Below are 576,716 nucleotides of genomic sequence, written 5' to 3' on the forward strand. Positions count from 1 at the left end.
TTTCTTTTCTTCTTCTTTTTTTTTAATCTATAGTCGGGTGCTCTCCTGTAGCTTTAGAGGCTGGTACAACCAAGCTCTCTGTGAGCACAAGCCCAGTGTTCGTCTCAAACCTCGGTTTCATGTTTCTGAGTCTCACGTTAGTCTCATCCTTGGGTCTTTGGTTGGGTGCTCTGGGCCTAGGGAACACAGTATCACGCTTGTCCTTGATGACTTAGAGGCCAGCAGAACTGGATTCAAGCCCAAAATTGAGAAGAGTCCTCATGCATAGCTGAATGCTTTTCTCACTAATCTTACATGGGAATATATGTTCTGAGTTCTCTTGAGAGACAGCCAGATGTTCACATGCCACTTGGAACAGATTAGAGTAGAACTAATTTAGGAAGACCTTTAGAAGCTGCAAGAAAGTCAGTGTTAGGGTGGGGTTATCTATAAACCCCATATGTGATGTATGCCAGCCTCTGAGGAATTATCTGTGAGAGGCCATCTGAGATTCCAAAATAGACTCAAGACTCAGTTATGGTTTCATACTTTCAAGGATCAGTGTATTATTAGACCAAAGTTTCTAGTGTCAGACAAACAAGTTTGAAATACCAGTTCCTCCTGTATAAATTGTGTAACCTTGGACAAGTTTCATAATCTCTTGGGGTCTCCCCTTTCTCATTTATAAGTGTGTGGTAACAATAGTCCCTACCTCAAGGGGTGTTGGGTGGGCCAAATGAGATGATGTGTCTGGCATGTGGTAAGCCTTCTATAATTCTTGAAATAACAACAGCAGGAACAACAGCAGCTACCACTTTTTTGGTGTGCAACTTAGAGTCAGTCTGGCACACAGTATTAAGCACATTGCATATTTTACATACAAAGAGGCCATTTTGCTATCACCAGGCTCTTGTTAGCTAACAGATGGGGAAGCTCAAACTTTTTCCTGAATCCAAAGCCTATGCTCTTATTTTTGGCCAAAGAAGAGATATCTCAACATCCTGGTAGCTCCTTCCCACGAAACTAGCTAGAGAACCCTTGAAGAGGAAGATGTTGTAACGACTGGTCTGTCTCCCTTACCTGTTCAGCTACCAGTTCCCTAAATTGGATTATATCTCCGGTTTAAGCTTATATCTGGTTCAGACTCTGGCCCAGACTCCACACTAATTAAGGAGAACATAAGCTCAAGGCTAAGAGGCATCTTACTGACAACTCTGCTCTGACTCTGTACAGTAATTTTCATAGAAGCTGTCATCTTGGACCTAAGTTCTGATAATAGGATCCCTGTCATATTTTCTTCTGTCCCCACCTTATAATCCATGCTGGACCTTGTTTCTCAGGAGTCATCCTCTGCTTGTGGCCAATCCATGAAACTTCTTGATCCCAATCCCTTATTTATCTAGACATCAGTCTATTCTCTGGCCAGGATACCTGAACATTTTGCCTAGCATTCCTCCTTTGGTATAAAAAGGGGTGCCTCCTGAAGTAGCTTCTTAACCTGAATGGACATTTTTGTTCATTCATTCATCCAATAATATTTAGTGAACATGGTCATAAGCTTCCTGATCTCAAGATCCTGTAACCACCTTCTTTTTTTGGGCCTTCTCATAGCTTGAACAAGTCCTTATTTATCCTGAAAAAGAGCTCCTGGTTCTGCCACAACTTCATTCTTACCTGCTTTCTGCATATTTCCTGGACATTCAACACTCTTAGGATTGAAAATTTTCAAGTGGTTGCTACCTGTCCCCCTTGCAAACTTGAGCTCTGAGGGCAATTCTAACCACTGGCACCATTTGAAAAAGGACGTGGAGATGAATAAAGGTGCCGAGATATGTTGTGTTAACCCAGAGAAAGACTCTTCTGTGTCTGGTTTGTTCTACTCACAAGCTTAAAGGCAAAGGAGCACTTTAACTGGAAGTTGCATCTATAAAGCAATTTCATAAAATAGGCCCCGATACTTTGGTTGGCAAGGGTGGCCCCTAGCACAAAGAGAAAATGCCCTGGGGATTTGCTCTTTTGCTAATATTGGGCTCTAATAAAATTATCTTGTTAGTTTTTTTAATATGAGAATGCTCCACGGATATATTTGCCAAATTCCTTTCTATATTTAACAGTGTCATAGCAGGTCTCCAAAAGACAGACTTCATTCATTATGTCAGTGTGGCCTTGGAATGACAAACCAAATAGTTAAGTTGATTAATGAAAGGTAATTTTGCCACCACGTCAAATAAAAAGAAGCCAGAGGGGTCAAGAAGTGAACTCTTTCTGGAGGCCAGTGTTATCACTCCTATTAAAATATTAACCCTATCCATTTCCTGGCTGCCTCACTAATCAATTTGTTTTTTCATATTAATTTAGTTTTAGGCCAGCCTCTATCCCAAAACTTGCCCAGGCAAAGACGATCAATCACAGGTGGCAACCACATTCAACGGTGGTCATGGTTAGTGCCAAGTCTCTCACAGAACTCTAAGCAGGCTCTATGGGAAAGAACCATTTTTAGTAGGAAAAGAAAGATGCAACCAAGAGTACACCAAGACTTTCCAGTTTGAGGAGTTGGTGTGTTATTAAATGTCACTCAGTTCATATTATCTGCAAAGATCTATAGAGCCAGTGAACAAAGCTCTCTTGAATAAGCATTATCTTAAGGTTCACAGATGAGCCAAACACTGTTTCTTCTCTGCACTGATTGTAGCCATCACATTTGTCACAGTAATTCACATTTCTCTGCCAGGAAAACCGTTTTGTTCTTTTGCAGAGAAGAAAGGAGGCTGATGGGGTATATTGGGAGCCAGAGGAAAGGTACAGGTAAAAAAAAAAAAAAAAGAGAGAGGAGAGAAAAAAAGAAAGAAAAGAAAAAAAAAGAAAAATCAATGAATCAATGATTGATCCATCTTTCTTTATTTAACCAGAAGAGATCATCTAGTTGGAAGGAACATGATGATTAATCTAATTCATCAAGCTAAACTGCTTCTTTTGGGATAGTTGTGAGCTTTGATTTTTTTCTTCATTTGTTTCCCCTTTTTTAGATTTTCTAGTAAAACTATTTTAAAATGGGTTGTTTTTGAACAGATCATAACATCTAATGGTAATAAATAAGATCTGTTAACAACTGACAAATTATATCTCAAAGTTTCACTTTTCTTTGATCTTCAGATGTATGTATTAAATTGCGTTGGATTTTCGTTTGGATTTGTCGAGGATGTCACACACACATTGTTTTGGTTTTTTCCTCCAAAGCTGCTTCTCCTTGGCCCTACCTGCCCCATCTCATCAAATGGTGTGATTTACATTTCACTGTTGTTCAGGCCCTAAACCTAGGATTCGTTCTTGATTTCTTCCACACTTCCCCAACAGGACCATCCATTGGTGGTTTACTTTCAAAATATGTATCAGATATGACCACTTCTCATCCCCTCCAGTCCAGGAACAGTGGTTCCAGACACCATCAATCTGTCCCTGGACGGTTGCAGACTCAACAGGAGGCTTCTACTCGTGCCCTCCTTCAGTATAATCCTACAGCCAAAGCGATCATGCACACTCCTTGCTCGAAACTCTTGAATGACCTCCTGTTACATTTAAAATAAGACCTAAATCTCTTACCATGTTGGCAAGGCCCTTATGATTTCTTTGTGCTCATTTTCTGCTGTTCTTTCTCGCCTTCATGCACTCCGGCCATGAGGTCTCAAACATTTCAAGACTGTTTCCTCTCAGAGCTTGTGCTCTTTCTCTTTTTTTCTCTTGGGCTGTTGTTCCCTCACACCTTCACCTGGGTTGCTCTTGGGTCTCAGTGAAATATCTTTAGAAATGTCCTCTTGATCACCTTGCCATAAATACATTTTAAAACTTTGTTTATATTTTGATTTTTTTTTCCCACTGGAACTTAATTCCATGAGGTCAGGGACCTTGTCTGCCTTCCTCATTAGTATCGCCAGTACCTAGAACAGCACCTGGAACATATTAGAGTTTAACAAATATTTTTTTTTTTAAAGATTTTATTTATTTGACAGAGAGAGAGTGAAAGAGCACAAGCAGGGGAAGTGGCAGAGGGAAAGGGAGAAGCTGGGCTCAATCCCAGGACCCTGGAATCATGACCTGAGCCAAAGGCAGATGCCCTGAGTGTTTAACAAATATTGTTAATCTGTTTGTGTGTGTATTTATATATATATAATATGTAATATATATATATATATATATATATATAACATAATATATAGGCACAGGCACAAACACACACACAAAGAGATATATATACATATATACATATATGTATATATGTACATATATACATATATGTATATATGTACATATATACATATACATGTGTACAACACAGATTCAATATTTTATATATATATATATAAATAAATACACACACACACACACACACACACACACACCCCTACTGTACTGGCAATTCAACTGGAGAGAATTAAATAAAGATTAATAAAGCTCTCAGGTCAGGGTTCAGTGTTGAGGGGATAGCAGGAGAGTGAATAAGGAAGAAAACAATACTGGTTACATAGGTAGCTACTATCTAACCTTTCCCATCTTTTAATTCAAAGGTTGAAACTAAACTGCAATAATGTTTATTGATAATTATGTCCAAAGCCATAGGAGCAAAGAATGCAAAGTTGCGTACATGGCTCCAAATACTTGTGTGTGTGTGTTTGTGCCTGTGTGTAAGAGGGACAGGTCTTATTCTGAAAGGGAGTAAGGAAATTCTTCCACAAACCGCAGGTAGTAATTGCTTCACAATCAGACCTAATGCACGGAAATGCTCTAAGATACTCTGCAGCTCGAGTACAGCTCTAGGACAGAGCTCCCCAGTGCGTTTGCCAGTTAAAGTGTGCCTCATGAGCTGCCTCCTCCTTTTGCTAAAACCAAAATAAACATATTAAGTGTAAAATTAAATACGATGCATAAAAAGGAGTGGGAAGCACTTAAGCATAAAATGGAGGAGGGAGGTGTTTTTGAATCTACAGAAGGAATTGCTCTGGAATCCTCTGGGGCCATTTCAGGTAGTGATGGCATTTGGACTGAAACATGGGTCTTGCTGTCCCAGTGTTTTTGGAGGAAAGAGTGCCTTGGTGACATCCACCCATGACATTGAGACCAGAGGCTGCATCCTCTTAGGGGGGACTTTTCGCAGCAGCCCCCATGCTCCCCTCGGAGGCGTCCCCAGCCGCTGGCAGTGCAGTGCGGTGATCTCAGCTCTGCAGTCATGCCATTGAGAGGACCACAAGGGGCATTGGGAATTGTGTGCGGTTTTACTGTTTGCTCTTTCCTCCTTCTGCTCTTCCTGTCCTCTTTTCATACTCCTCACCTCTGTTTGCCATCTCCCTAGCACTCCCTCGGGCTGGCGGTTGATGACAATCCGTGAGTAATAAGTAGTCAGAGAGATGAATTCCAAAGTCAACTGTGGGAAGCGAAACCACACACCACAGTGATGCTTTTCCTTCCTTTCCCCTTGCACCTCTCCCCTGCATGAACTATGGACTTGGTGTTTTTTTTTTTTTTTTTTTTTTTTTTTTTTTTTGCCAGTGTCCTATGATGGAGTGGAGCAGGAGAAGGAGGAAATAGGAAACAAAAGGGGCTTGACTTAATCAGACCAGTTAAATTGTCAGAATACCAAGTTAATTTATAGCGTCAAGACACAGAATATCGTATTTCAGGACATGGAGTTAAATCAAGTAGGATCTGAGGGCTTTTAAGATAGGGTCTTTCTGAGTGGGGGCCTGAGGAGTCATTGAAGCCATCTGCATTGTAGCCAAAAAATTAGCTGTTTTCCACATTTCTGAGGCCAGGTTTGTTTTGGCTGGATTCCATGTGCCTGGTAAAGTACTGGTCTGCCCTGGTTGTCCGGAGGGAAGATAGAGCCCTTCCAACAGGCAGTGACTCTGGGGGGACTGAGGCTGGTTTTAAGAAAACAAGGGGCCTGACCAAGTAGAGATTCAGTTGTGTCTTACCTTTGTTAGCTCAGGTAAGCAACTAGATGCAGAAGAGCAATTCAGAGTGCCGGGAGGAGACTCTTGGACCCTCACTGGAAAGGACTTAAAGGTCATGGAGCTCCTCACTGACTGATGCTCCTTCCTCTCTACTTCTGTCCTCCATCGGAACAGTGACAAGGAATTTCCCAGGTTGTGACATGGCATGTCCAATACTTCTAATGTCACAGACAGCTTTGATGATTGAAAAGCTCTTCTTCCTATTACACCAACATCTCTTTTCTGCCCAGAGTTTTCCCACTGACCCTACTCAGTGCTCTTCAGGGACCCTGTGGAACGAATCTTGGATCACTCGAGAAGGAAGACTGGTTTTCACACCCTCTAAAGGCCCGGATCTTTAAGGTTCTTAGTAGAAACAGGCTCAACACTTGAAGCTGGGATTAAAGGATGTGGTTTAGGCAAGATGTGCCGTGAATGCAGTAAGCTTAATCAGGATGGCATAATTCTCTTTCTTGAATTTCCTCACTATTAGTTCTTCAGAAGATGTCATGGAAAGGCTTTTAACTACTACTACTATTATTAGTTTAAAACCAAAGGCCTAGGGGTGCCTTGGGTGGCTCAGTCATTGGGCGTCTGCCTTCGCCTCAGGGTCCTGGGGTGGAGCCTGGCATCAGGCTCTTTGCTCAACGGGGACCCTGCTTCTCCCTTTCCCTCTGCCTGCGGCTTCCCTGCTTCTGATCTCTCTCTCTCTCTCTGTCAAATAAATAAATAAAAACAAAAACAAAAAACTCCAGGCCTAAAAATAGGTTCAACACTAAGAACAAAAAAATCATAGGCAAATTCTCCCTCCGCCCCCAAATAACAAAGTCTTTTTCTGGGATCTCTTCAGATATGATTCAGGGCCATTGGTTCAAAAAGGACATAGAAATCAGACAGAGCTTTTCTTTGGCAGGGAACAGGAAGTCCTAAATTTTGTGTGCTAATAGCAGGGAGTGTGACAACATTGAAGTCCTACAGCTGAATCAAACCAGACAGGAAACCTCTAAGCTCTCAGGTGTGACTCTGAAACTCTATCCATGGGTCTGTAGACATATTTTTAAAATTCTGTTTCTCATTATTTATTTGTTTAACGAGTATTTATTAAGTACCAATCACGCATCAGGCACTATACTCCAAATGGATAGAGGTGGGAGAGAGGCAATGTTCTCTTCTACCTTCCAAGGCTTGGAACTGGTTTTGTCAATTCTGCTGATAGGTTTGGATGAGATTTTTCTGTTTGCTAATGGGTCTTCTCTTCCTATCACTATGAAAATGCAGTGGGGCCAGAGTTTTACTGGCCTACTTTCAAAGATGGCATTATTTTTTGATTCATCAAATGGATACCCTAAATCCAATTAGCCATCTGGCTTAACTTAACCATTTATAAATTTAAGTGTGGATTCTATTATATATTAATATTACCTGCTTATAAATACTTATCTATAATATATGTGTTCATAAAACCATTTTTGCGCTTGAACACCCCTTAAATTTCATGGCTGAAAAACAAAATACATTATTAACCTTGATTATTGTTGCAAAAATAAATGTTGAGCTCTGACAGTCCTTGGAGTGTCCAAGCAGTGAGTTTCTGTACACAGTGATGTTGCCCAGGGAAACAGAGAGTATCTGGGAACAGAGAAACCAAACTCGGGTTTGGCTGAGGGTGGAGGGGGGAGGCAGCCAATAGGTTCTGGGGAGAACCAAGAGCCATATGGTAAGATGTGGCTGGGAAAACAGATGCCCTTCTCATAAATGGAGATGGTCTGCAAGTTGCCTTCCTCTGGGAACCAAGGTTTAGGTTCAGCCAGAAATAGTGGTATGTAAACACCCTGATTCCCTCATGTGCAGGCAGAGAACTGAGCCAGTAAATACACAGAACCTTTTTTTAGTTCACAGAAGGCAAATGGAGGCTCGGTTAAGTGTGCTGTCTAAATGAAAAGGTAAATTCAATTTGCAAAATGCTATCAAGGCCCTGCCATTTAGCAAGAATAGCAGAAAAGATGATTTTAAAAAATGAAATCCTTTGCCTATCCCATCACCTGCTTCCAACTAGCAACTCTTCAAATAAGTGCCCAGGGATGGGACGAGGAGAAGCAGAGGTAGGGATGCAATGGGGCTTGCATCCTGGATTCTCCTGGAGACAGCTCACTTTGCCCCTCAGGTTTGCTAAGCGCTCTGGAGTACCCACCCCCGCCCACGGCAAAGCTGAGCATGCCTTTTCTGTCAGCTGTCTTCATTTTCTTGTGTGTGTGTTTTAAAGGAACATGGGGGTATGATAGAAGAGGAGTTACGGTGGGATTAGCTGTGTTGGAGGGGAAATATTTTACTGCTTGAAAGTCCATGCCTCAAATTGTTTCCATATGATTTCCTTTTCATTCCTAATTGTGGGAGATGAGGGTATCCTGCACGGTCCAAAACAGTAGCCACTAGCCTCCTGTAGCCAACCATGTGGCACTCCAACACTTGAAATGTGGTTAGTGTGGCTGAAATGTTCATTTAATGACACATTTGAGATGATCGAGGAGAGAAGATATTTGGGCAAGAGAAGATCAGTAAAGAATGATCACAGGAGCACCTGGTCCTCCAGGTACAATCGACAAAGAATCTGCATAAGGTAGATAATAATTGCGGTTAATAGAATTAGAAAATCATTGTTAAGAAGTATATTGGACTTGGTTAATGGAAAAATAGGAAGAGAATAATAAATATTATAAGTACTTATACCCTGAGGAAAAACAGAAATGCTAAGATACAATAGTGACAAAGTCAAGAAGGCAAAGGTCATAATAGTACATATGATACATTAAGAAGAAACTGAAGGGTCACTTGGGAGACTCAGTCAGTTAAGTGTCTGCGTTGGGCTCAGGCCATGATACCAGGGTACTGGGATCAAGTCCTGCATCGGGCTCCCAGCTCAAAGGGGAGCTGGCTTCTCTCTCTGTCCCACCCCCTGCTTGTGGTCTGTCTCTCAAATAAATAAATAAAAAATCTTTTAAAAAATTTAAAAAAAGAAGAAACTGGAAAAAAGTAGATCTATGCCAATTAAAGGAAGTTCAGTTATAAATAATTGATCACTTACTATTTTTTATATTTGTGAAGGAAAATTTGATAATCTATGCTGTGGAAAAGATTAACATATAAGTCTGTTTTTGTATCATCTTTAAAATGAGAAAACTGGATATCATCTATAATTCATTTCATTCTTTTTTTTTTAAGATTTTATTTACTTATTTGACAGAGAGAGATCACAAGTAGGCAGAGAGGCAGGCAGGCAGAGAGAGAGGGGGAAGCAGGCTCCCCGCTGAGCAGAGAGCCCGATGCGGGGCTCAATCCCAGGACCCTGAGATCATGGCCTGAGCCAAAGGCAGAGGCTTGACTCACTGAGCCACCCAGGCGCCCCTATAATTCGTTTCATTCTTATAAATTGTCAGTGACTGGGGTACTGCATAAGTTCTTGAACCATAAGTTGCAACTCACTGGTAGGTCACAAAATCAATTTAGTGGGTCCCAATGAACATTTGAAAATATCAAGTGACACTGTAAGGTAAGGGAAATTTCATTTCATAAGGTAAGGGAAATTACTGTTTTATGCCATTTATTTTTATTATTTTTTGTGTGTATGTGTGTTTATGTATAGAACGTCTGTGGTTGAAAAAGTTGGAAAGCCACCAATGTGGATAAGTTCTCACGAACCCTTCCAGTTCTGGGTATATAAGGATTCTGTATGTTAAACAAGCTGAGTTTTAAGATGAAAATTATTTTGTAGGGTTTCAGATGCCTCTTCCATCTGGAAATAGCTCTAGGTTCTGTTAAATGGAATTTGACTTAAGGTATCTCCACGTTGGACTGCAAAATAAAGGGCATTTAATTATTAAAGAACAAAATAAAGAATAAACACCATTGGTTTCAACTTTAAGGCAGTCTGGATACGTGGAGCTGGGAGCCCTAATGAAGGGGAAATTCCGTTTTATGAAAATGTTCCTTCTATATGTCTGCTGTATTCTCGGTGTGAATTTATTAGAATTATCCAATTGGGATTTTAAGCACATGGATTAGGATAAATGTATGATTTTCAAAAAAGTCTGTTTGGCATTACAGGTATTAGAAACACTTCTTTGCATTTCTTGGTAATTATAAGTATGCATAAACTTTGCACATCACGATTTTTTATAGAACAGTCAGTGCAGAATTTACAGGAATACGCATAATCTTTTCTTTCGGCTTTTAATGGCTTTTCATGCATTGATTTAATAAAAAAAGGACCTTAATCCATCTTTCTTTATTATGTTTCTTTGCCATTATTCACATAAGCCCAGTTCTGGAAATGTGGGAATAACGATGCACTGTCTAAACAGGCAAATTCTACGGCATATAATTCCACAGATCCTGCCAAAGAAGCTGTGATGTGTGTGTTTTTTGCCGGGGGTGGGGTGGGGAGGGTGGCTAGGTTTCCCTACAGCCTGTAGGGTTCATGCATTGGTTGGAGAAGCTGATGAAGGATTCTTGACACTGTACCACAGTTGGATGAGGTGAATATTTTTGATCAGTAGCCATACAGATTTCTTTATTAGGATGTACTTCCACTCTGTGCACAGCTATGTACACACCTTGTGTACACATGACATGTTTTTGGTATATCCTCAAGGTCTTTGACTGCTCTATGCTCACGAGTCACTCGCTTCAGCAGCACAAATACTCTGCTCATGAATTTTACAAGTAAAAATTATAGGGCTTTCCTCACAACTGAATCTGATAGGATTAAACATATTGGTATAAAGACAGTAAAATTATACCTTGAGAGAAGTTGGCTTATGTCCAAAGGAGCACACACCTCGTGATTCTGCAGGCAGCTGATGTAAAAATACCATATCGAAAGAGAAATAACCAGCCCTCGAAACATCGTGGGGCTTACGTGACAGTCAAGCCATCTTGGCCGCCACTAGTCCTCTCCTGTGGATTTCTTGCATTTCCTCAGTAGTACTTTCGGCTTCGTTCTAGCGATGCCGGAGTGACGTTTCCTTTTTGCTCCGAAGCCTTAACAGCTCTAATTAATAGTACTTATTCAGCTCTTACCAGTTTTATTTTTGCAAAGTGACTTATAATCATTTTTATTAGTGATCCTAAACTGAGGTTTAGAATGGCATGCCATAAAAAAATGCTTCACGTTTGAGAAAAGAGACTATTCCTACCCAGCATTTCTTTAAATCGTGTAATTATGGCCGCATTCGTCATGGATTGTTAATTATTTATTCCTTCATCTATAGATGTAAATACACCACTCCAGCCTACAATTATGGATGGTCTATAAACCTGATGTGTGAAGTTCAACTGATACCTGTAAGAATTCTTTTTTTTTTTTTGCTTTGTAATAATAAAATTGTCCTGTTATAAATGATGCACTATCTCTCAGAATACATTATTTTTTTAAATGTATTTTTATTTTTATTTTTTTAATTTCCTTTCAGCATAACAGTATTCATTGTTTTTGCACCACACCCAGTGCTCCATGCAATACGTGCCCCCCATAATACCCACCACCTGGTTCACCCAACCTCCCACCCCCCGCCCATTCAAAACCCTCAGATTGTTTTTCAGAGTCCATAGTCTCTCATGGTTCACCTCCCCTTCCAATTTCCCTCACCTCCCTCCTTCTCTCATCTCCCCTTGTCCTCCATCCTATTTGTTATGCTCCACAAATAGGTGAAACCATATGATAATTGACTCTCTCTGCTTGACTTATTCCACTCAGCATAATCTCTTCCAGTCCCGTCCATGTTGCTACAAAAGTTGGGGATTCATCCTTTCTGATGGAGGCATCATACTCCATAGTGTATATGGACCACATCTTCCTCATCCATTCGTCCGTTGAAGGGCATCTTGGTTCTTTCCACAGTTTGGCGACCGTGGCCATTGCTGCTATAAACATTGGGGTACAGATGGCCCTTCTTTTCACTCCATCTGTATCTTTGGGGGAAATACCCAGTAGTGCAGTTGCAGGGTCATAGGGAAGCTCTATTTTTAATTTCTTGAGGAATCTCCACACTGTTCTCCAAAGTGGCTGCACCAACTTGCATTCCCACCAACAGTATAAGAGGTTCCCCTTTCTCCACATCCTCTCCAACACACGTTGTTTCCTAACTTGCTAATTTTGGCCATTCTAACTGGTGTAAGGTGGTATCTCAATGTGGTTTTAATTTGAATCTCCCTGAGGGCTAGTGATGATGAACATTTTTTCATGTGTCTGATAGCCATTTGTATGTCTTCATTGGAGAAGTGTCTGTTCATATCGTCTGCCCATTTTTTGATATGATTGTCTGTTTTGTGTGTGTTGAGTTTCAGGAGTTCTTTATAGATCCTGGATATCAGCCTTTTGTCTGTACTGTCATTTGCAAATATCTTCTCCCATTCCATGGGTTGCCTCTTTGTTTTCTTGACTGTTTCCTTTGCTGTGCAGAAGCTTTTGATCTTGATGAAGTTCCAAAAGTTCATTTTTGCTTTTGTTTCTTTTGCCTTTGGAGACATATCTTGAAAGAAGTTGCTGTGGCTGATATTGAAGAGGTTACTGCCTATGTTCTCCTCTAGGATTCTGATGGATTCCTGTCTCACGTTGAGGTCTTTTATCCATTTTGAGTATATCTTTGTGTACACTGTAAGAGAATGGTCGAGTTTCATTCTTCTACATATAGCTGTCCAGTTTTCCCAGCACCATTTATTGAAGAGACTGTCTTTTTTCCACTGTATATTTTTCCTGCTTTGTCGAAGATTATTTGACCATAGAGTTGAAGGTCCATATCTGGGCTCTCTACTTTGTTCCACTGGTTTATGTGTCTGTTTTTATGCCAGTACCATGTTGTCTTGGTGATCACAGCTTTGTAATAAAGCTTGAAATCAGGTAACGTGATGCCGCCAGTTTTATTTTTGTTTTTCAACATTTCCTTAGCGATTCGGGGTCTCTTCTGATTCCATACAAATTTTAGGATTATTTGCTCCAGCTCTTTGAAAAATACCGGTGGAATTTTGATCAGAATGGCATTAAAAGTATAGATTGCTCTAGGCAGTATAGACATTTTAACAATGTTTATTCTTCCGATCCATGAGCATGGAATGGTCTTCCGTTTTTTTGTGTCTTCTTCAATTTCTTTCATGAGTGTTCTGTAGTTCCTCGAGTAGAGATCCTTTACCTCTTTGGTTAGGTTTATTCCCAGGTATCTTATGGTTCTTGGTGCTATAGTAAATGGAATCAATTCTCTAATTTCCCTTTCTGTATTTTCATTGTTAGTGTATAAGAAAGCCACTGATTTCTGTACATTGACTTTGTATCCTGCCACATTACTGAATTGCTGTATGAGTTCTAGTAGTTTGGGGGTGGAGTCTTTTGGGTTTTCCATATAAAGAATCAAATCATCTGCGAAGAGAGAGAGTTTGACTTCTTCCTTGCCAATTTGGATACCTTTTATTTCTCTTTGTTGTCTGATTGCTGTTGCTAGGACTTCTAATACTATGTTGAATAAGTGGTGAGAGTGGGCATCTTTGTCGTGTTCCTGATCTCAATGGGAAGGCTGCGAGCTTTTTCCCATTGAGGATGATATTTGCTGTGGGTCTTTCATAGATAGATTTTCTGAAGTTCAGGAGTGTTCCTGATCTCAATGGGAAGGCTGCGAGCTTTTTCCCATTGAGGATGATATTTGCTGTGGGTCTTTCATAGATAGATTTTCTGAAGTTCAGGAGTGTTCCCTCTATCCCTATACTTTGAATCATTTTAAACAGGAACGGATGCTGGATTTTGTCAAATGCTTTTTCTGCATCAATTGAGAGGACCATGTGGTTCTTCTCTCTTCTCTTATTGATTTGTTCTATCACATTGATTGATTTTGCGAATGTTGACCTGTAAGAATTTATTTTTTTTTTTTGACCTGTAAGAATTCTTAAAGCAAATTTGAGTATGTGTCTATGGCCAAAATACTACTGAAGAGAAAGGAAGTTGGAGCAATGATATTATTAGACACTAATGACACTAATGACGAGTTTAGTAGCATATATAATGACGCCATGCCATTAGATGTCAGGAATATCAGAATAATACCACTTTTATTTATTTAAAAGTGACACACATTAATATAACACATTTTAATAGAATATGTATTAATGTGTTTGGAACAAGAGCAAAACTGGTCATTGGAAAGTACTTTTTCACATGATATGAATCAAGGTCATCATTAGAATGCTTATTTTTGAATTGGATTTTCTGGATTTTCATATATTGAAAAGACAAAAAATTAGCATAAGTGATTTTTTTTTGCACAAGTGATATTTTAATGACTCTGTATTTATTACTTTAGCATACATTATGGAATATAATGCACAAATTCAAACCTCTGAAATTAGGAAATTTGAGATGCAATGTAATGTCCTAAGTACATTAACTCAGTATATAACTTTTGACTGATTTTGTGATCATTCAAATCCTTCTAATCTTTGGATTACATGTACCTCGGTTTGCCTTCTGTGCCTGCCTTCTGGATATTACACTATACATGTGAGCATCCACCAGCAGGGAGAAGTAGTGAACCAGTGACCATCTTGCTCGCTGGCTGGTATCTCTGACAACAAAGGCAGTGGCAAGAGGAAAATAAGATCCTGAGGAACCCTATATATCAGGGAAACGCACCCACTTGATTTAAAGCCCTATTTTCAGAATTTAAATCCAGTTTCCAGACCATCAAATGATGAGAAGTACATTTCATGAAAAGTTTTCTTTCCCTGGTTACCATGGTGTTTATAAGAGAATGAAACTGTGAGCAACAACCTAGGTTTATGGGAAAAAACCCAATTAAAAAATCAGAATGCCAGGCAAACACATCCTTGACTTGGTGTGTCTCTTTTTTAGGAACAAGTAATATAAACATGTAGCCACAGAGCATCTGCATAGATATTAAATATGATAAAAAGATTTACGAATGTACAACTGTGACCTGAATGAAAGGGCATGTCTAAACACAATGAATCCAATTTTCTGCTTACACTGGCAAAGAAACCAACCACTGTGCCTAAAAAAACAGTTTAGTTTTATTAGCTAAATAAACAGACTAATCAACACCACTGGTTCCCTGCTCCCGCTTACCCAAAGCTTTTTGAAAAGCTAAGATGTTTCTCAAAGGCGAGCTACAGATTTTAAATGCTGAATTGAGGTTTTAAATACACCAAAATCCAAGTGATGGTTTCCATGGTGACCTTCCGCAGCCACTTACTTGGAATGGCAAAGTAAGTCCCCTTCACACATCAAATTCCCAAGTCCCTTTAGCCTTGTAGCAATGTGCTGAAAGAGAAATGGGTGGCTTTGAGAAGCGTCCTTGGGATTGGCAGTCCATTCTCATGTCAATATAGATTCCGATTCCTCGTCCGACATGATTCTGGGCATTCTGCTCCAACTCCATCCTTTTTTGCCACTCGTAGTGTTCTGGGTCAGGGCAGAGGGAGAGTATCGGTAAAGTGTGGGTGGGCCAGTAAGAGATGAGTTAGCTCGTTAAGAGATGAGTTAGCTCGTGTGCGCTTTTCTGATTGCAAGTACCTAAAGGGGAATCTGATGTGAGCTGGAGAATAGAGTCCTGAAGTAACATGTCCCATTCTTTTCACTTGGGAGATCTTAGAAGTCCAGTCCTTTTACCCAGGAAACACCTGGATGGATCTCATGGTACCTTATATGTAGTTTACTTAAAAAAAAATATCTAATATAATAACAAAATAAACATCAAGAGATATAACTTTATAAAAGAAAAATAGAGATACAAAATTTACGTGTGTGTGTGTGTGTGTGTGTGTGTGCATAGCTACACATCTATGTCTATATAATGAGAATATATACAGGACTCTCCTGTATTGCCAAATGATGATCAACAAGCCTATGTGAAAATCTGGGAGTTTCCCAATGCATTTGGTTTGAATTTTCTGTGGCATTAGGGTTCAAAAAAGAAAGAGGTAGATCTTTGGATTTGGAATCTATCTTAATAATGGCTAATGTTTATTGAATGTTTCCTAGGTACCAAGAACTTCTAAGCACTTTACATCTATTTAATTCATGTACTTTTCAAACAAGTTGATGAAGTAGATACTTTTTCCAGTGTGGACACAGAGCCTCAGAGAAGTTGGGTAACATTGACCACAGTCATGTGGGTTAGCAAATGAAAATGCCAGGATTTAAATCCATGTAGTTTCAATCTAGAGTAGACAGTATTTTTTTTTAAGATTTTATTTATTTATTTGAGAGAGAGAGAATGAGTAGGGTGAGGAGGAGCAGAGGGAGAGGGAGAAGCAGACTCCCTGCTGAGCAGCGCTCAATGGAGGGCTTGATGCTAAGACCCTGCGATCATGACCTAAGCCTAAGGCAGAAGCTTAACCCAGTGAACCACCCAGGTGCCCTGAGAGTAGACAGTCTTAATTGGACCTAGTGGTACTCCCTCTTCCTTGATGATTTCTATTTGGAAGGAAATAAACACCTTCCCTATTGTTTTATCTTATATACATGTCCAGGTATTAACTCTGGGACCGCCCCTTCCCCCTACAAACACAGGGATAGCCATTATAAATGTCAAATTTTGCAAAATGCCATTTCTGGGAAGCTTGATAAAATTATAATTCTTCTACTATGCATTGAGCTTTTCTCATGTGGAACTCCATTTTACTTCTATAGCAATTTAATAGGAGCAAAGGAACATTCACCACACAGATTCAGAAACCAGTTTAAAGAAGGAGAGGAAACCAGAAGTGAGGGGAGACGTGTGAGCAGAGGGGAGGGGAGTGTAATATCATGGAGTTGAAGGGAGTATCATGAGATGGATGAGAGTATAGATGAAGGGTAAGAAAAAAGGAAGAGCTTAGAAAAAAGGACAGGGCTTTGATCAGAAACAAACAACAAACTTGGTCTAAAGAAAGCATAAATCAAGGGGATCAGCAAAAATATCTAGAGACTAGCAACGTAATATTTGTGGTTAGGAATGGATCTTCCTACCCCATTTGAAGAGTTGAAAAAATCAACCTTGATAAGTAAAAAAAAACAACAAAAAACAAAAACCCACAAACAACAAGCTTTGCACTATGTTAAAAACGAGGCTTTGATGAATTCTGAAGGAAGATCTGTATTTTGGAGATTACTTTCACTAATTAATATTCACCTTCCAGATAAATATAAAGATCTTAAGAGTGAATTAAATTGCAAAGATACTGTATTTCCACAGTATCCATTGGGGTTCTATGCCTGAGTGTGGATGTTTATATCAAGGGGCAGGAAGAGAAGAGAATTAAGAGTTTCCAACTTGGCTTTCTTCCCCTTACAAACAGGAGAGCATGAGTGAGCCATAGGGTTCTGATAGAGACATCACCCTGAGCTCTTCTCCACAAAGCAAATAAGCCTCTCAGTGTGCTTTAAATAAACAATTTGTGTGATTTCCCTAAAGGCAAGTACAGTGTTATAGAGTGAGAAAAGGTATCATGTGGCAATATGATTATTCATTAACTTACTCTACGAGAACATTTATTGCCCCACCCAAGCATCATCATCCGTATCCCATTGTTTGATTTTACTGAGGGAATGATGTCAGTGGCAGGGAATGTGAAGATAGGAAAGTCATCTCCAGTTGGCTTCCCATTAGTTATAGAGGTGATAGCTCAACCAGAGTTCGGTGGGGACAGATCTCCATCTCTTGTCTTTCAATGATGACTATTGTCTAACCCTGTTTGTAATTAATAAATTGCTGACTTATATATTTATTTAATATTCTTTCATAAGGTCTCTACAGTAAGCTCCATGAGGGCAAGACTGTATCATGTCTTGTTAACTGTTGTTTATTCCCATTACTGAGCATAGTGTTTGACACATAAACTCTATAGGTTGTTTAATGAACAAAAAACAAAGTGCAGACAAAAAAGCAAAATGGAATAGGAGAATGGCAGGTGATAAAAGACAATGGTAGACTCTAGGCTCAACACTGAGTGTTAGGATAATTTTATTAAGACTTTTTAAGAGTTGAAGGAAGAAAAACATGATAGGATGGGAAAGAATTAGGTCTACCCTCATGGATTACTTAGTTCTGTCCTTAGAGTTTAAGAAAGAAATAAAAAAATATAGAAGTGGATATGTTCCTCTCTTCTCTAATTCTGACAGTACTTCCACCGCAACCTATTAACTGGATGTAGGATTACAGTGAGGTTTGCATTTCCATAGGAAACTGGGGATGGATTAAGTGAAAAAGACTATTCCACTGTTTCTTTCCATGCCAAGTGGTGGCCTTAATTCAATCAACATCACTTTGAAGAGATAAATCCTTGCTCACCCAATTGAAGATAGAATATAGATTGAGGCATTCAATATGTTTGATGGACTGAGAAGGTTATTTGAAATTACTTTGGCATGAAAATTGTGCCTTTTTCTCTCATAGTTACTGAGCTGCTAGTGATAGCCACATCCCCATCGCCAGCACTGACAGCCTACCACCGCCACCAATAATAGAGATCACTCAGAGAGTAAATAATAGAAATAAGTTTCAAACCCATGAGTTTCCAAAACTCATGCTCTTCTCTGTTTCACTCTTGTTGCAAAGTATAATTTTCATCCTGTAAGGAATAGGACAGTTATATTCCATTCGAGATCACTACTCTTAGGTAACTGCATGGTTGTTAATCAGATAATTCCAAGGTTTTAGTGGTTTTAGTTCAAGGCTAAGTGGTAGGCCACCTGAGTTCAGTCCCTGCTGACCTTGCCCCATCCCTTGTTCATATATTTTAAATGGAATTGTAGTTCATGAGAGTGAGAATGAATCACTAATGAATGTAGATCATAAGGGAAAGTGGATTTAGTGGATTAGCTCAGGAAAAAACTAAAGATTCTTACTATGAAAGAACATTTTACCATTTTGCTTGGTTTTTGGATCCAGTGTTTTAAACTTAGAAAGACAGTGGAAAACAAAAATAATTCTTTATGGGTACTATATATGGTCAAAATTTGTTTACGTAAGATAAAGAAGACAATACACTCAAGGACTCACTACATTTATTTGATAGTTCCATGCCATTTTTTTTCTCCTGTCCTATTGCTCCGGATTTTGTTGTGTGCTACCTTTTCTTTATCACTAAAACAATGTTCCTAAAATTGTTCTAGAGTTCTTTATCAGTAATGTTTCAATCTTTGGCAGAGACTGTGGGGTCAGGGAACTAGAAATCTGAGTCATGTAGACGGAGAGTAGATGATTTTTTTTAGCAGGTGATTAGGAGCACAATCAGGGGAAGAGAATAAAAATTTCAAGCCAGGTTGACCATGTCAGATTATCGTTTGGCCATGGAAGTAGGCAGACCATTAGATCCTTTATAAATTTCATCTTTTAATCTACTGTTTTCTTTCACTTTTACTTAATAATGAGAATGGGTAGAGTGTAGGCTTTATTTTTGGGATTCCAATTTTGTTAGGTTGCTCAATTTTGGGGAAATGGGAGTGTCTACACCTGTGTGTGATACTAGTGCCTCTGAGGGGAATACCCCCTATTAGCCATATAAACTGTCACTTTTAATTTAGGTGTAGCTATGCAAGGTAGTAGGGGGCTTTGCTAAATATTCTGAACTAGTATTTTCACACTCCCTCCAACTCTAAAATACTAGACCTCAGCTTTTAGTCTGTTATTTTCTGCAGTGGTGTCCCAGAGTAGTTTTGTAGCATTCCAGGCATTGATGTAATACGATAATTGACTTATCTCAGTCCGCTGGAATACAGGAGGTGCGTTGAGTGAGGGAGCATGGTGCAGTGCGTAATAAAGCAGAACAAGAGGTGTAAAGAAAGACATACTAAGAAGATTTGAAAGGTAGATCTTTCATAAATAAACATGATTACATTCCAGTATGTTTTATTAATGTAGTCTGCTTTTAGTCTCAACCAGGGGTTGGCAAAGTGTGGCCCTGTTGTGGCCACACCACCCATCATTTGCATATTGCCTACAGCTGCTTTCTCACAACAATGGCAGAGTTGAGAGTCGTTGAGACAGAATAAAGGGCCGGCAAAGTCAGTAACACTTGCTATCTGACTCTACAGAAAAAGTTTGGTGAGCCCAGGATTAAACTAATTTCTTTTTTTTTTAAGATTATATTTATTAATTTGACAGAGAGAGAGAGAGAGAGAGATCACAAGTAGGGAGAGAGGCAGGCAGAGAGAGAGTGAGAAAAGGGCTTCCTGCTGAGCAGAGAGAGCCCAACAGGGGCTCAATCCCAGGACCCTGACTGAGACCATGACCTGAGCTGAAGGCTTGAGGCTTAACCCTCTGAGGCACACAGACGCCCTAATTTCTTATCCTATTTCTTATTCACGAAATATAATAAGCCCTTAAATTCAAACTCTTCAGCAAACAAAAAAATACTTGAAGTTGTTAGAGTACATGATTTAAAAAAATGACATGAGGGCGCCTGGGTGGCTCAGTGGGTTAAGCCGCTGCCTTCGGCTCAGGTCATGATCTCAGGGTCCTGGGATCGAGTCCCGCGTCGGGCTCTCTGCTCAGCAGGGAGCCTGCTTCCCTCTCTCTCTCTCTCTCTGCCTGCCTCTCTGTCTACTTGTGATCTCTCTCTGTCAAATAAATAAATAAAATCTTTAAAAAAAAAATGACATGACCCTATAAGTCCCCAAAGAAAAATTTCCATATGGCAGCTGAAAGATTCTAAGGCTGTAAATGGTGATTATGTTGGTTTATTTCTTTGGAAAGAAATGAAAAAAAAAAAAGTGTAAACATGTGTAATTACCATTTTTTTTAAGATTTTATTTATTTATTTGACAGAGAGAAATCACAAGTAGATGGAGAGGCAGACAGAGAGAGAGAGGGAAGCAGGCTCCCGGCTGAGCAGAGAGCCCGATGCAGGACTCGATCCCAGGACCCTGAGATCATGACCTGAGCCAAAGGCAGCGGCTTAACCCACTGAGCCACCCAGGTGCCCCTGTAATTACCATTTTTAAGGCGCTTCCAGAATCTTAGCACTCAAATAGAGTACCAATATTGGTATTGCCCATATGGCATAATAGCGAAGGTTGAAGTAAAGTCAATAGCTTTGAGTTCAGTTTATTTTGCCCATACCAGACTAAAAGTTTCATATTGATTATGGATCTGCAAGGATAATCAAAACTTATTGGATCACTGAGGAGTGAAATATGATCAAAGACCAGCTCTGTCAGAGCCAGGAAGAAGTGGCTACCCACGGAGGAAGGTATGTTATTGCTAGTGCTTGCTAAAATCATTCATATGACTTTATTAAATATTTCTGATTGTTGTAGAGGCAAAACAAATTGACTTTATTCACTTACAAGGTAACAGGTACTAATTCTTAGGAAAATAATTTGCTTTCAAAATTTATTATGTGGTGTTAAAATAGTTTTCAAATCAGAGTATTTCAAAAGAAATATCCCTAATATCCAAGGACAAATTCTCCTATTTTATACTTAAAAAAAAAAAGATTTTATTTATTTATTTGTCAGAGAGAGAGAGAAAGAGAGAGAGAGCAAAGACAGGGGCAACAACAGAGAGAGAGGGACAAGCAGGAAGCCTAGGCTCAGCAGGGAGCCTAATGCCGGGCTTTATTTCAGGACCCTGGGATCATGACCTGAGCCGGAGGCAAACACTTAACTGACTGAGCCACCCAGGCATCCCTTGTACTTCCTGAAAGAAAAGTAAAGAGAAAATATTGGCTGCTAAAAAAAGAAAAAAATAGAGATTGTTTCTGGAAACAAAAAACTTTGTTGTTTAAAAATTGTTTTTGTTGTTCAAATTCCCTGTCATACTTAGGAATTTTATCCTTAAGCAGTCTATTTGTAGCTCCACTCACATAACTTAGAGATAACCGCAGGAGAACATCTTATGGAATGTAAAGGAAATCACAAGATTTGAAATCTGCAAATGTGCATGTACACCGGGGCTTTAAAACTGGCTTCATTTCACTCTAGCTTTTATCAAACCTGAATGCATCCTTTACTATCAAGTGTAATTTTACCAAGAAGAATTAGGTGCCAATTTATGCCTGAACTTCAGAATCCTTGTCTGTCCCATAGTCACCACTAATGTGGTTACTCAATCTTTATTTGAGTAAGTAAAATGATATTTAGTTTAAGAATCTTGTTCGCGGATTGCGGACTCTCTTAGAATTTAGTTGAACTGTATAGGCGACATGTGGGAAGGATTATAACTTAAATGGATTTATTTCCCAAATGTTTGTTTAACTGGCTAATATGGTAACTATTGCTGCTTAACGAACTACCCCAACATTCCATCGCTTAAAATTTCATTACGTTCATGGATTCTGTGTGTCAGGACAGGGCACAGCAAGATGGCTTGTCTCTGTTCCTCAGAGTCTAGAATCTCCACCGGGAAGCCATTTGGAAGCTGCGGTGGTTTGATGGCTGGGGGCTAGAATCATCTGGAAGCCTCTTTACTCAGATGGCTGGTGCCTGTGTTGGAAAGACCTGGAGACTAGAACTGGCAACTGAATGGCTTATAGGTGATTTCTCCATGTGGTTGTTCCAAGTGGCTTGGCTTGGAGCCAAACAGGGCAGGTTTAGGACAGTCTTCTATGGAAGGCGGCTCAAGTTTGCAAGCGTAACTGCTCCAGCAAACAAAGTGATAGTTACGCTCATGACTAAGCCTTGGAAGCCATAGAGCCTCACTTCCACCATGTTCTTTTGGTCAAGTAATCCTAAACCCATCCAGGTTGAAGGAGAGGAGAATTAGACTCCACCTCTCCATAGGGGAGTGGTGAGATCCCACTGAAAAGAGGATGTGGGAATGGGAGATGTTGCTAAGACCTTCTTTGGGAAACAGTCTCCTCCATGGCCAAAGAAAAAGTGAGTACACAATTAGAAAATGTGAGTGTTCGGTGAAATGGTAAATTTTTGTGATGTTGGTTGTTTATTAAATTAGATGTCTAAAAGTCATCTCAAACCTATTATTTCCAAACAGTGTTTTGTATCTCCCCTTCAAACTGAAAGTGATTTTTGTTTTCTCTAAGCTTGGTCCTCGTTAAATGTCTCCCTCATAGAAAACTTGGGAATCATCCTTGATTTTTCTTGTTCTTCCAACTTGTACGTCTAATTTGTCAACTCCACTCAGTTCTATCTCCAAAATGCCTCTCAAATTCATCTGATTCTCTCCATCTGCCATGCTCCTCTCCTAATGCAAGCCATCCGGTCCTCTCTAATTCCTTCCCCAGTTAGTAGTAAGAATGAACTTCCCAAATGCAAAATGGGATTATGTGATACCCTCGTTTAGAACTCTTCAGTAGCATCTAATTGCTCTTAGAACATGATGCATTATTGTTCCTGGGACCTGCAAAACTTTCAAGATCTGGCTCCCACCTTTTTCTCTAAACCTCCTCTCATAACACTCTCTCCTCTTGTTGCATTCTAGTCTCACCAACTTCTGTTCTTCAACCCCCAAGAGTCTTCAAACCTGCTGGTTCCCCAGCCTGGTGTCCTTTCCCCATAGCTTTCTGTAAGACCAGCTCATTTAAAGTCAGCTGTTACCTCCTCAAGCCTTCTCTGACTGCCCAGTCTGAAGTACTCTGTCTTGTTCCTCTCTGCATTATCATGTTCAATTTCCATAATAGAACTTACTGTTCTGTATTTTTGTTTACCTGCTCATTGCCTCTCTTTCTAACTAGAATTTAAGCTCCCTGAAGGCCTTTTCTGTTTTGCACCCTTGTTTCTTTAGGACTTTGCTGGATCTTGTGTGTCATAGGCATTTCATTTTTTTCTGAATGAATAAATGAAAGATTGTATAAAACAAGGAGACATTATATGTTTATGCCTAATTTCTCATGAAAATGGACCCATAGCTAAAGCCTATGACTGAACATAAAAGATTTTTACATTAGTAACCACAGAAAAGTAAAAACCTTTAAGTGTTTTGTGGTTCAGTCTGACCTTTCAAGGTAGATCTTTCTATATTTCAGGTTGTAAATATCATTAACTAAACCTAAGCCTCATTTATTCATTTAGGTTTTAATGAGAATCTCCAATGTGTATGGGACTACACTAGAGGAGGTAAGAAATAGAAAAAAGCATGACAGGTTTCTCACTTCCACAGAGCCAACAATTTTGTGGGGGAAGTGAGGAAAATATACCAAAAACCTCATTACGTTGAGATGGTTCAACAGACAGCTAAGTGGCATCTAAATGTTATCAGTATGGAGGAGAAAGAGGTCTTCTGGGCTAAATGAATCAGAGAAGATGATATCGATCGGGTAGTATTTTAATTGGATGTTTAGAAATAAGTAGGCTTGGGGCGTCTGGGTGGCTCAGTTGGTTAAGTGTCTGCCTTCAGCTCAGGTCACAATCCCTGAGTCCCAGGATTGAGCCCTGCATTGCACTGGGCTCCCTGCTCAGCGAGGAATCTGCTTCTCTGCCCCTCACGCCACCCGTGCTCTCCCTCTCTCTCAAATAAATAAATAAAATCTTTAAAAAAAAAATAGGCTTTCCATAGATGGAGAAGGAGGTGGAAGAAAGGCATTCCTGGTAAAATAAATTGGCATGAGCTAGTAACCAGGACCAAGAAAACAAAATGCATATTCAGGAAATGGTGAGAATTCTGGGCTGTATGGAGTGTCACGCTGTATACGGGGTCAGCAGCAAATACAGCTGGTTGAAACCAGGTCATAAAAGGCCACCAACTCCAAGCTAAATAATTTGGACTTCATCCAACAGCTGATGAACAACATTGAAAGTATTTTTTTTTTCCCTTTTTTTGGTTAGGAGAAGGCAGGAACTTAATCAAAATAGTCCTGCTTCATGTGCAGTTTATTTTTTATATTTATTTATTTAAAAGATTTTATTTATTTATTTGACAGATAAAGAGAGAGCACAAGTAGGCAGAGCTGCAAGCAGAGGGAGAGGGAGATGCCGGCTCTATGCTGAGTGGGGAGCCCAGCACCGGGTTGGATCCTGGGACACTGGGACCATGACCTGAGCTGCAGGCAGACGCCTAACTGACTGAGCCACTCAGGCGCCGCCCCCCCACCGCCCCCGTGCAGTTCAGATTGAAAATAGGGAGTGTGGGGAGGAAGGACTGTGGAGGTGAGGAGCCCAGACTTTTCCCCTCAAGGACCAAGGACCTTGTAATTTCAACTTCATCATGTCTCCCCTGAGGGGTAGATTGAGGAAGCCTGGTATGGTGGAAGGAGCCGGGGCTTACGCTTAGTTTCACAACTCTGGCTCCATAACTTTGGGATTTGTATGATCTGAGGTCAGTCGCTTGACATTTCTGACCTCCGTTTCCTTCATCGTGAAACAGAGATAATTTTTGTCCTATCATACAAGGTTTCCATGAGGATAAGGAAGTTCTTGACAAATGGTAGCTATTATTAATTATTGAATGTGGCATTGAATTTATTTGCTTACAAGCTTTTAGCATTACACTGGACCACTTCCATTTGCCTTGATAGGTGGTCTGTGCTAAAGCAAGACTGTGGAAGCAATTCATTAGGACAGCACCCACTATACCTCGTATGTAATATTTTCTTCAGTATTCTCTGAAAAATCACCTCCATCTACTTGATTACTCTGTTCTTTGTTCCAAAGGGTAACTGCAGCATCAGCAGAAACTTTTGAATGGTTGTTTCTCTAAATGGAATATCTTTTGCTTTTGCCAGGATAGACAAAGTGTTAAATAAGTGCTCAATACTTATTGCATTTTAATTTAATCAAAGAAGCAGTAATAGCATTTGAGAGCCACTGACTGGAGCAGAGAGAGCTGTCTAGCACTCTTGCTTCTGACCTGTGCCATTTGCCTCTTATTCTTTCTTCCTCTTTAGGGTTTATTTTAATGCCTTCCTTGGACTAAGATGCCAGGTCGTTGGTTCCAAGGCATTACTAAACCTATGAAGAGATGTGAGTGAGGACCAAGAAATGATTTTGGAGTTAGTTTCCCTGGATCAAAGTTGCCAAAGTATTCAGGTGGCAAATTGAGAGGAAAGGAATGTAGCTTTCAGTAATACAAAAATCACCCCTCTCTTCCAGTTTCTGATTTACCATCACATATACTAACACATGTTTTCTGACAAATTTTGGCTACATACTAATTTTTGAGTTTAAGCAAGTAAGAATTGCCAAAGGAAAATTATTACCCATTTCAGTGTAATTTTGGATGGAATGCTGGTTTTTGGTAGAGACATAAAGGTCTTAAAGTTTTATTTAAGGATGAAAATTGCTAGTACCAGGTCCAGGCCCTACATACCAAAACAACAATAACACTATCAGAACACTAAGAAAAATATTTCCTTCCCCCACATATTTTAATATGCAAAATTAAAAGGTCAAGGGGAAAAAGTAAGTGAATACCTTGGTTTGCTGGTTCATGGGAAGTGATTAATGGCCTTCAAACATACATGTTGCATATCTATTTTGTGCCCTATAGAGATGATTGGAGATAGCACATAATGAGATTAAAGTTAAAAGAAAACACTGCTGAAAATCTGATTTTCAATAATGTGATGAAAAAGTAGCCATGTTAAAAGAGAAAATAATACAAAGTATGATGTTTTCAGCTTCCAAAAATTCCAAAAATTCTCGTTTTGGATAACCAAGTTCTCAGAAGTATATTCAGGTCTTGGTATTAGTATCTATGTGCTCTGTCAGATTTGGTTGGAATTGGAGCTGTAAATGCAGTTCAGGGGTCACTTTGCCCAGCAGTTAGCTAATTCTTCCAGATCAGATGTTTAAGTTCACAGAGAAAGGACAAACCTTCAATTCCAAACTTCCTCAAATTTTGAGGCAATCTGAAACAGCTGACATGTATGGAAAGTACGGCTTCTGGTACTCACAGTGCTTCCTTTTTGATGTTGGGCGTGATGCCGTTGATGGGGTTATTATGAAGATTGAATGAGTTCATTTATGTTAAGTAATTAGAATAGTCCCTGGAATGTGGTAATGACTATGTAGGTACTGGCTATTTTTTTAAAATAATACTTTATTTTAAAGAAATCTCTACACCCAACATGGGGCTTGAACTTACAACCCAGAGATCAAGAGTTAGATGCTTTCCTGACTGAGCCAGCCAGGCTCAACATTGGCTGTTCTGATTTTAAGTATTAGGACTGTTAATGGGACAGTCAGTATTTTCATTGCCACATAGCAGAAACTGTCAATAGAGACCGTGTTCCATATGAATTTTCACAAACAGAAGGTCAATTCTGGAATTGTGCTGAGGTAAGAGCCCAGCAGCTATCAAATGGGTTGAGAAAGACGGCACCGAATCCAGATCCTACCACACCCCATTTTACCCTGGCTAGAAACTTGTGATGAAAATATGCCAGGGTATTAGCAGTCTTTCTCTGAAAGGGGCTATTTCTCACTGCTGTTCCATCTATTTTTCTCTATTTTACAAGTTTTAAATAATGAACCGTATTACTTTTATAATGGAAAAAAGGAACAGATTTTCAGTTTTGAAAACCAAACAGCTGTAATCAAAGGTGCAGCGAGATGCCCCATATGATGTTATTTTAAGATTTTTGTACTGATTTGATTTCCCCACGTGCAAGAAAAACAGCAATATCCTTTTGAAGGTCTTTTTGTCCCATGACGCTGATTTGAACAGAGCCCAGGTGGGCAGTGAGCAAACACTGTGAGCCCTCAGCAGTGCCCAGTAGCCGCGAAGGGACTCAGATATTCCAGCACTGCCATTGCTTTGTAAGAATATTAGGATATTGGTCTCACTGTTTATCTCAAGAGTTTCTGTTTAATTACATGCCTATTTCTATGGAGAAATAGCTCCAAGGTGTAAAGGGAATTATTTATGTATTTTAAATTCAAATTTAAGTTAAAAAATAAACCATCTATTCACATGGCTCAGAATTCAAAAAGTAATAAAGGATACAGTGAGACGTCTTCCCACGACCACCTAATTTCCCTTCCTGGAGGCAAATAGCGGTTTCAGTTGCTCCTGGATCTTTTGGAGATATTTTATGCACATGCCGATAGCTACGTGGATGTAGTCTAAAAGTTCTTGTTTACGAAGAATGATGTCTTAAGGAATATGTGGAATCTGAATTTATCTTAATAGAAGTATAATCTGGTTGACTAAATCTCTCTATTGTTAATGTTCCAAAATGAGTGCATGCAATCAATCATCCTATAAGTAGCTACTGAGTTCCTACTGTGTGTGAGGCCGCCTGCCAGGTGTTGCTTGTCATGTCAAGTTGCCTTTAAAATTTTTCATATTTATGCATCTTGTCATTCCGATCCGTGTGCTCAGACGTCACCAGGTCAGGGAGGTTTTCCCTAACATCCACCTGAAAGTAACTCTCCCCTGTCCCCTCACTCACTGTGTTTTACTTCTTCTAGGGCCAGGGTGATTCTAAATTAATTTCTTTTTTTTTTTAAGATTTTATTTATTTATTTGACAGACAGAGATCACAAGTAGAGAGGCAGGCAGAGAGGGAGGGGAAAGCAGGTTCCCCACTGAGCAGGGAGCCCTATGCGGGACTCGATCCCAGGACTCTGGGATCATGACCTGAGCCAAAGGCAGAGGCTTTAACCCACTGAGCCACCCAGGTGCCCCTTTCTCACCAATTTCTCTTTTGAGAGTGAGGGGGAATGCTGTTATTTAGACACAGGGATAAGAGGGCTAAAGTGGAATTGTGAACTTGGAGGCTTGGCACCCCTGCATTCATACATCTGCTACTTCATAGCATTCTGTAGTCCAAGGAAATGGAAATTATCTTGTTATTTGTTTATTTGTAAGCTTCATGAAGCAGGAATTCTATCTGCTTGTTCTGGGATAGAACCTAGAAGAGTCCTTGACACATAGTAAGTAGATTCTTAAGTGTTTGTGGACTGGACGGATGATCTGTGTACGCTCCGTGTTCTATGTAGAACGGAAGGTCTTTTGGTTGGCGGTGAGAAATTAAAAAGCCATAAAAGGCAAATTTGTTCAGAATGTTTTTTCCCTTAGGATGTGGAAGAAAGGAGCCAACTTTTAAAATTTTGCAGCATTTCCTGAAAATAAATCAGTCCAGCAAACGTGCGCTTCCAGCGCCAACTCTTCCGTTCCTTGCAGGGAGACCGAGGTGCAGTGGTCTCCACGATGGGCCTGGCCTGGGAAATAGACCAGTGGGACGAGAATGGTCACGGTCCAGGTTGATCCAGTGGTGGCTAATCTGTGGAACAGCTGTGTCCACGTGACTCAGGGAGAGGAATTTTAGAGTAGCCTGCCATCTGGACTTATTCATCCTCTGAGGAGGCGGGGAGGCCGGAGGGATACAAGGAAACAAGCACCTTTCTATGTCTGGGAGATGGCTCATGTAGACACACACACACACACACTCTGATTGGCAGAGTCCTTGGGCCCCACGAGTCAGTTCTGGCAGTGAAGTTTGACGTAATTCTCTGTCTTACTTAAAACCAGACCGATCTTTTAAGTCAGTGGGCATAGATGTAGTAGCTCAATTTAAGTTTTCCTTTCCAAATAGAGAGGCCTGTGTCCTATGTGATGCTGGTCACGGGAGAAATTCTGTAGGAGGAAGAGGCTGGAACTCTGGCCTCGGGTTATTAAGCAGAGCATTCATTATAAGTGTGTCAATACCGTTCCTGAAAGATTTGCATGTTTCTCTGTCATAGGCATATTCTTCAAATTTTATTAGAGAAAAATATTCTGGTATCCTATTAAAATTATTATTATTATTATTTAAGAAAAAAATCTCAAGCCCCTTGATTTTCTTGCTGAGGGAACTTAGGCCCCAAAAGATTGAATAACTTGCCTTCCTTGACATTAACAGAGATAGGCCCCTGTTTTTAGAAGTTAGATCCTCCTAATATTTGGCTTTACGTGTGTGTTTTAAAAATGACAGTTGGATAAGTTGAGAGCTTAGTAGTTTAAGCTATGAAGAAACTTATGACACACGTTTAACCAAATAAAATTATTTTCCCTCACTCATGCCATGAGGACAGCTTGCAAAGACTGTGTTCACTTTTCTCCTTTCCTCTTAAGAAGGGGTTGGTTATTTTTAAAGCTCAAGTTGAAGGAGTGAATATAGATTATAAATCTTGGTTGGCTGAATTTATTCAGGAATTTGTCAGACTGAATATGAACTTTCTGGGGAGTAAATAAATGAAAAATGAGGTCTTTAAGTGATCTTTCTCTCTCTCTCTGTCTATACCTATATCTGTCTTCGGTTTCATCCCAGACTGGTTCCAGGGCAAAAAAGAAAAAGTGATTTTCTCTTTCCTTAGACTCACATCATCAAGTGATTGACTAAATTTATGATGGAATGGAAATTTAGTGATCGTTCGATTGCTATACTGTCGAATAACAAAACAACTGCAACTCAAAACAAACGTAAGCACAAAGAAAACGATTGTGTATAGCAAAATGTTTGCCAAACTTCTACCAATGAGCCCCATACTTAATAAGAACCTGATACAGAGTAATAATTCTGATTATTCTTTGAAGTCTATAGTAACGGGATATAACGTATCTGCTACCGCCTTTTTGTGTAGGCCCCCAAATGAAGTGTGTATAATTGTTATAATTTTGAATAACTCCAGGATCAACATTCAGTGATATCTTTCACCTTCTTTTTCTTTTCTAATAAAATAGAATAATGAAGAGACCCCCAAGTATAACAGTTGCATTTGTGGGTTCTGCTATTATTGAACAAAATGCTTTATAGATAATACTGGTGATAAGCCATCAATCTCCTTATTTTATATGAGGAAACTTAAACACAGAAGTTTTTCAGGACAAAAGGACAGAGGTGTGACTTGAGAAATGGCTTTATGGCAGTAATCCTGTCTGCACATCACATCTGCACCCTACTTACTTAGAATAATTAACAAAGGGCCTATTGGTTGTACTATTTTACTACAGACAGCTTTCTTGTTTTAGAAGCAAAGAGTGCCATGCTTATACATGACCAGGATTGCCTGGACTGTCTGTTCACAAACTTCGTCTTCCTTCTTGTTGGACCTTACCGGGTCCGGAGGTTTCATCACCGGCTGCCACTAGATGGTGCTTGTCATTGAAACAAAGGTTCCTCCTCCCATTTTCCTGTTTTCTTTAGGTGTCTGTTAGGACCTTGGCTGATAGGACAGAAACTTGACTGATAAGCTAAGTCGTGCGTGGGTATTCTAGAAGGTCATTTAGTACAAAGAGTTATTGATCAAAAAGGCAAATCATTATCAGTAAAGAGTACTTATGCTGTTTTTTAAATTCCATTAATTTTCCTGTTCATTTTCTTTGTCATCAACCTGTGTGAATCCCAAGACAAGAAGAACAAATAAATCTTTCTCTGGGTTCATGGGAATCAAGGGACACAACTCAAGTTTTAGAACAGGTGATAAAAAAAGATCTCAGGATTCATTGTCCTCACCCGGGTAGCAGTAGCAAAGGTGACCACATGCAGAGTTGACAAGGAAAGTTAATCAATGACCTTTTAAAGGAAAAACACATATATCTCAATTACTGGACAATAATCAATAGGAAAGGAAATGGAACATGCTCTTTTAATTGTGGGATAGCAAACAGCAAGTAATGAGAATGATAACAGAGGTTGTTGGCTCTTTGCCAAAGACAACTCTTTTTCTCATTAATTTAAGACACACACGAAACCTTACCTCATAGTGCTCTAATTCCCTCCCTGCCTCCCACCCCTCACACACCAATTTTATACCCCTTTCAGGGTTAAGTTGTGCCAATCTCAATAGCGAAATGCTTCCAGGGCTTACCTATTTGGTTTTTGTGAAGGATAGTTTGTTATATTTTGCAGCAGAATATTAGAAAACATAAATTTCTTGCACTATTCCTTTCCCAAACATTCACCAACGCTGACCATTCATGGCTGGTTCACGATTATAATGAGAAATTGCCAGCTATGTTGAAATACATAATCCACAGTGTGAAAAACTGCTGAACAGCAGTGTCAAATTCTTAATACAAAAGTGGCTTCCCTTTGCCTGTGAGCTTACTTTGGGGTTGCTGAGTCTTGCTAACTGTGTTTTTAGGCACTGAAAGTTAATTTTAACGTTAATCTAAAAACAAAATATAAATATGTAGGCACACGTTTTAAAGTTAAATTTTTTCAGTCTTCTGTTTCGAATTCCCCGTGTCACTGCAGTACATTATGTAGAATGCATGAACATATACGTGAGCCAGATGTGACAACAGCTGGACACATGACATTAGTGCATTTTAATTTCAGACAGCTTTGGGTGGTTCCTAGTGCCTTCTGAGCATTGACTGAGGATTTTAAATATACCCATTTTTTTTTTCCCCTTTAAATGCCTGCCTCCTAAGCACTGGTGAGGTACAATGGATCTCTTCCAGTTTTAAATACTAGAAAGAGAAGCTTCTGTCCCTAGGTTATTTTCCTCCAGAATATCCCCCCTCCCCCCAGGGGTCTTATTAGTTATTGCTTAGTACTGAAGAAGGGTTTGGAACCAGGAGCAGATAGTCTGTGTGTTGAAATTATTTTTCTTGGGTTTTATGTGTTTTGATGGTTACTGTTGAAAATGCAGTTTGGTCAGTGACTTCCACACACACACACACACACACACACACACACACACGCGCACACACACATGATATGTATTAATAGGAAACTCTCATACGCTTGCATCATACACTTGTGTGGCTCACATCCCTGCTCTCTCGCAGGACCCAGAACGTTAGATGGTGTCTGTGCTGACAGTCTGTTGATATCTCAATGGTTTACTTAACTGATCATGATGGGGCTGGGCCACTGATACATTATTAGTATTATTTGCTTAGCAAAGGGTACTTGAACCTCAATACTTAGCCTCAGGACCAGAGTAAATACAAATAAAAACTTTGTACGCTCAAGAAGACTCCCTTGGAGGGCCAGTGGTGTTTCTCAGACTGTCTGAGGAAGACAACACCCGTGACAAAAGCACAAGGCTGAGGCCGGTGCTGTCCCCAGACATCCCCCGCTGAGGGTGAACGAGGACCGAGTGCCCGTAGCGCTCCACCCGGACGCCCCAAGTTGAACGAAGTAGCCTCCAGAGTGATCTGGGGCCGGGAAACGAAAGCAACTTCAGTTCTGCCCGGGAGGACAGGCTGTCCCCACTGGGGAGCTGCTGTGACTAGGACAAAAAGCTGGACCTAGCAGCTCGCTCAGGGCGTGAGAGAAGGAACCCAGGCCGGCGAAGGCAGCCGGTCGGGACCCGGGTCTCCGGCCGGGTCCGGGCGGGCGCGGCGCGCGGAGCACGAGCCCCCGGCGGAGGCGGCGCGGCCCCAGGCCCCTCCCCGCCGCCGCGGATGCCCGGGCGGCTGACGCCGAGCCGCGGCCCCGAGCGGTGGGGGCCGGGCGGCGCGAGCGAGGGCAGGGCAGGGGGCCGGCCGAGGCCACTCGCGGCTTTAAATATGGATCGCGGGCTCGCGCTCGTGGCACAGCCTCCGCCACGGCTGCCTTTCCCGCTTCCCCGTCCCGCAGCTCGCTCCCGAGGGGCGCCCTCGCCGGGCACCGCCGCTGCAGTGTTAGTTACTGGCAAAAACCTCGGAGATCCCCATAAATATGCAGAAGCTGCAGAAGGCAAAGTAGAGTAGACGCCCGCGCCCTCACACACTCGCTCGCCCCGCACCACGCGGGCCGTGTAGACATCTCCCCCTCCCCGCGCCGCCGCCGCCTCCCCCCGGCTCGTGGGCCGTGCGGGCTCCAGCCCTGCTTGCTCCGAAGACCCTCCCGCCCCGGAGCCCTCGCCCCGTCCTCGCCTCCCTCCGCCCCGGAGCGCGCACCCACCCAGGCGGCAAAGTTGTGACTACTTGGGCGCGGGTGGCTTGCGCCCCGCTCGACCCGCGCGTCGCGCCGGCAACTTCCCGCGGCTCGGCCCCGCCGCGCCCCGGGCCCGCGCCTGCGGGGATCCCGCGGGCCCCCAGCCTCCGGCCCCGGCGGCGCGCCGGGCAGCGCTTCTGTGGCCGCGGCGGCCGTGGCGGCAGCGAAGGCGGCGGCGGCGGCAGCGGCCGCCGCAGCCCCACACTCCGCCGCCAAACTGGAGGAGCGACGGAAGGCGGACCCCAGGAGGTGAGCGCGCGGCCCGGGCCGCGGAGGGGAGGGTCGGCCGGGACCCCGCGTCGCGGTGGCGGCGGCGGCGCAGGGGCGGAGGGCCCGGGGGCCGGTCCCGGAGGGCGCGCGGGCGGCCTCGGCGCACTCGGGGGAGGGAGAAGGAGGTCTGCTGCGGCCGGGCATCCCCTGGGCTGGGCGCCGGCCGAGTGTGGACGCGGCTCCCGCGGAAAAGTACTCCCCCCCACCCTTCTTAGCGTGTAGAGGGGCAGTTTGAGCAGCCCTGTCTCCCCCCGCTGTAGAGCCCCCTGCGCGGAACCAGGCGTTGCTGCCCGGGCTGTGGGGCCAGTGTACGCGGCGGGCTGGGCTCCGGCGCAGTGACACGTGTGCTCCTGTGAGCCTGGGTGGTCCCGGTGGAGCCCGGGCACCTGCCACACAAACATCTCCAAACCCGCGAATGGTGGAGGCTTGGGGGACTCTCGGTGCCCCCGCTTCGCTGCCCGCTCCGGGACGGAGCATTCACGTCTCCCCCTGGCACACCGAACGCGGGGGGTGAGTCAGGCAGATTCTCTGCGAGTGGCACACACACAGTCACTTGCAGTGGCTTTGGAAGAGTGAGGCCGAGGTTAAACTGGGATTTCTCTTGGCCAGCGACGGCGGAGCTCTTCCTCAGGTACTGGGCAGCATGTGCGGCTTGGCAAGGAGAGGTGATTTCTTTTTTCTTAAGTGCATTTCACCCAGCCCTTGCCAGTCCGTTAATAACAGTCAACAAAGAAAGGCAGGAGTTGGGAACCACATCAGCAAACTGCCGCAAGCACCGCAAGGGAAAAAGTTCTTTAAGAACAAAAGAACAACGAGGACGACAACAAAAAACAAACAAAACCCACAGCAAACCCTGAACTTGACTCGAAAGATGGAGAAGAAAGCCGTTTGACCTCTGTTCTCCCACTGGAAAGCATTTTTCCCCCCTTTTCCAGTTCCTTGTGAAACTTTTGTTTTTCCATCCCTCATTCCTTCTCAGGGCCTCACCTTTCTCAGACCAATTCCCTGCAGCAAGCTCTTTTCAGTCTTGACAATGAAGAGCAGTTAACCACTTTGGAGTACCGTCTTTATTTCCTTTCTCGTTTCACTTCAGTGTTGGAGAAAGTTGCTCCTCATGGGGAATCATGAACCCTGAGCTGTACTAAACACACATTATCTTAAGTACTGGAACAGTTCCTTTCCGGAGAGACACTGCATTGTACAGTATTCCTCCCCCCCCCCTTTTTTTCCCTTGTATTTGGGACCTGGACTTAGACTATTACCTGAATTAAAGTGTCCATTGCCCATTAGGGCTCATTCTTATTTTTTCATTTTGATTTGAATAGCTTTTTCAGTGCAGTTAAAACAGTACTCAGTAGCGTCTTATAACCAATGTAATGTCTTCGCAAAAGGTCTCTAAGAACTCTCCTTGTATTTATCACATTGGCATTTAAATAATTTTCATGATCATTATAGCACTTAGATTGAGGTTGTTAGCATAACTTCAAAGGAAGCATGTCTGCTTATTTTTCTATAATTTTAATAACAAAAAAACTTTTACTTTCATTTTAAAGTTAAATATAGTGATAGGCTTCTGTTCTCTTTCTATGAAATCTGAAATTGAATCTCTTTAACTTTATCTCAGTCTCTGGTAAGATGACATAAAAACTCTCACATATGTGGACAGAACGGAAAGTAGCACTCTTTGGAACTGTTGAGCCATAGGACATTTGTAAGAATGGGAGTGGGAGGTGTAAGATTGGATGTTTGGATAGTTCCAGGCATGCTTACCTTTGAGAAAAAAGAAAACTAAGGAACCCCTCCCCCAACATTGTGTATGAGTGTTGTCAAAATGAGGTTTTAAGTATCATTTAATGTGTTGAGGTCATTCTAGAGTTTTACTAATTAACATGTATAAGGCACCTTAGCCGAAGAAATTGACAGGATGTACTCTGAGTTTATAATGATGTATCCCTTTTAGTTTATTTTCTCAACAGAAAAGAAATTTAAATGTTTGTTAATGTTACTATTTTAGTCTATGAAATGATTAGCATAAATTTGGAGTTTGTAATAATGTGTGAAAAGAATACAGGGAATCATTTAGAGAAAAAAATGTGATAGAAGTCGGGTAAACTTCGGGACAGCTTCCAGCATGATCTGGTGGTAATTTCATTTTTCACTGAGCCCTGGCAAGTACAATTTTGAGGTTCTGATCCTTTGTTCTGATAACAAGAGAGATAGCCTGGCCATAGCTTGCACTGTAAAGAAACACACAACACTGAAGGGAAAAAAAGTACACATTAGCTGGTGAATCATGTAGATAATCAGGTTTCTTTGCTTGCCTCTGAGGGCGCTGCAGTCCACAAGGACTGCTACTGTTAGGGGAGAGCGTCCAGAGGGAACACTGCTCCCTAAGTCAGTGCTTCTGTAGACTTCATCTGCTCCTTTCTTGGAGGTACTCTGCATTCATTTTTAATAACATGCATACAGTTTAAGACCGGGGTTGATAACAACATTGGGAGTGGGAAGAAAGACCTGAGAAGAGAATACTCTAACAACGCTGGAAGTTTCTAAGTGTTTTTTCCTTGATTGCTAAGTGGAGCGAATCAGGGTGCATGACTTGATGGGGCCAAGGGAGCTCTCAGCAGAACACATAGCTCAGTTCTCCCTGTTGACGCAGTTTCTGAGGCCAACCTATGATTTATGACATTTATGTCTTTTGGGGGAGTCATTTAGCAAAATGGATGGTTAGTAAGTAAAGTTAGTAAGACTTTATGAAACGAGGTCTTGCTACTTTCAGGATTTTTTTTTTTTTTTTCATAATGCAGAAAGTTTAAGGGAGGGGAAAAATGTTTCTTTCATATGACGTCAGGGGTAAGTTGTATTCCAAATATGTTTGCCTTTCTCCATTTGACATGTTTGAGTCGCAGAATAGAAAGTATGCTATTGTCCTTCTAACATAAAGGTGATATTTTATATCCCTGTGGTGCATGCCTTAGTTATTTTTTCAGTAGTAGAGATGGATTTTCCCACCTACCCTTTTACTCATTTCTTTTGGATGATGTACACATATACACATGCACACACACACACACGATGTGTTTGTAGAGATGACTGATTTTATTTTACCTAAAGCCATATTTATGACTGTCATAATGATTTGGTGGCAATGACTTTGTTACATTTCTCTAGTCTCAGCAGTATGACGGCATTTCAAACAAGACATCAAAAGGACAGGCAGCTATGAGTGATGATGGCTTTATTTACCTGCTGTGGCAAAGAAGAGATAAAAGTTTGTTTTCTCTGTCTTTTCATGATGTTCATAATCCTATTCCTTATGGATCTTACTTGCCTTTGAATTAAGTTATATATTAAAAAAAGATCGTGGTAGAAATAGGCTTGGTGAAATCATATACATCTGCACTTGTTTTCATAAACCAAAACATCATCTTGTTATTCCTGCAAATTAAGGAGATGTAAGGGATTATTATGCTGGTTGAAAAAAATGAGGAAACTAGGCACAGAGAACTTTGTATCCTTTCCGTTCCTTTCTCTCTCTCTCTCTTTCTTTCTTTCTTTCTTTCTTTCTTTCTTTCTTTCTTTCTTTCTTTCTTTCTCCTTCCCCCCCTTCCTCCCTCCTTCCCTTCCTTCCTCCCTCCCGTCCTTCCTTCTTCAACTAAAGGGATTTTAGTTGAACTTTTCTTAAACTAAAGGGAAACTTATTGGTGGAGGTGGGACGAACCTTCTCTCTTTGAACTAGTGCTATCTATGTGTTGAATGACTGTGATCAAATGAATGATTGTTGTTTTAGTCACAGCTGAAGATACTAAAGCAGATACATGTTTATCCTGGTTTGAAGGGTTGGTTCTGGTCCCTCTTAGTGATTCTGCTCAGCAGCACTGCCCATTGACCTCGATATTTTCTCCTGTCCGTTGGTGCCAGAGTGCCTTTCCCTAATGAAGAGTGTTCAGTTTGCGTGGAGCAATTTTATCTCCAGTTTTTAAGAGTTAACTTTTGTTTTTCATGGAGAGTGAATACAGAAGGAAGTTACATCAAATTAGGATGTTAAAGAAATAAATAACCACCAACAGATAGTTTGGGATTATTGTGTAGAAAAAGGCTATCCTTAGTTTAACTTAAGTTTTTATCTTAGAATCCTCAAAAAGATTTTAAATAAAACTTGTAGTAGTATACTTTTGGGGGAGTTTAAACATCAAAATTAATAAAAATACAAAATGAGAAAAGAATATATTGTCTTTCAGACTGAGGTAATGTTCTGTGAATGATACAACTAGAGAAAGTTCTTCATAATGTCTTGTATAAGAAGTCATTGGTTTCTTTCCTTTTCTTGGAAGTGTATTGATTGATTGATAATATCCTTTATACTATTTGCAAATAAGTGAACTTGTGGGAACTGGACTTCTGTGTGAGTTAGTTGTAGGTTTGGCCTGGAGACTAGTAGTCACTGGTAGGGTCCAGTAACAACTTCGTCTATTTGGAAATCCTATATTTGGCATATTCTTCAGCAAAATAAATAAATAAATAAAATTATTTTTTCCCGAGCAGGAAAAATAAAGGGTTACGAGAAGACATAGATTAAAGAGGATTCACTTTACTCACAGGAGATCCCTCCAAATCGGTTTACTCTTCATGCACCTACAGTTCTACTACGACTGATCATAGCGTTTCTAATCCTGTAGCAACACTGAATTGCAAATTAGAAGACAGGAACGGGCTGATATTGGCAGCTACATGGATGACATTGCAAAGTGCCAGGGGACAGATTGGTAGTAAAGGGAGAGATGGATCAAGTATGAAAAACAGTCATAGGACTTACAGTGGACATGGTGGGAAGGACTTTGTGGGTGGACCCTGATAGGATCACTTTATTATATTCCCTTCTCCATCCCTCCCTGTCTTTCTTCCTTTCTTTTTTGCTCTCCTATCCCTGATCCTAACTTATCTTTATCTATCTGTCCGTCCATCCATCCATCCAAAGTTTTAATTGAAATATAAAATGTATAGAGAAAAGTATGCATGGTGTTGAGACATAAGTAAACAGCTTGGTGATTTACCGAAGTGAATACACCAAGACCAAGATACAGACCATTGTCAGCAGCCAGAAGTCCTCCTCTCCCCCAACGCATTATTTCCCTGCAAAGATAACTTCTGTCCTGACTTCTGAGGCTATAGGCTATTTTTATCTATTATTGAACTTCCGACCAGAGTATAGCATGCGCATCCTTGCATCTGCCTTCTTTTGCACAGCGTCATGTTTGTGAGGTTCACTGATGTTTGTGTGTAGTGACTTATTGTCACTGTACGCAGGATTCTGCTTTATGAGAAGGCCACAGTTCAGTTACCATTTTGCTCTTGATGGGCACTGGGATTGTTTCTTGTTTTTGGCTATAATCAATAGTGTTGTTGTGAACATTCTTACATATGTCTTCCAGTAAACATGTGGGAATAATAGTGCCTTCCTTTAAAAGTGCTACCAATTCACATTCCTACTAACATCTTATAAGTGTTTTGGCTACTCCACATCCTTACAAACGGCTGGTATTATCTTTTTTATTTTAATCATTTAGGTGGATGTATAGTTGTATCACATTGTGGTTTTAATGTGCATTTACCCAAGCATCTTTTGTTTCTTTTCATATGTTTATTGGCTGTAGTGAAGTACTTGTTCAGGTTTTTTGCTGATGAAGTTATTTTTTTTTTTTTTTTTTTTTGCTGATGAAGTTTTTGTCCAGTATGTTATACTGAGCAAGAAATGTTTTAATAAGTTGAAAATAGAGCTCCCTTACGACCCAGCGATCATGCTACTGGGTATTTACCCTAAAGATACAAATGTAGTGATCCGAAGGGGCATGTGCACCTGAATGTTTATAGCAGCAATGTCCACAATAGCCAAACTATGGAAAGAACCTAGATGTTCACCAACAGATGAATGAATAAAGAAGATGTGGTATATATATATATATATATATATATATATATGCAGCCATCAAAACCCCCCAAATCTTGCCATTTGTAATGATGTGGACGGAAGTAGAGGGTATTATGCTGGGTGAAATAAGTCAATCAGAGAAAGATAATTATCATAAGATCTCCCAGATAAGAGGAATTTGAGAGTCAGGGCAGGGAGGTTTTTGGGGAAAGGGAGGGAAAAATGAAACAAGGTGGGACTGAGGAGGGAGACAAACCATAAGAGACTCTTAATCTCAGGAAACAAACTGAGGGTTGCTGGAGGGGAGGAGAGGGGGGAGGGATAGGGTGGCTGGGTGATGGACAGTGGGGAGGGTATATGCTATGGTGAGGGCTGTGAATTGTGTAAGACTGATGATTCACAGACTTGTACCCCTGAAACAAATAATACATTATATGTTAATAAAAAATAAATAAAAATTAAAAAAAGGAAGGTTTTAAGATCTGGAAAGTAAACTTCTTTTGTTTGTTTAGAAAATTCAGATAACCATACAAACTCATTCACCAGTGTTTCCCTATAATAAGTAAAGTAATATGGATGAAGATATTAAAAACACTTGGAACTTGCAAACATCACAGCCTGGATCTGTGAAACTCTGTCCTTATTAAAAAAAAAAACCACAAACCAAAAAAAAAACAAACCAAAAAGCACACCAACTTTAACACAATACTCAGAAACCTGCAGAACTTGTTGTCTTCAGTGCTTAACATAAAAGCAAAGCATTTTGTAACTTAGTGTTGCCCAGTGACCAATAGAGATAAGCATTTGGAAGATATGGGTTAAAGACCCAGATCTCTTACTTGGTAGTTATTTGATTTTGGGGAATTTAAAAAATCCTCTTTTTTTTTTTTTCCATTATTAAAATGATTGTAAAACCTAGCTTGCAGAGGTGTTATGAGGGACAAAAGTGATTGTTAGGAAACCTTGTTCAGAACTGTAAATGACTATACATATGTTAGTTATTATTGTTGTTGTCGTTGTGTTCTACAACATTCCTTATTCTTGACTTGAATCGTGCCAGCGCTGAGAACAGTTCCTGACATATTAATAAATGTTTGTTGGCTGAATGAATGAACAACACTTTTAAGTGTCTTTCTTGAGCGGTTCCTCTGAGTGATCCAAGCTCAGAAAACATTTTTTCTCTAGGACTTTTACTTTTTATTGCTGAAGTTGAGTTGGGAACAGGGTTTATTAAACATCAGTCTTGAAAAATTGAGTCTAATAGCCAGCAGTTTGAGATCACCCGTTTCACAGTATTGCTCCTATCAACTTTATGCTCCACATAACACACACAGGACCTGGAGAACCCTTGAAAATGATTACAGCGCTCTTCACCCCATGGGTGATCCCCCAAAGCTTACATGCTGAATATTTCTAGCTTCTATAATTAGACGGCTGGCCAACGGATTTCCAGATTTAAAATATTGTCGTGGTGTCTCTGGTGCTGATACCTTGGAAACCATATTTCATGAAAAATTGAATGTTTAAGGATGAATGATAGCTGAGAACTGGAGCCTGTAGAGAGCCTTTTCAGCTTAATTCAGATGAGGCATTTCCCACATATGTTGATTACAATGGCAAAAGCAAACTTGCAGCATAAATCTTGGAAACATTTGTGTGGAGCAACCATCGAAAGGTCTGGTCCTCAAGTACTGTTTGACTTGGACCTCTGTTTTCTTCATCTGAGAAGAGGGTTGGCCCAAATATTTATTTCTAAATTACATAGAATTAAACTTTGTATGATTTTTGTGGTCGAGAATTAGAAGATACGTAATAGGAGGTATCCCCTTGCAAAATCAGTCCTGCAGCAGAAGGAACTTGGATTTCGAAGTGGAAATCTAATTAGATTTTTTAACCCAAAGATTGATTTTCTTTTCTTTTTATTTGAGGGTGGTGGTGGTGGTGGTGGTGGTGGTGGTGGTGGTGGTGGTGGTTTTTCTTTTGAGAGCTGGTAGTGGTCCCGATTGGTTGCTCTTATCATGGATAATGGTACTCACTGATAATGAGGACTGAGTATATAACATATTACTTCAGAACGTAAGTCAGTCTGAAGTTCTGAGGATGTTTACTTTTCCAGGTAGCATCCCTCCCATAGGTTGAACCCGAACGTGCTTGTTTTCTCATGATTTAGTGGAAAATGGAATCATCTGGCGTGGTAGACAGCTTTTGTTTTCTGTTAGAGACAAAATGCAATGGAAAATTGAAATAAATACAAAGGGTAATTATGGCGAGCCTTGTGGAACTACTGTTTTAAAAATAGTGAATTTCAGAAAACATCTTCTGTTCTGAGTGCTTTCTTTCCTGTGAGATGTTAAACTGGATGGTTATAAAACAGAAGCTTCCAGGCCCGTCTGCTGGTTGCTGTGTTAAATGCTGGAAGCGAGGCTCCTTCCCTCTGATAACTACTCAGCCCAGGAGACTTTAAAAAAAAAAACATTGGTGCTAGGACTGGCTGTAGGCAAGGGCAACTGTTTAAGGAATAGGATCCTGAGAGTAATTTCTAAACCGATATCCTACGGGCCTGGGGTTAGCTCTTCTATCACTGGCGCTCTTCCGCTTGGAAATCTGTTATCTAAGCGGCCCGATGGGAATCCTCCTCATGTCTTTAATTCAAACCAGGTTTCTGCATCTTCTCCCCCAGAATGATCACGAATGACGTTCGGAAAGCACTGTGTGTGTTCGTTCGGAGCGACGACTCCGTGGACTCATCAGTCAGAGGGAAGGGGGGAGCGGACCTTGAGTGCCGATGGCTGCACAGATTCCTTCATTCCTTTGACCTCCGGAGACGTGGCCTTAGGAATGCGTGCTGAGCGCAACCGATGCTAGATGCTAGCCGCGCGCGGGCCTCGTGGGAGGAGATGGCTGAAGCAGGGCTTGCAACTGCCTTCCGAAAACTGCTGAGCGCGAACCCACCGAGCAGCAGCTCACAAGCTCACACGTTTGCACTTTTTACCAGTTGAGCTCCTTTGCCAGGGAGAAGGAAGAAGGCCGATAGGAAAGGTCTTAAAAGATTTAGGTAGATGGGATCAGATAATTTCCCTTGAAAAATACATTAAGGAATGAAACAGAACACTCGTCCAAAAACATTGCAAGAAAACACGGTTTGGGCACTTGCAAGTTTTGACTGCCCAAGCTTGAGGCAGGGGCCCCTGCAGTTTAACGGTCGCTTTAGGGCTCCTTGCCCTGCCCTTCAACTCCCACGTGTGCATGGGCCCCGCACTGCAGGCTCCTCACTGCGGCAACCGTGTCAGAACGTCCTCCGGGGTTCCTGCAGTGCCTAGCGTATTTTGTAGTGAAAATACGTATTTAATGGAAGGGTACTTAGTCGCTTAAAAACTCTGGACAAGGAGCGCCTGGGTGGCTCAGTGGGTTAAAGCCTCTGCCTTTGGGTCAGGTCATGATCTCAGGGTCCTGGGATCGAGCCCCGCATGGGGATCTCTGCTCAGTGCGGAGCCTGCTTCCTCCTCTCTCTCCGCCTGCCTCTCTGCTTACTTGTGATCTCTGTCAAATAAATAAATAAAATCTTTAAAAACAAACAAACAAAAAAAAGCCAAAAAAACCCCACCTCTGGACAAACCAATCAGAGATGCCCAGTCATTACACCCAGCTTTATCTGAACCGTTATATCTTCTCCAGAGATTCCAACAGTGGAGTAACTCTGATCGCTGCTGTCAGGTTTTTCACATATTTCTTGGGAAATTTGTGGTCATGCAGTTTGGAATCCAGTAATTTTGGCGGTGAAACTTTGTTTTTACGGTTTGTGATGTGTTACATAGCTCCTTGGAAAACTTATCTCACTTTTCTATTTAGATCTGTTTCATCTGTTCTCTGAATTGGACACAGTTTTATTTACTATTTTTTTGAGATTAGAAGCGAACTTTTTTGGTGAGGACATGGGCAAAGAGGAACCCTCTTGCACTGTTGGTGGGAATGCAAGCTGGTGCAGCCACTCTGGAAAACACCATGGAGGTTCCTCGGAAAGTTAACCATAGAACTATCCTGTGATCTAACAATTGTAGTAGGAGGTATTTATCCAAAGAATACAAAAATACTAATTTAAAGGGATACATGCACCCCTCCTCACGTTTTTAGCAGCATTATCTACAGTAGCCAAATTATGGAAATAGCCCAAGTGTCCATCGACTGATGAATGAATAAAGAAGAGGAGATATATATACACACACAACGGAATATTTATTACTCAGCCATCAAAAAGAATGAAATCTTGCCATTTGCAATGACCTGGATGGTCCTAGAGAGTATTAAGTAAAATAAGTCAGAGAAAGACGAATATCAAATGATTTCACTCATATATGGAATTTAAGAAGCAAAACAAATGAATAAAGGGGGAAAAAAAAGAGGCAAACCAAGAAACATATTCTTAACTATAGAGAACAAACTGATGTTTACCAGAGGGGAGTTGGGTGGGGGAGGGGTGAACCAGGTGATGGGGATCAAGGAGGGCACTTGTGATGAGCACCAGGTGTATGGAGGTATTGAATTGCTATATTGTACACCTGAAACGAATATTACGTATGTTAACTAACTGGAATTTAAATAAAAATTAAAAAAATAAAAGTGAGTTGTTAGTCCTTAAATTTTTTTTTTAAATTTTGAAATAACTGTAGGCTCACAGAAAGTTGCAAAAGTATAGTACAGTTTTCACATAACCTCCCCCCAGCTTCTCCCAGTCCATACTGCTTTTAAGGTTTTTTAAAAAAATTATTTTATTTTATTTTTAAAGATTTTATTTATTTATTTGAGAGAGAATGAGAGAGAATGAGAGGGGTGAGGATCAGAGGGAGACGCAGACTCCCTGCTGAGCAGGGAGACCGATGTGGGACTGGATCCTGGAACTGGCAGTCGCTTAACCAACTGAGCCACCCAGGCACCCTGCTTTAAGGTTTTAAAAAGGCATTTACCTAAAAAGACTTATAAGGAATTGCAATTTTTATGCCTTCTCTGAAAAATATATAGTAGGACAAAAAAGAATATATCATAGGTGTTGTAAAAAATGCAGAATTAGACACATCTAGTGTTTTCTGGGTTTCACTTAAAGGTGCTACTATGGTAGGCAAGCAGGAGGAGTCATTCATTTGTTCATTTGCTTCCGTGAATTTGGTGTTTGCCTCATTCAAATAATTTTTTATAATGATCATATTTAACTAGGAAGTCTTAAATCCAGATATTCTCAGAAAAACCTCTGGAAGATACAATATAAATATAAATGAGGGAAAATAGAGATCTTTTATGGCCCTAGCATCAGAGCACCATGATAATATTAGATTTTATGTAAAGGTAAGAGAGTATCATTGTAGTATATATCTGTACTTTAGGTGTGTATTTCCCTTATGTGCCTTACAGTGTAGGCAAATTCAGAATGTACTGAGACATTTTAGAATAGATGTTTTATTTATTATATATGCATTGTAATACTTCCCGTGAAACCTCAATGTTTCACTATTCTTTTTATTGATAAATATTACATTTGAATACATATTTAAGTTCAGTTATCACATTTTAATAGAGATCTTCTAATGCTGTATGTCTTTGCTCATCCATGTGTCTGAGCCTTATGCTGTCTTACCTAGAATGCTCCCTCCAGAGGCTAGGTCTTACACCTTGAGACAGACATAACTGGGGAAGGTCTAAAGAAGTGCATTGCATATCACGAGAATAAAGAAGTGTCTTTCGGAGAACAGACAGAAGTCCGTTTGAATGCTTAGAATTTTGAGCAGTGAAGTCTGAAAGGAGACCTCACAACCTAACATCATGAACACTGGACCCCAAATCTAAGAACACCACAACTAGGAGGACCACTTACAACCTCAAGAAATAGGTTTAGCACAAATCAGTTTAAATTTATGTAGTGGGTATTTAATGTGAGCAGTTTTACACTCCAAGAGGAGAAAATGGCTTTTTCAAGAGAAGTTCCAGAACAAATCTTTTGGGGGTAGATTAAGTATTCATACAGCTATAAAAAATGTATATTTTTGGTAAATAGACCTTTTTGGATGGTAGTCTCTCTTTTTACCCAAGCTTTCTTACAGCACTTTGCTTATGTCACTTTTCAATTTGTAGAATAATTTCTTGTTCTTTGATGTCACCGAATGTTGGTTTATGATACTGTGGGTTTGACCTCATGCAATGTTTCTATGAAGTTTACCTGCCTCACCTGTCTTATCTCAGTTCTAGACCTTGACCAGAAGGCTCTAGTGTAAGTGCGTTATTACACATGAGGTTAAAAAGTGATCAGATCATTTAGACCTCCTTGTAAAATTTCTCTAAGTCAAGACCACGCCTTGCTGCTGATAAAATGAAATTGGGCATTATTTCTGAATTGAAACCAACGCCTTTGCTGCTGGTTTCATTTGGGATAATTCCAGTAATCTGAAAGTTTGCTTTCCCAATTAAATGAAGCATATTTTATTTTGTGCAGGTTTAAAAAAATCATTGTGTTGGGTAACTTTCTTAGGTGTAATGTTATGCTCATAAATTAAATAGTTTGGAAAGTCCAATGCCCTATATTTCTGTTTGCCCCACAGCTTTTAGCTTCTGTTATGGAAGAACTCTAGTATTTGGGCTTGAATAACACAGTGTCTTTTATATAAAAACTAGAGTAGGAGGAAAAAACCAGGCTAGAGCCTGTGGTCCAGGCTTCAAGCTGGTTTCCGCTTGAGTCAGGAGCTGGTGGCATAATGTCTTAGCTCTGTAGAGACAGTGAGGGATTCATTTCTAAGGCAGGTGTCCACATATGGGATCTATAGAACTCTGATAACTTGGGAACTGCGAGGGGCTGGTGTTAATGCTTCAAACGTGGGCAGTAGGTACCATGAGTTGCAGAGTCTGTGGAATCAAAGAAGAGGAAATAATATTTTAGGGAGACTGTTTCTGGGAAATTGTGAATCAGCTTAAATCGCAGGAGTGGTCTATTATCTACTGTCATTAAATATATTCACTTTAATTGAATATTCACATAACTGAAGTGTACCTAATTAAGTGTCCAGACTAAAATTGTCTTAAGATGTTTCTGATGTACATCATTCCGAAATAGATTGCGCTTATCACCTTTCTTAACAAGACATTGAATATACTTTCCCCTTTTGCTCATCTCTCATAGTCATCATTATGCAATTTGGCAAAGCTCTTAGGGCTGGAGTTGTGTGAAGTTCAACCACTGGTGAACCCTACAGCAGGGGTTCCTATGTTGCTGTGCTTTATACATTGTTTCCGCCATCTTTTGTGTTGTCAAGAGGCTGTCTTAGCTGTGCCTAAACAGGGCTTAAGGGTCTCCCTGTTTTCTTCCGTGATGGGCAGTGATCCCAGAGGTTATCTGTTTTCATGCGTTGAACCTGAGGAAATGCGGATGCCGGCCCAGCGGTGGGAGAGAGCGAGAGGGGAGGCACTATGTGGGCAGCTCCTCGGCTGGCCCTAGGGAGGAGGCCTTGGCCACACGGGGAGAGGCTGTCAGACCAAGCTGAGGTCCTGCGAGAGGTGAGCTGGGAGAGGGTGCAGGGGGCAGAGTGTGGCTCTGGGGCCACGGAGCCTGATGCGGGGGTTGTGTGCCTCCGTTGAGAGGGGAGGCTTGGAGCATTTGCAGACCTGCAGAGAGCGTCCTGAGCAGGGGAGAGGGGTTCTGGGGAAGCCTTTGGCCGGCAGTGATCGGCCGGAGTAGAAGGATGTGAAAAGGCGGGTGATGTGCACGGCCGACCAGAGCCCAGGACTGACGGGGGGCTCTGAGCAGGTGCGGAGGCAGCAGTCCCTCAACGCTCCTGAGACCTCTGTGCCTCCGGGCCACGGAGGTTGTGGAACCTGGCGGAGAAGCCGATTCGTGAGTCGGCGCCGACCGTCAGGATTTCCCCGAGCTGGTTCCAAGCGTGGACTCCGGAGCCAGAGGGCCTGGGCTGGAACCCCGCGTCCACGCGGCTTCACGTGGGGTTCCCCGGGAGGCACCTGCCCACGGTGCAGGAAGTCGGGGCGGGGGGTGGCCCCGGGACCAGCGAAGGAAGCTGGACTGTGCAGAGCGAGGTGTGCAAGCGCGAGCCCACAGCCGCGAGGGCCTCCCCGGACCCCACCAGGCTCTGGAGCCCAGGAGGCCCCCCGGAGCTCACCCACCTTGAGGGACCCACGAGGCCCGGGTGGGACATGTGGGCCGTCCTGCGGCGGGGGTGTGACCGCGGGCCAGGCTGCTGTCCTCCCGGAAGGCCGTTTGCGGAGCAGGACGGCGGAGCACCGTGGGGACGACCGGGCCTCGGCCCTGGCCCTTCCGAGGGGAGGTGGGAGCCGTGCCCCTGGCGCCCTCCCCGACCCCCGACTCCGCGCCTCATGACTCAGGCGACTCCGTCCTTCCAGCTCTTCAGGCGGCCCCACATCGTCTTAGTCCTGGGGGCGAAGTGAGTCAATACGTGTGAAATGCGTAGAAAAGTCCGTTGCACCTGGAGAGTGCGGTTCGGGGGTCGGTTACTGTGCTCATACCTAACGCCATCGGCTCTACCTTCCCCTTATCATACGGTTCTTTTACTTCACTCTGAGTGGGACGGCTAATGCTCTCATGATTAATTTTTTAAAAATTTTCTTTGCAAGAGAAAACATGACAGTATCTTAGTAAGAAATAATTCGAGATACCATGTATTTTAGTAGTACTTGCGTTTTTAGTTTTTAGTTTTTTACCAGAAGGATGCAAAGGGAATGATTACTGATGTTGAAATCTGAAGGATTTGGACACGCAATGAATGAGCTTTTTAGGTAGCTCTCTGTGTGAGTTCTTAGGCTCTTTCCAAGTAACTTACATAAATAAGGATCTTCTGAGCTTAGGGGGAGTGACCCCTCTGCTGAGTTGACTTGGGGAATGATTCAGTAGAAGCTTCTCACGACCAGGTGGTAGCGTCCTTCTGAGAAGGTCCTCAGAGTCTTGGGCTGTCTTTCCTGTCAGTCTGGTTCTAGATCTGAAGGTTACAACAGACAATCAATAAATACAACACTGACACGTAATGAAATGCCTTTATTTCTTAAACATTTCAGAATCATTCTTTTCACTATTTCAGCATTTGAAATCTGCAAATATAGAGCAGATCACCTGGAGTGTTTTAGAAATTTGGTTTAGATTCAAAGTAATGTTCCCATGGAGGCTCAGTCCCTGCCAATTCATTTCTTACTCATTTGGGGACATGTCTAATTCCTTTGGACAGTTTTTCTCTCCTTCATATTCATATGGATGGAAAACATTTAATTTGAAATGGCTTCCCACCCCCATATGGCAACTGTATCGCATTGTTTATTTTTAAGGAACTATCTGATGGTCCCGTTAACATTAAAGCAAAGATAAGGTACGATGTATGCTCCCAAATGCTTCTTTAAAACATAAAAATGTGCCTGTTTCTTCTGTTTGTACCAGCAGCTCATTATTGGCATAATAAATGCCAATAGAGCAGAGGAGAAAACACTATGATACCTCCTTTGAAAGCCTTTTTTTTAAAAAAGGGCCTTTTCTGGATCCATTTTCCTCTTTAGTTTTAAGATAGTATATACTCTTTTATTTATTTATTTAAAGATTTTATTTATTTATTTGACAGACAGAGATCATAAGTAGGCCGAGAGGCAGGCACAGAGAGAGAGAGAGAGAAGCAGGCTCCCTGCTGAGTAGAGAGCCCGATGTGGGGCTCGATCCTAGGACTCTGGGATCATGACCTGAGCCAAAGGCAGTGGCTTAACCCACTGAGCCACCCAGGCACCCCTGGAGATACTCTTTTAGATACACTTTTATTTATTTATTGTATCTTGTAGATATTCTTTTATTTTTTTATTATTTTTTATTAACATTTGTATTATTTGTTTCAGGGGTACAGGTCTGATTCATTAGTCTTACACAATTCACAGCACTCACCATAGTGCATACCATCCTTTTCCTTTCCTTTGCTTCCTTCCTTTCTTTATTATTTACTTATTTTTTAAAAAAATATTTATTTGAGAGAGAGAGAAAGACAGAGTGAGACAGATCATGAGAGGGAAGAAGGTCAGAGGGAGAAGCAGACTGCCTGTGGAGCTGGGAACCAGATGCAGGACTCTATCAGGGGACTCCTGGATCATGACCTGAGCCTAAGGCAGTGGCTTAACCAACTGAACCACCCAGGCACCCCTCCCTTTCCTTTTTTTTTTTTTTTTTAAAAGATTTTATTTATTTATTTGACAGACAGAGATAGGCAGAGAGGCAGGCAGAGAGAGAGAAGGGGAAGCAGGCTCCCTGCTGAGCAGAGATCCTTATGTGGGATTCGATCCTAGGACCCTGAGACCATGACCTGAGCCAAAGGCAGAGGCTTTAACCCACTGAGCCACCCAGGCGCCCCCCCTTTTCTTTTAAAGGGTGAAAACAATTATCATTTTTTTAAAGAATAAAAAACAATTTATCTGAATATTTATTTATTTTTTTCCAAGATTTTATTTATTTATTTGACAGATCACAAGTAGGCAGAGAAGCAGGCAGAGAGAGAGGAGGAAGCAGGCTCCATGCCGAGCAGAGAGCCCGATGCGGGGCTCGATCCCGGGACCCTGGGATCATGACCTGAGCCTAAGGCAGAGGCTTTAACCCACTGAGCCACCCAGGCACCCCTATCTGCATATGTATTATATAATGCTCTGTAGAAGATGAAGATGATATCAAATATATAGTAAATATCAGCCTGAGTCCATGAGAAATTTTCTTAACTGTTTTGGCATTAACCTGTTTGGAGTAGAGCAGCCTATGTGATTTCCTTGCAGAATTCCATGGTTACTTTTGTTACAGGAGCCAGGGCCCTGACTGAGATCATCTCCCTACAGTAACCAGCAGGATTTCACCCTCACCTTCTCCTTTATTGAGATTCAGAATGTGGAGCACATTTAAGATTTCATTTCCACGTTTATTTCGCGGGGAGGGGTGAGATGTTTGGAAGGTGAATATGGATAAAAGATTTTAGGTTGACTAATAGATATGTAAAAGGTATTAATTTAAAGTGGTAAAAACTCATTTTGTAACAAACCCTTCCTAAAAGCAATGATGATTTTTAAAACTGTGCATTTTGAGATTAAAATACTTAAATCTTTTTAGAGAAATGTTGTTGAACTCCATCTAATGGGTAACAAGTCCCATATCCAAGAAGATTATGTCAGTCCAGCTTTTAATTTTCAAAAACATGCAATTATGATTTTGTATATATGATCTTTGACTGCGGGAGGGTCTGAAATAAAAAAGAAATTACTTGGGACAAAATTATTTATTGTTTCCACAATGGACAGAAGTGTGAGTGAGTTCTGCTTTTATGTATTTTATTTAATCCCAAATTGACTACAGTTATTGTGTGATGGCTTTGCAGAGTGTGGCCTGCTAGTGACTCTCCATTTAAAAACCATATAATGTCTTTTTTTTTTTTGCCTGGATTAGGTGGGTTTTTGTGTGGGTTTTAGTTATACTTTGGTGAAAAAAAATCTCAATTTTGGGTCACAAAGTAAAAAAAATATAGATAAGTATGTCTTATAGATAAGGGGGGAAATTGTCTAACCAAATAATTTCTTATTTAAATAGAAGAAGTTATTATTTTCATTTAGAACATTAATCAAAGTTAATCAGTTCTTAGATTGTTTATCTAAATTTCTACAGGTAGCATAATGCAGCCATGGACACCTAAATAAATATGATTCCTTAGGGGCTCCTGGGTGGCTCAGTCAGTTAAGCATCTGCCTCAGGCTCAGGTGATGATCCTGGGTCCTGGCATCAAGCCCCGCCTCTGGCTCCCTGCTCAGCAGGGAGCCTGCTTCTCCCTCTCTCTCTGCCATTCACTCGGCTTGTGCTCTCTGGCTCTCTCTGTCTCTCTGTCATATATTAAATTAAAAAAAAATGAATATGCTTCCTTAAACGATAAATGATACAGTAGAAGTACATTACACTAGATTTTAATTACTCTCACAGTTTTGCAAATGAAATCTTTAGTAAATTCACTATTTATTATATTACTTAAATAAAAGGCAGAAGAGGAATGATACCTGATATGCATATCTCTCAAATTCTAGCAAAACCACATTATTAGAATTTCTATTTCTTTGAAAATTAAGGACTAGTTTTTTACTTGGAGGACACTCAAAAGTTGACCAGAAGGAAAGGAAAGTTCCATATGGGTGTTGGTTGTTTGGTCTAATGGTCTAAATGAAATGGAAAAAGAGAGCATAGTCTTATACTCAGTTTCTAACAGTAAACCTGGTGAGTTCACTCTAAGTGCGGTTTGCGGAAAATTGATGATGATTTTCGGCACTCAGCTTCTTATCTCCAAAGCACTTTCCAAATGTTGAATAATTAATTGCCACAACCCCCATTGTGGGGGTATAATAGCAAGCATGTCTTTCTGTTTACCAGGAAACCATTAAGGCAGAGTCTAGAAATGTTGATTTTTATTTTTAGAGGTTTCTGCGTTTTCAGGTGACCAGCTTTTTAAATGCTGTCCTGGTTTCCAATCACAGGGTCATGGGAAAAGTTGCCAAGGATGTTGAATACTTGAGAACTTTCTCTTCTCATTGTTTCCCTACAGAATTCATTCTTCATCTTGCTTCTGCCTACTCATCATTTTGCAATACATATAAAATAATGGAATATTTAATATTAGTAAGTTTACTCTGCAGTTTGTATGGTCTCTTCTTACCTGGTAAATTGAGAATTTGAAAAACCTGGTAGAAGTATGAGAGCAACTCTAAGTGGCAAAATTGTTTCATTCTGAAAATGGTTTTAACAAGTTAAAGGAATGGCTCTCTCAGACAGTAGTTTGATATATATGCTTGATAGTGTGTTGTAAACAGTTGAACTATGTGACATTTATGGAGGACAAACTTACATTCAAAAATTGGATAACAAGAAAGAATATGAGAGAGGCTTATTTAGACAAAATAAGCTTAAGGGGCGGTAATTGAGTGCTGGAGTTAATAAATCCAAAGGTGTATGAGAAGAGAGAGTTCACCAGTGAAGGTGTGACAAGAGCCTTGGGAAGGTAAATGGGTTGAATCAGGAGATGGGTTCCACTGGTGACTGTGGCCTACCAGATGCCTACATTAGCTAGACCAATTCCTGGCTTGTTTCTGTTTCCAGCGTCAGGATGTTTATGATCAGCTCTCTGGAGAGATGCTGGATGAAGTCACCAAGGCAGATGCAAAAGGCTATCCATCCGTTAGGTTCTCAGCCTTTGAAATCGAAGAGAGCCAGTGCCTTTCCTGGAGAGCAGTTAATCCTTTTATGCCTTGAGAAACACCAGATAACAGAGGGAATGCTGTGGTGATTATTTGTGGTGGATGCTGAGTTTCTTTGCATATGATTAACACCTTAAAAGGCAGAGCCGGAGTTAGGTTCTTCCTTTTTTAAGGAATTGAAGTCCTAGAAATCAGAAGTGTTGGTTCACTCTTGTCTGGTAAACACAGGGATAGGTTCTTGATCTTGAGGTCTGGAGCCCACAGGGGGACTTAGGGGAGCTCATGAGCCCCCAGGTGTTATATACAGAATTCGTTGTGTATATGTTTCTGGAGGAATGCATCCAGGTGTTCATGATGTTGCCAAAGCTGTGATATACAGAAGACATTTACTCTTTTTTTTTTTTTCAAAGATTCCATTCATTTATTTGACAGACAGAGATCACAAGTAGGCAGAGAGGCAGGCAGAGAGAGAGGAAGGGAAGCAGGCTCCCCGCTGAACAGAGAGCCAGACACGGGGCTCGATCCCAGGACCCCGGGATCATGACCTGGGCCAAAGGCAGAGGCTTAACCCACTGAGCCACCCAGGCGCCCCTACACAAGACATTTAATATTTAATGTGGACTAGTGTCCTTTAAGAATGTTTACTTAGACCCCATCAAATAGCAGAACAAAATACAATTTCCAGCTATCTAGTTCCCCAAAATCTGGATGGAAAGGAAATGAGAGCCTGTCAGCTCCAAGATATCATCTCTAAAAATCTAATGTTTTTATATTATCAGAAACATCAGAAAGTGCAATGATGCAATCAAAGCCAGTGAACATAGTTATTTAACTACAGTACATTAAATTTAGAAAGGTAATGATCAAGTCCATCTTATCTCTAAGCAGTCATGGGGCTTTCTTACTATCAGATCTGAAGGAGGTGTGCCCATAAGGATAAGGCATTTATAATTTAGCTTACTTTCAGACATGAGGTGCTTTAATAAATAAAATTCCCACAAATTTTGTGGGAAACCGCTCATTGAATATGTGTTTTTTGTAAATAATATCAGTTTATGTGAGATTTTTCAAAGAAGACCTTGATTACAACTCATTAGGAGAAACTTGTTATTTAAAGAAAGACTGCAATGTCAGAGAATCAAATACCAGTGTAAAATAAGACCAAAAAATGAGTTTTTTTTTTTTTTTAAATGTGAGTTCATGGGTGGTTTTGGGGGGCTAGGGATTCAATAACTTCATGAAGTTATAGCAACATTTTAGCTATATAGTCATATATCCTTTTTAATTTGAGGTTAGAATCCACATCTTTCATCAGATTCTCAAAAGACCCATGCCCCCCCGCTCCTGAAAGGTTAAGAATCTTTAGCTTATAATGCCGGAATCTTATATATGCTTATCCAAAAAGAAGTCTCCTACAATTTTGAGGATTTTACTCATCTTTAGAAATTTGAAGACAAGTCATTGATAAGGAATAAAATAGCACAACAAAATGGAGTTCAAAAGTATTAAGGGCTACTATGGTCTGAATGTTTGTGTCCACCCCCCAAAATTCCTATGTTGAAATCTTAGCCCTCAAAGGTGATGATATTAGTAGGTGGAGCCTTTGGGAAATGATGAGAAGAATGAGATTTGTGCCTCACAAGAGATCCCACAGAGCCCCCTCTGGTCTGCCGTGTCACTGTACAGTGAGAAGTCTGTGACCTGGAAGGGGGCCCTCATCTGTCCGCTCTGGCACCCTGATCTAAGACTTCCACCCTTCAGAACGCTGAGCAACGCATTTCTGTTGTCTAGAAGCTCTTGGCCTGTGGTGTTCTGTTGCAGCAGTCTGAAGGGACTAGGGCAAGGGCTAAAAGTTCTAGAGATTGATTGCACAACAATGTGAACATGTTTAACACTACTGAACAGTACACTTAAAAATGGTTAAGGTGGTAAATTTTATGTAATGTGTTTTCCATCACAGTTCAAAAAGAAAAAAATGTTTAGGGCTGATTACAGTGCTTGATAAATATGTATTAGATTTGACATCTGCTAAAGCAAGAGGGTGCCTGGGTGGCTCAGTCGGTTAAGTGTCTGCCTTTGGCTCCGGTCATGATCCCAGAGTTCTGGGAGTGAGTCCCACATGGGGCTCCCTGCTCAGCAGAGAGCCTGCATTTCCCTTTCCCTCTGTCTCTGCTCCCACTTGTAGGCTTTCTCTGTCTCTCACTGTCTCTCTCATTTATAAAATCTAAAAAAAAAAAAAAAAAAAAAATGAGGAAGATCAAATCAGTAACTCAACTGAGGGCCCAGGATTGACTATATGGGTTGAAATCTATGGGAAATCCATAAATCGCATTAAGACCAGTAGTTGGAATCATTTTACCTATGAAGTGCACCCTGATTTGATTACTTTAAAAAGAGGGGATTGGAGAGGAAGGTTTTCTTACGCTAGTGATAGGATTGGGTTTCATTTCCTCTTACTGTGGTTATCTACTGGAGGCAAATCATGCAGTGGTTAAGTATTCAGGTCTGGCATCAGGCTAGATGGTTGTATTGCATTACCATTTATAACTGTGGTCTTGGGAAAGTCACTTGACACCCCTGTGCCCCTCATCTATAAAATAAACAAGAATTACTGACCTCATAGGGTAGTTGTAGAAAATCAAACACTCTAGTGTATACTGACAGCAGTGTCTGTCTCCTGGTAAGGACTTGATAATTGTTAGTTTATTACTACTTTTGGAATGATGCCTGCCAATAAGTTAGATAAGGTAGTGCAGGCTGAAAGGACCCAAAGAAGAAACAAGGTGTTGGCTGTATTCCAAACACCCTAATCATCCCGTGAATAAATGGGAATTGGCAGTTTATGTTACTGACACTAGTCTGAAGTCTCATGGAGATTTTTCATTTGGTTTAATATGCCTAGACACATGGGTCCTCCAAATGAAATATTTCTAAGCTTATTAATTGAGAAATACAAAAATTAAAAAAAAACCCTATTACCATTTTTGAGGCTAAAGTTATAGGCTATGCTTCCATAGGCTTAAAGGAAAATACACCTAAAGGTACAAGTCACTATTGATTTTAAATATGATTTCTCATCATTAGGTGGATATTTAGCTTTCTTTTGTGTACATACACACAAATACACACAGACCATGAAATGTACTTTAAAACACTGAAATCAGATCATTTAGTGATATAAACTTAATTTTATCTTTCTGCAGTGGTAGAGGAAGCTCTGGAAGTGGGAAAGTGATACAAACTTTGCTACTTCACATTCTCCTCTATTATTGACTTCATGGTGGTCCAAACAACTTTATATTTCTAAGAACTTCATGGAAGCTTTTTAAAAAAAATGTAGACAAGACAAATGCTTGAGTTCTCTTTTCTCTCTTTTCATTTACATTTGAGTTTAAGAAATTTTTGAAGGCTTTCTAACTTTGAGAAATTAAAAATAATATGATATATCAAGGTTGTTGTTAAAGACATCTAGATATATTACTGGTTAATCATATCTCCAGATTTAAAAAAAAGATTATAGAAATAAAATCTGATATTACACAGTTTATCACATTATATTGAAAGACTATATTGTATGTGGAAGTAAACGTGGTTCCTTTTTTTTTTGGTGCTAAAATCTTATGATCTCATTTTATGATTTGTCACTTATGGTTCTCTTTACTGTTATGGTCTTTGCTTTCATTATTATCATCTGGAGTCTTCTATTTCAAATCACCTTCCTGTTGGTGGTGCCCGGGTAGCTCAGTCGGTTAAGTGTCTGCCTTCCACTCAGGTCATGATCCCGGAGTTCTGAGATTGAGCCCCACATCGGATTCCCTGCTTAGCAGGGAGTCTGCTTCTCCCCCTCCTTCCTTGCTTGTGCTCTCTCTCGCTCTCTCTCTCTCAAATAAATAAATAAAATATTAAAAAACAAATCACCTTCCCATTCATGGTTGTGTGAAAAGCAAGGTAATTTAGTTGAGTTGGGTTCTAGGATGTCTGGATCTGTTTTCCAGGTTGTTTGTATTATCTCTTGAGGATCCTGGATGGAACTTAGATAACCCTCAGCTGGGTCTGGGTAATTGTTGAGAGGGGACCAAAAGAAGTTTGATATAAGATGACTATTTCTCAGCTTTTTTTCCTGGAGCTTTCAGACTTGAAATTGACTAGTAATTGGTTGGAGTATTTTTCTGGTAAGTTAGTTTAGTAACACTGGTAACCTTCTGATCTTTAAAATGGCTCTGTGCTCTTTATGCAATGCTGAAACTCTTCAGAAAGTCTGTGTTGAATATTCCCTGCCCTTGAGGGTTAGTCTGCATGATCAATGTAAGTATGGCTTCAGTGACTCTATGTGACGTGAGCTCATTTTTTTTTTTTTGGCGCTCAGTGTAACATGCAGATCAAAAGGACCTCCTACACTATTTGTGCTATTGGACACTGTTATTTTTTTACTTTTGAAATTAACGGTGGCATTTTTATTTAATAGACACCTATTGTTTTGAGCATTGTATTAAGATATTGGTAGGAAGAAGCGTGGCCACGTCCCCTCTAATGTCTAACAGCCTATTGGGGGAGATAATTCAGACACACGTAGAAAGTAGAATGCTACAACGATGCTGTAAGAACAAGTTCAAGAGCATGTAGCATGAAGTTCACAGACACAGAGGCAATTTTTTCTTCCCCCCTCTTTCTTTTTTTTGAATACAATACTTAGATCACATAGCTTCAGATAATAAAAATGTATCATAAAATATAGGTGCCAGTAAATTGTGTAATACAGTTTTGGACATTCAAATTTTATTCTTCTTTCTTCAGAGTATTGCAAGTGTTTTAGCCTGTTAGAAAGTACTTCTCTATAGTTACATATGAGATAGAATTCAACTTGCTCAACCTCTGGTACTTTTTTCCCCTAGGGTATTGTGGGAAACCTACCTTTCAAAGGCAACTGACTTTCAGCTTGTCTGGGTGGTTCAGTTAAGCATCCAACTCTTGGTTTCGGCTCAGGTCATGATCTTGGGGTTGTGGGATGGAGCCCCACATTGGGCTCCATGCTCAGCATGAAATTGGGTATTCTCTCTTCCTCTGCCCCTCCCCTCATTCTTGCTCTCTCTTTCTCAAATAAATAAATAAAATCATAAAAAAATAAAGGTAACTGACTTTCTATTATGCCTTATTATGACAAATGAAAATTGTTTAGTAATGTCAAAAATGATGACTACCAGAAAATGGGAAAAATAAATTATGATTTATTCTTGGATTGGCTCTTCACAACTTTCAGGAGATACCAATGTTTCATTTCGTTCTTGTTGTTATCATCATTATTATTGTTACTATTTTTTTGTTGTATGTTTTTTGGAGGGGCTCTTCCAGTGCTTTCTGTGATCTAATGTCCAGTGTCCTAAGGTGTTTGGCTATGAATGCCTCTGAAAATTGAACTTTTACACATTTTAGAGGGGGAACTGTGTGACCATGATTATCCCTTTATTTCCTTTTGTTTCTTACCTTTGCTTCCTTTGGGCAAACAGGTGCTGCAAACCTGGAACCCATAATTTTCTAGATAGTAAGCAAGGGCATGGTTAGTATTCCTTTTGTTTTTGGTTGTTGACTAGCCATTATCTGATTAAAGGAAAGAGATTACTACATTTGCGTAGTTACTACGAAAAGAGGTAATGACTTAAATGTACTCAGAGTGACAGTTGCCAGAAATGTTGAAGAATTTAAATGTTGTCTTTGAGCAGAGTGAATTTGTGGTCAAAATATTATACGTTAAACCAGCTAACCGTTGGTATTTTTTCAGGAAAAATTATCTTATTGGTTGTTTCTCACAGAAGAACACATTATCTGTGACCTCTCTCTTTCTGTCTCCCTCCTTCCATTCCCCACCCACACCCCAAGTAGAAACCGAGGGAAATTAATCCAGCTGAGGAAGATGCTTTCTACTTGCGACTGGGAATGCTTTATTTGTAGACAAGAAGGACAGAAGAACTGTCTTTGGTGTCTTGAACAAGTATATTCCTTGGAGTTTGAAGCTATGCAAGGTTATCTGTTAATGTGTCTTTCTATCTCAGCCTGTAATCTCTTCAGTGAAGTGCCTGTATCTTATTTTTTATGGCACCACTCTCTGGTCGGCGATAGGGTAGGGTTCTTAGTAAAAAGTTGCTCCAGCAGACTGACCTGGAGATGTACAACTGAAGTAATAAAGATGAAAAATAATAAAGAAACAGTATTAGATAGTGAGAGTTCCAAAGAATTGTCTAAAAAATCTGAACAGATTTCAAAGTAAATGTATGACTAAGACAACTCACATTCAGAATGTTTTTCTTTGTAACTTATCTTGGGAACATTTATTCATTTGCAGATCCATGAGATTTTTAGCTGGCTTTCAGATAATATCTTTGTATGTCAAGGTGACTGCATCATATACTTTTCCTACAAAAAACACCTCACAAAACGGGTTTCATAATTACCTTCCCTCTTTCCTTACTCCTACAGATTTGGGCTTTGGCTGGTGATTTAACAAGAATTTATAGTTTATTTGATTTTAACAATAAAAAGACAGTGATTCTCCTGTGATTCTATACCATGGTAAATTTAGATCTGTCATTACTATGCTTTATTTAAAATACAGTACAGAAGTTTTTACATACCACCTCTGAAACTCAGCAGTTTGCAAGACGGTGATAGCAAAATGGTACATGATAGCTTGTATCATTCCTGAGTTTTCGTGTTTTTTTTTTTTTTTTTTAAATCAGGGAGCTAGAAAGACATTTTAGGTCTATAACACAAAATATTCACCTTAAGTTTTTGCCCATGGTTTTGAGAATATGCCAGCAAAAACTAACAGTGACCTTAATGTTGCTGCATTCTGAACTTTTAAAAACACTTGGGTATTTTTAGCAGAGCTTCCTGCTAAGTGTGAACTTGAACCTGAAGAGATGGAACCCTGCTTAGTCAGGTAGACAGACTTATATAAATCTGTTGGTAAGAAGGTGGCAATTTAAAGTCATGTCCTCCGTAATTTGAGAGTAAGCCCACATTTAGTAACAGTATCTCTCGAATTTATCTGATGGGTTCTGTGTGTGTGTGTGTGTGTGTGTGTAGACCTCAGAATGTTTGATGGATCTGATTAGAACCGCATAATATTCTCAGGCCTGAGGTTGTGCAAAAGTGAGCTTTGTGTCTTGTAATCGAGGAAACAGACCCAAGAAAGCAGAGATGTGTTTGGAGTCACCTAAGTCAGGGGTGGTAGGATTGACAACTAGCTTCATGGGTGTGACGACTGCAGTGCCACACCACCGAGGAAGTCTGTCAGGATATCTCATTGGCCATTTCACGAGATAACTTAGGTGCCATCTAAGAACCTCCAACCTTCCAACCTTTGCTTGTGTAAGTGTGTCTGCCCTCCGTGGGTTTGTCTTCTGACAAAGTAAGATATCTGACATAGTAAGTTCAGGTCTCACTCCAAAAGCATCTAATTCGTCCCTCAAATTTTGAGGTGCATACCTCTGTTACTGTTGTTCTTTAGTTTGGAATCCTCTGGCTTTTTGCTTTATACCCTGCAGACTGACCTTTGGTTTCTCACTTGGTTAGATCAGGGTTAGTTTTAATACAGTCACCCTTCTGTGTTTAATCCTCAGGATTAGGAAGAGATCGAAGCAAAATTCTGGCTGGCTGGGAAGCAGCAAGAAGAGGCCCCATTGCCCGGGGCTGAGCAGAGGTGGGGGTTGCCCTTGCTTGGAGCAGAGGGTGGACACCAGTGTTGACACGCGCTGGTCAGAGGGGCTCACCAGTAGTGAGAGAAGAGCTGGGAGGTCCCAGAGACCAGAATTGGGTTCCATGGGGCAGAGCTACACTGAGGTTGGGGAATTATGGAGTGTGAAAATGGGAGGCAGGGGTTGGGACTAGATGAGTGAGGGGGTAGCGGCCTGTATTTTAAAACAGACTGTTTGTGGGGGCGCCTGAGTGGCTCAGTGGGTTAAGCCACTGCCTTCAGCTCAGGTCATGATCTCAGGGTCCTGGGATCAAGCCCCGCATTGGGCTCTCTGTTCAGCAGGGAGCCTGCTTCCCCCGCTCTCTCTGCCTGCTTCTCTGCCTACTTGTGGTCTCAATCTCTGTCAAATAAATAAAAAAATAAAATCTAAAAACAAAACAAAACAGACTCTGTGTATGTGTCTGTGCACACACGCATGCATGTATGTATGAGTAAGGTCATAGGTAAAGTTTGGGGCAGCCAGGTGCCATGAAGAGACCGGACTGGGACAGATATTTGGGAGCTCAGCAGAGTGATTGCCCTGAAGCCAAAGCTTCTCCAGGGTTAGGGGGTGTTTTGCACAAATGAGAACTGAGTGGAAGGCCCGATGACACCTCCGAGCTCTCTGTCACCGGACATGCGCTTGTCGTTGGCCTGCAGGTCATTTGCACCTGCTCTTAGTCTCGTGACTGGTAGCAGCCGGAATTCCGCCTTGTAAAAGACTGGCCAGGGACTACAGCTCCTGACATGTTGCAAGCCTCTGGTAAAGCAGAAGCAGGGGCGTTTCTGTCCCTGGTTTGGGATTGTAGGCGTGAGGGACCCCACTGAAGCCAGTGGGTTCGAGGGCAAGAACTTTCTGTGCCCCCACCCAGACCCATCTTGCTGGGCATTACTAGGTTTTCACTGCACACCGGCTGCTCTTCCTCCACGCCATTTCTGGGGCTGGCCTTGTGCTTGTGCATTTAACTGGGTATCCACAGCCACAGGGGAAAATGTAAAGGTAAGAGGGAAACGTCCTTCTTCTCTGCTCCCCACTCAGGCTGCTCCCTTGTAGTATCTTTGTGACTGCTCGGTTGGCAGTCAGGCCTCAGTCTTTTTTTTTTTTTTTTTTTTTTTTGGTGTGCCCCCCTGCCAGCATCCAGATGTACCCCCATACATCATGTGTGTGGCGGTCCTGATGTTGTCCGTGGTCTCCTAACTTGGTTTATACAGCGTTGTATACACTACTTGAGAAAGTGTGTCATCCTCCGCTGGGATGACGCTGGCCAACAGCTGTTAGAGAAATAACAGCCTCTCTGGGGAGGGAAGAGGTTTGAGGAGGAACGGTTATCCGTGCTGCTCCAGGTAACACTGTGGATTTTCTAGGTGGTTAGCGTTTCTTGATCAAGAAGTCGGTGAAATGATGGGTACATTTACTAATGCTTCTGAATCTTTTTCACGTCATAGAATGCTTAGTAAGTCATAATATTTGTATAGCACTCTGAGTAGAGTCCAGACATCTTGCGGCTGGAGGTAACTGGCCTGGGACTCTGGCTGTGCCTGGCCCCACCTAGTAGCCCCCAGGAGTGGGGGATGGACATCTCAGTCCAGCTATGACTTACCCTTGGCACACTGGCTGGAACTCAAGGATTCACAGTTGACACTGTAGCAGCCTTATCCAGTGAAATAAATTGTATGCTAGGAGCTTGGGAGATGACTTTGCTTCTACCGCGATTTCTTTATGTTCTTAGAACCTCCTTTGGTTTGAATTGTCTTATCTCTAATCTAGACTCAATATGATACCTATCTTCTTATGAGCTATTAGATGTGCTGAAAAAAATAATTCATGTGAACTCTTTGAGCCCCTTGAAAGTACATCATACCCTGTATGGTACAGTGGTATTACAAAATTTTAGAAGTAGTTGGTCTAGCCTCCTGTCCTCTACTCAGTCTTGTTGATTGTACAGAATAGATGAAAACACCACAGATGGGCTTGGGCTTTTTTTGGAATTCATTAATTTGCTTTCGACTGCTTTTTTTGGTTTATTAAGAACTTTGTATTCTGGTCCTGTCCAAGGTGCAGATGGTCATGCTTTCAAAACACCGTATCGTCACAATAGCACCCGTTTAAAATAATCAATACGCTGTTCTCGGTTTCACCATTTTTAGCAGCATCGATGTGGTCCTTGAGAAGGTGATGCTCTTCCATGGATACTCTGGGTCTGGTCCTCCTAGAACCTCCGTCCACCTTGTACCTTTCCTAGGCTACTAAGGAGGGAGGACACATTGAATGAACCCTGTGCTGGGCACATTTGCAGCCAGTAAGGGATAGCAGGGGTGTTCGAGTCAGACAGATCTGAGTGTGAATTGCCATTCTTCCCTTTGTGCGGTCAGCACCCTAAAGCATTCTCTTTATGACTCTGAGACTGGGTTTTATCCTGTATGGGAAGTAGCTAGTAGTGACTATAGGGCTTGGGTGTCGTTGTGAGGATCACAAATGAACCATCTAAAGGACCAGCAAATCGTAGGTTCATGACAGAGTCTGTCTGTGATTTTCATTATAGATAATTTTTAGTGTCATACAGAGTCAGTAGTTTTCCTATAAACTGCCGAGTTTGTTATTCCTATTTTAGGAAATCATTGATTTCAGAAAATTAGTTCTTATCAAAGATATGTTAGTAAAGACACTAAGATACATTTTTTCCCCTATATTTTCTTGCCTTTACTCCTCAGTCACTTCCATTTTTAAATTTTCTTCTATTCTGACTGAAAACATTAGCATTTGGGGTCACTTTGAAGGTTTTTCTTGGTCTGCAAGCAGGTCTGTGTTTCTCAGGGTGACCATCTTTCAAAAATACTCCATTGGCTTGTTTCCAGTCCTCAGCCACGTTCCCAGTTAGTCCTCTGAGTATTATCAACAAGTTGAGAAATTTGACCTCTGGTATATCAAGAGGTACAAGCTTGATGAGTTCTTTCCTTGATGCCCCGGTACTTTCCATAAAGTTTAGAAGAGGGAAGCTTCTCTCATCCTTTGTTCCTGGCTCCTGGCCTCGTAAGTGTAGAGAAGACTTCAGCAGAACTACCTGGTTGTTTCTTCTATTTCATGCAGAGAAGGAGCGTGGCATGAGAGTGCTGGCCTCAGGCAGGCTGGGTTTGATTCCATCTCTGCCACTAGCAGTGTCACCATCATAGACTGTGCCCGTCTGGGAAAAGTTAAGGGCCCTGAGGTATAATAACACCAGCTGTGTGTGTTGACCGCAGCTCTGTGCCAAGCACTGAGCACACAGAACACTTTTGTTCATCTTACCTCATAGCTTCCCCACAGTTAAACAATAAAGGCATTACTAGGCCCATTTGTCAGATGAGGAAATTGAGACTTAGAGATTTAGTGACCTGAATTACATTCAGTTGATAAAAATTCTTTACTGATTTTTTTTTTAAGAGAAGTTTTATGAGTGGGACAAGGTTGGGAGAATCAGAATTAAACGAGAAATTTTAGATTTGCCCAGACACCAAAATTTAGAGTGTAAAAGACTCCTTGCTGAGATTGAAGAGTTTCTACTAACGAATGGGTGGTCAGTACTCATGCTAAGCAGTGCGAGTCAGTAGTTAATGAAGCAATGAGTGATTTGGCGACTAACAGAGTCCCATTTGTATAGGTTAGTGAGTAGTTTCTATCTGTCGGAGCTTATTAGGCGCTAGCCTTTCCAAGCCATCGTAAACAAATACAGGTCTGTGACTAGAACAGAGATGGGCAACCCAACCGATTGTGGCTTCCATTTGTAGAAGAGTGCCATCATTTGTACTTAGCTGGTCTTTCCTGGTGTTGACGGTTGGTTTTCCAGCATTGTAAGCACAGGCAGGAAGACTAACAAAACAGACCCGAGGTCTCTGTCAAGGCTGGAATGTGGTGGTGACAGTCTGCCTTGCACTGTTTCTGGCTCTTCCCTTTCAGCTTGGCTGCGACTGGTAAGCTGGGAGGACTATGAAAATTAAAACAAAGGGAGATTGGAGAGAAAGTAATCTTAACTTCTTCTAAGACTCTTCTTGGCAGGGGGAATTTCTTCCTGATATTCAAATAAAGAAATAATTCTTCCTTTTGAACTTGTGGTTTGAAAAATTGATTCAAGTTGCTAATAGTTTGCAAGCAGGTCCCAAAGATTCAGAGAGGGAATGTTATGATGCTGAGCAGATCTTCAAGAGTTAAATGGATGTTTTACTTTGGTCTTTGTATGTCATGTGTTTATCCAGATGATTGATTTTTGAAATAAGGAGAAAAACATAAAAATTTGCCTTAGAATATATGTGTACGTAATTTCTTCTTGGAGAAGGTTTCTCTCAACTCAACTGACTGTAGTTAATTTTCATTGTGATTATCTATTAGAGATAACAGTAGTATTTATCCTCTAATTTCCACTATTTGTTTGATGACCTTTCTAACCAATTGCATTCTGCTGTCCATTTATTTTCGGAGTGCCGTCATTATATATGGTTGTTTGGAACTCACACTGTATTTTTCCATAGGAAACAACATTAGAACGATGCTTCGGGTTTCCTTTGAGTCCAAGCAAGTCTGTTTCACCTGTTTTATCTAAAGTGATCCTTTTGGCATTGTACTGTTATTAGTAATTTTAATACTGTTAGTTGATAACATATATGGTTCTGTCACTTAGAGGCTCTTTTTTTTTTTTTTTTTGGTCACCTCGCTTACGTCTTTAAATCTCTATTTCATCAACTGTACAATGGGGATATTGATAGTATTTACTTTAGAGGCCGATAGTGAGGCTTAAATAACTCAAACAAAGCACTGGTTGTATAAGCTTATGTTATTACTGCTGTGACTTGGCCACATTTGCGGTAAGTTGGTTTTTGTGAGTTGGCTTTGTAACCTAACCAACACATGTTGTCATAATTCTTGGGGAAAAATCGGTGGCCTGTGTTTGGCAGGAAGGGAATGTGGCGTCACCGAGAACATCCTCTATGTGCTTTTCCCGTGTCCCCCACCAGGGACTCGCGACAGAAGGACTGTGGTGGTTTTTAGATACTTTTTGTTCTTCCAGGATGCCAGAGAGAGTTCGCGGTCCCGGGCACAGACGTCACATGGTTATATATACGGGCGGGGCCTGGCGTTCATAGGTTCAGCTTTCATACAAACCGTGCTTGGATACACACGAGTCCCCACGTCTGCTTGTGTTTTCCTGAATGTCGGCTGAGGAGTGGAGGGGTGTGAGCAGCGAGTTCGAGGTGGTGTCGCACATAGCCCGTGGCGCAGTGTCACGGGCAGCCCCCGGCTCCCGTGCGCCTCTGTGTTTGCTGCTGTAGGCGTTTGCGCCGTTGCATTTTCCTGTGCAGTTTTGCACAGAGGAGGGGAAGAATGAAAAATGCCGCTGCAAGTACTAAGAAACATAGGTCTCACAAGCTTTGGTTGTTTTGACTAAGACAGACAGGGTGAGCCATGCCAGTCAATCAAGTACTCGTTGGATTAGAGCCTGTGTATTAAGGTGTGAAGGAAAAGACAAAACATGTTGAAAGGCATAAAATACGTTTTTATTATCTCCAAAATGAAGGATATGAATGTGGGTTTTAGAGTTGTCTTATTTTCTAGGTACAGAACTTTCTTTATAACGTAAATATACTTGTTATGATTTTTGTATTCATATATGTTTTCTGGAATGCGTTGGGCATAGAAGAAGGGACGCTTATACAGGATAATTTTAAAGTTTTTTTAAAAAGCATTTTATTTTGGCAGACTTCAAACATGAACCAAAACAAGAGGAGAAAATAGTACAGTGAACTCCTCTGTGCTTTTTACCAGCTCCAGCAATTATCAACCCATTGCCAGTCTTGTTTCACTTTCCTCCCCCTGCCCCTTTTCTTGCTGGAATATTTTAAGGCAAATCCTAGATCATGTCATTTCACCAATTAATACTTCAGTGTTTAAGAATATAGACATGAAAAAAAAGGTGTCATTATCCTACCTGATAAAATGTATAGTCCCTTAGTCTCATCTAATACTCAATACACGAGTTTCCTTGATTGTCTTGAACAGTTTTTAAAACAGTTGATTTGTTTGAATACACATACCACATTGGATCATTATACCTGTTGGTCTCTTGCTACCAGGTCGAGGTTGCTATTTTTAGGTTGGGGAGTACCATACTTCTGCAGGGTGGTCTATTCCCCAAGAACAAAGGAAGCCAAAGAAGCATTAATTCCATCCGTAGGCAAGAGATGGCAAGCCAATGGCATTTTCCCCCCAAATACAATAGGCCTAACTATGGAATTGGCAGTCTTCCTGTGTCCTTCCCCTTCTTTTTAAAAAAATTTTTTAAAGTAGGGTGTGGAGCCCAACACAGAGCTTGAACTCATGACCCTGAGATCAAGACCTGAGCTGAGATCAACAGTCAGACACTCAACCGACTGAGCCATCCAGGAGCCCCATGTGTCCTTCCCATTCTTACAAAATTAATCTAGAAAAGTCATTGTTAAAAACAACTTCAAATATATTCCTTTACTGTTTCAAGCACAGATTTGAATCACAGGTGTTAAAAAGCCATCAATAAATCAATTCCATGCCATTCCCCCGATATGTACATATTAATCATCAGCTTTGGCATCTTCTAACACTGGTGTTGCCATCCCTGGGGTAAATTCAGGTAGGCAGGAATTCAGGTGGCGACTACCTGAGTCATGAACTCCGAGGCTAGTTGGCAGAAGTTAATCAAGATTATATGAATATGGAATGCAGAGTGGCCTGAGTTCTGAGCACGGACGCCATGGCTCAGCACCTTCCCAAGGTGACGTCAGTGCTCAGACGCTGGGCACGGGGTTAGTCTTCTAGGGCATGTTGGTCCACTCCGATCTGCAGACACATGCCTGGGTCGGGTTCTGGCAGTGGGTGCCAGAGGGCACTGACCCAGCAGACCCCGCCTGTCACTTCTGTGTGACGCCAGGAGAATGTCGTTCCAGGAAGGACCTTACTGGAAGTGTTTACATAATGACAAAGATTTAAAAAGTAAAGACTGTAAGCTTGAGGAAATGATCACTTCTGTTCAGAGCTGTTCCGTGGTTTCTAGTTGCTCAGAGTAAATGTCAGGCTTTTAGAATTGGTGCCCCAGACCATGCAGCCTGCCCTTTCCCTGCCTGTCCATCTCTGACCTTATGTCCTATCCCCCAGGTTCCTTCTGCTTTAGCCTCTTGTCTCCTTGGCGCTCCAGGGATCTGCCAGGCTCTTTCTTGCCTCAGGGCCTTTTCAGGTGCTGTTCCCTCACATACTCACCTCCTCACCTCCTTCAGGTCTTTGCACAACCATCCTTCAGTGAGGTCTTCCCTGACTTCCTGTTTAAACCTGCCCCCTCCACATCCTTCCACGGCCTGCCCCAACCCCCATCCTGGTCTCAGCAGCACTCTTTCTTTCTTTCTTTTTTTTCCTTTTTAAAGATTTATTTATTTATTTATTTGACAGACAGAGATCACAAGTAGGCAGAGAGGCAGAAAGAGAGGGGGAAGCAAGCTCCCCGCTGAGCAGAGAGCCCGATGTGGGGCTCGATCCCAGGACTCTGAGATCATGACCTGAGCCAAAGACAGAGGCTTTAACCCACTGAGCCACCCAGGCGCCCCCTGAAATCTCTTTCTTGCTTACCTTTTCCCATAGGAGTGTCCCCTTCTGTATCACACAGTTTACTTTTACACTCTCTTTCTCATCTCTTTCTCACCATGGATTTATCCTTTGTGCTTAGAATAATGCCTAGTCATGGTAGACACTCAAGAAATTGTTTAAACAATTGAGTTGAGTTAAACCCTAGAAAATCTGATCACAAGTATGCATTGAAGGATTCCTTGTGGAAAAGGAAGGTCACACTTTGAACAGCCTTGTGGAGAGAGACGCGTTAGTGAGGGAACATAGAGTGGAGAAGCGTGTTCATTATTCATGCAGTAGTGAAGTGCGCTCATAAAGTTGATGAGATAGAAGTTGTTGTTCTGCTTAGCAGTGGAGCACATCTGGTGAGTGATATACTCGTCTCCTGTTTGATACAGTAGCTCCTTAGCATGTGTGAACCTAACAACTGTGATTTCAGCTCTTTGCTGGTAGCCCCACATGGTTGTATGTTGTAGTCATTTTGCTTTACAGCAGTGCATGTGGTGAACTGTGCCGGTGGTGAGGCCAGACTGAGCCTGCTGGACAGCCTGCCTCCCTGCCGCGGGTCCTCCTGCTTGCTTGCTTTACTTTGAGAATTTAGAAACTCATAAAGTTATGCTTGACCACGTGGTATATCAGAAATTGTGCTATCGGGATATTTGTGAGTTTGGGTATTTGCAAAATAAGGTTGGGAGAAGCGATGTTTCATAAATGTCAAGGGTCTGTATACTCTCTAGGTATCCCGAGTGTCTGCTCTTTCATCAAAATCTGTTTCATATTTGTGATCACAGGTTCCTAAAGAGTTGGGACAAGGTTAATCAAAACAGCCAAGGAGAGGCAGCATGATATAAAGTGGCTAAGAACACAGAATTGTAGAGCTAGACTGCCTGGGTTCAAATCCTGACTTCAGCGGTTATTAGCCGTGTGACTTTGGGCAAGTTACTGGCTCTCTCTTTGCTTCAGAGATAATGAAGATAAAGATGGTACACGCATCATTGGATGTTGTGAGGATTAAATGAGTCAATCACACTTGTCTAGCAGTTACAGCAGTGGCTGGCACATAGTAAGCTCATCTGAAGTGTTTGCTAAATAAGATTAAAAACATTTATTTGGGAGGCCTGTTAGAGGATGCTTTAGCCTTTGGCTGGTAGGGACGCCAAGAGAGGAAAAGAAGTGCGTGTAAGTGATGTAATTTGTAGGTACATTTCAGTTAAGCAATATGAACAAAATTCTTGAGGGTAGTGTATGACAGACATGGATTATTTAATTATGCATGAATAGAGTGGTAGACATTGTAGACTGCTTTACATGGCCTGCTTGGTCTTCTCACATCACAGTGTACTGTGTAATTTACAGTAAATTACGTGTCAAATTACAGGTCTAAAATGGGTTTGGGGAAAGTACTTACCTCATGGAGTTGTTGTGAGGATTCAATAAAAAAATCATTGTAAAGTACTTAGCACAATACCTGGCATGTGGTAAGTGTTTAAAAGTGGGACTTTTTTTTTCTTTTCTTTTTTTTTTTTTTCAAATTAAGGGATGATGAGAGTTCCTAATCTCAGTTCCTACATTGTTAGAGGTGTTGAAATCCTTTGGCTTGAAGTCTAAGCCCTGGCCTGTTACTGAACCAGTCAGACAAAATTTGACAGCACTGAGAAAGAAATCTTGCTTGCCTGATGCTTACTTAGCACAGTACTTGGTGGCTAGCAAAAGCTCAATCAAATGCCAGGAGCCTCATCTCCACCAGTAGCTGTGCTGGTTCAGGATGGAGGATGTGAACAGTATGGTTGCCACAGTGGGTGAAGGTAGGCCCCTTTCTCCAGAGTTAGCTCCGGATGTTGGAGGTGGGTCGCTTTGGGGCTGCACCTAATCAGTGCCATCCACTGACTCCCAGTGCTGTGTCCTGGAACAAACTCCTGCTCTTGAGTCCCCGTCCACCTGCCAACCTGGATCTGACTTGAGGTCCTGGTAAAATCCACAAGAAATGTATGCAAAATCACCACCTAACATGAAGTGTCTGACAGATCAAAACCACAGTGAGGTACCACCTCACACCTGTCAGAATCTAAATCTAATTAAAATTAACAAGTCAGGAAACAACAGATGTTGGTGAGGATGCAAGAAAGAGGAACCCTCTTACGCTGTTGGGAGGAATGCAGGCTGGTGCGGCCACTCTGGAAAACAGCGTGGAGGTTCCTCAAAACGTTAAAAATAGAGCTATCCTATGAGCCCGTGAATATTATCAACAATAGCCAAATTATGGGAAGAGCACCAACGTCCATCAGCTGATGAATGGGGGTAAAGAAAATGTAGTATATATACACAATGGAGTATTACTCAGCCATCAAAAAGAATGAAATCTTGTCATTTGCAACTGCATGAATGGAGCTAGAGGGTATTATGCTAAGTGAAATAAGTCTATCAGAGAAAGACAAATATCATATGATTTCACTCATATGTGCAATTTAGGAAACGAAACAAATGAACATAGGGGAAGGGAAGAAAAATAAAATAAGATAAAAAACAGGGGGACAAACCATAAGACATTCTTACTGTAGAGAACAAACCGAGGGTTGCTGGTGGGGAGGTCAGTGGGGGATGAGCTCAATGGGGGATGGGCACTAAGGAGGGCACTTGCTGGGATGAGCACTGGGTGTTCTATGTAAGTGATGAATCATTAAATTCTGTTCCTGAAACCTATACTACACTATATGTTAACTAACTTGAATTTGAATTTAAATAAAAGAAATGCAATGTAGGAATTAGCTGTGGATATCAGTTATCTGCACTATTCCTGTACTACTTATCTTAAATGATTAACATTAACTATGTATAAATGTAAAGTTTGGCTAAAATTTCCAGAGCTCAAGGTTTATATTGACATTTCAAATCCCAATTTCCTCTTCAAGTCGCTACTATGAGCTCCTTTATTGGTTTACCCAAACACATTTTGGAGTTTTATTTGTCTAGTTGCAGATCTCAGGAACAAAATTGAATTTTCTCATAACTTCTCATGCTTCTTCTGGGGTCTTAAAGCAGTTTACACGGCAGTTTATTTTTAAGTTCATTCATTCATATATTTATTGAACAAATACTTTCTTAGGATCTACTATATGGCAGGTCTAGGTACCTCTTCACATTTTAGTTTAAACAGACGGGGAAATTCTGATTCGAATTTCATTCTGTTGTGACATATTACAGTCCAGTTACCGTCTATGTGAAGGTTAAGTTCTCAAATTAGCCAATAAGGAGAAGAGCGGATGGTTAAAATTATTCTTAAAAAATACCTTAATTCACCCACAGACATAACATCTTTCAGGGAATACAACATAGTCATTTTCCCCTTCTAGTTTTGGAACAAATCACTGTTTTCTTTAGTTGAATACCAGACCATGTAATTGGAAGTTTGCTTGTGTATGTTGTTTGAAAAATACGTTCACGACCTTTAAACTTAGAGACGCATTTAGTACCAAGGATGTATCTATCCTCTGTGCACCCATTCCTTGTTGGCTGGTTCATCAGTGTTTAAAGCGCAATTAGTACGTGCAGCAACTGTGCTTTATGCTGGAGTTAGGAAGACGGTGGAAAGATGATACCCGCTCTCGAAGAGTTCGCAGTGTGGTGGGGATGACGCCTCCAAGTGTAGTCGCGTGAGCTTAAGCGATAGTGACAGTGCGGTATCGTACGTGCTGTGTGAGAAGCAGACACTTTCAGGGGGCGGGTAGAGAACAGAGGAAACAGTGTGTACACAGTGGCTTGGTGGCCTCTTCAGGGCATGGGGTGCCATGGGGGATGACAGGAGCTAAGTGCGGAAAGCTCGTGACAAGCCTGACATTCCATGCTGAGCGGTTGGGACTTCATCTTCAATATAATGAAGAACCATTGAACGATTTTTAAAAGGAGAAAGATACCAAGTGGTGTTTTGTAAGTGGATGGGTGACAGGAGAGCGGGTTCAGAGCCAGGAGATGAGTTAGAAGCTATGGGTGGGAGGGCAGGTGAGAAGCCAGCCACCGCACACTCACGTCTGAGCCTGAACCTGCTGGGGCGTCCCTTATCTAAGAGCTGTCTTGCAGGGTGGGTTTCTTGCTATAGATATTCCTTCTCCCTACCATTGCCCTGGGGGTTCTTGTCCTTCTCTTGGCTCTGCATCTTTATTCTGCAGATGGTTGGGCTCTGGCTTTTGGCTGAAGACCGGCAGTGGTGAGGAGGGAGAGCGGAGAGGCTGCCCAGGGCTGCCCTTCTGCTTTCTCTCACGGAGCATCCTCTGCCTTTTCATCTTGCCTGAACCCTCTCTCGGGACCTTTCTGATGTTCACCCCGGAGCACGTGGAAAAGGGCAGTTGAAAGTGAAAAGAGTCGAGAAGGGAGTCGTTTGTCCCTGCCCCCAACGGGAAAAACTCGGAGGACACTGTCAGAGGGCGCGGTGCCGAACGTCTGCATCGGGAGGGCTGGGACAGCGCTGTCTGAGTGCGACTCCGGTCAGGAGCAACACGCGGCGGGCGTGGAAGCATGTGGAAAGGCCTGGGAAAAAGTAAAGAGGTTTGGCTTTGGGGTGTTGGCCAAATCAGGGGAGGGTTCTGAGGGGGTCCTGCAGGTCGTTCCCTTTCTTCTCAGTTAACGCCCTGAGTTAGTCCTCCCTGCACCTGCCACTTGCCCTGAAGCCCCCGTACCTTTCCTCACCCCATGGTTCCTGTGTCCGCTCTGCCGCCAGCTCTCTTCTGGTCCGTTGTTGCTAGGTCTGCCGCAGCCTTTCAGAGCTCAGTCAGTCGTCGGGGGTCAGAGGGTACAGCAGACCTTGCCCCAGCATGGAGAAGGAGGGAGAGAGGAGTTGGGGCCTTTTGGTGGAGGGTGGCCGTTTATCGCTGGTCTCTCTCGTTCACACACCCCTGCATTTGCTCCTAGAGACACAGTGAAGGCCTTTGGGTCTGTAGGACTGTTAGTTCTCTAATACCCTCGGGGCCCAAGGGACCTTAGACTTAGATTCAACTAAAACTAATTGAATGCATTTACTCCAGGAACTTATTTAATACCCTAAATGTCTTATGAAGTGTTTTTAAGCTCCTTTTATTTTAAAAAACATTTTTTTTTTAAAAGCTCATTTTAAAGGACACCGAAGTGGGATAGAAACTGGCTTGACTTAGGTTACACTGTTACCATAGAGCGCATGTGGCCTTCATGCTGTTTTGCCTGGGCCAGTTTTAGTGTGTGACCATCATGTAAAATGATGCTCCTAAGGGAAAATTTTTAAAAAGCATATTTGTAAATGAACTTTTTTTGACATTGTTATTGAGATATTTATAGATACACATGCATATTTGAGAAATAATGCAGAGAAATTGCTTGTACACTTAGGCAGTTTTTCCTGCTGTTAACATTTTATGAGACTTTATCAATATTGGTGACAATATCACTGATATATTGGCATTGATACAATCCACTGAACGTACTCAGTTTTCCACAGTTTTACTTATCCTCATTTAAAAAAAAAAAGATTTATTTATTTATTTTAGAGGGAAAAAAAGAGAGAAAGTGAGTGAGCACAAGGGGACGAGGGGCAGAGGGAGAGAGAGAATCCTCCAGCAGGCTGCTCGCTGAGCTGGGAGCCTGACTCAGGGCTTGATCCTAGGACCCTGATATCATGACCTGAGCTGAAATCAAGAGCCATCCTCTCAACCCACAGAAGTACCCAGGCGCCCCAGTTATCCTCATTTTTCTGTGTGTTGGTGCATGTGTATTAAGTTTTGTATAATTTTATCACGGGGTAGATTCATGTATCCAGCACCACAGGTGAGATAATGAAAAGAGTCAGTTCCACAGGATCCCTCATGTTGCCCTTTTATAACCACAGACACCCTGCCGTCCCCCCAATTTCTACCCCTGACCACCTTCCTCTGTCCTTCATATCTAGAGTTTTGTCATTTCAAAAAAGACTACATCAAACACTAATGATGTACTATATATTGGCTGATGAAACATAACAAAAATTAAAAAATATTACATAAACGGAACCATATAATATATAACCTTTGGGATTAGCTTTTCCCCTCAGCATGATCCCTTGGAGAGTCATTTAATTTGTTTTGTGCATTGATTTGTTTGTCCCTTTTATTGCTGAGCGCTATCCCGTGGCGTGGATGGAGCGTACTTTGTTTACTCATTCACCTGCTGAAGCCGCCTGGGCTCATTCTAGCTTTCAGCTCTGACCAACAGAGCTGCTGGGAACCTAAGTGGACAGGGCTTTTTTTTTTTTTTTTTTTTTTTTTTTTTTTTTTGTGGACATAAGTTTTCATTTCTCTGGGACAAGTGCCCAAGAGTACAAATGAACTTTTAATGCAGTTCATAATCCAGAATTCTGTTTGGCACGATCCTGCTCTGGATTCGATTTTCACCTTTTATCCAGTCCGCCGTCTGATTGCGTGTGGGGCCGCCACCCCTTTCTCCCTGGCCCCGGGCCTGTGTAAATGTCCACACTGATTAAAGCACTCCCGAGCTCCGCGGAGGGGATTTGCTCTGCTTGGTGGCTGGCAGATCTCCGCAGTCGCCTCTTGGCCTTAGTCGGGCCTGTCAGGTGTGCCACACTGATGTCTCTTTCCCCCAGCATGAGTGTCCGGAGCTCCCGCCGTGTCCACTGTGAAGCCAAGCGCCGCGTGCTTGTCTCTTCCTCCCTGGGGAGGGAAAGGCCCTTGGGAGACCCGCTGAAGCTGGGACGGGGACCAGGGCAGCTCTTCTCTGCCCTTGCCTTCCGCTTCCCTGTAGTGAACGCACGTTGCCAAAAGATGGCAGTGCTCTTTGCCGCCGCGGAGATGGCTCAGCCCTGTGGCCTGTGTTTGGAGACTTGATGTTGTGCTTTCATTGTATGTTGAAAGTGTGGAGGGCGGATTTTCCCAGACAACGAAGGCGCCATAAAACGCTGTGTGGTCTAAAAAATTCGGAAGAGAACATCACGTTTATAAATGATTTGTAATGAACATGCTCCCCCCCTCCCCGCCGCCCTTAGAAATGACTTGACCAGGGAAGAGAATTCACAAATGTGTGTATGAGTGTATAATTTTAGATGTCAGTACTGATGCTTGTTTTCTGTTGGGGCTCCTGAAAAAGACCCGTGAAAGTGCTGAGTTTTGTCTTCCCTCTGTTCTAAGACTGGCAAAGTAGGAGGGACAGGCTGCTTTGGAGCTGAGACTTGAGACCGAGGCCCCCTAGTCCGTCAGTAAGGACCCTTGCGCGTGCCGCAGACGGGCTGCTCATGGCAGCACTGGCTAAAAATAATAAAACTCTTTACCTCGTGGTGTCGTCTCCTTCCCCGGATGCCTCACTTCGGTGTGTGTGTGAGGGCATATGGACGAAGAACTGTTTAACCATTTGCTATGCACAGGGACGCTGCTGTAAGTGTAAAGTGAGAGATTAGGGGGTGCGTTGGATGTTGTAAACAGATCTAATTAGTGAGGATAAAGCGGGGTGTGTTAAAATAGCAGGTTGGCCAGTGCACGTTAAGCCTTATGAGCAGAAAGAACCAGCCTTGTGAAACTCGGGTGTGGACGTGTAGACACTGGAGCTGTTCTGCTCCCCAGGATGCCCTCCCCTGGTGTCTTCTTTTTTTTTTTTTAATTTTTTTTTTTTATTAACTTATAATGTATTATTAGCCCCAGGGGTACAGGTCTTGAATCGCCAGGTTTACACACTTCACAGCACCCCTGGTGTCTTTTTGGAAGTCATCCGAAAGGCCCCGTTGGGCATGTGGAGGAGAGCGAGGAGCGGGTCCCTGATGCACCGGGCCCGTGTGCTGAGGCTGGAGGATCTGTTTTCCAGTCCTCTGGGTCTGAGTGACCCAGCAGCTTACGACATGAACAGGCGACCAACAGGTAGCCCCGCCTTAAGCAGTGGCCTTTTTGCTAGTGCATCCTTTGGCAGAAGCCTCAGGTCAAGAGGAGAAGGGCTCTGTGTGAAGTTCCAGCCCTGAAACCAGAGGCTGTTACTATAGAGACAGTGAAACGCTGCCGTGCGAGGCCTGGCAGGAGGGATGGGAGCAGGGCGGTGGGAGGGCAAGTGAGGCGACTCCAGAGGCTAGCACACCAGGAGACCTTCAACCTTTAGCAGCGCCGTGACGGGCAGGCCTGCGATCCGAAACTGGTGTGCTGGCAGCCGGCCACGTGCTGACTGGCTGAGTGGCAGCTGCTTGCGCCGTGGGGACTAGCTGGGGAGCACGTTGGCAGTTGGCGAGGGCTCTGGGGGTGGGAACGCGGAGGGGTGGAATGTAGATGGGTGCCCAAGGCCCCATGGCTGGCAGTTTTGCACAAATGTTTCTCGTGCCGGGCTTAAGTCACCCTTGCAAGCCTGCTCCGTGATTAGGACCGGCTGGTGAAAACTGGTCATTGACAGCAGATTTGACATGTGTTGCGGTTAAATCATTTTCGTGTCCCCAGAATAACGGAGAATGAGAGCCTCCCCACTCTGGGTGTGGACTTGGGAGGAAGGGGTCTGACTGGGGCGGTCAGAGGCCCTGCTGAAGGAAGGCAGCCTGGGCCCCATGTGGGTTTTTACACTGACTGCTGTGACCCTTATCCCCGTGATGTGGGGTAGAAGCTTCCAAATCTATTCTGAACTTTGCCTCATGCTGGCGATGTGAGCGACCCGGGGAGCTGCTTAGAAGCGTGCTCCTTCCCTTCTTTGTTCCAGCAGAGGCGGCTTGTGGGAAGGGGACACTTTACCAATGGATTTGGGGGCCTGAGGAGGGATTAGATGAGTTAATTTCTTCCTACTGATAGGAGGGAAGACTGGTTGGGTCAGACGGTCATGTCGAAAGATATCTCTGTCTGACTAATAATAGCCAGCAACTGCTGAGAGGCTTTTGGGAGGGGAAGACAAACCCAAATAACCAACGTTTGTTAGTGTGAAGATGGACAAAGACGTTGCAAAGTGCCTGTTCTTGGTGCAGAGGCCCAGATGCACCTTGCTCGTGAGGACAAGAAGGCTGCTGTAGGGAGGGCCACCGTGGTCACGCAGGTCTGGTACCTTCAGCTGGTGGCACTCTTTCTTTTTCCTCTTCCCACAGGGAAGAGGTCGCTTGCAGATGCTCTGCATTGACCCGCAGAAAGAACGAGGTTTCTGATTACTCGCTACGTATAGTCTTGGAGGGAATGTGAAGTATGGATCGAAGAGCCTAGAAATGCGCCCATCATTATTCTCCCTAACTCGGACAGTGCAAAGGACAGCGCTTCAGTTGGCCGGGAGGCTTCTCAGCCTAGGAGGAGGGCTCCGGCCCTTAACATTTCCTTGGTCTCCTTTCGCCGCTACTGATTTTCCTCCTTTACTTCCGCTTGTTTGTTGTATGCAGTTTTGGGAAGGGCTTAGGTGCAAAGGCAAATAAATAAACACTTTATTTAGGAAATGTGTAAAGAAAAAAGTCCATAAAAGACCTTAAGATCGGCTTGACTGTGGTGGGGTGCGGAAATGATGTTCTGTAGGAAATCGTGTTGAATTCTGTCGATTGATAAGACAGGACAGGGTTCGTGCTGAGGAGCAATGTGGGCGAACCTACTATTTGCTTTCCAAAGGGGAGATGGTACCGTTGACGTACGTGTGGTCGTACAGGACTCCGGGATTTTGTTGTGCTTCTGAAGTCTTTAAGAAAAATTTCCCCATTAAGCCGCCATTCTTATCTAGGTCCACAAACGCTGTGTTGCTGAAGACTTCTTTGCCGTCTGGACCTCCTCTCCCAGATTGCTAGGGGAAGTCTTCGAGAAGGCAGATGTGATTGTACCAGAGCCCCTGTCCGTCCTGCTCATCACTGTGTCTCCAGTGCCTCGCAGTATGCCTGGCACCTCGTAGGGGCTCAGTCCATATTTATGGAGTGAATGAGGGGATGAGGGAAGGAAAGAGAAAAGGACTGGATCGAGTGAATGCCCTCTGTGTGTCTAGCACCGTGTTTGACATGCTGCAGGTACCTCCGCTCATTGTCACCTGTGGCCTCCATATGGCCAAGCTGAATTTTTACCTCTCTGTCTCCATCTTTCCCAGCCTCTCCGTAGCCGTCCTTCCTTGATGTCACTCTTCTCTGGTTTTTCCCTTGCCTCCCACCACTTTTGTTCCTCTGCTTATAAATGTTAACATGCTCCAGCACGTGGGCTTAGGTCTGCCCCTTAATTTCTATGTTTTCTTCCCAGATGAACTCTAGGAATGGCCGCAGGTCACCAGCTTTGTATATTCTCCAGCCCTGGGCTCCCAAGCTCCAGACTTGGACCTTTACTTGTACACCTGACAGTTGTTTTTTTTCATATATAATAAGCATCTCAACCATAAAGTGGCCAGAAAAAAATTGTTGGTTCCTTCCCCCACACCTGTTTCTCCCACAACCTTCCCGGGGTTCCTAAGATAGTTTCCTCGTTTCTTTGATCTCCTGATTATCCACTTTTCACAAAGCAGCCAGAGTTGTTCTTCACGAAGGTGAAACAGCGCAGGTCAGTTTCCACCTGAAAATCTTAACAAGCGTTAGTAATGCTGTGTTGCGTATTTCAAAGTTGCTAAGAGGGTAGATCTTGGAAGTTCTCAACCCAAGGAAAAAAATCTTGTAACTGTGTGGGGACAGATGCCCACTAAACTTATTGTGGTGATCATTTCGCAAGATACGCAGAAACTGAATCACGTACATCTGAAACTAATACAATGTAGTATGTCAGTTTTACCTCAATAAAACAAAACAAAACAAAAAAATCCTTCAGTGGCTCCCATAACACCTAAAGTTTTGACTACTTACTATGGCCTCCGTGGGCCTGTCTCCTCTAGCATTGTCAACGACCAGTGACCTTCTCTCTGCCCAGCCTCACGGACCTCGTTTCCTTCCTGGAACATGCTAAGCTTGTTCCCGCCGTAGGGCCTTTGCATTTGCTGTTCCCTTTACTTGGAACACTCTGCCCTTAGATCTTCAAATGCCTGGTTCCTCCCCATCATTTTTGTCTCTGCTCATATGTCCCCTCCAGAAGCCTCTTCTGATCCACCTCATGCCAAGTAACCCCGCCTCATTTTATTTTGTGCCGAGCACTCAGTGCTATCTAAGACTGCCCTGTTCATCTATTTATTATTAGTTTCTTGGGAATTTTGTGTGTCTTATTAATGAACATATTCCCCTTCCCTCTGGGGATGCTTGGAACATAGGAGACGCTAAATGTTTGTTGAATTTGTAAATGTGTTGTATCATTTAATCTTCTTGGGAAACTTGAGGCTCAGAGAAGCTGGCAAATGATTTGACTGCTCAAATCTTCAAGGCATTTTCTTTTCTACTATAATCTTGACAGCTGATCTGTATCCTATTTGCTTTTAGTTTTATATTTTTAGTGTGAGTATAGAAAAGGAAAAAGATACGTATCAGGATGAAATTGCGTATAAGAGCCATATCCCTGAAAGAAGATGTTCTGCAAATGTGCAAAGGTAATGGGTTTCTTGATGGCATTGTCCACCAGTAAAGGTTAGGGTAAAAAGAAAGAAGGAAAGAATCAAGGAAGGAAACTTACCTTTATTAAACAGGTAGTAGGTGCAAAGCACAAAACTGAGTGTTTTCTCGTATGTCACCTAATTTGAATCTTAAAGCAGTCCTGCAGTGTTGATACTGTTCCCCCAATTTCATTGGTGGAAAAACTGAGGCTCCCAGAGTTAAATACTTCGCTCCAGGTGATACATTTGTTCGATGACGGTGCTCAATTTTTAAAACCCAGGAGGTCTACCTGACACCCAGCTTCCAACTTTTTTTACGCTCAGATGGTTGCTTTGCAAGATGGATATGCTCCTAAAATAGAAGAGAGGAAAATGTGAATTCAGTGCATATCCACATAGATTATAACAGATATCCGAAGCCCAGGAAGAAGTTATACGGACAATATGGAAAACAGACTTCCAACATTCAGTGCCTGAGCATATAATTGGACGAATCGAATACAGCGTGAACATTTGGTTCTCTGGCAGAGCTTATGTACGGTATGACATAGAGCAGCTGTCTCCAGAGAAAGTTCTTTGTTTCTAGACCGGTACGACACAAGCAGCATTTGAGCAATTCGGGATTTTTTTTTCTGCTTTCACTATAAATAGAGTTCATGGAATTCTGCATGTCAAAGTTAATGCAATGAAAAGAAGTCGCAGGATATGGAAATAAACCTTAACTCATCTATAAACTAAGAAACATGTTTGGCATCAGGAGGCCGTAAAAACGTTGTCATTACTTGGATGGATTCTGAGGTCTTATTTAGCATATGAAATTGCAGAGCAGATCCTCTTATGTAAGGAGGCAGGAGGACAGCGTAATGTGGCTACAGACTGAAGAACTTTGTGCCCTTCAGGGAAGAGTTAACAGGACAGATCTACATAGAGACGTGTGATAAGGACGAGGAAAATGAATGAATGGGTGGCGTACGTAGATGTGCCTGTGGCTGAAGCCGGGTTGCTGGATAATCCTCAGATGTCAGATTTCCGTAAGGCCAACATGTGACTCAAAGCTTGCCACTCAACAGAGAATACTGGGCTGTGCTGGTATTAAGAGGCTGGCTGGAAGCTAGGCTCCCACTGTGCACTAGCCTAACTCCCTGTCGTTTTCTGTGTGTGGGTGGGTGTGCATGTGTGTGCGTGTGTGTGTGAGGGTATACATTTTTATGCAGTGGGTGTTTAAAGAGCTAAGCACTGAAGCTGGTTTTCCACAAACGATCATCACGAGCACTCCAGACAAACCAAACTTCCTCTCTTGGTATTTTTTTTTTCCCTTGCTTTCATCTTCTTCTTCTTCTTTTTTTTTTTTTTTTCCTTTTTGCAAATCCCAAAGAGAGAATCCCCAACATCCAGCCTATACGATTGAGATGATTTTCTCTCACCTGTCCATGTGGGTGCCCTCTCAAGGTTAGAACTGAAGCTATGTGGGACCGGCGTATTCTGAAGCACCAGATGAGAGGAGCTGCGTGAAGGAGTAGCAGACACAGGAGGAAGAGAGCCTCTACCCTGTTAACATGAACAGCAGCCTGCAGGTTAACCTGCCCAGAAGCTGGGCTACTTCAGGCAGCTCACTCCAGGAGAAGTCTGAGCATTCTTTTTTTCTTTTTTATTACTATAGGATGGAGGATGAAGCTGTCCTGGACAGAGGGGCTTCCTTCCTTAAGCATGTGTGTGATGAAGAAGAAGTAGAAGGTGAGCTTTGTGGGTCTGGGGAAGTGTGTATTCATAGACCTGTGTCTTCATAGATAATAGCACTCATGCATTTCATAGAGCTTATATTTTTGAAGTTAAAAACTCAAGCTTTTCTATGGGGTTTTATTAGTCTGCACATTTTGCTTCCACACAGAAAGTAATTTTAAGAACTTCATTGGACCATTAGAATCTGAATCAGTGTGGTCCTGCCTGATTAAAAAGTGGGGGGGAGGTGTCTTACTTTTGAAGCAGGTGCCTATGGTAGTCGTGCCTTTCTGTCAAAAATAAATATTTTGCCAGTTAGTTACCACCTTGTGATGACTAATTCAGAGAAGCTGCTGGATTTATATAAATGTATTTGGCAGTATCTTCTAACACTCTTTCTTACAGCTTACAGGGGAGAGAAACAGACGTTACAGAAGGAGAATTACCATTGTTGCAGGAAAAATGGGTATAAACTGAGGTTATAAAGTGGGGTGATCATAGATGAGTTTCCATTAAGAAATGATGGATTTTTGTTTTTTTTTTTACTTAAAAAACCTCCAGGACCTCTTTTGTTAATGTTGCTCAGTGCCTGTTAAAAACCACATAAGAGTTAAATTTTAGTTGGTGCCATTATGCTTTTCAGCGTGCCCCTCTTTTCTTGTCTCTTGAATTATCAGTAATGTGTGCATAATACTATTTATTTGATAGTGAGAAGCCAGGGCTCAATTAATGTTTATTAAAGTAATTAAAGGCATTGCAGACATACAAGATGTAATTAATATTTACAATGAGATTTTAAAAAAATAATCAAAGTCGTCGACAGTACTCATAAAGTTAAATGAAACTTGCGAGTGAACTGTGTCCTATATTCTTTCCTTTAAAAATCACCTGAGAGACAATTCGTATATGTTTTGGAAACTCTAATCTGATTGGTGCCATTTGGTAAATGCTTAACTGCTTACCGAAAATTTGGACGAGTGTGGGGGAGGGGTTGGAAGAAAGAAGGTGGGTATTTTGTGTTCTGGAGTGATTCTTCAACCAGATTGAGCACCAGGTCCTGGGCACGTGATGCCTTCTTGTCCCTCCTGGAATAGTCAGCATAGTGTGGCCATGATGATGTTTCTCATTTTTGCTTACTAAGTTTCTTCTGACCGTGTAGTACCCTCACCCCCCACTGCCCTCTTTCCTTCATTTATGCTCTTGACTCTAATAAGAATTTGATGCCTAAGTTTCTTAGGAAAAAGGAAACTACAGTATTTTATTTCACATTGTTTTATGGGTTCTTTGCGCTTTTACAGCATGACTGTGGGAAAATGTCAAGTTAGTGCAAACAAAGTAGTAAAACTTGTGTCTTAAGGTTCTTGTGCTCCTGGTGTTAAGTGTCCATTGTGGTGACTCTGTCACTGTCCCAGTGTCAAAGAGAAGATAAGAATCTTTGAGTTATAGCATATGAACGTAAGAAATATTGTAGGATTGAGTGAATATATACTTTAGGGACAATTAAAGAAGAAAAATCAGTGAGAATGCTTGGGAATGAGATTCTGTGTGTGTGTGTGTGCGCATGCGCGTGTATGTGTGTGTGTTTTCCTTGAGAATAATGTTCTAGCTTAGTTTACAGGAGGTGTAAATCACTTCTTGAACTCGTAAGGTCCTTAGGATTGACGGCGCTCTCCTGCGATAGGATATTGTACATGGGTTTCTTGAGACTTTGACTAACAAGTTTATTTCCTAAAGTACTTCCCTTGATTTTCAAGCACAAAATTAAAATAACAATGTAATGAATAGCAGACAAATCTGCAGTCAAGTTTCTTTAAGAAAAAACAAAAAGACAACAAAATATGGTAGAAACATCTGTAAAATTGTTTGGGTTTGTGATGACGAAACTTGCCGCATGGATATTGTATATTTTTGTATTCTGATAAAACTTCTGTTCTAAGATTATCTTTCATGTTGATTGGAAGACCGGGCTGATTACTTCTTTCGAAGCATGTTTAGCTAGTTGCCTGTTACTGCATTTTGAGACCCTATAAGATGGTTGCTTTTGGCGTTATTATTTGGTGGAGAATATCCAACAGTGCAGGCTCCTCTACAGAACAAGTCGTCGTCGTCGTCGTCGTCGTCTTCTTCTTCTTCTTCTTCTTCTTCTTCTTCTTCTTCTTCTTTTTAAGACAAATGGGTTAGCAGGGGGAGAGGCAGAGGGAGAGAGAATCTCAAGCAGATGCCATGCGGAGCATGGAGCTGGATGTGGGGGTCCATCCCAGGACCCTGAGATCCTGACCTGCCCTGAAATCAAGAGCCGGTCATGTAACCACCTGAGCCACTCAGGCACCCCTCCAGTACAAGTCTTGGAACTATAGTTAGGGACTATGTATTTCTAATTTAGTGCCCTCTGAGTCAACCCTCCCATTTTTCTCACCTGGCTTCATCTGGTGGGGGTGGGATCCCTTCAATTTTATAGTAACTCTGGGTGAAGTATAAAGAAGTTGAAATGGAAGGTTTATGGCTTAGCTGTGGTCTTAGTGGTTGAGAATAAAAACTGTCAAGAGATCTGATAAAGATTCATAGTATGAGTGGAAATGTTTTCCACAAGGATGCCAGTCCATCTCATGTTTCTAACTGCATAGAGAAGGGTGTATTTGGAGGAAAGCAAACCATTATCTTATTCTGAAGTAGTTGAGTTTCTGGTATGTTTATGGCAAAAGTAAGTGCTCCACTTTTAAGGATCAGAAATCCAAAGGGCAAGGAGCTGGAACAACTTTCATTCCTATTATCACATGTTTCCTTTTATCCAAGTAATTTCTCTTGCTTCCAGGGTAAACATGAAGCATAATGCAGCACACTTGGCAAAAGAAAACTTAAAACAAAATTTTGTTTTTCGAAATAATTTGCACAAATAAGATATTCTCCTATTAAGTGATTATGAGCATGACTAAGGTCCAATAGTAGCTTTAGTTACTTTGAAGTGTTCATGCTTTTAAAAATCTTCTTAGGGTCCCTTAATTTGTGATAATCAGAGTCAGCTCAGCCTGAAGGTGAGAAGAGCTAGATGCTCTCACACAGTTCCTTCTACTGCTGTAGTTCTGTGAAGGGGAGAGAGACTGAGACTTCCAACCACGCCCTCAGTTCACCTGGTTCAACTTTACTCTCAGTGGGTGACATGATGCTTAATCCATGGTCTAAAAACTCGATAGAAAGCCATCAACTGCAAAGCTCACTAAGAATAGAGTGAGTCAGAAGAGGAGTCATCTTCTGTTTAAATAATGAATTTATGTGGGATATATTTAAAGACCTAAACCTCATTTTCACGTAATTTCCTTCATGTGCATTTGAGTTAATGATTTAAAGAGATATTCTTTAAAAAAAAAGGCAGGAAAATGCCAATTTCAATCTTTAAAATAAAGAGCTTTTCTATCTGTTCTTGCATTGGTTACCTTGTATCAATGTATATGTATATGTGTATAGTTTTAAAGTTAACATTTTAGTCACAAAGGGGTTACTGTAGATAAATTCATTTAAAAATTTCAAAGTTTCAGATACTCATACTTGTTTCTCTACCAAAAGATGCCAGCCCCAGACCAGGCACTTCTACAGAATTGGTCTGTAGGTGACAAACTGACATTATCAGAATGACCTAGAAATGCTGGTCATGAGGTATAACACTAAATTTTCATTTTAAATGCACTTAGGGGAAATTGCCAAAATTTATTGGGTGAACCAAGGTTGAGATCGGAAGAAAGAGTCTCATGTAGCTTTTTCCAAACAGGAAATCCTATGGATGTTTTATCCTTAAAAAAGCCAGCCAAGATTTTGGATCTGTATGATATAAACAGATTACTTAATATTCTCATATTTTGCAATAGGGGAAAAGAGCAAACTCCACCTTATCCTTTGAGATAAGGCCTTGGCTCTGTAGGGCTAGGTAACTTCCCAGCAAGCCTTGGCAGCTCTGAGTTTTTGAGGAGGGGCCTTTTCTTAACATCAAGTCTAACCAGCAACTCAGGAAGCAAAAAATACAGCAAGACAATATTGGCTGAAACGTGTCTCCATTTCTGAAGTGTGATCAGTGCTCTCAAAGCTATTACGATATATTGTGGTGGTTTTCCTCTTTCATTGAAAACCAAGTCCAGAAGGAAGTGTGCTCCCATCTGTCCAAATGGAAGAATAATTTTACAAATTCCCATGTCTACTGATGGACATTAAGAGCGAGAATTGTTAAAAATCCATGGAGTTTATGGGAGGATTATTTTTAGGGAAATAGAAGTAAAGAGGTAGAGCAGGGTCTGGAACAGAGTAGATGTTTACTAAATATTTGTTAAAAGGAAGAATTGAATACACAAATATATAACATAAACTCAGTAAAGCATATGCAGAATTATCTTGTATAATCCTCTAAAGTCTTTGAAGTTTCAGTGAGAAATTTGGTTCCATTAGTGCTCTTAATCCAATGAGACAACATAGCCTCGAAAGGTCCCGTCCTTGCTCTGGCTGCTCTCTGATTTTGAAGACATCATTGACATTTATGTTGTTTGTGTATCTATATTGATAGGTAAAAGAGGCCCCTTAAACATGTCTGTGTCACTCTCTTCCCTCCTACGCTGTCTTTTGAAGACAGAAACTAAACTAATGAAATGGTGATGTTTGCCTTTTTGGAGGTCAGGATCTTAACATTTTACAGACATGAGATCACAATGACTTAACCCCATTTTTCACCAGAGGATATCATGATGACGTATTTATGTGTATCGGGGGAGGTGGCATTCTAAGGAGAAAGTGGGGCCGCGTGGACATTTCTTAATAATTACAATGGTGAAAAACGTAAATGCCGAGAAGGAGTGAAAGAAAACCTATCGGATGGGAAGGGAGGGGCCGAGTCGGAGCTGGGGCTATTCTGAGCACTGGCTGTAAGTGTCCGGTTGCATTTTGCTGACCTCTTCTCTGCTGTTCAGTCTGATTGTCAGACCCTGTGTGTACAGAGGAAACACTTAGACAAATATTGCTGAAGGAAAAGGCTTCTGGAAAGAAACCTGTATCCACCCATTGGAAAGCTTTAAAGAAACGTGACGAGGTGTGTAAGGGTTGATATTTGAACAGCAGCATGGGTTTCCCAGAGCAGATCGTGGCCATCTAGACATTTCTCGGTGCCCTGCTGCTTTCTCATCCTGGCCTCAGCTGAAAGCCCGCCAGAGTCCCTCAAGCAGGCAGGGCTTAGCACAGGAGCTATTTGATACCTGCTGCATCAGTGAAGTTAAATATTGGCTTATAGATTTCTTTAACTTCAAGGGACAGTGATGGTATTTCCATGGGTTTTGAAACTGGAATCAGACATTCCTTCCTGGGTTTTCCAATTGTAGGGATTTCCCCAAGCAGTACAGTATGGGCTGAAGCTCTCTTGAAGACACCCTCTGTCCTAGAGGTCTACGTTCTTTTTCCACAATAAACCAGAAGAAATTGAACTTGGTAGTTGGGTTCTGTTTTATAAGGATCCAGAAATTCTGAAATAATATACTTTCAGCAATTTTGTCTGTAGATTGAATTTCTTTTTAGAAGCTTTTTATATGGTCATATTTCTGAAACGTATTGTTTGATCCTTATTTTGGGGACATATTGTTTGTTATTTTTTTTATTGTCTCATTTTTAATTTTTTTATTTTTATTTTATTTTTTAAAAGATTTTATTTATTTATTTGACAGAGAGAGATTACAAGTAGTCAGAGAGTCAGGAAGAGAGAGAGAGAGAGAGAAGCAGGCTCCCCGCTGAGCAGAGAGCCTGATGCGGGGCTCGATCCCAGGGCCCCAAGACCACGACCCAAGCTGAAGGCAGAAGCTTAACCCACTGAGCCCGTTGTCCCCATTGTCTCATTTTTTAAATTAGGACAATTGTTAAAGCCGAGTGGCTAAGCATCCATTTGGGAATATAAGTTTTAAAACTTTTGTCTCATCTGTTGTGGAATCATTACATAAGTGAAGGGAGCAAATTGCAGTTTGGATTTTGGGTTTCTTGCTTTGTAAAGTGGGGTAATAGAACGTGCCCTTTCCCATAGAATTGTCTTCGATAATTACTGGAATCTATGTTGCTGCTGCACCTAGCATTGGGAACAGGGGTGCTTTCTACTGCACCACTTTCTATACTTTTTCTTTCTGGATGATACAGTTTCAACAATAACTTTCAATAATTTCGTTCCAAAAATTCTAACTGGTCCAAGTGTTTTTTATTTGCTTAATTCATTTGTACCAACATCTATCCTTTGCCTTCCTAACCACACTTATCTTTTGCTTCTTGTCTTGGAAAAGGCAAGCAGAATGATCCAGCTAAGTTTCCCAAGGCCTGCTCTTTGTTTCTCTTTGGTCTCATTCTGGTTCCCTTTAAACTCTGGGTGTGAGATCTGGTTTTCATGGTTAGACTGGTCTGATACATATTGCCCTAATTTGTAAAATTGTCTTCTTTTCCAAGAAGAGACATATTAACTATAATTGTGTACAGGTTAAAATACAGGTGTGTGCCCATTGTCTAATGAAGCCTGTAAATTTGCTTCTTCTGGAAAACAGATTTAAGTGTATGGTATTTTCCCACCAATGAAGAGGATTCAGGGGTCATGATATATCTATATCTATCACGTGTATAAACGTATTTTCTGTGAGATGTATATATTCCTCCTCTCCACCCAGCATGAACTAGAATAATTCTGTTCTTTGTTGGTTATTATGTAATTTAGGTGCCAATTAAATGAGATTATGCAATAGTATAGCAATAATCCTGAGCTAAATATTTCCCCATTTTTGTCATCAGAAGATTCAGAATCATTGGGGGAATTGAAAATTGGGTCTGATGAGGGAGTAAAACTAGGATAACGCTGAATAAAGCTCAGTTGAGGCTCTCTTGTTGCTGTGGTGAGCTTGCTGGTAGGATTTTATTTTATTTTTTACATTTTATTTTACTTTCTTGGCTGATAGCATTTAGAGGACTGAGGTGAGAACCTGCCATGACAGGAGCTTCCAGGAGGTTCCAAGTGCTGTGCCCCTGAGGCTGCTGATTGCCAGGTGGGATGAGGTGAAGGTAGGGGGGTTGGTGAGTGACGTGCATTGAATCAGCAGTATGGGTGACTTAAATAACTCCCTTCTCTGAATAGCTGCAAAAGCTTTCAAATCCCGTGCATTGTTTTTACCTTTCCGTGGAGTTAGAATGAGAAGGCAGTGCTGTATCCAATGTGTTCACCTTTCTTTATACTCTGCTGACTTTGAAAAGAGAATAAACCCTACTTAAGCCTCTTGAGACATTATTTCATGGAAGCTTTTCATGGTGGAATGCTCAATAACTTTTGGCAGGCCAGCACTTCTAGAAAAAAAAAAGTAGGTTTTGAATTTTAGTGATATTGGCCAACAGATCAGCGTTAGAGGGACAGAACTGCACATTTGTAGTTCAGTTAAATCACCAACCCCCCTCCAGCGGATTGTTCAGTTTTCAACAAGTAATTCTATCCCTACTGAAAAATAGAGAAAGTGTCTTAGACGTAGACTGAAAGCTCATAATTGAATCCGATGGATACATGTATTCGACAAATTAGATCAGTATCTGATTGTTTAGGTACTTTCATTCAGTCTGTGCCGTGGGTTAGAGAACGTAGTGGAGAACCGGGAGTCTTAAAACCCATGTCTATCTCTGGCTGTGCCCTTCCTGGTGCCTGCCTTTGTGGGTGATATGAGGCCACTCATGCTTATGTGGCTACATTTCCTTTATGCAAAGTGCAGTTAGTAATCTATCTTCTTATCTAGCTGCCAGAGATGGCTCTGAGGGTTCTTGGACAGTACCTGAAAAAATACTTCACTATTGACAATAAGCCATTGACAGATTACTTAATTTATGAATGTCAATTTGTTCTACAAAGAAATAGTATTTGTGCCTCCCTATCTCCTAGTTTTGTTAAGAGTATAAGTAAATTAATTTGAAATCCCCAGGATGAACCCTATAAATTTAAGATACGATCTCCCTTGGATATATTCCCTGCCTTTAATTTATTACCAGTGGTTGCTGCTTTCTTGCCAGTGGTTGCTGTGATTCCAGAATGGTTTCAGACTAAAGATAATACTGATACCTGGTAGTCAACAAATTAGTCGATTAGTATCTATGTTAACTCTTCCTTACTAACTTTAACTGATGCGTAGTGCTTTTTTTTCTGTTTTTGCTTTAAGTTTATCAAAATGTTACGTATAATTGTAGATATGAACTCTAACATGTTGCTTTTCCAGGCTTATATGTATCCTTGAACATGATAACATATTCTGATTAGGGCCACAGTTAATGTTCAGTCACATAAGCCAGTCATTATCTGAGGACGAGGTTGGTTGATATGATAATTTAGGGAGTGTATCATGAACATGGGTGAGTGTATGTGAGAGGTATATATTTCCAAAAGAGTGACATTAAGTTGAACCTTAAAGGATGAAAGGATAATGGGAGAATCACAGGCAGGCATGGGTAAAGACCCAAAGGTGAGGAAGGAGGTAGGCCTATTTGAGAAGTGGAAATGAGAATGGTATGGCTGGCCCATGTGAATAGGGCGGAAGTGGCCTGAGGTGGACAGGACCCAGTTAATTCATGGCCCTTCATGCTGTGCTAAAGATTTAGGATTGTATTGCGTGTGCACTGGGGAGCCATTGCCGAAGGGCTTTAAGGTGGAAAGCCACTAGACAAAATTTGCATTTTTAAAGAAGATCCCTTTGGCTGATACATGGAGAAGGCATTCCAGGAGGACAAAGATAAAACTGGGGAGACTGTTGCTAGGATTCGACTGAGAAATGATTTTGGGTTAGACTAGACTGGGGACAAAAGAAGAAGAGGCAAATGGGTTAAATTGCCAGGAGCTGCTGATGGACAGAAGGGTGCATGGGAGTGATTGGTTCTGGGTTTCTGCTATGAGACGTTTGGGAAATTTATGCGCCATTTTGTGGAGGCTCGAGGTCTGTTCCCTCTGCAGCCAGAAGGAACTTGGAAAGAGAGATGGATGAGAACCGGAAGAAGGACCTAGAAGAACAGAAAGTGGGAAGAACTGAGAGGAGGAGAATGAAAGGTGTTGGAAGAGCTTATGAAAAGGCAAGAGGAAAAAGGAAACAGCCTGGCTGGCCTCACCTGTTCATAAGCTCTCCATTATTGGGATGAGCACTGCCTTGAGAACGTCTGGGTCCTTTTCCTTGTTATTCCGGTCAGTGGAATAGCCACAAGCCTCACCACAAGCAAATCACTTTAACCTCTCTGGGCTCCTCTGTTCATCTGTAAGGTGAGAGTTTTGAGCTGTATTTCCTCTAAGATCCTTTTTAGCTCTAAAAATTCTGTAACCATTCTAAGTATTTTAATTGTTTAAGTGAAATGGAGCACATAGGGGGAAAGACTAAAAGTTTGTTTACTCTTTCTTCAAGTGATCAGTGGTGATCAGTAGAGGACAGATGTCATAGCCAGATATCTTCCTATTTGGGGCCATTTATGGAGCTAAGGGTTGTTGATTTGAACTTGTCATTCTAGGGGTGCCTGGGTGGTGCAGTCAGTTGAGTGTCTGACCCTTGTTTTGGGCTCAGGTCACGATGTCAAGGTCATAAGATTAAGTCCCTCCCCCCAACCCCCAGTTGGGGGGAGGTCTGTACTCAGCAGGGAGTCTGCTGGAAATTCTTTCCCTCCGCCCCTTCCCCGACATGCGCACGTGTGCGCGCGCTCTCTCTCTCAAATAAATAAATGTTTAAACTTGTCATTCTGTGATTGTAAGAGAGAAACATTTTCAGAGAATTCCTGAGGCCTTTCTTCCTTCTAGGTAATTACTAACTTGAAAGGACTATTTTTTTTTTTTTTTCTGTGTTTTGCACACAGTGGAAGATGGGAGGGATGGTGGTGGTGAGTGGTAGTGGGAAAGCGGTAAAGGAAACTTTACATATCCAGAAACACCAAGAATCCCTGTGTCTGTATTATTAACTGGCTATTTGGCTTTGGTTGGCTCGCTGGTACATGAAGAGGTTGAACCATGTAATGTTTAAGGTCATTTCAACTCTGGAAGTATGATTATGTGCTGCCGTGTCAGTGAATGTTGTCCTCTTTGCTGGGCATGTAGAAAACCATAGCTATGGAGATTCTGGGATTGGATTTACTTAGGCTAATTTAAGTCTCTCAGAGCACTTTCCCTAGTTCTTGGTCATTGTTTTAGCTCTATGGCATTATCCATATCTCATTTACGTTGTGAGAGGAGGGAATTATGTGAATGAATATTCAATATTTGATACCTGATTAGCCATGAGTGCATTAACTCTACGGTGGATTATCTGTCTATACCAACTAAAGACTGTTCTTCCTATTGCCCAGCCGAGGCGTAGGTTGGTGCTAAAAGAGAAGCCATAATAGAGCTGGAGATGGACAATGTGGGTAGGATGAGAGTGTGAATGTGTATATTTATGTGTCTCTCTCAGCTGCCTCTCTGGCTGTAATCGTAAATCCAGTTATCAATGACCATTGGATTAGCCATTGTTTTCTCTCTTCCAACCTGCTTCCCATTCAGTTGTGCAAATGGTGACTGCGAGAGAAAGAATGGAAACTGCCAGTTCTCAGGGTTTGGATCACAGGTGGATTTTTGTCTGACAGCATGTGTAGTGCACACTAAAAATTCACCAGGTCTTTTTGGGTTCTGGGGTGTCAGGATGAGTGGAGGGGTCATCTCTTCCTGTTGGGTGGTTCTTCCTCACTCTTAGCACTGCCCTGCTTGGCGCTGGCCTTCCCAAGTCTTTGGGTTGCAGTCTACCCTGCTCAGTCAGACCAAAGGGCAATAGGTCCTCGGCGTTGGCACTCACTGTGTGAGGGCTCTGGGTGACACTCTGCCCAGAGCAGGTGGAGATTGTCAGGCACATGTTTCTGGGCAGGGTGAGGGAAGATTGAGGTTACGGAGGGTGTTGTCTCTGTTGAACATTTAAACCTTGTATAATGACTAAAGCAGCCCACTGAGGGCAAGTTAGATTTGGTCTCAAGTTGGCTCTTCTGTCCTCATGAGTGCCTTCCCTAGAGAGCAGAGGGGCTTCACAAGTTGGTATCAGGGCTCAAGTGTGGTGGGAGTAAGGAACATTCGTGCTCTTTATTTCTGCCTCCCAGAAAGGGAAGGGAGAAGGAGAATCAACATTGTGTGGCACCTTTTTGTACCATACATGGTGGGAGACGCTTTATTTTTTGGTTTGATTTGGACTGTCCATAAACATGATCTCTCTCTCTCTATGCATCTCCCCATGTATGAAGACTATAAAGATATCTCTCTATATGTACCTGTATCTAGTAGATATAAATATAGAGATATAGATATGCATATAGATTATATTTTATGTCTTACAGGTGAATAGAAAAGGGCTTTTACTAGGGTGACATTAAAATTACTTTGGAGAGTCAACTTTTGAGAGATTGTGGAACACTTCAGAACTGTACCTTATGAAAAATAAGATGACTTTTAGTGCTGTTCATTCATTAGATTTCTGTACTACCTTTAAGTGGTTGTTTTAGCCTAGATATTTTCAAATAATTGATGACCACTGAAAATATGAAAGTTATGTTTCTTTATGAATATTCATTAATTCGAACTTTTTATCATGCTAGTCACTTTTTGTCTCTTACTAGCTACGAGTAATGGTAACTGTAATGGAATCTTAACCTCAGTGTGTGGTCTTCGAGTCATCCTGGTACCTAAGGACTATTAGAACTTTGCTAGAAATGAGCACTTAAAAGACAGGTGGACAAGTTTACTGACTTCAAGGACAGGAGGTTAGCTGAGTAACCATAAGCTTGACTCCCTCTCAAGACGTTTTTCCTGTAGCTGTTTGCTCCTGCCTAGTGATTGTTATCATCATCATCATCATCAAATATTAAATATTAAAAGTACTCTACTTAGTAAGCAGCAGATAACAAGCTGAGATTTCTTATCAGTCTTGCTTGGAGAATCTCAGGTTGCCTTAAGGATTTCTTTGAGGCTTTCAGTGGACAAAATTCCCATGCAGTTCAGTGGGAAGAAAAGTATTTCCCTGTTTTTCATCACTTGGGCTGTTTATTTCCTTGCATGCCTAATCTTAAGTGTAATTGGTAGCATTAATATTAAAAGAGATTAGTCATCAGCATTCAAAATTATTTATAAAAAATTGCATGAGTAATACGTGATTTTGTATTAACAAACATATGCATTAGTTTTTTTTTTTTTAAATGTGAAAAGTGACCCCTATCCAAAAGACAAAAAGAGAAATCAGCCCTTGTCTCGTGTAGTGGTATATGTTTGAAATGCAGACCCTCCTGTAGACATTTCATCAAGGTCTGACTTTACCCCTGTTAATTGCAAAATTACTCCATGCCCTTGGAAGGGGGTTTTCTTTTCATGAGCTGTTATTTATGCCCCAGTAAATTATAGACATGTTACCTTGATTATATCTTATTAGAGCTGCTTATGGACACTGTTCTGTGTTTGTGAGTAAATAAGTTGACAAATTATTTGTATTTCATTTATTAAAGTATTTCAGATTATATGTACTGATCTATTTCTTATTTTTTTTTTTAAAGAACGTATAACAACTTTATTTTATTCTTCCAGGATTTTATTTAAATTCAAGTTAGTTAACATATAGTGTAGTATTGGTTTTAGGAGTAGACTTTGGTGAGCCATCACTTACATATAACACCCAGTGCTCATCCTAACAAGTGCCCTCCGTAATGGCCATCATTTATTTAGCCCATCCCACCCTTCCACCCCCCACGCTCCCCCACGTCGTCCCACCTCCCTTCCAGCAAAGTGTCAAACCCACAGCCTCTGTGGCATCTGGACGTGATACTATGATTCTGTTTAAGGACATGATACTATGATTCTGGATGTGATACTATGATTCTGTTTAAGGTGCTTGTTCCTATACTTCTAAAAAATCTTTGACATTTGTATTGGTTTAAGAAGTAAAGTCTATAGCATCTTTTTATAATGTGTCACTCATCCAGCGGCTCTGCCTCCTCTTCTATATTTTTCTTTTCATAATTAAAATAGAAATAATAAATATCTCTTAGTTTTGCTTCCCTCCCTTACATCCCTCTTGGCAATAGATACAGCATGTTTTAGGCATCTTGGCATAAGATCAGCTTTCTTTAGCTAAGTCAGGGAAGGCAGTATTTGACTTATATTTTGGGAATAGTGCTGATTAGTTCTAGAAGGATGATATAAAGTGCCAAGCATTGTGGAATCTTTGAACTGGAGAAAACAGAAATTCAGTTGATTATAGGAGGAGCAACAATGTGGATAAAATTAAATTTGGAACATCCCTCAGTGCTTAGTAAGAGATATGTGTAAGAGGATGGGGATGGCAAAGATGTTACCTGTCCTCTGGTGATCCTTTAGACAGATCTAAACCTACAGGTCTAAATCTTTGCCTAGAAATCCGCCCTCCCTCATAGCCACACTCAGCCATCCCCAACCTCCCCAACCCCTTCCCTCAGTACTGACATCTCAGCTTTTTTTTTTTTTTTTGATCTTTAAAATCCAGTGTTTATTTTACACTTACAGAGTATCTTTTTTTTTTTTAATTGACATACAATGTATTATTTGTTTCAGGGATACAGGGCTGTGATTCATCAGTCATACACAATTCATAGCACATACCTTTCCCAGTGTCCATAACCCAGTCTCTCCATTCCTCCCACCCCCTTACCCTCCAGAAACCCTCAGTTTTGTTTCCTGAAATTAAGAAATTAAGTTTGTCTCCCTCTCTGGTTTTGTCTTGTTTCATTTTATTCCTCTCTTCCCCCATGATCCTCTGCCTTGTTTCTCAAATTCTGCATATCAGCGACATCATATGATAATTGTCTTTCTCTGATTGACTTATTTCACTTAGCATAATACCTCTAATTCCATCCACCTCATTGCAAAGGGCAAGATTTCATTTTTGATGGCTGCATAATACTCCATTGTCTGTGTATCTATATAAAGTTCACATTTTCTTTATCTATTCATCTGCCAATGTACATCCAGGCTCTTTCCATAGTTTCTATAGTTTAGCTATTATAGACATTACTGCTATAAACATTGGGAGGCAGGTGCCCCTTTGGATCACTACATTTGTATTTTTGGAGTAAATACCCTGTAGTGTAATTGCTGGGTCATAGGGTAGCTCTATTTTCAACTTTTTGAGGAACCTCCATACTGTTTTCCAGAGTGGCTGCACCAGCTTGCATTCCTACCAACAGCATAGGAGGGTTCCTCTTTCTCTGTATCCTCACCAACATCTGTCATTTCCTGAGTTATTAATTTTAGCCATTCTAACTGGTGTGAGGTGGTACCTCATTGTGGTTTTGATTGTATTTTCCTGATGCTGAGTGATGTTGAGCACTTTTTCATGTATCTGTTGGCCATTTGGATGTCTTCTTTGCCGAAATGTCTGTTCATGTCTTCTGCCCGTTTCTTAATTGGATTCTTTGTTCTTTGGGTATTAAGTTTGATAAGTTCCTTATAGATTTTGGATATTAGCTCTTTATCTGATATTTCATTTGCAGATATCTTCTCCCATTCTGTCTCTTGTCCTTTAGTTTTGTTGATTGTTTCCTTTGCTGTGCAAACGCTTTCTATCTTGGTTAAGTCCCAATAGTTCATTTTTGCCTTTGCTTTCCTGGCTTTTGGTATGTATCTAGGAAGAAGTTGCTGTGGCTGAGGTCGAAGAGGTTGCTGCCTGTGTTCTCCTCAAGCATTTTGGACATCTCAGCTTTTATTTTTTTTTTTAAAGATTTTATTTATTTGACAGACAGAGATCACAAGCAGACAGAGAGGCGGGCAGAGAGAGAGGAGGAAGCAGGCTCCCTGCTTAGCAGAGAGCCCAATGCGGGGCTTGATCCCATGACTCTGGGATCATAACCTGAGCCGAAGGCAGAAGCTTTAACCCACTGAGCCACCCAGGCTCCCCGGGCATCTCAGCTTTTAAAAAATATTTGTATACTGCCTTATTCCAAAAACGGTTTAGTGTGAAGAGAAAATAATAGTTGAAAAGCTGGAAGAGTGAGGTGTATAAATGCATGTCATGAAACTTTGCCTACCTGCCACTGGTTGGCCTGAGATTTGTGTCTTGTATTTCTAGCAGGCAGCACAAGGAAGCAAGGGTGATCAGTTGTAAGACTGAGAGTATAAATACTGTGTACTGTATAGTATAACCACCCCCCACCTGCCCCACCAAGAAAAAGCCAAACTAACAAACCACCACTAATGCAGTGATGAAATACTCACCTTGATGTTGACACATGAGAGCTATTTCTTCTCTGGGATTTAATGAGTTAGTTGGTGACAGTATCCATGAGTTCCCTGAACCTTGGTTTCCTTACCTGTACAATTAAGATAGAAGTATTTAATTTGTCTGGTTGTGATGATTGCATGAGGTAATAGATATGAGACCTAGGCAGAACCTGGCACATTTAAGTATCCAACAAATTGTTACTATCATCTGTATGTACAGTAAACACAGTAATATGTTTCCTAAAGGAGCTAATAGATCTGTCTTGCATATAGAGGCATATGGTGTTTAAGTACCCAGTCCTTTATAGAATTTTGAGTTTGGCCGGAGCAAAACCCTCTTCTGGTTTGATGGGGTTTAATTCTACAAAATTCTAAGTCATCTTTGGTGGTGTCTGTGAAAGCCTCTTTAACTCGAATGACTACAGAGTTACTAAGTGTAAGAGTTCTCTGTTGGCCTGAAAACATGATAGCAACTATCAATGACATGAATTTAGAAATATCTCAGGAATTGGAAGAATTGGACATGATAGCATTGCAGTACTTCTGCTTTCAGCTGAGGTGGATCAGGTGAGGATAGCAAGAAGGATGGGAAATGCAAGCATCACCTAGTGATAATTTCTGACATCCAGAGATAACTAGGAAAGCCATGTTTTCTTCCCAGTAGTACTGGCTGTGGGATGGATTATGAGATATTCCCAAGACATTTGGAGTTTGTTGGGAATTTATACCATCTGTCAGAGAAAGGCATGCAGGGTATTTATTTGAACACATGATACTGAGGCCACTTCCAAATCAAGGCCTGAATGCCCTTTGACTCACACCTAAATGAACACCATCAAATGTAGATTCCAGTAGTTTTACTTTATACAATTTTAGTAGCAAAAATGCAAACTTTATTTTAATAATATTTAAAGCAATCACCTTAATTTTTTTTTCTCCTTGAGCATAGTTGAAACAAGTACCTTTTCTTATGAATTATAGCTATTTAAAAAAAAATTATTGCTTCTCCTAGGAAGAAGTTTTCTGTGAAATTTTGGAAGTGGTTTTTGGTGACATTTCTAGCAGAGAGGTTTTATTTTATACACACACACACACACACACACACACACACACACACACTTATTTTTTAAGTCTAAAACTCTCTTACAAGTTAAGCAAGTATCTGTCCCCGAGTCTTTCAGCGTCTATGGTTTTGTAGACTCTTGCTGAATTGGAAAGCTTGTCTGTCAAGTTTCTCATCTTTTACTTTACATGTAAAATAATACTACACCCTCAACCTTTGTAGATTTCCTAAATGCTTGCTGTCATTTTTATGAGTTGCAATTTTAAAAATAGCCATCAGTCTTCACGACATATTTCTGAGACAGGTTGAGATATTTGATTGAGAATAAATATTGGAATCCACCTATGAGAGTCTTATCAACAGTAGTGTATTTTCATCGGTAATTCTGCTTGCTGAAGACAGGTGCTCTGTGGGTGCAGCAAGAGTCTTCCATTCGAGCTCATTTTACTTTTGGTATTTTTGTTACTCGGCATGTACGGCTTATGAAATATGTGGTCACCACCTTGAGAAAGCGTGCCTTCCCTTGACTTCAGAGCAAGGGTGTCTTGCTGTCCTCTCACGGGCGCAGAAGCTGAAGTGGACAGTGACTGAGAAGTAATTTAGGAAACACAGGCACTGTCCCTGAGTTCCTAAAGGTTTATTTAACCGCAGGATGATGCTCTTTCTCTTCTCCCCGAATCCAAGACAGAAAAGGAAAATTTAGTTACCAATAACGTGTGAGAGGAAAAGGAGGATGCTTTGAGTTTTGCCCAGTGTCATGATTTCTTCTGGCAGCTCTTGGAAAGCAATATCTTCTTTACTTGGGGAATATTCTCTTCTGCTGTGCTGTAAGGATGCCCACAGAAAAGCTCACAGCTATGTGGGCACCACAGAATTGTAGCTTCCCAGCGGCCATCACTGATAGTATTAAGAGTGCTTGTATGGGATGGGAGTGGGAACAGAAAGTGCACAACTGCCCATGTGCATGACGGATCTTTTTGGACTGGTGGAAATATTCTAAAATTAAGGTGATGGTTGTAGAACTCCGTAAATATACTAAAAATCATTGAATTGTAGCTTAAAATGAGTGCATTTTATGCATGTAAATTACACCTCAATAAAGACGATAAAAATGTCTGAAACTTGGGGTGTCTTGCAAGGAACCACAGTTCTGCTTGGTATCTGGGCTCCAGAGAACATCATCATATCTGAGAGCTTCCCCACCTGTGTGCAAATGTGTGTTAAAGTGACTGAAGGGTGTGTGTGCGTGTTGGGGGGGGCCCTGAGGCAGCAGCTAGGGGAGATGGGGATAAGCTGCATCTTATTCACAAGGTGGTGGGCAGGGGGGGTGGTTGTGGGAGGGCATGTGATCATGGTGTGAATAAAATGGCACCATTTTTGTGGTGTTGTCACTCCAGTGAGGTCCCAGGTTGGGAATATTCCTCTCCGTGGGCTTTGAAAGCTCACTCTCTGAATCATTCTCTCTGGTTAGGTTGACAGCAACATTTTATAGTCAGAAATCTTACCTTAAAATGCTATCAGCCCATAGAAATGATCTTTCAAATGACTTATCAAAGACACTGTGGATAAATAAATTAAAAAAGTCTTTCTGTGTAATATCAGTATGACTAATGTAGCATCATTGCCTTTTTTTTTTTTTGCTTAGTTGCCATTATTTAATAAGATGTAGAAAATATTTAACGTGACAGGTTTTTAAATTTTCTAGCTTCTTAATTCTTTTCATGATGTTTTCCTAATTCCTGAATGAAAGCAACCAAGCTCTCAGTGTTTGATTTACTAAAGAAATTGGTTGGCTTTGTTTACATACATTGTGTGACTTGAGACAAAGCGGCAGGTCTCCCTCCGTAACCGGAGAACAGGAAACAATTGACACTGTTTCTTAATTCACATTGTTTCTGAGACATTTCCTACTTCCTAGTATAATATAGCTTTCCCATGAGAACAATTTGCTTGCAAATGGTTAGACATGATAAATTTCTCATTGGCACTCATTCTGGGAGGAGAATTTCACTGTGCTTTGTAATAGTTGAGTTGGTGTGTGTGTGTGTCTGTGTGTTGGGGGGAGTTTCATACTTTATATAGATGCCTCCAACTTCATTCCAAATACCAGACTTTTTTTTGGAATGCTAACCCATTCACTTAGGGATCTGCATTCCTTAGTTGGAAGCTCTCGCCTAAAGGAGCATATAACTGTTTTAATCCTTCCAATTCAAGGGAACACCCCTGTGAATTATACTGTATTTAGATATGCCTGATGAGTTCCTGTGAAAAGTAACTCACAGCACTTTATATTAGACATACTGCGTGTATACGTTTTGCACGTTAGGTGTGTGGTATTCTCTATGGCATTGTAAAGTGGTCATCAAGGAGTACTTCTAGAATAGAATAGGAAGTGGCAAAGGTGAGATAATCTCATCTAATTTGCGATTCAAAAAAGAAAAGAAAGTTTTCACATTACTTCTGAGATGGTGGTTCCCACATTCAGAAGTTTTGCTGTATATAAAGTGAAAGTAAAAGTTTCCCAATTAAAAAAAAAAAAGATGTGGAACTTTGAGTTCTTTTTTTCCCCCCCTGTCTTATCAGATTTTGTAAAAATAATATCACTTGTCAGTTTTGCAGCTTCTTCCATCTAGAGAACTAAAAGCATTTCACAATCTTTTTTCCTCATGCCCTTCTCTTCAAGGCAATTTTTGCTGGGCTGGGTTTATTTTTATCATTGCAACAACCAGTTTTTAGAAACTTTTGGAAACGAAAAAAGAAAAATGAGAATGGCACTGTAACTGACATTCATTTTAGCTGTTTCCTAGTGTGAACATTTGAGTATTTCTAAAATCTTCTCTCCAAGTATGTCTTATTTTTTCTCAATTTGTCCCAGTTCTAAGTCTCTATTCTGCTGATTTGGTAAAAAAAAAAAAAAAAAGGAAAAAAAAAGTTTTAACGTAAAACCTTATGCCCAGCAGAATGACTTCTTGAACTTTGAGTTAGATCTTTATTTTTTGCTGCTCCCAGACCTCCTTTCTCAGCACCCTGTTCAGTGTATCACAGACTCAGGAAGGTTATAACTGGATAGGTCTCCTGGGATCACCCGAGGTAAGCCTCTTGTTACACAAATAATGAGATTGAGGCCCAGAATGGTTAAGGGACATGCTCAAGGTCAAATAGCTTATTGATGACCCAGGTATGACCAGAATCAAGGATTCCTGATTTCTGGCTTGGTACTTTTTGGTTTCCCTACACTTTTAAAAGGAGTCTATCTGAATAGAACTGGAGTACACCCTCGCAGAATCCCGGTGCCTGCCAACAGATTGAATTATACTCTAGCGACCTGAAAATTGGGAAGAGATTTTTTTTTTTGAGTTTATTTGTCAAATATAAAATGGTAATGAATTCATAGACATTTCCTTCTGACCAGAGGAGCTTGTGAAATTTCTGTGCAGCAGAGAATGTGCTTTGAAATGACTGGTGATCTGTGTACCTTCTCAGGCCACCATACCATCTACATTGGGGTCCATGTGCCGAAGAGCTACAGGAGAAGGAGACGCCACAAGAGAAAGACAGGGCACAAAGAGAAGAAGGAAAAAGAAAGAATCTCTGAGAACTACTCTGATAAGTCAGATGTGGAAAATGCTGATGAGTCCAGCAGCAGCATCCTGAAACCTCTCAGTGAGTACTTCCTGCGCGTCTCTGTTCTTCTCTGTCTCACTCCCACATTCTTGGGAACGACACCTTTTGGGATCTTGTGATGAATGGGGAGGGGCGTAGTCATACTGAGGTGGTCTCCTCTTGAAGGGTAATGTCTGTGGGACTCTTTTCTCGTCCTAGCAGGTTGTTCTAGGAGATCTGGTAGGATTCTGAAAAGATCTGAAAAAGTTTAGGCATGTCTGTGGTTTTTACATTTTGAGTCGTGAAATAGGGCTGAGTGTTATACATGGTATTTAACTAGTAATCAATAGTACTGGAAGACTCAAAGAAATTTTTGGATTGCTTTGGCTTCGAAATAGGTTCTTTTAAGACAGTGGGTCAAGATGAGAGCTATATATACATGGGATATTGATAGGGTTATAGATGGCATCTAACCAGGCTTTGGGCCAGGTTGATGATTTGAAAAGAGAAGAGCAGACAAGCATCCTGTGAATCAGAGAAGAACGTAGAGCGATACAGTTCTTGAAATGTTGAACATTAAGTATCAGACATTGGATAGGAGTGTTATTAAGAACAGGGTAACAAGAGCTCAGAGGACAGACACCCAAGGCTTCGTTTGAGAGGGTGCGTTGTGTATTCAGGGATATGCATTTGTTGCTTTTGCTTCTTTGGATGTGGAGATTATTTGGCCATCCGGGGAGCTTTGTGGCTGAAGTGAGAACGAGTACGTGAAGAAGGGAGAAGCAATAAAAACACATGCCAGTTTTGGAAGATTCCCCAATAGGAGCTCCATAGTGACAGCTTTTCATGCTGGCAGAGCTCTGTACATGCTTCATCTTTTTGCTGCACTCACAGAAATATGGAGCCCGCAATAAAATGCGCTCTGGGTGGCACAGATAAGGGTCCCGCTCAGTCACCGCAGGTGATGAGAGCACGGATTAGAACCAACAGCTCAGGAGTGTTGAACCGTGAATTTACAAGAGTTCAATTAAAGAGGGTGTGAAGCGTAGGGATGTGAATCTGTGAATCTCGAATACTCTCACTACGGACACCGAGCAGGTGGCTTAGGAGCTAGTGAAGTCCTGTCCTGAGAGGAACCGTGCAGATGGACCACCGGATTAGAGAGCCACAGTGGGAGGAAAGCACGGAGACAGACCACAAAATTCACACTGCAAGATATTAGAACAAATGTGAGACAGGAAGGACCAAAGGGCAGGAGATAGGAATTCTGCACTCTTCATTAGACTGTTGGGGAAAAGCCTGCCTGAAAGGAATCCTTCCTATACTGACTGAAATCATGCCATCCGTTTCAAGCAAAGTCCTTGAGATGCAGATTAAAAAGGTCATAGTTAATAGTCTGCAGGAACAAAAGATTACACCCTTTTCCAAATAAATTACTACTGTTTATTTCTGTTTGCTATCCGTTTCAGCGAAGTTGTGCCAGAACCAGAGGTCTCTCCCTGGGGAGTGTGTGTGTGTGTGTGTGTCTGAGAGTGAGATCTCTTGCTCTCTCCCTCCCTTTGTCTCTAAGTCATCTCTCATTCTGCAGGGTTTGAACGAGAGTGCATTGTTACTATAAATAGTGAAAAGGTGAGAGATGCTCACCTATACACATGGGTCAAGGGCTTTTGAGATAATTATGTACAAGCAGATCAGAAAGGTGCTGGGACTAAATGTGCACCGACCGTGGGGGCCTGTTCGTGCGTAGCATGTCGGGTAAACAAGGCCGCCCGTTCTCTTTACCCTCTGAGGTCTCCTTCCCGGGGCGTACTGCGTTGTGTTGTATACTCTGTTTCTGAAGGGGTCATATGGAGAGACTGTTGTTAAGGACCAATTGTTCAGTGATCATAAGAAAATTATTTGTAAATGTGCATTTTTCAGTTAGTTATTTTCTTGCTAGTCAGTACGTTATGCTATCTTATGCCTCGACATATTTGACATGGATTATCCAATTTTTTTAAAAAGAGCATTGGTGATCTTATTTATTTATTTATTTATTTATTTAGAGCACTTCCAGGGAGGGGCAAAGAGGGAGGGAGAGAGAGAATCTCAAGCAGTCTCCATGCCCAGCACAGAGTCTAGTTCCTGGGCTCAGTCTCACGACCCTGAGATCATGACCTGAACCAAAATTAAGAGTTGGATGCTTAGCCAACGGATACACTCAGGTGGCCCCGATGGGTCATCCAATTTGATATGAAGGTCCTCTTAGAAATTTATATTTTCTTTATTGCTTATCATGGAGACCAGATGGATTGGTCGCTGGTTTGCCTGGAGCACTTCTATGTGAAAGTGAGAATTGTTGCACATTGTATAGAATTGTATAGAAAGGCATTTAACTCTAGGTTTTTGGGGAAGCTACAGGGCTCTGGCACCAACCTGACAATAAAATTCTTAAGGGAAAACTCACTGAAATATCTCCCTAGGATACCATTTGATACCATAATTTTCTCTCAAGAACAGCTCCACAGAGTTTGCTATTCTTGGTTCTAGAGTGTTTGAGTTCCTCATGTGCATACAGGCATACCGTGTCCCATAGATCAGATTCCTGCACGAGCCTGACATCACATCAGGTGATGCTTGTAACTTCTGGAAAAACCCTGTGTATAAATAGAGTAACTTGATGAGAGTCATCTCTGATTCCTTATTTCACCCTCATATACAATCCTTCAGGGACTTTTATTAGTTCTACTTAAAATATATCTGAAACTGTCCACTGCTCTTTAGTTTTGCTGCCACATTCTGGTCCAGGGAATCTCTTGCTCAGACAATTGCCACAAGCTCCACTCTTCAAGTCTTTTTCCACCCAAAGGCACGAGTGATCATCATAAAATGTAAATTGGGTTATGCCCTTCCTCTGCTGAAAATTGCCTGTTGTCCTTAGAATAAAATCTTATTGGACATCATGGCCCACAGTGTCTCACCGGTCCTGCCATGTACCCTTCTCATCTTGCTCACTTTAGTTCAGCCACACTGATTTTTCAGTTCCTTGGTGCCCAAACCCTTTCTGCCTCAGGGCCTTTGCACATGTAGCCTGTCTTCCTGGAATGGTCACCCCATTCTTGTCCTAGTTAGCTTTTCTCTTTATGTTCTAGCTTTTTTTCTTTTTTAAAGATTTTATTTATTTATGTGTGAGAGATGGAGAGAGAGATTGAGCGTGAGAGTGAGCACAAGCAGGGAAAGCAGCGGAAGGCAGAAGGAGAAGCAGACTCCCCACTGAGCAAGGAGCCCAATGCAGGACTGGATCCTAGGACCCTGGGAACGTGACCTGAGCCGAAGGCAGACCCTTAACTGACTGAGCCACCCAGGTGTCCCGTGTTCTAGCTTTCGTATGTTGTGGAGACAGACTTTTCCTATTATTCTATCAACTTATGTTCTCCAGTGTCATTCGTTTTCAGCTCTTTCTTTCCTTCATACTTTATGCTTCAACTTGCAATGTTGCGAGCATGTGCCGATGCTACATTGTTAGCTCAGTGAGTGATAGGATCAGAGTTGTCTTGTTCACTGTGTTATTTCTGGAACTTAGCACAGTGCCTGGCACATAGTACGTGCCTAATAAATGCTTATGGAGGAGTAAGTGAGTGAATGGATCACTACAGAGGAAGACACAAATGTTGCTTTTATTGGTGTATTTCACAGTAATCAAGATCCAGCTGATTTTCTTGTTTTTAGTCCTTGCACATCATCTTTATCTTTCCCTGCTCTGCCTTCTTCCCTCGCCACATAAAATCTGGCCCTAACTTTTTAATTATTCCACTTTGCAAAGTGCCTCATTATTTTAACTATTGCCACAGTGGCATTTTGGTTTGGGTAGATGACTTCCGAGCGTGTTGTGCTGCTTGTCGCCCACAGCTGATGGAAGAAATTCATCCGCAGGCCACATGGATTCATCATGCACACTTCGAAATGCTTACTATTCTGCACAGAATCCAGGCAGCCCAGCTTCAGAAGCCGTGTTAAAGAGGCACGGAATTGAATAATTAAGGGCATTTAGAAGAAGAAATAAGCCAAGTGTCTTCCCGTGTGTAGGCGCATCAGGAGGATGACATAATTAACAGGTTCATTTGGCTCATACCCGAGATGCTTCTCCTATTCTTTATGGCTCTCCTGTCAAGGCAGGGCTTCCAAAAAGTGAGTGCATACTTTGGTTCCCACACATCTGGAGCCTTGAGGAGGAACTGGATCTGTTCCTCCCAGCTTGGCGGCAGCCCCGAGTCCTTAGGCAGCCGCTCTCCCCGGTGTGGTGTCCGAACCGCCCGCCCAGCTTGGGACACAGGGAAGGAAACGCATGCGAGAAGGTGTGGTTCGCTGAGCAGCCAGGGAGGGAGGCCGGGGAAGGAGAGTGAAATGGAAGAGAGGCAGGAGGAGAGACAAGGGAATGAGGAGGTGGTGTGGAGTGGGTAGTGGAGAGGAAAGTTAGATTGTGCTCTTTCTTAAAAATAATCCTTTTTGCCTCCTCCACCGTGCGTTTTTTTTTTTTTAAAGTTAGCAGCTGCCATCCTCTGAGGGTTGCCCAGAAAGTGGGTGGGAAGGTGGTCTTTGATGAGTTGGGCCCTAGAAACACACCACAACGTCCACAAATGGTTTTGACCTCCGAGCTTCTCATTCGGTTAGTGTCCTGGGATATTGGTGGGGGAATCCCAAGCTGCTTTGTGAGTGCGGAGACTCTGAAGATGTGTAAAATGTTAGGAAACAGAGCGACAAACAGAATACCCCATTCAGCCTATCGGTCTGATGTGTGAGGGATTTCTGGACAAGCTGGAGCAGGCATCAGTGCTTGGAGGTGCTAACGGCTTCTCACACGTATGACTTGCCTGTTGTGGAATCATACTGTGAGGTATGTGCATACAGACACTCATTCAGTCTTGTGGTATTCTCTTTTTAGCCCTTTGGATATGTACCAGAACTGATGGATTTATGCTAGTGAACATTGTTCTGTGAGCCGGGAACAATGGATACCAGTTGGTGATCCAGTTATGGTAGGAAACTGAAACAGAGAAATGGGGAGCTGCTTTTGTTCAGTGCTTCCGGGTAAATGAACAGGGTACCTTTTCATAAGAGCCAAGATTATTTGGGGTTTTGTCATCTGACTTCCCCTTTTCCCAGTGCACACCCCTCTGCCCTCCCTCTACCTGACCTTATTCCTCTTAGTGCATTTCTTTTTTTTTCCTTGATTTTTAAATGTTTTCAGGCAAGACCCTGAAGCCTAAGGTCATAAAGTAAGCTTTGTTTATTCTCGATAATGCCATGTACATATGCCCCAAATGAATGCGTGTGGTAGGGGAAGAGAGGATCTTGGGAATGTGTGTGAAATGAGGTAGATGTTGTCCCTGTTAAGAAACCAAACAGAACACGAAAGAACTATACTGTCTCTGTCACCCTCTTCTCTATCTTTTTTTTTAAATCTTATATAAGTAGGAGGAAGTACTTTTCTCTAGGTCTGAAACAAAGTCTCTTTATATTAAAAAGAAATTGAAAACATAGAGTTTGCCTTTGCAGAAGGGGCACTTGTAATGTAATTTTACTGGGAAAGCAGTGGTTGGGAACACATATTCGAGCCAGACTGAGTTTGAATCCCAGCTCCTATCAGCAGTGCAACCTTGGCAAAGATACTTAGCCTCTCTGTGCTCCAGGTTTCTCATGCTCAAAAAGGAGATAATCATGGAATTTAATTCACAGTGTTCTGAGTATTAAGTGAGCAGTGCGTCTGGTTAACAGTTATGGTTAGCAGCTATGATTTTGATGACTCTGAACAAGCTCATTTTCCCCCCACCCATTGTACACAGCTAACATCAAGAGCTTCAGACTAAAACTGTGTAGAGATTAATATCTTATGAACACTAATCACTGTCCTTTACGGTCTTCTGGAGTTTTCTACTACAATTTCCCGCTGGCTCTTCCTTTGCTTTAGCTACCAGCTCGGCTCCTCACTCCCAATGGCATCTTTGAGGAAACTAACTGAAATTTTAGTCTTTAAGCTTGCTAGGGGTGTCACCTGGATGCTGACTGGTAGGAAAAAAGACCAATGAAACAAGACTTTCAGTGGGGGCAGAAGTGCTCGCTATTGTGACTGTTCGCTGACTGTGTTCTTGATTTTGGTCAGCAGTTGGAATTCCCAGTTCTGGGCCCCTGCAAGCAAGTGGGCTGTTTGCTCCTTCCTGAGAAGGATCTCTTCTGGCTCTCTGTCTTTCTCACTGAAATTAATCTGAGGAAGGGCTGTTGGGTGGGACAGGTCAGCAACTTGAAGGCAGTGTTGTACAGAAAGGAAATATGTCTGGCATACTTGTGTTTTTGGTGCTGCTGGGTTGGGTCAGCAAGTTTGTGTTTTGTGTGGTACAGATAATTGCTGTTTATTCTTCTGGGATGCTGGTGCATACAGGAGGACTGTGTCATGGAGTTTTTGCCTTCTTTAGCTAGTTAACCATGTACGTCTCTCAGGGAGCTTTGAATTTCTGAAATTCAGCTCTCCTGGAGCGCCCTCCAAATGGCTGTTCTTACACTGTGGAAGGGTGTCATTTCTTGGTGCCTCTGATTGTTCTATTATGATAGTTATTCCATTTTATCATGCCATGAGATGTTATGAATAGTGTGTTTACATGTGTCATGGGAGAGTTGATGTTACTTCTATTTTTAGTGACTCATGAGTTCAGGAGGCCCCAGAGAGTTCTATTGTGCTCCAGGTGCTGGGTCCAGGCTAAAAGGAGGTTGTGACTTGGCATGGACAACAGGGGAAACCCCAGCAGTGTGTGGAATTTAAGATGTGAAGTATACTTTGATGAAGTGAGTGGGGGTGTACATGGCTGCCTGCCACAGGCAGGACACGTCCTGTGGTTTGGGTTCAAATTTGTAAGACAGGAAGCTTGAGGGTGTGAGTATATTTGTGAGTATGTGTGTACGTGTGTGATTATTGGACTTGTGTGGAATATTGGTAGGGGTCTTTCTTTTTAACTTGAGTATGGTTTATGTATCATGTTACATTAGTTTCAGGCACACAACATAGTGATTCAGCAACTCTGTATGTGACGTGGTGCTCAGAACAAGCATGGCCACCATCTGTCGCCATGCAACACTATTACAGTATCATTGACTATCTTCCCTGGTAGGGATCTTCTTGAAAGGGTCTTCTGCTGAGGAAATTTCTCAGATTGAGGGAAATAGTTCTTAAAGGACTATATGTGTTCTTGACACCAGGGATTTATTCCAGACTTTACGAGTTCAAACTGTTGATGCAGGAGTCGTTGGGATGAGGGGCCATTGGGGACCATGGGTCTATTCTACAAATAACTTCTCTGGGATTCTTCCATGACCACAATCTGGAAGCAGGAATGTTGGGTTCTTTTAATAACTTTCCAATGCAAGGGGAGCGCTACTTGATTCCTTTTTTATCACATTTTTAGGAAGGTGTTGGGAGCCTGGAGTTCCTACTATCCTGGTTGCCTGTTCAACAAAAATATCAACTATCCTTGCTTCTTTCCAGCTCTTTTTCTTCCATAGCCAGCCATTCACTGAGTGCTGTTGGTTTTTCCGTCAGAGTCTGTCATGTCTGCCCTTTCCTTTGAATTCCTAATGCAATATCTTCTCATTTGGGTGTTCAGCCTTCAGATTCTTCTTTGAAATAGAAGGACTTTTTTCAGACAAGGCTGCCAGACATCTTTTTTTAAAAATTTATTTTACTTTTAAAAGATTTTATTTATTTATTTGACAGAGAGAGAGATCACAAGCAGGCAGAGAGGCAGGCAGAGAGAGAGAGCGGGGAAGCAGGCTCCCTGCCGAGTAGAGAGCCCAATGTGGGGCTCGATCCCAGGACCCTGAGATCATGACATGACCTGAAGGCAGAGGCTTAACCCACTGAGCCACCCAGGCACCCCAAGGCTGCCAGACATCTTAAATTCACTTCCATCTAGTCTTTTTTTTTTTTTAAATTAAGCAAGCAAGCAAACAAACAAGCAAAAACTCTTCTAATGCTCCTTACTATTTAAGGCAGGTTCCTTACTTGGGATGCTCATACATTAAGAGTAAACTGATAATATAATGGGGTTCCTCTATTCATTTTAATATTTTAAGTTGCTTAATGATAATTATAGGTTTACTCTGTTTCTTCAAGTCCTTAAAGACTACATTTATACTAACTCATAACAGCTTTCCCAGTTCTTGAGCTCCTGTGGCAAGTATCCCCTGCATTACATGTTCTGGTACTTAGACTGGTAACGCCTCCTGTACGGACCTGCCTGTTTCATTCAGGTGTGTGTCATCTCTCCAACAGCATCGTTAGAGCCTCAAGGGCAGGAGCAATATCTTACGCTTATTTTGAGTCATTTTCTGAAATAGCATATCCTTTGCATGGATGCATCAATGAAATGTCCAGAAATTACCAATTAGTTTAAAATATTCCAGCCTGCTGAGAAGATAAAAACCGAAGAGAAAAGGTTATGTGATTATTCAGTATTAACAACCACTTTAGTTAAAAAATGCTACCCCTGCAACCTAAATCTTAGTGAAGTGTGATTAAAATAGAAGTCACCAGTGTTGTGCAGTAGCGTGAGTTGAATGATGGTGAAACGGCAAGAGAGAAGGCCGGGAAGAGTGATCTCAGATAGCTCAGGTCCTGTAGTTCTACAGCTTTGTTTTGCAGTGACTAATTAGCACACAAATAAAATAGAAATTGTCTATGTTTTCAAAACAGAAACAAAAGTGCTATCCTGAGTATACTTTTTCTCATGGGAAAATATTAAAATGTGTGAAAATATGCAGGTTAACGTAACCATGCAAAATATAATTTAAGATGACATTTCTCTAAAGAACCACAGAGCATGTTGAGTTGGAATAAGTCTGTTTTTACTTTTGACTGTTCATTTCATACTCGCATTCCACTGTGGTGCGTGAGTGAGGCTGGTCTGTAAAGGAGGCTACTTTAGGATAGTGAGATTTGTTAATTACCGAGTGTGTCATCAAGGCTGTTTGTGGAATGTCTTACTTAGAGAAGCATAAGTGTTGTTTATTTATGTGTATTACAGATAAGCAGATTAATCCATGTTGCTGCAGAGATGAACTTAGATGACCTTTGTACATCCTTCTCAGAATTACGATTTAGTGATTTTGAAACAAGAACATCCCTGAAACTTTTTATTCTGTTGCTGCTTGCCAGTTAAGCAGAATTCCATTAGGTGGGGGGAAAAAAGGGAGGAGGCACTTGCTATCCTTACGTAAAGCCACTACTGGTAGAGGTGCTGTTGTGATACAGCAGTCTGTATTAAAATTATTTTTTGTCAGTTATCAGAATTTTACCACAAAGGCCATAAAAGAAAGCAATTATGTTTAATTGCTTCTGCTTCATTTATGAGGCTTTGGGAAGTGATAATTTAGGTGTAATGGAAAATGTGACTTCTGAAGGCAAATTTACAATAAACACGTGGGCCATATAGCTAGCTGGGTTTGCTTAAAACTGAAGTTGTTTTCTGTAGAAAATAGGCTGATTTCTGTTGCTAAGGCATGGGAAGAGCAATTTGTAGAACTAGAAATTCACTGCAGATTCACCCAATACCCAGAACACATGCGTGAGCTACTATAAAATCTTAAATCAATTTTTCGTCTAACTCTTACTTTGTTGCTTCTTGTGAAACTGTTGTGAACCCCAAACAAAAACCAAGGAAACAAATAAGCAAAAAATTTCAAAAAGGCTTTTGGATTATTATGTATTGATGTCCACACCCAAAACCAGTGAATATTCTCCCTTGTTACTCCAATTCTTTTTTTTTTTTTAAGATTTTTATTTTTTATTTGACATTGCGAGATCACAAGGAGGCAGAGAGGCAGGCAGAGAGAGAGGAGGAAGCAGGCTCCCGGCTGAGCAGAGAGCCCGATGTGGGGCTCGATCCCAAGACCCTGGGATCATGACCTGAGCAGAAGGCAGAGGCTTTAACCCACTGGGCCACCCAGGCGTCCCCTGTTACTCCAATTCTTAAATATAGATTTTGAGCAAAAGATACTCTAGTTAAGAAGAATTAGGGGCTCTTGGGAGGCTCAGTCAATCAGTTAAGCATTTGTCTGCAGCTCAGGGTTCTGTGCTCAGCAGAGTCTCCTCCTTCCTCTCCCTCTGCCTGCCCCTTCCCCTGCTTGTGCTTTCTCTCTCTCTCTCTCTCTCGCTCTCTCTCAAATTAATAAATCTCAAAAAGAAGAATTAAAAGTAGATAGCTGGTGTTCACTGGCCACTTCATTTAGATCAGACGCTGATCACATTTTTGAAAGTATGTGTGAGAAGTGTCGCTCAAGGAGACTTTCTTACTGCTCGCACGCTCACACCAAGCTTGGAGGGTTTACAGACTTTATTCCCCCATGAAACTGGCTGGAAATCTGTCTATGCTACATTCTCCTTAAGCCCCTTTGATTCTGTTCTCTTATGATTCTTTCTGACACTTGTAAAAACACCTAGGTGGTAAATACACTGGGATACATTTGAGGAGCTTCTTTGCGTATTTTCATATACAGGCACACGTGCCAGAGCTGCTTTTCTTGTTGGGTGGGTGGGGAGAATGTACTGTCCTCAGGAGTGGGACTGGGAACATTTTATTTTAATAGAAGGCTCATCCTAGTTTAGATGAAAAAGAAATCAATCACAGGCCGTGTATGAGAAAAACGGACCCGGAGAATGTGTTTCTTTTTAAATAACAGTTGAGTTTTAAAAACATCGTTGAGTTCTCTATTTTGATCGGTTGTGGGGCTCGGGGGCGACTACACGTGAATGACATTGAAGGTAAGAAGAGACAGAGGAGGGGCGCCTGGGTGGCTCAGTGGGTTAAGCCGCTGCCTTCGGCTCAGGTCATGATCCCAGGTCCTGGGTTCGAGCCCCACATCGGGCTCTCTGCTCAGCAGGGAGCCTGCTTCCTCCGCTCTCTCTCTGCCTGCCTCTCTGCCTACTTGTGATTTCTCTCTGTCAAATAAATAAATAAAAAAATCTTTAAAAAAAAAAAAAAGAAGAGACAGAGGAGATGACAGATATCAGAGAGAGGAAGTGGAGGAACCGTGACCATCAAGAAAGGCAGTGAGACTGAAGAAGAACAGAAAAATGCCTGGGCTGCTGGCAAAGGGTAACGTGTCACCACCCCTCAAAGTAGAGCCCCGTCACTTAGCCGGGCCAGCTCTCAGCATTCTCTCCTCAAACCACTTTCGAGTAGCCTCTCCCTGACTTATCTTTAGTTCCCTAGGGTTCATTTTTCTCACCATGCTTATGTAATGATTGCCATGATTCTCTAACGAGCTGCCTTTCATTTGTATATTTATATTACTTTTTCTGTATTGGCTTTAGAGCACTCGCTACAAGATGATCCCCTTCAGAAGGAGTTCGGGCCTTGTCTTATAGCTATACTTGTCTTTTGCTTCACATTAGTTTCTGTGTTGGCGTGTGTCTGTGTGTTTACACCACAAGACCGTTGTGTAAATGGTCATTTTAAACATTCTAAAAAAAATTATTTTAAATGTTCTCTATTCTTCTAGCAGGCCACTTAATAGAACTCTGTGATTCAATTTAGACTCCTTATAGGAGATTACCCCCAGGATTTGTTCAGCCACAAGACAAAGCTGGAGGAAGTTACTTACCTTATATAGAGGCTACCCTGAGTGTCCACACTAAATCCAAGGCTGGCCTTTTAGTAATCTGCCTGATGACAGTGGAAATTCAGAGTGAGGCAATGGGACTTTTTTGGAAGACAGCTGGGTCTAGGGGAATTTTTGTAAGCAATGAACCATTCTTTAATTGAAACCACTGGATGTGGTTAGTAGTTTATTTTAAAAACACCATATGTTAGCCCGTTCCTATATACTGTGACAATCATAGTTAATCAAAAGCTGCTTGTGACATTCCTGTTCAGTGTTCATAAAAGAGTGGCTTGCTTCCTTGAAATCCTGAACTCCATGCCAAATGCCAACACGCTCACAATTGCAGTTTGGCTTTTAGGCAATTGTGCAACTTTTTAAGTATGTGGTAGGTTTTTATTTATTTTTGTCACTTTCGCTAATGTGTCATATTCTTAAATGGAAAAATGTTTCTCAGCCTTTTGTTTGGTAAACAGTGACTTTTATTCCTTTCTCCATGGTTCCCCTGAGAGGAAATAAGGTAATGTAACTGCCTTTTGACCCTCCTTTTTGGCCAGAAAGCCACGCGAATGCATGATCTCACGGAGACATGATCTATTCGTATGAAGCGTAAGCTTGTCAGCTTGTCACCATCCTTCATGGTGCTCGGGCAGGCACCCTGGCAGCCGCCACGATGGGGTGAGGAAAGAGATGTGGCCACATCCCTGAGCCTTCAGTACGGTACAGTGTAAATCAGCACGGTTCATTTCGGTTTAATTCACTTTGATCCGATCCAAGATATATTTACGGAGTACCTCTTCTCACTCACAGTCCTGGACGATGGGCCTGCAGAGATGAAAATCTCATGAAAAAAGAAACCTGACGGTTTAGTGGAGAAAATAGGACAAATAAGAGAAATCTTAGAGAATGTTGGTAATTTCTATCAACATTCTATCAATTTCTGTCTGTCGTGGGACTATACACAAGGTGGGATAAGAGCATAAAGGATGTGCCTAAATTAGGCAGGGGGAGTGGGAGAAGGCCTCGCAGGAGAAGTAGCCCTGCATTGAGACGTGGTGCAGCGGGAGTGGGTCAGGAAGTAAGGGAGGGAGGCTGAAGAGCTGCTTAGGTTTCCCTGCCCCTTCATCCAGGTGTGACCAACACAGACGGTGAACAAGCGAAGGTGCTTCTACCAGAACATCCCTCTTCCTTGAAAAGGAAAGAATATGGTTGTTTTTTCTCTGAACTTAAATAACCATGAAAGTCCATTTTGGGTGACTCTGCTTAGCAGTCGGCCTTATATCCATTTTCCTTTTCTTCTTTATCCCCGGAATCCCCATTTTGTTCATGATAGCATTGTGGCAGCTGAAAACCTTGGTTTCCTTGTCGCCAGAGGTGGCCACATGACTAGTCCTGACCAGTGAGATGTAAGCTTAGGTTGTACTTGGTGATGCTTGGGTGAAAGGTATCATTTTCTGATGGAAAGAGATGGGTGGCTGACACATGTTTTAATGGGTATTGGTGAATTAATAGCTTAGTTCCATTATTTACTTCATAAATAATAAGAAAATTGTCATATGATTTTTATTTCCAGAAAGGAAGCCCTGGCATCTCTTAACTTCCTCATTATCACTGGTGAGCCTGAGTAACTCCTTACATTTTCTAGTTAGGTCTGTTTACATTTATTTTTCCTTTCTCTCTTCTTATCAGGGAGGATTACGAGAAGTAATAAGAATGAATCTGTGCTTAAGTAGCTTGAATTTCATTGACAAAATGTTGTTGGTTAATAATAACAATTAATATTTATTGAACATGAGTTGTGGTCTAGGTCCTTTGCAGGTACCTAAAAAATATCACCTTTGTTTTCCTCATCAAAGTCCTTTGAGGTTAATATCCTCTCTTTGGGAGTTGAGCACACTGAAGCTTGCAAATGTGAGCGACTCACCTGGCATTACATGGTTGGCGAGTGACATTACTGGGACACTGGTGTCTCTCTGACTCCAAGCAAAGGCTCTTAATCATTGCAGTACAGTGATTACAAAAAAGGTTGATTGGGCTTTTTCACAGCTTCATGATAGAGTGAATGGGATTGGTTGGAAAGACACTGTACACATCCACATTCGATTTGTATTGTCAATATCGATTCTTACTAATCAAATATGCATGCAAATAAATGTTAACTTGCACATGTGGCATTATAAAATCTAACTTTGGGGTTTGACCAAGTTAGGGAGGTCAGGGAATGACTGAAGTGTCTGAAAAAGTCATACTTGGGTTGAGATCTGAAGGATGAGAAAGAAAAGTGTGGTGAACGCTGAAGAGGAGAAAACTATAGTGGGTAAAAAGAAGAGCATAAAACAAGGCTCTGTTCCCCAAGGAAGCGTGATGAGCCCAAGTACTTTTCATTAAGACATGCCATCAACACTGCCTGGATGTGGGGAGGCCTCACTGAGAAAAATTCCGTCTAAAAAATGATCTCATGTTTTTTGGACTAGTATTTGAGAAAATGAAAGTTATCAACTTCAGGTTAATAATTAGGTGCATAGAATGCCAAAGGCATGGAGTAAGTTAAAGTATTGTTTTTTTTTTTTAATATTTATTTAGTTATTTTTATTTTTTAAATTATGTTCAATTAGCCAACATATATATACTATATCATTAATTTTGATGTAGTATTCCACGATTCACTAGTTGCATATATAAAGCATCAATTTTTTAAATTTTATTTTTTTAAATTATTATTATTCTTTTTTATTAACATATAATGTATTATTTGTCCCAGGGGTACAGGTCTGTGATTCATGAGTCTTACACAATTCACAGCACTCACTATAGCACATACGCTCCCCAATGTCCATCACCCAGTCGCCCCATCACTCAGACCCCCCTCCCCTCCAGCAGCCCTCAGTTTGTTTCCTGGGATTAAGAGTCTCTTATGGTTTGTCTCCCCCTCTGACTTCATCTTGTTTCATCTTTCCCTCTCTTCCCCTATGATCCTCTGCCTTGTTTCTTAAATTCCACACATCAGTGAGATCATATGATCGTTGCCTTCTTCTGATTGACCTACTTCACTTAGCGTGATACCCTCTAGTTCCACCCATGTTGTTGAAATCATCAATTTTTAACCCGAGTTTAAACTCCGCATTTGCTGCTTTCCAATTTCACATTTTCTTCCCAATGCTGTTCTGCCTTCTGAATCACCTCTAACTTCTACTTACGTGTCATTCCCTTCTTTTCTGCAAGTACTGCTTCCTACTCTATCAGTATGTTGAATAGAGCATTTGCTTTTCGAGCCACAAGTGACTCCCGGCAACAGCTTTGGCATTGGCAGGAGAGGAGCATTCGTACCTGCTCTAGTGGCTACGTGACTGTGTGTTTTGGCGTCGTATCCTACTGGCAGTCAAGATCATCCCCTGAGGATTCGAGCTCTGCAGTTCAGGGCGCAGAAGGGTGGAGGGCAAACCATTCTGGGGGAATGTTTCAGGAGCATCGACTTTAAATCATACACATGCCTTTTTCCTCTGTGACTCACATGATGTAAGGAAGAGAAGGGGGATTGAGTGACAGGGTCAAGAGGGTAGGAAAACCTCAGCCCTGCTTCTGCTTACTCACCGATTCCCTTCTAGGTGACTTTACACAGATCACCGGTGTGCGTGGAGCGCTGTCTTGCCCTGAGGGCTCAGACCGTGGTTTTGGTTTGTGAGCATATTCTGACAGAGCCCGGGCAAGAAGAGAAAGGTCCGATGCAAAAGGAGATTTTGTTTGCCCGGAGGAACTTTGAAACCTTTATGTACTGAGGACCACAGTGTATTTTTGTTCACTGTGTGAAGTCTGATCAGGAAATGTGTATTTTCCCTAAAAAGAATTCAGGAAAGGTCCCAGGAAGGCCTTATAACTGTAGCAAAATAGATATATATATATATTTTTTAAACAGATATTTTTATGTCCCTTTTCATGTTCTCACACTTTGGCTTTTCTTTCTTTGTCTCATGTTGCATTTTTTCCCATCAGAGTTATTTTGGATAGCATTGGAAGTTTTCCCTGGGCCCCCTGTACTCAGTTCAAAGGGCATTCAGAGAGTTGACTATACATTGTGAGACATTTTATTTTTGTGTAGTCTAATGGAACCTCTAGAGGTTTTTATACACTGAATCCACTTGTGCCATTACCCTTGATGCAATTAGAACCAGCATTATTCCCATTTTAGAAATGCAGATTAGAGGCTCCCACAGACTGACAACCTGCCTGAGGTCACACCTCGTGGCCGGGAGGAGTCAGGCTTGGCATGGGGTCCTCGGACTCCTGCTCTGGCTCTCTCTGGACTGCGTCATCGAGCCGCAATACCGGAGTGGCTGGGCTGCCAAGGAGCACTTGCTCGGGTGCAATCCAGTCCTGGAGGCTCCCACTCTCCGTTTCTTGGTGTGTTCAGAATTAGAAAATTATAGCTATGAATAGTTGTTTTCCACTTGATTGGTCTGAAGTCAACTGAATCCTAGAGAAAAATCCTTTGCAAGTGGGTTGCCTTGGAAATGGATGAGCCTCGCAGTAGAATAGCTTTTACTGTATTTGAAATTCCAGCAGTGGAGGTGACAGTTGTGTCTTTCGGAGGGGCGTGGGCGGACTCTGAGCGGGCTTTTCCCGTTGCCATCAGCCGACCATCGTTGCTCTCCTTCGCAAGTCACTCATTTTCACAGAGGCCTTTTAAGAATCTTTTGTTGTTGTCCGTCCTCCCTCCCTCCTTCCCTTCCTTTTGTTCAGAACATGTAGAAGTAACTTCTTTTTGGCATATCGCACCGCTTGCCCTTGCTGAGCGAGTAGCTGGTGTTAGGAGATGCGTGCTAACTTGAGTGGGAGCCTGTCACATTTGTAGAGTACTATAGATTGAATAAAGGCTGTCACCTCCAGGATTGTGTTTGATCCCCATAACAACCTTGTGAGAAATCTAATGTCCATTTTACTTTTCCCTTCTTGTACAGATAAGGAAAAGCAAGATGTACAAAAGAAATATTATGCGGTGGTTACTACCACAGGCTTGGAGTCCTGTTTGGGTCCAACCTCTTTTTTTTTTTTTTTTAAAGACTTTATTTATTTATTTGACACAGAGAGAAAGATCACAAGTAGGCAGAGAGAGAGGGGGGAAGCAGGCTCCCTGCTGAGCAGAGAGCCCAATGCGGGGCTTGATCCCAGGACTCTGAGATCATAACCTGAGCTGAAGGCAGAGGCTTAACCCACTGAGCCACCCAGGCACCAGCCTCTTTTTGGTGGTGGGCAAGTCCCTTGACTCTTCTCAGTCTTAGTTCTTAAAATCTATAGAGTAAGGTGAGAAAGGCACCTGTACTCACTGGGCTGTGAGGGTTAAATGAGTCCCAAGGCCTGCACAGGATACTGGCAAATTGCAAGGCTCCGTGTGTAGCAGTTATGATCAAGTGACTTGAGCACATTCCCACATTATCAACGAGCAGGTTCGAGATTTGAACCTGTGACTTTCCCCTCTCCCTCCTCCCTTATCATCTTCCCAGCATGCCATTGTGGAGCAGTTTCCTTCCTCTGTCCTCCAGGGGCAGGCGGCTGCTGCCCTAAGTTATCAGTGAGGGGGATGGGGTTTTGGAATAAAAGACTTCAAGATGCTGATGGAACATTTGAACTCCTAGAATAAGTTGGTGAATTATTCTAAAAATGGAGTAACACCTACCCTCCCTATTATTAAGAACTGCTTGGCTCTAGCCCAAATTTAGCTTTTTAAAAAATCCCCCTCTCTGAATTACATTAATAGTATATGATTCCTTCTGGGTATACCAGTTGATGTGACACATCAGCTGTCACTGGGAGGAGATTAAGGAGAGATGTTGGAGTCCCACATTATAAGCCCTCTTGCGACCCACAGCCTGCTCCTTTGATGGGTCTGGTAAGAATGAGAGTGCAGCTTACAGGCTCATGAGAAGCAGGCCAGGGTCTCATTTGTGCAGTGCTCTACGCAGATCAGCTTAGATCAGTGGCCAAAGAGCAAATTGACTTGAGATGTTGACTGAGCTGGAATTGTTCCTTGAAACGTTTACATTCATTTGCATCGTGCCCCTTCTTTTTCTGGTGAGTCCTGCTGGAGCTTTCTAGTGAGCTTAGCTAGTGATCATGGTGGCTATTTCTGTCCCTTCCACTACACATCTCCCCTGTTTGCCTGCAGGGGTCCTCAGTCCTGCACCGTAGTGTGTGTGTGTGTGTGTGTGTCCTGCAGACATTCACCCCTTCTCTGATGATAAAAATAATAATACCTGACCTTATATAGCATTTGACAGGCCACAAAACACATTTGTATACATAGCTGATTCTGAAAGCTCTTGACAGATTATTTTCCTACTTGACCTGAGAAACTCTAGATCTGAAAGGTTAAATGAATTGCCCAGAAAGAGGGGGTAGATGTAAGAGATAAGACCTGAAGGCCTCAAGTCTGGTACTCTTTTCCTAATACTTAAGTCAGTATTTTCCCCTTGACTGAATTGATTAGTTGGTTAGTTAATAGCTTCTCACACTCTTCAAAAGATTTAGGTCTCTTATAATAATGAAGTAATAATGAACCTGGGAGAACATATAGTATGCAGAACCACTAGCACCAGTGTTGTTACTAGAATTGAATTGAATTTGTCTCTGAGCTTCCTGGCAGCCAAGATTAAAAAAAAAAAAAGAGAGAGAGAGAGAGAGACATAATCAGTTACATATTTCTTATCAGAAAAAGAAAAACATGCTTAAAGGAAAGTAAAGATTTTATGAGGATTGTTTCACTTGAGCCTTTCGATAAGGAGCAATAAGAATAATTGAAGATAATGCCCTCGACCACATTTTATAGGTGTGCAGTGACATAAAAGCGCACTGCAAGGAGGCTGACGTACGTTTGTGGAGTTCCTATTATGTGTCAGGCACCATCCTAGGAACTTTTTATGGTGTGCCTTGTTTTATTCAACTCTCATAAACATTTAATTATTACGACTACCTTTTAAAGATATCAGTATACCCATTTAATGATAAGGAAATTCAGCCTTGAAGAATTGATACAACTTCCTCAAGGTCACACAGCCGGTAAGAAATAAACCTGTATTGAGGCGTAGACCTTGTCTGATTCTGGAGCCCGTGCTCTTCTCACTTGATCACACTGTTACAATGCTTTAAAGAAATAAGTTAGCCGAAACCAAGTTTACCATCTTCTAGAGGTTCTGTGTTGTCCAGGGACATGTTTTTAGGGGACCCGGATTAAAGGATCATCTGTAAGCATTGCTTCTCTTACCCAGGCTTTAGTAGAAGGTGGGTGGTAGAAAAGCTTCTGTTCTGTTGCTGTTTGACACTGTTTGCCTAAACTGGGGATAATGGTTATTTGTTATTGTTGAATGCTGTACACTTTATATATGTTACTTTTTTTTTTTAAAGATTTTATTTATTTATTTGACAGAGAGAGATCACAAGTAGACGGAGAGGCAGGCAGAGAGAGAGAGAGAGGGAAGCAGGCTTCTTGCTGAGCAGAGAGCCCGATGTGGGACTCGATCCCAGGACCCTGAGATCATGACCTGAGCCGAAGGCAGCGGCTTAACCCACTGAGCCACCCAGGCGCCCGTTACTTTTTTTTTTTTAAAGATTTTATTTATTTGTCAGAGAGAGAGAGAGAGAACACAAACAGGGAGAGCTGTAGGCAGAGGGAGAAGCAGGCAAAGAAGCAGGCTTCCTTGCTGAGCAGAGAGCCCGATGCAGGACTCAATCCCAGCACCCCGGGATCATGACCTGAGCCAAAGGCAGACGCTTAACCAACTGAGCCACCCAGGTGTCCCTGTACATTACTTCTTTAGTCTAACCAGGAGTCCAGTGAGGAAGGTGCCATTATTATTCCCATTTTGCAGTTGGAGAAAGCGGGGTTCACTGAGGTTAAATGACTCACAAAGGGTCACAGCTGCGCAGCGGCCGGGTTCACATATAGATCTCTCCAGCGGCAGTGAGCATGCACTTGACCATTGTGCTGGTGGGTCTCTTGTTAAGTAAGTGGTAAAGTCATTAATCTCCTGAGAAAACTGAGATCCTAGTCTAGATTCTAGTCTGGAGGGAAGATCATCTCAGCTCAGCGCTGAGCTAGACTGCAGGGACGCTGCCGGCAATCCAGATTTTCCTGGAAAGGCAGATGTGTCTCCTTCAGCCTATGTTCAGGCCTTAGTGTGTAGACTTTCACATCATGGATCATGAATGATATGACTTTGACATGCAGAATTTTCAAAGAAGATGTTCCTGATGATTTTCACCACCTAAAAATGTTTTAGTGGATTTTATTTTATGGGGTCCCTGAGGGAGAATTAAATATTGGGGTGTCAAAAATTAATATGGGTAAGTTTAACTTTGGAGAATGCGGCCAAATGTAATTGTTTAGTGTAGAACCATTAATACGGAGTTGTTTTAACAGTTCTTAAATACCATAATTGATTATATAGGTAAAGTCACTTTCATTTTGTGATTATTCCAATAGTAATAGCCACCACTTCTACCATAACTATAGTTAGAATAGTTAGCATTCACTGGATATTTTTCTGAGTGCTTGATAAGTAGTAACTCATTTAATCTTCATAACAAGCCTGTGAGGGAGGTGTAATTATTAACTCCATTTTATGGATGAAGAAATGTAGAGAGTTGAGTAAGTCACCCAAGGCAGACAGCTGATAAATGCTTTGCTCACTGCACCATTCTGCTCTCCGTATGCTGGATCAAATAAAGAAAATTATACCCCTCTTCTCTATTGTAGGTTGCAATGCAACCAGTTCAAATGCAAGTTATTTTAAATCCTTGAAAATAAAAATTAATATTGGGGCAGAGATGCAAGGAAACAGTGTAGGATTGCTAGCTCACTTCAGAGGAAATGAATGTGCCCAGCCTCATTCTTACAGTAGGGAAAGAACCAAACGATTGGGAGTCTCCACTGGGCTCATGGAGTGTGGTTCGTAGTTGGCTTCCCAGGCTACCAAGTCAAAAGCTGGTTAAAAGTCCAGAAAAGTCAGTGTTATGACAATCTTCTCAACAGGTTTCCTCACAAGGTAATGCACATTGTTTCAAGGACTGATAGGAGCAAACTTTTGCCTAAAGTTCACCTGCTCCTTAAGCTGAGTTTTGGACTGAGAATTCTAGGTGTGTATATTGATAAAGAAAAAATTGGCATAACATAACATTTTGAAGGAATAGCTGAGTGATTAAGAAGTCTGAAGGTCTGAGAAGGTTAAGCCTTGGATGCTGAAATCAGATTGGTTTAGATTAGATGTGCGGCCTTGAGATAGTTTACTAACTTTTCTGTGGGTCAGTTTTCTCATCTGAAAAATGGGGATAATACCACTTAACTCAGAGTGGTTGTGATGATTAAGTGAAGTAATCAGTATAAAGTGTTTTGCCTATGACTGGCAGATTATAAACCTTCAATAGGTTTGTGCCATATAGGATTGCCCACTAAAAATGGGATAATCTATGTTCCCTGAGTCCATTCAGATAGAATTAGACATGAAGAATTCGAGGAGTTTGGCAAGGAATGGAGGGGGGGGGCGGTCACCTAATAGAATATTCCTCAGTAATTTAGGTGCCAGAATTTAAGTTTCCTACATGCAGTTAGTATCTTTGGAGGACTTTGAGGCTCAAATTAGCAAACTCTGTAGAACTTTTTTTTCCAGCTTGAAAGGGATGAGGGGGTCTGTGGTAGAGCAGAGAGGGCATGGAACTGGTACCACAGAGTTGTGCCACTCACCAGCTCCTGGACATCGGGCACTTCGTTGGTGTTTTTGGGCTTCTGTTTACTAAGCTGTGGAAGGAAGGCATCGTATAGGTAATCTCTCAATTTTCTTCAGCTCTCAAAGTCTATTGTAAATTAGGTTATGTGAAAACCAGATAGACTAATCAGTTAAAAAAAAAAAGTGGCCAGAAAAGAGCCTTTTTTTTTTCCTTCAGATAGTCACAAATAAAACAGAGAGGAAGTAAATAAAACAAAAAGTCCGAAGTAGGTTGCTAGAGATTCTTTTTTTTTCAATTTCAGGGTGTCCCTTAGGGCAAAATGACCCTTTATGGTCTTTCACTGATTCCTTTGGAGAAATGTCCTCAGCTCATTCACAGGCCTGGGTTCTTTTGTTTCCTTCCTTGATTGAAAGAAATTCTTTTAAATTCTTTCACAGCAACAGCAGGAGTGGCCCCCGAAGGATGAAGGCACAGGAAAGGCCTTTACTTTAGTGGTTGCCAGTGCCAGGACAGCTCTTTGCTGAGTCGCCCGGAGCTGTCACCAGAGTGAATCTATGAATGAATCAAATGAATAGGGAAGATAAGTCCACATAACAGAACACAGTTTTTATTTTTTTTTTTCTCCCCAAGAACAATTCTGTCTTGAGCAAAGGGTCATTTAAACTGGAGATAGAGTTGGCACAGCGCCTTGAAAAGTCTCGTCCCTTTCTTTCTACAATACTTCCTGAAGCATTTTCCTTTCACTTGGGACTTATTCAAACGGGCTGTCATCATTTTACTTAAAATAATGGTGACAGGAAGTGATGATTAAATGAAGGGTACATTCTAGAACTGATTTTCTGCCTTTCAGAGTTCCAAGTTAGTACGATTTTTCTCAGAAATTTAACTCTTCTTTCTCTCATAGTGCTTCAAGGGCAGTTGTAATGGAGAGAAGGCTGACGTATCATAAATGACACAGTTAAACCTCCACACTCATTGTATCAGAAGACTGAGGACAAGTGACTTGGCCAAGGTGGCCCAAAGACTTAACCCTCGCCTCAGGCATTCAAACAAGTCTTCTCTCAACCACACCGCATTTCCTCCTATATTAGGCAGCAGCGTCTTGCATAATAACTTGAATTTACCACAGCAGTGGCTGTCTTCCACCAACATGAGAACTTTAGAAGAGTGGAAAAATTTTTCCTTCTTTCTGAAGCCATGCTTCGTAATGAGGTTGAGGGTCAAATCCATGAGGATGTGGCTGCCAAATTCTTCTGAGGCTAAGAGACACTGGAAGAGCAAAATGAAAGCATATGTGGTGGAACTAGAGCTTCCCAGGCAGTTAGTGATGGAGTGAGCTCCAAGTTCAGGTAGGAGACCTTCCCAAGGAGAAATGAGGCAGTCTGGGATAGTTCTGTGGTGGTGCAAACTGGAATAGTTTTTTTTTTTTAAATTGCTTATTTGAAAAGAAAAAGGTATATTTATGGGAAGTTGCAAGAGACAGTTACAGAGAGGTCCCATGTACCCTTCACCCCATTTCTTGTCATGGTTACATCTTATATCATAAGAGTGTAATATCAAAACCAGGAAATTGACATTGGTATGGTATAATATGTTGTATAGTTCTATGTCATTTTATTACCCCTTGTCTAAATTGGCATCACCACCACTACAATCAAGATACAGAATGGTTCCATTACTGTAGAGACCTTCTCAGGGCTTTTTTTTTTTTTTTTTTTTTTTTAATAGTTACACCATCCCCTTTCACATCCTCCTTAGCCCTTGGCACCTACTAATCTGTTTTCCATTTCTGTAATTTTGTCATTTCATAGATGTTATATAAATGAATCATACAGTATGTGAACTTTTAAGATTGACTTCTTTTCAGTCAGTGCAATGCTCTTGAGATCCATCCCAGTTGTTGCAAATCATTTGTTTTGTATTGCTGAGTAGAAACTATGGCATGGGTGTACCACAGTTTAACTGTTTACCCACTAAGAGACCTTTTTGTTCTTTCCATTTTCAGGTTATTATAAATAAAGCTGCTGTGAACAATTGTGTACAGGCTTTTGAATGGCCATCATTTCGTTACTCTGAGATAAATGCCCATGAGTGCAGTTAGTCATCTGTAAAAATGTGTTTAGTTTTTAAAAAAATTTTTTTATTATGTTCAATTAGCCAACATATAATACATCATTAGTTTTTGATATAGTATTCAATGATTAATTAGTTGTGTTTAGTTTTTAAAGAAACTGCCAAACTATTATTCAGGGTGGTTGCACCTTTTTTTTTTTTTTTTTTTTTTTTGCTTTCCTACCAGCAACATACAAGTGATCCTGTTTCTTTGTATGCTCACCAGGACCTTGACGGGTCACTGCTTTTTATTTTAGCTGTCCTAATCTATATAGGGATACTCTTCCTAATGGCTGGTGGTGTTGAATATCTTTTCATATTCTTGTTTGCCCTTTATATATACATTCTTTGGTGAAATGTCTCTTTGTATATTTTACCCATTTTTTATTGGGTTGTTTATTTGATTTTATGATATTTTTTATTTTATGTTTTTACTAGTAAGTTTTTTGAGAGTTCTGAATATATCCTAGATATGAGTTCTTTGTCAGATAATGTGATTTGCAAATATTTTCTCCCAACCTTTAGTTTGTTTTCTCATTCTCTTAAAGGGTCTTTTACGGAGCAAAAGTTTTAAGTTTTGATGAAGTCCAATGTGTCCATTTATTTTTCTTTTATGAATTGAGCTTTTAAGTCATGTCTAAAAACTCTTCACCAAGCCCTAGTTCTGATGATTTTTCCCATTGTTATCTAACATTTAAAAAATATTACATTTAAATCTGTAATCTGTTTTGAGTGACATTTTGTATGAGGGATGAAGTTTAGGTCAAGGTTTGTCTTTAAAATTAATTTTTCCTTTAAATAACATATTTAAGATACTGTCTGTATCAAAATGTGTATGTAATAAGATCATGTAAACTTGTTATCTTGTGCACTTTTAATTTTTTAAGAGATTTCATTTACTTATTTGCGAGAGAGAGCGAATGAGCCGGGGGTGGTGGCGGTGGTGGAGCAGAGGATGAGGGAGAAGCAGGCTCCCCGCTGAGCAGGGAGCCCAATACGGGACTCAGTCCCAGGACCCTGGGATCATGACCTGAGCCGAAGGCAGATGCTTAACCGGCTGAGCCACGCAGGTGCCCTGTGCAGTTTTTATATTAGACAGTGTCTCCTGCACAGAAGTGGGCACTGCAAAGAAATAAAAAGGAAAAAGTTAACATAAATTTCATACCTTTTTTTGGGGGGTGCTGCTGAATACTTAAATAAGTGAGAGTTAGTAGACAGCAACAGAACAGGAATCTATAAAGGACTACTATGTCTACCACCGTAAATTTTATTTCCTGATTGCTACTTGAACACATTGTACTGTTGGGAGTTGGGTGAGAAAGCAGACACTACAGCTTGTGTTTGGCACTGAAGGTCCTGCAGTGGTCCTGGAGTCACAGTTCAAGGCTCTATTTAAAGTCTGCAAAGTGACATTGGAGTCCTATTTCAGATTTAACACAATGCTGAAGAATGGTTAGGTAAGGTGAGTGCGTGAGAATTTTGTCTTGAGGGGAACATAATGTAGAAGAAAGAGCAGTGGGATGGGTTTCAGGAGGCCCAGAGTAAATGCCAGACCTGTACTAAGTGGTTTTATGACTTTCTGTAACTTGGATAATTAATACGAGCCCCAGTTTTCTTTTCTTTTCTTTTTTTTTTCTTTTTAAACAAGGGTTCGATCCCTAGCTGATCTCTTCCAGATTCACATTTTATAGTTCTGTGAAATTTCTTTTTAAAATGGATTGTGGTATTATCTTCATCCTCTCTTGTTGATTAGAAGAATGTAAAACCTTGACATGAGAAATGATAATTGACGTTCAGCAGAGCATTTTTAAACTGGAATGTGTTACGGAAGTGCCCCCTTTGATACATAAAATATGTATTATGTCAAGTATTGCCACGTATCTAATGCCACAGTAGATTGATTGATTGACAGATTCTCTTTCAAAAGTATTTGCCACATTAAATATCATGTGTTGAAACTGACAGTCCGTTAGAAGTATCTTAGTATTGCCAATGAAATGTAATTTGTTGATTTGTCTTGAAAAATACACAACATCAGGGATAATAGTAAGGGGAATTTGACTTACTTTCTCTCTTTTTTGTTTCCCTTTAATTTCCTGAATGAGACGACTGCGAGATGCACGTTAGTTATTTCATTCTTAGATTTCTTGTCTCACGGCATCAATTCTTTTTCAGTGGTACGAGTTCTGAAAGAGAGTGGCTTTTTTTTTTTTAATTTTTTTTTTATTTTTTTCAGCATAACAGTATTCATTATTTTTGCACCACACCCAGTGCTCCATGCAATCCGAGCCCTCTACAATACCCACCACCTGGTGCCCCCAACCTCCCACCCCCCACCCCTTCAAAATTCTCAGATCGTTTTTCAGAGTCCATAGTCTCTCATGGTTCACCTCCCCTTCCAATTTCCCTCAACTCCCTTCTCCTCTCCATCTCCCCTTGTCCTCCATGCTATTTGTTATGCTCCACAAATAAGTGAAACCATATGATAATTGACTCAGAGAGTGGCTTTTTAATGAACCCTGTTAAAAAACCTTGAAAAGTTTGCTTCGGGGTTATAACAGAAAAGTAATGGAAAGATGATCCGAGTTCTTAGGAAAGAGAAAGCTGTGGCTTGGTAAAGTTACAAGTGTGCTTTGTGGAAAACCAGAAAATAACCCATTTGGCCGGTGTATTCTAGTCGGTGGCAAACAGACAGGTAGCTGCATTAGGGGGAAAAAAGCAACCCTAAAGCTGATTTTAACTTGACCAGGACCACGCCAGCCAGTGTAAATGATTGAAATACCTATGCCTGGCAACTGGATTTTTCAAATCTGCAAAGAAAAAGGCACCGTTACATTTAAGATGAGGTCTAAAGGCTTGGTTTATAAATGTGATGAGCAAAATTTTGTTATGAAAATACCTACCGAATGTCCTGTCAGGCATTTCCAAAAAGACTCTTGGTCTTTTAGGATGACCTCAAACTGTTTATCTGCCTCAGTGCAGCAGTTAACAATGACCTTGGCTCTGCTGATGTGTTTTATATTTCTTTAATGTCTTTATAACCTTCCTCCTCCCTCTTCCTCCTCCCCGACCCTTCTTTCTCGTTCGTTGTCTTGGAAAGCCTTTTAATGAAAACCCCATTTCTATCTCTGATCTCTGTGTGCCCTTTTATGGTGATGTCTCCTGGAACAGGAGGATGGTCTAGGTACAGAGTGTCTTTAGTAGCTGAGATGTGTGCAGTCCTGACATTTGACTCACAGAAGGAGCTTCTCTTTCTTGTCATCAGAGTCACACTGGACTGCATTAGTTCTGCCTCAGTTGCTTTGAATTGCTTGGCCTTTGTGTGTGGGAAGGCAGTACAATCTTGGCAGGATCTGGTGTGAAGGCCACTCTTGTCTCCTAAGTGCAAGTCCATAGCCTCAATCCCCTAATTTCCAGGGAGAGAAATGTTAGGCTGTTGGGGGAGTCATTTTGAGTCAGCATGATTGCTATATCATTCCCACTTTCTTTTCTTAAGATTCATGGCTGTAGACCACCAAATTGTCCCCATTCAGAATTTATTACTATTTACAGAAATCAGATAGTGTATGAAACTTTAAGTTTTCTTTTAAAAAATTTCCACTGGTTTTGTATGTGTTCCAGGTCCTAGGGAAGACCTGCAGAGTTCAGTGAAAGCTGATCCCGGGCTGGTCCACGGTGTCATCCTTTCAGACCCAAGTGAGCTTTTTATAGTCCTCTTGGTCCAGGTCCCTCCTTCTTTTACTTCTTTATGTTAAAGGAGGAGGGTGAACAGTCATCTCATATTTTCTCGGGAGTGAGTTTTCAGGAGTAGAGTCTTTTTTCCCCCTTTGTCTTGACTTATAAAGTCTGTAAACTTGTGAGGGAAACTCAGCCCACTGTGATAAGGGTGATAGAAGGAATGCTAGTAGTAGTATGATGTCATAGGTAAAAATAAGCCTCTATCAGTTATATTTCCCAGAATGGAAATAAAGGGCTTCTACTTGTAATTCAGACTGGGATCATTTTAGATGTTATACTCTTTGCCAGATTCATTACTCCTCCTTTAATGGTAGAACGACTTGGTTTCTACCAAAATATTTTTCGAAGAATTTGAGCACAAAGAATTTAAAGACCAGCTATTCTCGCTCTCATCAAAGCAGAAATCCTTGCTAGGATTTTTCCAGCTGACCATAATTCACACTCCTAGGGCCAGAGAACTCACTGCTTGCACTGTGGTCCATTCCATTTGTGGACAGATTTAATTGTTAAAATGCCTTTCATTACATTGGATTAAAGTCAGCCTTCCTGTGATTTTGACCCTTTGGTCTTAATTGTGCCCTTGATAATACAATTAATCCTTTTTCCTTTTCCGACATGATAGCCCTTGAAAAGAAGAAGGAATTGTAGAATCTCGTAGCTTTGGGCGACTTGATGTTTTTATAAGCTTAGTGTAAGCTTCTAAATCATTGCCAACAATGTCAAGTGGAACAGTGCATTTCTTCTCTGAGCTGGTCATGGTTCAGCAGCCCGCTCTTTCTGTATTTATCTCTTTCTGAACCTTTGCCTTTAAACTAAGACGATGACCCACTTGTACATCTTGGTCTTGGAACCTCTTTGTTCCCATCCGCGGTTTTGATCTCCATGCTTTTCTTGTATATTTCTGTTCTCTTAAACTTTAGGTTTTCCTCTAATATCCAGTTTCACATTGTTCTCTAGTCCTCTCTGGTTTTTGGCTGTTTCTTGCCTTAGTCACTTTGGGTAAGTACCTGCCAATCCACGTCTCTCACTTACTGCTATCCAGACTGGTGTCCTCAGTGGGGAATCTGATGAGGCTACTATTTAATTATGAGTGATAGTCCTTGGAGTGTGTTTCCCACCTGGTATCCCACAGCAGTAGATTGCAGATATGCTGGAAATTGATCTCTGAAGTTCTTGGGGAGCCAGGTAGGGCCTCAGTGGACCCTGAGCTATCAAGTAGCTTCATCTCCTTCAGTGTGACATATGGGCGTCATTCTCTGTGTGCTCCATGAGGGGCAAAGCCTTAAGCACTACCTCAAAGACTTGTCTTAGAGCAACACTAAGGAAGTTATGGGATAGGGTTAATATTTTGCTTAAGTCAAGTTAAATGATGCCGTCATTTAGTCAGGAAAGGAAATGAGGCTATGTGGGCATAGCACATTCTCTTTGAACTCGTCCTGGTTCCTGGTGACCTCCGGGGCTGGAAGAGTTGTTGTTAGTGTGGCTGAGCACTGTCAGCAGTGTTCTGGGCAGAGATACGCCCCACAGGCTCACCTGGAGAGTGTGAAGGCAGATCGCCTGTGTTGATTATAATTCTCTCATTAGATGTCGCTAGCCTCAAAAGTTGGGTGGTGGTTTCAGGCAAGTTCAGTGAAGGCTGGGGCTTGATGAAGCATCGGAACTTGAAGTATGCTGATTTCCAACTCTTGCTTAAATAGTTGGCACAAACAAGTGTGCAAGGGTTAAAGCAAGCAGAGTCAGTATCTGGAGCACTAGGGAAACCTGTTGAATAATGCCCAGTTGTAAAATAATGCTATTATATTGTGAGATGCCATTGAGAAGGTGTATTTTTTTTTAAAGATTTTATTTATTTATTTGACAGACAGAGATCACAAGTAGGCAGGAGGCAGGTAGAGAGAGGGGAAGGGAAGCAGGCTCCCTGCTGAGCAGAGAGCCTGACGTGGGGCTTGATCCCAGGACCCTGAGATCAGGACCTGAGCTGAAGGCAGAGGCTTAACCCACTGAGCCACCCAGGCACCCCAAGAAGGTGTATTTATTTTTTTATTTTTTTTTTTTTAAAGATTTTATTTATTTATTTGACAGAGAGAAATCCCAAGTAGGCAGAGAGGCAGGCAGAGAGAGAGGAGGAAGCAGGCTCCCTGCTGAGCAGAAAGCCCGATGTGGGGCTCGAACCCAGGACCTGGGATCATGACCTGAGCCGAAGGCAGCGGCTTAACCCACTGAGCCACCCAGGCGCCCCAAGAAGGTGTATTTAAAAGAAAAGTTAAGGGGCTGCCTGAGTGGCTCAGTGGGTTAAGCCTCTGCCTTCAGCTCAGGTCCTGATCTCAGGGTTCTGGGATCAAGCCCCACATTGGGCTCTCTGCTAGGCGGGGAGCCTGCCTCCTCCTCTCTCTCTCTCTCTCTCTCTACTTGTGATCTCTCTCTCTGTCAAATAAATAAAATCTTAAAAAAAAAAGAAAAGTTAAATCTTGATTTTTTTGAAGTTTATCTACCTGTCCATTTCAAAATTTGTACTTAGATTAAAATTTTGTGGTGAGATCTGTTTCCTCCTTTTTTTTTTTTTTTGGAGTAAACAATTTTCCATAATGACAAGTGCTAGCTGTGTTTATTTTGATTTTTCATAACAAAACTTTGAAGTGGAAGTTCTCAAACTTGATTGGACATTAGATCACCTTGATGTCTTGTTAAAAATTCAGACTTTTGGCCTTATTCCCAGAGATTTTGACTAACTGGTTGGGGTGTTCAAAGGTGTTTTATAAAACGCACATTCTCCTGCCAGTGTCAGAAGACCAAACATTGAACAGCACTGGATGTGTAAGTTGATGCTTTCCTACTTACCAGCTGGTAGATTCTTTGTATTGTACTGTCAAAGGGCCATTTGCTTTGGAGACTTATCTTCCCCCTCACATGTGTCTCTACTTGTGCTGTACTGAGATACAGAAATACCAACCAAACTGGAATCATCACTGGGAGTTTCTATAACCTTGTACGAAGTTGGGTTAAACATTCCACGTTGTCTTTAGTTATAGCATCTGGAAAACATTCTGCTTATTAAACTGAGCAGAATAACATTACCTTACATTTGTGTGTAGCTATATCAGTAAGCAGTATTTTCGCTGACACCATCTCAGCTGATCTTTATAACAATCTTGTGCAGTTAGTGTTGTTATTTACGTTTTATGAAGTAGAAAGTTTGTCACAAATAAAAAGTAGAAGCTATACTCTAACCTGTATTATTTATACTTGACACTTTGGGGTTTACTATGTGCCAGGGACCATGGTATGCATTCTTTTTATCCTCTCTTTGAATTTCAATAGGAACACTGCGAAATAAATGTTATTATTATTAATTTTTGAGCTTTCCCTTTAAAAAATACAGTTACCCAACATGGAGTACATAATTGGTTTTTGATGTTATTATTATTTGTATTATCATGAACTTTAAAAAAAAATTGGCTCTTGATGAGGTTAAGTAACAGTAACTTCTTGAGGTCATGCCCTTAGTAAATGGCAGAGCCAAGATTTCAGCTAGGGTTGTCTGACACCAAAGTTCATGCTCTTACCCGGGGTAGTGTGAAAGCGGATTGCCTGGATTGCCTGCAGTCCTCTCATTAGATGTCTGTGTTCTCAGAAGGATGAGTGCTAGTGTTTCCAGGCAAGTTACCAGTGCACCTTGCCAGCTGCCAGTATACATTTTACCGAAGCCGTGATACAACTTACTCTCGAAAGAACAGAAAGCAACAGGGAGATCTAATTAGAAGGAAAGTAGGCACTCAAAATATAAAAATTAAAACCGAATGAAAAGAAATTATCCACTTTTAGAAAATTGATGAAAATAACATCATAGAGTCTTCACTCACTGAAAGTACAAAGGGTGAGAAAGGCGTAAGTCTTGGTCTCCATACATTCTGACACTGTTGGCTGTTCTTCTTGAAGAAGCCATAGAATTGTCCTGTGCTTTATAGGCTTTTGGGTGTCATTCAGTCTTTCATTTCTGGGATCGTATTTCCATTACTGATACCACTTGGCATTTGACCCTTCTTGCTTATGCCTTTGGTGGTGATCATCTCTGTGTCTTCAGTGCACAGTATGGCCTTTGTGTTTTAAATCAGAAGGTTGCTTTCATTAGATACATTTTATGTTGTGCTAGTGATTTCCCCACGTTTTCCCCATTGATAGCCAAGTTTCATTGCTGTTATACTCATTGATAACCAAGTTTCATTGCTGTTATACTTATTCTGGGTTTAAGTTAAAAATTTTGATTTGGGCAGTTTTGGTTTTAATCCAATGATCATTTTTAACACAGAAAAAAAAAACCCAACCAAAATCCCCCCCCCACCATATCCTATCTGAACTATGGCTCAAAACAAAGCATTTTCTATTAACTAAATTTCACCAAGACTCTGTGTGAACAAATGACTTGAAGCATTGTTTTTAAATCTTCAGTCAAGCTTTTGTCGTGTATAGCTTGTATTATTTGTTATCGATCATGACAGAAATTCCCAGGATCTGATATATGGTCCTAACTATCTTTTAATTCTCTACCTACCACAGTACATTTAGCAACTGCTTATATCCATCTGGCTTTTAATACTTAATGATGGCATATTAATACCTTTTTAAAAAAAGATTTTATTTATTTATTTATTTGTCAGAAAGAGAGAGATCACAAGTAGAGGGAGAAGCAGGCAGAGGGAGAAGCAAGCTGGCTCCCCGCTGATCAGGATCCTGGGATCATGACCTGAGCTGAGGGCAGATGCTTAACTGACTGAGCCAGCCAGTCGTCCCAATACCTTTTATTTTTGATAGTAGAGGACTGTGCCATAAAGAAGCAGCCTTCAGAAAGAATCCTCTTTGAATCATTGTGTGAAATGAACCATTTCATGGTTCCTCAGTTGAAAGCAATGAGTAGAATATCTGGGATATATCAGTTCAGGCCTGTGTTTTCGAAATGTTTTTCTTTCAGGCAGAGCCATTGAAAATGTCAGGGGCTTTGCTTTCTGATGGAGACAGACCATGCAGTTCTTGATGTGTTGGCTCGAAAACAAGGAGTCTGGACAACAAAAGCAGGGAGGGCCTCTGTAGGAACTTTCAAGGGCATCTTGAGCCATCAGACCAAGAACCTTACTTGAGACATCTTGCGTAGTTCAGTTGCCTCTCCAATTAAAAAATCTCCATGAAAGTGCTATGCAGAGTATACTGCTTTTCCCCTCACTCCATCCTATGAGTAAGAGAAAGTCAATTTTAATTCTTTTTTCTCCTTTGTATGACAGTATAATACTCCTTTGTATGACAGTATTTTTCTCCTTTTTTTTTTTTAAAGATTTTATTTATTTATTTGACAGAGAGAAATCACAAGTAGGCAGAGAGGCAGGCAGAGAGAGAGGAGGAAGCAGGCTCCCTGCTGAGCAGAAAGCCCGATGTGGGGCTCGAACCCAGGACCTGGGATCATGACCTGAGCCGAAGGCAGCGGCTTAACCCACTGAGCCACCCAGGCGCCCCTATTTTTCTCCTTTTTATGACCTTTTGTATCTTTCATTCAAATGCAGGCTGCTTCTTGACTTCTCGGTGGCTGGTGGTATTACATTCTAGGTTCTCAAACTCTGGGGACTAAAGCAGAGGCCTAGAATGACCTTGGAAGTGTGCTTGCTTATGCCTGTGACGGTAGCACTGAGCAAAACAGGTAGGGGAGCCAAGGATTCCAATACGGACAGGAATAAATAATTAGGTTAGGTAAGAAGTCATTCCTTTTCTTTCCAGTAAGTGGACAAGCTAACGTGGAAAATGGGAGAAAAGAAATAAAGTTAATCTGAAGAGGAAAAAGATCTACCATGGAATATTTTAAAACTTTTTATCGAAGAAAATTGTATCTCTTTTGGCTCCTGGTTGAGGTGTGTATTGGATGTGTGGTGTTTCTTATAGGATTATGACATTTACCAACCACGACACTATTTATTAATTGACAACTAGTTAGTGGATATGTGCTGGTTCTGTACAGTATAGAGTACCAAATGTCAGTGTTTTTCTACAAGCACTAAAATGTTGTTATAAATACGTGAGATTCCTTGCTCTCAAGGAGTTTTAAAATCTAGGAGGGATTATAATCTAGCAGGGATATAATCTAGCAACTGTGTACCTATGACACAAGTTGACAGCACTTGCCAAGTAGCATATCAATAAGTGAGAAGAACGTAGTGTGCATTGAATGTATCTCAGTATCAAGCGGTTGGAGGAGAGGCAGTAAATGTATGGGGCTAACTGAAGAGGGAGAAGATTTTGGAACTGGATAATGAAGGAAGAGAGAAACATAAATTGGCCAAGAGAAGCCAGGCTGAAGAGTGTGAAGAAAGGCGCGTGCGAGGACACAGATTTGGAAATGACGATAAGCAAGTCAGGAGTGGTAGTTCATAAACACACCGGCTTGGTCAAGATTAAACTTCCATGGCTATCGATAATTCGTGATGAATTTTATTATTGACTTGGTGCAGCAGATAGTAGGAACGTGTCAGAGGTTCTGAATGCATACCACGTGCTGGAAATGATAGATGTGGTAGTTATTTAGGCAACAATGTCCATGACGGATTAGAGTGGTAGAGCTAGAAGTGGGAAGAGTGTTGAGGGGGTGCTGTTCTCTAATTTGGGTATAAGGTAATGAGGGCTTTGTATGGAGTGTTGGGAAAGCATGTTGTGCTGGAAAAAAAAAAATGAGCTCTGTTTTTGAGATGTTACATTTCAGGTGTCAGGGGTCATAGCCTGAGATGACCAGTCAGTAACTGGAGATGGAATCACAGTTTGAGAGATCAAGCCCTAGTTGGTGAATTTTGAGGCATCTGTGCAGGGTGATAGTTCAGTAATGCTGTGGTGTGCTTCCCAGTGGTGAATACTGAGGGGAAAATGTAGAAAGCTGAGTTCTGAGCCTTGGAGCTGTTGCCAGCCAAGGGGGTGGAGGCAGACAAAAAGAACAGTCAGCAAATGAGACAAAGAGGTAGTAGAAGAACACAGAGAACATCCAGGGAAACCATGCGAGGAGAGAATTTCAACAGTGCTAAATGAAGCGTAGAGGTCAAGGGGATTGAAAGCTTGAGAAAGGCCCATCAGATTTGTTGAGGGAAAGATCTTTGGAGACTTAGAAAAATGTGTTCCCAGTGAGGTTTCAGTGCGAAAGTGCATTAGGGATTTTCTAGGTACTCTACATGACAAGGAGATTAATGTTTAATAAATAAATCCCTTCTATAATTGCTTTAGCACATATGACTGGCTATCTGGGTCTTTGATATTTCAAGAGAAATTATGAGGTCACTTGAGGAAAGAATTGAGATTAGATTTCTCATATTATGCAAACCAGTCAGGTGAGTTGTTGTGGGATGTGAGAGGGAAACTCTGGAAGCTGAATTGTTGGACTGACTGGGATTCACAAGATCGTATTGGCTCTGGAAGAACCTGGGGGAAATTGTAAAACCCAGGCAGTATCAGAGAGCGTCTTCATGGGTGCTCTTACTTGATGGAGGCTAGTAGATGATCATGAAGTATTTGTCACAAATGTTCACTGTGGAAAACGGTACGAATCCAATGAAAATTTATAAAAATAATAAACATTAATTTACATGGAAATGGAGGCACCAAAGACATTTACATGGAAATGGAGGCACCAAAGACATTTTGGTCAGACTGAAACAAAGCTCTGCATTTAATGACAAATATGTCATTGTCATATTGATGTTATGTCAAAAGCACATAACCATTTTATAAGAAACACCAGTCTAGTTGAATAAATGAAGGTAGTAATTGGGTTGGATATGGTGAAGAAGTCAAATTTTAAAAGGCAGCAGAAACTTTTTCATGACTCAAAGGGAGAAAGGGGTAGAAAGAAAACAAACTTTTCAATTTACCTCCTTTTCAACTAATTAGTGGTAGTCTCCTTTATAATTATAAAACCTGAAATTATAGATATAATGTGATCTAATTTAGATGTAATTAGATGAAAATGCAGTGCTTTTCTGGTGAGTTAAATATGAGTTAAATATGTGATATGTGATTTTGAATATTTTATAATCACATCACAAAAACAAAAAAGTTGAAAAGGGATGAAGGTAAAGATGTGTTTAAAATTTTTTTTCTTTTAGCTCATTTTTCGTTATGTTCAGGTGGTAGTTGCCCAGAACTTACCAGAGGCTAAATATAGCTTTCCTGTGATTGAGGATTTAATGTTTCTATAGATTTTCATATCTCTTATAGTAAAACATGAATTGTTTGTTCTGCCTCTCTAATATGAAACATAGTGTTTTCTAGTGCGCCGTACAATGTAATTTAGATAGGTGAACTGGGAACTATGCTTTAAACTTGGATTCCATGGGAATATGAAAATTTTCTGCTCATCTCTTCAAGTTGATACCTGACTGTGATGCTCATAATGGCATGATTCTTCTTGATTTCCCAGAAGCTGCTGTATAGTATAGGATACATATCGAATTGAGCCAATAATTTTCAAAAGGTCTAAGAACTTCCTAAATTTACTTATTTTAACTCCATCTTGTTACCAAAAAGAACCAAGGTAACAAATAGTTATAGAAACTGAAGGAATACAAAATACAAAAGGAATACAAAATAAGTAAATAAATGAGAAATGAAAGGGGGAAATGATAGAGATTTAGATGGAGTGAGCTTTTATGGATCAACGAAGGGTGAGGTAATTATTACACAATGGTTTTGGAGGACATGATACAGAAATACATGATACAGGAAAAAGTTGCTTCCTCAGTTGCACAGTGGATATAAAGGAGAACTTAATGTGAGAGAAATTTCTGGAAATAGTTTTCATGTTTCCTCCAAAACCAGGAGTCTGTTAGTAATAACCATAAGTTCTTTCTGGAACGAGGTAGAACATTTGGAAAAATGAAGTTGAATGTCAATAAGACTTCTACGAGATTAGAGAAAAGCAAATTCTGCACTTAGGAGAGGTTTCCTCTGTAAAGCTGTCTAGTAGTGCAGGGGAACAGATTTCCTGACAGGTGTGAAACGCATCTTTCTTCTGGAGTGGCCTGTTCATTGTAGTTCCCTTGGCACGTGATTCAGGTTGTTGGTGACTTTGCTAAACTCATCACATTAGATTAAGGCTTGATGTAAGTTCATGACTGGATGCTTTTACATTGGTTGGGATGATTAGGGGAAGAATGTATGTCTACAACTGGCCTTGAAAAAAATTAAACACATTGGAGATTTTTTTTTATTTTTATGGGAGTGGAGTGGGTAGTAATACTTCTTTTGCAGTAAGCTAGCAAGTGTGCCTATTAGGAGAGCATTCCTGAACACACGATGAATCAGAGACTGATTAGCTGTAGTTTAAGTAAGGCATCTGGAAACTGCTTGTGAGGGAGATTTTGCCATTAATTTTAGAAGATAACACATGCCACCTATTTAAGGACTAAAGACAGAGATGACTCCCTAAACAAACTGATTTCTGTCTCATTGTGTGTTCCCTTCTAATTTAAACTTGAGGACTTGCTACCTTAAAAGTAGTTGGCTTTCTTCAGCCAATGATATATAAAGAATGAATGGAAACTGTAGTTGTTACAATTATTATATTTACAGCCATATTTAATTTGAAACATGACAAGTCACTAGTCAAAAAGATAGGTGATTTTTTTCCTCCAAAAAATTCAGTCTTGTTCTATAAGACGTTCCTTACAACTCATTATGTTTTGGAGACTGTTTATTTACCTTTCAACAGTTTTGAGCATTTAGATCTGCTAAAATAATAAAGTTTGCTTATTTAGGCTTTAAGTTGTTAGGTATAGATGACTGAGGGAAATAAGTTTAATGGTAGGAGTAGGGAACAGAGCTCCTTTCTGTAGGGAGTAATAACTGGGGACAAAGGACTAAAGTTGTAGATGTAGATTTATAAGTTATCTATTTTACTTCAGAGATATTTTTCTTACTGTACACATAGTGTATATATATTAAGGAAAATATAATTAATATTGATAAGCAAAAAGAAAAACCAAACAATTACTTAGGATTTATAGATAGACATTAATGTTTTAGGTATAGGCTCTTAAATTTGTATATTCAGACATATTTTTGATAAAAATGGTATCATACTATAAATATTGTCTTCAAAATCTGCTCTCTTCTTCAGTGTCTCAATGAACATCTTTCAAGATTGTTATGTAGTTTTATAACAAACCCTTTATTAATTTTAATGGCTCATTGTGTAGATTATGGTACAGATGTACCATAATTTACTTAACCATTCCCCTTTTGGGGTTTGGGGTTCTTCCTTGTTTCAGTTACCATAAGTAGTGCTTTACCAAACGTTTCCGTTGTTAAATCTTTGAGCACATCCATGCTTATTTCTTTAGAATAAATTCTAAAAAGTGGAATTGCTGGGTCAAAGCATAAGCAGAACTGAAAGCTTTTGCTAGACAACATCACAGTTGTCCTCCACAAAATCCGTATCCATTTACCTGATGGTCGGTGGTGTACAGGAGAGCGTAGCAAGGTGGCATCCTCTTTAGAGGTAATACCTGAAACTTTGCCTTCATGATGTAATTTGGAATGATTGGCAGTGTGGCTTAGCAGTTGGGACCTCCTTTTTGGAAGTTGGAACGTTCTTTAGCTCTTACTCTATTGTATCTGGTGTTATTTTAGGCTGACGCCTTCCTGTGGCAGACTCCTCCTTACAATTTAAAACCAAATTTCTGGGTCAGTCATGGACTGTGGCAAGGGGAAAAGCTCCTCCTAGCCTCCTCCCATCACCTGCCTTTCTTTGCGATTCTTCTCCTTCACAGCTAGCCACCAAATATTCTTTTTTTTTTTTTTAAGATTTTGTTTATTTACTTGACACACCGAGATCACACGTAGGCCAGAGAGGCAGGCGGGGGGTGGGGGTGGGGGTGGGGAGGCAGGCTCCCCGCTGAGCAGAGAGCCCAACGAGGGGATCGATCCCAGGACCCTGAGATCATGACCTGAGCTGAAGGCAGAGGCTTTACCCACTGAGCCACCCGAGGCCCTCCACCAAATACTCTTAATCTTGCTTAGAGGTTGATTCATTTCCCATGAGACTCTAGCACACAAATGGGGGACTGTGGCTTTGCCTCTGTACTTAGAGATGAGGAGGGATTGTTTCTTGTGGACAGGTTAGACCCAGGAGCTGCAAACCCTAGATATTTGTGTGGTAACTCTGGCCTGGTTTACCTCTGGTTTGGAATATTCAGATCCTTCGTTACACCAACGTAAGAGATTTTCAGGGGCTTTACCTTGATTTTCCCAAGAGAGGAGGCAGTCGTGGAACTGAATCCCTTCTCATAATTCTTCAACACTGATAGGGGAGGAAATGGAGAGGATTGGGGAAGGTAGTCCCTTCTGCCTTTTCACTTTGAGAAAGCCTTAATAATGTTACTTACTTTAAATCGAAGTGTGCTGATCTGTGGCAGCTACCCACTCTTCCGTTTCTAAAGCATAGTATCACTCGGGGCTCATTCTAGGTTTTGAGCGGTCCTGCCTTGAACCAAATCTTTAAAAAATTTTTTTTTCATCTTCTTTCTTTATTTCATATAAACAAGATTTGAATGTATTTTTATTTCTGTAGTTCAAACAATGTGGTATAAGAAGCAACATAATGCAGAATAAATAATGGAGCAGAAAATCAAAGCCTCTCTTCATTCTTTTGCTGTTAAGTCCATGCTGGGGTTTTCTTTCTACTCCTTTCTCTTTGGATTTATATGCATTTCAGTGTATACATAAAAAGATGTTAACTTGTGTTTTGCAATAGATAGAATTAGCAGTTGACCTACCTCATGTGTAATGAATGATTGATGAACTATGAGTCTAAAATTCCAATTTGTACCTTTTGGTAACATGCAGCCTTTCTGTGTTATTAAAAAATGTCTGGATAAATGGCAAAGCTCTAGGCTCCTTGACTTTATTTTATTCAGAGCTGGACATATTTTTTGTTTTGGGGACATTAACTACTTTATTTATTTATTTATTTATATTTTAAAATTTTATCTTTTCAGTGTTCCAAGATTCTCTGTTTATGCACCATGCCCTTAAGTACTTTTAGATATATTAGACTAAATCATGTTTTAAACATCAAAAAAGTTTGAGAGACTGAAATTTGATTTTTTTTTTTTACTGATTATACATACTATCTTTTTAGTATTTCTCTAATTTTAAAAGTGGCTTACTTATGTATGTTTAGCATATTGTGGAGTTGGTAATTGCAAAAAATTCTCCACTTACTACACATACTTGAAAATCTGTTGTCTCAGTTTAAGAGGGAGAAATATTCTGTCCTGTAGTTATGTCATTTTACAGATCCTATCAGTTTGCCTTATTGGCTGGGTGATAGGAAATAAAAGGCAGAAAATAAGAAATTATCCTCTATTGGATATTACTTTGTTCTCTCATATTATCTGGATCTTAAAGCATTATTGGAAAAAATACTCCCTAATCTTTTATTAAAGATGAAAGACAAGCTCACACAAAGTATAGGTTGTTTGCAAGACTGAGAAATATTGGAAATATGTCTTGGCTCAACTGGCTGGCCACCTTTGAGAGCCAGTGTAATACCCAGTGGCTCAGCTTAGTTGCACTTGGTGGCAAGAGACATTCTGAGGTTTCCCATGTGTTGGGAGGGGGCCCAAGACAAAGAAGTCCTTGTAAAACTCAGCTAGAGACTTGGCTGTGGACAGAGTCCTTGCAGAATCTGTGTTAACTGTGCCTTGCCCAGTGGCTTGCTGCTGCAGACCCCGTGCTGTAGACCGTCAGTATCGCGGAACGAGGTTGTGTCTCCAGGTAGAGACGCTGAGCCTCTTTAGCTTACTGACCCCATCGTTATCCCTGAACGCTGGAGTTACTCCCGTGGCATCGTGGGCCGTTTGTGCAGAATCATATCACTCATTCGTTGTTAAAAACTGCTTACTCCTTTTGTTTTCTCATGAGTGGCTGTTTATGTAGAAGGGAATTACCTATCCTTACATCTACTTGTCTGGTTTGTCCTATGTGTCTGTGTATATATATCACACACATGTGTATTTATACACACATATTATATATGTACATACTCACACACATGTATCATATATGTACATACTCATACATGTGTATCACACATGTACATATTTATACACACACCACATATGCACACATTTATACACACATATCATATGTATACATTTATACACATGTATCATACACATATATATCCATACACACATATTATATATGTACACTTTTATACACACGAATCATACGTGTACACATTTATATGCACACATCATACATGTACATATTTACGCACCTCACATATGTACATATTTATACACATATCATATATGTACACATCTACACACATATATGTATTCATTTACACACATATCATATATGTACATATTTATACACACATATCATAGATATGCATATTTACACACACATATATACATATATACACATGTACATACTTACCCATTTTATATATTTATATTTATCTATAAAGTTAAACAATTTAGCAAGTTGTTAGTTTCTTTTGCCATTGTAAAAAGAACACAGTATTTGAAGTCAGAAGACCTGGATTCAGGTTCTGCTTCTGCCACTTAATAGTAATATGAGCCTCTGAGGCGCTGTTTCCATTTCCCTTTTCAATCGTAGTTGGGACTTGTGAGTCTTAAATGAGAAAGCATATTTAAAAGCACTTTGTGAATGAAATCAGACCTCTCTCCTACCGTACACAAAAATCAAAATGGCGGAAAGACCTAAATGTGAGATAGGAAACAATCAAAATCCTCACGGGGAACACAGGTAGAAAACTTGTTGACATTGGCTGTAGCAACTTCTTACTAGGTATGTGTCCTGAGGCAAGGGAAACACAAGCAAAAGTGAACTTTTGGAACTTCATCAAGATAAAAGCTTCTGAACAGTGACAGAAACAGTCAGCAAAACTAAAATGTAACCTTTGGAATGGTCTCCCATTTTGGGAGATACTTGCAAATGACATATCTGATAAAGGGTTAGTATTCAAAATATATAAAAAATATAAAAATATGAAAAGAGCTTATAGAACTCAACACCCAAAGAACAAATAATCCAGATGAAAAATGGGCAGAAGACACAAACTGGCATTTTTCCAAAGAAGATAGCCAGATGGGTGACAGATACATGGAAAGATGCTCAACATCAGTTGTCCTCAGGGAAATATAAATCAAAACTACAATGAGGTATCACCTCACACCTGTCAGAATGGCTAAAATTAACAACGTAGGACACAACAGGTATTGGCTAGGATGTGAAGAAAAGGGAAACCATGTCACACAGTTGGTGGGAATACAAATTGATACAGCCATTAGTAGTTAAAAATAGACTTCCCCTACAGCCCAGCAATTGTTCTACTAGGTATTTAGCCAAAGGATACAAAAAATACTGATTCGAAGGGATACATGCTTCCTGATGTTTATAGCAACATTATCAACAATAGCCAAATTATGGAGAGAGCCCAAATGTCCATTGATGTTGGATGAATAAGGACGAGGTGATATATATACACAATGGAATATTACTCAGCCATAAAAAAGAAAGAAATCTTGCCATTTGCAATGATATGTGTGGAGCTAGAGTGCATTATGATAAGCGAAATAAGTCAGTCAGAGAAAGACAAATACCTTATGATTTCACTCATATATGTAGCTTAAGAAACAAAACAGATGAACATGGAGGAAAAAGAGGCAAACAAGGAAAAAGACTCTTAACTATAGAAAACAAACTGAGGGTTACTGGACGGGGGTTGGGTGTTGGGTCAAATAGGTGATGGGGATTAAGGAGGGCACTTGGATGAACACTGGGTGATGTACGAAGTGATGAATCCCTAAATTCTACACCTGAAATTAATATTAAACTATATGTTAATGAACTGGAATCTAAATAAAAACTTGAAAGGAAAAAAAAATTTTGTAGTTTTACATTTTATACTTAAGACCATGATCCATCTTGAACTAATTTTTGTATAAGATGTGAGGTTTCGATAAAGATTCATTTCTTTGCCTGTGGATTTCCAAAATATGATGTATTTAAATTGAAATACATGGGGCGCCTGGGTGGCTCAGTGGGTTAAAGCCTCCGCCTTCGGCTCAGGTCATGATCCCAGGGTCCTGGGATCGAGCCCCACATCGGGCTCTCTGCTCAGTGGGGAGCCTGCTTCCCTTCCTCTCTCTCTGCCTGCCTCTCTACCTACTTGTGATCTCTGTCTGTCAAATAAATAAATAAAATCTAAAACAAAATAAATTGAAATACATAATTTATTAAAAAAAGCACTTTGTGAACTGTAAACTGCCACACAAATGTTATCATTATTTAAAATTTACTCTCCAGTGTAATTGAACATTAGTAATGAAGTCTCATCTCAGGGAAGATCTATAAACTTACTGTACCCTTCTTTGGTGGTTAAAAGGCATATTTGTATAAGGGCTACTGTCTAGGAGTGAAAAATCACACACGTGCTAATTTCGTACTGGGGTTCTGCAGGCAGCCTGGAGTCAGGAAAGGAAAAGGCAGAGAGCAAAGATCGGTAGAAGCTTAGTCTATACACCCTGGTGAAAAACTGCATTTTTGGGGCTCCTGGGTGGCTCAGTCCTTAAGCCTCTGGCTTTGGCTCAGGCCCTGATCCCAGGGTCCTGGGATTGAGCCCTGCATCGGGCTCCCTGCTCAGTGGGAAGCCTGCTTCTCCCTCTCCCACTCCCCCAGCTTGTTTTCCCTATCTTGCTGTCTCTCATTCTGTCAAATAAATAAATAAGATCTTAAAAAAAAAAAAACAACCCTGCATTTTGAAGGATTGAGTTTAATTGTTAAGGTTGATAGTGTTTTACCCTTACATTGATGCTTAATGAGTAGCATCGATCAAGTTTTAAAGCAGTCTTTTTTGTGAGTCACCAAATGCACCAGTATGGTCAGATGTGTATTATGCTTTTCAGAGAAATTATTTAGCTGTTTGGGTAAAAGTGAGAGTCCTTTTTTTACACAGCAAACAGTATTAGAAGATTCAGAATTTCCTGAGATGAGTTTCACATCCTGGAAAATGTGTTTCCTCAGTTGGACGCTGGGGCCATCTTCAGGTTAGAAAGTGTCAACAGGAAATAGTTTGGGTTCAGGTAGGGGTAGGTTCTGTGTTTCCCAGTTTATGGAAGGGTTTCTGATTTTCATTTGGGACTTGGTTTTGATCTATCCCGCCTAGATGAGTGGATAGTTTCCTTTCATTCTTTGGCTTCCTCTTCAATTTATTTGTCTGTTGCTTCCATTAGAAACTCTTAACTTTTCTGATGAAAATGTTCTCTGGGGTTTAACTTTAGTGAAATCTTACTAATTTTCTTCATCAGACTAGCTATTAAATTTATTCTTTTAACATCTTTTTGAAGCAGAACATCTCACACAATTAGATGTTCATAATATGAGTATTGTTCCTATTTCCAAAGAAAAGTTTTATTCTGGATTTGGATGAACTGTTGAGCGAGCCAAGTTAAGAGGTTCATTTTTGTTATCTATGAGGCAGAAAGGTGATGGAAGGATATGTGACTTCAGCCAACTGGCACTGACAAGCTTCCCTGTTGTCTCGGTCATAGGAAACTAGGCATTTGGAGACAGGTGCTAAGGAAATGAATAACACTTACTATGATAAGTCTGACACATTCCCAGTTTTATTTTCTGTATTTGGTGCTTGATGCTTTTTTGTATTGCAAAAGGTGGTATAGCTTAGAAAGATGCTATTTATTTCAGTTTGGTGGTAGAAATGACATTATTTTAGACACGAGGAAGCACATATTTGATTTTGGAGCTGTGTATTTCGTCTTGTGGGCTTGGAAGTAGTGGTGATCTTTCCCCCTGCCTTAGTAAAGGAAATACCTTAAAACTTCTGAGACAATCAGATTATTAATAAAGTGTGCTTGGGGCACCTGGGTGGCTCAGTGGGTTAAGCCGCTGCCTTCGGCTCAGGTCATGATCTCGGAGTCCTGGGATCGAGCCCCGCATCGGGCTCTCTGCTTAGCGGGGAGCCTGCTTCCTCCTCTCTCTGCCTGCCTCTCTGCCTGCTTGTGATCGCTCTGTCAAATAAATAAATAAAATCTTAAAAAAAAATAAAGTGTGCTATAGTGGTAGAAAGAGTGATGTGCTGAGAATTATGAATTAAAAAAAATCTTGTCTCTGGTAAGGACTTGCTGAACATGGGCATTTCCTCCGTCTTTGAACCTCTGTTTTCTTGTTACAAAATGTTATTTCTATATTATTCCTGGGGTCTCTTCCCTACCTAAAATTCTGTGCCTCTCTGACTTTTCTCTATGAGCTTGGTGGTTGGTTGATTCTTTCCACAGACTAGGAATGTAACAGATACTCCTCATGGAAATAGCCAACTTTGTTGCAGAAGGAATTTGTGGAAGGGGACTTTGGGTCTTGAATCTAACTGGATTGCTTGTAGCTCATTCTCTTGGAAATGTACTACCAGCCTTATTAGCTCTTGCCTGTTAATTTCTGTGCCTCCAGATATGCTGAAATTCTGAAACTCTGTCTTGAATGTGTCGTTTTTAGCCATCTGTTTCTAGATGGGACATATGTATTTCAGTGATGACCTTTAGTGGTGATGGTGCCCTAGCCTTCTCTTTAAGACCCATAGGTAACACTGAGTTTGGGAGTTTGCAACCTTATGGAAAAAAGGAGGATGGTGACGTTTTAGGCTTAACTAGGATGTTTTGGATATGCAAAACATCATACATTCTATCTAAATGTAGATTTTGGTAAATGGATTTTAGATGGTTTTTCCAATTCCATCATGTTTCCTTAAGCTTTTTCACTTAATCATTTTTCTGGGATTTATCATACATTCTATTCTAAGAGAGATTTATTATCTGCTAATAAATAAGAATCAAGCTGTGTCTATCTTTTTCCCTCTTAAAAGTAATTTCCATCAGCTCTTATTTTCCTCTGCTTTAATCTCTCCTGTGATTGCTGTAGTGATCTTGCGTCATGCGTCTCGGGATCTTGAGGCACACTGTAGGTATAAATCTGTGGACTGAGCAGGAGAAAGGAGGAGAGAGAAATGCTTAGATGGGAGAGGAGGGCATTCCATTGATTATTCATATAGTGCTTCCTTGGGACTAGAGAAAAGCAGATTCATTGTTTAGAGTAAAATTTAGCCCAAATGGCCTCTGCACAACGGGAAGGTCTATTTCCCAGCAATGCAATATGCCTATTAGTGTGTCAGACAAGTCTCTGTCGCTTTGTTGGAATGTTTGCGGGTGACTTTGTTGCTCGAAGGTCAGGATGTTTTTTGTCTCCTGGTGTCTTTCCCATGGGCCACTGCCTGAAAACCAACTCTTCTTGCATACATGGATGAAAACTATCTATTTATGACCCATCCCACTCCAGTTTCTGATTAGGAATCACAATTTCTGTTACTATTAGGAGAAAGAATAAACCAGAAGGGCGTAGTTAACCATTGTAATCCAGGGTCAAAATCACAAGACTGTGTGTGACATTGAAGCCTACCTGTTCTTCGTCAACACAACTGAAGTTGTAGCATCCAAGATAGGTGTCTTTATTTCCTTGTTGTCCCTCCCCCTTCTTCTACTTTTTCCTTTCCTATCCATCTCCTCTCCCGCCCTCCCTCCCTTCCTCCCTCTCTGTCCCTTCCTTTTTTTCTCACTGTATTTAAATACTTACAAGAAAAGGGGCCACAACACTTTGCTTTGCTGCATCTTGTGATCTCCAGATTCTGTTTCATGAGCATCTGTAGAGTGCCTGTGATATTCCTGGCTCTATGCTGGGCCCGTTCCTATGCATTTTCTCATTGAATCTTCAGCAGTCCTGTGAGAAAAGAGTTTCATCCCTATTCCATAGATGAGGAAACTTTGGCCTGATTCACAGAGCTGGTATGTGGCAGAGCCTGAATCTGGAATTAGGTCTTCTGGATCCTCCACTGGGTAGGAACGCTGTGTTTCAGTTTGGAATTGCTTTTAGAAAAAGAGCCACACCTTAGTATGGAAGCAAGGCAGCTGTGAATAAATGAGTACAATATGAAACTAGACTCTGGCTCTAGATTCCCCAGTGACTGAGTTGGCCTTGGGCTAGTTCTTAAACTTTGTACTTCAGAGTCCTTACTTTTTAAATAGGGATAGTAAAAAGCCTCCCTAGAAGAACGTTAATCTATAGGGATCTCTCTTCATAGTGGAATGTTTTCTTTATACTTTTAATTTTGTGGAACACTTGGAACTCCTTAGTTGGGAGAGAAATTCCAACATGATTGTCTTTACAGCACAGCATTTGATTGAAGTATTAGTATCTAAATTGATTGTTAACGAATGTGCTGAATTATAGTCAAATCTGATTATTAGTGGGCCAACCAATACATGTTTATTGACCACCTGGTTTGTGACTGACAGTTTATATTTACTATGTCATTTATTAATCCTTATTTCATTCCTCTGAGTTCTCTATCAACCTCACAGATGATAAAAATGAGGTTCATGGACTCATAGAAATAGAGAATAGAATGGTGGTTATTAGGGACTGGGGTGTGGGGATTGGGGACGTGTTGGTCAAAGAGTACAAACTTGCAGTTATAAAAGTACGAATAAATTCTGGGGATCTGATACATAGCACGATGACTGTAGTTAACAACAGTGTATTATATACTTGAAAGTTGCTAAATGGGTAAATCTTAAATGTTCACACACACACACACACAGACACACACATGGTAATTATGTGAAGTGATGCAGATGTTAACTAACTTAACTGTTACAATGTATACTGCTATTATTTCACAATGTATACTGGTATCAAATAATCACATTTTATATCTTGATTTTACACAGTCTTATATGTTGATTCTATCTAATGCAGTCAGAAAAAAAAATGGGTCTTAGAAAACTTAAATAATTTCCCCAAGATCACATTCTAGTAGAAGGGGGAGCTGATCTTTGAGAGCATAAAAATAGCACAGTGGTTATTAGTGTGGGATTTGGAGTTAGATTTAAGACCTAGTGTGTCTCTTACTAGCTGTGTAACCTTGGACAAGTGACTCGACCTTTCTAAACTTTCAGTTTTAGAAGAGGATTCGTCAGCAGACCCTTTTGAAAATTAAATTGCAGGTATGCATGCCTTGAGAATGGTCTGACAACAGAAATCAAGGTATGCCATAGCCCCCATCTGCAGTGATTTGGTATGTTAAATGAGAGATGAAGCATAGAGATGAAATGTGAACAAAATTTTGTTTCATAAAATTTGCATGTGTGATAAAATGTGAAATCATTCAATTTTAGCAAAAGAGGAGACAATGTATTAGAACTTTGACTAGGTAGAGCTGGGGTTTACAAACTGGTTTCTCATCTTTGCCATGAGTGTACCGTGAACCATACAGCGAGTTATTTCATGTCTGCATCCCTCTCTCGGCATTTCATTTCTTCATTCCTTCATCAAACATCTGTTGAGAGACAGGAGTGTGCTGAGGCACATTGTACTAGGAAGCTAGGGACTGGACGAGGAGCTAAGATATGCTCCCTGATCCCAGAGTACGCCACTGAACTTAGAACCTCCTGGAAGAAGAGGCAGATGTGTGACGATTTCATTATAATACCATGTGAAGAGTGAAATAACAGTACTTGAGAGACACACACACAGAGTCCTGTGGTTACTTGCAGAAGACACCGATGAAGTCTCTTTGGAGTCAGGGAAGGGCTCATGAAAGAGATGACAGTTGAATAAGTAGTGAAGATGAGAAGGGACTATGTCTTATTCATCTTTATACTAATATTTCCCAAGGCTCGGAGTGCAGTGCCTTCCACACAGTGAATTGGATAAAGGGTTCCAAGCCTGACTTGTTTTGAAGATCCTTCTAGTGCTTTCCGTCATAGCTCTAATACCTCTGACAACACATTTCCAGCCTGTAATTGCCTCCGTGTCGGTGCACCAGGGTAGTTAAAAGCAGAGGTTCTGAAGTCAGACTTACAGTTTTAGTTCCTCTTTCTGCCACCTATTGGCTGTTTGACCTTGGACAGGTTTACTTAACTGCCTCAGTTTACTTAATTGCCTCAGTTTCCTTATCTATAAGGTCTAGATAATATGGGACCTGGCATTATTAAACGAAAAAAAAAAGTTAAATGTATAGAACTTAGAATGAGGACTACATAGAAAGAATAGTAACCACTTACGAGATGTTACCAGTTTTTTTTTTTACATATATTGTTGCCCTGAGTTTATTTATCAATAACGCTGTCCCACAAATACTCTTTGTTAAATGCAAAAATACTGTTTTCCTGTATATTTTCTGATTGACAGAGGACAAAAGGAGAAGGTGACTTATTTTAGGAAACAGGTTGCTTATTCAGAGCCTGTTCTTGCTTTAAAGCTCTGATCATAAGTTTCTGGTTAATGCCACAAGGAACTCACATGTATTTTGCTAATTACAAATCATGCTTCTTGGCGGCCCCCTTTACTGTTAAAATGACCTCCAGATTCGGATTTTTCTTCACTCTTTATTAATGGTTAACAAACTCTTTAATGTGTAGTAGGAAAGCCAAGTAAGCCTGAAGCGTTTAGAAAATGGCATGTGAATTAGTTGTAAACTGTTTCAGTAGACATTAAATGAGTGGCAATTACTTAAAGTGATTGCCTAAGTTTCATTAAGGTATTTAAGAGAAAAATATGTGCTTAATGCTGCTTTAATTATAGGAACCTCGTTAGGTAGCTTCGATCTAGGGTTTCCCAAATCTCATCTAGGGCTTTTCGTAAAAGACAGATTCCTGACTCACACCTCTTCCCTCAGGTCTCCTGAGACTCAGGAACCTGGAAATCTGTATTTTCAGCTACTTCAGGTGAATCTGATGATCAAGACTGGAAAATTAAATTCTGGTGTTGTCTGGCCAAAGGCCTGCTTTAAATTTTGCTTTTGACAGTTGGAGAAACCACTGAAAGATACTGCAGTATAACTGATTATCAGGGATTAGCAGTGAGGGATATAGAATGAAAGTAGCTAAGAAAATGGAAGTCTGAGTTTTAGATTACCTTCCTAAACAATGGGCATCAGAAGTGATACCACCGGACACTGGACTGTGGCGGGAAATGCTACCCATCTAGATTTGCCACAGCTATTTTTTTTTTAATACTTAAAAAAAGGTATTATGGTCAGATGTTGTCTAATAAATGAAAGTGGTGCATTTGTGAACGGAGTTGCAAAAGAAATGCTGAGGGCTGAGAGCACTTTTGAGGGAAGGTAGCCTTAACCACAGGGGGTTGGAGATGGATAGCAGGAAGTTATATTCTCAAGGTGTGTGCAGCCTAGAATATCAAAATGGTGAGATGCAAAGAGCAGTCCACTTGAATAGGTGTTTACAACTACCAATCACGACTTTACAGATGTCTTCATTGTCCTAAGAACTGCTGAATACCCTCCCTCCTTTTCCCCACAAACTGTGGCGTTGCCCTAAACAGCTTTCTAAAATACACACCTCATGTTGCCACTTCCTGCTTAAGGTTCTCAACACTTCCCTATTGGTACTATAGGATAAAGTCTAAATGCTTTATCAAAGTATATAGGGCCATTCATGATTTATCTCATGTGTACTTTTATAGTCTCCTGTCTCTTTTTTTACCACATTCTCTTGCTCTGTGCTCCAGGCACATTAGACTGTAGACTTCCAAAGTGTTTTAAGATAAAAAACAACGTAATTCTGTTATAGCCTCTAGCATAGTGCCTAGTAGGGGCTGAGTTCATGGTAGGTGCTTAGTAAGTGTGTGTTCGATGAATGAATAAATCAGAAACACTTCAGACAGTTCCTATAATGATCTGTTCACTTGTCGGTTTTTCCTTTTTTGGGATATGTGCCCACCCAGAGCACTAAAGCAGGTACACAGCTGCTGGCACATCATAGATACTTACAACAAATTTGTGAATGAATCAGGAGCCTGACAGGATCACACACGATAAGTACTTTACATATTCACGGTCAACCCTTAGTTCTCCATGCTATTGAGGGGAGACTGGATAAGCCAAACACATTGAATAATAGCGCATTTGATTTTCTTGGAATTTGTAAAATTATCAAGCCAAACAATGACTATCTGAATCTTGAGAGACTGGAAATTTGGCCGACTTCTTTGGTTCCTCCCTTTCCCGTGGAATTCTTTGTTTTTCTCTGTATTCCATGTTCAATAGCATCAAACTTAAGACTCATGTAAATACCCTAGATTTAGGCAGAGCTAAGCTGTCCCAAATCCCTCTGTTAATAGTTCATGCCTCACCAAGGTTGAGGAGTTGAACTGTTGTTTAAGGACTTTGGCTTGAGTTGGGTTACCTGGGAGAACAAAAATAGATAAGAGATACAGAGTGTCGCTTTATTACTTTATCAGAGTTAGTTTGGTTATGACTGTGTTGGTCAGGTCATTGTCACGTGTAGAGCTAAGGCAAAGCCAAGCTACAGACATTGATTTAGACCTTCTTTAACAGAGGCAGAGAAGACTTCCTTCTCACAGTGGGCTCCAGTACTCCCAGGGAGGGGTGGTATGAAGTACAGGATAAGCATACAATATTTACCTGAAATATCACTCTTACTTGGATATTTGCAAAAAATGTTTTTATAATTAAACAAACAGAATTATTAATTTTGAGTGTGAAATGCAAGAAAGTCTTTAAAATTTAAAGACAGCATGGAGATTTACAGGGATATTTTGAGGCTGGATGGATGCCTCAGTTCTCCCTCTGAGGCAAGTTTTGAAGAACATGCGCATGAAAGGTTTGTATTGTGGAAGATTTTATGATCATAGTCTAGGCATTTTGAATTCAAAGAATGCATTTGATGACAAAGCCCTTGAAAGTCTTAATTTTTTTAAATCATTTTTAAAAAATTTTTTTAAATTTATTTTCAGCATAACAGTATTCATTGTTTTTGTACCACACCCAGTGCTCCATGCAATCCGTGCCCTCTCTAATACCCACCACCTGGTTCCCCCAACCTCCCACCCCCCAACCTCTTCAAACCCTTTTGAAGGAAACCAGATTGTTTTTCAGAGTCCATAGTCTCTCATTGTTCACCTCCCCTTCCAATTTCCCCCAACTCCCTTCTCCTAACTCCCCATGTCCTCCATGCTATTTGTTATGCTCCACAAATAAGTGAAACCATTTGATAATTGACTCTTAATTTTTTGACTCTAGCACTGTGGACTGTGAAGTTCTCTCTCACCCGCCTCTTGAGTGTGAGGAGCCGTGGTACAATCTTTAGCTTTACTTTGTTGCATGAGAAATCAGTTTGGAACCAAAGCTTCTGAGAAAGAGATGCTTTCCTGTTTTTGAGGACAAGTTAAATCATGAACCGCTTTATTGAGAGCCAGTTGGAGGTAGCATACTGCTGGCAATTCCAAACCATTTAAAAACAAAAGTTACGGTTATTAATTTTTGAAGCCACAAAAGCATGAATCAACATTATAGCAGTGTCAGTATCTCAGTAGGGACTGGTTTTGACTGAACTGTGGCAGCAAAATAAATGTTTGCAGATTGTTTTGACAGAATGTCATCTCCTGGGCTTCGATTTATTCTCTGGCAGCCTTACTTTTAAAAATTTATTAATTATTTTTATTAACATATAATGTATTATTTGCCTCAGGGGTACAGGTGAATCGTCAGGCTTACACACTTCATAGCACTCACCATAGCACATACCCTCTCCAATGTCCATACCCCCCCACTCCCCAGCAATCCTCAGTTTTTTTTGTGAGATTTTTTTTTTTTAAAGATTTTGTTTATTCATTTGACAGACAGAGATCACAAGTAGGCAGAGAGGCAGGCAGAGAGAGAGGAAGGGAAGCAGGCTCCCTACTGAACAGAGAGCCCGACGTGGGGCTCCATCCCAGGACCCTGAGATCATGACCTGAGCCAAAGGCAGAGGCTTTAACCCATTGAGCCCACCCAGACACACCTGTTTTGTGAGATTAAAAGTCTCTTATGGTTTGTCTCCCTCCTGATCCAATCTTGTTTCATTTTTTCCCTCCCTACCCCCAACCACCCCCCAGCCTGCTTCTCAAATTCCTCATATCAGGGAGATCATATAATCATTGTCTCTCTCTGATTGACTTATTTGGCTCAGCATAATACCCTCTAGTTCCATCCACATCATTGCAAATGGCAAGATTTCATTTCTTTTGATCAGCAGCCTTACTTTTGAAACAGAGTGGCTGCACTTGAAGTAGAGAAGAAAATCCTCCCACTGAACCTTTCTGGGCCTTAGCAGATAACTCTGCTTGCAAGCATTTGTAATGTAGAGCTGCAAGTATTTTCAGTAGGAACTAAACATGTTGCTAAGAGATGTGTCTGTGAACATCTATCTGACATATTTCACCATTGCAGAGATCAGCAGACGGGCCCACAAAGCAGAGTGGTCAGCTGGTCACCAGTGGTGCAGCCTTTTTAAAACACAGGTCTCATGTGTTTTAAAGCTCTCTAAACAAGGCTGTAAAGTAGAAAGGTACTTTCTCAGCTAATGTACTGAATATTCTAAGCACTTGACAGACAGTTTTGAAAATTGTAATGTTCCTTAGCTAATTTTTATGGGACACTTTTTTTTTTAAACTTCTAAGATTTTTGAATGTGTGTATGTACTGTTAGTTGATTTTATTCTTATTTTTCAGTATACACCCATCATGGAAGCTTAAGCCCATGCAAACCCTGGAGTGAATGTTTTTTAAGGAAATATATTTTTAGGGTAAATACCCAGTAGTGTGATTGTTGGGATGTAGGGTAGCTCTATTTTCAACTCTTTGGGGAACCTCCATGCTGTTTTCCAGAGTGGCTGCACCAGCTTGCATTCCCACCAACAGCGTAGGAGGGTTCCCCTTTACTCCGCATCCTCGCCAACATCTGTCGTAAGATATGAATGTAGTGATCCAAAGGGGCATGTGCACCCCAGTGTTTATAGCAGTAATGTCCACAATAGCCTAACTATGGAAGGAGCCTAGATGTCCATCAGCAGATGAATGGATAAAGAAGATGTGGTATATATATATACAATAGAATATTATGCAGCCATCAAAAGAAATGAAATCTTTCCATTTGCAGCGATGTGGATGGAACTAGAGGGTATTATGCTAAGCAAAATAAGTCAGTCAGAGAAGGACAATTATCATATGATCTCTTTGATATGAGGAATTTGAGAGTTAGGGTGGGGGTGGTGGAGGGTAGGGAGGGGAATATGAAACAAGATGAAACTGGGGAGGGAGATAAACCATGAGAGACTCTTAATCTCAGGAAAAAACTGAGGGCTGCTGGGGCTGAGAGGGGGAGGGATAGAGTGGTTGGGTGATGGACACTGGGGAGGGTATGTGATATGGTGAGTGCTGTGAATTGTGTAAGACTGATGGTTGACAGACCTGTACTCCTGAAGCAAATAATACATTATATGCTAATAATACGCGCGCGCGCGCGCACACACACACACACACACACACACACACACACACATATACATATATAAAGCATTTATTTATTTATTTACTTATTTATTTGACAGAGAAATAGAGAGAGTACACAAGTAGGCAGAGTGACAGGCAGAAGGAAAGGGAGAGGCAGGCTCCCTGGTGATCAAGGAGCCCGATGTGGGACTTGACCCCAGGACTTGGAGATCACGACCTGAGCCAAAGGCAGCCACTTAAATGACTGAGCCACCCAGGTGCCTAAAAAAATATGTTTTCAAAGTTGTTTGATGAGCTTTAAGAAAATAATTTTCCAAAACCTCTTCATCCATTTTACACAAAACTCTGCTTGTGTCTGTATGCATGTCCTCCGACTCCAAAAGATCTGTAACCTCCAAAATTAAAACTGACAAATTTATAGGGTAAGTTGTTTGAGCTCTGGAACGGATTTAGACAGCTCTTAGAGCCATTTATAATCAGAGCAAAATAAATTAAAAGGAATAGAATGTGTGAGTTGTTGAAAAGTAAAGGAATAATAGCTCAATCCCAAGTTTAGTGTAGGAAAATTTTTAACACTCATTGGAAGACATTTGGTAATATATAGTGCTTGATAACTTTACAGAAAAAAAAGATAATTGTTATCAAGATTTTAATATCTCTCTCTTCCAAAGAGTTCAACTCAACCGCCAGATACATTTTTGAGATATGGAGTATGGGTTCTTGAAGGGAGCCTTGTGTTCTGCAATAGAGTAGAAATAGAAACAGAGGGGGAAGCATACTGTAGTAAAAAGAGTATGGACTTAAGGGTCAGCCAAATCCACAACAGCATTCTAAGTCTAGACCCTCCCCCCCACCATTACTAGATCTGTGACTTCAGTAATATATGTAACCTCCTGGAACATGATTCATTTGAATATAGACATAATAATACTCAAGTTATAGGAGTGTATGGAGGTATTTCTTGAAAGATAATAGATATTCCTGGTAGGTGCTATGTACTGATGGATGTCATTATTAACTAATATTTCCAATCAAGTGCCCAAACTAATGCAGATAATACAGTTTAAACTGCTTGGCCACAGAAAAAAGAAAGGAAGCTGAAGAGTCCTCAGTAAATCCCAGATCAGTAACTGTCATTTGAAAGGAGCTTGCAAGTGGTGCTCAGTTGACGGAAGAGTGGAACCTTGTGGCAGTGCAGGATAGAAGTGGAAATTTTGGAAGAAAAGGCTGCAGTAATTGTGTAACCCAGTTTACTTATATGTAATTATTTCCCAAATAAGATTGTAAGTCAACTGATTGTTCTCAGTCTTTGATCATTGGAAATAGGACTAGATTCAAGATAGGAAAGAAACTCACTTCTGAAGTGAGCTTGATTTCAGCGTGTGGAAGGATTCTTTTTTTTTTTTTTTTTTTTTTTTTACTCAAGTAGGAACATTCCAATTTCAGAGGCAAATTAACCAATGGTCATTCATGGTGGGACATACCAAACAAACATTTCAGAAATGTTTTAATTGTAGTTGATGTTTCTGAAGTGAATCCTTGGAAATAACTATCTAAATGCCTTGGTTATTGGATGAACCACTCTGTAGGAGAAAATTTAGTAGCGATTGATTTATTGTCCCAATAATGAAAATTTTAATGTTCAGGCACATTTTATATTAGTGACCAGGAAAAAAATAATTAGGAATTGACTTTCAGACTCCATTTTAGGGGATTCATTTAGCTGAGATCACATGTAACTAATTGCTGGTATTTTTGGGTGTGTTTTAAGGTAGTATTAGATGAATACAACATTATAAGAACTGGGTATTGGCCAAGTTTTTGTGTTTTTTTTTTTTTTTGAGTACACAAGACAGAGTTCAGAGTTTATTTAATAACCATAATTTATTTTTATGTAAACCAACAATGGAATCTATAAAAATATTTGGGCTCTTGTTTTGAAAAATTAAGACTTTTTTTAGATACCTGGTTAAGGACTGATTTACATGTTTTATTTTAACTTGAATTTTGTTCTACTGTAATAGAGAATCATACTTCCTAAAATCTGTCTTGGGCCAGAATAGAGACTGGGTGAGTGTATCTTAGGGTCTGACAGTCTTCACATGTGCGCATTTTGCATGCAGCTCAGAGATAACCAATGTTGGTAAATAGTTATTGGGTATCTCTTGGGTTGCTGACTGTGTATTTGTTTTGGAGACAGACTCTACTTAAAGAGAAAGTAGATGGTTGTCAGCAGGACTGTACATAAAATTCTCACATTCATTGCAGTTAGTCACCCTTGTACCTAGGTTAGTTCTTTTCACCACACATTCTTTTTATCTGTGAACCATCATGCATGCCTTTCCCTTTCTGTCTTTGGAAATCCCCATCCTCATTCATACGCTTTTGCTTCTTTCAGTGAAGTCTCAGCTTTTTAATCATCTCAAGAACTTAGAGCTGACTTAGGTCTCTGGCGTTGGTTATGTGCCTTCTTTACCAACTTTAGGTCCCTGTCAATGAGGTTTATTTCTGTTGCCATGGTTGGTGGTAGATTCATTGAAAAAAGAAGAGTAAATATCCTCCTTCATTTTTGTAACTCCTTTATGTAACTGCTATCTAAATACTCCTAGTGAGTGCTTACTACATATCTGTGACTAAATAATAGGGGAAATACAGGGTGAGAGTATTGCCAAGGATTGTTTTGTTCCTCCCTCCAAAACTGCCACATACAGCTTTTTCAATCTTGTTGGTACTGTTTCTCAAAGGAAAGATGAGATCAAAAGTGACAGAATGAATAGTACATTAGTAGGTCATTTAATGTATTAGCTCCATCTCATATTTCTGAATAGATTTTCATAAGCCAGAGGAACAAAATTCAATTCCACCATCCATGGATGTGCCTTGTAATCTCTTCATTCTTCCGGTTGTTATTGCACATCAACCCGATGAGGAAGCTGAGTCAGAGGGTAAAGGGGGATTTGCTCAGATGGAACTGGAGCTGAGCACGGGATCTGGGTCTTACGATTCTGAATCCACGACTGCAGCCACGATTACTGTTTATTTAGGGTCATGTTGTCTGGAGAGGTGAATTCCCTGTGCTATCGCTGGACAGGAGAGCATGTACGGAACCCCATCTGAACCATGAAGCTCCTTAAGCTAAAGATCCATTTCCCTGCAGCTGTGAGAACTGACTGGGAAGACAATTCACTGATCACTTGGGGGAATATGCCAACATGTCAGCAAAGGTTTGCAGGGTCTATAGTATCTTATGTGAGTCCTTCCTAAAACGTATCAACAACACTTCCCCACTCTGCCCCCAAACAACACTACCTCTTTAGTTCATTTTCACATTATTAGACAACTTCAGTATTTATATTTAATATTTGCCTTGACCTTTAGGCTTTACTGACTTGGTAGCTTGACCTCGATTCTTCTTCTGGTCCCTTGAGGTTTGCTGTGTATAATTGCTGGCTTTGGCATGTGTACTTTGACTTTTCTTGCTTTTCCGGCCCAGAACACCTTCTCTTGGCCTAGTAGGCGTTCCCTGTCTCATTCTTTGTATCTCTCTGTATCTGAATCCCAGTGATCCCAGTTTGCTAGTGGCTTTTTCCCACATAAGGAAGGCAGCAGAGGGATTTAGACAGTTTTCAGGTGAATATCTAATCTCTGCTTTAGAAGAATACTAAAGCATTTAATGAACATAATTCTAGGAAAGACAGATTTGAGCTTATGTAGTTCTTGAAAAGTGTGATAAATTGACAAATGTTATTTCTAAACCAGTGTAAATTAATTTGTGATTGATCTAAAGAAGGAGTGGTCTGGGAAGGCAAAGAAACTTTAAGTTTTATGATTGATACGCCATTAATTGGAAATTCTGCTTCCAGTTAAGGAATAACCATCCCTTACACATCACCACAAGCTTTAGAAGTGACTAATTCTCTGCCTGTCCTTTATGAACAGGAAGCCATTAATAATGAATTGCTTTTGAAGTGGCACTTATTTACTTCTCCTGATAACTGAGGTTATCTCCAGATGATTCAGAGTGTTATGTATAGGTTCTTTATGTAAGGGATTAAGAAATGTTGGATGGGAAAATTATACTGAAAACATACTGTGTTGAAAGGGCGATTCCTTTACTCTTATTTGTATTATTCTGTGAAGGACAGAGATAGCTGAGGTTGTTCCTCGCACACCTTCACAGGAGACCGGAGTCCCCAGCCAGCCAACACCCACACTCTGATCTGTGTTTGTCATCAGCTTTGTGTACTATAGCAATGTGGATAGCTTGAAAGGAAGTTTATTGATATGACAAATGGTGCTCCTCTGTTCTAAAATAGTTCTAAAAACTAAGCGGATTCCATTTTGTTACTTGTTGAAAATGGATTTAACAAATCCCTATTGATATTTTGGGTGAGTGTTTAATGAAATAGCATGAAAATTTAGGTGTTTATATTAATTAGGCTCTTGTCATTTATATGCTATTATTGAAGAGGTTGAACTCAGGTTTTACAAGTGGCCTTTTAGATTCTGCTGTGATCTTGAGAACATTGCTGGACAGTGGACATGTGTTGCTTGTTGTCTTCCCTGCTGTAGTCTTTTGGGAAGGTAAGACAGGGTAAATGAAGAATTATGTTCTCTGAAAACACTGAAACTAGAAATGTCAAGTGGCTAGTGTTGGAGGACCTGTTAAATAATTTTTTCTTCACTGAAGTTGTAATTAAGAGAGGTTGGGGCCCAGTGCCACCCCACTAATTTTGGATCCTCAACTCAGAGCAGACTTAAGTAAGGCAGAAAAGCTTATTGTAGAATCTTACTGGCATTTCTGTATTATGTTCAGAGTTTTATAAAAATCTTTTGAACATTGATGTATCTATGGGGAATGAGACCATTTTTTCTTTAGAAAGAACTAACACATGTGTGATGTTTCCTTGGTTCCTGCATTGCCCTCCTCCCCTTTTAAAATGGGATTTTATATATTACATATATATATATAATATATATAAATATATATTAAGCATATATAATAAATATATATTAGGTATATTAAGTATTAAGTATATTAAATATATAGGTATTAAAAATATATATTAAGATTTTATTTATTTATTTGACAGAGAGAGAAAGCACACACAAGCAGAGGGAGTGGCAGGCAGAGGGAGAGGGAGAAGCAGGCTCCCACTAAGCAGCGAGCCCGATATGGGACTACATACCAAGACCCTGGGATCATGACCTGAGCCAAAGGCAGATGCTTAACTGACTTTGCCACCCAGGTGCCCTCAAATGGGATTATATTTTGAGTCACATTTTCTCATTATCGCTATCCAGGAAAGATGGATAGAATTTTTTTGGCAATGTGGGGATGAAGTCAGACATTCTAAAGATTCTTTAAGGCTTGGTGCCCTTATATTCTTATGCATTTTGAAATCCTCTGTGGTAGGGACGATGTCTTCTTTGCTTCTGGAGTCATCTAATGGCAGCATTAGTATGGTGGTTATGACACTAATTCTGGAACAATAAATTTAGCTATTTTGTATAGAAAGTAGTTGCATTTGAACAAGTCTGTAGAATTTATTTTGGGAATCTTGAAGATTTCCTAATGTTGATGAAAATTAGGTCTGACTTTAAAAACCTCAGGGTATAAATTGTGCTGATAATTGTTCTGAGTTGAACCTGGAGAAACTGCTGATGTGTTCACTCTTAAGCAGAGTGATTCATCATATAAACCTTATCATGGACAGCTCTGGCAGAGCAAAGAGAAGTGAAGTAGGGAGTAAAGAAATTAAAGGAAAATGGAGATGAGAGCTGTGACCTGCATTAGGAACTTTGAGGTCTTTTAGGAAGAGGTGGCTTGGTCATCATATTCTTTACCATCTTAATTAATGAGTGAGTTCCTATATACAGAAAGCATCCTACCTTTCCATCTTACCTTCCTACCTACATGAAACCCCTCCCCACTGTCCACATTCTTCTGCACTCATGGGATTATCTTTAGATATGTGTGGCTGCTCAGTCTGTTAGCTTTAGATCCATGTCCAGTCCTGTTACATGGCTCAGAATTGGCTGTTAAAAGTCCCTAGTCAGCAGTGAAGGCATTGCTGGAGGGCTTTGTTTGTTTTGGACATGTGTGAAGAAAGATCATCGAGATTCTGCAGTTTCAAGTATTGTAGGGAAGTATTCGGCACTAATTTGACATGCCTGTCCTCAAGTTAGCAAGTAAAGATACCTTAATTGGTTTGTTTTTCTTATAATAATGACATTAATGTTAATTTTAGAAAATTTGTAGATTACCCATAAGCAAAATGAGGAAAGTAAGAATCATCTATAATTCCATCATTTAGGGATAATAATTTTTTTTTTTAAAGATTTTATTTATTTATTTGACAGAGAGAGATCACAAGTAGGCAGAGAGGCAGGCAGAGAGAGAGGAAGGGAAGCAGGCTTCCTGCTGAGCAGCGAGCCCGATGTGGGACTCGATCCCAGGACTCTAGGATCATGACCTGAGCCGAAGGCAGCGGCCCAACCCACTGAGCCACCCAGGCACCCTAGGGATAATAATTGTTAACATTTGGTATATCCTTCTGGTGTTTTTTATCTGTATATACTGTGTAAATCAGTAAGCCTTTGGGTTGAGAATGCTAGAAACCAAATTATAACTGGATTAAATAGGCAAGAATTTATCAAGAATTTATTGGTTGACTGAAGGAAAATCTGGGTATAGCCTGCTCTTTGGGGAAAGTGATTTGATCTGAACAAAAGATTAGAAAAAATGCTAAACGCAAGAACCAGAAGTTAATTCTTATTCAGATACATAAGGCATTAGATACCTTGTAAGTTTAATGCTCTGGTGGTTAAACGTGAGTAGATGGACGATGGTCATAGGAATTCCTCTTCCTTACTTGAATCCTTACGATATCTGGTGGGTGTGAAAAGACATAATTTAGGACTTAAACAGGATTGAACAATACTTTGAACTCTGTACTGACTTACCAAATCCACGTGGTCTGTCATGGTATTTCATTCAGATTTCTTGGTCACCTGCTTTTTTTTTTTTTTTTTTTTTTTTTAAAAAAAAAAAAAACAAACCTCTGTGTTGATTTGGCCCCTCAGGGGTTGAGTCCTTGGGAACTTTGGGAACTGAATTTCTTGGCAGGGTATTGACATTGCCACACTGTGCCCTGGTGACTGTGTCTATAATGTGGTACCCTCCTAGGTGCTTTTGTGGACAGAGGTCATCAACAGTGGGGCTGGAGTCACAAGGATGAATATGTGTGAAATATCCCTTGGAGACCCAACAAACACTTAGCAGTTGGACTTATTGCTGGACATGTAGTCTTTTGTTACGTAGTTGGGGAAGAGTCAGGGAAATTGGTTATCTGTTTCTCTGAGCCCACCTTCCCTGCAAAGACTCAGGAATACCATGCAAACCTGGGTAAATGGAAGAGGGAGAATGATACTGTGGAAAGTAAAGTCCAGAAAGAAAGTAAAAACGTTGAGTTTCACCATTAGTTAGTTTAGTTATGTATTAATCCGTGATGACTCCCATAACAAAATACCATAGCCTGGGTGGCTTAAACAATAGGAATTTATTTCTCACAATTATGGAGGCTGAGAAGTCCAAGATCAACATGCCAGGTGATTTGGTTCGGTGATGAGTGCCCTGGCTTACAGATGGAAGCCTTCTCGTTGTGGTCTTCATGTGGTGGAAGGAAACAAGGTCTCTGGTGTTTCTTCTTATAGGAGCACTAATGCCATGATGAGGGCCCTACCCTCACGACCTCATCTAAACCTAATTACCTCCCAAAGCCCTATCTCCAGGTTCTATCACAGTGGGGGTTCGGATTTCAGTATGTAAATTTTGGGGGACACAATTCAGTCCATAACTGACAAAACAGTGGTTTTAGGTCACTACTGAGGATGCTAAAACCCAAAATGACTGATTGGAATTTTATGTCTTTCTAGTAGAGATACTTGAAATATTGAAATAATATTGATAATATAATTAATATAATTAGAATAATTAATAAAAGACTTGGCAGATGAAAAAGTCTGGAATTTCATAGATAAAATAAATTTATTTGACTGCTAATACCATCACTGAGACGACTTCTTTGGAAATGGTTTAGCACCATTTAAAAGAACACATATTAACACTGACAGGGAGCTTGTTTTAATTTTTTCAACTCACTATGTTGGCAGAAATTATAAAGGAACAAGACAAAATAAGTTGGGGAATGTAAGGGCTATCACCTTTTTGTTCTAAAGAATTTTGAATACCTTATAGATATGACTCAGATCCTGATAATATTTTTGTAATGTAAACTCTAGGTAAATTATTTTTCTGATTACTTTGAAGAGGGAAGTCTAAGGACACAGGTATTTTCCAAAAATGTCTCACCAAACTCTGGTTCTTCCCACCTTTTGCTAGCTGAAATTGAAGTAAGTAAGATAGTTTGGTAGTATTCAGAAATCCAGGCTCCTAACACTGTTGACTTTCCATAGCTGAATAATAATGTCATGGCATATTAAGGATAATTGTCATAATTGACAGCTTTTCATGTGTGGGAGCTTATTAATACATGGATACCTAAGTATTTAAAAAATTATCCATCTTAATGAATGCTATTTGGCTGTTTCAATTCCTTAGCTAATTGAACAGGAAAAAGTAACCGTCTAATTTACCTGTCTACAGCTTGCCAGCATGTTAAGTCAATAGTCATTTTCTGGATTTATTGAGGTAAAGGTAGGTTAAGTCATGGAGAAAGTTTAGATGCATTGTATAGATCACTCCAAGAAAACCTGAATTCTATAAAAACAGGTTGTTTGATGCAGTTAATTTGAAGATGGTAATTTGTGGATGACTAATATGAGTTAGCTCTACTGTAGCCCATTAAAGTAAAATCACAGACATGTATATATCAGGACTCCTTTGGTTGCAAGTGGCAAAAAAAATTGACTTAGATTACTTTAAGCTAAAAGGGAATTGTCATGTATGATTGCAAACTATCTGACTTCAGGCATGGCTGGATCCAGGTGCTTAAATAATGGCACCTGGAACCTTTCTCTGCCTTTGATGTTTACTTTATTCTCACACACACTCTTCCCTTTGAGTTGCAGGATGCCATATGCACTCAAACCTTTTATTACCATCTTATTAGCACCTCAGCCTAAATTTATTTCTTGGAAGCGCCAACAAAAGGTTGACACTTATATACTCTGATTGGCCTGGATTAGATAAAGTGTCCTCTCAAAAATTAATTGCTGTGGCCAAGATTTGGGATATTCTCATTCTCCAGACCTGGGTCATAGGGAATGATTCATCCTTGTCGGACTTCTAAGCATAAAAATGGTTCTTCTAAGGAAAGTAGGATGCTATTATCAGAAAAAGAGAGTACGGGTGCTGAATGGGCAAGAGTAACACATAGCTACTACAATGCATGTGTGTTTTAAAGATTTTTATGTATGTAACTTTATTTAGTGATTTCTTATTTCTTACAGTTATGAATGCGAAATTGAAGTTTGATGATTTTATATATACATTTAAGTATATTTTTAGAGTACTATAATGGTCTAATAATTAGGTAAATTGTGGAAGTTTTAGCAACTGTGGTGTTGATTTATAGACCCTTAACTCAGAATGGAGAGAAATGAATACTTAAAATGTAAATCAACTGGTGATAGCACATTGACAACTTAAAGAAATAGCTATTTATTTTTATTTTTTAAAAAGATTTTATTTGAGACAGGTAGAGAGGGGCAGAGGAGGAGGGAGAGAGAGAATTTCAAGCAGACTCCCTGCTGAGAACAGAGCCCGATGTGGAGCTCGATACCCACAACTCTGAGATCATGACCTGAACTGAAATGTAGAGTTGGACAATTAACTGACTGAGCCACCCAGGGGTCCCAGTTACTTATTTATTTATTTATTTATTTATTTACTTACTTACTTACTTACTTACTTACGTACTTACTTTGGTTTGAGAGCTGAGACTTATCAGATGGTGAATTTTGCCAAGGAGAAAAATACAAAATCTGTAAGTCTTCATTTAACCCACAGAAGGGAATTTGCATGTAAACTTGTCATGCTCAGTATGAGTTGTTCATAATGGTCATTATTTCTATTAAAAAAATTTTTTTTTTGGCAGCCTGTAGGGTGGCCACAGTGGGCTGTTTTCCAGACCAAAAACAAAAAGGCACATTCACAAGTTGCCTTTTGGTGGATAGTGAACCAAATGTTCAGTTAACTTACTTTAGGGCTATTTCAGATGCCATTATGATTTCTACCTCTCCTGAAATCCACTACATTCGCTGTACATGTCCAGTACAAATGCTGTACACTTGCTGATTTCTACCTCTCCTGAGATCCAGTACATTTACTGTTCATATGGCTTTTTTTTTAAAGATTTTATTTATTTATTTGACAGAGAGAAATCACAAGTAAGCAGAGAGGCAGGCAGAGAGAGAGGAGGAAGCAGGCTCCCTGCTGAGCAGAAAGCCCGATGTGGGGCTCGAACCCAGGACCTAGGATCATGACCTGAGCCGAAGGCAGCGGCTTAACCCACTGAGCCACCCAGGCGCCCCGGCTTTTTTTTTCTTAAAGTGAGATCATCTTTTAGAGAGTGGTGGCTACAAAAATGGGCTTAGAAATAACACAAGTAGGTTTGAGCTTTGAGGTAATATCATTTACTGGTTGTGTGATCTTGGGGAAGTCCCTTAATCTCTTAAATGCTCAGTTTCTCTGTCTGTAATATGAATAGTACAAGAGATTGATAATAATAGATATTTCATATTTTTGTGTGAAACAAATGATATAATAAGTGAAGAGCCCTTAACACAGTGCCTGGCACAGTGTAAGCATTCAAAAATGTTAGTAATTGCACATGATGTTTTTATTGATAGAATTTTTCTCATTGTCCCTTGAGAACAAGGACCTTATCTTAAAAATATTTTGTGTACTTTCAACAAATAACATAGTGTCTCATACACTAAAAGCTAATAAATATGAATTAAGTTATCAAACTGAGAACATAGAACTGTACTTCAGGCATTGCTGAGCCTCTGGGAAGGAAAGGAAAGAAGCAAAGAAAAAGTTTTTGTGAGAAACTGAGGCAGAATATATATGATGTATTCTTCCATTCATTTCCTTATTCATTCATCCATTCTTTTTTTTTTAAAGGTTTTATTTATTTATTTGACATATAGAGATCACAGGTAGGCAGCGAGGCAGGCAGAGAGAGAGAGGAGGAAGCAGGCTCCCCGCTGAGCAGAGAGCCCGATGCGGGGCTCGAACCCAGGACGCTGGGATCATGACCTGAGCCGAAGGCAGAGGCCTTAACCCACTGAGCCACCCAGGCGCCCCTCATTCATCCATTCTTTTTTTTTGTCTAACCTCACTGTGCACAAGGTAGGCACCAAGAGTAGTTTAGGTAAGTGAAGAACCAGGTAGGTTGGCTTAGTAATGGTACAAAGACAAAGTACAGCAGTGGATAACCCACAAAACAGTGGATATGAAATGTCTTAATAGGAGTGCAGATTAAATGTTGTGGTCCCTCAGGAGAGGAAGAGATTGCGTCTACCAGAGGAAAATAGCTCACTGGAAGTGTTCATTCTTTTCTTTGTGGCTTACTCAATAGGAAATGGTGACTGTATTCTGGTCACTGTGCAGCTAATGTAAAGATGGATTAAGGGGAAGGATGAAATAAGGACAGTTTCCAAAACTTAGATATTTTCCATTTCAGAGTTCTTAATGTATGCTTCCTTTTGCACATGGTTATGTTCTTGTGTACTTGACAATGTCCAAGGTTTATTCTTCTGTATCTAATTCATTAATTTAATAGTTCAGGTGTGGGTCGTTAAGGAAAGTACATAGATTCTGTCCTCCAGGAGCTTGGTGGTTAGTTGGAGAGAGGTCACATCACCATAGGTTAAGTAATAATGACCAGGCTATATATTTGTTGGTGCTTAAATGATAATTCAGACAAAGTGTTATAGTTTGAATAAAGAAGAGAGTCATATTTCTGTGAGTGGTTAATATAGGTTATTGGAAAAGATTTTTTACCTGGGCCTTGGAAACTGAGTCAGATTTAGAGAGAGACTATAGCAGAGAGGAAAGACGAAAAAAGATCTGGAAATGAGCAAGCGTATTATCTAGTTTTTCCCTTTCCCTTTCCCTTCCCTTCCCTTCCCTTCCCTTCCCTTCCCTTCCCTTCCCTTCCCTTCCCTTCTGTTTCCTTGTTTCTTTATTGATTGACATTTGGGTTGCTTCCAAGATTAAAAATAATGGTGCCACATGGCACCTGGGTGGCTCAGGTGCCTCTGCCTTTGGCTCAGGTCATGATCCCAGGGTCCTGGGATCGAGTCCCGCATTGGGCTCTCTGCTCAGTGGGGAGCCTACTTCCCCCCCTCTCTCTCTCTGCCTGCCTCTCTGCCTACTTGTGCTCTCTGTCAGGTAAATAAATAAAATCTTAAAAAAAAATAATGGTGCCACAGATACTCTTGGGTCCATCTGTTTGTTCAGGATTAATTTCTAGAAGTGGACGTTCTGGATCCAAACCCAGACTATATTGATTTTTAATTAATATTGCTAACTTACACTTTAAAAAGTTTGTATCAACTAATAAGGCCAAAAATTCTATTTCTTTGGATAACTAATAACTCAAATCTTTGCTAACATGATGGGTAAAACATATTTTAACTTTAATTTTTAAGTTTGTGAAGTTTACTTTCTAACTTAGTAATTTTGGTTCCTGGCATTATCCATTTTCAATTCATTACCTCTTTGAATTTTTTATTTTAACCATATGCTTGTTATTAGATTACTCTTTTTCATAAAGAGCAGTCTATTTCTTTTTTATCATTGCACCATCCCATGGAATCTCACCAAAGATCAGAAACAGAGTTTTTAGAGTCTCAGACCTTCTCTCTTAATCTTCAAAAAGTTAGCTCCTGCCTACTTCTTTACTATCTATATGGAATGTACTAGAGTTCTCATCTTACTGATATCCTGAGTGGACAAAACTTTTTTTTTTTTTCAGAAGATATGCATAGAGTAATGCATAGTCTCCATTTTGATCTAATTTTCTTTTAACGTTTAAGTTCTAGCTCTTCTGTGTATAATTTATTTCTGACCTTTGGACAAACCTGTCTAGCTCCTATCTGTCTAAGCCCTGATTTCAACTCATGATATCAGGGGATTCTCCCACTTTGGTGTTTTGGTAGGTATGTAGGTGATAGGTAGATAAGCAGGTGATTTTCCCTGATTAGTATTCAGACAGTGATAGCAAGAAATGTTTCACAAATGATATCTGGTATAATCTAGTTAAGATTAATCTTAATTAGAGTCTAGTTAAGATTAAGATTAATTAATAGACACATTGTTTAGAAGTAGTTATGCTTTGATCTAAAGTCAACAAAAGTCTTTTTTTCCTAACATTAAAATATATAATTGGAGGGCAGGGGGAACGACTTAAAATAAATCAGAAAACACCTTCACATTAATCATTCTTTTTATATACTTCAAATTTCCACTTAATACCTTTTTTCCTCTTGGACACCAGAAAGAACACTTGGGTATTCTGGAAGAAGCTTATATTTCCCCAAATCGGTTTCTGGAAAAAATGTGTTATTTTCAAATTCCTGCATGATCCTTGTCACAAATAGTTTAAGATGGCCTGATTTGTTCATGGCTTCCTTATAAGCAGAACTGCCTCCCACTATCCAAACCATGTCCACTTTCTTTGTTAATTCTGGTTGTTAAATAAGTTTTAAGGCATCACCCAGACTTTTGGCTAGAAATTGAGCACCTTGTGGAGGTTCCTTGAGTTCTCTTCTGAGAACTAATTTAACTCTGTCCTTTAAAAGTCCGTTCTTCTAGGGAAGAGAGAGAGTCATGTCTTCCTACCCATAATCACAAAATTCTATTTACCTTCTGGTCATTCTTGGGAAATACCTGAATTCTTTCCTGGATGGGGGTCTGTTCCTGCCTATGCCCGTGTTCTAGGGCAGAGCTTAGCAGATGAACTGTGACAACAGCAGTGAACACCTTTGAGCTTGCTCGTGACACTGGGGTTCCTGGCTGAGCTTGGTACAAAATCGAGCAGGTATGTTCTTTGGTCACCAGACATTTCTGGGTTTTTGTGGGAGACAGTTTGGATGCATAGATTAGGGGTCAAAGTGACATGACAGGCACCCTGAGAGTTGACTGTCTACCCAGGTAGGTGTCATTGGAGAGGGGTCCTCTCACACACCATCTCTGATTGGTGGATAGTGGCTACTCTGAGGTCAAGTTCGGTCTCGGCAGGAATGCGTGTGATGTAAGCTATGGCTGCTGGTCGTGGGGAGTGGGTATGGCAGCATTCCTGCCACGTATTTGCCTTCCTTCTTGTCAGCACTGGGAATTTGGGAGCACTGGGTCTCCCCAGCCATTGCACACCATGACGTTGTCACCCTGCAGGTGGACGCTGGTCAGAGATAACCACACTTAGTAGGGCCCTCTGGGAAATTCTGTAGCTACTCGGGGGGGGGGGGGGGAAGAAAACCCAAAGCCCCCTGAAAACCCCAAAACACATTCTAACCAGAGGGCAGAATAAAAAAAGAAAAAAAAATCAAGGCAGATTAGAGGTATTAACTTGGCTTTGATCTATAGGCCTTCTGTTCTGACAAAGGTGATTGGATTAATTTGACAGTTTTTCTCTCTCTCCCTCATTTCCTGCCTCCCTGTCACCCTTTCTCATTTTTCTCAAGGTTCTTTGTTAAGCTGAAACTAGGTGAGTTATTACTTACAATCATAATCTATTCATCTGCAATGTAAGTTGATTTTCTGATGTTTTCTCCCCCAGGTATTAAAATGAGACTAAAGAGGTTTCATTATTTCCCCCTGTTCTTTTATTGGCTGTTTCCCAGAAAGATACACCTTTATGTTCTCATTACTAAAGCTGCTGAATTCACTGAAGTAACATATGCAGAACTTTTGGCTTTTTCTTTCCTACCTTATGTATTTTCAACATACAGGGCCTCTGAGGGCCAATATCTGTGAGCACTTTCTTTCTTAAAGTCTAGGCAGGTTTTGCTAGTAAGGGCTGGCAGTGTTTAAACTAAGTTAAACCTTGTATTTTAGATATGATAATTGACCATCATCACCCTATTTTTCAGGTGAGGAACTTGAGGCACAGAGAGGTTAATTAACTTGTCTCAGATCACAGAGCATATAAGTAGCAGAATTTGAATTCAAACCAAAGTAGTTTGGTTACAGAGTTCTATATGCTTAATTTCAATGCAGTGCTGTGTCTTCAATTTAGCTCATTTCCTTTTGATCCAAATTTACAGGGGAAAAAAAAAAAGAATTCCTGATATCCTTCATTAGGGAGACTCCCACTTTGCTTGTATTTGTGTTAAGAATCATGTTAGAAATTGGGAAGGGTATTTGCTGGTTACAGAGGCTGCCCCTCCCATAGGTCTATATTTACAGTATAGTTGTTGTGGCCTCTTACTTCTAATTCCCTGGGAAGCTTAGGGGAGCAACTGAGGAAAGAAACTTGCTAGAGTTATCAAGCTAGTTTACGGCACTTTTCCTTTCTTGATTGGAAAGGCGTTGCATGTGTTCTTACACAAAAGTTCTGGAACTTAGGTTTTTTCCTCCCAGAGATATTAAGAAGTTTCAGTCATTTTTCCCCCTAATTACAGAAATTAAACATACTGTATCCTATATTAATAGATATTGCTATCTTATTTGAATGTCCTGTGAACACAGAACAGTTTGCAGATATTTTTGTTGGTCTATTTACTAATTTATTCATTCAGCCAATTAATTCTTCACTAACCAAATGACTGGTTAATGTTTGTTGCCCTTTCTAGCATGTATACTTGATAAGAACAAGGATCTTGGTATCAAGTTTTTTTGCTTTATCTTCAGAACCTGAAACAAAGCCCATTTAGTGCAAAGACAGTACTCAGTAAATATTGTATGGATGAACTGTGAACACTGCAGAACTGATCGAAAAGTGAAAGAAAGAACATAGAGCCCTAGAAATAAACTGTATAACAGTTAAAAGGTGTACATATAGGCCGTCTTTGCTTTGCATGGTAGGGCAAAACCGTAAATGTGACTATTCAAACTGAAATTATACATAACAATCCTAATAATCAGTGGGAGAAGAGAAAATATTTTCCTTTGAACTTTAAAAATATTTTTGCCAAATCATTAAAATCTCTCTCGCTATTAGTGATAAAGGTATAGAGAAATGAAAAAAAAATAGTAAAACTAATATTTAGTACACCCTAATTTAAAATGTCAGAAATAGGGGAGGAGTCAAGATGGCGGAGAAGTAGCAGGCTGAGACTACTTTGGGTAGCGGGAGATCAGCTAAATAGCTTATCTAAAGATTGCAAACACCTACAAATCCAACGGGAGATTGAAGAGAAGAAGAACAGCAATTCTAGAAACAGAAAATCAACCACTATCTGAAAGGTAGGACTAGCAGAAAAGTGAATCCAAAGCGACGGTAAGATAGACCGCGGTGGGAGGGGCCGGCTCCCGGCGAGCGGCGGAGCAACGGAGCAAAATCAGGACTTTTAAAAGTGTGTTCCGCTGAGGGACATCGCTCCAGAGGCTTAACCGGGGTGAAGCCCAGGCAGGGTCAGCGCGGCCTCAGGTCCCACAGGGTCGCAGAAGGATCGGGGGTGTCTGCGTGTCGCAGAGCTTACCGGTATTAGAACGGGGAAGCCGGCTACAGAGACAGAGCCGAGGAGTGACTCTCAGCTCGGGGTTGCCTTGAACCGGTGGCAGGCTCGGTCAGCTCGGAGCGCGGCCGGAGGCCAGGGTGACGGGAGTCATTGGGCGCTGTTCTCTGAGGGCGCACTGAGGAGTGGGGCCCCGGGCTGTCGGTCCTCCGGGCCGGAGACCGGGAGGCCGCCATCTTCATTCCCGTCCTCCGGAACTCTACGGAAAGCGCTCAGGGAACAAAAGCTCCCGAAAGCAAACCCGAGCGGATGACTCAGCGCGGCCCCGGGTAAGGGCGGTGCAACTCCGCCTGGGGCAAAGACTCTTGAGAATCACTACAACAGGCCCCTCCCCCAGAAGATCAACGGGAAACCCAGCCAGGACCAAGTTCACCTACCGAGGAGAGCAGTTTCAATACCAAGGAGAGCGGCGGAATTCCAGAGGAGAAGAAAGCAAAGCATGGAACTCATGGCTTTCTCCCCATGATTTTTTAGCCTTGCAGTTAATTTAATTTTTTTTTCTTTTTCAATTTTTTTTAAAGATTTTATTTATTTATTTTCTTTTTCAATTTTTTTTCTTTTTCTCTTCTACTGCTAAATTTTTTTAACTTTTACCGTTTTCTTTTTTAACGTTTTTTAAATAGTTTATCTAATATGTATATATTTTTTTCCTCTTTTTATATTTTTTCTTTATCGGCTTTCTTCTTTTTAATAGTTTTTTTTTTTTTCTTTCTGAACCCCTTTTTATCCCCTTTCTCCCCCCTCACGATTTGGGATCTCTTCTGATTTGGCTAAAGCATATTTTCCTGGGGTTGTTGCCACCCTTTTAGTATTTTATTTGCTCCTTCATAAACTCTTATCTGGACAAAATGACAAGGCGGAAAAATTCACAACAAAAAAAAGAACAAGAGGCAGTACCAAAGGCTAGGGACCTAATCAATACAGACATTGGTAATATGTCAGATACAGAGTTCAGAATGATGATTCTCAAGGTTCTAGCCGGGCTTGAAAAAGGCATGGAAGATATTAAAGCAACCCTCTCGGGAGATATAAAAGCCCTTTCTGGAGAAATAAGAGAACTAAAATCTAACCAAGTTGAAATCAAAAAAGCTATTAATGAGGTGCAATCAAAAATGGAGGCTCTCACTGCTAGGATAAATGAGGCAGAAGAAAGAATTAGCGATATAGAAGACCAAATGACAGAGAATAAAGAAGCTGAGCAAAAGAGGGACAAACAGCTACTGGACCACGAGGGGAGAATTCGAGAGATAAGTGACACCATAAGACGAAACAACATTAGAATAATTGGGATTCCAGAAGAAGAGGAAACAGAGAGGGGAGCAGAAGGTATATTGGAGAGAATTATTGGAGAGAATTTCCCCAATATGGCAAAGGGAACAAGCATCAAAATCCAGGAGGTTCAGAGAACCCCCCTCAAAATCAATAAGAATAGGTCCACACCCCATCACCTAATAGTAAAATTTACAAGTCTTAGTGACAAAGAAAAGATCCTGAAAGCAGCCCAGGAAAAGAAGTCTGTAACGTACAATGGTAAAAATATTAGATTGGCAGCAGACTTATCTACAGAGACCTGGCAGGCCAGAAAGAGCTGGCATGATATATTCAGAGTACTAAATGAGAAAAACATGCAGCCAAGAATACTATATCCAGCTAGGCTATCATTGAAAATAGAAGGAGAGATTAAAAGCTTCCAGGACAAACAAAAACTGAAAGAATTTGCAAATACCAAACCAGCTCTACAGGAAATATTGAAAGGGGTCCTCTAAGCAAAGAGAGACCCTAAAAGTAGTAGATCAGAAAGAAACAGAGACAATATACAATAACAGTCACCTTACAGGCAATACAATGGCACTAAATTCATATCTCTCAATACTTACCCTGAATGTTAATGGGCTAAATGCCCCAATCAAAAGACACAGGGTATCAGAATGGATAAAAAAACAAAACCCATCTATATGTTGCCTACAAGAAACTCATCTTAAACCCGAAGACACCTCCAGGTTTAAAGTGAGGGGGTGGAAAAGAATTTACCATGCTAATGGACATCAGAAGAAAGCAGGAGTGGCAATCCTTATATCAGATCAATTAGATTTTAAGCCAAAGACTATAATAAGAGATGAGGAAGGACACTATATCATACTCAAAGGAACTGTCCAACAAGAAGATCTAACAATTTTAAATATCTATGCCCCTAACGTGGGAGCAGCCAACTATATAAACCAATTAATAACAAAATCAAAGAAACACATCGACAAGAATACAATAATAGTAGGGGATTTTAACACTCCCCTCACTAAAATGGACAGATCATCCAAGCAAAAGATCAACAAGGAAATCAAGGCCTTAAATGACACACTGGACCAGATGGACATCACAGATATATTCAGAACATTTCATCCCAAAGCAACAGAATACACATTCTTCTCTAGTGCACATGGAACATTCTCCAGAATAGATCACATTCTTGGTCCTAAATCAAGTCTCAACCGGTATCAAAAGATTGGGATCATTCCCTGCATATTTTCAGACCACAGTGCTCTAAAGCTAGAACTCAATAACAAGAGGAAATTTGGAAAGAACCCAAATACATGGAGACTAAACAGCATCCTTCTAAAGAATGAATGGGTCAACCAGGAAATTAAAGAAGAATTGAAAAAATTTATGGAAACAAATGATAATGAAAACACAACGGTTCAGAATCTGTGGGACACAACAAAGGCAGTCCTGAGAGGAAAATATATAGCGGTACAAGCCTTTCTCAAGAAACAAGAAAGGTCTCAGGTACACAACCTAACCCTACACCTAAAGGAGCTGGAGAAAGAACAAGAAAGAAACCCTAAACCCAGCAGGAGAAGAGAAATCATAAAGATCAGAGCAGAAATCAATGAAATAGAAACCAAAAAAACAATAGAACAAATCAACGAAACTAGGAGCTGGTTCTTTGAAAGAATTAATAAGATTGATAAACCCCTGGCCAGACTTATCAAAAAGAAAAGAGAAAGGACCCAAATAAATAAAATCATGAATGAAAGAGGAGAGATCACAACGAACACCAAAGAAATACAGACAATTATAAGAACATACTATGAGCAACTCTACGCCAACAAATTTGACAGTCTGGAAGAAATGGATGCATTCTTAGAGACATATAAACTACCACAACTGAACCAGGAAGAAATAGAAAGCCTCAACAGACCCATAACCAGTAAGGAGATTGAAACAGTCATCAAAAATCTCCAAACAAACAAAAGCCCAGGGCCAGACGGCTGCCCGGGGGAATTCTACCAAACATTTAAAGAAGAACTAATTCCTATTCTCCTGAAACTGTTCCAAAAAATAGCAATAGAAGGAAAACTTCCAAACTCATTTTATGAGGCCAGCATCACCTTGATCCCAAAACCAGACAAGGATCCCAACAAAAAAGAGAACTACAGACCAATATCCTTGATGAACACAGATGCAAAAATTCTCGCCAAAATACTAGCCAATAGGATTCAACAGTACGTTAAAAGGATTATTCACCACGACCAAGTGGGATTTATTCCAGGGCTGCAAGGCTGGTTCAACATCCGCAAATCAATCAATGTGATACAACACATTAATAAAAGAAAGAACAAGAACCATATGATACTCTCCATAGATGCTGAAAAAGCATTTGACAAAGTACAGCATCCCTTTCTGATCAAAACTCTTCAAAGTGTAGGGATAGACGGCACATACCTCAATATTATCAAAGCCATCTATGAAAAACCCACCGCAAATATCATTCTCAATGGAGAAAAACTGAAAGGTTTTCCGCTAAGGTCAGGAACACGGCAGGGATGTCCGTTATCACCACTGCTATCAACATAGTACTAGAAGTCCTAGCCTCAGCAATCAGACAACAAAAGGAAATTAAAGGCATCCAAATCGGCAAAGAAGAAGTCAAACTATCACTCTTTGCAGATGATATGATACTATATGTGGAAAACCCAAAAGACTCCACTCCAAAACTGCTAGAACTTGTACAGGAATTCAGTCAAGTGTCAGGATATAAAATCAATGCACAGAAATCAGTTGCATTTCTCTACACCAACAACAAGACAGAAGAAAGAGAAATTAAGGAGTCCATCCCATTTACAATTGCACCCAAAACTATAAGATACCTAGGAATAAACCTAACCAAAGAGACTAAGAATCTATACTCAGAAAACTATAAAGTACTCATGAAAGAAATTGAGGAAGACACAAAGAAATGGAAAAATGTTCCATGCTCCTGGATTGGAAGAATAAATATTGTGAAAATGTCTATGCTATCTAAAGCAATCTACCCATTTAATGCAATTCCTATCAAAGTACCATCCATTTTTTTCAAAGAAATGGAACAAATAATCCTAAAATTTATATGGAACCAGAAAAGACCTCGAATAGCCAAAGGAATATTGAAAAAGAAAGCCAAAGTTGGTGGCATCACAATTCCGGACTTCAAGCTCTATTACAAAGCTGTCATCATCAAGACAGCATGGTACTGGCACAAAAACAGACACATAGATCAATGGAACAGAATAGAGAGCCCAGAAATGGACCCTCAACTCTATGGTCAACTCATCTTCGACAAAGCAGGAAAGAATGTCCAATGGAAAAAAGACAGCCTCTTCAATAAAGGGTGTTGGGAAAATTGGACAGCCACATGCAGAAAAATGAAATTGGATCATTTCCTTACACCACACACGAAAATAGACTCAAAATGGATGAAGGATCTCAATGTGAGAAAGGAATCCATCAAAATCCTCAAGGAGAACACAGGCAGCAACCTATTTGACGTCAGCCGCAGCAACATCTTCCTAGGAACATCACCAAAGGCAAGGGAAGCAAGGGCAAAAATGAACTTTTGGGATTTTATCAAGATCAAAAGCTTTTGCACAGCAAAGGAAACAGTGAACAAAACCAAAAGACAACTGACAGAATGGGAGAAGATATTTGCAAATGACATATCAGATAAAGGGCTAGTGTCCAAAATCTATAAAGAACTTAGCACACTCAACACCCAAAGAACAAATAATCCAATCAAGAAATGGGCAGAGGACATGAACAGACATTTCTGCAAAGAAGACATCCAGATGGCCAACAGACACATGAAAAAGTGCTCCATATCACTCGGCATCAGGGAAATACAAATCAAAACCACCATGAGATATCACCTCACACCAGTCAGAATGGCTAAAATTAACAAGTCAGGAAATGACAGATGCTGGCGAGGATGCGGAGACAGGGGAACCCTCCTACACTGTTGGTGGGAATGCAAGCTGGTGCAACCACTCTGGAAAACAGCATGGAGGTTCCTCAAAATGTTGAAAATAGAACTACCCTATGACCCAGCAATTGCACTGCTGGGTATTTACCCTAATGATACAAATGTAGTGATCCGAAGGGGCACGTGCACCCGAATGTTTATAGCAGCAATGTCTACAATAGCCAAACTATGGAAAGAACCTAGATGTCCATCTACAGACGAATGGATAAAGAAGATGTGGTATATATACACAATGGAATACTATGCAGCCATCAAAAGAAATGAAATCTTGTCATTTGCGACAACGTGGATGGAACTAGAGGGTATCATGCTTAGCGAAATAAGTCAATCGGAGAAAGACAACTATCATATGATCTCCCTGATATGAGGGAGAGGAGATGCAACATGGGGGGTTGAGGGGGTAGGAGAAGAGTAAATGAAACAAGATGGGATTGGGAGGGAGACAAACCATAAGTGACTCTTAATCTCACAAAACAAACTGAGGGTTGATGAGGGGAGGGGGTTGGGAGAGGGGGGTGGGGTTATGGATATTGGGGAGGGTATGTGCTATGGTGAGTGCTGTGAAGTGTGTAAACCTGGCGATTCGCAGACCTTTACCCCTGGGGATAAAAATATATGTTTATAAAGCTGTAAAAAAACAAAAAAAAAAAAGAAAAAAGAAAGGATGAATACCCAAGTTTTGTAGCAACATGGACGGGACTGGAAGAGATTATGCTGAGTGAAATAAGTCAAGCAGAGAGAGTCAATTATCATATGGTTTCACTTATTTGTGGAGCATAACAAATAGCATGGAGGACAAGGGGAGATGGAGAGGAGAAGGGAGTTGAGGGAAATTGGAAGGGCAGGTGAACCATGAGAGACTATGGACTCTGAAAAACGATCTGAGAATTTGAAGGGGTGGGGGGTGGGAGGTTGGGGGCACCAGGTGGTGGTATTGTAGAGGGCACGGATTGCATGGAGCACTGGGTGTGGTGCAAAAATAATGAATACTGTTATGCTGAAAAAATAAAAAAAAAAAAAAACTAAAATGTCAAATATTGAGATTAAAGTGTTTTTTTTTTTTTAAGATTTTATTTATTTATTTGACAGACAAAGATCACAAGGAGGCAGAGAGGCAGAGAGGAAGGGAAGCAGGCTCCCCGCTGAGCAGAGAGCCCGATGTGGGGCTTGATCCCAGAACCCTGGGATCATGACCTGAGCCGAAGGCAGAGGCTTTAACCCACTGAGCCACCCAGGTGCCCCTAGATTAAAGTGTTTTATTTCTTTGTAAAGTCTTGTCAGGAGTGGTTCGAATAATGCTTGCCTTCTTCCCGTTGTGCAGCTTTTGAATTGGAGCAAGCATCTTTTCTATGCCCTGATGAATTGCGTACTCCTAAGTTTGGATCAGCTTCTAGCATTTTCTCCTTTGTGCTTTCCATGTCAAGAAATGTCTCTGAGAGTTTCTTTAATGTGAAATGCTTTTTTTCCCCTCCTCCTTCACCTGCTTTTCTTCCTCTTCTTCCTCCCCTTCTTCTCCGTTGTCGTGGTCATCTTCTTTTTTGGGTAACGAATGCGCAGTGGCCGATCACTGACAGACTTTGGAAGAACCATTATGATCAGTCACTGATCGTGAAGCATGTCTGTTATTTACATTGTAATTAACGTCAGAAGAGCTAGCAGTGAAGCTCGCACTTTATGCAATTATCCACAGTTCACATACTATGCTCACTGAAATTTAAACTGTATTATTGGGGGACTCTTGTTCTTTAACTAAATGACAGTAACTGAAATTCACGCACCTTGGAACCCTGCATAGTGAGGGTTTCCCACAATTCCAGACTTAATTTTATGGATATATGGGTGTTTTTTCTTTACTAAGGTGGGATTACTTTATTCATATGATTTTACAACTTTATTTTTCCTTTGGCATTGTATATATGTCAGAAATGATAATCTCGGGGGTATAGCTCAGTGGTAGAGCATTTGACTGCAGAAATGATAATCTCAACTTCATGTTTTATAACTACAAAAATGATCATCTCAACTTCATGTTTTATAACTACATGCTAATTTACTGAATAGTTGTGGTGTAGTATATTTAACCAGTCCTCCTTTTCAGATATTTAGTCGTCTTCTGTTTTTCTCAGTGATAAGCAGTGTTGCAGTAGTCACCTCCATCTTTGAAGTAACAGCTATTATTTCTTTGAAATGAATGTCTTTCTAGTGGTAGGAGTACTGGCTCACAGGATATATACACTTTTAAAACATTTCCATATCCTTCTAAATTTCCCTTCAGAGAGAGGTTCCCATTTAGGCTTCTCTCAGTGATGTAAATTGAGAGGCACTAGTGCATGTGTCCTAATCTCTGGCAACATTGGGATTATGATTTTTTTTTACATATTTTCTATTTTCCTAGGTAAAAGTTGTATTTTATTTTAATAATTAATTTTGATTACTAGTTAGGTTGAATATTTTTCACGTGTTTGTAGTATCTTTTGATCTGTAGAATTTCATATTGTCCTGTATTATAGTAGTTTTCAGATGATAGGAATATTCTTGTTTTTAAAAAAAATTTTTTTTTAAGATTATTTATTTATTTACTGGACAGAGAGAGAGAGAGAGAGCACAAGAGAGCAGGAACACACGCAGGGGAGTGGGAGAGGGAGAAACAGGCTTCCTCCTGAACAGGGAGCCTGATGCGGGTCTCGATCCCAGGACCCTGAATTGTGACCTGAGCCAAAGGCAGACGCTTAACAACTGAGCTACCCAGGTGCCCCAGGAATATTCTTGTTTTATTAGGTCATTTGAGTACACATATTTTTACAATTTGTGTGTATTTTTGTGTATGTGTATATACATACATACATATATACACACCCATAGACACATAAATCTGTGTACCTGGATTATATTCACGTGTATATACCTTTCCCGGTTTTGCCCAGGGATTGTAGAGAGTATCTGTGGCCTTAGTTTTGTAATATGATCATCAGTTTCCAAATGCTTTCCTTTTCTTAAACAACAACAACAACAACAAAAAAAAAAAAAAAGAGGAAAGGGAAAATAACCCACAACCTGAGGGAAGTTCTCGTTAATTTTTCATTACATGATTTTCAGGAGATAGGGTCAAAAGGAGCTAGTAGGGCATTCAATTATGTGCTTGAGTGTGTCAGAAAAAATATTTTTCCTCAGGTGTACAATATTTTACTTGGGCTTGTTTTTCAAGTGCATTGAGGTGTGACTAAACATTTTTGGGTACTGCCCTTATGTAAAGAAGAGGCCCCGTCTTGTTAAATATTCCTTCATCAACTTTGCCCTTAGCCAGTTACAGGCAACGAGGACCCTGTGAGGACGTGAGCTTTAGGCATTGGACAGAGGGAAGGCTGGTGGGAGGCGAGGGCCTGGGGGAACTCAGGATTGGGGTGCTCTGTTGCCCCTCCCACTGCTGTGGAAAAAGTGGTTGGCTCAGGCTGGTTTCTGTCTAATAATTTGGGATGGGTCCTAAGTGAGGAAGGAGGGAAGGTCATTCGGTTGGACCTCAGCTCCTCCGAGGGCTGAAGGTTCTTTGTCACAGGCCACCCAGACCCGGAGCCCTGTCCCGGAGAGTGGTGGCGAGCTGAGATACGGTTTAGGCCTGAGGAACAGAGAAAGGGCTTTGAGTTTTTTCGTGTGTAGGTTGGAGATAAGGGAGGCTCAGCGAGGAGGATGTCCACAGAGAACGTGGCAGGGAAGTCCAACAGCCTCGGGGACAGAGGACGAGCTCGAAGCTACACTTTCCTCAGGGTGGTGCAGCCAGTGTTTAACCGCAGTATTTTCACTTCTGCAGTCTCTCCTGCCGCCGAACGTATCCGGTTCATCCTGGGCGAGGAGGATGACAGCCCCGCGCCCCCTCAGCTCTTCACCGAACTCGATGAGCTGCTGGCCGTGGACGGGCAGGAGATGGAGTGGAAGGAGACGGCGAGGTGAGGCACGGCTGGCCGAGCGGTCCTAACCCAGGGAAGCGAGTGCAGGGCAAGATGGCTGTCTGTGAGCGCCTTTCCCTCACCGCCACGCTTTGAGGAACTGAGGAGCATCTTGTTGGCTGGGGGAAGGAGTACAAGGATTCTTTTTCTTCTTTGTTGTATTGATATGGATGCAGGACACCCTTTGTTTCACTGTTGGAGCAGGGTGAACGCTGACTCACGTTGTTACAGCTTTAACCTTTATGAAGAATTAGAAGTAAATCTATTCCTATGCTATTTAGTAGTAAAATATCTTTTTTTAAAAAAGATTTTATTTATTTATTTGACAGAGAGAGAGAGATCACAAGTAGGCAGAGAGACAGGCAGAGAGAGAGGAGGAAGCAGGCTCCCTGCTGAGCAGAGAGCCCGATGTGGGGCTCTGTCCCAGGACCCTGAGACCATGACCTGAGCCGAAAGCAGAGTCTTTAACCCACTGAGCCACCCAGGTGCCCCTAGTAGTAAAATATCTTGAAGAGATAAACGCAGGCACCCAAACATGATCGCCTAGAAGTATGTGCCTGCAGTCTCCACCTGCCGAGGTGTCTTGTGGAATCACATCTGATTTGTTACCCATTCCCACTTAGGAGGGAGGTTGCAAAGACAGGGTTTACCCACAAACTTGCCGTTATTTCCAAGGAAAAACCGATCCTCTTTTAAGTGTATACAAAAACAAGTAGAAGTTTCAGATGAATTTGGGGTTTAGAAACCTGAGTTCAATTTCAGATTCTGGCCCCTGTTTGCTGCATTAGCACTCAGTGTCTCAGGACTCGTGATTTCATCAATAAAAAGTGGATAATAATACCTACTACACATATATGTATGTAATACAAGGTATGCAATATATATTTATGTATGACTTAGTATTTGTCCAATTATATCAGGTATTTATATACATGCCTATATGTATGTATATTTGTGGAGATATCTTGTACATTGCTAAGCACTGTGGGAATATCGAAGGTTTCATTCATCTCATGATAACAGAGCTTTTCTTTCTTTCTTCATATGGATTGAGTTAAATACTCCATGCCATTTGGTCTGGTCTTGGCTTTGCTGCTGACTGGCTGCTTCGCTGTGGGCCTCTCATGCCCTCACCCATCTCCCTGAGATGCATGTTCTCTTCTGCCCCGTGAAGGTGATACTGCCTCGCGTCTCCATAACTTCATGCGTAGTTTATAGCTTTAAAGTTCCATCCCTCTGGGGCGCCTGGGTGGCTCAGTGGGTTAAGCCTCTGCCTTCGGCTCAGGTCATGACCTCAGGATCCTGGGATTGAGCCCCACATCGGGCTCTCTGCTCAGCGGGGAGCCTGCTTCCCCTCCTCTCTCTGCCTGCCTCTCTGCCTACTTGTGATCTCTGTCTGTCAAATAAATAAATAAATCTTTAAAAACAAAAATAAAGTTCCATCCCTCTGTGTGTACTAGTTCAGTTGGTTGTGACCGGAAGTGCTACTTTGATTCATATTTTCTTCTTGAAATTCTGTGTAAGTACCTCTCATAGAGTAGAATTCAAATATAGCTTTCTGCTTTTTCTTTCAGTCCAAGGTGGACTATATTTCATATGACCTCTGGTCTCCGAAAGGTAGAGAAGTGACAGTTCACTGTGTAGGTAATTAAACACTGAGTGAGATGGACTAGAACTTTCATGTAAGCTTCTTACGATGAAGATAATTTTGAATACTTTACCATCCTTAAAGACTTTATTTCCTTGAGAACACATGTGTCATTTTTGGTGATGTTGTTAGTCCTTGAGATACTGAATTGTTGGAGAGAATGTGTGGTGGGAGTATGCCATGTCTTGGCAGTGGGAGAGGGGAGGCTGTCTGGGAGAAACATGCTCACACCAGGCTATACTCTATAACTTCTGTATAGGACTTGCCACAGTTACTACTGCTTCATTCAATGTAAATGCGATATTACTATTTTCATTTTGTCTCCTTCATTACACTAATTCATCTGAAAGCAGGGACCATCATGTCTGTCTTTCATAACTGTGGTCCCAGTGCCCATAATAGGTGCTCAGTAATATTTGTTGAGTGTGATTAGTTGAGAATTGATTGCCTTAGAAACAGCTGCTCTAAATATCATACTTTCTTAGATACTTTCCTCGACCAAAGCTGAAGTTTATAGAAAACTTTAGTTTTCTGTAAACTTATAGTTTACAGAAAAAGATAATTCTTTTTCTGACTGATGGACAGCTGAATGCAGACCCAAGGTACCTAGTGCACCATGGATAAAGCTCAGAAGAGGACCTGTGTTTGAAGTTTCAAACTAATTAATCAATATGGTGTCTATTGCTGTGATATGCTATCAGCTATATATCTATAGGTATATGGTATGCTGTCAACAGCAGTTCATTGTCTTGCTAGGCTTCTTTCCTTATATGATCGAAAACACATAATTGGATGGCTAATACAATTCTCAAAATAACATGTCTAAAATTGAGCTTCTTATCTACCTGCCTCAGGTCCTCTCCTCCTGCAGTGTTCCCACCACAATGAACAACTCACCTCCATTCTTCTAGTTGCTCAAGCCAGAAACACTGGGGTTTTCCTTGACTTCTGTCTTTCCCTATACCCCTTACTCAATCCCATTGGTAAACCCTATTTGTTTTACCCTCAAAAATACTCAGATATTCAGAATCTCATCCCATCTCACGTTCAGTACTGCCACAATTCAGGTCCAAGCTGCCAGATTATTGCAAAAGCTTCCTAATTAGTTCATCTCTCTGCATCTGCACGTACGTCCCTCATGAACAATCCACCAGGATCTCTTTGACCTTATCTCCTGCTTTTCTCCCCCTTGTTCACTCACGGGCCGGTCATGCTCCTGTGCCAGGGACATTGCACTTGCTGCTCCCTCTGTCTGAAATGCTCTCCCCCACTCTGCCCCCCAATTATCTGCATGGCTCATTTTCTCACCTTCTTCAGTCTTTTTTCAAATATTACTTTCTCAGTGACTGTCGCATCTAAAGTCAAAAAAGTCCCCCCAAACTCTCGAACCTCCATCTTCCATTGTGTTTTCCTTGGCGCTTATCACCATTTAGCATAGTGCATATCTTGTTATTTTCTCTTCCCAGTAAAATTAAAACTCCATGAGAGCAGGGATTTTTAGTTGTTTTGTTCATTGTTATATCTCTATTGCCTCTAACTACCTGGCACACTGTCCATGGTCGAGAAATTAGCTTCACCTAAATCCTGTTGGAAGGTTGGAAGGTGATTTGTGCCTCCAGAAGTGACTCAGAGTTTTACTAATCTCTAGCTCCCTACAACATACCCCATTTCAGGATGTTTTTGCAGTGATGTCTGATTGCCATTTATGATGTCTGGTTTCCAGAGATGATAGGGTCCCCCCCCCCCACCACCATTAAAAACTCTCAAACCTATCAGACTAATAAAAGTTTAGTACTAAGAAGGGATTCATTTTTATATGAAAATGTGCTATGACTATTTTTCTGTTTGAGATAAAATTGAGATCTTTGCTTTTCTGTGAAAACCCAAATTCATAGAATTTTATTCCATAGAGAACTAACCCACTAGCCTTCTCTAGCTTAATGTGATATATACTGGGAGCCCACACCCCCACAGAACACAGTACTACCCCTTTTAATGGTCTGTACTTTTTAGGTAGCAGATGATTTGATTTGACCAAAAATATCCTCCATTGGTTCCCAGCATTACTGTAGTTTCATTTCTAGTCATGAAGTTCAGGTTAAGCTCTATGTCTCAAAAAATAATAGAATGGTTTCAATAGTAGGAAAAATATCCTGATTTAAGTCTTGGAAGGCACAGTAGTCATGTAAAACTATGAACAAGGGAAGTCTTTATTTATATGAAGTCTGAAGTTCAGCCAACTTTACCACCCCTTTTTTTCACATCTTTCCCTTGCTTTTCCCTTTCCTACAAATTAGAACTTTGGATTTTTATTGGCTCTTCCAGCATAAAGCACAAATTGAAGACTGTGCAAAGGAGAGAATGATTAGACCTGAGTAGAGTATTTGATCAGTGGAATGCAGAGAATACTCTTTTTTTTTTGTTTTGTTTTTTAAGAGTATTCCTGAGTGTTAGGCTATTTGAATGCTGACATTTAGTAACGTAGCAGTAACTATAAGGGAGTAATTGGTATTAGTGAGGAAGCTTTGTCCTCCTTGTTAAGAATTTCCAGGTGGCAAGGCATTAGCTAATAGGTTTATGACATGAACTGGTGAAAGGGTAAGTCATGGTCCAGCTTTGTTGTTGGCCCAAAGCCAAGAAGAAGGGCTACTGCTATACCCCCCCCCACCCCAAGCTCTTTATTTCTTTGAGACAGTGAAGTCTCTGTAAAAATGACTATTGGCTTTCAGTTTTCCTTCAGTGAATAATAGATGAGTAATGTTGGACTTCACAGTTAGAAGAATATATGTTAAAGGTCAGTCCCCCAATGTGGTTTAGTTTTTGTTGCCAAACCTGGGTAAAAAGGAAAATTGTCACAAGTTTCAACACAACAACCGGCCAGCAAAGGAAAAGGGTATTGATGTTTTAGTTCCAGTGGGACAGCACAAATGAACACCCATTTGTGTTTCTGCTTGGCAGAATGACCCAGCCTGCTTCTGGAAAACCTGATTCCAGGGCATGACCGCCAAGCACAGACATGCGTGCTTACCCTGGGAATTCGGAGAGAGATTGCTCTTTTCCCAATCTCCACCGACTTCTCTGTCTTTTCTCTACTGGATTACTTTGGAACATTCCATTTCAGAACAAGTTTATTTCTTCTGTAAGAAAAAGGCTGAAGGAAAAGGAGTCTAATCATCTATGTAATTATAGGAGTCACATATACTGCTTTGCAGTAAATTTCACAGTTGATCTAGAAATTTGAGAGTTTTTCTTAAAAACATAATTTATCCCAGATACATACTAGCATTGGCTTATTTTATGTAATGAGGCACTTATTAGTTAGCAAGAAATTTATTATTTTAATAGTCTTATATAGTTGGATTATATTCTAGGGCAAAGGTCATGTCTATTTTCCACTGTAAAATTGGCTTGTTTTTCAGTTAGAGGTCTTGTCTTTTCTTAATTATATTTAATCATATGATTGGAAAGTTGCAAAATTCAGTGACTCCCAGTGGGCCTTCTATTTCTTCAATAAATGAGTGAAATGCTGTTTGGTTGGCAGTCACTCAGGGAGCATTAAACTGCAGTGTACTTTCTTCTTCTTCTAAGACCTTGAAATAAACTTTACCTAATAAACTCTTCCTCCAAGGTTACAACAGTTTTGTATTTGCAAGCATTTAAAAAGCTAACTTCTGAAATTAATTTTCCTATAACATGTCAAGTACCAAAACAAAAGGAAAAGTAGGAAACTTATTGCAATTATATTGTTATTCACAGTCACCATGAAGGGTAGAAAGTAGCTTATAGTACATTTCACAGTAAAAATGTCTGTTTTTTTTTTTTTAATGTAATTACATGGTTCTAAGGCACCTTAACAAATTTGTTGGCACTCGGGTAGGCTGAACTTTGGTACCTTTGCCTTAGCCTTTTCTTTAATGGGTTCTGATTTGAATTGAGTAGTTTTCAGGTTTTTTTTCAAATTTGTCCTTGATATGTGAGGAGGATAGACATAGCATGTATAGTTTCTGGAATGAAACTGCATGCAAACAATCTGCTTAAATGGGCAAACCATTACTTTATGTCTGAAAGCATATGTTGGAAGTATACTCTGTTCCTTGAAATCAGAGCAATGCATTTTAAAGGAATTTAATAGCCATTATCCCAGACGTTCCCTTATGTTAGCTGTGCTATGATATGACATCATCACAACATTCAATATTTACTAACCTCAAAGTGAAATAGATGCTAAACTGAACTATGAGATAATGCTTATCCCTTAGGAATGTAGATTCTAAGAACCTGGCTAGTTTTGAGATTTTACATTTGCATTCCTTTATGATTAAATCTTGACCTAAAGGGCTGGTATATTCCAGGAGGGTGAGTAATGTTATTCCATAAATCCAAGCTGGTTGGGATTTATGATTTCTAAACGTACTGTTAAAACCTGTTTAAAGTCATATTTAAGTCTAGTCAGGTTGCCTACAATGCAAACTGTGGGGAGGAATGAAACTAATGATTGGTCATAAGAGAATGAAGTCATTTTGCTCCTTTTTGTCTTTTTAAAGATTTATTTATTTGAGAGAGAGAGAGAGAGAGAGAGAAAACACACAAGTTGGGGGAGGGGCAGAGGGAGAGGGAGAGAAGCAGACTCCCCACTGAGAGCAGCGACACAGGGCTCAATCTCACGACCTTGATTGAGATCATGACCTGAGCTGAAACCAAGAGTTGGAGGCTTAACCAACTGAGCCACCAGGGTGCCCTACCCCTTCTTTTTATTTAAATAAAAAATAGACCAATATATAGTACATCACTACCCCCACCCTTTTTTTTTTTTAAAGAAAATTTTATTAAACTTATATAGTTTGGACCTTTGAGAATGATGGCAGAAAAGAGCCGCTGTCACATATGTATGTATTTGGCGATGCAGATATATGGCAACTGACAGGAAGGGGGGACTCATTCAGTAGAAATAAGGGGGAAGTGAAAGCTGTGTAAAGTACTCCCTTTACTGACTTTCTAGCTGGTTTTTATTATTTATCTTGGGTTTGAATCCTATGACCTAAGATTCTATCCCTCAGCTGTTAAGAATTCTCTCAGGAATAAAAACAAGGAGTCACTAGACTCTTTATAGATAACATCCTTATATGTAATCCTGACATGGTTTTATGTACTGTAGAATATTTTAATATACTAGAGTCTTATCTTGAGTAATAAATTATAACATCAAGTATAAATATGATTCACTATGATGTATACCTGAAACTAGTAGGTTATTTTATGTCAATTACTTACTTCAGTAAAAATACTCTTCAGATTTATTTTATTTTACTTTAAGCTTTTATTTTAATTCCAGTTAGTCAACATACAGTGTTGTATTAGTTTCAGGTGTGCAGTATAGTGATTCAACACTTCCTACAACAGCTGGTGCTCATCACAAGTGCCCTCCTTAATCCCATCACCCATTTCACCCATCCCCCAAACCCCCCTCCAAAATTCTTTAAAAGAAAAAAGTGATTATAATGTATGTAATAGTTATCAGCAAACATGGTTTAAGATTGTGTGAGCAAGGGGCGCCTGGGTGGCTCAGTGGGTTAAAGCCTCTGCCTTCGGCTCAGGTCATGATCTTAGGGTCCTGGGATCGAGCCCCACATCAGGCTCTCTGCTCAGCGGGGAGCCTGCTTCCTCCTCTCTCTCTGCCTGCCTCTCTGCCTACTTGTGATCTTTGTCTGTCAAATAAATAAAATCTTTAAAAAAAAAAAAGATTGTGTGAGCAAGCGTGAAAAGATGATATACCTGAAGTTAATCAGTGAAATCAACGCTGTAAAATGATTACTCTTGAAATAACTCCAGTTACCTTTTATCTTTTTTTGGCAAATCCATAGAATTCCCTAAGAGTATGACATAAAATTGTCATTTTTCTCCCCTTTCTATTTCTGGAGGACTAATAACAGCCAAAGTGAAGAACTACTAATTTAATTACACACACAATCATATGAATATTAAGGGTCTTTTTATTCTCTTTTGGGATGTTTCTACTTTTATAGGAAGAAACAAGGCCCAGTTCTGAAGTTTTACAACTTTGGTGGTGATGTGGGCTTTTTAACTTGTGAGGAGAATATGTAAAAATCTCCATTGTTTACCTTTTAGGGGGATACAGAGGAAAGGAAGAGGGTCTGGGAGTTGAGGGTGAGTTTGGAGATAAGGGGATCATTGACATGTGGGAATGCCCTGGCTAGAAGAGGCTTCCTGTGAGGAGTGCAGGCAGAGGCTTTGGATATGGCTAAATATTCACAAGAATATTGAGCTTCATTAAAATTCTGAATTTTCTTTGACTCTATGGCTAATCTCTTGATCTGTTTTCACTCCTGGTTCTACTAATTTTTTTTTTTTTTTTTTTGCCTCCTCTGTGGGTGGTGAGCAGTCTATAAATAATACCTTATGTAGAGCTTCCTCTGATCTCTGCCCTTTGCTCTCATCTTTAGTGAGCTAGGTGAGTGTTTAGCTTTTTCTAGGAAAACATTTTTAAATCATTAAACCTTTGGGTGAAGAACGTAGGAAAACAATTTTTTAACCCCCTCTGCATCTTTTTCAATATCTCTGAGATGGTTTGAAGGGAGAGAAAGAAGCGTTTTTCTTTGGGTCACAATGAATAGCAAAATGATGATGCATTCGTGTTTTCCTTGAGCAGTGTAGAAAGTATCTCAACAAGTGAGATATAAAGACTGTCAAATGTGTTTTGTTTTCATTTCCATTAAACTTTTAAAAAAATGCTCTATATTGCAAAGTTATTGAAACATCTAGGAATCCTAGAAAGAAAAAAACTATGAAAGTGGGCTATTTGTTCCATTGCTAAGATTAATAGGAGTTCTATTATCGGATAGATGTGTTGTTCATTGAACTTGTGTATGTTTAAACACATGTGGAGCCAGACTTGAAGGGTAAAGGTTCCATTAGAATCTCAGTGAGAAGGGAACATGTGTCAGCTGGGAAGTAGAGAGTAAGACATAGCTGCAAGTGCTGGACCTCTTTAAGCATTAAAGGGGAATTTTACATTAATCTGACCATGTCATACACCAGGTTTTTCAAATAATTAAGATAAATATTGGTTCATAACTGATATTTCAACTTACATAAACTTGTCTTGTGAAGTCACAACAGAATTCTCACAATGGTGGTTATTTTTACACAGTGTGGGGCTTCAAGGAGAATTTTAAAATGCACATTTTTCCCATGTTATTTTAAAAAATTTAGCAAAATAATCATCTTCGGGATTTCATGGTTACATATAGACAGATATAAAACCAAGGATGCTTCGGATCCTTTTGGTCTATTTTCTTTCTCTCTAATACCAGGGGAAGGAGAGTCTAGTGACTCTGTTTGGTGTATTTATAAAGGTAATGCAATTAGCGTTATAATAAGCTTTTAAGACTTCACAAAAGGAGACGTTTTGGAAGAGCTTGCTGGTGGGGGTGGAGATGGAGGGGTTGATGTAGCTATTTCTAGAGGAGGTTGGAGTACTTTTAATTGCTGTTCATTAATCTCATGTTCCTAGGTGGATTAAGTTTGAAGAAAAAGTGGAACAGGGCGGGGAAAGATGGAGCAAGCCCCATGTGGCCACATTGTCCCTTCACAGCTTATTTGAGCTGAGGACATGTATGGAGAAAGGATCTATCATGCTTGACAGAGAGGCGTCTTCTCTCCCACAGTTGGTGGGTAAGTATGTTAAGTTTTTATCATTTTTTTTTAGCTTTACCTAACTATCTGTGGTAGATGAACTATCTCCATTCATGCCAATGGCTTCTAGTGTAAGCAGAGTTGAATATCCTATAACACTTACTTTTGCTCTTTTTTATATTATAAGACAAGTAAGGTTTATTGCAGAAGATTTGGAAAATACAGACAAATATCGAGAAGAAAATGAAAAAAATCATCCATCATACCTCTGTAACCATTATTAACATTTTGACGTTTCCATCTAGTTTTTGTTTCTCGGTCTTCTCTCTCTTGCTTTTAATTTCTCATGTTATTTTTATTGGGGATCATAATGTATATGTCCAGATTTGCATTCACCTCCTAAACTTATTAGGATAAGGTCAATATTTTGAGTAGAGGCTTCTTCGCCCATCCTTGGTTACATTGAATGGGGGACTGAAGACTAGATTTCAAGGATTCCGACCTTGGACATTGCACTGAGCTTCTCCGGGCCTCAGTTTTATCATCTGTAAAATAGGGCTTCAATCCTGCGTAAGAAGGGAAATCGTCTAATTGCTGGGTTGGGGCTGCCTTTGTAGGTGGAAGTCAGAATCCTTTAACTGTATGGAAGAAAGGTTGTGTGGGGCAAGGAGCCAGCAGAACCTTATGGGTTGGTGACTCAGTCATGTCACATTGGTGCTGAGTGTCAGTTATATAACCACCACCGAGTCCCTGAACCTCATGGTGCAGGGCTGCATTGGTACCATTTGCAATTAGTGCTGTGTAGTGAATGTTAACTCACCACGTTGAGCATCTGGGGCATACGTTACTACCTCCCAAACAGTAGTCATTGTTTTCATTTTCTGATGAAAGCCTGGCCTAATCTGCCTTATTATCCTTCAGATCCATGTGTGGAGATCAGGTTTTTCTCAAAAAGAAGTGCAGAGGTTCTGTTTGGCATTCCTAGGAAAATTTATTAGCTAGATGACCACTGGACTTACATGGATGACTACACTTTCATCTGCAGGGTACCTCCTTTGGGATTATGGGGAACAGGTTGTGGATTGTGGCTCCCTAGAAAGTGGCCAGTGTAAAATTCTTGTGTGATTTCAGACTTACTACAAAATTTCTTTGAATATCTGTAGCCAAAAGGCTTGCCTATGACATTTCCACATGTGTGTGTGTGTGTGTGTGTGTGTGTGTTTTATAGTGAGAAAGCGATAGCATTTGTATTGGAGGAAAGGATTAGTTGTCAAACGAGGCATGTATCTTTCTGATGTATACGCATCTGATTCTTGTTCAGAGAGCTTGTTAGTTCCATTTGCAAAGAAGTCCCACACTTTTCATGAACCTGAGCTGCTTAAGGTACAAGTGCAGAAGATGAAAGGGCTAACGGGAAGAAACTCGGTGGACAGAATTAATTAGTTCATACACGGATTCAGCAGTGGTGCAAGAGCTTCTGCAATGTGCCAGACGTTGTTCTGGGCCCTGGAATTAGGTTTGCAAATCTGTCACTTTGTAAATGGGGTAAGTGTACAAACCGCATCCACATAGTTAGAAGATAATGTAGGGAATAATCTCTATGTAGAGTTTTTCATATTTGACAAGGCAAGTGAGGCTGAAAATGGATATTTGGACATATTCTGTGCCCAGGGAGGATGAGCCCATCCACAAAGACAGAAGCAGACAGAAGGGATGGTTTTCTGAGTGATTTATTTTACTTCAGGGGAGATTGTTACTCAAAAAAAAATATCATGGTTAGCAAAAATCCATCCAGTTTTTTTGAGTGAGAATTGCAATTTGTGTGTGTTTAGACTTTAAGAACTAATCTGGAGCAGAGATGTCTGAAATTAGACAAGTCGAAGAAATGAGTCGGTATTCGTGAATGCTGGGTAAAATGGAAATTAGACTTGTGAGTGGGCAACATGTAGGCAATCTCAGGAGAGAATGTGTATTGTAGTTTAAGGGTCACTAGAAAGGTCCCAATATAAGAAAGGAGGACTTGGGCTTTTCTGTACAACTGCCTTTTGGGTCTTTAGTACCAGCAAGAGCCCTCTGAAGGAGCTTCTGCTCATCAGCAATTGACTGACCTTTTCCGTGCACTAGAAGAGAGAATCCCACATTGTACTGGAGCCTTGTTAGCCGATGGCCAAAGAAAGAGGTTCTGGTCACTAGGTTTAAGAAAGGTTCATTAAGCATGTTAAGTTGTTGCTTTCATTTTTCACTGCTTTGTATTACCAGTTGTGGACTTTTTCTCTAAGCACCGTCTCTTTACTTTTAAAAATTGGCATTATATTTAAAAATCAGATACCACCAGGTCCCTTTGAAGTACCATCGCTCTCATTCTGGATCTGATAATACAGAAAAACAATTCAGAGGCAAATAACACACATTAGAAGCAGAAGGAAGGAAGGAAGGGAGGGAGGGAGGGTGGGAGGGATCAGACTTGCAGGAGTGGAGAGAACATGTTTGAAAGAATATAATTGTCTGAAAAAAATATTTAATAATCCTCAAAGAATCAAAGCCTTGTAGAGGGTTAAAACACCTGTAGGAAAAAAAACACCCTAATTTCATTTTAAATGATAGAAAAAATAATTATTGTCATTATTTATTTGGTTATTAAAAAATCCTTTTCTAGCAGAGGCTGAAATGGTTGTTTTGTTTGGCATCGTGCTGATAATTTGGAGTTGAGAATCTCTAAGGTGCACCTCCCCCTCCATCCCATTTTTACCTCCACAAAAGAGAAGAAAAAAAAATAATAGTGGGTGTGATGATTATACAAACAAACAGGAGCATGGTTTTTCTCTTGCGTTGCATTCCACCTGCTACTCCTTCTCAGGGCCCGAGAGGCAGCCTCGCTCTGCAGGTGCAGAGCCGTCCCCGCAGTGACTGTTGAAGCAGGTGTGCCGCTCGTCCTTACATACCACCTCCTTCTGACTCTCCTCAGGACATCTCCTTGTTTTCTTCATGAAGAACCCCTTTTGAAGGCTACTAAAAATTTTTTTAAGGTGATTAAAAGATAAAACAACATTTTCATGGATTATTTTAATAGTTTGATTATTACTATCATCATTATAAGCCTACAATTAAAGAGTGTCATTCACATAAGAAGGCAAGTACGTGCGAATTTTCCTGGCCTCCTTAGTTAAAAAAATGATAGGCCATTTCAGGTATTTTATTATGATGGGAAATGGATTGGGAAAATGTAGCTCTATTTTTGGAGTTCTCATTTTTATATTTAAAGGTATTCCTTAACTGTGCATGTTGGCAGATGTGTTAGTCATGTTGTTTCTTGCTTTTAACACCTTTTATATTTTCAAAATGGCAATGTATTTATTTTTTAATCACAAAACTAATACATGTTCCTTTTTAAATAATCCAGAAAAATAGAACACACAAAAATCAAAATACCATCATTCACAGCTACATTCTGGCAGTTTTTTTGTACATCACTGTTTACACATATGAAATTTATTTTATAAATGGGATCATACTACAACACTTTAATTTGACATTTTTAACTTAAAAACTTAAGATGAATTTCTTTCCATGTGATTAAATATAAATGTAAATATCATTTTGATATCTGCAAAATATTTAGTATTGGGCATTTAAGTTGTCTTCAAGTTTTTATTTTAAAGAATACCGTAAGACACTCTTAATCTCACAAAACAAACTGAGGGTTGCTGGGGAGTAAGGAGGGAGGGATAGGGTGGCTGGGTTATGGACATTGGGGAGGGTATGTGCTATGGTAAGTGCTGTGAAATGTGTGAGTCTGATGGTTCACAGACCTGTACCCCTGAGGCAAATAATACATTATATGTTAATTAAAAAAAAAAGAATAGAAGTGAACATTTTTGTTATACTTTGGTGAAGTTGCGTATTTTTTTAGTGTAGATTTCTAATGCTGAAATATCCAGAGAGTTTGAACATATTAAAGGGTTTTGTTTACATGATTTGCCAAGTGGCCCTCAAGAAACGTTATGCTAGTTATTACTGCTCTTGTCATATGTGGTTCCCTATGACACTCCCCCTTCACATCACTGTGGATTGCTTGTTTTCCTTTTGCTACTTTGATAGATTTATAAAATCTCATAATTGGTGATATTTATATAATTTTTTTTAAATTGCCTTTGTTAGTCCTGAAGTTTAATCTTTCTTGGGCCTTGTATTTCCAAAATGTTTGTCACTTTGGGCCATTTTTTGGTTGCATGAACACCATTTTGTTGGCTTGTAGAAGCTCTGGATATATTAATTTTTTTTTTTTTTTTTTTTAGTTTAGAGCTTTTTTCAATAAAGAAAAACACTTTGTGATATGGAAAAAGATGTAAACTGTGAGTCAGAAAATGGGGTTCTACTTGGGGGGTTGTGCCTTTCTCGCCCTCTCTCTTCCCATCTGCACAAGAGGTTGCAAACTTGGTGTTTCCTAAGGTTTCTTCCGGCTCTGCTCTCATATATAGTTGGCATGTTGTCACAATTGGTAGTGTTTGCGGGATTTTGAACACTGAAGGCTTAATTTCAGTGTAACTGTGAAATGTTACTGCCCCCACTTTCCTTGAAAGGTTTTATAGTTTGTGCTTAAAAAGATCACTGTAATGTGGGCCGTTTTATGGAAACTTAATGAAGGGCGTGAGCCACACAGATGTCAACCTGTTCTAACTGGTGATTTCCAGGCATTAGTACCAGAGGGCCGGCTGTGCCTTTGCATGGGTAGGCTTGAGATTACAAGGGAGGGCAAGCATAGTGGGAGGCCCTGCCAGGAAGGCTAGATAAGGAGCACTTTAATCCACAACCCTGGAATTAGAGCAGGAGCTTGATAACTTGTGCTGCAGATATGCTGGGGCTGTTTGTTTATTTTTATGGCTCTTCCGTGAAATGGACTTCCACACTGAACAAGACTTCAAGGGAAAGGAGAGGAGTAGCACCTAATTATTTTACTGTGGAGCAGAGGGTTAGCTGTAATTATAGGATCAGTTCTAAGAGTTTCACTGAGAAGGGTTTGTGCAGTTAAACACACTCAAGAGTTAAAGGCCACTCTCAAACCAAAACATTCCTATGGGAGAAACTCCCTCCCTTGCCCAAGCTTCCCACCAAGTGGCCCAGTGTTAGGTGACATTTATGGCCTCTGTGTAAGACGTGTGACGGAAAATCCTGGATCCAGCCTCTGCTTGGTTGCCAAGTAGCTGACTGTGTACCATGGACATCGTCCGTGTCTAGCTGTAGGCTGTCAGGCCATTTCTTCGGGGGCTTCCTATTAAGATGGGCTTCCACGAGATACAGGTCTGCCCCAGTGGAGCCCCCGGAACATCTCTAACTTCTCATAGGAGATGTTGTTATCCTGCCAGCTCCCATCACTTTTTTCATCAGACTTTATAAGAGAAGCTTTTGTTCTTATCTTCCCTTTTTAAAAAAAGATTTATTTACTTGAGAGAGAGAGCATGAGAGGGGAGCGGGGAGGGCAGCTGGAGAGGGTAAGAATCTCAAGCAGGTGCCATGCTGAGCACGGAGCCTGACACAGGGCTTGGTCCCAGGACCCTGAGATCATGACCTGAGCTGAAATCAAGAGTTGGAACCTTAACATCTGAGCAGATGCCCCTCTCATCTCCACTTCTGTATACTGGGAACTTTGCCAGGAAGAGAGTTTTGAGGTGTGCTAGATGCACTCATGTACCTGAAAAGGTAGGCATGGAATCTGCTCATTGCTCTGGTTCTGTGCTGGGGATGAGAGCTACATGCCACCTGCATACAGTGGCGAGGTAATGTCCTGTCATTGCATATCTTGTGTGGGTTCTGTGATGATTCTGCCTGAACCCTGTTCCGGACAGAGGAAATGTCGACCTGTCGTGTGACATTAGAGAAGGATGTGCCAGGCTACATTTCTGCCATCCTGTCGACATGCCGACTTGTGAGAAAGAGGATTTCTTCTTTTAGAGTAAAACGTGTCCTTCAAGGCTAAAAAATCATGGGGAGAAAGCCATGAGTTCCGTGCTTTGCTTTCTTCTCCTCTGGAATTCCGCCGCTCTCCTTGGTATTGAAACTGCACTCCTTGGTAGGTGAACTTGGTCCTGGCTGGGTTTCCCGTTGATCTTCTGGGGGAGGGGCCTGTTGTAGTGATTCTCAAGCGTCTTTGCCCCAGGCAGAGTTGCACCGCCCTTACCCGGGGCCGCGCTGAGTAATCCGCTCAGGTTTGCTTTCGGGAGCCTTTGTTCCCTGAGCGCTTTCCGTAGAGTCCGGAGGACGGGAGTGAAGATGGCGGCCTCCCGGTCTCTGGCCTGGAGGAGCCGAGAGCCTGGGGCCCCACTCCTCAGTGCGCCCTCAGAGAACAGCGCCCAATGACTCCCGTCACCCTGGCCTCCGGCCGCGCTCCGAGCTGACCGAGCCTGCGACCGGTTCAAGGCAACCCCGAGCTGAGAGTCACTCCTCGGCTCTGTCTCTGTAGCCGGCTTCCCCGTTCTAATACCGGTAAGCTCTGCGACACTCAGACACCCCCGATCCTTCTGTGACCCTGCGGGACCTGAGGCCGCGCTGACCCTGCCTGGGTATTTACCCTAAAGATACAAATGTAGTGATCCAAAGGGGCATGTGCACCCGAATGTTTATAGCAGCAATGTCTACAATAGCCAAACTATGGAAAGAACCTAGATGTCCATCTACAGACGAATGGATAAAGAAGATGTGGTATATATACACAATGGAATACTATGCAGCCATCAAAAGAAATGAAATCTTGCCATTTGCGACGACGTGGATGGAACTAGAGGGTATCATGCTTAGCGAAATAAGTCAATCGGAGAAAGACAACTATCATATGATCTCCCTGATATGAGGGAGAGGAGATGCAACATGGGGGGTTGAGGGGGTAGGAGAAGAGTAAATGAAACAAGATGGGATTGGGAGGGAGACAAACCATAAGTGACTCTTAATCTCACAAAACAAACTGAGGGTTGATCGGGGGGGGGGGTTGGGAGAGGAGGGTGGAGTTATGGATATTGGGGAGGGTATGTGCTATGGTGAGTGCTGTGAAGTGTGTAAACCTGGCAATTCGCAGACCTGTACCCATGGGGATAAAAATATATGTTTATAAAGCTGGAAAAAAAAAAAAGAAAAAAGAAAGGATGAATACCCAAGTTTTGTAGCAACATGGACGGGACTGGAAGAGATTATGCTGAGTGAAAGAAGTCAAGCAGAGAGAGTCAATTATCATATGGTTTCACTTATTTGTGGAGCATAACAAATAGCATGGAGGACAAGGGGAGATGGAGAGGAGAAGGGAGTTGAGGGAAATTGGAAGGGGAGGTGAACCATGAGAGACTATGGACTCTGAAAAACGATCTGAGAATTTTGAAGGGGTGGGGGGTGGGAGGTTGGGGGCACCAGGTGGTGGGTATTGTAGAGGGCACGGATTGCATGGAGCACTGGGTGTGGTGCAAAAATAATGAATACTGTTATGCTGAAAAAAAAAAACAACAACAACAACAAAAAAGTGTCCTTCAGCAGAGCCACCCATGGAGCAATTTCTATGAAACACGGTTATCTTTTCCAATTAAAGCCGTTCTAAAAACAAGAACGAATAGAAATTTTAACTTTTTTGTGGTAAGACTAAAATTTTATATTAAATTCTGGTGAGTTTATTTTTAAAATGATTAATGGAATATATTGAAAAGGCTTTTGTTGGATCCAAACAAGAACAGCCTCCCTTTTTAGAAAAGATGAAGGCATAGTTTTGTAGTTTAGTCTTTCATTGGATTAATTGGTGTTCAAATAACCTGATATGGGGAACAGTATTCTTTTCTTTTCCTTTGTTTTGTTTTAAGGAAAATACATCATTACAGAAGAATTTGGGAAACTAGATCTAAAAAATCAGTATTGTCACTACATTAAATTTTGCATATTCTTTTCAAGTTTTTCTTTTATCATTTATATTTCTGGCACATTTGCTATGAGAGAGTACATGAAATTTTTTAATCTTTCTTTTTTTTTGCTTAATTGAGAAAATGTAAATTACTGACTTACTGTGTTACTCATAGAAGAATGTGATTAATGTGAATTCACTATTAGCTGCAATTGAAAAAAAGGACAAGATGATTCTTCCTCTCCAAACATAAAATTTGTAGTGGAGTATTTATAACTTTCTCATTAACACCAGAATCTCTGTGTCCCCGTATCTTTACCCCCATACAAAGATGGAAGGTGGAAATTTGGGAAATACTGTGTTGATCGTAAGTTTGAGGATAATATCTGTAAAGTTGAGGTAAAAAGTTTAACTTTATGATCTTGTGGCTGACTTTTGCTTTTTGTTTTTGTTTTGCTTTGTTTTTGCATCAGAGATGATTGTTGACCATCAGATTGAGACAGGCCTATTGAAACCTGACCTTAAGGATAAGGTGACCTACACTTTGCTCCGGAGGCACCGGCATCAAACCAAGAAATCTAACCTTCGGTCCCTGGCTGACATTGGGAAGACAGTCTCCAGTGCGAGTCGGATGTTTACCAGCCCTGATAATGGTAATGCCAGGCCAAAGAGCCGCTTGGTTCTCCTCCCTTTCTCTCTCACCCTAACTCCATCTCGCGCCATTTGTCCTTGCTATCCCGCTCCACGTTCCTTCCTCAAGTTCATATGCCACAGCCATTTCCTAATGAGACTTTTATCCAGCTGGGCAGGTCTGCGGTTCTGTTGGAAAGATTCCAGCAGTTGCTAAGGCTGCAGATGTCAAGATGCCTCGCTCGCTCCCGTATACGTCTAGTCTGATTGGGATGGTCTGGTACCACCACTGTGGTGAAACCACCGAATATTTCAGATGAGTCATCAAACTCAGAGATTTTTGAGTATATCAAGGAACATGCTTTGACTTGTGGGTGTGTCAGAATTAGGAGGATAGATTGAGATATGATAAATGCTCTGAATTCTAGTATCATAAAGGGTTTCCTAGATATGTGAGATGGTGTCTACTCTATAACATTATTTATCCAAGTAAAGCTCAGTATTACATTTATTACTTAATAAAGTCTAGGCCTACAAAAAAAAGAAAAAGGATCATATGCTCTTCTGTTATGTGATAATGATGGTTAGATGTGAGAATAATTATTCAACGTGGGATACTACCCCATTGTATAGTAGTAGGAAAGGTTCTGTGTGTATTTATACTCTGTTGCATTCAGCAGAGTTTTCTATAAAGTATCTATCTTTTGTATCATTGTCTTTGTTTCAAATACATTTCATGGTTGTGTATAATCTGAGAAGGGGAGAAGTTTATTTCTAGGAAGTATGGAAGATAAAAGCATACAGGAAGTGTTGCTAAACATGGGGCTGGTAGAACCAGGTCTCTCTCATCCCACCTTGATCTTTTTTAGTACTAAGAGAAATGAGTAGATAAGGGAGCATCTAATTCATTGTCTTCATCTGTACTTTCAGAATAGGGTAAAGTATTTTGCCATGGGAAATGTGGACTAAATGAATTGTATAAACTGAATTCTAACTTAGCCACTCCATTTCTGGAAATTGAATTTTCTGACTTCATATTAAAACTAATGGTTGGCTGGAAGAGAGTTTACTGTTAGCAAACTTTCTCTGGTGTATTTTTGAACCATTTTATTATTGTACTTTCTTAATGAGTGTCCAGTCATTAAGTAGAACCAAATGAAAGGTTCAGTTTTATTGAATGACTTATACATTGATTTAACTGCTACCATAAATTTTTTAAAAAGCAAAACAAGTTATAAATAAGTACTTTAATTAGAAGTGCTCTTTATATAAAACAGTCACAAAAGAAGAATCTAATCTAGACTATTCCTACTATAGTTGCTATCATTACCTGGCATATTGCTGCTGACTGGAAATGTTTTATTTTTTTGTGTATGTCTTTTGCTGCTTTCTTTCTTGTTTTTCAATTATATTTTTGAAGCGCTTAATGGCTGGAAATGTTATGGGATGAACAATGGGCTATAACTGATGTCACAAATACTTCATTTTAAAAGGGGCCCTGTTTTTAAAATTATGGCAACTAAAGTAAAAGTCTTGTCTTTCATGTATTTTTTTTCTTATCCTCTTCTTCAAAGTTAAATGAAATTCCATGATTTGGAGATTAATTTTTTTTTATCCTGAAGTTGGTACTTACCATTAAAGAAGAAAGAAAGTGCATTTTTTCAAGTATTGCCCTATTTGCAAATTCAAGTATTGCTGTATTTGCGAAGAGAAGTGGAATGAATATGGCAGAATGAGGGTGCCTTCTACCAGTCTGGTCTGAGCTCCCTTTTCATGAAGTGGAGACAGAGTAGAAATTAAGAACAAGTGGATCTTGAGGCCAGTATTTTGTGTTTTAGGAGAAAGTATTGGGATGTAGAATACAACTGATATGTTGATATCATCCATCATCCAATCTTTTATCCTATCAGATCTTTGTACTTCAGAGCGAAGTTGAAATTGCCTTTGTCATTTACCTTTCACTTGTGAAATGTTATATATGCTAGGCGGAAAGCAAATAGGGAGCACAATCAGTTCTTCTTTTCCAGCTCTTCAGCTGATCAGCTTACACCCTGACGCATGGAACATGATTAGCCTTTTTAAACATGTTGTTATTGGCCTTTGTGTTACCTAACTCCTTTTAAATATCCAGAGGCAAGATTTGACATTGAGAGATTCTATAGTAATGACTTTCATGTATCTCTAAGTTGCATTATTATAAATTATCAGATGGCAAATTTTGGGTTTTCTAAAAGTGCTTTTTCTTAACTTGAAAGTTTATACAGTTATTTTTTATAAGTTAGGGTTTAATTTGATTATCTTTAACAACTATGAAATGTCGTTAGAATAAATTTCTAAACAACTATGTAGCTGTGGCTACTGTTTTAATTAATGAGAATCTTACATCTATTGATGTTGGAGCTAGATTCTAATATTGTAACCCCATATAAAAACTAGATAAACTTAGTTACTTCAGTCTTCTATTGTAGGTGAGAAAATAGATGTTGTTTGCTTTAGTTATGATAGCTACAGTGCAATTAATAGCTGAAATTTATGGAGATACTTTAGAATTGGAATTTTTTTCATTTCCGAGTGGTATGCTGGAGCTAGTTCTGTCTACTCACAACAGCCAATCAGGAATTTTGTAAACCAGTTGTTTAAACACAGCTACCATTAAAAGTTAAATTATGTACACATACCATTAAATAATGATATTAAAAACAAAGGTAATTTCTCAAAATTCATCATTTCCTATTTATTGCACTGGTACTGGAGTTTACACTCTTTGTGTTGTTAACATCTATTGTGTTTGTATGGTGGAAATACAACAAAATGGCGCTCAATTAGTCACCTCCTTCCCAACTCTGTGATCAGTGACTTCATTTTGGTAACTTGATGGAGGTAGCACTTATACTATAGAAATCAGCAAATTCAAATCAGGACCTGATTTATTGTTTTGTCACCTGTCTGTAGGCTTTACAAAGTGATGGAGAAAATGTTAATAGTGTGGATTAAATTTAAGTGTGTAGTGTCTATGGCCATTGCCTAGTCAGCTTGAGCTCTTAACAAATTACCATAGACTGGGTGGCTTAAACAACAGGCTTTTATTTCTCATAATTCTGGAGTCACAAGGGAAGTCCAAGATTAGGGTGCCACAGATTTGCTTCTTGATGAGGACCCTCTTCCTGGCTTGTAGATGGATGTCTTTTCATTGTATCTTCACATGGCAGAGGGAAATCTATCCTCTTTCTCTTCTCTGCTTTCATAAGGGCATTAATTGCATTCATGAAGGCTCTGTCCTCATGACCTAAGTTCCTCCCCAAAGCCCCACCACCTGCTATCACATTGGATGGGAGAGTTAGGGTTTCAACATAGGAATACTGGGAGGATACAAACATTCAGTCCAAAACAGCTTTTAAAATGCAAAGAACACAAAGCATCCTGTAAATGTTTGGCCCGGTATTCAAAAACTATTATGCAGGTTTAGCAAAGGAGTCACCCACATCATTGAGGAATGAGTGAAGTCTGACATATGTCTTCATTGTTTCACTTTTGTCCTACTTGTTAACATATATGATAATGGATGTTCAACAAGGATATTGAGTTGCAACTGTGTTTGGTTGCCAGTTGCAACCGTAAGTTGGCTATTGCTGAAAGAGTTTGATAAAAACTAACAAAGAATCAACTGACTCTATGTAATTTACGATAGAGTATATATATATTATTATTACTTGTATATGTGCTGCCTGTCCTTTATATCAATAAAAATTACTACACACAGAAGTGCTCGTGAGCATACACATGCCTTTTCCCCGAAGAGCTGGTTTTCTCAAACATTTAGCAGTACACCCACTAACAGCCCACTACTGTCTCTCCATAGCTAGAGATTAACTCTTATTTTTTAGGGTCCCGATGTAGCTTTGTGTTTAAGATAATTTAGTGTTTTTAAAAAGAACTGGAAAACATTTTTATTTGTAATAAATCAGGAAAGAATCAGGCTAGCTTCCAAGGTGTTAATTATTGTGAAATTACTACTTGTCTGAGACATCTGTGAGTTCTGATGGACATGTCTTCCAGGTACTAAATTTTAGGCAAGTGCTGTAATTTCATAGTATATTAATTGAGGTATTTCTGTGGGGTTAGTGTTGGGTTTTCATTTCCTCTGGTGCTAGATTTCCCTTCACCCACTCTTTTTCTTACTATTACTTTAGCTTGAGCCATATGAAATTGCCATTTTGTAGTTAAATAAAGTTGACTGTCAGCAATTTCATATAGCTCTACTTAATAATTTGGTTTGAGATACTTAGAAAATCTATATTATTATAGTTTACTATGAAAGAATAACCAGTAAGCCTAGGAACATTCCTTGGTAGTACTTGAAAATCAAGTAAGATGTATTTCATTTGCTCTTTATTAGAAAGTAAAAATAAAGTTTATACTTAATTGGTATGTATTCAAAGTATTTAGTGTGATGTTTTTGACAAGGTTACCTGATCACTGTCTTAAAGAATTATGGTTTGTAGAATGATCTGATTTTTAAAAAAACATCACTTACCACCTAAATGGGTACTTTTGAAATGTGGTGTCTAAGCTTATAGGAGATGAATGAGACCTGACTTAAGGACGAAGACCAACTAGGTACCTTAATTCGTGTATTCAGCTTGCATCACCTTTGTGGAAATTTGGTCAATGCCATTATCAGTTTGTCCCTGTTCTCCCTCCCTCCCCCCCGCCCCCAGCGTCTTCATTTTTTTTTATCCCTAGACTATCATAGAAACCTGTTCCTTACCCTCCATTGTCTGTAAATGCACATGCCCTTTCCTAAAGTGACTTTGGTTATCCAGTTAAACCTAGACTATGAATTTCATTTTTTTCCCATTCCAATTTCATGACCCCATTTTTCTTTAGTTTTTTTTTTTAAATAAAAAGTTAGAAAGGTACTTTAGTATGTAGTTCCCTGTCTGTAAAACAGAGATAATGAAAATTAAATGAGATAATATATGTAAAATGTTTAAAGTGGTGACTGGCACATAGTAATCAAACAATTACTCCACAAAGTGCAATTAAGGAAAAAAATCATATTGAGTAAGAGCGGTTTCTGGAATGATATTTGCTCTGTAGCTTATTATTTGGAAAGAGACCCATGGATATAGTGCTGAGTTATCTCCTCTGCCCTTTGGTATTGGTAGCTAATCCCAAATGGGATGTAAGAGAGAAGGAAGCTCTTTCCCATCACAGTCCCTTACAAAGAGTCTTTCTCCCTCATTCATTTTACTCTTTGCTAAATGACTGTCCGGGAAACCCTAAACCATACTGAGAATCCAAGACTTGCTAAAGCTGCTCTAGCAGGTAGGTGAGGGGTAGGACAAGGTGGCAGCTCCAGGACTAGGGCGGCTGGCTCTGGTGCCTCATGCTGCTTCCTCCATGTTTTTTCCTGTCTGTGCTGTGGCCTTGATACTGAGAGAGATCCAGGGCTTGTTCCTCATTGAGCCTCTGGATTTTCTCTTCAGTTTGCCACTTTTTTTTTTTTTTTTTCCTGTCAGATATGAGAACTGTGATCTGTTTGCTCCCACTCCTTGGTGCCATCACTTACTTTCTCCCTGGACTCCTCTCTTCACTGTTGCTTCCCAGGCCGCTGCTGCTTCCTTGCTGCCTCTCACACTGCTTCTTCTGACAGAAGCACACAGCACCTTTAGATGTTTAAAAAAGTGTCCTCTAGTGCTGTTACCTGCAGTTCTAGAGACTGTGGTTAGCAACAAAGAACAGACAATGGAAAGAAATCAATTTTTTTTTTTTGTTAACAGTAATTCTCGGCCCCATTGAAATATAAGTGGGATTAGCTAGGCTCTTGTTGCTTTGGATCTGATTTGAGATTAGGCGTATTCAAGCTATTTGGTTTGGCTGTTAGATCAAGCTGCCTAGATACTGGCACGCGGAAGATCTGGCCCGGACCACCGCCAGGTTTGGCAGCTTTCTCGGTCCCTTTAGAAATTCTTCGCTTTTTGTCTGGGTTTTGGATTCTGGTTTATCCCAATTGTTTCTGGTTGGGTTGTTCTACTTCGTAGCCCCCCTTTCCCTGTACCCTGGAATTCAGACCTGGTCCCAGAATCAATGGGTAAGGCAGGCATTTCTTTAACTTCCCTCAGAGGTTCTGTTCCTTTGAAGCAGGCGGTCATGTTTCTCCAGTTCTGAGACGGGTCAATCAACATTTTGTTTCTCAGGCTCACATCACCTTAAAATGAGAGTCCTCTTCCCAGGTGCTTTTCTGCATACAACCAGCTCTCTCCCAAATCCAACAGCACATATCCATCTGTTTTGTTCAGGGCTCTAATTCTGCGTTCATTTGCACAGCACAGATGAATGTCCTGGCCAGAACCCAGCGAATGATCAAGCTCTTCTCAGCCTCAGTTTAAATGAACCAATCCATGGAAAGTTTCTAGAAAAGTACCTCAATATACCTTCATAAGAGTAACTTAATAATAGTAGTATTTCTACTTCATGTATCAGATACCACTCATTTCTTTTCTCTTCCCTAGGCAAGTGACTGATCTTCCAGATTTATAGTGTTCAGATCTTTAAAGAAGCAATAACACATTTTTTTCCAGGAGTTCTTTTCACCCAAATATTCATTAGTCTGTTCTGCTGTTTATGGCAATGAAGAGTCAGGCTTAAGAGATATAATACCAGTGAGTATTTCGTTTTTGACATAAAAGTCCTACTTTATAATCTTCTTGGAGACATGAGCCATCTTTTCTGAAGGCTTCATACTAGTCCTGGATGAATACTTTCTAGTAGTGCTATTTTGAGCAATTTACGTAATATCTTTGGGCCTTATTCTTTAAATCTGTAAATAAAGGTAGTAGTGTCTTATCCTTTTCATACAACCAGGAGTAGATGAGATCTTTTTGTGAAAAGTTCTTAGGAATCATAATGTGAGATACCACTGTAAGGAATGGCTATTCAGAAATACTTAAAGGAGCAGATTTAATGCCTTTTACATTTAAAACCAAGGACAGACTCAATTCACCACCATTATTTTGTACTCTGTTTTTCTTTGTGCCTCATTCCCCCCTGCTCCTACTACTCCATAAATGAAAACATTCTTGGAGTTTTATTTTTCAAGCAGTATTGCTTTCATTATCAATTTTAGAGATGCCAAATAGTACATAATGAGGTGTCACTTGTGGGCTTTCTAATATTTGCAATTAGCATATGAAGATTGAGCAATATGTCTGGGCAAGGACAGTTGTTAGCTATTAATAAATAATATATGTATAACAGGATGTTACCATGAAATAAACATAGTTTTGAATTTTATTAGTTTCTGGTCCACAGCCAGGGTCTCTGATGGAGTAAAGGAATGGAATGATTCTCTGTGTCATACCCTCCCACGTAGGGAAAAGCGATGTACTCAGAGGGCCTTTTGCTGCTGCCACCACGGGGTAGTTGTCATCTCCGAGATCCTTGATGGAGATGTCTTTGCGAAGTCTTGTTTTCCCCAGCCTCATCTTTCTCTAAGAGCAGTTAGGAGAGTAGGTGTAGATCTGGGACCACATCCTGTCCTCTTCTTTATAAAAGACAGACAGAAGAGGAAAGGGAAGGAGAGGAAAATGTGAAAAAGGAGGGAAGGTGATGAGGGGATGTGAGCACCGTGAACTCCTTACCTTATCTTCCCAAAAGAAAGAAGAGGGAATAAAATTAATGTCTGCCAAGAATAATTGAGCAAGCTGCATCCACTCAAGCCTAGCTTCTGCACAAATCACAAAGGTCAAAAAGGAGATCTGTTGAGGTTTATGAACCCAAAAGCTTAAAAATCACATTTTGAATTTAAAGTTGAATTGAATTAGGCCAGCATTTCTGTCTTTGATGTTTCCCAACACCCTCTAGGATGCTGAGCAAAGGAAACATCATTCCATTCCATCAGCGATAGTAGTGGCAGCAGCGACAATAGTATCTCCTGTTAATTGAACCCTCATTATGCACCTGGCGTTGTCCTCCATGATGTTTCTACTATATACATCATCATTGCTTCTTGGCCTTTTGGCTAAGATCAAGTCTAATGTATATATCATTATTTCTATTTGCATAGGAAAAACCTGAGCTCAGAAATGTAATACAATTTGCCCAAGCTTAAAAATATGGAGGAACCTAGCGTGTTTAATAACAATGTGCTGATTAAACTACAAAGGGCAATGAGCATCCGTAACCATAATTTATTTCCCACACATCAGTTGAGCCCAGGTCTTTTTGTGTAATAATGTGATGTTGAAGGGATCTAGAAGTCAGTCTATGTCTAGGCAGGAATACGCTCCAGCTGTGGCAGTTGGATGTCTTTATTGGCTCTCTAAATGGAGATTTCTAGGCAACATTTCATGTGTACACAGGTGAAATGCAGCTATATTCTTGGGTTAAACTTTTTGATTAAGTAATTGTGGAATGCATAATACACGCTCAATGACTCCTTTTAAAAAATTATTCAAATTCTAGTTAGTTAACATACAGTTTAATATTAGTTTCAGGATGACTGTTTGAACATAGAACATTGCAATCCTAAGAGAGTGCTAAAACTTTAACTTGAGTAAAATTTATTTTTTTCTTAATGGGATTGTTAAAAACGCATTTTGCTGGAGAGGTGTTTTTTTTTTTTTTTGCCTGATTTAAGTAGGGATACCCTCACTTGAACTGATTAGGATTGATGGTTTTGGCAAACTTGATCTCAAGGGTAACATGAATCATTAAAAAAATTCTCACCACCACACCTTTTTCTACAGTGTAGATATTGGAAACCATTACTCTGAAATCTTTAAAGCTATAGATCTTTCGATCTTTCCTCATCAAGTCACAATAATATAAGCCAATTTCTTCCTTGTTTATGCTTGGAGTCAAGCAAAAATGATTTAGAAGAGAACATGTAAGATAATAGCAAAGCTAAGTTGTTTATTTTGAAGCTTAAGTGTAGAAGAGGTACAATGAAACCATTATCTGGAAAAGGCGTACATAATATGTATTACCGTGGTATAATTATAGAAAGTTCTGCTCCAGCTTTGGGAACGACTTTTCAAAATTCTATCTTTGAAGTAAATTTGTGAAGAGAAAAGAACGCAACATGAAAGGGTTACAGAGTTTGTATCTCTTCCTGCACAGAAGTACACAGAGGGTCCAACAAATCAAAATGTTGGAATTTGCCAACATAAGTAATGGATGCTGTGAGCCTCCCAGTTTTCATGAGAGTAAGCAGCCAGATGGCTCCAATCAGCTTTGCTAAAACCCAGGTGCCAAGTCTCTATGGGCAGTTTCATTTTTCATGCCTGTCTTTGGAGCCAGGTTCTTTGCTGCTGTGTGCCAGGCTCTTCCACTGCCCCCTTGATGGTGCTGTTCAGCGTCAGTGGAGGCTACGCGTTTGCAAAAAGGAGTTTCCAGCTTTAGCTCCCCACAGACAACACACTGACATCTTGGGAGCAGTTGAGGAGAGAGGAGCTGTTGGGGAAGTTAGTTATCAGCACCTGAGTTTCAGACCAGCTTCCTCCCTCTTGCACTCACTTGAGGGGCAAGCCCTGGTACCAGGGTAGCTTCACTCTGCTCAGAAGCTGAAGGATGTGAATGTTCTGGTGGGCTTACTTTGCCCTGGCAACCCCTGTCAGTTTTCTTCGACCTGAAATTTCAGTCAGTCCTCACTCAGGCCTAGATAAATGGCTGGGGTTGTCCCCCACCTCTCATTTCCTTTAGCTAAGTTGGCTGGAATATTCAAGTGATCTTGAAGCAGACCACTCAGTTGTCAAAAGGAATAGGAGGTGAGACTTGGTCAGCGTGATATTATGTTTCTAAGTGCCTCCTTCTTGACAAAAGCAATTTTGGAATAATCTCAACTGATTCATTTCCCTTTTTTTCATTTTTCTTAGTGCAATAAAAACTTGCAAAGAAGTTCAGTTATGGGAAACAATTAAAAATTCAGATTGCAAAGAGAAGACATCAGATTTGCCTCAAACAGGTGCTGGCACAGACGGCCTGCTCGAAAGTCCTGGCTTTATTTACAGCTTTTAACACAGACAGATAAATTGACAAAAATGTTTCTAGATTTTATAATGTGCAGAATGCCCAAATTTGGTCATAAACTTACATTAATTTGTAAATGAGTCCATTCAAAACTTGACCTCCCAAGTCACCAGTAGCCTTAAAGACTCTTTATCTGCCCTGTTATTTGCAGAATTGTGTGAATCGATTATCTAATCTTTGCTTTTGGTTGGATATGCTTTGTTGTCTTGATTATTTACTGACTGTCATATTAAAACTCTCTTAAATCAAATTGGATGTAGTCTGATGGTTAGATATTTCCTATCTCACTGTTCCTTGAAGGACAATTATGCTGCCTATTTCTTAGTAGCCTTGGACTGAGGTATTTGATGAGAACAGCAGAATAGATGACATGAAGCCCAAATGAAATTATCTTGAGGCAGAAGTTCATGATGCTCTCCAGTTGATGAAAAATACCTAGAGGAACCATACTTTGCATTTAGCTTGCATCATTAATCTGTTGGATTTGGTCTAAGATTTGGCATGGGTACACTGAATATTAAAATTATAGTAAAAGAAGTATTAAAGGACACCAGAAATTGAGGACTAACATGCATTTCTGAATTGGTTCATATTAAGGTGTTGATTTATCTATATCCCAGTCTCATATTTCTGAAGGGCTGAAAAACAGAGGCAACGGAAATTGAAAACCAGTTCGATATTCACCAAGGAAAATATTTCAGAAGTAGAAGTATGAACTGTTGCTTTCTGCATTCCTGTACAAGATCCATGGAAGGGTCTGTAGGGTAGATCATAAGAAAGACCTTACTAACATAATCCCCTGCCCCCTGTGCTTTACAAAACTGTGTGTAGCTTCCCTCTGTGTGTGCTTGCATGGTGCAAAATTATTAACAGTCTTGATCTTACGTCTTAAGATTAGTGTTCGTTATGTAGATCTTTCTTCTGGATACAGTCCATGTTTTGTCTGTTAGAACTGCAGGGCAGATCATTCCCTGGTACTTGGGGAACTATAATGGTTGAATGTACTTTTTTCAAAGTCTTTTCATTCTGTGTTGGGATTTGTTCCATCTAAGGGTCTTGGGAGGGGGTATTTGTGTCGATGTAATATGTCACTGTTCTTCTTTAACTCGCTTGTGTGATTTGCTTTAGTATTTTTTCTTCTAAATTAATGCTTCCATCCTCATCCTTGCTGTGGCTGCATATGTGTCCTCCTCCTCCTGTCTTCTGCTTCTGACACTAAAGCCCGCAGCCCGCTTGAGAACTCAGTGCCCTGCCTAGCAACCCGCACCTTGGATGATGACCCCCGAGTGCGGCGCACTCCCAGCGTGGGATGGCTAAGTAAGTCCATGGCTGGGGAGGGCAAGGATGGTGGCGACGGTGGGGAGTGGGAGGGCGTGAAGGTTGGGCTCACCGTTACTGAGTGGAGGTCAAGAATGTCTGAAAGGATAAGCATTACAGATTCATATAATTACTGATTTATTCCTTCTACTGCCAGAGAATACAGTAATAATGTATTCTCTGGGTGAGCTGCCATTTTGAATTCAAGCTGAGTGCCATGAAGATAATGGAAAGAGTTCCAGACTCAGGGTGAGGCCTAGCACAGGTGGTGCTCCATTCATGCAATGCTGCTGGGAGCCTTGGTTTCCTGATGGGATGGGGAATCATGATGCTGGGCCCTCCTTTTTCAGAGGATTGTGAGGAGGATCACTTGGGATGAGATCTCTGATCAAAAACATTCAAGTGCTGGGTTGGAGGAAGTACTTACTGGGTTAATGGGCTAAGAAAAAAAAAATCCAAATTCCCTTTATGGGTAAGAAAGGCAGTAGGCGCCATGGATATAAGATAGAATCTTCATTTTTTTTTTTTTTAAAATAAAGAGCTTGTTAAGAGACAGGATTTATTATACCTAAAACCCAAAGAGAAAGAACAAGCTATGTGGACTTTTTCCAAATTTGATTATTCGTGATATAAATTTCTCTTACTTGTCAAAAAGCCCATCCATAGTGACACCATTAGGTTTTTAACTCTTTCTTATCACCTTTCTTATAATAAACCCATTGATTTATACTTTTTACTCATTTAGCATGAGAAAATTTCATTTTCCTGGGAAGATGAGATGTCTTATTCATATGACCTAATGGGGGAAGTTTTTAGTTCACCTTAGAATAGTGTTTGTTGCACTACATATTTCCAGGGCTTTTCTTGGAGTAAATTTGGTGTTTTTGGAAACTCTTTTAATAATTTCTGTGTCCCATAGAAATACAAATGTATGTGCTGCACTTTACAGTGCCAGGCACTGCGCTAGGCAGCGGAGATAAGGAAATGAGTCCCTCTCCTCAGGAGACTGCCTTTCTAATGAAGGAGGCAGAACACAATGGGTAAAATTGTGTAAAATGCTAAGTGAAATGACTAAAAATCACATACACACACTTGAGATTATGGGAACATCTGCTTGGCCTGGGAGTTGTGATGGCAGAAGAGGCTTTGGAGGAGATGATTTTAGGGCTAAATATTAAAGGAGAGGTAGGAGTTTGGTGATAGAATAATAGGGTGAAGGGACCCTAATTGAACTTGTAACTTTGTAATGATTTCTGCTACATATTAGGTCTAAGAAGCTGGAATGTTTTTTTCTTGAATAATAATAATAAAAGTTGCAAACATTAACTTAAACCACTTTTCAGTAATAAACCCTCAGCTAAGTTTTTGTGTGACAACATTTAATTTTCTGAACAATCCTGTGAAGTGCCCATTGTTATTCATATTTTACAGATGAACACATGGGCCTTAGAGAGGTAAAGTAACTTGCCCAAGTCACATGGATTCCAAGTGTCTAGGACAAGTGTTGAACTTTCCTATATGGTAGTTTCATGAGTAATATCTCACTGAACTTGAAGTATAGGAAATTCACATGGTTACATTGCCAAAGAGATGCACTGATTCCACTATTGATGCTCTCACACTTACATGATTATCTCTGTAAGTATTATGCATTCATTCCTTCTGATGATTTTTTTTTTTTTTTTTTTTTTTTTTTTTTTTTTGGTGATGCCTCTTGGGAAAAAATAAATTCGGGTATAGAAGTTTAGTCATTGGGGTTTGGAGTCAGGCAGAATTGGGTTTGAATACTTGCTGGCTTCCTGACTTTGGACAAGTTACTTCCCTACTATAAATTTAGGTTTCTCAACTGTAAAATTGGGTTAATCTTAGCAACAGAGGACTGTTGTGAGAATTAAATTAGAAATCCATGAAGTGTTTATTTTATTTCATAGCACTCGATAAATCCAACATTATCACTATTATTAGCAAATTGCTTACAGGAATTGCTCAAGAAATTGTAGTCATTTTTGTCCTCTGAAACCACATCAGACATCTAGACATTGAAATATTGTTGTGGATAAATCATCAAGGAAATTGACCAAAATCTTCAGTTTGTCAATGATGAAAATATGTCAACCAGTTGGAAATGAACCTTAGACCACATCCTGGGCCAATCCTTTTACGAAAACACATTTTAGTCATGAGAGAGGATTCTCCTTACTTCCTATTTATATGCTATATTCTCTCCTTAGATAAACAGCTTTGATTTGTAATCTCAGTCACCTGCCTGGAGCTCCCTGTTACTTACCACATCAACCAATTAATTTAGTATACACATATAGATGGTCTGCAACTTACAATGGTTCCACGTCTCATTTTTCTACTTTATGGTGGTGTGAAAGTAATAAACACTTAGTAGAAACTGTACTTTGAATTTTGATCTTTTCCCTGGCTGATGATAGGCGGCACAATACGCTTTCATGATGCGGGTCAGTGGCAAGGACCCAGCCCCTCCATGCAGTCACGAGGTAAACCACCAACCCAATCTTGTGACCATTCTGGATCCATGAACCATTTTTTTTTTACTTCCAGTACAATGTATAATAAATTATATTCACCATTTTATTAAAAAGAGGCTTTGTGCTAAATGATTTCGTCCAACTGTAGGCTAATGTAAGTGTTCTAAGCACATTTAAGGCAGGGGAGGCTAAGCATGAGGTTCAGTAGTTTGAGGCTATTAAGTGCACTTTGACTTAACATATTTTTCATTTATGATAGGTTTATCAGGATATAACCCTCTCGTAGGTTGGGGAAGATCCATAATAAATAACAAAGATGTGCAAAGTGGTATTAAACCCTGCTGGTTCTACCTACCTATCTGATTTCCATCTTCATGTCTTATCAGTATGAACCTGTGGCCCAATCAGCTTGTCCTTTTTCTTCTGGCTTGTGTCACGGTCAGTTTTACTTCCATGCCTTAGTTGATTCCTCTGCCTTTTGGGAATGCCTTTTCAAGCATGCCTATCCAAAACTATATAATAGGATCCGAATGAAGTTCATCTCCTTTGTAAAATCGTTCTCACAGACACAGAAGATCTTTAAATTCCATGGCTCCTGTTATCTGTGTCTCACAATTAGAAGATTTGCAGTGTTTTGTTTCATGTGGGCCTCTGGTGTTTCTTTATTTGTATTTTTCATTTCAACTATGTTAAAAAAAAAAACTCCTTTAGGGCAGGGGGTGTAAGTCCTGCCTTTGTGTCTCCTCCAACGTAGTGTAGGTACTTGGAACATGGGAGTTGTTCAGTGAGCACTGATCAATCCTTCATACCCCATCATGTCACTTAACGAAGCCAATAGCCCAGTTTGCAATGGGGCCCATCTTGGCCATAGTAAACTATGAACCAGAAGTAAATATTGTATGTCTGCAAAAACTGTTCACCTGTATTTCTAGTCATCCAGATCCGATAAATTTGGTTATTAGTTTGTTGTAATAGTTAACGTGGAATTATTTTTTCACAAACACTATCAAAAATATCGGTTAAAGAACAGGTTTCTGAACAAGTTTCATTAATCGAATCTTGCAGTTTTCTTAGCGAGATATTTTCAGGCTTCGTGTACCTTGAAGTAACTACCTTTTTTAGAAAGCTACATTTAAGGTTGCTTTTGGGGAGTCAGCTCTCATCATTTTTACATTGTGTGCTTCTTATCTTACTTGTCACCTGAGGCAGATACGAGTTTATAGCTCTTATCCACTTCAAATTTCTGCCACGGTATTGAATTAGAAGTTGGCACAAAACCAAAAATGATTTCCTCTTACAGATCTTACTGGCAGGTCTGAAACCAGCCTGGGCTACTGAGAACCAAAGAGAAGCTTTCACCTCTCCTTTTCCAGACACATTAATCCCCACCTAAATGCTTTGCCATAGCTAGAGCCTGTTACTCTATCTTGAAAGATCCAGAGTGGCCCTGCAGTGTGCACACTTGTCTTTAAATTCAGTGTCACACCGAACAACCAGTCTCTTCTGAGCCCCTCGAAAACAACGTGTGTCCCTTTGCAGTTATTGGCAATCAGGAGCAGCTGCTTCAGACTCTTAGGTCTCAACTTTAAAGAAGAAAATGAGGTTCAGGGTTGTTGTTGTTTTTCTCCTGCCATCTTTGGCACTTTTCGGTCTCTGTCTTCCCCTGTCTTTCCCTTCCCTTTGCTGTGTGTTATGTCTGCCTGTCTGGTTTGTAAGTCTACCAGGCAAGGACCTCCTGGTCACATTCAGTGTTTTGTTTTGTAGGTTCTTACCCAGGATTTGATGTTATCACTATCCTTAATTATTAGTATTAGATCTTACTGGTTTTTCTTTTTTAATGAAACCACAGTGGCCTAACTATAGACTCTAGTGTCAACCTACGGCCAGGTGACAGGGCAAATATTAGAATTTAAAGAATTAAATTGTAACTGGGACTGTTTTTGCTTTTTTTTTTTAAGATTTCATTTATTTATTTGACAGAGATCACAGGCAGGCAGAGAGGCAGGCAGAGAGAGAGGGGGAAGCAGGCTCCCTGCTGAGCAGAGAGCCCGATGTGGGGCTCTATCCCAGGACTCCGAGACCATGACCTGAGCTGAAGGCAGAGGCTTTAACCCACTGAGCTACCCAGACGCCCCTGTTTTTGCTTTTTAAAAAGAAACTTTAAAAATTTATTTTGGGGCATTTTTGGAATTAAGCAATTTGAAGTCTTTCATCTGTTAGAAAGTTTACTGACTGAATAAAAATTGTAATTTTCTTGGGCTCTAGAGTTTTCTTAGAAAGTTCTTCAGGAAAGTGGTGAAGCCACAGAGTTCACTTTAACAAACTCAGGTTAACAGATGTTCACTGAGCCCTTACTCTTCCAGTTCCACAGTCCAGTTGGAGGGAAGATGATGAGGGAAATTCACAGGTAGCAATGATTTGAGAGAGGCAATGATAAGTACCCCCAGGAGATTGCATATATCTATAGTGTATATCTATAGTGTATATCTATATACACTGTTTATCTATAGTGTATAACACAGATGCAAACACTATTCTCTCTGGGAATGCTTATCAGAGAAAACTGGATAGCAGAGCATAGAAAGAGGATCAGGAACAATTTTTTTCTTAGAGGAGATAGAATTTCATTTTCTTTTTTTTAAACAAAGGTATAATTGACATATAACATTCTATTAGTTTCAGGTGCACAATATAATGATTCAATATATGTATACATTGCAGAACGATCACCACAGGAAGTCTAGTTAACAGCTGTCAGCACACATAGTTAAACATTCTTTTTCTTGTGATGAGAACTTTTAAGATCCTCTCTTAGCAACTTTCAAATATGCAATGTAGTATTACTAACTATAGTCGTTATCCTGTCCTTGACATCCCCTGACTTACTTCTTTTATTTTTGACTTATTTATTTTAAAACTGGAAGTTTGAACTTTTTTACCTCCTTCACTCATTTTGCCCACCCCCAGCCCAACCCCACCTCCAGCAACCACCAGCAGGTTTTCTGTGTGATCACCTCACTGAACCTTAAAGGTTGGGTTGTATAACCACAAATGGAGGTTGTAGGAAAAGCAGGATGAGACACTGAAAGGCGGTGCTAGGGTGAGAGAGAAGCAGGAAAGCAAGGTTGTCGAGAAAGCAAAAAGAAGGGTTTTTGTGAGGTGAAGAAGTGGACACATTTAATTAGCAGAGAGGGCAGGAGGACAGAACATGTGGGTGTTAAGATGACAAAAAAATTGATGGCAAAATCCATTTTGTGGAAGGTCTGTGAGCAGTTTTTTAGCACGGAGGTAGATTGGTCAGAGCTGTGTGTTGGAAATTAATCTGCCAGCGGTTATTTGAGTGGAATAGAATGAGAAGCACTTGAGGTAGGGAGAGAGTCGGGAAGGGATCGCAGTAGACCAGATGGAGAGAGTGAGGAACTGGGCTCAGATTGTGACTGTGGGAATGGGAAGGAGGGATCATGCAAGAAATGTTAGGGATGGCATCTGTAGGACTTGGCAACTGATCGAATGTTAGGGAGGAAGAGGAAGGATCCAGCATGCCTCCAGGTTTTGAGCTTGCAGCCGGGGACCTAATAGGAAAGCATTCACGGAAAAAGGTAAGGGGATTTACAGGGGCACATGTGCACATTTCTGTCCCTGGCATGCAGGCCGTAGCCATCTTTGGACATAGAGTTCACGAGGAGATTTTTAGAGGATTTATCATGGGTCAAGACTCTTGCAGATTTCTGCTTTGTTATCACTTTCTCACCTTACTATGTTGGATCCTTCTAAACCCATCTTTCAGGTGCAGAATAATGACCACATCACAGCTTTCCTCAGGCAACTTGTAAATTTAAAGTGTTTGTATCTTGATTCCAAACATTTTACCTTCCATCCTCTGTCTCTTTCTTTAGCGGATTTAAGATAAGGGTCTGTTCTTGGCTGGGAATCTTATTTGGGTCATTTATCGTCTCATTCTCACATATGTTTTTGGCCTTTTAAAAGGCAGAAGGAAACTGAAGTACAGCTTTCAAAATTCCCTTACTGTAACTTTTCAAAAGACTGTGAGAAATAAAATCTTTCAGCAACCTGACATCGACCGTCAGATTTTTAGTTAACATAAGACATTGAGAAAACTTAGGTGGTATCCAAGAATGAGTTACAACATTCTTCAAATAGAGACAGTTCTAACCACTTTAAAACAAAACAAAACAAAACAAAACAAGTGAGAGTTAGATACTATTTGTCTGAGTTTATGAAAGAAATCTTATTGGTTTTTTCATTGATATCTAGTATTGTATTTACAGTGATCTGGAGTGTATGCTGACTCTAGAAGTCCATAAATAGAATTAGAGTGGAGAAAGAATAAAAACTTAGAAATTCTGTTACATTTCAGAGTACTGGGGACTTGGAAGAGATTTCAAGAGGCACAGATTTGGAAAAATTTTGACAATGTGCTGGAATTATAAAATACATTTTTTTCCCCACCGAGGAGAGTTTGGGATTTGTGAGCATTCAGACTTGTGCCTGGCAATATGGTGATATGTGGAATATGTTCATAATTGAACTTTTATTCTGATCACCAAATCTGTCCCCTTTCCTGACCTTCCTGTCCCTTACCATCTTTTCTCCTTTCTTTCAGACTTGGAACCTTAGAATCATCTTTGATTATGCACTCTCTCTTCCCTTGTATCCTCAGTGAACCACTAAATCTGTTAGATGTTACCTTTGTAATGTTGATGCCTCTGACTCCTTTCTGATCTTCCTGTCATTGTTTTTATTCAGGTCCTTTTTTTCCTCTTGCTTAGTCTAATCCAATAGCCTATCATCTGAGGTCACTGCTTATAGCTGGGCACATGCAAACACATCCTGCACTTTATCTACCAGTTAATTAGATCATCCATGTCTGATAAGTTACCTCTTCTGTAGAAATGGTCAGGGGCATCTCAGTGCATCTCAAACAATATCCAAACCTCTAGGCCTGGTATTTAAGGTCTGTTGCCCAGTGACCTAAATTTGATTAAGCAGCATTTCATACCACTGTGTTTCCCTTTATCTTCACTACATTTCTTTTTTTTTTTTTTTAAAGATTTTATTTATTTATTTGACAGAGAGAGATCACAAGTAGACGGAGAGGAAGGCAGAGAGAGAGAGAGAGGGAAGCAGGCTTCTTGGTGAGCAGAGAGCCCGATGTGGGACTCGATCCCAGGACCCTGAGATCATGACCTGAGCCGAAGGCAGCGGCTTAACCCACTGAGCCACCCAGGCGCCCTTCACTACATTTCAAGAGCTGCTTACTATTACTTGAATTCGTTGAATGCTTCTGTCCGTTAGTGTCTTTGGCCTGAACATTCTCTCTACTTGGAATGCTCTCCTTCCTCTTGAAACTTTCTCTCAAAATTCAGCCTATCCTTCAGTGCCCACATTCTCCTTGAAACCCTCCCAATCTGAGGGACTCTCTTGTGACCTTGAATTTTGAAAGCATCTTTTTTTGAGATTTCTCACATGTATCTCATTCTGTTTTGTGTTAATAGTGTGTGGAACTTACTACCTCTATTAGCTATACATTTTTTTAAGGGAGGGACTCAAGTCTAATTTGTTTAGGTATCTTCTGTCATAGGGATAGATAAACTAAGGCCCATGGACCAGATATGACCTGCTGCCTAGTTTTGTAAATAAGGTTTTATTGAAAGACAGCCAAGCTCGTTAGTTTATATATTGGCTATGGAAGCTTTTATGCTATAGAGGTAGTGTGTAGTAGTAATAGAGATTTGTGGCCTACAAAACCTAAAATACTTATTATCTGCCATTACATAGGAAAAATTTTCTGACCTTTACATTACAGTACTGGTTCTCAAAGTGGGGATTGGAGAGCCCTGGATATCCCTGAGACCCTTTCAGTGGGTCTTAGGATTTTCTTCATATCTTTCAACCAAAATAACATATCTCAGCAGATTGAACACAGAAGCAGACATGAGAATCCAGATGTATTTCATTAAGCCATATATTAAAAAGATTTATAAAAATGTAAACGCTATTCTTTTTGCCAATTTTTTTTTTTTTTGCTTTGGAAAGTAGTTATTTTTAATAAAATATATTACTTAAGTTAACATTCAATAGGTTTACTGTATAATTTTAAATTAATAAATTTTTTAAAACTTTAGTTTTAATTCTCATTATGGTAAATATTGATAGCTGTAACCCAGATAAACACATACTCTTAATTTTTAAGTGTGTAAAGGTATCTTGAGACTAAAAGTTTTGACAGCTGCTGCTCCGTTGTATCAAGTAGAATGCCTTCTACAGAGCAGTAAATCAGTACATGTTGAACAAATGAATGAATAACAGAGCCAAATGATTCAAATGTAAAATTAAATAAAGTACTTGGACAGTAATTGGAAGTATTGGAAAGGAAGTGTGAACAAGAAGCATCAAGCAATGGCGTCTACTCTGTGTTTGGATTTCCACTTTGCCTCCCAGAGCACATTGATGAAGCATGGTGGAATGAAGGTGAATTGAGGTGGTAGGAAGAAGAGCTTGTCTTCCTGACTTGCTTTCTTTGCTATTTTCATGACAATTAGTAAGTCAAAAATCCATGGGCTGGATTTTGCTACAGTGACAACTGATACCAAACATCTCAGTTATTTAACTAACACCAGGGAGTTTCTTAGTCATACTATTATATGTCTGGTGTGGGTCTCAGGGAGTTCCGCAGACCATTGTTAGTCAGCATCCAGGCTAATGGCAGCCTTCCCTCCATCGGTGCTTCCACAATCATTGTGGCAGTGGGAAAGGCTTATGGTGACTCACAGGCTGACTCTTCAATTTCGGACCAGTGATGACACATGTTACTTTCACTCACTTTTCATTCACCATAGTGAGTCATACGTCCACACCTAACTTTAAAGAATTGTTATCCTACCATGTGCCTACCATGTGCTGGAAGGTGGAGATTCAGAAATATTTGGTGGACAGACAGCACCAATGACTACCACCCAGTCATAACAGAAATTGTAGCCGTGACTTTGCAGTGTGTTCTTGGCAGTGCTGAGAGAAATGTGATGCTATGTAAGGCCAGTATACCACAGGTATGTCCTCCTGTGTACTCTTATGAATGGAGGACGAGGGCTCTTCTCATAGTGAGGAAAGGTTGGACTTACCAGTTCAAGGTCAACTGAAACCATTGGGGCTGTGGTTTCATGGGAGACTTCTGAAGTAGACTAGATTAATTTGAAACTGAGGGGAGTCTTTCATGCAGATATATAGTAAACCACTCTTATTAGAGCACACAATGTCTGGATTTAATTCTTCGAGACAACGGAAGATCTGACTACTTGAATTAGTATGTCTGTACACATGTGAGTGAGGGAGACCAGAGGAAAAGCAAATGCAGTATTTCAGCTGTAGATATCAATTTCAAAGTTAATAATGAAATTTCTTCTTGGCAGCAAACAGTAGAATTTTACTTTGATGAAAATTGCTAGCAGAATCTTCAGAAATATGGCTTTTCTTTCTGTGGTAAACTGCATGTTTATGGTGTTTATAGTTGTTCTGGTAATGCAGATACCGATTCTACTCCTCTTAAGGCATTCTCCACCTCAGTAGCTCCTCACCCACTGCTTGTCAGGCCAAAAACCCCTGTTGTCTTCGGACTCCTCCTTGTCCCCCATCTGTACCCTTTGGCTGTTTTCCTTCTTATTCGTACCTGCCTTCTGTGACTCACCATTGCAACTGACTCACTTCAGATCCTCACCATCTCCTGTGTGGACTGTTTCAATATCTTCCTGTTTTCCCAGTCTTTTTTCTTACCGTCTTTAAATCTACCCTTCATTACTGCTAGAAGGACCTCTCTACGTCACAAAGGCAAACATATCACTTCCTTTGCTCACAAACCTTTAGTGACAGCTCTCTGTCCTTTATATACTCAAGCGTAAGCTCTCTCGCCTGATTAATATTTAGAAGATCAAGTCCAAGTTCTCTAACCTGTGAGATGCCCCTCGACTTTCTCTCTGCTTAAGTCTCTAATCACCCCTTGGCTTTTCCACTCTTGTGCTACAAGCTCCAGTAATATTTGGATTCTCATATTCTTAGGTTCCATGTATTTGAATCTCTTTATCCTATCTGCTGTTCTAGCTATTGTCAATTGATGTGGTTAAATTCAGTCTACCTTTGAAACTCTTGCTTTTCTCAATAGACTTTTTAAAAAATCATATTCCTCTTTTCTCCTTTTCTCTCCATCCCATCAAAGTGCCCCCCCCGTCATTGCTTTATCATCAAACCATGGTACAAGTATGTGTCCTGTATGATTGGCAAATTGCTCTAAGAGCCTGAACCAACTTTGTCTTTGAATCCCCATTGCCAAGCACGATATCACACTTAATAGATGTTCAGTACATTTTATTTATTTATTTATTTATTTTAAAAAGATTTTATTTATTTGACAGACAGAGAACACAAGTAGGCAGAGAGGCAGGCAAAGAGAGAGGGAGGAAGCCGTCTCCCTGCTGAGCAGAGAGCCTGAGTTAGGGCTCAATCCCAGGACCCTGGGATCATGACCCGAGCCATGCAGAGGCTTAACCCACTGAGCCACCCAGGTTCCCCTGTTCAGTACATTTTAAACTGTACTGATTCATCTACCTGTCTCTTGCCATGGGTGTATTTTTGGTTAACCATGCACTGTCAGTTACACTTGTATCTCCTTTGTATTGACCGGATCGGTATGTCCTCATTAGGTTGATGTGAAAGATAAGCTCTCACCATCTTTAGGAGTTTAGTTGATCCGAAATAAATGAGCAGAAATAGAATATGTAACATCTGCTTACCTAGATGGTGTAGCATCCATTTGTCTGAGACATACTTTCTGATCAATGGGCAGTTCCGTCTTTTGACTAGTGGGTATTCTTGAAAGGAATGATGATAAACTTTTCAAATTTATCTATGTTTTCTTATTTATAGGATGTGCCTTTTTTTCTCTCTCTTTTTTTTAAATAGTGAGAGATGGTAATGGTGTAGGGAGCTGTTCATGGGTCATGAATTGTGATTCCTCCTGGATTGATTGGAGTTCTTTTGTAGAAAACTGTGATTCATTCATCACTCAGGACATAATAGTGCCCGGCACACAAACACTTAACAAGTATTTGTTGATTAAATGATCACTTAACCTGAAAATAAGAGAAAGGACTAAAAAGAATTTGGAAACTTAGAGCAGGAATGGCTTTTCTGAATTTGTCAGATTATAGTCTTCACATCAAAACTAACTGCCTCAGTAGCATGGGGGAAGCTCTGCTGCTTTTCTGTGGCTGCTGATAGTGGTAGAATTTGAGGACTGCATTCGTTGGCCAGGACCTCCATTTCCTGCTGACTAGATCATTCTATCCATGGTTGACATAACCTGCCCCCCTCCACAAAGCAATTATGACTACTGTGACCTGTCATTTATCCAACCTGGTGCCTCCTCATTTAAACATCCCCACAAAACGTTCTGTCAAGCGAGCCTCACTGACCCTTTGTTGCAAATGGAGACAGTGAGCTTAAGTGCTTATGGTGGTCATTAGGGCTATTCACAAATGTTGCAGCTCTCCTTTGGGACACACGAGGACACTTTCTCACCCACTTGCTGATAGGTGTGACCACATGCCTTGGCCTTGGCCAGTGAAACATGAGCAGAAGTGGTGGGTGTCGTTTGTGGGGAGAGCTTGAAGAGCCTATATAAGCTCCACTTGTTTCATTTATCCTTCAAACTAGCAACATTTCAGAGAGTGGCTGTTCCATGGGTCTAGGTCTTGTCCTCCGAACAGAGGTGCAGAGTCAAGCTCCCAGCTGGCCCACAAGGGGCGTCACCCTGGGTGAGAAGTGAAGCACTGTCGTTTTAAGCCACGAGAATTTGAGGTCAGTTCTTTTCACTGTGACCTTGCCTGTCGCCCGGGCAGGGGAGAACTTATCTCCCAGGAAGGAGAAGACCAGGGTTTGAACTCAGATGTGTAGATGTCCTACGGTACAGTTACTTTTTATTTCTGTCTCTGCTTCTCATTCTCTCTGGGCTCAGCAACGGATAGTGCCCTTGTCTGTTGACTAGAGGTGTGGATACTGCTGACTCGGAGTCTTGTTGTTTCGGGTCAGAAGATGAAATCCCCAGTGTTCTTCAATGAGAGGCAACAAGTCAGCATTCAGAAATGTAATTTTTGGGTATGGTTCTGTTTTCTAAAGCCCATTCTTATCAGCCGCAGGAAGCAGCTGGGGCACGTACACTATTACAGGCCGCGATCAGCTTTGCCCTCAGGAAGAGCCAGCCGCTGATGGGTTCTGCAAGTAGTAACCATGGTTACAAATCAAGGAACAGGCTTGTTAGGCGAATGTAGTGGAGGGACTAATGTCAGCATCCTTTTTGAGGAGGAAGACAGGAAAAATTCAATTATAATGGCAAGTTTTCCCCATAGTTTTACTTTTAAAAAGTTTTAGTTTTTAAAAAATTGATTCCTCTAGCACACACTTAAGCTGGAGTGTGGATTTTAGGAATTGCTGTAGGTGCCAACGTTGACTCATCTCCCCAGTTTGCAAAGGGCACCTTTGAATGATTTTTATCTGTGTTTCTAGGGAAGAGCCAAGAGCCTTAAGCAGCTAGTGGCTTAGGCTGTGTAGACTATTATCATTTGTAATAATGTCAGTGATAGTTGTGACTGTTGTCTTCAGTAAGATTGGTGATTATCACCTTGGATTGGGAGAATCCCTTCCCTTTTGGTGGTGATAATTTTATGATATCCAGTTACAGTGATAGAGTTTTGGAGTGTTGTTACATTAATTCATTCAAATGGTCAGTTTGTTCACTTAAATATTTTTAAATGCCACTCTGTTGCCAGTGCTTAGCGAGGTGTGGGGAAAATACAATGAACAAGGCAGATACCTTCCTTCGGACATCTATTAGTCAGGCCTGTCTACCAAGGGGAGGATGAGGTTGTGATAAGCTGGTTCTCCTGAGCAGTGTTGGGGGGTGCTTCTAGAGAGAGTGGGTCTCCTCTGAAGGGGGAGCATGAGCACGTGGAGACTATCTAGGAGGTGAGCATACAGTGGGGGAGGTATGACTCAGCCATAGGATGTTGATTAGAGGAATCAGAGAAAGGGCAGCTTAATTGGTTTATGTGGGCTGGTTTAGCACAAATCTGTAGGGACAAGCAGACTTCCTTTGGTTCTTCAGAGAACAGGCCCTATAGGCAAACATTTTAGGAAGGAAGATACTGAGTTGACACTCTGATGTTTGAGATAAAGATTTGAATGTAGTTTTTATTTTTATGATTCAGTGATTCATGAATTTCAATGATTTTCCAAAAGATTAATGACCTGATGCAAGTTCAGGCTGGTAAAGCCCTGTTGGCAAGGATGCAGTCCCATCTCTCTTATGTGAGGATGCAGCAAAAGTCCCCCAGCAAGGGACTTTTGTTTGCCAGTTTTGGGGAGGGAATGAGGGCTGCAGGGACCAATTCTCCAGTGCTGGAGAATATGAAAAGAAACTCAAGGGCCTCTACTTACGAAGAAGTCTAGTTAAGCCTGGAAACATATGATGATGTACATTATTTCTAAGAAGTTACGTGCATGTAAATAAAAGCCAGCTCTTTCTGAGCATGCGTGTGCTTTGGTTGCCACATACGATTTCTTTTCTTTTTTTCATTTTACTTAAAAAAAATAAAGCTCTATGCCCAGCGTGGACCTTGAACTCATGAACCCCAGGTCAAGGGTCGCACATTCTACCGGCTGAGCCAGCCAGGAGCCCTGGCACATACTAGTTCTTGATTCATCTAGATGCTGTACTTATCTGGAAAACTGAGGTGGTTTGCCATGAGCTCTAGGGTGCTTGGGTGGCTCATTCGGTTAAGTACCTGCCTTTGGTTCACAATCCCAGGATCCTGGGATCAAGTCCCACATCAGGCTCCCTGCTCAGTGGGGAGTCTGCTTCTCCTTCTCTCTCTGCCTGTGCTTCCCCTGCTTGTGCTCGCTCTCTCTGCCAAATAAATAAATAAAATCTTTTAAAAAACTTATGACAATGAAAAGGATTGCTTCATTAAGTGGCTAGTTTCTTGTCATCCAAAGTATATAAACAGGTATTCGGAGATTGGCTATGTCTGGTGTTATAGGAGAAAAACTGCTTGATAGAGTTGTTCAGATGATCTCCAGCCAATCCTTTAGCTCTGTGATTCTAGGAACCATATCGATTATACCCAGTCTTCCAGATTCTCTACCCAGTGGGGGCATTTAAAGTGACTGTTTCTACCCTCTCTATCATATCTGTGTTCTAGAGGTAATGTGCAACTGTGAGAAAATTCCAGTATCATTGTACTAGAGAAGTTTCTGAAGCTAAAGTTTTGACACAGATTCAGGTCATTACTGATACAAGTTTCTCATTCTCTGCTGCTTTCTTCCTTCATTTTGGTTCAGCAAAAAAATGGATTTTTTTAGGAAGTACCTTTGTCCACTGATTTGAACACTCTTTAAATAGCATAAGTAGACCAAGCAAAGCATTCTTAGAGTCTCTGCATCTTTTTTGTTGTTTTTGAGTCTTCATATATTTTACTGCTTTCTTTTTTCCCTCGATACCACTTCAGTGGTAAATACAGAAAGGAGTATATTGCCCTCAATTCAGCATGACAGGTGCTAGAATGAACTAAGATCAGAATCTCCACAGAACACATTAGAATTTACCTAAAGAACCTTCTATCCTCATGATGTAACACACATAAGTAAGCGAGGTACCTATTGCATAGTTTTCTTAAGTAAATAATTACGAATGACCTGAGCTCAGGGAGACGCCTTCCACTTTTACTAGAAGCTAATAACTTTGGTTTGCCTGAAGTTACCGCATACCCTCTATGGGGTGAATAACAGCTACCGTTAGGCCTCAGTCCTCATTTCTTGAGTGGGCTCAGATGATTCCAACCCCCAGCTACAGCCTCTCAGTTCTCTGAACTCACCTCCTTAGGCTGGAAGATTGCAAATGGTGGGATTCTGACATGCCAATTGTATTTCACACTTTGCTAAGGATCTTGATGTCAGAGAGGATTTATGCGTAAGATTATAGGCCAAAGAGAAAGAAAACAAACCCCTATTGAACATCTGTGCAGGACATTTGTTCATATGTTCCTTTGCTTAATCCTTGCAGCAAAGGTGCCTCCCTGAGCTCAGGTCATTCGTAATTATTTGGCGTTGAGCTGCCCAAGACCCAACTTTGAGTTTTGGGAAGAGCCCACAGAGTAGTCGGAAAATTCAGAAATGGAATAGGATCAAGAGGTTGAGGTCGGATAGATTATCAAGGGGCGGGTGGACAGCAGAGGTCTCAAACGGGTAGGGAACGATCTTTAAAAGGTGGGAATAGCATTTGTGTGGGTTTATTGGCACAAGTGTTTGAGGTACTGTGGTTTGGCTTCTGTACACCTCTGGTCTCTCCATAAGACATCTTCTCCATTACCCTTGTCCCATACATTAGGGGTGACTTCAGCTTTTGGCTGGTGCTTTGGTCACATACTTTGCTAGTTATCTGGATCTTTTGATGTCTTCTTCCTTTCTCCAAATTTGTTTCACTTTTCAAGCCAACCACATTCTTTGAGTGATTTCAACTCCCCCAAACCTTTCTCTACTCTTTCCTTTCACTGAGGTCTGGATACCCCCCTTATTTCTCTTCTCATTTTCACCTCCTGATCCTTCCTTCACGGGGGGATTTCTCTTTTTTTCCACTTTATCGCTTCTCACATCTCTTCCCGCTGCTGACTGACAGACCATACACCAGTCTGGCAGAGATTTTCTACTCCGTTAGTTCTGGGCCAGCTACAGACTTCTTCCTTATTTACTCTAAGGCTTTCCAAGTCTGAAGGCTCTTGGAGTGTGCACACAGCATCTCCCTTCATAGGAAATGGTCTTTGAACAGTAATGTTTATAGTAGTAACTCCAAATGGAAGTAAAATGATACCCAGTTGCTATTATGCATTCATTCACAAGTGTTTATTAAGTGCCACTTAGTGCCAAGCTCTGAGGCTAAAAATGTGAATAAGACAAACCTAGGGCTTTGACTCCGGGCTCTTGGAGTTTGTATTATATTAAAGCATGAACAGACAACAGTTTTCTAAACAAAACAATTAAAAATGAAACAACCAAAAACATCCAAACTGATTTTCTCTTAGTTATGAAATTTTTTCAAAGAGCTCCTTCTGATAAGATTTTTACACCTAATATTTACAATTTAAATATTTCTGTGTTTTATCTGGAGATGGGGGGTGGAGAATGGATTGGAGGTCTTCATGACAGTTTGTGTTATTATTATTTGTAGTGGGGGAAGCTCTTAATATTTTGTTGCCATGGACGAGGAAACCGGGGCACCTGGGTGGCTCAGCCAGTCGAGCATCTTAATCTTGATCTTAGCTCAGGCCATGATCTCAGGGTCATGAGATGGAGCCTGCATCAGCCTCCTGTGCCCATGCAGAGTCTGAGATTCTCTCCGTACCCCTCCCCCACTTACATGCGTGCTCGGGTTTTCTCTCAAAATAAATAAATAAATAAATAAATAAAATCTTAAAAAAAGAAAAGACTGGGAAACTGATCTGACAAAAATCCAAGCTTCTCTTTTAGCCATTCTTTCTAGACTTTCTCCAAGTCATTGCCAGTTGATTTATGCTCCTTGTCCCCTTATCTTCCTATTTTTAGTGGTTGAAATAGGAAGAAATTGTAGTTGGAGTAACTTGAAATATGATAGAAAACCAAAATGGAAATACGGAGAGTTGACTGTATGTACATTTTGGAATTTTACTAATACTTGGCTATGATTATGAGGTAGGACATTGAGAAGCATGTGACATTTTGCTTTTATAATTACATTGCTATTGTTTTTAGCACCCTTTCTCCTTTGTCACGGCTGTGGTTTTGGGCTACTATTTAATCATAGTGGCAGACAGACTTGCTGAGTTCAATACCCCCCCTCTTTTTTTTTTATGAAAATGAAAAAGTAAAAAAATTGTATACTTTATTTCTGGGAATAGCTAAATTTAAAACCAAGCGTGTTTCTGCCTTAAATATTCTTAATGATATTATATTGCACATAATTGGCATGGAAATCGAATATATTCTTTGTGGTTGTATATTAAATTTTCTCCTTATTCGAAATGGTGAGGTTTGTGTGTTTACTTATGGAGATAACATAGAGAGGCCAGTTTTTTCCCAGAGGCAGTTTGGTTGGTATTAAGAAATCCAGATTTAAATTACAGTTTTACCACTTGCTGTGTGACCTTGTTGGGGGGGATGTTGGTGGTGAAAGAGTATCCGTGAGTCACTGGGTACGGACACATTAGCCTTCACTCTTCCCAAACTACACTTATTATTAGTTTGATGGTCTCAAGCAGTGTAAATCAGACCCATACTTCCGAATTTTCTGACACAGACACCCAGATTCCCTTATGTCTGTCATATGTATTTTTCATGCTAAAAATATTTAAATATTATTAAGAACAAAATATCGAGTTTATTTCGTATCCAAGGTGATCTTTGTTTTAGCTTGTTCTTAGGTTCTCTGTTGCTTCATTGTAAAGGTATGAGGTGGGGGGGTTATGTGTTCATTGTGTTACATACATATTTACATTTTTATCTAATGCATACACATTTAAATATCCTCCTCCTCTGCTGTAGTTCCCCCTCACTGCTTTGTATTGTATCTAATAGATAGAATTGTAAAGGACTTTATGAATTGCTACATGTGTGCTAAAGAATAACAATGATTTTCAAACTTAGTACAGAAATGCAATTAATTTTTATAGAAGACAGTATGTACCTGCCAAGGGTGTACTTTGAAAATGAAATTGTTTTTGATTGTGTGAAACTGCCTAAGATGTGATTCTCCAAAGCTTTCTTTTTCTTATGGCCAGAAAACTGTGATATGGAAATTAATTATGATTATGCACCTGAGGCTGATTCTTCTTCTTTTGTAGAAATCAGATGTTTAAAAAAAAAAAAAAAGAAAAAGTTTCTTTGGACAGAGAGCAGTTCTGTGACATTTGTATGCCCTGGATTTTGATGGGAAGGGCTGACTAGTGGTAGCTTCGAGATAAATGAACCCCCGGCTGTTGTAAGAAGTAGTGCACTTTATGGTACTCTTGCATTTCATCCTTTTGGTACAAGCTGAAATTTTCTCTTACTAGCCCCACTCATTCAGGATTGCAGTATAATGGGTTTGCTTTATAGGCCCAAACTGTAAATAGGAAGCACTGATTTATCCTGATAATGTGTCTTATTGAATGTCAGGTGCAAAATAGTTACAATAGAACGTTGTTAGGGATCAGTTGCATAACAACTTCCTGGGTTTGCTCAAATGCCATGCACAAATTTCTGATTCCGGGTATAATCGGGTTTATAATCTCTTTTGGCTCTTGCCTTTGTCTTCTTTGATTTGGGTGATATGTTTCTGGAAAAGGCTGATTAAATAATGAGTTTCCAACATTATTTATTTATTTGATTGTGTAGGAAAGAACACTTAGAGGAAAAGCCAAGCAAGACATGTTGTGTGTGCTTATGTGACGAGGTTGCTAACTGAATGGTGTCTTGAGATATGGTAGTTTGGAGTAGTGGCTTGGAGGAGGGCAAGGTTATCAGAACCAACCCTCTGCCTACTTCAGTTATTATATATGTTTCTTTTTAAATTCAGATCCTGACTGAGACCAACTCTCCTCTTAAGATAATTGGTTTATTTAGAGCAGTGGTACTCAAACTTTAGCATGCTTCAAAATTACTTTAAAGGTTTGTTTAAACCTCATTACTGAGCCCCAAACCCAGAGTTTGGATTATACTGCCATTTCCCCTATCCTTGGGACATATGTTCCAAGATTGCCAGTGGATGCCTGAGTCCTATATATACTATGTTTTTCCTATACAGGCATACTTATGATAAAGTTTAATTTATGAATTAGGTACAGTAAGAGATTTACAGCAATAATAAAAAAAATAATTATAACAATATACTCTCATAAAAGTTATGTGAACGTGGTCTCTTTCTCTCAAAATATCTTATTGGGCTATACTCCCCCTTCTTATGATGTGAGATGATAAAATGACTACATGATGAGATGAAGTGAGGTAGATGAAGTAGGCCTTCTAATGTAGCCTTAGGCTATTACTGACCTTCTGATGATTTGTCAGAAGGAGGATCACCTGCTTCTGGACCACAGTTCACTTTGGGTATCTGAAACAGCAGATAAGGGAGACCACTGCGGTTGGTCTAGGGCAAGTCTCAAGGAGTTGCATTTCTAATAAGGGCTTGGGTAATGCAATGTTGTTGGTCTGGGCACCACACTTTGAGGACCACTGCACTGGGATGCATTTGTTTTTGGTTTAAGGTGTTTGGGCTCAGGGGTGGACTCAGGTTTGCTAGGTGGGAGGTGGGAAAACACTGAAGCATGTTCATCATTTTGCTTATGGTTTACCTAGAAGTGTTGACTTCTGGGTTCTTCTGCTATATTACAAAGTTAAACATAAATGAAGCTGTCAATATTACTTTTATTAACAAAAATCAGATAATGGTGGGAGGGACAATAGATTTGTTTGCTTCTTTTTTAAAAAAAATTATTTTATTTTTTCAGTGTTCCAAGATTCATTTTTTATGCTCCACCCCCAGTGTTCCATGCAGTATGTGCCCTCCTTAATACCCACCAACAGGCTCACCCATCCCCCCAGTCCCCCTCTCCTCCAGAACCCTCAGTTTGTTTCTCAGAGTCCATGGTCTCTCATGGTTCATCTCCTCCTTTGATTTGCCCCAATTCACTTTTTCTCTCTTTCTCCTCATGTCCTCCATGTTATTCCTTATGCTCCACAAGTAAGTGAAACCATATGATAATTGGCTTTCTCTGCTTGACTTATTTCACTCTGCATAATCTCCTCCAGTCCCATCCATGTTGATACAAAAGTTGGGTATTCATCCTTCCTGATAGCTGAGTAATATTCCATTGTATATATGAACCATATCTTCTTTATCCATTCGTCCGTTGAAGGGCATCTTGGCTCTTTCCACAGTCTGGCAATTTTGGACATTGCTGCTATGAACATTAGGGTACAGATGGCCCTTCTTTTCACTACATCTATATCTTTGAAGTAAATTCCCAGTAGTGGAATTGCAGGCCCATAGGGTAGCTCTATTTTTAATATTTTGAGGAATCAAAACTGTGTTTTCCAAAGTGGCTGCATCAACTTGCATTCCCACCAACAGTGTAAGAAGGTTCCCCTTTCCCCACATCCTTTCCAACATTTGTTGTTTCCTGTCCTGTTAATTTTGGTCATTCTAACTGGTGTAAGGTGGTATCTCAGTGTGTGTGTGTGTTTTTTTTTTTTTTAAAGATTTTCTTTATTTATTTCACAGGCAGAGATTACAAGTAGGCAGAGAGGCAGGCAGAGAGAGAGAGAGGAGGAAGCAGGCTCCCTGCCAAGCAGAGAGCCTGATGTGGGGCTTGATCCCAGGACCCTGGGATCATGACCCAAGCCGAAGGCAGAGGCTTTAACCCACTGAGCCACCCAGGCGCCCCTCAGTGTGGTTTTGATTTAAATTTCCGTGATGGCTAATGATGATGAACATTTTTTCATGTGTCTGATAGCCATTTGTATGTCTTCTTTGGAGAAGGGTCTGTTCATGTTTTCTGCCCATTTTTTGATATGATTATCTGTTTTTTAGGTGTTGAGTTTGAGCAGTTCTTTATAGATCTTGGATATCAGCCCTTTGTCTGTAGTGTCATTTGCAAATATCTTCTCCTATTCAGTGGGTGGCCTCTTTGTTTTGTTGACTGTTTCCTTTGCTGTGCAGAAGCTTTTGATCTTGATGAAGTCCCAAAAGTTCATTTTTGCTTTTGTTTCCTTTGCCTTTAGAGACATACCTTGAAAAAAGTTGCTGTGGCTGATGTTGAAGAGGTTACTGCCTATATTCTCCTCTAGGATTTTGATAGATTCCTGCCTGACAGTGAGGTCTTTCATCCATTTTGAGTTTGTGTTTGTGTATGGTGTAAGAGAATGGTCGAGTTTCATTCTTCTATACATAGCTGTCCAATTTTCCCAGCACCATTTATTGAAGAGACTTTTTTCCACTGGATATTTTTTCCTGCTTTGTCAAAGATTATTTGACCATAGAGTTGAGGGTCCATATCTGGGCTCTCTATTCTGTTCCATTGGTCTATGTATCTGTTTTTGTGCCAGTATCATGCTGTCTTGGTGATCACAGCTTTGTAGTAAAGCTTGAAATCAGGCAACATGATGCCCTCAATTTTGTTTTTCTTTTTCAACATTTCCTTAGTGATTCAGGGTCTTTTCCGGTTCCATACAAATTTCAGGTTGGTTTGTTCCAGCACTTTGAAAAATGCTGGTGGAATTTTGATCAGGATGGCATTGAAGGTGTAGATTGCTCTGGGCAGTATAGACATTTTAGCAATGTTTATTCTTTTTTTTTTTTTTTTTTTGAGATTTTACTTATTTATTTGACAGAGAGAGACATAGCGAGAGAGGGAACACAAGCAGAGGAAGTGGGATAGGGAGAGGCAGGCTTCCCACCAAGCAGGGAGTCTGATGCGGGGCTCTGTCTGAGGACCCTGGGATCATGACCTGAGCCGAAGGTAGACGCTTAATGACTGAGCCACCCAGGCACCCCCAACAATATTTATTCTTCTGGTCCATGAGCATGGAATATTTTTCCATCCTTTTGTGTCTTCTTCAGTTTCTTTCATGAGTATTCTGTAGTTCCTCAAGTACAGATCCTTTACCTCTTTGGTTAGGTTTATTCCCAGGTATATTATGGTTCTTAGTGCTTTAAGTAAGTGGAATTGATTCTCTAATTTCCCTTTCTATATTCTCATTATTAGTGTGTAAGAAAGCAACCGATTTCTATGCATTGATTTTGTATCCCGCCACATTACTGAATTTCTGTATGAGTTCTAGTAATTCAGGGGTGGAGTCTTTTGGATTTTCCATGTAAAGTATCATGTCATCTGTGAAGAGAGAGAGTTTGACTTCTTCTTTGCCAGTTTGAATACATTTTATTTCTTTTCATTGTCTGATTGCTGTTGCTAGGACTTCTAGTACTATGTTGAACCACAGTGGTGAGAGTGGGCATCCTTATTGTGTTCCTGATCTCAGTGGGAATGCTGTCAGCTTTTCCTCATTGAGAATGATATTTACTGTAGGTTTTCATAGATAGATTTTATGAAATTGGGGAATGTTCCCTCTATCCCTATACTTCGAAGAGTTTTAATCAGGAAAGGATGCTGTATTTTGTCAAATGCTTTTTCTGCATCAATTGAGAGGACCATATGGTTCTCCTTTCTTCTCTTATTGATTTGTTTTATTGTGTTGGTTGATTTGCGAATGTTGAACCACCCTTGCATCTCGGATAAATCTCACCTGGTCATGGTGGGTAATTTTTTTAATGTACTGTTGGATCCTATTTGCTAGGATCTTGTGGAGAATCTTAGCATCCATATTCATCAGGGATATTGGTCAGAAATTCTCCTTTTTGGTGGGATCTTTGCCTGGTTGGGGGATCAAGGTAATGCTGGCCTCATAGAAAGAGTCTAGAAGCTTTCCTTCTATTTCTACTTTATGAAACAGCTTCAGGAGAATAGGTATTATTCCTCTTTGAATGTTAGGTAGAATTTCCCAGGGAATCCATCAGGCCTTGGACTCTTGTTTTTTTGGGAGGTTTTTGATCACTGCTTCAATCTCGTTACTAGATATTGGTCTATTCAGGTTGTCAGTTTCTTCCTGTTTCAGTCTTGGAAGTTTCTAGGTTTCCAGGAATGCAACCATTTCTTCTAAGTTGCTTAACTTATTGGCATATAACTGTTGATAATAATTTCTGATGATTGTTTCTATTTCCTTGATGTTAGTAGTGATCTGTCTGTCCCCTTTCATTCATAATTTTATTAATTTGGGTCCTCTCTCTCTTCTTTTGGATTAGTCTGGCCAGTGGTTTATCAATCCTACTGATTCTTTCAAAGAATTAGCTTCTAGTTTCATTGATGTGTTCTACTCTATCTCTAGTTTCTAACTCATTGATCTCTGCTCTAATCTTTATTATTTCCCTTCTTGTGTGTGGGGTTGGCTTAATTTGTTGTTTATTTTCTGGTTCTTTGAAGTGTAAAGAGAGTTGGTGTTTTTGGGATTTTTCAGTTTTTTTGAGTGAGGCTTGGATGGCTATTATTTCCCCCATAGGACTGCCTTTGCCATATTCCATAGGTTTTGAACCAATGTGTCTTCATTCTCATTGGTTTCCATGAATTGTTTAAGTTCTTTGATTTCCCGGTTTATCCAGACTTTCTTGAGCAGGATGGTCTTTAGCTTCCAAGTGTTTGAATTCCTTCCAAACTTTTTCTTGTGGTTGAGATTTGGTTATTTCTTAACATTGGCCTACTTTCCCCCATCTAGTTCCTCCATGTTCCTTGGACCTGTGCCTTCTTTGGAACCCCTGTCTAGTACAAATACATCCATACTATCATGGGAGAAATGATGAGGCAGTAAATGAGGTTTCTTGGAAAAGTTGTGATATCAGTCAAGATTACCATTGTAATAAAAACTTTATTCATTTGACTTCTACCTATTTAGATTTTGCAGCAGTAGGACAGTGCTTTGGCTAAAATGTACCTTTGCAGTGTTTATAGTTTCCAAAGCAAATGAAAGAACTTAGGGTGTTTCCCACAAAATTTAAATTACTTAATGACACTTCTTCAGATTATTTCAGTTTTGCCACTTACATCAATTGATTTGGTAATTAGAAATAAGTCTTATCTATTAATTTTCATAAACTGCTTTTAATTTATGATTAGGATTGTGAAGGCGTCATTGCTTTAGGAATATATGGTTCAGATTTCCTCAGTTATTCAGGTAGAATTTTCACCCAGCTAGTCCAGATAACTGCTTTTACTTCTAATGTGAGGTACAAAATTAGAGCTACTCATCATTTCCTGTTACTTTCAAGCCCAGCATTGTTGGGGAGCATTCACGTTTGTACCTGGTGTCTTTTGTTTTGAGTGCACGCTGGAAACCTGGTGTGTAGTTCAAAGAAGAAAATGTCGCCTTCAAAAAGGTTCTTTTAATTTTGCTCATAAAGCATTTTTTCAGATGTAACTTTCCTTTGAAAAATGCCCTGTGCTCAGATTTTCCTAGAATAAAATGTCCCACCAGGTAAAGGGTTTAAGAGATCTAGGCCATGCTTACTCAATGAAATGCAGCAGAGTGGAAAATACCCTGTCTTGCCAGCTCAAGAAAATTATGATTTTTCTGATTTAGTAGTTAAAGACAATTATACTCTTTAAAGAGCTGCTTTTACTTATAGATTAAATTATTAGGAGTAGATTTTAGTCAGCGGTAAAATTATGTGTTGACTTTTTTATCTAAAAGAGTGTTAAAGTCTATAATCTAAAAAATAATTTGGAAGCAAATGTGAAACTATGTTCAAACTTTGGTGCTTGTTTTTCAACCCTTGTCCTTTTGGTGTGAAGGCCAGCCTGAGTCAGATCATTGAGGATTAATGATGAATGCATTACTCAGCACCCTGCCGGGGTTGGGTCAAACACCCTGGCTTTTAAAAGTTACTATTTTGCTCAGTGAGCTTAGACATTTCAAGTCCAACTGCAGGTCCAACTGCAAAATGAACAGAATGTTTTTCTTTTGCTTAACATAGTCTACTTGAAGATGGGTTATCACTCTTCTAGATGTCCCTCCTCTCTTTTCTTGTGTAATGGTGTCTACAGTCATTGGCTGGATTGTCAGTAGACTTGACCTACAGCCACTGTATCACCAGGGAGCTTGGTTCCCATGAAGTATTCCTAATGAAATCCATTCCTTAATGTGAAGAAGAAGATTGGCATGGTGAGGGGAAAGTAGGGATGTGCTTACATGAGTCTGGCGAATGGGAATTTAAGAAGTAAGGGGCCTGTGGTTGCACTACTTTGAGGCAAAGAATGGGCATTCAGGATCAGATGCCCACCAAGGAGAAATCTTCTTGATTAAAGTGTCAGCTGGGAAAGGGAACGCAGATGGGTTCTGGGGTTGATGAGAGGGAGTGATGACCTTGGAGAGACTGCAGAGGAGGAGGCTCAGAGAAGAGATCCTCAGAGAAGAGATCCAGGCCTGCAATCTGGGGCCATCACTGCTGACATGAAGAACGAAAAAAAAGGCCATCTCTGTAGGAGGTGGGAAAAGGAAAGGATACCAGGTAGATTAGGATGTATATAAAGGGCAGAGACAAAAAAAAAAAACAAAAACAAAAAAAAACCAAAAAACAAGCCAAATGAGGAGTAAATTTATTTTTATGCACATTGTTTTTAGATGTTTCTTCCAAAGTTGAACTCATCTTGAACTTGACCCAGGCAATAAGACTTAAATATGGTATTTGTGATTTTACATACTTCTAACTTAACCATCTTTGTGCTCCAACTTGTGATCTGGAAAACTCTTCAGGAGATCCCAGTGGAGCTAAAGCATCATTGCCATTCTCATCATCATCTACAAGTGTTTATGAAGTATACAACCAAAGTCTTGTGTTTTTGAAAACAAGTCTTTAATTAGGGTTTGCTTTTGTTTTTTTTCAGGTAGCCCAGCCATGACCCATAGGAATCTGACTTCCTCCAGTCTGAATGACATTTCTGATAAACCGGAGAAGGACCAGGTAAGCAAAGAAGTCTTACTTCTTTGAAACTGAAGACTAAATATGTTCCAGAAGATGCTGGAATAAGATTAGAAATGATGGTTCCCTAACTTAAGAGGGACTGATACATGTGGATGGGTTTGTTGTCATCGTGGTGTGGTCTCTGAGGGAAGGGAAAGCGCTATGTCAAGGGATGTGAAGTTCAAAGGTAAGAATTAGTCTTGACTCCAACCCTTACAGCGGTAGTCTCTTGGACAACTTAAGTCTTGGAGCCAGAGTTATCTCAGTTTTTAAAATAGTAATAATAATCCCTGCCACAGGGTTATTGTGAGGATTAAAAGAGATAATTTAGGAAAAAGTGCATTGGTAAAATATAAAGGTCTAAGAAATGCTGGCGGTGGTTAACTTTTGGGGCATACGTCAGGCAAAGGTAATGGTAGTCTTGTTAGCTGTATATATGTTTGTCTGTTAAAACAAAGTAGCCTGCTTGACATGAAGGGCAATTAAATTTTGAACCTTGATTTACTTACTCCTTTTTAAAAAGGATTTTATGCATTTATTTGAGGAGGAGAAAGAGAGAGAGAGCATGCAAGAGCAGGGGAAGGAGAAGCAGGCTCCCCAGTGAGTGGGGAGCCTGATGCAGGGCTTGATCCCAGGAGGCTGGATTCATGATCTGAGCCCAAGGCAGACACTTAACTGACTGAGCCACCCAGGTGCCCTTAGGTTTACTTTCTTTTAAAAAGAGTGTGGTAGAATTTGGGCTATTTTTCCCAGTTGGGTTGGCATCTGGATATAGAAAATGGTGAGTAGGTATAATTTTGTACTTTACATTAAAAAACAAAACGAGTTACTTTGGACTAATTGGGTGAAAATTCCACCCGACTAAAGAAATCTGAATTATATATTCGAAGGCAATGGAGACTTATGATCTTTCCTGGATGGCACTTATAGTAGTGACAGAGGTTCAGAGGCCTTGCTGATTCTAAAAGCTACAGGAAGGTGATCTTATGCTTTCTTGTGAAGTGGTTTTTGGATTCCTTCTTCCTTCCCTTCACCAGCAGCCCCCTATTCAGGCCTTCATCATCTCAGACTGGATTGCTAGAAAAGCTTTGGAACTAAACCCTTGTTTCTGTTTTCTCCTATCTCAATAATATGCTTTTCATGTTATTGTCCTTATATTTCTTTCCTGGATCAAAGTTTGTAAGTCCTTCCTATTAAGTCAAGTTCAGATTTCCCTACCGGACTTTCAAGATTCTCTGAAATCTAGCATTGTCCTTCTCGTCTGAATTTGTGTTCCTCAGAGGAACTCTCTGCTTTGGTCAGACTTAGTTACCTCCCTATTACATTGAGATTGATTCTGGATTCCTAGATCCGCTTCCCCTTCATATACTAATATGACTAGCTCCCTCCTTATATTTGCCTTCCCCTTGAAATAAGCCAGAAGGGATCATTTAAATATTGGATGCATTGGGAGCTACCTAGCAGTACCAGCAAAGAGAAAACTCAGTAAACAAGGACTCGTTTAGAGTTGCCCTCAAAACTATTTGGTCCATTTTGGCTTCATTCAGTATTTACTAGTAAGGTTCTGTTTCTGTGGTTTGCCAGGGGTCTTGATACTGAATAAGGCAGCGACTTGACACAGGATAAGGCAGAGTTAGGAATATCTGGTTGACAAGACTTTTTTTTTTTTTGAAAAATATCTTCTTTTATTACTGACAGTTCTCTTGCCAGGAATTTGCCAATAAGCAGCTGGTAAGTGCTGGCTAAGAGAAGTTTCTTACCTTCTTGAGTGTCTTCAGATCTGGGCCTATGCAGAGGAAATTTGATGGCTTAAGATGCATATTACATAAGCTTTTGATTCCAGTGTTAGATGAAATATGTTGAAACATAATGGTTTGGGGGTGTTGATTTAGCTGTAAAAACCTGTGTGATTATGGAACTGGAAACTAGAATCTTTGATGACTCTCATGAACATCCCATATTCTTTGAGGTTCCTATTAAGTGAAACCAGGATGATTTAAATCAGGAGTTTTGTTCCTTTTGTTTTCAAAGCCAGGAAGTGAAGGCTGCTGAATATATCATTAAAAAAAAAAAAAGACTGTTTATTTGAAGGAGAGAGAGAGAAACTGAGAGTGTGAATAGGGGGAGGAGCAGAGAGAGAGGAGGAAGCATACTGGACACCGAGCAGGGCTCCCTCCCAGGACCTTGAGATCATGACCTGAGCTGAAACCAAGAGTCCTGCATTTAACTGACTGAGCCACCCAGGCATCCCTACTGTATGTTTTTAACAAAACACAAAATATCATTTTAAGAGCAACTGTCCATCTGCATTGTATCTGTTACAGTAACTGCAGCTAATCCAATGAGCTCTTCATCCCACAAAGAGGAAGAAAGTCTATTCTTTTTTCCCACCAAAGAGTTTGAAGAGAAGGTTTGGAACTGACCCATGATCTTATCTATAATCAAAGGCAAATTAGGAATTCAAACTAATATTTTTCAGTTTCTGTACTTACTATTTTAGTAACTTCAAATGCAAAAGCTTCTGGATCATTTTAGGGTGAGAAGAAAAAAAAAGGTGTGTAAAGAAGATGAAGCTATGGCAAACACGCACACACACACATACACACACAAACACACACACACTAAACTCAGGCTTTTATTTTTTAATCTCTCTCTTCTTTTTTTCTTCTGGGTAGGAAAAAAAGGTTTCCAGGCTCAAATTTGTTTTGAAAAAGCTTTTATAATTAATTAGCCAATGTCCTGGAAATGATCTTGGCAGTAAAGTCAAACTTGTTCTGTATGCTTTTCCAAGTTGGCCCCAAAAACTTGCATCCGAATGGAACCGAAGTTTCTGATTGACTGATTATTCTGCCTGGCTACAATTTGAACAGTTGCAATGGTGCCTCTCCACTTCCTGGAGCCATATAACTTCCCAGTAGCATAAGAACTATGGGTTTAATGTTCAGAGTTATGAAGAGGAGAAGGATTTCTTTGACAGCAACATAGTGACAAAATTTGAGGGCATATTTTTTTTTATGAGATTCTGTTTTGGGAAAACAGAAGAAACAAATCTGTGGACTGCACTTTTTCTCTCTGGCTCTGCCAAGCCTATGTACTTATGATTTCAGTAGCGGCTGCCTTATTGAGAAATAGCTCAAAATAGTTAACAGCAGAAGAGCATAGCCAAAATTTAGGTGATTCAATGCCTCAACAATATTTCAACTTGGATGTTATATTTATTAAGCAGAAAAGCACCTGGGAAGAAGTAGATTAAAAAAAAAAACCATCTGGAGCTCATCTACTTGTAAATCTACATAAATAATCTCTTCTATTTTGTTGCTATGGAAGATTTTCTTCTTCATTATCCAGTTACCTTCCCCATTTACCTTAGATTGATTTGTTTTTCTATCTCCTTTCATTCCTTTTCTGTTTTTTTTTTTTTTAAAGAAAACTTAGAAGTGCAATGGGTGCTTGTCAAATGTGGTGGCTTAGTTCTGATTTGCATTTGAGTATGGAATCAGCTGTGAGGATAAGAAAACCTTTCTCATTATTTTACTTCTTAGCTTTAGCTCTGGTAGAAGTATTATGCTAAGTGTACAATGATTTTAAAAGGGCCTGACTTTTTTTCAGGGTATCAGTAATGCAATAACACCTCACAATTTCATGATCAACCTTCAGTGGAATGGCAGTGCAAAGACTACAGTGGATACAGTAGATGTGCAAATACCTTGCAGATTCTCAGAAAGACACTGCTCACATAGCCTTGTAACTTCTTACCTGGTTATCACTTCTATGCTGTTCCTTATTTAGCTAGCTTATCTGAGATCCTATCCATAGGTCTACTGGTAGAATTTGGCTGAAGGTTAATTTCTAAAGTGTAGTGTGATCATTTTTAGCACTACCTATTGCCTGTTATCTTCCAATGTACTTGTCTGTCTTGATTTCTGTTTTTGAAGTCCTTTTTTCCCCCCCTAGAAATCAACCTGGATTTAAATATTTTGTCAGAGACTAAGAGGATGAAACCATTAAAACCATGTATAAGTTTGAAATTGCTAAGCATGACTGCCTTAAAGTGAAATCTAGAAAGAAACATTTTGTGATTGAACAATGCTTAATCCTTTTCTTACACATGTGTAATATAGGAATGAGTCAACTAAAGTCAGCTGAGATGATTTCTTCATAGTTCTGAGGATTTCCTTTCTAAGGCTCACGTAAAGCTTCCCTTCATGTTAATAGCTTTTTCATATGCACGGTGACAGGAAAATACAATAGCACCCCCTTTTTCTTTTCCACAGCTCAGCCAGAAAACCCTCTAATTCACACTGAACACTGGGTGGTCGCAGTTCCTCTTCAGAGAAGGTGCAGGGGCTAAGAAAGGCTCATATTTTCTGGGGTTATAATACTTATCTTTAGCACATTTTTAGGGCCATTGAAACACTGTGGTGTTGGGAGAGCTCCAAATGGAATCGCATCTGTGAAAACCGGACAACAAAGTCATGTTGTGAGGAGGTGGTGGCATCTTTAGATGTTGTTAGCCCCCATGGTTTGGGTGGCTGTGGTGAGCTTCCCTGTGGCTCCGTGGCGACAGTGTTTCTTCAGCCAGGTGTCCTTGATGGGACCTGGTGTTGCTACTGCCATGATTATCTTTGGAGTCTTCTTTCAGAGGGCATTAGCTTGCCGCTCAGATGATTAACAAAACTGATATTTGTAATTATCTTTCCTTTTCTGCAAGAAATTTCACTTTATATAGCTTCCTTCTCCCTCCTGATGCTTTCTCCCATATTCTTAAAGAATTAACAATCAGTGGTTATTAGTAGTGTTTTTTGAAGTGCTGATGTACTGATTTCATGAACCTGTGTCCCACTTAAAATTGGGGCAGTTGGATTTTCCCATTTTCATAATTCTATATTTTCATGAGAGCTGTTTATTTGAATCCGAAGACCAACATTCAATTAAAAACAGGTTCTGCGTCGGCTTGAAAATAAAGCAGATTAACCTGTCTGAAGTAAAGTAAGCTCTGTCTTGTATTGTCAGGTAAAGGAAAGGAGAGTTTTTTGGTGAAACTTAGAAATATGACTTTAAGTAACTGTGAGGCTGCAACAAATTTGAAATTTTAAGTCACCCCATACATAACTGTATGCTGCTGTGATTTGAACTCATTCATTCATTCAAAAAATATATCCTGTGCTATAAAGTGTTCTCAGAGGTGGGTAGGATTCCAGAGATGATTGAGACATAAATTTTTTTGACTCATAAAGCTCCCGTGCTTTTGAGGACAGGAGGGCAATAAAGAATAGGAACAAGTCAACAAATGAGTAGAGTAATTTCTCATAATCACAAATACTATCTTGAAAACATAGCAGGGTAATGTGATACGGTTCAGAAAAGCCATTTTAGGTAGGAGGGTTAGCCAGCAAGGAGAAGGTATGGGGGAAGAGGCTTCTAGACTAAGCAAAATCAATAGTAAAACCTTGAAACAGGAATGAATGTGGTGTATCCAAGAAACAGGAAGAAGAAAAAACAAGTTCAGACTGGCTGGAGCAAAGGTAGCTGGTGTGAAGTCATAGATGAGGCCAGGGAAATTAAGGGCCACCTTTTCATTTTTATTCTAAGTACAGTGAGACAGTTTTAGGAGTTTTACCTGGAGAGTTGTGTGTACTGCTTCGCATTTTATAAAGTCCACTGAGGATGCTGTGTGATAGGGCAGAGGAAGTTTCCAGGGTGCTGGATCATCTGGTGGCGTTCCTGTATTGGCTGAGCCCCCCACAGCACATTAAACTGGTAGCTGTAAAGACTCAGTAGCCTGTTTCTTCATACATTTACTATAGATGTCACGATCTTATTCCTGTCAGTAAAGGAAGTTCTGTTTCACCAAGTATTTTAAGAAAGAAAAAGTTTCCTGTTAATTAGACTAAATTATGATTATTAATAAAATGTTAAAATGTTTTAAGGTACCAGAACTGGACATAGGCCACCAAGAGTGGTGTGTCCGAGCTTTTGAGTGATTGCTTCTCTACCTCTAGTTTTCCTGTTGATGTTACTGCTGACTGATGTCAGGTGTGTCACCCGGGTAAAACACACGACTTTCCCTGGAAGCCTAAGGAACAGTGACAAGCATCTTAGTCTTTATGGTTCGGAGAGTAGCACCAGTGTGGGGTGGGGGGGTCCCACTCTTACCTGTACCTGTGAAAGAATTGTACTCAGGACAACTGCAGGGCATTCCTGGATTGGACGTATAATGAAAGGGGTGGCAGGTTTTATGTCTTAAATAATTAACTGGCATGTTTTATTTTTGATGGCACCTTTTATCCTCTCTTCAGTAGGTAAGCATTCTGCCTGTATTCCAGTACCATGAATATTCTTAGAATATATCGAGGAGAGTCATGGAATACCATCAACAATTATCTTTGATGGATGTCTACTCTCATGTCACATGTTACCTACTTCTGACCATGACTTCATTAAAAAGATAAATGACTTTTTTTCCCTTGGAAGTGACAAATTGTTACACAGCCAGAAAACAGCAACACCTTATGATGAACACCCTAGGGGTCTGGTTAAAAAACCCTTTCTTCCTTCCTTCCTTCCTTCCTTCCTTCCTTCCTTCCTTCCTTCCTTCCTTTCTTTTTTAAGATTTTTAATTTTTTAAAATTTATCTGAGAGAGAGTGAGAGAGAGCATGAGAGGGGATAAGGTCAGAGGGAGAAGCAGACTCCCCCTGGAGCCGGGAGTCCAATGTGAGACTAGACCCAGGGACTCAGGGATCATGACCGGAGCCCAAGGCAGTCGCTCAGCCAACTGAGCCACCCAGGTGCCCTAAAAAGCCCTTTCTAATCATTGTAAGTATATACATGGAGTCATTCTTAACTTGATATAGTAACGTGTTATTATCTGTATTTCTTTTAAACTTTCGTTTTTTTCTGATTTCCAAAGCATACAGAATTGCTGTAAAATTCAAACAAAGCAAATCTGAATAAAATAGAAAGTGAAAGTTCACAAATTCTCATCCTCAAAATAACCACTATTAGCAGTTTGATGGAGAGTCCTCTAGATTTTTTCTATGCATAAAAAAACTTTATACTTATTTATATAAAATACAAATAGGATCATATTGCTCTTCAGCTGGATTTTTAAAAACCTAACAATGCGATTCACAGACCTGTACCCCTGGGGATAAAAATACATTATATGTTTATAAAACCAAAAAACTAAAACAAAAATCCTAACAATGCCACAGACACCTACCTTATTCTTTTCAAAGGCTGTAGTCCGCAAGAATCCTATTTTATCTAAATGATGTTCTGTTATATTTAGTTATTTTCTTTGCAATTACTAGTCAAGCTTTTAAGAAAACACCTTATTGTAACTTTTTTTTTTTTTTTTTGCATTCTTTAGTGAGTATTTCTGGAGGAGAAATTTTTATAAATGGAATTGCTGGCTCACTGTGTATTGCCAATTACCTTCCCAAAAGTGTATACCAATTTGTGTCCTAGATTTTTAAACACTTTAATAAATCCTCCTCCACTGCGGGGTTACTGTATGCCAATCAGATTTGAGTTTCTTCTTTATGATTCACTCCAGTAAAAGCTTAGCGACTCAAGTTGCTAAAGTGAAAAGAATCTCAGTCACTGGCATCTGCCTCCCAGATCACTTTGGGGGCTTTCTTCAGAAGCTTAAAATATTGAGGCTAAAACTGGGTTCATTCTCCCGGTCTGACTGCATCTCTGGGCTGGCTGTTCCTCCTGTCTCCTGAGGTAACGAGGTGAAAAGCCCAGCGGCAGTAAACTTGGCCACCTGTATGTTTCTTACTGCTTCTGCTAAAAGGTGTTGCTGTCCCCAGCTCTCAAAGAAAGCCTTCAGGCTTTGTGGGAATTTCCTTGGCAACCGAGAATGGCTTCATCTCAAGAGCCCTTCCTGGTGGTCAGCATTTGGTCAGCATTTGGAACAAAAAGGAACATTGCAAGAAGAGCCGGACAAGTATTCTCTTTGAAGCGCTGTTCGACACATTTGCAGCTTGGCTCTGCATCTCCTTCCTCTCCCAGACTCCCCACCCCCATGAGAATTTTCAGTGAACTTACATCCAGACTATGAAGTTACTTCAGTGAAAAGCTCATACCTTATGTGGAAGTGCTTTATTAGGAACTTTGAATGAGTGTTTTCATCTGGGATAACTGATGAAGAAATCATCACCATTCTTTACATGTTGGGAGTATTTGCAGATTTTGCTGTTTCTTTATTTCCCTCTCAACAGGGAATGGCTGCACAGAAGATTGATGAAGAGGCCATTCCATGGGAGGAGGCATTTCTTGCTCTTCTTCAGCAAGAGAAGGGCTCCCCACTGTTCGAAACTCACTGGTCTGATTGATCCAGTGGCTGTTGATGTATTTGCCTCCACAGAATCTCATGACCTTATCAATCACCAGCAGAGCATCCTGATTTCTCCGTGTATTACCACCAGTGGTCTGGTTTCACTCCCTAGCACTGAACTCAAATGAAGACAACCCTCCTTTCTTTCCCCTCTGCCTCCATGATAAAAGAGCAGCAGTAGTTTTTTTTTCTACAATCTGAAAGACAGTAGTTAATTACACAAGACTGACATTATTGCCTAATCAGCGTTCTGTGCATCCACATACGAAAGGCGAAAAAATAATGGAGTCGTTGTGTAGGGAGCCATTGTAATAATTTTGAACTTCAAAATTAGCTGCACTATTGTTGATTCAGGGGTTCACCTGATAGTACTGAGTCTGTTCCTCTATGAAGAATAATTAACAAGAACTAATATAGTTAAACACTGACTTACACTAATGCATTGGGGTTGGTACTGTCAACCCTGTTTTACATATTGGCAAAGCTGAGGCACAAAGAGATTAAGCAATTTCCCCAAAGTTGAAGAGCATTTAAGTGGTAGAGCTGCATTCTGGCCCTGCAGCCTATCCTATCCCCTATGAGTACAGGGGTGCTGCTTGTTTGGATTACGGTCTTTTTTAGGTCCCCAGGCACAGGTGTCAAATTGATAGTTACTGCCGTTCAGTCTGTCCTTGAGGCACACACCATGCTGAGTAGGCTAATCACCAGAATTACTAGTAACTAAACCAACAATGTAAAAAAAAAATTCTTAAGGGTCCTACGGTAACCAGACGTTTCTGTTGCCACAGTGATTAAAAGGCTCAACCAGGAGTTTGTCGTGTGCCCAGACCCTAAGTGGTGTTGGGGGATGTCAATGAGAGAAGGCCGATAGAATAAAAATATAACATGTAATCTTAGATTGTGAGTTTCTAACTAGCTGGAGAGACCGAATAAACTGTTGGTGTTGACAGTAAAGTGTGGCAATCCCCAGAAAGACAGGATAACTGTGCGGCCAGAACCACCAGTCACAGGGAAACAAGAGACTCTAGAAGCATCGTTCTATTGTAGAGAACATCAGTAACAGAAAATAAGGTTTTTAGCTGAATGTAATACTCTTCTTTGGAGAAAAAGGTAGTAAATTGGAATGTAACTATCTGTAGGTTAACCATACAAGTGAACAATTTGGCTTATCCAATAAATGGAAAATATTGTGATTTAAAAATTTTTGGAAATAATGGCCCAACCCTCCCTTCACCCCCATGAAATACAAGATTTCAAATTTTTTTACTGTTTGAGTTAACCTGTAGAGTTAGCAAAAGTAGATTAGTTAGCTAGTTGATTTGTCCGTGGACCATGGTGGATACTCCCTTCATTTACAGATCCTTACTTGTGCGTTGCTTAAACACCCCATGACTCCTTGACTTTCACACTGTTCAGTATTCATTCTCACTACAGGTATATTCACCCCTTGACCATGAAGTGTGAGAGGTACACATCATTATAACTTCTGTATTTTTTTTTTTTTTGTAAGAGGCAAACAATTATTATTGAATTTTTTTTTATGACGTTCATCTTAGGAGTAGCTTTGAAGACTTAAATAAGCATGTTAAACCTTAAGTGCTATGAATCTCAGTTTCCGGTTTCATGATACAGGTGTTGTGATTCAGTCTGAACTGCGTCCTCCACAGGGCTGCTGTGTGAAAAGGAACATGTTTAAAACACTTTAAAATAGGATACACATTTTCATTATCACAGCCATTTTCATTATTTAAATCCACTACTGGTTCTAATTTTTGGTTGGTTTTGCAGTGGGATTGGTGGAATGGAAGTCAATTTCATTTCAGATTTCTTTCTTCACCTTTCAAATTTACATTGCTAATTTGGCTCTTTGGGGTTTCATACTCAACTTTTGCACTCCACTGCTCTGCCTGCACGCTGCTGAGATGTGCCTGATTGCCCTTTTGTGGCTGTCGTTACTGCATGCACATTTCCATTGGACCCAAATGTCTCTTCTCTGCTTTTTCAAGCCTACCATTATGTTAGGACCTAAGTCAAGTGCTGCTTTTTCCATACATGCATCCCGGAACATTCTGACTCACGTCAATTACTCTATCTTGGGTTTCTGATACCATGTGGCATTACTACATGTCATTTCACATGGATGCACTTGTTATTGTTTTTGGTATGTATGTATGTCTTATCTTCCTCATGGAGTGTGGGGAAGGGAGGCGGTGGGGGCAGGAGAGGCAGCGGTCGTGTAAGTTAGTTGATGTTGGAAATGATGATGGTTAATCAAGGGTGAATCAGCTGCCACTTACCCTTTCTTGAGAACTTTTTCTTTTTAAAGGCTGAGAAAATGAGGATGAGAGTTTCTCAGAGAAAGGTGACTTCTCAGAGTATTATTTCTTTTCTTTTTGGTGACTTGAAAAATGAGTATTTCTTATGATCGCTGATAGAGTGTTTCATTAGGTTAACCAGTTGCTTGAAATGCCCATGCTTGCCTGTCTCGTACATTTAAAATTTCTTTTTTTTCTTTTTTTGGCTAGGACAGTCATGCAAATGCTAACATTTCAAATATAGTTTGCTCTTTCATTTGTTACAATCCATTTACACATTTTTTTCTCATAACGAAAGCTCAATGGAACATAGTTAACTGGCTGATTGACATAGTTTAAAGAAAACGCCAGATCTTTTTTTTCTTTTTTTTTTCTTTTTCTTTTGCCCTTTATTTAAAACAAAGTGTAGTGTGGCACAAGGACATTTTGAAAAAGACAGCTGTCAGCACAGAAAGATGTTCTGTTGCAAGATGACGTGGTATTGCTAAGTTTTCCCAAGCATAACACATTTAAATTACGGACTATTCAACATTTTACTTTTAGATATGAGCTACTTCACTTTGTATGAAATTAGCAAGACATTAAGGGTAACCCATATCAAATTAGGAAAGAATTTATCATTGAGTGGGGTTTATTATTGAATTTAAAGTTCTATACATTATTATAGCCCTGTTTTGCTCATATATTTTTCTATAATTTAGATTGCCAGGACAGCATTATGGTCAAGAGCCAAATATATTATTGAAAAGAAGAAAGAACCCATGTATTAGGATGACTTGTTTCTGAAAAACCTTTCAGTCAGAGTGAAACGTTGATCTTTTCTCCTGGTGGTTTTGTTTGCATTACTCGTCTCACAAACGAAACTTACCAGGGTAAAGCCCATTTCAGTATCAGCTTATTTGTGACCCTGAGAAATTAACAAGGGGAATTCCAGAAATTTCAATAAGTGGCTCTATATTGTGTGTTTTTTTAATTTTATTTTTAATAAACATATAATATATTTTTATCCCCAGGGGTACAGGTCTGTGAATCGCCAGGTTTTCACACTTCACAGCACTCACCATAGCACATACCCTCCCCAATGTCCATAACCCCACCACCCTCTCTCGACACCCCTCCCCCCAGCAACCCTCAGTTTGTTTTGTGAGATTAAGAGTCACTTATGGTTTGTCTCCCTCCCAATCCCATCTTGTTTCATTTACTCTTCTCCTACCCCCTTAACCCCCCATGTTGCATCTCCTCTCCCTCATATCAGGGAGATCATATGATAGTTGTCTTTCTCCGATTGACTTATTTCGCTAAGCATGATACCCTCTAGTTCCATCCACGTCGTCGCAAATGGCAAGATTTCATTTCTTTTGATGGCTGCATAGTATTCCATTGTGTATATATACCACATCTTCTTTATCCATTCGTCTGTTGATGGACATCTAGGTTCTTTCCATAGTTTGGCTATTGTAGACATTGCTGCTATAAACATTCGGGTGCACGTGCCCCTTTGGATCACTATGTTTGTATCTTTAGGGTGAATACCCAGTAGTGCAATTGCTGGGTCATAGGGTAGTTCTATTTTCAACATTTTGAGGAACCTCCATGCTGTTTTCCAGAGTGGTTGCACCAGCTTGCATTCCCACCAACAGTGTAGGAGGGTTCCCCTTTCTCCGCATCCTCGCCAGCATCTGTCATTTCCTGACTTGTTAATTTTAGCCATTCTGACTGGTGTGAGGTGATATCTCATTGTGGTTTTGATTTGTATTTCCCTGATGCTGAGTGATGTGGAGCACTTTTTCATGTGTCTGTTGGCCATCTGGATGTCTTCTTTGCAGAAATGTGTTCATGTCTTCTGCCCATTTCTTGATTGGATTATTTGTTCTTTGGGTGTTGAGTTTGCTAAGTTATATTGTGGTTTTATATGAAGAAAAAGTTGGTGCATAATTTATTGCCTTGTTGAAGTATGATCTCTAGTAAGAATCCTCAGACTCTGCGCCCGAGAGGGAGATCTTGTTTAGAAAAATAATAACTGCACTAGGACTTAAAATAGTTATGAAACTCTTTTTCTAAGTGCAGGATTCTCACAGAGTAACTGTTGTCACCAGGGGATCATGAAAACCTCTGTAAAACTGTGCCACGGAGGGATTTTTCTTGGGGGTTGTGGCAGTGTTGTTCCTGTGCCCCATGTCTTCGTGGGACCCCGCATGACGTCCTGCTAACTCAGAGAGTGTGGCGAATTCTTTTGAGAAGCCTGGATTCATGTCACATTTTGGTTTCTAGTTATTCTTCTAAAAATTCCTATGTTTTTTCATCTTTAAAAGGTGTATTAAAGTAGGACAACATGTAGGTTTTAGTAAAATAAAAACCCAAATAAATGAAAATGAAAGGCTTTTAGAAGAGTCTCCCTTTTCTCGAAAGTTCTAGCAAGGACTGTATGCTCCTGTGCTAATATGTTCCCTAGTCTGTGCCTTCATGATCTAAACCCTGTGTTGTGGGTTGGACTGTCTTCATTTTAGTTGTGCCTTCTTGATCTAAATCCCCAGTTTGTAATACCTCAATATGGAGGGTCTTGGAGAAAAAGAATTTAAATCAAAGGGATAGAAGATTTAGAGTAGTGCCCCCCGCCCAGAATGTCCTGGATAGTAAGAAATGTGTGTTGCTTGAAGTAGTAGCAAAACCTGGGTTTTATAATCCCAGAGATGTCAGTTCAAATACTAGATTTCTTCTTTATAGCTGAGTGATTCTGTGCATGTACTTAATGTCTCTAAGCCTTAGGGGTGGGTAGAACCTTAGCTTTCAGGCTCTTTTGAGAATAAAACAAGATAACGTATGTGAAGTACAACAGGTAGAGAGATGAGGTGCTTGCCCACTGCCTTCTGTCTCCTTGTGAATAGTGCAGTAGGATAAACTATGAAACAAAGTCCTCACGGAAAGTGGAGCGAGTACAATGAGTGAAACGATATAGTTTTAACTTTGTAGTGATTCAAGAGGAAGTAGCAAAATAGAACACTGGGGTATTTTTTAATTTTTGTTAAAATAGATCCTAAGGTAGAATGAATCTCTCTCTCTCTCTCTCTCTTTCTCTCTCTCTTTTTTTAAAATAGTTCCCAGAGGAGCATACAAGTGAAATTTTATAGAGGTGGCATTTTCTCTTTTCCCTCTTTTTCCTGAAAGTAACAAGCTCCTTGCCAGCCATTAGCAGTTATGTTAGGATTTATTTTGCATTCACACAAACCAATATGGTTTTTAGATCTGAGAACGTAGAAAACGATGAAGCACTATGAAGGTACCTAGAAAATACAAAGGCAGGCTTTGCACTGAAGGAGAGTCCTGTGAGCGTCACTCATGGCTGAAAGCTGTTTGGTGGCTGCCCATTGCCTTTTTGATGAATCCAGAATCCCTAGCACGGCCTTTATAGCCTGGCACCATCCTGCCTAAGTTCTCTAGCCAAAGGCATTTTTCAGGGTTCTCTCCCTCACTGACTGTACTCCAACCACACAAATGTTCTTCTAGGTCCATTAAGGTGTCAGTCTGCCCCTGCCTTGGGGCCTTTGCCTCTGCTGTTTCTTCTGACTGAAATGCTCTTCTTGTCCGGACGACTGGTGCTCACTCATTCCTCTGTACTTGTCATGTCTTCAGGGAAGTTTCTGGTGACTCTCTGGTCGAGGTTAGAGACCATGGCCATAGGGTCTTCTTGCACATTATGCTTTTTCTATCATTACACCTACTACAACCATCATCGAGTAATTGCTTATTTTAATTTTTGGTCAAATGCTCATCTTCACCGATAGGCGATTTGCTTCAGAATTGAAGAGATAATGTCTGGCAAACTAGAGCCCGTGGGTCAGAGACTGCCAGTGGCCCCAAAATGGTGAAGCTAAGAAGAGTTAGAGTTTTAAAAATAGAATATGTGACAGAGCATGTATGCTTCCTGCAAAGCCTGAAATATTTACTAGTTGACCTTTCAAAGAAAAAGTTTGCTAGACTGTGATCTAAATCATTGCTATGTATGTGGAATAGAAGAACTTAAATACGTTTTTGACCACATGTCTTTTCTGTGCGGCCACTCGAGTGTAGTAAGCGTCCTTAGAGTTTGTGATGAGGTAAGCACTTTGATGGCTGAGGGCTGTGTGACCATCATAGGGGTTTTATACCAAGTATACCAATGTAACCAATGTCATAACCAATGTAAATATGGAATGTCTTGGCATTTTTTTTTTTTTAGCTTGTACTACCCCAACAAATATATTAGCAATTTGGATTAACACTTGATGCACGCTTTTCAGATTCTCAGAGGACTCAAAATTGGCAAGGTTAGCTATCTAGATTTTAAATCCTAGACTTAAGATAGAGAATGGTGCTGACAGGCTGAAACCACAAGGAATTTAACAGGAGTGAAGGTAAATTATGTAATTTCAAAACGTGAAGTGAATAAGAACGTATGAAAAATCCTGCCTTATTTGGATAGAAAGTTTATGGCTTTCATCAGAATTACATTTTTCAAAGGTGCCCATTACTCAAAAACAGTGGAGGGGATGTAGTTATGGTAAGTAGGGTGGTGAGGTTCCTGGGCGCTAAGCTAACGGGAATAATTGAAGTAACTTTTCCAGAACTCTGGGACAGGAGAAGTGTTGAAGGGTAGGAAAGTCGTGAAGTTTACTTTAGAGTGAAAGAGAATAGATTGACTCTCTGTTGCCATGGGCATAAAATATAATAGTGGGTACATGTTTCGTGGAGGTAGTTTTTATTTTAATATAAAGAGGAATTAGATAGGAAATAGAGCTTTATCACTAATTTATGAAGCTTTTATGAAGTCCTCCTTACACAAAGCACTGTATTAGGGTTCAGGACTACAAAAAGGAATAGGACACAGTCTCTGCCTTGTAGGGGTTCTAATTACAGATTGTGAGATAAACCCATAAATAATGTAGGTGGTAGATATCTTAGCAGAGAGAAGGGAGTCTGAATTCTGCCAGCGTTGGGGAGTGGCCAGCAGTGACGTTTGAGGTAATTCTTGAATTGAATGCTTTTACTATATGTTCAACAAGAAGCAAATGACTATATGTTAGGACCAAAGTCACTGGGTGGGAAATTGGACTAGACAGTCTTTGAGTTCTTTTAGGATTTTATGATTTGGTGAATGTCAAATGAATGGCACATGGGGATTCAAAAATGGAAAACTCAAAAAAAAAAAAAAGAGGTAGAATGTAGCTCTGAAACTAGGGAACAAGGGAGCGAGTGAGCCTCCATATTCATGTCAGAAATGTGGGAAATTGGAAAATTGGGAAAAATGGGAATTGGGAAAATTGGGAAATTGGGAAAAATGGGAAAATTGGAAATATTGGGAAATTAAAAAAAAAAAAAGGGAGGTAGAACGTCGCCCTGAAACTAGGGAACAAGGGAGTGAGTGAACCTCCATATTCATGTCAGAAGTGTGGGAAAATTGGGAAATTGGAAAAAATGGGAAAATTGGGAAATTAAAAAAAAAGAGGTAGACTGTAGCTCTGAAACTAGGGAACAAGGGAGCGAGTGAACCTCCATATTCATGTCAGAATCGTGGACATGATTCACTGGTGCTCAGTCAGAGCTCACCAGGTGAAAACGGAGAACCTCTCAAGGAAACTTTGTGTAGCTGTTGTCTGCTCTTCTGCCAGAATTTCATTCTCCCCTTGATTCTCCTTATCAACGTCTTCCATATTTTCTATTGTTCTAATTTGGTGCCTGTTCTCAGAGACCTCAGTGGAGGGTACGTTAAAAAAAAAATCTGCTAAATAAATAATAGCATGACTACTACAGATTTAATTATAGCCATACAGCTGCCTGTTTGAAGTGTTCTGCTGGGGCCATATGGTCCCTTGTACATCTCAGCCCTGGAAGGACCTGGTTTAAATGTTTCCCAGCTGACAGTGTTGAATTCTCAGAGAACGGCTCGCTGTCATTTGGAAGTCCGTAGATGGTGTGCTTTACCTCTGTTGTCTCTGCAGATGGATGTTTTATTGACAGTCGCTTACTAGGCTCCAAGCGGTCAGATACGAACGCCCCACCCAGACAGGTCTGCAGCGCCACGTCTGCTTGGTCGTTCAGCAGGCTGATTTTTGTCACCACATTGGATGTGCTAAGTGGAAAGTACTGCTATATTTAACAACGTTCACTCAGTGGCTTCTCAAAAACAGCATTTTAGTGGGTGATTCTTGTAATTATTTTCTGTCCTGGTGGAGTGGGGGAACAGAAGCAGGGGGCTTGGGGGAGGGCATCTCTTGTTCCCCTGCGGCTCCGGCAGGAGTGTGACCTTGAATGAATATGTAGCCTCTCTGGGTCTCAGGAGGGCCAGAATCGGCCCCTTCTGGGTCCCTTTCAGTTTCCCAGATTCTGCAAGAATCATCTAGGGAACATGTTCCATCGCCAGTGATGTGCGTCTAGCATAGAAGGATGCTCTTCCTTTCCCCCCTTGTGGCGTTTTGAGTATCTCTTTTCCTCGTACAAATTCCCCATTCTTTGGACCGCAAAAAGCTTTCAGTATGAGCTCTGTACACAGAGGCCTAAACCTCAGAGAATAGCAGTTTTGGCCTTCATTATGTACCTTTTCAGGTTAAAGGCTGTCTAATGCATTTTCCACGTCAGCAGCCCGTTTAGTCTGTGATGAAATCATGGATGCTTTCACCAGAGAAATGCACAGTCAGTGTGTAGGCACAAAAACTTGCATATAATTTCAAAGTGCCCGTGGACTCCCTGGAGTCCGACCAGGGTCCCCAAGTTTAGAGCCACTGCTCTGTGCTTTGACAAGAGTCCTGGCTCTTCCGTCTTGCTCTGGGTGAAAGGAACTGCAGAAGCGGGTGAGGACAGAGAAGTGGAAGGCCGAAGCCCGAAGCCCCAGCTCTGAGGTCCACGGGGCACAGAGAGCAGAGGCCTGTCCAGCTCATGGGCTGCTGTGGGGTGGGGCACGTGGTGGGGGTGGCAGGCCGCGTCCTCTCACCTTCCACCCAAGAAAAGCACTCTGCATCCGTGTCGGTTGAGCTGTTCACTTTCGACCCTCAGTTGCCTTCATTACCTCTGATGATCCCACCCTCTCACCTCTCATCCCTTGCACTTTTTGTTTTTAAAAGAGCAGTCTGTGTTTTTTTATTAGCCATCTTGTCTGGTATGTGTGCAGAGGAGAATGCACATGAAACATTTCCCCTTAAACTGTAATTTTCTCTTGAAGTCATTAACCCTGTGATGCTAATTTTTGTTTTGTCTTCATTTGATTGTTCCCTCTGCAGCCCCTCTCTCCCAGTGGCAGCTGGAGATTGTGGGGCAGAAAGAACAGAAGAAACCCTATGTTTAGGATCTTTCTTTTGGGGGTAGGAGAGGGAAGACTGTACACAGATTCTGCTTTTTAGATATTAATAGGTAGGGTGAGAGTCAGAAGTAAAGCATTTAAGGTTTTTTTTTTTCCCCCTTTCTGCTGAAAACATGGTCATTCAAGGACAAGGGTGTCATTTTGAGGGAATGCAGATAAAATGGCCTTGTTACCGTGAGGAATTATGTTTGTTTTACTATATAGCTGCACTCATCCTCCCACATTCTTGTCAACCTTCCATTTATCTGATTTTTCAGCCTTATTCTGGGGAAGGTATCTCTGCAGCCTTCTCTAGTTAAAAAGCCATGCATCTATAAGCTTGGTAGAATTAACTTGCCTACAAAAGCATTATACTGGATGGGTATATGTATTTAAGTCTGTGATACAAACTGGGGAAGAGATTTCTTCCTAGAATTCAGAAAATTTTATCTGAATTAAATATGGGGCTGATCTGTCTTTTACTTTATTCCTTTGGGAGAGAAAAATTTTATTGTGCCAGTTACCTCTTCCCCATATATTCTAGGATGTTATTAAAGCTCTAACATGATTATAATTATTGTTACCATTTTGTTGCTTAGGTTAAGATAAAGTGAAACTTTAGGGTGCAGGTTGTTTTTAGTGCTCAGTCAGATTTTTAGTGGTGAATTTGTTGTTCATCAGTATTGGTGAAATATTTGTTTTTGATGTTAGGGAACACTGGACATTTGAAAAAACATAGTTCTAATGTTGGGAATCATTCTCAACTCTTCTTCCCCTCACTCCCTCTGTCCGGGCATTCCACAAATCCTGTATGCTCTGCCTTTTGCTGTTTCTCAAATCTCTTCTTAACATCCCATCCCCACTGATGTTCTCTTGGTTCAGAGTCTCATAATATTCCTCCTTTGAACACATTTTTGAGGGCGCCTGGGTGACTCAGTGGGTTAAGCCGCTGCCTTCGGCTCAGGTCATGATCTCAGGGTCCTGGGATCGAGTCCCGCATCGGGCTCTCTGCTCGACAGGGAGCCTGCTTCTCTCTCTCTCTCTCTCTCTCTCCGCCTGCCTGCCTCTCTACTTGTGATCTCTCTCTGTCAAATAAATAATAAATAAAATCTTAAAAAAAAAATGAACACATTTTTGAGGGGTCTGTTACTAGCTCAGCACTCTGCTTGAACACTTTCAAACATCATTCATCTACTCCTTTTAATCCTATGATCCCCATTTTATAGATGAGGAAATCAGCTTAGAGAAATGAAGTCATTTGCCCATTGTTCCACAAGTAGGAGGAGGAAGGACTGAGGTTTGCATAAAGCTCTGACCCCAAAGCTTGTTCCTTCTCTCTACCTGGATTTAAAACAGCTGGAGAACAGTCACTGAGCTTAGCCTGGTAAAGCTTGGACTCTGGAGACAGACTTTGGTTGAATCCTTACTCTGCCTTTTCTAGTTTCATAGTCTTAAGTTGTGTAATCTCTACGTCTCATCTCCTAATGGATAAATAGTGACAACAACAACTTGCTGATAGAAATGTGGTGAGAATTTAATAAGGTAACTCATGCAAAGTTCCTGGTCTGATATCTGGCTAAGAACTATTGATTAAAAAATGTTAGTAATCATTAGTATTACTCTTAATAATTTAAAAATCATTATTGAAGGCCAGTGTGCCTCTTGGTGATGGTGCTTTTTGAATGCAGTTTTATCAAACAGTGATTTGAAATTTTAAATCAGAAGGAATTCAGTGTGCAACCATTCTCCAAAAGCAGGACTGCCTTTCAAAATTTTCCTGATAAATCCCAGAGAAGTTTGGGACTTTAAAGCACTTTAGCAGGGATTTAAAAACAAAACAAAACAAACAAAAAACAATGAATGGCAGCTACCAAGCAACCCTGATAGAAAAGTTATTTTTCATTGACCCATGCTCACAAATTTTAGAACCAGTAAAGGCTCTTTGCTTCTGCAGAGACTTTTTCAAGTTTGTTACCACCAAATGGAGCACCTTTCCTGGACCTTCAGTGTCCTCACCTGTGTTTATGTGGAGTCTAAGGACACTACAACACAGGTGCGGTCACCTAGATTCTGTGCCTTTAACAGGTGTTTAGTGAGCACTTAATGCAAGGCTATGCCCTGATAAGGCACTGGGGACCAAAGTAGAATAACATGTGGTCCCTTAATATAAGGTACTTTAGAACCCTTTTTATTTTTATTTTTTAAAATATTTAGAGAGCACGTGATGGGGGGTGGGAGAGAATCCCACAAGTAGACTCCCCACTGAGTGCAGAGCCTGATGTGGGGCTTGATACCATAGCCAGTAAGATCACAGACCTGAGCCAAATCCGGGAGTCAAGAGTCAGATGCTCAACTGACTTAGCTGCCCAAGGTGCCCAGACCCCCCTTTAAAGGTACTTTTCTAATAAAAGTGTCCAGTGATTGACTTGGCTGTGAATGCACTGTGGTAACTATAATCACAGAGGGAAGACTAGGGTCCGGTGGTAGAACAATGTCAGGGAAAGTTGGGTGCCTCAAGGTCAAGCTTCCTCTCCTTACAATTCTTGGCTAGAGTTTGGAAGCACAAGTTGTATTTAGCATCAAAGGGACAGGGGAGGGAGGGCAGGAATCCAGCAAAGGGCATTTTTCCTCAAATAGATTAATGAGTATTTCAGGTCTCCTTCCTTAATGCATGGAGCAGGTGACCTGCTTATATGTACAGTAGAATTCATGACACAACAATAAAAGAGGAAAATTAACTTCTAAAAACATTACCTAACCCAAGTACCACCTGGAGTTTACAGATTCTTGATTTACTTTAAATACTTTTTAAGGTGCTGTTCCCCATATTTGGGTTTCCTGCCCTCTTTCTCTCTCTCTCTGATCCATTTTATTTTAAGTAATTAAATCCTGTTAAATGTTTTATAGTGTGCCTAATTAAAATTTTTAAAGATCATCTGTACAGAGGGGCGCCTGGGTGGCTCAGTTGTTAAGCCTCTGCTTTCGGCTCAGGTCATGATCCCGGGGTCCTGGGATTGAGCCCCACATCAGGCTCCCCGCTATGTCTCCCTCTGTCAAATAAATAAATAACATATTAAAAAAAAAGATTATCTGTACAGAGCCTAAGCTATTATAGATGCTTGACATTGATTTTCTGTGTAAGAGGTTTATTTTATCTTATTTTATTTTTTTATATATTAAATATTTTTATTTATTTGTCAGAGAGAGAGAGAGAGACTGCACAAGCAGGGGGAGCAACAGACAGAGGGAGAATCAGGCTCTCTGCTGAGCAAGGAGCCCGATGCAGGACTTGATCCTGGGATCATGATTTGAGCTGAAGTCAGCCGCTTAACTGACTGAGCCATCCAAGAGTCCCTGTGTAAGAGGTTTAGAGATTTCAGAGCCCTATCTTCTAAATTTTGGGTAGCAAAATATATTCATCAGAAATTTAAGGATTTCACAGTGTAGTGAAGTGAGCAGAGCATTAAAAGTTAGAATTCATGTCCTGGCTTGGCCATTTAGCTGCATGAATTTCATGAAGTCCCTTCACCTTCTTGAAATTCAGCTTCTTTTACCTGGAAAATGGTTTAATAATATATTTCTTATAAGCCTGCTATAAGAATTCAAGTAAGCTAGTAATTGTGAAAGTATTTCAAAGACTGTAAATAGCTATAAGCATATTGACAGTATGATTTTTTAATGATGTAAGACATAAGCTTATGTGACTAGAGATTTTGACAAGTTGATTTTAAACTAGGTCAGTACTTGAAATTTCATCCTATTTAGGAAATCAGAACTAATGGATTGTACTTAATGTTATATTTAGTTTAATAGCCATTTGTGAATGTGCTGCTTTGCAGAATCATTTGCATTAATGGTGGTAAGATGTCTATATTTGGAAGGAAACATTGGAAAATCAAATTTTCACCCTCAGGGGATTGTTTTCATTTTGTATTTTTAAAAATGGAATAAACGAAAGGAGAAGAGTGGTCAAAAAGTAAAAACATGTAGCCACAGAGCCTTTTGGCACCTTGTCTGAGTTAATGACTTTGCACTCTTTCATATTTATTTTATATACTCTGGAAATCTCAGATCATGTCATAAATGTTCACTACTAATAACATTATAAGTGATTGCCTAGATTTTGGATTCTGTAGGTGGTCAAGCAATAGCACCTATTTATTTATTTAGTCTGTCTATCTATTTATTATTAGGCCTCTTAGACTCTTAGGCAGTGGTTATTAAATTTAATCTTTGGAAATATTCTTCTAAATCACAGCTTGAAGATAACCTAAAGGGCAATCAGAGCTTCCATGGGTGGCTCAGTGGGTTAAGCCGCTGCCTTCGGCTCAGGTCATGATCCCAGGTCCTGGGTTCGAGCCCCACATCGGGCTTTCTGCTCAGCAGGGAGCCTGCTTCCTCCTCTCTCTCTGCCTGCCTCTCTGCCTACTTGTGATTTCTCTCTGTCAAATAAATAAATAAAATCTTAAAAAAAAAAAAAGAAATTATTCCATTAGTTCTGTTTGTTTACCAAAGAAGTCCCACAAATTAACTTAAGGGATGAGTAAAGGATATCTTCATGTAACAGAAACATTTTAAGATGCTTTTTTCTTCTAAAAATTTTTTTTTATTTTTTATTGACATATAATGTATTATTAGCCCCAGGGGTACAGGTCTGTGAATTGCCAGGTTTATACACTTCACAGCACTCACTATAGAAAATGCTTTTTTCTTATGTGGTCTTGAAATCAAAAGCAATACCTGTTTACACTTATGAAACAGTGATTCTTATTGTTTTCCTCCTTCAGCCATTTCCCAGTTAGGCAACCACACAACAAGAAAGAAGGGAGATTTAGGAATAGAGTGCTGGGATATGTTGAAGAGATGGTGTTTGTCTAGGCTATTCAGAAACACCAAATCCTTGTCCTCTGTCCAACATTCTCTTTAGAAGATCATCAAGGGAAGTGTGCACACAGGAAAACAAAGGCCATGAATCCTTTTATTACTGGCTGAACCTTTGGCTGCAAACCCCAAAGTACAACCCTGGTGAACTAGGCAGAGCCTTCTGCCTCATCTTGGTAGCTGTGAAGAGCATAGAAACAAAATAAGCTCCTTGAATTTGGAGCACAAGAGTAGGCCTGCATTTACACTGGGAACCCCCAACTATAAAGAAAGGAAGAATAGAGCTTTTGGTGAGAATAGTTGTTTTCCCCATACCTGGGGAGAAAGCTGGCATAGGCTAATTGACTTAGAATTTGACTATTTTGGATCAGCTCTCTTCTTTGTATGTGGATCAAGAGGGCTGCTGGAAAGTAGTGAGGAGGATAGGAGATAGGGACAGTCAAGTAACCATAGAAGACAGCTCTAGGCACTGCACTGGTTTCCAGCCATTACTCCAGGATTCCCAGAGTTTGAGTACTCCAAGCAATACACATAGTTCTTGGTAGGTCAAACATATTTCAAAAGTTATCCCAGAGATTCATTTTCACAAGGTGAGTAGCCTTGTGATGGTTTGTTTCTTCATGCTAACACTGTTGGAAGCTAATTTTAACCTGGGGACAGTATACTTGATTAGGTTATATTATATTAATGTTGAATAGTGGGCAATTAATGGTTTATATACTATTGGAAAATAAAGGTGGGCATATATCACTTCAGACATAACACAGTCAGGGGAATATTCCTGATAAGCAAGATAGGAAGAGTGAAGAGAGTAGGGAGATTTACTTTCCATGTTGGAAAAACCAAAAAGAATGGAGAAGGAGTGAGTCGCACATTTTCTTTATATCTTGCTAGGTATTTTACCTCTTATCTCTTCCAACCTTTAAAAAAGCCTTTATGAATTAGGGCTGTGGAATATGGTATAAGTTTTTCACTGTTCTTGAATTCCTTAAAGGATTTTCTGTCAAGGGAGAACTATATGTAAGCCAGATTTGCAATGAAATCATAGTTTATTTATTAAGAAACTCATTGTAGTGGGGCGCCTGGGTGGCTCAGTGGGTTAAGCCTCTGCCTTCGGCTCAGGTCATGGTCTCAGGGTCCTGGGATCGAGCCCCACATCGGGCTCTCTGCTCAGCAGAGAGCCTGCTTCCCTTCCTCTCTCTCTCTGCCTGCCTCTCTGCCCACTTGTGATCTCTGTCTGTCAAATAACTAAATAAAAATCTTTAAAAAATAAAATAAAAATAAAAAAAAGAAACTCATTGTAGTATACATATTTTATTACAGTAGAATATATGTATATGATTTACATATACAGACATTTATAAGTCATTACTTGATGATTTTTCAAATGTGCACATATGTATAATTGTTACTCAGATTATGCAATAAAACATGACCAGCATAGTATATTTGCCTGCTTTGTCATGATTTCTTTTCTTATTTTTATTATTTTCTTCTTTATACCTTCTTTGGGTTTCATTTTTTATTCTCACTTCTTGAGATATATATTCATATCATCAAACTTTGGCTTTTCTTCTTTTGTAATATTTGCATTTAAGGACATGAATTTTACCCAATCTACATGTGTAACTATATCCTATAAATTTTAATATGTCATATTTTTATATTATGAGTAATATTGACTTTAATAAGTTAATAATGTATCCTTTAATCTTCAAGAAATCTACTTTGCTTTAAAAATGATTTTGCTGAAATTCTCTATATTGTAATCAATATTTTAAAATATTACTGTTGTTTCAAAATGTGTCTGGTAATTACAATATGTAGCTCTCCTATGTTTCTAATTTCTGGTTTTTCTTTTGGTCCCAGTCATTTGATTTTATCTGCTAGTATGCCTAGTAATTCTGATTGACTGTCAGATATAATATGTACATAGTAGAGATAATTTGATACTCAGGATGATACTTTTGCTTTTGGCTGGCATTTAGGTGAAGGACAGTTCACCCTAATATTCAGTCTGGAATTGAGCTGATTGGAAGCTGGGTTTCAGTCTCTATGTGCATTGGTCTATTACTAGTTTGCTCTTAAGCCTTGGATCTTGTCCTTTAGAGGTCCCAGCTGAATGCCTGGCATGCTTGTCTGTTACTTTGAAACTGCTGAAGGCTCTGCTCAATTTCTGGAGCTCTGCAGCTACCTAGAAATCATAAGATGCCTTTAGAAGAAAATCAGAGCTGAAGTTAGCCTCACCTTTATGCAGTTTCCTTTTTCAGGGATATTGGTTTCTCAAGTTTTTAATGTCACAATAACTTTCTGATGCCTTTAAGCAGATTATAAAAATTCTGCAGTTTTTCTTGCTGGAAGGGTTGGTGTGATGCAAGCTAGTTTACCATAGCTGAAAGTGTTTCTCTTAGAAACATTTTTTTTTAGGTTGGACATTTTTAGTTCACTAAATACACAGCTCCAGGCCTACAACCACCCACACAGACTCTAAATCCTGGGATTCATAGACTTAAGAGACATGTGTTATGATAGAGAAATATAGTTGAGCCTATGAAACAGGTTCTGAGTCTCCTTACCTAACCAGCCACAGGGATAAAGATGTCAGGTCTCTCTCTCTCTCTCTCTCTCTCGCTATCTTTTTAAATACATTCACTTGTCTTTCTGTAAGAGAAAACACTTGCTTCTTGTCTTCAAGGCACTGTAACCTTCCCAGTAGAAAAAAGTACCAATGAATTTGTCAAACTCTACTCCATCAAATTGGCCATGTTCCCCGCCAAGGTGTAGAGAAAGGGAGGGGACAGAAGCAGAATCATCTCACTCTTGTGAGTGAAAGAGCACTTTTTTCCTACCCTACCAGTTAATATTGTTTGCATATAGTAAACGAATAAATTTATACTCAAGTAGCATAAATAATTTACTAAGATGCTGTTTGACCTAGGAGTTCTCTCATACTTTTGAGTTCCTTGAATCCTAAAGGTTCCATAGCATGGATTTATTCTCCAAAGCCATTATCTGAGGCACCACTCAAGAGTCAGCCTCAATGAGATTAAAATATAGGGTGACCATATCATTTTTTTTTTTTTAGCATGAGACATTTTTGAGAATGAAAGAAGGCAATAGCAATTATATCAGGAAATGGGGTAAACTGGGACTTTCATGAAGAAACTGATAGGTATGGTGACCCTACTTTACCACAAAAGATTTCTTTGCAGTGGAAGGATATAGTTCCAGAGTGATCTATAGTGAGCTTAGCAGATGAGTTTGTTTGGGAAGGAATAAGAGCTATCAATTTTCAGAAAGAGTGGAGGAGAGAAATCAGCAGGAAGAAGAAAAGATAAGCTAAGAGGAAGAAAAGAAGATAGGAAGGTACACCCATAAGAAAGCCAGGAATAAGCTCTTTACCCAGGAAAGCAGGTGGATGTTAGCATGTGGACATGAGTCATTAAGCAGGGTGAACTGAGAATAAATACAGGTTGGAAGATTAAACTTATTGAGAAAAAAAGAGAATGCATAGAATGTGGTAGCAGTAGGTGTAAGCTTTGTAAAAATAATGAAAAAGTATCCTCAAGTTTATATGATTTTAAAAACATCACTTGTAGTAAGAACATCAAACAGCCCATAGGATCCATTCTAATAAATCAGATTCAAATGACAAACCATGAGTATTCCTGGTTAAAAGTGACACTTCATAGCTGATGCACTCATTTTAACATATGCTAATTAATGGCAGACGAAAGAGGTAGGGTTTAAATGACTAAGTGATTGGGAATAGTATGGTAGTCTGGGCCTACTTATCAGGTGATGCTGTTGGTCAGAGGGTGATAGTAAGGAGGATAGGAGAACACAGTGTTAATCAAATGATCATCCCAGTCAGTTTATGGTTGGTTGGCCACTACTTAGTAATGGGTCCCATATAGAAAACCTAAAAATTACCTTCACAGAAGAGGGTAGGAGAATCTAGGACCTGATTAGAGTATAGAAGATTGACTTTTCAATTAGCTATATATGATGCATATCACTTGTGCCAGTAACTTTGACGTTATCTCACAGAGCTATCATCCCAAGTAACCCATCTCTTTCATAATCAGTCCACCTGTTCTGCTTTGTCCAATCATAATCTCTAGTTTCTTGGCATGCTAATACTGTGATCCCTGAGTCTTAGAACACCACTCAGAAAGTAAGGAAGTACAAGAAATTATAAAAATGAACATGTGTGGCAGAGGACAAGCCATACTTCTGAGTATTTATAGCAAGATTTTACTCTGGAAGAAAGAATACAAACTAGTATAAAAGGAATCTGAAATGCACACATCTGGCTGGATTCACAGAGTTGGTGGTGTTCCAGTTGTAGCTCCACATATCAGCCATTTGAAATCGATTTCGTTGAGATCAAGTTTGGTTAAAGGAATTCGTATTCACTGTGTGTGTTCTCATGGTTGACCTCGCATAAAATCCAGGCTGTGTATCCCTTGGAGAAGCAACTAGTGATATATAGGAAAGGAATGCCAAACTTTATCTTTGGAATTCAATCCAGATGAGTTTATTGGGTGATTTTCAACCTGATTTGAAAGCCCTGGATTCTGTTCTTGCTTTCATTATTTGCTCTTGTTCTTTTAGTTTCTGGTTATTCTTTACCTTTTTGTTTAATGTTTATGACTTTTTCTTAGAGCAGGGTCTGTCTGTTCTCTGCAGTGCCCACTACCAGGGTTTAAACATTATAGGCATTCATAAAGTTTGAAGCGAATTAAATGGAATTTAGAATGGATTTAAATGGGAAGTGAGAAAATTTGTCCAAAATAGCATTTTAAAATGTTTTCAGGGGCACCTGGGTGGCTCAGTGGGTTTAAGCCTCTGCCTTCAGCTCAGGTCATGATCCCAGGGTCCTGGGATCGAGTCCCGCATTGGGCTCTCTGCTCAGCAGGGAGCCTGCTTCCCCTACCCCTGCCCCCTCTCTGTCTCTCTGCCTACTTGTGATCTCTCTCTCTGTCAAACAAATAAATAGAATCTTTAAAAAAAATGTTTTCATATCATAATATGCCTTATATATCTCCAAGTAGGAGATAAAGCATTCCTAGGCTTATAGGCATATTCAAGGCTCTGAGAATATTTGGAGTATAGAAACATTTAATCTTATTTAACTTATATTCCTCAAATATATTTGACAAATACATTTTTTTTCAAAGGGTCTGGACTCTTCAGTAGTCAGAAATCACTTCAAATTAATTTAAACCCAACATGGAATTTTCTGGCTTATGTAATAAGTAAGAATTCTTGATGATCACAGAATGGAGAAGTTGCAGGACCTCAGGGCCTGGGACTTAGGACTCAGAAATCTCTCTTTTCATCTGTTTTTCTCTCTTGCTTTTGTCTACTTCCTTTCGGGTGTTGACCTCATTGTCTCCTAGGGTAGACAGTTTGTGACAGGCCCTTTCAACATGGAGGGGGACAACCTCAAGTGAAAGGAAAAATGTTGATCTTTATACAAGTAAAATACTAATTAACCAAAAGGGTTTGGTTCCTGCCTGAGTCACATATCCATCCTTTGGATCAATCACTGTTATTAGGGGAGGAATGTACTAAGATTGGCAATATTCAGGCCTTTTGTCCATTTAGATGGCCTTGTCAGTGTGGTTATGTCTAGAACCTTTAAGAGAGGAGTTTGGACAGCTTATTGGGAAGAGCAGAAATAATAACCACCATTCATTCGGTCAACAGATATTTATTCAGCCTTTCTCTTCAGGCACTCTTTAAGGCATTAAAGGTACAACACTGAACAAAATAAATAGGTATTTCTCCCTTCATGGAACTTACTTTCTAGTGGGGTGGCAAGTAGTAAAGATAATAGCTAAAACATGGCATGTTTGTGATAAGTATAAAGAAGGAAAAAATAAAGTAGGGAAAAGGAGTGAAAAGAATCTGTGGGGAGAAGGAAGTTGATATTTTAACTAATGTGGCCAGGGGGAGACTCACTGATGAAAAGGTGACTTTTAAATAAAGATCCAAAGGAAGTCAAGGAGGAAGCCATGCTTCCTCCAAGACATTACATTCCAGAAGCAACAGCAGGTGTAAAGGCCCTGAGGTTAGAGTGTACCTGGCATGTTTGAGGGAGGACATGGAGTCTGGAGTGGTGGGCATGGAGAAGACTGGAGGAGAGCAGGAGGAAATAAGGTCAGATTGCAGATAAGAAGTCAGATGATGCTGAGGTTGTGACTTGTCCTGACAGCATTGCCTTCCCTCTTATTGAACTGGCTTTGAGAAGCAGAATGGCAGGATCTGAGTCCTGCTTTGACTGCTCTGGCTACTTTGGTGAATAGACTGGAGGCAAGAGCAGAAGCAGATAACCCAGCCAGGAAGCCAGTGCCATTATCCTGGAGAGAGAGATGATTGTAGTGGATGATAGTGGACGAGGGTAGAGGCAGTGGAGGTGGTGAGAACTAATCAGATTCTGGATTTGCTGGTAGAATGGGCATGGTGTGTGAGAGGAAGGTAAGTGTCTAAGATGACAGTAAGGTCTTGGCCTTAGCAATGAAAGAATGGTTGCCATTAGCCAGGTGAGGAAGACTGCAGGAAGAGCCAGTTTGAAGAGACTGTTGGTGGGCTCAGTTTTTGGATAAGTGAAGTTTGAAATGCTTATTAGACATCCAGGTGGAGATGTTCTAGGTCTGGAGTTCAGGGAGGAGGTCCTGGCTGAAGATATAAATATGTGAGTCATCAGCATATAGAAGGTGTTTAAAGGCATGAGGTTTGATGAACTCACCCAGGGAATGTGTGTAGATAGGAAAGAGCCACTCAGGGGCTGAGTTCTGAGGTACCTCAGATACCATACATGTTTATTTTAGAAAAGCTGTTAGTTTCTCTGAGAACACTAGCATTTCACAAACACAGTTTGAGATCTTCTGATCTAAAGGAACATGTCTTTAGAACTACATCTCTTTAGAGCATGTAGAATATAGTTTACTTCCTTTGGCCTTAAAAATATACTCCTATTTTTCCAATATGGGGATGATAATCTCAGTAAATGTAGCATAGTACTCTAAGACATTTTGTAGAGGAATATAATCGACTGTGGGCTGTTCTGTATTGTGAATCAGGTAGTTAATTAGTGACAGATCTAGACAGGTTGTAGAGTGAGACTTGGGAAGCTAACGTTCCTGGGCATTTGATGGATTTTGGTCTGATTTTTAGTGCTATAGAGCTCATTCTTTCCATTCATAATATTTATTACAGCTGAGTTATGTGCAGTGTAGGTGCCCAGTACAATGGGGGGGATAAATTATTCTCACCCTCAGGAAATTTGGGGAAAAGATTTAAACTTTCAAAAGTATGATTCAGAAGTGGGTGCTTCCAGAGTTCCCAAGAAAGTGGGGTTGAGATAGTTAAATGGCTTATGCTTAGATGTTTAGAGGAGGTAAAAGGATGTTTAGAAAAGGTAGAAATGTGGAAAGGAAAGTTTTATAATGAATGTGGGAGTCTACATAAACTGAATAAGATTATCAGATTACCTGCCTAATTAGACAGAGCAAAGAGTGTGCTGGAGAGATGGGAAATAAAATCAGATTATTATGCAGCTGTTGGTAGTGGGAACTCTCTGGAAAGAACCCAAGGAAGATTATTCTAGGAATGATATTTTGTTAGGCGTTTGTGCCACTTAGCCATACCCTGTACTCTACTCTGTGTTTTAGAAAACAATTCGTTACTGCAACTTCCTTAGGTGATAATAACAGTTTTGGCAATTTGATGTTTTTAGACCCTTCCCATGGCTGCTGCTCTTTCACTATTTATAGACTCAAATAGTTTTTTTTTTAAATATTAACATTTCTTGGAGGACTAATGGTATAAACTTTGGAAAATTCCCTTACTTCTTAGAAGTAGTCGTGTTCCTAACATCTACATATCTTGCCTTTGCTTTTTCTTTGTGTTTATTTGGTTCCACTAAATTATTAGCCCTGATGTCCTTGCTTTTTTTTGCCTCACAGCTTGCTTCTTATATGTACTACCAAATTTTAAAAATTCTGTAAAAATGCTAATGAGGGTGATGGAGTTTTAGGGATTACTTCTCATGTCACTTATTTTCTCCAGTTAAAAACTCTGCAAATGGGGGTGCCTGGGTGGCTCAGTAGGTAGAGCATTTAAGTCTTGATCTCAGGGTCGTAAGTTCAAGCCCCACATTGGGTGTAGAGCTTACCAAAACAGAACAAAACAAAAAACAACAACAAAAAACAAAAACAAGAGAGAGAGAGAGAAAGGAAAAACCCCCGAAGATGTGGTCTATATACACTATGGAGTATTATGCCTCCATCAGAAAGGATGAATACCCAACTTTTATAGCAACATGGATGGGACTGGAAGAGATTATGCTGAGTGAAATAAGACAAGCAGAGAGAGTCAATTATCATATGGTTTCACTGATTTGTGGAGCATAACAAATAACATGGAGGACATGGGGAGATGGAGAGGAGAAGGGAGTTGAGGGAAATTGGAAGGGGAGGTAAACCATGAGAGACTATGGACTCTGAGAAACAATCTGAGGGTTTTGAAGGGGTGGGAGGTGGGAGGTTGGGGGAGCCAGGTGGTGGGTATTAAGGAGGGCACGTATTGCATGGAGCACTGGGTGTGGTGCAAAAACAATGAATTCTGTTATGTTGAAAAGAAATTAAAAAAAAAAAAAGAAGGGTGTGATGAAGGGAAAAAAATGGAAATTGTTATTATAACCCCTATAACTTTTTTTTTTTTACTGTAACCATTTTATTACTGGGGGAGATTGGACCATGTCTGCCATTTCCCATCTCAACAGTAATTCATGGCAAAAAGTACGGAGTTCCCTGGTAACTTTTGACCTAAGGGAAGGGCCTTTATATTGATGATTAGTATATATCAGAAATCTGTGCCTTTCATATAGCCCTGCAAAGTTCTTATCTCCATCTTCCACAATTGTTGAAATGTCTTCCTTGAGCTGTGGGAGGTGTTTCCCATTCACTGAAGAGTGCTTGAACAGGCCTGTTCTAAGTGGAACTTGGGGAAGCCCAGGAAAGGGACAAATAACACCTATAAGATAAGCTTTCCAAGTGACCATAAGAAGCAACCTTTATTCCCCAAGAAAAATCTCTTTATACTTTTACCACCCTCCTCAAATTTCCACCTACCATCCCTCCCTTCCTCCTCAGCTTACTTCTCAGTTCTTGTTTCCATAGTTCAAGGTTACTTGAACTACTTCTGTGGTTGTCCCCTGTATCTCCTGCCGCAGTAATCTGTCTCATTAACATTCCAAAGTGTTAGCACACTTGCCATTTAGAAGAAATTCTCTATTTTATGTTTTCCTTTACCTACTTTCCTATTCCTTGCCTTTTCTTGGTAGCAACATTTCTCGAAATAATTCTCTCTACTGCCTGTCTCCACTTCTTCACTTCCTGTTCTTCACTGGGCACTCTGGTATCCACCGTAACTGCTCTTGTCAAGATCACCCAGCACCTCCATCTTGATGAATTCATTCATCCATTCTTAGTTCTCATCTTATTTGAACTTTCAGCAGCCTGTGACTCAGCGGATATACTTTCTTCATCGAGCCCTTTCTTCACCTGATAGCTGGTGTATCCTGGTTTTCCTCTGACCTGACTGGCTGCTCTTTGAGGGTGTCCTCTGCTGAGATCTCCTCCCATTCCTATAAAAGATAAAGTGGCCCAGCGTTTAGGTCTTATCCCTCTTCTCTGTCTACACTCACACTCAAGGTTGTGTCATCCTGTCTCATAGTCCTAAATTCTCTTTATGTGGTAATATCTTCTAAATGTACGTCTTCCAACTTCACCTTTCCACCTGGGTTTTTAGTAGGCAAGTCCCACCTAAAACTTCCCAAACTCCTTATGGTAGCCTTCAAGGCTCTTACCACCTGCCCCCCACACCTGTGCGATTTTTCGTTTGCTGCTCTTTTCTCTTCTTTGCTCCTTTAACTACCGCCGCACTCACCTCTTACTCTACCTCTCTGCCAAGCTCTTTTCTGCCTCAAGCCTTTGCACTTGCTGTTCTCTTTGCCTAGAATATTCTTTGAGCAGATCATTGCATGGCTTGTCCCCTCAATCCAGTGTAAAATGTACTTCTTCAGAGGCTTTCCTTGACTACCCTGTCTAAAATAATAGTACCTTCCAGCCTGTTTTATTTTTCCTTCTTAGCACTTATCATTACTTTAAATAATACTTTATTTCTCTTCTGGGGGAATATGACCCAAGGAAGATAGAATTCGTTGATCTATTCCTGTATTCCTAGGGGTTAGATCAATGCCTGGCTCATAGTAGACTCTCAACTTACATTTATTGAGCAAGTGAATAAATAAATAAATAGTTTTATATGTAAACATAGTTTTAGGTGTAAGCCATGTGATTATACCTTCAATATTTTTGAATCCAAAGTACAGAGTAATGTTTATTATAATAGAAGGGTTAAATGTAATAGAAAAATGGCTAGCTAGAGCCTGTTGTGTGTAGACTCATATAAAGGAATTGCCTTGGGTGATATATGGATTATCTGTTTTTGTTCCCTTCTCTGGAAATAAATTGTGTTTTCTTGGCTCTTCCCATGCAGCTGAAGAATAAGTTCATGAAAAAACTGCCACGTGATGCAGAAGCCTCCAATGTGCTTGTTGGGGAGGTTGACTTCTTGGATACTCCTTTCATTGCCTTTGTTCGGCTCCAGCAGGCAGTCATGCTGGGTGCCCTGACTGAGGTCCCTGTGCCCACAAGGTAAGCTGCTCCCTGACCTGCTGGGGTCTACTGTGTGCTTATAGAGTGGTTTTGGCTAGAGAATCAGGGATGCATCCAGAGCATGCATATTGGAAAGGTTTGATCTGAAATAATGGTTTAGCCTGTCTTTCATGCTATTAAATTACTTGGCACTTGTATAATAGTAATAATAACAATTATAATAATTATTTGGGCCATGTACTAATTTATTTATAAGGATTAGTTGGTTTAATTCTCACAGTAATATATATATATATTTTTTTTAATAATTTTTTTTTTAATAGTGAGGTTTGGTTTTTTTTTTTTTAAAGATTTTATTTATTTATTTGTCAGAGAGAGAGAGAGAGCACAGGCAGACAGAGTGTCAGAGGGAGAAGCAGGATCCTTGCAGAGCAAGGAGCCCGATGCGGGACTCGATCCCAAGACGCTGGGATCATGACCTGAGCCGAAGGCAGCCGCTTAACCAACTGAGCCACCCAGGTGTCCCGAGTGTTTTTTTTTTTTTTTAAGATTTTATTTTATTTGACAGACAGAGATCACAAGTAGGCAGAGAGGTAGGCAGAGAGAGAGGGGGAAGCAGGCTCCCCGCTGAGCAGAGAGCCCGATGTGGGGCTCGATCCCAGGACCCCGAGATCATGACCTGAGCTGAAGGCAGAGGCCTAATCCACTGAGCCACACAGGCGCCCCCAGTAATATATATATTTTTAAAGTTTATTTATTTTAAGTGATCTCTACATCCAACATGGGGCTTGAACACACAACCCTGAGATCAAGAGCCCCTCTGACTGAGCCAGCTTCTCATAATAATATTTTTAAAGTTTAAACTATAAGTATATGGATTTTACAGATGAGGAAACTGAGTCTGAGAATTTAAGTAACTTGTCCAATGTCATATAGATGGTAAATGTTTCAGAGGTCGGAGTTGCTTTGGGTTGCTCTACATTTTATCAGATAATTGGTAACATATATATACACACATACACATGTGTATATATATATATATATATATATATATATATGACTACGTGTATATATATATACGCACACATATAGAAAAATCATTAAGCTGCACACTTAAATATGCACACTTTTACTATTTTGTGTTGTATCACATCAATTCTGATTCTAAAAGGGAGCGTATTAGGATTATTATGACCACGTCCCCACCGCACCAGTCTATCCACCTTGCAGCTGAGCTCGAGAGTTCGAAGCTAGACTTACCGAGTGCCATAGGTAAACAGGAGTTAATACTTCACTTCAGCTTGTGCTAAAGAAGCATTTAAAGAGAAGTTTGTAATCTTCAAGTTGACATCATAAAATTATCACGTGAAGGGGGTGCTTTTTTGTGGGTACTGAGCAAGGACAGGTGACTTCCATCTCTTTTAGGTTTCCTCACGTGAGCAAGAAGGGTTGTGACTCCTCCTCAGTGATCTCAGATGGTCTCAGCCTCATACCCTGAGACAAGGGGCTCCGGGTTTGCTTTGAGCCAGGTTGGGAGAGAAATGAGAACCTTTCCTTGTGGCCTCCTGAGTCATAGATTACAGGCTATTTTTTTCTTTTCATACAGGTATTTTCTCCTTATTCTTCTCTTTCTTAGACACTTAAAATGGGAATAAGGATTATTCCTTATTTCTGGTCACTAGTAGGCAGTCAGTGGACAAATGGCAAAGGAAAGGAAATGATCATATCTTACTGAATTAATGGGATCATCACAATTCGTGTTTTCTGTAACTTGGTTGTTCACTTGAAAACATTCGGCCGAGCCTTGCAGTTCTACCTGAGCAGTCACCTGCCAGGCCGCTCGCTGACTCAGATCATGGCTGACGTCCAGGTCTTGTGTCCCTATGGTTTCTTTCATGTGTCTTTGGACTAATTTTACTGGGGCTTGAAGGAAAAAAAAAACAAACATGTCACGAAGTGTTAAGTTGCTCTTGTGTTTTCATTTTTCTTACTTTTCTCTAGAAGCTACAAGAAAAAATATTTTAAAGGGCTTTTTATTTAACAATAACAGGAGTTCATTGTGCAGCCAATCATGACCATTTGTGTATCTCTCTTATCATCTGCTCCCATCTGGCTCATTCTTTTCTTCTGTACAGGAGAGTGTTTCCAGTCTACAGGTGAAATACAGCATCATTTGAATGAGCAAAAGATGCTCGGTATTTCAAGGGACTGTAATTCAATAATGCCATAAAACTATTTCAGGGCAATAATCTGAAAAATATATCCAAGCATGTTAACATTTTTCCAGGAAACAATTTTATCCATTTGCTGTCCTCTGAACCAGTGCGTGCTATAATCACTGAGTAGGGAGTCTCATTAGCCTTTTTGTGTATGAGTAATGTGGGGCCATTTACAATGGCTGCATCCTGTGAAATCCAATCAAGGAAATCCCACAAGGAGCGGGGTAGTTATTATGAAGGACTGCCTCTGTACTCAGTGGTGTGCTTTAAGGCACTACCCTGTCCTACTGTGGGGAGACCTGAAAAGTCTGGTTTTGTGGACATTTGCTAGATGTCATTTTTCCTTGAGAAGGGGGAGGAAAGTTATGCTCTTACATTTATGATTGTTATTATTACTACATGTAATAAGTGATATTATGGCCATGCACTTTTTGAGAAGCTGGATCTAGCAGCTATATGTAGCAACAAGGTTCTCTAGGTAGTTACTGGCTGAATGTACTTGAGCTTGGTGCTTGGACCTGGACTGGTGCCAGCTGGGTGGATGCTACCTGCCTAGGGGCCTTCTTACCATCCACGTGAAGCCAAACAAACTGTTCTTTGATATTTGGCAACTTGATAGAATAGGTTTATGATTCTCCCAGTATCTTGTGGACACTTGGCTCGCTGTCATCTTCTGTCTGTCCACGGAGGCTGCCACTCACTCATATTTATGAGCGATGTAGGGGATAAGTAGTAGTATTCCCATTTCACAGCTGAGAGATGGAGGCAACGGGGAGAACCATATTCAGTGCTAGAAACAGAACTGCAGATTTCTGACTTGAAGCCAGGCTTTTGGGGAGAATCTAAGGAGCTATGTAGAGTGGATTTGAGCAAAGTACATTAAGGTTTTCCATGAAGAAAAATAAAAGACCCTGATCAGTTTGCTCTTTTCTGATCTTGATTTTTACATTTAAGGCAAATACTATTCAGTAAGTTCTGGTCCTCTACAAAATTAGAATGTTTACCCTTTCCATATCAGTGTCAGTTAATATTATTTTACGTGATACATGGTGATGTGCCCGAGAACAGCAGTTTGTGCTTAATTTTCAAAACCATAGAAAATCTCATTTTAGGGATTGGGATGGAGATCCCACTATTTCAGTCCTGTCGTGTCCAACAGTTCAGTTGCTAGCTGCTGCTTGCCATATGTAATGTGGTTGGTTATGGTGCATTTGTGGTCCTCATTTATCTATTGTGGAAGCTACAGGTTAGCCATCGTTTCCAAAGCCGCTAAATATGAATAATGGCTTATTTGATCACTGCTGTTTTGAGAGCAGGGAGTAAAGGATTGGTACATGCTGAGTTTATTCTAGAAATAGCTGTGATATATCAGGAAGGGGGGGTGCACATCCTTTCTGAAAAGATTGAGTGGTTTAGGATGGCTGGCTCTTTTTCTGATATTATGCCCTGTTTCTGCCTATAATTATTTTGTGAATGTGAGTATAGTCCATTGGTTCCGGACAGAGATCATCTGGTACTTATTTTTGTTGTGGAGAATGCTAGAGGCACCCTCCTCAGGCATAATTAGGTCTGTGGAAAAGCTCACAAGAGTAGAGGAGCCTCATGCAGATTCTTGAGACAACTAGCACTATCAAAAATTCTAACTATGACTTTATTTCTGGTTATGAGTGGATAAAAAGAACTCAGTAACATAAATTAATTTATTTTCCCCAGCTGTCAACATGGCTGTGCCCTTCCAGCCACACAAATGTGATGTTTACTCTAATTTGTTAATCAAGAAAAAAGCTTCTGGTTAAAAATAACATCTGTCCATTGACAAAAACCAGCTTGGGTCATGAAAGGAGTTTTCAGTATGTTATAAAAGCTGAGTTTGGCAAGATGTACTTCTATCATAAAAGTTGTAACAGCTTTTGCTTCTTTGAGGGTTAAAGGGAAAAGAACATGTTTCAGGCAGAGGGAACTTCAACTTGATGAATTGTTCTGTGTTGCTAGTTTTCCAGACCTCTCATCACCATTTCAACAATGCAGTCCAAATTAGGGGGTTCTTAAGGGTTTCTGTTCCTACAGAAGAAATTCTTGACCTGAGGTGATGTTTCCTGCTATCTACAGATGGCTAGATTTCTTCTCTCTATCATTTTAAAAGTTTGAATTTATTGAATGGTCCCTGACTGGAGTAATGGAAAATTTTCACTGATATGTAACGTTTTGTTTCTGTTGGGCAGAATTGATTCTCCATTAAAGAATAAATAAATAAATACATGTATTAATAAATATTTATATATTACATATAATATATATCTGGGTTTTTTTTTTAAAGATTTTATTTATTTATTTGAGAGAGAGACAGTGAGAGAGAGCATGAGCGAGGAGAAGGTCAGAGAGAGAAGCAGACTCCCCATGGAGCTGGGAGCCCGATGCGGGACTCGATCCCGGGACTCCCAGGATCATGACCTGAGCTGAAGGCAGTCGTCCAACCAACTGAGCCACCCAGGCGTCCCTATATCTGGGTTTTTAAAGGAAAAATTACATTATCCAGGAAAGAGAAATTGTACCTTTATATTTAAGTTACTGAAATAATATAATTCTCATATATTGGGCTTATTCCTATAATATATATTTTAGTCACTATTGGTCTACTACTTCCATTCGTTCTTTGGTACCTGTTAGCAGAGACCAGAGTAAATATTTGCAGAAAACATATGCCCTCATCTCATAGGGCTTAAATTAGAGGCTCCATTACTCTCCCAGCTCTTGGAATAGTTACCCATCATCTGCCAGAGTTTATTGAGGACTACCAATAACTGAGCGTATTTGTCTCACTTTCTAACAAAATAATATTTTTGGCTTTGTTGCCATATAGCCAACCTGATAATTAATTCACATGTCAGTTGATACATGTGTATTTATTTCCATGATGTGTATTTGTAAACTATCATGGTGATGGAGATGTAGGGCAAGGTAGGAAGAGGTATGGAGTGGTTCTGGAAAGATTTTAGATATTGTGTCTTACTGAAACACTAATGTTTAGACACATTAAAATAGCAAAAGATGGTGGGTAAAGGAACCCTTTATTTAAAAATGTGTCAGGTAAAGGATCCAGGTGTTTGATATTTTCTCTGGCTACCCTGCTTCAGTCATCAGTCCCCTTTGCCTAAAACTATGTTCTTACCGCCCTGACAGCTAGCCATTGCTAGACAGGCAAGGAGGACTGGGGAATGTGATGAGTACTGATATAAATCTGTAACTGGATTTATATTTTGCTTTAGTGGTTCAATATTTTTTGCATGTGTTGCACTCAAATCAGTGATCTGTCCCTTAGTAAAGTACATTTTACTGTCATAAGGAAGCACTCTGTAATACTATACATAGTGGTATACAATTTAGGTCCAGCTTTGAACAAAGAAAGGTTCTAGTATCAACTGAACTTCAGAATTAGAAGAACTAAAAATCCAATTTTAATAATGACTTCCTTCATACTTGAGCATACTTTGTGCCTGCCGATTGCTTTTGCTTTTTCATCTATTGTGATAACACTTGAAAGTGAATGTGCCGCCTCATGCCGGAACTGGTTTCTAAGCAAATAAGTATTGAACGGTTTTATGGTTATTTCGGTATAAAATCAAAACATTGAATCTTTGAGATACATTCTTATATTCTTAATTTCTATTCTTTTCCCCTTTCCCTTTTGGATTGAATTTTATAATGAAAAGAAGAAATTATTTATTCAAGGGCTTTTGGGAACAAACCCTAACACTTTGAAGAATACTTGCTGTTCAACCCATTTTTATTTAAAGTGGAGCATATAGGGGTTCCTGGGTGGCTCAGTTGGTTAGGCATCTGCCTTTAGCTCAGGTCATGATCCCAGGGTCCTGGGATTGAGCCCCACATCGGGGGGTCCCTGATCAGCGGGGAGCCTGCTTCTTCCTCTCTCTCTGCCAGCCTCTGCCTACTTGTGATCTCTGTCTGTCAAATAAATAAATAAATCTTTAAAAAATGAAGTAAGGTATATCAATAAATAAGTAAAAAATAAAATTTTATTAAGCAATTCCCCCACTGTCCATGGTCCCATAAAATTTTACCTAAGATTTCTTGTTCCCAACTAAGTATCCACAACATCTTTCACCAGGGTGACCCGTGGAAGTCGTAGGTTGGGCAGGTAATACCAGGCAGAATTGTATGCTAGGAAGAACTGGAGGTGAGAAGGCCTGTCTGCTCTCTCCCATTTACTAGGCACAATCTTGGCTCATCCCCCAACCTCCTCGAGCCTCAGGATCCTCACCATTAAATGGGAATAAGAGGACATCCTTATTGCAAAAGGGTATATGGAGTTTAAATGAGGTGATCAATGTGGAATGCTTTGCAAGCTTTAAAAAGCTGAGCAAACGTGATACGATCATTTTTATTGCCCTTATTGTCTACATATTAGGTGAGCCATGATCATAAGCAAGGCAGAGATGTATCCATGTTGCCTTTTATTTATTTTTTTCTTAGTCACTTACTTACTGGGTTTCTCCCTCCCTAGTCAAGACACAACCTAAGTGGGGATAAACTCATTATTGCAAATTTCAGGACCTACTTACCATAGAGCAGTGAGTGTGCATTATCAAGAAAACAAGTTTGGAAAAGAAAATGAGGGCACCCAGAAAAGAATTTTTTTTTTAAGATTTTATTTATTTATTTGACAGAGAGAGAGAGAGAGAGATCACAGGTAGGCAGAGCGGCAGGCAGAGAGAGGGGGAAGCAGGCTCCCTGCTGAGCAGAGACCCCCAATGTGGGGCTCAATCCCAGGACCCTGAGATCATGACCTGAGCCGAAGGCAGAGGCTTAACCCACTGAGCCACCCAGGCGCCCCTAGAAAAGAATTTTAACTGTCTGAGAATGATGCTTTATTTTGAATATTTCTCTCATATTTCTTTTTCTTTACTTTGGCTGTCAGCATGTGGCTTACTTATAGAGGATTTGGGTTTTGCTGACTTCCAGTCACTTCTGAGCAGAAATATTTCGTAAAAGTATGGAGAGGGTCATTTGTCATTGTTCGTATTGAGTAAGGAAAAGTCAGAGAAATCCGAAGATGTCCTAAGTCTTTCTGGTTATTGTGCTTAATGGGTTTTCTTCAAAATTTTGAAAGTCAGTAGGAATGGAGAGGGAAGAAAGTTTAAAAAAAGGAGATTGAATGACTCCCAAAGTGCAGTTCTCTGGCTCAGTAACTAGTGTAACTCAGTAACTCAGTAACTCAATGGAAATCTCAAGGTTTCCATGTGAAGTTCTCCCTTGCCTCCAGAGAAACAACGGTTTGTTGAAAGAGCATCTGTCGCATTACCGAGAATATTGCCTTTGTTTTAAAGATGAATTCTAGACCCGTGTTTCTTATCAACCAAGATAAACATGTCTCAGTTTTATGTATATTAACTTTGATGAAATGTGTTTTATAGCTTTTGCTTCTTTCCCTTCCATTAGGTTCTTGTTCATTCTCTTAGGTCCTAAGGGAAAAGCCAAGTCCTACCATGAGATTGGCAGAGCCATTGCCACCTTGATGTCTGATGAGGTAGGCGGTCCAGAACATGGTGATCCGTGAATGTCCCACTTGTATAGTTTTTGTACTGTGAATTGGCTGTCACAATGTATTCAGTTAGAATTATGTGGCTACCAGTCTTCTCTATGACATGAGGCACAGTCATTCATGGCAGATAGCTGATCTCTATACAGTTTTCAAAAACAAAAAAAAAATATGCTGGAACAAGATATAGTTTCTTTTCTTTTTCTAAGCATTGTAATTCTTCAAACTGATGTATGTGAAATATTCTTTAAAAAGTTCACATTACTGTATTAATTTAAGCTTTATCTCTTAAAATGTTTAACATATTCATTCTGGGAGTTCAGGTGTCCATATATCACATCAGAAATAATGGGTTCTATAAAGTAATGCATAATGAAATGGATCATGCATTTTTTTCTTAGGTATCAGAAAGTACCTATTTTTATGGTCTTCTTATCTTGTGGGAAGGAATTATACACACACTAAAATGCCGTAGCAACTGTTACTGCAGAGTATCTAGTACTGTGGAATTACAGCCTTACTCTCATTACAGCTTGAATGTTGTTACACACATTTTAGACACAATGAAACCCTAAACCTTAGTCTCAGTAGGAGAAATACAATTAGGATATGGGATCATTGATTTCTGCCTCTGTGTCTTTTTAGCTTACTATCTTCCCAGATGTTTTACTTGTGCTTTATTAGATTGTTAGCTTCTCTGTGTGTTGAGTGGAGAATAGGGCATTTAGTTATGGTAGTTCAGCTTGGTGATTACTCACATGGTTGCTTAATGTGAGACCAAGAACATTGATGTATAGCTATGCTGGTTTTCCCCCTTGAGGCAACTAAGCCTCTCAGGGGGTTCTTTTATTGATTTCTGTATGTTTATATTTTCTTAAAAAAAATCCTTCCGCCTAAGATGTAGCAACGAGAAATGCTTTAGGCTCTAAGTGACAGAAAAAAAAAATCTGATTTATAGTGGCTTAAACTATTCGGGTTTTTCTTTGTTTGTTTTTGTTTTTCACACACGTCAGGAAATTTGGAGGTAGGCAGTGGCCAGAGTTGGTTTAACGTCACCGCTTTATGATAAATCAAGAGCCAAGGCTCTTGCTTTGGCATCTTAAGATGGCTACTGCCATCAGCCCCAGCCATCTCTTCTGTATTCAAGGCAGGAAAAAGGGGGCGGGAATGCTAGCAGGAGCTGTCTCTTTTAACAGGTATCCTAAAGGTTTCCAGACAGCTTTTTCCTTCTATCTCATTGGTCAGAACTGTCAGTCCTTATCTTCAGGGGCGGCTGGAAGAGTGACCCTCTGACTTTCCAGCCTCTGCAGTTGCTGTGCCTGCGGCGGACGAGGTGCTGGCACCGTGGACGGCCCTGCCCTCAACCTCATAACCCCCAGACTGTGACATGTTATTTGTTTGACAGCTTTTAAAAATTCTTGTCGAAGAGAAGAGATTTAGTAGCAGTCTTTAGGCATAGGCAAGGATGTTAAGCAGGAGCCAGCTTTTCTCCTGAAGACTAAAGAATTTGACTTATGAGGTATGAAAAAGTGTAAAGGACTTTTCAGATCATCAGCTAGGTTGGAAGAATGGGATGGTTGGCGAAGAGGATTATGTGCGTCTGGAAGCTCCTTCTTTGGCTCTCTATATAAAAGACACGATGCATTTGCTGCCTTGGATGGTTTAGTTATTGCCTCGCTAAAAAGTTAGACAGACGATCACCTGCTTAAAGCCCTTTGCTTTATGTGTTACCGGTATAACTTGGATTTTTCTTCCTTTAATAGCTGACATTATTTGTGTGTTTGAGAGTTGCAATGTTTGGGTCTTAACCCGATCTTAACACTCAGCTTGAACTTTTCCTTTTTGAATTACCAGCAATGGTTTGTCCCAGTCATTTTGATTTCAGAGAATGACTCTTTTGTGTATTTCTCCAAACCATTTTCATCTGGCTTCCACAGCAGCTATAGCAGTAATGGTGCCTACCGGTGGGAGATGAAAGGCAACATTGTGTTGCAGTATTGATAAAAATAAGAAACATATAAAAGAAACACAGCTGTTTTCTCCTGCCTCTACTTATATTCTTTGGGTTCACAATCAGAATAGCAAAATAGTTTGGGACAAGCTGATAGGAAGTATGAGAATATGATTATACTGAATATATATTAGATATCAAAATGGATTATAGATTGTCTTTTTTAGGCTCACCATGCTGTGAGGCACATAGAGGGCTCTCTTGTCAATCAGCACATCTCTTATCCTTTAGGTGTTCCATGACATTGCTTATAAAGCGAAAGACAGGCAGGACCTGATTGCTGGCATCGACGAGTTCCTAGATGAAGTCATTGTCCTTCCCCCTGGAGAATGGGATCCAGCAATCAGGATAGAGCCTCCCAAGAGTCTTCCATCATCTGACAAAAGGTAAATTATCAGGCAATTGGGAGTTTTCAATCCTTGGGGAGGAGGCTGTGTGCAGAAAAAGAAATGGGGTCAGGTGACATTAGGACACAGTCCTAATACTGTGTTTTCAGGTTCCCATTTAACTTGATGTATTCTCTTAAAGGAATCGCATAGGTGTTTTAGCTTGGCATTTCGTTGACGCTGTAAAATGAATGGTGTATGTTGTCATTTTATTCGGTGATTGCTAGCTAGAGATCTCAGATTATGATATTGGAATACACCGCAGAGATTTTTGGAGAGAATGTGTTGGGGACTTCCTCTATGTGTAGAAAGATCGGTTTCCGCAAGATGAGTCCCTATAGACTTAAGAGGTCAAGAAATTGGGTGAGATAATTTTGGAGAAGTCATTTTCTGGAAATCTGTTATTTTCTAGGTGAGACAGTTTCTCCTCTTGTATAATATACAACTCATTCAGCTTTTTATTCATCAGTCATTTGTCTTCCGTCTAAATATAACACTTTAAGAATTGCCTGCCAGGGTGGCAGAAGGATATAATGACCTTTCTCCCAATCTCTTCATCAGTCTAGTGCATGACACAGCTAAGAAGCAGATGAATAAAATAAACTCATAATTCTCTTGATTTCTATTGTCTTGCTTAGAAAGAATATGTACTCAGGTGGAGAGAATGTTCAGATGAATGGGGACACACCTCATGATGGAGGCCACGGAGGAGGAGGAGGGGGACACGCAGATTGTGAAGAATTGCAGCGAACTGGACGGTAACTGATGGATTCTTTTGACATTCATGATGAGGCTCTCTTGAGATCTTAATTTCCCTTCATCTTCCTATTGGCATTTGAATCACTGGCCAATAGACCTTTATATTGATTAGTCACAGGCGCTAGGGACACAACATTGAATTAAACAAAAACCCCATGTCCTTTTGGGTCTTCCTTTGTCGGAGTGGGAGACAGACACTAAGCAGGTGAAAATACCTGGTGATGGTTTTCTGGGGGAAAACTAAAGCAGAAGTAGGGAGTTTAGTGATGGGAGAAAGGTATTCCAATTTAAATAGGGTGGTCAGAGAAGGCTTTGCAGAGAAGTGCAGCCTATGAGGAAAGTCCTGAAGGTGGTGTGGAGACAGACCCAGCAGACTGGGGGTGGGGAGAGGAGACAGCAAAGAGCCTGTGGTATGTGGTGGGTTGGCATCCAGGCCATGAAGTGAGAGAGGCGGTGTTAGAAAGTCAGCGGGCCTACAGGTGGGTGTGAGTGAGCGGCCACAAGACAGCCATGGGCCTGTCTTCCTCATTTGGCTTTTGGGATTCCATCTCTTCCCTGTACATTTACTTACTAATGGGGAACGTGTTATAGACATGAGGCACCCACAGATCATGGTCTTCCTAGCCTGCAGTTGGGGATTCATGTTTTCCAATTGCTTTTGTAAATCTCCTTTTATGATACATCTTCCTTTTCTTTGCCCTGTTAGATTTTCCATTTTCTTTTGGATTAAGTAAAATTTTAAGTAGGGTACTCGTTTTATGAAGATAGAACTTTTTAAGGACATCAAGGGTTTTTTTGAAACACAAAAGTATGCCTTTTTAATATGCAGTTGAATCCAAATAAAATGATTTTATTCCTCTGATGACTGCTTGGGTTTCTCTCTGAAATTGAGGGGACATTATTTCCCTTCCTTTTTTTCTTAAAGAATAGAGAACACAAAACCTTCTCTCCCCCTATTTTTTTCCTGAATAGTTCTTCACAAACTATTTTTAGTATGAATATCCTTTTCATTTTCTATAGGTATGAGTTCTAGGATTCAATTTCTTTCTCTATTTGTTTATTTCAAGATATGAAACATTTTAATAGAGGAAATATGGATTTCTGAATTCCTTGCTTTATGTGCTGTTAAATTTATGACTGCTTTTTACAAAGTGTAGGTCACTAGGAAGGTCAGTTTTGATAATGATAAATAATAGTAATTATGATAGGATTAATACCTTATATATGTTTTCTTTGACAGTTTAAAAATAATTTTATGAAATGAGCTTATTGGCATGCAACATATAGAATTATATCATGTCTTTAAAAATTCAACTCCTTCATTTAATAAATAAATAATGGAATTCCAGGCTTGTATATTTCCCTTCTTCCTAAATGCACTGAGTGTGTGCAGCATGCCCGGTACCATGCTCAGCCCTGTGCCTACCAAGAAAACAGAAGTAGACCACCAAGGGCAGTGAGGGCCAAAAGCCCCTCCGCCTACCCTCCCCCCCGCCAATAGTCCTGATAAAGTATGATAGCCTGTGGTGGAAATCTGAACTCTAAGTGGAGGGTCAGGACTTCAGAGAGCTGCTGAATTAGGAGGGTGGGCCTCCTAGACAGCAGGCAGGTCATGGGGAAAGCTGAGATTTGAGGTTTGGTTGGGAGGATAGGTGGACTGATGCCCAAATAGGGCAGCTGACCTATTCATGTATCATGTGGAATGCTCTTCCTCCTTATACTGGCCTGGCTTCCTCCCTTCATTCCTCTGGGACCTTATCCCAAAGTCCCCCACTTGGAGGTCCGTTCTGGCCACTCTAATATTTCAGCCATTGCTTCTCTAGCACTTCATAACCGTCTTCCCCACTTAATTTTTACCTTGATTTTTAGCACCATGAATTTGACTTCTGTTGTCTGTCCGCCATCTAGAAATCAAAATCCCTGAGGGCAGGTGTTTGTGTTGTGTCATTCCCTGGTGCGTCTCCAGCACCCGGAGTCGGGCTGGGCATATCAGAGGTGCTCAGTAAACACTTGTGGAATGATGAATGGGGCCGGAAAGGAAACTATGGCAAGATTATAAAGGGCCTTACATGCTGTGCTCACACGTTTGGATGTTTCTCTTCAAACAGTGAGAAATTTTAATTTATCTACACAATTCACTCTCGTCTAAAGACCAACTGTCTGTTTTTTAGGGAATGTGACACCCAATTTAGTGACCACAACAGAGGCAGATAGAAGAAAATGTATTCTACAGTTTTCTGGTTTTCCCTGAAGTGGTTAAGTAGAGCTTGTTGATTCAAACACTTTGAATACAAATTCTTTGTGGCTTCATAAGTTATCTCTGGGTTAATTTGATGGCAATTTGTTTTACATTGTCACATGTTTGCTTTCTCCCTGCCCAGGTTCTGTGGTGGACTAATTAAGGACATAAAGAGGAAAGCACCATTTTTCGCCAGTGATTTTTATGATGCTTTAAATATTCAGGCGCTTTCAGCAATTCTCTTCATTTATCTGGCAACTGTAACTAATGCTATCACTTTTGGAGGACTGCTTGGGGATGCCACTGACAACATGCAGGTGGGTTTGGTTTGGGGGAAGACACAAATAGTACAGCCCAGATTGCCTTCCTCACCCCTCCAGCTCAGCGAGAAGCAGATGGCCTTTCAGTTACTCAGCGTGATTTTCTTTCTTTTGCTGGATGCTGCATTTTACTTTGCTTCTGGCCTGCTGCTATATTTCCAGCATTTTAGTAATTACAAAAATAGCTCGATGAAATCTGGCTTGAGTCACAAGTGGGGAGAAGAAGGAAAGGAAATGAGGATATACAATTCTGTTTGGGCAAAAGCATCTCAGCTGCTTTAATTTTGTGCAGGGCACCAGGTTTAGATCTCCTGCTACCTTGAGTGCACAGACCATATTCTGTTGAACTTGATGAACACACTCTTTCTGGGAATGTGTGATTAGCTTCATTTTACACATGAGCAAACAGTCATCAAAAAATTGAGTGATTTGCTTGAGGTCTAATTTGCATATCTATCAGTAGAGCTCAGCTTTAAGGAATGGAAGTTAGGAGTCCTTTCTCCTGTTCTTGAATCTGCCCGCCATTAAGCTGTGAAGACCCTGGTTTAACTTAATTTGTACAAAGCACAGTTTGTTGGTTACTCTGCGGGTGCCATTTGCCTTCCTTTTATGTCAGTAACAGCTAAAGTTTTTGTGGTAGAAAAGATATATTGGATGCCCTCTATGAATCAGAAAAGTACGTACAAAGCTAAGAAAAAAATAAGCGCTGTGCTAGGTGCTGAATACGGAGTAGTGAGTGAAGCTGGTATTTTGTTTTTCTAAGGTTTATTTGAGAGAGAGAGGAGAGGGCTTGAATATTTGAGCAAGCATGTGTGGGGGAGGGGCAGAGAGTTTTCAAGCGGATTCCCTGTCCAGCGTGGAGCCCCAGGACCCATGAGATCATGACCTGAGCCTAAACCAAGAGTCAGTCACTTCACTGACTGAACCACCCAGGTGCTCCTGAAGCTGATATTCTTATGAAAAGAAGCAGATTCAAGCCCTTTCCAAACCCGGTCCTTCTACTCGAGCTTATTATTGATTAACCTATGTGACATTCGTCAGTGTTGCCAGCCAGCTTATTAAAGAAAAAAAAAATACAGCTGATTCCAAAAGATTGCTTTTCTTCTGCCTTTGTTTTCTTTTCTGTGCATCTTCATGCTTTAGATTTCTGCCGAAACACAAAAACATGATGGAGAGGACATAGGACATCTATGTTGGCCCAAGTGACAAGGGGGAAGTCACTTTAAACCATTGTATTTAGTCAGTGAAGAGCGTTTTTGTCTCTTAACCCTTATCTGCTATCACATAGCACATCGACCCAAAACCTAGAGGCTTGAAACAGCCACTTTATGCTTCTCTCATGTTTCCGGGGTTGGTTGGTGGACGCATCTGGGGTGGCTCCCTCTTTGGCCTCACACATTTGTAGTGTGGTGGCAGCTGGGGTTAGAGTCACCCAAAGGCTTCTTAGTCACAGGTCTGGTGCCGAGATTGGGATGTCTGGAAAAGCTGGGGACTAAGGACTCTGACCATGACTTTTCCCCGTGGCTAGCTTGGCTTTCTCATAACTGGGAATGTGGTGACCCTTGAGAGCTCATGCCCTGTTGGAAGGGGCCAGTGGCCTCTCAGCTTTGCTTGTTTTCATGTGAATATGTGCTCAGTATGATTTCACTTTCTGATTTTCAAAAAGAGGCTGAAAACTCAAATCTTCTTATGTGAAATCTAGTGATTTTTAAATATTTGGAGCTAAATAACATTTAAAAAAATAACATTGCACTGGCCAGGAAACGCTTATGTGTTATGTCCCCAGGAGAGACCTGCCGTGTGGGGAATAGAAACCAAATGTGGTAGGACAAAAAGATGAAATATACTGATGGGGTGTTTTCCCCCTTATTCATAAGATAAGAATGAGTAAATTAAACTGTAACAGTGATGTCAGTGATAGTATTTTTTAAGTCTGCTCTATATCCGAATTGTGCAGTTTTCTTCCTCCAAGTGATAGCATAATGATAACTAAATCAGATTATTCAAGAAAACAAGTGGAGAAGAGAGACTGGGGAAGCACCATGAGGCCAGCACGAAGAATGTAAGACAGGCAGCCACGTTAGGAAAATGAAAGAAAGCTGTGATTTTGAGAGAGTGGCAAGCTAAGTTCTTTCTGTCTTTCAGAATTGATGGAGACTTTCTTGTGCAGATAATTTTTCAACATGCAGCTTTCTGTGAATGTTCTTTTCATAGAGATGGAGAAATTACAACACTTCCTATATGTTAATGTATTGGCTTTTTAAACTGAGTCGAACCCCTTTCCAGCTTCATAAGACGTAGCTTTAAAACGCCGCATCTGAGATGAGGAAGAAATCTGTTAAAGTCTATTGTTGATCTCTCCGAGGTGAATTAATTTCCATATGTGCAAGTTTGGAAGAAAGTAAAGGATTCTGTTGTATAATATATGCAGTTATTGTGGGTATCTCCTCGGTGAGGAATGTCATGGGACGGGCCTTGCTGGTAGAGTAAGCAGTTTTCTGAGTTCGGCAGCCTTTAGGAGAAACATAAATGCTTTCAGCGCATCAGAATGCTAGGTTGTCTGCTAAAAGGACCATTTGCTGGGTGTCACTCCTAGGAGTCACTCCTATATATGTAATATTATAATGAATATTAATTATAATAAAATACATGTATGTTTCATATTCCTATATATAAATTAATTCAGTGAATCAGCTTCTAACCTAGGAGGATATTTGCCAGACATATTCTGCTTATTTTATTGATAGATTTTGTAACCCCTATTGATAATTTCACTGAAACTGTGAACTCAGTGTTTTAGGTCTTTGGAAATATTGAAGTGTCTATTTTTCTCTCAGTTCCTGTCTTTTTTTTTGAAGAACGTATTGGGCAAGTACTACGAATTTTGACTTGTAGAAGTCACGGTGGGTGGCAGAAACACTGAAAAAGAAGGATAAGACATTAATGATTGTTAATATATATTTGTTGAACTGAATAGTCTATAATCTCTTTCTTTTGGGGAAACTAGTGCTATTAATGAAGGTGTATAGAGCCAAGCCCTGGATTTATAGATCTAAAATGATCTGTATAACTGGAGCTGACTAGCTAGGGTGCCACACTTTCCCTCCCCAACTCAGTCATTTTACAGTGATTTTACATATCCCAGTATTTTAATAGGAAACGTTTTACCTGTAGTCATTGTTCTAGATTTGCTTGCAGTGGTAGATGACTCAGATTGAGATTTTTGTTGGTTTTATCTATTTTAGGGACTAGAGAGTAAGGTGACTTAATGTGTTGGAAAGCATCTCAGTACTGAAAGAGCATGCCCTTGAGTATACAGAAATTCTGATGCTCTAGCAGGAGAAATCTTGACGTGGCATCAGGACAACAAAATATTGTATGGATTTGGTGCTAAGTCTCAGATCATTTCCCAGGTGCATGGCAGAGGCTGATTTATTCCTTTGCAAATATTTATTGAGTCTCTACTGTGTGACAGACACTCTTTTAAGTGCTGGGGATACAGATAAGTGATCAAAATAGATAAGAATCCCTATTCTGATGGTGTTTACAGTCTAGGGTGTTGATAAGGCATTCTTTTTCTGTGTCCCCAAGAGGTACCAGTAGTGGAATGTAGTAGGCTTATTTAGGGGATAAAGTCCCCTTGGTCTATTTGCTTTTCGAAACACTAGATCAAGACTAAGCAGAACATTGGCATAGCCTGAAGTAATCTTCAGTTATATCACAGGCCTTTATAATGTGGCAGCGGTTATTCTGAAAAGCCCAAGTAGCTCAAATGAGTCAACCGAGAATAGTGTCCTTGCTTTTAAAGGCAGACAGCTCAGAGATGGTTCACAAATAGGGCCTTTATTGTCAGGCTACAAATAGACATGGGTGCTGGTGCAAACATGTTGTGAAAACACAGATGAGTCACTGCACTGTTGTTGTTTAAGCTCCTCTGCCAGCTTCTGTGCAGGAGGTCTTGCCTGCTCGAAGACAGAAATTTACATTAAAGCATTTCTTTCAGAGCTGAAATCTATATATGTAATATTAACTATAATGAATATTAATAGTAATAAAATAGATGTATGTTTAGTATTCCCACATACACACTTGTGTGTCTATTTTCACATCATTAGAAGCAGATCTTGGGAGCCATATGGATCATTTCCCATGGACCCAAGTTGAAATGGAACTGTCGAAGCTACAGGGGCTTCCATTATAATCAATTGATAATGGCCTCCTAGATGACTACAAATATCCCAACTTGGCACACTCATTGGACCCATCAGGCTGCTCTGAGAGGACTCTAAGGCTTTCAGAGGGTGTGTTCATCGATTCCTTAGGTATAGACAGTAAAGTTAAGCTTGGGCCTCTGGGTTGACTGAACCACTTGGCCAAGAGTTGGCCTTTAGATTTATCTAGGATCCAGCCCTGGCTTGTGCCTATTTCCTGTTCCTGTGGTTCAACAACAAAGGACTAGAGCATGTGGTTTCTGAGGTCCAGGAAACATGCCATGCTCTTATTATCCTTCTCAGTCCATCCCACTGTAATAATGCTCTGGTCCCCTTGCAGTGCTCTGAAGTAAACAAAGGGTTTTCAGCCTCACCATCCTAGAAGCGTGTCCTTTCCAGAACTCAGCTCTGTGACCATGCATCCAACTCACGGCACTGCATTGATATTCTTGGTTGCCAAGCGGGCTTACTGTTCTGTTCATTGAGATACGTGTGATTAAATTGTTAAACATTGATTTAACAAATATTTATGGATAGCTTAGTCTATGGGCAAGTTACCCATACAGCGAACACTTTTTGATACTCTGTGGCAAGTCTTTGTGTTTTTTAAAGTTGTTTTTAGCTTTATGGAACACAGAAAAAAAATCTTTTAGCTCAAATCCACATTGTTGATTGTGAATGACTGAGTATAGTCTAGAGTGAAGAAAGTAATTTTAATTTCTTTCCCCAGAGTAAATATAATCCTATTTTCACAAACCTTTTAGCAAAAGGATATAGTAAGATTTTTAGAATTCTGTGAATTTTGTGATATTTATGGAGCCTAACAGAGCACATTTTAAGGAAATTTGTCTCATAATAAGGAACATTTATAGCTGGCATCTCCAAATTTAAAGCTTTATTTTAACATACTGCTGTGCTGAGAATATTTAATCAATCTGCTGAGGTTGGAAATGTATCATTTCTTCTTCATATAGATATTCTTCTGTAAGATAGACACTTCTTTATGAAGTTTATCATGTGTACTTTATAACAGCAATTGCTTCATTATAGTGAGGAAAGTATAGGAATTTCAGCTTCCCTAAATGTTGCACTTGGGCACCAAAATGCATTTCTTTCTTGAGGTGGAAATGGAAGGTGATATGTTAATCTGCCTGAAATAGTCTTTCAGAAACATAGGAGAGTTTTTAAAAAGTTAGGGAGAGATAGTCTATTGGAATGATATAGGTGAGTTGTTTGGGTAGTCAAAACAAGTGTGTATTGGAGTGCCTGGGTGGCTCAGTTGGTTAGGCATATGCCTTTGGTTCAGGTCATGATCCCATGGCCCTGGGATGGGCCCCACATCAGGCTCCTTGCTCAGCAGGTAGTCTGTCCCTCCCTCTCCCTATGCCTGCCACTCCCTCTGCTTGTGCTCTCTCTCCCTCTCCAATAAATAAGTACAGTCTTTAAAAAATATAAATGTGTATTAGTGACAAAGTAAGGGGCTCCCATTGCTTTCTTGCCTCCAATGTGTATGCTGGCTATTCCTTCTCCTAGGAAGGAACTTAGCTAAAGAATTTACTTCACTTCATGTACAAGTTCTGAATTAAGCCTGTTTGATTAAGGTTAAGTCAGATGTAACCAAATTTTTCACTTACCAGAACATATTTGGTTGGCTTTTCAACTGAAAGACCTTTGTCAACTCTGTTTTCTTGGTGATTAGAAGAGGATAGTGATTTGGGTAGGGTGGTGATCCCAAATGTTGTGACCTTCTAAAACTACCTCGTGTTTGTCTTGAAATTATTTTGAAATACCTTTATTTTTAATAAGATACAATTGTGTTGTAAAAAATTCAAACAATGCAGAAAAACTACAATAAAAAGTAGTCTTGCCCTTAAACTCATCACTCAGAAATAACCATTATTAACATTTTCGTGAACATCTTTTGTGTATCTTGCGATGCATGTGTAAACAGGTAGATTGATGTGTAAGAAAGAGTGTATATAAATGAGATCATATACCTGCTGTTTCATAACGTGACTAGTTTTTCATGGAAGTTCTTCCACTTTAGTGTGCATCTTAAGCATTATCTTTTTTTTTTTTTAAAGATTTTATTTATTCATTTGACAGAGAGAGATCACAAGTAGACGGAGGGGAAGGCAGAGAGAGAGAGAGAGGGAAGCAGGCTTCTTGCTGAGCAGAGAGCCCGATGTGGGACTCGATCCCAGGACCCTGAGATCATGACCCGAGCCGAAGGCAGCGGCCCAACCCACTGAGCCACCCAGGCGCCCCTTGAGCATTATCTTTAAGACTGCAGCTCTTTATACACATGATGATGCATGTCCCATAATTTACCTAATAAATCCCCTATTAGTACATTTTCAGTTTTCCCAGATTTTCTCATTTATAAGCAAACTTTGGTGTTTAACTGTGTTTTCATTCTTTGTAATTTTCTCCTTAGAGTAAAATCTCTAGCAGAATGTTTGCAGGATAAGCTTATTTTATTTTTTTATATTTGTTTTAAGTTATACTCACAGAAGGTTATACCGGTTTATACTTCTACCAATAATGGACAAGAGTGCCCACTTATATGCACTCTTGCAAAAACAAGATTTTGTCCCCTCTTCTCGTTTTTGCCATTCAGTGGGTTGAGAATGATACCTCATTCATAGTCATTTCAAATTTCTTTGACTTTTAGTGAGGGTGAATATCCTTCTGCATTTTTCTTGACTTGTTTGTCAATTGTTAATATACTTGTTTGTATTTGTGTCCTTTGAATATTGTCCTTTTAGGCATTTGGTTTTTTTCCTCATTGACTCATAAGAACTCTGTATAATAATATATTTTCTCTTTTCTTATCAGAAATATGACAAGTATATTTTTCCCAGATATATCCTGTGTCTTTTCACTTATTTATGATTTCTTTCACTATACAGATATTAATTTTTGTGTAGTCAAATTCTTTAATCTTTTATAGCTTTTTATTTTCATTATATACTTAGAGAGGCTTTCCTGGTCCAAGATTAGAAAAATATTTACCCACATATCTTAGTACTTCTATGTTTTCATTTAAATTTTTATCCATCTGGAATTGATTTTTTGTGTAAGGTTATCCTAGCATTTGATATTTGGGCACTTCAGATGATCCAGGCACATAATCATAGCTCTTCAAACAAAAAAATATCATAGAGCCTCCCCATCTTGCCCATCCATTCTATCAGACTTGGAGTTGTGGCTCTTTGGTGAAGGTTTTGGCTCATACTTTTCTTTAAGCAGGGAGCTAATTTGTCTTTCAGTCTTACCTCTTTCTTCAGTTCTTGCTGGGCCGTGTAAAGAGAAATCCTGTTTATGACGACAAAGCACTTTTAGGCAGAATAGATGACAATTAAGGGTTTGACAGCTGTGATCTGTCAGGACAGAGATCACTGATTTATAGGCTATAGCTACACAGGTGAAATAAACAATGAAGGCTGGCTCTCCAGTCTTCTTCCCCAGTGTAGATGAATGGTCTGTGTAACTGGACCTTAACAAATGCTAGCAGGTGGTTCTGATTTGGAAAGAGGAAGGGAGATTTTTTGAATGGGTGCACCTCAAATTTGAGCCATATGAGAATCACCTGGGGAACTTTAAAAAAAAAAATTCTGATTCCCCAGGCCAGATCTACAGAGATCTTGACTTAATTGTTCAAGGTAGAGGTAAAGAATCAGTATTTGGGTTTTTTTTCTTTAAAAAAAAAAAAAAAAAGCTTCCTGGCTAATTGTCATGTGACCCAAATTTGATTTAGAGACTTGCATTATTTCTTCACTTTACTTCTAATCATGTGGCTTGGCTTTCCGCTGGGGAGCAGCCATCAGAACTCCTGTAGATAATTCAGGTCTGCCTTCCTATTTCCAGTGGCTATGTTTAATGGCATTAGGCTGCATCATTTTTTTTGTGTTTTTTTTTTAAAGATTTTATTTATTTATTTGGCAGACAGAGATCAGAAGTAGGCAGAGAGGCAGGCAGAGAGAGAGGAGGAAGCAGGCTCCCTGCGGAGCAGAGAGCTCGATGCGGGGCTCCATCCCAGGACCCTGGAATCATGACCTGAGTCAAAGGCAGAGGCTTTAACCCACTGAGCCACCCAGGCACCCCTGCGTCTTTTTTTTTTTTTTTGGCTAACTTTCAGATTCAAAGACAGAACTAGAGATATTTAATTTTATTATTCAACATTCTACACAGTTTGTATAAATTACCACAAACATGGGCTGAAGTCTCTTTTTATGGTTAGAAACAGTTGAGTTTCTTTTGAGAAGCTTGAAATATTACAATTAAGTCAGTGAATACTTTATCATTTCCTGCCACCAAAATATTTTATTTTCCAAGTTTTACTTGGTTGAAAATTGTCAAAGACATAGAAAATGTTTTGTTTGCTTGGGCAGTTGTGCTGCTTGTCTCCTGTTACTGCTGTCCACACTCCCTAAATGGTTGTGATGATTATTCTAAATAATGAATTCCTTAATGAAAAGGACATAAAACAAGAAGGGTCATTCTTTAGTGTTCTGTGAAGATACTGAATTGCAGTAAAGTCAAAGTTGACAGCATAATTTTTTAAAATTTTTAATCTTTCATCATCTTTTGAATGTGCTTGTTGGACATTGGTGCTGACAGGCATGGTGGCCTTGGGTCCCTGATCACTGGTGGCTCCAAGACCTAAAATGCTGGTGTTACCAATTAGGGTTGAATTTTGTTTTGTTTTGTTTTTAAGAATCTTGTTCTTATGGTCCAACTTCTTTTATGCTTGATTTTTCTATCATGGACTTGTGCTGATTTTCTTGGCTGTTTTGTAAAATAGGGACCATCTTTGGTTTAACTTCAAATCCTGATAGAAGCAGAAAGATGTTCATAAATTGTTTGGGATGTGGGTTTTGACTTCATGGCTGTAAAGTAAAACAAACTATTCTGTCTTATTATAGCTAATTCCATGTGTTTAGTAACACAAGGAATGAAAAGAAGCAACTTTCAATGGCTGTAGTGTTGTTCCTGAAGTCTTCTGTTGATTTAGGATTTGTTTGGGGAAATATTGAAGATTTAAAGAGGTCCCCCCCATTTCTTCTGAGGACTAGTCTTCATTTTTTTCCTTTCATGTCACTCCTTTTGACTTTCTCCATCTTTTCCCTCTTCTGATGAAAAGAGGAATAATAGAGGCAGGCTGGGAAAAGAAGGGGATGAGAATTAGAGAAGGAAAGAAAACCCATGTTTTATTGTATCTCTATTCTTAGCTCTTTATGTATGATTGTCTTTCTTAGTCCACATAATTTTCCTGTGAAATAGCAATTGATTTACAGAAGAGAGAATTAGGATGTGGAGAGGTTGGTGACTGGTGGACCTGGGATTTAATTCAGATATCCCCGACTCCAGGATGTTCTGTTTATGCCGAGCCACCTTGAGCAGATGTTGGAAATCAGCTTTCTCTCTTCTATCTAAACAAATACCTTATGTTTGTGTTACTGTTCATAAAAAATGTATTATATATTAAAGACTATGCTAAACATTTTACATATATTATCTAATATGTATAATAACTGTTATATCTTAAAGTCATTGATTGAGTAAATGGTAGAGCCTAGTCTCACTTTGAGATGTTTTTTGACTTCAGAGTCCCCTGTTAAACTGCATCAACCCCATGTTTCCTACATGAAGAAACTAGAATCGACAAACTTTAAGTGACATTCCAAGATCGCCAGCTCTTTGGTGACAGAACAAAGTCTAGACTCTAGATTTCCTGACTGCTGGTTCTTTGCTCATTCTGCTCCTCAGCGGCGGAGGATTCTTGATCAGAAATGGAAGGAGATGAAAGCCTAAGCAAAATGGAGCTGGGACACTTTGTGCTGCCTGATTCTGCCACACCTTAGAGCTCAGCCACACGCAGTCTCGTGAACTAAATGAAAAATAATAGAGGCAGGGAGAAATCAGGGTTAAAAGTGTCTCTATGAGTTGCAGCAATTAAAAATACACACACCCACATATTATTTTCCTTTTTTTATCTTCATGAACCCTGAATATAATAAATCAGAAAAGGGGTTTCTGATAGTTCACCTTCTAAATTGCTTCAAATTCTAGTGAGTTGAACTGGAGTTATTCAGTGCCTGAGATTATTTTTAAAATTTCTGTATTATCAAGAGTAACATATCAAAACGTGGTGAAAATAGTTCCTTTCTCAGAAAGGCTGCAAGTATCTCTAAGTTTAAGCAAGTTTCCAGTGCAGTGTATATAATAAATCACCTGTCTCTGTTTCAAAATTGTCAGCAACAGAATGGAAACTGTAGCACTTACCAAAGGATCAAGTACTGAAAGAAAAATAATCTGCCTTTTAACAGTCATATGGTTTCCATAAATCAAAGCCATTTTTTGGAAGAAATTCATTGTTATCTTTACTGAGTGAGCAACAACGGCTGTTGACCTTCGATTAAGTGGAACCTAGGGTGTGATTTGCGTATTTCTTCTTCAATTCCTTTGAGATTTCCTTCATGCTTACAGAGCACATGGGAGGATAGTGCAAAGCCTCATAGGAGGAAGAAAAATAGGAAGGCCCCCGGAGACCCTGTGCTTGCCCTCAGAGAGATTAATAGCAATGTCAAATCAAGTACAGAATTCTTTTTTTTTTTTTCCAAGTAGAGAATTCTGAATCCCGCCTTTCTTCTTTCTTCCTTCATGTTCTTTCTTACACCCAGGCTGTACTGTATTTTGATCCTGCAGTAGCCATGGGAAATAGGTACTTTCCCGTGCTTGATAAAGAATGATGCAGTCACTTTGCCTGTCCTCTCTGCCCAGAATATGGCTTGTCCTGCTACATGGAACATTCCACTCCTACCCTTTCATGTTACGCATGCTAAAGTAAGTTAGGAGAAAGAAAAATTAAAAGACATTAAAAAAAAAACAAACCCCTCCGTGTGAATGCGCAGAAGGTGAAACACTGCATGTCTTCGAAAATCCCAGCGGAGGGCACACCTTCTAGCCTTGCTGTGGATACACTTTCTAGCCTTAATGTGGGTGGGGTTGTGGTTGGGTAGGTACCCATACTCCATATACTTGTTGTGCCACACTGAATATGGATTTGTTCATACCATTTAACTCTTCTGAATCTCAATGTCTTCACGGGTAAGCGATCAGAACGGTTTATTGGGCATAAGGGAGTCTCTTCTCTGCATAAATGAGACCTGGTTCTGCCAGCCTTGCTTGTTATTCTTCATTCTGTCCTTCTGAAGAAGAACGAGGTGGATCCCCTGATTATGTATGGCATGGCTGTAAAGTAATGAGACGGCATTCTTCAGTCATGCCGTGGAGCTCACATGCATGGAAACTGGGTGTCCTCCTGCCAGGCTTTTAGCCTAGACTTCTTAGACAGAAATGGTTCTGAAGTGTTTCAGAATGTGGGTGCTCACAGTGTGAGAAGCCAGTCTTATTTGTGAACCTTTTTTTTTTTTTGTCCCTTCCACACCCCAACCCCATTATTATGATCTAGTGCTGTTCTAAAGGATTCTTACCTGCTTTCTGAATTGAACTCTACCCTTCAAAGAGGAGGGTGTGCCATTGCCAGTGCCATTTTAAAGAGGATATTGCTGGCTCTGAAGCAGTGGGAAAAAAATATTTTGAGTAATCATCGTAATAAGCGTCTCTTAGGATGGCTTTTAAGTAGGTCTAGCACTTAGTGTATTTAAGTTCTGTAAGTGGATTTTTTTTTTCCAGTTTGATATTTAAACTTTTTTTACTTAAACATTTTTAAAATTTGACTTTGGCCAACATACAGTGTTATGTTAGTTTCAGGTGTAGAGAGAACATAGTGATTCAACTTCTTTATATGTTATGCTGTGTTCACCACAATTTATAGCTACCATCGGTCAAAATACGATGCTGTTACGGTATCATTGAGTATATTTCCTATGCTGTGCTTTTTATTTCCGTGACTTATTTATTCCGTAACTGTAACTTGATTTTAAAAAACAATGACTGTGTAATCATTTCATTATATTTTATGATAAGTGAGTAAAAGTTGCTGGAGAACTTTCAGGGCTGTGGAGAGTGAATGTAGACTGACAGGTTAACTCTTTGGTGGGGCGGGGGCAGGGAATAACTGAGTGGTGTCTCAGATTACCCAGAAATCCATTCTGCTCCAAACAGAGGGTGGTTTAGATTAAGAGATGACTTGTTTTATGTAAACATAAATCATATTTCTATGAACAGGTAACTTATTGTTCAGTTGGAGAGGAAGATATTCCTGGCACCATTTTGTTTTAGTATACACATATAGAGATCACATAATTTGGCTCTATTATATAAATTAACCTACCATTACATATATATATATATATATATATATATATATATATATGTATGTATTTTAAAGCTATAGAATATTTACTCATTTGAAAAATGTTTATCTTACAAGTTTTATGGTTTAAATGTATACCCTTATGTATGAATAAAGGGACTCTGTCATCTTTTTATATTTAAAAGGTCATCCCTTGATAGAATACTATTTCAAGTTTAGAAAAGGATCCTCTCAAAATAAACATGTGCTTTTCTAACTAAAATTGAACTGATGAAAAGTAGAGGATTTGAGCTAGTTTGTTGTCATCTGAGGCATTGGTCCCAAATGACATGATTAAGTAATAACTTACAATAAGATGACAGGATAATCTTTTAATTCAATGATGCTTCATGGTTCATGTTTCCTTGTTCTTGTTTGGCTAAAGGAAAACAATGGGTTAAGTTTCCAGAGGGATAACTACAGGGAGGTATGGCCACAAAGATTTAGTTATTTGTGTCCCTACCCATGTATTTCCTCTAAAATGAATTAAAGCTCTTCTATAAGTTTACATTGGACAAAGAATAGGTAATTGTGTATATATATATATATTTTTTTTTATTTTTTATTTTTTATTTTTTTTGCCCCTGTTGCTCCCCTCTCAAATCTTTCCTTTAGAAAAAATAGCTTTTGGGGCGCCTGGGTGGCTCAGTGGGTTAAGCCGCTGCCTTCGGCTCAGGTCATGATCTCAGGGTCCTGGGATCGAGTCCCGCATCGGGCTCTCTGCTCAGCGGGGAGCCTGCTTCCCTCTCTCTCTGCCTGCCTCTCTGTCTACTGTGATCTCTCTCTGTCAAATAAATTTAAAAAAAAAAAGAAAAAATAGCTTTTGGGTATAAAATGTAAGTACTTGGGGCGTCTGGGTGGCTCAGTGGGTTGAGCCTCTGCCTTTAGCTCAGGTCATGATCCCAGGGTCCAGGGATCAAGCCCCGCATCAGGCTCCCTGCTCAGTAGGGAGGCTCCTTCGCTCTCTCCCTCAGCCTGCCTCTCTGCCTACTTGTGATCTCTCTCTGTCTCTGTCAAATAAATAAATAAAATCTTTTAAAAAAATGTAACTACTTATAAGTTCTTGCTATGTGCAAGGTAAAATCAGGCTGAAACAAAGACTGAAGGTAACCACAGAGAGAAAAACACCCCCGGAAGTCCTGAATCGCTCCTGCCCACGTGGTGGTGTTGCATAGTGTGCTTTTACATGCAGAAGCTTCAGGTAGCAGTTTTAGAGTGGATCAGAGTCCCCTTTTGCTTTCTATAGTCAGCCACCAGTCAGTATCATCGCCACAGTTCTTTGGAGCAGGTCAGCGGCCCTCGGAGTAGAGAGGGGTGACTAAATCGTATGGTGAAATTAATGGGGATGTTCATACTGGGAAGAATCTATTTCTTCACGTCTATTTGCTATGTTTGCTATGGCCCTTGTAATAGCATGTTCATGTGCTCAATTTCCCTAGTGACATCACGCATGGGAATAAAAAAGACGTTTCTTTTAACAGCTTTATTTTCTTTCCATTAGGGCGTGTTGGAGAGCTTCCTGGGCACGGCTGTCTCTGGAGCCATCTTTTGCCTGTTCGCTGGTCAGCCCCTCACGATTTTGAGCAGCACGGGGCCTGTTCTAGTTTTCGAGAGGCTTCTATTTAATTTCAGCAAGTATGTATATACATATCTAATGATAAATTAGGACTGTTTAATTGTAGAGCATTCATCGTCTAGGTTGAGCATAGAATCATAATTAGGTCGATTAGAATGTGGGAATTTTAAGATGTGGAGGTTGAAAGGCCTTTGAAGATGGGGTATTCCAACGCTCATTTTACATTCGATCCAGCTGAGGTCCATGTGATGTCCTTTCTGTTTGCCCTCATCATCATTCTCTGCCCTTCTAGTCTTGCTTTGTGCCTCTGGGGCTGACCCCAGTGTGGACTGCAGCACTAAGGCTCCTTTTCCTGCTGGCTTCGTCTTGGGCTTGGTAGTGCATCTGTAGGACAGGGAGGGGGAGAAGTTGGGGTGTGCATCTACCTCCCTGCACTTCCCTGTCCCTGGTTAACACTGCTGTCTCGCAGGGTTTTGTCCCCTGAGTATCACCCCTGTAAGGTGCCTCTTCAGACCTGGTTCTAGGCCTCTCCAGCATCGGGTGACTCCAGTCCTTCCCTGGCCTTTCCAAGCCAGGAGGTAAAAATGGCCCCCCGATGTTGCTAGTCCCTGAGCACCTTGCCATTCTCGGTTACTGACAGCTCTGAAAATAGCCAATTTATTATGTTTTCTTCACAAACCCATTGGAGAATGCCCTCTGTTTCCTGCCATGATCCTGACTCACACTAGAGAAATGCAGTGTCCTGTTCAAGGTCCTGTGACTCTAATGAAAGAAACTAGCTGCTCCAGTGATCCACTGTTCCTAACCTTCATCTCGGTGTGCTTAACTAAAGATGTGTTTCAAGAGTCAGCTGAGTAATAGCATTTGTTGAGCTCTGATCATGTACCAAGGCACCAAGTATTACCCTAAGTGTGTTAGATGTACTCCCTCATTGGAGTCCTGCAGCAGTACTGAGGGACGGACCGTACCCTGTTTTATAGATGAGGAAGCAGGAAGGGAGAGGTAAGTGCATTGCTGAAGGCTCCATCATCTGTTGTAGGTAGGGCTGGAGTTTGAACTCCTGCTTCACTTTCTGCCTTTTACAGAGTCACTAGACACTCTTATTGGACATAACAATTGTGCTATCACATTTTCTTTTTGAAATTGATGGATCAATTTAAGAAGGAGAAAATCAGGTTAAGAGAATTATCCAAGTGACCACATTAGCACACAAATAGATTCAAAATCAAATTGGGTCTTCTGGCCTCTTTCTAATGAACTTGATACCTCATAGAGAGAATTGCCTTTCCCAGCAGATCTCAATCCTTTAGGTAGATTGAAGTATTTCATATGACTTGCTGGCATTCCTTGTTGGAATTTCTGTATTCTTCTATTGTTACACAATTTTTAAGATTTTGTTATTGGAAATTTTATTACCTACATGATACCTCATGGACTTAAGTGCTAGTACTCTGAGCTATCAAAAACAATCCCAAGACAGAGGAGGGAATGAGGATTTGAAATTTGTGTTTTGAAAGCTGGGTTGAGGACATCAGCAAGGATCTTAAGAAAATTTAAAGTTCTAAATTTTAAATAATGTGAATTTTCTTGGCTCACCACGACAGATCCCTCCTCCGTCATAATTCTCAGGACATTGGAAAGAATTCTCTTCGTGTCAGTTTATAGAAAGTCAAACCGTTTTTATATGTTTGAGAAAACATTGTGTGAGACAAGAAAGCTTTTGTGGGAAGATGAAACAAGCATGTACTATAAACAGGAACAAACATGTGCAACCTTTGCAGAAAGATTTATTGGATGCAATGTGATCAGAGCCTTAATACACAGAAAATGTTTGTATCCCAGTTTACTTTAGATAATTGTAGGATAGAGATTATTTCCTTTCACTAAGCAAGTTCCTTTCTCACTTTCCCTTCTGTTTCATCATAATTGGTAATGTAAACATAGTTCCAAGTGATTTATTTGAAAACAGTTGTAAAGCAACAAGAAACATTCAAGAAACTGTGCTTTAAATTCATCACTGAGTAGCATGTGGTGCTTATTTGGCAGACCTTATTATTTTATTCACAATGCTGTATCATTTGCCTCAATATTACAACAACAGTGCTAATATTGTGTCTAGATACAGATTATTTTTGTGTAGATCACTATTTCTCAAAGTGTATTTCCTCAATTTCTAATCCCATTGTAGGTGTTCCTTGGACAAAAAGCTTCTGTAATCCCAATAAATCCATTTTCTGGATTTACAGATTTTATACAGAAAATGCTGTATATTTTATCCCCCTCTCAGTAATTCACCTTACACTTTAGCTTCCCAAAGGATCTGAGAAGTCCTTCGGTAAAGAAACTGGTTTGGTCTGTCTTACCCAGATTTTTCCCGACATATTTTACCATTTTTTGAGAAGTGGGTAAATCCTTGTTTTGTAGCTTCAGTGGACTTGAATGCAAATTCCACCTGATTCACTGGTTTCCTCCTGACATGGGATACAGGTTTTAATGTTTGCCCTGTAAACTGGAGAATCATAAAGGAATATGAGAGATGTGCTTTCACCTTTTAAGATTAGTAACAAAACGAAGGCACGAGCTTACAAGCTTTCCAAATGCCAGTTGTAGTTTTGTTTTCCTAATTCTGGAGCCTCTTTTGCACTGTTTTTACACCTTATAAACCAGTAATGGAAAATTAGATACCTTTTCTTTTTCTTGAGTGAGAAATCTGAAAGAAGTTTTACCCTGTGTTCTAAGCTATGTACAAGCCTCATAATTAAAGTTGGAGTTTAACTTGTGTAATTGTCATTTGGTCATTCAGTAATTTTTTCCTTCTAGTCTTTGAACATTTTACTTAGAGGACTTCAAATGATTATTTTCTTCTATTATATTACTGGATTTATTCATGTAGTTTAGGGAGTTTATATCTGTCAGAGACTAAACATTAATTTCTGTAGCATGTTTCAGATGAGTTCTTCAATTTGTACCTTGGTTTTATGCTCCTTAGAAACTATAACTCAAGTGGTATCATAAGGATGTAAGCCCGTTTAGTCACAATAGTTCCTTTTGTCTGTACTGTCATTTCCTGTTACTTTTTATAACTTAATTGCTACTTAAACTTGGCACTAAAGGGACTGATAAGCTTATTGGATGTAATATTGCCATTTTATTGTAGTCATTCCTGTTGATCAACTTGTTCTAAAAAGTTTCTCATGTCTTACTCCTCATCCTTCTTGCTGCTGTAAACGTATCACTTTTATAATGAAGTTCCATGGGTTTTAGTGATTTTATTTGGGTTATTCTTATGGAGCTACTCTGGGAGTATTTAAGTATTGTAGAGCCCCTATTTTGGTATATCGTTTAGATCCTAAGATTTAAGTGTATACATGCATTTTTTTCCTTTGTACTCAAACCGGGTGTTCCTAACCATTAGCTAGTTATTGGATTTGTTTCTCATCCTGTCCTGTAAACATAGATTCTCTAAACAACCATTAGCATTCTTAAAATAAATTAAGATTGTCCTGTCATCTTGTTAGGGAAGCAAAACTAGGTAATTGTTCAAAATTTTTATTTTATGAAAAAAGTTTGTTGGCTCAGAAGTGATGAAACTGTTTCTTAGCTCTGACTGAGACTTGATTCATTGTGTGATAACGTAAATTACCTCAAATTCCTAGAATTTAGCTTTTCTGTAGTCTACTTATCTCACAAAGACATGCATAGGATTAAGCAGTGGGGTTCCAGATGGAAAGGGAATGCAAAAGATGTCTTCAGAGAGATTCCAGGAAACCTGTAGGAGATAACTCTCTACCCAAGTGTTAATAGTCTGCTGCTTTGTAGTATTTCCAGTTTATGTGATTTGGTGAAAAGAGGGATACAAAGGGCAGTGATCTTAAGGCCCACCGTAAATACGCACCAGGTAAGGGAATGATGGTGTAATTTTTTAAAGGAGTCATCCAGGAAGGCAGAAATTTGGTTTCTGGCTCAGCTCTGCCATTAAAACCTTGACATTGGATAAATGGCTTAACTTCCATTGGCCTTAGTGGTGTCCTCATCTATAAAATGAGACGTATTTGACTAATCGGCATCTGTATTAATATTCTCCAGAGAAACAGTACCAATATGATAAAGAGATTTATTGTTATGGAATTGGCTCACACAATCATAGAGACCAGCAGTTCCAAAATCTGTAGGGTGGGCCAGGAGGCTGGAGACCCAGGAGAGTTGATGTTCCAGTTCAAGTTCAAAGGGTGTCTGCTATAGAACCAGAAAGAGGCATGTTCCGGAGAAAGCCCAAAGGCAATCTGCTGGAGAAAATTTCTTGCTTGAGGTTGGCAGGTAGTTTTCTGTATTTGGTTGAAGAACTCAATTGGATGAGTTTCATCCACAGTATGAAAAGCTATCTGCTTTACTCAAAGTCTACCAAGTTAAATGTTAATTTCATCAAAACCAACCTTACAGAGACACCAAGAATAATGTTTGACCAAGTATCTGGGTACTGTATGATCCAGTCAACTTGACACATAAAATTAACCATTTCAGTATCTAAGGACCTTTTAATTCTAATATTCTATAAAATTTTCACTCAGGATCTCCTGGTTTCCTGTAATAGCTTATAGGTCATGTCAGTAACTGTCTCAAGTCCTAAACCATAGTTATGCCTTAATTCCATCCAGCAAGTTCTCACTGGAAACCTGTATGCCAAACATTGTGTTAGTTTAGAGAATCCACATTTTAAGAGCAGTGTGAAGCCACCAAAAGGTTTTAAATGGAGGTGGGGGGATCTGACATAGATTTATAAAGATCATTTTGGCTGTGATGTGGAAAATGGCTTTGAGCAGGGCAAACATGGATATCAGTAAGGATTTTAATCAAGCAACCTCACCAAACTTCTTGGTGGCCCAGCCTGGGTTGGTGGTGGTGAAGGCATTGATACCATGCCTTTAGGAAAGTATTAAAAAATGTCACCATCAGAAACTCATTGTTTAAAAGCAAGTCTGTCAAGCTTCAAGCATGCATGCTCCTTGATTTATTTCTTTTTCTCGTAGAAGAAATATGACTACTACTATTTGCTTTTTCATTGCGAATGATGAGAAAGAAATACTATAAAGTAATCTTCAGGTAATTTTAGAAGAATCAATATGAAATGGTAGAATGTCAACACTTGACCCATCTTTTCCTAGATGTGAACTAATTTACTTATAAGAAACGGAAAGGCCTTCAAAAAAAAAAGGCATCCTCTGATGGATGCAACCTATTCTAAGACTGCTGTGGGAGAGGAACAGATGAAAAACAAGGTGGTCGCAAGATGCTTTACACACAACTTTAGCAGGAGGACATCATGTCTGTGGGCAAAGTTCATGAGAAGCAGTGGATCTGGCTATAACACAGCAAGACAGCCTTTCTTGCTCTGACTACAGTGCATTTATCCTATTATCCTTAAATTCCTTGAGAATTTTCTGCATCTCCATTAGTCCTCCTCCAGCCAGAATTAGTTGTTCCTCTGGGGTACTCTGTGGAACCTTTAGATATCATGTACTATTTTATGGTGTGATTACGTTCATCATTTTGTCTCCCTCAATGATTGCAATGATGTGGGGACAGAGACCTTATTTAGCTTAGTGTCTTCATTAACTAGTTAAGCTCACAAACATTTATTGAGTGTGTACTGGCTACCAACGTGACACTTTCAAAGTGTTTCTTTTATTAACTCCATAAAGGCAGGGACCAGAGTTTTTGAATGAGAAAGTTGTTATTTACGTATAAATGCTGGGACTGCTTTTGATATGCCACTCTTAAACTTCTGGGATTATTTCTTTATGGTAGCAGGATGATGTCACTAGACCACCTTCTTTAACCTTAATATTTTCTGGATGAAATCAAGACTGAGCTTCATATCTAGTGGCTACAAGTGATCTTGTGTTTTTAGCAATCATTCTGCAGTTATTGGGTAGTTTTATATTATTCTTTGTGTTCCAGGGAGGAGCAGTCTGATTACCTTTCTTTCTTTCTTTCTTCCTTCCTTCCTTCCTTCCTTCCTTCCTTCCTTCCTTTCTTTCCAGGGACCATAATTTTGACTACCTGGAGTTTCGCCTTTGGATTGGCCTGTGGTCAGCCTTCTTGTGTCTCATTTTGGTAGCCACAGATGCCAGCTTCTTGGTTCAATACTTCACTCGCTTCACCGAAGAGGGCTTCTCTTCTCTGATTAGCTTCATTTTTATCTACGATGCTTTCAAGAAGATGATCAAGCTAGCGGACTACTACCCCATCAACTCCAACTTCAAAGTGGGCTACAATACCCAGTTTTCCTGTGCCTGTATGCCTCCTGACCCAGGTAAGGACATCATGCTTGGTGTTTGTGCTTCCCCTGTGTTGGGAGGAAGGTGTGGGCTCCATGCGTGCCAGCTTTCAACATGGTGTTTTCTCTGAGAAACCATCCTGCTGAATTTGAAGTCTCATTATCCAAGGTGCCTTAGCCCCATGATTCAATCGGAAGGTGAAATCAGGAGCTCTGGAATCTGAATGTAATTAGCCCAGTACTTTGAAATTAACTCAAACTGCAGTATTTGCAAAGAAGTTTAATGCACATTTTTTTATTATGTTAGTCACCATACAGTGTATATTATTCTTAATCTTATCTGAAAGTTGAGGGAACCAAGTACAAATATTATCAGATCTAAGGTCCAGACCAACCGAGTCCTCTGAACTTCTATCCCATATTTCGCTGTTTCCTTATTACTGTAGAAATCTTCCTAAAGTAAACTCTAAATTATTTTAAGCTTACAGAAGAAACAAGATCCTCATTTACTTTATATAATTTGAAGCATGAAATTAAAAAAGAAATTCAGACTGGAGTTACCTAGTGGCAAAGTAGAGCCTTATAGTTCATCTGTGCCAGACAATGTAAATAAGAAAGGAGAAAGAAGAAATGAGAGAAACAAAAAAAGGAATGTTATGCTGGCCCAGAAGATTTATATTCTAGAGTTAGGAAAGACATAAAAGTAAAAAGTAAGTTCTGGGTGAGGAATATGATTCTACACATCTTAGCACTTTAATATCTATCTTACTAACCCTGAGTCAGCATCAGGATTTTTTCCCAAAAAAGTGCTCAATTTGCTCTCTGAAAAAAAATGTTTTTGAGTAATTTGTCATCAGTTTATAATATAGAAGGCATTTGGGAGAAATGATTCACTTCAGGAAAAGTCGTTTTATATTTGCTCTGGGAGAATGAGGGGTAGACATTTGTGTCAGACAATTAAATGGAAATAGAGTTATTTATCCCAGGTCATGCAATTAGCTGCAGGTCATTGTCCCTTAAAATAAAAATTGACATACACTCCATGCTTCCGAACTGAGGTCTTGTAGCACCAGGAGTACAATGGCGTGCTGAGGGCTTTGTGAACCTGAGCGCAGATGTAGGGCATATTCATGCCCTGTGCACTTTTACTTAGAGATTCTGAGGAAGAACCTCTTAATTTACAGTGAAGCAAACGTGGATATATTATAGACTAGAATGCAAACAAAATGATTATGAATTTAAAAACTAAACGAGATACTATAAAGCATTTTAATGCTTATGGCTTGGCTGTGTCAGATTGCTCTCAGATATTTTGGTGTTGTATCTGTGTTCTTCTCTGACACTTCGGCAGAGAAATCTTAGAAGACCTGCATGTGTCTTGAAGGGTAAGAGACAAGAGAACAGTATTTCCCTAAAACTGGGTCAGTCAGTAACCCTGATGGAAAGATAAGACATTGTTGGGCTTTGCACTCATGGGTTCTTTGGTCTTATTTAAGGACAGTCAACACACATTAAAATAAAGGGCGTGCTTAAAAACAAAGCAGAGACTTGTACAAGGTGGAAATTTAAAGATTCAGGGAACATGAATGACATATAGGTCCAAAAGTTTATTGTTATTAAAATGTATACTGATTATGAATATTTCATAACATAAAATCTGCTTTGAAAAGAGTAAGTACTCAATGCGTGATAGATACTATCATTAGGATCAGTGGAATATGCGTGAAACACAGACATAAGCATTACACGACCACGCAGCACAGGTCCTAAAAGAAAGAGGGGGTTACCCTCCATTGTGGACTTTCAGCAGAAGTCCAGACTCTGCATATTCCAAAATATTGACTCATAGTCATATTGAACTGTGGGATTTTGAACATTCCTCTTCATTATTTCTGTCTATGTGTTTGTCTGTATGTAAATACTTATTTATGGAAAAGTCAGGAATCTGACTTCATAGGCAAGTCTGAGGAGTTATACAACAAATTTTTCTAAAGGAAAAAAAATACTTTCTCAATTGTTTTGAGGTGTGAGGTAGTCATAAAGCCAGATGAGGGCTTTGTCAGCTCTGCCACAAAAAAGATCTACCTACCTGAGGCTAATGGAAACTGGTCCTCGTTGTTTCGATTGGATGTGGACAGAGAGGGTAGTATAAAGCCGAGGAAGACATATTTGAATGTGTTTTAACTGTGAAAAACATAAAGATTTTACATGTAATTTTCCTTCCAAGAAGGATCGTGTTTTCTTGAAAACTCACTTTGAGGCTTGAAACATGCATAGTGAAGTACTAGTTGAAGTGGAGATAGATGACTTTTCCTTTGACCTGTTTTCTTTAGCTCGGATGGAAAGTCTGTCCTAAAGAGCTAGGAGTTGTCTTGGAAGGACTCTGACAATTCTGCTACCTCCGAGTGGTGCCAGTAAAGTAGTGTAGCTGGGCTTTGAAGTCAGAAAATCTCGTATTCGAGTCCCAGCTTAGCTAATAATACCCTGTGTGTGACTTTGGGCAAGTTCCTTTTCCCACGGAAGCTCTGCCTCACCTTCCTTATCCATAAAACAGAGTTATTAACAGTACTTACCTTACAGAATTATTATATCGAATAGGAAAACATGAGGTATTTCAAAGTACTCAGGACAGTTTCTGTTATGTAATAAGTTACTAAGTGTTAACTGCCATTGTTACTGCTGGTATAATTTATTAAAACTTATGGTTAGTAAGTATGAATGACGGAACCAACAAAGCCCGCTTCATCATCCTCCCTTCTAAGCGAATATTGCTGGGCAGTTGGCTTATTCTGCAACAAGACCCTTGATTGCAGCCCGTATTTTTAGAGTTGTCCAGATGAAAGGAACTCCTGAAGGATATGCTCATGAGTGTGAGAGATTAATTTAATCTACAGAAATAAAGCCTGTTTCTGGTTTGAGAAGAGGCAAGTGGATATCTGCATTTTCACGACAATTCTCAAAACCCCCTTGTATGAGTGACTGCGTTTCCCTCATAACCTTAATACTTATTCATAGAAAACTATATACCACCATAAATTTCATACCTTCACGATAACAAACTGAAAAATGATAGTTAGAGAATAATACGGTTGCATGTACAGCTCGAGTAAGTATTCTTAAAACAACAAGAGCCCGGCCTTTCATCGCAACATGCACTCCTAGTAAAAGAATTCAGTCGATGAGTCAATAATATTTGAACTGGCGGATGACTTGTTTTCCAGCACTGGGACAGTGTGTAACAGTGAACCAGTAACTACACAGATGGAGTCATGAGCCTGCAAACTGAGAAGTGATTTTAGAGGGAGGGAAGTAGGGGTCACTTAATCACTAAGAAAACTCTGTTCGTGGCCACAACAATATGAATTCGTTGTGCTTTGTGGCGACCAGTCTCCCTCCTCTTTTCCTTCCTTATCTTTCTTGTTGTCACTTGCTTCCGCAAGTTTTCATCACTTCCCGAGTTTCAGTTTCTTCCTGCATCTTTTTCCCCTTTCGTTTTGCCCCATCTGTTGCTCAGCGGCCAAAATCATCTACTTCCTTAGGTTCTCATTTACTGAGAACTGAGAAAGCTCAGTTGCAAGTGCTAAAAGGAAAATTAGCCATGAGATTTGGCATATCGGTCAGGGTGGATGCATGGTTTTTGAGCTAAAATTTCCTTTTCTTAGAAATAGAGTGGCTGTTAATTGAGGTAATAGAGGCCATATCTCCACCACTGAGCCCGGTGCTTACGTAGCAGAGGCATATGAGGAAGATGATCTGTTTCAGAAGCCAATAGTAAAAACTAAAAAGTATCCAAATGAGGACAGTTCAGTTTTACAGTTCATCCCCAACATCCTGGTTTGGGAAACTGTTAGTGTGATAAAGTGTAAACAGTATGTGCTTTGGAATAGAGGAAAGTGAGTGTGTATTCAGCTCTAATTAGCAGCGTGACCCTGGGCTAGGCTAATTAACTGATTTCTTGTTTTATAACCTGTGAGCTGGGTTAGTGGTTGTACCTACTCTTAGAAGTTACTACTAGATGGATTGAATGAAAGAGTATACGCACATTGTTTGACACCTCATAGACACCAAGTAAAAATTTGTTCTTTTTCTCATTTTCATTGTTTCACAAAAGAGGCCCCTGCCAGTTTTATCTTTTAGTTGTATTCTTTTAAAGGTGTTCAAAATATAATTTTTCCCTCCAATTTTCCTAGAGGAAGATACTAACTAGGTTTTTCTTGGAAGCCAGCTCCCCTCAAATTAACAACTAATGTGCTATTGTAGATAAATATGAAACATTGGAGCCATATTTAAAGAAAAAAGTGTTAAGGAGTTCAGTATGTTGTAATTAGATCACTTAAGATTACTCCGCTGGATCCCAAGCATGCACAAGGGTTGGACACTGTATGCAGTCACGCAGAAGACCATAAAGTCCTATTGGTGAAATGTTCAGTTCTCTTAAGGGGAATTGGTCTAATTCACTCAAAAACATAAATGATAGAATTCTGTAAATAAGGAAGAAGTCATGAGCTCTCCTCTTTCCTTTTCCCCTCTCCTCCTCCTGCCCTTTTGTCCTTCCCCTTCTGCTCTCAGCAAAAATTTATCGTGGGTCCGTTTCATTCCTTTTTAAGAATTGTGCTTGGGAGGAGGTACACTACAAATGTATCCTACACACATGCACCCACCACACATGTCCTTACCTATCTATACATTACACTGTATGTGCGCACCACACTCACCTACACACACTCACACACACCTATACACCATACTGTATACACACACCGTGCCACACATACCTGTACACCACAAACATAGCTATACATCATAATATACACACACCTATACACCACATACCACGTCACACACATCTGTACACCATCCTGTGCCACAAGCACACACCATACACACCGCATGCACCTATACACACACATACCTATATACCATACACACATGCACATGCATACCTCTATACCATACTACATACACCTATACACCAGACATACACATGCACACACCACACCACACCACACCACACCACACACAGACCTATAAATTGCACTGCACACACACAGACCTATACACCACACGCACACACCTATATACTCTACCACACACATACATACCCACACACACACCACACATATACCACACAGACACACATATACACACAGATTTTTATAAAATGTGTTGTCTTTAAAATTGTGTTAATTACTTTTTGAATGAACAAGCTCAGATTTTCATTTGACCTACACTTTCAGAAATCCATTTCTACTTTGGTACCTGTTTTCGTTTGCCTAATGTGTCAAGGTTGCAGTGACTGTACTCTCAAGGGCATATTAATATTTTAGAAAGGGTCAAAATAAACTTTCTAACCAAATGTGGTTTTATATCTGGAGGGGAAAGAAACCTTGCTAAAAATGATAAATAAATTAGAAAAGCAAGAAAATCGCCCCAAGAGAATAGATACTATACTTTTAACAGAAGGGATATATTTTTTGATTCATTGTTGACTGTTCCAGAGGGAACATGCTTAATAATGGATGAATGATTAAGAGGAATAAATCCTTTTGCAGGCACTGAAACATTGTTGTCTATAGTATCGCTAAGTAAAAGATGGCTTTTCCCCTGGTGTAAAACTGTAAGACCAAGTCAAGAGATTGGAAGTAGTCATGGCTTCCATGTCTGTGCCTTTGTTTTATTTCCAGCATGAGGAGGCTTCCAGATGCTCTAAAATGGTTGTCACTAGCGTAGAATTTCATTACCATTTCTTTCTATATAATTTTTCTATTATCTTAATAAATGCTATGCACCAATATGTTACAGCCATTAAAAAGAACTGCTGGATTGTGTCTCCTGTGGTCCCATATTATAGTCAATATGCGTTTCATAATTAGAAAGTCCATTAAAAGAAAATTAGGAAATAAAAGATAAAATTAGGAAACAAAAGATAATCCCAATTTATTTTCCATGACCTGCATCATATTCTATGAAATTTTATTTTTATTATGTATCATTCCCTCTTTGGATTATAAAGTAGGTTTAAATCACAAAGTAGTGGTTAAGCAGGAGGTACCAAGCCTTCTGGTATAGTACCACTCGGGCTTTGCATTCGCAAGGAGACTTTACCAGCACAGCTGACAGTTTTCTCATTCTGGCTATATGGCCTTTTGAGAAAACCATAGAAATTTGAACCATCCATCATTTTAGTTTCCTTTTTCTCTCCTAGCCTAATATTTTAGCAGTTTCTGTATAACACTTGCAGGAATCAGAAACAATGAATTTGGGTAATCACCAGACCTGTCTCTAGCTGTGGGTCTGTTTAGAAACGCAGATTTGGAAAATATACGCCGTAGTAATGTCTATACACATCTGAAATATAATGATGAGTGGGTATGGAAGAGAAGTGTGTGTGTGTATTTTTTGTTTGTTTGTTTGTTTTGTGAAAACAGTGGCTAAATACGTCTTCCTTAATATCTGACAGTAGCTGAGCTCTTTGACTTCCAAGGCAGTATCATAAGTGAACACGTGGAAAAGTGTCCCCGGTTGGAGAGTGTCCTAACTTGAACTTATCTAGGTACAGTGAAAACCTCAAGCATGAGGCCTGGTAAAAATACTTAGGAAAATGAAAGGGATAATAACAAGAGAAAGTGAAGAAAAATTTTCTTGTAATTTTATTTGTTTTAAGGCTCAAGGCTGAGATAGTGGCAGGTAATTTCCCTAAGAGCTGTTTCTCCCACAGTTTTCTTCATTCACCTTGTCATCCCTCCAAAAGCCACTTTGGCCTTTTATTGATCTCGACATTTAAAGCATAAATATTTGATTTTATTAAGAGGCGCTCATGTGCTAAAATTATCCAGGACCCTTAAATAAGTCTGACGTGACCCTGCAGGCAAGAAGCTTCTTCAGCTTTATTCTGTATCTATTTTCCAGTTATTCTGTTTCCTCAAATTTGCTCAAGTAGAATGGAGTAAAACATTAAAGTTTCATTATCATGGAGAATACTCTTAAATTTTTTTGTGATTCAGAGCAGGTAAACCAATTCTGCATTATTGTAACCCTAAGAAGCTATGCTGAGGGTATAGATTGAGATTTGACTAAGATTTATTAAGCACCATCCAAGTGCCAGACATTTTACTAAGGGATTTTAATAAACTCTGTTTCAATACATTATATTGTAATATTGTAATATATATGTATTTAATCACCACATAAAGCTTGTGAGGTAGCAGCCTTTCTTCCAGGGGTGAAGTTTTGCTTCCTCCAGGTCATAAAGCTAGCAGTAACCCTGGCTAGCATCTATTTTAGGTCCACTTGCTCCTGGAGAACCCGCTAACAATTTTTTTTTTAATATTTTATTTATTTATTTGACAGACAGAGATCACAAATAGGCAGAGAGGCAGGCAGAGAGAGAAGAAGGGAAGCAGGCTCCCTGGCAAGCAGAGAGCCCGATGCGGGGCTCGATCCCAGGACCCTGGGATCATGACCCGAGCCGAAGGCAGAGGCTTTAACCCACTGAGCCACCCAGGCGCCCCAACCCGCTAACAATTTTGCCTACATTGTCTTATTTCATCCTGTGCAGTAACCTTATGAAGCAGATTGTTATAAATCCAATTTCACAAGTGAAAGACCCATGGTCAGTTGCAGTGAGGTGGCGCTGTGCCCCAGTAGGTGCTGGAGACAGACAGAATTCCAGCCCAGTTTTCTTAGCAGTCCTTTCTTTAACTTGTGATGAGGTGGTACATCAAAGCAGACAGATTGGCCTCTATGGCCATTTGTTGTTGTTCCTAGTTGACCTTGGAACTTTTGTATATATTCCTGATGTTACAGTTCCTGCTAATGTGTAAAGTAGAGGAGTCCTGGGGTAGTTTCTGGTACCAGGTACTAGAGGATAAAGAACGACAACCTTAAAGGTGCCATTGGTAGTCCCTGTGCAGGAGGTGTACTTACAATGACATATGGATGTCATCTTTTTTTCCTGCTCATAGCTCCTGTAACCTGTTGTTTCTGTAGATCTCTCATTAAACATAGAAGGAATAAAAAAAACCTAGCTTAAGACAGGAACACTCCCAGGCACATTTTTAAATGTCCATTACAATAGTGTTCAATCCCCTGTTCTAGAAGATCAGCTAGAATTTGATACATAGGAAGGAAGATCAAGAAGTGAAAATCCAAGGAACATAAAATGAGCAACCTGTGAAAACTCCTTGAAACCAAGCATGGGACACAGACTCTCCCAGGGACTATTGGCTAATTCTACATTAGCCAGATTCCTACGGCAAAGACCTTCTTTGCTTCATAAGCCATGGTGCCTAGCAAACAGTGAAGACAGAGTGCAGTGTGTTTATGCTTTTTTATTTGACCTTTTCAGAATCCTAATTAAGGGTATTACAAATTCTATACACGTAGATCATTCTGCACTTGGTTGCCAAAATACTTGGATCCAAATGGTGACCAATGGCTCTCATAGACCAAACTCCCAATTGGAATTGATCATTTCCTCTTAGGTGAGCTTAAAGAAATTTACTTTTAATCTTACTTATGGACTCTACTATATTCTGCCAATATGGATTTATGGAAGTGCTTGTTTATATATTTACTTTGAAGTTCTCTTGAAGCAGCTACATACTAAACTAAGTAGGAAAGGCATATACTTTTTATGGTCCTTTTGATACAGTCTTTGGGATTTTTAGAGCCAGTATGCTTTAATAGCTTGTCTCAGAGGAAAACTGGAAAGATAAAAGGAATTTAGATGAGCAGAATTGATGTGTATCTAGAACTTTAAAGTAGTTACTGAAAGTTCAGATTGGAATCCTATTTTAGTTCACTTGTGGCTTTATTATCTGTCATTCATTTCACAAAAAAGGAGGCTTGGATATCTTTCTCTCTCACTCCTACTCCTTGTTTCTATGCAGAGAAGTATGTTGCAAAAAGACCTTCACTCTCTTGTGATAGGAACCTCATAAAATTGCATTAAAGAATCTTGAATCTTGCTCAGGAAGAACAGCTTCCCAGACCCCATCTAAATAGTGCCTGTGATTTCATATACGCTGTTTTCTTTCAAAAGCTCAGACCAGAAGACATTTCAGCTCGAAGTTGAGATTCACATCCCCTAACATTGGAGAGTATTATCCCACCTTGAATTCTGTGGCTGTAAAAATCAAATGCTGGGTAGGAAAAGAAAAAATGCCAAACGAGATTTTGGTACCGATTCTATTTCTGGTTGACTCTGCAATCCTGGGCAAGAAACCTGGCACATCTTGCCTCGGAGTCTAGTCAACATAAAGTGGGCATAAAAATATATCTGTTACATGCTTTCAGGTGCTTTTAAGTGAGCAAATGGAATAATGAAATGTACTTTAGGCTTTTTTAAGCAAAATCATAATAAAAATCTAGGTTTTGTTCATGAAAAGCTACTAACATCTTCTAACTTCTGGGAATGTATTCACGTTTGGCTTTATTGTTTGGGCCAAGCATCCTTTAGCCCATTTTGATTCTTTCCATGACCTGCAACGAAATGGAATAAGAAAATAGTTTGTGAGTGCTGTGAAGTGTGTAAACCTGGCGATTCACAGACCTGTGCCCCTGGGGATAACAATATATTATATGTTTATAAAAAATAAAATTAAAAAAAAAAAAAAGAAAATAGTTTGCACATGTGTCTGTTTTACTGAGGAAGTAGGGATGCCCTAGCAGCAGTGAGCTTTAGATGAAGAGTTTAACAATTCCAGAACCTTCAGAGATCAGAATGGATTCCAAAATTGAGAAAAACTAGGGCTCAACTAAATATTTTCTCCCTTTTATTTGTTTTCCTTTTCTCACTTCTTTTGCCTTTATCTGCTCTCCTTTGTTTCAAGTCATTAAATGGTTGGCCCCTATTCTAGCCTTATTTATTGACAGTAAACAAGTATTTTTTCAACTTCATTGAAGTAAAATTGACAAAATTGTTATGTATTTAAAGTGTACAAAATGATGATTTCATATATGTATACATTAGGAAAGGATTGCCACCAACTTAATTAATATATCCATCACCACACATTTTATTCTTTTTTATTTTATGAACACTTAAGGCCTACGCTCAGCAAATTTCAGTACTGTAATACAGTATCGACAGCTGTAGTTACCATGTTATACATTTGATCCTCAGATCTTGTCCTCTTATAACTGAAATTTTGTACCCTTTTACTAACTTTTTCCTATCCATCCCCCCAACTCCCTGGCAACCACCATTTTACTCTATTTCTATGAGTTGTACTTATTTTTTATTTTATTATATTTTCTAGATTCTACCTATAAGTGACACCATATGGTACTTGTCTTTGTCTGGCTTATTTCAGTTAGCGTAATGCCCTCATCCATATTTTTGCAAATGGCAGAATTTTCCTTTTTTCAAGGTTAAATAATAAACAAATATTTTTGAGTTCCTGTTGGTTACATGGCAGACTGGGCAGATTCTGGGGAAAAGCGTGAACAAGACTTGCCCTTTCTGTTCTTTCCTCATGGATCTTATATTTTAAATTTCAACAGTCAAATAAATCTGTTTGTTTCTTCTTAAGAGCTTATGTAGGTAGGACCTAAAACATGCCAAGCTAAAAGGATAGTCGGGGGCTTGGAGGCTGGAGGGGGCAGACAGAAGGGGACCCAATAACAATTAGCAAATTGGATGTTAAATATGACACTCAGAGACAAAAACTTAAGTGTCATTTTACAGTATCTCCACAAATTGCAGCTATACTCTGAGTAACAGATTATTTTATAACATATAAAACTTCATGTAGTAGGAAAAAGCTTTATCTGATAAATCTCGTTTTAATTATGGAACTCCTTTTAAATACTGTTTTAATTTTAGACCCATAGATTTTAAAAAATGAAATATTTCCAAGAGGAGAGTTGATTTAACAAATCAGATTCCTCCAAAAGTAAACTCTTAATAAATCTATAAATCATGCCAAATTATATGAAAATAATTTTTTAAAAATTAGATAAATATTTATTCCCATTATATTTATATGATTTATTATGTATTTGAAAGATTTTTTGTTGTACCACATTTTGCAAAGATACACTTTCTCATATGCAATCCAAAGTTCCAAAAATCCCAAATTAGTTAATTAGTGAAATGCCACTTTGTGAGATTTGACTACATGAAGCCAGTGATCAAATTACTCACTTACTAATATCCTTTTATTTCACTAGGCAAAATATATTGAGTGCCTTTTAGTAATGGTGAAGTGTTTTCCTTTTTCTGTTTTTGAAACCTGAAACAAATTGCAATGCCATTTTCTGAAATATTTGTCATTGTTTCTTATCAAATTAAAATACAAGAGATGTGTCCATATCTTTGGTAATTTTTATTTAGGTGAAAGGTAACTACAGTTACAATAAAGAAAAATTCATTGGGCTTTATTTTATTGTTGAAGACATCTTAATGCCTAGCTTAGTTTGCAAAATTAAGGTCATTTTTATTTTGTTTTTATGGTAAAAATTGTCTTTTTCTTACAGTTAATATCTCAATATCTAATGACACTACATTGGCCCCAGAGGATTTGCCAACTGTTTCTTCTTCTGACATGGTAAGTGTCTTAATATTTCAAGTCATTTGCATATTGTATACTCTAATTATAATATTCATAACATGATGTCTCCTGCCCTTTCCACAATCTGAGCTTGAATACAACTTCACAAATCAGTGATTGTGGAAGGACAGAAAGAAACACTATTCTTGCTTTAGTCAGCTTTTTTTTTTTTTTTTCCGTTTTAACTCAAGTGAACATTTACCCCTACAACATGCTTTTTAAACCTTCTTAGGAATTTAACTACTATATCCATTCATTGTCACCTTGAGGTATTTTCACAGGGGAAAGTGAGGGCAGTCGCAACATGAGAGCATGGTATCCTCTCTGTTTCTAGTACGATTAAGAATTCTTCTGACTACCAAATGGTGTTGTGTTCTCCTCACTAAGGATATTTCCCCTGTCACTTAGAAAGGACTGTGCTTCTGTCACATGATATCCTTTCCCATGGCTTGTAACCAAGGACCTTTAAAAGACTGGAACCAAGCTTTAAAAATGAGCTGTTTTGCATGGAAGGTCACACACTGGAGGGAGACTTTTGTGTTGGAGAACAAGGGAGAAGTGCTATTTCAGGCTTCTAATTGTGTTGCTTCTACACTGGATATGGAGTCTTACCAAAGAATATCAATCTCTCCGTTATAAAGATAGAAACCATAATACCTTGTATTGAGAGAGCGCCCATCTCTCAGGAGACCAGAACACTTCTGGGGGCATTATGTAATGAGTGCCCACAACACCCTTTCAAAGATGATGTTTTGTATCTTTCCTGGACAACTCTCACTTGACCCTATTTCTCTCTTGTTTTCATGTTTTGTGGCTCTCTTGACTTCTTTCCTTACTGTTAAAGTTCTCCCTGATTTTCTCCAAACTGTGCCTCTTTTTTTTCAGTCTTTGAGTCAGCCAGCCAAGTGCCTAAAAGAACTTGATTAAAATACAGAGGAAAATAGTTCCTTCCAGACTTGAAATAATTTAACTTAAAGTCTAGTTAAAAATTTAAAATATATATAATTAAAACCATAAGTTAATTTGCAATTAAAAATCAATAAAACACTTCCACTGACTTAAAAAGGGATTATTTCTAACTTAATTCCTTTTGTAACTAATCAAGGAAAGCTTTAAAATTAATGAATTTTTAAGACCTGTCTTTGGGCAAATTCTGGTGTGACTCTAGCAATTTGTATATAGTTATAAGATGTCAGTATAAAATTTATGGAAAACAAATGGAAATTGTGATTGACTTCTAGTATGACTATGCTAGAAGACATAAAGGAACAATAATGGTTACAATTTAGCTACCATTTACAGGGCATCTACTAGAGACCAGGTGTTTTACACATATTATGATCATTAACACAAACTGCCATGTATAATTATGTCCACTTTATAGATGAGAGAAACTAAAGCTTTAGAAGGTAAATAACCTTTCTTGCTCTCAGTCACATAGCCGTAAATTATTAAAACAAAGATTTGAACAGAAGCCCGAGTGGTTCTAAGACCAGTGATATTTCTAGCACACTGTGATGCTTCAGTGTTTGCAGATGGAAATGTTTACAATTTCAGTTCTTACGCATGTTCTGTACTCCAGGACAATAGTCCCCTCGTGTGTATCAGTCACACACCTTAATTAAAATGTTAAGTTGCTATGTTTGGCACCTCTAGAGAAGAAAGTAGGAAAAATGTGTGTGTGCATATGTATGTGTGTAATTCTGAAGAACAACTTCTATTCTGTCCGTCATTTCTCCTTTTCTATCCATAATAATGCCTTTAGGTATGCTTTGCTTGGATACACACACACATAAACACAAACACACAATTTATATATATATGTGATCCAGAAATGAGTTTTAAAGAGGTAATATGATTTATGATCACCAGTAATAACTGCCATTTGTTGAGCACCTACTAAGGGCCAGGCTCGTCACATTGTCTAAAATCCTAAGAATAACTTTTGAGTTATTATGTTACCTGTATTTAAAATTTTTTTAAAAAAATTCAATTTAGTTAAATATAGTATATTATCAGTTACAAGGGTAGAATTTAGTGATTCATCAGTCTTACATAACACCCAGTGCTCATTCCATCATGTACTCTCCTTACTCTCCATCACCCAATTCCCCCATTCCCCCACCCTCTCCCCTCCAGCAACCCTCAGTTTGTTTTCCATAATTAAGAGTCTCTTATGGTTTGTTTCCTTCTCAATTTTTATCTGATTTTATTTTTCCTTCTCTTCCCCTATGTCCATCTATTTTGTGATGTTACCTGTGTCCTATGAATGGAATTGAAGCTTAGAAAGGTTAACTGTTCTTCCAAAAGCTGTATCATCAGTATCTGTAAAATCATGATTTGAACTCAGGTCTTTCTGACTCCAAAATCTGCCTCTTTCCATTATTTGGGGAAGCAGAGTAGTGTTTCATGTAGAAGGACTTACAGATACTGAGTTCTCATGCCCGGTTTCAAACTTAGGGATCCACTACTTAACAGGTTTTGGTAGCTGCCCAGTTTCCCATTTGTGAAGTGGCGATGAGAATAGTACTTTATCTCACTGGCTCTGCAGAAGTCTGGGACTTAGCATGGTGACTGGCACATACTTATTTCTCAAGCAAGTTAGATACTATAATTATTCTGCTTGGGTATTTTTATCATTCCATTAGTCCATGTTGCCACCGTAAGTCAGGTCTGTGGAGAAAATAAATTGGATGTCTCTGTTCTGACAGGCAACTGGGTGCTCTCTGTGTTCGACCATGCTAGCTCTGCTACCCTCAGTCTTTCCTGGGACGCAGAGTCATCAAGGATTTAATTTCTTTCTTTTATTCAGCCATAATTAGATTATGAAAGAAAGTGCTGGAAAAGTGACATGCAGCCCTGGGGCACCAGCAAGCCTCTGTCTCACAAGGCTCTGAGAACATCCTGTCAGATGAAGGAAGGCTTTTTCTCTTCAGCTTCATTAACACGAAGACAACTTTTCTTCTTCATAGTAGCAGTGTGTTTTCAGGAAAAATAGGCACTAGAGCATTTAGACTGCCTGGAACTCTAGAATAACCATCCCTCAAGATAAAAAAGACAGGTTTTCCATTATTTCCATTCATTGTTGGATTCATTGTGTTTTTAATGCTTCTCACCTTCGTCAGTTTTCCTGTAGACTTATAGGTAGGCATACCTTTTCAGCCTGCAAACAACATTCTTTGAAAGGTCCTTCTAAAACTTTGAGACCAGCCACAGCTTTTCCACACTATATGGATACAGTGAGTCTTAGGATCTGCTGGCTTCAACTTAGCAGCTCTCAGAGGGAGAGACCAGATTTCACAACATCAAAGCTTTTCTAAGGAAGTGATTAAATAGATTAGTTGCCTTTTGTTTTTCATATTAGATTCTTTTTTAAAAAAAATATTAAATTTGAGATGCACTTTAAAACACACAGTTCTTACATGGTCATTGTGATGAGTTTTGACATTTTATAGACTCATGTAATCATCACCCAGAACAGGGCATGTATAGAACATTGCCATTCTCCCAGGAAATCCGATGGGGAATGCTCTTTGTCTTATGTTATGCCTCAGCTTCTGAGCCATGGGAGATCTTTCTTTGCCCAGCTACTCTGTCCCAGCCTTCAGAGGGCAGATGCCTTATAAAGGAGTGCCTGAATGCCTCAGACGGGTTTTCCTCCACTCTCCTGCCCTGCTTCCCATCTTAGCAAAGTGACTTTCTTACATTTGGTAGGGGCTCTGTATCTAAGGGGGGATTTCTCTCAGCTTTCCTGTCAAACCTCCCACCTTTTGTATACGACCTGTGCACTTGGCAAGACCGTGAGAAAGTTTGGTGGATGGATGCAGGCTGAGTCTAAATGCCTAGGGCTCCTTGGACATCTGATCTGTCACCCCAGTCTACGTGCAGCCATTAAAAACTCATTGAAGATTTGACTTATTTGTCCATACCTCCATCTGCAGAGGCTTTATCTTCCATGTGCTGCTCTGGCATGCACAAGGCAGCCATGGAGTTCTTCTCTCCCATGAAGGTCTTGTAACTTTTTTTTTTTTAAAAGATTTTATTTATTTATTTGACAGAGAGAAATCACAAGTAGGCAGAGAGGCAGGCAGAGAGAGAGGAGGAAGCAGGCTCCCTGCTGAGCAGAAAGCCCGATGTGGGGCTCGAACCCAGGACCTGGGATCATGACCTGAGCCGAAGGCAGCGGCTTAACCCACTGAGCCACCCAGGCGCCCCGGTCTTGTAACTTTTTAAGAGTTTATTTAAGTTTCTCTATATCCTTATCCCTCTGGTAGATTTTTAGAAACTATGATTTTATACCTTATCCAACTTGTTGGAGAGGTTAGAAGTGGCCTTTTTTTTTTTAAGTTTTTATTTAAACTCCAGTTAATTAACATGCAGTGTAATATTAGTTCCAGGTGTATAGTATAGTGATTCAACACTTCCATGCAATGCCCGGTACTCATCACAACAAGTGAGCTCCTTAATCCCTATCTTCCTCCCTTCTGGTGACCATCAGTTTGTTCTCTATAGTTAAGAGTTAATTCCTTGCTTTCCCTTTCCCTTTTTTTTACCCCCTTTGCTCATTTGTTTTGTTTCTTAAATTCCACATATGAGTGAAATTGTATGGTATTTGTCTTTCTCTGACTGTTAAAATTTCACTTAGTATAACACTCTCTAGCTCCATCCATGTTGTCGTAAGTGCAACATTTTTTTTAATTAAACAATTTTTTTATTAACATATAATGTATTATTAGCCTCAGGGGTACAGGTCTGTGAATTGCCAGGTTTACACACTTCACAGCACTCACCATAGCACATACCTTCCCCAGTGTCCATAACCCCACCACCCCATCCCTTCTCCCCCCCACCCCCCAGCAAACCTCAGTTTGTTTGGTGAGATTATGTAAGTGCAATATTTTATTCATTTTGATGGCTGAGTGCTATTCCACAGTGTGCGCGCACACACACACACACATTTATATATAGCACAGCTTCCTTGTCCATTCATCAGTCAGTGGATACTTGTTTCCATAATTTAGCTATTGTAGATAATGCTGCTATAAATATTGGGGTGCATGTATCCCTTTGAATTAGTATTTTTGTATTCTTCAGGTAAATACCTAATTGTATATTGCTGAATTGTAGGATAGTTCTATTTTTAACTTTTTTGAGGAACCGCCATACTGTTTTTTAGAGTGGCTGTACCATCTTGCATTCCTACAGTGTAGGAGGGGTCCCCCTTTCTCCACATCCTCACCAGCATTTGTTGTTTCCTGAGCTGTGAATTTTAGCCATTCTGACAGGTCTGAGATGATATCTCATTGTAGTTTTGATTCATATTTCCCCAGTGGTGAGGGATATTGAGCATCTTTTCGTGGTGTCTGTTAGCCATCTGTATGTCTTCTTTGGAAAAATGTATATTCATGTCTTCTGCCTCTTTTTTATTGGATTGTCTTTTGGGTGTTGAGTTTGGTAAGTTCTTTATAGATTTTGAATACTAACCCTTTATCAGGTGTGTCATTTGCAAGTATCTTCTCCCATTCGGTAGGCTACCTTTTAGTTTTGTTGTTTCCTTCACTCTACAGAAACTTTTTATCTTGATGAGGTCCCAGAAGTTTATTTTTGCTTTTGTTTCGCCCACCTCAGGAGACATATGTAGAAAGCAGTGGCTGTGGATGATGTCAAAGAGGTTACAACCTGTGTTCTCTTCTAGGATTTTGATGGTTTTCTCTTACACTGGGGTCTTTAATCCATTTTGAATTGATTTTGGTGTATGTTATGAGAAAGTGGTCTATTTTCATTCTACATTCTATGTTTTAATCAAAGTAGAGTCACCAGTTAGTTTTGATATTTCACAACAACACATACAGCTAGAGAAAACTGCAGCTCAAATGTATCCTTTAGTTCATAAAGTAAGATTGCAGATTACTGTAAATCTGGCCTACTTACTGCAGGGAAAAACCCCTGGAGTACATTAACCACTTAACCTTGAGACTTTTATTTGTAGCATTACCTTCATTTGTATATATTTTAAAAGGCTCATACTTTACCAGTTGAGCAGTATACCTAAGGAGAGCAATAGGGGATCTTTCATTTTAATTTATTTTATTATTTTATTTCTTTGCTTATTATGTTGTACAGTGAAGCATATCATGTCTACATGGAAATGCTGTTAATCATAGAACTAAGAACTATTATAGTTTCATAAATTCTGCTTGGCAGTCAGACATGGAAGCAAAAGGGCTTTGATTTGATGTACCTTCAGGGTGATTTTAGGAGTTAACAGTCATTTTCATAGGAAATAGAATGTCTTATTAATCTTCTTGTGTATAACATCTTTGTGATTTTCTCTCACTGAGAAAGTTAAGTGCCATTCTGTCCTTAAATCCCCTTGAATATCACATGTTCCTACTTTTAAAAACATTATGGGAAGTTTAAAACATGCAATCAAGTACAGAGAATAGTACAGCGAACCCCCACATACACATCACTTAGCTTCAATGAACATTTTGCTCATCCTCTCTCACATATGTATCTCCCACTTTTGTCATTGGGAGGATGCTATAGAATTTTAAATTTTAAAATTCATCCTTCAGTATACCTTGGATTTTTAAGATTTACAAACAAATCCATTCAGTGTTAACAGAATAATTCTCTAGAAAATGAGATCCAGAAAAACAGGTTGATACTTCTTTTTCATGAGATTGACCACAATTATGATCCTCAGCAACTTGGTCCCATTTCTCTTATAACTTTTTTTTTTTTTTTTAAACTATGCATTTGCACAGTCAGTCTGTTTTGGCTCTCCTGGTCCACTCACTGTTAGTTTCTCCACCTGGTGAACATCCAGTAAATTTTGAAGAAAGGACTTACTGGATAAGTGAATGAAGTATTGTATGTCCCTGAATCAGCATCTTTTCTCCTCTCCTTGTCTAATGCTTTACCTCTTGTTTTATGCCAGTGCAGGAAGAAATATACATCCAGAACTTCTCATTTTTTATTCCCCTTCCACTCAGTTTTGTTACTCTCTGCCATTCTTTTTTAGTTTTGTTCTCTTGCCACTCTTTTTTCTATCCTTTGGAGTATGAGAGTTCTACAAGGACCTGTCTTTCTTTTAAGGCTTAGCTTAACTTTGTTTTCTCTGTGCTAAATGAAACTGATTCGTCCTTTTTCTGATCCACTAATCTCTATACTGTTCATTCAGACACTTTTTTCACTGCCTTGCATTATTAGTTAATATTTAAGTGGACATATTTTATTTCTCCAAGGAAACTTTTAAAAAATTGTTTTCATTTTATTCTTCTTTATTGCTCCCTTAACACTATCTTAGTTCCTTTATCTAATCAGGATCCAGTGCATTTTCTGTTTTCTTTTGGCTACATTTTTCTATTTTCCACATGCTGCTGTTACTCAGAATAGCCTATATCTTATTGAAATAGCCTCACCAGAGTTAGCAAACAAAATAAAACAAAAACCAAGGGTCCCAGTTACATTTGAATTTCAGGTAAATAATGAGTAATTTTTTTTAGTATAAATATGTCTTATATATTGTATAGGTCATATTTATACTAAAATATTATTCACTGTTTATCTGAAATTCAGGTATAACTGAGCATCCTATATTTTATCTGGTAATTTCACTTTATTTTTTTTAAATTTAAATTCAAATTAGTTAACATATGTGTAGTATTGGTTTCAGGAATAGAATTTAATGATTCATCACTTACTGAAACCCCCAGTGCTAATTCCAACAAGTGCCTTCCTTTATGTCCATCACCTGTTTAGCCCACCCCCCCCATCTGCCTCTCCTCCTGCAACCCTCAGTTTGTTCTCTATTTTTAAGAGTCTCTTATAGTCTGTCTCCTGTTTTTATCTTACTTTATTTTTCCTTCCCTTCCCCTGTGTCCATCTGTTTCATTTCTTAAATTCTACACGAGTGAAATTGTGTATTTGTCTTTCTCTGGCAGACTTATTTCTCTTACTGTAATATACTCTAGTTCTATCCATGTTGTTGCAAATGGCAAGATTTCATTCCTTTTGATGGCTGAGTAATATTCCACATTCTCTATATAGCACTTCTTTATCCAGTCATCAGTTGATAGACATTTGGACTTTTTACATAATTTGGCTATTGTTGGAAATGCTGCTGTAAACATTGGGGTACATGTGCCCCTTTGATTCAGCATTTTTGTATCCTCTGGATAAATACCTAGTAGGACAATTGCTGAGCCATAGGGTCGTTCTATTTTTAACTTTTTGAGGAACCTCCATACAGTTTTCCAGAGTGGCCGCAGCAGTTTCTGTTCCGACCAGCAGTGCAAAAGTCCCCTTCCTCTGCATCCTCACCAGCATCTCTTATTTTCTGAGTTGTTAATTTTAGCCATTTTGACAAGTGTAAGGTGGCATCTCATTGTGGTTTTGATTTGTATTTTCCTGATGCTGAGTGATGTTGAGCATCTTTTCATGTGGCTTTTAGTTATCTGTATGTCTTTGGAGAATTGTCTGTCTTCTGCCCATTTTTTAATTGGATTGTTTATTTGGTGTTGAATTATATATGTTCTTTATATACTTTAGATACTAATCCTTTATCAGATATGTCATTGCAAAAATCTTCTCCCATTCTACCCATACCTTTTAGTTTTATTGATTGTTTCCTTCATTGTATAGGAGCTTTTTATCATGATTTTGTGCCAATAGCTCATTTTTGCTTTTGTTTCCCTTGCCTCCAGAAAGGTGTCTAATAAGAAATTGCCAGGTCAGAGAGGTTGCTGTCTGTTTTCTCCTGTAGGATTTTGATGCTTTCCTGTCTTATTTTTAGGCCTTCCATCCATTTTGAATTTATTTTTGTTTATGGTGTAAGAAAGAGGTCCAGTATCATTCTTCCGCATGTTACTGTCCAGTTTTCTCAGCACCATTGGGTGAAGAGATTGTCTTTTTTCCATTGGATATTCTTTCCCGCTTTGTCAAAGATTAGTTAGCCATACAGTTATGGATCCATTTCTGTGTTCTCTATTCTGTTCCATTGATCTGTGTGTCTGCTTTTGTGTCAGTATCATACTGACTTGCTGATTACAGCTTCGTAATACAGCTTGAAGTCTGAGATTGTGATGCCAGCATTTTGCTTTTCATTTTCAATATTACTTTGGCTATTCAGGGTCTTTTCTGGTTCCATACAAATTTTAATATTGTTTGTTCCAGATCTGTGAAAAATCCTGATCTTATTTTTATAGGGATTGCTTTGAATGTGTAGATTGTTTTGGGTAGTATAGACATTCTGTATTTTAGAAAATTTTAACAATATTTGTTCTTCTAATCCATGAGCATGGAGTGTTTTTCCATTTCTTTCTGTCCTCTTCAATCTCTTTCATAAGTGTTCTGTAGTTTTCAGTGTGTAGGTCTTTTACCTCTTTAGTTAGATTTATTTCTAGCTATCTTATTGTGCAATTGTAAATGGGATTGATTCCTTGATTTCTGTCTGTGCTACTTCCTTACTGGTGTGTAGAAATGCAACAGACTTCTGTACCTTGATTTTATATCCTGTAACTTTGCTGAATTTGTGCATTATTTCTAGCAATTTTTGATGGACTCTTTTGGGTTTTCTATGTAGAGAATCAAGTCATTTACAAAGAGTGAATATTTGACTTTTTCCTTGCCAATTTAGCTGTCTTTTATTTCTTTTTGTTGTTCCATTACTAAGGCTAGGACTTCAGTCCTATGTTGAACAGTGGTGAGAGTGGACATCCATGTCATGTTCCTGACCTTAGAGGAAAAGTTCACAGTTTTTCCCTATTGAGGATGATATTAGATGTGGGTATTTTGTATATGGCCTTTATGATAGTGAGATGTGTTCCTTCTATCCCTACTTTCTTGAGGGTTTTTTATTAAGAAAGGATGCTGTACTTTGTCAGATGCTTTTTCTGCATCTTTTGAAAAGATCACATGGTTCTTACCTTTTCTTTTATTAATGTGGTTTATTACATTGTTTGATTTGTGGATATTGGACCACCCCTGCAGCCCAGGAATAAATCCCACTTGATCATGGTGAATAATCCTTTTAATGTACTGTTAGACTCAGTTAGCTAGTATCTTGGTGAGAATTTTTGGATCCATGTTCACCAGGGATATTGGTCTGTAATTCTCCTATTTAGTGGGGTTTTTGTCTGGTTTGGAGTTAAGGTAATGTTGACCTCATAGAGTTTGGAAGTTTCCCTTCCCTTTCCATTTTTGGAACAGTGTCAGAAGAATAGGTATGTATTCTTTAAATGTTTGGTGGAATTCCCCTGGGAAGTCATCCAGCCCTAGACTCTTGTTTGTTGGGAGATTTTTGATTACTGATTCAATTTCTTTGCTGGTTCTGGGTCTGTTCAAACTTTTTATTTCTTCCTGTTTCAGTTTTGGTAGTTTATATGTTTCTAGGAATTATCCATTTCTTCCAGATTGCCTAATTTGTTGGCATATAATTTTTCATAATATTCTCTTACAATTGTTTGTATTTCTGCAGGGTTAGTTGTGATCTCCACTCTTTCATTCATGATTTTATTAATTTGGGTCCTTTCTCTTTTCTTTTTGATAAGTCTGGCTAGGGGTTTACCAATTAATTTTTCAAAGGATCAGCTCCAAGTTTTGTTGATCTACTTTTAAAAACATTCTATATAATTTATTTCTGCTCTGATCGTAATTATTTCCCTTCTGCTGGTTTTAGTCTTTATTTGCTGTTCTTCTTCCAGATCCTTTAGGTGTAGGGTTAGATTGTATACTTGAGATTTTCTTCTTGAGGAAGGCCTGCATTGCTATATACTTCTCTCTTATGACTGCCTTTGCTGCATCCCAAAGATTTTGGACTGTCATGTTTTCATTTTTATTTGCTTCCATGTATTTTTTTTATTTTTTCTTTAATTTCCTAGTTAACCCATTCATTCTTTAGTAGGAGGATGTTCTTTAACCTCCATATATTGGTGGTTTTTCCAAATTATTTCTTGTGGTTGACTTTAACTTTCAAAGCATTGTGGTCTGATAATATGCATGGTATGATCACAGTCTTTTTCTACTTATTGAGGCTTGATTTGTGACCCAGTATGGGATCTTTTCTGGGGATTATTCTGTGTGCACTTGAAAAGAATGTATATTTTCCTGCTCTAGGATGAAATGCTCTGAATATGTTTGTTAAGTCCATCTGGTTCAGTGTGTCATTCATAGCCTTGTTTCCTTGTTGATCTGCTTTGATGGCCTGTCCACTGCTGTGAATGGGGTGTTAAAGTCCCCTACTATTATTGTATTATTATCAATGTGTTTCTTTAAGTTTGTTATTAGTCGATTTATGTATGTGGCTGTTCCCAAGTTGGGGGCATAAATATTCACAAGTTTTAGATCTTCTTGTTGGATAGATCTCTTTATTATGATGTTGTACCCTTCTTCATCTCTTATTACATCTCTTATTAAATCCGTCTTTGGTTTAAAATACTAGTTTGTCTGATATAAGTATGGCTACTCCAGCTTTCTCTTTTGATGTCTATTAGCATGACAGAGGGTTCTCCACTGCCTCACTTTCAATCTGGAGGTGACTTCATGAGGTCTGAAGTGACTCTCTTGTTGGCGTTGTATCAGTGGGTCTTGTTTTTTATCCACTCTGATACCCTCTATCTTTTGATTGGTCCATTACTTTCAGAGTAATTATTGGTGGATATGAGTTTAGTGCCATTGTATTACCTGTAAAGTTGCTGTTCCTATACATTGTCTCTGTTCTTTTCTAGTCTTTGTTTCTTTTGGTCTCTCTTTGCCACTCAAAGGGTCCCCTTTAATATTTCTTGCAGAGCTGATTTAGTTTTTCAAACTCCTTTAATTTTTACTTGTCTGGGAAACTCTTTATTTCTCCTATTCTGAATGACAGACTTGCTGGATAAAGTATTTGTGGCTGCATATTTCTCCCATTTAGTGGTTGAATACATCATGTCACTCCTTTCTGGTCTGCTAAGTCACTGTGGACAGGTCTGCTGCCAGTCTTATGTGTCTACCCTTGCAGGTTAAAGACCTTTTTCCTGTAGGTGCTTTCTGAATTCTCTCTTTATCTTGGTATTTTGCAGGTTTCACTGTGACATGTTGTCATGTTGACATGTTTTTGTTGATTTTGAGGGGAGTTCTCTGTGCCTCTTGGGCTTGATCTGGGACACCTACAATACATATACTATTGTGCTTTGTGGAATTGCTGAATCCCCTAAGTCTATATTCAAGATCTATTGGTTTTCTTTCCCTCTTTTCAGACTCATTAATTTCCATAAATTTATCTTCTGTATCACCTATTTGATCCTCTACTTCTTTGTCCTCATTGTGATTACATCCAGTTGGTTTTGCTTCTCAGTTATAGCATTTTTTCCCCCCGCATGACTAGTTTTTAGATCTTTTATATCTGCAGCCAGGGTTCCTCTGGTGTCTTCTATGCTTCTTTCAAGCCCAGCTAGTATTCCTATGACTGTTGACTTAAATTCTTGTTCAGATATACTGCTTATATCTGTTTTAAACAAATCCTGGCTGTGATTTCCTCTTGATCTGTCTTTTAGGGAGAATTCCTCCATCTTGTTATTATGGCTAGGTTTCTGTCTTTTGCGTATTATGAAAGCTTGTTATGTTTCCTGCTCTTGAGAGTAATACTATATTAAGAAGGGGTTATATACTGTCCAGGGCCTGGCTCCTCAGGAAGTATTTCTGGTATATGCTGTGCATACCCTACTGTTGTGTTTTGACTGCTCTTTCCCACAGGGCAGTCCCCTACAGAGTTCCTCCTTGCTTGCATTGAGAATTGTTTGGACCTTTAACTAGGTGTGCTTTGATTTGCTTGTTAAGATAAGACTGATTTTTTAAAAAAGTCCAGATCTAAGAAAAGAGAACAGGAAAGGGAACAAAAAAAGCAAAAGGACGAACAAAAAAACTAATCTGATACCAAAGAAAAAAGAAAAAAAAAAAAAAAGAAAAAAATTAAAAGAAATCCTGGTCCTATTTTCACCAGAACTGCAGCTGATGCTTTAGAACACTCTATGATGGGTAGACTTGGTACATGCAGGGAGCCTGTGTTGGTCCTCTGGGAGAGAGGTGCACTGTGCAGGCTTACAGTCAGACCTGCCCTGGTAAAGATGCCCCTGCTGGGCACAGAAGGTGCAGAGTTTGGCATAAGAAACTCCAGCCTCCACTGGAGCTGCTGTGTTTCTCTCTGAAGTCTAACTGTGCTAATGAGGGGTGGGGGTTGGAGGATGGCATCATTCCACCCTCTCATCCCTGGGGAGGGGAACCTGTGGCTGCTGCTGTTCAGGAGACCCTCACAGGAAAGGGAATAGTCTCCCCTCCTGTGTCCTAGACTTTTATCAGACCCCTGCCCTCAACCTGTCCATTCCCAGGCTGTTGGCATGGGTGGCACCACAGTTCTCCTGTGTTTTATCTCTGGCCAGTGGCTGGGATTCAAAACTCCAAATCTTAAAGGGCTCAACAAGCCATGGACCCACTTGTCTGCTCCAGAGGAAAGCCTTACAATGCTGCACCTGACACTGTTCTGTTCCAGAAAAGCAGTCCCATGATGCTCAAACACGGTGCTTAGGTATATTGTGATGATAAGTGAAAAGCTGGGACCAGGTTATCTGCCCTCCATGTGTGCCTTTGTACCCTGCTGTTGAATGAGTCCTCAAAGGCTCCCAGCAGGCCTTTTGTCCTTGGAGAGGCAATATACCCTCTTCCAAATGTATTCTAGGAAGGGGTGTGATCAGGACGCCTGGGTGGCTCAGTTGCTTATTAAGAGGCGGCTTTCAGCTCAGGTCATGATCCCAGAGTCCTGGGATCGAGTCCTGCAGCAGGCTCTCTACTCAGTGGGGTATCAGCTTCTCCCTTTGCCCCTTCCTTCTGCTTGTGCTCTCTCTCAAATAAATAAATGTTAAAAAAAGGGGGGGGCACGATCTCACCCAGGGCAACCGAGGGGATCCTCTCACCACAGCATGTTGTACAAACCCTGCGCACTGATCTTCCTCCTGCTCTCTCCCTCTCTCCCTGACTTCAGTCCATGAAAATCACTCCCTACCTTTCGCGGCACCATAGCTTTTCTCTCTCCCAGTTCACGGCTCTGAACCACGCATCTGCCACATTCTCTCCCTCCAGTCATGCAGATTGTTTTCTTCGTCCTCAGATCGATTTTCTAGTTGTTCAAAATGATTTGATGTTGCTCTAGCTGTGTTCGAGGGACCAGGCAAGCTTAGGGTCCCTGACTACTCTGCCATCTTAACTCCTCCCTTATGCCTTTATGTGGCAACTTTCCGTTTAAAGTTTGTTTTACTTCAGATTTGTTCTCCAGATAAAAAGGGTAGATAAACTGGTAGATATCTCCCTTGACTATGTCAGCCAGTCAGATCTTGATGAATGCTTTCAGTTAACTAAAATTTCTTTGGGAGCCTGACGTATCCTAAGTTAAGCCCCGCCTCTGTCTTGGTCAGTTCTTTCTAATTTTTTAGTGACACACAGTCCCTTTGGTGTGCCGGGTCTATACTTCGGTCACTTCTAGCCTTTCCCCATCCCTGGTGCAGAGTTCCCAAAGCCCTAGTCAGTCTCTCTCATCACTTAGTCTTTTACCTTCCTTTCCCTGTCCTTGTTTTCTCCCAGCATGCCCTCCTTCCTACCATCCCCATCATCGGGTTCTTTCTCACCCACCACAAACACTACAGAAGTCTTCATCAGCCCTGCAGAACTTCCCTTGATCTTGTAGTGCTCACATGCACTGGCCTATCCTTTTGCTACTGTATTTCCTGAAAAAGTAGTTTGGGATAGCCTTTTCCATTTTTCTTCCTCGTATTTCTCAAGTCAGTTCTTTCCTTTGAATCTCCCTCCAGTGTTCAGTATTAGGAGTGTTCAGTATTAGGAGTATTCAGTATTAGGAGTATTCAGTATTAGGAGTATTCAGTATTAGGAGTATTCAGTATTAGGAGTATTCAGTATTAGGAGTATTCAGTATTAGGAGTATTCAGTATTAGGAGTTAGTTTTGAACATGTTAATTTTTTTAAAGATTTTATTTATTTATTGACAGAGATCATGAGTAGGCAGAGAGGCAGGCGGGTGGGGGTGGGGGAAGCAGGCTCCCCGCTGATCAGAGACCTGATGTGGGGCTTGATCCCAGGACCCTGGGATCATGACCTGAGCCGAAGGCAGAGGCTTTAACCCACTGAGCCACCCAGGTGCCCCGAACATGTTAAATTTAAGAGAAAAAAAGAAACAGCGGATTTTGCTGTCTTTATTCTTCATCATCTTTGCAACACTAGACCCTTTCTGCTCTCCTCCACATATGACCTTTTCCTCCCTTGATTTTCAGTATTCTCACATACCTTTCCTTTTACCCATCACTCTCATGGCATATTCATAATCTTTTGTGGTATCTTCATTTTGTTGTGGATACCTTAGATGTCTTACACTCTTTTTCTTCCCCTAAGTTGACATCTTCACATCTGAAATGCATTAGACATCTCTCTGTGCAGTAATGGAAAGTTCTAAGCATCCTAAGAAATAGAGATAAATGTGCTCTGAGAGTTCTGACAGGAGGGACTTCTGAGATTATGTTCCCTTTTGTTTTGTTCTTAAATTTTTGGTGTAAGTAGTAAGTTATGATGTATAGAATTCTGCATAGAGAATAAAGGTCAAATCCACAGAGGAGTAAGGATCACCTATAAGGAATAAAGGATAGAAGCTATGAGATAAAAGGCTCCCAAATTAAGCCCAGGGGAGATACTAGTGGCTTGAATAAGGGTGACAGCAGTGGTTATGGGTGAGATGTAGTCCATGTGGGGATGTGATTTTTTTTTTAATTTTAAGTAAACTCTACACCCAGCTGGATCTCGAACCTACAACCCCAAGATCAAGAGTCACATGTTCTACCAACTGAGCCAGCCTGGTACCCCTAATTTTGGATGTGATTTGAGATCATTTTTGCCATAACGTGACATGTGAGAAAGAGAGGAATTAACAATGACTTCAAGGTTTTCTGTTTTTAGACTCTAGAAGGATGAAGTTGCTATTAACAGAGATGGGCAAGATCCTAGGGGAACAAGAAGGATTAGAAGTTACTTTTGGACATGTTAACTTTAAAATGCCCACAACAATTCAAACAGGGATGGAGTTTACCAAGAAGTAGTTACCAAACAATTTTTCTCTTATTTGGAGAACATTTGCTGATGTGTTAACAAATCATCATTAGTCTTGTGATCGTGAATTGGCTCTTCAAGTCCATGAAAACTGGTGTGGTTGACATACAAAAAGAAAGCCATGCTATAAGGATGGAATGATCCCACGGGTGCCAGCACTGGAGCAGTGCTCCTGAAGCTTCTTCTGTCGCTGCTTCCTTTGAGGTCCTAATGAAATCTGTGATTGCTTTTCCTCGATACACACTCATACACAGTGTCTTACGTGATATTTCAGAGGACTCAGGGATTTCTTTCTTCAGGTTACTTAGCATCCATGCTAGATATGTCCAGCCCAGGATGCCTCTTTTAGGAGGCAGTGTTACGTGGTGTACACCTTCTGCCATGATGTCCTGAGACATAACCAGAGTGGTTTGCATGTGAAGAGTACTATTCTGTACCGTGACCATAGTGACCTTCATGGGCCTCTTTTTCAGCCATGTGAGAAGTCCTACTGGCACTTACGCAGGGAAGTGAAATTACTTTTTTTTTTTTGTTTTCCAATTAAATAGTGGTAGAGCTGAGCTTGAAGCTCATGATAGTATTTTCCCAGTCTGCTTTTTTGATATATGTTCAGTATTTATGTCAGGTAAATTCTTTGGGAGTTGTATGAACCTGGGGAAGAATTATTTACATCTTTTTGTTTTTTCTATGACTTACCACAATTTGAAAATACAAATGATCAAAACCACAACTGTTTACAGTGAATCAACCAGTATCAAAAACACTATCCATGAAATGATAATGTAAAGTATGAAAAGCTGTCAAACAAAATGTGTAATGTACTAGCATGAATGAAGCATGAAATTTTTATTTAAAAGGATAATAGAAAGTAATATAGGAGTCTTAGATAAGAAATTAAATCAAGGAAGATAAACTTTTACTGTAAAGGACCAGAGAGTATATATTTTAGGATTTATGAGTCAGATATCTGGTTGTTGTTGAAATTACTCAACACTGCATTATAACACAAATACAGTGATGAACATTATGTAAAGAAATGAGCATGATTGTGTTTCAAAAAACCTTATTTATGAAAATAGGACATGGGCTGAGTTTGGCCTGTGGAATATCTTTTGATCAGTCTTGGGTTAAACTACTCATGGCAATTTGAGACAACTTATAAGTGATAGATATAGATAATATTTATTTATTTTTTAAGATTTTATTTATTTATTTGAGAGAGGGAGAAAGAGAGTACACATGGTGGGTGAGGAGGAACAGAGGGAGAGGGGGAAGCAGACCCCCTGCTGAGCAGGAGCCCGATGAGGGGCTCGATCCCTGGACTCCGGGATAGTGACCTGAGCTGAAGGCAGATGCTTAACTGACTGAGCCACCCAGGTGCCCCAGATATAGATAACTTTTAATAAGACAGCATTGTTTTTAAAGCAGTCTTCCCTACAGACTAAGCTAGGATTCCTGAGAGACAACTCAGCAATGTGCTTTGAGGTAGATTAGGGGTATTAAGATAGAGAAGCTCAATGCCTCTTAACTATATATCACAGAATAGCTCAGTTTTAAATATTAGGATTTCAGGTAAATTTTACATGAAGAAGCATTTCACTGATAATTAAAATTTGAAAACTATTGGGTTATAGCAAGTGGTAACTAAAATCTGTACAGTTTCTTTTTTATGTTCCCTTTACATAGGCAAAGTGAAATGGATCTTTGAAGTAAAAATATCATTTGTACCCAAAAGTTTCTGTTTCGTAGATAACAAAATGAGATATATTGGGGTAGAAGTTTTATAAATAGTATCTGTGACAATTAAATTATTAGCCATTTGTCTAAAATTTTACTTTTCAGATTTACATATATACACCATTAATAGATGAGCCATGCTTTGTCTTAATGTTTAGTTTGTTTGTGATATCAGTGCTTCCTCAAGTCCAATGGAGATAATCTTCATTGATATTAGCTTTATGGAATAAGAACACTGAAATAACACAAAAATATAGACACCTCTTCAGTGATATTCAAATAGAATTATTTATACACTAGTGGTAAACTTTTATGGGAGTGGGAAATTTCACATATATATATCCTGAGAGATCTATGCAAACTACCCTGAAGTTTTTGTATTAAAGTCCTTAGGTGTTTTGGAAGCTAAATTGTCTGCATGATGATACATAGAATCATTTGGGGCTTACGAAATAGTGATACTGGCATTTTAGGTTGATATAAATGAGAAAACGTATCTCTCATTTTTATGTACATGTGTATTGTTTTTCGCCTCATCCTGAATCTCTGTAAGAAAATCAATAAAAATTGCCTGTTGGGATTGTCTTAACACAGATTACTTTTTTGGATTATAAAGAAGGAGTCTGCTGATATTAAAGTCATTGTCATTGATATTAAAGTGATATTATGGTAAATTTTTGCTGATTTGAAAACAAAGAAATCTGTTACCTATTATGACCTCTAAACTTTAAATGTGTTCTGCTAAAAACATCCATATGCAGAAATCTGAAAAACAAGATGAGACATGATTAATCACCCCTCAGAAGAAGAGTTTGATAAAAGAATAATTATGTAACTCAGCTGTTTATAAGTTGAAACTAATACAGAAAAAAATATTTCAGGGAAAGATCTAGAGTTTATATTTTTATTGACTTATGTAAGCACTTTATCTTTTGAGCTCTATAAAAATATGAACTCTTTCTGGCCAGAAATCTTTCTTTTACATGTGTGATATTTTATGACTAGGGTACTTACATCAAGATAATTCATTGAATAGTAATGTATATTGATGATATGTTTGGTGTGAGATAGAACTCTTGCTCCAAAGGACAGGAGAAATTTATCTTTCCATATTTATTTGCAAGGTATTCTCAAATAACTCTTCTGTTAACATGTGACATAATCATTAGCCTTGGAGCCGAGAGGAAGTCCAAGATCACGGCACTGGCAGATTCAGTGTCCGATGAGGACTCACTTCCTGGTTCCTAGACAACCTTCTTCTCATTGCGTCTTCATATGTTAGATGAAACAAGGGAGCTCTCTGGGGTCTGTTTTATAGAGACACGAACTCATTCATGAAGGCTCCATTGTCATGACTAAATCACCTTCCAAACACTATTACATATGATTTTCAACATATTTAGGGGAACTGTAGTCTGCATCCCATTTAGTATTGGTCTCTAAGTGGCTGCAAGAGGGCATCACATTTTAGGTGAGGAAGCTCTTACATGACTGAAGGCAGTTCTCTAGAGAAGGAGGCAGGTGTGAGCTGGTGGCAACTAAAACTGAACAGCTAGGAAATGAGTACTCTGGCCTTACCCACCATGCTAGCAAAAAGATTCTCCTGCATATTAGAAACAAGAAATAGGAACAGGAGTTAGTTGCTTCAAGAAGTACCAACAACCCAATAGCAATTCATGAGATAGAAGAAAATTTGAAAATTGACCCATGAACTTGAGGTCATATAACATTGGGATAGATTAGATATCCCCCACACAACTCCATAGCCCATTACAGAGTATTCCACTACTGGCTACTCATGAAGCTGACCTGGAGTCAACAAGAAAAAAAAGCTATATTTTATCAGGATATGCAATTGAAAAAGCAGGGACCATCAGCATTTTTACCATCTAATTCCGTAAACCACTAGTCTCTAGTGATTTAGAAAAGAAATAGCTCATTTGCGAAAGTGCTGAGTAAGTTCATGGTTAGCCTAATAAAGCTTTTAGAGAGCATTGACCATAGGGCCATCAACTTGAATGCAAAGAAACTGTGGACTACAAAAGAAAGTACTTTTTGAACAACAAAGGTGTTTCAGAGAGTCTCACATTTTGGATATTAGTGTGTCTCAGTTTACTCTCAGGAAGGTTGACAGGAAAGAAGGATTTTGTGGTTTGTTTTCTGTTGAATAAATGGATGATTGTAGGACTGTAGCTCAACCTAGCTAACAGATTGCATCATTTGCATTGTATTTTCAGTCATCGCTAGCCTCCTGGCCTCCCTTACCTGTGAGTCTATTAACACTTCCTCAGGTTTCGCCCTCCAGTGGTTGCCCACCAGATGTTGGGCAGAGACTTCTAGCTAATCCCTACAGAGCCCATCAGATATCAAATACTGCTTTTTTTGCGTGGGTGCTTTCTAGAAAAATTTTCATGTTTTTCCTCTTCAGTACCATAATGCTACCTTTGACTGGGCGTTTTTGTCAACGAAGAAATGTTTGAAATATGGAGGAAAGCTCGTGGGGAACAACTGTGATTTTGTTCCCGATATCACACTCATGTCTTTCATCCTCTTCTTGGGCACCTACACCTCTTCTATGGCTCTGAAAAAATTCAAAACTAGCCGTTATTTTCCAACCACGGTAAGTACCTGAGCTTTAAATACCTTTCACTGAATATATACTGTATTAACAATAATACAATGTTATAGAATTAAAAAGTCTCCTGTAATTCAGCTTTCACAATACAATTTTGTGCATTAAAACATTGATATCTAGTTTTTGTCTATGTGCATATTATGTATTTTTAATCTAATTAATGTCCAGCTTTGAAAAGACTTTCAAGAATTTTGCTCACATAATTCTGTCATAAATTCTATCATTATTCTTATTGTACTGAAGGAAAAACTGGAATGTATTCTAATATCTAAAAATGCATGAGTAAGAAAAGACCTTTTAAATCCATAGTTTTAAAGTACATAAGCAAACACTTTTCATACTAGCAAGGAATTTTGAGGTAGAATTTCTAATTCATGAGCTGTACATGTGGTAATTTAGTAGTTGAATTATGGGCTGTGGGAGTAAATTTATACCAGTATTGGTACAAGATAGGACCATCATCTGAGCCAAAATTTTCTTCCCATAATGATGAATGCTGTAGAACAGAAAAACAGATAATTGAGCTGGGCTGTGCAGACATCCTGTCTCCCGTTAATATGCTTGGGTGAACGTAAAGTCAAAACTGTGGTTCGTGGAGAGACTACAAGATAAGACCAACATTTAGTTAATGGCATTTTGTTTTTTTACCTGCAGAGTGAAATTAAGATAATCCTTTGCTTTGCAGTTCAGTCCTCAGTGTTTAGGATGCCAGTATTTCTTAGGTAATCTTGATTATACCTGATTTTTATCAACGAGCTGCTCTTTGCAACCGGAATCTCATGAAATTTCTCCCCTTGTGTTTTGTATGGAAGGAGTGGAAAGATTTTAGAAGACACGAGATAGAGTTGCTGAAATTATTCTTTCATTTCCTACAGAATGAAGCTTAATATATTCACACCTAGGAATTTTTTTGACTTTTTCTTAAAAAAATTGATTTTTCTTATAAAATTGAAAATAAAAGGAAGGATTGATAATTGTTTTTAGTCTGTTTGAGCTGCTATAACAAAATACCACAGACTAGGTGGCTTATAAACCACAGAAATTTATTTCTTATGGTTCTGGAGGCTGGAAAGTCCAAGGTCAGGTACCAGCAAGGTTGAGTGAGGGCCCTCCTCCTGGCTCATAGCCAGTCCCTTTTCACTGTGTCCAAGCATGGAGGAAGAGTTAGGGCTCTCTGTCGGGCCTCTTTTATAAAAACACTAAACTTATTCATGAAGCTTCCACCCTTACGACCTAAGCACCTCCTGAAGGTACCACCTCCTAATACAATCTTTTTGGAGTGTTAGGATCTCAACATAAGAATTTGATGGGGGACACAACACTAAGACCATAGCAATAATGAGATGTCCCAAACTAGCTGGGCCAAGGAATGAAAAATTTTCACAAAGTGAAATGTAGAAGTATTCAACTTAATGTGTCTAAAACAGGCGTTGCAAAATGGTGGTCAACAGGCAGAATTTAGCCTATGGCCATTCTCTGTTTAGATGATAGTTTATATAAACACACACACATGCACCTGCTTGAGGCCTTAGATGGAACCTCTATTTTTCAGGTAGTTACTGTCCTCATAACTCTCAATTGTCTAAGACTTGACTGCTCTGTATGTTCAGATTAACTGCCCATCCTGGAAGATATTTGAGCTCCTAACACTAGTTCACACTCGGGAAGACTACATGCTAACGGTGTAGTGTTGTGTAGGCCAGATGCCTTGGGTAAAATGTCTTTGAGGATGATTTCTTCTTCCCTGTTGAGGTTTTTCCTTATTAGTTATTAATTCATTAGACCTTTCTGTCTCTCTCTCTCTCTTTGGCTCACATCTTGGGAATTATCACCCTTTTTATCTCTTCCATTTGCTAAAGTCTGAAATTATATAGACATAGTAGGTGAAAAGTAGAAAATTTATGAAGCAATTGTAAGTTGTAATTTGCAAAATAAGCTAGTTTTGACCTTAAGATGAATAAAGATCATTTCAATTGCCTATGTAGGCATCACCTTTTTCTTCCAACAAGAACTCCCAAACTGATAACAGCTCTTCAGACTTAAAGGAAATTTCCCCTTATAAGAGCCCAAGTAGTCATTTCTCAGTGTTGATAAATGCTGCTGAAAAAGTCATCAGCATATGAAAATAGAATAATGATGGTATTCTGGTTATTCAATCCCTATGAAGAGGTTTCCCAGCATACTTTAGAATTGTGTATAGCAATCATAACATAAGCAGGAAAAAAATATATGTGATTTCTGAGGAGCTATGTTGAGGTGTATAGGCTTCAGACTGTCATCTCTCCTACTCACTTTATATTTACAGCTAAACAGTAGCAATCCATACATAAATTCATATATGCACGACTAATAACATATTTTTCACTCTTTTATTTGCCAAAATATGTTTGGATTTAAGCTGTCATTTGGAAGGGTGGTCTCTATAGGCAGGAACCGATAGGTTAATAGATTCTTATGCTTACATATTACGTTCTACAGTTACAACTTGTATGCTTAAACAGAGTAAATTAGACAATCCTCGACTTCTGTGACAAGAATCAACCAGCTGTTACGACTTCCTCGCTCACACCAACCATTCACATGAAACAGAACACTAATGCTGGATGGCAGTACCCTTGTCATACAAAATACCCTCTTTTCCTTTAGCTGGCCCAGCCGTTTGTCTTTTGCATGCTCATTTCTAAACATTTGTAGGTTAGTTCAGACTGTAAACTGCTAGAAAACTGTTTTACTTCTATAGGATTCCTCACATTGGTTAACACAATCCTGGACGCAGACTCAGTACTCCATCCTTGATGACTGGTGGGATGCAGTGAAGTAGAGATGAATGCTGCGTTTCATGGACAAAGTGCAGATGTGAGAACCCAGAAGCTGTAGAATGTACTACTAGCACTGCTGTTCACTGACAGTGTTAGTTACATGGTTTTTCTTTCCACATTTGAACAGACTCATCTTCCTGTATTCCTTATCTCGGCTAATAATATCATCTATCCTCACAGCCACCCAAGATCAAAATCTCAGGATCATAATTGGTCGATCAGTGAGTCTCAGCAGGAAATAAATTATGCACTTGGATGGGATGATTTGAAAGGTCCACTAAAGCATTATTTACAAAAGTGCAGTTAGGTTTAGGGGATCCACAAGGGAGAGTGTAGTGTCCAGTACTCATAACAGTGGGGTTGTTACTATCTATCCCTGGCCCAAATGTTGTGCCAAAGGAGTGGTTGCTGGAACCCAGAAGAAGAGAAAAGGCTGGAGAAAACTGTCCTGGGAGCTGCTGTGACCTTGGACTGAGGGATGTCGCCAGCCTGAGGCAACCTCATAGCGATAAAGCCTGGGGAATAAGTACCTTGATCTCTCTTTTCCCTCTGATGGCCTTCCCACGCTGCTCCAGACTAAACCCAGCTGGAGAGCAAGGGAACCTACTGAAGACCATGCAGGCCCATCTCCCAAAGCAAGAGCATGGTGACAAGGTGTACAAAATAGATCTGGTGTGATAAAAGGTGATATTTCTTACATTTATCTAAGTTTTTTTTTTAATCAAATTAAACTTGTCACAGTCCCCTTGACTATCCTGCTCAAATCTCTCTCCCTTATACTAACATTTCTATCCCCCTAGTTCAGTCAATGACCTAGTTCAGTCATTACCTTGGCCAAGACCAGGGTCAGTTATCCATACTTTCTCTCCCCAGGAGGCTAGCGGCAATCCATCAGTATGAGCACTTGAGGTAAAAGAGTTTGCTAGCCTGCCTGTCAGGAATTTAATTTGTATATCAGGGATGTCCAGAGAGCCCTAGTGCCGAGGGGAATGTGAATGGAATACCAGCACTCCACTTCCTGTGTTCTCTGCACTCCCCATTCTTTTTAGAGGGGTGCATCAGACTGTTACCTCATATTACCCCATGCAGTTATTGGTCTGTTACATCAGCCTCAAGTCTTTGGTCAAAAAGACTTGAGGCTTTTGGCATCAGAGCTTTCTATAGGAACATGACAGCATCATCTGTGATCTTCTGTGGCACATGGCTTAGGGCATCAACCTGAAATGCTCTTCCAGAGTGCCATGCCAACAAGTGATCATATGCACGCAACAGAGATGCCACCCCTGCCTCTGTACTGGTAAAGTGGAAGCAGGAGCTTAGAGCAGGAGTGTAATTAGCAGTAGATTGTGATTAGTGGTAGTAGAACTCATAAAGCTGTAGAATCTCTGAATTAGGCGAAATTTATTGGTACTTTGATATATAGTCAAATATAGTGTGGCTGGCTGATGCATATAATTGACATGAAAATGTCTTTCTTAAGGAATCACTTAATTTCATCTTTTCCCCCCCTGTTAGAATAAGTAACAGTTTTGACCTTCATGTGAATCGACATATTGGTAGGATTTCTTTTTTCTTTTCTTTTCTACTTTTCATTTTATTTTCTCCTCTTCCCTTCTCTCTCTGTCTCTCTTTCTTTCTTTGAAGGGAAAGAGAGAGAGGAGGGCAAAGGAAAGGGGAAAGAGAGAATCTTAAGCAGGATCCATGCCCAGCAAAGCTGGGGCTTGATTTCATAACCCTGAAATCATGGCCTGAGCAGAAATCAAGGCAGATGCTTAACCGACTGAGCCACCCAGGTGCCCCAAGATTCTTTTTTTAATATGCCTTCTGATTGCTCTTGTCAGTTAAGTAAAGTAAATTCCAGGTAACATCAACAGCTGTGACACTTTCTACACTTTATTTAGATGACACTTGAGCAGAAGGTTCTTTGATATCCTTTTTAAAAAAAATCAGTATTCTATAATTAATTAGTATATTCATTCAATATTAAAAAAAAAAATACCGGGGCACCTGGGTGGCTCAGTGGGTTGAAGCCTCTGCCTTTGGCTCAGGTCATGATCCCAGGATCCTGGGATCGAGGTCCGCATTGGGCTCTCTGCTCAGCGGGAAGCCTGCTTCCCTTCCTCTCTCTCTGCCTGCCTCTCTGTCTACTTGTGATCTCTGTCTGTCAAATAAATAAATAAAAATCTTTAAAAAAAATACCATGACCCTAATGTGTGCTTAATACAATACTAGGATACAAAGACAGGTAATTCATGCGCCTGGCCTCTAATAGGAACTAAGTATATATTTGTTGAGTAAGTTAGATTTTTGGGTTTTCAAATGAGTGTGACTCGTTTTGATTCTTCTGCTCCATTCACACTTACTGTCTTCTGTGGAATCACACTTTGATGCTTTCCTGTATCCTAAGTATATGGTGGTCTTTGAGGAACTGGCTTTATGGATGAGAATAAAAGTACAGGTCTTCAGGGATTTCAACAGAAATATAATGAGCATTATAGTTAGGTGACACATTTAGTTTTTATCCATGTGAAACACAGTCTAGACTTCCACAATTTGCTGTATTTCCATGACTTATAGTTGACATTTTGGCCTGTGACAGTTCTATTAAAGTTGGATGTATTTAGTTGGTAAACAATTCTTTATAAGAATCAGGTGACATCCCTATTTGTTTTCTTTTTCTTCCAGAAAGTCTCTGGTGAATGGGAAAAACTATCAAATTAAAACAAATAACATATCCAAAAATTAGGAAGAAATAAAGGGCATGTATTCTCTGTCCTATTCTAGTGTTAGTAATGCTGGGTGACATCTGGCTGGTTCTTACAGAAACAGCAGACCACATCATTGCATTGAAACTAATTCAGAAAATAACTTTGTTGTCAGTGAAGGTGAATCAGGTTTTCAAATTCTTGTATTATTTTGTACCAAGGAATATAATTTTCAAAGTCAAATTTGTTTAATCCAAAATTGATTTTTGTATTTTTTTCTTAAGAGTGCAAAGGGATATTTGATTATAAGCCCAACTCAACCTCTTAAACATTAACAAAGTTTATAAATACTTCAGTTCATATGGATATACGACAAAAAAGGCAGCCATCCTGAAATGAGCCCTAGGAAAAATAAGGTTGGGAGCACTGATCAACCAAGTGTTTTTTGAGAGCTTTTAATGATGGCACTCAAGCAGTCTATGGACACTAATTTTGACCCTGGTACTTTGTGGTCCTAAACACTTTCAGCTTACTTGCCCATCATAGAAAAGTCATCAGCATTGAAATCCATTCCTTAACACAAAATGGCCTCCTGCTCCATTTCCAGATTATCTCATTTATATATATGACTTAATTATTCTCTTTAAAACTTCAATTTTTATACCTTAATATAATTATAAAATCACCTTTCTTCTTAACTCTTCTTTCTTTTTTTAAGATAATTTATTTATTTTAGAGACAGAGCAAGCTGTGCAGTGTGGGAGAAAGGCAGAGGGAGAGAGGGAATCTCAGACTCCCACTGAGTGCAACGCCGAGGTGGGGCTCAATTCCCCACCTGAGCCAAAATCAAGAGTCGGATGCTTAACTGACTGAGCCACTCAGGCACCCCTGAACATTTTATTTATTTTTAAAAAATTTTTATTTTAATTTTTTAAATTTATTTGACAGAAAGACAGGAGAAAGGGAACACAAGCAAGAGGAATGTGAAAGGGAAAAGCAGGCTTTCTGTGGAGCAGGGAGCCTGATAGGGGCTTGATCCCAGGACCCTGGGATCATGACCTGAGCCCAAGGCAGATGCTTAACCCACTGAACCACCCAGGCACCCCTGGAACTCTTTATTATAATGTTTTTTGGGGAATATATCAAAAGATCCTATTAGAGAGCCAAGAAATTTTGATAATTGGGTCTTAATCATTGCCTTTTAGTGTTAGGACTTCAAATACCATCTAGTCCAGTACTGTCTCTTACTCCTGACAAAGGAGTCATCTGTGGGCTGCTTGAAGGCCTCCTAGAACAGGAACTCATATCTCTGAAGGCATTCCTGATAGAAACACAGATCTTCCCTGCCACAGCCTCTGTCTGCGGGGTCTGCCCTCGCCCTTGGAAGCTACACCGAACAAGTCAGTCGTACTTCCCTGTGACAGATTTTACATATTTGAAGACAGGTCTCCCAACAACTTCTTGAGGCCTACCATCATTTTTTATGCAGTGTTTTTCAGAATCCTATTCCTCTGGTTACCCATCTCTGGATCAGCTCCATATTTTCACTTTCTACTTAGAATATAGTGGCCAGATTGAGACACAGCATGTCCCATAGGATTTGATCATTTGCTTCTGGCATACACTTACTAGGTTTTTTTGTTCTGCTGCTCAGTTTTGAAGCAGGATGCAGGAAGAGGCCCGAGTGGGCTGAAGTCTCACTAGCATTCCTGCTCAAAGACTTCGTAGGCCTACTCCCCTCTGTTCCATGTTTGGAAAAACAATTTTTTTAAAGGTAGACTTCCATCGGGAAGCTCTAAGCACCACCCAGAGGAAGTGCCCAATCCAATTCCCTTCTTTGTTCCCTGGATCTCTGACTCTAGAATTCACAGCATTAAAATCCTGGAGCCTAAATCAGACTTTCCTTTTATTGAATTCTAACTATAGTGGGTATTATTGATTCAAAGTACAGCATATTATGATTGCTATACTGATATCAATGCTTGTTTCTTTTATAGTGCTCTGCTTGGACTGGTGGAGGGGGATCAAATTTCAAAATTCTCATGGTATTTTGTGCCTTTTCATGGTTGCCAAAAGGCACATATTTGTCTGGTATACTTTTTCTCTTCTACAATAAATGCTTTTTTCCACTGTTTTTAGCAGTTTCCAAGCACCAGCGTCGTGAGAGGAATTGACATCATGAATTCATTTTTTATCGAGAACCCACAGGGTGCCTGCTGCTGTCCTTGTCTCTGTAACAGCCCCATCCATTGAGAGCTGCTCCGCAGGCCCACAGCCTTTCCCTGCTTAACTTAGGAGCAGTTGCAGCCCTCGCAAAGTGAAAACCAAATGTCCTTTGGGCTTCAGAGAAACCAAATTCATTTTTTTCTCCTGTAAATGAACTAGCTTCTCCCTGCTGGTGTCTCCATGATTAGGACTCTCTTAATAATTAATAAGTACCATCCTTCATGAAGAGTCTGTTTATAGTAGTTTATTAGGTTGGTTTTGCCCCAGAACAAGAAAACAAACAGTGTATGGTTATTTGAACTTCTCTTCCCATCCGTGTAATTTCTTTTTTGCTTTGATAGTTTAAATATGTAAGCTTGTTTCTTAGTGTTTCTTATTAGATTAGTTGAGATACTTGATAATTAATTTTGTAATAGAACAGAAATTTTTTTCCTCGTCATTCTTATAATTAAAAAAATGGTAAATAAAAATAAAAGTGCTCAAAACCAGTTGATATAAAAGGATCTTAGTTGAAACACACGTTTTTTTGCCTTATTTATGGATGGAGGTAGGAATTTTCTTACATTTTAGCACATTTGTATACCATTAAAAAATAAACCTTTTTTTTTTTTTTTGTAGCGAGCCCTTGCTGTATATGAGTTGTCTTATCTGTCTTTTGCAAAATCCTCCTCTTCTGTCTTCCCTTTAAATGTTGGAATTTCTCAGAGTCCACACCAAGACTCCTCTCTCAACTCTCCTGAAGCCACATCACACTTGCCCATTGCTTATGTGGCTACCCATCCATCAGTGACTCCTGTTTATCTGATGCCTCTCTCCTAAAGGAACATAAAAGGGTTTAGTGGCTGAGTGGATGAATGACCCACAGTCCTTTGTCTCATGAAGGTTGATGCATTCATTCATTCTTAGTATTTGTCGGGAAATCATCTGTGCCAGGCACCTGGCTTGCCGCTAGAGAAACAGTGGGAGCAGATCCAGGGCCGGTCACCTAACCCGTGGTGCCCAGTGCAAACAGACGTGGAACCCCTTGTTCAAAAAGCAGGAAAAAAAATGCTATTACAAACATTTAAATATAAAGCTTTTCTCTTTCTCCTGAAAAAAAAAAAAAAAATCACTCAGATTGTCATAGTTTATATTCCTAGGATATTGAAGTTTGAATCTGGAGGGACTTAGTGTTTGGCTGGAAGGACATCCACAAGTTGGACAGACACAAGTCTGTCCAAGCTAGATTTGAAACCTCCCGAAACCACAGGATTAAGTACGAAATCTTGTGGAAGCAGATTTCTCATGAAAACTTTGGCACTTCATTACCAAGAAGAGCTAGAAGGGAATTAGGAACTATGGGTTTCTAATTTGATTTCTTTATTTATATGTTGGCACATAAAAGGTTGTTGTTTTGGAGTTGTTGAAAGAGCTCAAGTTTGATGAAAATGGAAAGTAAAATAAACAGAATACATGAAGGGAAATTCATGTATTTTTTTTTTTCTAAATGTGTTTGGAAATGTGAGAAGGACCTCAAGAGAGTGATTCTTATCTCCTTAAAGTCAAAGCTCTTGTTCACAGGTCCTAGAGTGTATCTAATAAAAGCTATATTTAGTGAGCACTTGACATTTTTAGGGTACTTTATAGTTCTACTGTCAGTTTTCCCTTGTTCAAATTAAAGTTTAATTTTAGTATAGGGTAAGAGTTGAACAGTCTACTAAAATAGCACCCTTACCTGCCTTCTCCAATTACAGGATTTGGAGTTGAATACAGAAGTATTCTGGGAAAAATCAATTTCCTTACTATGAAGTTTAAACTGGATCTAGTATCTTAGAAATGCATGTCTGATCATAAACACTCTCCAGGAGTGATTTCTGCTGTAACTGAACTGTACTATACAGTTTAAGGAAAAGGAAGGGGAAATAGAAGTGAGTGTTTTATATGGAACATATCACCCTGGCTGTGATTTTTAATGAAGTTAAGCAATATTACTAACAAAGTAGCTTTTCCCCCCATAAATTTAAAGAAGTGTTGTCCTAAATCTTATTAATATTTGTCTCTTAAGCTAGTTTTACACTATAAATATACATAAGTGCCACATTTGACAAGAATACCATTGTTGAGGGTTTCTTCCAAATACATGGTATTTCATCCACACACACACACACATATATATATATTATATTTCTTCCACAAATATATATCATGTGTATTAGTTAGGTAAACTGATAACTAAAATAGATTATTTATTTTAGTTTCCTATGGCTGGTATGTGAAATTATTACAAATATGAGGGCTTAAAACAACATAAGTTTATTGTCTTAAGATCTGGAGGTCAGAAGCTAAAATGGGCCTCAGTGCTCTAAAGTCCAGGTGTTGACAGGGCTGTGTCTTTTCAGGAGGCTCTGGGAGAGAATACATTCCCTTGCCTTTTTCAGCTTGTAGAGCCTGCCACATTCCTTGGCTCATGGCCCCTTCCTCCATCTTCAAAGCCAGCAATGACCAGTTGAGTCTTTCTCACAGTGCATCACTGTGACACCGACTCTTCTGCTTCCCCTTTTCATTTATGAGAATGCTGGTGATTACATTGGACCTACCACAATAATCTTGGGTCATTTCCCCAATCTCAAGGTCATCTGATTAGCAACCTTAATTCTGTATGTGTACTAATTCCTCCTAACCACACAACATTACATATTCATAGGTTCCAGGAAATAGGATATTTATTTACATCCTTAAGGGGACATTATTTTGCCTACCACACAATCTGACCTGAATTTTAACATGACTATTCTGGGTTACCTGACAATGTACTGAAGGGAGGCGGGCAAGTATAGAATCAGGAAGATAAGATAAGAAGCAGGCGATAAAATGGTACCTTGGACAGGAGAGCAGTGGAGGTGGTGAGAAGTGACAGCATCCTGAAAGGTAATTTGCTGACCTATGAGATGTAGGATATGACAGAGAGAAGAGTTATGTGGGTCGTTCAAAGTTTTTGGCCTTAGCCTTAGAAAAAAATTAATGGCCATTAATTAAGATGGAGAGAACTACTGAAAGCAGGTTTAGGACTTCAGTGTTCAGTTTATGCAAGGGTAAGAATGAATCTAATGTCCCAGGTATCTGGTAGTGATTCTAGTCATATAGGTCTGTTCCCTTGCAGGGCCAGAGGTATAAGGCCCCCTGGGGCTTTCTAGCAGGGAATTGAAGATTGATTCATTTGCTACCTTCTACTTCCCTTCTGTTTATGAGAAAGAGGAGCACTGTCTTTTTCATAACTCTTCCCCCCTTTTGAACAAATTCTAGCATGTCTAAATTGTCAACAAATTGGATTTACTGGATAAGGACTGGGAGGGTGATAAAAAAGAGAGAGAGAACTTCTTTTTTGCCTTTGCAAAAAGACCTCTGGTCTTCCCATGATTTATAACCTACTGGACTGGAGAGATTGTTGTAACATCTTATTATATTCTTGAACCTGTTTCATATGACCATCTTTGCCAGACCATTCTGAACTGCCTGTGTCAACACTTACTTGCACAAAGCTTAAGAGATGGGAGTTTCCCCCCCAGTACTGAGCCCTGGGAAACATCCTTTTTCTGCAGGGATTCCAGATACTTCCAACCAAAATTAGCTGAGTGGCAGTTCCATATTATTACTGGGCTTTTATATCTTGTTTCTTGGAATTGATGATCCCTTCTAAAGACCTCCTGATGGTAGATTATTTAGTTATTCCAGTTGTTTCTGCAGCCAAAGAGGTCTCATGGAACATGAAATAATAACAGTTAACATATATTAGGAGAGTTTATTATGTTCCAGATGTTATGTTAAGCACTTTCATGGCTTATCTTATTTAATTCTTTATAATGCACTGGTGAGGTTGTATGGATTATTTTGGCTACATTTTGCAGATGGAGTCATTGAAGCTAAGAAAGGTTAGATATTTACAGATAGGAAACAAATGTGCTGGAGATCCAACCCAGAAACTATATTCCAACCCGGAAACCTGCTGCACTCTATTTTTCTCCCCAGATTGATCCCTGCCCTCTTTTTGTGCTTGACATTATTGTGTAGTTGATGTTAATTTGCCCCTAACATAGCCCATAGCTGGCTTTCTGCTTCTTCTGTGTACCCTTAAGAGAGCTAAGCATAGCAGAACCCAGCCCTTCCAAAGGGAAAGGAGCTCCTAGCCAACAGGGCCATCTTTGATCTTGCTGCTGGTTAGGACCCAAGGCTCCTGGCACTGGGCAGCGGTCAAGAAGAGAGCACGATGATGGCCTTCAGCATATCCACTTGCCAAGTACTTGCGTTCCTCAGTTCTGTTTCTACCGAACATCTGACTTCAGTAGTCTGCCCCCACAGAACTGTGTAGGTACTCAGCCCCTGCCTGATCTCTTCATCCAGCGGTACCAGACTCTGACTGCTCACTCTGAGGAAACTTCACCACTGCGGAGTCCACCCTGATTTGCTTAGAAGCAGGCTGCCTTGGGTATGCGACCTTCACGAGGACATGGACTGTGTCTGTGTTGTTCACTGCGGTAGCCCTAGCACCAATCAGAGTATAAGGCACTGGGTAAATTCTGTGCAGTGATCAGATTACACACCGCCATGTGCATGTACTTACGGGGACACAGATATCTCTGCTCTAGTGGGGCTCTGAGGCCATTGTCAGGGCCACTGGATCTCACAGTGGAGCTGCCAGTAGTCCCATGCTCCCCTGCTGACTCTGAAATGACCATCCTGCACCCACTGCATTAGAGAAGTTTGGGTTTAATGCTGCAGCCCATAAACGCCGGCCCTTGTCTTGACCAGAGGCAGATACTTTGGAAGCTTCAAGTTTGTCAACTGGTGGCAGCTACACTTAAGAGATGGTGAACAAGAGATGCCCCACATACAAGAGACATTAAGCACTAGCCTACAGTGAAAAATATTTTCTTTGACAAAGGTAGTGACGTCATCACATTTCTCTCTTCCATCATCTCTGAGGTCTTGAGTCCACTCAGTCACCTAGAACTTGTAACCCCTCTCCTACTAGATTCGCTGTCTTTTCAGATTACTTCATGGAATTATCTTGCTCTGTACACACAGTGCTATTTCCCAAATAATAAACAGAAATCTTTATTTTTGTGTAGATTTTTACAGTGTGCCATGAGATTTCATCCTTACGTACGTATCCTTGTGCTGCATACAGGAAGAGTGTTTGTACAGTATTTCAGGAATATATTATCTGTGATTCCCTTCCCCTGCCTACACACACACACACTCACTCTGATCTGTCCTGTGTAGATTATGTCTGGTCAGATGAGAAAGTGATGCAAAATCAATTTGAAAAATAATCTCTCTGCAGTGAGACACCTCCTTTAATTTGCTGGTGATGCGTTACTGTAAACCGTTCGCCAATGCAGAATACTTTGCTCATTTCTAACACAGGCAAATATATTGACCTGGTGCTAAAAGGTCCCTGGTTTCTTTTTTATTTTTTTTCAGGCAAGAAAACTGATCAGTGACTTTGCCATTATCCTGTCCATTCTCATCTTTTGTGTAATAGATGCCCTGGTAGGTGTGGATACTCCAAAACTAATTGTGCCAAACGAATTCAAGGTAGGTGAACTTCTGCTTTGGGTCATTCCTGGGATGCTATGGCTTTCTTTCCCTGTTATATTTTGTTGTATGTTTTTGAGTTAGTTTTGTATGATTATCTATTTATTTCAGAAGTGGTCTTTTGCTAGGCATGTGTATACACTTTGTCTATTTCTTCACTAAAATCTAATGCCTGATTAGGATCAAGTGCAAGGTTCACATTATACTGATTTTTATTGAAAAATACAAACTCTGCTTTATATTTTTAGAGTATTTAAGATAAGCTAAAGTATTTCCATACAACTTATCACCTTGATCCGTATAGTAATTCTAGGGTGTAATGTAACTATCATCATCTTGATTTGATGAAATTGATGCTGGAACTTATAAAGATTAAGGGAAATGCCCAAGATTATATTACTTATTCAATGCTCTTTTCCTGCTACCAAACTACCTGCCATATACACACATTTGTGTGTAAAGTACATTTTAATTAATACAAAGAAGATACAGGAATTATTCATTTTATAGATCTGTTGGTATGTGCAGGCCTAATGGGTAAAATTCACGTTTCAGTCATTCTTACATGACCCTTTGTAATTTTTCATTATGTCTTCCACTTGTTTTGTAGAACACTACTCACCTCTCTCTCTCCATCATTGAGACTATACACTTGCTAACTAACTAACTGCAGTTTTAGCTTAATAACTACTTAATGAGGAAGGGGTATCTATGGTATAACAAACTATTTGTTGCACTGTCTCTGCCATCTTATACTCATTAGCAAAGATAAGTTTTCAATCATTCAATGATTAGTTCACTTAAATTAATATTTATTGAATGTTTGCTTTGAGCTAGGCTCTTTATAGGGGGTTTGAAATGCACTGATGAACAAGAGAAAGTTCCTTCCCTTCCCAGTTCTCAACCTGATAAAGGTAGTAAGATGTGTATAGATTCAGTGATGTAGTTACGAGCAAAGGGGGATGGAAGACAGATATATCTTCAGAGAAGTAACTTTCTTGATAGTAAATGTGGAGATAGTAAATGTTTTGGTTTATTTGCATTATTTAGCATTAGGAAAAGGAAAGGAAAAAAAAATCTTTTTCCATGTAGTACAGATGTATGATCTGACAGAGGATAGATGGAGAACTGGAAAAATAATTATATTTTTCATTTTTGGTAATATTTCTGAGGATTTAACCAGTTATTCTGGCTCTTTTTCCATATGTATAAGAAAGACAGGAGTATTTAAACAAGTTCAATTATAGCATATACAAATATTTGTAGATGTTTCTATCTTATATTCTGTGAAACAATTATAATTTGACAGTAGTAGAAACAACTTCAGTATAATTGCCAAAATTCATGGACAAAATTCAATGTCATTTTGTCATTTTTTTGCCTGTGTCTTTACTATTTGAGTTTTTCTTATGGTGCCTCTTAACTTAAATCAGTCTTGCATCTTGAGTCCTTATCTTAGATCATCCTAAATGCACAAAATGGCATTTACCTATTTCCCCTCAACCTATATTCTTACTCTCCTTCATTTAAAATACTGCCTTAAAATGACCACCTTCAGGAAGTTTTCGGTGACTAATCTTTGTTTAACCTCTAAGTAAGACTGCTTCTGTTTTTGAATATGTTGTCTCTTCAGAAATAAAATTGTATCTTTCCCATTGATTTTTCACCAAATAGTATGTTTTCATATTACTTCGAAAATGTTCTCTGTCTTCTTCAAGCCAACAAGTCCAAACCGAGGTTGGTTTGTTCCACCATTTGGAGGAAACCCCTGGTGGGTGTACCTTGCAGCTGCCATCCCTGCTTTGTTGGTTACCATTCTGATTTTCATGGACCAGCAAATCACAGCTGTGATCGTGAACAGGAAAGAACACAAACTCAAGGTAAATGTTCATAACAGTGGTCATTATCGCCTCCTACTTTCTTTATAGTACTTGAAAATACTAATTGATTCAAAACCAAGACAATTTTTGTGAGAGTTAGATTATAGCTAATATTTCCGACTTGGCAGAGTCACAGATCACTTTGTGTTGACGCATGTCCTTGATGTAATATTTTAGGAAGACCTCATTTAAATCTGAAAAAGTTGAAATCATATTTCCTTCACCACCAAAGAGGACAATATAAACTGTTTACTACTCAGCCACTGTCATCCTACATCTGATTTTAATGTGGTAACTGTCCTTAATGAAGATAATGACAAATACTTTTTCTGAGACTGTTCAGATAAAAGCATGTTTGTTTTTATTCTGTTGACTTGGTGAGTTACAGTAATAGATTTTCTGTTGTTGAGCCAACATTACAACCTGGTAGAATATAGTTTCTTTTATACATAGTTTTTATATCTTTATGTATAATTATTACATAGTTATGGAATATATAATATACAGTGTTTTATATATGAATATATTATGGATTTTTGCATCTATGTTCATGAGTAACATTGGCCCATGGATTTTCTTTCTTATAGTGTCCCTGTCTGATTTTGGTTTCAGGAATATATTATCCTTATAAAATGAGCTGGGGAGTGTTTTTCCTCCTATTCCACTTCTATTCCATTCTCTGAAGTAGAGCACAATATTCTCTTTATTATATGTAACATGCCAATTATCTTTTCTGTGAATGATCAAGCATGCTTATAAAACTATCTGGGCTGAGTTGTTTTTGGGTGGAACTTTTAAAAACTGATGATCCAAATGTTCTGATGAGGAATAACATGGAGGACATTAGGAGAAGGAAAGGAAAAGTGAATTGGGGAGATTGGAGGGGGAGATGAACCATGAGAGACTGTGGACTCTGAGAAACAAACTGAGGGTTTTGGAGGGGAGGAGGGAAGGGGGTTTGGTGAGTCTGGTGGTCGGTATTAAGGAGGGCACGTATTGCATGGAGCACTGGGTGTGGTGCATAAACAATGACTCTTGGAACACTGAAAAAGAATAAAAATAATGTTCTGATGATTATAAAACATTCATAATTATTATTTTTCTATTTTAGAAACTTTTCTGTATTTTGTTCCAGTTCCCAATATTTTCAAATTTATTGATATGTTGTTTATAGTACTCTCTTTTGTTATTTTTCTAATCCGAACCTGTTACTTTTCACTTTAAATCCTAATGTTATTGATTTGTGCTTATTTTTCTTGATCTATCTAGCCTGTCGTCTGTCAGTTTTATTAGTCTTTTTTCAAGGAAACAGTTTTTTACTACATTCGATTTTTTGTACTGTCACATTGTTTTCTGTTACTATTTCTTTATTTGTTTTGAAACCATTTTAAGTACATCCACATTTGTATGTACTTTATCTTTTCAGTGATTTGGACTTTGTATGTCACCGTCTTTGTTTCTAGTAATGCTTTTTGTCTTAAAGCTTATTTTACTTTGTTCTAATAAAGCTGGGTAACTTAATTTTCACTTATCTGATATGTATTTTTCTGTTCTTTTACTTTCAGTATGCATTGTGTCCCACGTCTCCTTGGAAATAACACATAGGATCCATTTTTGCAGTCTTTTCTCTTGACTAAAACATTTAATCAGTTTAAATGGATAGTGACAACTAAAAGATTTGGATTCATTTTTACCACATTATTTTTGCTTTCTACCTGCCTAACTTTCTCTGTATTCTTTCTCTTTTATTCTCCTTTCTTGCCCTCTTTTAGGTTGATACAGTTTTATTTTTTATTGTCTTCAATCTAACTTGTTTTCTGTTAGTTTGGAAGTTAAATATTTTATCTTTTCTCTTAGTGATTATGTTGTATATCTTAATATGCATCTTTAAGTTCTGAAGCTAGTCAGCATGTTTATCTTTCTGCTGAAATACACTAATGGCTAAAGAATGCTTTAATGTTGATATTCCTTCCTGAGTTATATGTTGTTATTACCAGATTTGATTGCGATCTGGATTTAAAAATACAGTTAGACATGGTCAGTGTTTTTAGAATTATATACAGGTTTACCATTTTCTTTGCTCATTTTCACTCTCTCTCTCTTTTTTTTTTTTCATTTCAGACCTTCCATTTTCAAATATTTTTCTTTAGACTGAATTATTTCCTTTAAATAGTTCTTACTAGACTTGTGAAATTTTTTCTGTAGAGATCTTTGTTTGGGTGGTAAACTCTTCATTTCTGTTTGACTGAAAATGCTTTTGTTTCACCCTCATTCTTGAAAGATAGTTTCTCTGGATATATAACTATAGGTTGAAAGCTCTTTTTTTCAGCATGCTATTTTCCATTATTTCTGACTTTCATAAAAGTGAACTATCAGTATAATTTTCATCCCTTTGTAAGTAATTATTCTTGTCTTTTGGATGCTTTTATTATTCTTCTCTTGTGTCTTTATTCTGGAGTTTCACTATAACTTGTATTAGCATAGATTTCTTTTTATTATGTGTTGGATAATTGGGTTTCCAGTCTTATATTAATTATTAGATTATTGAATCTTCTTGTCTTTTATCAATTGTGGAATATTGTAAGTCTGACTCTTTCAAGCTCCAATACTTTATTCTGGAATTCTGAGTAGAAATTTTATTGTATATCCGCATCTTGTGCTCTACTTCTGTTAATCTGTTTTTGGTTTTGGGGTTTTTATTTTTGTTTTTGTTTTACATTTCCTGCCTTTTGGTCTCTGTGTTATATTTTGGGTAATTTCTTCAGATCTTTCTCTTTATTAAACTCTTTATTCTGTTGGTTCTATACTGTCATAAACCAGCCACTGAATTTTTCCTTTCAAGAATTATACTTTTTTATATTTACAAGTTCTATTTTGTTCTTTTCCAAATCTCCCTGTTCAGTTTTGATATTCCTGAATTCTTTCTTCTTTTTCTTTTGATTTCTCTTTTTGAAGACTTATTTATGTATTTGAAGGAGAAAGAGACAGAGAGAGTGAGCAGGGGGAGAGGGAGACAAGCAGACTCCCTGCTAAACGGGAAGGCTGACGTGGGGCTTGATTCCAGGACCCTGAGGTCATGACCTGAGCTGAAATCAAGAGCCAGACACTTAACTGACTGAGCCATCCAGGTGCCCCTTTATTATTTTTCCATACACTCTTTTATCTATTATTTTAAACATTTGCTGTCTTTGCTTTGTTTGATTTTGAACTTTGTTTTCTTGGCTGACTCTTATTTCTGGTGTCTGTCTTCCTCATGTCCTTTTTTTTTTTTTTTTAAGAGAAAAAGTTATGTGCTAATCTTCTTATGCCAATGCTTCAAAGCCTTCCAAAGAAGATTTTATTTGCTTCTGGGATCTATAAGAGAGTCCAACCAGCCCAGGAACACTTTACTTTTATTTATCCCTGTAAAAATATTTTGTTATGGAAAGTCTTAAACCTATATAAAAGTAGACAGATGGCATAGCTCCAGATACTTATCACCCAACTCTAACAACTATTGACTTCTGTCTAGTCCTGTGTCCTTTATATCCTCATCATATTATCCGCTTCTTAGAACTCTGAAGTAAGTGTAGACAGTGTTCCACATTATTTGTAAACTTTTGAGTTTGTGCTTCTAAAGGTAAGTTCTGGGTTTTTAAAATTTATTTATTTTAGAGAGAGAGACCATGCAAAAGAGTATGGGGGGAGGGGTTGGAGAGAGGGAGAGAAAGAATCCTTACACGGACTCCCAGATGAGCTGAGTGGAGAGGCCAACAAGGTACTGGATCTCAGGACACTGTGATCATGACCTAAGCTGAATTCAAGAGTCATCTGCTCAACAAACGGAGACACCCGGGTGCCCTAAGATCTGTTTTTAAAAGCATGACCACAGCACCACTATCAGCCTAAAAGGTGTTAATAAAATTCTTTAATATCATCAACTCTTCAGTCAATATTTGAATTTACTAATGTGTCATAAATATAATAAACTTTATAGTTTATTTGGTGAAATCAGAATCCAATTATATTTCAAATATTATTATCTTAAATCTTTTATAAACTTTCAGTCTGTAGGTTTTCTCCTCCCAACCCCATCCCACCCCCCAGTCATTCTGTTTGGTTTTCCTAGTAATTTATTTGTTGAAGGCAACCAGGTTGTTTTTCAGTTTATCTTTGGAGATATAACAGGCCACCTGAAAACTTAGTGAAACAACAATTTATTACCATCTCATGTTTCTTTGGGTTGACAGGGTTCAGGTGGCTACTTCTTGCTGATGTCTCTCCTGCGGTTGCAGCTAGTGTCACCCGAAGGGTTCCCTGGGCTAATTGTCCAGGATGGTTTCTTTACTCACACCCATGTCTCGCATACCTAGTACCTTGATGTTCCTTGGTGTGTCTGTTTGTCCGACTTCTCTTTCACCACATGGCATCTCCTTCAGAGCCTTTCAGTGTGGGTCGGGCTTCTTGTAGCATGGCGATCTTGAGCTATTTGTACTTGGCACACGGAAACTGACTACCCAAAGTTAAGAGTGGAACATGCAAGGCCACTTCATGGTTACATCTGCAACTGGCAAAACTTTATTCTTTATTTTGCTGGTGTTGATTGGTCAAAATAGTTCCAGGCCCTCCCTCCATTGGATGGGGCAAGGAAGGGCTCCATTGTTTGATGGAGTAGTGGCAATTTTACACTTGTAGAAAAATATACAGGATAGGAGGTGTCTTTCCAGTTGTTTTTGGAAAATCTGTCAAATTTGGGGACAGCTGGATTGGCTCAGTCGGTTAAATATCCAACTCTTGATTTTGGCTCGGGTCATGATCTCTGGGTCCTAGGATCCAGCCCTCTGTCTGGTTCTGTGCAGAGCCGGGAGTCTGCTTGAGGTTCTCTTTCTCCCTCTCCCACTGTCCCACCTCCACCTCACACACTCTTTCTCTCTAAAAAAAATCTACCGCATTTGCACTATAGAATTTGCCATAGTCTAGCTTGTTTGCCTGTGGTGTCATTTAGCGTGCTCTTTGTCTTCTGTATTTTCTTTAAATTGGTCATTGAATCCAGAAGGTTGATGAAGTATAGCTTGTCATTTCATATCTATATCTCTTTATTTTTGAGGGTACTGTGGCAAGACATTCATAGAAGGTCAGGACCATTTTACATTACATTTTTGACTTCAGGATTTCTAGACCATAGAGATAATGTGAATTCCAGCTTCAAACTTAATGGTAGGTTTATAGTTAGAAATACCTTTCGAGATTCTTTTTTTCTTATGGCTTTATATCTACAGATAAGACCTAGAGAGGCATGTACCCCACTGTCTTTCTCTGTAGGGTGTCTTATTTCCTAGTTGGCCTGCCGAATATGCTGTGTTTAGAGTATCCTGATTCTATTTCAAGGGATGTCTTTCCTTTATACTCTTAACTCCATATCCCTAGAGTTGGTCTGCTGTCCCTAGAGTTCAGATGGTCATTCTAAATCCAGGCCTTAACGTCTCTCAGGTGGGCCTAAGCCCCAGGGCTTACTGACCCTATAGATTCACTCTTTCTTGTTGCCATTGTTTTTTGTCTCTAGTTGCTTCTTTTACTTTCTGGTAGATAAGCCATGATTTCTAAAAGATATTTTCTGTATTTGTTGAGCATTTTTAGATGCTGTATACTGGGAGGGGTTTCAGCATTGATTTAGTTTTAAAGGCTGGAAATGGATGATTACTAATGTATTTTATTCTGAAAAGAGTTAGGAAGCACATTTTTAATTTTGTTATATAGTTGACCAGATTTGTTATGTTTCTTTGAGGTGAATACCTATTTACTTTTGCTTGTTAAGTTCTTATTAATAAAATTCAGAATTTCAAGTTTAACACATGCAGAATTGGTAAGATATAGAATTTTTAAAAAGATTTTATTTTTAAATAATCTCTACATCCAGTGTCGGGGCTCTAGCTCACAACCCCTGGATCAGGTGTTGCACATTCCACTGACTAAACCAGCCAGGCATTGCTGATAAAATATGGAATTTTTAAAAATTCTCCTATTCCTTATAGAAAACATTGGAAAATCAAGACATATTAAGGTTTGCCTCTTAAAATAGGAATTGAGTATATAAAAAAATAAGTTTTCATCACTTTCAGAAATTGCTTATTTGAAATCATTTCTTTGAATGACAGTAGTTACAGAATAAATGCCAGTGTTTTGACACAAATCTAACGATACCAGTGGAGAGACATAGTGGATGAAAGACTTTTCACTCTGGATATTGTCTTATTCACATTTTGTTGGGAAAGATGGCTGTGGAATGTGAACGTCAGAGATCCTGTCTAAATTTAAAGGGCCCTGACTGCTATGAAATTGATTTAAAAGAGAAACCTGAAGCAGTGAGAGAGAAGGAAGCTTTGTAATATTAAAAACAGCATGTTTTGAGGTAGCATTTGCTTTGGCTCTGTGTCATGTGGCCCTGGCTGGCTGACTGCCCTGTTGGGATGGGATCCACCTTTCCACTCTGCTGAATAGCTCCATATTGATGTAGGAGCGCCAAGCCATTTGGCTTTTCTTGGCCATCATTTTGGTTAGTTACATCCCTCATTCTCCCTGCAGAGCACTCAAAAGCAAACGGGGTTCAGCAAGGTCATGACTTCTCCAAGGTTATTGCCTGAGTCATTGCAGAGGTAGAAAAAAAAGTCTGAGCTTTACACTGCAAAGCAAGGGATACTTCTCACCAGGAAAATGATTTTAAGTATGTGGGAAGGAGAAGTAGTTTAGGATAAGTATCTAGACATAGAGATAAGTTGGTGTATCAGTAAATTTTCCGATACCCTCTGTAGTAAAACTCTTAATTTGAGGTCACTTTCTTGGGTCACTCCAAAATTTGCCCTGCTTTATTTTTCCTTTCTATTTCTGTTATCATAATCTTAAATCCAGTCCTTTTATTTCATGTCTAGACTATTCTAACTGTTTAGTCATGAGTTAATAATCAGGTTCCCTTGCTTCATTTCAAAAGCAGCAATTTTTTTAAGTGTTGTTCTTATAGGTCAGTCTTATATTTCTAACCTTCACCCCCGGCCCTCTAAACATTTGACCCTTGAAGAAAGTTCATTTGATTAGCCTGGGAATTCAATCTCTTTGTGATATGTTTTTAACCTAAATTCAGAACGATGCCCTCCACATACTATACCATGCTCAGATCAAATAGGTTATTGGTTTCTCCTCAAATCTGGTAGCATCTCCTGCCAGTTATTCCAACTCTCCTCTCCACCCTCGATGATTAACACTTACCAAAATCCTTCCCATCTTTTAAGAACCTCCAGATATAAACTTGTCAGTGTAGCCTTCACCACTGATGTGATTTCCGTGTTTTTATTTTTGCTCTTGCTACATATGCATTACTCTGTAGCACTGGTCACATGATATCTTGCATGGAGGTTAGGTTGTATAATGACTTTATCTCCTTTTCTGGGCCAGATATTTTCAAGGAAAGGATATGTTTTAGTCCTTTCTCCAGCTCTGTTTTGTGGCCCATCACAACGATTTCCATGTAGTAGGCTCAGTAAGTACATATTGAAGAATTTGCTTATCTTGGGCCACATGGTTCTCAGAGCTGTTGTGCTGTGTGAGATGGGTGATAGCGGAAAAGCTTGCCACCCCATCACCAGTTCTCACTGTGAGAGCTCATATTATTCAAAGCCTTGTTTAGATGTCATCACAGTGGGAAGTTTTTGCGGGTTCACTCTAGACATTGTTAAACAGTTTATCCCCTGTACTTTGGGTGTCTCTTTCAAACCTCTTTGAATCTCTGTTTAGAGTGCTTTATAATTTGTGTACAAATCTGAGTCCTCTCATCTGATTGTGAGCTCCTTGTGGGGAGGAACTACGTCATGGTTCTTGGTGTCCCCATAAACCAGCTTATTGTCTGGACCATCGGGGGCTCCTAGCATGAATATTTATTCTGTGTCTCTGCATGTGTGTGTGCACTTCTCCTGACCTTTGCTATCATCTACTTACCAGATGTAAACTTTAGACTGCTAGACTAGTCTTTTTCTCCCATAGATTTTGATTTCTGTGGATTTATTCCAATTGACTTTTGTTCTGTACTAGTGAAGCATATAGTATCAAAAGGAAGTAAAATTTTACTTCCTGTCCTACTTAAAACAATATCTAGATTCAGAAAGTAGGCTATCCTTTGCATTTATATTCATGAAGACAGGACTTTATTAAACTTTAAAGGACATACATAACCTTTGGACATTTTTTTGAGTCCTTGCTATGTATGGAACACTTGTGTTAGATATTGAAGATAAAAATTGTTCTTCTAAGTTATGGTCTCAGCCCTGAAGGAGTTTAGTGGATTTTCCTTATTGACCACTTAACTCTACCACCAAGGTTGGGATTGACTTGGCTTTCTTTGTGCCTTGTATCTTTGCACATATAATAAATTATTTGCTTCTACATCTGGCTTCAACTAATAACCTACCAACCGCTTAGGGGCACATGTTCTGTCTTATTATTTTATCTAACACAAGGCCTAACATAGTATAGGGTGTTCAGTGGGTGTTTATTAAGTAACAGTTTTCTAAGCAAAGGTATGAGCAAATGCAAATGACCCAGGGTGGGAGGGTATGTTGGTATATTGAAGAACAAATAATAGACCAGTGTGACTGGAACACAGGGAAATTAGTGATGCGTGATGAAGTTAAAGGGAGTGGGGCCAGATCATGTAGAACAAAGGTTCTCAGCTGCATTTCTTTGTTGGTTGTGGCTGTCCTGTGTATTGTAGGCTATTTAGCAGCATCTTTGGTCTCTACCCCCTTGATGTCACTTGGACCCTTTCCCCTAAGTTGTGACAAACAAAAATGTTTCTAGACATTGGCAAGTGCTCCCTTATGGGGAGGGATGCAAAATAGTTCCAGGAAAAACACTGATATGGAACCTTTTAGATGACTTTACTATGTTTTATATTAGGTGGAAACAGGAAACTGCTGGAGGGTTTTGAGCAAGGAAGTGCCATATAATAATTGAGATTTGTAAAAGATTACTCTACAAGGAGAGTGGGCTGTCAGGGACAGGAGTGAAGCAGAGACTTCTATGGTGAGGATGGCATTGAGGGTCAGGGGTTGCTTAGTGATGTCAAAGAAGCAGGGGAATTTAAGCTGGACCTTGAAGAGAGAGGACAGAAATAGAAACAGGGGACCAGTTTGATGAATGGTGCAGAATGTGCAAGTCCTGTTTGATGAATGATGAAGCTTCAGGAATCTTTGAGGGCCCCTGTCATAGTATTGGGTGGGAAGCATCTCAACATGGCCAGCCAGCCAGGTGCTTGTCATGACTGGTTCTGTCCTGTTTGACTTGTTCATCTCCTCCTGGCCTTCCCTGCTCCCTCAACATTCCAGCCTGGATGGAAGGCACCAATGCCGCATTTAATCACTCTCTTTAGCAGCATTCAGGGTGGAAGGAAGAAGTGCCAGAGTGGGGGGTGGGTGACAGGGAGTGGTTAGAAGGCCCCTAAATAATCCAAGTAGGACATTAAGAAAATCTGCAAAAGGCAGCGGTGATGTGGAGGAAGGGTAAGGAACAACTCACATGCTATTTTTGAAAAATGCGGTTTTCTGTATTTCTTACAGTACTATTTCCAGTAAAAGTTCCTATATTTGAATACTGTTTTTATTCCATTCAAATCTAGTTATTCAGATACCCTTAGCTAAAGACACATTTTAGAGTTGGCTTGTTTTCATACGCATAAGTTTGTTTTGCAGGAACAACTTTTCTGACATAACCCTTTGGGTTCCAGGTCTTTATGGCAATCATTGGAACACTATGAATTTTTTAGCATAGCTTTTACCATTCTGGTCAACAAATATGTCTCCAGTGTTTACTGGAGGACACTGTACTAGATAGACATTATAAGCCTCAAGCATTGAAATTTGGCAAAATGAATTCATGGCCTTTCCTTCTTTGGATTCAGTCTCCTTAAAATCTCTCCCATCTGTCCATTGTCCTTCCTCCATACTATTACTTTAGTTGGAACTGTGTCAGCTCTGGCCTGGACTAAGGCAATGCTGTCATGTCTGTCCTCTCCACCTCCAGTCTTGACCACTTCTAGTACATCCTCTACAAACCAAAAGAGCTGTCCTTCTAAATAGAAATCTGATCATATCACTTACCTACTTAAAAGCCTTTAATGGTTTCCCTTTGCTCTTAGGATAAAAATTCCAAAGTCTTTAGCAAGACATTAAAGTTCTTAACTTCTATAGCCTTATTTCCTACCTCTCCCATCTCCTTCTATGCACCAACTATATTTTATTTTCTCAAAATGGTGGCTTATTTGCCTTTTTTTTTTCCCCCTCCTGCTTCCCCATATCTTGCCTTCAGTTATGGCTCACATTTTAGGACTCATCTTAAATACCACCTCCTAGGAATACCATCTTTGACTTTGGGCTTAATACCTCTTCTGCATGTCACCCCAAGCTCACCCCAAGTATAGAATACTGTTGTATTGCAAATGCCTCTTGATTTGTCTAGCTCTAGCACTACATTGTAAGCCGCTTGAGGACAAAGACTGTGTATTATCTGTAATTGTACTTCTAGGATCTATACCGTGGAATGAAGGAATTGTGTATGATTGAAGGTGACCATGGTATAGGATTGCGGCAGGGGAGAGATGAAAGATGGGGCTGCAGATGTGAACAAAGGCCAGATCATGAATGGTCTAGAGTGAGGTCATAAGACACATCCACAGGCAGGACTGAACAAATCCTGTGGATTCCACCTTAAAGTATAGTCAGAATCCAAACACTTCTTGCTATCTTGACTGCTACTACTCTGGCTCTAACCATCACAATTTCTTACATGAATTATGGTAGCAACCTCCTAACTGGTCTTGCTGTCCTTGACTTTGTTCAGGCTGTTCCCAACACAATAGCTGTAGTGTTTAGTACATAAGCAGGTCACGTCACTCCTCCATTTAATACACTCCAGTGGCTTCACATCATACTCCACATACAAACCCAAATTTTCATAGCTCTACTTAGTACTTGGTACTATTTAAGATACTGTATAGTTTACAGTTTATTTACTTGTGTTGTTTATTGTCTCAGTAGAATGGAAATGTCTCGAATATGGGAATTTTTGTGTTTTATTCACAGATATGACATTAACATCCTTAACTGTGCCTGTTAATAAGTTGGCAGTAGTATTTATTCAAGTATTTATTCCAGTTGGAATGGAATGACTGAGAGCCAGATATATCACGATACTCAGCTCATTAGTTATTGTTGAACAAGTTTATTTCAGCTCATCCCTACCCTTTGCCTTCCTTTCCCCTACCTTATCCCACTCCCAATTCAGACCCTGTGGTTTCAGACCATTTGTATTGAAATGAACTGCTTTTTGAATATATATCAACCTTTGTCTCCCAAGGATACTTTTGTTCATGGTCAAGCCTGGACTAAGTCAATGTGTGCTCTTCTGTCTTGTGTCAGCTGCCCTTGCCTGTGACGAGTTCTCTGAGAACATGATTAGACCCATGTTTGGGAGCCAGGGGTGAAATCTTGGCCTTTCAGAGAGGAGAGCCGTGTTCTAACTAACTGTAATTGGACCTGAATGATAACAGTCACCGGGGTTCTAGTGTAAATTACATTCTCATTTTTTAAAGCCAGAGTCTCTCTATTCCCTCAGATTGGCCATACTCTGGCTCTTGGTCCTTCTGCTTCCATGCTGTGAAAATGGACTGCTCTGTTTTTTCAGGCTCCATAGGGTATTAAGCATTTGATTTCTTCATAAATAGAGCAGAGAAATATAACCACAGAATAACATTGTGGACACATTTAACAATATTTATTTAGTGAGTAAAAGAGCAAGACCTTTTGTTACATAGGCTGCTCTTCCAGTCAATAAATGTTATTGTGACCAGTGGATAGTGTTTGAAATCAGCCATTCTGATTAAAGGTGTATTAATTACCTTAATGATCATGTTTAATAGGTTATTAAACAATTATTTCATATGCTATGAAAGGTGAGAAATCGTCTTAGGCATACCTTCTCAGGGTGCTTTCAGATCTCTGGTCTGCATATGCTGACTACTGTCTAGGTGAACAGTTTATTGCTAAACAGTCACAGAGAAGGATTGCTGCCTGCTTCTAAGTTGTTTATTGCGCTTATTGTTAACAACCACCAGCACCACCACTGCTACTGTCACCATTCTTTTGAGCTCCTACTATGCAACAACCACTACCTTTTAAGTTCCTATGCGATGCTTTGCCTCTGTTACTGCACTGAATGATCGCAATAGCTCCTCAAGGTAGATCTTTATCTCCACTTTTCTGATTACAGAATTGGATAGAGAGAGGATAACTAGCAATAAGCAAATGGTAAGTAAGCTGTGAACTTCAGTCAAGCTAGAGGAGGTGTCATGTGGCAGCTCTGTGTTTCATTGCTTAGGGGAATAATATGAGGAAGATAAAGTCCCTTTCCTTGAAAATTTTACCTTGAAGTAGATATTCTTAGCAAGCCAAGTGAGTTGGGGTTTTTTTGGTCATCTTAATTCCCATCTGGAAATAGGACAAGATAGAAAGATGAGATTTTTTTTTTTTTCATATGATTTTGTTACCTCTTTCTTCAGAAAGGAGCTGGATACCACCTGGATCTCTTCTGGGTAGCCATCCTAATGGTGGTGTGCTCTTTCATGGCTCTTCCATGGTATGTGGCTGCAACCGTCATCTCCATCGCTCACATCGACAGTTTGAAGATGGAGACAGAGACTTCTGCCCCTGGAGAACAACCAAAGTTTCTAGGTGTGAGGTATGTTTAAGTCAGAGGAAAACGGCTCTATGGAACACATCATGCCGCATCTATATTGTCGTTAGTAGGAAATGGGCAGAATGGGAGGAGAAAAGGCTGGTGGTGATTAACTTACTCCTTTAGTTACTGTTCCAGAAAGGACTACATTTTCATTAGAAAGAGTCTTCAATAATTTTTCTAGTTCACTTCTTATGTTACATAAATTTCCTTCAATTAATGAAGGCTAAATGATGCAATGTAAAAACACAAATAGTCATTCATTTTCTTCACCATGGAGCTCACCGAGGTGCTGTGGTACTTACTTGATCCCCAAGCATCGTAAAGGCCAAACCATTTAACCTTTCAGCTCTGTTGAGACTCCCCAAAACTCTTGAGTCTGCTTATGATTTTGAAGATTCTATAAAGGGAAAGGAATTCCTATTTTCCAGTTATTCTTCTGTCCCCATAAGCACTGAGAAACCTTGACCTCTAGCTGTTAAATTTGGGCAGCCAGGAAGGGCTTGCATAAGACCTTCATACAGTGTTGAATACTTTTTGCAGCAAGCCCTGCTTCTAAGTGCTTGGGTGAATAGCTTGTAGGAGAGAGCCATTGTTTCCCACGCCACAACAGTGGGTGATTCTTTCTTGGGGGCTGGGGGAGGGGGTGTTGGATAGGAATCCTATTTGTTAAAAAGTACTCTTGTTGTTTAGATTTGGAAATTAGATTGATGGGATTTATTGCACTTATGAAATTTCCCTGAGCTGTTTGTTAATTAGAATGCAGGACAATGTAATATCTGTCTCCTGTGAAAGAAGGTGTAATTACACAACAGTACAAGTTGTTTAAAAAATAAGGGCTTCAGAGAGGCCAGGAATTGATGGACCAAGAGCAAGTGACTTTTTTTTTTTTTTTAATTCTAAAAGGAGCAAAGGATTTAGCACAATCACTTTTCTCTTGAGGAATTCAAATCATGTTATACAATAGTTTTAAGAGAGAATTTTATAGTTATGTTGAGCTTCTATGCTCTCCTCGAGGTATTCACTTATATAAGATATCAAGACCTTTGCTGTTTTAGTCAAACATTAATTTGGCCAATGTACAGTCTTTTTTGAAGGTGAAAATACAAGGAGCTTATTTATGAAAACGAGAGATAACTTGGTAATCATTTGATTTGGTTTCAGGGAACAAAGAGTCACTGGAACCCTCGTGTTTATTCTGACTGGTCTGTCAGTCTTTATGGCTCCCATCTTGAAGGTAAATATGTGAAGTACTTGTCTCTTCCTCCTTCTCAGTACATGACAGATCATTGGGTATGTGGAGAGTAGAATTCCTTATCTGCAAGATTCTCATCAGTTCTGGAACACACTGAAGCAGACAGGGGTCAGGTAGAACAAGTACTTTCAAAACTTTTATTTTGATGTCCTCACTCCTTCACTCCTTCTATTATGAATTATTATTATTGTTGTTATAGTTACTTGGTTGAGCCATATTAAATTACCAGTATTCAAGCTTTTGACATATACAAATGATAATTCCATCGTTTAGTCTAACTGATCTCCCCTCCTCTCTGCATTTCTTATTCTCCTTGTATCCTTTCTTCCCACTGCTTTCCAATTACTTGTCCCTAAATCCTGCTTCCCTTCCCCCCATACGCAGGCACACACTAGACTCCTGGATAACACGAATGATCATTTTGTAACTTTTCTCCTAGTCTTAATTATTGCTGACTGTGTTTCTCTTTTCTTTGAATCAGAAGGCCTAATCTCCACAAAGGGAAAGTTGAGTAAAATTACTGGTCTTTGACGAGAAAACTTTAGAAATGAACTTTGGAAGAAGAAAAAAATGACATGCTAGATGATTTAGAAAATTAGGAGTCAAATATATATGTTTGATCGTTGGGGTGACTCTCTGACAAAATTGATGAATATGAACTGTATGGGAAAACCTATTACAAAGATGAGATAGGGTTAAAAGAGCAGGTTTAGCTGTCATGAAGCTTCCATTTCTTTTTTTGTGACACAGGCATTTTATTCTTCTCTTCTATTACATAAACAATACTGGCCAATTATTGATAATTTGTATTTGATGCCTTGCACCACAGTACAAAATGTGAAAATTACCTATATACCTAGAAGCTATAAACAACCACTTAATATCCTTTCAAATTTGTCTCTGAGAATTTTTGTTTATTTTTAAACAGTTCTCATTTTTCAGATTTTTAAGATGCTTATTTAACTACACAAGTGATGGAGCAGTACACTCTTTTAAAGAATTCAAACCATACAGAAGTATAGAGAGGGAAAGGCAAAAGACCTCTGTTTCTCTCAAGTCGGCACATTTATGAGTGGGTTGCCATTCAGATGAACTTGAGGAAAGTGGAACTGTAATTTCCTAGCCTATAGGTGAGACTGGTTTTGCCCTTAGGGAATTTAGATAAACACATATGTTATGCAGAAAATACTTGGTAAAGAGCTAAAAGATTAAATATTCATCTCTTGTTCCTGGTTTCCACAATGTCAGTTAACTGGCTTAACTAATTTCTGCCTGGAATCATGAAGGAATATATATTTCATGCACATGTGGGAAAGTAAAATTTAAAATAACCTTGAAGAAGTTATCTCTGATCACATAGGAAGAACCTCAGGAGAGTACGGGTCTTAAGGTTTTGCAGGGACAGAGGGAAATCTGTGATCCCTTTTGCCAGTGCAAATCAAGTTGTGGGGTAGGTTTGAAGCTGTGAGTTTCATAGCATCAAGTCCACAACCTGAAGGCTTTATGTTCCTTTGTTGCCCCACAGACACCAGCACAGCAACTGGTGGAAATGTCTAGCCACATAGACCATAGAACCTCATCTGGACAGATCTATTTTTAGAAAGGTCATTGTAGGCAATTGTGACCTCACGTTGTCAGAAGATCTACAGGGATGAATTTGCCCCTGGGTTCCCCAAAGGTGGGCTCGCATGATGCAACTGCAGAGTTTTTTTTTATGGGGTCTCTTAGTGATTAGCTCCTAGTAGGGGATGAATAGAAATATTTCCATCAGTTCAAAGAAGCTTATTAGCCTATCAACCTCCACCGATTTTTTCTTTTGTTTTTACATTATGTCTTTTCATTAATACAGTATAAAATCCTAACTCAAAAAATTCAGTTGTTTAAGAGCCCCCCCCCCTTTTTTTGCTACAGCAAATTGGCTTTAATGTTAAGAGAATCTGTCAGCTGAGTAATCACGTATGATCCCAAAGGGACACAGAGAACAGATACTGTATAAACTGCTATTTTTAGGAAAAGATGTAAGACTCACATTTTCTGCAACACCTCTTCCTAACTATTTTCTAACACTGCACCCAAATGTGGCTGCAGAAGAATTAAAGCTGAAAGCCCTTGTGTTCTTTATTGTACAATGATTCTTTTTGCCCTGATGTGCAAAGCACTTTAGTATCTGCAGGAACAGATTAGAATACAGAGAAAGGAGAAAGACAGATGTAAGTGATCAGTGAGCATGAGTTTGCTTTTCCTTTTGACCTTCCTTAAGCTCACCCTTATTCAGCTGCTAATGTTCATAATTATGGCCATTTCAACTTTGGGAAATGCAAAGAATCATTGTAAGAATCAGTGAAAAAGGTAGTCCAGGAAACATTTTTATTGAGCAAGGCTTATACTCAAAATGTGGGAAATGAAATTATTTTGTTACTATGGCTTCCAATATATTGTGGGAAACATAGATTTTAAAACAACAATAAAGTATGCCAGCACTGACGATTGTGATTCCAGACTTTGGTGAGTAGAACTGTTCTTTACCTCAGGAATCACATCAGCTAATTTTAGGTCATGTGTCCTTCTTGCCATTGAAAGCTTATAAGCATTCACCAGAGAATTCTTGGTGGTTCATGCAAGAAGTCAATACAGGAAGAGGCAGATGTTGAGGGTACAGTTTAACTAAAACTTAAGTAATGACTAAGTGGAGTCAGGATTAACAATTAACTTCAGAATTCACACAGAAAGAGGTACCAGGGGTTACTTGGGAGGAGGGAACCTTTTTCCTCCACCAGTTGACTGTGTGTTTTAAAGGGACAGGTGACAACTTTAGAGAATGGTTTTACTTAAGAGCCTGCCTTTGAAAGGCAGATCAAATGCATGGAATCAAGAGAAATACGTGCCTTTCACTTTTTAAAAGGACATGGCTCAACACCTTCCCTTCCCAGCTCCCTGCATCCCACTGTTTCCTTGCCTCAGAGGATGCGAGGAATTTCCTCCCTGCGCTAAGCAGGGTGGGCGGCTGTTCCCTGCGCCTCCTTACGCAGGCTTACTTTGAACAGGAAGTCTGTGACCTCTGTTTTGATCTCTTTGCCAGAGTCTCTCTTTTTACATGGAAAAAATGTAAGGAGTCATAGTGTATTAGCTTTAAGTTCATGAGGATACCCCGTGACCTCAACCAGCTGCACTCACACATGCCTCAAATCCCACCCCGGATCCAGTACAGAGCTGTGGGGAAGTAGGGAAAACTGGCTTCCCAGGCTGGTTACAGTTTCAATCCGTGTCTCTGCAGCAGAAATACTGCCTGTTGAGTTCGTGTTCTGGATGGGGCGGCTGGGGAGGCTGGGGCCCACCACAGAGCAGCAAAAAGATGAAAGACCGTTCCTAGAGCTTCCTTTTCCAATGCTTCTGGCAAGCTTAAAGAAATAAAGATCCAGTAAAGTTCACTGCCCCTTCTGTGGTCTTTGCTTGAAGCAGTTCATCTTTAACATGAGGTGTAGCCGAAATTTGTCTTTCGGATTTGTTTAGGGTTCTACAATGTGGAGGCTAGCATTTAATTTGTACCTGGTGGATGTTCATTGAGCCCCTCCGGTGTGCCACACGCCCTGCTCCGTATCAGGGAAATGAGGATAGAGGGTAGTGAGGAGGTGGGTAGTGGTAATAGTGGCTCCTGTTCCCTGGGAGCTTGGCCTTGGACCAAGAGCTCTGCGCAGATTGTTTTTATTTCGTTCTCCAGTAAAACCTATGAAAAACGTATGTATAATTGCATCCATCCTACAGATTTAAAAATAAATAAATAAATAACTGGCCGAGTCCCAAAGTTCTTAAATGGCAGAGCCAAGGTTTGAACTCAGGCAGTTCTAACTCCAAGAGCCTGATCTCATAACCATCACAGTTTATTGCCTTTTAAAATAAAACAGTTTTGGCCTCAAAGAGCTCCTTTACTTTTATTTCCTCGGATATGATCTTCCCCAGTTTCTTTGATCCAATTTCCAGGTCTCTTATGTAGAGAGAAATGTGGCATTTTCACAACCTCTTCATCATAAGTCGCTCCGTGGTTTTGTCATCATAAGACTAAGGACCAGATTGCAGGTCGGCAGCTTCCTTATGGTCCCAGACTTGTAGGGCTTAAGGGCATTAGGATTTTCTTTGATAACATGTTTCTGAAGACAGTCGTTATAGTTGAAAGGACAATATTGTAGAGCTTATAGAAAACCGAGGTTTTGGGGCGCCTGGGTGGCTCAGTGGGTTAAGCGGCTGCCTTCGGCTCGGGTCATGATCTCAGGGTCCTGGGATTGAGCCCCGCATTGGGCTCTCTGCTCAGCAGGGAGCCTGCTTCCTCCTCTCTCTCTGCCTGCCTCTCTGCCTGCTTGTGATCTCTCTCTGTCAAATAAATAAAATCTTTAAAAAAAAAAAAAAGAAAAGAAAACCGAGGTTTCGAGTCCGACCTTTGCGGCCATCTTTGTGGCCTGTACTCCCTCCCGCTATCCCACCCTCGCCGCAGAGGGACCAGAGGGAGCTGTGCTGGGCGGCTGCCAGCTTCTCGACTTGCCAGTGAAGGTCCTGATGCTAATAATGACATCAGTACCACGTTTATCCTTTCTTGAGCATCTATTATGAGCCAGTCCCTGAACTAGATCGTACATGATCTTTATCATAACCACTCTATAGATGAGAATACGAGGATAGCAGTTGACCGTTCTCTCCATTCCACAGTGGGTAGAGCCAGAATTGGAACCCGGGTCTCACTTCTGTACTTCCATGCCCTTCATCAGTACTTTGTTCTGAGTGTCAGACACACGCGCACATGCACACAGTGACTATTATTCCTCTGGGTGGCCTCACTCCTGTCCTGAATTCTGCACTGTGGACAACTACCATCTACCTTTCTAATTAAATTTACCCTTTCACATTTTTTTTCTTACAGCAATATTCTAACACTATCAAAAATCAAAGGGAGGGGGCGCCTGGGTGGCTCAGTGGGTTAAGCCGCTGCCTTCGGCTCGGGTCATGATCTCAGGGTCCTGGGATCGAGCCCCGCATCGGGCTCTCTGCTCAGCAGGGAGCCTGCTTCCCTCTCTCTCTCTGCCTGCCTGCCTCTCCGTCTACTTGTGATCTCTCTCTGTCAAATAAATAAATAAAATCTTTAAAAAAAAAAAATCAAAGGGAGGGCTAAGTAAAAAAAGAACTACATTCACCACAATTTGAAAAGTTTGGTGACATAATCTGAGTATGCTAAATCTTCATTGACTTAATTTAATTTTTCTGTCTGGTTCTAGGATCAAGCATTTAACTTTTTCATTTCTAATATTTATGAGAAGCATATAATATTTACTTATAATCCTTTTCACCAAAGAATATTTTTTTAAAAAGCGTCACCATCTCTAAAGCTGTTTTCCTGCCTGTACCCCATTCTGAGTTAATGGTACCTTCTGATTTTATTTTGTGGTAGATTTGGCGAAATCTGGCATAAATTCAGACAGAATAGACTTCAGCACTAGGGTACAACTTTCCTTCACTCTGGTGCTAGAGCTACATTAGAGAAAATATTTAGCTAAACTTAGGGGAGGGGTGGAGATAACTCTCAGTATCACCTTTGTGATTACTTTCTTTCAAGCCAGAAAAAACACTTTACTCAGATTAAAAAGTAACTACTGCAGGGGCACCTGGGTGGCTCAGTGGGTTAAAGCCTCTGCCTTCGGCTCAGGTCATGATCCCAGGGTCCTGGGATCGAGCCTCGCATCGGGCTCTCTGCTCAGTGGGGAGCTTGCTTCCTCCTCTCTCTCTCTGCCTGCCTCTCTGCCTACTTGTGGTCTGTCAAATAAATAAATAAAAAATCTTAAAAAAAAAAAAAAGTAACTACTGCAGGATTTCTAACGACATTCCCAACTCTCTAAAAGAACTATGCATCTCTTTTCCCCTTCCACCTTTCTTTCCCTCCCAAGGAATTAAAAATGAAATGGATATATGAGAGGAATCATCATATATTAAAGAAAAGTGGGAGAGCCCTTGCTTTCAAAGGATATTTTAAAAAATTAAAAAATGAGCGAATGCTGTGAAATGGTTTCTTTGTTGGTTATTCTTTTGGTCAGTTTATACAGGGGAATGGGAATAATAAGGAAATAAAGGCATGTGTCAGAGCTCAAGCGGCTTGAATGTGATGTGCTCACCTCTTTGTGGTGATTGTGGGGTATTACAGCACACATGCCTTCCCCAACACTTCTACTGTCCCTCCTACCCCCTCAACAGTCAACATCAATTATTTTTTTCTGAGCTCAAGATCAAATTACCTATGTTACCAATTACTGGTTTTTTCTAGAAGGAACGTGGGATGTTTTATGTAAATAAATATATGTATTACTTATAAATTTAATAATTCCTATAGCTAGCCGGAAACAATGGAGATTGTCATGACATATTTTGAATTTACTAATTTCCAGTAGTGGCCAAAGGGTCTCAGATACAGAATGTTTTAGGTCATTCCCAGGGTAGACATAGAAATTGTGTTTCATTTAATACATGTTATAGTTCTTTAAAAATTACTCTGAAGTCATACTGTTTCCTGTCTACAAAGCCTCCTTTATGTAGATTTGGTAAGATTGAACTTAATTGATTGTGGTTTTTGAAAACCGAAGTTACTTGAACTTCTTTTCAAAATTCAAGCTTGAGAACCTTTTGTTGTTCAAATAGAGGACTTCCCAGAAACAGAATCAACCTTGAGTTGCTTAATTTCTCCAGGACTAAGGACATTTCAGAGTTCTAGGAACAGATAAAACTTAAGGAACATCGAATTGAAACTTCCCATTGCTAAAACACTTTGTATTATTGTAAAAAGACTCTTGCTAATTAATGCATAAAAATGTATTAATTCACTTTTTAAAGATGGGTATTTCTACATGTGTGTAATTAATTGCTTCCGTATGCTCGATGCTCCTTTCAAGCAGGGTTCTCATTAGTTAGTCCTCTTAATATTCCTGAAAGGAAGAAAGGGGACAGCCGTTTGATGTTTGCTTAATTGAAACAGGCATTTACACACCAAGCTGATAGATGATTTGGCAAAAATTATTAAGGAAAAAATCAACAGGCTGTTGGAAAGGAACTTGGTCTCAGGAGTGAAGCAACCGTCTACCGTCTACCTTTCTATCTCACAGTTCATGCAAACATCTGGTTTACATAATCATTCCTTTTAAGGGGAAAGGGAAACGAATTTTTTTTTCCCCATTAAAAAAAATTATTTCTGAGGTTATACATGCTCATTGTTAAAAAAAAATGCCAACAGGCATCAAATGAAAGTTGAAAATCTCCCTCTATTTATTTCTAGTATAGAGTTTAGAAGTTTATCAATGATGAATATACTAATTAGAGTTCACTATATTATTATGTCGTATCTTTTAGTTTCAGATTTGGCCTTTATTTAAACTACTCTTCTTCATTACTGTTTTTATTATTTTTTTTTTAACCTTTCTCCATTTTTCTTTCTTTCTAGTTTATTCCCATGCCTGTTCTCTATGGCGTGTTCCTGTATATGGGGGTAGCATCCCTTAATGGTGTGCAGGTGAGTTTTCCATAGCAATCTAAGGATAGTTGTGTTTTTTTCTAATAGTGGGAGTAGTCCAGTAACAGATCTTTGATGAAAAGTGCTACTCATTAACTGCTGAGTTTTTAGAATGTGTGTATTTACAGTAAACAAAGTGGTGGTTGCCAGAAGGGAGGTGGTGGTGGGGGGGAGGATGGATGAAATCCAGAAAGGGGATTAAGAATGTACTTACCATGATGAGCATTGAGTAGTATATAGAATTGTTGAATCATTACATTATATACTGAAAAGAGTATAGCACTGTAAGATTTATGGATAGATAGATAGGTAGATAGATAAAATGCATTTATTTTCTACTTTTTTTGCCATACACCTACTTCTTACTTAATTAAAAAAAATTAATTTGTGCTAACAAATGTTACCACAGGTACCCATTCTTGAAATAAGCTGTTAAAACTGGTCATTTAACTAGGGAAATGAGAGGGCTGTGATCTCTCTTCCTCCCTCCTTCCTCCCCTCCTTCCTTCCTTCATCTCAAGAAGGAAATCAAACTCTTTGGGGTGCTTCTCAAGGCACTGTTTATCCCTCTGCCCTGAAACCATACTAAGAACAGGCTATTATTTGATTCACTTTTCACATGGCTGAGATCAATGATCAAAAGTTTTGCACCAATAAAAGAGTAAAGTCAATGTGATTTAGTGCTACCCTTGCCCAGAACTTCAGCTCTTCACAATTTGGGTAGAACTGGCCCCCTTTAAAAAAAATCATTAGGGAAAACTTTGTAAGGGACTTTGTCTTTCATTTGAGGTTTAATTTAATTGGCACCAGGAGACTGGAAGTACTTCTGCTGCTTTCTGGCACCTTGTTAATTGTGGCCTTATTTAGCACTTACTAATGTTTTAATGGGAAAAGACTGCATGTTCTGCGAACATCATAAGAATTTATTTAAACCCCTTCATACTAGTCCTTGCTTTCATTTATTGAATTTAGATTAATTTGGTTTTAGAGTCAGATAGAGCTGGGCAGGTGGCCAGGCCCCCAAAAGCAGAAAAGTCTGTTTTATTTTTCCCTTGTTTAGGTCTCCTCTGGGTAGAGTTCTTCACCATTGGGATATTTGTCACAAAATACAAGATGGGGCTTCATAGATTGGACTAGATGGATATGAATAGATTTTTTTTTGTTCTTATGAAACTTTGGGAAAGTACAAATATATTAAAAAATACTTTGTTTTTACCTGGCTTTGTAAATATTCTTTTTTCCCCTAAATGGAAAAATATGAAACTAATATGGGTCCCAAACTAATAGGTTTTTTTTGGGGGGGCGCTTAAAAAGGTCAGTCTAGATCAGAAGTTTGATTTTTATGTGTTCTAGATGCTTAACCAATGGTTGGAGCTCAATGCGTGTTTACTAAATTAAATAGAAGGCAAAAAAAAATCAACAATTTCATAATGTTGGGGAAAAAAGTCCTTTGCTAAAGGCACAGCCAGTGGATTCCTGAATTCTGCAATGCTGTCGTCCCTCTTTCCTTTTTCTCTTGACACTCCCTCTTTTAGACCTTTTGGTAAGATTTCACTTAGCAATGAAATTTTGTAACCCAGCCTTTATAAACAGCAAGGCCCGCTCTGGTCAAAAATAGGCCTAGACAGAGAAAGAAAGTTTGTTAATAGGAAATAGCTTCCGAGAAGCTCGTCTGTGATAGTCTAGTTTACTTGCACGCTTCTCCCTTTCCTCCAGAAAGAAAGCAGAGATGCTATGTTGGAGTCCTAATACATAATAATTCAATTCAGCAGCTATTTAGTGAATATCTTTCATTTGAGAGATCCTCTGATAGGTCCCCCAAAATCGTCCTTCTCATCATCATCCATGGAGACTCAGCAGTTAATCTCTGAAGCACGGCACCTGTCTCAGATGTGCTCAGCGGCCAGCATAGGACCTGTTTCCGCACAACACTGACTGCCTCTCCTGGATTCCAATGTCTAGTTGTCGACCCTCTGAAACTCACTATCGTAGACATATGGCTTTTCTTTGAAAAGAAATGGTAATGAATCGCTGACTATTATTATTTAAGTTATGCCATCAATAAATAATGTGGAATTTATGGAAATAGCAGTGCATTCCCCTTTTCAAGTTAGATACTACCTTTATACCCTTGAAACATCCCTGAAATGTCTACCATGCACAGTATCTCCTCTTCTTTCAGACAAGGTGACTGAGGCAGAGTGAGATACATGAGTGAGACATCTTCCTTCATGACAAAAATAGTCACAAGATTCTCTCTCCAGAGACTCAGATAGTAAAAATAGAAAGTAAGAGATGAGCATCTAGAATTTATATTTGGCTTTGTGACTTTATTCTTTGGTGGCCACTTTGTCTCCTATATCTGCATAACATTCCTGTGGAGGAACAGTATTGGAAAACCCCTAGCATGTCTTACTGTGCTGGACTGAATTTCTGAATTCCCTGACCAGAGTCCTCTGAAAAGGACACTGCTTGCCTAAAAATCATAGAATAGATAAATCACTAGTTGTTAGGTAGGCGTTGTGGAAATGGCTCTGCATACCAGCTCTTGAAGTAATACGATTGTATCCTTGTCTCCTTTCCTCCCCAGTTCATGGATCGTCTGAAGCTGCTGCTGATGCCCCTAAAGCACCAGCCAGACTTTATCTACCTGCGCCACGTCCCCCTGCGCAGAGTCCACCTGTTCACCTTCCTGCAGGTGCTGTGTCTAGCTCTGCTCTGGATCCTCAAGTCCACCGTGGCTGCTATCATCTTTCCAGTCATGGTAGGGATTCACTTAACTGAACCTCCCCATGAAGTCAGAGCAATAGCATTCGTTGTCATCATAGAGAAGACCCACCCATCTTTTCCATGTGGCTCTCATTTTTTGTCCAGCCTTGGCAAATAGTTTTGATTTGATCAGGTGTGATTTAAGGTTCCTATATCTGTGGTCATCTACACTGGACTTTACTGGCAAACTCAGCTGAGTTCAGATACTGACACTGGTTTCTGCTGGTCAGGGAACCTCCATGAGCTGCCATGAACTTGTCAGTAAAATGGGCATGGCTCTCGTGCTGTCATTCTGAGCGACGATGGTAAACACTAAGTCTATAGCACGATGCCTGACCTCCAGTAGACACCAGTGCACATGAGTTATTTTTAAAATACTGCACAGTAGAACCAATCTAAATAACAAGTACAGCACATTTCAGTCTAAAAAGAAAGCAAATTTGTCAACTTCAGAGAGGTCCCAGTGAATTAGAAGAAATGGAGTGAAAAGTGAAGTTTTTGAAGTTCTTGCTAAGCTTAAGGGTAAGTCCCTCAGTCCTTGCCATGAACTTGATGAGAAACAAGGTAAAATAACTAACATTGCACTTGGAATTACAAGTGAAAGAAAGAAAAAAGGAAAATGCTAGCTCTGCATTTGGCTTTATCATTAAATTTTATACTTTACCATAATTTTCCATTTTTTTGCAAGAAAATGCACATGCATATACTTGAAGCAGGTCACCAAGTGAGCCTCAGGTCTGATCTGTCTCTCCCATAGCTTTGGAAAGAGAATTCTCATTCACAGACATATTTTATTTTATTTTTTTTAAATAAAAATCCTCTTACTCTTAGCCAGGGTTATTTTTTATCTTATGTCTATTTTTTGTTTGTGATTTTTTTTTCTCCAAGGAAGCAGGAAAAAAATGCTATAAAATACTAGTGATATTTGTAGAGTCATATTTTGTCATGATGGTCCCTTATACCCCCCCTTTTTTCTTGAACTCTATTAGCTCACTGGAAAACAATAATAAGAACAAAGACCTATTTGTCAAATGACTCCCATTTGACTATTGGTATAGTCTACCTGTTAGTTTTGCTAAAGACAGGAAAACAAAGTTAGACCTGGATAAATTTGAAATATGTTCAGTAAATCACTTACTGCTTGTGCTAAGTAATATAAAAAATGCATTCCCTTTATAGAGTATTTTTTAATCTTTCTAGAGCTTTTATTTGATCACAAATCAATAATGTAATATCAGTGGGCCAGATGTTGTTAATTTCCCTAGGAGATGAAGAAACAGACGTAGAGCATGACGTGGATAAACACAACTGTTTAATCTGAGACAGTGTCATGACTCTCATATCCCAGTGCACACTAATTTTACTCTTGAGCAAAGGCATCTTTAATGTACCTTTAAAAGTCACTGTTCAAGAGCAACTCGTAGAATCAAAGATCTATATTTTAAGAACACTGATCTTAGAGGCAGACAGCTGGGGCCCTTTGTTGTATTTTTTCCTTACCTGGCTTTGTCATCTTGGATGACATACTTATGTCTCCAAGCCTCAGTTTCCTCAGTTGTAAGATGGAGATTATAATATCTACTTTTTGAGTTTGTGGTGGAATAAATGAGAAAATCCTGCCCAAGAGTTTAGCACAGCCTTAGACACACTGTAAGTTTTCAGGTCATAGTAGTGATTGAAGTTGCCCCATAGATTAAATGGTTTGAGCATATTCAAGGATTACCTCCATTATTAGCACTTTGAAAATGTTGTAATATGCTGTATGTTGTACAGATTTTCTTGGTTTTCAAAAATCTATGTAATGTTTTAATTTTGAATAATTAGAATCATAATACAGTCTTTTTTCTCTTTAAACTTTCATTTTATTAAAAATCTGATATGGAAGAAAATGATTTAAAAAAAATAATCCTTTTGTGTCGACATTCTAAGTGAATGTTATCATACACATCAGTGAATGAAGTAAGTTTTACTCAAGACTTGTATGACCCAACATCCCCTGTAAAAAAACATTTATGGTCCACGTAATATAAATCCATATAAGCAAGATGAGTTCTATCATATTCTAGCCTTATGCAAGATGGGTTTCTACTGCCTTTGATAGGGTAATATCAGTGCTCACCGTGACTTCATCTGACATGGTTTCTTTCGTACTTTCTATATTTATCCTTTCAGATCTTGGCACTTGTAGCTGTCAGAAAAGGCATGGACTACCTCTTCTCCCAACATGACCTCAGCTTCCTCGATGATGTCATTCCAGAAAAGGACAAGAAAAAGAAGGAAGATGAGAAGAAAAAGAAAAAGAAGAAAGGAAGTCTGGACAGTGACAATGATGATGTAAGGAATTTTCCAAAATTCCAAAGTAAAGCTAAAGAAATAAATGTGAAAAAAAAATATATGTATACACATACATATATACATATATATATACACATACATATATATGTGAAATATATAATTGTATATATATTATATATGATATCTGAAGCCTAATGTGGACAAACACTTGTGACCTCAGCTCCGGTGGTGCGTCTGCTTGCATGGGCTCTCAGCCACGGTTCTCTTCTATTGTACTCCTCCTCGCACTGAACTTCGACATGATTTAAGATCATCTCTCTGTAACCCTTCAATGAAAAATAAAGGGAATTGGAGCTTAGGGTCTTTCTACATAATTGTAGTAGGTAATTTGTAGTCCAGATGAGACCAGCCTCCTGCAATTGGTGGTTAAACAGTGGTTAAACTGACCCCTTTTTTTTGCCTCGAGGAAACCATTTCACAGGTGCTCCAATAGGGGTCTGTAATCAGTACTAGGAGAACAGCTGGGATTATTTCACACACACACACACACACACACACACACACACACACACACACACACAAATACATACAATTATTCCAGTAGCCTTCTGAAAGGACTGCCACAATGACACTTTCCGTGTGCAGACTTGTTCTGATTTCACGCAGCGCGGTATCCCCATTCCAATTGCATCCTGGTGTACAGTTATAAAGTGGGAGTAGAGTTAAGTTTTGGTATCTGTACGTGATCGTTTTGATTGATCGTGCATACTTGTCCTGACTTGCCATAACAGCTCTTTATAGTATCTGATTTTGTTCCTATTTTACAGGAGAAAATTTAGACTGAGAAATGTGAAGTCATTTTTCTAAGTGCACGCAGTCATAGTGGCAAAGCCAAAACTCCAATCCAGGCCTGTCTAGTTATTTCCAGCTGGTCAGGCTGTCTGATTGTATTCTTTGTGGAGAATTTAGAAATAGTACAGTGAAGGAAGGCAACAGACAAAATTGGATTTCAGATAAATTGATCCAATAAAAAAAGGCTAAATATATGAGGCCCATTTAGCTGAAGAGAAAAAGAGTCCAAGGGAGCTTTTGTGACTGTCACCATCCATCTTCAGTGAGAACAGGTGTATAGATTTTCTGTTTCCAGTGATGATGGTAAAAGAGATTGCATTTAAATTGCAGTACAGATTAGGGTGCGGTGTTAAAAAGAAGGATACGTTTACACATTGAATAGAAATCAGAATTTGAAATTAATTTCTAGACCACTCAAGACAGAAAAAAGGAATGCCTGAAATACTGACATAATTAAAGTAATATTTCATCTTGAATTTTCAAAACAAGTATGCCAGTGTATGTACACGGATACCAAACTTAAAATTTACTACATATTACTAGCATATGAACTGGTATAATAGAATCATCATCTCTAATAGTTTTTAAGAAAAAAATAAAATATCGACTTTTGAGATGTTTTAAATTTGTGTTCTCTGGTGTTAAAAGTTGGATTAGATGAGCTCCTGAGTTCTTCTAATTCTTTGTTTCAGTTTCCAGTAAATTGTATTTTATTTAAACAGTTCTATTATGTTGTTAATGATATTTCTCATTTCCAGCTCTGTATTTCCAACAGATTTCTTGAAGATAATGTGTGATACTTGTTCCTTTTCTTTTCCTCTTTCTCTTCTACCCCCAGTCCCTGCCAGAAAACAACAAGTGTATATATTTGTCCTAGTGAACTCACCCAGGCAATTTAGAGTACATGTGTGTAATAAGTTCTCTGAGCTCATTATTTGGGGCTCTCCTAGTGTTCACCTGGTAATCAGGGGTGCTGGGGTCCATGGATAAAGAGAGCCACACAGGGGCATGGCGGTTGTAGAACTTTCATGAGTAGAACTTTCATGAAAATTATGGCTTGCCAATATTTTAAGCCACTCCGTCATTTTTGGATCTGGCTGGTAGGCTATGATTAAGGGTCACCTTCCAACCTGTTCATCTATAAATGCTAGTACTGGGGGAAACATTTGAAATACTGTGATTAAAACTTGTCTTTCCTGACATTCTCATAAAGGTACATGCATGTGGCATCTTCATTTTTTTTTTTTGTCAATTTAAGTGTAATATCTTAGTCCTTTAAAATCATATTGTGGCTTATTACCCTCTTTATATTCACCTTAAAGGAATTTTCAATGTATGTAGTAGTCTACAAAGGTTTATTTTTTCTTTATTTTCTTCGACCTCTGGTTCTTTTTTTTCCCCCTCCCAATATTTCTGCTAACGGGCATATCTTTGGTACTTCCAGTTAAGGGATGGATTTGATCTTTTCGGTCCAAACATAGAGTTGTATTCAATATAATGAATTCTTTAAAAAAGGAAGGTGGCAATCCTGTGAAAATCTGTTATAGTTTTGGCTTTGGTGACCTGTTTTTTCAAACAGTCCCATGAATAGCTGCCCAATTTTATCATTTTATTTTGGTTGTGATTTACCTGATGATCATAAGTACTTTCCTTTTCTTTTCTTGTATTTTGATAAGCTTTCAAATATTTTTGGTATAAGCAAATTAAAATGAACATTTGACTCAAAAATAGTTTTGATGGATTATTAGAGTAGGAGGGAGAGGTTCATTTTCAACTCTATATCGGGCTTCCTTGATAGTGAATGTTGGTCTTCTACCTGTCTTGGGAGGAAAGTCTTGGACGCGGAATCAGAAAGCATAAACAAAACAAAAATGTCAAGACCATGTTCTAGTTGAGGGTGTTTCCTAAATTTAATCTTTCACGTTGAGATTAGTTACTTTACCCTACAACAAAGCCATCAGTATTTGCTGATTGTGAATCCAGCTTATTGGAAAACTTTACAATTGTTTTAATTTGTAGTGATCCCTTTTTGGTGTGGTTCTAGTTTTAATTGACTTTATCCCATTAACTCAGAAGAGAGGAAAGCAAACGTGAAGAAAATTGTGTAGAATTTGAAAAGTTTGCAAGTAAAAATGATCATATCAAAGTCTTTTCCCCTTAGACGATGTAAATGCTATATGGCAGGTTTGATCAATACTGGGAGATAGGGAGGGCTGTATAGTAAAAACGCTCTAAAAACTGTTGTAAATTTCTTTCACAGTCTGACTGCCCATACTCAGAAAAAGTTCCAAGTATTAAAATTCCAATGGACATCATGGAACAGCAACCTTTCCTAAGTGATAGCAAACCTTCCGACAGTGAGTAGAACTAACCTCTTGCCTGTCTGCTCAAATATGATTTGCGCTTGCAAAGAGAAAACCTTAGAATTATCATTTACATTAACTTTCCCTCTATTTTCTTTTCTGTTTTTTTTCTATGTGAAGATTTCCATGTAATTACTATAAAACTTCATTTTTACATTCCTCGAGCCTCACTTTTCTTCCTTTTTTCCATAACCTTTTAAGTTTTTGTTTGGTAGTTTTTTGCTCTGATCCAAGTTATCACCAGTTTCTTTCAATTGCTAAACTTGTAACCGTATTTTTAATTGATTTTTCATTTTTCCTGCTGATGTGTAGAATTGCAGCTTACAGTACTACATCACTGTCTGTTACTGTTTGTCTTCCTTAGGCTTTAGCCAATGACCAAATGAGCTCAAGAGAGAAAATTGCATCCTGAGTCTCTAAATGATCATTGAATCAGTTGTTCCTACTGAGCATTTGGGATAATTGTTATTTTCAATTAAATTAGCAATCGATCATAAAATATTAATTCAACTTTTTAGGTGTCACTTATAAGATATATGCAGTTTCTTCCTAATTTCCTTATTCCTTTTCTGCTATTTCAGAAACACCTTTTTAAGTGGACTGGTCTTTTGGGGTAATAGCTTAGTGACTAAAGTGTAATGGTTTCTGACATACCATCTTTTCTTCTATAATTGAGGTAACAGGCCACGTGAAAAAGCGGAAAACCCTTATAGTAACATTAGTGAATATCTCGAGCTTTTCTAGGAGCCCATAGCAATTGCTTCCAAACTACTTTCACTTTGGGTTCTCACTTGAAGAAAATACCTTCTTTTAGACCCAGATGCCCTTCGAAGTCTACTGATATGTTATGGGGAAAAAAGAGTTGAGACACTTTTATTTTCATTTGGCAATTCCACTGCAACTTCAGTAAGAGGTTACCACGAGAAGTTGGAAATGAATGACTGTTGATGAAAAATAGGTATATTAGTTATCTGGTTGCTATGGAACAAATTACCACAAAATTTAGCAGCTTAGAACAACAAACAAGTACTTTCTTACATAGTTCCCGACATTCAGGAATGTAGGAGCAGAGGATTTAGGTGGTGCTGTCTCCAGGTCTCTGGTGAGATTGCAGACAAGCTTTCGGCTGGGGCCAAGCTTGACGACAACAGGAACTGGGATCTGCTTCTAAGCTTAGGTGGAAGGCAAGTGGGAGGAAGTTTCAGTGCCGTGGCCCATGGGCACCTCCGTGGGGCTGCCCTTCATGTAGTTACCCCCAGTGCCAGTGAGAGCAGAGAGAAAAACCAAGACAGAAACCGCACTCTTCGATAACTGAATCTCAGAAGTGACCTGCCATCCCTTCTACCATGTTCTGTTGGTCCCACACAGACCAACCCTGGTACAGTGTAGGGAGGAATTACACAAGGACATGGATACCAGGAAGCGCAGGGGGCAGCGGGGTCATCCTGGAGGCTGGCTGCCACACTGAGTTTAAAGAGTCTCAGCTTTGGTGTTTCAGGCCATAAACCCATAACTTGTAACTGAGGCTAATTTCTTTTCAGTCCTATCCACGGGATTTAGTTAATATTTTTTTTCTGAATTCAAGCTCCTCAAACCATATCCTGGCTTCATTTTTCATGTTATTAATGCTAGAGCATTAATAGCAAAATGAAACTGAGAAAGGGACATGGCACATATGTCTTCTGTTGGCATCATGACCTGGTATAGCTCTTCTAAGTACAGTTTAAAGACTGCTTCAAAAATAAAAAAATTTTAAAAAGCACCACCAGCTAGAGCTTGAGGCTCCTGGAAAAAAGTTTATGGCAAATTGATTATTTAGTGCTAGTTGTTATTCATCCCCTCAAAAACCCATTAGGAGGATATATGGAAAATGGATATGATATTAGAAATTTACTTAAGCAAAATATCTTTGATCATTCTAACTGAAATTATTTCTAATGTCATATTAATCTTTTATAATCCATGAAAGAACAAAATTGATAGTAGAGGTGCAGGATAATTAAATTCCTCACAATCTTTTTCTCCCCCATGAATAACAGCAGGACAAAACTGAGGATGCTGAAAATGAAAGGAAATCCAAGGGCAAGACCTAAGACATTAAGTAGATGCTCTAAAAATTGATTGGCCTCCTACCCCTTCATGGAAGAAAACAACAGTGGTCCATCCCAGCATATACCTAGGGGAAATGAAATAAACAGATTGTTATCTTGGTCACATAACTTAGTTTCTCAGCTCAATATGATGTCTCTTGAAATTGTCTAGGGGTGCCTGTGTGGCTCAGTTGGTTGAGCATCTGACTCTTGATTTCGGATCAGGTCATGATTCCACGGTCGTGAGATCAAGCCCAGCTCCACGCCCTGCGTGGTGTCTGCTTGTCTCTCTCCTGCTCCTACCCCTGCTCATGCATACACACTCTCTCTCACGGTCTTTCTCTCTCAAATAAATAAAATCTTAAAAATAAAAAAAGAAAAAAGAAATTGCCTAAACTTGCCTTTCTCTTTCCAATTGTCATGCATGAATTTTTACGAAGATTTTTATTTTTACTCTAATTTTGTACGTTACCAAAGAGTACTGTTCACAATTTAAAGAAATTTTTCTTTTCCAGGAGAAAGATCACCAACATTCCTTGAACGCCACACATCATGCTGATAAAATTCCTTTCCTTCAATCACTCGGTATGCCAAGGTAAAGGACAAGTCCGTGTTTTATGTTGTTCTGTGGGATGATTGCCCCACAGAAATGTAGTCCATGGCAGATTATTGGCTGAACGCCTTGTTTTCCTTCCTGTCCATAAGCTATCTGGAATCAATTACTCAATCCCCGAACCTCGCCCCAGCTTTTATGTAGGAAGAATTCTAAGAGACCTACTATCCTTAGAAGTAATGGAAATGTTCACTATCGTTATGGTAAAGCCCAGGACCAATGTTTGCTTTTATCATTTTCATATCATCTCTGATTTAAGGGATAACTGCCATTTTCTGGCAGCTCTCCGGTAGTTTTCTTCCCCAGTCTTAACATGGCTCTAGACATTTCAGATCCTCCTTGAAAGCTTGGAACATTTTCTTCGTGTAGGTCTCTTTGTCTTTTGATTTCTGACAGTATCACCCAGCTGGCAGTCCTCCTTCTTGATTTTTGTGGGTTTTTTTGTTTATTTTTAATCTAGGTGTGAATGTTTATGAAATTTTCTACTTGAATCTCTTGACTCTTGTACCTTCATCCCATTTAAAAATGTTTGCTTTGAACACAGAGAGAGTAGATAAGTAAAGAGGACAGAGGACACGTTCGGCTTCTGCACAATGCACATACATTTGACAGACGATAAAGGGAATCTGATTTACTTACTATTTCTTTTCTCTTTTCTCTCTCTCTTTTTTTCCCCTCTAGTCCTCCAAGAACTCCAGTAAAAGTTGTGCCTCAAATTAGGATAGAACTTGAGCCTGAAGACAATGATTATTTCTGGAGGAGCAAGGGAACAGAAACTACATTGTAACCTGTTTGTCTTTCTTAAAACGGACAGTTTTTGTTGTTCATGTTCTTGGGTTTTGTCTAGTTGTTTATTTTTTACTTTTTGTTTTGTTTTGGTTTTTGGTCATTGGCCAAATAATATAGCACTCACTCTGCTTCTCTCTTGCATAGGTAAAATCAAGACAATAGTTCACCGTTCCTTAAAAACATCTGAAGACTCCCCTTTTCTTTTCATATTTTCAGATGTGTCCTCTGACAACCAGATTCCTTTGTCACAAGACACGCACAGACCCTGTCCTTTCCCTTTATTAAGCAGAGGGCAAAAGCATTAAGGATTTTGTAACACCTTTGATTAAAATATTGAAGGAACTTAAAACTTTAGCTTTGGAGCTGTGCTTACCGGCTCGTGTGCCTGTCTGGTAGAAGAAACCCTGACCTCCAGGCAGAGTCCCTCCTTGCTTTTAGAGCTCTCCAGGACTGGAAAAAAAGTGCTGCTATATGCTAACTTGCTCTTGCTTGTCAGCCCTAATCTTAGAGTTATCAAAAGAAGAAAAACTCAAGGTACTTTACTCCCTGTAGAGAAACTATTGCCATCATTGTAGCAAGTGCTGGAATATCCCTTTTTCCTATGCAACTTTTTTTAACCCTTTAATGAACTTATCTGTTGAGTACATTGAAGAATATTTTCTTCGTAGATTTTGTTGTTTAAATTATGGGGCCTAACCTGCAACTTATTTTTTGTCAATTTTTTAAACTTTTTTTTAATTACTGTAAAGAAAATGAATTTTTTCCTGCAGCAGGAAACATAGTTTTGAGTAGTTCTACCTCTTATTTGTAGCTGCCAGGCTTTCTGTAAAAATTGTATTGTATATAATGTGATTTTTACACACACATACACACACAAATACACAATCTCTAAGGTAAGCCAGAGGGCTGGATCAGATTAAAAACACCATGTTTCTTAGCATCCATTTTTCCCTTTCTTTAAAAGAAACTTACTGTTCTATGAAGAGATTGGGGGAGAAGGGAGAAGCTCTTATGTAATGGGCATAACTGACGTTTTGATAATAGTAATATCTGGGCATAGATGCTGATTGTATTACCATGTCAATGTCCTATGCAGTATTTTTAGACATTGTTTTCATTTTGAAATATTTGTGTGTTTGTGTACATACTCTGTGTGTGGCTGGTGCACATATGTGCAAAGTTGGGGAGACAGAGTGAAGGTAGGGGATGGGCAAAATTATCCAGCCTCTTTTGCCATTTTTCATAAAACCCAAACCACATGTGAAAAATTCATCAGAGGTCTAAGAGACTTACTATTATGCAAATGAGGGTAAATATAATTTTATTGCTGGATAACATCATTGATCCAAGAGCTCATATTTATAATACAAAGTCTATTGGAATATTAATAGATAATTTACTTACCTGTACAGTGTTTATGGGACTGCGGACAGATCTGCACACATACACACACAGACATATTTTAAAATGCTTGCACATGCTTTTACGATGGAAAGGCAATTATTCCTCATGAGTAGGACATTTAGAATATATGTGTATGTGTGTGTATGTACATGTATTTCAAAGTATCATATTGAAAATTAGAAAAAAAGAAAATTAGGACTTTATTAACCAAATTTAGCATGTAATTTAAATGTAATATTTTAATAGACATTATGTATTGTGAATCTGCATTAAGAATAACACTTTAAACATTAAATTCATAATTTTGGACTCATATAATCATATTTGTGATCCATCTAAATTAAATATATATAACTAAAACAGATTGTTGGAGGAGTACCAGAAGCAGGATGAAACCGTGTATTTTTGGTTTCGTAATATGCACATAGTGACTCCCATTCATTCTCATATTAATTAAATTATAATTCTGTCCCCTTAAAATTTTGATTATAAAAACTTTATTACCCTGAATTGCCGCTTACTTTTATAGTACCTGATAATCTTAAAACTTTATCCAAATTAGACATAAATGACCTGTAATTTTTTCATTAAAATGGAAACAGCAAATTACATGTTATTTGTTAAAACCTTACATGCCAAGTTCTGGCATCAGATTTGCATTTAGAGCTATGCTTTAAATGACTATATTATCTAGTTTTTTCATTACTGCAATATAAAATTATAAGAAGCTTTTCCTTTTTCTTTACCAAGGGAAGCATCAATATAATGTCTAAGAGCCATGCATAATCTTAGCCTGACCTATGATCTCGTTAAATTAAAGACACTTTTGTTCACTTTTATAAAGGCCCTGGATGTAATACTTTATTTTTCTGATCATGAATCAAGTATTTGAGGATTTGTGCCTCTCTCCATCTCTTTCAAAAACTCCTGAAGCAACTTAACTCAATATTTCAGCCTTTGAGTAGATCTAAAGGCTATCTGCACCTCCACTTATGATCTATATTCTGTGACCAAAGGTTGAAATTCATGATATGAGTGCAGAACAGTACCTTCCATTTGCTCAAAGTAGCAGTTAATAGCAAACCCTTTCAATATTTTGGAACCCAGGGAAGCTTTTAAAAAATCATTACTTTCAGAGGAATAAGAGTAGTCACCAAATAAGCAAACAAAACCCGCAGTCCATCCAGAGCCATCAGATCATCTGTATTTTAATTGAATTTACTCATTTTCTGAGAACTAACCAGACTGTGGGATGGTTTTATTTCTATGTAAACTGCATACACAGAATATAGTACAATGAGGAATTTCTTTTCCTGATGTGAATATGGAGACATAAAATATTTGAGTTGTTGGTGTACAAGACTAAGGGTACACTTCCAGGATATCAAGCAGAAGTCCTGTGATTGTACAGATGTACTGTTGAAGAGATCACTGGGCCAAGAGTTGGCCTTATCAAAGGACATAAAGGCCTCTGGTTTTGCATTTGAAAGAAAAATCTCTTGGAGACACTGTTTTCCTTGATAAAGATCACTCTTTTCTACTGTGTGAGACAGGGACTTGGAATCTGAACTATTTTCTGTGCCATAGGCTGTAGTGTTCCTGCCTCTTCTTCCAGTCAAGCAGTGGAATGGGGGTGGGAGATGGAGGCTTCAAGATGTACAAAAATAAAAAACAAAACCCTCTCTGATCAGACCCCATCACAGAAAATGGGGGGTAGGATGAAGTAATTATCTGCTCTTAGTAATTCAGTTCAGGTATATGTTATGCACATGCACCAACACACACAGAGTCAATCATTTATCAGCTATATATTGCTGTTTAATACAGAGAACAGTTGTCTTCCGAGTTTTTGGTTCTTTCTTTTTTTTTTTTTTAAACTGTGTTAAAGTACTTGAAATGTATTGACTGCTGACTATCCTTTAAAAACAAAATGAAACCATTTGAGTTGTATTACAGAGGTTGACATTGTTCAGGGATGGGACAAAGCTTTCTTCAATTCTTTTCCTACCACTTAATAATTTTGGTGCAGGAACTTGAGATTTTCTTATTTATTCCATGATAATTTCACATCTACTCTTCACAGCATGAACATAAAGTCCAGTGGCACCAAACGGCCGAGTACAATCAAATGATACTTTATAACACTTGACTGACCAATGGGCCTTGGGAGTTTTCAGATGATGATTTCATCGAGCTTCATTGCAGCCTGAAATAAAAAAGTTCTATGATATATGCTAACCAGTCAAGTTGTGTTTTGACCGGAAATTTGGATATGACCTATTTCTTAGCTCATTTCTCTGTGCTCTATGGGTACATTAAAAAAATCCTGAATTCTGTTTCCCAGGCAGATAATTGCAACTCAGGGCTAAAGTCATCCAGTGAAACTTTTAGAGCCAGAAGTTAACTTTGTCCCAGTCCTACAATGTGAAAAGAGTGAATAGTTGCCTCTTTTTAGCCATCTTCATGGCTGGTACATATCTGTACACCTTACTTTTCAGAATCAATACGCACTTTCAGATATTCTTATTTTTATTCTCTTAAGTCTTTATTAACTTTGGAGAAATGATGCATCTTTTTATTTTAAATGAAGTAGATCAACATGGTGGAACAAAATGATAAAGAACAGAAAACATTTCAATATATTACTAATGATTTTTTTCCAATATAAAACCTAAAATTCCTATAACATTATAGTATTTTACAGTTTTATGAAGCTTTCTATTGTGACTTTTATGGAATTAAGAGATGAAGAAGATGAGATATTTTAGCATTTATATTTTTCAAAATTAAATGTATACTTAAAATAAAGTAACTTTATGCATTTATGAGTGTCAAGTGCTTCTGTTCAACTCTTCAAATAATTATTAAGTGCCTATTATTTTACTCCTTGGGTGTTACCAGCAATACAAAGATTTGAGTAAGTTAGAGTCCCTGACTGGCCTCAGATGGCTTTTTAAAATTCGAGATAGGAAGATAAAATAGGTGTCCAAGTTATATAAAATAAGACATAGTAAGAATTATCTATATAAGTATTAATGAAGTAGAATCATGCAAGGGTTCAAAGCAAAAAAAAAAAAAAAAAAAGTCCCGCTAAGAGCAATGGAGCAGTGGTATGATTGACTAATGAATGGATAAAGCAGAGTCAGTATTTCTATACAATGGAATATCATTTAGGCTTCAAAAAATTGAAATCTTGCCATTTGCAATGACACGAATGGAGTTAGAGTACATTATGCTAAGTGAAGTAAGTCAGTCAGAGGAAGACAAATACCATATGACCTCACTCACATGTGAAATTTAAGAAAGAAAACGGATGAACATACGGGAAGGGGGAAAAGAAAAAAAGGAGAGAGAGAAACAAACCATAAGAGACTCTTAATGACGGAGAAAAAACAGGGTTGATGGAGGAAGGTGGGTAGGGGTTGGCTAGTTGGGTGATGGGTATTAAGGAGGACACTTGTGATGAGCACTGGGTGCTGTATATAAGTGATGAACCACTGATCTCCACTCCAGAAACTGATATTGCACTGTATGTTAAATAAAATTTAACTTTAAAAAAAAAAAGGTGAGGGGCGCCTGGGTGGCTCAGTGGGTTAAGCCACTGCCTTCGGCTCAGGTCATGATCCCAGGTCCTGGGTTCGAGCCCCACGTCGAGCTTTCTGCTCAGCAGGGAGCCTGCTTCCTCCTCTCTCTCTGCCTGCCTCTCTGCTTACTTGTGATTTCTCTCTGTCAAATAAATAAATAAAATCTTAAAAAAAAAAAAGGTGAATGGCTAAAGAGGATGCAACATTCTCTTTAGCCATTCATCTTTATATATATATATACATATATATGTATATATATATATTTTCATCCATTCATCTTTTCCCCATTCATCTTTTTATTTTCATCTTTTATATATTTAATCTTTTATATTCATCTTTATATTCATCCATTCATCTTTATCCTTTCATATATATATAATCTATATATTTATATCTATATCTATATCTATAATGGAATATTAGCCATCAAAAAGAATGAAATCTTGCCATTTGCAATGACGTGGATGGAGCTAGAGTATTATGCTAAGCTAAATAGAGAAAGACAAATACCATATGATTTCACTTATATGTGGAATTTAAGAAACAAAAACAGATGAAACATATGAGAGGAGAAAAAAGAGAGAGAGGGAACAAACCATAGGAGACTCTTAACAATAGAGAGCAAACTGAGGAAGGAGCATAGGGGATGAGCTAGAATGGTGATGGGTATTAAGAGGACACTTGTGATGAGCACTGGGTGTTGTATGTAAATGATAAATCACTGAATTCTACTTCTGAAACCAACATTACACTGTATGTTAACTAACTAGAATTTAAATTTAAAAAAAAGCAATGGAATGTTTCATTGAAAAAGTAGTGTTGTTGCCCTTTTAGGATTTTGTTCTCTCATTCATCTGTCCTTTTCTGCACAAAATGAGAAGGTGGAAAAACTCGCTTCAAAAAAGGATATGAGGCAGTACCGACTACTAGAGACCTAATCAATATGGACATTAGTAAGTGTCAGAACCAGAGTTTAGAATGTTGATTATAAAGATGCTAACGGGCTTGAGAAAGATAGTAGAAAGATAGAAGATAGTAGAGAATCCCTTTCTGGAGAAATAAAAGAACTAAAATCTAATCAAGCTGAAATCAAGAAAGCTATTAATGAGGTACAATTAAAAAATGGAGGCCCTTACCTAGGATAAATGAGGCAGAAGAGAGAATTAGTGATAGAGAAGACCAAAGAGGCTGAGCAAAAGAGAAACAAACAACTACTGGACGAGGAGAGGAGAATTTGATAGATAAATGATACCATAAGATGAAACAATAGTAGAATAATTGGGATCCCAGAAGAAGAATGAAGAGAGAGAGGGGCAGAAGGTATATTGGAGCAAATTATAGCAGAGAACTGCCCTAATTGGGGAAGGAAACAGCCATCAAAACCCAGGAGGCACAGAGAACCTGCCTCAAAATCAATAAAAATAGGTCAACACCCCGTCATCTAAGAGTAAAACTTAAAAGTCTCAGAGATAAAGAGAAAATCCTGAAAGCAGCTTGGGACAAGAGGTCTGTAACCTACAATGGTAAAAATATTAGATTGGCAGCAGACTTATCCACAGAGACCTGGCAGGCCAGAAAGAACTGGCATGATATATTCAGAGCACTAAACGAGAAAAACATGCAGCCAAGAATACTATATCCAGCTAGGCTGTCATTGAAAATAGAGAAATACAAACCTTCCAGGACAAACAAAAACTAAAATAATTTGCAAACACCAAACCAGCCCTACAGGAAATATTGAAAGAGGTCCTCTAAGCAAACAGAGAGCCTAAAAGTAACAGACCAGAAAGGAACAGAGACAATATACAGTAGCAGTCACCTTACAGGGAATACAATGGCACTAAATTAATATCTTTCAATAGTTACCCTGAGTGTAAATGGGCTAAATACCCCAATCAAAAGACACAGGGTATCAGAATGGATAAGAAAAAAAAGATGCATCGATATGCTGTCTGCAATAAACTCATTTTAGACCCAAAGGCACCTCCAGATTTAAAATGAGGAGATGGAAAACAGCTTACCATGCTAATTGTTATTCTTCTTTTATAAAGTTAGTGAAATATGCCATTTTCTTGAATCCATGGTGATGGAGATAGTTAATTCTCAAAGAAAAAAAACTGCTAAGGGGTGCTGGTGGCATGGTCAGCAAAGTGTCCAGCTCTTGGTTTTGGCTCAGGGAATGATCTTGGGGTCCTGGGATCAAGCACTGTTTTGGGCTCTATCTTCAGTGCAGAGTCTGCTTAAGATTCTCTCTCCCTCTCCCTCTGCCCCTCCCCTGCTCATGCTCTCTCTCTCTTTTTCTCTCTCTGTCTGAAATAAATATTTTAAAATACTGCTAAGCACAAGCACTAATTAAAAAATAATTATTCAAATGAACAAAATCTTGGAATGGTACTCCTCAGAAGATACATGATACATACTTCTTCCTGCTGGGCCTATTCAGGCTTCTATGCAATATCTACAATTTTCCCGGAAACTTCAGTTCAGCCCCAAGTTATAATCTGAGAGTGGTTGTTGGTTGTGGGGGGTGGGGAACAAATGGAAGGGATGAGAAAGAACTACTGGTAGCAGTTAAAAAGTACCTTGGGAAAAAAGAAAAGATAATGAGACAGAGACATTAGCTATAACAATCTTTTAGTCTGCAAACTTAATATAGAGGCAATAGCTGATAGAGGTAGCTGTGGCAAAAATGGGGTTTGGATTTTATCACTGAGCTGGAAGAAGCAACAGAAGCCACGCTCTGAATAGCCAATATGGGAGAATTTGACTAATTCTTCAATGTACCTACAGATAATTCTAAATATTGTCATGTATAAAAATAACTGAGTCAAGAAATTAGGATCAAATTGTATTTAGGTAAGTTATGAAAAAAAAAGGCACTCTAGCCACTCTTCATTACGCTCTTTCACCTACCTGACTTACCTGAGAACAGGGAAACAAAGTGCAGAGACCTCTGAACTACCAAACCGTGTGGTCTTGAGGTCTAGGCACCACAGCTTGAGCACCAGAGTTTTGGAAGAAGAACTCAAATCCTCCCACAGAATCTGTTTAAACTGACCTTATTCTAAATGCCTGAGTGTGTTAAGCTTGGTCATCTCAGAACACAGGACATGCGAAATAAGAGAGGAAATTACTGATAGGAAAACTGAGTTAGCAAGACTGAATAGCTTTATCCTGGTAGGAAGAGAGAAGATATTTTTAAAACTACAAAATATACTTAAGAATTTAAGAATCAGAGGGTACCTAAGTGGCTCAGTCGGTTAAGCATCTGACACTTGATGTCAGCTCACGTCTTGATCTTGGAGTTGTGAGTTCAAGGCCAACGTTGGGCTCCACACTGGGTGTGGCGCCTACCTAAAACAACAACAACAACAACAACAAAAACTCGGGCTATTTAGTACAGGGGCAAGGACACCACAACAAGTCTAAGGGCAAATGTGTTGATTTTATATTGCAATGATTAAACTGATTACATGTCTTGCCTATTGAAAATATATACTCCTTATTCTGCCTCCAGGATCTCTCTCTCTCTCTCTCTCTTTTTTTTAAAGATTTTATTTATTTATTTGACAGACAGAGATCACAAGTAGGCAGAGAGGCAGGCAGAGAGAGAGGAGGAAGCAGGCTCCCTGCTGAGCAGAGAGCCCGATGCGGGGCTCGATCCCAGGACCCTGGGATCATGACCCGAGCTGAAGGCAGAGGCTTTAACCCACTGAGCCACCCAGGTGCCCCCTCTCTCTCTTTTTAATGAAACTGACTTCTGTACAAATTGGTGAACCAAGATTTCTCCTTTTCAAGACTCCATTAAAATGATTGTAAAGGAATAAAAGAATTATGGAAAGTGGCACAAGTGGCCTAGAGACCCCCACAAATTCTAATAATGAAAGGCAGATGCATGTTTAGATGATGAAGAAAACTGCAGGAAGCTTCAGCTTAGAACATGTGCAGAGGAGGATACAGTTAATGCCGTGGTTGGCCCGGAGAATCTCAGTAAATCTCAGACTCAGACATTGCAATGGAACCAGGGATGGGAATGGGAAGTGGGGCTGACTGAGAATGGATATTAACAGGATGTGTGTATGCCTAGAACACCTCCTCTCCTACCTCTGCTTGTCAGTCAGCCTAAAGTCCAGCTCATCCTTAGGTTAAAAAAAAAAAATCAGAGAGTTCTTCTCTTAAGATAATTGAACAAATTGCCTTAGGAAAAAGTGGGAACACCTGTTTAAAAACAAAAACTTTGTCATCTGACATTAATGAATAATTATCTTTCTGTACACTGAGGCAAGGCCTGAGAGTCAACAAGACATCCATTGGCAAAAAGTTCCCTATCAAATATTTTTTTTCTCATTCTAAAATGTGGAGATATGTATGGGCAGTAAGAATCACAAAACATGTGAAGAAATCCTTTAAGCATTACTGAGAAAGACAAAGATTAATAGAAAAAATTAATCCTATGAAAACAAGTATTTCAAGGACTAGAAGAGTCTTTTAAAAATCATTGTAGGGCACCTGGGTGGCTCAGTGGGTTAAAGCCTCTGCCTTCAGCTCAGGTCATGATCCCAGGGTCCTGGGATCAAGCCCCGCATCGGGCTCCCTGCTCAGTGGGGAGCCTGCCTCCCCCTCTCTCTCTGCCTCCTCTCTGCCTACTTGTGATCTCTGTCAAATAAATAAATAAAATCTTAAAAAATAAATAAAAATCATTGTAATTTTCTTTATACTTGAATAAAACACTACTTATACAAAATCTGAATAGGATCATTTAAAAGAGAACAAAGAAAGGAAGAGAATACTTCTATTAAATGGAAATTTAAAGTACCATTCCAATTTTTTTTTTTACAAACAGAAGATTTGGAAGATAAGGTTTATAAAATATCCCAAAATAGAGAAGCAAAAAGAAAAGAGAAAATGTATTAGAAAAGGCAAAATATATCAATCTTTAAAATAGAGAAATTTTCTCAGAAATGAAAGTACATGTACATCTTCAGATATAAATGTGAACAACAAACAATTATATACACGTAACATTGTGGAATTTCAAGTAACCAAGAATAAAAATTTCAAAACACAAGACTAAGAAGAATATCTTAAAGTTGTCCATAAAAAGAGGCCCTCCCTACAGAGAAATCAAAACCAAGACGACAATCTTTTCAAGCAAAATTGGATGCTAGAAGATAGAGTGCAATGGTGTAAATTTCTGGAGGGGAAAATGAATATTTCTAACCTGAAGTTCTAGGTGCAACTAACCTATTCATTTAAAGTGTAAGGAATAAATAAGAATAATTAAGAATAAAATACTTAGAACTCCTGAAATTCCTGCCACAGTTTATCTTTCCACTCACCTGTTCTTAGGATTATTACTCAAGGAATATACCTCACTATGATTCAATGAGAAGCATCAACGGTCACCAAAACAATCAACTGAACCTTGCTAAATAGTAAATTCCCAGAATCGTCGGTGAGCATCATGTGTAAAGAAGCAAACCAATCAATACTAAAGCAGGAAAGGTTGGAAGGCTTGGGAAAGGACATAGAAAAACTACTCCATGGAACAGCTCAAATGACTGGAAATTTGAAAAGCTTGAGTATAAATTGAAGGCATTGAAAAAAGAGGCAATTAGAAACTTCTGGAAAAATAAAAGTTGTACAAGAAAGTCATGCTCCAATTACTAAGAAATCAATCCAAATTGGAATAAAAGGTAGGAGACGTCAAGGAAAAAAATGCACTAGATTCCAAGAAAGAGTAAGAATCTGAAAGATATTGGGAATATGGTAAAGAAGGCTTATGTTATTTTGCAATGAGAAACTCTAGGAAAAAATGTTTTAAAATACTGTGTGAGCAGTAAGTACTCCAAATATGTAGTAGACTCATTTTTTTTTTTTGAGCTATTAATGGAGGGTAAGGAAAGAGGTTTTACTTGAACTTGACATTCTCCTTTGAGTGACTCAGGTGTAATTATTTTATATCCAGTATATTACATCCAGTAATTTACATCCAGTAATTTACATCCAGTAATTACATCCCATTACTTGGGTTTATTAACATAGCCATAATGTTATATTATATACTATATTATATATAACTATATATTATATAGTATATAAATAATAAAATAAATAATATATAATAATATATATACATTAATATTATATAATATATAAATAATAATAAATGAATTACATATATTATGTATAACCATAATATATATTATATTACTATATATTATATATAGCCATAATAGAATATTAGCATAGTCATAATAATGGAAATATGTTTTTTGGTTTCAACGTTTAAAAAATGTTCGGGAACCATATGCCAATGAGATTACCCATGACCATGTACGTAAAAGGCAGCTGACAGAAGGTTGGGCAATGGCAAGAAAGAAAAGATGGAGACAAGTGCAAGGACACTACGTCCATCAGCAATGTGTTGGACAACTAGTAACTCTTAATTTGGGCTTAAATAGTCTGGGGTTAGGCAGCTTCTGGGTATTGCTCCTTGTGTAGATACTGTCAGAACTGGCATCTCTGTAATTCTCTCGGTTGTTTGATTCGTGTTCAAAGAGAGCTGTTGCATTTTCAGAAATATCAGAACAGGAAGAAGCAGGGAGAGAGACCAGAGATTTTCCCTTCTCTGGGCTTTGTCTTTGTATTTGGCAAAGGAAGTTCCATCCCTTAGGCTCCTCCTGTGTGTTGTTGGGGCAGATCTGACTCACCCACCATGTTTCCATCAGTCACTGTCTAAAGGGAATTTGATTAGCTTTCTCCTGGGGTTAGGCTAGTGGTTGGGGGTCTATCGTTCCTGAGCTCAACGTGTCTCAGTCTAGCACCTGAACAAACTGGAGTTGGTTTGATAAGGTGGGAAGAACGGTGGTTTAAAGGTGAAATAACACCTTAACGTGTTCTGTTTTGAAAACGAGTCTCGTCCAGTAGTGGGAACACTCTTGTATTCTTTTACCCTATATAACCTGACCTTGTATTTCAGATGGACCTGGTAAAAATTTAGCTCAGCCGGGATGATTTCAAACACTGAGATTCAGTGATAGAATTGTCAGGGGCTGCACTGGTTAAGCATTGGCGGCTCTGGAGCTCCAGTTATTGATCAGGTTTCTCAACGGGCAGACACAGCTGCTGACTTGGGATAGAACTACAAGTATTTATGGATTAGTGGATTAGTAACTATATAGGCTGTTTTTAAAGGATCAGCTTTTTGAAGGGTGAGACTGTGAGAGATACTATGATTAGAAAGTGCTGAGTCTATTTTCGATGCCACTATATACATATCCTCCTCCTAAATACGTAGCTTAATAAAAAATGTATCTTTTTGTATAATGCTTCTAGAATACTGTGCAAGCTGACATCTACAATGTGAATGAGTTAGGTTTAAAATTTCAGTATCTTAATTATTTATTATCTAAGAAGGGAAGCTTGAGTATTCCATTAACAAGCTACAAGATGATGCTGTTGGGTTATTTATGCATCTGTGAAGGGCAACACTGGTAGGCTACATTTTCTTTGAGTGCAGGGCTTAAGAAATCAGACATTTCAAAGACTTGGAACAGCTGAGTGTGTGGGTGACTTGTATGGAAGGATGCATTGGTTAGGTATCAAGGCTTTGGAGTCTTACAAAACCTTCTGAGTCTGTTTCCCATCTGTACACAGAGACAATAACAATATAGTATTTATCTCTTAAAGTGGTCGTAATGAGAAACACATGTAAGATATTTAGTACAGCACCTGTCAAGTATCATACCCCTTCTATTCATATTTTAGAAATTCAAAGTATATAATAATTTGAAGAAAGCCTGAGATGAATTGTATATGCATGATTGCTAAAAAGCTGCTCCCAAGCAAATTAATACTTTTCTTAAGATTTTCATGGAGAACTTCTAAACTACTTGAGAATTAACTGCTTTCAAATATTTAAAAGCACTTTTAGAGTGACGGTCCCCACAGAAACATTAATAGACTAATTACAAAGCTCTCCCATCTATTTCTTAAAGTATATTCCCTGAAACCTTCACTGGACCATTATTTACTTAACAATCACTTATACTGTGTGGTAGTCATATTCCCAATGCTTAGCAAATATTAATCTATTGTCAAAACAACCCAGTAAGAGAGGTACTATTGGTTTTCCATATTAGAGTCCGAAGAAACCAGGGGTAGAGAGGTTAAGTAACTTCGCCCCTTAATTGCTATCATGCTGCAGGGTGCTTCTCAGCACTCCGTCAGGACCCAGGCTCTATTCTAGGTGTGTTGGCTATTGACAGTCACAGGGGAGTCCTTCCTCAGAAATTTCCTTCGGCCACAGGAAGCTGCTTTACCCAAGATTATTCCCTTCCCTCAAGAGCAACCCAACTCCAATGCCCCTTACCTCAATTCAGGACATCTCTGAAAGCCATTCCAGCTACTGAGCAACCATGGGGGTCAGCTGCAGCCTTGTTGCAACTATGTCATACTCCAACTCATCTTTCCACTCAATCGTGTTTTCTTCACTCCCTGTGAGTGTTCATCCTGAGAGCACCCTCCAAAAGTCTCCTGCATGGAAATCTCTGCCTCGAGCCTGTCTCCTGGAGCCCAACTTAAGACAATCATATACCTAATAAGTGGTAGAGCTGACTGGAACAATCTAGCTCTGGGATCTCTCCCCTTAACCACTAAGCTATACTAATACATTATAACAATTCGCTTTAAGAATATGCTTTGTAAATTCAAAGTTTTCACTTAAGAAATATCCCATAAGACTGATTTTTTAGTAATCCATTTTTCTTCCCTATTCACCAGGTGGGCAAGGTTGTTAATGCTGTTCCTTTTCTGGATAAATATTCTGAGATCTTTCAGCTCTGCTAAAGCCCACTACAATGACAAGTCAATGGACTCAACAAGGACCTCTCTGACTAAGATGACAAATACATACCTTTAGTGGTAGTTTAGAAGCTAAGAAATAGCTCTACGGTTGAGGCTTCTTCACATCCTCTTAGGCACTCAAGATTTTTGAGTTTCTGTGACACCATGGGAGTAATTCAGTTTTCCAGTTCAAAACAAGCACAATGTGCTGATGGTTCTAGTCTTCTATGGTAGGTTTTCCATCTCTCGGGCATTTCGTTAGGAATACTTCTTGATCCCAAGCCAAAGTGGGAACCTGTTGAGCTAAGCTTCCACAAGTCTCTTCCCACCCTCAGTGATGTCATGAGAACCCAAGAAAGCAAGCCTGACTCTCCCAACACTACATTTTAGTATTTATTCTCCTAGCACAGTAGAGTGACTCATGTTCTCAGCCAACAGCTAAAGCCTCTGTTGGGTGAGGTGGGTGCTACAGGGCCCAGGTTTATCTTTTAAAAGGTCAATATGTTCAGCAAAGCTCCGAAAGAGGAAGAAAAGCCCTATCAGTTGGCTCAGGAAAAATTATGTTGAGGAACAACGGCTTCAAAAACTCATATTTCTGCCTTCTGCAACAAGTCTGTTACAGGTCAGCTGCACTTAGCTGCATGTCATCTTTGCTTCATAAGCCAGGGTTATGGAATGCCCCATCGGTGGATACAGGGGAATTCATGGCAGAGTGAAAATAGAGCAAAAAAGAAGCATGGATAACTTCTGCTCATATTTTATTGTTTCAAGCAAGTCATATGACCAAGCCTGAGGTCAACAAGGAGGGATACATAACCCTTCCTCAGATAAAGATTTATGAAGAATAGTATAAAACATGATTTATGCAGTCCCAAATTTTATTCAGATATTCTGCTTCCCTCCCACTGCACACAAAATACACTCATTTCCCTCCCAGAGGAGAAAAAACTCAAAACTTCAGGAATAGCATCAAGATGAAAGTAAACCATTTTGGGACTGTCTTTCCCACATCAGGTCTGAGTGTGGTTTCTCTTCATTGAGGGGACCCACACATCCACAAGTCAATGATAGAAGACAGAAAGGATAATCGCAACACATATTCCCTTCCAGAACGAGAAATAATGAGAGACATAAAGCAATTCTGAAATCAGAGTCAGTGAATTTTTCAAGAATGTGCCCCCATTCCAACCCCAAGAATAAGGAACATTCCTTGAACCCCTCTTCTGTTCTCAGAGAATAAGCTCCCAAGCTGTTATTCCCTGTTGCTCTTGGCTCTACTCTCTGGAAAGTTCCTCTTTCTCCTATATCCTTCTTGGCTACAATTGACGAGGACATTGGAGAATATGTCTTCCTTGGGGACTAGGCCACTTTCTCAGCCTACTTCCACTACATGGACTATTGGGGGCTATAAGGGTCGTTTTTAGTCAAGATTAGTCACAATGCTATCTGGTCCCAACTAGTACAATGCTCTCAGAATTAGGCTCTTTTATTTGATTCCATCCAACTTCATGTGCTTATAACCTCATCCTCTATTCTTTTCAAGACAATTCTCTTTCTCTAAACTTAATTATGGGTGACTTTAGCTAATCAAGTTCCTTAGAAGTGGGAGTCAAGTCATTCCTTTAATCTCTTACCCATGAACTATTTTATCCAACTGAAAGGACTCCATCTTAATTAATTCAAACATTGTAACAAAGAATATAATGGCCATATACCGGATTTGGTCCTTGAATGAGGTCAATTTTACTTGCCCTTTTGTAGGTCAAACACCCTCTCAGTTTTGCCTTTTATGTTTAGGGAAGAGAAACAAATGTATCTTTCAACTCTATTCCCTTTCATCTCTGATTGAAAATTGACATTTTTTTTCTTAAATTAATCTGTCTTATAATATATAAGAAGTAAGGTGTGTATAACAAAACTAATTAATCATTGAACCTACATAAAAAACTAATGATGTACTATATGTTGGCTAACTGAGCAAAATAAAAAAAAATAATAAAAAAGAAGTAAGGTCTGCCACTAGTTTTGTTTGTCAACCTCTATACCTACACCTAAAATCCAAAGCTCTCTCAATGTATTAACTATCTCCCAAGTAAACACAAACAACAGTCTTACCAAATGTTTTGCCAGTGCATAATATAGATTGTCATCTCTCCAGAAACAAAGTTTCATTATTGCCTACTGACTGTCTCCTGAACCAATGTCACATAACTTACTTGGATTTTCGTTAGGCTAGCACTGCCTTTCTAGGTACCAATTTCTACATAAACCAATTTAAGCTAAATAATGCTATGCTAACAAATAACTTGAAAATCTCAGCGGATTTTAACATCAAAGATTCATTTCTCAGGCTACTTACCAATATGGTCATCTACCAGGTCATCTGCATTCTAGAACCCAGGTTGATGGGGCACCTCTATCTAGACACCACCAGTCTTTTGGCAGAGGGAACAGAGAAACATAACACACACAGCAGCTTTAAGAGCTTGTTCTCACAGGTGGCCCCCTTTCTTCCTCTCACTTTTCATTGACCAAAGCAAATGATGTGGCCATGACTGGAAGTGGTAAAGTGTAATCCTCCTAGATGGAGGAAGAACCCAACTCTATAAATCTGTAAAATCTATAAATCAGGAAAATCTAGCAACTATAACCTCATCAGCTCTATAAAAGGAAGTTAAGGAGAGACACATTTTATCTAGCCAATAAACATATGCTGTAAAATTCACTTGCTTTGGCTGGTCAGTAACATTAACATAATCTATGAGGTCAGAAACTATAAATCAATAAGGTGTTTCTTACTGAAGATTGCTGGCAAAGACATGATTTTGCTTACTTCTAATGGATTATTTTTACCAAGTGCAATTCCTCATTTTAATGTAAGATAACATATGTGTGTTATATATATATGTGTGTGTGTATATTTATATAACACATATATATGTTTTAAGTATATATGCATATGTATTTTTATGTGTATATATATTTTATGTATATATAACTTATTTCTTCATTTCTATAACTTTTTTATGGCTGAAGCATACAGTATAATAAATTTAAGTATTCAGCTCAGTGAAATCTTAACTTTTTATATACCTATATAACCACCACTTAGAGCAAGATACAGAATATTTTCAGAAATCCAAGAGGTACACTTGTGAGTTTCTTAGTCAACACCTATCCCATCTCCTGTAAGTAACCACTGTTCTGACTTGCATCACCTGTGATCACCTTAGTTTTGTCTATTCTTAAATTTCATGTAAAGAGAATCATATAATGTATACTGTCTTCTGTTTAGTTTCTTTGGCTGAATATAATATCTGTGAAAGCCATCCATGTTGTAGTGTGTATTGGTAATTTGTTTTTTTAGTGCTGTGTAATTTTCTAGTATATAAGTTATTTCCAGTTTGAAGCTATTATGAGGAAAGCTGCTATGATCATCCTTATATGTGGCTGTGTGTACTCTAGACTCTGAAGTATAGACTGAGGAAAGGAATCGCTAAGAAACTTCCCCCAAGTCTATAGCTCACCTTTTCATTTTATTAATAGAGTTTTTTGAAGACTGAAATTTTAAACTTTGATGCCAATTTTTTTTCTTTTAGATTTTGTGCATTTTGTGTTATATATAAGAATTCTACCAAACCCAAGGTCACTAAGATTCTAGAAGTTTTATAATTTTAGCTCTTACTTTTAGTTTTATGGTCTATTTTAAGATAAATTGTGTATATATTATGAGGTAATAGTCAAGGTTCATTATTTTGCATATGAGTATCCAATTGCTCCAACACCATTTGGCAAATAACTATTCTTCCTCCATGAAATTGCTTTGTATCTTTGCTAGAAATCAATTGACGATATGTGTGGATATATTTCTAGACTCTCCATTCTGTTCTACTGATCAATTTATCATTCTTGACACAAATAGCCAACTATCTTGATAATTGTAGCTTTATAATAAGTCTTAAAATCAGGTAGATTAAGGGGCACCTGGGTGGTTCAGTAGGTTAAAGCCTCTGCCTTTGGCTCAGGTTGTGATCTCAGGGTCCTGGGATCGAGCCCCGCGTTGGGCTCTCTGCTCAGCGGAGAGCCTGCTTCCCCCCCCCTCTCTCTCTGCCTGCCTCTCTGCCTACTTGTGATCTCTGTCTCTCAAATAAATAAATACATAAAATCAGTTAGGTTAAGTCCTTTCAACTCTATTCAAAAGTGTTTGGGCCATCTTAACCTTTTGAATTTCATGCATTTTTTAGAATTTTTATTTCTTTATTCATGAGAGACAGAGAGAGAGAGGGAGGCAGAGGCAGAGGGACAAGCAGCTTCCCCGCAGAGCCGGGAGCCAATGTGCGCCTCCACTCCTAGAACCCTGGATCATGATCTCAGCTGCAGGCAGACGCTTCACTGACTGATCCACCCAGGCTCCCAAATTTCATGTAATTTTAAAAGCATGTCAATTTTTAAAAGAAAAAAATTTTTTTGCTGAGTTTTAAAAAATAACACTGTGCTGAATCTATAGAGCTGATGGAATTTGATCCTTGTTATACATCCAAGAGAAATTTTTCTCATGTGGACCAGGACACATGTACAGGGAGGCCCATATTAGTATTATTTATAGTAATCCCAAATTGGTATCAGAATATCTCTGAACAAAACAAACATCCATTAACATTTAAATAGATAAATATTTGCTATACAGAAAAGGAAATGAACAAACTACAATTATACTCATCAATGTATTAGTCACAGGTGTCCCAGACAAATAAGACCAATAGGATGTGGAGAGAAAGAGGGAGTGGGATTTATTATAGGAATTGGCTCACATGATTATGAACAAGTTCTGTGAGATCCGCAGGTAAGTGGACAAATTGAAGACTCAGTAGAGTCAGTGATGTTGTTTCAGTCCAAGTTCTCTGCCTGAGAACCAAGAGAGCCCAAACTCAGGCAGAGTCAATGTTTTAGGCCAGGTCCAAAGTCAGGGGAAAAAACAAATATTCATGATGACCGAGCTCAGAGGCAGTCAGGCAGGAGTCCTTACTCACTGGAGCATCAGCTTTTTTATTCCATTCAGACCTTCAACTAAATGGATGAAGCCCATCAGCACTGGGGATGGCAATCTGCTCTACTCCGTCTACCAATGCAACTGTTAATCTTATCCAGAAACATCTAGAATAACATTTGATGAAATATCTGGGTACCTTGTGGACCAGTCATGTTGACACATAAAATTAGCCATCCCAATCAACATAAATCAATCTCTCAAATAGTATGTTGAAGGAAAGAATCAAGTAATAAATAATACACTGGTATAACACTGTCTGTATATTTTTAAAAAGTATATTTCAGGGCTATTTATATAGTCTACATAATGGTAAAATAAGCCTAAAAATTAGAATTATGTTTACCCCTATAAGTAAGGAAAGGGAATATGAATCAGTGGTTTCCTTCTATAGCACTGGCAATTTCTTAACCTTGGTGGTAGCTACAAAATGTTTATTTTCATAATTTTTTAAAATTTTACCTTAATAGTTGCTATAGATGTTTATAATTATTTTATAAAATTGTTCTTCATCTATATTTTTCATATATACACAAACCTATGTATGTTATACATATATGTTATTCATATTCTTTATGTTTGATACCTTCCACAAACAAGATTCACCATGAGGGAGGTAGACTGGACTACATACATTGGGACCCCTGACTGTCACTACTTGTGGGTCTTTTCTTTTGATTTATCCAGAGAGCAATCCTCCAATCTGGCTGCTTATGCTCTGAGAGACAAATAAGAATGGGAGTAGGAAGTCTCAAAATTTCATGTAGAACCTTTTATTTAATTCTCTTGTTTTCAGTCTGACACCCCCTCAACTAAGCCTACAGTGCCCAAGTCCAGAGTCCTTTGGTTGAATTTCTCTGGAGAGTGAACTCCCAGTTCTGGGCTAGCCTGGCAGAAATAATTTTCAGGGTGTACAGAGTGTAAGGAGGGATCTAGGGAGCAAAGAGCTTATCACATGGCCGTTATCCATTCTTCTCTTGTTAGCTTATCTGAACTCCCATTTTTCAGAGGTAGCTGGCACCTCTAATTCCAAGTCTTTCTGGGGGTTCTGTGGTACCAGTTGGCTTGCTTCTTTATTTCTGCCAGTGCTGGGTTACTTTTTATTTTTCATAGTTTGTTAAGAAATTTTCCAGTTGGCCAGTTACTTTCCAGCTTCCAGTATTTTTTTTTTTTTGCTATTATTTCTTCTATTTCCTTCATGCCTGTATTTTTTTTTAATTTAATTTAACTTTTTTCAGTGTTCCAAAATTCATTGTTTATGCACCACACCCAGTGCTCCATGCAATACGGGCCCTCCATAATACCCACCACAAGGCTCAACCAACCCCCCCACCCCTCTTCCCCTCCAAAACCCTCAGTTTGTTTCTCAGAGTCCACAGTCTCTCATGGTTGTCTCCCCTCCAATTTCCCCAAACTAACTTCTCTCCATCTCCCAATGTCTTCCATGTTATTCCTTATGCTCCACAAGTAAGTGAAACCATATGATAATTGACTCTTTCTGCTTGACTTATTTCACTCAGCATAATCTCTTCCAGTCCCATCCATGTTGATACAAAAGTTGGATATTCATCCTTTCTGATGGAGGCATAATACTCCATTGTATATGGACCATATTGTCTATATCCATTCATCCATCAAAGGGCATCTTGGTTTTTTCCATAGTTTGGCAACTGTGGCCATCGCTGCTATAAACATTGGGGTACAAATGGCCCTTCTTTTCCCTGCATCTGTATCTTTGGGGTAAATACCCAATAGTGCAATTGCAGGGTCATAAGGTAGCTCTATTTTTAATTTCTTAAGGAATCTCCACACTGTTATCCAAAGTGGCTGTTCGAATTTGCAATCCTGCCAACAGTGTAAGAGGGTTCCCCTTTCCCCACATCCTCTCCAACATTTGTTGTTTCCTGTCCTGTTAATTTTGGCCATTCTAACTGGTATAAGGTGGTATCTCAATGTGGTTTTGATTTGAATCTCCCTGATGGCTAATGATGATGAACATTTTTTCATGTGTCTGTTAGCTATCTGTATGTCTTCTTTGGAGAAGTGTCTGTTCATGTCTTCTGCCCATTTTTTAAATGTGATTATCTGTTTTGTGTGTGTTAAGTTGAGCAGTTCTTTATAGATCTTGGATATCAGCCTTTGTAGTGTCATTTGCGAGTATCTTCTCCCATTCAGTGGGTTGTCTCTTTGTTTGATGACTGTTTCCTTTGCTGTGAAGAAGCTTTTGACCTTGATGAAGTCCCAAAACTTCACTTTTGCTTTTGTTTCCTTTGCCTTTGGAGACATATCTTTAAAGAAGTTTCTGTGGTTGATGTCAAAGAGGTTACTGCCTATGTTCTCCTCTAGGATTTTGATAGGTCCTGCCTCACATTGAGGTCTTTTATCCATTTCGAGTTTATCTTTGTGTATGGTGTAAGAGAATGGTCAAGTTTTATTCTTCTACACATAGAAACAATCCTCAAATTTGTATGGAACCAGAAGACACCCCAAATTACTAAGGAAATGTTGAAAAAAGTAAAAACAGAACTGGGGACTTCACGTTGCCTGATTTTAAGCTTTATTACAAAGCTGTGATCACCAAGACAGCATAGAACTGGCACAAAAACAGACACACAGACCAGAGGAACAGAGTAGAGAGCTCAGATTTGGACCCTCAACTCTATGGTCAAATAAACTTCGACAAAGAAGGAAAAAATATATGGTGGGAAAAAGACAGTCTCTTCATCCCTGTGTTTTTATCTCAGGTTATAAACACATTGCAAAATCTCCACACCCAGTGTGCATATCTTGGTTAATAAATACTGTTCTCCCATAAAATGAGACAGGGATCACTGGGAAATGGCTGATTCTAGGACTGGTTCATGGATAGTACAATGTGATCTCATAGCATCTTGTGCCCAAAAAGCAAGGAAATGCTGAAAGAATGTAAATGTGGGTGTCTGTCAAAGGACACAGGAGATGACCAGATAGAGTTCCCAATGGCCAAAGCTGAAACAATTTGAACAAAAAGTATTTCTGTAGTGTTGAATAATAACTGTGAGGTGCCTGGGTGGCTCAGTGGGTTAAAGCCTCTGCCGTGAGCTTGGGTCATGATCCCAGGGTGCTGGGATCGATCCCTGCATCGGGCTCTCTGCTCAGCAGGGACCATGCTTCCTCCTCTCGCTCTGCTCACTTTTGATTTCTGTCTGTCAAATAAATAGGCAAAATCTTTTTTTTTAAAAGAATAATAACCCAAAGTAAAATGTATTTGTCCCAACTGAAATAAATAAATGATTAAATAAATAAATGGGAGAGAAGGAAAAATCTTTCTTACAAATTATTCAAATGGTATGTATAGATACTCTTCCTTTGAGTGTGGAGTGGACTTATTGACTTTTAGGCAAAGACAGAGTAATAAAGAGAATAATTAATAACTTTGCTGTACTTGGCAGACTTAACTTGAAGCACCTTTAACCATGGTTGGAGGTCAACATCAATGGTGCTGTGTCAGGTTGATACCCTGTACCTCTGATTTGATGCAATGAAGACCCCTCACCTCTGTGATGTTCTTCCTGCAAACACATAACTCCAATGCAATCATTAAAAAGACACCAGAAAAATATAAACTGAAGGAATTTACAAAATACATGGTCAAGTCTCTTTAAAATTGTCAGTCATGGGAAATAAAGAAAAACTGATAAACTGCCTCAGAGCTGAGCAAGCTAATGAGATGTGACAGCTAAATGCCATGTTGTATCCTGAATTGGATCCTAGAAGAGAAAAGGACATTGGTGGAAAAAATGGTAAAATAGGACTAATGGCTGTTGTTTACTTAATAGTATTTGAACAGCTGGGTGTGACTGCTAGTTCATAATCCTGCCAAAGTCCTCATCATGTTTCATGACTCAGTGAGATGATGACCACCTGAGGGATGTGTCCTCTAACTTCTTCAGGCTCAGGGTTTCCACCACACCTTGTACTTTCCTCCTTTTATAGCACATCTCACACTGTCTCCCCATGGCACTGGGCAATCTCAAGGGCAAGGATCAGGAGCTATTCCTCATCACATTGTGTTCAGGATCCGGCAAAATGCCTCTGGAAGGCATGCCTGCATTTAATAGTACGTGTGTGTTCGAGCCAAGTTGGTTATGGGCAAGTGCAGCTTTTCAATGAGAGAAAGTAAAGAAAAGCCACCAATTACTATTCCTTAAAAACCAAGTTCCCACTGGAGTATTCCTTGCTGTTTACTGTTTGCTCTAAAACACGCTATATTCCTTTGGAAGTGAAATAATTGCCCCAAACCATTGCATCAAATTGTAGGGAACTTCAGCAACAAGAGTTAGACTGTGATGAAAAGCAAAGGTTTAATGAGCCTTGTTCCAGTGATGTTTTCCCCCAGTAGTAAACTATGCACCCTGAGAAAAATCCCCCTCTTAATTATTAGGAGAATTATGCCTTTAAAAGTAAATCCTGATCAGATGCTGTTTAATAGGCCAGAGATGTAGGAAATATTTGACATTGGTAGTTTCTTGGTGTGGGGTTTTTCTTCTATCATTGCTGGCTTCTTTTCCATTAAATGATCAGAAAATTACCGTGACTTTATTCCCATAGGCTGAAAATTAGCCTGCTAAGCTTGAGCCCAAATCAGATTCTGATGACTAAGAATTAATCTATTTTAGCAGAAGCATGTCTAACGGAAATCAGTCTAGCTCTTCTCTGTCAAGCAGAACAGTTGCTGCTGTCGCCTGTGATTGATATACAGTAGCCAAACGTGGAAATCATTCAGGTCAGAACCCCTTTGTTCTCTGGCCAGTATTGATCCGATTTTGTTTTTCCAGAGTACATCTGTTCTCATGTGCAGCTTTCACAAGGTTAACAAAACCTTCACTTGGAAGGTTAAAAAAAAAGGGTTTTAAGAGAGTTTTTGAATCCTGCGGTATTATAAACTGTTTCTTTCATAGTGTCTCCCTCCACTCCCCGGCATGCACCTTCCCCTCAGCCACAATCTGTACCCTGGAATCATTCTTTCTGCCTCCAAACTTCCTTTCTAGTCAACCGTCTTAACCAAGGCCCATATCAAATGTTATCTCCTCTTCTATGAAGCTTTCCCCGTATCTTTTTTGATTGTTTATATCATGTATTTGATACCTAATATGTATTACCTCATCTCATAGCAATTAGGTAACTGATATATTATATTTAATGTTTATTTTAGAAGAGAGGTTTGAAATCAATGATCAAAAGACTTCCACCACAAAAGTTAGAAAAAACCCAGAGTAAACCCTGACAAAATAGAAAAAAGGAAATAATAAAAGTGAGAAACAATATAATTGGAAAGTAACAAACATTAGAGAAAATTAACAAAACCTAGAGCTGGTTCTTTGAAAAGATCAAACTGATCATTTCTGAAGCTAGACCATAATGAAAAATAGAAGAGTGAGTCACCAATATCAGGGATGAGACAAGGGTTATTCCCACAGTTTCAATATGACATGGATATTCGGAACAGCTTTATGCCAACCAAATTCAGCAATTGAGATGAAATGGGAAAATCCTTTGAAAAACATAGGCTCACTAGTAGAGACCTAGCCTCAATGGAGCATTTTCTCATTTGGTATTTCTTTTACTGTTTCCTTTGTATTTGTTTTCCTTGTATTTCTAGATCGTAATTATAGCAAAAAAGTTTAGAAATTATTTACAATCTGCAGTAGATTTTGTCCTATGTTACATCATTTGTGTTACATTCAACATTATTTACAATTCAAAACTGCCTCAGGGGTAGTTTCTTTTAATACTTTAGGGACAAATTCTTTGTTATAGAGTTTATATATTTGTATTCTCAGTGCAAATGATATACCAAATTAAGTAGTCTTTAAGTCCACAAATATTGTAACAACATGAGTTGAGAAACCATCTCAAACCATGCAGAAAGGCCTACAGAGACACGATTTGTACACAGAACGTCTGTATGAGAGAAATTCCCCTTCCACACTATTGACAAGCTTCTCTTCATCTCATAGATAAGGGGAGAATCATTATTACAATCTCAGAAGAGATGAGTCCTGCTTATCTCTCTGTCCCACATCGGGCTTGTGGTTCCCTTGGTTAAGCACAACAGGGCAAGTATGCCCATTCTTGCCACTTTATTCAACACAGTATGGAAAACCTAGCCAGGGCCATTAGGTGAGATGAGGAAAATGAATAAAATGCATCCAAATTGGAAAGGGAGAGTAAAATTATCTGTTTGCAGATGACATCATCTTGCATATAGGAAACTCTAAAGAGTCTACACCTGACCTCCAACTTCTAGGACTATAAATGAATTCAGCAAAGTTGAAAGGATATAAAATGAACACCAAAAATAAGTTGTGTTTCTATACACTAATAAGGAACTATCTAAAAAGGAAATTAGGAAACACTATCATAAAATGCTTATGAATAAGTTTAACCAAGGAGATAAAAAGATCTGCACACTGAAAACTACAGATAATTGATAAGAGAAATGAAACAAAACAAAAACAAATGGAAGGATAGTCCATGTTCATGGATTAGAAAACTCAATATTGTGTAAAGGTTCACACTACCAAGAGTAATTTACAGATTCAATGCAATCTCTATCAAAACTCAATATCATTTTGTACAGAAATAGAAAAAAACCTTTTCTAAAATTCATACGGGGGTACCTGCATGGCTCATTCAGTTAGGCGTCTGCCTTCAGCTCAGGTCATGACTCTCAGAGCCCTGGGATTGAGTCCCACTGTCGGGCTCCCAGCTCAGTGGGGAGAGTCTGCTTTTCCCTCTCCCTGTGCCGATTCCCACCACTCACGTGCTCTCTCCCTCTCTGTCCCTCTCTGTATAAATAAATAAAATCTGTAAAAAATGAGTAAAATTCATAGGAAGCCACAAAAGGCCTGAATAGTCAAATGAGCTTGAGAAAAGAACAAATCTGAAATCATCATATTTCCCATTTCAAAATATATTATAAAGCTATAGTAATTAAAAAATATGGTACTAACATAAAGATAGACATGTAGACCAATGGAACAGAGTAGACAGACTAGAAATAAATTCACACATTTATAGTTAACTCATCTTTAACAAGTGAGCCAAGAATATAAAACATGGAAACAGTAGTCCCTTCCACAAACGGTGTTGGGAAACTGGATATCCACGGGCAAAAGAATAAAAAATGGACCCTTGTCTTACACAACACATAAAAATCAACTCAAATTGGATTGAAGACTTAAACATAAGACCTGAAACTGTAAAACACCTAGAAGAAACATACAGGAAAATCTTCATGACATAGGTTTTGACAATAATTTCATGGAAATGACACCAAAAGCATAGGCAACAAAAAGCAAAATTGGACAACTAGGACTACAGCAAATTAAAAAGCTTTTGTGACTCAAAGGAAATATTGACAGAGTGAAAAGACAATCTATAGAATGGAAAAAAAAGAATTTTCAAAATCCCTAATAAGGGGTTAATTTCTGAAATATATGAGGAACTCCAATAACTCAATAGCAAAAACATCTAACAATTAAATTTAACAAATGAGCCAAAGACTTGAATAGACAATTATTCAAATAACACTTACAAATGACTAACAGTTATATGAAAACATGTTCAAAATCACTAATCATGAGAAAAATGCAAATCAAAACCATGATGAGCTATCACCTCACACCTATTAGAATAGCCATTATTTAAAAAAGAGACATCAATTGTTTACAAGAATGTGAAAAATGGACACTATTGTATGCTGTTGGTGGGAATGCAGAATGATGCATCTATGAAAAACAGTCTAGAGTTTTTTCAAAAAATTAAACTGAAACTACTAGAAGGTCCAGCAATCCCACTTATGAGTATTTACTCAAATAATTGAAATCAAGATCTTAAAGAGATATGAGTGCTCTCATGTTCATCAAAGTACTATTCTCAATAGCCAAGCTATGGAAACAATCTAAATGTCCATCAACAGAAGAGTGGATAAAGAAAATGTGGTATATACATGGAATATTATCAGTCCTAAAAAAGAAAGAAATCCTGCACTATGAGGCAACATGAAGAACTTTGCAGAAGGACAAATATTGCATAATTCCACTTATATTAGGTATCTAAAGCAGTGAAACTTCTAGATGTAAAGAATGAAATAGGAGTTACCAGAGACTAAGGGAAGGAGGAATGGAGAGTTGTTAATCAACAGGTATAAACTTCAATTATGAAAGAAGAATTAGTTCTAGAGATCCAATGTACAACATGGTAATTGTAGATAACTAGGCTGTATTGGACACTTAAAATACGAGGGTAGATCATATATTAAGTGATCTTAAATATATAAATAAAGGAATAAATAATAGGCAGTTGTAAATGTGATGAAGAATAATACAGTCACAGACTTACATAGTATTTACTATGAGTGAGGCATTCCTTCAAGTATTTTACATATTTCAACACATTTTATCTTCACGATACTTACCAAAAATAGTATTTTTACCCCTCACTTTAAAATGAGGATTATGGGGCGCCTGGGTGGCTCAGTGGGTTAAGCCGCTGCCTTCGGTTCAGGTCATGATCTCAGGGTCCTAGGATCGAGTCCCACATCGGGCTCTCTGTTCAGCGGGGAGCCTGCTTCCTCCTCCTCTCTCTGCCTGCCTCTCCGTCTACTTGTGATCTCTCTCTGTCAAATAAATAAATAAAATCTTTAAAAAATGAGGATTATGATACCCAGAATAATTACATTAATTGCAGAATTCCTAAAAAGCTCAAAGAGGAGAAAATGATAATCAATCCAAAAGGGTTCCAGCAATTTCTGGCCATTGAAGGTACCGAAGGTGGGCTCTCAGAGGGAAGCAGAGATAGGACAGAATAAAAAGAGAGTGTAACCTGTGCGAGAACAAATTTAGACAAGAATTTGAAGCTGCAGTACAAACTGAGACCAGAAGGAAGGATGACACCAGCTGTTTTCTCACAAGAATGAATCATCCGATAAGTAACAAATAATTATTTTCTCTTCTAAAGTCCAAATACATATCTCTTAAATTCCCTCATTTCCCTTTTCAGGCAAGCAATACAACTTGGGAATGGGTACAAGATATTCACATTCTCTCCCGTATTTGTTGGAGTACTGTGCTCCCTACTTCTAACCCTAATCCAAACCCTAACCCTACCCAAACACTGTCCATAACCCAAACTCTAGCCCTAACTGCAACTTAACCCTAACTCTAACTCTAACCTAACCCTACTGGGAACCTAACCCTAACCCTGTCATAGTGGTGGCCATGTTAACCCTTAGTCAGTCTCACAGCACCCTCAACAGGGATATTAGGAAATAGAAGGGTAGATTTAAGCTCTAATGCCATACTTATGTGAGTGGCATTATTCCAAGAAAATATACACAACGTCTTCCCAATCTAGGCTACTGAGAGAGGAGGTGGGAGGCAGGCAAACTCACATTTAATTACTTCACACTTCAGCTGAAGGGCAGCTTGGGCCATCCCACTCCCACTCATTTTGTGTCGAGTGGTGTCCACCCCGTAGGACGCTGGCTGCAGATCCAGAGTTAAGAACAAGATAGATGAGGCAGCAACAAAGTGGGTAGCTCAAACAAGCAGTAGTATCCCTCAGAAAGAAATAATTTAAAAGGTAGAATTATCAGACTTTGAATTAGTTTGGATTTAACGGGACAGGAATGTCTGCGCAGGAACTAAGACTTGCCATTGCTCTCCTGACATAGACAATTTCAAAATGAGTTGGGTCAATACAAGTAGACTTTAATACTTCTTCATTTGTTCTGTCCAATAAATATTTGTTTGGCCTTTGTTGTGTGAGGGGACTTCTTTGTCTGTGAGGGGCTCACAGTCTACTAGGGGAAGACAGATCTGAGTGCGGTAACCCTTATTACCTATGCTCTAAGTGATATACTTCATCTGGCCTAAAGGCAGTGAGGAAAGCTTTCTGTCTTTGCTTATAATTCCAGAAGGCAAACAGAAGTTCCTGATTCCCTAGTCTACAAGTCTGCTAGTGTATATAGCCACCTAAATTTGGATCTTGAGGGGGTGGCTGAGTGGCTCAGTTACCTAAGCAACTGACTCTTGATTTCAGCTCAGGTCATGATCTCAGGGTAGGGAGAGTGAGCCCTGAGCTGGGTGTGGAGCCTGCTTGAACTTCTCTCTCCCTCTCCCCATGCCCTCCCCACTAGCACATGCTCTCCAAATAAATAAATAAATAAATAAATAAATAAATAAATAAATAAATATCTTCAAAATTTCCTGGACTATCTCTGAGCCTGTTGCAACTATGACAGGCCTCATCATTGCCCCCCTTCCCAAACACCTTGTCCCATAATGCTCCTCATCCCCACCTTCCTAATTATCATACTCTCTGTCTGATTTGTTAGAATTCTTACTGAGAAAGGGAATTTTACGAATCCTAAACCCCCTTCCAACCTATGTTCAGGGACTCTTTTAACCAATTACATTTGTTTCTTTAGGGACTTTGTTTTAAGGTTTCCTTAATTTCAAGATTTTGAAGTGGTTCAAAGTGGTCACGTTGTTGGCTCTCTTTGTGCTCCTTGAGAACTGGTACATTTGTGGTGTTGATTCTGCTATGAGAAACATGGTATACTTTTCCAATTATTCATTCCAGCCCATTGTTTCTGATTTCTAGGGTTCCTTTCCATGCATCACTGATCAGGTGTGGCAAGACAATGAGGAAATCTACATGCTTTATCACTTAGATTAACCCAGACTCGGAGTCTACTTGAGACATGACAAGGTCACGGACTCAGGCTCTGCTCCTTCCCTTGAGTGCACAGGCCCAGTATGCAGGTAACTCTCACAGGTGTCATGGTCTGTCATTTCATGAAAATTATTCTTGTTCTGAATTGCACACCATCCCCCTAAGCCCGCCACAACTCCCCCCAAATTGAGGCAATTAGGGGCGCCTGGGTGGCTCAGTGGGTTAAGCCGCTGCCTTCGGCTCAGGTCATGATCTCAGGGTCCTGGGATAGAGGCCCGCATCGGGCTCTCTGCTCAGCAGGGAGCCTGCTTCCCTCTCTCTCTCTCTCTGCCTGCCTCTCCATCTACTTGTGATCTCTCTCTGTCAAATAAATAAATAAAATCTTTAAAAAAAAATTGAGGCAATTACAGGTCTATGACTGCCCCTTACCACTGTTTACTTCATTTGCATGTCATTTTCTCATTACGATGCCATTACAGTAAGAGTTGGTGCTAGGGCTGGAGGGACTCGGAGTTGGCTATGTGCAGTGTGGTTCCGATGGATGTTTAACTCGGCTTGGTCTGTTCTGGCTGCTCTATTGTGATTAAAGGGTACAGATGATTCTGCCCAATTTCTCTGTTTGTTTTCTCTTTCTCTGAGTTCTGGCTGGCTGGCATAATGCCTCCTGGATTCAGTAATCGACTCCATTTCTACTGGCTCATGTAGATACATTTCTCCTTCTTCTATAGCATAGATTCCCCCTCTGACATTTTCTTCCCAGAAAATTGGTGGGAGTCTGTGATTTACTCTAGCACTCACTCTCTATTGTTACCCTCAACTGTAATAGAATTGAGACTCTGAATAAATGGCATGTTTTTAATATAGCCAAACACCGATACATTAATCATTTAAGGCTGTTTTCTTGAAAATTTTCAAATAACTAAACTTATAACACATTTAAATCCCTTAACTCTGCCGAGAAGTGCACAGCAGGAGTAAGAGCTTGGGGTAAGGAGTTAGTTGGCTCTGAAATCCACTTCAGGCAATTACTGCTTGTGGCTTTAGAAATTTGGGCATGTTTCCTAAACTCTTTGAGCCCTGTTATGATCATCTGCAAAGGTAACTAACAAAACCTGCACCCCAGAGACTTTGTGTGTGGGAACTGAGTGGGAAATGGATACACAAAGCACCTTAGTTAGCTAACAGACTCAGAGAGTTGAGGACATGGAATTTGGGGTCACACCAGGGTTTGATTCCTGGCAATGCCATTCAATGGTTTTGTGACCTCGAGAGAGCTTGTTCTCTTCTTTCTGCTTCAGTGTTCTCATATGGCAAAAGGGAATAAGATTTCCTGTCTCTTAGGGCTGTTGTATGGATTCAGTAGGATGGTGAAAGTAAGGCACTGTAGCCCAGTGCCTACCAGACAAGTTAGTAAGTGTTCAATAGATGTTAGCTGTGTTAATGTGATAAGTTATCCCATAGCTATTATTATCATTTGCTCAACAAATGTAGTTACATCTAAATTTAACAAGAAAAAGGGCACCTGCATGGCTCAGTCATTAAGCGTCTGCCTTTGGCTCAGGTCATGATCCCAGGGTCCTGGAATCAAGCCCCACATCAGGCTCCCTGCTCAGTAGGAAGCCTGCTTCTCCCTCTCCCACTCTCCTTGTTTGTGTTCCCTCTCTTGCTGTCTGTCTCTCTGTCAAATAAATAAATAAAATCTATAACAACAACAACAACAACAACAACGACAACTTAACAAAAAGAAGTTTCTCTTGGGAAAAAACAAACAAACCTCTTTTGACAGAAAAACAGGGAGCCCTGTGCATGATCTAAGAAAAAGGCACTCAATTAGGCAGCCTAGCCCATGATCATGAGTCATTTTACAAGGAACGTCCACAAATCTTAGAAATACCAGCATTGAGAGAGAGTCATAGAAGTTTGCTCACTTTCACTCTTGTATTAAAATGATGGGATGTGGGTAGTGTTCCAATATTTGTGAGATAATGGCTGTTGTATAGCATGTGGGGATTTGAAAAAAGTTTTAGAAGTATTTATCAAAATATATCATTATTTAACATGGGTGACAGGCATCAGAGTATGATATTTTCCTTGGCAAAGACAGACTCAACCACAGGGTTATTTTTCCATGAATGACCTGAGGAAAGGCTGAGGTAGAATTTACTCCAAATGAAATGCCATGGTATACAGGTCATGTTTTTACAGAATTATCTGAATGTAGATGGTATTTTTTTTTTCTTTTCTTGGAACACGTTAATGTTATTTTCCTCTATTTGAACACTTGTGAGGTGAGTAAATGCCATGTAAAAAACAATTCCAAAACTCTACTTGGAGCAGTCTGAAAGCAGGTGGAAGTTTTAAAAGATATCCTTTTTTTCTTTTTAAACCTTTAAAGCTTTTCAGTTTTTTGTTACAGGATAGCTAATGTATAATTGTTGTAGTTAAATGACCATTTTTAATCCCAGAATTCTGTTCATGAAAAACCATTGCAAAAGTTAATATATCTGCTGGTTTTGTAGATACTATTTATCGGCTGCTCTCATAGAGAATAAATGGGTCTGATAGTAGCATAGCCTGTCTCTCCTCTCCACACTCTGTCTTCCTAAACCCAACCCTGGGGGATTGGGGGTGCTCCCATGCAGGACTTTCTGGTAAATGTGTAACAATCTGCTTTCAGGAAAATAAACAAAAAATGTATTGGATTGCAGCGTATGCTAGTGTCTATTATGTATAAATTCCCACTATGGCTGATTTCCATTCAGTGCATCTAGAGTTGGGAAGAGATGCATACAGTCAACACCCAGCGAGCTAGAGCTGGCCCCAGCCCCACTCATCGCTCCTGTTCCTTACCCAACATTGACTCTGGTGGGGCTGATGTTAACATCACTCCAGAGAAAAAGGTAGACACACGAATGAGAAACAGTCAGCCTTGGTACCTAATTCCTTTGCCCAGGTATGATCCAAGGTAGGACATGTGGCCCAGTTAAGGACTAATCAAGCTCGTTGTCGTCTTCTTCTTCTTCTTCTTCTTCTTCTTCTTCTTCTTCTTCTTCTTCTTCTTCTTCTTCTTCTCCTCCTCCTCCTCCTCCTCCTCCTCCTCCTCCTCCTCCTCCTTCTTTTTAAGGAATTTGGTACTTGAAAGCTAGAGAGAAGTTCTTTCTTTGCTCTTGAATAATAATAGCTGTAATGTCATAAACTCAGAGCTTCTAGATTCTTGTTCTCCTTGCATATGTCATAGGAGAGAATGAGGGCCAGCAGAAACTGGGAAAGATGAGAGATGGATGGATGGAGAGAGAAGGAGAGAGAAAGAGAGAGATTGACAACATATTTGCAATACCTTTTATAGCTACATGAGGCAAAATTTCCATTAGATTCTCAAGTTAACTTGAATTCTGTTTCTCTAACTTGCCATTTAGTACTATCTGGCATATTCAAGTAATACAATACTACAAAACTATGAAAATGATGATTTAGAAGCATAATAATTCACAATTGATTTTTCTATAATTACCATGAATTTTATTTAAGATTTAAAAAAAATTCTTAAAGATGCATATGAATTAAAATTCTGTGTTTTCTATGGCTTTTGGGTCCTTCTGTCCCTTGAAAATTATCACCTAAATGGGCCAAATGATCCATACCATGCACATACTAATTTTTCATTAACATGGACACATACATATGCAAAATACCCACAAAAAACCCCCCTCAGATTCCAATGTGAGTTCAAGACACACAGATCTAGAAAAATAATGGCTGGAGATAACTACATTTTTCTTCAAAAAACAAAACCCAAACCAAAAAACCCTTCTCCCAATACTGTATACATTATCTTAGAACCATCTGTTTCCATGGCTGCTCAGATAGCTACATGATTCCTATGGTGCCAGAAGCTGGCACCATAAAAAAAAAAAAGCTGGAATTTTGATTCCAAATTTTCCACAAATACCTCTTGCACATTTTTATTTATTAAAGAAGTTCCCACAAAGATCAGAATGTTGAGGCACTGTTGCATCATGGTTCAGAGCCACAGCTGAGTCTGCATTGTGCCTTGGCATTTCCTAGCTCTGTGACCTTTGGTAAGTATTTAACTTTAAAAATCAGTTGCCTCATACATCAAAGAAGAATATTTATATCCAGGAGGTCATTATGTTTTCATCTGTCCTGCAACCCATGCCAGCACCTTGTATGAAACTTTCCTTTTCCTACCTGTCATCTACATGACAACCCTGGACATTGTCAAAGTGGTGAAATAAGGGTGAGTGTTTTCACTCTTCAGCCCACTCACATACCTGAACTGGGGTTTTCCCTTTTCCACCACTGCTGTATTTGGTGGGTCTGGTTTCTTATGCTATTTTGGGGGTACTCACGTGTATCCTGAGATGATGATAAAGACAGTGTCCACAAGGGGTTTTGCGAAGTTATGGGCATAGGCTCACATGCTGGGTAATATATCCCTGAAGTAGAGGCAGCTGAGAATGACAGCCAGTCTCTGCCCAATAGTGATGACAACCACTGTCGGGGCTTTTCTGCATCCACAGGGATAGTCTGTGATCTTGGCTTCCACTCTGCTTCCTCGAGCTGGCCCTTTATGATGATTGGCCATATTTTCATGCTAACTTTTCCCTCTCATCCCTAACTCCCCTGTGATCCTTCTAGTCTAGAGATTCTGTCTTCTGAAGTCTTGGCTCCACCATTCCTTCATCTCTCTCTCAGCCCAGGTAACCTTCAACGATCTTCCTTCCAAGTGTGGGAGTTAGAGTCACTTCCTTCCCTCTATTTTGGCTTTTAAATCTTTGTTATATAAACTCATTCACCCACTTTCTTCAGGGACTTTCTCTTCAGTCTCAAGAAACTAGTTTGGAAGCATAAGAAACAAAACAACACAAAATCCAACCAACCAACATCAATTAAACCAAACCCATAAATGAATGTGAATGTATTTTTTTTTTTTCATTTTACCTTGTAGAAAAATGCTAAAGCTTCAGGATTCCTCTGAACAGTTGAGAGAAGGGTGAAAGTACATGAAAGGAAGTAAAATGAGAAAGATTGAAATTTCAAGATCTTATTACCTTAATATAAGAGACATGACCTACTGAACACTGTCGGTCTGGTATTGGGCATCTGAATAAACCTTGGCTAATAATGTCCCTTTCTAGGAATATTAGAATTACAACTCCAAAAGGATAGCCTTTCTTAGGTGTAAAAAATTTAAGATGAAAAACTTGAATGTTAGTAGTGGTCTTGTTTCCTGCCAGAGGAAATCCATCCACAGACCAAGAAGGAAGAGTGTAGGAGACTTGCAAAGAGAGCAGGGTTGACAGACCCAGTGAGGACCTTGAATAGCACTTTCCCAGAACCTGGTGCCTGTGGTTAGAGTTCTAACTACATTCCTATTTTATTGGGCTCTAGGAGTTGGGTTTCTGTCATTTTTGTGACCCAGAGTCCTATTTCAAATGTCCGCCTTGTGAGGTTTCTGTGTAATTTAGACACAGTAAGATCTTTCAACTCTTTAGCATAATATGTGGCACTTAATAAGCCCACGAGATGTGGTTGTTATTGTCTAAAACAATTCGCTTTTTGCCATCTCACTTGTGATATCAAAATTTCTTAATCACTACCAATGCTTGTCCAAGACAAAGTGATTTATTCATTTACCAACCATTCTATCTACATTTAAGTTAAGGAATCATTCCTATTCTTTTTCACCATCACAAACTCTTAGGAACAACCACTTACTTAGGGCAGTGTCTGACACATAGAAAGCAGTGAATGATTTGTTCAGTGAATGCATTTGGGATATAATAGAGGAATAATTGATTAATTTCTGTGATTTAAGAACAAGCAAATTAAACTATCACTCCTAACTGTTGCCACACATATTGAAATCAACATTTTGTGTTACTGAAAAAAAATTTGGTCATTTCCTTGACACTGACAAAACTTGTATTGAACAAGTGAGACTTTGGTTTTGTATTAATTCAGAAAACTGACCTACTTTTGCAGGTTTGGGATTACTTAATGAAAATCCACACAAGGTTATTGTGTTCTGAACTTATCTTGACCTAATGGAGGAAGATCAGCTTTACCTGAAACAAAAGGTATCGAATCTCACCATGTCACAAAGTTTGCCACATATCTTTTACTACACGTTATGTATTTAAACTTCCTTGTTTGCAGATTTTAAGAGATATTTCAAAAATGGCCTCTGTTGTGCACTGGTCCTGTGATTTATGGAAAGGAGAGAATCATTTTCTAGGAAACCACGTTAATATTAACCTCTGCTATTCGAGAGAAATGTTGACTTAACAAAAGCACTTTCCTAATAACTTATCTGGATTGACATTCCATTGTGATTCCACTTAGTACTACAGAAGCTACACATTATTTACCAGCAAGTTTTGTACCTTATTTTGCTGCTCCAAAGTGGACATAAACATCTCTAAAGAGACTTAGACTTTGGCATTTTTTCCTTCTTTAAAACCATTCTTCTCAACTTTTATTCTTTCCAACGAAGTTTTGTCTGTCTCTCTTTTAGAAAAGAGAACATCAGGTGTTACCTAATGAAAGCCTTCAAGAATAAACTATCCCCGTACAAGGGAAAAAAACAAAACAAAACTGTGTTCGATCTTATCTGAGGACAGAGAAGATTCAGGGTTTAAATTGTGGAATGAAAGAATAAAGACTGGCTTTAAAGCTGTGAAAGTTTGTTTGTGGTGTTTTTGTTTACCATGGTTGCCTTCAAGAAACTGATGAAAGCTATGTGTCCACTCCCTAGAGAGATCTCTGCATCGACGTATACAAAATTCATGACATTTCAGAGTTCATAAACATACTGGAAATCCCCTATAAATTCCGTGTTAAAAGAACAAGTTCCAAGTAGTAAAGATTGTTTAATACTTAACTAAGTTGCTTTCCACGAAGATTGGTTCAAATGGGAACTATGGCCTTTGTTGTTTTACTTCTGGACTTAGTTTCTGTTCACTGGACCGCTGCAGATCTAAAGAGACAGCCTACACTGGGAATCTTTGAGAGATATGCTTTTTGTGCAATGCATGTGCATTCATATTACAAATACTGAAACGGAGAGAAGCATCTGCTCTGTCTGAAATAGTACCTGCTATAATGGGACATGCATCATGATTTTGGGAGGAGAGTGAATTCATAAAGAGTTGACTATATAGGATTGGACGCGAAATTAAATTTAGGTTCATTAATCATAAAGAAGTCAATGCACCAAAATGTTCTAAGTATTTTCTTCTAATATGATAAATAAAATTGGGATGCATTATTATTTGACAGAAAATAATAAATGGAGAACACAAAGGTGGTCTTGGGATATTTGTTGCTATTTTATGGCCAGAAGACTTCTGCTGCTGGCAATGAGCTGTACATGGTTTACCAGAGTGTTAATCCACAGGGACATCTCAGTCTTCTAACTGTATGTATTTTTTAAAAAATATGAATGAACATCATGGCCAAAAAAGGATAATTATTTTCCTTCACTAGTGTATGTTTAGAACAAAAGCACATGATATATAATAAATAAATAAATAAATAAACAAACAAATAAGTAAAATTTCATATATAAAGTTATATATTATTATATTATATATGTAATAACATGTATGTAATAATATTTATGTGATTAAATATTTTATTTTATTTTAATCTCTCTCATGAAAAATGCTGTCCCTGAATTGATTTCACAAACTCTGAAGAATGAAAACAGCTTAAAAAAAATCCTACTAAAAGTTAAAGTTTCTCAAAATTTAATGGGTAAAAGAAAACCTCAAGGAGCTGAAACAAGATGGGATTGGGAGGGAGACAAACCATAAGTGACTCTTAATCTCACAAAACAAACTGAGGGTTGATGGGGGGAGGGGTGTTGGGAGAGGGGGGGTGGGGTTATGGATATTGGGGAGGGTATGTGCTATGGTGAGTGCTGTGTAGTGTGTAAACCTGGCGATTCACAGACCTGTACCCCTGGGGATAAAAATATATGTTTATAAAAAATAAAATTAAAAAAATGTGGATTATTAGGCTCACCTTAAGCTACTCTGATTCACTAGAGTAGTACAAAAATTGACAATATTTCAGAAGCTTCTAAAATCACTCTGATGCAGATTTTTTTTTAAGATTTTATTTATATTTGACAGAGATCACAAGTAGGCAGAGAGGCAGGCAGAGAGAGAGGAGGGAAGCAGACTCCCCACTGAGCAGAGAGCCCGATGCGGGACTTGATCCCAGGACCCTGGGATCATGACCTGAGCCGAAGGCAGAGGCTTAACCCACTGAGCCACCTAGGCGCCCCCTGATGCAGATTTTGAGATGTGAATTTTATCTAGTAATCCATGTCCTATTCTCGGATTAATTTAGGTCAGCTGATAATTATACACTGACCTTAGGCTGTTTTGGTTTACTGCAGGGTTACTTTTACCGAGACAAGCTTTGGTGTCCTGTCCTTAGTTTTCATTGAAAGATGCAAGAAACAACTTAATATCGCACTTTCATAGGCATGTCACTGAGACAAAAGTCTTCACAGCATAGCAGGGTTGCCTATATGAAGCCTCAAGGAAAATTATTTTCAGCACTACATACCTAGGAAAGCTCCCCTTCCCTGTAAGTGTTGTTATCCTCTCTTATCAAGAAAGTATCATATTTTGTGTCACAACAGCTAAGACTTTGTTATAACTATTGTATTCCTAGCACCTAGAACTATGGTTGGCTCATAGTAGATACTAGCAAAATAAATATTTGTTGATTGAATTGAATCGAATGTTTCCTTTTCACTTCGGCTGCCAACAATATTGGAGACAAATTCACACCTCAACTTTGACACCATGGAGATTTTATGATGTATGTATATACACATCTACTGCCTTTGTGATTTTTGACAATCTATGCTGATTTGTGTGCTTCTGTATGTGGCAGTGTCTATATAAACAAATATCACCAACAACTATTATGTGTATAGTACAAAAATTTCAAAATTATTTTCATGTGTATAACTTTTTCTCCTTACAAGAAGTTGATATAAAAAATAGAGAGTTTTCATGATTTACCCAATTCAGACAAGTATTTTCTGCCTATGTGACTCCTATTCCTTACATTGTGCTGAGGCTGACAATTACAGACCAGGGGCCATGTCCTGTTTTTGTGTGTCCCATGAGCCATACAAAACACTTTTAAAGGATTAAAGAAAATTTGAGGGAGACTAATATTTTGTGACTTGGGAAAATTGTAAGAAACTTAAACTTCGGTGTTCCTAACTAAAGTTTTATTGGAGAATTACCACACCCATTTGTTTACATATCATCTATGGCTACTTCCCAAGCTACAATTATAGAGGTGAGTAGTTGCTACAAAGGCCACGATCCCTACGTGCAGCCTGCAGAACCTAAAATATTTACATCTGTAAATTTACAGAAAGTTTGCCAACTTACTGCATTTTACCTCCTGCTTCAACCAACCTACTTCTTCTTGGGAAAATGCTGACTTGCAAAAGAGGACTGGTGGGTATGGTGCCTATCCATGAAGTAGATTATTTACCTGGATTTTAGATAAGCTGCATAAATAAATCTCTGTACAAGTATAAACGAATTCTGCTGGTTTTTTTTTTTTGAACTAAACTCAACTATTCCTTGATATTTCTGTTCAATTTATTGTGCTTGCCAAAATTTAAGTCATTTCGTATTTCTACACTTAATAGCCATCTTTCAAATGAATAGACATTCCTTTTCATCTTAGTGGGTCTATACTTTGGTATTTTCTCTGGGGATGTTTTAGTTTCTATAACTTGACCTAACGTATCAAGATAATAATATTATGCTTTGAGCTAGAGTTGTTCCCAGTCTACCTTCACATCAGGTCTATGGAGAGTAAGGGAACTTAGAGGGTCTGAACAGGGTTTCTCTCACCTTGAGATGTAGGGTTTCTGTTTCTTGAGCTTTGCAGTGTAGTTTCAACCTCATCATAGGTTGGAAGGAAAGAAGGGTAAATGGAGGAGTATAGGCAGAGGGAGGAAGACTAAAGAAAAAGGGGGAGGTTGTTAAAGAGACTTGACCAAGTGATACCCAACTCATCTTCATAAACTCCTATGGAAGTTTGGAGCTCTGGCTTTTACAACTGGAAACAAATGGGTCATGCAGTAAGTGTTTACTCAAGGTCATGATCCGCCCCCCTGCTCCTGAGCTCTTGGTTTCTACAGTCTATCCCTCTGCTATGTGTATGTCTGTCCTGAAATTCATAATCCTCTCAAGCCTTCATAAGAGGCTGAGGACTTGGATGAAGTCATTATAAGAATAGCATAAGCCGGGCGCCTGGGTGGCTCAGTGGGTTAAGCCGCTGCCTTCGGCTCAGGTCATGATCTCAGGGTCCTGGGATCGAGTCCCACATCGGGCTCTCTGCTCAGCAAGAAGCCTGCTTCCCTCTCTCTCTCTCTCTGCCTGCCTCTCCGTCTACTTGTGATCTCTCTCTGTCAAATAAATAAATAAAATCTTAAAAAAAAAAAAAAAGAATAGCATAAGCCTGTGGCTACAGAGTATTTGTTTCCCTACAAATATTGTGGAAACTTAGCCTCCCAAGTCTGCTGCTGACAGAGAGCTGGAGACTGCAGTGTTTGTCCAATTATGCTCCAGACCTATCTTCTGAATCATTTCCCCCTCTCTACTCCCCATTTCATGTTGAAGCACATTACGACAATGCCTCGTGATGTAATCATCTGGAGTATTCTCAAGAAATATTGCTCAGTGATCCGGGAAGATCTGCTATGGTACTGAACAAGATATTTAACAACCAAAAGGATTACATCAGATCAGGAAAAATTAGCACCTGTCTAGGTTTTCCCTGTGTATTTTCCTGTGCTCTGCCATAAAGGTTCATCTTGTTACTCTAGTCTGAAAAAAGAAGGAATGGGGGCCAGAATTTTAAAATTAGTTTTGGGTAATTTTGCCTTGTTTCTGGATCTAACATTATTCTGGAGGAGCCAGCCTGGGTGTGAGCCTCAGGGACCTCATCTGCTCCACTGTGGCAGGGGAAAGGCAAGAGGTTAGTGACGCAGCTACCTTGACCACCTTCTCATTCCCATTTGTTTGGGGGTCTGGCTGCCATGTTTTACTTGTTCTCATTCTTTCATGCCAACGTAGTACTGTCACAATTTTGTGACAGAATTGCTAAAAATGTGTCTTGTCGACTATGTGCTGAGTGGGAGAAACAATTCCCCCTGCCCTCCTTCCTCTCCAGTGGAGCTTCTGTTCAGCGCACAGTCGAATCACCCAACTGTTGACATTTGCCTAAGTAGTGTCCATGAACCCATCGCCTCTGTTCCTTATGCCATGAATGACTAGCAGCAGAGATACAGGTACGGTGGGAGGAAAAAGAAAAGATGGAAATGAAAATTTATCACGTATTTCCTAAGCGATGTGCTTCAAGTGCGTTTTTCACTTGATTGCGGAACAAATTACAAATGTGATTATCCTCTTGGAAATAACCCTAGTGCATATTCTTCTTCTTCACACTTTATAGAAGTTACAAACTACTTCTCAGAGCGGTTTAAGCACCTTGCCAAAACCACATGCCAGTGAGTGGGCAGCACATTTGTCTCAATTCAGTGTCTGTTTCCACCAGGCCTCACACACTCACATATCCATAAACAGCCAAGGAAAGGCGCCTCCACCTTCTCTGAGAGCAATAGTAGTAAATATATTGCTGGGTTGCTGTCATAGATTATCTGGAATTTGTGTATATGCTCCTTTGTATTGGTTTAGAGTTTCTATCTTTTTCTTAATCTGTTTGGGTTTAGGGAGAGTCCAAATTTTGTTTTGTTTTGTTTTTAGTAATAAGTAATAACTGCCCTGTTAAAGCACTATTTGTGCGTGACATTGTCTATTTATTAGCATAACACCAACCATTCCAGAACTTTTTATGGTACAGACCCTGGTCTCTGTGTATATGGAATATATTTTTCCAGATAGGCTTTTCTTACTTCTTCCCAGAGCTTTTGTTTAATGCCTCAGGTGAAGGCCTCAGAGCTTCTCTCCCAGTTCTATCCACTTCATCCTCCTGACAGACTGTCTATAACATAAAATAGGGCCCAGGGCTTTCACTCCCTCCTAATGCAAGGAAGAAAGCATGAAAGCAAGGAAGGATAAAGGAAGGAAATGGTCTGTTCACTGGCAGAATAAAAAGGGAAGCACAGATTGTGGTAAGAAGGAACACATCTGTATTTCAGAGTCGTCTTTGAAGCTTAGACATGAAGGCTGGTTATTACTGAACCCAGCGTGAGTTTACTTTCCTTCTATCATCTCAGACAGGTCTTTAGATAACCCCTAATGGCCATCTCTTTTTTGGTGGATGGCTTTTTTCTTTATCTGTGGTAATTAAATATGCCATTTGAGTAAATCCCTCAACTAAGCTTAAAAATTGATGACCAATGAAACTGATCCAGCACATGACTGATCACTAACTGGTAATCTCATTACTGTTCCGGAATAAATCATGTAATTAGTTCACATTACACGTGGTTCAAACCAATGGAGCCTAGTGTAATTTACATTCTCATGTTCTCATTAAAGAACGGCCCCCCAATTTTTATAAACACATCAAACAAATTAAATAGTGGGAGATCAAAAGGCCTTTCAGTCTTTATTCTGAAACACATAAAAAATTCAACAATCCCTTGGGAGAAGTAGTATACCTTTTGTGACTGTCCTTTTTGGGATTACATAGACAATGGGCTTGTGTATCTTTGGCACATGCTTTCCAGGTGAATTGTACTTCTCCGGACCACATCATATCATTTCCGCTGAAGTCCCTTTTCTGCCTGTTGTCATAGAATTCCATGGTAGCATGTTTCCACAGTAGACAACTTCATTCGATTAAATCAGTTTTAGCTAATACACTCAAACTTAGAAATATATTTTTGTTGTTGTTGTTGTTGTAGAAAATATGTATTGTGACTCTTGCAGGAATTTAATGCTGGCATTTTGATAAATGTGAACAGTGATGTGTTGCTATCAAGCAGCAGCTTCTTACTTATGGATGTTTGTATTTCTGTGTCCCAGTCTCCTAACAATTTCAGATAGAATTTCTGTATATGATATTAATCATGGCTCTTTAATATTTTCCAATGATCCTTCTATGCTGAATTTTAACTGTGGGTTATGGGAGAAAGAATTGAGATAATTTTTTCCCCTTAGAGTATGTCTTGCCTTTCATTCATTTTGGCTGAGCTAACAGCCCTCACCGTGTTGGCTTACCTATTTTCTTATCTTTTCCAGGTCTCTCTCCTTCCTGTGGGAGTAACAATGGCTGATCCTCATGCACAATTGTTTAGTATCGATCAAAGGAAGGGTAAAGAGGAAAGCAGAGTGTTCTGGGAACTCTCTATGATCCAGAAAAAGTAACGAGGCATTAAATCAATACAGAAAACAACTCTATGTAATTCACCCTCACTCTTCATTCCACAATCTGAAATACTTTCCGCAATCTGTGAACATTTCCAGGTTTTATCAGTATTTAATATAATGTCCAGTCATGCTTCTTTCTATGGCAACGTGAGAAAAGAATGCTCCTTCCAAACTCGAAAGCTAAAAAATTCTGCTGTGGTAGAGATGTATTATTTATACAGCAATGTATGGAAATGTTTCATTTCTTCTTCTTTTTTTAAATGTTTGTGTATTTGTGTTTTTTTGTGTGTGTGTGTATTTGTTTTTTTAAAGAGTTTTACAGTTTTTGCTTTTACTGTAGGTCTTTGGTTAATTTTTTTAAAATTAAAAAAATTAAACAAATTTTTAAAAATTTTTAAAAATTTATTATGTTCAGTTTCAGAAACATATAGTTTCATTTCTGATAAGTTGTAGTCCCAGATAAGAGAAGTTTTGTATAATTAAATCCCAAAACCTTAGAAAATATTTTGGTGTCATAAAGACAGAATCCTAGAAAAACTTCACATTTTTTTTTCAGTGACTTAGCACTATCATAATGATGATTAATCTCTGTACTTTCCTAAAACAATTCTCTCTTGATGGATTGTAAGTAGATCCTATACTAGGAAAGGGTAAAAAAAAATGTTATTTTCTGGGGCACCTGGGTGGCAGTAGGTTAAAGCCTCTGCCTTGGCTCAGGTCATGGTCCCAGGGTCCTGGGATCGAGCCCCCCATCGGGCTCTCTTCTCAGCAGGGAGCCTGCTTCCCTCTCTCTCTCTGCCTGCCTCTCTGCCTACTTGTGATCTCTGTCTGCCAAATAAATAAATACATAAATAAATAATCTTAAAAAATGTTATTTTCTGATAAAATACTGAATTATTTTGCCAGGACTAAACTACCATAAAAAGTACCATAGGTTGAGTTACTTAAACAGCAGAAATTTATTTATTTGCACAGTCTGGGGCCTGGAAGTCTAAGATCAAGGTGTTGGCAGGTCTTGGTTTCTTCTGAAGCCTCTTTCCTTGGTTTGCAGATGGCCACCTTCAAGCTCTGTCCTCACATCCCAAGGTTCTAGGAAGAGAGGTTTCAACATATGAATTTTGGAGGGACACAATTTAGCTTTTTACACATACCTACTGTTGAATTCTGACAACTGCATTTGTAAATTTGATTCAATTTAGGAGAAGTTGTGAATAACTAAGATATTAGGAAGAGTTGAAGAGGAAAAATGCCAAATCACTCTTTCTTTTAAGAAAGTATATTTCAGGGGCACCTGGGTGGCTCATTGGGTTAAAGCCTCTGCCTTCGTCTCAGGTCATGGTCCTAGGGTTCTGGGATCGAGCCCGGCATCGGGCTCTCTGCTCAGCAGGGAGCCTGCTTCCCTTCCTCTCTCTTCATGCCTCTCTGCCTACTTGTGATCTCTGCCTGTCAAATAAATAAATAAAATCTTAAAAAAAAAAGAAAGTATTTTTCAGAGTTATTATCTTAGTCTGGACTTCCCCTAAAATCTGAGCCCAAAACAAGGTAGCTTATTTGGAAAATGATCTGAGGGAATAGGAGTGGGCAACTGGGACTAGTAGAGAAGGAGAGAAAACCAACATGAGAGTATGTTACTGAATCTATACTACCTTGGGCAACAGGGGCTCAGTCTTGCTGGGACCCTCTGAAAAGCCATGTAGAACAAATGTTCCTCAGAATCTTCTCTTGGGAGGATGAAAGAGAGGAAGAATTACCTACTCATGTCTAATCCCCATTGATTAAGACTTGTCTGTTGATTCTCTCACTTCTAAATTGTACACACATGGGTATGCCATATCAAGAAGTCAGGGGCGTACCAGAGAATGTGGTGGAGCTGAGGTGAGGGGTTAGTGGGGCTCACCTGTGAGATGTTCATGGCTCTGCAATGGCTGGAGTGACAGGTGGGTGGAGAGGCTATAGAGTAGGAATAGTAAATATCCAAACCCTTGACAAACACCACCTTCCCCCACTACCAGCCAATATCATTGTTATTACCAAGATGACTATCAACATCATAATATATAGGGAAACTTGTTGACAAAGACACTTGAAATCCCTTATCTGTGATTTTGTTTTCAGCAGTCTCAGTTGTTGATGTCTGGAAGCAGGTGATCCTCCTTCTGATGAATCGTCAGAAGAGCAATGGTAGCCTAAATCTAGGTCATGGTGCCTTCTAGGTGTTTTATCTTCTCACGTCATCACAAGAAGAAGGGTGAGTAAAGTATAATAAGACAGTTTGAGAGAGAGAGCAAGAGAGAGAGCATATTTATATAATAATAATAGTTTTTGTTTTTGTTTTTGTTTTTAGAGAGAGAGAAAGAGCATGAGCAAGGAAAGGCAGAAAGAGAGAGGGAGAGAGAAAATCCCAAACAGGCTACATGCTCAGTGTGGGCCCAACATGAGACTCAATCTCATGATCTTGTGATTATGACCTGAGTCCAAATCAAGAGTCAGGTGGTTAAATGACTGAGCCATCCAGGTGCCGTCTCATGTAACTTTTACTACAGTATACAGATGGACCCTGATTTACGATAGTTTGACTTACGATATTTTGACTTTAGGATGGTGCTGAAGTGATAGGCATTCAGTAGAAACCCTGCTTTGAATTTTGAATTTGGACCTCTTCCCCGGGCTAGCTGGGCAGTGTGCTACTCTCCCGTGAAACTAGGAGCAGCAGCTTCAGTGAGCCACACCATCATGAGTGTAGATAACCGACACACTTACAAGCATTCCCTACCCACACAGCCATTCTGTTTTGCACTTTTGGTCCATTATCCACTAAATTACATGACATATTCAACACTTTATTATAAAATAGACTTTGTGTTAGGTGAATTTGCCCAGCTCTAGGCTAATGTAAGTGTTCTGAGTACATTTAAGGTTGGAGAGGCTCAGCTATGGTGTTTGGTAGGTTAGGTGTAGGAAAAACAATTTTGACTTACCATATTTTCAACTTACAATGGCTTTATCAGGACATGACCATATCATAAGTTGAGGAAGATCTGTATTGTTATAATTGTTTTATTTTATTAATATTGTTAATTGTGCCTAATTTATAAATTGAACTTTCTAATAGGTATGTATGTATAGGAAAAAACAGTATATATAGGGCTGGTTTCTATCTGTGGTTTCAGCCATCCCCTGGTGATCTTGGAATATATTCCTCCCCAGCTGGGAGGGGACTTCTGTATTATTATCAGAGGCACATTATCATTGTGCTGCCACATTCATTCCTAACCTTTGCAACTCAGAACACAACTTTATTATTTCAAATTGTGTTAGGGGCTTGTATATGATCTATATAATCTGGAATATCACCCTGACTATGAAATCCATTCACATATTCATTTTAGCAGAAACTTATTGAGCCTTCACCTGGTGTTAGAACTATGTGAGGTGCAAGACTTAGAAACAGGAAGATCCAGCCGTTGCTTCTAAGGAACTCATGCCATAACTGTTGGATTTATTGACTGTGAGCAATAGAAACGTACCAAATGTAACTTATGGAAAGAACATGGGAGGATCACGGGCTTGAGAACAGGTGTTGAGAGAGGTAGTGACCAAGGCACCTCTAGACAATAGAAAGGGAAGCATAGCCCAGTTCCATAGCAGGAGCTGGTTGGTTAGCTGCTGCCACCATGTTGAGTGATGGATCTTTCCAACCGTTTCTTCCCTCCTTTTTTGAGTCAGTCAAGATTCAGAGCCCCAGAGAGGCACATAAGGGGCCAAACATGGTTTCTAGGCTTGTCCCTTGGTTCCTTAAGGTAAACAGGAGACCCGTTTCCTGTGGTCTTCTTTACGAAACAGGAAGTTGGTCCCTTCTACCCAAGACTACCCATGACCATTGGGGAAGAAGAAGTTGTAGGCTGCTGGACTGGCTTGTACTGCTCATGGGAGACAATTGTTAAATTTTCAGGAAGTTTATAATCCAGTTGTTAAAAATAGTCATTAATTTAAATTATATTAACTTACAATTAAATTATATTGAAACAAATATTATAAATACTCAAAACCTACCACATCCTAATGATTTTACTACATTTGACTATTATTCATGTTCTTGAGTTTATTTACATATATAGTGGCTGTGGAGTGGAAATATTATACATTGTGCTACTGTGCATCACATCAGTGGCTTGAAATTGGCCAGGTTGGGACTACTTTATGGGGTACACATTCACAAATGCTACAAAGTAGGACTCGATTTGTTTTTTTGTTGGTTGTTCATGCTTAAGAAAGTGATGGAGAAATGTAAATGGTGCAGGTGAAACTTAAAATCGTGTCACATCTGCAGCCATTATGTTATGAAGAAGTAAAGAAATTGAAGAAATATTCTTCCAGTATTCAATCACTACTATCAGATTCAGCAAAGGACTCATGTCATGGACAAACAAAAAAGTTCTCACATACATCTCTGTTGTTTTCCTTTTCTTTACTCATCACATGCATGAAAACACCAACAATATTAGAGTCATAACTATACTCTGTCATCATCTACAACTGTAGTTTGGCTACAAAAGTTACAAAAACAACCAAAGCGTTCTGGGAGAATTAATTGCTATATGGAATTTACAATGAAGAGACAGTATTATATATTTTCTTATTATTTGTGGATTGTTACATGTTCTTTATATGAGTAAAATTTATTATAAAATGTAAAGTCTATGAATAAAATTTACAATAAAAATGTATAACAAATAACATTTTATTATTAAAAATATTATTTAAAAATATTTTTTCTCCCCCTTGAGAGCCAGTTTTTAAACATTTATCAGCATACTGGGTAGGAGTAATTCCCTAAAAGGAAATCAAGATGCTGAACAGCCAAAAATATAAATAAAAAATCTCTCCTAAGATACAGAAATATAAGCAGGAAATTAGCACAACACATGGAGCATATATGAGCAACAGAGTTCAAAAAAGAAAATCTAAGCATGGAGAAAAGAATGAAGAGAGATAAAGGACTGAGTTGTGGGTAAGCTAAGGGGAGGTACATTATTAATCCTGTATTTCAATTATGAAACATGAGACTACATTGTAGCCTTTGAAAATGTGGAGCTGAGGTGAGGAGGGGGGATTGACGAGAATGGCAAATGTTTGGATGAGGTTTTTGGGTACATTTTAGAGGGTGATACATCATATTGTCTCCTGTAATACTCAGACAGTACTTTGTATATGGTAGCATTGGTAAATATTTGGCCATTGGATGTATAAACCCAGCATTGTGTGTTGTATAGTGATCCTGGTTTTGTTATTTGTTAGCTGAGTGATATCAGGCATATTAATCTCTTAGTACCTCAGTTTTCTCGTCTGTAAAATGGAGGTGGTATTAGCTAATTTACTGTGTAGCTTTGAGAATTGAAAATGTTTGGTGCATGTAGAGCCTTAGAATCAGCATCCAGCTTGCTGCTGTGGTGTCCCCATCCTCCAACCACGCCCCTCCTTCCTCTTTCCTTCTTCCTCCTCCTCCTCCTCCTCCCGGCTTCTGCTCCTTCTCCTCCTCCACCTCCCCGCTACTCCTCTTCCTCTCCTTCTTCTCTCCCTCCTCCTCCTTCATTTAATTATTTTAACTCTGTTTCTTCCCTTACTTACAGTTTGCAGTGGTTATTTCCTCTGTTTACCATGTCTGCTTCTTATAGGACTACTTATTTCCTTCCACCGTTTTGGTGAGAAATTAAAAACAGCCCTGATGGCAACCAGACTACAGTATTTTCAATAGAACACAAGCGTTGCTAAGATCAAGCCATAGACAAGGCTGCTACCTGACCACAGAAATGACTAAACACCCCCCTCTTCTGACTGACGTGGTTGATTGCTGCTTCCGTACCATGGGCGACTCTAGGCTTGCCTTCATCCTCCATGTCTTAGATGAAAAGCCCTAGGATTCCCAATCACTGAGTCTCCCCTGCTTCCTGACAGCTTCTAATCCAGAATTGGTCCTTGCTTTTTTAACTCCATAGGATCATCCAGCATAAACTCAAATCCCATAAAAAGCCTTTCTCAACTCCCACTTACGAAGATGCTCCTGTGGTTCCTAGGGGGTGCCTTGTCCCTTGCTACAGCAAGTAAACCCACTCACCCATTTTATTTTATTTTAATTTTTATTTCAGCATGCTTCTGGCAATCTAGGTTTGTCAACCTCAACAGTGGTTATATAAGAAGTCATTGGCTGAAAAGACTGAAAACCAAGTATAATTTGTTAAGAACTGTGTTAAGTGGGAACCAGTGTGACTTTTAGTCAGTTGATAAGGGAAGCAGTATATTGCCAGGAGTTTGACAGATGAAGATCTACTTGTACCATATTTGAAATCAAGCTGAATTCTGGAGAATTGAGCTGATATGTAAATGTGATATTATTGTTTGTTTCTTTATTAAGAGGAAAAGTCCTCTACAGTAAATACAAAGGACTTCTTTTTCCCTGAACCTATTTTTGAGTAAGTTGCTGGTGTTATGCTTCAGTGCGCTGGAACACTTGAATATGTACTTCCTATGAGAAGGACATAACCCCAATACCACCCTAAAAATTAGGAAATTAACATTGATGTGTTACTATCCTCTCATCCTCAAATCACATTTAAGTGATATCCTTTATAACGAAAGGATGAAGCTCAAAATCACATTACATATACTTGTCATGTCTCTTTAGTTTCCTTCCATCTGGAGCAGCTCCTCAGCCTTTCCTTGACTAATGATCCTGACACATTTAAAGATTTCAGGCCAATTATTTTACAGATTGTCCTTCCCTTTAGGTTTGTCTACTATTTTCTTATCTTTAGATTCAGATTCTGCATCTTGGCAGGAAGATCTCAAAAGTGATGCTACATTCCTTTCTTTGCATTTTACCAGGTGGGTCACAATTACATTTTATCCTATTGCTGGTAGAATTTGCTTTAATCATTCAGTAAGGTGGTGTCTGCCAGCTTGTTCACTGTGAAGTTACCTTTTTCCTTTTGCAGTTTTTTTTTCTTAAAAAGGTATTTTAAGACTATATAAAATCCTATTTCATCTTAGTTCCAATTTGTTTGTTCTATGGATTATTTCTATTAATATGGGCTCATGAGCTCTTATTTATTTTAAAAGACTTTTAAAATTTTATTCTTTTTCAGTGTTCCAAAATTCATTGTTTATGCACCACACCCAGTGCTCCATGCAATACGTGCCCTCCATAATACCCACCATCAGGCTCACCCAACCCACCTCCTCTTCCCCTCCAGAACCCTCAGTTTGTTTCTCAGAGTCCACAGTCTCTCGTGGTTTGTCTCTCCCTCCGATTTCCCCCAACTCACTTCTCTTCTCCATCTCCCAATGTCCTCCATGTTATTTCTTATGCTCCACAAGTAAGTGAAACCATATGATACTTGACTGTCTCTGCTTGACTTACTTCACTCAGCATAATCTCCTCCAGTCCCATCCATGTTGATACAAAATTTGGGTATTCATCCTTTCTGATGGAGGCATAATACTCCGTTGTATATATGGACCATATCTTCTTTATCCATTCGTCCATTGAAGGGCATCTTGGTTCTTTCCACAGTTGGGCGACTGTGGTCATTGCTGCTATGAACATTGGGGTACAGATGTCTCTTCTTTTCACTACATCTATATCTTTGAGGTAAATACCCAATAGTGCAATTGCAGGGTCATAGGGTAGCTCTATTTTTAATTTCTTAAGGAATCTCCACACTGTTTTCCAAAGTGGCTACACCAACTTGCATTCCCACCAACAGTGTAAGAGGGTTCTCCTTTCTCCACATCCTCTCCAACACTTGTTTTTTACTGTCTTGTTAATTTTCGCCATTCTAACTGATATAAGGTGGTCTCTCAATGTGGTTTTGATTTGAATCTCCCTGATGGCTAATGATGATGAACATTTTTTCATGTGTCTGATAGCCATTTGTATGTCTTCTTTGGAGAAGTATCTGTTCATGAAAAGATTATTTTTTAAAAAAAATTTTTAGGTTCACAGCAAAACTGAAAGGTGGGAACAGAGATATCCTATATGCCCCCTGGCCCCCCTCCCACAGGCATAATGTCCTCCATGGTCAACATCCCCCCACCAGAATGGTATATTTGTTATAATTTTATTCAGTTTAATTGGTTATAATCTGCTACTTCATATTTATTTTGACCTTGAAATTATTTCTGACTTGGCCAATGGGAGCCCCTCCTGTCTGTCATTGGTGGCTTTTGTTAAGTCCACATCATCTCTTAAGTACTTCCTCACTTTCAGACATGATAAAATATCCTAGGCTCATCTTGTACTTACTGTTCCCCAGCTTTGGAATCAGTTGTTTCTTTAAAGAAGCCCTGTTTCCAGTGGATAAAAGTCTTTAGAATCCAAGGTCTGGCTGCTAGGTGTGCATATTGCTTTTGCCCTTATCAGGCACTTGCGGCAGATGAGGCAGGGAAATATATGTAAACACGCATACCACACACGCACAGGCACCTCTACAATAGGAGCCCCTTATCTGTGGTTGCTCTGTCCACAATTTCAGTTACTACGGTCAACCAGCCACAGTCTGCAAGCAGATGAGTTCTTTTCTGACTGATCTTCAGGAGGTCAATAGTAACCTAACAACCATGTTACAAGGCCTCTGTCATTCCCCTCAGTCTCATCACATAGGCATTTTATCATCTCACATCATCACTGGGAGGGTGAGCACAGTACAGGAAAATGTTTTGAGAGAGAAAGAGAGAGACCACATACATGGAATTTTTATTACAGCATCTCACTATGATTGTCCTCTTTTATTATTAGTATTGTTAATCTCTTAAATCATGATTTATAAATTCAACTTTATAATACATCTATATGTACAGGAAAAAACGAGGCAGATATAAGGTGTGGTACTATCTGTAGTTTCAGATGTTCTCTGGGGGTTTTGGGTCATATCTCCTGTGGATACGGGGAGACTACTGGATATTTATTTCTCTATCATATAGATAATTTTATAAAGCCCTGAGTTTACACTGACATTTTTAATTCCAGTCAGTTAGGTTTCCTTTCCATCTTTGTAACTCCATTCTCTGGCAGTAAAAAACCTGCACCGTTATTTGCAATATACTTAACGTATATTTTATATACTGAAGTATATAGTGTATACAACCTATAATCCTATTACTGATCCTGCCCCTTTCCCTCCCAGGGATATCCTCCTCACTCCATTTGGGTTTTAGTCCTCGTGCTAGGCACCTTCTCTATTCCAGCTGGGCCACTCTCCACACAGGAAACTTCCTCACCTCTTGTGGGCTGTGACACCCTACACTGAATCACCTTCCCACCCAGACATCCTTCTCACCCAATTCCCCACACCAAGCATCCTCCCTTCCCAGATGTCCTCCCCATTCTGCTTGGGCTTTGACACCCTGTGTCAGGCACCTTCCTTCATGGGTGTCATCCTTACCTTCCTCAGCTATGATATCTGCAGTGGGCTGTGCTTCTGTGTAAATATTCAGACTCCAACACCTTATGCCAGGCTGCCCCTGACATGAATGTCTTCTCACCTTTCCAGAGCACTGACATCCTACCCTGGGCTACCTCTCTGAGTAGACACTCATCTCACACTGACCTTGCTCCAAAACCTCACTCTGGATCCCCATGGCTCGCCTATGCTGGTGGAGCAGGCAGGGGGCACATCTACAACGGTTAGCCGCACCTGATTGTCTATGGTCAATACATCCACGTAAGCAAATGGAGGAGGAAGAGGGCTGTGGATTTATTTTTATTTTATTTTATTTTATTATTTTTTAAAGATTTTATTTATTTATTTGACAGACAGAGATCACATGTAGGCAGAGGCTGGCAGAGAGAGAGAGACAGAGGAGGAAGCAGGCTCTCCACTGAGCAGAGAGCCCGATGCTGGGCTCGATCCCAGGACCTTGAGATCACGACCTGAGCTGAAGGCAGAGGCTTTAACCCACTGAGCCACCCAGGTGCCCCCTGTGGATTTATTTTAATTGGGAATTTCTAATATCTGACTTTAGTTACCCGTAGGTTTTAATAAATCTGGCACTTCTGTTTTTCTATGGTAGAATCTGTGGATCCAGCTTTTTAAGACATAGGAAGTACATGGAATATTTATATTTTTGTTAGATCAAAACTGTGACTAGCCCTCCCATGATCAGGTCAGATTTCAGGCCTTTCTCAATCTGGTCCCAACCTGTTTCTTTTGCATCCTTTCCTTGTACTTTGTGCCACATAACTGAGTGCTTCAGCTCTTCTGAACTCCTTGCCCTACCACAAAAATGCCATGCCTCTCACACACGTGCATCTGCTTTTCCTTCTTTCTGGCATGTCCTCACTCCCTTTTCCGTCTAGAAAGTTCTGACCCTTTCTTTGAGATGCAGATCAAAGGATCACTTTTCAGTGAAATATTTCTCAACTTCCCCAGGATGAGTAGGTCCTACTGTAGAGAGTATTTAGAATTCGTGTAGTAAGCTTCTGCCCCTGACTGGTTGTGTAGCCTTGGACAATGACTTAACCTTGCTAAGCCTGTTTCTTCTTCTGTGAAGGGGGATAATAACACAACTATGTCAACTTCATAGAGTTGTTGTAAAGGTGAATTTTGGCCATGCATAACCTATTACAAATCCACAAAGTGCTAATTATGACTATGATGATGATGATCTGATTATGTCTCCCTGAAAAGATCATGTGTTCTTAGATATAGTCCCACAGTTTAATCCAACATCCAAAACAAGAAGGGATAAACATTTTCTGAAGGAATTTATTCATTCTGCAAATATTTTAAAGTGTGTGTTCTTTTTTTTTTTTTTTTAAAGATTTTATTTATTTATTTGACAGAGAGAGATCACAAGTAGGCAGAGAGGCAGGTAGAAAAAGAGAGGGGGATGCAGGCTCCCCCCTGAGCAGAGAGCCCAGTGCGGGGCTTGATCCTAGGACCATGAGATCATGACCTGAGCCAAAGGCTATATGTTAAACCACTGAGCTACCCAGGTGCCCGTAAAGTGTATGTTCTGTGAGGCATGTGTTATTCAACATCGTGACCAAAATAGGGATGTGGCCTGACCTCATGGGATTCATAGTTTAGTGGGAAATTGAGAATTTAGCAAATAATCATACAAATGTATAAATGAATAGATGAATAAATGCAAATGGTGATCAGCCTCAAGAAGGACAATACTTGTGAGATCAGTAAGAGAACGAAGAGGATGCTAACACAGAGTGGGAGGTAGAAAAGTGTTTCTGAAAAAGTGATACTCACTTGAGACCTGACGGCTGAGCAGAAATTAAACAGGTAGAACGTGCACACCAGAGGAACAGTATGGGGGGTGGTGTGAGGCGAGAAAGAGCCTGGCTCCACTGAGTCGGTTTCAGGATGCTGGGAATGGAGAGGACGGGGAGGAGGAGAATGAGATGAGATTTAAAAGCTGGTCTCGGCTGTGTCAAGTTGAACTAAAGGAATTTTGTGGATTATGAAGCCTATACTAGAAAGCCATTGATCTTTTAGTCAGAGGTATGACCTGATTCTCCTTTCTCACAAAATACTCCAACAAGAACTCACAGGAGGGCACTGTTAAAAAGAAATTGCAGCCTCAGGGACCAGGTTGAGAAGGCAGAGACAGAGAGAAGGAGAGAGACTGGAAATGCACCAGGGAGATAGAATGGACAGGTCTAGTGATGGGTTGGGGGCAGTTTGGCTAGTTGCAGGAGTTGTTCGGGATGACCAAGGTTCAGGCTTGCATGGGAGGAAAAGCAAGAGCAAAAGGGCAGTTTACTGAGATGGTGGGAACTGGAGGAGGAACAGTTTTTCAAGAGAAGATAAAGAGTTCAGTTTTGGACATTTTAGTGCATTTGAGATGACTGACCGCAGGCCATCTCAGAGGAAATGTCAAGTATGCTGCTGTCAACATGGAGATGGAGCCCTCATCCCTTCCCCCTCTTCTTCTCTCTTTATTGCCAACCATTAATTTTATTTACTTAATCTTTCTGCATAACTGTCATATTAAATATAATGTATAGATGAGTTGTATGTGCAGAAAGCTAGTGGCCTTCTCTGAAGGGTAGTATAGTCCGTTCTGATGTAACACTGTCTATGGGGTCCCCCGGGTGAAAGGTCCATGAAAACTGCAAAAACCACAGGGTTTATGGGAAAAATGGGTCACAACACTCAAAGACTTCATCAGTGACATATTTTTTTTTTTAAGATTTTATTTATTTATTTGACAGAGAGAAATCACAAGTAGGCAGAGAGGCAGGCAGAGAGAGAGGAGGAAGCAGGCTCCCCGCCGAGCAGAAAGCCCGATGTGGGGCTCGAACCCAGGACCCGGGATCATGACCTGAGCCGAAGGCAGCGGCTTAACCCACTGAGCCACCCAGGCGCCCCAGTGACATATTTTTTAAAAAGGTAAAAGGTGGCTGGGTGACTCACTCAGTTAAGTGTCCGCCTTCAGCTCAAGTCCTGATCCTAGCCTTGGGCTCCTTGCTCAGCAAGGAGCCTGCTACGACCCTCCCTCTGCTCTCCCTCCCCACATGCACTATCCAGTGAATACATCTTTTTTTTTTTTAAAGATAAGAACCAAATAAAAATGGTAGCCTAGCTTCATACCTATTAAATATTTAAGAACTATGTAAGTACTGTAATCAATACAGAACTTTGTTTTGAGAAGGACCTGAAATTTTATGTTCACAACAAACATTAAATCTTATGGCATATTTTTCTGCCTTTGGAAATTCTTTGAGGCTTCCTTATTTGTACTTACGGCTTATTCAAATGGCCAACAACTTCAGAAATTTAAGTCATGTTTAAAACCACTGAACATGCCACTAGAAGGAATGAGCTCAAGGGAGTCACTTGCTGGGTTTGGTGATTTTTATGGAAGGCCTTTGTAGATCACATTTTTCTCTTTCTCTCTTTTTAATGGAATTTTTATATTTGGAAAATTGAGAGAAAATGATAGGAAAACAATCTTACGGGACCCCTATTGTGATCAGAAATCTTTATATGTTGGCCGAGGGGAAAAAGAGCTTAGAAAAAGTACTTTCTCTTTGATTGTGAGAAAGACGGCTTCCAGTTCTAATTTTCTTACAATGTGGTCTTCAGTGCATATGCTTAACAATATTTCTACATTTTATGCTTCTTGAGGCCTTATTTTTGACTTTTCAGCACGTGAAGTTGTTCCAGCCATGGAATTTTATTTCCCAGTGTTGTCTCTGGTGGTTGGGAAATACCACATATTCTCTGATTTCTTTCAAAATGTCTTAGGATTTCAAGCTTAATTTCGATCCTTCGGCTCTCCTTCTGCATGCACCGGTTCGCATTTTGAACCATTTAGACACATCTAAGATGATGCATAGATTTTTCTTTTTAAAGAGATAAATTTAAATGCAAAATAATAGCAAAAATCCTTGCAGTTTAACACACCCATTAAATGAGGTCGTTAGTAGATGTTTAAGGTCTGTGTGTATATGTACTTGTGCATTCAACTTGTCTCAGATCAGCTGGATGCAGGTCTGGTTTTTTTGTTTTTGTTTTTGTTTTTGCTTTTATGTAGTGTTTTCTGCAGATGAAATCATGCACAAATCGATGCAAAATTAATATTATTCTCAAACTGTTTGCTAATGTATCCATTACCTTGGAACAAATTTGCATTTTCAAAACAAACATTATAGAAGAACTGACTCTATTTACTTTACCCTTCTCAAAATTTCCCAGTAGAATATCCAAGGTTTAGAAACTAGAAATACTTGTGCTAGCCTGGGACCAAGTTTTACTCCTGAAAATTTGCAGTGAATCCATTCTCAATGAGATGGAAATGGTGGCGAAATGGGTTGATTATTTGATTCATACTCCTGATCTTTAGTGACTATTTGTTTTAACTTCAGCTTCACAATAGTTTAATTGGATTTTGAGAAGTGACAGTTTTTGTTTATAAGTGTATCACAAAAAACTGTTATCTTCTTTTACTTCCTCATTATCTACTTATCCATCATCTATCCACTCATTTGCCTTGTGCCAATTCAATCTGAATACAGTTGCATATATGAAAAATGTAAGAACCCCAGAAGTAGTTTTTAGATCATTTAGTCTTAAAAAAATCTCATTTTTAGGTATAATAGAAGTAATCTAAACATAAAACTTAAAAAATCTACTAAGGTTTATCCAAATTATGTATTTATTTTGTACATATCTATAAAGGATCTGGTGTTTTAATTTTGGAACTGGTGACAAATACACATTGGTTGCTGTATATGACAAGGTTTATTTTGCTTGATAAGTACCAAAATTAGAATCCTTAACAGCTGATGATGAAAAATTCACATCTTATTTTCAGAAAAATTGGATTATTTATTTCTGCCATTAAATGAGCCTGAGTTTAGTAGAACTAAAACTTTAAGGATACAATGTAGCAGCAGTATTAAAGTAAAAATATCTTACTTTAATACACAGTCCAAACCTCTCCTACATGAGGAGTTCACAGTGGCCAGTAGGAGCTCCAATTGTCCCATCTTTGTAAAAAGCTAGATGGATGCAATTGTTCCTTTAGATCAAGAACCTCTGAGATGTGTACTGGACACCTCAGAATTAAGAGGACATTTAGAAATCTTGGCTATGGTTTCTTATACCTGCTGGTGTAGCCATATTCTTGCTGTGTAATCACCACCAATGCTATTGATGTTGTATGCTTTTCTTGCAAAACTGTAGATTTGAAAACACTGTCACTTTGGGTCCTGGGAATGTTCTTTAGCATTTGAACCCTGTTTGACTGTCACTACTGGCATCACTAACAGCAGAGAGGTCCCATGAAGATTAGATACAAATCATTAGTCTCACCATTTTCAATAAACAATGCTAACAATCTGGTACGAACTTTCCTGACACTTTTGGATCCATGGATACAAAACAACATTATAATCATATGTTTCATTCCTTGACCAGGGATATAAAGGATTTTGGGTAGTTCTTTTATTTGATAAAATAACTCAGGCCAATTCTAGTCTTGCTGGAATCAATTCAAGAACAGCCTGATATATTAGGAGTTGGCCTGACATGGAGAGCTGACATTACATTTGGGATTATTTTTTCAAAAGAGTGGTGAGTATATCAGTAGCCCTTCCTAGACTGACTGATCCATTAACAGATACAGCTTTTAGATTGTGCTGTTGACTGCATATACTTACTATAACTACTACTGCATATGTGCATAGAGAATCTATCAAGAGCATCTCAGGACCTGAAGGACATGGTTGTGAATTGCTCATTTAAATGCAAATTAGACTCACCAGCTGTTGTTCATACTAATATTAGCAATCTTAAGGAGACATTTTCTTCAAGCAACCAGGGAGGATATAGGTAATAAATTTCACTCTTATAAGAAAGAGAAAAATGGTCACAAACATTAGAGCAATATTTCATTCAAATTCATCTATTTCACAACAAAAAACCTTTTAAACAGAATTTAAGAAGGACACAATCAATTGCTTCAAAAGATTTTAGCAAAATAACTGCCATCACCAAATGGATGAGGTCAACCGTCTACAACAATATTTGCTAGGTTTTTTTTTTCCAGGCAGTGATTTTGTTTCATAAATTAATAAAAACTGCCTGAGCAGAGTCAAAAATTTAACTCTCTGGTTTAAACTCAGCAGCGTTGATAAAGCCAGATTTGCATGGATTGTCTTTAACTTAGCCAAAATTGTTTTTAGGTTATTAGCTGGATCTTCTACTTTACATGGCACATATTTATTTCATGGTCAGTATTCTTCTTGGGAAATTAACATCAAAATATTTTAAGCCACTTCAGCGTTGGATGGATGAGCTCTTGATATGAGACACTGATTTTCACTTTGCTGTGCACAGGCCCTCTTTCATAGCATGTTCTTCGTAAAAATTTACTGAATTACATTCAAATGTTACTTGATTTAGCATCAAGTTTTATCATTTATCCAGGCTGTTCTTAAAAGCTCACTTTCTGGAATCCAAAGCTTAATCACTGCAATTTTTGTAAGTAATATTTACGACAGTTTTCTACAGAGAACACTTTTATGCAAAAATTATTTCTTTTTAGAATGTCTAGAAATATTTTTGTGAGTATATTTAGACTCCATTGTGTCATTCAGCATTGTGATCCCATAGTAAAACTCAGATAGGGAAGTATGTAACCAGGGACAGATAGAGAGGAAGGGAGAGAGATTTTTTCCCCCCCAAGGCTTTCACCACGTTGGAATGTTCCTAAAACCTCAAAGGGAAAACAGTATTTGTTACAATCTGGGTTTTCAGAATTGTACATATTCTAAATCTGCAGCACAAAATCACTACTAGGTATTTTTTTTTATTAATTATTTTTATTAACATATAATGTATTATTTGCCCCAGGGGTACAGGTCTGTGAATCTTCAGGCTTACACACTTCACAGCACTCACCATATCACATATCCTCCCCAATGTACATAGCCCAACCACCCTCTCCACACCCCCACCAACAACCCACAGTCTGTTTTGTAAGATTGAGTCTCTTATGGTTTGTCTCCTTCCTGATCCCTTCTTGTTTCATTTTTTCCTTCCCTACCCTCCAACCCCCCCATCTCTCAAATTCCTTATATCAGGGAGATCATATGCTAATTGTCTTTCTCTGATTGACTTATTTCACTCAGTATAATACCCTCTAGTTCCATCCATGCTGGAAAAGATTCATTTCATTTGATGGCTGCATAGTATTCCATTATATATATATATATATATATATATATATATATATATATATATATACATACATACATACCACATCTTCTTTATCCCTTCATCTGTTGATGGGCATCTAGGTTCTTTCAATAGTTTGCCTATTGTGGACATTGCTGCTATAAACATTCAGGTGCACGTGCCCCTGCAGATCACTACATTTGTATCTTTAGGGTAAATATACAGTAATGTGATTGCTGGGTCATAGGGTAGTTCTATTTTCAACTTTTTGAGGAACCTCCATGTTGTTTTCCAGAGTGGCTGTGCCAACTTTCATTCCCACCAACAGTACAGGAGGGTTCCCCTTTCTCCACGTCCTTGCCAACATCTGTCATTTCCTGACATGTTAATTTTAGCCAATCTGACTGGTGTGAGGTGGTATCTCATTCTAGTTTCGATTTGTATTTCCCTGATGCCGAGTGATATTGAGCACTTTTTCATGTGTCTTTTGGCCATCTGGATGTCTTCTTTGCAGAAATGTCTGTTCATGTCCTCTGCCCATTTCTTGATTGGATTCTTTGTTCCTTGGGTGTTGAGTTTGATAAGTTCTTTACAGATTTTGGATACTAGCCCTTTATCTCATATGTCATTGGCAAGTATCTTCTCCCACTCTGTCAGTTGTCTTTTGGTTTTGTTGACTGTATCCTTTGCTGTGAAAAAGCTTTTGATTTTGATGAAGTCCTAATAGTTCATTTTTGCCCTTGCTTCCCTTGCCTTTGATGATGTTTCTTCTAGGAAGAAGTTGCTGTGGCTGAGGTCATAGAGGTTGCTGCCTGTATTCTCCTCAAAGATTTTGATGGATTCCTGTCTCACATTGAGGTCTTTCATCCATTTTGAGTCTATTTTTGTGTGTGGTGTCAGGACTTGGTTCAGTTTCATTCTTTTGCATGTGGCTGTCCAATTTTCCCAAACCATTTATTGAAGAGACTGTCTTTTCCATTGGGCATTCTTTCCTGCTTTATCGAAGATTAGTTGACCATAGAGTTGAGGGTCTTTTTCATGTGTCTGTTGCTATTTGGATGTCTTCTTTGCAGAAATGTCTGTTCACATCTGTTCATTTCTTGATTGGATTCTTTGTTCTTCGGGTACTGAGTTTGATGAGATCTTTATAGATTTTGGATACTAGTCCTTTATTTGATATGTCATTTACAAATACCTTCTCCCATTCTGTCAGTTGTCTTTTGGATTTGCTGACTATTTCCTTTGCTGTGCAAAAGTTTTGACCTTGATGAAGTCCCAATAGTTCATTTTTGCCCTTGCTTCTCTTGCCTTTGACGATGTTTCTAGGAAGAAGTTGCTGTGGCTGAGGTCAAAGAGGTTGCTGCCTGTGTTCTCCTCAAGGGTCTTGATGGATTCCTGTTTCACATTGAGGTCTTTCATCCATTTTGGGTCTATTTGTGTGTGTGGTGTAAGGAAATGGTCCGATTTCACTTTTCTGCATGTGGCTGTCCATTTTCCTGACACCATTTGTTGAAGGGACTGTCTTTTCCATTGGGCATTCTTTCCTGCTTTGTAGAAGATCAGTTGACCATAGAGTTTTCTGGGGTCTCTGTTCTGTTCCATTGATCTATGTGTCTGTTTTTGTGCTGGTACCATAGTATCTTGATGATTACAGCTTAGTAGTAGAGCTTGAAGTCTGGAGTTGTGATGCCACCATCTTTGGCTTTCTTTTTCATCATTCCTCTGGCTATTCAGGGTGTTTTCTGGTTCCATATATTTTAGGATTATTTCTTCCATTTCTTTGAAAAAAAAAATGATAGGGATTGCATTAAATGTGTAGATTGCTTTAGGTAGCATAGACGTTTTCACAATATTTATTCTTCCAATCCATGAACATGGAAAGTTTTTCCATTTTTTTTAATGTCTTTCCCATTTTCTTTCATGAGTACTTTATAGTTTTCTGAGTACAGATGCTTTGTCACTTTGGTTAGGTTTATTCCTAGGTATCTTCTGGTTTTGCGTGCAATTATAAATGGGATTGACTCCTTAATTTCTCTTTCTTCTGTCTTGCTGTGGGTGTACGGAAATGCAACTGATTTCTGTACATTGATTTTATATCCTGACACTTTCCTGAGTTCCTGTATGAGTTCTAGCAGTTTTGGAGAGGAGGTTTTTGTTTTTGTTTTTGTTTTTGTTTTCCACATAAAGTATCATATCATCTGCAAAGAGTGGGAGTTTGACTTCTTTGCCGATTTGGATGCCTTTAATTTCTTTTTGTTGTCTGATTGCTGAGGCTAGGACTTCTAATAATATGTTGAATAGTAGTGGTGATAGTGAACATCCCTGGTTTGTTCCTGACCTTAGGAGAAAAGCTCTCAGTTTTTCCCCATTGTGAATGATAATGGCTGTGGATTTTTCATAGATGGCTTTGATGATATTGAGGCATGTACTCTCTATCCCTACACTGTGAAGAGTTTTGATCAAGAAAGGCTGCTGTACTTGGCCAAATGCTTTTTTAGCATCTATTGAGAGTATCATATGGTTCTTGTTCTTTCTTTTATTAATGTATTGTATCACATTGATTGATTTGTGGATGTTGAACCAAGCTTGCAGCATAGGAATAAATCCCACTTGGTCATGATGAATAATCCTTTTAATGTACTGTTGGATCTTATTGGCTAATATTTTGGTGAGAATTTTCACATCTGTGTTTATCAAGGCTACTGGTCTGTAATTCTCCTTTTTGCTGGGGTCTTTGTCTGGTCTTGGGATCAAGGTAATGCTGGCCTCATAAAATGAGTTTGGAAGTTTTCATTCCATTTCTATTTTTTGAAACAGTTTCAGGAGAATAGGTATGTATTAATTCTTCTTTTACTGTTTGATAGAGTTCCCCTGGAAAACCGTCTGGCCCTGGGCCCTTGTTTGTTGGGAGATTTTTGATGACTGCTCCAATCTCCTTACTGGTTATGGGTCTGTTCAGGTTTTCTATTTCTTCCTCGTTCAGTTTTGGTAGTTTATATGTCTCTAGGAATGCATCCATTTCTTCCAGATTGTCAAATTTGCTGACGTATAGTTGCTCATAATATGTTCTTATAATTGTTGGTATTTCTTTGGTGTTGGTTGTGATCTCTCCTTTTTCATTCATGATTTTATTTATTTGGGTTCTTTCTCTTTTCTTTAGGATAAGTCTGGCCTGGGGTTTATCAATCTTATTAATTCTTTCTAAGAACGAGCTCCTAGTTTTGTTGATTTGTTCTATTGTTTTTGTTTTGTTTTGTTTTGTTTTTTTGGTTTCTATTTCATTGATTTCTGCTCTGATCTTTATGATTTCTCTTCTCCTGCTGAGTTTAGGCTTTCTTTGCTGTTTTTTCTCTTGCTCCTTTAGGTGCAGTTAGCTTGTGTACTTGAGACCTTTCTTATTTCTTGAGAAAGGCTTGTATTGCTATATACTTTCCTCTCAGGACCACCTTTTGCTGTGTCCCACAGATTTTGAACAGTTGTATTTTCATTACCATTTGCTTCCATGAATTTTTTCAATTCTTCTTTAATTTCCTGGTTGACCCATTCATTCTTTAGTAGGATGCTGTTTAGTCTCCATGTATTTGAGTTCTTTCCAACTTTCCTCTTGTGATTGAGTTCTAGCTTCAGAGCATTGTGGTCTGAAAATATGCAGGGAATGTTCCCAATCTTTTGCTACTGGTTGAGACCTGATTTGTGATCCAGGATGTGATCTATTCTGGAGGATGTTCTATGTGCACTAGAGAATAATGTATATTCTGTTGTTTTGGGATGGAATATTCTGAATATATCTGTGATGTTCATCTGGTCCATTGTATCATTTAAAGCCTTTATTTCCTTGTTGATCTTTTGCTTGGATGATATTTCCTTTTCAGTGAGGGGGGTGTTAAAGTCCCCTACAATTGTTGTATTATTGTTGATATGTTTCTTTAATTTTGTTATTAATTGGTTTACATAGTTGGCTGCTCCCATGTTAGGGGCATAGATATTTAAAATTTTTAGATCTTCTTGTTGGACAGACCCTTTAAGTATGATATAGTGTCCTTCCTCATCTCTTATTATAGTCTTTGGCTTAAAGTTTAATTTGTCTGATACAAGGATTGCCACCCAGCTTTCTTTTGATGTCCATTAGCATGGTAAATGGTTTTCCACCTTTTCACTTTAAATCTGGAGCTGTATTTGGGTCTAAAATGAGCTTTTTGCAGACAGAATATTGATGGCTTTTTTTTTTTTTTTTAAATCCATTCTGATACCCTGTGTCTTTTGATTGGGGCATTTAGCCCATTTACATTCAGGGTAACTATCAAAAGACATGAATTTAGTGCCGTTGTATTGCCTGTAAGGTGACTGTTACTGTATATTGTCTCTGTTCCTTTCTGGTCTATTACTTTTAGGCCATCTCTTTGCTTAGAGGACCACTTTCGAAATTTCCTGTAGGGTTGGGTTGGTGTTTGCAAATTTTTAAAATTTTTGTTTGTCCTGGAAGCTTTTTAACTCCCCTTTTATTTTCAATGACAGCCTAGCTGGATATAATATTCTTGGCTGCATGTTTTTCTCGTTTAGTGCTCTGAATATATCATGCCAGTTCTTTCTGGCCTGCCAGGTCTCTGTGGATAAGTCTGCTGCCAATCTAATATTTCTACCATTGTATATTACAGACTTCTTGTCCTGAGCTGCTTTCAGGATTTTCTCTTTGTCACTGACCCTGTAAGTTTTACTATCAGATGACAGGGTGTGGACCTATTTTTATTGATTTTGATGGGTGTTCTCTGTGCGTCCTGGATTTTGATGCTTGTTCCCTTTGCCATATTAGGGAAATTCTCTACTACAATTCACTCCAATATACTTTCTGTACCCCTCTCTCTTTTTTCTTTTTCTGGGATCCCAATTATTCTACGATTGTTTCATCTGATGGTATCACTTATCTCTTGAATTTTCCCTTCATGGTGCAATAGTTGTTTGTCTCTCTTTGCTCAGCTTCTTTATTCTCCATCATTTGGTCCTCTATATCACTATTTCTCTCTTCTACCTCATTTATTCTACAGTAAGAGCCTTGATTTTTTATTACACCTCATTAATAGCTTTTTTGAGTTCAACTTGTTAGATTTTAGTTCATTTATTTCTCCAGAAAGGGATTTTATTTCTCCAGAAATATTTCTCTAATATCTTCCATGGCTTTTTTGAGCCCAGATAGCACCTTGAGAATTGTCATTCTGAATTCTAATTCTGACATATTACCAATGTCTGTATTGATTAGGTCTGTAGCTGCCACTAATGCCTCTTCTTCTTCTTCTTCTTCTTTTTTTTTTTTTTTTGTGGTGAATTTTTCCTCCCTGTCATTTTGTCCAGATAAGAATATATGTATGAGAGAATAAAATACTAAAAGAGTGGCAAAGTCCCCAGAAATTTTATGCTAACCAAATCAGAAGAGACCCAAAACTGGAGGGAGAAGAAAGTGGGGGAAAAGATATAAAAATTAAAAAATAAAAAGTAAATTAAACATATATACATATTAGACTGGTGAATAGAACAGAGCTACCCACTTGATTTTGGGTATATTCTGGTCTTTTAGAAAAAACTAGCTCCCAAAATTTTAAGGAAAGAAAAACTTTTATATATATATATATATATATATATATATATGGGTAAAGATGATGAAGAGATGAAATATGACTGTAAAGATGAAAATTTAAAAAAAAATTCTAAAAAAGGAATTGATAAGATAAGTTGGTTGGAAAAAGAAAAAAAGAAAGAGTAGAGAACGTGCTTAGGCTGGAGACTAGAACAAAGCCATGTGCTAGATTTAGGGTATATTTTAATCTATTAGAAGAAATTGTATCCCAACATTTTAAGGAAATAATCCCATGTTTATACAAAAAATAAGGTTAAATACAAAGAAGGGATAAAATATGACTATAACAATGAAGGTTTAAAAAGATTTTTTAAAGAAAGGTATTTAGATAAAAGTTAAAAAACATTAAAAGAAGAAAGAGGAAACATTGAAAAAAGTATAAGAAAAAAATTAAAATTAAAAAATATTAACTTCGCAAGACTAAAGGATCATGGGGAAAAACCATGAATTCTATAATTTGCTTTCCCCTAGCTCTGGAGTTCTGCTGTTCTTTTTGATTTGTCAGATTGGTGTTGGCTGGATGTCCTTGCTGATCTTGCAGAGGGGCCTGTTGCCATGATTCTCAAATGTCTTTGCCTGAGGTGGAATTGCACTGCCCTTGCCATGGGCCTGGCTAAGTAATCTGCTGGGTTCATTCCCTGATCACTGTCTGTCAAGCTCTGGAAGACGGGAATGAAAATGGCAGCCTCCTAATCTCCGGCCCATAGGAGCCAAGAGCTGGGGGCCCCACTCCTCTGTGCACGCTCTGAGAAAAGCAGTCAATCACTCCTGTCTCCCTGGTCTCCGGCTGCGTTCTGCACTCTCCTGACCTGTGACCAGGCTTTTCTGTCTCTGGTGCATGGCTCCATTTGGAGTCTCCAAACCCAGCAGATTACTGCCATGTGCTCCTGCGCTGTTCCTCCTGGAGGAGGAAGGAGGGGGGGGGTCTCTCCAGATCTGCCACTGGTGGGGTCCCTGCTCAAAGAGCAGTGGCCTGACAGTGCCTTGGGTCTCACTGCTCAGCTCTGTCTTTGTAGTTGGCTTCCCTGCTCTAATACCTGGGAGCTCTGCCACACTCAGACATCCCTGATATTTCAGTGACCCTGCAGGACCTGAGAACACACTGTCCCCGTGAGGGCTCCACCCCCACTTAGCCTCTTGAGCAATTTCCCTCCGTGAAGCAGACTTCTAGATGTTCTGATTTTGTGCTCCAGTGCTCCACCACTTGCCAGGAGCCAGCCCCTCGCCAGGCGGTCTATCTTCCCGGGGTTTCAGATTCACTTCTCCACACATTCTGCCTTTCAGAAAGTGGTTGATTTTCTGTTCCTAGAATTGTTGCTCTTCTTCTCTTCCATCTCCTGTTGAGTTTGTAGGTATTCAGAATGGTTTGGTAACTCTCCAGCTGAACTACTTGGACATGATGTTATTTCAGTCTGCTACTCCTCTACCATCTTGCATCTTTCTTCTTTCTTTCTTTCTTTCTTTCTTTCTTTCTTTCTTTCTTTCTTTCTTTTTCTGGTGTGTGTGTGTGTGTGTGTGTGTGTGCTATTTTTGTATTTGCATCTCTCTATTCAGAAAAGAGAAAAATACAGTTTTTGAAGAGACTAACAAAGGCTTCATGGATCACTTGCCTTGGGGGAAGGCAAGATTGCAGGAATAAAGTGATATAAGTAGACAGATGTATGTGAGCAGTCACCTAGGTGAGAAATTTTTGTTTTTGTAATGGAGGAAGTGGATAGAATATTATCCGATATGTTTGTAGTGTAGAATACATATTATAGGGAAATGACCTGGATGAAAATGCCTTATATATAGGTTTGGCACTTGAACAAGGGCAAAATAACTAATCTAGGACTTTGTTCAAGAGGTAATGAGCAATGGAAGTTTTTTGAGAACGAAAGTAACATGATGAGAGGTAGGAATTTACCTGGTTTAGGTTGTGGAATAGCAGGACAGGGGGCAACCAAAGGATATTAGTCATTCATGCATGGTTATGAATTATCTTAATTCAATAATTAAGAACATAGGTTTGGGAGGGTGACAAACCATAAGAGACTCTTAATCTCACAAAACAAACTGAGGGCTGCTGGAGGGTGGGGGGGTAGGGATAGGGTGGTTGGATTATAGGCATTGGGGAGGTTATGTGCTATGGTGAGTGCTGTGAACTGTATAAACCTGATAATTCACAGACCTGTACCCCTGGGGAAAATCATACATTATATGTTAATAAAAATAAAAAAAATAAGATCCTCCTGAAACACTACTTTATTCCTTCTTTTCCAATTACTTTAATATTAAAAAAGTTAATTTTTAATATTTTAAATATTATTTAAATAAATAATAGATTATTTAAATAAATAAATTTTAGTAATATTTAATGATATTATTTAATATTAAATATTTAATATTTTAATATTAAAAATAGTTTAGACTGCACTTAACCGCCCTCACTCATATAGCACTTATTGTTTCCTGAAGTTTCTGCTATCTGGTTTCTTCCCCACCTGTTTGACTCCTTAAAGACATCATGTACCTGCTGTTGTCAAGTTAAATAACATATTTTTATTTTTCATTCTATTAAAATTCTGTTAGTCTTCACAATTTTCTCTTACCTTGGCTTCTATGAGTCTGGATTATTTTGCTAGTATTCTTTTCTGTAATTTCTTCTTCTATGGCTCCAGCTTTTACCTTATTCTCCTCCTCTATTGCTGTGTGTTCATAGTTACCAAGAGTTTGCTTTGGGACAGTTAGGCTTGGGTAAAGGATTCTAAGTAATTATATTTCTTTTCATGGCCTCAGTCATATGGTAACTCCCAAGTCTAGACTGTGAACTTACTGATAGCACAGTCTGTATCTTCTCCACCATTGTAGAACCATTGCCTAGCATTCATTCAGTAAGTATGTTCCAGAAGCCTGTGCTAAACCAGGAATCCGGTAGATACAAAACATACAATGGCAATAGGATGGTCATGACCTCTGAAAAGATTATAGTAATAAATCACTCTTAAATGGATGGGTGAATTCCTGTCTTCAGCCTTAGTCTCACTTTTTCTTTAAAAGATTTTATGTATTTATTTGTCAGAGAGAGAGACAGAGAGTGAGCAAGCACAAAAGCAAGGGGAGCAGTAGGTAGAGGAAGAAACAGACCCTCTGTTGAGCAAGGAGCCTGATGTAGGACTTGATCCCAGGACCCTGGGATCATGACCTGAACCAAAGGCAGATGCTTAACCAACTGAGCTGCCCAGGTGTCCCTTAGTCTCACTTTTTTTTTAATTTTTTTTTAAAGATTTTATTTATTTATTTGACAGAGAGAAATCACAAGTAGGCAGAGAGGCAAGCAGAGAGAGAGGAGGAAGCAGGCTCCCCGCTGAGTGGAAAGCCCGATGTGGGGCTTGAACCCAGGACCTGGGATCATGACCTGAGCCGAAGGCAGCGGCTTAACCCACTGAGCCACCCAGGTGCCCCCCCTTAGTCTCACTTTTAAACTCTACACCTCTCAGATATTTTAGCTGTATATTCATGCCAAGGTATCAAGAAAAAGATATCTAAAATAGTCAATCATCTTCTCTAAATTTTTCCTCTTCTTGTGTTTTTTATTTCAGATGGCTGTACTAGTCTTTTCCAAGCCTATTAAGTTAAAAATCCCAATTTTCTTCGATGTTTTTCTCTTTTGACTCTCCACAGCCAACTAATTGCTAAGTTCTTACTGATACTCTTCTGGATCAAGGAATTGACATGCCTTCACAAACATTCTAAGAATTTACTAATGGATCTTTCTCCATTTACTTTCCCCGCTCTAGTATGTCTTGTGCATCGCTGTCAAATTGATAGTCCCAAAGCCCAGCCCTGAATATGTTATTCCACTGCTTGAAAACCATTCCTGACTAACTACTGCCAAGTAAAATGACTATGAACTTTCTCTTTTTACTGCACAACAGGTACTCTGTATTCTAGCCATACAACTATTTAAACATGTCCCATACTTCTGATCTCTAGACCTTTACTTTCAATGTTTCACTCTCATGAGATATCTAGGTAGTTCTGTCTCTACAAGTTCAAATCCTTTTTTTATTCAAGGCCTAACTTAGATGAAACTTCTTTCATAAAAACTTTTTTTCTTTTATGATGCCTCAGCTTTTTATCTCTCCTGAGTTCCATGGGCTTTTATTAATATGCCATCTTCATGTAATCTAACACTTTCTAAATTGAATTATAGTAAGTTTTGTATTTATGCATTTTAGTTTGAATGATTGCCCAGCAAATAGTCACTCCCTTCCTCCCCTACCTTTGAATGGAATATGTTTCTCTGTCCCATCAATATTGGGTTTGGCTGTACATTTGTTTGGGCCAAGGAATGCTAGTGGACCTGACATGAGCAGAGGCCATAAATGTGTTTGTGTGGTTTGGCTTGGATCTTCTGCTTCTGCCTTTGCCATGAGATCATGTCCTGAGAAAAACATATGAAGCAGACTTGAATGCAACATTTAGCCTAAAGCCAGGCACAGTTGACCTATAGCTTAAGGCAAAGCCACCCAGCTGAGCAGACCCTTGAGTATGAACTGGAATCAAACTGCAGATCAGTGAATGTAAGAAAAAAATCCTTATGCTGCAAGCCTCTAAGATTTATTTGGTTGTCTGTAATGAAGCAAAGCTAATTAAGATGCTATCCTATGTAATTCAACACATTTTGATTGAAAACCTGCTATGTCCCAAGCTAAGAACAACGAAGCATGATTCCTGTTCTCATGGAAATCATAGTCTATTTGAGGAGGCAGGAATTAATATAATTACATACTTCTGGGGGCAAAAAAGCCATAACCTTGGAACATGTAAGAAATAGATCTCATCTACCCATGGGCCTCAAAGATTTCCTGAGGAAGCAATTGAATCTGAGACTTGAATAAAAGGTAGGGTTTGATGAAATGAAAATCATGGTGTAAGCAGAAGGGTGAAGGAGGGAGTAAAAATGTTCTTGTATTTCAGACAGAAGTAGTAGTCAGTGTAGCAGCTCATAATGAATAGGTATGTAGCATGTTCCAGGACTATAAAGAAGGCCAGTGTGACTTGCGCCCTACGCTAAGGGTGTTTGAGACAGAGGATAAGGCAAGATGTTGACAAAGGTTTTGGGTTTCATCCTACAAATTTTTAGAAGCCATAGAAAGGCCTTTAAGCAGTGGCATGATCAGATAAGTGTTTTGAAAAGGATCATCTTTGGATGGAGAGAAGATTGGGTGTGGGCTCTGGATTTGATTGTGGAGAGACCAATTAGGCAACTATTGCATGTGACCAGGCTAGAGGTGATGGCAAACGACTAGTGGAAGGAGCAGAGATAGAAGAAGAGAGATTATCCACAGGAAGTACACTTAGTGGGAAAACATGATGGCTTGTATGTGGGTCTGAGGGAAAAGGAAATAGCAAGGAGTTACTTGGGCTTCTTATTTGCCTATCTCAGTGAAATTTGGTTCCATTTCTGGGAAGTAAGAATGAGTTTGGGGATGAGTGTTTGCTTTTCATGAAGCACTAGGGAGGCACTAAGGTGACATTAAAGTTAGGATGTTGACTAGAAGTCTGGGAGTCACCTGCTGACCTCACTCCAAGCCAACCACTTTTCTGAATTTTGTGTTCACCATTCTCTGAGAGTAGCCTTATTACTATTTTTTTTAATTTAAATTCAAGTTAGTTAACATAGAGTGCAGCACTGGTTTCAGGATTATTGTTTGCTTTTAAGGAGAGAGTGGGGAAGAATAGTTTGGAAGTGGGAGTGGGGAACAAGGAGACCTTAATCTCAACTGCTGACACTGAGGCTGCCAGGAACATGAGGTCCTAAGTGAGGAACCATTAATTAAGGTAAAGAAGAAGAAGAGTGCTCAGAAAAAGAAGGGTAGAATAGAGGAAAATTTGCTGACTATGGAGCAATGGTTCCAAAGAACAGAGATTCAATCTCTCATACTAAAATTTCAGTCATTTGAGGCAAAAGAGGGGATAATTAGATTGTTGTAAATATAAATTAGGGAGGAAATCACCAATGTCACTTTCAGACGCATAATTTTCATGTTTTACCACAAGACTTCATGAGAGAATTAAAAAAAAAAAAGTCTGGACAAAGTTTGACTACAGCTTTCAATGTCCTTGGAAAGAATTGGCAGTGTATCATTGGTCTTGCTTTTATGACATGAACAATTAGAATTAAAAGAGTATTTTATATTTCCTCAGAATCTGAATTTCAAGATATTTAATTATGCTCTGGCTATATAAAAGAGAAGTCTGAATGAAATTTGGGAGAAAAATTAGTTCATATTTATTAGAAAACATCCTTACTCCTTGGAGGTTGAATCTCATCATTAGCTTCAGGTACAAAACTTTAAGAAGTCTACTCATTCTAAATTCAAACCTGCCTTTCTAGTTTTAGGTTCCTTTGAGGAAACTAGAAGGCTGATACCAACCAGAGAAAGGGCCTGGGACACTATGGGGAGAAATTACTTAGCATGGACTTGATAGAGTCAGGAGAATTTCTGGGCATATGGCAGGCAGACCCCTTGTTGTAGGGTCAGACCTGTATCTTTATCATTTCTTGTGGTTTTCTTTTGTGTTCTTCCTAAAACAAATAAACAAACAAAGTATTTTTTACCTCCAGTTTGTTTTCTACTAGACACTAAAATGACAGAAAAGGTTTTTGATAATTTTTTGCAGCAACTAATTTATCCTTGAGGCCATTTTTAACTACTTACATTGATCAAAGAGCTCCTCATATTTCATGAACTCCTTTTGATGTTCCAGAAATACATTACAATTTTAAAAATGGTTCGTGGTCAAATAAGTTTGGCTGACACGGATATACCACATCCTTCGAGCATCTGAGATTGACCACATCAAGCCCACATTCCTCTTCAAGACTTCCAGATAAGCTGTCTTTATGTGAGCGCTTATTTTCAAATTGCCCTGTATCTCTCTTAACCTGCTCCATCAACCTCCCCTCCTGACCTTCCAGAACTTTCCACTGTAGGCTCCAGAACTCATGGCCTATCACCAAGCCAAATGTAAACTGGCTTTCATTTTCAATCTTTTCCATGAGCATTTCTTCCACCTTCTTACTCTAACTCAAAACTACTTTAACATTAATGCTCTCCCTGTGATTTTTGTTCCCATACTAAATACTTCAGAACCTGGAGTTGGGATGAGTATCCTTGGTGACTCACTTTATGGTGAGGATCTTGTTCATAAAGTCTTCCCTTCCTCTTTACTTACACAACTATCCTAATTTGAACTCCTTAAATTCTTCTAAATCCCACAATACCTCACTAACTGCATTTCCAGTCCATGGTGTGGCCTCCTTTCAATCCATTCTCCACACTGGTATGATATTGATCTTTTTAATCATGCCATTTCCTTGCTTAAAATCCTTCAATAGCTTCCCACAGCTTTCAAGGATAAAGTTCAAGTTCTTTCATTTAGTATATAAGGCCTTTCGTGACCCCATTTCATTCTATATTGTCAGCTTTATTGTCTGCTACTCCTGCATCTTTACCCTTTGCTCCAGCAATACTGAGTAATTTGTAGTTCTCTGCAGTTTCACAGGGAACCAGACAACTTTCCAGGACCACTCCCTCCCACTGCACTATGCCTGTGGCCCCAACACTCTCTCCATCCCCATCCATCTATTACACACTCACTTCACTGTGCATGGTCTTTGATTTGCAGCTTCTAGAGAGTGACCGTCATGTCTCAGATTCAAATCCCTAGTATTGATAAGTTTTTGTTGGATAAATGAATTAAGGAAGGGATAACCAGAGTGGCTCTACTAATATTCATGGTGCATAATTTTGAGTTGGTATTTTCTCTTTGGAAGTGGGACTCATTTATGTTGCCTTGTTGATTTTCTTTCTATTGCTTTCCATGAAGTGAAGTGTTATATTTATATGTTGGCTGTTGGTGGTGACGGGGAGAGTATGTGCCTATGTGTGTTATGTGTGTTTGTGGATGGGAGAGCTGAAGGAAAAAATGAAATTTCTGAAGATGCTCTCAAAAACCCAGCTTTCAGGAACAATGGGGAATAAATCCCTGGGACTACCTGTCCCAGAATGCTCTTATGGTTTAGGATTAAAGAATTTTAGGGTTCTTCATTCTAGTTTCTCTGTGCATATTCTCTTGGAAAGCTATCAAATTAACATGAGGTTGTCATTAACATCAAAATCTAATCAACCAAATTTACTGTTCACAGAAATAACCCTCAGAGATTTGACATGGACTAACCAGTTAATGAGGATAATGTGCTTTAAAATCAGACTAACTGAAAAATTAGGCAAGTGAAGGTGTCTTTCATGCTCTTCCCTTAGCTTGAATGTCATCTCCTTGCTTTTCTGTTTGGCAGACTCTTATTTGTTCTCTGAGACTTCCTTAAGTGGCCCAAACTGACATAACATCTTTTCATGTTTTCTTTGAAAAGTGTCCTTTTCCTGATACTTATAGCACTGACTGAACTATAAGGTCTTCAAGAACATGGACTGTGTGTGTGTGTGTGTGTGTGTGTGTGTATTCTATTTCAAGTATTGTGTCTAAAGCATAGTAGAAGCTAATTAATATTGTTTAATTTCTGGATCTCAGGACACAACAAAATCTGACACTGGCTATATGGCTTGATTTGAAAAATTACTTGCAAATACAATAACTATGCACTTGAGTTATATGAAAATGTAGAGAATTTGGAATACATATAAGTATATGAAAAAAATTCCCTATAATCTTCACATCGTCTCAGGATCAATTAGTTAGCAATCTGAATACTTTACTTCTGTGTACACACAAAATTTGAGAGTCTAATTGAAATATTTATGACACATTTAAACATTTAACTTAACTTCAGATCAAATCAAGAATCATAAAATGTGATACACTCTTGAGAAATCAAACACTCCCTTGAGGCAAAGCAGTATCAAGGACAGGAGGGACATGTGAGATTAAAAAAAGGAAGTTCAATTTAGGGAAGCATTTAGCCTTGAAAGAGCTATTTACCCTGTATGAGTGAGCATTTAATTCTGAAACCAGATTTTATTTATATAGGATTAGTCTTTTAATTTTTTTCTTACTTTTCTAAATCTGTTTTATAAAGATTGAAGAATCAGTTATTCTAATCTACAGGGAATTGTTTATCCAGCTCACTAGCTGAGGGGTAGCTGGCAGCCGGGATGAAAAGAAATGACTCTGAAACTTTGAGTAGAGATTTCCAGGTGGCTCTTGGCTTCCAGCCCCTTCAGTGATGCCCCAATTATTCCTAATATTCCCAGGTATATATCTCATGAATCCTCAGAATTTCATTTGAAGACATTACTTGAGCATTTGTTAGAAATATGGAAGCTCTACCCACCCCAATTCTACTGACTCGGAAACTACACTATAACAATAATGCCAGGTGACCCTAAGCACAGTAGACAATAGCACCACAGGTTGCTGGAATCCTTGGAACGACAGAGATTACTCATATTTGATGGTTTTGACTTTTATTTTTATTTTATTTTATTTTATTTAAAGATTTTATTTATTTGACAGACAGAGATCACAAGTAGGCAGAGAAGCAGGCAGAGAAAGAGAGAGAGGAGGAAGCAGGCTCCCTGCTGAGCAGAGAACCCGATGCAGGCCTCGATCCCAGGACCCTGGGATTATGACCCGAGCCGAAGGCAGAGGCTTTAACCCACTGAGCCACCCAGGTGCCCTGGTTTTGACTTTTAAACCATTATCCAGATCTGACTGTAAATGGGACCCATGTTGCTGTCTAGAGAGATTACAATTTTTCTTTTCTCCTCCATATAGCCAGATTATGTTGCCTGATGCTGATTCCTTCATTGCTGCACCTTTCATAAACCTTAGGCCGTGTGGAAATTCCTGGCCTTCTTGTACTCCAGAAACTTCACTGGATGAAATACTCTTCCATTAGTCTTCTGCAGTCAACAACTCTCTTTTACCTCAGGTTGTAAGGCTTGAGAATAATTCTTTAGCTCAGTGCTCTGACCCACTGAAGTACAGGTCCTACCTTCCAGGCACAAAGTGGTTTGGGGCAGTCCTGCCTTCTAGACATGCTGAGGCAGCTGTCCTGCCCCCCACAGCTTTGCCAGGCAGGGGTTGTACCGCCAAAGTTCTAGGTGGCTTCACCCTTACGGTGGTTCTCTGCCTGGACCCACTTTTCTTTGGGGTTGAGATCCCAAGTTTTCTGCTCTGCCAGAAAGTCCTGCCCTTTGAAATCAGGTAGAGGCAGCCAAGCTCCCATGGTTCTCCTAGGTACAGCCCACGTAGCAGCAGGGCCCATCAGAGCTGTGCCAAGTGTGACCAAGAAGCTGGGAATGGAGCCTGCAAAGTGAGATGGCCCAAGAAGGGTACACTGAGGTCCCAAAGGCACTGGTGGTCCCTACTGTGAAGACACTCTGCCTCTGGGGATCCTTGCATTCTGGGCCTGTGGTGAATGTGGCAAATCTGGTGATCTTTGAATTGCCTTCACCATCATTCTTCCCTTATCTTGGACAATAGCTTCTAACCACTGTTGAGATTGGCATATCCATACTTATTAAACAGTTGCTTGGCCATACCTTTAGCATTCTCTTTGGAACAGCTTTCTCATTTTTTTACAATATCGAGAGGTTGTGAATTTTCCAAATCCTTCTGCTTTCAAATTTTCCAAATCTGCTCTCTGATTTGCCAAATCAGTTCTGCTTTCTTTTGCTTTAACAATTCTATCTTTAAATCATTTCTCTCTTTTGACATTTCACATAATTAGTCAGGAGAAACCAGATCGCTCCTTCAACATTTTGCTTAGATATTTCTTCAGCCAACTCTACAATGTCATCATTCACAAGTTCTACCTTCCATGAAACCCTAGGGGCACAAGTATAGGGTCAGCCAAGATCTTTGCCAGTTTATTACCAGATCATCTTTCTTTCAGTTTCCAATAATATACACTTTATTTCTATCTAAGACTCCATCAAAATACTCCTTACTAACCATATTTCTACCACTATTCTGTTCAGTATTACTTTGGGACTCTCTAAGAAGTGGAGGCTTTCTCTATAGCTCTCTTCTCTTCTTTCTGATTTCTCATCAGAATTCGTTTTATTGTTCATTCAAGACAATGTTCGATTTTTCCAACATGCATCTCAAAGCTCTCTTAACCTCTTTCCATTATTCAGGTCCATAGCTACATCTATGTTTTTAGGTATTTGTTACAGCAGTACCCACCTCTCAGTACCAATTTCTGTCTTAGATCTTTCAGATTCCTAATTTTAGGAATCTGAACCCCATAGACTGGGTGGTTTATGGACAACACAAATTTATTTCTTAGAGTTATGGAAGATGAGAAGTACAAGATGAACTGTGCAGGCAGATTTGGTGTCTGGTGAGAGCCTACTTCCTGCCTCACAGACAACCACCTCTTCAGCTTTTTGCTGTGTCCTCATATTGCTGCAGGGGCAAGGAAGCTCTCTGGGATCTCTTTACAAGGACACCCGTCCCATTCATGGGACACCCTCATGACCTAATCACCTTCCAAACGACCCAGCTCCGAAGACCATCACATTGGGAGTTAGGATTTATTTATTTTTTAAAAATTTATTATTATTATTATTATTAATTGTCAAAGAGTGAAAGAGAGATTATGAGTAGGGGGAGCCGCAGGCAGAGGGAGAAACAGGCTCCTTGCTGAGCAAGGAGCCCGATGTGGGTCTTGATCCCAGGACCCTGGGAACATGATCTGAGCCAAAGGCAGATGCTTAACTGACTGAGCCATCCAGGCATTCTGGGAAGTTAGGATTTAATACATAAATTGGTGTGTGTGTAGGGGAAGACAGAAACATTCGGTTTATAGCAAGTTGATTGAATCCTCATAAACATTTTGTGAATAAGTTATTATAAGTTCATTTTAGAGATGTGAAAATTAAGATGTGAAAATTAAGAAGTATTAATGTCTTTTAAGGTTCTCACAAGAGTTCAGGAAAGAGTTTGATTCCAAGGCTGTAGTTACCCTCTCCACTACCCTGCCACTGCTCTCATCCTTGCAGAATTAAGTCTCTAGATCTGTGAAAACTAATTAAGGGAAACCCTTCATTACTTGAATATTTAATGATAAGATTTATAGAGCAGAGAAGCAGTACAGATAATCTAAATAAATTTATTGTAGATTTAAAAGCAAACCTTTTTTTTTTTTTTTTTTTTTTTTTGGTGTCCTACCATCCTAATGTTATTTTCCTTTTGATACTATTAAAAGTTAGTTTGTATTCTACATACTGAGTGACAGGAGTTGTTGACAAAGAAACATGCTGTTGCAAAGGTAGAGAAAAACCTGAATTGACAATAAAAATTATTTTAGATAAATGCTGGCATAAACAGTTGTGGATGAGTAATTTGAAGCTATCTTTACAAATTCTTCTAAAACATCTATGTTTGAAACAATTTATCTTAAACTTGGAGAAAGAGTCCTATGACTTAAAAAAAAAAACACAGTTTTATTGGGATTTAATGAATTTTGAGTCCTATGGTGACCAAACTAGATAGGTTTAATTAATGCAGATGTGCTACCATATAATTATTCTCAAATAGGTTTCTTTGTTAATAGAACTTATAAAATTAAAGTTAGAGAACAGTTTGAATGAATAACCAATAGTCTATGGACTTGATCTCTCACCACTAACACATGGATTATGGAGTCACTGAATTTCATTTTTAACCATCACAAGGGTGAACATTCATTCAGTCAGCATTTAAAAAACACTTCATTATCATCAATTAATTGATACTACATACTATCCTATTTGATGGACAAAATGAATTTCCTCCTTTAAAGGACAATTTGAGCAAAATTTGATTCTTTAAGCTAACATTGCTTTAAAATACAGTTTATTCTGAGGCAAGACTGAGGTGAAAAATGGAGATATTGGACTTTCAGGTATGGGCCAGAAATAAAAATTAAGTTACCTGTTAGCTTACCAGCAATGTTAGATCCCTTGATTAAAAGAGAAAGTTTAACTCTCAAAGAAATGAGAGAATGATAAAAAGTAATTTTTTTTGGTAAAATGAACACATCCAATAAACTTATTTAATACTTGAGCATACATTATTTTTTTTGTTATTAGTTTCCCTTTCATTTAAGATTGTAATATTCTAGCTAGAAAGAACTATATTTCTTGGATTTACCATGGTTCTAACACATCATCAAATACTAAATATAATAAATACCTTAGTAATCACTACAGAAAAAAATCCATGAAATTATAAATGGGTATCTATCTCTTTATGCTGGACGCTGTACAAAGCAAATGAAATTAATGATGCAATTCTGTATTTTCTATCCTGAGAAATAGCATCAAACTCAGAAAGATCTAATTATTTGTTTGGTTATAAAGTCATTCTGGGAATTTTCTAACAAAAATATGAATATTTTTCTTACTTAGGTTCTCACTGATGGTTGAGGTGATTACATTCACAATGGAGAAAAAGCCTGATCCAAGAATAGTTTCAGGGGAAGGTAAAGTACCCCACAAAACACGATTAAAAGCAGAGATAAGTAGAAGGATTGTTTTAACCAAGAAACAACTTCTTCCTTAATTCTCAATTTCTTTTTAAGGCCCCCTTTTGCTCAGGAAATGTAATATCTCTCATCCCACAGCTAAGACCAAAATCAATAGAAACCTTAGGCAGTTATTTCTCATCTTATGAGTCCAATGTCATTAAGTTCACCTAGAACCTTCTGAGGCCAATTCGGGTACATAGAGTCATCTAAGGGAAGGAGGATTTTTTTGGTGGGAAAAAAAGTACCAACATTCTGTCATTGATTTATTAGTTCATTCAACATGTATTTATCATTCCAACTGCTAAGTGGACAAAACTGCCCAGAAGATTAAAAAAAAAAAAAATCATGTCTTCATTGTGTTTACATGCTAAAGAGGGGAGACATATAATAAAGAAAATACAAAGTATATTGAATATTGATAAGAAGAAAAATAACGCAGGGAGAGAGGATAAAGCATGCCAGGTGGTGAGCTTTAGGGATTTGCCATTTTATATAAGTGGTCAGAAAGGCCTCAGTGAGAAGATGACATGGAGCAGAGATCTAAAAAAAGTGAGGGATGGGGTATGTGGATGACTGTGGGAAGCATAGTCTGGTCAGAATAAACCTCATTGCAAAGGCCCTGAGGCTGAAGTGGATTTAACATGCCTGAGGGACAACAAGGAGACCCAGTTGCAGAAGTGGAGGTAAGTAATGGCAAGAGAAGTTGGAGGTGAAGTTAGAGAAATGAGACAGACCAGGACTTGGGAGTCCATTTTGAGTACTGGGGTTTTCCCTGACAGTGAGATGGTTTTGAGCAGAAGGAAGGTACAATTTTCTTTATGTTTTAATATAGTCACTTTAATTGAGGTTTTGAGGAAAGACCATAGCATATCTGGTCTTGTTTGAATCCCAGTTATGAAATATGAAGGAATTTTTTCATTCTTGGGCAATTAAGATCCAATGATACTGCTGGCCACATCTGTGGATGCTGCTGGTAACTCTACCAGCATGAAAAGAGCATGGGTTTCCATGTCAGAAAAACTTGTGTTTGATTTTGACCCCTTCCTTTACTTACTGAGTGATGTTTGCAAGTACTTTCATCTCAGTTGGTCTTAGTTTCCCATACCTATAAAACAGAGTTTAGTGTGGAGTTAGCGCAGTATTGTCACACAGTAGGCATTCAATGAATATCAGAATTATTGTGATCCTTTCCCATTATACCAAGGGCCTTTGATACATTCTCATGCTTCATCTGGCTGCAACTTGTGCTCCAAATCATGCTCCCTTTCCTGGTGCCTGGTGTAGAGGGTGCTCCGGCCCAGGCTGTGCCCTCTTCTGATGCCTCCCAGAGTCAGATGGTGATGGTGTGGCACTGTGCTGAAGCCCCAGCCTGAGAGAGGAGGAGCAACCTTGGGCTGTGCCTCTCAGAGTTTCTTTTTCAATCTGTAGACTCTGACTAGCGACACTGGAGAAAAAAGAAAACTATTCACTTGTAGTGTTCTCCACCCACCCCTTCCAATGAAATGTACTAAAAAGAAGTTGCCTAGACCAATGATTCATAAACTTTTCATGGAGCACATAGAAAATAATGATCTTTGTATAGGCCATTTGGGTAAATGGATGAGGGCCCTTGTGGCTGGAAGTTATGGATCTAAGAACTTCAGCGACTCCAGGTTCTGCCCTGCTGCCTCTAGAGCTGAGAGGATCAATATCTTGACCCTATCATTTTATAGCATTAGGAAAAAATCATCTTGATTTATATGCAACTTAGGAATTTTCTAAGACATGAAATTTTCAGGGATACAACAGGATGAATTTTCAGGCAATCCAGGATGAGTTTGTCACTTACATGTCAGTTGGGAAGTTTGGACTAGACCACAGTCTGTACATTTTGCTGAGTGTGTGGAGGAAATGAATATATGAGAAAGGTAGGGAAATGAGAGGCCAGCTGGATTCATCCTGGAAAAGGCAGAGAGTTATTGGTGGAAGAGGTCTGGCAAGGAAGAGGAGAGAAGCCAAGAATTTTAAGATGCCTTTTGGGCTGCATTCTAGAGATATTACTTTTTGTGAAAAGCTTAGAGTGGAATAAAAGGAGACCTTGAGAACAGATGTTTTCCAATTATTTTTGGATCATAGCACCTGTTAGCATGACTGAGCCACGTGGTGACTCAGTTTTGCGTAGGTAACCCTTGGAAGTAGAAGGGGGGCCATGCAAGCTGGGTCAGGGGTTATCTAAAAAACAGGCTCTGCGACCTTCTCAACATGGTTTTTATAAGCTGAGCATGTGTAATTGATGCTTACTTTCCTGACAACAGAGCAAATGTTCTCAAGACATGGCTTCGTCTGAAAGCAGATGAGTCCCCTTCCATCTGCTTTATTCACCCAGAGACTTGGGTCCCTGCTGTGATGCAGCCTCGGTGCTTGCTGGGCTTTTCCACACCTCTCCCTCCATCCAAGTTCATGAAGATGCTGCTCTGAGATTTTAAAAGACCTTATGAACTTCCTTGAAATATTCTTGATATATATTTTTTTCCATGTCCCTCCTTAATCTTAACAACTCCTCACCTGACCGAAGGAGGAATTTACTGAATAACCACTCTTTTTAAAAAAGATTTAATTTATTTATTTGACAGTGAGAGACACAGCTAGAGAGGGAACACAGGCAGGAGGAGTGTGAGAAGGAGAAGCAGACTCCCCTCCTGAGCCAGGAGCCTGATACAGTATTTGATCTCAGGACCCTGGGATGATTACCTGAGCCAAAGGCAGACACTTAACAACTGAACTACTCAGGTGCCCCCTGAATAATCACTCTTATGATTCAAAATATATTTTGCTTTACTTCTCTTCACTTATCATTTTATCTCCTCTGGGCCTGGGGCACTTGAGGAAGGCTGAGGTAACAAGCTTTCAGTAGCACTAAGACCCAGCCAGGCCATTTCTTGCCAGTCATTCATCCCTGTATGGAGGAATGAGTGGCTAAAGGTTAACACCATTTATTAAGTAGTAAAAATGGTGGCACCTGCCAAAATGATTTCTAAACCCTCGAGCCCTGGAAATTAGGTTGTACTTGCTGTAGTTTTCCTTGTAGTACTACCAGATTTATGGAATGCTGTTAACACACCAGAAGGTTTTCTCCCTCTCTTTGGGAGCCGGTTGGTGGTGTTAAGTTGGATGAAGAGGTAATAAGTAAGGGTATAATAATAGGATTTAGGAAAGTTGACAAGCTGAAGTGAAAGGACAAAAGGAAAAATTTAAAACAGGGAGCAAAGGAATGCTAACGCAGGAAGGAGAAAACAGATTATCTTCACATTGAAGGAGAAGGAATACACATCAAGGAGAAGGGTGTGACAGAAAAAGATCTTGGGGTCTTAGCAGACAATAAGGTGAAAGGAAGTTGGGCACTCTGTACTAACTCTGTTACTTAATGTGTTAGTGTCTCTCAATATGTGTGAATTTAAGTTGATTAAGTCTGGCTACATCTTCAGTAGGACACTTGATGACTCCTTGGCTTTTGCTTAAGTGGCCCTGAGTACTTTCCTTGGTGCTGGCTGAGAATTATTTCCCATCAGCTTTGCAATCTCTAAGTCTGCTTCCTCTCCCTTTGGCTTGTTTATTGCATAAAAATAATTCCTTTTGGTTTAATCCAAAGTGGTGTTGGAAAGACCTTTGTCCTCTGATAAAAGGCAAATCCTGAGGAGAGGAAATTCATTAGTTCTTAGTACACATTAAGGTATAGTTTCAGTGTGAAGCAATATGAGATCATTTCCTGAAAGCAGCCTGGGATGGTGGGAGACAGAAGGCAGCATGAGGACAGGGCATCAGGATACAGAAGGGAGGAGACAAGCTATTCCAGAAGGCAAGCTTTGTTCCACGTCCATGTTGCCAGCCTCCTCTGCCTGTCCTAGCCGAAACAGGAACTTCTGGAAATCTCCCAGGTGTTTACTGCCTTTATTTTAGCTTTGTCATTATATTCTGCATAGTTTTCTGTTTTTTAGGCTTTGTTTCAAAAATGGCACTTTAAATATTTAAAATAATATAGCACAAATATATTTCTATCCAGATACCAAAAGGAAACAGGTTTTTGTGGGGTTCCCAAACTCTTGTATCTGGAAGAGTTATGTTTGTGTGATTTGGGGGGTCTGGGAGAAGTTTTTAAAGGAACACGCACATACCCAAACTTACAGGTCAAAGACAATGCGGGAAAGTCAGGCTCTTGAAAGGTCAGCATCTCATTCTTGAGGACTGAGAGGTGGGCATGCTATCAGTACTCTGTGTGGACTGTGGAAAGGAAGCAGGCAAACTTCCCTGGGCCAGGCAGACTTTCCTGTTCAAAGTCCCTTGTTTGGTTGCTATAAATATCTTCATTCTTCCCTGGGGAAATTTGTCTTGTGTGGAAGAGAGAGGGAACGAGAGGTGGGGGTGGATTTGAAGATTGAGGTAGGATGAGGTTATAGATGACATATTATAAGATTTTCTCCCTTGGATTTATTATGGGAAACTAGAAATAGTTTGTGAGACTTGTGGTCAAACATAATTTCCTCAGAGCTGCTTTAGATTAGAAGCAATGCCAGAAGGAAAAGGAAGCCAGAATAAAATGTTTAATAATTCTTCCTGTTATGAAATGTCTTTTTGCATATTTATTTTAGCCAAACTTAATGAAAGTATTCTATTCACTTTTGAAATTCAGCCTGTTTTGGGTTTTTCATCCTTGAAAGAAACCCTATTCTCTTTTATCCAATCAGTAGATCAGACAGTGATTCATTACAACCCTATTGAGGTGCCTACTATGTGCCAGACATGATCCTAGAGATGGAAAAAGAAAAATGAATGAGGGCCATCGTATACTAGTCGAAGAAATTTAGGCTTTATCCTACAAGCCCTAGGGAGCCATAAAATATTTTTTAAGTGGATGAACTCCATGATCAAACTATAGTCCTGAAAGGTCACTTTGGTGGCAGAGGACATACTGCAGGAAGGCAAGACCATTACAGTGTTTGAGATCAGTTTGCAAAGAATTGTCGCCTAAATAATATCGAATCTTCCAACACAGAAACATGGTATATATCTCCATTTCTTCTGATCTTCCTTCATTTTTCTTAGCAGCATTTTGTTGCTTTCATTAACCAGTTCTTGCGCATATTTTATTGAATTTATTCCTCGGCGTTTCGTATTTCTGATTCTACTATGAATGCTGTTTTTTCAAATTTCAACTTCCAATTGCTTGTTTCTAGAATATAGAAAGGCAGTTGAAATTTTTGTATGGTAACACTGTACCCTTTGATCATGTTAGACTAGATGATTGGTTCTAATAACTTTCCTTAAACAGATTATTTTTAAAAATTATATATATGTATATATGTGTGTGTGTGTGTGTGTATGTATATATACATGTATATATAATGTTATATTAGTCACCATAAAATACATCATTTGTTTTTTATGCAGCATTCCAAGATTCATTGTTTATGTAAAACACCCAGTGCTTCATGCAATACATGCCCTCCTTAATGCCCACCACCAGCCTCACACAACCCCCCACTCCCTCCCCTCCAAAACTCTCAGTTGTTCCTCAGAGTTTATAGCCTCTCATGGTTCGTCTCCCCCTCCAATTTGCCCCAATTCACTTTTCCTTTCTAAGAAACATGATCCTAAAAACATGATTATGTTGTCTGCAAAGAGTTTTACTTTTCTTTCAAAATTGTATGTCTTTTTTATTTCTTGCCTTTTGTGTTAGAACCACCAAAAAATTTTAGTGGAAGAGGTAATGGACATTCTCACTTTCTTCCTGAATTTAGTGGGGAAGGATTTAGTCTTTCACTATTAAGCATTAGGCTTATTCTGGTCTCTTAAGGTCATTAAATGGTTCTTTTGTGTGTGTGTGTATGTCAGATTCTGCTTTATTGTAATAGAAAAAACAGGTAATGGGAATCATACTTGGTACTGGCAGCTCTAGGCCCCTGCCTCCATGCCCCCAGCCCTCTCAAGCCCCAAGGCCTGGGTCACTCCTGCCTTCATGGGGCTCTCTTACTTGTTTGAACTAGGAAAGGCCTCCACTTTGGAAAACTACACTGGGTAGGAGGTTTCAGTGGGCACCAGCTTCTTCCTTAGTGACGAACTCCCCCAGGGACAACAACAGCAACAAGATTGGACTTGACATTTCAGGAAAGGATGCATAAAAATAGTATATCAGACCCATAGCACCACGTGTTAACAATGGCGCCACTGCAGAAGACATGACACTGGTATGCGTGGTCATGCCATACCAGGGTCAGGCAACACACCCACAAGAGGCTGATGACCTCTGGGCAGCCCGGGAGGGGGCCTGGCACTGTTGCTCCCAGAATCAGAAAGAACTAATGGAATATTTATGTTTACACTCTCTACAAAGACAGTCAGCTTGGGAGTTAATTCTATTTGTCAAAAAAGTACATATAAGATTGGTATTACATTTCTGTGTGTTTAAAAGAATTCACTAAAGCAGCGATTGGGCCTTGAGTTTTCTTTAGTATATGTTAATATAGATTATACATCAAATTATATATTAAGTTCTTTAGAAGACTTCAGGTTGTTGAGATTTTCTATTACTTCTTAAGGCAGTTTTGGTGATTTGTGTCTTTTAAGAAATTTGTCTATTTCATCTAAGTTGTCAATATTTTGCCAAAATTTTTTGGTGATTTTTTTTTAAAGATTTTATTTCTTTATTTGTCAGAGAGAGTGAGCACAGGCAGAGAGAGAGGCAGGCAGAGGCAGAGGGAGAAGCAGGCTCCCTGCTGAACAAGGAGCCTGATGTGGGACTCGATCCCAGGACCCTGGGATCATGACCTGAGCCGAAGGCAGCTGCTTAACCAACTGAGCCACCCAGGCATCCCTTCTTTTTATCCTTTTAATGTGTGCAGAATTTATAATGATGTCCTCTTTTTCATTCTGAATTTGATAATTTCTTCTCTTTTTTTCCCCTTAATCAGTTACAGCCACAAGTTTATCTGTTTCATTGATTATTTTCAAGCTACTTTCTTTTGGTTTCATTGATTTTCTCCATTTGCTTTTTATTCTACTATTTTTCCTGATTTCTATTATTTATTCTTTTCGTCCTTCTACTTACCTTGGGTATAACATGTTCTTGTTCTTATTTTTCTAGCTTAAATCTTAAGGCTTATGGTTAGGCCATACATTTGAGATTCTATTACAGTCAGTTAAAGCTATAAATTCCTCTCTATGAAGTTTTAGTTACATCCCCCTCGTTTCCAGCATGCCAGTTTTTATTGCCATTTATTCTAAAACATTTTTTAATTTCTCTTGTTATTTCTTCTTTTACCAGTATGTTGCTTAAAATTTTAATTTCCAAATATTTGGGGATTTTCTGTTTTTTTTTCTATTACTAATATCTAATTTTATTTGGTTGAAATAAAGTAGTACCAGTGATATGATTATAATCCTCCTAAATTTGTTGAAACTAGTTTTTATGGCATGAAATTTGGTCTATCTTGATGAATGTTCCATGTGTACTTATGTATAAAACCATTTTATGATAACATTCTAATGTCCACTTTGTCAGGTATTAATATAGCCACTCTTGCTTTGTTACGATTAATATTTGCAGATAACGTCTTTCTTCCATCCTTTAAATTTTAACCTATCTTTGTCTTACCTTGAAAATAGGTTTCTGGTAAACAGTATACAGTTGAATCTTATTTTATAATCTGGTATGACAATCTCTGTCTGATAATTAAAATATTTAGACTCTTTATATATAATGTAATAACTGATGATTGAGTTAAAAATCTATCATTTTGGTATGTATGTTCTCTGTTTTCATTTTTCCTGCCTTATTTTGGATTGATTCAATGTTTTTAGGGTTCCATCTTACTTCTACTAGTTGTCTATTCATTAGATTCCCTCAGCTTAATTTTTCTTATTAAATTTTAATTTTTCCTTTTTTCCCCCAAGGATATTTTCACTGAATATAGAGTCCCTATTGATAGTTTTCCTCTCTCTGCATTGTCCCATAGCTTGCTTATTTTCTGACAGGATGTCTATAGACATTCTTTGTTCTTCTCTGTGTATGTGTTTTGTTTTTTTTTCCCCTGTGATTGCTTTAAAATGTTCTCTCTGATACTTGTTTTCAGCAGTTTGATTATTAAATGCTTTTGTGTTGTTTTCTTTACGCTCATCTTTCTTGGGTGTCATTGAGCTTGTTGGATCTGTTTGTTATAATTCATCAAATTTGGAAAACATGTCATCATTTACTATTCAAATGATTTTTCTGCCCATCCTTTAGACTCCAATCATAACCATGTTAAACTACTTTAAATTATTCTACAGGTCACTGAGGGTCTGTTGATTTTTTTAGACTTTTTAAATTTTTGTGTTTCATTTGGATAGGTTTTATTGTCAATTTCACTGTATTTCTTAATAATTTTTAAAACTATTTTAAAATTATTTTAAAATAATTAAAATTTAAAACATTTTTAAAAATTCACCATATTTTTAATTGCTTTTAGTAAACTTTTAATTGTTTTTTTAAAGATTTTATTCATTTATTTGACAGACAGAGATCATAAGTAGGCAGAGAGGCAGGCAGAAAGAGAGGAGGAAGCAGGCTCCCTGCTGAGCAGAGAGCCCGATGCAGAGCTGGATCCCAGGACCCTGGGACCACAACCCAAGCTGAAGGCAGAGGCCCTAACCCACTGAGCCACCCAGGTTCCCCTAGTTTTAATTATTATAATTTTCATTTCTAGATGTTTCATATGATTCTCTTACACGTCTTTCACTTTTTTCATTATGTTTATTTTGTCTCTTTGCATCCTTGAGTATTTGAAGCAAATGTATATCATTTTAAGCCCTCAATCTTCTAATTCTGTCTCTGTTATTTCTGAAAGTTTCTATTGACTGATTTATCTGGTCATTTGTCAAGATTTCTTGTTTCTTTGCATTTCTAACTTCTTTTTAATTGCTGGATATTTTTGTTAATTTAACGAATTTTGAATTTTTTCTGAAGATAGTTAAGTCGCTTGTGGATTAGTTTGATCGTTTCGTGGCTTGTTTTTAAGCTCTTTTATCTTGGGTGGATATAGAGTAGCTTCTATTCTAGAACTAAATTTATGTCCATCTTTAACGCATGGCCCTCATACAGTCCACTGTACACTGTATGTATTCAGTAAAGTCTCTCCATTCTGGCTGCAGGGAATGCAAACTCTTCCTGAATGGATCTTAACTCCAGGAACTATATCTCTTTCAACTCTCTGATGGTTGCTCTTTTCTTAGAAAATTTTCCTAGAAATTTTTCTTGTCTGTTGTCATGAGATTTCACCTTATAAGCAGGCAGACTGCTGTTTAGTTGGAGACTCAAGGTGAACCTTACACAGATTTCTGAAGCTCTTTCTGTATGTGATTTTATACTCTTAGGTATGTTGCCTTGCAAATTCTAGCAAATCTCGCCTTCCTGAACTCTGATCTGTGTTTGTTCAACACAGTAAGACTGTTGTACTCCCTTTGGGTTCTTTCTCCTTGCATCACTACAGTGATGATAAGGTTCATCTAGTTCCCCACCTAGTGTTTCCATTTCTCAAATGGTTGTGCTGAGTGTTGTCCAATAACTGAAAATAGTTGTTTCTTGTATTTTTTTCTAGTTTTCTACTGTCCTGGAGGGTAATTCCAGATCACCTTACCCTCCTATGGACAGAAATAGAAGTGTGTTTTGCCTGATAGCCCTCAGCCTGTTCCCCATTGTCATGTTCTTTTCTCCATGACCCAGGCCACCAACATTTGTTTTTATCTTACTTTTTGGGGTGGAAGTGGTAGAAAGGGCTTAGAACTTGTGCACAAGTAAAGAGGGATAAGGAAAATAGCACAAAGGATCAAGGCAAGCAAATATTTCTCCTTTTTTCCCCTCTGACAAAATTAATATATTTATTTCTGACTTTTGTGTAGTGTTTTTTTTTTTTCAGATTTTATTTAAAATCTAGTTAAATGTACAGTGTAATATTGGTTTTAGGAGCAGAATTCAGTGGTTCATCACTTACATACAACAAACGTTTCTCCTTCTAAGACTGGTTCTTCCATTAAAAAGATTTCCAATATTTGCTTTGCTAAAGGATTTTCTGACCCCCTTTTCTGCCTTTCATAATATTGCTAATTTTGTCTTCTCATAAGTCTGGTATATTATAATGCTAAAAGATTCTCTGATTTTTTTTCTTCTGTTTTAACAAAACTGATTTGTTATTTTTTAAATTTTCTTATGGATTAGTATCCCTCAGAAGATAGTGAAGAGTGAAGAAAACCCTAAGATATTACAAAAGTGGGAGAAAAAAATGCGTCTCACACTGTGGTTATGAGAACATTCTTCTTGCAGTTAATGTTTGTTTCTCATGGAAGCATAGTTTTAATGTCTTCCCACAATCATTTATCATTCATATTTCTACCTGGGAGAGTATTTATTTAAGAGCTAGGGAAGCCAGCATGAGTACCCTGGGGAACGGACCCAGAAGATAAAGTAAATTTTTCCCATATGACCTGTTTTTTGTTATTTTTTATTTTATGAGTTTGACATAACTAGTTCTTCCTTTATTTATCTCAAAAGATACTGAGGTTATTTTTCATAGGCACTGTTTTCTTTAGGTAGAAAGAAGTCACTTTACAAACTAGTTAAGCACAATATTTATGTCTCTGTGCCTTTGTATTTTAAGAAAATGGTATTTAATATTGACAAATCTTCTTTACACTATGTTGTAATTTTATTTTATGTAGTACCTGTTATCGCTCTGTGTACTCAACTGGTTCTTACAGATTTACTCCTGTTCCACCTGTCCTGTTTGTTCTCCACCCTCCCTCCCATATTCACTTTGTTGCCCGGCTTTGACCCACAGATATACCCAAACATTGACCCTCTTGCCTTGATGGTTAGGTCTGAAAAATTGAGCGTCTGAGTAGAAGACTGAAGGGAGAAAGAGAGAAAGAAAAGGTATTTATTTTTCCATCTCTTCCTTTCCACAGTCTAGCAGTGGCTCTTGAAGAGTGATTTTCTTCTCTTGCTTCAGTTCTCCATGGTTCAGGTACCTTCAGGTACCCTTAAGGCTTTGGCATAATATCAGCTTCTTTCTTTTGTAGTCCCTAGGTAATTCATTAAGACTTATTGGTTCCCTCAGACCTACCTGTGCCTCTATATGTATCCACTTCATTAAGTTATCTTCAGTTAAACCACTTTTGAATGTGGCCTTTTTTCTTGCTGGGATCCTGACTGATATAAATTTCTTTCCATTTACTGTTCAGAGAGCACTTTTAAAATCAAAGTCAATATTACAATTAAAGCCAAAGTCTATAATATTATTCCTCTCTTCCAAACTCTTTTTTTTTAAGACTTTATTTATTTATTTATTTGACAGAGAGAGAGAGATCACAAGTAGGCAGAGAGGGAGACAGAGAGAGAGGAAGGGATGCAGGCTCCCTGCCTAGCAGAGAGCCGGATGCGGGGCTTGATCCCAGGACCCTGGGATCATGACCTGAGCCGAAGGCAGAGGCTTTAAACCACTGAGCCACCCAGGTGCCCCTCTTCCAAACTCTTTAAAGATCTTTTTTTACAGTTAGAATCAGATCCAAGTTCCTTGATAGAACCTCATGATCTTAACTCTCCAACTTCATCTCTTTCCAATGTCTTTCTCTCTTAAGCTATTCTAGCCACATGGTCCTCTTTCTTTCCCACGTACATGCCAAACTTATTTATGCCCTGGGGCCTATACCCTTGCTATTCTCTCAACTTGGTAAAGCCTTCCCCTAGGTCTTTACATGACTAACTCCTCATCATTTATGTTTCTCCTCAATTTTAACATCCTTGGAGAGACCTTCAGTGTCTCCTTTAATAATCTAAATCCTACAACCCCACCATTTGTTATTTTCAAATAGCAATTATTACTATTAGAAATAATTTAATTCCTTTTTCGTTTTTTATTATCTCTTTATCCTCACTAAAATATAAGCAACTATGTTCAAGACCTTTGTAAGCCTTGTTCACTGTTGTATCTTCAGTCTTAAACTAGTATGTGGGCATGTAATATACCCTCAGTAATATACCCTCAGTAAATGTTTATTGATGAGTGAATGAAGGGATAATTTAATGAAAGATTGAAATAACAAAGCTGAAGAAGTCAAAGAACTAATGTTTTTCTTTTATTTTCTTTTAAATTTTACTTAATTAACGTACAGTGCTCCCAGAAATTGGTTTTCTGGAGTAGAATTCAGTGATTCATCAAAAGCCAAAGAATTCTTAATCCTCTGGAAAGTGAACTGAGTATATAAATCTATTCTTAGTAGATGTATCCTGTTCCATCTATAAATCTAGATGAAGGAACAGAACCATTGGTATCAGTGCAAGCCAGTATGACTTGGGGGAAGAAAAAAGGATAGAGCAGAATGGAACTGAAAATGTGGTAAGACTGTGAGCAGGAGAGTGATCATGGACAAATGCTTTAGTGGGCAGAACTGTCCTGTTTTAAAGGGGAAAATGCAGTTGAAAATAAAATCAACCTTAATCCGGAATGAGCTGTCTCAGCTAAGGCCAAAATGAGCAACAGGAGTCATAAAACCAAACTAATATGAAGGTAATGGAATAGCTAATGTCATGGGAATATGAGTGAAGTACCCACATAAGACCCAGATGCATGGTCCTAGATGCTGTAAGTGTAGTTCTATGGTTCTTTTCTTCTCCAGTGCAGCATTTATGCCTCAGAGATGTTCCTTCTCAGTCATTTAGTTGCCCATTATTTTCCCTGATCACTTAGATATCAGCAGGGAAGACTTGGAGTTTCTCAAGTGAGTTTATCAATGAGTGCTTTTTTCCCCCCCAGCAGGGTCAGCAATTCTAGCAGAAGGATTCCTTTCTCTTGAGATGCTACCCCTCTGTTTAAATTTCAGGATACTCTGTACGCGTGGACTATTTTAGAAACAGAGCTGTGGTGTCTCTGTGTAGTGAGGTATGCTACCTTTTGACCTCTCATTTGAAACTCAATTTTTCCATCTGGCTACAGTAGACCCCCAAACCCTGGATCCTCTAAGTCACACCAAGCATCACACTGACTGCTGTGTTCATCCCATCTTTCTACAAGAGGATGGTGTGTCCTTTCTTTAGGCCTGTTGCTTACTTACCCAGAGGTTGATAAGGCTACTCTATTGTCCTAAAATTTAATCTATAGTTAATGTGACTCTATAGCCAGAGCAGACTGGCCTGTACTTTAAAGGATAGATTTTGAGCAATGTCAGAGGAAGAAAACAGCATTTGGATTTGTCAGAACTGATACTGACTTTGCAGCAAGCATGTGTATTGAAGAAGAATTAGTATGGAGTTTAGTTGAGAGTGAATTGTCAGTGCAGTTTTAAACCAAAGAAAAAGTGTCACAGACCTCGTTAACCATATTGACTGCAAGTTTTATCAATACCACATAAAAAACTATTTGGGAATTAACACTAGAAACACCTTACTTGGCTCTATTTAGTATGGTTCCCAGAGTGAATAGAATAAGAAGTAAGACCCTTTACAAATTGGTGCCTGAAAAAGATATATTCTTGTTTATATGTGGTGCTCTTCCAAAATAGTTCTGATTCTTGCTAATTTCTTCATTGAATCGTACTTGATAAACAAGCAGAAGCACAAAATTTTGCAAATGTATTGTGGTGTATTTGTAGACAGATTCTAGACCTATGTTGTTAAATATGGTAGCCATTAGCCACATGCAGCTCTTTAAATTTAAAATTAAATTATATATGCTTGAATAAAACTTAAAATTCAGTTCCTCACCATTCTACCTACATTTCAAATGTTCAACAGCCATATGTGACTAATAGTTTCTACAGTGGACAGCACAGATATAGAACATTTCCATCATCATAGAACGTTCTACTAAACAGTGCTGTTTGAGGAGAATTTCCTCAGGGAAACATAGTTATCTGATATTTAAAACTAACTCTACTACCTTTGGTATAGGGAGGAAGTGTTGGAATCTCAGTCCTCAAGCACAGTTTCTTCTCACTTCTACTAAAGAGGCTTGAAGACTGTTCTCCAGGCCATTGAGATTTTTAGGAGCCACTGAGGGGGGCTCAATTTCATTTGGTATGACGATCAGGAACCAACATATTTTGTTGGTATCTTTAGTCAATTTGAAATTTTTTTTTCATCCAATGACTTCATCAGCAAGTTTAGCCCAGAGTGAAAGAGAGAGGGAAATAATGTTGGGTGGAGTTCCACACAGTTTTACAGTTTCAACAAATCCATCAGGGAATCCTCTAGACAAAGTTAGCCAACAAAAGTCTCTGGTCTTTCTGGAATGGGATCTGCCTTAGTATCACTACTGCACTCAGTCACTGGCTCAAACAGCCAGTGGAAGGAGCAGCCTAAAAACAAATTTTGGTATAGATTTCCAAAGCTGAGGCCCTTGGTTAATCACACTCTCTGTAGCAGGAGGTGGGCAAAGCACATTGTCATGCCCCCCACACATTGTACAATGCCTGCTTCAGTTATGATGGATAGACAAGAAAATGAAAGATGAAAAATAGGATGACTATAAAATAAAAAATCTGAACATTACATAGGAGACTCCGCTCCATGACTCAGAATCATCCCAACAACCCCTTACTTACCAACTTTTGGGGCTTTTCAGTTAAACTGTTAATGTATCCATTTATAAATGGATCACAGTGGATCCGGCAAAGGAGAGCTGCATTAGTAATGCTTGGCGGTAGGAAAACTGGCCCAATATTACTTTTAAACCACTTCTATCCAATTCTAGTTTTTTTTTTTTAATTTACAGAATATACCAAAGGGAAGTTTTTTTTTTCTTTTCTTTTTTTGTGTTCTGTTTGCAAACTACTATTGTCACTCTATCTGTAATTTTGAGGTCTTTGAAGGGGGCTAATAAATAATAGGCTGCTTCCTCATTCAGTTTCAGAATAATTGAGAAATAAGAAGAAAATCAGTAGAGAGAGGCCAAAAAAATGCCCTTAATTACTGACAAAACTACTATTGGAGACTTTGATTTATATCTGTGGACAAATTGGCTTCCTAATGCTGACTCTAGAATTAGGAGTTTCAACTGTTTAGTTTTGCCTGCCCTAGGACCAAGCAGACATCTCCATCTCCAAATATATAATCTAGCCAAGCTGTTGAAGAAAGCACATGGTTCCTGAGAGCTCTCAACAGTTTCTTTCTCAAATTCAACAATTAGGTTAAGTCATTCCGACTATTACCAGGACTGAAGGAGTTAAAGAGACAGAGAGGGGTCAGGAGTGTCAAATTAAGGGAAGGCAAGGTCAGTAGGAGGGAAGATGCAGACCCTCCCTCACATGAAAGGCAAGTACCAAAATGACACATGTGAGAATCAGAGGCCAATTATTCTCCTGTTTTGGGGTGTCCAAAATAATTACTTAAGAATTTTGCATTCAACTAATAGTTATATTTATATACCCTTCTCTCTGGATCCTTGAACAATATGTTTTCCTTTCCTGTTTTGGCTCAAATTTTGGGTCAAAGTATTTTCAGAGAAGCTCATGAAAACTATGGGTTCCCCTCTATCAAAAATAGATACAAACTCAATTTCTGCCTTAGTAGTTAAAAAATAGATTGGCTTCCGGCACCTGGGTGGCTCAGTGGGTTAAAGCCTCTGCCTTCAGCTTGGGTCATGATCCCAGAGTCCTGGGATCGAGCCCCGCATCGGGCTCTCTGCTCGGCAGGGAGCCTGCTTCCCTTCCTCTCTCTGCCTTGCCTCTCTGCCTACCTGTGATCTCTGTCTGTCAAATAAAAAAAAAAAAAATAGATTGGCTTCTTTCTTCACTAAAAATTCCAGATCTCTTTTCCACACTGTTTTTATTTTGCATTCACACACACTGAACTTGAGGTTCTAAAGGCCCTTTCTTTCATTTTTGCTTTTCTTAAGCTCACTTGAGATGAGCCAAAATCACTATAATCCTGAATTTTGAAATTGGGGAGCTTATGTGAAATGGCCCATAAACTCATTCTAAGAAAAGATTACTTAATGCCATTTCTGTATTATTGTGGAATTAAATTCTCTTTCTCAAACTCACTTTACATTATCTTTCTCAGCTCAGAAACTTAACCTGAATTTTATGGATTTGGGGAAAAAATTATAGTAATTGAGTCATTCTATATTGTGAGGTAGTATAATACATTGGGTAGGAACTCAGGCATTCGAGTCAGGTGTAGCTATACTTAAATCCTAACTCTTTGACCTTGTTCATACTACCAGACCTGTCTGGGATTTCAGTTCTTCATAAAATGAGGACAATGACAGTACATATTTTATAGTGCTAGGGTGAGGATTAGAGGAAATGATGTATGGAAAGCATTTAGTATGCACCCTGGCATATAATCAGCAGGCAATAAGAATAAGCTATTCTTATTGTTACTATAATATTTATTCAACTCTATATCAGCAACTCTATAGTATTCAACTCTATATCAACTCTATACCTGCCACAGCAGTTGACACAATAAATGCTTGGAAGAGAGATTTACTAAACAAATGACTGGGTTGAATCTAGTCACTTTGTTCTTTCTGTGCCAAGAGTAGACAGTTGTACCATAGTTTATGTCATATATGATGGAATTCAAAACAGACTGGCCATCCTTTAGTTCTTCTGTAACCAGCAGAATCCATCTGAAAAATGGTACTGAATAATGTAGTATTGCCAGCTATTCTCCTATTAAAAGAATATCTGTTGAACTCCATTTGCTCAGAAACTTTTCTTTAAAATAAATCAGAGAGGGAGAGAAACAATAAGAGGCTCTTAATCTCAGGAAACAAACTGAGGGTTGCTAGAGGAGAGGGAGGTGGGAGGGATCGGGAGGCAGGGTGATGGACGTTGGGAAGGGTATGTGTTATGGGGTGTGCTGTGAATGGTGTGAGACTGATGAGCCACAGCACTGTACCCCTGAAACAAATAATTCATTATATGTTAATAAAAAATTTAAAAAAAATCAAAATGCTCCTGCTCAGTAACACACTCACTAAGAGCTTTATTGTAGAGAGATTTCTGATCTACATTGGTGTGATTCTTTGAGATCAAAAGTCAGACTAAGTTAGGATTGACTTGAGAGGTAAAATAACCAGAATAATACCTAGAATATTATTACCTAGAATACCAGATAATACCAATAAATTACCAGAATAATACCTAGAATTATTTGCTCTTTTTTTCTTTTTATAGATATATCCATATCTTTAAAGATAGATAGATAGTTGGTGATATACATGTTTTGAGACTAACTTTTACTATCCTACAATTCTAGATAATTATCATCAAGCCTCTCACCCCAGTACATCAGCAAAAGTTTTCCTATCAATAAACACAGGTTAAATGGGTGTCTTTTTAAAAAACCAGTTCATTCCTCTAGTGTTTTTCTCACATGATTTCCCTCATTTGCCTTGCTGGACAGATAGAATCTTATGAGGATGTCAGCTTGCCAAATAATTGAAATTCTTTTCAGTAATATAGGATCCAAATAAAAAACATTCCTGGACACTAGTAAATTTACAAATGTTATTGCTTATACAGATGTGTGGTGGAATGAAATAAAATGTTAGGTATGACAACAACAAATTACAGAAATATGAGGCTGCCTTCAGGCACATGAATATATACATGAGGATAGAAATATTTTGGTGGGAATTATTACTAAGTATGTGGGATCTTTGAAACAATATTTGGGAACAGAGAATTCAAAGTTAAAAAGGAACCCAGTTAATAAATATTTCTTGAGCACGAATTATGTGCAAATCACGGAAGGATAACTGTCAGTGAGACAGACACAGTCCTACCCCAGGCTTACAGCTGGATGCAAAAGACAGACATTAAGGAAACATAAATAATTCAGGAAGGCCCACTGCTCTGAAGAAGTTCGGGGTCCTGTTGGATTTATGATAAGTATAGGTTAGGAAGGAGAGGAATATTACCTACTCTGGGATGTTAAGGGAGGTTTCTCTCTCAGAGATATGGTGCTTACGACAAGACTCAAGGATGGCGTGGCTAGGGAAGAAGGGAAATTGCTATCTCTAGTTGAAGGGTAGACCACTGGCCAAAGCCCATGCAGAGAGTTGAGAGAAATCTAGTGCCTAGGTTTGCTAGGGCTGCTAAACCAAAGTACAACAAACTGGGTAGTTTAAACAACAGGTATTTACTTTCTCACAGCTCTAGAGGCTGGAAGCCCAGCATTGAGGCGTTAGCAGGGTTGATTCCCTCTATAGGCTGTGGGAAAGAATTTGTTTTATGCTTTTCCTGCAACTTCTGGTGGATAGCTAGCAATCTCTGGTGTTTTTTGGCTTGTAATAGAATCACTCTCATTTCTGCCTGTCTCTTCACATGGTGTTCTTCCTGTGTGTGCGTGTTTAGGTCCAAATTTGCCCTTTTGCAAGAATATCAGTCATGTTGGAGTATAGACACACTCTACTTCAGAGTGACCTCATGTTCGCTAATTATATTCCCTATGACCCTATACCCAGAGAAGGTCACACTCTGAGGTACTGGGAGTTAGAACTTCAACATATAAAATTTTAGAGGGAAACAATTCAACCCATAATGCCAGCGTACATCTCTTGGAGAGAGGAATGAGGATTGTGGTTTGATGTGAAATCAGAAAGATAATTAGGGTCCAGGAACATACAGCATTTCTTAGGTCAGGATAGGATTTTGTACATTTTTCTAAGGGGCATGGTAAGCAGGGAAATGAAAATGATAAGTTTTTTGTTTTTTAAGAGCTTGCTCTGGCTTCAGTGTGGGTGACCAGTTAGTAGGAGGATAAGACACTAACTCTATCACGTCCCTCTACTTCTCCTTCTCTTTCTTAGCATTCCTTTAGTCCTTCCCTTAGATCTATTTCTCTCTATTGCAAGGTCGCGAATGCCATTTACCCAGTCTCTGGGATGCCCAAATCTCTTCCTTAGGTAAAATGCTCTCTGAGGAGACTCTCTATGCTTCTGAATTCATCTGTCATCCATGACGCATTTTTCTCCTTTAGACGTCAACAGATTACAAGGTATAACTTGGCACAAAGAACTTAAATCAACTCTTGATCTCTTGAGCTCATTGATACCTCACATTGACGTTCCAATGAACATATTGCTAATAAAAACGTTTAACAATTAATGAAAGGACAATTTGTGGGTGGGTATAAAATCTGCGTAAAATCGAGTATTTTAGTTTGGGCTTTCACAAAGCCATGAGAAGGTTCCTTAAGTTCCTTTTTGGTCAGTGACTTGCATAAGCAAAACCAAGTCTGATTCAGGTGACTTTCCCAGAGCTCCTTCTGGCGGCCCGTGTAAGCTGCAGGATTTTGGGTTTCAAACCCCACATCATCTGCAAGCTCTCCCCGGTGCTTTATGCTGATAGGCAGAAAACTACTTTTAGTTGATCTAATCTTCTCATAGGATTATGCCTGAGGATAATAAAACTTTACTAAATGCCCGTGGGAATTTAAAGATAGTCTTTGTAGTGAAGGTAATCTATTGTCATACTGCATGGTAGTAAACTGGAAGGTTATGGAAAGTGATTAACAGAGCAATTAAAAGATAGAATGAAGGGGACTGTGAGTCTAAGTTGCTAAGAAAGAAGAAAAGACCATCATTTCAAAATTGATCTAAACCCTTAACATGTGCTTCTGTGATCACCGTTGTCAGAATAACAAGGTTTAGTCTCTTCGGTTTATTCCTACAGCAAAACTTCCGTTTCTTCTGTTACATCGATTAACATTCAGAACTTTATTTTTTATTTTTATTTTTTTAAAGATTTTATTTATTTATTTGACAGACTGAGATCACAAGTAGGCAGAGAGGCAGGCAGAGACAGAGAGAGGGGGAAGCAGGCTCCCCGATGAGCAGAGAGCCTGATGCGGATCCCAGGACCCTGGGATCATGACCTGAGCTGAAGGCAGAGGCTTTAACCAACTGAGCCACTGAACCACCCAGGTGCCCTTAACATCCAGAACTTTAATGTTCAGTGATGTCCTTCAGGATCCCAAGCTGGCCAGGAGGCTCTGCCATCCCCATCCTGTAGCTCTCAGGCTGGGTCTCAGGTAATGGCTGCCACTGTGGACATTTCCCAGCCAGTGGGAAGGGAAAATGTCTAGATCAAGGGGCTTCATCTTTAAAGAAATGATAGAAAGATTGCAAAGTCACCTTTGGTATTTGATGACCACACCTAGCTAAAATAATCTCTAGCTGGGCACCCCATGACTAAATAAAACATGCAGGGGTTATTACTACAGAGAATGCTGGGGGAATGAATGGTTTATATCACATTTAATCCTCTGATGAGGGAATTAAGACTCAGAGAGGGGAAATGAGTAAGCAAAGATCCCACGGTTAATGAAATTTAAGATTTCCAGATTCTTGGTAGAGGACAAACTTTACTAAATGTCCCTGAGCATTGGTCCTTGTTCTCCTGCAGTCATGTTGCTAATACTAAAAAGAACGGTAGACTAAGGTCAAGAGTTTGTCATTTCGTTTCCAGGAGTTTTTAGGGATTAATTAATTTTAAGGATTGGTCTGAAAAGGCCTTTCAATTGAAGCTGTTTGCAAGAATAGCAAGACAGTCGTAAGCTTTTCTTAACTTGCTTTAGAATAGTTTTCTCCATACCAATGTGCTGCTCTCAACCCTAAATTCATATGGACCCATCTTTGCTTCTTTTATACATTTTTGAAGTAAAAGTCCAGCTTTCCAAGGAAGTCTGTCACTGTTTACCCTAGGTAGCTTTTTCATAGTATGTTTCATTCTGAAATTATCATACTATTTGCTCAGATAAACCAAGTACATGTAACTTGACAGAGAATGTGATCATTCTATTTCTGTTAATAGAAATCCTTAATTCCTATGTTCAGAGATATCTTCCCCTCCACTGCATGGAGAGAGACATGGATCAAACAAATGGAATAGGCAAATATTGGGTATGAGATTTTGTAAGTGTGGAAACAAAGAACTATAGTTTATTTTTTTTGTATATCAGTATTAAAAGTAATACTTTTCAAGAAGATCTAATTTATCCCTGTTTTATTCCTCAAATTGTATTGTCTTTGAGGAGGTTTCTGGCTAAAGTTAAAAAAACTGTGTCTAAGGGTGTTGTTTCAGATTCTCTCCAGCTTTGTCAGATAATAAGATTTTAATGTTCTGTTTTCTCTTGATCCCTCCAGGGCAAGATGGCTTCCTCTTTACTGCAGTGACATTGTAGTTCTAGAGATGAAATCTGTCTCAGTTACACCCTGGAGAAAGTTCTGAATCAAGATACTTCCATCCCGCATGTCCCCTCATACAACTATTCAAGATGTGTTTGTGACTAAATATTACGTCTTTAAAAGGCCCTTAGGAGACAACTGTGAGGATAACCATTTTTTTCTTTAACTACAGTAAAAGTAGTTTTTCTTGTCCTTTTCTTAAATTTCCTGAATGTGCTTATCAAGTCTTGCCAACTCTAAGAATACCATCAAAGGGGGAAGGGAGAATGCAGGTACTCAAAATGCTCAGATTATTTTATTCCCAAAGTCAGACATTGGAAATTTTCTTTTTCTTGACTTGGTTCTTTTTCATTTAAGAGAACTTTGCTCTGTATCATTTTTGCCACACACACACCCCGCTGCCCACAAACTGAAATTTTTCTACCTTCTCTTTTCTCATCTATACATTTCTATTACCTAGACACATTGTGCTGGTTTGTCTCTATTTCTATGGGAACCACATAAAAACCCAGGAGGTGAAACAGGAAGCTGGCAAAAAGGAAAGATTCTGCTTGTTACTGGTACTAGGAGCTGCACTCCTAACCTGGCCAGGTTATCAACTTCTGCTCCATATACTTTCCTGTTTGCTGTGACCCCCTTATAGACTCTGAACTGATTTTTGACCCTTTGTGAGCCTTTGTCTTCTAGAATTAATACATTCTTCCACTGCCCATGGCTTTTAGGGTTCCAGAATACTTTAATTTTTAGGCTCTGAGTCCTTTCCTGAGTCTGACTTAATTCTATGTCCTCAACCCTGTCTCAGCCATCCTAATGATCACATGTCCATGACCAGTGTCATTTTTTTCTTTAAAAGGTTATGAGCAAGCAGCCATGTCATGTTAGAAATTTCAAAAGTTCAGAGACTATATAATAATAGTACTTGTCCCAGTGAAAGCTTAACAACAAAATTAAATCAACACATTAATTTAATTTAATTATATATAATTATATATATAATTCACTTAATTATATGCATGATGTTTATCATGCTAGAGATAACATTTTATGTAGTTAATAAATTAATTTTTTTTAGAGACACAGAGAGAATGTGCACATACAAGCACAGTGAGGGGGGGCATGTTAGGGAGGGGCAGAGAGACAGGGAGAGAATCTTAAGCAGATTCCATGTTGAGCATGGAGCCAGATACCAGACTCCATCTCAAAATCCTGAGGTCATGGTCTGAGCCGAAACCAAGAGTTGGATGCTTAACTGACTGAGCCACCCAGGTGCTCTAGGAATAACATTTTAATAGTAAGATATTCATTTACATGAAAATAATTTTTCTATACAGCCAAGGTAATGAAGATAGTCTAGAAAGTGGTTCAGAGATAGGAGAATACAAGTCTGTTACTTTGGTTTTCTCTTGTCTTGATCAAATTCTTCCCCAAATCCTGAAGTATTATTTTAAGACAGTTTCTGCCCATACTCAAGCATTTACTTTGAAAACTCCTTAAGACTAGACATCATTATCCACCTGTTCTAAATTTCCAGAAGCTGAGGTAGGTAAACAAGTCAGCCAAGGATTTAGAGTTTCAACTATACTCAGTTTAGTTTTCCAAGAAATAAAAATAAAAGAGCCACTTAGAGAAACTCATTCAGATGATTAGAAGCTAAGTTGGCAGATGATAATGAAGAAGGAAAAGAGGGATGCCTGAGTGACTCTGTTGGTTAACCATCTGCCTTTGGCTCAGGTCATGATCCCAGGATGCTAGGATCCAGCCCTGCGTCAGGCTTGCTACCCCCTGCTCAGGGGAGCCAGCTTCTCCCTTTCCCCCTCCCCCATACTCCACTTGTGCCCTCTCTTGCTCTGTCTCAAATAAATAAAATCTTAAAAAAAGAAAAAGAAAAAGAAACAGTATGCCTATTAGAGTAATATTTCTACCTTTTTTATAATTTCAAATTATTATTAAAAATTAGAAAATACAGGGCACCTGGGTGGCTCAGTTGCTTAAGTATCTGCCTTTGGCTTAGACCATGACTCCAGGGTCCTGGGATTGAGACCTGCATCTGGCTTTCTGCTCAGCAGGGAGCCTGCTTCTCCCTCTACTTGCTTCTCCCACTGCCTGCCACTGCCCCTTCTTGTGCTTTTTCTCTGACAAATAAACAAAATATTTTTTTAAAAATTAGAAAATACAAAAGCAAGAAGGAAAAATGTCATGCACAGAATACTACTGTTGTGGGGAACTTTAACTTTAAAAAGTCACTGAGGAAGGATGTGACATTTCATTGGGAAATAAAGATGTAGGGCACACTTACAGCAACATTTTCACAAGACTGTAATTTTATCACTTTAATCAGATTGCTTTCCTAAAACCAGCCTTAAAAAAAATGGCAGTGTGGCTTAGTAAAGAGGTAATTTTGGTAGGCAGACAGAGGGTGGGACTAGGAATTTTTATGGAGAGAATCATGAAGGTGCCAAAGCAGGGAGCCCAGAGCCCAGAAGCAGTAGAACCAACCCGCCTGCACTTGGAAATGGTGCTTGTTACTGTGGGCCTTGCTCACTCGCCTCTTAGACACTTAGACATTTTTTTTTTTTTTAATTTATTTGACAGAGAGAGACAGCCAGAGAGGAACACAAGTAGGAGGAGTGGGAGAGGGAGAGGGAGAAGCAGGCTTCCCACTGAGCAGGGACCCTGATGCAGGACTCGATCCCAGGACTTTGGGTTCATGACCTGAGCCAAAGGCTTAACAAATGAGGCACCCAGACACCCCAGACATTTACACATTTAATTCTTTTCAAGTCACTTCTTACACTACTTCCTCCTCTTTCTAGTACCATCTCCTATACAACTCTTCCACTACCTCAGCTCTCACAGAAATAATAAAATCATAACGATAATAGCACTAAAAGCAAATACTGTTTGTATAGCACATTACAGCTGACAAATGCTTTCATATTATGATCTCACTTAATATGGATATTAGTTAGCATTTATTAATTCAACTAATATTTAATAATTGCTGGCTAACTTTCTAAGTGAAATGAAGAGGACGAAAGAATTAAGTATTATAATCCACATTTTATGCATGAGAACATAGTGTGTAGGAAAAAAACAAAGCTTTTACTTAAATTGAGGATTCAACTCTAGGACTTCTGACTCTTAAGTATTCTAATTTTTTCTATGGTACCTTGAACACTGAACTAAAGGGTTAATGAGCCCGAGCTTCTGTCATGAGGATCTTAGCACTCTATAAAAATAATTTGTTTCTGATGAAATTTTAATACCTGACATTTGTTTGGACATAATTTTAAATGGATACCATGTCCCCAATTCATTTTTTATATAAATACATTATGCTGATGGACACTGAAGAGTTTCTTTGGTTCAGACATAATATCTTGCTATACAAAATCCAGGTGGCTTTTCTAAGATCCAAGAACAAAAATAGTAGATATTTTACTTTATTTTAATTTCTTATTCCTTATTTTGACTATTCTATATATACCTTTCATTAGAGCAAAATTTGTGTGTGTGTACAGGGCTGTATTCCCAGTATCTAGAATAGTCATCCATAGAATATGTTCAATAAATACTTGATAAATGAATAAAAACACATTGCTCTTTGTTGGTATGGAGTTAAAGATGTTTGTAGGGTGTTTTGTGTACATGATCCATTCAAGAGTTTAATCACCTGGCCAGGCACTATGCTAGGAACTGAGGACTGAAGATAGATTGTGATCTGGTCACATAATTGTGTAAGTCAGGACTTTTAAATTGCAGGCGACAGAAATGCAATAAACTTGCTTCATCAAAAAGAAAACTGAAATTCATTGGCTCAGATAGCTAGAAACTTTGAGAAATGTGGCTTTAGGTTCAGTTATGTCTTCTTCCTACACACTATTTTTTCATGTATAAAAAGAAGATTATAACCACTAATTCTTTACATACTATAAGAGGTATCTGCCTGCTCTTCACTTCTGTGTTTTACTTTCTTTGTGACAGCTTTCTTTTTAGGTGGGTTACCCTTAAAGGACAGCAAGAAAGGAAAATAGTAGCCCTGCAATGTATACTTCCTACATACTTGTAACTGATGACTACAACCTCTTTCTAGAGGGTTTGTGATGGAGCTGACGGTGAGGATCTGAACTGGGTTAGTATCAATGAGAATGATAAAAAGTGAACTGACTTGAATGAGATTTACAAAATAGAACTGACTGGATATAGAGGAAGAAGGAGAAGGAAAAGTCAAGGATGGCTCCAGTTTTTCAGCCAGGACACCAGTAAACTATTTACTGAGACTGGAAACACTGAAGATGGTCCAGATATTTTGAAGAAGAGAAATTTAATTTGGAATATATTGAGTTTGAGTTTTTGATAAGAATTTAATTATAATTTTAATTTCTCAATTGATACTTATTGTCCTGATGTAATTATAAGACTATCCCCCTTTGTGCTCAAAATTGTCTCATTCTGGCTGAGAAATTGTATAGCCCTCCTACTTAGGATGGTTTCCTTTTATCTCAGTAGCATTGGAGGTGAGACACAGGCACAGGTCTGAGGAAAGGAAAAGGATATGAAGTAGTAGCTATGGAGGATGAAGAGTAAGCTGACTAGAGCCCCAAAGGCCGTAAGATGGTACTTCAGGCCCCGCTGAGTTGGGGTTCTGATTTTCTAGAAACACTACTGTATCTCTTTCACTGTATGATAACCTTCTAGGATCTGTATTAATGTGCCTTTTTCCAGGTCTGAAAGCAGACTCAGAAGTCATGTAACTTTCTCACGTTCACCGTAAGGAGAGGTAGAGCTTGGATTTGAACCCACATCCTTCTGATTACAAAATGTGTATACTTAACTACTACCTTCTATATTTTTAGGTAGCATCAAGCACTACTTATGCCATTGACTTATAGTGTTCCATGCTATATTATGTAAGCTTTCTTTGCTTATGATGTAGAGGTATTATTGTTTTGGTTATACACATATATGCACTTTCAATTCCAAATCTGTACAGGTACTTTTGGAAAATACTCCTTTCATGGCATGTGTAAGTTTGGAACCAAAGCTAGGAGAGGGAAGATCTTAGGTTAGGACGACTGCCTGTTCTGAGTCATAGGGTCACAAGATACTGGATGGACCATTGGTTGTAGGGGGAGATCAATGGTGATATGTTACTCATAACAGTCATCACATGGCAATTTACATACCACTTATTTTTTAAAATAAAAAGAATTAGAGGCTATACAAAATTATTTTTTGCATGTATATGGCAGGGCAGGGCCCAGCAATTCCATAAACAAACACATTATCTCCTTCCTTTCCGTTAACAATGGATTGGGAAACACTTTCCACTTGTGAGGCTCCTGTGTGTATGCAGGGTAGGAGGGGTGGGGAAGGCAGGGAGCTGATCTGCATTCTTTAGAGTGTTTAGGGAAAAAACCCTGGAACTTCAAAGCTCTCATTGGCACTTGGTGTTGCTAAAGATAAATTCCTTATCATTTTGGGGAGAGATATAGATATAGATTTCATTTTGGTTTTTGGAGTAAACTTTTGCATGAACCTTGAGTTATGTGAACGTAAAATAAGATCCTATTTGAGAATGCCGGATTTGGAATAAAAGAAATCCAACTGCTCCACAAAGCAACGTAAATGACTGTGTTTTCTGTGGTCACAATAGCACGTCTGTAAGATTGTTATGGGGTTAGCTGGTTTGATTTCTCCTGAGAGGCTAGAACTAAGTAAAGATGGGTTTTTCCTCAGTGGGATGAATGAATGGGTCCTAGGAATTCAGCTGAGAGTTGAGGAATGATGATTGATTTTAGGAGTAGGGTTTCCTACTGTTTTGTGCTGTAACTGCCTTATGTTTCTATAAACTTTGCATTTATTCAACAGGGCTTTACTGCATGTTAGGCAATGTTCTAGGAGTCTGAGATACCTCATGGACAAAACAAAGATCTCCAACTGAGTGTAACTTATTTTGTAGCAGGACTCCTTTAGTGTGGCCTTTTGAAGAAAAAAGTCTCATGTCAGCTGTGTTTGTAGAAAGGAAGGCCGTGTCTAGTTTCAGAGTGAGGCAGAGCAGAGACAACATCACCAGCATAGAGAACAGCTGTGAGATGGTGGGGCTGGGGAAAAGTGGTGAGGAAGCCTAGCATGGCCACAACGAGGAGGATGTCAGCTTCATTTGCAGATTCTCAGAACTTATGAAGGAGCACTTTGTGTCATCATACATAATGGAAACCCAGATGGTAATTATTTAGGTATTAGAAGGAGGGAAAATTCAAGAAGCTAGTGGGCTCTTGTGTTATGTCTATAATAACATGAATTTAATTCTCAAATTGTTGACTATATTACCTGGAGTGAAAGAAAAAGGTGGCATCTGAAATATATAGAAATAGTATAGAAACTGTATAGAAAATTGAGCTTCAATCTCATTTATGACTATTGCATATCCTCTGTGGAAGAAAGCTTGAGAATCATTGGTGTATCTGTTCCCCAGAAATACACTTACTAACATAGAGCAACAGTCACTTGTCAATATTGTCTATTGACAAGCCACAGATTGTCCTCTTTCTAATAGAATCCTAGATTACATTTCTCATTAGCTATTGTCGGATGGAGATGTTTTTATTTTCAACACAAGGGTATTGTCCTTATAAATATTGCTTCCATTCACCCTATATGGTCATAATTATATGATTAATCCCATGATTATTTTTCAAAAACACACATTGTGTAAGAATAATTTTGGTTATTATGGTATTTTTCTATACATTTTTCTATTTTCTTCCCAGAGTTTTTCCTCCACTAATGAAATTCTATTCATTTTATTTCAGGTACATCAGTAAGTTGTGCTTCTTTGTGTTCTATGATTACATTTATCAGGTTAAGATACATTTCTAACTTCAGTTTGGCTTTTATTTTATAATACATGGTGTCTTCCTTTGGTTTCCTAACCACACAGAACACCAAATGGACTTTCATTTATTTACCTTTTAAAAAAATTATTTATTTATTTGAGAGAGAGCGCAAGAGAGCATACAAAGGGAAGGGAGGGGCAGAGGGAGAGAGAGAAACAGACTCTTCCTCGCTGAGCAGGGAGCCCTACACTATACTCCATCCCAGGACCTTGAAATCATGATCTGAGTCAAAGCCTGACTAAGCCACCCAGGTACCCCAAATAGACTTTATATTCAACCTCATGCTTATGGAGTTATTGACCCAAACAATTACTGACCTTTGGGTAATATTAACGAGGTATAGAGAATTTATGAGAAAAAAATTTGAATTTTCAGTCATATATGAGTAAGCTCTCTTTAGCCTATGTGTGAAATCCTTCCTTAGCTTTAGCTTTGCCTTAAACATCCCAGTATCTTTTTAAATTCCATGTTGGATTCTTTTATTTTTTTATTATTTTTTTATTTTTTATAAACATATAATATATTTTTATCCTCAGGGGTACAGGTCTGTGAATCGCCAGGTTTACACACTTCACAGCACTCACCATAGCACATACCGTCCCCAATGTCCATAACCCCACCCCCCTTCTCCCAACCTCCCCTCCCCCCAGCAACCTTCAGTTTGTTTTGTGAGATTAAGAGTCACTTATGGTTTGTCTCCCTCCCAATCCATGTTGGATTCTTAAAATTCATCAGCTAGTACTTGGTCTGTTATGTCAGGAACAATAATGGCCACTCAAAGATGTCCACATCCTAATCCCTAGAATCTGTGAGTATGTCAAGCTACATAGCAAGGGAGAATTAAGGTTGCAAATGGAATTAGTTGCTAATCAGCTGGATTTAAAATAGGGAGATTATCCTGGATTATCTGGGTGGGTCCAATGTGATCACAAGGGTCCTTAAAAACTAAAGAAAGAAGCAGAAGAGTCAGAGGGAAATGTAATTACAGACCAAACGTAGAGGGAGATGTGAGGTTGGCTTTGAAGATGCAGGAAGAGGGCCATGAGCCAAGGAATGTGGGTGGCCTCTAAAACCTGGAAGAGGCTACGTAAAGGATTCGGGATTCACCTCTTGAGCTTTCAGGAAGGAAGACAGACCTGCCCATACTTTGATTTTAGCTTCTGAGATCCTGAATGGTTTCATCTCAGATAAATTTAGGTAGTATGTGCTTTTTGAACAATTATTAATTAGTCTATTTCATTTATATTATTTCATCAAATTTATGTGCATAGACATCTGTATCGTGTCCCTTCATTTTTCTTTCGGTGTCGGCTGAGTCTGCTGTGACAGCCCCTCTTTCATTCCTGCTCTCCAAGTCTTTGCAGTCCTGTTTGGATCTGACCTGTGAGTGTACCATATTTGATTTGCAAGTCTGGTACCTGGGCAATGATTGAACTTTTAGTTGACTTTTCAGAATGTTTCCTGGGGCATCTGGGGTTGGCCCCATGCATGCCCAGATTGAGGGTGAGACCAGGAGTGCACAGCCAACTCTGGAAGATGGCTTCCTTGAGCTCCTCCCTTTCTTTGTTTTCCCCATGCCTTTCCATGTCCCCAAGGCCCCCCTTTTAAGTCCTGCTGCCAGAAATCTGAAGTCTGATTTACTCTGCTCTGCCAGCATTTCTCATGGCTCTGCCAGTGTTTGTAGCTTGGAGGTTGAAAGAGAGAGAGGGAGACAAACAGTGAGACTTTACCTCTCCCTCCCCACTCTCTTAGGTCTTAGTACCATAGTTATTCCAAGCAGGGAAGTAGGGGTTCCTCCTTCAGAATTTTAGAACCCCGTGGACCCTCCTGCTCTGTGCTGGCAAGTGACCCCTCAACCACTCCTCAAGCCTAGACTAGGGAGGTTTGCCTGGTTCACTGATGCTTACCTCTGGGTGTAGGCACTTTGGCAGTTAGGCCAGGGGACAACAGGGGAACAGAAAGGTAAATACACCGTTGTTTCCATGGTGTTCCAGATCCCGTCCTCCTTCCTAGCCCACCTGTTCCATGAATTGCCTTTCAGTTTCTAGCTACATTCAGTGGGAGAAACAGAACAGAAGGCTGATTCTGTTTTCCTCCCAACTGGAACTGGATAGAAAATGCGTATTAGATCGGAAGGTAGTGCATGTTGAAGGGATGAACCTTTGCAGTCTTAGCCTTGGTGGAGGAAAGGGGCACCCTGGTGGGATGGTGTGAATGAGCGGTCACGCGAAGGGGTCTTCTCATAACGTCACCCAGGCTGCCTCAGCTCCCAAACACATCATCCCCTGCCCCTACCCCTCCTTGAAGGCTGTAGGACACCATACACGGGAAGCCTCAGGGTCACAGGAATGTAAGCTGAGCGTCCCAGAATTCCACCCCCAGGGCTCACTTCCCTCTGCATTCCCCACCCCGCCATTGTCTTCTGATAATTTCATTTATTAACACTTGCTCACCATCATTTTCATGTGACATCTGGGGAAACTTAAAGACCATTACATATAAAATTTCTTGAATAAAGTATAAAGATCCTTATATTTTTTAAAGCTTAACGTTAAGCTGTTTAAAGGGTTTTTTTTTTGTTTTGTTTTTTGCTTTTTTTGTTTTTGGTTTTGGTTTTTCCAGCCTTGCCATTAACAAATTCAGGAGCATGTTGGAACGGTGAGAGTTCACACTGCTCTAAAGCACACAGAAAGATGATTACATGTAATTTGCTGGAATCCTCCTTGAGTTTATGTCACTAGTAAATCTCCTGTAAGCAGTTTAGTTGTTCACACACTGAAAAGTATGTGGATTAGGGAGAGTAAAAGACTGTGTGGGAATTTATACAGATCAGGAACGCTGGCTGGCTCTTGTTGAATCCAATTTTCTCTTCTTCATGATCAGCTTAGAACCAGAATATTATTGCTGAAATGGGCTATTATTGCTGAAATTAGACTGTTAGTCTAACTTAAGAAAGAAAAAAACAAACAAAACTCAATGACTTGCTCGGGTCTCACAGCCGGTGGATGCCCAGAGCAGGTGCAGGCTACAGGTCTTCTGACTTGCCGCCCGTTGTACTATTTGTGAAGCGATTCTAAAGAATTCACCAGCAGTGGGAATGGTGTTCAGGGTGCCGGTGGTCCCCGGTTGTAACAGGCACGTGGGGCATTTGCCTCCTTTGAAGCCTATATCCTGGCTTCCCTTCTCCCTTGGGGTGGTTATGTTCTTCTGTGTGTTCGTATAGAAATCAGCTCCAAGAACAGGAGAGGGCTAAAGGTCAGGGGGTTTATGACTCTGTCCTTTGGTCACTCAGCAGGACACGATCACAGACTTTTGCAGTTCGTGTATACTCAGTTATCATCCGCAACCACAGTAAGGAAGGCAAACCTTCACGAGGAGCGTGCGAGTGCCAGGCACCGGATGGGTCACTGGTGAGAAAAAGACCAGGTTTGGTGTCTGCCCTCCCGAGAGCCGTGTAGTCTGGTCTGTTAGCAGAACTGTTTCCTGAGCTAAAGAATACGTAATTGGAGGTTGGCCTCTTCTCCCTGCTCCCCCAATCTTCTATTTTTTACTCATTATTCTTTCTAAAGGTGAGATAGGCATGGAAGAACTATTTAATCTTACTTGCCTTTTGGAAGGCCCTTTGGCATCCTTGGTGAATTAAGAATCAGTGGTGTAAGCAGACGGGTTATTAATACTGCCTCATGAAAGGGGAAATCACCGCTTTCTCTGGTTTCCTCATGACTCCAGCAGCCTCAGACCTCAGAATGCTCTGAAGTCTCTATGTTCTTTTCCTCATCCCTGCCAGCATGTAAAGGGTGCTGGGTGTTCCAGCTCATCCCTGGTGCTGTCTTCTCACCACCTGCTCTGATCTGGGGTGGTTGGGCCATGTTTTCTGATTCATCCCTGCTTGTCAGCCCTGATATCCTGACCGGACTCATCCTGTTGCACAGACCAAGTCATCAACATACATCTATATTACTGCTAAATAAATTATATACCAAACATAGAATTAAAGAAAAAAAAAAAGAGAGAAATTTGTTGCAACGTAGGTAGTTAAGGGATGGTTCCTGGTAGTGACTACAGCTAGTTTTGCTTTGCTTTGCACCTTAATTTTGCTAGCTATTAGCATCCAATATTCTCAAAGCGATGATAGCTAAGGAGGTCAAAGCAGCACAGAGATTCCTAGGAATTCTGTTTCAGGACTTGATGTCTTTGGCATCCTTTTTTTTTTTTTTTTAAAAGATTTTATTTATTTATTTGAGAGAGAGACAATGAGAGAGAGCATGAGCAAGGAGAAGGTCAGAGGGAGAAGCAGACTCCCTATGGAGCTGGGAGCCCGATGTGGGACTCGATCCCAGGACCCCGAGATCATGACCTGAGCCGAAGGCAGTCGTCCAACCAACTGAGCCACCCAGACGTCCCTGTCTTTGGCATCCTTGATATTTTATGTGTTCAAGGCTTTAAACCAATACCTGAGAGAAGGTGGCAACTCTCATCACATAATACATAATACAGTATGTTAATTTGGAAGTAATATAACGGATGATTGTGGTGAATCAAGGGAGCCAGTGTAAGGAGGAGCCAGATACATTGGCTTCTGCAATCAAGGTATAGGTATCTTTCCATTACTAGTCTCTGCAGTGTTTTGCTAAGATCGGAAGCTCGCCCGCCTCACCTGCTGGCCTTCAGGTCCACCCTGTATTCCCTAAGGAGGACTCCACGAGACTCCAGGGTACAGCTCCACATCAGAGGACACTTAGAGGGCTCTTTCAAAGAGTTTTAGTGAAAATTGATTGGGGCGGAATACCTAGATCCCTTCAGGACTTAGAGATCCAAGCCTGGAACTTTTTTGTAGCACCTTAGAGTGGGGAGGATTCTCTGAGGGATTTCTGGAACTGTGTGCTGGTTCTGTGCAGACTCTGAGCCTGTAAGTGAGAGTCAGCCTGAAGCCACTGGCATAGCCCCTCAAGTTTCAGGAGAAAGCGCTGGTAGGAATAATGGTCTGTGAGAGGCCAGATGCCATGGAGCAAAACCATAACAATAAAAAATTATCACAGCCAACATTTATTAACTGCTTTACTTGTCATATCTGTTTACTCGTTATAACACCACCTAGAGATACTAATATTTTCCCCATTTTACAGATGAGGCAACAAAAATATTGTTAATTGTCCAAGGTCTTACAGAGAGAGAATGGAAGTTTTCTTAGTGCCAAATGCAGACGGTTTGAATGGCTTAAGGTACAAAAAGAGACATTCCTGTTTGAACACATCATGTTCTTGCTATGACAACAATATTCAATCGTAGCGTTAGATCTGGAAGATGTCCTTTAATGTGGTGGTAGGTAATCAGAAACCTCAACACACTCATATGCCCAAGATCATACAGTTAATAAATAGCAGAGTTGAGAGTGAAACTCAAGTCTTTTGATAACCATGGCAAAGTCCTTCCATTAACTTTTTTTTTAAAATTTTTTATTTTTTATAAACATATATTTTTATCCCCAGGGGTACAGGTCTGTGAATCGCCAGGTTTACACACTTCACAGCACTCACCATAACACATACCCTCCCCAATGTCCATAACCCCACCTTCCATTAACTTTTTGATAGTGGGATTCAGGATGTTACAGAGGGGGAATGCAGGGCCTGCAATTGTACAGTAACCAGGATTCTGCTGCCATCTAGTGGGATAATTGGGTAATATATTTTTTATTTAAAAATTTTTTTTTCTAAATTAGCATATAATGTATTATTAGCCCCAGCAGTGCAGGTCTGTGAATCGCCAGGTTTACACACTTCACAGCACTCACCATAGCACACAACCTCCCCAATGTCCATAACTCCACCACCCTCTCCCTATCCCCTGCCCCCTGGCAACCCTCAGTTTGTTTTGTGAGATTAGGAGTCTCTTATGGTTTGTCTCCCTCCTGATCCCATCTGGTTTCATTTGGATAATATTTTTAAAAAGTTTCAGAACCTGGGCTTGGAGCCGCACCACCAGCACACACAGTAAACTGCTGTCAGAGATACAAGGAAGAAAAGGAATTGGAGAGGTTATTTAGTGTACTGGCAATATTTTGCAGATGGGACTGGGGGGGGCGGATTGGGGAGTTTTATTCTATATGTATATATAAAACTCTGGTCTCTACTTTTGTTCAGCTCAGTGCTCTTTTCCTCTGGTACTCCACTGATGGGAAACAAAAGTTCCTTTCGATTCAGACTCCAAAATCAGTGTATTTGCCTGAAGTATAGTGAGGCTTTCAGCACACATTCTATGACTCAACTTTTTATTTTGACAGATAGTTCTTAGTTATAGTACTGGAAGGGAACACTAGAATGTATAATATGGACATATATCTATGTCTCCATATCTATATATTTTACATCTATGTCTCCACCTTGATCTACAACTGCGGTCTTTTTTAAAGCTTACACTAGAATAAATTTCTATTTCTTAGGTACTTGATAACTTATGATAGCCTTCAAATACACTAGCTGTCAATAGACTGCTGGTCAGTATTTTTTAAAAAAGTTAATGAGATTAGTGGAGGCTGGGTGGCTCAGTCCGTTAAGCGTTTGACTCTTGATTTCAGCTCTGCTCCTGATCTCAGGATTTTGAGATCAAGCCCTGCGTCAGGCTCCATGCTCAGTGGGGAGTCTGCTTGAGATTCTCTCCCCCCTCCTTCTGCTCCAGCCCCCCTCACATAAACAAATAAATACATATTTTTAAAAATGTTGATGAGATTAAAAAAGTTAAGAGCATATACATAATAGAATACACAATATACATCGATAAAATACACTTTATGCCACTATAGTCTTAGCAGTAGAGGAATTTTATAGCAAGTTTCGTAGATGCTTATTTCAAAATAGATTTTTATTTCTACTTCTGATAAATTTGTTTTGTATATCAGGGTCCATACAAGATTTAAAATATTCCGTAAGACCTTGTTTATTGAATCTATGCATGAGATGGATAGTAACTTAAAATGGTGACTTCTTCTCTCTTTGTCACGTTTGCTAGTTTGTTTTCTTCAATTGTTTTACCTAAAACAATGTACTGAATATCTGGGAGGGTAAGAACCATTTTCATTTGGTGGCAGTGTTTTTGAAAAATAGCATGGGGGCCGGGACAGAGAGAAACAGACTTCTATCAGGGAAAAAAAAAAATAGCTCTTGTCTTTTTTTGGAGGTTCTCAACCATAGGGAGGATTTTAAAGATTTTTCTTACTTTTACCTCTTTTCTATATGTTCTAGATACAATTCTCCAATAGATGGGAACTATCACCAAGTATCTTATCAGTTGTTATAATCTTCAATTTTGCAAAATGCTGGACACATTTTAAAAATTCTGCCATATTGGGAACCTGGGTGGCTCTGTTGGTTAAGCAGCTGCCTTCGACTCAGGTCATGATCCTGGAGTCCTGGGATTGAGTCCCACATTGGGCTCCCTGCTTGGTGGGGAGTCTGCTTCTCCCTCTGACCCTCCCTCTCTCATGCTCTCTCTCTCTCTCATTCTCTCTCAAATAAATAGATACAGTCTTTAAAAAAAATTCTGCCATATTTTAGCAATTCTGTGGCAGTATCAGAAAGGAAAGAAGGAAGTAAGAGAGGAAGGAAACTTTAAAATCTTCAGACCCAGACAAAAATATATGAAATGAAGCTGACTATTAGAATATAGGGGTAGAAAATGCTTTCCTGACCAAACCATGAAAAATTTCTTCTATTGTAACTTTGGCATAATTTAGAGAAGTTGCCAAGCCTAGTGGACAGAGGCAGTGAGGTATATACATATATATATATATATATATATACATACAAGTTGAGGCCATAGCTCTGATGTCAGCCTGCTCAGCTCTGAATCCCGGCTCCACTGCCATTTACTGATGGGTAACCTTCAGCCAGTCACTTCATGTCCTATGTTGTCAATTTTCTGCTTTATCACATAAATATCACATAATTACTGTAGCTATTTCATAGAGCTTTGTGTGTGTGTGCTGGAATGAGGTAGTGCAGTTAAAATTGTTTTGAACAATGCTTGGCACATAGTCCACACTAATTTTCAGCTGTTAAAATAATTGTTATCAATGGCTCCAGTTAGAGATCTTGAAGGGATTAAAGTCTAGTCTTAACTCAGTGGAATCATGAGTCTGATAATATTTCTCATGAACCAGTCTCTGTTTCAACCACATAGAACTAATGCTGTTCCTTGGAGAGTCGTTCTTCAATGTCTTCAACAGATCAGAGTTTCTTCTGAGTCTGTTAAATCTGGCTCTGCTCAGTACCATGTGTGGGTTATGACACTGCGGCAGGACTCAAACTTGGGGAGCCATTATCACTTTTCTTTCTCAACAGTTGTTGGAGTCGGTTGGTATTACAAGTGTAAATGACAACATAGGCTACTCTTCAAGAGCACATAGAAGATGCAAAGTTTGGCCTCCTGGCTTTACTGGTCCCTGGACAGGAGACCACAGGTACACCTGATCTCTGAGAGTGGTATCTTTATGACAGATTGGGCCTGTGCCAAGGAGACATGGGTACTGGAGCCCTAAATAATTTACAGTGGAGAATTTTTTTGGACACCACATAATATCCTCATCTTCCTCAGCTAATATCACAGACTGTGGGAGAGATCTTGGAAAAACTGTGGTCAGTGTAGAGCTGGACAAGACCTCAATTGTAGGAATAATGAAGTCCTCAGGCCTTAATTCTTTTTTTTTTTTTTTAAAGATTTTATTTATTTATTTGACAGAGAGAGAGAGAGATCACAAGTAGGCAGAGAGGCAGGCAGAGAGGAGGGGAAAGCAGGCTCCCTGCTGAGCAGAGAGCCTGATGTGGGGCTCAATCCCAGGACCCTGGAATTATGACCTGAGCCAAAGGCAGAGGCTTGACCCACTGAGTCACCCAGGTGCCCCATCAGGCCTTAATTCTATATCTGACTTGGGATCTTTTTCTCTTGTTGGGTCTCAAGTGCCAAAGGCTAGTTAATGATGTTAATCATACCCTTCAGTTAATGGACGTTATCATCTTTGGGTCACGGAAGGCTCAGCTCTTGTTTAATTTACCTCCATTACTCAAACCCCATTTCCCTCTGCCTATGCGTGTATGTATTTTTAATTGACATAGATGGTCATGTGTACGAATGTCATGTGTTTTGTATTTTTTTTTGCCAGCACTATGATTTTAAGACCCATTCATGTTGCTATACATACATCGTTTGCTGCGTTTAACATGTGTGTAACTTCCCATGGTGTGCATTCTTAATATTCTACCTATTTATTCTTCTAGGCTAGGGCTGGAGATCCAGTTTTCATTTGACTCTCTGCCTACATGAACAGTGCTACAGAGGCATTCTCCTGCATATTCTCCTGTGGACCATGTGAAAATTTGGTATGTTTTATGTATCTCCAGGAGCAGAACGTACAGAGTTTATGTGTATGTGTAATTGACTAAGAGCCTCTAGATTCCTTCCAGAACACGTAGACCAGCCTGCTCTCCAACCAGCAGTGCGTGAGGCGGCCTTTGTCCCCAGATCTCCACCAACCCTGGGCTTTACACAGCTTTGTAATTTCACTCAGTCTCACAAACGTAAAGTGATATCTCATGGTTGTTTTAATTAGCATTTCTCTGATAATTAATGAGTTTGATTATCTATTTATATGCTCTTAAGTCTTTTGGATTTCCTCATCTGTAAATTGCATTTTTTTTAATTAATAGGCTTTATTTTTTTAACCAGTTTTTTTAGAGAAAAGCTGAGCCCATAGTGCAGTTCCCACACTTTCTCTCTCACTCCCCCACAATTTTCCCTATTAACATCTTACATTTGAATAATACATTTGTTACAATTAATGAATGATAGTTTATTTAGATTTCCTTAGTTTTTACCTCATACACTTTCCTGGTCCAGGATCTCAAACAGGTATCACATTTTATTTAGTCTTTGGGTCTCCTTGGGCTCCTCTTGGAGTGACGGTTTCTCAGACTTTTCTTGTTTTTGATGAACTTGACAGAGGTTTGAGGAATACTGGCCCAGGTATTTTATAGAATGTCTCTCTCTTGGAATTTGTCTCATGTTTTTCTCATTAATAAACTGAGTTTACAGCTTTTTAGGAGGGAGACCACAGAAGTCGTTTCATTTTCTTTTTTTTTTTTTTTAAAGATATTATTTATTTCTTTGGCAGAGACAGATCACAAGTAGGCAGAGAGGCAGGCAGAGAGAGGAGAAAGCAGGCTCCCTGCTGAGCAGGGAACCTGATGTGGGGCTCCATCTTAGGACCCTGAGATCATGACCCCGGCCAAAGGCAGAGGCTCCAACCCACCGAGCCACCCAGGCCTGTGTGAACCCCGCATCGGGCTCTCTGCTCAGCGGGGAGCCTGCTTCCTCCTCTCTCTCTGCCTGCCTCTCTGCCTACTTCTGTTCTCTCTCTCTCTCTCTAATAAATAAATAAAATCTTTAAAAAAAGAAGCCTGTGTGAATGAGGCTGTGTATTGTTTTCATGTTTTTGTGGGGGTCGGGGGAAGAAGAAGTCACCTACTTGATCCATTTCAGTACCTGTAAAATGAGGGCCTCTCCTGGAACTGCCGGCCCAGGTGGAAAGGCAGAAATAGAGGCCCACAGAGCACATGTCCAAATATTGGACAGTTTGAAATACATCTGTCAGACTGTTAAATAAATAAAAGATGTTCTATCCTCCTTGTTCGGCAAACGTAATTTTATAACAACCTGAAAATCCAGGTTTAGGCCTGAAATTCTTAGATCCCTCTGAATTCTGTAGTAGAACTTGGCAAAATGCAGAAAGGCCACTTCAACCCTGTGGTCTGTCTCTGTTTCCCTCCCAGATCCAACTCTGTCCGCCTCTGTGATGATCTCATAGTATGCACGTGCACATGCTGGTCCATCTGTCTAAAGCCTATCTACACCCTCTACAAACAAGTGCCTCTTGGAGCACCAATCATGCAGTCCCCCTAGAGAGGAGATCTATGTAGGTGCTGGAACATAATGGAATTCTGGCATCCTGGGTACTAGAATAAGGTCTGGAAGGAGGAAGAGTTGATTTTAGGGTGGGCATGTCCCTTTGGCTTGATAGATGCCTAACCCCATGGTGGAAGGGCAGGGGGTCCTGGCTGGACAAAGGGGAGAATAGGGTATCTTAAAGTTTGGTGCCCAGAGTTAGAGCTCTGTGTGCCTAGGCCCAAGAGAGGTACTGGTCAAGTGCTATTGCTTCTTTTAGGCTTTGAAGAAAGAAGTATCATCCATTCCTTTTAAATTCTGAAGAGGCTTAGTTGTTGCCTAATCCCCTGATGCTGGGGAGAGGTTTCCATTTTGGGGGCCAAATAAAATATAGATCATGAGAAGAGGGACATCTTCCCCCAAATCATTAATTATGGATTATGAGAAGAGGGACATCTTCCCCCAAATTATGAATTATGGATTATGAGAAGAGGGACATCTTCCCCCAAATCCCTCTTCTTTCTGTTCTACCTACATAATGTAGATATGAACCACAAGTTCCCTCTTAGCCTGGCTATTTTTTTTAAAGATTTTATTTATTTGTTTGAGAGAAAATGAGAAAGCATGAGCAGTGAGGAGAGGCAAAGGGAGAGGGACAAGAAAACTCCCTGCCGAACAGGAAGCCCAAAACAGGCTGGGTCCTGGAATGCCAGGATGCCAGGGTGCCAGGGTGCCAGGATCATGACCTGAGCTGAAGATAGCTGCTTACCTGACTGAGCCACCCTGGTGCCCTAGCCTGGTTGTTAAAAGAGAATGGAGTGACTTAAAACAGAGGCTGGATGTGTGGATGGTGGCTGGGGAAAGCATGCCTTTCTAAATGAAACTTCACTAAGTATGGACAATGTAGTTATTTTAAAGTTGTGTTGTGGCTGGGTTTAAAATCAAATCATGTGTTTTCTTAATTATCTATGCATAGAAAAAGGGGCTCCTAATCATCACTGATGTTCTTAGCAACTTAGTTAATGAGATAAAAGAGTCTTTTATGAGGGAGGGGTGGGTGAGGAGCACGAGATACAACCTTTGATTCTATTTTGTAAAGATTGTGTTCTGGACTGGCAGAGTCACAGATCAATCTCTGATTGGAAAGGAGTCAATGGTACTGAATTTTGTATAAAGTAGCAGAAAAGAATCAAATCTCTTAGGTATGCAAGTCAGAGAGACAGTGGTGTTCAAATGACTTGTTACTTCTTGTCTTTCCTTTGTCTCAAATCTTCCTGAAGGAGATGAATGATAAATAGTGATGACCTCGTTGCCCTTGGAGCATGAACAAAGGTGTGGGTAGATCGAGGTCTTGCAGTTGGTATGCTCTGAAAGCCCGAGTTTCTAGGTGGAAGTCCAGTCCTTTCATGTTTTGCATACTCGTCTCGTAAATTTCAGCAGAAGAGTGGAGACAGTGATCAGTGTCACAGACATGTGCTCAGGAGGGAACTGTCTCTTCTTTTTAGTTAAGTATTAAACCACAGCCCATCCTGGCTTCATGGTTGTTTTTCAGGAATAGCTAAGTAATAGAAGAAAGACCTGGGAGGTCTATTTTCAGGAACTATGATCTATCTATTCACGGCAATGATGATGCAGTTCTAAAATTTTAACATGTCAGACAATTTTATGTAATGTTTGCATTATATTTACTCAGTGTTTCCATGGTTACATGGAAATGCTTGGAGCCCCCATTTTGAAGTACAGACTTACCAATTAAAAATTATATAAATGACTATATATAATTGCCAACTGATGACAGTATTGATTTTACTTGCATCAAAATTAACCGCAGGTTTCATCATTGCTATCTTTGAGTTAATAACTGACGATGCATCACTATGTGATTCTCTGCTTCTTTTTTTAAAATAAGATTTTATTTATTTGAGAGAGAGACAGAGAGAGACAGAGCATAAGAGCGGGAGAAACAGACTCCCCGCTGAGCAGGGAGCCTGTGGTGGGGCTTGATCCCAGGACCCTGAGACCATGACCTGAGTCAAAGGCAGATGTTTAACTGACTGAGCCACCCCGGTGCCCCTAATTCTCTGCTTTTTACATATAGATAATCTATTAGAAATTAGAGTAACAGCTAAGTGTATTTGTTGGTTTAACGTGAGTGTATGAGACATCATAACTGGGAACATATGAATGACAAGGAGCCGGATATGATAGACTAGGTGACAAAAACTCATTGGAGACGAATTCACTTTATTTGATGTTAAGTTCGAAGCAGTATTGACCTTATTCTGTGTTTATATTTGTTTATTATTTTCATCTAATTTTATATCTAAACTTATTCTACGAACTACTCCACAGATTACTAACCTAGAAAGTAATTTTTAAAAAATGTTGGTGATTTTCCTTCTGGTCAACAAATCTATACTTGGGTCTGACCCCTATTTACATCATTTCCCTAGCCTTTGGAGCGCGTTGTCGGGTTCTGCCTTACCACTGCGGATGACAAATGTGTTGATCTAAACATTTTGTACTGATGGTGGAAACTCCATCGATCAAGCACCGCAGTCTATCTCGTCTCCTCTCCGAGCTGCGGGGGCGTTTGCAGGGCCTGCTGGCCAGAGCGCAGTGGGAGGGACGCTGCCTGCCTTCCGAGGGCTGATGCGAAAGGACAGCTTCCGCCGGTCTATCTTGGGAACCTCGGGCATCTGCAGCCGCCGCGGGAACGGGCTGGCTGCCCTGAGGCTGCCCGCGGCGACCCTGAGCACAGAGCGCCAGGAGGGAGATGCTCAAGGGGCCCCGCGGTTGGCTGCTTCCCTGCCGGTCCAGCTTCTGCGAAGGAAACGCTTTCGGGACGGACGCGCCACGGCCTGAGCGCAACTAACTGCGCAGGAAACCCCGAGCTCAGTGCGCACGGACAGGCGCGAGCCGGGTTTTGGCGGTTGCTACTGCTCTCCGCTGCTCCGGCAGGGCGACGGCCTCCCTCCCGAGCAGTCAGCGGCTGGGGCGCGAGTGGTACCCGCCGCGCCTGGCGTTCGGGGGCACTTAGCGCTGCGCTCTGTTCCGTGCGTCTCTGCTGTGGGCATGAGCGCCTCCCGCGGGGCCCGTCTCACCTGTAAGTTAGTCGTATCAGGACCCAGATTCTCTGCCTCATGTAAATCTGAGGAAGACGGAACGAGATAAGATGGGAAAGTTTCTGAAAAAGTAACACTGAAACCGCTCAAGCGTAAAGTTGGACAAAAATCAAAACGGCTGCACCAGTGCTCCAGCGAAGCTCGATATTAAAAAAAAATGATCGCGGCGGCTGGGTGATCAGTCAGCAAAGCATCTGCCTTCCGCTCAGGTCATGATCCAGGGTCCTGGGGTCAAGTCCCGCATGAGGCCCGCTGCTCTGCGGGGAGCCTGCTTCTCCCTCTCCCTCTGCCGCTCCCCGGCTTGGGTGCTTTATCTCTGTCAAATCAATAAAAATCTTTTTTAAAAGATTTAAAAGATTTTTTTAAAAAAGATTGATTTATTTGACAGACAGAGATCACAAGTGGCAGAGAGGCAGGCAGAGAGAGAGGAGGAAGGAGGCTCCCCGCTGAGCAGAGAGCCAGATGCGGGGCTTGATCCCAGGACCCTGGATCATGACCTGAGCCCAAAGCAGAGGCTTTAACTCTCTGAGCCAACCAGGCGCCCCAATCAATAAAATCTTAAAAAAAAAAAAAAAAAGATTTTATTTGTTTGTTTATTTATTTAGAGAGCGATTTCAGGGAGGAGCGGCGGGAGAGGAAAGGATCTCTAGCAGGCCCTGGGCTCAGTGCTCAGCTGAACCCAAGACCCCGAGATCCTGACCTGAGCAGAAATGGACTTGGACGCTGCACCCACCCAGCCGCCCAGGCTCTCAGGGAAGCTCTATTTTAAAGAAACCTTTTAACTGTTTCTGAAAAACTCCCCTCCTCCTTTCTTAGCCTTTTGTTTCAGGAACCTGGTACCACACAGAAGAGGACTAAGGCTGGCAGTGCATCCACGGCTCCTGATGAAACCTGCCAGATCCTGTATTTCCCCATAAAACTCCCAGTCCCTTGCTCTGGGAGGGATTTGCAGCCTTGTTGTTATTGTTGTTGTTTTTAGTATATATGTATTTTTTTTTAAAGATTTTTTATTTATTTATTTGACAGAGAGAAATCACAAGTAGGCAGAGAGAGAGGAGGAAGCAGGCTCCCCGCTGAGCAGAAAGCCCGATGCGGGGCTCGAACCCAGGACCCGGGATCATGACCTGAGCCGAAGGCAGCGGCCTAACCCACTGAGCCACCCAGGCGCCCCTATATATGTATTTTTAAGATTTTATTTATTTATCTGGGAGAGAGCGAGCGAGCACGAGCCAGGGGGAGGGGTTGACGGGAAGGGAGCAGCCCACTCTGGGCTGAGCAGGGAGCCAGAGGCAGGACTACATCCCAGGACCTTGGGATCATCACCTCAGCAGGAGACAGACGCTTAACCAGCTAAAAGCTATTGTTCTTCTTTATCCCAAACCGTGTCTTCCAGTTATAATTTGGTTCGGAAGCACAGAGGTTCGCTATTGACAGCAACACAGTGTGTAAAAAGTGAAGTATTGTACTATTTTTTACATTTTCTTACCTAAACTTAGCAGGAGTTTAATATTGAGACGATACTCCTACTCCATCACTAATGCTGTCTTTTAAGAGAAAAAAATGGCTTAATTTTCTTTTCTCAAAATTTTAAACATCCTCAGGAACTAAATAAAAAAAATTAGATCATCTGGCCTATTGTGTACAAAATGGCGAAATTCACACAGTTGCTAAAATCTCTGGGAATAAAGGTTGCTCATTCTTTCAACTTGGCTTTTTTTTTTTTAAGATTTTACTTATTTATTTGTCAGAGAGAGAGAGAGAGAGAGAGAGCACTGGCAGATGGAGGCAGAGGGAGGAAGCAGGCTCCCCGCCGAGCAAGGAGCCGGAGGTGGGACTCCATCCCAGGATGCTGGGATCATGACCTGAGCCGAAGGCAGCTGTTCAACCAACTGAGCCACCCAGGCGTCCCTCAACTTGGCTTTTCATGTTGCCCTAAACAGAGCTGTAGCACAAGGTCAGCATATGCCAGGTGATCAGTCCCTCCCACTTTATGAAAATCTGATTTCAGAATAGCTTTCCGCACAGCTATCTGCATTTAGGCCTGTTAGCCACAAGGTGGAGGCAAAGATATTTTTATTTGAAGCAAGCACGTCCTGCCTGGCCAGGCTTGCGGCAGCTCAGCATCCCGGGTTGCAAGGATCTGTGTTTCTGGGCTTGTAGCATGAAAAAGACACTTAATCCATTATTGGAAACTTTCTTACTGGGGCAGAAGCAATATAGGAATTCCGAACCCCTCCTTGGTGGATGGGTAAGTAGGTATTATTGTTAACTGCAAGCTAGAATTTGCAGGAATTTGCGGGAAGAATTAGTTGTAAGACGATGAGACTTGCAGTGGTGCATGTAGTGGAAAGAATAATTAGGTACTTTCTGGCCTGGTGGGGAAAAGAATATCTCAGATCCTGGAATGGACAAGGAAGAAACTGCCTCTGGGAAAGGCCATCTTTTGACTTGATTATCCATAACCGGGTTTTCTGTAAAGGGAGACAAACATTTCATTCCATAATTGACAGCATTTTCATAATGCAATGGCAGACTGAGAGAAAGTAGTATTAGAAATTCACCCTTGCCCAGTATAACCACTTAGCCAGCAGGTCCTTCACTGGTTGATTTCAGATGCTTCCCTTTTTCTAGTTTGGATGAGGGTGCCCAGACTATTTTTTTTTTTTAAGATTTAATTTATTTGAGGGAGAGAGACAAAGGAACGAGAGAGAGAGCACAGAGGGAGAGTGAGAAGGAGAAGCAGACTCTCCACTGAGCAGAAAGCCCGACTTGGGGGCTTGATCCCTGGACTCTAAGGTCATGATCTGAGCCAAAGGCAGATGCTTAACCAACTGAGCCACCCAAGTGCCCCATGTACTAGGCTTCTAAAGCAACGAGTTAGACTTTTGTACAGCAGGTTCCATTCAAGACTGATTAAACCTGAATCTCTGAGAATTGCTGGTCTCTACACTGGGTGAAGGCAAGGCTTTGATGGTGGGGAGGGGTACACAGAAAGAAGGCCAGAGTCATAAAAACACAAGCTTCTTAGTCTTCTTGTTTATTTCTAGCTGTTTGGAAATGACTCAATTCTTGTTTCATTAGAGCATATTGCTGTTGGATTAAATGACATAATAGAAAGGCTTTCCCCTTGTTATGTTTTTAAATTAAAATCTCCATAAAAAGGAGCTTTTTAAAAGAATTTCCAGGAAAAGGTATTAATATACTAATCCTGTGTAGCCCACTTAAGGTGATGATTCTCAGGTGATAGTTTAAGAATCACCAACAAACTGATGGTTTTGGAGGGGAGGGGAGGGCTGGGTTTGGGTGAGACTGGTGATGGGTATTAAGGAGGGCACGTGTTGCATGGAGCACCGGGTGTGGTGCATAAACAATGAATTCTGGAACACTGAAAAGAAATAAAATAAAATAAAATAAAATGGAAAAAAAAGTACAAAAGAAAAAAAAAGAATCACCTGTGGAATGATTTAGGCATCTAGAAAAACACAGGGTGTTAGTACTACAGTTTGAAAGACATTAAGTCTTGTATAGGACAGTGCAGTTTCCAGAAGTTTTGTGTGATGGCTGAACTGCATCGGTCAACTTGGCTAGGGTATGGTGGCCATTTGTTTAGTCAAATGTTAGGCTGGATGTTGCTGTAAAGGTATTTTGTAGATGTGATTAACATCAGTCACCAGCTGACTTTAAGTAAAAGAGATTACTACCCTTTACTTGATATGCATAGGCCTCATCCAGTCCAAGGCCTTAAAAGCAAAACTCTATTTTTACCTCGAGGCTGCAACACAGAAACCCTGTGTGAGTTTCCAGACTGTCCGCCTGCCTCATGAACTTCAGGCACTCCACGACTGGGTGAGCCAATTCTACGAACTCTCCCTGTTTTTCTATCTCCTCTTAGTTCTATTTCTTTGGAGAACCCTTACTGATACAGTTTGATTGCCATTTTTAGAAACAAGGAATTGTGTTTGTTTCTATTATGGTGAGTACCTTGTTTTTGGAAGAAGGTGATAGGTAATGCATAAAAAACGGAGGATTGTTTATATATATATAATAGACACTAACAAGTAAAATCACCTCTGGTTGACAGTAGATGGAAATTCAAAATCATCTCTTTAATGACAAAAAGCACTTAGGAAGTAAGTGTGAATTTTGACAATATCTTCTCAAAAGATCTCTGCTTCCCATAAAGTGTAACAAATACAACCATAATTATGCATATAAAGTCTCAAATTTAAACTTGTATCATAATGATGGTATATTTGGGTCAGAGATCCTTAATATAAGAAAAAAAGCAATGAAAGTTTTTCAGAGTTTGCTGAGAAATATATTCAGGGGAACCATGAAAACACTACTTCAACCCATTATATAACATTTATTGAATATTTAGTGACAAAAAACACCCAGTTCTCCTTGGTTGGGCATAAAAATGCTTGACCAAAATGTGCATGATGTAGTGGTTTATGAATGATTTCTCAAGAACGGAGCGAATTTTCCAAGATTAATTTTACAGAGCAATAATTCTGGGTGATACTCAAAGAAAAAGGGGTCAATGGTTAAATTAGGATCACTAAATTATACACGGTCGATTGTGACTCTTCAAGGAACATACATAATATTGTTTCCAGAACTAATTTCATCAGGGAGCACATTCTTCCAATATACCTTCCAAGACTAATGGGCATGGCATCTGGACTTGAAGGCTAAGTCTCTGCTTTGTTCTTCCCTGTTACTGTAGGCCACTCATTTGCCTTTTTAGAGTTCCATTCTCTTAATTTTATCAATAATGTTACATCCCAGAGTTGGTTTTTTGAAGCTTCACCAAGATACTTTGGAAGTAAAAAAGGACTTTAAGAAATTTAAAATCCTGCCTAAATATGTAGTGCATAATTTGTTGCCCCCCTCCCCCCCTTTTTTCTTTGTGTCATCTGAAGAACTTTCTACTTGAGGTTAATTTCCCATTTTGGAATATTTGTGGGATGTAAGATTGGCCCCTTCTACAAAAGCTGCAAGGAGACAGGCATTTTATTTTCCAGTTACTGGCCGCTAAAGTCTTGAGGATTTGACCTTGGCTTAGTTAATGATATTCTTCCTGTGAGAAGACTTAGAATCTTGAGGCATGACCAAGGATGATTTTGGTTAATGTAACTCCACTTATATTTGCTACAAAATCTGCTTCATCTCTACCATATAACTCTACATCCACTATGAGATAAATGTAGATTCCTTCAGGCAATTACTTATAAATATAGAAGTTTTCCTTGGCTTGTATTGATTTCAGAGAGGTGCTTATTCTAAAAGTATGACTGTTTTTTTTTTCAAAACAAAACCTGTCCACTTAGAACATTCATTTTTCCCTGAGCAAAGGAAGCACACAAAAATAATATCTTATACAGTGTACATGTGGTAAGTTGAATTAAGCTAAAATCAGGTTTTTAGAATTTTGACCCAATAAATTGCTCTGAGGGCTCATCTTTAGCAAAGATAAAAATGTTCAGATCACAGAGATTTTTATGCAAGGCAGATGTTACCTACTTAATGCCACACAACCTGTAGCTGGGAGCACAAAGGTGTTCTCAGGAAGGAGTAGTGGTTCTTTAAGAAGTGAGGGATCCCAGGCTATTTATGATAGAAGTCTGGCTACCTTTTCCTTAATGGTACCTATTAAACCTGAGAAGCAATCAAGAAAGGGAGCTTAGTGTGCTGGGAATTTGAAAGTGGATACTTAATGTTGTGAATCTTCTAGAAAGACCACAGAGAACTAGAAGAAAGCAGGTTCTCATGAGGCTGGGGCTGCCTAAAACAGCATCTTCGTGAAAATCATAGGGACAGAGCTGAAGATCAACATTGTAATATTATCCTCGGTAACATTTGTGGTCTGCATTGTATTTATTTTCATAGCAAATTATCAAACTTATCATTGTATAAAGATATTGTAGCTGATAAAAAGCAGGGAGTATCCTACTGGTCTCCCCAGGAGCTCTGGTTTTGCTTAGGTTAGGCCATCAGATGGTCCCAGGTGGTTTCAAAACCAGATCTATAAGAATAATAAAAATAAATGTTAGAAAAACAGCTAATGGGCAACAGTCATAATATCACTTAGCAGATGTTTATAAGGCCTGGTTATTTTTATGTTTAAAGAGAAACCTGTCTAGCATGACGCATATATCTACCATGGCCCAATTCATGGGTCCAGACCAAAAATGTAAGAAATTCCCAAGACCTGTCTAAAAGGCCATCACTGTTGTTATGTTAAGGTATATCGTAGCTTTTCTCTTTTTCTTTGAATTAATGTTGTGTGTAACTTTGCACTCAGAGAATGAATGGTTACAGCCAAAACAAAAAATGCAGCAACCAATAGCACATGAGCCTTCCTAGTCATGGGATTGAGAGAGTAGTTTTTTTTTTATAAAACACTTAGTGTAAGTTTTTATCAAATCCCCCTCTACTTTGTAATGAGGCAAATATGTCCCCTCTACCCCTTGGTTACCAAACCCGCTGAGATGCAGCAGCAGCAGAGTTATACCATAGTTCGATGTGTACAGTGCAAGGGATTCCATCTTTCATTGTACAGAGTTTATGCCTTTGAGGAAGAGACAGGAGAGACAGGAGACTCATGCTTTCTTCATGGGTTTCTCTCAAGGTGTAAGCACCTGGCTGTGGTGACTGTGATTCTGGTGGTGTTTTCTATCCAACTTGAATCTGTGATGGGAGCCGACTCCTTTATCTGTCGGCAACCCAGGGAACACTAGTTCCCAAGCTGAAGGAAAAAAAAAAAGCTAACTGGCCTCATGGGATTTCGCAGGAACCTGTAATTCTCTCTCTAGTGAGGTATGCCACAATGAATTTTGGGGCTTGAAGAAAGAAAGTGATCAAGGGGACCAATAACGGTCAAGATGACAACTCCGGTTTATAATATTAGTTAAGAATGAAGTCGTGTCGCATTGTTGGCTGGAAGACTGGGATCATAGGTGTACTTAAGGGTGAGAACCCCTGAGGCCAAGGCTTCAGCTCTTCATCTGATGAAATGCAGATGATATGATACAGATTGACGCAATACAGATAACTCAACGTCTCTTACTGAGATAGAATGCATAGCCAGCTGCAGTTGGTTTAACGGTTTTAGGAGCTACTTCACACTGAACAGTACATGTCCCTTCTGCCATGGGAGAGTCGACATGTTCTTGTAAGAGAAAACTCAGAAGAATATGAATCTATTCTAGAGCAATTTAGAATACGAGAAGACTGTCTACCTGGGGGAAACCCATTTGAGTTTAGGTTCATGTTATCTGTAGTTGAAGCCGCAGCAGCAATTTTGCAGGTAGGACTGCCACTTCCTAGGTGTTTTCCATACATTCCCTCCCCTTTATCATTATAACAGTGCTGAGAGCTAGATACTGTAATGCTCTTTTCGCAAAAAAAAAAAAAAAAAAAGACACTGAGCTTTAGGGAGTATAATAACTTGCTAACAAAGATAGATAGTTGGAGGGGGGATTCTAATGTAGAGTGGGTAATTTCAAGAGTTTCTGTGACCACCCCCATTATCCTGCCTCTCAGGATGTTAATTTTCTTTTTTTACTGTTTTATTTTCAAAGAGTTTATATTGGATGTGATGGAATGATTTGATTTCCTTAGTCAATGGTCTTTGCTTCCATATCATTTTGAGGAATGTTGTTAATAAATCAGCAAAATAACAATCTTATAACATTAAAAAGCTTCTCTGTTCAATGAAGGTCTGAAATAAACTGAAATGATTTTCATCATTTTTAATCTCAAAAGTAATGTCTTTAAAATGAGTGCAATTAAATCTGGAGAGAATAATCTTGTAACATTTTGAGGTCAACTTCAGTTTACAGTGTGAGGTTCTATTTTATGCTCTTAACATCATCATGTATTTTTTTTAATGGGTGAAAGTGTAATATCTAAAATAAGCAAGTGATAATACTTTAAACATGTTGATTTAATTTGAAAAATGCCTCTTTCCTTCTAAGAACCCTGTTCTCTTTAAGACTTGATGGATTCTGACTTTAAACTGAGTCTTTAAACTTTGAATGCACCAAAGTTGCTGAGATGATCTCCATGTTGTCATTATCTTAGATGTAATGTTGTAATGGGTACAGTACCAAGCTGGGGACCTGGATTCTAGGCCTAAATGGATCAGAAGTTGGTTGTGTATGTGTGTATAAGCTCCTTAACTTTTCCATATGCTTAATGTTTTCACTGTAAAATGAATTTGAATAGATGATAGTTAGCAAGGAGACTATTCAAATTGTTCTTGGATTTTTAAAGTACATATCTGGGACTTTAAAAACTATACTTACTTGCCTTTAAAAACTATACTTACCTAAGACCACACACATGCATCAGGACTATAGGATGTTTTTCATTTCAACATCAATCTGAAATGAAAAAACGTTATTTAAGTCACAAAGTATCTCATAAACTGTTGCAGAAGGTATACACAAATTTGAACCTTGCTTGAGGGAAAAGATTCTTGTCAAATGTAGCTTTATATTAAATTTTTTATTAGTCATCATTCACATTTATTTAGTTTTATACTGTCCCTGCCCTTAGAATTTACAGTGTTCCAGGAAAAACAGACAAGAAAGAAATGACTGTAGTTACCAAGTGCCAGTTCCAGGGTGTGCATGGAATGGTAAGGGCTAGCGGAAGAGCTTGAGTGCCAGGGAAGGATTCCCAAAGGAGGTAGGTGAGGCCTAAATTGAATCCTGAGACTTGATGAAAGATTTAGTCAGGTTGGAGTGAGCATCAGGCAGTCTGCGGTGAGTCATTATGTGCAAAATCCTTGAGGTGAGAGCAAGCTGAATGTACTTGAAAGACTGCAAGTAGTTCAGGAGGAAAAAAAAAAAAGGCAGGAGGAACGAGAAGTAATGGTAGGTCCGACTGGAAAAGAAGTCAAGGGTCCAAACTCACTATTACAAAAACAAGATTTTAGATGCAATGCAGATAGAGGAATGTGCTATTTTGTATTTTACAAAGGTTATTTTGACCTCTCTATAGAGATGAGGTTCAGTGTGAGGCATGGAAGGTGGTGGGACTGGAAACAGAAGACCAACTGGGACATTGTAATTCAGGCAAAAGTTTGCCTACACTTAAGTACCAATAATGTAGAAGTGGGGAGGTAGAGATAACTGATGTGTTAGAATCGATGGGATTTGGTATTTGGACATTTATTAAAAAAAAAGACAATATCAAGGTCACTTGTTAACTTAGACAATGAGTAAATGGTGATGATTCTCATAACCTTAGGAAACACAAAAGGAGGATTTTAAGGGGAAGATTTTGGACATGTTGAAATTAATGAAACACTTTTTTAGTCTGGTTCAGAAGTGCCGTTTGTCATTCTTCTAGTGGCTGTGCCGAGTATATTTAGAAAGGTAGATAGAGGTGGGTCCCTGGGTATAAATGACTTGGAGTCAATGTAGTAGATAGGCAATATTTTTAAGGAAAAATCTGTTAAGCAAATGTAGGGCAAGGAGATTTAATAAACTATATCCCAAATATTATAGGAAGACAGGACAAATATTGACACCAAGCATTGAGAATCAAAACAAACACTGTTCTAACATGAAGTCCTGGAGGCCAGCTCATTAACCTAACTGTGAGATTAGTGTAGAAAACCATCTAAAGGGCTAAGATAGGGGTGCCTGGGTGGCTCGGTGGGTTGGAGCCTCTGCCTTCGGCTCAGGTCATGGTCCCAGGGCCCTGGGATCGAGCCCCACATCAGGCTCTCTGCTCAGCGGGAAGCCTGCTTCTCCCTCTTTCTATCTGCCTGCCTCTTTGCCTCTTTGTGATCTCTGTCTGTCAAATAAATAAACAAAATCTTAAAAAAAAAGGGCTAAGACAAACAGCAGAGGGTCTCCTCTCCCAGCAATCCAGACAACCACATGTGTGCGAGAGCCTCCGTTCCATTTGTCTCCCTCTTCTCTAGCAATTACTGAAAGATTGGCTCTTCAGGAGCAGCACTGCTCTACATTAGCTGGATATGAAGCAAGAAAATCATTATAAGCCTGCCTTTTCATCGTCGTAATTGAAAATTCAACATTTCTAAATAGCAATGTGTTATAATAAAAAATCTGAATGCAACTCAAAAAAAGAAAAGCGACAGACTTGAGGGAAGCATGCGTTGTGTGCTGTTGTTCAGTTTGTCTTCTATGATGTCAAAAAGGAAAGTGTGTCTATGGATAAACAGATAACAAAAATTGCTTTTTGACAAAATGTAAAAATATAAATACTTAGTCCTTTTAATAATTGGACTTTCAGCAAAATCTGCTGGTAACAAATTCTAGGTGAAGTAATTTTATTTTTCCGGGATAAAGAAACCTAATTCAGATGTTGTAGTTTGGTAGTAAAGGAAGGGACTGCTCAGCTGTTTTATGCTAAGCGTTTTAATGCTGGAAATGACCAAAATATTCTAGCAATCCAACTCCTCCAATTTTTGTTTAGAATTTCACTTGGCTTGCATTTTCATGAAAGATGAACATAATCTATTTCTCAGCAGAATTTAAAGAATAGGCTTTTATTCTTCATCTGGAGTTCTAACTTTATAAATGGCTACAAACAAGATTGACAAATAGGTTTGGTTCTAGGGTGTGAATGTACAAATTAGAAGAGAAATCAGGATCTCCCAGGATATTAAGCAGAAAAACAAGGTGATGTAACTCAGTTTGGCAAACTAATTAGGACTTTGTTAGGTGCTATACAGCCAGAAACAAATAAAACGTCACTAAATTGTTAGTACTCAGAGCACAAACTTGCCTAAATTTTAAGTTTTAAATTCCAGCAGTGTGATTAGTTTCAGGTATATGACATAGTGATTCAGCATTCCCTACATCACCCAGTACTCATTATATAGTGCACCTTAATCCCCATCACCTGTTTAACCCATGCCCATACACCTCTCCCTTCTCATGATCATCAGTTTTTTCTCTAGAGTTCAGGGTTTGTTTCTTGATTTTTTTCCCCTTTGCTCATATGTTTTATTTCTTAAAATTCAACATAGGGAAATCATATGGTACTTGTCCTTCTCTGATTGGCTTATTTCACTTAGAATAATACTCTGCAGCTCCAACATGTTGTTGAAAATGGCAATATTTCATTTTTTATGGCTCAGTAATATTCCATTGTGTGTATATATACCACCTTTTCTTTATCCGTTCATCAGTAGATGGATACTTGGGCTATGCCCCTTCAAATCAGTATTTTTTGTATCCTTTGAGTAATTACCTAGCAGTGTAATTACTGGGTTATAGACCAGTTCTATTTTTAACCTTTTTAGAAAACTCCATATTGTTTTCCAGAGTGGCTGTACCAGTTTGCATTCCCACCAACAGTGTAAGAAGGTTCCCCTTTCTTAGCATCCTTGCCAACACATGTTTCTTGTGTTGTTAATTTTAACCATTTTGACAGGTGTGAGGTGGTATCTTCTTGGAGTTTTGATTTGTATTTCCCTGATATTCAGTGATGTTGAGCATCTTTTCATATGTCTGTTGGCCATCCATATGGCTTCTTGGGTAGAAGACATGAATAGACATTTATTCATTTTTTTTAATTGGATTATTCAGTTTCTGGGTGGTATCTTATAAGTTATTTATATATTTTAGGAGGCCAATGCCTTATCCATCAGGCCACTGGGGCTTCTAGTTATTTATATATTTTGGATACCAACCCTTTATCAGATATATCATTTAAGACTTGACTAACTTTTAAAAAGCCATTTTAAGTATAAAAAAATATACTTATATACATATAAGTATTCTCAATGTGCTCTAATAGAATATTAGAAATAGAAAAATGGTAGAATAATAAGATGAAACAAAGCTTTTGTCATTTTCATGGTTTAAGTGAAGATCTTCAAGAATTTACACAAGTTTATCCAACTTATAGAAGAGGACTTCTAACTGACATTAAATTATTAGCCTAAATATTGACTTACACAATAGTTAAATTCTTTTCATGTAAAAACACAAAAATGTTGAGTCAATAATGGATCATGAAGGATGTTTCCCCAACACATGACAAAATAAATAATAGTAAAATCAGTCCAATCTCAACAGCCACGGCCAGAGTAAGAAAAGGATATAATTTAATATCATAAGCAGAAAGAGGGGAGCAAAGGAAGAAAATATTTTGGCATAGAATTGTTCTTTTTTAAAAATACTTTTTAATTTATTTATTTGACAGAGACAGAGATCACAAGTAGGTAGAGAGGCAGGCAGAGAGAGAGGGGGAAGCAGGCTCCCTGCTGAGCAGAGAGCCTGATGTGGGACTCAATTCCAGGGCCCTGAGATCCTGACCCTAGTTGAAGGCAGAGCCTTAACCCACTGAGCCACCCAGGTGCCCTGGCATAGAGTCGTTCTTAACCCAGCCTCTCTATTCCAGAAGTGGAATTGGTGAGACAACACAGTTCTTGGAATTATTACTAATAACTCCAAATTCACAGTGAAGTAAACGAAATGTTATCTTTTTGACTCTTCTAAATAATTAATGACTGCTGGGGAGTAACAGGGCAAATGGAAGATGCAAATGGGCTTACTGTATCTGAAAAAGGCCAACAGAAACTCTCCCCATGGAATGGGATAGATACAAGTTGACTTGGTAGAAGACATCCTAGCGGGCGCCTGGGTGGCTCAGTTGGTTAAGCGACTGCCTTCAGCTCAGGTCATGATCCTGGAGTCCCGGGATCGAGTCCCGCATCGGGCTCCCAGCTCCACGGGGAGTCTGCTTCTCCCTCTGACCTTCTCCTCACTCATGCTCTCTCTCACTGTCTCTCTCTTCTCTCAAATAAATAAATAAAATGTTAAAAAAAAAAAAAAGAAGACATCCTAGCTTAAAACATATAACAAAATCTCAGAGAATGACCAGACCTATAGGCAGGGAACCCATATGGCCTGCATTGGGCTCTCCTCCCCTCCTTTGTAGGTTCCGACTGCATAAAGGTAGGACACTAAGTACTTGCCTCACACTGGCTTATAGGAGAAAACCCACAGTCTCAGATGTAGTAGAAAGGATACACTAACAGACTACAGAAAAAAGGGCTTGCTGGAAATGCCTGTTATGCACAAGGTAAAAAAATAAATGACCTGGCATCTATGCAAATTTCATTTAAGGGACAGAAGGAAAGTTAGGAGGGGAATAGGGTAAAGGGAATGGAGGAGGAGGGAGATTAACATTTACATTTAAAGAAAAGTGAACATAAGAGCTAGTGGGAGTGGGGAGGGTAATTGGAAGATGTGTGACTTTTGATTTCTTTAGCTTTTAAAGTTTGGAAGCAAATCAATAGTGTCTAAAATTTTTTTTGTAATTAAAAATGACTCCTTTTTAACTTTTAGAACCTCTTACTCTAAAGAGACATTAGTGACCATTAATTTTCAGTTGCACTTTTTTCTTAAAATTAAATTTTTTTGATTAAGAGAGAAGGTTTGTGATCCAGGTTTCTAAAAGTGTTTCTATCTACTGACACCGATATGCATGTACCTATATGAAGTTAAATTCACAAATATTTACACTCACTGTGTGAGATGGACACTTTCTACCACATTTTTTTTTCCGTCTTAAAAAGCTGTTAATATGTTATAACCTTCAGTTTGAAAAACGCTGCAGTATACTTTGTTAACATAAGGGTTTATGAATATAGGCAACAAAGTTTTCAACTGCCTCAATTTGCTTTCAAATTAGCATAACAAAGAAACAGTAATTGTTTTGTCTTTCCTATGAAAGTGTCAGGAAGAGTCTGACACATAATGGCATCTCAGTAATAGAGGAGTTAGTAAATCTGAGTATAGGAGTTCTTAAAATACTGTACAGTGCTAAGTAGAGGGTTAAATTTTCTTACCTCTGAATCACAGTAGAGTGGAGGTGAGTTTATGGAACAGCACTTGGAGGCAAAGTCTGAGCGCTTGTCAATCAGCCCTTGGAGTTCCACCGCACTGGCATCAGGCAATTGTGCTTTTAATTGCTCTGCTAGTCTGAAAGACCATGTGTATGTAAGGTTTTATTAGATGTACTTTATAAACCTTTCTGATGCAAGATGATTACTCCAGGTCTCTCACAATAAAAAAAAAAAGTGGAAATAGTTCTTAAATTTCAGATCTGTGGAGTGATTTTTGGCAACTCAATTCGAGGTTAGAAAGTGAATCTCCATCTCTTTTAAGATCCTAAAAGTAAACTTACAATTCACGTTGCTGGATTTGAATTCCTGTCTCTCCCCTTTCACTTGCTCAAGTATATTAACATGACTCCTTCCTCTCCTATTCTTCCTGACTTTTCATCTTCTCTCCAGGGCTAGTTTTCAAGCTCCTTAAAGAGTATTTTCATCATGGGACTTTATGCCACCTTAATACTTTTTCTGTTCTCTATTTTATACAATTTCCCCTTCAGTGTGCCTCCTTCTCAACTGGCTGTGTTGGAGAAACACAAAGAAGGTCAGAAACTTTGACTCTTGTTAGCTCTACTATCAGTTAACTTTCCGTCTAAGATGGTGCTAGGACTTGAGTTCTCAGGATTGTCTGTAATAATCTTGGTATCTCTTGACTCTTTCAATGGGTAACTCAGCCTGGTTTTATGACCTTCTCCAGGAACTACTTGCCAGCCTAGTTGTGGGCAATGGGAGGTGGTAGAAACCCAAAATTGTCTAGTTGAGGCAAGGTGATTGCTGGGAAAGGACAAAAGGATGAGGGGGCTAGTTGACTCATAAAAGCATTACTGAAAGTAGTAAGTCCCAAGTTGGAAGAGGAGGCAAGTCAGACCAGAAGGAACTCAGAGAATGGAGAAAGAAAAAGTGTGGATGTGTGTGTGTGTACTGTTGTGCAGGATTTCAAATACCTGGATGCAGTTGTCTCAGCCTTTGATTTCATAACCCCAAATGTCAGTTCTATTCCATTGTTATTTTTAATATATTGCGATTATATAAATTGTTAGTTGCCCAGTGTAACCCTGGAGTACAAAACTTGTATTATGTATTTAATGTTATTCTATACTATTTTCTGACAATTGAGAAATAAGCATTTTGAACTTAAGGTTTTCACAATTTTTCATTTTCTTTTAGAGTTCTGCTAAAGCAGGCTTCATGGGGGTCATTGAAGGAGGTGACCTTATGGGGATTCTTATGTCTTTTTGTGGAGCTCTATTTGTGCTTGCTTTAGGTCTGTGTTGATCAAGAGGATTTGAAATGGATCTAAGAAATCTATTTAACGAAGTTGGGAATGCCATGGATCTTTAGGAACCCAGTAAAATTCCTTTCACTACAGTGGTCTTTCTTCTCTTACTTGAGAAATAAGACTGTTGACTCATGTACAACATGACTTATGATTAGTTATTTTCAATTTGTAAAGAACACATGTTGGTCATGGGTGATACTACACTTGATGGAAAGTTTGTGTTGTCTTGTCAGACCCAATATGCCGTAAAGTTAGGTAATCTTTTTCGGCAGTTTTCTAGTTCCTCAATTATGCGTGGGGACATTTACGTAAGCTTTAGGGCAAGAATGTTGATGAACTTTGGGCTAATTTGTTGTTTTTGAATCAAGTTCCTGCGGGTCTTATAATTCCTACTTCTGTGGCTACGTTTCTAATTCACCTCTCACCTGAAGCACATGACTTTTTTTTTTCCCCTCTGAAAAGGACTTCCTTTCTTCCTACACAGATACTAGATTCTACTTTTAAAACTCTTGATTGCATCTCTTCTTTATCTTAATCTTCAACTCTACTTTCAAATCACAATACCAAACTATTATTGACAAATGTGGAGAAAAGAGCCAAAAAAATCCCTTACTTTTTCTTATACTCAGTAAAAGTGTTTTCTGAATAATCTGCACATAGTTTTTGTCCCTTCTCAATGAAAGAAGATAACTCCTTTTTCAGTTGAGGGCCCTGTAAGAAAACAATTACATACAAAATTACTTGTCTTGAAGCATTGCTCTAGAAGGTGTTAAATCAGAATTTTGTTTAATGTATTAGGATATGTGTTTATTATCTACATCAGACATTGGCAGACATTTTCTGCATAAGGCCAGATAGTAAATATTTTTGGTTTTATAAGCTACATATAGTTTCTTTTGTAATTATTCACTCTGCCAATATGGCACAAAAATAGCTATAAACTATGTGTAAACAAGGAGTAAGGCTGTGTTGTAATGAAACTTTATGAACACTGAATTTTGAGTTTCACATTTTTGTCATAAAGTTAAAAGCAGACCATTTTAAAATAGAAGACCATGCTTTGCTCACAGGCTGTATAAACATAGGCTCTGGGTCAGATTTGGCCCATGAGCTACAATTTTCCAATCCTTGACTTCTATCAAGGTTGCTAAAGAAAATGGTAGGGAATGGTACCTGAGCATTCATACAGCCGGTAGCATCTCCAGAGTCACAGCATTCGGCAAGGCTTTTCAAGGTTGGCTCAAGTATTTTACTGAGGAATACTTCTGGAAGATGAGTTCTCCTGCTTAGTTCAAATGTATACCTGCCATGAGAGGAGAAGGAGAGAATATTCTTTAACATGAGTAGATTGGTGTATGTGTGTCGTGCTTGAAATTGGACCTCTATTATGAAGGCTGATCACCTGGCTTCTGTATCTTAATTAAAAATAAAAGATTTAGGTACAACCGACTCTAAATCAACAGGTTTGGGATTAAGAGTCTCATCAAAATGCAAATTATTAATAGTTGCTTTGGAGCTATTCAGATTAGTTAATACTGAATTAAAGCTTTATGTGGGCTACACACACCCAAACACATACACACACACACACACACACATTCTATATAAAGCTATTTATTTCAAATGCATATGGAACTAGCCTTTGTGTAACTATAATACAATGAACATTACATAAAGCATCAAGTAGGTACCTTGAATGGCTTTTCTGTAAAAGTAGATTTGTGCAAATCCTTCCATTGTCTTATTCCATTGCTCTCTTTGCATTTGTGAAAATACTTAGACAAATATAAATTAGTCTAAAGTTAGTCTGAATTCTCCTCTCTAATACTGGCAATTTTCTGACCTGTTAATCCATCCTACTTGTGAACTATTTTTATGCCATGGATATGCACATACTCGTAGTTTATGCAGCTCATGGTCTGTGCAATATATGGCATATTTTAGTTCTTTGTTGGATGAAAAGAGATGAATGGGAAGAAATGGTAAACCTTTAATTTCTTTGTCATTTAATGCTAGTGAATATCAATACCATCAGGAAAAATATTACTCTTATCAACTGTACTTACTGATCTATGGCTTTGGTGTTCCCTTTATCACATACGTCTGAATTTGTGGGCAGCTCAATGGCTGGCAGCTCTGGTGTTGGAGCGGCAGGCATGAAGTAAGTGCACACAAACACGTCCATGGGCGTTTTTTCTAGACAGCAGTCCTTAAACTTAGAATCCTTTGTGGATAAGTTGTCACAGATTTTTACTGTGTATTCAGGCAGCTATAAAAGCAATTGTGAGTTTGTGTGCTGTTAGTTTCCTGGTTGGCCTCATTAAAAATAAGGAAGGGTTAGGGAGACTTACAAACCCTGGCATGGTATATAGGAAAGGTTCTAAGTCAGGTTATAGAAAAACACCTATTAACCCAGACCTGTTTTCTTAGTGGAAAAAGACCAGGTAATACTACGTACCTCTTTCTTTTTTTTTTTTTTTTAAAGATTTTTTTTAATTTATTTGACAGAGAGAGATCACAGGTGGGCGGAGAGGCAGGCAGAGAGAGAGAGAGGAGGAAGCAGGCTCCCTGCAGAGCAGAGAGCCCGATGTGGGACTCGATCCCAAGACCCTGAGATCATGACCTGAGCTGAAGGCAGAGGCTTAACCACTGAGCCACCCAGGTGCCCCCTACGTACCTCTTTCTAAAGAGGTCCACAGACTTTGAGTAACCTTTATATAAAGCAACTCTTCAAATTCATATCCGCTTGGAAGGATTATATAAATGAGAAATGGTGGGAAAAGAAAACTGACACAGTTTATAACAGGTATAAACATGAGCAGTTTCCAATAATCTAATGGTTGCAATATTGTTCAGTAGAACTTAATGATGAAGTGGTCTGCCTCTATACTGTCCAATACTATTGAGCATTTGAAATGCAGCTACTGGGGCACCTGGCTGGCTCAGTTGGTAGGGCATGTGGCTCTTGATCTCAGGGTTGAGAGTTCCAGCCTCATGCTGGGTGTAGAGATTACTTAAAATTTAAAAAGAATTTTTATTTATATTTATTTATTTATTTATTTATTTATTTATTTATTTATTTTTAAAAGATTGTATTTACTTATTTGACAGAGAGTGACACAGCAAGAGAGGGAACCCAAACAGGGGGAGTGGGAGAGGGGGAAGCAGTCCTCCTGCCAAGCAGGGCGCCTGATCCCTGGGATCATGACCTGAGCTGAAGGCAGATGCCCAACGACTGAGCCACCCAGGCTCCCCTAAAAAGAAATTTTAAACTATATGGCTAGTGTTACCTAGGGACTGAAGTTTAAATACTAAGTTTTAGAAATCATAATTAAGTTAAATAACTTGTTTAATTATAATTAAACTGAATTGGGCTGTGTGGGTAGAGTAAGATCTCAGGAGTTAGATGATCTTGTCCTTGTGTGTGGACTTTGCTTCTTACTAGTTGTAAAACTTCAAATTATTCATCCTGGTTAACCTTGTTTCCTTATCTATAGAATGGAGTTAACAATACACTTAAATTTCATAAGGATTCATTGAGTGGATGGCTGTGAGAAGCAACCTCGAGTGCCTACCACTCAGTACATGGCCCATGATGAGGATTCTCTTACCTCCTTGGCCATGCAGTCCTCAGAGGTGGACTCACAGCACTTGGAGAGGACTGTGTTGATCTCTTCAGCGAGTGGCAAGATATCTTCCAGTTCAGCAGTTGGCACTTTCTGGGCTAATTTTATGAGATGACTAAACAGTTAAAAATGAATTGTTAGCTTACCCACATTCTGTTTTCTTGGTTTCATTATGAACCTACACTCTGGAGAAATAATGCCATAGTTTCAACTCTTTGCCCTCAATAGCTGCATGGAACCCATCTGTTACGTGTGTGATCGATCCCATGGGATAGAGCCACTATTCAAAATTCAGTCATCCCTAAGGCATCCTATTTTAAGCCTGATATGCAGCTTTTCTTCTTGCCAGATTTACCTACTGAAAGCATGACTTTAAAATGTTAGATCTAAAAAAGCAATAAAGCACTAATGTCCCTGTTCATAAGGCCAATGTCCTATTTTTGTGGCCCCTCCTTGTACTTCTAAAAATGGCTTATAAATGAATTTAGAAAGCACAGATTAAAAAAAAAGACCTATAGCCCTAGGCCACAGACTTAATAAATGTTGATATTTTGGTATATAACCCTGGAGCATTTTATAACGTTTATCAAGTATTAAGTATTTCATAAGGGATTACACTCTGCCAAACTATTGATACATTTGCATTTTTCACTTAATATACCAGAAATATTTTCTGTATTAAGTATTCTTTTTAAATTGTGGTAAAACACAAAACTTTAAGTTTGCCATCTTAACTATTAGTGTATAGTTCAGTAGTGTTAAAATTATTTACTGTAAGTAAATAGCTGTAAATATAACAGATCCCTAGAGTCTTTCCATCTTGCTAAACTGAAGCTGCATACCCATTAAATCCTGATAGCCTCTATCTCCAGTCTTTTGGGAGCTACCTTCTTTCTTTGTTTCTGTGATTTTTCACTACTTTAGATACTACACAGAAGTCGAGTCTTACAGTATTTGTCCTCCTGTGACTGCTATTTTACTTAGCATAATGTCACTTAGCATTCATCCCTGTCATAGCATGTGACAGGATTTTTTTCAAGGTTGCATAATATTCCATTCTATGTATATTCTATATTTGCTTTATTCATCTATCAATAGATATTTGGATTTCTTCTACTTCTTGGCTATTGTGAATAAGGCTGCAATGAACACGGGTGTGAAAATATCTCTCTGAGATACCACTTTGAACACAAAAGTGAGATTGCTGAATCACAGGATTCTATTTTTAAATTTTTGAGCAAACTCCATACAGTTTTTCATAATTGCTAAACCATTTTCCATTTCTATTAATAGTGCACAAGAATTTCAATTTCTCCATATTCATGCCAACAGTCATTTTCTGTTTTGGTAGTGGCCATCTTAATGGGTGTGAAGTGACCTCTCTTTGTGGTTTTGGTTTGCGTTTCTCTTATGATTAGTGATGCTGAGTATCTTTTCCTGTGCTTGTTTGCCTTTTATACACCTCTTGGATAATTGTTTAATTAATTTGTTATTAACAATTATTAATTGTTAAATTAATAATTTAAACATTGGATAATTGTTTAAATGTGATGAAACAGAATTGAATATTTTCTTATTGAGTTATGGCAGCCCCTTACGTTCTGGATATTAAACTCTTGTTAGGTATACTTGCAAATATTTTCTCATTCTGTATGTTGTCTTTTTACACACAGAAGTTTAAGTTTGAAGTAGTCCTATTTATCTATTTTTGATTTTGTTGTCTATTCTTGGTCATTTGTAAGAAATCATTGTCAAATATAGTGTTCTGAAGCTTTCCCTTTTGATGTCTTAGAGTTTTCTAGTCGTAGACCTCATGTTTAGATTTAATCATGTTTTGAATTTTATTATGTGTATATAATTTTATTATGTGTATAATTTTATTATGTGTATGAGGGTTCGATTTCATTCTTCAGCATGTTGATATCCAATTTTCCCAGCACCATTTATTTGTTGAAGATATTGTCCCTTCTACATGGTATAGTCCCAGCACCTTTGTTGAAATTCATTTGGCCAAATATGTAAGAGTGTATTTCTGAGCTCTCTGTTCCATTAGTTCGTATGTATTTTTTTAATGACAGTCCCATAACATCTTGATTATTATTGCTGTATAGTGTGTTTTGAAATCCTAAAGTCTGAAGCCTCCAACTTTGTTTTTCTTTTTTTGAGATTGTTAGGACTATATAGAGTCCCTTGACATTGCATATGAATTTTAGGATTTTTTTCCTATTGCTGTAAAAATGCTATTGGTTATCCCTAGTGATTGCACTAGATCTGTACTTTGCTTTGAATATTATGAGCATTTTAACAGTATTCTTCCATTCAATGAGCATGGAATCTCTTTCCATTTATCATTATCTTCTTCAGCTTCTTTTTTCAGTATTTAATAGTTTTCATTAAATATCTTTTTACAATAGCATTATAGCAAGCCATATAGCATTCTTATGTGGATATACTATAACTAAGAGAGTCTTCCTAATTTCCCTAAAATGGAGAATCTTCTAACTTTTTTGTATTTAAAAAGAAATGGTACAGCAATATATCAGCTAAATCTTTGTTCACATTCAATACTATTTCCCTGGGATAAATTCCCAGACACTAATGCAAGTATAAGTTAATGATTAAGACAGATATACATTTTACAGGAGGTTTTTTATTATAAACCTTTATGTTCTATTTGCCAAATACACCATCTTAATTCAAAAGGAAAACTAGAGGGAAAATCTAGGGAAAATGCCATTTAGTATTTGCATATTTCTATTGAAAGATTATTTTTAAAAAGCTTAAGAAAGTAGTTTCTATTACCACTAGAGAACCTTAGGATCTGATGCCAGCACAAAATAGGTTTTTTGTTTGTTTGTTTTTCATTACCATGAGAGGAAAAAAAGCTTGTGGATCAGAGTAAAAAGAATTAGAGACTGTAGATACTGGAGAGATAAATCTGTGAAGTCTAGAAGTCTGAACTGTGTTAACATAGAAACTGTCAAAGTTAAAATATAGTGTTAACAGTAGCTACACAATCAAAGTGAAGGTTACAAATAAAGATACTAGAATATATTCACAAAGCTTAAGAGATACACATTATATATACCACAAAACTTCATAGAACAAATAAGAATTTAGGAAGTCTCATGCCAAGGGAAAAAAATAGGCAAAGAAAGTAACAGGTGATAAACAAAGGAGTTTTTTTTGTTTTTGTTTTTGTGATATGTAATAACATGAATACTGAAGAAACAGTTTCTAGTGGTCTACCAGTTTTCCCATCTGTATGTAGAAAGGTTGATTAAAAGCAAATCTCATGTTTTACAACATAGCCTTATTTATTCATATTTTATGTAGAGGAAAAGAACTAGACTGTATTTTTGTGAATGATTGGAACGTAAGACTAAGGTGTATACATTTCATTACAAATATTTTCTCAGAGCATCCTAATATTACAGATACTGTAAAGCAAATGGCTAAACATACTGATGATGCTTAATCTTTACCTGAGCCTCGATTTCTCCTTCCCATAAGCAGCATATTGTGAGCAGACTCTATTTGACATGGTGGTGAGAAGTGATAAATGCTTCATCTGGAGTCTCTAGGAAAGAAGGGAGAGAATCCTATTAGATGGTTTAGATCCATTGAATACAGTGTGCAGGAAATTCTGAATTCTGACCAAAGAAACTTATTGATATTCCTTTCTAGAGGTATATATGTTTGTTTTTCTAGTGAACAGCATGTAAAAGAGGCATTTTAGAAAGCTTTACTGATTCTAGAATCTGAACTTTCATTATTTAAGATGAATGGCATTAACAGAAGAAAAAAAGTAGAACATAACTACATAATCAAATGATACCTACCTCTTTCAAAAAGCATACTGTTGGGCTTGGTGAGGTACAGCAGGACCCTACCATGGAGAGGTAGCTCTTGGTGTAACCGACTAAGAGTGATAGAGGGGCTTGTCCATAATTAATGGAATATTCATACATAAATCTGTGGAGAGGGAAGTAAGATTGGTTAAAACATTTTGTGGGAAGCAGAATCTACATTTTCATAAGGTTTTTAATGGAGAAAAGGATTCATTACATTAGTTTAGCTTTATTATATAAAAAGCACCAAGGATTTAAAGACCGGGTTTTAATACTAGTCAGTTTTAATCAGTTTTTCATTAATTTCTCAAATTTCCATGTGAATTCCATGTGAGAGGAAGGGATATTTGTCTCTTTATGGTTAGTGTTTACCAGCTGCATGGCCCATGGTAATTGCTTATTAATGTTGATTGAACAAATTAAAATGAGATACATTTGCCTTTCATGATCTATCCCAGTTTACTATTCTTGATAATTGTTATGTGTAGGCTCGCTTATTTGCTGAAATCTAATTTTTAGGAACATGAGCCCTTAAGGGTCTATAGGATACTCTGAAATCTTGGGCAAAATCCTCTCTGAAATTTTCAGGGATGAGAAAGCCAATGGATTTTTTTTTTAAATAAAACCATGACCTTAATTTCAAACTTCTAAAGCCAATTTGAATGACATTGCATTTGGCTTTCGTATATGTATTTTGCCATTATCTTAAACAGAAGTGTATTGCTATACTCAGTTTAAATGTTTAATGTTCAGAAAAGCCTTTTTTTTAAATTCCTACATCCCTGGAAACAGTTGTGAACGTGACCTGCTATACCACATAAGTGAACATGTAACTTTGACCATCTCATTGTTTAATGTTCATGAGTAGCCAGGTTGTATATTCTTATATTAGCCTTGGAAGATCACAAAAACTAACAAAAATGGGGGAAGCACGTATCTGGTGGAGAATGTAAGGATCCTTCACGTAAGGAGAATCCCAATAGGTGTCAAAGATTTGAAAACCTCACATAGAGCAGGAATCCAACTGATTCTGCTTCAGACAACAGAATCAAGTTTGGGAGTTTTAGAAAGTTGACTTCATCTCTGTCTGAGAAAGACATTTATAATAATTAGCACTGATGGTTTTGGGTAGGAGTCAAGTTCTTACTAGAATTTATCCAGGTTGCTATAGAAGAGGTGTTTGTATAGAAGGGGTTAGATTCAATACACTTCCGATATTTTATGCCCTGAGAACTTTGACTTAGGATAAAAGTAGCTTACTGCTCAGCAAAGTCTTTGGGATCTTTCCTGAATGCCTCACAGATTTCATCATTTGTTGGCTCTACGTAAGTAGGAAATTCTTGCGGCTGGTGCCTCAGGGTAGCCATGCAGAGTTTCCGTTCAAGGCCCTCTCTGGTACAGCACTCAGCAGTTCCTGGGTGTACTGGGAATGGAGAGTCCTTTTCGCAGGACCTAGCAGACAATGCTGAAGTCTAGAATGAGAGGAGGGAAACAAGTCAACTCCTGTATGGAAGATTCCAGGCTCTTAGTTCTCCATTCACTATGTCATCTTAGTTTTAAGTTTAAAAATTTTCATTAGTAACAAACCTTCCATGCCAAAAGCTTCATTGGATGTCTTGTCAAGATGACAATTTGTAGAGTTATAGGCAAATACAGGGTCTTGGGGTAGTAAAGGGCTCACTGGGATAAAAACAGAACCTTCATTAACAAGTGGGCCGTGTTTGTAGCCATTAGAGGTTGTATCCTTTAGCTCCATGTTGCGCTAGGGAGATATTAAGGGAGGTCATTTGAAAAAGCTCCACTGGTGATTCTGATATGATCTCCCACCTACTTTCTGCTACAAATACCCCAATGAGAAGGAGCACCTCCTTTTACTAAATGAGCAGTCTCTCAATTCTGGACTGTGTTAGTCTACGTTTGTTGGCATTCTTTTACTCAGTGGTTCATGAGCCTGTTTTTGCATCAGCATCATTATGTATAAAATTAGGTGTCTGGGGTTTACGATGTAGAAATTCTGATTCATTAAGTCAAAGAGGAGGCCTAAAGAGCTGTTTCCCAAAGCCTCAAAGTTTATGCTGACATGTACAGCTTGAAAACCACCGGGACAATTAATTTACTGCCTCCTCACTGGTGCACTGCCAGCCCATAGGCAGGTGAAGCCCATGGTAAGGGCGCTGCTAAAGCAACTGGAGTAGCAAAATGTTCTTCTTGGAAAGAATTTGATAACTGGAATAAATGTAGAATTGAAATTGTCCCCATATAAAAATTATCTGGGGATTTCCTTGGGGAAAAGTGCCTTGACATCCTTATATTTATCCTAGAAGTTAGTAATTTTTTTTAAAAACAAAACTTCTAAGGTTCTTTCCTATAAATGAAGGAAAGCAACCTGATGAATTAGTTATGTAAACCAAACCTAAGCCTTTCCTCCTCTCCCACACCAACTTTCCATCAGACTCTCAGAACTTAGGAATTCCTAGGAACTCTTTTCTTTAATCCTTATCTCTTTTTTCAGTGAATTTCTTTTCCATTTCTTTCCCTAGAAAATCTTTTTTTTTTTTAAAAAATTACCTCCTTGCAAAAAAAAAAAGTTTGAAAAGAGTCAACATGTCTTTAAAAACGCTTTGAACAAATAGAAGGTGTTTAAAAAAAGGCAACACCATCTCTGTTTCGTTATGATCTGTCTCTATAAACCTGGAGATTTTCTGTGGTCAAGGCATCACTTAGAAAATACGTGTAAAATAAAATAAAAATGTGTTCTGTTAGTGATCATGGTTGGTTTTAAATTTTAAGGTGGTGCAGAAGGTCAGGCTATAAGTGATGGATATTTACAGAGTTGGTGGTGGGAGAAAAAGATTAAAACTCTTAGAAGGTGCATAAGGTAAATGAAACAAGATGGGATCGGGAGGGAGACAAACCATAAGAGACTCTAAATCTCTGCAGAACAAACTGAGGGTTGCTGGGGGGAGGGGGGTCGGGAGAGGGTGGTGGGGTTATGGACATGGCGGGGGCTATGCTGTGGTGAGTGCTGTGAAGTGTGTAAATCTGGCGATTCACAGACCTGTACCCCTGGGGCTAAAAATACATTATATGTTTATAAAAAATTTTAAAAATTGAAAAAAAAGAAGCTGCATAAGGGCCAGATGAAGAAATTAATGGGTGAAAATAATCATTGTGTAGGATATATTCTGATCAGATCTTTGGAGCATGGTTTCTGCAGGCTTGAAGAAGCAGGTAATGGTCTGTAGAGGCCTTTATCAAGATGCATCTAAGTATCCTTTGCACGAGGCTCGATGACTGCATTAGTAGATTGCTAGAAACACCTGTGGTTTCACCTTTTTCAGCTCCTGTCTACATTTTTTTAAGTTATGTAATGTATCCAACTTTATTCACTTTGATTTCAAAAACAGAGGAAATTGAAAATCTTTTCCTCAATAAACAATATATAACAAAAATTTTAAAAAATATATTCTCCTCTTCTATTTTTGTTAAATAATACAAGCTTTTTCCAAACACACCCATATTACTAGAATTAATTAATCTTTTATTTAGAGCAAAAACTTTGTAGCCAGTCTACAAAACACTGAAGGTATGTGTTTGTTTGCTCAGGTGTATTTTACCTGTTGGCACTGGATGCTTTGTATTTGGTCATTTTTTTCATTGCTACTATATTGACCTCTTAAAATTTGAAGTTCTACATTTTGAAACTACATTCAATCTTGCATATAACTTCTTTTTTATTAACATACAATGTATAATTTGCTTCAGAGGTACAGGTCTGTGATTCATGTCTTACACAATTCACAGCACTCCCCATAGCACATACCCTTCCCAATGTCCATTATCCAGCCATCCCATCCCTCCCACCCCTTTTCCCTCCACCACCCCTCAGTTTGTTTCCTGAGATTAAGAGTCTCTTACAGTTTGTTTCCCTCTCTGGTTTCATCTTTTTTTTTTTTTAAAGATTTTATTTATTTGAGAGAGAAAGAGAGAGAGAGGGAGAGAATGAGCAAGAGAGAGCATGAGAGGAGAGAGGTCAGTGGGATAAGCAGACTCCCCACCAAGCAGGGAGCCTAATGTGGGACTCAGTCCCCGCACTCCAGGATCATGACCTGAGCAGAAGGCAGTTGCTTAACCAACTGAGCCACCCAGGTATCCCACTGGTTTCATCTTGTTTCATTTTTTCCCTTACTTCCCTTATGATCCTGTCTTGTTTCTCAAATTCCTCATACCAGTGAGATCATTTGATAATTGTCTTTCTCTGATTGACTTATTTTTCTTAGCATAATAGACTCTAGTTCCATCCACATCATGGCAAATGGCAAGATTTTGGTTTATTTGATGGTTGCATAGTATTAAACCCTGTCACTTCAGCACTTTAACTTTTGCATACGTACTTCAAGGGAGAATCTGGTACATGATTACAGGGCAACTTTTTTTTTTTTTTAAAGATTTTTATTTATTTATTTGACAGACAGATCACAAGTAGGCAGAGAGGCAGGCAGAGAGATAGAGGAGGAAGCAGGCTCCCCACTGAGCAGAGAGCCCCATGCGGGGCTCGATCCCAGGACCCTGGGATCATGACCTGAGCCGAAGGCAGAGGCTTTAAACCACTGACCCACCCAGGTGCCCCTACAGGGCAACTTTTGAACCCCCAAATAATTTGAGGTGAAACCAAATTATTCTGGGGGCATTCGGTACCAGTCTTAACACGATAGATATATGCGTAGGAGTAGGCTTTTAAGAGAAACAATATATTATTACAGGAGGTTCATGAATTAATATATTTCTCAGTTTTCCTATTTGAACCTTGTAGGACTGATGGCCAAACTGATTCATTACACTAGAATAAGTCTGGGCTCTGAGGGAAACGGGCTTTATAATCTCTCAAACTTGGAGTAGGTGGAGTTGCTAAGATTTCTTGAAGATATGGAAGAAAAGCCTATCCTGGCTTCTTTCTCTGGGCCACCATGGACATGGCCAGCCATGTGAACCTACCCTGTGGTCATAGCAGTCAGGGTCGGCCCCTTCAGCACAGCAGGTTTCTGTCAAGGAGACAACTTCTTTCACAAGGTGACTGATCTGTTCAAATGTGCCACTGGGAAACTTTCTGCTGTATAAGACCATTGATCTGAGGGGGAAAAAAAGCCAATATATATAGAATTTTTTAAAATTTCACATTTGCACAAATTAAAACATGAAATTTGTTCAGTCTTTAACAAGCATACTGCACACCTTGATTAATGAAAAGAAAAGGAGGTTGACTTTTAAAACTTAGTTTTTGTCCTAGGCAAACTTCTCTTGTAAAACGGAAGTTGAATTTGGGGTTTTATCTGAGCAGCCTCCTGTTCTTTCCTCTCTCAAGCCTCCCTGGTAGGACCCATTCTGTATCTTGTCTTTGTTTGCCACAGTCCTTCTGTATACTCTTTGCATTCTCATTTACCTGAGAAAACTGTGCTTGTTCTCTTAACTCTGAATAAACTTACTGCAAACAAATTCTTAGACACTAGTAACAATAATTCAACTAGAATCTTTGAATGTCCTCCACTGGCCTGATGTCCATGCCCACACTGAGTTTGGGTTCTATCCTTTTAAAATGAGCAGAGAGCAGTTCAGCATGCTGAATTGAAGTTTCCTCAGACATGGTTTCATTCAAGGTCAAGTAGATCAAGGTCCAGTAACCAAAAGCATGAGCAAACACCTCATACTTACAAGGATGAGAAATCATCTTTTCCCAGGTTGGCAAGTTCCTTACAAACTTTATCCTTTTCATAATCTCGGCCTAGGAATCAGAAATAGAAAAATCTATATCTTTTCCTTCTTGATGAATGCTAGATTGTATGTATAAGTCTTCTATAGGATTCATCAAAGGTGAAAGTAGCATTTTTCTCTCTATATAATTTCATTTTTGCTTGCCTTTTTAACTATTTTCTTACAGATGAATTTTATGGCCTGCTATAAACTGTAATAGACAGCAGAACAAAAGCATTAATACTGAAAGTAGAAAAGTCAAATGAGGTCAGAACCCTTGACATGGCAATCCTTCTCATAGGCCCCTTCTTTATAATAATGCTAAGATGGAAATTTTTAATCCTTCCCTTCTTTGTCTCCATGTCACCCAAGTGTTGAAAGAAATAATAAAAAAAAAATGAAGAGTATGTCTACACACACACTTAGTGGAGAGCTAGCCCCACCTGATGCAGAACTTTAAAGGACGTATGTGAGCTGGTGTTGCCACTGTAACTCCATTATCCACCTCTGATTTCTATCCAGGAGTGCTAGGCATTCAGCTGAGGGGGAAAAATGGAAATTTGACCTCTTTCTCCAAAAAATAATTTGCCTGTGTGGTGGGTTCGGAGGAATGGGTGGAGAGAGCTTCCCCTCACTTTAAGCACAGCCAAAGACTTAAAGGAAAACACTCAGACCCTGGTAGGTGACTCCTGGAGTTTGGGAATGATGACAGGTGTCTGATTCAGACTAGAGAATGCTAGAGGAAGGGGCTGGTGAAGTGGCCTGGGACAGCAAAGGAGAAGGCTTTGTGTGGGCAGCTGTATTGTGACCTATGGGCCTGATGTAGATCAAGCAGGAGGGTAAGCTGGCCTGGAGTTGTCTTAATTTTGGGGTGGGGCTAAGCTATCTAAAGGGCAGTTGGCTGCCACCAGTGTACATCTCTGTGCAAAGGTGACAACTTGAAATCTGAAGGTGTGGCTGAATGTGAGAGATCCCAGAAATGATAGGAAAGAGTGCTACAAAGAAACCATAAAGGAAAAAAAATATCAACCTGGAATATCTCCCATAAGCAGGGGAAACACTATCTCACAAAACTGTCCCTTGAATTAATGTTTCTGCTGCTTACCTCTCCTGCTAGCTCTTCCCTTCTCTATGTTAACCTTGGAAAAGGTAAAAACAAGTCTAGAGAATGGGAGGAAGGAGGAGAGAACAGAAGAAAAGTGTATGTGTCTCTTTGTTGCTGCCACAGGCAACAGGACTGAAATAGGCCTAATATGGGGTGAGTAGCTTCAACTTCACAAGAACTTGCAAATGTTTGACTATTAAACCATACATTCCCCCATGACTATTAGGAGGTAGTTATTTTGAGGGTCAAAAGGACCAGAAGACCTTTTTAAGTGAACAGAAATATCACTGGACCTACTCTTGGGTCTGTTCAAATGGTTGGGAAGAGATAGGTCCCACAGGAGGAAATGAGTTTTTTTATTAAGTCCCACTCGTTCAGCATACCTACTACCTAATAAAACAGGGTGGGTGTGTGGAAGCCGTCCGTGGGGTTATTTCCTGATGTATCACTTTTGCAAGCAAGTCTAGGAAACATTCCAACATTTCATGATACAGCTTTTGGGGAAAAAATGTAAGAAATATATAAATGGCCCAGTTTCTAAGTGTGTTAAGATTTCTAAAGTGTGTTAAGATTTAAATAAGATATTTTTCCTGGAATTTAAATGTTAAGCCATCCATCTCAGGTGACATAATGGCAACTTCTGTCATGACTTTGACCCTCCTGCATGGCCTTGCCTCTCACAGTTCAGCTTTGAAAGCATGAACATAAGGAAGCCAGGGAAGAAAGTGGTATTTGATGGTTTGGAATAGAGGTGGTGGTGCTTGGATACAAGCTGGGGAAAATTTTTTTGTTCTTGTATTTTTTTTTTCCTTTTGAGAAGGTTCCCTTTAGGATGTGTTAGATTTAATGGCAAAAGTCTGCTGTGGAGGAAGCTGTTGCCCTTCCATCCTTCAGGTGGACAACTCAAAGTATATTACTGAGGTAGAAAGAGTCAGAGTTGAGGGACAAAGACATTCTTTTTTTTTTTTAAGATTTTTTTTTTTTTTTTAATCTGACAGACAGAGATCACAAGTAGGCAGAGAGGCAGGCAGAGAGAGAGGTGGGGGCAGGTTCCCAGGACCCTGGGATCATGACCTGAGCCGAAGGCAGAGGCTTAACCTACTGAGCCACCCAGGTGCCCCAGACAAAGACATTCTTAAGCAGCACTTTGAGTGAGACCGTTATTACAAATTCCATCAAAACCCTAAAGGGTGGGAAGGAAACTACAGGTTCGAATCTCATGTTATCTTGAAAATTAGGACAAGACAGTGGGATTGCTAAAGTTAACAGTGGAGTATAAAGAACTACTTGGAATGAACCTGTTACAGCTGAGGGCATTCACATCTAGTACATCTTCTGAAATGTATTGACCAGTTTACAAGATTGGATATTGTCACTGTTTCCAAAGGTCAAAGGGTGCCAAAAACTTCCATTAATCATTAACGGTATCCAATGAGACCAGCGATTCAGGCATGGGGGAAGAACTTAGGTGAGAGCAGTCCTCCTATAAGGAAGAATGTGCCATTAGGATGTCCATAGAGTTGTTTTATGTTGTTCTTAAGGTAGAACTAGGAAAAATAGCTGGGTGTTAGATTTTAGTTCAATGTGCGAGAATTGTTTTTATAGCCGTGACTCATATGATGAACCACTTTTTAAACACTTGAGTTTGTTTTGCCCTGGAAATAATCAAGTGGAATTTAAATAACCATAAGTATTAAAGATTCTTGAATGTAGTACCAGATTGTGTCTTCATGATCTCTAAGATCACATCCAAAGGTTTACAAAATAATTCCTTTTAGAAATTGTAAATTATATGGACACCCTTCCCCCCAAAGCTTACTGTGTTTTAAACCACAAAAGATAGCTCCAACAAGAGCTTTTCTCTTTTTAATGCAGAGGAGCTAACTCTGTTTAATAAACTTTCCCTATAAAAAGAGGTCATTTTTGTTACTTTGATTGCAAACACTCAATAACATGAAAAGTGAGAGCCTGTATTCAAATGATGCACCTCTGACGAACATTTAAAAAATATTTTGTTTCTAGACTTCTAGGGTCAGATTTCTAACTTAACCAAAAAAGAAGTTTCAGTATGTTATGGGAATGGGAGAACATGTGAATGTAGTATCAGTAGATCCCGCAGATTATTCAGTTCAATAGCTTTAATTAAATCAACTGGTGTTTGCACTAAAATGCGTTAGAATCAACTGGTGTTAGATACTGCTTTAGTTAGAATGCAAAATAACAGCAGCGAAGTGTGGAAACTTGATCAACTAATGACTTAAAGTTGTTTGGGAATGATTTTTGCTGAAAATTCAGCCTTGGATTTGATAGAAGCAAGGAAGGAAGCTGGGAAGAAAGTCACTGAGAAAGTGTAGAATTAAAATATAAGGGTAAAAAGCTCTTAAAGAAATAACCTGTAGAGGAAGTTGTAGTACTGTGTATCTTTCAGATAGAATACTCAATATGTTTCTGTTTAAAACTTTTTTTCCCACTTACTTATCTACCAAGATCTATAGCTTCTAAGTCCAAGTAAATATGTTCATCATTTTCTCATGGTCCAAAAAACAAGTACTGAAGTTAATTTGCGATGTGATTATTACAAATGGATTCCTTATTCCATGGAGTATTGCTAAATGTTTTCATACTGTTTGAATTCCCTTTGATTCATAGAATTAAATCCTATCTAGAATGAATTGTAAATGACATAGTCTGTTCTTTAATGTTCCATGTGGTTGTAAAGAAGGCAATCTGAACTTTGATATGGGCCCGGTAAATATTGGCATAATCTCAGTGACTCTGGTGAAATCATTGTCACATTAAGTGACCCCTCAGCACTCAATGTTTACAAATTTCATTAACAGTTTTCCTTTTTGCAATAGTCTGTCCCATTTCTATCTGTATTGTGAAATATTCTGGTAAGTGGTGTCTAATTCTAGACTTTTGAAAACTTGATTTATTTTCAGGAAGTTTTTATTGTTTCATTTCCTCTCAACACAGATAATGATATTCATACATGCAACAGATATGTTTTGAAGACCTGTAGCAGGTATTGGGTTCAGTATTGAATATAAATGGATAGCAAAATAGACTTATTTCTGCCCTTATGGAACTTTCAATCTAGTGTGATAGAAATAAGATACTACCATCTTGGTGCAAACTTTGCTTAAAAAAAAAAAAGGTGTATTTTTAAATGCTTTAACCACTGTTAGAATATTTTTCTAAAACCATTTTGGTCCCTTACAAAAGCTGTTATATACCAGGAACAATGGCTATATACTAAATAACATTGATTTAATAAATGCTTATATAGAATGCTAGAACTGCATTAAGTTGCTCTTTTCCAATTGTGTTCTGGAAAATCATGGTCTTTAAGAGCTCTGCTGGGCATTCTGTATTTTTTTGTAATTTCATTCCTTTGGTATTTTCTTTTCTATTGTATGTAACTGTCAGCATATTTGGGGGGAAGTTGGAGGGGGAGATGGACCATGAAAGACTGTGGACTCTGAAAAACAATCTGAGGGTTTTGGAGGGGCGGGAGGTGGGAGGTTGGGTGAGCCTGGTGGTAGGTATTATGGAGGCACGTATTGCATGGAGCACTGGGTGTGGTACATAAACAATGAATTCTGGAACACTGAAAATAAATTTTAAAATAAATAAAAATAAAAATAAATAAATAAATAAAAAAGAAATATAAGAACAAAAAGGTACCCTGCAAGAAACTCTGAAGCCAACAATCCTTAAGGAATTGAAGTCTGGTAGAGAGAAACATGTAACACAAATACTGCTCATTGCCATAGAGGAGATTGAAACAGAGTAATACCACACTTCAGAATGAAGAAGGCTTTTAGAAAGCTATTACTTTAAGTGAATCATGAATAATGGGCAGGATTTTAACAGGAGTAGATGAATTGGAAGAAGTGTTTTATGTGGAGAGAACAACTTGAAGAGTGATCTAAAGATACTGAACCACAAGTCTGCTTGAAAAAAAAAAGTCCAATAAGGAAATGAAAATGTGGACTTAACACATGTTTGATAGTCAAAGTTTTACTTTCTAGGTAATGGGGTGTCTATTGAAATATATTCCTGTAGGGGAATTCAAGGAAGAATAATCTTGGATTTAAGATAGTCAGTAGTACCTTTTTCATAAGGCTGTTCTATGAAATATTTTAATCTAAGTAAAAATACTTAGCATCTCTCCTGCCTAATGTGATAAACACCCTGTGTTACAACTTTTTATAGCAAAATTTAATGATGATATACATTATCAGGTTCTATAATCTTGTGATATGGGTATACTGGGATTTTTTTTTTCAGTCCTTCTTGAAGGTGGTAGCTTAAATTACTTTCTGGTTAGAATATGGGAGAGAAATAAAAATAGAAAACTCCCAGAGAGCAGGGAAATGAGTTAACATGCACCCCAGTCATCTGGCGAACTCTTACCGGATCTGGCAAATAGAATGGTAGCCTGTCAACACTGAGATGCCTTGGCTCAGTGCTCCTTTTCTCTGGGAAGTTTCAACTTGTCACAGGACCCAGAACATACTGTACTAGACTTCTATTGCTACTGTAACAAATTACCACAAATTTGGTTGTTTAATCAATACAAATTTACTACCTTATAGTTCTGGCAGAGGTTTCATTGGGCTCAAGTCAGTGTCAGTAGGACTGTGTTCTTCTTGGAGGCTCAAGGAGATTATCTGTTTCCTTGTCTCTTCCATTTTCTAGGGTTGGCCTACATTTCTTAAGTCCAACCCTCCTCTCCATCTTCAAAGCCAGGAATTTTGCCTCTTTTTTCCTTACTCACACCCTTTCTCTGTTCTGATTCTCTTCCACTTTTTTTTTTAAGATTTGTATTTATTTATTTGACAGAGATCACAAGTAGGCAGAGAGGAGGCAGAGAGAGAGGAGGAAGCAGGCTCCCTGCTGAGCAGAGAGCCTGATGTGGGTCTCGATCTCAGGACCCTGGGATCATGACCTGAGCCGAAAGCAGAGGCTTAACCCACTGAGCTACCCAGGCGCCGCAGATTCTCTTCCACTTTAAAAGTACCCTGTGATTACACTGACCCCACCCAGATAATCTGGCATTATTTTTCTGTTTGAAAGCCAGCTGACTCCTTTTTTTTTTTTTTTAAATCTGCAAACTTAATTCCCTTTTGCAATGTATCCTACCCTTATTCACAGCTTCTGGGCCTTAGATATAGACCACTTTGGAGGGCCCTCATTCTACTTATCATATGTTCTTATTTAAACCTCAAGTCACCGTCAGTTGGCTCTAAATAGAGACCAGAGTGTGGTGGATTTGTATCAGACAAATGAACCCCGGAATCCTACCAGCCAATTGTATATGCTCAAACTCATCAGTTCATTAACCTCTCAATAGCGATTCTGACTTTGATATAGTCCATCTTTTGGATCCCAGTTACCAGTTTACCAGGTTTTGTATTGTATCTTAATATGAATTGGGGAAGAGATGGGATTTGATTAAGAAGCCATTACAATAGTCAGGTGAAGGGAACAAGGATCTGGACAAAGACAGGATGTGGAAATGTAGTGGATATGAGAAGTAGTGTTCACAGGCCTTGAGCTAGATACATGTAGGAGGGTAAAGGAGAGAAGCAAAGGGAATACTGAGGAGCTTTCTATAGTAGAAGTCTCTGGGTAAAGCTGATGTATTTTGGGGCTGAAATTTGTAGAATGTGGAAATGATTGGATATAGATAGCAAAAATGGATACAGTAAAATCCAGGAAGTGTCTATGGGGTTGGACATAAATGATTCCAAGGTGCTGGGAAAATAGGGAAACTAGAAGACAGAGCCAGGTCCATGGAGTACAGATGAACTAGAGTTTGGATCAGTTATGGATGACCATGAATTTCACTTATTTCCCTTAAAATGGTGCTAGTGAACTGATTTTCTCCTCTGTTCTTATATTAGTGAAAGATTGTTCGCAGCAAAGTCATGATCGTGAGCAGTGTCTTTGTAAACATAATTAATCTCTGTAAAATTCTAATTCTGCTCCTTGTTAGTTTAGTTTCCTTAGATAAGTTACTGACTCCTCCCTCCTACAGATTCTCACTTTTTAAAAAAATACTTTATTTATTCATTTGACAGAGATCACAAGTAGGCAGAGAGGCAGACAGAGACAGAGGGGGAAGCAGGCTTTCTGTTGAGCAGAGAGCCTAATGCGGGGCTCGATCCCAGGACCCTGGGATCATGACCTGAGCTGAAGGCAGAGGCTTAACCCACTGAGCCACCCAGGCACCCCCAGATTATCACTTTTAAAGTGGGGATAATAGTACTGAGTTGATCAGGATGTTATAATGATGAAATAAATCTATTTAAGCGATCTTGAACATTTTAGAACATTGTGAATATTGTCTATTTTATTCAGTGCATGGACTCTAAGACCAATGTTTCACAGTGGATACTTCATAAATCTTATTTTTATAATTATCTTAGAGTTTACTACTTCCAGGATGTCTATTAGGTATTCTAATTGAAATTTAATTTTCCTTAAATACTTAAAACTATCTTTTGAGATCAGTACTCTAACAATCCTAACTTTGATTTTTTTTTTACAAACAAACAAACAAAAAAAATCTATTGAACACGAACTACCTGGCATGTAGTATTCTAAAACTGAGAATTAAGGAAAAAAAATAAACTCTTTGACCTCATGGAGCCTAGGGCCTACGTTTTATATTTGTCATAGTAAACAGATGGTGATCAGGTAAGGTGATGAATACTAAAAAGAAAAATATAAAGCAGGGTAAGGGAATAGAGAAAAATGAAGTGGTCAGTGCTATTTGAGATGGGTTGGACAGGGAAGCTTCTTCTGTACATGAACTTGGAGCAGACACATGAAGGAGGTGAGGAAGGGAGCCACGTGGATCTCAGGGGTGTCAGTGCTCTAAGAGGAGGGGGCAGTTAGTGCAAGCCATTTAGGTGCAGAGCACATAGTGTGTGGGTGAGTGTAGAGGTCTGTGGCTGAAGCAGAGTGAACCTGGGGGAAACAGAGCAGGGTAGCTATGGGCAGAATATAGAGGTTAAGTGGTCATAGATAACCCAGGGAGAAGGGTAATCCATGCCTCTTAAAGATTCTTAATCTCCTACTCCTAGATTAATCTCATGGCCTTTAAAAGCATGCATACTTATCCCTGCACCATATACATGCTGGTGAGGGCATACCTGGCATTCCACCTTACAGCAGTGGGGTGTCACATTGCTTTTGATTTCCAGGGAGCTTAATACGGCCTTCGATGAAGTTATCTCTCTGACCTCACCTCCTCCTCCTCCTCCTTCCTGGCTAAGTCTCTTCTGTGCTTTGGCCCTGGCTTCTTTGTGATTTTGAATCAGGCCCTGCTTGTTCCTGGGACTTTTACATCTCCGTTCCTTCAGTTTGAAACATGCTTCTAGATCTTTGCATGGCTGCCTTTTCATCCTGTAGATCTCTTATCCTAGGTCACCCCCTCAATTAACGATTATATAGGTTTGGCAGAGGGGATATAAAGACCCCTCTGGGGAAAATAAGGAAGATGTCTACTTATCCTGCATGCTCTACAGCTAATGTCCCTGAACCAAACTGAGGACAACTTGTTTTTAGTATGACTGCTGATGAAGGGGCAACTTGTAGAAAAGAGAAACAGTGATTCATTGGTGATTGGGGAGTTTGGGATAACCCATATAACCTAGGGCTGTTCTGGCAGGTGAGTGGGAGAAGGAAAATGCAGCTCACCCACCAACCCAGAGGACTTAGGTTCTTCTTGCTGTTTGGTTTCCCATCTAGTAACGATATGCATGCAGAGAATGAGTGGCTTAAAGCAAAAAAGAAAATAAAAATGTTCATAATAAATATCCTGTTATGGCCAACAGCTCATATAAAATGCAGAATTGTATTTCCTGTAACATTATTTCCTTAGTGATCCTGTAGCTGTGTCAGCCGCCTTCCTGCTGCTTCACTGGGAGCAGGAAAAGATCCATTTTAGATTTCAGTCCTGAGGAAAGAAGCTGAGTGGAGAGGCAACTGGTACACACGGACCGCTTGCCTCTCATGGGGTAGCTAAACGGGATGTTTTCTTAGACCCTATCCAGATTTGTGGCATATTTGGTAAAGTCCCTCTCTCCCAAGATGTACCCAAGGGTTTGTGAACTGAATCTCCAGGGCCATTTGTTAGGAGAAGACTGGCCTGACTAGAGCTGATATCCATGTTAAACTATAGCGGTATCCATCTTAAACCTGATGTTTCCCAAAGAACACTTCCTTTCCCAAAGACATTTTAGGAATGAGCCCATGTGTTTGGGAAACTGGGTGAAATAAGATTTCCTTCTTATAGGACTTCTCAGGACCTTTAGACCGTTATTGTAAACTGACCAAGAAAGACTAATGTATGGCCTAGTTCTTAAATATGTTGGCCATAGAAAGTTTTTTTTCCAAGAGGAGTCTTGAATGAAATACACTTTCAAAAAGGTGTTCTAGATACGTGCTATGGACTATTGGTCTGCTCTCTAGAGCTGTAACAGGCAGAGAGAACTGCAACCCAAACCCATCCCTACTAGTCAAGCCTCCTCTCAATTCCTTTAATCTGGGTACTTTGTAACTTTTTTCCAGGAGACCATACACCTACCTTCCAGGTAAATCATTGGTTTGGTCATTTGGGTTATGCTTATGCATTATAGAATAGAGGACTAATGTGTCAGGACTACTCTTCTCAAATATTGGACAGGTAGTACTTACAGATGTATTTTATATCTCAGGATATCATCCGGCCTGTAGCACCTAGGTAATCTGACTGAAGTTGACCTTGAGGTTCAGATCTTTAAGGAAGGTGAATTGTAGTTTTTAGTATCCATTTCATTAGAGTGTGAGACAGTGCTGAATGGTGTCCAAACAGAGGGTGCAGACCCCTGCTTTCCAGAGGACATTTGTAATCCTTTGTGATGAAGCCAACATACACTTACTGAGTCACTAGTTCAAAATGACTCATGCCCCATGCTATGGGTCCACACACAATTCCAGGACCTAGTCACTCCTAGATCTTCTGTTTCAATGATCTTTATCCAAACATATTTCAGTAGGATTTTCCAGGTTCAGATCTGTCCCACGGAAGCCTTGGGCAAAAGAGTAAGCTTTCAGGGTTTCTTTGGATTTAGCCCATCCAGAGGTCTTGTAAAGGATGCCATTTATTTTATTTATATCTCAGACTCGTAGTCTCAACATAAGGACCCATAGCTTGCCTAAGAATCTATAAGTGAGTAACTTAAAATGTCAAAGAACTTCAGAAACAAAAGATCAAGGAAGAATGAATGTAAAAAGAAAGCAATAAGATTAGTCACGTCGCCATTGGTTACCAACAATTTCTGGGATACACATCTTCTACTGGTTAGATAGATTACCGATATGGATATTACCCTGTGACTTGGGTGAGACTGTTCACTGAGAGCAGTAGATGGAAGTTTTAGTTTGCCAAAGTGAGACCAATGCAGATTTCCTTATAAACATTGAAGAATCAGCCAGAAAAGTTAATTGGAAAAGCTTCTGAATTTTGCACTTTGGGAACTTCTCATAAAGTTGTATGCTTCACATATTTTAGCTTGTATCATTTATAAGCTTTTAAACATTTCTCAGAGATGAAGACACCATTTGAAGAATATTAGTGAAAAATATGCTTAATTATTTTGATAGTCATGTTTCATATCTTATTAAATTCTTTTGTGTGGGATCTCTTAGAAACTTAGTACATTTTCAAGTATTATACATACACAGAATTCCTTAAAGAGGATCAAGGATCTTAGCTGACTTCATGCATCGTTGATACGGCATACTATGCTCTCAAAGACAATAAATCTTCAAAGTCTGGGGGGCGGGGAGATGCTCAGTGGTGGACTACAGCTTCTATTTGCATTATCTTTTAGCCACTAAAAAATTCCTAATTTCAAGTGATTTGCTCTAGATCTTCATTTTCAAACAGGGAAGGGTAGTTAAAAAACAAAGATTTTTTTTTTCTTTTATATGGTTCTTGATTCCTTGCAAATTCCAATTCAATGCTATATGCCCCATTTGAGCTCTCAGATTGGTACCTCTTTAATTCTACCCTCATCCCTCACAAAGCTTACCAACTCTCTGTTCTTCACCTTTTTGTAGAATTTTTAAAAATAGTAATGGAAAATCAGACTAGTAAGAGGTCTTATAAGTGATTGTACCACTGGAATGTCTTACCTCTTTCTAGAGCATGCACAAATGCTACAGCAAGCAGAAGAACCAGGATCCCCTTCATTTTCTTGCTGGCAGTTCTGCAGCACCCTGTCTCCTGTAGGTGACCCCGTACAAAGTAACAGCCCAAAGTAACCTATTTCCTTTTACTGAGATTCCTGACTGTGGACTAATCAATTATTAATCTCCACACAGAAGCAAGGGCAGCCATCCTTGGTCCAAAAGAGATAAAATAATATCTATCAAGGCAAATAGACACGCTGGCGGGGGAGAATGTAGGAGATTTTAATCATTAACTTTGTCAAACTGCACAAGAGTCAAGGAATACATGGAATTTTTTTTTTCCACTGCTGCTTTTTACTAAAATTGATTTAATATATTAACTAGTACATATCCCTCCCCTTGCCCCCTTGGAGGGTTGTGTCTTTGGACTCTCCCTACCCTTCTCATATATAAATGGGAAACTGGAGGTTTCTCTACTGGACTGCTTTTCTTCAAATTTACTACAAATAAGGATTACCTTAAAATATTGAAGACTAGATATTTTTAAATCCTAAGGTAGAAGGGGATGAGAAGCCAATTTATCAGTTTCCTAGTTCCATAATCTTAATGATCTAAAATTTTATTGAAGATGGCGGGATAGTACTGTATGTGCTATCTTACTTTTTGAGGCACTGACATATTTTAATACATACTTTTAAAGATATTTATTTTATGAGAGAGATAGACTGAGCATGGGGGGGTGGAAGGGCAGAGGGAGAGAGGGAAGTAGACGTTCCACAGAGTGAGGAGCCCAATGCAGGACTCGATCCCAGGACCTCAAGTTCATGACCTGAGCTGAAGTCAGACACTGAACTGACTGAGCCACCCAGGCACCCTTATTTTAATACATATTAAAAATTACCCTTGATTGAGGCAGATAACTAGGATGGTGGTGGTAAATGACTTGCCCCAAGTCACAAAAGCTAGTTGCAAATCTTGGATTCCCCAGAGGTCATTTAAAGTTCTTTCTATGGGGGCGCCTGTGTGGCTCAGTTTGTTGTGTCTGCCTAAGGCTCAGGTCATGATCTTTGGGGTCCTGGACTGAGCCCTGAGTTGGGGAGGTGAGAGGGTCAGGTCCCTGCTGAGCAAGGAGTAGGCTTCTCCCTCTTCCTATACCCTTCCCTCTGGCTTGTGCTCTCTCTCTCAAAGCTTTTTTTAAAATTTTACCTGAATTCTATAAAATAAGTATATTATGGGCTAATATAACTGGAGAGCTCACAGTGCCCTTGTGGAGTGCTGAAGAGGGAGCATTTTACAGAAGAGGGAACCAAGTCTCAGATATGTTTTGTTACTTGCCCAGAGTGGCACAGTTATCATTCATCTCCTCATGGGAATCAGGTCAGTGCCTGGGTCTTGCAGTAGCCCTCTTTCCCAGAAACAGGGTCAGGTTAGGATTGGTATACACGCTCTGAAACCAGATCCTTACTCAGCTCTTATGGGCTGTGTAACCATGGGAAGTTGTGTCTAAGCCTTATTTTTCTCCTATGTAAAATGGTGGTAACTCTAGTATTGTTGTCACAAAATTGCTGTGAGCTTAATGGAGAGAATCCATGCACAGGGTTTACTGTTACATCAAACACAAAGAGAGAACATTAATGTTATCTATGACTGTTGTTGATGTTAGCTATTGCTCTTATTCTAGTTATTGTTCATTTTCTTCACCAGCTCTCCAAACCAAGAAGGTCACTGGAACTCTGTGGAACATTTAAAGCCAGCCCTGTATCTCGGATTTAGGACCATCACAGACAAATGAGCTAGAATTTCGGTATCCATTTAGTAGCTAAGGATTAATTGCATGGGCAGATTCCAACCAAATCCTAGTAAACTGCACAAAGCGATTACATTTTTAGCCTGATCCCCCAGCTGTATTGAAAATAGTGGGGTTTTAGGTTAAGAAAATGGAATCCAGTTAGTTGGAAAAAGACCTCTACTTTGATCTTGTTTAGTTACCTCTGTAAGGCCAGTGGAAATCTGTGTGGTAAAGGATATGAAAAGATACTATAAACCTTGCAAGAGGCAGTATGGGAAGACAGTCTTGCTGTTCAAGAACCAACTCTATACTGTTCAAAGGTTAACTTTTTGCCTACCAAAAAACTTCTAAACTTTTCTTTTGGCTAAACTACGAGTTTACTTTGTATGTTAATTAAACAATGTTTTAGGCTTACTGTGACTTATTTGGAAATCAACTGTAAATGAGGGCCAAAGGGTCTAAAAATAAAGAGACCCAGAGCTGAGAATAACTGACAGATTAATTTGCATTTTTAAGATAACACAACATATGTATTCTTATAGTTTTTAATTTAGTATTTTAGTCCTCTTTTGATTACTTCATTCAAAGATAAAGTAGATGGTTTCCCGTTAAACTTGCTACAGGGTTTAAGATCAGCCTGTTCTTGCACTTAAAAAGATGACTTTATCTCTGCTTTTGCAATAGCCTCTACCATTTCTGTTTAAGGACAAATTACATGTACCAAGAATTGCAACATCTCATTTAGGGTCTCCTCTTGAGAAATCTGTCTACACAAGCTGCCAAATGCCTTCTCTTGGTTGAGTATCTTACTAACTGAAAATTAGCTCTCACACGCTAGTAGCTAAATATATGAATCTTTGCTCTGTCTTATTTCTGTAAGTTTCCTTAATCTTTCAAATGTTGATTGCTTACAATGGTTCAAAATTTGGGAAAAAATAATCCTAATAGGCTTAAATGAGAAGTTTCATGTTGAAATGACTAGTACATCTGAAGTGTTACAGTAGCAGTTGTGGCAACTTAAATTTATTATTGAAATATATTTTTAAAGATAATTATTAAATAAGCAGTAGGAGGGCAAGGAGTTGTCTTGCTTGTAAAGAATTGAAATAGGACTCTTGGCTGGCTCAGTTGATAGAATATGAAACTCTGTATTTCAGGGTTGTAAATTCCAGCCCCATGTTGGCTGTAGAGAATACTTAAAAAAGATTTTATTTATTTGACAGAGAGAGAGAGAACACAACAGGGGGAATAGCAGACGGAGAGGGAGAAGCAGGCTCTCTGTTGAGCAGGGACCCTGATGCAGGGCTTAATCCCAGGACTCCGGGATCGTGACCTGAGCTGAAGGCAGACACTTAACTGATTGGGCCACCCAGGCACCCCTTAAAAATAAAATCTTAAAAAAAAAAAAAAAGAATTGAAGTAGTCTCTGTATATCTTGCCATTGGCTTTAGAAGAAATGTAGATTTTTTTTTTTTTTAATCTAAGCAGGCTAGTTCTAGGCAAAATTGTGAGACCAAGCCCATCTTTAGTTCTTTTCCTATTATGTTCTCTTTTTTTTGGTAACTCTTAGACCATACACAGTTTACCAAAGCTGTTTTTTGAACACATCTATGCTGCTATAGGCTGCTTGGTAACTCTTCCATTATAACGTAAAAGTAGAAACTACCTTCAAAGTGATTTCATTTGTAATCATCTTGTAATTCAGATTCTCTCTATGCAATTAAAGTGTGGTGTCAGTAACTTGCCCTGATGAATAACCTCATGAGATGGACGTTAGTTGTATAACATAGGTATTATCCTTTAAGTTCATGAGCAGAGCAGAAATAGAACATGATCTACATTGTAGGGTACTTTTTTTTTTTTAAGATTTTATTTGAGAGAGCACATGAGCAGTGGGGGGGGGCAGAGAGAGAGAGAAGCAGACACCCTGCTGAATGGGGAGCTTAATGGGGGGCTTAGTTCCAGGACCTTGAGATCATGACCTGAGCCAAAGTCAGATGCTTAACTGACTGAGCCATTGAGGGCATCACTGGTACTCCCCCCCCCTAATTTTAATTCCAGTATAGTTAACATGTAGTGTTATATTAGTTTCAGGTGTACAGTATAGTGATTCAGCACTTCCATACGTCACCCAGTGCTCATCACAAGTGCACTCCTTAATCCCCATCACCTTCTTCATCCATGTCCCCACCCACTGCCCCTCTGGTCACCATCAGTTTGTTCTCTGTAGTTAAGAGTCTGTTTCTTGGTTTGTCTTTTCTTACCCCTCTTTGCTTGTTTCTTAAATTCCACATATGAGTGAAATCATGTGGTATTTGTCTTTCTGAGTGGCTTATTTCTTTTTTAAATTTTATTATTTTTATGTACTTATTTTTAAATTTTTATTTTTTCTCACCATGGCACCTACCCTCCCTAATGTCCATCACCCAGCCACCTCACCCCTCCTAGACCCCCTCCTCCACCAGCCTTCAGTTTGTTTTCTGAGATTGAGTCTCTTATGCTTTGTCTCCCTCTCTGGTTTCATCTTATTTCATTTTGACCTCCCTTCCCCTATGATCCTCGGCCTTGTTGCTCAAATTCCTCATATCATATGATATTTACCTTTCTCTGGTTGACTTATTTCACTTAGCATAATACCCTCTAGTTCCATCCATGTCATTGCAAATGGCATGCTTTCATTTTTTGATTGCATAGTATTCCATCATATATATATATACCACTTCTTCTTTAACCATCATCTGTTGATAGACATCTAAGCTCTTTCCATAATTTGGCTATTGTGGATAGTGTTGCTATAAACATTCTGGTGCACATGCCCCTTTGGGTCATGACATTTGTATTTTTTTTTGTTTTTTATTTTTTTTTAATTTTTATTTTTTTTTTTATTTGACACAGAGAGAGAGATCACAAGTAGGCAGAGAGGCAGGCAGAGAGAGAGGGGGAAGCAGGCTCCCCACTGAGCAGAGAGCCCGATGTGGGGCTCGATCCCAGGACTCTGAGATCATGACCTGAGCTGAAGGCAGAGGCTTAACCTGCTGAGCCATCCAGGCGCCCCTTTTGTTTGTTTTTTAAAAAATTTATTTATTTATTTGACAGAGATCACAAGTAGGCAGAGAGGCAGGCAGAGAGAGAGGAGGAAGCAGGCTCCCCACTGAGCAGAGAGCCTGATGCAGGGCTCGATCCCAGGTCCCCGGGATCATGACCTGAGCTGAAGGCAGAGGCTTTAACCCACTGAGCCACCCAGGCACCCCTACATTTGTATCTTTATGGTAAATACCCAGTAGTGTGATTGCTGAGTCATAGGGTAGCTCTGTTTTCAACTTTATAAGGAACCTCCATACTATCTTCTAGAGTGGCTACACCAGCTTGCATTCCCACCAACAATGTAGGAGGGTTCCCCTTTCTCCACATCCTTGCCAACACCTATTGTTTCCTGACTTGTTAATTTTAGCCATTCTGACTAGTGTGAGGTGATATCTCACTGTGGTTTTGATTTGTATTTCCCTGATGCTAAGTGATGTTGAGCACTTTTTCATGTGTCTTCTTTGCAGAAATATATGTTCACATCTTCTGCCCATTTCTTAATTGGATTATTTATTCTTTGGATATTGAGTTTGATGAGTTCTTTATAGATTTTGGATACTAGCCCTTTATCTGATATGTCATTTGTAAATATCTTCTCCCATTCTGTTAGTTGTCTTTTGGTTTTGTTGACTATTTCCTTTGCTGTGCAAAAACTTTTGATCTTGATGAAGTCCCAATAGTTCATTTTTGTCCTTGCTTCCCTTGCCTTTGGGGATATTTTTAGGAAGAAATTGCTATAGCTGAGGCTGAAGAGGTTGCTGCCTATGTTCTCCTCAAGGATTTTGATGGATTACTGGCTCACATGAAGTCTTTCATCCATTTTGAGTCTATTTTTGTCTGTGGTATGAGGACATGGTCCAGTGTCATTCTTCTGCATGTGGCTGTCCAATTTTCCCAACACCATTCATTGAAGAGACTGTCTTTTTTCCACTGGACATTCTTTCCTGCTTTGTCAAAGATTAGTTGACCATAGAATTGAGGATCTATTTCTGGGCTCTCCATTCTGTTCCATTGATCTATGTGTCTGTTTTTGTGCCAGTAACATACTGTTTTGATGATTACAGCTTTGTAATAGAGCTTGAAGTCTGGAATTGTGATGCCACCAACTTTGGTTTTCTTTTTCAATATTCCTCTGGCTATTTGGGGTCTTTCCTGGTTCCATATAAATTTTAGGATTATTTATTCTCTGAAAAAGTTGATGGTATTTTGATAGGGACTGCATTAAATGTGTAGATTGCTTTAGGCTGCATAGACATTTTCACAATATTTGTTCTTCCAATCCATGAGCATAGAATGTTTTTGCATTTCTTTGTGTCTTCCTCAATTTCATTCATGAGAACTTTATAGTTTTCTGAGCAAAGATTCTTTGCCTCTTTGGTTAGGTTTATTTCTAGGTATCTTATTGTTTTGGGTGCAATTGTACATGGGATTGACTCCTTAATTTCTCTTTCTTCTGTCTTGCTGTTGGTGTATAGAAATGCAACTGATTTCTGTACATTGATTTTATATTCTGAAACTTTACTGAATTCCTGTATGAGTTCTTGCAGTTTTGGAGTGGAGTATTTTGGGTTTTCCACATAAAGTATCATATCATCTGCAAAGAGTGGTAGTTTGATGACTTCTTTGCCATTTTGGATGCTTTTTTTTTTTTCTTTTTGTTTTCTGATTGCTGAAGCTAGGACTTCTAGTACTATGTTGAATAGCACTGGTGATAGTGGACATCTTTGCCCTGTTCCTGACCTTAGGGGAAAAACTCTTAGTTTTTCCACATTGAGAATGATATTCACTATGGGTTTTTAATAGATGGCTTTATTGATATTGAGGTATGTACTCTCCATCCCTACACTGTGAAGAGTTTTGATCAAGAAAAGCTGCTGTACTTTTTTCAAATTCTTTTTCAGCATCTTTGAGTATCATATGGTTCTTGTTCTTTCTTTTATTAATGTATCACATTGATTGATTTGCAGATGTTGAACCAACCTTGCAGCCCTGGAATAAATCCCACTTGGTAGTGGTGAATAATCCTTTTAATGTACTGTCAGAACCTATTAGCTAGTATTTTGGTGAGAATTTTCACATCTGTATTCATCAAGGATATTGGTCTGTAATTCTCCTTTCTGCTGGGGTCTTTGTCTGGTTTTGGGATCAAGGTAATGCTGGCCTCATAAGATGAGTGTGAAGTTTTCCTTCCATTTCTATTTTTTGAAACAGTTTCAGGATAATAGGTATTAATTCTTCTTTAACTGTTTGGTAGAATTCCTCTGGGAAGCTGTCTGGTCCTGGGCTCTTGTTTGTTGGGAGATTTTGGATGACTGCTTCAATCTCCTTACTGGTTATGGGTCTGTTCAGGTTTTCTGTTTCTTCCTGGCTCAGTTTTGGTAATTTATAAGACTCTAGGAATACACCCATTTCTTCCAGATTGTCAAATTTGCTGGTGTATAGTTGCTCATAATATGTTCTTATAATTGTTAGCATTTCTTTGGTGTTGGTTATGATCTCTCCTCTTTCATTCATGATTTTATTTATTTGGATCCTTTTTCTTAGTATTTCTCTTCTCCTGCTGGGTTTAGGTTTCTTTGTTGTTCTTTCTCCAGTTCCTTTAGGTGTAGGGTTAGGTTCTCTACTTGAGACCTTTCTTCTTTCTTGAGAAAGACTTGTATTGCTATATACTTTCCTCTCAGGACTGCCTTTGCTGCAGCCCGAAAGGTTTGAACAATTGTGTTTTCACTTTCATTTGTTTCCATGAATTTTTTAAATTCTTCTTTGATTTCCTGGTTGATCCATTCGTTCTTTACTAAGATGCTCTGTAGCCCCCATGTATTTATATTCTTTCCAACTTTCCTCTTGTGATTGAATTCTAGTTTCAGAGCATTTTGGTCTGAAAATATGAAGGGAATGATCTCAATCTTTTGGTACCAGTTGAGACTTGATTTGTGACCCAGGATGTGATCTTTTCTGGAGAGTGTCCCATGCGCACTAGAGAAGAATGTGTATTCTGTTGCTTTGGGATGGAATGTTCTGAATATATCTGTGATGTCCATCTCATCCAGTTTGTCATCTAAGGTCTTTATTTCCTTGTTGATCTTTTGCTTAGATGATCTGTCCATTTCAGTGAGAGGGGGTGTTAAACTCCCCCACTATTATTGTATTATTTTCAGTGTGTTTCTTTGATTTTGTTAATAATTGGCTTATATAGTTAGCTGTTCCCATGTTAGGGGCATAGATATTTAAAATTGTTAGATCTTCTTGTTGGACAGACACTTTGAGTATGATATAGTGTCCTTCCTAATCTCTTATTATAGTCTTTGGCTTAAAATCTAATTTGTCTGATATATGGATTGCCACCCAGCTTTATTTTGATATCAATTAGCATGATAAATTGTTTTCCACCTTTTCACTTTAAATCTGGAGGTTTCTTGAAGAAAGCATATTGTTAGTTTTTGTTGTTGTTGTTGTTTGTTTTGTTTTGTTTTAATTCGTTCTGATATCCTATGTCTTATGATTGGGGGCATTTAGCCTATTTACATTCAGGGTAACTATCAAAAGATATGAATTTAGTGCCATTGTATTGCTTGTAAGGTGACTGTTACTGTATATTGTCTCTGTTCCTTTCTGGTCTATTACTTTTAGGCTCTCTCTTTGCTTAGTGGACCCCTTTCAATATTTCCTGAAGGGCTGTTTGGTGTTTGCAAATTCTTTTAGTTTTTGTTTGTCCTCAAAGCTTTTTATCTCTCTATTTTCAATGATAGCCTAGCTGGATATAGTATTCTTGGCTGATGTTTTTCTCGTATAGTGCTCTGAATATATCATGCCAGCTCTTTCTGGCCTGCCAGGTCTCTGTGGATAAGCCTGCTGCCAATCTAATATTTTTACCATTATATGTTATAGACTTCTTGCCTTGAGCTGCCTTCAGGATTTTCTCTTTGTCACTGAGACTTGTAAGTTTTATTATTAGATGATGGGATGTGGACCTATTTTTATTGATTTTGAGAGGTGTTCTCTGTGCCTCCTGGATTTTGATGTTTGTTCCCTTTGACATATTAAGGAAATTCTCTGCTCTAATTTGCTCCAATATACCTTCTGCCCCTTTCCCTCTTCTTCTTCTGGAATCTCAATTATTCTAATATTGTTTCATCTTATGGTATCACTTACCTCTCGAATTCTTCCCTCATGATCCAGTAGTTTTTTGTCTCTCTTTTGCTCAGCTTCTTTATTCTCCATCTTTTGGTCTCCTATATCACTAATTCTCTCTTCTGCCTCATTTATCCTAGCAGTAAGAGCATCCATTTTTTATTGCACCTCATTAATAGCTTTTTTGATTTCAGCTTGGTTAGAATTTTAGTTCATTTATTTCTCCAGAAAGGGATTTTATTTCTCCAGACAGGGTTTCTCTAATGTCTTCCATGCCTTTTTCGAGCCCAGCTAGCACCTTGAGAATCATCATTCTGAACTCTAGATATGACATATTACCAGTGTCCATATTGATTAGGTCCCTAGCCATCAGTACTGCCTCTTATTCTTTTTTTTTTTTTTTGTGGTGAGTTTTTCTGCCTTGTCATTTTATCCAGAAAAGAATATATGAACAAGAGAATAAAATACTAAAAGGGTGGCAAAGACCCCAGAAAAATGTATGCTAGCCAAATCAGAAAAGACCCCAAGTGGGGGGAGAAGAAAGGGGGTAAAAAGAAATTTAAAAAAATTAAAAAAAAATATATATATACATATATATTAGACTGGTGAATAAAACAGCCACCCACTTAATTTTGGTTGTATTTTGGTCTCTTAGAAGAAACTACCTCTCAAAAATTTCAAGAAAGAAACATTTATATATATACAAAAATAAGGGTAAACACAATGAAGGGATGGAATATGACTGTAAAGATGAAAATTAAAAAAATTCTAAAAAAGGAATTGATAAGTTGATTGGAAAAAGAAAGAAAAAGAAAGTGGAGAGAATTTGCTCAGGCTGGAGACTAGAACAAAGTCTTGTGCTAGATTTAGGGTATATTTTGATCTATTAGAAGAAATTGTATACCAAAAGTTTTTAGAAGAAAAAACCCTGTATGTATACAAAAAATAAAGTTAGATAAAATGAAGGATAAAATATGACTATAATAGTGAAGTTTTAAAAAGATTTAAAAAAATATTTATTTGGGGGCACCTGGGTGGCTCAGTGGGTTAAAGCCTCTGCCTTCGGCTCAGGTCATGATCCCAGGGTCCTGGAATCGAGCCCCGCATCGGGCTTTCTGCTCAGTGGGGAGCCTGATCTCCCCACCCACCGCCTGCCTCTTTGCCTACTTGTGATCTCTCCCTCTCTCTGTCACCCAGGCTGTGACCAAGCATTTCTATCTCTGGCACACAGCCCCATTTGGAGTCTCCAAACCCAGCAGATTCCTGCCAGGCTGCTCATCCAGTGGAGGAAGGTGGGTCTCCCTGGATCTGCAAGTTGTGGGGTCCCTGCTCAATGAGCAGCGGTCCAACTGTGCCACAGATCACAGTTTAAGGTAACCCTGAGCTGAGAGCTCAGTCCTCAGCTCTGTCTCTATAGTCAGCTTTCCTGCTCTGATACCTGTGAGCTCTGCTACAGTCAGACACCCCTGATCCTTCTGTGACCCCGTGTGACCCAAGACCACACTGTCCTCAGGGGCCCCACCCCTGCTTAGCCTCTGGAGTGATGTCCCTCAGTGGAGCAGACTTCTAAAAGTTTGGATTTTGTGCTCCATTGCTCCAATGCTTGCCAGGAGGTGGCCCCTCCCCCTGCGGTCTACCTTCTCATCACTTCAGATTCACTTCTCTGCATGTCTTACCTTTCAGTAAGTGGTCGATTTTCTGTTTCTCGAATTGCTGCTCTTCTCTTTAATCTCTTGTTGGGTTTGTAGGTATTCAAAATGGTTTGATAACTATCTAGCTGAACTCCTGTGACCTGATGTCATCTCAGTCTGCTACTCTTCCACCATCTTGACTCTCCCCCTAAAATTTCTTTTTATAGTTTCTATTTTACTATTAAGTTTCTGTTCATTTAAGACCATATTTGCTTTTAATTCTTCAAACATATTCTTTAAATCTTCCTTCATATTAATATAAGCTGCTTTATAGTCTTTGTATACTAAACAGCATGTGTGGGCCATCTCAGAGTTGGTTTCTATTGACTGATTTTTATCTGGATTATCAGTGACCTTTTTCTGTTTCTTTTCATATGTAGGACACTATTGAATATGTTATTAAAAAACCTGCATTCCATTATATTCCTATAAAGATTTGACTTTTTTTTTCAGTTGGCACTTCAATTACTGGCCAACTTCATCTTAAACTTGTGTGAGATTTATTTTGCCTTTTATTAGGGTAGATGAGTGAAAAGCACAAAGTATTTTCCAAGTCCCTGTACCTTGGAGGGACTGAACCCCTCCAAACACTGTCTTTTATTGCTTTTGTAATGACAAGGATATTAGGCTCTGTACAGGTGGATCCTGAATAGATTTTACTCTCCAATGAGGTCTGTATGTCTAGAATGTAGTCTTTTTAGTGTCTTAGCTGGATGTTTTGATGTTTAAGAAGGTGGTGATGAAGTCTTTCCACTAGCAGGGTCTGGGGTGTGGAAGGTTCTAGTGCTGCTTGACCTCTGTTCTCTTTTCCCTTCTCAAAACAGTAGCCACATTTTGGTAAGCTCCATATATTCTTTTCTTAATGGCAAAATTACTGAGATGTAATTTAATTTGAATTCCATAATGTTCATCAGATTAAGGTATAAGACTGAATAGTTTTTAGTATAGTCAGGCAACTATCACCATCTCCAGGTTTAGAGCCTTTTCATCATCCCCCCCCGAAAAGAAACCTTGTAGTTCCTTTGGCAAGACAATATGAGGAATATCATGAACTTGCTCCTCTAGGAAAACTAGTGGAAGTCTCTGGAAAAAGGGTATATAGCAAATGAAGAAACATTTTTTTTCCCCAAGAAAATCTAAACTTGGTAAGGAAAGTGACAGTCTGTGGTATTTAAAACAAGACCCACTCACTCCTCACTCCCAGCTGAGCAAGACAAGTATAACTACACGGGGCTTCCTTTTCTCTCATCTCTCAGTTGGTAGGGCTACCCGCCAGAGGACCAGGATGCCAGCATTTCTCCTCCTACCTTTTATCTACCTGCTACTGAGGCTATAAGCTCCAGGTGAGTGTGGCTGAAAAGCAAGTGACCCTTTTCTTCCTAGCTCTTGCTTGCAGGATATAGGTTCAACCTTGGGCATGGAATCACTGAGAAAACTTGAATACTAACTGCCCTTGCTTTGGCTTGTGGGCAGTAGCTCAAGGACAAGAAAGGTACACCAAGGAGACCTGGAGCTGATGTCTGCTCACTCCACTAAATTCTCAGCTCCATTTCGCTATTTCTTAGGAGAAAGTATAGGGGTAATCTTGAAGACAATGGATTCCTAGATATGACACCATAAGGATAAGCAACAAGAGAGAAAATAGATAAATGGACTTCATCAAAACTAGTGTCCTTTGTAGTGCAAAGGTTTTCATCAAGAGCTTGAAAAGACAATCCTTAGAGTTGGAGGAAATATTTGCAAATCCTACCCAATAAGGGTCTTGTATCCAAAATATATAGAAAGAAGTCTTACAACTCAAGAACAAAAAGAGAACTGAATTTACAAGGGGAGGGGTAAAAAATTTGAATAAACATTTCTCCAAGAAACATATATAAGTAGCCAACAAGCACATAAAAGATGTTTGACTTCATTAGTCATCAGGGAGATGCAAACCAAAACTATAATGAGGCACCACTTCAAACCCACTTGGCTGAATATTTGCAAAGTGGGATAATAATGTGTTGAGAATGTGGAGAAATAGAAACTCTCATAAATTGCTTGTAGGGGATATAAAATGGTGCAGCCACTTTGAAAAATGGTCTGCAAATTCTCCAAATGGTTAAACATAGTTACCATGTGACCCAGCAGTTCCACTCCTGGATTTCTTCCCAAGAGAAATGAAATCTATGTCTGCACAAAAACTTTTAACAAATGTTTATAGCCACACAACTTGTAATAGCCAAATGGTAAAAACAACCCAATTGCCCATCCACTGATGAACAGGTAAACAAAATGTTATATATCCATACAGAATACTGGGAATGGAGTATGGGTACTTGTTTAACATGGATTAACCTTGAAACTGTTATGTTAAATGACCACCTATTGCATGATTCTCTTCATGAAATATCCAGAATAAGCCAAGCTATGGAGACAGAGTAGCTTAGTGGATGCCTGGGTTTGGAGAAATGAGGGAATCAGTGGGGTGATAACTAAAGGATATAGCATTTCCTTCTTTATATCTTTTTTTTTTAAGATTTACTTATTTTAGAGAGTGTACATGCACACATGTGCAGGGGGGTGGGCAGAGGGAGAATCTTAAGCAGACTCTTCCCTGAGTGTGGAGCCCAATGCTGGGCTTGATCCCACGACCCCAAGATCATAACCTGAGCTGACGCCAGGCGTTGGTCTTTCAACCAACTGAGCCACCCAGGCATTGTGGTGTTTCTTTTTGAGGCAATGAAAAGGTTCTAAAATTGACTGTGCTGATGATTGCATGTAACTGTGGATAGACTAATGTTTTAGATAGATGACTTGCATGGGGTGTGAATTTTAATAAAGCTGGTATCAAAAAGAAAAATTATGCATAGCAAGGCTTATATGGCTTTGCCCTGTGCATGCACAGCCGGCTTTGTCCTAGATCATATGGGGAAGCTCATAGGCTTCCGAGCCCATTTCCTGCTGCCGTGCATATTCTCCTCCCCAACCCTACTCGATGCTGCAAATTCCTCAGGCTGGTGGGGCCACTGCATGGATTGCAGCTTGTTACTGTTGAGGTCAGCACACTTTCTACAAATAGAGAGCCAGGATAACCTTGCGGCTTATCTTCCGGAGCTCCGTGTTCAGAGGGATTCAAACTTGCCTATTGTCTATTGCCAGAAAGCAGGTACCTCATTAATGGTTTCTTACAGCAAAAACTCTAGCATGGTGTTTGATTTCCTGTTATTCCTTTATACCTGGGAGAGGAAATACTCTTTATACATAAATAGAATTACAAATATCTAAAACACAAAAACTCCGCCCATAAGGGTTGACAATAATTATTTAAGAATATCAATAGTCATTTTAAAATGACTAGTCTTTAATTTTTAAATATTTGTAATCAGCTTTCTTATAAACTCATGATCGTTTCTTCTTTTTACCTGTTCTCAAAGTTGATTTTGAGGGGAAAATTAATCTTAGTATTAGAAGAACTGTTTGAAAATACCAACTTAATTTTTAACTTTGTAGAAGGGAGGAAAATATCTATCTTTTTGAGTTAATTGACTTTATTGTAGTCTTGAATAATGCCTTTATTTCTTTGGAAAGTAGATTTTATTTGTCTTAGTTAAGTATTAGATATAAGCCCTTATTCTAATAGCTCCATATACTTATTTTAATTATTTTTCACTCTTACCTATTCCAATGACTGTTTTAACAGTCTTAGGTTCTCCAGTACTTTCAATTATTGCAATTAATGTTTATTTGGATTTGAGCTTAATATTTTTATTTTGATATTTACCTTCTAGCATTAGTCACATGCAAGATCCTTTTGGCATTCTGCATAGAGCTGTACCTACACTGATTAGGTTAGTTCAAATGTTCTTAACGGAAAACCAAGATCCTTTGGATAGTCTAATTAGCACTCATGATGTTATCGGGAATGAAGAAATCAAACTGTACAGAACCATCAAGTTGTTTCTCATTGCTTTTTTTTCATTCTTGATATCCTAGAGTTTAATTAGTGCTATTCAGCCATCCTTTTGATTGAATCAATTGGATAGCTATCAAATTGTTGCCCAGTTTAGTCAAACCACCATGTAAAGTACTCAAATGTGGGACCAAGATAGAAAGATCTGATGAACTTAGTTTGATGTCCTACCTAAAGTCTAATTTGGTTGGGGATAAAGGGAATTAGCAAAGAAAAATTTTCTGGCAACAGAAATTTATTCTCATTCTATTTCTGAACCAATTTTTTTTATTTTGTTTTTTAAAGAAAGGCATCTGATTACCTGCTAGAAAGTTTACTTCTGATTGTCACTTCAGATATGGAGACTTTCAACAGCTTAATGTGTAATGAGTGGTAATAAATTACCTATTTCTCCCTGTCTGCTTTATTCAAAGTACTGCCATGCAAATTCTGTACAAGATGTGTTCTGAAATAAAGTCCAGTTAATATAAAGTCCAGGTAAATAAAGGGATATGCAGGATACAAACATTGGCTATTTCTGTTACTCTATTTTTTTTTTTTTTGTCCTCTTTAGAGATCAGGACTCTACTGCATTTCCACAAGTAAAATTTGGTGTAAAATCATAGCTCTTAGAAACAAAAAAACAGGAGCACCTGGGTGGCTCAGTGGGTTAAGCCTCTGCCTTCGACTCAGGTCATGATCTCAGGGTCCTAAAATCCAGCCCCGCATCGGGCTCTCTGCTCAGTGGGGAGCCTGCTCCCCCCACCCACCGCCTGGCTCTTTGCCTACTTGTGATCTCTCCCTCTCTCTGTCAAACAAATAAATAAAAATCTTTAGAAACAAACAAACAAACAAAACAGAGAACAATAATTTGGGGCACCTGGGTGGCTCAGTCATTAAGCATCCACCTTCTGCTCAGGTCATGATCCCAGGGTCCTGGTATGGAGCCCTGCCTGGGGCTTCTTTCTCAATGGAAAACCTGCTTCTCCCTCTCCTTCTGCTTGCTGCTCCCACTGCTTGTGCTCTATGTCAAATAAATAAATCTTAAAAAAATAAATAAAAAATTAAAAAAGCTTTGACAAAGAGTGAATATAGATGAGTGCTAATACCAGCCATATCATATACTTCAGTTGCTTTACAGCTTATAAGTCACTTTCCTATAATTATTTCATTTGCTCTGGACAATTTATGCATTAATAGTCAGAAGATTATAGAATAATTTCACAAATAAGAAAGCTGAGGCTTAGAGTACCAATGGTACTTGAAATCTTTTGAGATGAAAATACAAGACTGGACTCTGGGCTAGAGTTTCTTGTTAATTGAATTAGTCCAGGTCATCACCATTGATAGCTAAGGTAGATGGCTTTCTCCTGATGGAGTAAGGAACCTCTTAGAACAGTGCAAAGAGTATGAACTTTGGTTGTTATAGACAGTTGTGTGCAAGCTTTACTAAAGGTTGTAAGATTACCTAATAACCTTGATTAATACAAGTTGAATGATACCAGTTTAAGTGGAAAAATGAAAACATTTGGCTAAACCTAAACATTTGAATTCAAAACACATAACTTCTCTTTTTTAGAATATGTCATTTTTCTATCATGACTAATTTCTAAGGAGTGTTTAAATTTTTTATTCTACAAATGTTGAGGTAACAAGTCAGAGGAAGAAATTTTAAAAAGCCCACCTTTTTAAATAACCTAACTCTGCTTAACCTGTAGTCATGTGGCATAAAAGTGGTAACCCATTGTTCTTAACATACTGTTACATTGTTAATTATAGTAATTTGACCAGCATTAGTAACACAATACTTCATTCAAAGAAATTTATATTGACCCAGACACTGTTCTAAACATTGGGATAAAATAATGAAAATAAAGACAAAAATATTTGCCTTCATGGAATGTAATTCTAGTAGATGGAAAAGACTATAATTGTGTTTTAATAAATAGTTACATGTTAGGTAGTGATAACTGCTTTTCATGTAAAAGTTTTTAGTGAACCCTCTTCATTCAGATAATTTACATTGGGAGAAACCTAGGGAGCCCATGTCCTTTTAAATTGTGAGTGGCAGGGTGCCTGAGTGGCTCACTCAGTTAAGCATCTGACTCTTGATTTCAGCTCTGGCCATGATCTCAGGGTTGTGAGTTCAAGCCCTGCATTGGGATCAATGCTAGACATGGAGCCTACTTAAAAAGAAAGAAAAACTGTGTGAGGCATATCTATTCTGCTATGCACTCTTCTAGTAGATATGATTAATCATATAATTTTAAGGACATTTGAGCCACTATAACCCAAGGAAAATTGTTTTAAAATGAGCAGCCCATCCAAATACCACTTGGTTTTTAAAGCTTCATGTCTTTTTTTATTTAAAAAAGTCACTGAATATCCAGGAGAATTAGGTTTGAGATTCTGCTGTGTTCATTTTTACCTTGGTGTCAACAAAAAATATTTCTAACTTAATCACAGAAAAAGTAGAACAGCCATGGGCAACAAACAATAAAACACACAGGTATTGTGCAGTGTATAGAACAACAGGGAATAACCACAAAGTATATAAACACCAGATGATGCAACTCCTCTTTTTTTGGTGAGGTGAGAGGGTGCAAATAGTAAGAGAAAACCCACACCATTTCCTCTTGCTATTAACTTTCCTCTTTCATCTGTTGTATAGCCTTCATAATGTACTGAGAAGTGTACAGTTTTTAAGAAATTAGCATTTTCAAGGTTATCTAAAAGAAGGGTTGTTTTATGCATTGGTACACAGAACATTGTATGTTAACTTTACAAATAAGGAATCTGGAATTCTTACCAAGATTACTGATTTGTAGTATAACTGGAGAAGTGGTGAGGATTATTCTCAAAGATAATTTTTCTTTTCTTTTTTTTTTTAGATTTTTTTAAATTTTTTATTTATTTGACAGATCACAAGTAGGCAGAGAGGCAGGCAGAGAGAGACAGGAGGAGGCAGGCTCCCTGCTGAGCAGAGAGCCCGATGCGGGACTCGATCCCAGGACCCTGACATCATGACCTGAGCCAAAGGCAGAGGCTTTAACCACTGAGCCACCCAGGCGTCCCTAATTTTTCTTTTAATAATGAACTCATGTTTTGGATCATTCTGAAATTTACTCTGAAGTTGTTAAATGCCAATAAAATCTATTGCCATTTAAATAACTTCCCAATGAGCTAACCAAAAAGTCTCAAGACTGTACAGATGCTAGCTAGTAATATCTCTCTATACTGTAGCTATGTGGTCTCATTGTTTATTGCTCAGCAAACTGGCCTGGCTAGTTTAATTAACAAAAGTGATTTTTCCCAATTTTTTTGAGGGGGAAGTGATCAGTGTCATTGTAAAAGGAAAAAAAAAAGCCAGATTCATAAGCATACTACTAAAAATGTTAACATGAAGTTAGCTTAACATTTCTCTTACTGTTAGTACCTCTCCTCTCAAATGCTATGCTGAACAGTTTACATGGCTTTCCTCATTTAATCTTTGACAGTACAAAAGTCCCCATTCTTTTTTATAGATCAGAAAGTTGTGCCTTAGAGTTTTCTAGTAAGCAGAGTCTGATTATCAAGTCAAACATGTTGATCCACAACTACCCTTAAACCAGTGCTCTATGATCAACAAATAAACCTGACTGTAAATGAGCATATATTTTCCATGCTGCTACTTTCAATTGTATTTAGCACTTGTCTGACTATTGAAATGCAATTTCACCTAAACGTAATTAAGAATAGTATTGGGGTCAAAAAGGTTGATACCTTTTTTGATAGTTAAAAAGGGTCTGCATCCTTGAGGTTGGAAGCCATAATACTATAAATTGGCAGTATTTTGGCATCACTGGCTCAGAATTTAAGCCTATAGTACTATCCTCATGAAAAATTCTTTACGGCTATAGTTTCATCATAACTGGCCATCTTAGATGTGCAGGCTTTTTTAAAAGGGATGGAGAAATTGGAACACTGTAATGGAAATGGCAACTCAAATCACCTGCAAAATGAAATAAATTGTGAAATATTTCCATGTGAAAGACAACTCTTCATAATTAGAGCAAGCTGAAACCTATTATCTTCCTCTTTCTTTCTCCCTCTCTGTAAATCCAGAAAACACTTAAAAATATACATATTAGGTAGGGATCTGGAGAAAGCTATATGGCACTTGGATTATGCTAGACTAGTGCATTGCTTTGCTATTGGGTAGAACAGAACATATTTCTCAAAATGGAAATAAAACCCAACTACATATGCATTATTTTGTTATGCTCTACTTCATTTCAAATATATCTTTCATGCTAACTTGGGTTAAAGAACAATCACTGAGTAATTTAATTGTGTTCTGCAAGTATGGATGGACTGAACCTATAGAAACATGAGTCTGCCTTTTATCTCTGCTATTAAGACATGATGGATACTGAGTGCCTGGATAATATGTATTTTATAGTGTATGATAAAATGCTTCCATGCACTGTTACTTAACAGGAGTCCTGTATCTATACATGTAGTAGGTAAGATGACGTGCTTTTAAATTTTCTTCCATAACAATTCAGTAAGCAGCATTGTTCACTTACTCTTTTAATCATTTACTCAACAGATATTTGAGCACTTACTGTGATAAATAAGACACATCCTCTCCTTGGCTTCATGGAGTGACAGATGGTGCTCCTAACTATGTATTTAAGAGAGTCTATGGTAGACCCCCCTGCACATATGGCAGGCTCTGCTTGTGCCTTACCTCATACTCCCTCACTCCATTCCCACCACCCCCCATCACCTCAAATGTTGCTGTGAAAGGTTGGTGTGGACAGTTGTAACCTGACAACATCTCATTTCAGCTGCATTGGGAACTTCGTTTTCTACCTTAGCACTTCTCTGCCATATCTGCTTGGGTCACCTGTGAAAATTATGTCATTCTGATAGATGTTCTAAGCTGGGAGGATGAGATATTTATCAATGGGAAGGCCTAGACAATGGGAATAGGAGTTGGTAGGTTAATACTACTCTTTTCTGTCCACAGGCAGATAATTTTCAAGTTCTAAATGGTTTCGCTGAGGAAACCATTTCTGGAGGTTGAGCATATCCCAAAGTAAAATATACATATGCAAGCCCTGTCTCAGTCTCTGCTTCTAAGGGAAGCCCAGGCTAGAATAGTTGGCACTCTAAATCGGTCCAGTAGTCTTTTTAAAATTTTTATCTATCTATCTATCTATCTATCTATCTATCTATCTATCGATCTTTATTTATTTAATTAAATTTGACTTGAGCCTCAAGATGGGACTCTAGAAGTGGTAATTCTCTGATCACTGGGTGGTAGGATGATATGACCCCTGGCATGTGGAGTTAACATTGGTATAATGAAAACTTTGAGGATGGGTTGAGAAGAATACTGGAGATAAGACATTGGTTTATATGGTTAACAGACTGTATTACTTTATATTACCCCCAAGTGACCCTCTTTTGGACTTTGTGCTTCCTGTCCCTTGACTCTGCTAGAAAAGAGGTCCTGGATCCCACCAGGGAAATATTTCTACCAGAGGTAAAAGTTCAAATTGCCTGAAGCCCCACCACTATTTCCTCATTTTAACTCTTAATGCTGTTGAACCATTAAAAGAGTTATGTATGGGTTGGAGTGGTTGATCCTAAACATTTCTATCATAATAGAGATGTTATATACTGGGGAAAAGAAGTACATCTAAAATCCAGGAGAGTATCTTGGTGCTTCTATGCCTAGTCATGACTATAGCTAGGTAATTGCACCCACCATGGTTAAACCATGTGAAGTAGCTGAAGGCTTTGACTTCCATATATGTGTGTGATGAAGAGAAATATCAGTGTTTGTCTTGAGATGAGTTATAGCAGTGAGGACAGTGTGTTGTTTCTCTGTCACCTATTGGCCTTGATGTAGGGCACAAGTAGATCTGAATGATGTAAGTGGCGGTCTGTATTGGATGACTACTCACATTTCAGCACACTTCCTATTCCAGCTACTACTGTGGTGGTCACTGCTCAGAAGTGTAATTTGGTGGCAGCTGGCCTTAGCTGTACTACATATCCCCTGCTGTTTGCCCTGGTGTTTTTCTGTGAAGCAAGAACCAGCTCAGCCATTTTGATTCATACACCAAACAGACAGTGTTAGTTACTATATGGGGACAATTCTTGGGCAATAAGGTTAGAAGAATGTGAATAAATACTTGAAAATCACTCAAATAGGCAATTGTCAAATACATCTTCTATGACTCCTGTGAGACTTTGTCACATGACTGAACCTGAGAGAGAATCTGCTTGCCAATAATCCCCAGAATTGCCTTTTCCTCCTTCCCTTTATTTTTCTATCCATTTTCCTCCTATTTCTAGGACTACTTTACAAAATAAATGATTTACAGGCATGCCCTTGACTCAGATTTCTCCTTCTGTAGGGGAGGATGACACAGGCTAAGGCACAGCCCCTTAAAATGAGGGATGGTATGTGACATTTGGCCATCTTTAGAAGTATTTGAGATCCCCTGTGTGATAATTATTTCTGCTTTCTTTCTTAGTCGTGGTAATCGTATAAACCTGTGTTTATATGAAGCCATCTGGAATGTGGAGCCACCTCAAGGAAACCAGCTGCTCTACAAAAATGAAAGTTGGACTTCTGTCTAGTTATGTGATAAAGATTTTGGGATTTGTTAGTGAAGCTTAGCCTATAGCTCATTCTGTTTAGTTATACTGCATGTGCAGTTTGAAGAAGGAACGTAATAGCACTAACCTCTCCTTACCTAACCCTTTCCTCACTTCCAGGAAAGAGGTCCAAACTTTGTTTCCTGTATTATTCTGAACATGCTGAGCAGGATAGAGAATCTAATTAAAATCCATGTACATGTCACATAAAAATATAATTCAAGAACTTCATCTTAATCACATTTAATTACATCATCTTAATTACATTTTCCTACCTCGGAGGTACCTTCATCATCATATTTTTTTTCTCTTTTCACTCTACTGAATATCTTAATATTTTTATTCTAACTGAATGATTTGCTAAACAGTCTTTTGCATGTTTCTATAATGTAGTCATCACCATGAGCTACTTTTGGGAATGTGCTTTTTTCCTCAAAAACGATTTGAAATTTACTTGGGTTGATAACAGTAACTCCATTTTCACAGCCACCTAACAATTATGTGGATTTGCTATATTTTATTTATCCATTCTCCTTTCAATAGACATTTAGGTTGTTTCCAGAGTCGCGTGAAGGTCTGAGCTGTTCTTATACCATCCTCTCCTTCCCAGGAAAAATAGTGAGCTTTGTGGTTTATGCCCATTAAGGAGGGTTAACAACCATTTACCTTTGTGAGAGTAGCTTCTGTGACCTGTTGGGACAAGGGCCAAACTGCTCTTGGGGTCCGAGTATGTAGGACATAAAGGAGAGAGAAGGGCCTGATAGTATCTGAGTTAACAGATTTTTGGGGTTCCAGATGTGTGTTTTAGGAGAATCCTTGGCCAAGTATTAGGGGAAATCTCCCTTCTGCTTATTACTTTCATAAAACACAGATTGTATTTTAAGAAGTTTCAAAGCTCTAAGAGCCATCTATCAGAGGGGTTTATAACAGTTTTTATTTTCCATTAAAGATAGCATTAAATAATCATCCAATATTAATTCCATTGGGGCTCTGTTATAAGGTCTCTTTGTTTGCATTGTTTCAATGATTTGAGCATAAATGGAAATTCCTACCCCCTTAACCTATTCCTAGGACAAAAAAAAATAGAAATAAGATTTTTATTTCATCAAACTTTGTGGACATGGCCTGATCAGTGTTTTTCAACAAGAACTAACCAGTATTCATCTTTTATTATCCATGATGGCAGAAATGACTTCTGTTACAACCTTTTTCTTACCTGGGACATTGATAGTTTATCAAATGTATGACGTCCACCTATCTGACAAGGAAGCAAGCATGGATATAGTCCCGTGATACAATGCAAGATATAAGGAGTAAAAAGTAGCTCCCATGTTTTCTCTTCTCTCTTTGGTAACCCTACGTGAATGATCTCCTGGGTGTAAAAGGACCTAGGATTTGCTAGAACCTGTTTAACAAGGTGCTCTGAGGCCATAAGTTTATAGATGAAGTTATATGTCACATGGTGAATGATCAAAAAGCCCCCACTTCCTGCTCCCACAGTATTGATCTGAATCCCCAGATAATCACTAATTGGTGGTGGTTTTTATGCATAAACTAAAAGTAAAAAAGAATAGTAGTGTTTTTGAAAGGTGAGCACAGGGAGGAAATAGACTGTGGTGTTTATGATAGAGGAGCTAAGAAGGGTTGTCCAGAGATATACTTCTCAGGAACTGAGAAAGGTTCTCAGATTGTATGGGACGACTCATGTGTAGGAGTCAGCAATCTGCTTCCATGCAGTACCCAGGGACATAGCAGAATTTCAGAAGAGATTGAAAGCTGCTTACCAAGGGACCTGACTCCTCTACGTGGCAAAGACTGTGGTGTCCAAGATGCCCAATCAAATAAGTGTTCTCTGCTTCATATTGACCATAGGGCTTTTCCAGTGTAGACTGATGAAAGGTTCTTGTTAAAATATTGGAATAAATAAGAACCTGGAACTCTTACATAACCTTGGAGAAGAACTCTACAAATCCTAATGAGATTGAATTTCTTGCTGTTCATGAGGGGAAGCTCAGAAGGGATTTGATTTAGAGATTAGAAATAGAAGTTTAGAGACAGAAATAATAATAATACATAATTTCTCTATCTCTGAGAGATGAGTAATAAATTTCATACTTGCTATAGTTGAAAACGTTAATGTAATAAACATGTCAGTAAAAATCTGAATATGCACTCTGAAACTGTGACATAGACTAAAACTAATGGCCCTTTACTCCACTAGACTCTACCTGGAGGTTGGTACAACATCTGATAAGTGTCCAGCACAAAGCAAATCAGTTCTTTTTAAAATATTTTATTTATTTGACAGACAGAGATCACAAGTAGGCAGAGAGGCAGGCAGGGGGGGGCGGGGAAGAAGGCTCCCCGCTGAGCAGAGAGCCCGATGCAGGGCTCAATCCTAGGACCCTGAGATCATGACCCAAGCCAAAGGCAGAGGTTTAACCCACTGAGCCACCCAGGCGCCCCAGGAAATCAGTTTTTAAAAAGCTATTAATAAGTCCTGTCACTTCTACTTCCAAGATGATCATTTTAACAGTGAGAGCAATAAATAACCTTAATTATGCTCTCTGCCAAGAATGCTTCTAATCACTTCACATACATTATTAAATGTGACAGAAGGGTTATATGTTAGTATCCCAATCTTCCAGAAAAACAAACAAGGGCTCTGAAAGTCACTTGCCCACCTCTAGTCCATATATTTCACTTTATATTCTTTGCCTCCACCTTAATCTGTGATCAGTCGTTTCTTTCTTTGATAACTGTAATAGCCTTTTAATGGCTTCTCTGTATACTCTCCTGCCTGTCTTTTCCATTTCCCACAGGACAACCAGAGCGAATTTTCAGAAACTACCTTACATTCTACCACTTTCCTGATCCTTTGGGGTCTTCCCATTGCTTTCTTGTTACCATGATGTTCTGGACTCAGTTTATGCCCAGTTTAATTGGCTCTGTTTAATGAGGCAAATCAGGAAGAAATTGACAACCTGAATAGACTGATATCTAGTAACGAGATTGAAGCAGTGATCAAAAACCTCCCAGAAAACAAGAACCCAGGACCTGATGGATTCCCTGGGGAATTCTACCAAACATTGAAATAAGAAATAATACTTATTCTCCTGAAGCTGTCTCAAAAAACTGAAGCAGAATGAAAACTTCCAGACTCTTTTAATGAAGCCAGCATTACCCTGATCCCCAAACCAGGAAAAGACCCCACCAAAAAGGGAGAATTTCTGACCAATATCCCTGATGAATATGGATGCTAAGATTCTCAACAAGCTCCTAGCTAATGGGATCCAACAGTACATTAAGAAGATTATCCACCATGACCAGGTGGGATTTATCGCTGGGTTGAAAGGGTGGTTCAACATTTGCAAATAAATCAATCTGATAGAACAAATTAATAAGAGAAGAGAGAAGAACCACATGGTCCTCTCAACTGATGCAGACAAAGCATTTGACAAGATACAGCATCCATTCCTGATTAAAATGTTTCAAAGTGTAGGGTTAGAGAGAACATCCCTCAACTTCATTAAACCTATCTATGAAAAACACACAGCAAATAACATCATTAACAGGGAAAAGCTTGCAGCCTTCTCTTTGAGATCAGGAACATGACAAGGATTGCACTCTCACCACTCTTGTTCAACATAGTATTAGAAGTCCTAGCAACAGCAATCAGACAACAAAGAGAAATAAAATGTATTCAAATTGGCAATGAAGAAGTCAAACTCTCTCTCTTCACAGATGACATGATACTTTATATGGAAAACCCAAAAAACTCTACCCCAAACTGCTAGAACTCATACAGTAATTCAGTAATATGGCAGGATACAAAATCAGTGTACAGAAATCAGTTGCTTTCTTATACACTAACAATTAAAATACAGAAAGGGAAATTAGAGAATCGATTCCATTTACTATAGCACCAAGAACCATAAGATACCTGGGAATAAACCTAACCAAAGAGGTAAAGGATCTGTACTCTAGGAACTACAGAATACTCATGAAAGAAATTGAAGAAGACACAAAAAGAAGGAAGACCATTCCATGCTCATGGATCCCAAGAATAAGCATTGTTAAAATGTCTATACTGCCTAGGGATGCCTGGGTGGCACAGTTGTTGGGCATCTGCTTTCAGCTCAGGTCGTGATCCCAGCGTCCTAGGATCGAGTCCCACATCAGGCTCCCTGCTTGGCGGGAGGCTTGCTTCTCTCTCTCCCACTCCCCCAGCTTGTGTTCCCTCTCTCGCTGCTCACGGTGTCTCTCTGTCAAATAAATGAGTAAAATCTTTAAAAAAAATGTCTATACTGCCTAGAGCAATCTATACTTTCAGTGCCATTCTGATAAAAATTTCACCAGCATTTTTCAAAGAGCTGGAGTAAACAATCCTAAAATTTGTAGGGCAAATATGAAGAAGAAGAAAAAACAGTGTCAGGGCGCCTGGGTGGCTCAGTGGTTAAAGCCTCTGCCTTCAGCTCGGGTCATGATCCTGGGGTTTTGGGATCGAGCCCTGCATTGGGCTCTCTGCTTGTCAGGGAGCCTGCTTCCTCCTCTCTCTCTGTCTGCCTGCCTCTCTGCCTACTTGTGATCTCTATCTGTCAAATGAATAAATAAAATCTTTAGAAAAAAAAAAAGAAAAAACAGTGTCTGAGATTAGGCAGGAATACAAATGTTCCTATTCTAAATTATTCATGAGTCCTCATGGCTTAAGGAAGAGTTCATGAACAATAGAGTAACAAGATGATTGGCCATATTCAGGGAAATGAACAAAAACCTTCTTAATCTTAAAGATTCAAGGGATTTTGAGAGGACCTATTAGAACTGGGTAGATTAAGAACATAGAACATAGCATAACTACTATATATGGAGCAGATTGAGAATATTTACTCTATATGTAATCAATGCAGTGGTTATGCCATACTTCAGATTCAATCTTGATCTCTTAGGTCCTAAGGACTGAATACATTCTCAGAACAAGAACTGAAATGACTGTCCAGGGAATCCAATTAAGTTTACGGATTTAAAAAAAAAATGTACTTACTCTCTGAATTGCATTACATTTCTGTAAGATTTTCTGGACAAATTTCAAGTAGCAAATATTAACTCTGGTTCTTAGTAACACTATTTGATAAAGCTTCCTCCATCCACCAACCCATTGAACTATAATAACTTCTGGTAGACAAAGTTGCAGTTTCTTTCCCTATCAAACTCAAGTTGTACCAATCAATTGAAAAGATTCTTTTTTCAATCTGTCCTAAAGGGAGAAATGGGGAGGGCAAGTAAATGTTTAATTACCTACCACTATTTTGAGAAATCTGTCTTGGTTCCATCTTGATAGTTCATTTTATCCTGATATATTGTTGACAACTCCTGTTTCACCCCCTATTCATTGCACAGCAACTGGTATGTTCAGGTGAGATTTGTCACATATCTTGTAAATCCTGTCTGGAGACAACCTATTAGCATAATTCATACATTGCCACAGTTTGATCTATCCATAGTGATTCAGGAAGAGGTGTGTAACCTATATTAAACTAATCAGAGTAAGGCTTTGAAGAAATGGCCTCAAGAGATGCTTTATGGATGACAGATCAGAAAGTATTTTAGCCTTTATTACCATGAAGCTCATATTTAGTAATGGGCAGAGCCAAGCAAATGGAATTGGATCCCTAATTAAAAACATTCTTGAGCCTGTTAACTCTGTTTTTAGTTACATATACTAGTAAGTTACTCCTATTTAGCCCAGTTTGAGTTATTTGTAACCAAAAGTATCTTCCCTGATAGAAAGCTATTGTCTTAACTGACACAATAGCTAACATTCAATATGCTATGCATTGTGCAAATCACTTGTTTTTCACATTATAAAAGTTTATTTTTTTTTACTTGGATCCTATCTTTTTCTCAAAATTTCTACAGAATGTACATTCATCTTTATAGATTCAATATCACCTCTTCAACTGTGTTTCTCAGTGACTTTGTACATGGTCAAGTGTCTTCCATTGAAAGAACACACAACTTCTCATTGCTTGTCATGTTTTTGTTATTTTCTCTGACATAAAACATTATATTAGTTTCCGATGTCCCATATAATTTGACAGGGAAGCATCATAATAGAATGATCAACTTCTCATGGTGAAACCAAGTATAATCAAAGTATGTGTTTTTAAATGTTGAGGTTAGTGAATCTGCTAAGGATAAGTGTGCCCTATATGCTAGGTGTATACCTCTTCAGTCCTTGCAATTAGGATGAAAATAAGCACATATTTTCCCATAGGGACTGCTGAAAACTGGATGGTAGCTGTTATGAATTAAATGTTATGTAAAAGAAACCATTTGTAGAAAGAATAATTGCAAATGTATCTCCTAATTTCATGTGGACCATTAGTTAACTCACCATGAACAAACCAGGAACCCAGCTATCCTTTTTTATGAATGCATTTTTATTTTTGGTTTACACAGAGGTAACCAAAATCAGGTACTTTATTTTATTTTATCATTTGGTTTCAATCAAAAAGGTATTTCCCCTCAAAATAAAAATTCAACAGATTTTCAAGGTAACTGAGGAGAAGTTAAAGACTATTTGGGAATTTAATATGAATAAAATGAGAGAAAGTTGTTGGGAGAAAATTTCATATCTCAAATGTATCATTTGATAACATATTTTTTTTTAAATTTTATTTTTTATAAACATATATTTTTATCCCCAGGGGTACAGGTCTGTGAATCGCCAGGTTTACACACTTCACAGCACTCACCATAGCACATACCCTCCGCAATATCCATAACCCCACCCCCCCTCCCAACCCCCCTCCCCCCATCAACCCTCAGTTTGTTTTATGAGATTAAGAGTCACTTATGGTTTGTCTCCCTCCCAATCCCATCTTGTTACATTTATTCTTCTCCTACCCCCTTAACCCCCCCATGTTGCATCTCCTCTCCCTCATATCAGGGAGATCATATGATAGTTGTCTTTCTCCGATTGACTTATTTCGGTAAGCATGATACCCTCTAGTTCCATCCACGTCGTCGCAAATGGCAAGATTTCATTTCTTTTGATGGCTGCATAGTATTCCATTGTGTATATATACCACTTCTTCTTTATCCATTCATCTGTTGAAGGACATCTAGGTTCTTTCCATAGTTTGGCTATTGTAGACATTGCTGCTATAAACATTCGGGTGCACGTGCCCCTTCGGATCACTACGTTTGTATCTTTAGGGTAAATACCCAGCAGTGCAATTGCTGGGTCATAGGGTAGTTCTATTTTCAACATTTTGAGGAAACTCCATGCTGTTTTCCAGAGTGGTTGCACCAGCTTGCATTCCCACCAACAGTGTAGGAGGGTTCCCCTTTCTCCGCATCCTCGCCAGCATCTATCATTTCCTTACTTGTTAATTTTAGCCATTCTGACTGGTGTGAGGTGATATCTCATTGTGGTTTTGATTTGTATTTCCCTGATGCCGAGTGATGTGGAGCACTTTTTCATGTGTCTGTTGGCCATCTGGATGTCTTCTTTGCAGAAATGTCTGTTCATGTCCTCTGCCCATTTCTTGATTGGATTATTTGTTCTTTGGGTGTTGAGTTTGCTAAGTTCTTTATAGATTTTGGACACTAGCCCTTTATCTGATATGTCATTTGCAAATATCTTCTCCCATTCTGTCAGTTGTCTTTTGGATTTGTTCACTGTTTCCTTTGCTGTGCAAAAGCTTTTGATCTTGATAAAATCCCAATAGTTCATTTTTGCCCTTGCTTCCCTTGCCTTTGGTGATGTTCCTAGGAAGATGTTGCTGTGGCTGACGTCGAAGAGGTTGCTGCCTGTGTTCTCCTCAAGGATTTTGATGGATTCCTTTCTCACATTGAGATCCTTCATCCATTTTGAGTCTATTTTCATGTGTGGTGTAAGGAAATGGTCTCTCCTCTTTCATTCATGATTTTATTTATTTGGGTCCTTTCTCTTTTCTTTTTGATAAGTCTGGCCAGAGGTTTATCAATCTTATTAATTCTTTTCAAAGAACCAGCTCCTAGTTTCGTTGATTTGTTCTATTGTTTTTTTTGGTTTCTATTTCATTGATTTCTGCTCTGATCTTTATGATTTCTCTTCTCCTGCTGGGTTTAGGGTTTCTTTCTTGTTCTTTCTCCAGCTCCTTTAGGTGTAGGGTTAGGTTGTGTACCTGAGATCTTTCTTGTTTCTTGAGAAAGGCTTGTACCGCTATATATTTTCCTCTCAGGACTGCCTTTGTTGTATCCCACAGATTTTGAACCGTTGTGTTTTCATTATCATTTGTTTACATGAATTTTTTCAATTCTTCTTTAATTTCCTGATTGACCCATTCATTCTTTAGAAGGATGCTGTTTAGTCTCCATGTATTTGGGTTCTTTCCAAATTTCCTCTTGTGATTGAGTTCTAGCTTTAGAGCATTATGGTCTGAAAATACGCAGGGAATGATCCCAATCTTTTGATACCGGTTGAGACTTGATTTAGGACCAAGAATGTGATCTATTCTGGAGAATGTTCCATGTGCACTAGAGAAGAATGTTTATTCTGTTGCTTTGGGATGAAATGTTCTGAATATATCTGTGATGTCCATCTGGTCCAGTGTGTCATTTAAGGCCTTGATTTCCTTGTTGATCTTTTGCTTGGATGATCTGTCCATTTCAGTGAGGGGAGTGTTAAAATCCCCTACTATTATTGTATTATTGTCGATGTGTTTCTTTGATTTTGTTATTAATTGGTTTATATAGTTGGCAGCTCCCACGTTAGGGGCATAGATATTTAAAATTGTTAGATCTTCTTGTTGGACAGTTCCTTTGAGTATGATATAGTGTCCTTCCTCATCTCTTATTATAGTCTTTGGCTTAAAATCTAATTGATCTGCTATAAGGATTGCCACTCCTGCTTTCTTCTGATGTCCATTAGCATGGTAAATTCTTTTCACCCCCTCACTTTAAACCTGGAGGTGTCTTCGGGTTTAAGATGAGTTTCTTGTAGGCAACATATAGATGGGTTTTGTTTTTTTATCCATTCTGATACCCTGTGTCTTTTGATTGGGGCATTTAGCCCATTAACATTCAGGGTAACTATTGAGAGATTGAATTTAGTGCCATTGTATTGCCTGTAAGGTGACTGTTATTGTATATTGTCTCTGTTCCTTTCTGATCTACTACTTTTAGGGTCTCTCTTTGCTTAGAGGACCCCTTTCAATATTTCCTGTAGAGCTGGTTTGGTGTTTGCAAATTCTTTCAGTTTTTGTTTGTCCTGGAAGCTTTTAATCTCTCCTTCTATTTTCAATGATAGCCTAGCTGGATATAGTATTCTTGGCTGCATGTTTTTCTCGTTTAGTGCTCTGAATATATCATGCCAGCTCTTTCTGGCCTGCCAGGTCTCTGTGGATAAGTCTGCTGCCAATCTCATATTTTTACCATTGTATGTTACAGACTTCTTTTCCCAGGCTGCTTTCAGGATCTTTTCTTTGTCACTAAGACTTGTCAATTTTACTATTAGGTGACGGGGTGTGGACCTATTCTTATTGATTTTGAGGGGGGTTCTCTGAACCTCCTGGATTTTGATGCTTGTTCCCTTTGCCATATTGGGGAAATTCTCTCCAATAATTCTCTCCAATATACCTTCTGCTCCCCTCTCCGTTTCCTCTTCTTCTGGAATCCCAATTATTCTAATGTTGTTTCATCTTATGGTGTCACTTATCTCTCGAATTCTCCCCTCATGGTCCAGTAGCTGTTTGTCCCTCTTTTGCTCAGCTTCTTTATTCTCTGTCATTTGGTCTTCTATATCGCTAATTCTTTCTTCTGCCTCATTTATCCTAGCAGTGAGAGCCTCCATTTTTGATTGTACCTCATTAATAGCTTTTTTGATTTCAACTTGGTTAGATTTTAGTTCTTTTATTTCTCCAGAAAGGGCTTTTGTATCTCCCGAGAGGGTTGCTTTAATATCTTCCATGCCTTTTTCAAGCCTGTCTAGAACCTTGAGAATCGTCATTCTGAACTCTAGATCTGACATATTACAATGTCTGTATTGATTAGGTCCCTAGCTTTTGGTACTGCTTCTTGTTCTTTTTTTTGTTGTGAATTTTTCCGCCTTGTCATTTTGTCCAGATGAGAGTATATGAAGGAGCAAGTAAAATACTAAAAGGGTGGCCACAACCCCAGGAAAATATGCTTTAGCCAAATCAGAAGAGATCCCAAATCGTGAGGGGGGAGAAAGGGGATAAATAGGGGTTCAGAAAAAAAAA

General features: G+C 39.3%; 2 protein-coding genes, 1 long non-coding RNA gene and 1 pseudogene across 6 annotated transcripts; 2 read left to right on the forward strand and 2 right to left on the reverse strand.

The window, feature by feature from the left end:
* Nucleotides 1–33,292: 33,292 nt before the first annotated feature.
* SLC4A4 (solute carrier family 4 member 4) lies at nt 33,293–388,698 on the forward strand. Of its 4 annotated transcripts, XM_047719485.1 has the most exons (26): nt 81,212–81,267; nt 81,628–81,701; nt 101,486–101,665; nt 181,036–181,171; nt 190,351–190,511; nt 198,816–198,995; nt 236,384–236,460; nt 269,883–270,040; nt 277,678–277,765; nt 280,020–280,174; nt 280,813–280,932; nt 283,315–283,489; nt 297,528–297,661; nt 303,644–303,915; nt 315,361–315,431; nt 335,743–335,934; nt 349,160–349,273; nt 350,992–351,153; nt 363,731–363,909; nt 365,071–365,143; nt 372,630–372,698; nt 375,289–375,462; nt 377,640–377,801; nt 380,875–380,971; nt 383,583–383,662; nt 384,362–388,698. In XM_047719485.1, the coding sequence occupies exons 2-25, from the start codon at nt 81,629–81,631 to the stop codon at nt 383,624–383,626; spliced, it is 3,246 nt and encodes a 1,081-aa protein (XP_047575441.1). In that variant the 5' UTR covers nt 81,212–81,267; nt 81,628; the 3' UTR covers nt 383,627–383,662; nt 384,362–388,698. The 4 variants fall into 4 exon arrangements, with proteins under 4 accessions (XP_047575442.1, XP_047575443.1, XP_047575440.1 ...); XM_047719486.1 differs by lacking the exons at nt 81,212–81,267; nt 380,875–380,971 and adding an exon at nt 33,293–34,004; XM_047719487.1 differs by lacking the exons at nt 81,212–81,267; nt 380,875–380,971 and adding an exon at nt 81,111–81,129.
* Nucleotides 168,694–169,624, reverse strand: LOC125093886 (dihydrofolate reductase-like; annotated as a pseudogene).
* Nucleotides 388,699–494,244: 105,546 nt separating the features above from the next.
* On the forward strand, nt 494,245–505,766 carry LOC125094396 (uncharacterized). The gene is made up of 3 exons (XR_007125493.1): nt 494,245–494,845; nt 496,562–496,757; nt 504,824–505,766. It is a non-coding gene; the product is annotated as an uncharacterized LOC125094396 (long non-coding RNA).
* A 5,585-nt stretch (nt 505,767–511,351) lies between these two features.
* GC (GC vitamin D binding protein) lies at nt 511,352–545,365 on the reverse strand. Its single transcript, XM_047719488.1, has 13 exons — nt 545,190–545,365; nt 533,852–533,921; nt 533,138–533,270; nt 529,403–529,614; nt 528,134–528,266; nt 527,777–527,871; nt 524,277–524,406; nt 522,732–522,934; nt 521,839–521,968; nt 521,279–521,376; nt 519,342–519,474; nt 513,831–513,885; nt 511,352–511,523 (listed from the first exon to the last, which is right to left on the reverse strand). The coding sequence occupies exons 1-12, from the start codon at nt 545,245–545,247 to the stop codon at nt 513,856–513,858; spliced, it is 1,425 nt and encodes a 474-aa protein (XP_047575444.1). The 5' UTR covers nt 545,248–545,365; the 3' UTR covers nt 511,352–511,523; nt 513,831–513,855.
* Nucleotides 545,366–576,716: the final 31,351 nt, after the last annotated feature.

This window comes from Lutra lutra, chromosome 2, assembly GCF_902655055.1.
Source record: "Lutra lutra chromosome 2, mLutLut1.2, whole genome shotgun sequence".
NCBI lineage: Eukaryota > Metazoa > Chordata > Mammalia > Carnivora > Mustelidae > Lutra > Lutra lutra.

Excerpts from the sequence above, each read along its gene's own strand:
- SLC4A4 (XM_047719486.1), top strand. The coding sequence starts at position 81,629 with ATGGAGGATGAAGCTGTCCTGGACAGAGGGGCTTCCTTCCTTAAGCAT. Across the intron at positions 335,935-349,159 it reads GCCGTTATTTTCCAACCACG|GCAAGAAAACTGATCAGTGA; the intron begins GTAAGTACCTGA and ends ATTTTTTTTCAG. Across the intron at positions 365,144-372,629 it reads TTATGGCTCCCATCTTGAAG|TTTATTCCCATGCCTGTTCT; the intron begins GTAAATATGTGA and ends CTTTCTTTCTAG.
- GC (XM_047719488.1), bottom strand. The coding sequence starts at position 545,247 with ATGAAGGGGATCCTGGTTCTTCTGCTTGCTGTAGCATTTGTGCATGCT. Across the intron at positions 533,922-545,189 it reads TGTGCATGCTCTAGAAAGAG|GCCGAGATTATGAAAAGGAT; the intron begins GTAAGACATTCC and ends TCTGATTCCTAG. Across the intron at positions 521,377-521,838 it reads CCGGCTGTATGAATGCTCAG|GGCCCTCAACTGAAAAAGGA; the intron begins GTACCATTCCCT and ends GTTTTCTTACAG.